This window comes from Rhinolophus sinicus, chromosome 4 (assembly GCF_057876585.1).
Source record: "Rhinolophus sinicus isolate RSI-liver-muscle chromosome 4, RSI-T2T, whole genome shotgun sequence".
NCBI classification, from domain to species: Eukaryota; Metazoa; Chordata; class Mammalia; order Chiroptera; family Rhinolophidae; genus Rhinolophus; species Rhinolophus sinicus.
This window is the reverse complement of record NC_142504.1, coordinates 98,042,333-98,489,358: the sequence shown is the minus strand read 5'-3', so window position 1 is coordinate 98,489,358 and position 447,026 is coordinate 98,042,333. Positions and strand designations below refer to the sequence as shown.

The following is a 447,026-nucleotide window of genomic DNA, read 5'->3' as shown; positions in this document are numbered from 1 at the left end:
TGTGAGCTGTCAGATCTTCTGCAATTTTCCCTCCAAGAAAGAAATGGCTCCTTTTCATGAAGCCCAGATTAGTTTTTCTGTGGATTTGGCCTCTGAGCTGTAGCTGAATTAAATTGGAGTCTCGTACAAATTAGGTTAATCTACTCTGAATTAATTATTGGGAAAAGAAAAGCTTCATTTCAAAAGCAATCTTTTTTCTTCCACCAGACTAATAGGAGAAAAAGGAGACCAATTTGATTAATACAGTATTCCACATGAGATGAAAAACATGTTTTTCTCTTCATTTCTGACTTTGTTTGAACTCTTACGGGCCTAAACTATTCGTGTTTGGTCCCTGAGCTGGAGGAGGGGGCTGCTCTGAGGGAAACACCAGAAAGCGCTTGGCAGAGCAGTGGTCCCGGGGGGTCTGAGCAGGACAGTCCTGTCAAGTCCTGCTCCGCGTCCACAGTCACCCCCTCACAGTCTAGAGAGGAGCCTTGTTTCATTCGCCAACACACAAAAAGGGTTTGCTTTTCTGCATAGAAGCACACAACCCCCCATGAGACAAAGCACCCTGCTTCAACCTGCTGCCATCTAATCTAGGACAAGGTTCAAGGACCAGCTTCTCTCCTGGCCCTGTGTCCCCCCCCCCCCCCCCCCCCCCCCCCCGCTGGAGGCCTGAGTCATGTTGCCCCGCCTCTGTCTTCTGAGGGGCTGGGAGGAGCCATCTTCAGTCACACCAAGCTCTGGAAAAGGGTGAACACACTGCCAGAGTCAGTCAATGCACAAATGTGTGGTTTCCACCTGTGAAAAGCCTGGGCTGTGCCATCCTTCAGCAGGTTTTTGAGGTCGGCCGGGCGGTTTCATTATCCTCTCCAGGACCAGTGCTGAAACCAGAACTCCCTGAGGCTGGCCGATGCAGGGCCATCGCTGGCGGTGGACCCAAGAGGCCAGTGCAGCTTCCCTGCTGCCTCCTCAGGCCTCATTCTATTCAGGCCTCTTCACTGTCCCCACGTGCATGTGTCTGGGACTCTTCTATTTCACTTCACATCACCTGGACAGGGCCGCAGGCCAGCACATGGGGCATGTTAACGGCTTGTGCTTAGCCTAGCTCGAGGGGAGAGACCGTGTAAAGATGCAAGGACCAGTGCAGTCAGGGGGATGTGATTAGATTATCATCTTGGGTAGCAATTATTTTTATTTCTTACGTGGGGAAATGCTACACAGTTTCTGAAGCTTTTTGACTTGCTTCCTTTCCTTTAAACCAAAACACAAAATTTTCAAAGGGTCACATGGAACTACTGAGCCTCTGGTAGGACCACACAGCTGTCCCTGGAGGCTGAGGGCTGGGCACTGCCATGGGACTGCAGGACCATCAGTTCTTGTGACAGGAGGAAATATGGTCCCCCAAAACTCAATCATAGAGGGCAGACAACCAAGGAAGCTTTGATTGAGGAAATCCCAGTCTTGTCCAGGCCACCTGGTTCACAGAGGTGCCCCCAAAACCCCATTCTCCAGCAGTCCCCTATCTCGCCCTACTCCCTCCTTTCAATTAAACACACAGCAGAAGTGCTCACTGGCCTGGGTGGCCGGATGGCTCAGGTGGTTAGAGCTTGCGCCCTGAACAACAGGGTTGCCGGTTCAATCCCCACATGGGATGGTGGGCTGCAGCCCCTACAACTAAATATTAAAAATAGCGACTGGACTTGGAGCTGAGCTGTGCCCTCCACAACTAGATTGAAGGACAACGACTTGGAGCTGATGAGCCCTGGAGAAACACACTGTTCCCCAATGTTGCCCAATAAAAGTTTTTTTTTAAAAAAAGTACTCACTGGCCTAAAAGCTCAGCTGGGGCTGTAGCCTCGGAGGCAGCATGTGTATACATGCTCCCGGACACTGCGTCACCGCCTTAGCTCGACAAATCCGCCAGGAGTTGCTTATTTTTGTGAAAGATTTATTACATGACAAATTTAAATGATATGCTTGAATTACGCTTGCATTAATTTGCTTAGAAATTTTTTTGTTTTCCACAAAGTAAAAATGTGTAGAATGAGGCAATACAGGACCATCATTTGTTGGAAAGGAAATTAACATCTGATTTTACCCAAGATACAAAGCTGTTATTGCAGTGTGTCAACTCATCAACAAAGGGTTCTGCCACAATATTTATTTTTAAAAGAATGTGCCCCTTTCAATAGCACCTTCCCTGTCAAGAGTTCAAGGCAGTGTGCAGAAAAGCTTCAAAATTCCCAGTCACCCATTGAAGCCGGTGTCATAGGAGCTGCCAACAACAGCCTTGCAATGCTGGCATAATAAGACGGCCACCATTCAACGGTGCAGACAGAAGCGAGGTTATGGAACAGCTCAAGGACAAAGAGAAAGGAAAGAAAAGAAGGTCCCGGAAGGTGAAGCATAGAAAGTACACTGCACACAAAGTCCTCTCCTTAGGAAGGAACTCACCGGAGCTGGAGAAGTGGAAGGTTGAGAAGAAAGAACACAGGACCAGCATCAATCAGAACACTCAGCAACTTCCTCAAGCTTGCTTGGGTACGCCCAAACGAGATGTTTGCTGAGGGAATGCTTTTAGGCCCTAAATTTCTTAATACACCCTTCTTTGGGCAACATGGTGTCCTTCAGGTTGCGGGGAGCCAGGGTTTTGCCTTTGGCATTACTGCTCTCTGCATAACTGCGTCATTCTGTGTTCCTTTCTAGAGCCATAAATTAAAGTTGTGGTACTTGCTGATCCTTTATAGGCTTGAGTTTGCAAGGTCAACCCTTTGGGTCTCAATTTCCTCCTAGGCAGTATGCCTGCAGTTTCAGTAGCTGCCGTTTGATATTAGGGACCGATCCTTGGGCTTTTTGACGCCAAAGTCAGGGCGTCATTGTCCTAAATCGCCTCCAGGAGTCAAGGAGGTCAGGGTTTCTATTTTCTGACAAAGAGCCAAACTTCCCCTGAATATGAAAAGCTGAGGGATGGATTCTAGCCACAATCCACAGCAAATAATTCATTTTTATTTTTTAGGAACTCAAAGCATAAAATTTAATTTCAGGTTACATCCATTTGGGGTCCCCCATCCAAAACAAGAGATTCATCGGGACTCCCCACTGCCTTGAGGTCAGGTCACGTACGGTAACCCCTGCTCTCCTGACTTCTTCACAAGGCTATCAAAGTGCCAGCTCCTGAGCCCCCAGAGTTCCAAAAGTCCCCCAGAGAAAAAGCAGTCTCATCCGAATGACCAGGTGATAACTTCATGCTGTTGGCTTCGGGATGACTTCAAAATTTTTTAATATTTTGGCGAGATTCCCAAGTTGTCCTTAGCTGCAGGGTTGGTTTGGATCACCTCGTCGTCCAGTGCTATCAGTAGACTATCCTTCATGGATTCTGTGGTCCCACTTCTAAAGCACCTCACCTCAGACCCTGAATGTGGATTGAGGAAACCAGATTACTAGAGCCCCCAGGTGCCTACCACATTCACATTCTCTCTGGAGGAAGCAAACTGTTACAGACTGAATATTTGTCGCTCCCCAAAATTCATATATTGAGCCCTAATCCCCAGTGTGATGGTATTAGAAGGTGGGGCTTTTGTGGGTGATTAGGTTTAGGTGAGGTCATGATGGTGAAGCCCCCATTTGGGACTAGTGCCCTTATAAGGAAAGATATGGGAGACATTACTTTTTCATTCCACCGTGTCAAGACATAGCAAGAAGACCACCATTTAAAAGCCAGAAAGAGGGCTCCCACCAGGAACCAAATCATCCAGCACTTTGATCTTGGACTTCCCAGCCTCCAGAGCTGTGAGAAATAAATGTCCGTTGTTTAAGCCACCAGTCTGTGGTATTTTGTTAATAGCTGCCCAGGCTAAGACAGGAGCATAACCCAAGGCTTCAAATTATTTCTACAGTGTTACAATCAGAAATATCCAGGTATATGAGAAGACCAGATAATATGAATTAAAACCATAAGAGAAAAGAAAACACACAATAGAAACACGTACAGTGTCTCCAGATAGTCACAGAATTTGGACAGCTATGCTTTCTGTGTTCAAAGAAAAAAAAAAATGTGTGGCCAAGAATTTCAGAGAATTAGAAACTATAAAAGGGGACCAAATAGAAATTCTAGAACTAAAACATACTATAACAAGAATTAAGAATAATTCAGTGGATAGATTCAAAAGCAGGTTAGTCAACTGAGAATAAGATGAAAAATCAGAGGGAAAATCACAAATGAAAAGGATGGAGAATAGAGGGTAGGAGACAAGAAGAATAGAGTGAAGATGTCTGACCTAAAAGTAGTTGGAATCTCAAAAGAGTGAGAGAATGGGATGTTGACCTAAATAAGCATCGGCTGAGGACTTTGCCAAAACTCATGAAAGCTATCAAGCCATAAATTCAAGAAGCCCCAGCAAATCTCTGGTGGGATAAATAAGAGACAATCCACACCTAGAAACATCATAGTCATACTTTAAGGCCAAAGAAAAAGAAAAGTTTTAAAGCTGCCAGAAGGGGTAGGAGAGGGATTGCCATCAAAGGCGCAACAGTTAAACTGACCCGCTAACTTCTCAGCAGAGACAATAAAAGACAATGAAGTGTCGTGCCTTTAAAGCGCTGAAAGAAAGTGCCAATCTAGACATTCCTAATTGGGTGAAATAGCCCACAAGAATGAAGGAAAAAATAAAGACATTTTTATGCTAATAACTGGAAGAATTCATCAGCACACACACCCCAAAGGAAAATGAAAAGTGTTCTAAAGGCAGAAGGACAGTGATCCCAAATGTAAGGATTGAAGAGCAATGAAAAGGAGAAATGTACAAGTCAACATAAATACTGACTACACAAAACAATAACTGTGTCTTGTGGAGTTTTAAATATATATTGAAACGTGTGAAAGGAAAGGTATGGGGGAGGCTTAAATGGAGTTTGTGTTTGAAGACACTTACATCAACCAAGAAAAGGTTTTTTAAAAATTCCATTTGATATTAGACTGATAAGTCAAGGATGCATGTTGTAATAAATATTAGTAAAAGAGTATAACTTTCTAGCTAATGAGGGAGGATGGAATAATTCACTGGACAGATTTAAGAGCTGCAAAAGAGGATAAGGAAAGCAGAAAAACAGGTGGAGCAAATAGCAGGTTGTAAGATAATATGTGATAAATGCATTATTACATTAAATGTAAATGGGCCAATGCTCCAATGTTGACAAAGATTGTCAGGCTTGCTTTAAAAACAACAACCATACGCTGCTACAAGAGACACTTTTAAAACATGAATTTAGAATTTAAAAAAAAAAAAAAGGATAGAGAAATATATATATCCATCAAACAGTAACCATAGGAAGCTGGTGTAAATATATTAATATTAAAGTAAACTTTGAGACAAAAAAAGCATTATTAGACATAAAGCCATCTTTCAATTATCAGAAAGAAGTAATTCTAAATTTTTATCCACTTGATATCTCAAATACATAAAATAAAAATTGATAGAACTAGGGAATTTAGGCAGCTATGCAATCATAGTGTTAACACACTTGTTTCAGTAATTGATAGAAAAATAAGCATGAAAAAATCAAGTTATAGAAAATTTAAGCAATGCAATTGGCAAACTTGGCCAACTGAATACATGTAGAACACTACTCAACAGTGTAGTTTTGAAACACAAATGGCATTTGTGCCAAAATTTGTATGCTGAGCTATAAAACAAGTTTCAACAAACTTCAAAAGAATTAATTCAAATGAAATATGTTCTCTGACCACAATGCAATTAAGCTAGAAATCTATTACAAAAAGATAATTTGATGATCTTTATATATTTGGAAGTTAAATAGATTTCTAAATAACCCATCTGTCAAAGAAGAACTCATAAAGGAAATTTGAAATATTTTGAACTGAAATATTTTGAAAATCCTACATATAGAAACTTGTGGGTTACAACTAAAACTATGCTTATAAATTTATATCTTTAAATGCATGTTAGAAAAGAAGAGAGGCTGAAAATTATCCAAGCAACCACCTCAAGTTTAAAAAATAAATAAATAAATAACAGCAAATGGAAAAATAAAAGTCAAAATATAGAACATAAATAATACGATCCAGGGAATCAAGAAAGTAAAATTTTGGTTCTTTAAAAGGACTAAGAGGATTGATAACCATGTAACAAGACTTGTCAAGGTAGGTGGGAGCCTGTATTGGAAAGAAAAATGGGTGAATTACTTCAGACAGGCATTAAAAGTATTTAAGAAAAAAAGTATTTAAGAAGCTATTATGAATACTAGTAAATTTTAAATCTACATGGAGTGATCTTGATGTAGTGATGGGTATATATATATATATATATATATATATATATATATATATATATATATATGTCAAAACTAACCCGAGTTGTACACTTTACAGATGTGCAGTTTTTGTATGTCAATTATGCCTCAATAAAGTTGTTTTTCAACTTTGGATAAAATGAACAAATTTTATTTTTTTAAAGACAGTTTTCTAAAACTGACATCAGAAGATCTTGAAAACTGGAATCATCCGATATTTATCGCCTAAATTGGATCCATAATGTAAAATATCCCAAGGAAATCAATAGGCCCAGATACCGTCACCAATGAATTAGACCAGACATCTCAGAGGGAGATAATGTCAGTCTTACAGACTCTTCCAGAAAACAGAAAACCTTCAAATTCATTGTAGATTTATAACCTTAGATGTCAACAATCCAACAAGAACAGTATAAGAAATTAAAATTGCAGGCCAAACTCATCATTGTAGATGCAAAACGTCTAAACAAAACATTAGCAAATGGAAGCCAGCAATGTATGAAAAGCAATGTGCAAAACTACATCATGATTAAATTGGATTTGTCATTCATAACTCAAGTCATTCACATTAACAGAATAAAGAAGGAAAAGTAAATGATCTCAATAGATGCAGAAAAATTTATAAAATTCAACAGTAATTGGGTGATATAAACATACATGTTTAGCAAACTAGAAAAATAAGGAAACTATTCATCTGATTAAAATTATGTACAAAAAACACATACATAAAATATCAAAAACTTTCCTCCTATGACTGGGAGCTAGAAAAGGATGTCCGCGATCACCTCTTCTATTCAAAATGGGACTAGCTCGTGGTACGCATGCCAGAGTATTTAGGGGAAAGTAAACTGCTGTCTGCATCTACTTTGAAATGCATGACAAAAAGAAAGAAAACAATGGCTTGATGGATGGGTAGAAGGATGGATAGATGTGTCATAAAACAAATATGATAAACTTGGTAAAATCTTGATGGTGGTTACACAGGTGTCCACTGTAAAACTCTTTCAATTTCTCTGTATATTTGGAAAAAATAGTACCTGAGGCCTTAAGCCCAGGGCAATAATGTGTGTTTTTTAAAAGATTGGATTGGATGGGAAGAAAATAAATTGTCATTTGCAGATGATAATGATTAAGTGTGTAGATCATCTAAAAGAATCTACCAGTAAGCTAATAGAATTAGCAAGGTTTCTGGGTATCAAGTCATATACAAAAAGCACTTGTATTTCCATATGCCAGCAACAATTAGAAAGTATAATTTCAAAAGTGTACTATTTGCCATACATTAAAAAAGAAATCCATTAAGTACCCAGAGATCAATCTGAAAAAACAAAAAGAAATGTGAGTGAAATTAAAAACCTAAGTGGAGGGTTGTTAGGTTCATGGATTGGAAGACAGGACACAACAGCTACAATAGTTGTGTGTGAAGGAGGATTCCACCTAATGGCATCTCCCTTTGCCTATGCAACATCCTCACAGAGTCTTGTTCACCTGAAAAGAGCACTGGGCACCCTCCCCATAGGAGATGAGCCCAAAGCACCATATTCTTACCGCACACAGCCTGATGTCTGGTTTTGGCCTGCCTTCCTAAGCACCGGAGCCAACATTTGATCTAATTATGTTTCCCATGCCTGACGAGGGACACCTGCTTTTCACACACACTGGATGGATTCTCACCGTCTGCCCCCCCAAACAACCAGCCCCCTCCTCTAGGTCAGTAGCACATTCTAGTGATGTTATTTGCAATAATTCATGTAATCTACTCAAGGTAATTTAGACAGAAGAGTATTTATGTTTGCACAATACGTAGCTACCAGAATTTGGGGTGGGCCAGGGGACTAAGCTTGGATGCTACACAACCAGGAGAAATACCCCATTGCTCCCCAGGACTGAGAGGCAGCTTAGCTGCTGCACTGCCCAGCACTCAGCATCCATCCACGCAGCTAGAAACCAGCCACTCAACTGCCCTCAGCTGCCCCAGAGGACCCGAGTGCTATCATCTTGCCCTAATGTCCATGCACATGCCACCCCCTCATGCACACTCCCACCTTCCAAGTCTCAGCCAGGGGGCTCTGCTTTGGGAAATCCAGGTGTATGCAGAACCCTAGCTGCAAGGGAGCCTGGAAGGTGAAGACTTTAGCTTTCTACCCTCTGCGTCAGGAAAGCCCGCTCCTTAGAGGTAGGAGCGTGTGCTGCATGAGCCAGACTGTGGCATCTGCCACCTCTCTTCATGCTATCGTTTGAGTCTTAAGTGAGATAATACTTCAAACATGGAGAAGGTAAATTCTCTGAGGACAGGGATTCCTGTCTGATTTTCACATGTCTGCATCCCACACCTATAACAGTGCCCGACCTCAAGAAATATTTGTTGAAAAATGTCAGCATTTAGCACAGTTTGTAGAACATGGTAAGCACTCAGTAAGTTATAGCTAGTATTATTTCACATGATAGGAAGTCCCTGAGAGGCTAATACAGCAGCAGACTGACACCTCCTTGAGGACCTAGGCTCTGCCCTTCTGTAGCTTTGACACCCTCTGGCTGGTACCCTTCATAGTCACACGAGGGCTGCAATAGTTCCTGCTGTTGCATCAAGGCATGCCCTCATCTAGGGCACAGCTTGGGAGTGGGGCTCCTCTCCCAGAAGCCCCTCACATTTGCATGCTCAGGCCTGCTTCCCACACCCATTCCTAAACCATAATTGGCAAGGAGAGGGATCTGGAGCCTGGCCGGCTCAATGTGGAGAGAGCAAATACCAGAACATAGGCGTATATAAGGCTCTTTTAGGAAGAAGGAAGTGGGAGGCAGGGGAAGAGAACCACCAGTGTCAGCTATGATTAGGTGTAGGGGGAAGGCCAGGTCTTTCATGAGAATCCCCATTGGAGCTCTCCTGTGTCCCAATGCTCGGACCCTACAGTTGGATAAGGCTGCTCGGGAGCCAGAGGACAGTTCCCAGGACGAGGGCCAGGCTGGCCTGTGGAAGGCCAGGAGGTGGGGAGGGTGGATGCATCCATCGACAGCACGCACAGCCGCTTCTCAGCCCTCCCCTGCCCCTCCCGAGGCTCCCACACAAAGTACATGGACTAATGGCCGCTTCTCCATCTCCCGGAGTCTGCTTAATAGGAAACAGGGTTTGGTGGGAAACAATTTATGAGAACCCGAGCCCTCAAACTAGAAACATCTGTCCTCGCCATAGCACAACCTCCCCAACCCAGCCCAGCCTGGCTCTGAGGGGCCCACCTTGCCCAGCCTGGGGAACTCAAGAACCTTCTGGGGGAGCCTCCAACCTGGAAGGGATCTTCAGGCTCCCAGCTTGGACCCCAGAGCTCCCTGGGCTCCCAGCCTCATTGTGCTGACTTCAGCACTGCCCCCACCCCAGGCCATGGGGGATTTAGGGTTCATGGTCTCAAGGGAGCCTAGGGCTATATTTTATCACTACCCGACCCCCACCCCACCCCCTGACCAGCCTCAAGGGCCAGGCCTGTGCAGGGAGATGGCCCATGCGAGGGCTCTACCTTGAATCCCCCTGCCTCGGCCCACACTCTGCCCAGATTCCCCTTCCCCTCCTGGTCTCCCCGCCAGTTCCTGTCCCGCTTTGAGGCCAGGTCAGAAGTTGTCTTCGCCCAGCTCAGGCCGGTGAGAGGACGCCTGTGCCCCGTGCTCCACTAGACTCGGGCAGCTCTCGGGCAGCAGCACAGGAACAGCCATAGCCACACTGGAATCTGTAAGGCCCCCTGTGAACATCAGGGGCAGAAGTGACCAACTGCATCTGGGACCAAGGGGGCAGGACAGGGGTCTGGGGTCATGGCTTCCAAAAGGCACAAGGTGATACCCACTCACGCAGCTCCCATAGTGGTCACAACTTCTGGGGCAATATCAGTATGGCCCCCCCACTCCAGAACCTAGCTTTGGAGCCGCTGGCCTGGCTACCTGATGGGCGTCTGTAGGGACAGAGCCAGGAGAGCAGTTTCCAGGCTCTCAGCCTCACGTGGAAAGGTGCTGGCTCAGGCAGTAGATGGTCATCAGCTGTACCCAGTTATCCATTAGCCACTGATATAACTGCCGTGGCTGAGCTTGCAAGCGCAGATTGCAGCTAGCAAGTGGGGTTGGTTGGCAGAGAGAAGTGGACAGCAGGTTGCGGATCGTGTGGCTCCTGCTTCCTGTGTCTCCAACCCAGCCACCAGCGAGACTATACTGGTATGACTCCCCTACTTATGGCTCCGTGGGTGTTCCTTTTTGGCCTTACCATGTCCTGTGTTCTTGTGCGGGGAGCGGGAGCATGACACCCTGCATGACAGCATCTATGTGGCCTGAGCCTGTCACCAGACCTCTCTAAGCCTCGGTTCCCCAGTGTGTAACTGGGATGACAAGCCTGTGGGGACCATGGCTGGGGAACCCGGAGATGACAGAGAGAAGTGCCCGGGCAGTGGGGGCTTAGTGATGGCATCTGCCACCAGCGGGCTGCCAGCAACGTTTGTGCTGACCTGAATTCACCTGGATGACAACCTCATAGAAGGAATTTCCCCAAGTGTGTGTTGAAGAGATGGGAGGGAATACCTAAGCCCCAAAAGCTCTGCCCAGAGCCTGGCAAGGGAGGTCTTGTGGGGTGTTGTCTATCTCATGGGTGAGGATAGAGGGAGCAGGAACTCTGCATATGGCCAGGGCAGAGCATGTGTCTGAGGACCCAGTTTAAATCCAGCCTCCTCCAGGAAGCCACCCTAGACTAGCCCAAGCCGAGTCCTCCATTCCTGGGCTCCCATAGATCAACCACAGCCCTGCCACCCCACGAGGCTTTCCCCTGCCAAGTGACATCTTCCTCTTAGCCACAGCATGGGCCAAGCCCCCCTCTGGGCCTCCATGGCCCTCCATCCCTCCTCAGAGCAGCCTAAGGATGTCCCCATTCTACAGATAGGAGACTGAGGCACAGAGAAGGAGCAGAACCCTCGTTCCTGACTCTGCTTCTGCGTCCATTTCCTGCCCCTCTGTTGCCCAATGGAGTGTGGAGAGAACTGGCCTCTGAGGAGCAGGCAGCACTGGGGAGGGAGTTGCTGGCAGGAGGCTGTTGGGCGAGGGGCTTTAGGGGACTGCGGGCTGGAGGACGCTGAAGGATCTGCTCTCTGTGGGGAAAGGTGTTAGTCGGCCAAGGCCCCCCAACCAGCAGGGCTGCATAGTGTGTGGGGGTGGGCTGCCCTTGGCAGGAGAGTCCTATGCAGGGACCTGGGTACCCTCAGTACCCGCCAGGCCCACACCAGTGTAAGCCCCACCCTGGATGGGTGCTGGCAGAGCAGGAGGTGTCCAGGCAGGTGGAAACACCTTAGACCAGCCCACATCCAGCCTCCCCATCGATCCAGAGTCCAGGAAACCAGATGTGGGCTGAGGCGGCCATTCCAAAATGTTCACATCTTCAAAGCAGGGCTATTTTCCATGTCCTTCGGGCAATTTTGAAACAAGTTTGTAAAACTGGAATTTTAATAGATGACATATTGGCATGCGTGTGTGCGTGTGTGTGCACATACCTGTCTGGCCACCTTTGGTGGCTGTTGCTGCTGCAGCATTTTGGGAGATGGGTGGGGTGGGGGTGTTTTCTAAAGTACATGCAGGTCACATACAGGCTCACTGTGTGTCTAGAGAGCTGCGCCTTCAGGAATTGGGGGGAGGGGCCTCCCATACAGGGTGGGAGTGGGAAGCACAGCCGGATCTGACGTCACCCCCACACACACCCCAACACTCATGCCCCTCTTCTCCTGTCTCAGCTGGGAACCTGGATGTCTTTGTCAACTCAGACTGTCGTAACACAACAGACTGGGGGCCTTACACCGGACAGTTCTTTCTCCGGTTCTAGAGGCTGGAAGTCCAAGGTCAAGGTGTCAGCGGGGTTGGTTTCTCCTGAGGCCTCTCTCCTGGGCTTATGGATGGCGACCTTCTTTCTCCTGGTGTCCTCACAGGGTCTTTTCTCTGTGTGTATCTGTGTCCTAATGTCCTCTTTTTATAAGGACACCAGTCGTACTGAATTAGGGCCCACCCTAGTGACCTCATTTTACCTTAGTTACCTCTTTAAAGACCTCTCTCCAAATAGTTACGTTCTGACGTGCGGGGGTCAGGACTTCAATACGATCCAGCCCATAACACCAGATGTCATCTATGAGTTTGCCCCCCACTGCGTGCCAACCTCCAACACCTTCACTTTTAACGCCATTTCCTTGCTTCCCTCTTGTGCTGGGTGCTCCAGGCAGTGCCCACACACACGCACACTCACGCACACTCACATACACATGCACTCACACAAGCACATTCACACACACAGTCACACACGCACACTCACACACACACTCACACCGACCGCACATCCTGACCACGCACACTGACCACTCACACCGACCACTCACACCCAGCACACAGCCTGCCGTCCTCTGGCCCTGGCCGGGGAAGCTGGACCCCTCTCCCTGGAACTGTCCTCAGATGCAGCTCCTGCCACACAGGCCTCCTTGAGACTTTTCCAGCTCCCGAGGTCACTCCCCACACTGAGACCCGAGACAGGTCTGTTCTCTAGGTCCTCTGACAGCCACCTCCCTGCCCCAGCCTCCCGCCTGAAAGGGGTCCATGGCCCATCCTGTTTAAAGAGGCGCCCCAGCTCACCCGACCCTAATTACTCACTGGCCTTGTTTCTCCCACACCCTTACTCCATCCTGTATGTATTTTGCTCATTAATTTGTCAACAGTGGGCTGTCTGCCCATCCACTGGGCACCCTATGAGGGTAGCACCAGACCCCAGGGACATGCTCAGGGACATTTCCAGCCCCAGCACAGAATGGCCAACACCCACTGTGCATGCCCTCAGGCAGAATCAGAGCACAGGAGGACAGGGGAAAGAGAATTACTGGGAACAGTAGGTTTTTACATCTGGGTTTTACATTTTGGGGGTGAACTGATTTGCAGACGGTAAGCAAAACGGCCTGTCTGGGTAGTGTGGGCTGGACTGAGCAGGCTGATGGGGGCACCAACGGGAAAACTGGGGTAACTTTCAGATTCTCCTGAAAGCTGTGAGTGGTTACTGCAGAGTAGCCCACGGGTCAGTCAGGTCCCTAGTATCCCTCACAGCTGCGTCCCCAGAGGCTGGCTCCATGTCTGGAGCCACATACACATACTCAGATGGATGCAGCTTGGGGGAGACCACCCATCACGGCCATCGGAAGTCAGGAAGTGTGGCAGGACCAGAGGGGAGAGGCTGTGGGTACACGGGAGTTTGGTCTGCACAAGAGACATGGATTTGGGGTTCAGTGTGCCAGGAGATAAGCATAAAACTAAGGCAGAAATTCTGGAGGACACCCAAACATTTAAGGGGTGACTGCCAGAGGGGACCCCCTGCAGGGAACTGAGGCACAGGCAGGGAGGGAGAAGGCAGAAGCCAGGAGGGAGGGAGGAAGGGGGTCAGAGATATTTTCAAGAAGGCCAGAGTGGTGGCCGAGATGTGAAGCCACCCAAAGCTGCTGAGGCACCTTGGTGAGCGGGATTTCTGTGAAGGAGTGGGAGCAGAAAGCAGATGGCAGCCGTTTCGTTTATCTGTTACTGCATAACAACCCGAAAACTTAGCAGCTTAAAACAACCGTTTCATTACGTTCAGAGTTTCCGTGGGTCAGAGTTGGGGACAGGGCACAGAGGGGACGGCTCGTTCCTGCTCCATGACGTCTAAGTTGTAAGACTCCACAGCGAGGGGACACTTCACAGCTGCAGCCGACATGACTTGGAGGAGTCCTTGTTTGCATTGGTGGCCTGTGCTGGCGGTCAGCCAGGGCCTCGGCCTCGGCTGGGGCTGACGAGAATCCCTACACATGGCCTCTGCCTGGTGGCCTGGGCTTCCTCTCAGCGTGGTGGCCTCAGGTGGTTGGACTTAGAAGTGGTGGCTCAGGGCTCCAAGCTGGCAGCCAAGCAAAGAAAGCCGAAGTGCATCCCCTTTGCAGACCTCAGAAGTCACACTCCTGCCTGGATAGAAGAGACCTCACCTCCGCCTGGGCAGAGTGTCAAGGTCCCATGGTGGAGGAGCATATGGGATTAGAGATATTGTTGCCAGCGCCACGGAAAATGCAGTCTTCCCAGCAGAGAGCTGAGCCAGGAGTGGAGGGGAGGAAGTGGGGGCTGTGTAGCAGGGAAGTTCTTCAGATGAGAGAGACTTGGGCATGTTTTTAAGCAGAGAAGGAACAGGGGAGAGAGATTACAGGGGGGTGGCTGGCGTGCGGCTTTTCGGGGCTCAGAGAAGCCTCCAGGTGCAAGGTCTCATTTCAGCAATGCCTCAGCGTCCAAATGGGGGCACCCTGAGGGAGGTCCCAGCCAACACGAAAAAGCAGCTGCACTCAGCCCAAGGCCTGGGCTGAAAGGAGGGCACTGGCGCCAGGCCTGGCCCCATGGAGTCCAAGTTAGGGTTGGGATGATCATTTTGTCTTTTGGGAACAGGTCCCAAAGAGGGCTCTCAGAAGGAAGGCAATTCAGCTCTTCCATTCTAAACCCATTCCCCCAATTAACAGAGCTCCATGCTACAATCACACGTTTATTTTGCTGCTGCCATGTTTAAACAGGGCAGAGGAAATGTGTATACATCAAGATATTGATATAAAATTACTCTCAAGATGGGTGAAGTGTGTGTGTGTGTGTGTGTGTGTGTGTGTGTGTGTGTGTGTGAGAGAGAGAGAGAGAGACAGAGACAGAGAGACAGAGACAGACAAAGAGAGACAGAGAAAGAGAGAGAGAGAGAGAGAGAGAGAGAGAGAGAGAGAGAGAGAGAGAGAGAGAGAGAGAAAGAGAAAGAGAGAATGGAAGCATCATGTCACACATCACCACCAGCCATCACATCAAAATCTGTGGGGGGCTGGACTGTAGCAGTGCACAAACACACAGCCACACTTGGCTGCCGTAAATGTTGCCAACCCATCTGTTAGGGAGTCCCCTGAGGCCCAGGTCCTGCCCCCAACCCCTAGCCCTGCCTGCCTGAGCTGCTCCTAGGCTCCCCATCCTGCAGTCTGAGCCAGGTAGGAGCTTGTGACTTCCAACTTCCTGGCTCCCTATATTGCCAGAACTCCCCTCTGGGCCCTTCACAGCTTCCCCTCCTCGTAGCCCTGGTGACAAGGTTGCTCTCTAGGCCAAGCAGAAAAGGCAGCGCCCTCTGCACCTCCCAAAGACACAGCAGGGGCGGCAGGTGGCTGTGCCCTGTGACCTTAGCTCTGAGACTTTCTGCCAAAAAGGCCCGCCCCTCCCACCTGAGTCATGGAATTCTCCAGAGGTGGGCAGGGCTGCAGCCTGGAGCCAGGAGAGGTGAGGTCACAGGTCTGTCCACCATGGTCCTGCCCCTCCCTGGGGCGTGGCAGCTGAGCCCAACCGAGAGGTCACTGGCCTTCACCTAGAGACTCTAGGGAGGCGCTCTGTTGATGCTGGATCTCCTTCTGGGCTTCAAGTCCCCCTCCACCTTTCTGATCCCTCCACTGGATGGAGAAGCCAGGGGCCTGGGGGACCCATGACAGGATAGGGAGGAAATAGTGAGGGCCTTTCGGGCAAGAGGGACTATGTGCGTGAGAGTGGGAAATGACAAGGCCTGTCCTCCCTGGGGAGCGGGGATGTCCTAGGGGAGTGCTGGGGTGGGGGTGAACGGAAGTCAGGGTCTGACTGGCCATGGGACAGCAGTGGACTCTGTGTAGGTGACCAATCCAGTCTTTAAGGGCTCTGACCTGGGTGACTTGGCAAAGGTCAGGTGGTAGCTGATGGTCATGGTGAAGGGAGAGCTGTATGGCCAGGCACAGGCAACCACAGGACCTCACCAGAGGATGGAGAGCAGTGACGGGACGGGCGCCCAGCTACTCAGCACTGCATGCCTCACTGTGTCCTGTATCACAACATCCATCCTTCCACCCCCGCTGCAACAGACAGGCCAGCCGTCGCTACAGAGGGGAAGCTGAGGCTTCAAGAGATAACTCCCGGGGACTGCAGGGGCTCAAGCCAGCGCCCCGCACTGCAGATCAGTGCTTTTCCCCCCTCACCAGCCATGTGCCCCTTGTTTCAGAAGTGGGGACTTAACCAGAGACCGGAGCAGCCTTCAGTGAGAGCCAGCTGAGAGTGGGGGGAGCTGGGGGTGTCATTGGGGGGGCGGGGCGAGCAGAGACGATGAAGAGACTGTGTTCAGACCTGTGAGTTTGTGGTGGGGATTACACATCTGTGGACATGTGTAAAAACCACTAGAACACACTTCTAGAATGGAGAAAGGCCAGGGATGGGGCTTCCAAAGCCATCTCCCCAGCGGCAAGGTCGACTCCAGACCACCTGAGCCCTCAGACAATCAGGGGATTTGAAGAGCTGAGCTGCCCAGACCAGCGAATGGAGGAGGAGAGTGTGATTGGGGGGGGGGGGGGGGGGGGCCATGTGTGTCATCACACGTCACAGCGAGTTGTTTTAACTCAGTCCAGAGCTCACAGGCCTCTGACACACACACACACACACACACACACACACACACACACACACCACCTGCTCACCCACACAACCTCACCTGCATCATGCCCTGGGACCAGGGGGTATCCCAGGGTGGGGGGGACCATGAGGGGTGTCCTTGAGTGAAGGTTGTACTTCACAGCCATGGCTGGTGGCTCAGAAAGGGAAAACCTTGTCCAAGGTCACCCAGCCTGTCAGGGCCAGCCAGGGCCAGGCGGAAGACACCCCACCCCCAGCCAGGACTCCCAGCTCACTTCCCCTGCTGTTCCCCAGGCCTCTGCTCCCCTCCTGGCCAGTCTGGGCCCTCCTCAGGTGTGTGCTGAAGCCATCTGTGGTACTGGGTGCTCCTGGGATGGTCCCTTCCCGAGAACCCCACCCCAGGCTCTGGCTTCACCAACTTGCACCCTGAGCAACAGCTCCTTGGTGGGCAGGGTTTCCCTCCCAATTAACCCTGCACCCCCTGTGGCCTGAGCCTGTAACCTGCAGAGAGGATGAGGTGAGTCATTATGTGGTGGGGCCACCAAAGGGATGTCAGCTCCCACTGTAGAAGACCCCAGACTCAAACGTCACCCCTAGCCTACAGCCATGCCAGCTGGGCCCTGGGAATTCTGGCGCTTGGGGAGGGTACTTTTGGAGCCTTGAAACACACCAAGCTCTGTGGTGAGGGAACAGTTCCCTGCTCTGTGATTTACCAGGCCTGTGGCCTTGGGCAAGGGTGAGCCCTCTCCAGATCTCACTCTCTCGTCTGTGACATGGGTTTAATGAAAGTGCCCACCTCAGAAGGTTGTTGTGACGGTTAAATGTGATGTTGCATGAAGAGGGCAGTGGAGGCTCAGTAGATGAAACCAATTATTCTGAGACCCAGGCCACAGGGGCCAGGCCAGCAGCCTGCAGACCCCTGTCACTTGACTGGGGAGGCTGAGCTCAGATGGGAATGAGTATGGACCAGGTTACAGTCCCAGAGAGGGAGAGGTCTCATTGCCAGAGAGCTGGCCCAGCCAGCAGGTCCTCCGGGACCCCTGAGCTATTGATCTGTACATGGTCTGAGGGGTGGGACTGCCTGGGATGCCCGGAGGCCAGGGAGAGGCCCCCTCGCTGCTAAGGAGACTCAGATTCCTCTGCAAAGATTTCGACTGCAAAGCCACCCAGAGCTGGGTGGATGGCGGCCCTAGAAATAAAGGGGGAACAGAGCAGAGCTTTTAGCGGGGAGTGGAGAGCAGCAGCTCAGGCCTCCTCGGCCAGTCGAGGCCTACTGAGCAGGCAGCAGGAGTTCAGGGGTGCAGAAGGCTCTCCCCTCCTTCAAAGTCCCAGGCCCAAGGCCTCTTAGGGTTTCAATTCAGCTGCTGCTCCGGGCCCTGTACACAGCCCACCTGCTCCCGTTGCCTCTTGGCCCTCAGGCTCCCCCATGGTGAGAACAAAGCCTCTGCCTTGTTTTCCCCAGTAGTGCCTGGCAAGGTGGCTGCAGCTGTGCAGCAGTGGCTTCCCCCTGGGAACCCTGCATGGAGTGTAGCCACTGGCATGTGTCTGAAGATGGGGAAAGGGAGGTGCCTCTGAGGAGCGGACAGGCCTAACGGGGCCTTTTTGTTCTAACTGCGCTGATTTCCATGAGTTTGGTGAAGAGGGAGGAGGGAGGCACCTGTATCCCAAAACCCTCTGGCCTTCGGTGAGCTCTCTCTCCTGGACCTCTGTTTCCTCCTCCCGTGCGTGGGCACCTGCCCGCCTGGTTCGCCCAAGGCCTTCCCGTGAGCACTGAGGTCATGGCTGGGAAGCCATGGGTCTCCTCCAGGAAGACTCGCCATAAACACCTCCTCATCCTCATTATCTTCATTAGGGCCTGGGAGCCCAGGCGGGAGCCCAGGCGAGACAGGGCTGAGCTGGCAGGCCATGTGAGTTGTCCCAGAAGAATGGAGCCTCTCCCAGGGACCAGAGAAGCAGAGGATGGGGTCCCAGCTGTGGAGAGGGCTCTGCTAGCCCCCTGCCGGTTGTCAGGCCTCTTCCCCCTCCTCCTGCCCCTCCAGCCCTTCTCACTCATCCTTCATCTCCCCAAATACATACATGCCTCTGCCTGTATGCCCAGGAGAAAGAACATTTTTTCTTTTAATTCAAGTTTATTGCAGTGACAATTGTAAGTAAAATGACATAGGTTTCACATGTACAATTCTGTAATATATCATCTATATACCGCATTGTGTGTTCACCACCCAGAGTCAGTTCTCCTTCCATCACCATATATTTGGGAAAGAACATTTACTGAGCACGTACCCTGTGCCAGATCTGACAATGCTGCACAAGGATGCTGTGGGGCCAGGAGTCGCCCTAAAGATGGGAAGGGAGTCTCCCTTTTGAAGGTGACTCCTGAGGAAGAACCAGGAGAGAAGGGAGAGGAGGTGGGAAGGGAAGAAGTGGTGGGTGCCTTACCAGAGGAAAGTTAGAGAAGGGGAAAGAAGTTGGCTGAGACACCCCTGGGCCGGGGATGGCCCTGGAGTACAGCTCTCCTTCTGAGGGCAGAGTGTGTCCCATGGCACTGCAAGATCGGTGTGTGTGTGGTTGCGGGGTGGGGGGATTTTCTTGTCCCCTGCTGCTCCCTGTCTGGGCAGGGGCAGAGCCCATTAGTACTTTCTGAGCTGAGCCGCCCACCCTACCCCCAGATCCGCCCCTGCCAGCCTGTCTTCCCTCCTCTGTCCAGAGTAACCCCAGAGCATTCTGGGTAGGCAAGGGCAGTGTGTGACTGCTGTTCCTCTCTCACGTCTGCTGTTCCCTAACCAAGTCCTCCCCAGTCTGCCTATAGGGGTTATGCCCACTCACAAGCCAGGAGGGACAGGGCCCTGTCCCAGCTCTGAGAGCCTGAGGGCTGTGATGTTTTCTGTTTCGGCAGTGGGCAGAGCGCTCCCATCCTGAGACTTGAGTGGGAATCTGAGGACCCAGACAGCTCCCCTCTCAGGGGACGAGGCAAAAGGTGGGGAGAGTAGCACTGAGTTCCCAGTGTAGGGAGCAAATAAGCCTGAGCAGAGGGTGGACCTCTTGCCATTTGTTAAATATCTGTACTATGATATCTTAAAATGTCTTATGACAAAAACACTCAACAAACTAGGAATAGAGGGGAACTTCCTCAACCCGATAAAGGACACTGATATCTTAATGGTGAAAGGCTGAATTCTTTCCCCCTGTAATCAGGAGTAAGACAGGAGTGTCTGTGCCACTACCTCTATTCAACATCGTGCTGGAGGTTCTAGCCAGGGGGCTTAGGCAAGAAAAGAAATCAAAGGCATCCAGAGTGGAAAGGAAGAAATAAAACCACCTCTGTCTGCAGATGACATGATCTGGTCTATAGAAAATTCTAAAGAATCCGTAAAAATTAAAAACTACTGGGGCTAGTAAACAAGTTCAGCATGTGTCCAGGATACAAAATCAATATGTAAAAATCAACTTTATTTCTACACACTAGCAATGAGCAAACCAAAATGAAATTTTTTTTAAAAATCCATTTACAATAGCATCTAAAAGAGTAAAATACTTAGGAGTAAATTAAAAAGAAGAAATGTAGGTTGTGTAGTCTGAAAACTACAAAATATTGCTGAAAGAAACCTTAAAAGATTGAAATAAATGTGGAGACATCCCATGTCCGTGGATTAGAAGACAATATTGTTAAGCTGACAATACTCCCTAAATTGATCTAGAGAATCAATGCAATCCCCGTCTCTTAAGGCTCTGAAATGTCTATTTCTGTGAAGCAGGGATGGGACCTTCTAAGTATGTGAATGGTGGTGGTGATGAGGGGTCTCCCCTAAGTCATTCCCTCAGGACCATTCACAGCTAACCCCAGAAAGCTGCCCACTTTAGGGCAGTAAGTTAGTTGTAGAAGGAAAACCCCGACTCTGGAGCCAGATAGGCCTGGAATGAATCCCAATGCTGTGCGACTTTGTCATGTTACTTAACCTCTCTGAGCCTCTTTTTCTCAAGCTGGGAGTTAATACCACCTATCCTAGAGTGTATCGAAAAACAAAGGAAAAACAGGCATGCACCACATAACAGCATTTCAGTCAATGACAGACTGATATACAATGCTGAACCCGTAAGATTATCATGGAGCTGAAAAATTCCTATTGCCTAGTGACATCGTAGCTGTCCTAACGTCATAGCTCAACGCATTACTTGTGTTGTGGTGATGCTAGTGTAAACAAACCTCCTGAGCTGCCTGTTGTATAAAAGTATAGCTCACACAACTGTGTACAGTATATTACAGTTGATAACAAGTGACTGTGTTACTGGTTTATGTATTTACCATACTATACTTTTTATCATTATTTTACGAATTTGCGTGTCATCCTTGCACAGGGGCCATGCTAATCTTCTCTGTATCGTTCCAATTTTAGTATATGTGCTGCCGAAGCAAGCACTTTATCATTATTTTAGAATGTACGCTTTCTGCTTATAGAAGAACTTTCTGTAGAATAGTATCTGTGTTCCATTGGCAGCAGCGTCTACATCTCATGTTTACCTCATCTCTTGATTGCGTCATTTTCTCTTGCACTTGGTTTAATCTTGTGCTTTATACAGTAATGTGCTGTGCAGGCTGGTAGTCTCGGAGCAGCAGGCTATGCCCACACGGCCTAGGTGTGCAGTGGGCTAGACCATCTAGGTGTGTGTACATGCACTCTATGTTCTCAGAGCGACAAAATCACCTAACGACACATTTCTCAGAATGTATCCCCGTCGTTACACGGCGCACGACTATAAGTGTTTGTAAAGCACCTCCCATGTGTCCCAGCACACACGAAGTGTCTCCTGCATGTGCCTTCCCTCCTCTCTCCATGCTCGTAGGCAGATGGGTACACCTGCCTTGGGATAAGCCCAGGCCTCATGAAGGCTTGGGACCCGGAAGGATGTGTACTCATGGATGTGGCCCAGTGACCTCCTGTGGCAGAGCTGGGACCCACTGGGGCCTCGCAGAACCCTCAGGATCCTTGGTCATTGATTTAAGGGCAAGACCCCCCTCCATATATCCCCACTGTGCTGAGAATGTATAAACTCCTTTGATCCTTTTAACAACCCTATGAGGTACGTAGTATCTTTAGTCACAAATTTAGTCACAAAGGTGGTAGGTATTTTCTTTAATCACAATTTTACAGACGAGAAAACTGAAGCATTAAGAAATACCTTGCTCATGGTGGCACAGACACAAAATGACTGACCAGGGACTTGAATTCAGACTGTCTGGCTCTAGAGCCCTGAGCTACTTCCTTACACTGTCCCTCGAGGTGAAGAGGATAAAGGCACCGGCTTTAAAGTGGCCACAATGGCCACGAACTAAGAAATGAGACCCTCAGAGTCGGCTTGTGCTAGGGCTCAGAAGGCATTAAAGTTCATAGAAGGTTCTAGGCCCTCCAGGGTACATTAGATTCTGGGGCTTCCAAGCTTGCATTTCACAGGGGTCCACCCCTCTCCCCAGGCGTAGGCTCCAGGGTACAGGGCAACTGCACCTCCTATAGAGCTTTCCTGTCTGTGCCTTATCAAAGTACGCCTGAGGGTCAGTGGGGCCATATCCCACCTGAACTCCATCTCCATGACATCCACCCCCGTGGGGGCTGTGTGACCCACAGGGGAAAGCCTGGAGGGATTCCCAGCTCCTTCACGTACCACCTCTGGGCCCTTGGGCAGAATTCCTTCACCTCTATGAGTCTCGATTTGCTCATCTATAAAACAGAGCTATAATCTGCTTGTCCTGGTTAATGCAAGAATGACAGCATGTAGAGAGAGCTCGCACGAAATAGTTGCCCAATAAATGGCAGAGATTTTTATTAGCCTTTTAGAATGTAGGAATGCAGTGTGAGGGGGAAATGCCAGAGGAACAGGTCACTGGACAGAGGGTGTCATAAAAGCCGAGGCACCTGGACTGGGTCGTGATGGAGAAGTCAGGAAGGGAAAAGGATCCTGAGTGTTTGGGAATAGCAGTAGCCAAGGCAGGAAGGTGGGAAGGTTCGAGAATAAAAGCCAACTTTTGTGTCCTGCTTACTAAAAGGCCAGAAACTGGGCCAAACGCTTTCCGGGAGCTAACACATCCCGTCTTCCCAATAACTCACTTTATAGAGAAGACACTGAAGCTAAAAGTGGTTAATAACCTGCCTGAGGTTGTGCAGTGGTGAGAGGCTGAGAAGGAATCCCCACCTGCACAATTAGCCTGGAGGCCGGGTGGCTCTCCCATGGGTGAAACGTGGGCCCTGGGAGGAGCGGGTGGGGTGGGGGTGCAAGCAGGGGCCTGGAGCTGGGGCCCAGTAGACCATCCTTGAAAAAACAAAGTATTTGACCTTGCCCGGCAAGCCTGACCCAGGGAATAAAAGAGACACAAATAGGCAAAGCCAAACCCCAGTGGGACATGCGCAAAGGAAAGCAAGAATGTGGTTACTGTGCCGTCAGGACAGTGGTTGCCTTTGGTGGGACCAGAAGAAGGCTGTGACTAACAGGGGGCCCCAGAGGGAGCGTGAATATTTCCATGGGATCCTGGAATATTTCCATGATCTGGATGCTGATTGCAGGCCTTACCTTTATCATTCTTCATCAGCTGTACATTTGTCTTGAACGCACTTTTATCTGTGCTTATTTCATGGTAAGACAGGTTTTTTAAAAAACACAAACAAAAACCCACAACAATAGGACCAGGGAAAGGGAGCCCAACCACAGATAAGCGTGAGACTTTTAGGTTTAGATGATATGGATGCTTTTTTGGCACTGCTGGGGAAAGAGACTGGTCAACTCTGTACAGTAGACTCCAGGCCTGGGGTGGGTTCCAAGCGGCTGGCACGTCTCACGTAGTTCACTTCTGTGACGGCTGTGATTTTTGTATGTAGCATAGAGTACTTTTATAATGGGGGAACCCCCAAATGCTTAACAAACACAGGGCAGCTGTAGTATCACTACCGAGCACGGCTGGCCTCCAGGACAGGGAGGCTGCCTCCACTGACCCATTTTCCGGAGGCGCCTTCCAAAGGCCTGGGAGATAAGGCTGGCGTCTCCTCTGGACTTGTGCTGTGGCCAGTCGGGTAGGTCCACTGGGGCCAGAGTCCCACTCCTTCCGGAAATGTCCATTAACATATCTCCCCCATCTGGGCGCCTTGCAGGCAGCGCTGTCCTGCGCTCCCTGTCCCAGCAGGATGGCGTGTGGGGGTGCAGAGCAAGACCTGTCCCAAGGCTCCCACTCCCTTTCCATCCTGGGCCGATGGCCAGCCAGGCAGTGTGTCTGCAGCCCTTGGGGAGTCTCCTAAGGGCAGCCAGGCCTGGGGTCTCTGTGCTTCTGCCTGACGAAATGCGTCTCTCAGAGTAAGCTGCTCTGGGCTGCACTCTTGTGCCAAGAAGGTCTGAGTCACCAGCATTTTCACCCTGAAGGGTGGTATTTAGGAGGCACGAGACACCCAGAAAGCAGAAAAGAATCCTCTGGCTACTCAGAAACTGAAAGAGGGGGGAAAATACCTCATAAACAAAGTTTAAAGACAAATGACATGAGAGGAGAAAATATGTACTTGCATTGTATGTAAAATACAAAGGATTTTGATCCTGAATCTGTACGTTAAAAAAAAGAAAAAGAAAGGAAAAGATAACCCAATAGAAATATAGGCAAAAGATAGGGACAAGAAATTCCCAAATGAAAATAAAATGGTCCATAAACATACGAAAAGATGCTTAATCTTTCCAGTAATCAGAGGAAATACAAACGGACACCAATGAGATACTATTTTTCCTCTACCATTTTGGAAAAAATAAAACGATTGATAATACGCAGTAGTACTGGGAGGGATGTGAGAAAACAGTGAGTATGCAGTGTCAGTTTGAAAAAAATTGGTGCCGCTTTCGGGGGGTTAACTTAGCAACGTCTCTCCAATGCGTAACGAGACCTAACTTTCAACCCAGCAATCTCTCATCTGGGAAAACATTGCATAAAAGTACATGCACAAGCTCATAAGGATGGTTTTGGAAAGATGTTAATGCAGCTTTGATTCAATTAGCAAAAAATTAGAGACACCCTGAATGGCTGTCAATAACAGGTTGGTTGCTCCAATACGTTCTGGTTCCGCAAACTGAGAATCTCATTCGTCACAAAGGAATTTCCATGAGATTCTGCTGTTGAGTGAAAAAGCAAGTCATGGAGGAATATATAGAAGGTGAGCCCAAGTTTGTGGAAACAAAACAAATCAAAGCTGAACAATAATAAAGAATAAAAACACTACAAGTGAGACAGAGCAGTGAGCTTCAGGGAGTGGAGTTCAAAGAAGGAGGTAGCTGGGATGAGGCAGACATTCATTTCTTATTTAGATAATTTTATGTTGTTTTAATATTTTTCAGCAGATATGTACTATTTGATATTCTAAAAATTAAAAAAGATACCTTGAGAGAGCAGTCCAAAGCTGTCAGCTGTAGGTAATTGTGTTCGTGTCTGGGAGAAAGGGTAGGAAGCCAAGGTAAGGTGATGGATTGTGGGCAGGAATGGGGCAGCACCCCCGTCTTTCCATCCCCTTGAGCCCCCTCTGGCCCCTTCTGCAGGACAGTGGTATAGCTGCGCCCCTTAGAATGCCCCACAGGCTCAGGCCATGGTCCTCAGTGGCGAAGCAGGCCGCCTGCCCTCCTCTGCAGGGCTTGTCCAGGTTGCATCTTTCTGAAATGCAATGACCACTGGCCTCCACTTTCTGCCCCAGAGCCGTCAGGATGAAGCACCTGAGCCATCTGGCTCTCCAGCCGTTCTCCTCTAGCCCTCTTTCCCTACCCAGCAGAAGCCTCTTGCTGAAACCCACTGCTGGGGCAGGTCTCAGCCTCTGGGTTCCCCTTCCCAGAACGGTGGCCAGTCCATCCTCTCCTCCAGGTGAACCCCACTCACCCTGAAGGTGCCCAGGTGCCTTCTGCCTTTGGCTCTGCCTGTCAGTGCCCCAGCCGGCCATGTTGGCATGGCCTTGGAAGGCTGGAATCAGGCCTTATTTACAAGGGAAGAGGATGCATGTGTGGTGGGGAGAGGTGGCAATGCTTCTTAGGGGTTACAGGTCCTTCTGCCATCTCAACCAGGGCCCCACAGCCACCAGTTGATGGTGGGGGTGGTTCTCCCTCCATAGGCAGAGAGCCCAGCTGAGGGTGATTCAGGTAGGGCAGGGAGACGGAGAGCTGTTGTCCTCTGCTCCCTTTATGGCGGTCAGCCTTCCTTGGGAACCACTGGCCCCTGGACTGTCCAACATGCTGCCCCCCAGAGAAGCCAGCAGCTCCTCACATGGCCCCTGCAATCCGCCAGGCCCCCCACCCTCACCTGTATGGCGCGAGTGAGAGGGGACATCTCACTCATCCTCTAGGACAGTGAACGCTGACCTCCCCGCAGGGCCACCCCTCACAGACCAGTGTGTCGCCTCACTCCTCCGCTCCAGTGGTTCCCAATTTTCTTAAAATGTGTTGACATTTATTTTAATCGCAAAAATACTTGTCTTAAAGTTCACACGATGGGGAAGTATATAAAGGAAAAGTGGAAAACCCCGCACTCTCCCTCCCACTTTCCATCGATTACCCCTCTGAACAGCGTAGAGTGAACTCTTCCCGATTTTTTGCCTGGAAGGAATGTACAGAGAAGCATTCTTTACACACATCCCCACTGTTACCAAAATGCTTCCCATTTCCCACTGCCTCCGAAGCCGGCTTCTCGGCCTGGGCTTTGGGATTCTGCCTGGTCTGTCTTGCCTGGCACCTCCATCTTCTTCCTTTCTTCCTTCCACAACTGCCTCCTGAGCATCTGGGCCGGATAGGTGGTGGGAGGATGGAGAACCAGACAGACTCCAATCCGCAGGAAGCCTGAATTCTAATTGGAGGGACCCCAAGTAAATGAAGAAACACTCTTGGATATCACTAAGGATTTACCTCTCCCTTTAGTCAGCCCCTGCCTGTCTCTGACTTTGTGCATCCTCCCCGTCCTTTAAGCCCAGCTCTCCCTAGTTATCCCAGCGCCCCCAGATCTCTATTCTCTCCCAAACGTCTTCACTACTTACTAAGTCATCTGCTGCATTTTATTCTTCACTTCGCAGTCACATTGGCCTATGAGTGTGTCAAGTACATATAGGAAACCCCAACAACGGGCCAGGTTCCATTACACAGGGTAAGGCCCACCGGCTAAATGCCATTTAACTATTGCAACCCCACCAAGTTCATTATGGCCCTTTAACATCTGAGGAAACTGAGGCACAGACAGGTCAAATGCCTGGCTCAAGGTCACTCGGGGATTGGAGCCTGGGTCTGCCGGAGCCCTAAGCCCCGGATGGTTTGGCAAAACCCTACCACAGAAATGGGGATCAGTTTCCACAGCGATGCTGACATTCATCCTGGGTTTTCCAAGGCAGCCCGGATTTCAGACCCTCTGAGCCCTGTGTCAGCAAAATAGTGTGGTTCATAAAAAAGGTGGGGTGTGGATTTTGTGGGTGCCCCCGCACTTTGCCGATCTCAGGAAGAGGAGAAAGAGGATCTGTGAGCAGAAGAAATAGGAGGTTGAGAAGAGGGAGTGGGAGGCAGAGGGCTGGATGGAGGGCTGGCCTTTGGGCTCTGCCTGCACTGCCGAGCCACCAGGCGTGTTCTGACACGTCGTGCTCAGGGGAGGGTGTAATTATTTTCAGTAAGGGTTTCCTAACGTATCATTAATGGATCACTTCCCACCCGCTGCAGAAGGCGGTTGCTTAGAGACTGGGTGAAGGGGCACATTCTCTAAAGGGCTGCATGAAAATCTAGAGAAAGCTGGATGGTGGCCCAACTGCCACACCGCCCACCCTGCTCCCCAACCCTCTGCTCTCTACCAGCACACTCCGAGGAGCCAGACATTCCCTGGTTTGCGCTCTGATCCACACATGGACGGGTCCCAGTCAGTGGGGTCCTGGGTCACCTTTTACCATTTTTGGGGGGGATTTTGATATGTGCCTTTCAACATACCAGTATTTCTTTTTTTTATAGTGAAGTTGATATGCGTTCACTGATAAAGTTTTTTGGGTATTTTATATTACATTTGTGGGGTAACATGGTTGATAGCATTATATGTTTCAGGTATACAACTTGATAATACGACGTCTGTATATTCCATAGTGTGTTCACCATCCAAAGTCTAGTCTCTTTCCATCACCATATATTTGACCCCCCACCCTTACTCTCTTTGTCTTCCCCCATCCCCCTTGCCTTCTGGTAACCACCATACTGTTGTCTGTGTCTATGAGTTTGTTTGGTTGGTTTGTTCGTTTGTTGCTTTTTGTTTTCTATCCCACATGTGAGTGAAATCATGTGGTTCTTGACCTTTTCTGTCTGACTTATTTCACTTAGCATATTCTCAAGATTTGTACATGTTTTCGTAAATGGCAATACTTCATTTTTTTATGTCTGAGTAGTATTCCGTTGTATATATGTACCACATCATCTTTATCCAATCATCCATGGAAAAATGCTCTGTTGTTTCCATGTCTTGGCCACAATGAATAACGCCGCGAGGAATATATGTATCTTTACGAATAATTGTTTTCAAATTTTTCCAATAGATATCCAGAAGAGGGATTGCTGTATCATATGGTATTTCTATTCTTAATTTTTGGAGGAACCTCCATACTGTTTTCCGTAATGGCTGTACCAGTTTACATTTCCACCAGCAGTGTAAGAGGGTTCCTTTTTCTCTACAACCTCTCCAATGCTTGTTATTACTTGTCCTGTTGATGATAGCTATTCTAACAGGTGTGAGGTGGTATCTCATTGTGGTTTTGATTTGCATTTCCCTAATAACTAGTGAAGTTGAGCATCTTTTCATATATCTGTTGGCTGTTTGTATGTCTTCTTGAAAGAAGTGTCTGTTCAGGTCCTCTGCCCTTTTTTTTTTTTTTTTTTTCTTTTTTAACATTTGGCTCTTCTCTGAATACAGGTGCAGTGTTTTTTTTTTTCAATTCAGTGATTTTTTTTTAAATTGGGGAATATTAAGGAACAGTGTGTTTTTCAAGGACCCATCAGCTCCATGTCAAGTTGTTGTTTTCAATCTAGTTGTGGGGGGTGCAGCTCACTGGCCCATGTGGGAATCAAACCAGCGACCTTGATGTTATGAGCACTGTGCTCTAACCAACTGACCCAATGGGCTGCCCCTTCTGCCCATTTTTCATTCAGATTGCTTTTTTGTTGTTGAGTTGTATGAGTTATTTGCATATTTTGGGTATTAGCCCCTTATCAGAGGTATTGTTTGCAAATATCTTCTCCCATTTGGTTGGTTGCCTCCTTGTACCGTATTTTTCTCGGAGGCAGTAGGTTTATCCATGCTGAAGTATCATGAGGCTGTGTGTCACCTCTTGCTGAGGGGCTGCAGTGGCCTTTGGGGGGGACGAATAGAGGGTGTTTGGGAGTAGTTGCCTGATATCAGGGAAAGAAGAGAGGCTTCAAAATCAGAAGGACACCAAACACCAACCTCTCTAATTGGGCAACTTTTGGCAAAATGTTCAACCTCTCTGAATCCAGTTATCCAGTTATCCATCCATAAAATGGAAATCGTGCTGCATACCTTGCACAGATTTTGAGAGAATTAGACCTAATGTTTGAAAAAAGGTCAGAACAAAATACATGCTCAAAAAATGGTAGGATTTGCTCTTGGAGTTATGTGAATTTTCATTCACTCATTCAACAAACACAGCCTGAGCCAGGCACCTTTGTTGGCACTCACGATGCATCAGTGAACACAAGAGGTGAATCTCCTTCAAAAGAAGACTGGAATAAGTTGTAGTTCTTGCAAACTCGGGAATAACATTTCACCATTGAAAAGCATAAGGAGACCCTTGTATCTTGCCATGGAGAGCCCTCTAAGATACAGTATTGACTAGGAAAGGAAATCATAGAACAGACTAAAGAAACGCCAACAAAATAGATACCAGTGAACAGGGATGTGGGTACAGAGATGCCCACAAATACAAGGAAAGGATGCTTGCCACCGGCCCTGGAAAAAGGAAGAGCTCACATTTTTATAGCTCACATTTATCATATATTATGTGAGTGATTTTTAAATAGACCAAAGAAATTTTTATATTTAAGTGGTTAGTTAAATGAAAGGAGTGTCATTATTCCCACTTAGTAGATGAGGAAAACTGAGGCCTAGGGTTGCTGAAGGAGTAATGACCAAGGTAAGGCTGGGCCCAGAACTCCAGGCCCCCTTCCCAGAGTGCCTTTGCTGAGTACAGCTGGGAGAGGCTCCTTAGGAAGTTGCCTGGGGCTTTGGCTCATCTGAGCGTTGAATTCAACCACTGCATGAACAGTTAAGGAGCTCAGTGTTGACTGAGTCCTCTATCACCTGCAGGGCTACATCTCAGCCCTTGGCACGTGGCAGGACAGAGAAGTCACTCCCACACTACAGAAGAGGAAACTGAGGCCCAGAGGGGTACGTGATTTGCCCAAGTCTCAGTCTGGTGCTCATACCTTCACATTTCCACTCAGGAGTAAAGGGTGACCTCCAGATCACTAAGATTGAAGCTGACCCAATTGACCAGGCCCAAATGACCTCAGGAAAACGTGAGACAAAGGTGCAAAGAAGAAAGGAGACCAGGAGAGCCCAGGTGGGACGTGAGGGCAGCTCCAAGTCTGCCAGTGTGACTTCAGGCAGGTTGAGGAATTATGGGGTGGGTACAGGTGAATGAATGAAAGAAGGTCCCCAGTAGGCAGAGGGGAGGGACCTGTGGAGGGACCGAGAGGTGTCCGGTGGCTGTGTTACCCCAGCCCTGGCAGTGATGCCCTGAGTGCCCCTGGGGGCAGAGGGGCCACCCTGAAAGCCCTCCCCTCCCCACCTGCATTAGCCAGAGCTCTCAGAGAAATGGCTGGCGATGTAAGTCCAAAGGCCTGAGAATCAGGGTTCTAGGGCTAAAGACCTGAAAACCAGGAGCACTGATGTCTGAGGGCAGCAGATGATGTCCCAGCTCAAGCAAAGAGCAAATTCACCCTCCCTCCACCTTTTTGTTCTGCTGGGGTCCTCAGTGGATTGGATGACGCCCATCCACCTCAGGGAGGGAGATCTTTACTCGGTCTCCTGAGTCAAGTGCTCACCTCTGTCAGAAACACCCTCTCAGACACACTCAGAAATAATGTTTTACCAGCTCTCTGTGTATCCCTTAGCCAAGTCAAGTTGGCACATACAATTAATCAGCCCACCCCAATGCTGAGTGGTGGGCCTGGTTCCCCAGGGCCCTACCTCCCACCCCACCCCACCCCTGTTGCTGCTCTGTTGCATGGGCTAAATACAAACCAAAAAACCCCCAGCACTTTTCTCCTCCCAGGACCCAAGATCTAGATCCTTCTTCCCTGAAGGATGGCCCCTCCTTGGGGGGCTTGCTCTTCTGGGTAATAAGGAGTCCATGTGATTCCATGTGAGTCATGGCGGGGGGGGGCAATCTGAGAGTAGGACCCCAACAAATAACTCATTTTCTAAAATAGTTACTACAAATTTATTATCGTAGACCTGTTGCTAGAATTAATCGGTAGGTGTAATGTTGACTTGATTTTTATCTCAAGTTTGAGGTCTCAATTTTACTATAGAAAATGCAATTAATTGATTCTTTAGTGCCCTTTAATTATTTGGCCAGTTCCATACTGTACCTAAAAGCTGAGCAATGATCTGCAATGCACATTGAGGAAACAATCAACAGAGTGGGAGGGCAACCTACTAAATGGGAGAAAATAATTGCAAGTCATATATCAAATAAAGGGCTAATATATAAAGAACTCCTACAACTTAACAGCCAAAAACCAAATAACCCAATTTTAAAAATGGGGCAAGGACCTGAAGAGACGTTTCTCCATAGAAAATATATGAATGGTCAACAAGCATATGAAAAGATGCTCTATCATTAGAAAAATGTAAGTGAAAACCACAGTGAGATATCACCTCACACCTATTAGGATGGCTACAGTTAAAAAGGAAAGAAGGAAGGAAGGAAGGAAGGAAGGAAGGAAGGAAGGAAGGAAGGAAGGAAGGAAGGAAGAAATATTGGTGAAGATGCCAAGAAATTAGATCCTTTGTGGCACTGATGGTGGGAATGTAAAATGGTGCAGCCACTACAGAAAACAATAGATTTTTAGTGCCTCAAAAAACTAAAACTAGAACTGCTATCTGATCCAGCAATCCCACTTCTGGTTATATATACAAAAGAATTGAAAGCAGGGTCTTGAGATATTTGCACACACATGTTCATTGCAGCATTATTTACAATAGCCAAGAGGTGGAAATTACCCAAACGTCCATTGACAGATGAATCAACAAAGAAAATATGATATGCACGTAGAAGGGAATATTATTCAGCCTTTAAAAAAGGAAATCATGTCACACGCTACAACATGGATAAACCTTAAGGACATTATACTAAGTGAAACAAGCTCTGACAAAAGGACAAATACTGTATGATTCCACTTATATGAAGTATTTAGAATAGTCAAAATCATGGAAACAGAAAGTAGACCAGCGTCTGCAGGGGCTGGGGGAGGGGAAATGGGGAGTTGTTGCTTGATAGGTATAGTTTCAGTCATGCTAGATGAAAACATTCTGGCGATCTGACACAAAACAATGGGAACATAGCTAACACGATTGTACTGTGCACTTAAAAATGGCTAAGAGGGTAAATTTTACATTATGTGGGTTTTTTTTTACCACACTAAAAAATGAAAAACTGACCAATGAACAAATTCTAAAATCTTTAGTGAACAGCTTATGATTGCTTGTGTAAGTACTCGTTTTTTACCAATATGCACACTGCCTTGATTATAGTTTCAAAGCCCTACAGCCAACGCCCTACATACCTCCATTCTCATCACCCATCACCCCGTGAAGGACCCACTTTTTCCCACCCCAGTCCTAGTCCAGCACCTTTCAAAGAGTCCTACTTCTTACCCAGCACCCTAGATGGCCATGTACCCAAGGGAGCCTGGCCCTGGGCAGGACACATAGTAGGCCAGCAGCTAAGGCCTGGTGCCTGACTGAGGGGCTGGGAGCCTGAGGAAGTGGGCTCCGGGCAGAACAGGCAGCGCTGCTCATGTCAGGAGAAAGCCCTGGGATGTTAGAACAAAGGGGGTGCCTGGGGCCCCAGACGCACTTGCCAAAAGGGAAAAGCCCAGCAGCCGGTCGGGGCGGTGACACTTTCACATTAGAATCTCACCGTGGCATCAGATCCGTATTTTTTAAAAACTCCCAGTGTGGGGCCAAGGTTGAGAACCGCTGCTCCAGAGAAAGGACTGAGGGGCATCCCCATGGGGCCAAGGCCTGGGTCTGTCCTCATTGGGAGCTCCCGTCTGCTCCCCAGCCCTCACCACAGGGCTGGAGAGTCCAGCTTTCACCCGTACCTGACCTTGGTCAAGAACTGGCAGGCGGGCACCAAGGGTCCCGCCTGGAATTCCAAGGCTGTTACACGTTCCCCCTCACCCCACCCAAGACCCAGGGGTGTTACATCATGTTCAGGGCCCTGAGTCACTGCGAGTGTCTCTGGTGATGACCACAGAGAGGCAAGTGCCCGGCAGGAGGGAGGAGGCCATGAGCCCAGCCAGGCTCCCACATCCCCTCTCTCACAGCAGCCCCATAAACAGGACCAAGCTATTTTAGGGGAATAAGATCAAATGCGGGTATCAGTTCCCCCAGCTACTTTTGACTCAGTGCTTCGGGTTATTTCTGTGAGGGCGCAGGCTGGTGACACCCCGCGTCACCAAGCACTCTGGGTCTGAAATTAAATGTGCGTCTGCCTGGAAGAAGGAGTGTGAATTCCTATAGGATAGACGGTTGCCTGGCAACTGCAGTGTCAAGGCCAAAACACAGGCCAGGACAGGATGGGCTCAGGAGAAGCTCAGGTTTGCAACGTGCCAACTCAAGCCCGTGACGATCTCAAGGGTCTTCAATACACCGGACCCTGATATTTGCCCAGGACAACAGTGGGTCTTAACCACACACACACACACACACACGGAAGAATGATACACTGTGGAGCTAAGAAGCTCCAGCCTCGTAGCCTGGGCTCGTGCCAGGACCCTGCACCTAATTTTGATTTGTAATTCTGTGTTAGTTTTCTTAAGGAGATGCCTTTACAAGCTGTGTAAGTCTTAGGGCCCCCCAAAACCTGGAGCAACCACTGATCCCTTACCATAACAAAAGAAAAAAATTTACTTACATGTGACCAGATCAAATGCATTTACAATAAACACCACCAGTGAAAATTCCATTCAACAAAGCCTTGGTCGAACAACCAGTTAAAATCAGTTTCACGTATGTAATTGGGAACAGGGAGCCCCCTAGCTCGGCCATTTTTAAAATGGGGAAACTGAGGCTCTGAGAGGTAAGAGGTTCGTTCCAACCCCTCAGCTACAGCAGAGCTTCCTGTTTGCCAGCAGGTGCCCCTTTTCTGCTTCCACCCCCAGCCCCTGGAGCTGGTAATGAGGAAAGGACCCGGGATTATTTTGAAGAACATGCCTGAGAGGTGAAACACAGAACACAAAACGGCATTTTTATTATTCTTGTGATGTCATCACTTTGAGAAGCTTATCTGTACACACATCTCCCCACCCCAACAACAAAGTCAGCTTCAAAAAAGACAGCCCTGTAGCAAACTGTTTGTTTCATTAGTTGCTTAGCAAGGAGAGGCATCTGCTCTCCAGATTCTAAAACCGTAGGTGTCGTGGGCAGTGAAGGCTCCCAGGTCTCATTGGCCGGGGCCAGGCTGCGGTGTCCGGGGGCTGGGGGCAGGGTGGTGCCCAGAAGGAGGAGGCTGAAGCCAAGACCAGCTGGGGAGGCAGAGGAAGGCTCAAAGACTCCTCTACTCCAACACTGGCCCAACCGCAGTGGTTTCTAGAATCTTCTATCCCAGCCTCTTCACCCCTGCCCACAAGCCCACTTCCTGGAATGTCATCCCCTCCATCATGCCGATTCACTCATCCTCCAGAAAATGAGACCTAGAAAGTGTCTTAGAGGTCCTCTAGCCCAGCGGCTTTTCCGATGAAATCTCAAGGCTCTGCTGTGCTGAGAGTCTGTTGGCTTCTGAGACGTCCTTTGGTTTTTCTGGGCCACTAGTCTTTTCTCCTTAAAAATCACTGCCCCGGGCCTTGTTCCTTTGGGGTTGGCCAGACCAGTGATTTTCCGAGTGTGGTCCCTAGACCAGCAGCAGCAGCATCGCCTGGGAACTTTCTACATAAGCAAGTTCTCAGGTTCTACCCCAGACACCTACTGAATCTGGAACTCTGGGGTTGGGGCCCAACAATCTGTGTTTTAACAAGCCCCCTTGGGTAATTTTGATGCACCTAAAATTTGGGAACCCCTACGCTAGACTGTTAACTCCATGGCAGCAGTGATCCATCTGCTTTGTTTCTGGACACTTAAGCAGAGTTCCAGGAAAATAGTAGATGCTCAGTAAATGTTTGTTGAATGACTATGCTAATTCAAGCTAGAATGTAACAGCTGGAAATGGTGTAATGGATCGCTATTAATATTTGCATTTTAGCAGGCCCTTAAGGAAAGTGGGTGATGAAGGGACTACAAACGACATGGAGGGGCAAGAGAAAAGCCTTCTCTGGTTGGGGTGGTCGGTGGGCTGCATACAGAGCATGTGTGGTGAGCCCTGCCTGCTATATCTGAGGACAGCTAGCTTTAGCAATGAGGGGAGGTCCTCTATTCTCATGCTGTCTTTATTCATCCAACCTCTTTTATGAAAATGGTCCTTTTGGTTTTCGGGGAAGCAGGGCCACTGAGAGAGCAGGAAGTCAAGGCAGGATCATCAGAAACTGGAGACTAGCCTGGAACTCAGAGGACACCAGGTCAGTTTTGGGAACAGAGCAGCTGATGGCAGATGTGTCATGTACTCCTTAGCTGATCCGTAGGTGAACTCTGGGCCGGCATGGCTGTTTGCTCTGTGCTCTGTCTTTCCGGTCTGCTCACCAGCTTCGAGGCGAAGCTATGGTGGATTCAGAAGGGGATGCCAGGCCGGCAGGGTCTGGTGGCTTCTCCCACCAGTCTGGACCCAGCAGAAAAGAGGTTTCCAGGAAGGACTCTTGGTCAACAGTAGACATCTCTTGGGCTCCTGAGCTGTGCTGTGTTCAGGCAACAAGCATGCGTTGTCCCCACGTCCTCCATGCTGGTCCCGGCCCTCCATACTGGTGCCTGCTCTGTGTACCAGGTGATGTGGGGACACAGCAAGGGCTTGAAGCGCAGGCCCCATCCCCTTCAAAAAGGCAGTCTGACTGCCAAGGGCAAATGGAGCCACAAGCTGTCTGAGCAATATTTAGTGAAAAGGCGATGAAGGCTCTGAGGGCCAGCCCAGTACAGAGGGGTCAGCACAAGGACATCGGTGAGGGATGGGAAACGGGGTGTGGAGATAGAATGTCCCCCTGAGAGGGCAGGTCTTGGAGGGTGGTGCTGAGAAGGGCTCATGGAAATGGGGGACTGTTGAGGAGGCATGACAATTGTCCCTACTGCCTGCATGCTTTCCAACTCATTAGGATTAATTAGAGAGCACACAACACAAATACCATTCCTCCCAAAATCCCCCAAACTGCCAACTATCTCTGAGCCCAACTACTGGCCAAAGTTTTACAAATGATGTTCAACACAGCTCCTCTCTGGATTTGTCATAGCAGGATTTTCCCTCAATGTTCTGTAAGGTCATTGTGTGTGGAGGGTGGAGGTGGAAGAGGAGTGACAGGCATAGAGAAAAGAGAGGAAAGTGCCTTGGGAATATTTCTACATAAATAACTTACTATTTTAGTTTCACTACAGGACTAAAAGCCAAATATCAATTAAATTTTTTAGGAGAAAAAAATAGCTGTATTAAACTCTTCTTTATCTCTTTGTTGGCATGTCTGCCCTTTGTTGTTTGTGAGATTTTGTGTGGGTGTAAATATTTCTGTGTGTCCATGAAAAGTGTTTTATAATGTGTGTGTGTGTGTGTGGAACACACATTACACACATACATATTCACCTCCAGATGACACAGGCGCCTTTCAAAAATTATAAAACTGCTTCATTAATCCAACCTCAGAAATGATTGGACTTAGCATTTTTATAGCATGGGATGGTGAGGCATGTCCCCTCCACATGCCATCTCCCATGAGGACAGAAAAGAACATCATATTTTATTTTGTGACCAACAGGTCATTCGTCTATATCTGCTCTTTAAAGCCACTGAGGACATTTTGCCAATCACCAGGAGAAACTAAATAAACAGAGCCAAACAGTGTCAGCTCTCTGCGGCTGAGTAATTATGAGGAATTCCTCTTTAAATAGAAGTTTAAGTAAATATAGAAAGATCACTTTACAGAAGGCAGCTCTCAAAGAGATTGGGGGGAGGGGTTGCAAATGTGAGACCCCTTCCGGGTCAAGGAGACGATGAAGAGCTGGTTCTGGAGAAACAAGAACCAGGAGACTCGTCTTCCACTGTCTGCTCTTCTCTAGCTGGAGAGCCAGTGAGCAAAATGCAGCATGGCTTCCATCTTTATGTTGGTGGCTTTCCATTTCAGATGCTTCATTCATAAAAATGGCTCCTGCTCTGGAGCTGGGACCAAAACGCTGGCCCTGAAGATTTACTCTCTCTGTGGACCAGCTCCCCTTGGGCTGCCTGTCCGTCCTTCTTGGTCACTGCTAAGCCCTGGGGGAAACATGGGGGTGAGCATAACAGGTTGACCTTGGGAGCTCAGCAGAACACAGCAAAAGAAGTCACTGGTGATGCTGAATAATTAATCAGCAATACTATTTGATGATAGGTAAATGATGGATGAGTCAACGGAAACAGTCTCTGCTGGCCTGGGGAGGCAGAAGGACCTGGACGCTGATCACTGATGCCAGTTTAGATAACAGGGAGGTGGAGAAGGTATTCTAAGGGGAGGACACCAGGTGAGAGCAAAGGTGCAGAGGCTGGAAAAAGTCAGATGAAGGTAGAGGGCAAGACTAGAGCTGTGTGGCTGGGACAGAAAGAGCTCGTTGGGAGCAGTGGGGATAACGCCAGAGAGGCAGGGCAAGCTCTGGAGCACTCGGAGTGCCAGACTGAGTATCTCCATCCTGACATAGGACAGAGGGACTCTGAGCCCTAGCCACGCCCCCTTGCCCACTAGAGAAGCAACTTTAGGGCGTCTCTGCTGGCAGCTGTTGGGAGCTGGCTTCCACTTTGGCTCCTCATGCTGTTGGAGCCCCCAGGCTGGCTGAATCTGGTGGGTGACATGAAATAGTGAAGAGCATTCCCTCACCCAGCAAATGGTTCTGAGCCCCCGCGAGGCACCCGGCCATTTACTGGGGAGGCACAGACAAATCAGCCCCAGGGAACTCACGTGCACTGGGGACTGGAGGACAGGGAGAAGCCTACTGGGTAACCATCCCCCTGGAGCAGAAAAGTCACATTAAAAGAGCCTCCTGCTGGGAGCTGGGAGTCCCCCAGCCCTTAAACCCAGGAGCTTATGAGGACACTGACGGATTTGTTGAAAATGGCCAGGCCTCCGTTCTGATCAAGCAGATCCAATGGGCACCATTTGTGTAAATGCAGACTCTCAACCCCATCACCCCATCACCCTCTGGGCCCTCACCGAGGAGCTAGGATGACCCACAGGAAGCCCGGGGTATTCCCGGCAGCGCCAGAGGTGCTCCCCGGCCCTGTCCAACTCCAGACCTGGACCTCTGCGTTCTCAGCCCAGCATCTTATTATTTTATGTTCTAAACAAGTTTTAGAATTTCAAACAAACGACAAAGTTAAAAGCATTTTACAGGGACTACCTGTTTCCCCACCACCTGACTCTCCATTAACAGATTGATGTACTGGCTTTATCATTCATCTACAATCCTTTTCACCATCGCTTCGACTTCTCAGGACATGTTCCAAAGGAAATTGCAGACATCAGTTCACTTCCCCCTAAATACTTCAACATGCTCATCGTTCACTAGAGTTCAATATTTGTTTAAAGTGTGTTTTATTTTTATATAAAATATATATACAACAAAGTGCACAAATCTTAAGTGTACATTTGCTGAGTTTTGACAAATGAATACACCATGTAACCCAAACCCCAGCAAGATGCAGAACACAATCATCGCCCCAGAAATCTCCTTCAGTGGCCTCTGCTTCTTACTTGAGAAGCCTCCTTACCAAGTTCTCACCTGTAACACCTGGGCTATGCTCACAAGGCAGGCTGTACCAGCTGTATCCCTCAGAAGTGCCCAGCAATACGCCCCGCCTGGTGTAGGCTACCGGCCACAAGGGTATGTGTGATGACCTTTCACCTTCCATGTGAACACTGTGGTCCCCTGTCAGGGCTCTACATTTCCCATGGGTCATGGCAATAGGAAGAGTCACCACCTTGAAAGCCAGAGCAGATGTGCTCCACACTGTGAAATACCAAGACCATTTGAGTCACCCCTGCATACAGACCAGGAGGTCCTGGAAGGCTTCTGAGGGGAAGTGACACTCGAGTAAGATTTTGAGGAATGAATAGGAGTTCGCTGCATAAAGGTGGGGAGGCCATTCCAGAGCAGGTGTGCTGTCTCAGAGGTGTCAACCTCAGTGTACTGGAGAACTCTAAGGAGACAGAATGGCTGGAATGTGGGTGGAGGGGTGGGGAGAAGAAGTTGGGAGGAGAAGATAAGGGCAAACAGGCTGGAATGAAGGAAGGGCCAACTGCCTGAAAGAGGATTTGTCCTAAGAGTAGTGGGGAGCCCTAGGGAGGTGTCATGCAGAGAAGGGTGCATATCCAGGCTCCTAGATTTCAAACTTCCCAATGGCTGCATGTGGAGGAAATTTTGAAGGGGCATGAGAGAGGGAGCAGGAAGTGTGGTTAAGAGATTACTATAGGGTCTGGGTGAGAAATGGTGGCCTGGACCAGGCTGGTGGAGGGAGGTGGAGAAAAGCCGAAGGACGGGAGGTGAAATGAAGTGAGAGCTTAGCTGGGAGGTGGGGAAGGAAGGAGTCCGCAACAAGTTGGAAGCAATTTGCTGGATGAAGCTGTGCTTTGTGAGACAGGGAAACGAGTGGAGGGGCAGCTGGGGTGCCAATGAGTTGGCTGTGTCTGTGGGACACCCACGGAGAGGTTCAACGAGCAGCTGGAGGTGGGGGTCTGGAACCAGAAGAGAGGTTCAAGTTGGAGATACGAGTCAGAGTACAGGCAGCATTTGAAGGTTTGGAACAAGTCACTCCTGGGAGAGTTGGAGTGAGGACAGGGCCCAGGGTACCCTGCATTCAGGGCAAATGGCAGGTGTGACGGAGTGTCCATCAAAAGGAGAACCAGGAGAGGGGGTGTTCTAGTAGCCAAGGCAGGAGCCAGAGGAGGGGAGGAGCCACGGCATCAACATCACCAAGAGGTCCCCAAAGGGAAAGCCTGAGAAATGGCCACTGACTGACATGACAAGGTGAAGCTAGAGGTCACGGCTAGGCAGGGTCCGTGGAGATGTGGACGCCCCAGGCTGTCCTGGCCTGTAGAACTGGTCCTGCCCAGCAGCAGCCACCCGTCTTCTTCCTGCCAGGGAGGTGATTGTCTGGATAGTGGCAGGTGGGGGGACTGTTTGGCTAGTGCTGGAGGGGGAAGCAGAAGAGGGACCGACCCATGTCACCACCCTCCCTCACATGTCTGAGTTGAACTTGAGGCTGAGGGGCAGGTGTGTGATGAGCCTTTACTCCCACCTGAGCAAAAGATGCCACTTCACTTACCTGGCTGGGCAGCCAGGTAAGGTGGCTGCCCCTCACCTGCAGGGGAGACCAGGTGTGTCAACAGCCACGTCAGGTGAGCAATGTGTCCTCTGGCAGGAACTGGGGGAGGGGGAGGTGTGTTGGAGAGATGCCCTCCACCTGGAGACAGCTTAGGTTCTAAGGCAGTGGTGCTCAACCAATGAAATCAGTCTCTTCAGTGGGTCCTGGGCACCAGTGTTGTCAAAACTCTCCAGGTGATTCAACCCCACAAGGGGTGGAAAATCACCAGGGGGAAGAGCAGAAGCCAGGGGTGGGGCTCTGTACATGTTTTAGGTCAGTAATTGAAACAGAACCCCAAAAAGAGACTGGACTTGGAGAGGCCGAATGGCTGAACTACAAGGTCAGCCTCTTCTTCCTAACGTGGTTCTTTTGTCTCCACTAACCCTCAAAGGCTGGGGTGTTGGCCACTCCAGGAAGGGCTGCTCCGTCCCATCCCCAGCCCCAAGTCTTGACCCAGCAAAATCCACTCAGACCCCTGCATCCCCTTTGACATTGGGGAGCCCTCCAGGAACCCCAGCACTTCTAGAAAACCACCCTGTCTAGGCTCCCGTACTGGCCGAGGTCACTGCCAATGGCTGGCCCACAAATCAACCCTGAAGGCCCTTTCTAGCATCAAGAAGGTGGAAGACTTTCCAAAGGTTTCTTGGCCTACATCTGTCCTTGGATGAAATCAGAGCATAGAGGGGGCAGTGCCCTGGGGTCACCACCAGTTCTGGAGGCCAGCAGGCATGGCAGGTTAGGGTTCAGGAGAAAATGGGGGAGGGTCACCTGCTCTCCTGGTGGCCCTGCTTCCTGGAGAGCTTCTGGGAAGTCAGGAGAAGCATTTATCTGCTGGCAATCAGGAGACGGCAGGCAGGACCAGGAGTCGTCCAGCCTCGGGGCAGGGAGGCCCTAGCACCCCTCCCAGAGGAACTCCCTCTGGAATGACGACCCTCCTGTGACCTGTAACCTCTTCCTGGCCTCTTGCCTAACAGGTCCTGCAGAGACAGGCTAATCTAATCTCCCTAAGTAGGAAATGAGAACTCCACAGAGAGGCTAGGTGGCATTCCCAAGGTCACATGGCATTCCCAAGGTCACGTAGCACAAGGTCATTCTGGAGTCCAGGGCTCCTGATGCATGCTCCTGGGGCTTTCAATGCACTACACGAATCATTTCACAGTCAAAGACATACTGAGCATCAATTCTGTGCCCTGCCCCCTCTTCTCAGCTCATTGAGGGGAGGGGTGTGTGTGTGTGTGTGTGTGTGTGTGTGTGTGTGTGTGTAGGCAGCTGGGTGGTGGGGCCCCTCTTGTACACACACACACACACACACACACACACACAAATGACCTCGAGGCAGGCCTGTGGGTGGCATCCTACGGCACTCTGCAGTACAGCCCTCCCTGGGCTCACAGAGGGGTGGAGGTGGGGCTGGGAGAACCCTTACAAATTCAGTGGTGTCTCTGCTCAGGCTAGACTTGGTGGGAGGCAGGGAGGTCTGCATGAGCAGTGAGGCAGCCAGAGGGCATATGAGGGGTACCAGCCACAGATATAGATGGGCAGGGAGATGGCCAGTCCTGAGGCTGGGCCCTGCCATGCCAGAGCAAGGGCAGCTGTTGGGACATGAGGTAAGGGGAGCAGGGACAGGGATAAGGGCCCAGGACAGGCGGGGCCTCTCAGGCTTTGCCCAGACCTGGCTTCCCTGCCCCCTTCTCCCCCTGCCCCTTACCTTGTGAGCACCCAGGCTTCTCCTCTCCTCTCAGGACTGTCTTTAGGATTCTGATGATGGAGCGTAATCGGGGTCTGGAAGTGGGGAGGGGAGCAGAAGGTACGCAGAGTGGCACCAAAGCTGTGGGACTCAGGTCCTCTGACTGGAGGCCCCTCCCCTGTCCTGGCCTGGCCCCTCACTGGGGTCGTTGAGCTCTCAGCCCTCCGGGGCCAGCTGTGCCGCCCACTGACGCTGGAGCTAAGAATTGGAGGCAAAGACCTTTGGGAAGTAGAAACCACTAATCTTATCCACTGGGCTCTGAGGAATTTGGCAGGACCGGAGGAAGGGGCTCCAGGGACTGGGCTGGCTAGCCCAGCCTATCTCCCCCCACCCTGGAGCCGGGTGCGTTCATTATTAATAGCCCCACAATAAACCCCAGAGATAAGCCGGCTCCTCCTCCCACAACCCAGACCCTTCGAGTTTGGAACAAGAAACCAGATGAACAAACGGCCAGACCCAACATGGCTGGGTTTTGTCCCTATAAGAAATCTATGGCTTGTGTCCAAAGAGGTCTCCCATTCCTTGGTTGACCTAACATGTCAGGCGAGTCTGTTCTCCAGATGCAGTCCCCAACCAACCTCGGTGCTTCCTCTAGAGGTGCTGTCCCACTCCTGCCAACCGAAAGCTAACCCGGGTCTGGCAGCCAGCTCCAGTCCCACCGCTCTGAGGTGCCCTGGGCCCCACAATCTGGGTCTTCGGGCCAAAGCAGGGGCAGAGGCATTCTCTGGGTGGTGGTCGGTCTCTTTCCTCCTATCCCCAGTTGGCAAGAGCCTTAGGAGAGCAGCAGCCAGGCCACTCCCGTCTGGGGCCCCAAAGCACAATTTTCTCAGAGCTATTTTATTTGTTTGCTGTTGTTGAGTGAATAAATGAATGAGTCAGAGAAGTTAGCCCACCTGGTTGCTAGATGGGGCCTTCAGAGTAATCATAACAGCCAAGTTAGTGAAAGAAGAGCAAATGGCTGGGGGCACGGCAAGGACTGGAGTGCCACCTGCCCTGGCACCTCAGTGCCTCTACCCGGGCCTGGCATCCTGAGCCGCCAGCAGGGGGGCAGTGGTTTCTAGATGGAGTCCATCCCCTCTCATAGCCCCTGAATATCCCCTCTGGATGCTAAGATGTAGGCCAGGCCAGAGCCTCAGGGCACAGCCAGGGAGCCTATTTTGGGCATCAGTTCATGGGTCCCTAAAACCCTTAGTAGCATATTTCCCAGGGACAACCAGATGCCCAGCTGGGGAGCTCGGATCTGCCTGATTCTGATCTTGGTCCTGCCAGACAAGGGCCTGTGACCCTGGGAAGGCCGCCCGCCTGCCCAGAGCCCTCAGCATCCTCCCTTAGCTGTCACCTCTGGGAGGCTGCATTCACTAGCACTGAGACGCCCCCAGGGCCGGGGGCCACTACAAGCTCTGAGCTGTAGGGAAAGGCCTGGAAGTGACCCTGCTGCCTGTCTCACAGGGCCTGGATGTTGGGTGGGCTGCAGGGCCGCGGGGCCACCAGGCCTTCCTGGGGGCCCTTCTCCTGGAGCTCGGTTGGGGACAGCAGGAGCTCCTGAGACCAATGCCAACCACAGGTCTGGAGGAGCCATGCTGGGCTTTTCAGAAAAATATGACTCTCTTCCTCAGTACAAGCAAATTTTGGAAAACTTTTAAACAAAGAAACCACGTGGGGAGAGTGGAAAAGGGAGAAAGAAGGGGAGGGCAGAAGAGGGCAACTTTTTTTTTCTGAGAACACTTATTTCTCTCTGAGTAGCCAAGCAAGACCTAATCCCAGCAGTTTTGGGGCCAGATTCAATAAAATCTCTGTCTGCAGAGGCCTGAGCAAAGCCACAGAAAATAAATACTTCGTGGCTTGTCCGGTCTCCTGCCGCCTGGAGCCCAGAGGGCCGTTCTATTGACTCGCGGCCCAGTGGGATATGGACCGAGTGTGGAATTCTCTCCCCAGCCAATCAACTTCCTCTCTTCAGTGAGGACCATTTAAAAATCATAAGTAGAGTTTCCGGTGTGGAGGGGTAAAAACAGAGGAGAGCACATTTGGTTGAAGGAAGAAAAAAAGATCTGCAGAAAAGGCCAATTTATTTTCAATCAGAGCCAGAAGCTGTTGGACTGTCTTGTTTGTGTAAAATAATATTTGGGGTTAGGGCCTTCCCTTAGCTCTCACACTTCCACCTCATGTCTCCTTAAATAAATTCTCGTCTCTGCAGGAGGAAAACCCAGTTCTCAGAATGTGGCTTTTGTCAGGTCTTCCCAGTGCCATGGGGCACAAGGCTTCCTCCCCCATGGGCTCTGCTTTTGTGGCTGGAGGGGACAAGTAGACATCTACGGGCCATTGTAGGTCGTGACTGGGAGAAGCAAGGGCCAAAACAGCATTGGGAAATCAAGGTAGAAAAATGCTCAGGGCCGCAAATCATGAAGAGTTGAACTGAGCCTCACTGGTCAAAACGGAACAGACTTTCATAAATAGGGGAAGTATAGAGCTTGATGCTGTGGGGGGGGGGGGGGCTTTTCCTGGGACCCAGGAGGAAAGGAAGGGTAAGGCACCGCCCGATAGGTGGGTGGATGGTCCAAACAGAAGTGGGAGAACAGCAGGAAAGCACCGCTAAATCCCACCAGGGCCTGGGGACCAAAACTCCTCAACTTTTGTACAGGGTTACAGGTCAAAGCCTTTAGACAGCCATCTTGGGGTGTGAAAAGTTCTTACTAACCCCAGGAGCAGGCCGCAAGACTGTGACCTCTTTCCACTTCCTCCATGGTCTAGACTCTCTGCTCACGCTGGGTGCCTGGTTGACTCCAAGAGGGTGGAGGTGGGGGTGGGGGTGAATTTACGCTCTTCCCCTCTCCCATGCTAGATCCAGGGAGAAAACAATGGTTCGTTCTTACCTTCCAAGGAAGGGACAAAGCAGAACCTCTGGGCCTGGGTTCTGTCTCTGGCAGCCTGAGCCTGGGGAGCTGCGTCCCCCTCTTCCAGCCTCTTCCACCTCAAAGGGCCGGGAGGGGCTGCCAAAGGACCACAGATTTGGCCTGTAAATATGTTGCCCAGACATGACATTCTACTCTCGGAGTGACTCTATTAAGTTAAACACTGTTCTTCCCAAGTTCTTATTTGAAAATGGAAATCCTCTTGGGAGGGCTGATTCTGAGAATGTGTGCCTCTAACTGAATTCCTCCGGAACTGGAGGCTGGGCATGCCCTGGCCCGACCCGCAGAGGGTTTGGGTTAGTTTTTCCCCTTTCTGGTAGAGCCAACTGCTCCCCAAAGCTCTCCCCCATGGCCTTGAAGTCAGGATTTGGTGGCTCATGTGTGGGAAAGAAAATCTCGAAGCCTGTGGTCTTGAGAAAGGAGAAAAGGATGAGTCGAGGTGCTGAAGACAGTCTTAGGTCCAGTGGCCACTTTCAAACACAGGGGAGTTGTGGGTAGTTTCCCCATTGAGGCAGGGGCTACTTAATCTCTAACTGTATTGATCACCGAGTGGTGACATGTCAACTAGTCCAAACTCCAAGTATCTAAAATACGCCCAAAGGACCAGGATTTAAATTTAAAAAGACTTCTGAGCAGCCAGAATAGATGTCAAGACCCGTGCTCCAAAACACAAACTCTTTACTTATTAGTGAGACCTTTGTCAAAACCTTTGAACTCCTACTTTATGTACAATTGTAACTGCCTGCCTGAGCTGATATCCAAACAAACGCATGGATGAGTAAAAGGTGAAGGGGAGGGGTACTGTTAAAAGAAAACAATGACCCAGACTTCGCTATCTGTTTGCAATAGGAAGAGGGTCTCACCTTCATAGCACTCTGAGGTCATGGCCCAAGGAAATAACAGAATTCGCCTAGGGGGCCATAGGTCACCAAGAAAGCGGTCAATTCTGCTTGGGGGTATATGTGATACACGTGGGGGGAAAAAGATTTATATTAAAAATTGAACACAGCTTTGAACAATGAACATAGCTCTAACTTTCAAGGGAACGAACACTTATTGCAGCGTCAGATTTCCCCTCCAGCTGAGCTGGGAGTAGAGATTCTACTGCCCAAAGCTCGGGTTCCAGCAAGCTCTTCACTCCCCTGAAGCGCTGTTGGAGGCAAGAAAAGTGGGCCCTGCCCTCGAGTCTGCCTCCGTGAGCACGCAGGCCCCGGGGTCCCTTGAGCTACCAATCTATCCAAATGTGGCTGGTGCAACTGAGGAAGTTTCCAATTAATAAGCTGTCATTTTCATTTAAATAGCCGCAGGTGGCTAGTGGCTATTGTTTCTACACAGGGATGCTTGAGGGGCTCCACAGGGTCCCCTTAGGCTGCAGGGAGAAGCTGCTCGGAGAAGCTGCTTACTGTCCCATCAGGCTGGGCTTCGTCATACCTGCAACAGTTATTAAGCATCTACAGATGCAGAAAACGATTATCTTGTGAAATACTTGGGTGAGTTATCATTCCCGCCCTTGTTCTCTAGTTTTCCTTCCTTTCATAAGCAAATCCTGATAACCTACTAAGTGCTGGGTTGCTGCATAGCAGTGGTTCTCAAACTACAGGGAGCAGCAGAATCACAAAGAGACTTGTTAAAAATGCTGAACTCCCCTCTCCAGACCCATTAGATCCACCGAAGCAGAATCTCCGGGGTTGGGTCCTGTCTGCGGCTCCCCGCCAAGAATACAAAACCAGTGGCCGGGTGCTTTTCCACCAAAGAGTTTATGATTTCGAAGGTGTGATTTAAAAAAAAAAAAAAAAAAAAAAACAGGCCTGTAAATAGTGAGCTCTTTTTACGAACAGCTCTTTTCCCAAACTACAAATACCCCAGAGAGCCCTAATACATAGGCCTTTTTACTTCTTAAGGGAATTTGTTGGGCAGATGTTTTTCCTACTACCACAGAGGAGAATAGCTGCAGGAGAAGATTGGGCCCCAAGTCCTGCCTTGACAGAGGCCTCGTCCTCTCCCAATCTCTCCTGTCTGTAAAACTGAATAATCCTCCTTAGCTTCCAGGCCACTGCAGATCAGCACCAGCTTCACAGAGTGACAACCTTCGTAGGGGTGGAGGTAGGGGGTGGGGCAGGAAGGGCTAGGAGGGGTCCTGACCTGCAAGAGAGGGTGAGGGAGTCCCCCCAAACAAAGACCATGCTGACTTTTTCTTCATTGTGGGAAATTTTCAGCATGGAAAACATATTCTAATTGTATTCCAGTTCAACTGAAATGCATAGATTTGTAGATTTACTAACAACTCAAACTGGTTCACTGGGTAGTTTTTGGGTAATCCAAAAAAAATTGCATTTAAGTAATGAGTCAGTTAAAAAAAAAAGTCTGAGTTCAGGGCTGAACATTTCAGGTGGAAGGCTTTGATTCCTCAGTTCAGTTCAAGTCCCTGTTGTCAAATCAACTCAATACGCATTTATTTAACACCTAGTTTGTTCCAGGAATGGGTGTGGTACAGTCTCAAGGAAATTCTGCTCCGCGGGAGAAGGAGACAGCCACCCAATCTTCCTCCCCAAGAGCAAAATGCCCAGGGACCCTAACAGGACACAACAAGTTCTCGGTGAGGGTGGTCACAGGGAGGTGAGAGATGGGTTTGGGCACTGAACGGTGAAGAGTGGGTGATGAGAAAGGGAAACAGGAAGGGCCTAGAAGCTGTGGAGTGTACATAGTCACAGAAAAAAGGGAAGGGGATGCTTTGGTCTGCGGGAGGCCCTGGGCTTGGAGAGCTGCCTGGAAGACACCGTGCTGGGCCTCTGAGTGTGGGAACTCCATCAGTACAATAAATCCCCTGAGCAGAAAGAATGGCGTTGTGTTTATTCTCGTATTTACTTGTTTTGTGTGTGTGTGTGTGTGTATTCCTGTATTTATTTGTTTTAATAGTTTTATTGAGATATAATTCACATGCCGTGCAATTCATTCATTCAGTGTACTATAATCTAATGATTTTTAGAATATTCACAGATATGTGCAACCATCACCACCGTCAATTTTAGAACATTTTTATCACCTGAAAAAGAAACTTCATATCCTTTAGTTATCACCCTCCTATCTACCCCCCACCACCACTCATGACCCCCACTTCCACCCCAGCCCTAAGAAACCACGACTTTCTGTCTGTGTAGATTTCCCTACTCTGGACATTTCAAATCAATGGAAGGAATCATGCAGCACGTGGCTGTTTGCATCTGGCCTCTTTCACTTAGTATGTTTTCATGGCCTATCCATGTTCTAGCATATATCAGTACGTCACTTCTTTTTATGGCCAAATAATATTCCATCGTATGGATAGATTACCTTTTGCTTATCCATTGTCAGTTGATGGACATTTGGGTTGTTTCCACCCTTTGGCTATCGTGAATCGTGCTGCTATGGACATTCCTATACAAGTTTCCGCACAAGGCCTTCCTATTACGACACCCATGTCACCTATGAGGACATATGTTTTCATTTCCCTTGGATATACACCTAGGAGTGGAATTGCTGGGTCATAGGGTGCCTCTGTCTGAGGAACGGCCAGACTGTTTTGCCTTGATATATTTATTTTGAGAAGGAAATGAATGAGAAGATGGCAGTAATAACGGAAATCTGCTTGAAGCCAAGGTGAGCCCATGTTCAGGGAAAGGAGAGGTTAGGAAAACAATCAGATCAGCACAAGGGGCATGGCCATCTTCCCAGTGACAGGGCCAAGTGGGAAGAGATGGATGCATGGGCAGCACCTGTGGCCACTCACCTAGAGACCCACAGCACCTACTTGTCACTCACTGGCCCCTTCACAAACCAAGGCCCAGGCTGGCTGTGAGTGTCCGAGGAGTACAGCAAACAGGTCTGTACCCCAGCCTGGTATCTCTCCCTTCAGAGAGAATAAGGTCAGGCAGGATGAAGAGACATGTTCAAGGTCATGTTCATCTTGGCAAGTTAGATGATCTCCTACTGGGTATCAGGGACTGCTAAGCATGTATACGAGGTCTGACAGTTAAGTTCGTGAACTCATCCTAGAAAAAGTGCTACACACCTCATGGCTGAATATCACTATGGTCACCTTCAAAGTACTCCCCTTGGGAAGCTATGCACCAATGCCAGTGCCTAGTCCACCTTTCAAAGCAATTTTGGAACTCTTTCTGAAATGGCCATCAGAGCTGTCACTGTATTACCCTTGATGTCCTGAATGTCATCAAAATGTCCTCCTTTCAATACTTCCTTTCTCTTCCGGTAAAGAAAGAAGTCACTGGGGGCCAGATCAGGTGAGTAGGGAGGGTGTTCCAATACAGTTATTTGTTTACTGGCTAAAAACTCCCTCACAGACAGTGCCGTGTGAGCTGGTGCATTGTCACGATGGAAGAACCATGAATTGTTGGCAAAAAGTGTAGGTCATCTAATTTTTTCACGCAGCCTTTTCAGCACTTCCAAATAGTAAACTTGGTTAACTGTTTGTCCAGTTGATACAAATTCATAATGAATAACCCCTCTGATATCAAAAAAAGTTAGCAACATCATTGCAACAAGTTCGCCAACTTGTCAGATCTCATATATTCTGTAGACATAGGGCTCACCATGGGCCAAACACTGTTCCAAACCCTTTCCTGATCAAAATGTTTTAAATCCTTGCAGCAACTCAGTGAGGGGATTCCTGTTATAACTCCCATATTTCGAATGAGGACACTGAGTCAGGGGTGAGCTAGCTTCTCAAGGTTGAATCATTCATATTGATGAGGCTGGGATTCGAAGGCAGCCTGTCTGGCTCCAGCACGACCTCATTACACCATCTCAACTATTCTTTCACAAGGACAAGGTTGACATTCTCATTTCATAGACCAGGACACTGAGGCTGAGTTGGATACACTTTCCCAAGGCTGGGGACTGAAGCCCAGTCTCCAGCCTATGCCAAGGCTTCCCTTTACAGTGATGGGGGCAGAGCTCAGCATGCATTGGGTCACAGAGGTTGGAGGTACAGGCATGTAGCTTCATTTAGTGCCACCTCCTCTGGGAAGCTCTCCCTGACTATTCCCCCAATTGGGGTTACGGATCCCCCTCTGGGCTCCTGCAGCTCCCAGGGTGCTCCTACCATGGCCCTGCTCACTGTGTGTGACCACTGGCGTGTAGAACTTGACCTCGTACCATCTGCCTCTCCCGCACTGAGTCTGCGGCCTGGCCCAAGCAGGTGCCCGACAGGGATGTGGGGATAAACAGGTGAACAGTGACAGTGAGGCCCAGGACATAAGTGACACGGGCTCAGGAAGGAAAGAGCTGAGCTGTGCTTTAAGTCAGGTCCTAGAGGGGGGACACTCAGAGCAGTGGAGGGAAAACCCCACATGGGACAAGTACTTCCAGTAGGAAGGCTGGGGGTGTCCTCAGGGTCCTGAGGTCTAACGGTCCAGAGACGTCTGGAGGTGGGGGCACTGTTCTGCTGTGGGGGGCAGGCCAGAGCCAGGCCAGGCAAGTACAGACCAGGCCTTTGTGCAAATGAGAGGGAGGCACCTTCCTCCCCCAGGGGCCCCCAGCCCTGCCCAGGACCTGTGAGCTGCCAGGGACCCCCTCAGTTGGACGCACCTTATGTAGGACTCAACCTGAGCACTGCACGTGAGTTTCTCTGGGGTGTGTGAGGGTGTGCATGCGGGGGCGTGCTCATGTGTGTGCATGTATAGGGTACACGTCTGTATATATGTGGGGGGGGTGCATGTGTGGGGGTGCACATGTGTGGGGTACGGTGTGTATGATGTGTGTGAATTTGTGCTGCAATTTCAGTATCTCCCCAGCTCACTGGCCGCTGACAATGAGGGGGTGGGAAACAGAAGTGTGAGGGTCCCATGCCCCAGAACCAGAAACACGGGGTGTCTTTCAGAGGAGGTCACGGCGGCTTTCACCCTCCCGCCTGGGAACAGAGCTGATGCAGGTTTCACAATGTGTCGAGAAGAGGCTGTCGGACGCTGGTGGGCAGGACACGAGCTGGCCTTCTGCTCAGGCAAGGCCTTTCTTCCTCGGTTTTCTCTGTAGTTTGTGCCAGGAAAGGTCTGGACAGAGAGGAGGAAGCTGGGAAATGTTCCCAAGGGGGTCAAGGGGCCTGGTCACGAAAGACTGTGGCTCGAAGGGAAGAACCCAGGAGGACAGATAGGGATCACATAAAGAAGAAGGTTTTGGAAACCAGAAATGCCTAATAGTGGAGAGGGCCACCTCATATGGGAGCAATCCCCCACCACGCGACAAGTTCCAACAGAGGCTGTGGCCCACCCTCACAGTGGTGTCAGAGGAATCTCTCCTTTGTGGTGCAGCCATGAATTAGAAAATGCCCCATAGGGGGTTGGCTGGTTGGCTCAGTTGGTTAGTGCATGGTGCTGGTAGCACCAGGGTTGCCGGTTCGAGCCCCGCATGGGCCACTGTGAGCTGTGCCCTCCTTAAAACAAAACAAAAAATGCCCCAAAGATCCAAGCCCTTCCACTCTGAGGTTCTATAGGGAAAGCAGGGCCTCCTGTGAAACCTCCCTTTCAGGAACTGCATTTGCCCTCGATCCCTGGAAATTACCTACTCCTTTTGTCCCTAACTGACACTCCAAACACTTGGGACTATCAGGAAGTAGAGGGGAATTTGGAGCCCATCCTCCCATTTTACAGATGAGGAAACCCAGGAACTGGCTCCAGGTCACAGTGGTAGCTCACATTTCAGGGCCCCCAACTGAGCACTACCTAGCATCTCAGTATACCTGACGGCACTATCTCCATTTCTCAAGAGACTGAGAGGTTAGTTTGCCCCAGGTCGCACCCTATAAGGGGGAGGCAGCATTCTAACAGGGTCCCCTCTGTCTCCAAAGTCCATGCCAGTGACTCAGCACCTCAGACCTCCATGTCCTACACACACTGATAAAATCAGGTAAGTCTACTGAGAAATGTAGACAATCTCTTCGAGTGATGGCTCCCAGGATAAGCCCACTGAGGCTGGCAAGTCATTTTATCTCTGAGTTTGTTTCCTTCATTGTATAATGGGATAATAATAAATACATTAACATTAGGGGCTGGTATGATTTCAGTAAATAACATCTGTAATTTTTCTTTGGAGCCCTGAACAAGTAACTTCTTCCTCAATGCCTTTCCCTCCCCAAAGTGAAATGGGTATAATATTTTTAAGTAATTTCTCTCAATGCATTCTCAAATGTAAAGACTGATGCAAAAGGCTGATTAACCATATGCCTTTGACAAAGCTTCCAGACTTCTGACACTAATGGCCTCAATTTATTGAGGTATAATTTTAGAGTTTGGTAAGGTTTGACAACTTTATACACCCATATAACCACTTCAATCAGGATATGGGACATTTCTGTCATTCCAAAGAGTTCCTTTGTCCCCATTCTGTCACCTCCCCCAACTCCACCCCAGACAACCAATGATGGGCTTTTGGTGGATTGTGGATTAGAATGGGCTTTTCTACAGTTGTTGCAAGGGAGTCATACAGTATGTATTCTTTTGTGTCTGGCTTAGATTCATGCACTGTTGCTTGTGTCAGTAATATGGTCCTTTTATTCTTTACACAAGGATCTAATAAGTGAGCCCATGGCTCCAGTGTGGCTCCACCGACAGCCTGGGCCTAAGAACTGGTCAGCCTCCCGCTCCGCTGTTATCTCCAGGGTTCACCACGTGGGGCTTGGCCCTGGTAGGCGCTCAAGTTTGTAGCAAGTAAATTGATTAAACACGCAATTTTGTGAAAAGCGTAAAATGCCAGACCGAGGTGGTGAGTCATTTCACTGCTTTTCAAGGCACCCCACCAGAGTGGAGGGGAAGGGGTAAAACTTCAGTATGATGAAGTGGAAAGGACGGTTGAAAATAAAGAGCTTAAGCCGATTTGGGAATAGTCCCTGTGTTCAATTATCCACATAGCTCGGCTTTCCCCTCCCCGACCCCACCAGGGATAATTAAAAGCTCGACGCCTCAGTCCCTTCCCTGGGGAGGCCGCGGTGCTCCCGGAGTGAATGGGCTCTAAGGAATGAATAACGACACAGTGGCCTCATTGTTTGGCGTCCGGGGAAACTGAGGCCACAGGGCGGGAGGGAGGCCGCCGGGTGACTGGAGGTTGGGTCACCGCGTGAGTCAGCGGCGCAGACAGGCAAGACTGCTGTCATTAAGGTTTACAGGTCCGCCGCCGCCACCGCGGCTGTGTGGCCCGGGCCCCGCCCGGTCCGTCCCCGTCGCGGGCGCGCCTCCCCGCGCCTAAGTCGGACCACCACGCCTCTTCGCCCGGCGAAGGCACCCCCACTTCCTCCAACAGCGCCCAGGGCGCAGCTGCGGGAGCCCGGCCTCCCGCGGGGGACTGGGGAAGGGGCTCAAGGAGGTCTCGGCCCCGCCCCGCCTCCTTTGCCTGCTGCTCGGCTACCCCGGGCCCGCCTGCGTACAGCGCGGTGCTTCAGGCCCAGCCAGGCGACTGGAACTCGAGCCCCGGGGTGGCCCCCGCCCCCGCCCCGGCCTCTACCTGCGCCACCCGCGCGGCGCCCCGGGAGGCGGCGCGGGCCCTCGGAGCGCGGCGCCGGGCAGACTGCGCACGGCCAGGCCTGGTCTCCGCCCGGCGCCGCGGTTGCGCGCGCGCTCCCGCCGACCCCGCTTGGCTCCGGCCGCGTGCACCCCGGGCCCACTCCTCCACCCCCTTACCGCCCCCCAACCCTGTTCCCGGGCGCGCGCACCCCGGGCCCCAATCCCCCTCCCCGCCCCCCAATCCCGTTCCTGGCCGCGCGCACCCTGGGCCCCACTCCACCTCTTTACTGTCCCCCAACCCTGTACCCGGGCGCGTGCACCCCGAGCCCACTCCCCCACCCCGGTTCCCGTGTGCGCGCAGAGCTAGGCCTCCCTGCCCCCCTGACCTCGCGTCGCCGCCGCCACCCGGCTGAGTCACGGGCGGTGCACACCAGGCTATTGGGCACGGACTTCTGGGGCCTCGGACCCCTGCAGCCTAGAAGAGGGGTGGAAACCCCGCTTCCCCACCCCTGTCCCGGGGATGGTCCTGACCTATTTTGGAATAGCCACAAGCATTCCTATTCCCCCAAACCGACGTATTTCGGATTTCTCCGGGAACCCCTCCCACTCCCTGCACTACCACCCCTCCCACCCCCAGCCCTCCGGGCCTTCGCCTCCGAACCCCGCTCTGAATATTCCCCCTCTTTTGTCCCCTCCCCCCTACTCTTCTCCTAACTCAGCCTCCATGCCAGCCCGTGGCGAGGACGGGTCCCCAATGGCACCGTCCCTCGGCCCCTCCCCCCGATGCCTGGCCTCCTGGTCACCCAGCGATACTTGGGGGGGAAGGGAAGGATGCAGTTACTGAGGGGACCCGGGCATAAGGTCACCCGGAAGGGAGGGCCGGGAGGAACCAGCGCCCTGCCTAACCTGAGGGGGTGGTATGGGGTGTGGACTGCTGGACTTTGTGTGGACCTGAGTAAGTCCTTAAATTTTAAAAATAGTCTCGCTGTATAGAGAAGAACACTGGGACCTTTAAGTTCTCATCCCCTCGCCGGAGTCCAGAGTGAAACTCCAAACATTAAGAAACTGTTGCTTTATTTTGACTCGTTTACATAAATTTTCCACTTTGTGGGGGGAGGGAGGTGGTGGGCTTGTGGAATCCCTGAAATAACTTTTAATGGAGCGAAGCCTTCCATTATGGCAAGCGCCTAGACTGGAGAGGCGTCTAGAGGCCTATGTTCCCCTTACAGCCCTGCCACCAACTGGCTGAGCTACTGGGGCACCTCGCTGTTCCTCGCGGCCAGTGTTAGGAAAGTGGACGCGTTGTGTAATAAGGTCGACAGCCCCCCACCCGGAAAGGAGAGCCTGGATGAGCTGTCTATACCAGTAAGAGATATGAGACTGGATTTACCTTCCTTAGAATGCTCAAAGTGGAGATGAGATTAAAAATAGAAAAAGGTGAAAGCAGTTTGCTTTTCTGAATGGCATGCTCAGTACCTAACTCCAGTCATATTTATCACTCAGTCAAGGTCAAGGTAATTTTCAATCCGCAGTTCCATTAATTATCTAGTACCCTATTGCCCTGGGGAGACCTCTACTGAGAACTTCCATTTCCCAGGTCGCTTCAGAACCCTTGGATCTTTGTACAATCCTCCCCCAAGGGCCATGCTGGGAGGGGCACCAAGAGCCTGAGAGGAGGGACTTTTGATACAGGGGGAGAAGAATGAAGGTGGACAGGTGATGTCAACTTGATGTGTCACATTTCAGGGAGCCATAAAAGGTTTATGGTCCTGTCCCAGGGAGGCCCTGCCCACCCTGTCCCCGCCCTTCCACCATGTCTCTGAGAAGATGAGTAAAGGGGACAACCAGGGTAGTGCAGCCAGGGAACTTGATTACCTGGTCGTGTGTGCTGGTAACCTGTCTGGCTCCTTTCCCCCTGCCCTCTGCAGGGGTGGGGGTGTGGGATGAGAGTGGGACAGAGCCCACTATAATTCTGTGTGAAGCAAAGCACGTGTCAGTTTCCCCTTTCATGGCCCACCAGCAGCAAACACAGGTAGTAGCACTTGTGTGATAGGCCAGATGTGGCAGTGGGAGAGAAGCAAAGGGTTTAATTTAAAATGATGAAATGGTGGGAAGAATGAAAGAGAAGGTGATTAGTGCTCAACTTTGAAAGAAGGCAGTGAACAATTACTTTAAAAGGTTTTAATTGGTCCTGTTCTGAAGAACTCACTCCTACTGTGCTAAAACCCCAGGCCAGCTCAGACCTGCAGTTCTGGATTGCCCAAGTGCCTCCCTGTTTGTTCCCTTTGAACACTAACTCTGAGAGCTTATGCTTCTATTGCTTTCTCCGTAGTAGTGCCTTCTCTTTTCTCGTGTGTGTGTGTGTGTGTGTGTGTGTGTGTGTGTGTGTGTGTGTGTGGCTAGCAGGCTACTTATCTATCTTTATATAGCAGTTTTCCAGGCTGGCAGGTCGGAGGCCTGGGGGGAGGTGGACCTCTCTAATTTATTCTCCCAGCTCTGCAGCCTGACTCACTTGGGGCGGGTCTACATCACAGTCTAAGTAAAATGAGTGAAGAAATTGGCTTCCAGCAAACTGACAACCATTTGGGAGAAGGGACAACAGGCATGCAGGTGAGCATAGATCTATTTGAACCATAGCAACAAACTAAAATCGGGGGAGACCCCCCAAAAAAACACCAAACTAGATTTAAAGTTATTCGCAAATGGCTGGTTTGTGCCAGATAAAAAGGCTGGGTCATTTCCCACCACGAGGACTGCTTGCATCTTGGGAAAAGATGGGTCAAAACCAGACAGTCTGCTCTTTGAACAAATGGCTGATTCTAAAACTGGGGTAAGAACTATTCAAGATGAGTCTAGAGCATCTTTTAGTGCCAGAAAGTAAGGAAGTGCTCCAAGATCAAAAGGCTGTCGGCATGTCAAAGCGACAGGAGCCAACCCGAAAGAGCTCCTGATAGCCAAGGCTGGAACAGTTTGAGCAAGAAAAATAAATAATGTCTGTGGGGACAGAGTCCCAGAGAGCAGTTTCCAGGCTCTCGGCCTCACGTGGAAAGGTGCTGGCTCCGTTATTAGATGGCCATCAGCTGTAATCAGTTGGCCATCCATTGTGGCTAGTTGGCCGTCAGCTGTTACCAGTTAGCCATTAGCCGCTAACATAACTGCCGTGGCTGAGCTAGGGGGTTGGTCGGTTGGTTGGTTGGCAGAGAAGCGCGGGTGGCAGGTTGAAGATTGTGTTGATCCTATTTCCTGTGTCTTGCCCGGCCACCAGCCAGACTGGGGTGCAAGAAGACCCCTTGTTGGGGTACTGGTGGATGTTTGCTTTTGTGTCTCAACCAGCCGCCAGCGAGACTATAGTGGTATGACTCCCCTATCTATGGCTCCATGGGTGTTCCTTTTTGGTCTCACCATGTCCTGCCTTTTGGTGCAGGGAGCAGGACCAGAGATCCTGCATGACAATGTAATATTGGATTTTAATCCAAAGAATACAATAAGTATCCATGAATGAATCCATCCTGATGCAAATAAATGATTCATTAAATAAATAAATGAGGGAGAAGAGTCAAATCTCCCATATGGGTAATTCCAAATAACTTCTGTAAATATTCTTTTCTTAAGGAAGAGGAGCTTAATTCCCTTTCCTTGTGAGTGTGGGCTGCACTTAGTGACTTGCTTCCAGAGGGCACATTATGAAGAGTGGTAGGACAGAGTAACTTTGCAGTGGAGAAACTTGAAAACACACCTCAGCCAGGTGATCAAGGTCAGCATCATCAGTGGTAAGTCCTGTTAACAGCATGTGCCCCTGATGTGATGTGGTGAGACCAGCACGGCACCTGTGTGGTCTTCCTCCCAAAAAACTCATAATCCCAGTCTAACCATGAGCAAAACATCAGACAAACACAATTGAGGGCCATTCTACAAAATGCCCGACCAATACTCCTCAAAACTGTCAAGGTCATCAAAAAATAAGGAAAATCTGAGAACTGTCACTCTTTAGGCCGGAGGAGCCTAAAGAGACATGAGGATTAAATGTAAGATGGTATCCTGAATGGATCCTGGAAGAGAAAAAGGACGTTAGGGAAAAGCTAGTGGCATTGGAATAAGTTATGAAGTTTAGTTAATAGAAATATACCAATGCAGTTTCTGAGTGGTGCCAAGTGGTACTGCAGTAATGTAAGATGTTAACAATTGGGGAAATTATATGGGAACTGTCCGTACTATCTTTGCATCTTTTCTGTAAATCTAGAACTATTCTAAAAGAAAAAGGGGTGTGTGTGTGTGTGTGTGTTTAAGCTCGGCTGGCTTGGGTCTTAGAATCCAGGCTTTAGGTGTTCTAAGGAGAAGGGGAACGGGGTAACAATGGAACCCCAGGGACCCCAAGAGAGACTGCCATGACAGTTGGCGAGCTGATCAGGTCAAATAAGGTAATTTGGTTTTTAAATGACTTTATAGACCATAAAGAGTGATTTTAAAGCAGCTTGCAGGTTACCCAAACCAAAAACATGTCAATTCCTTTACATGTAAACTTAAATTTTTAGTTGCTTGAAAAGAAAGTGCATTTAAAAATGGGGTGATCCCATCTCTATAAAGTTCAAAACCAGGCAAAAGTAATCCCAGGTGTGAGAGTCAGAAAACTGATTTCTCATGTGGCGGGGTGGCTGGGAGGGAAGTAGGAAGCCAGGCTTTAGGTATTAGTGATGTTTTGGTTGTTGACCAGGGAGCTGGTTATCTGGGTGTGTTCAGTTTGTCAAAATTCATCATGATGTATGCTTTTGACCCATGCACGTTATGTGAGTTATATGTCAAGAAGTTTATAAATCATGATATAAGTTTATTTCAAGCATTAAACTTTAGAGCTGGAAGAGACCAACATCCCTCTGCCCCACCCTCACCCCCCACCCCCACCCCCAGGCAAAATCTAGAAAGGTCCAATAATTTGCCTAAGGGAACGAAGCAGAAACAGTGGGCCATCCCAGAAACCTGGTGACTAAGGCTTTCCTGCTGGACCGCTCAATGGAGCAGCAAGAACCCTTTAACCAGATGACAGGTCTGGGCACAGGCACATCTGTGGTGAGGGAACCACAAGAAAGGGCAGCACCAGTACCATCCTGGGTGACCTGACACCAAACTTGATTCACCTGTGCCTCAGTATGCCCACTGTTAGAGAATCTCCAACTTCTCTGTGCTGTCTGTGGATCAGCCAAAAACGTCGCCCTGTCGTTGAGTGAAACTCTCCTGGTCAGTCAGATTCCTCAGATTCCACTGTGTACCCTGGAAGTTTCGTGTCTGAAAAATTGGGGCGTTGTGCAAATGCTGGTGACTGTAGCTCTTTACCAGGGTGGCAGAGGAGAGAACCGACCAGACCAGAGCGGGGAAGACGGAGCCTGCCCAGACTCTGTCACTCTGACCTCAGAGGGTCACTCAGAGGACAGAGGTGTGGTCCAGCGAAGAGGACGCTGAATCCTACAGGGCTAAAGGGACTTGCCCAAAGTCACCGAGCTAATGGGCTCCCTAAAGATTCTGAGTTCAGTCTGCTTCTAACCATGAGTTTTGTTTCCTTAAATAAAGTAAAATTTTTTTCATAATTTTTCATTTAAGAAAAGTGAAACGCATAATAACCAGAATTAACTTGTCATTCTAGCATTCAGAAATGCAATCATTTGAAAGTTTTTACATTGCTCAAGAACACCTATTGTGACATTACATTTTTGTATATATTTTTTTAATATTTAATTTTTGTGGCTAAGTTAAGCAGGAGAATGGAAACTCTTGGTTTGCCATTGGTGGTAATTAAATGGGTCACGTGAGACTCCTCCAGAGGTCTGAGATGGGTGGAGTTGAGATGTCCTGAGAGAGGAGGAATGGGAGACATGGCTGAATTGCCCTACCCCCAGGAAATCCCGTGGAGGTGGTTGGAGGGGTTTCTTTCTTGAAGACTTATGCCAGCAAACATCAAACTCACAAACCAGTGCTTTGAGAGCTGGTTCAGCTTCAAAGTTGTCTTCTTTTTTGGGGGTGTGGGGGGGTTTGTTTGAGCATTGTAGATTCATCTGCAGTTGTAAGGATTACTACAGAAATCCTGTAGACTCCTCACCCAATTTCCTTCCATGATAACATCTTGCAGTAAGTTTGTCTTTGTATGTGATCTGATGAACTTTAAATAGCTTAGTGGAAGATCATCGAGCTAAATCCTCTTCTTTCAGTGATAAGAAAATTCAGGCCAGATGACTTTCCCGGGCTGGGAATGCCAGGGTCTGGACCTTCTTCCTCTGGGCCTCAGCGTCTTCATCTACATGAGGTTTAAGTTTCTGTTCCCCCAAATGCCTGGCATTAGGTTGGTTTGGCAGGGCGAGGTGGCACCCTTGTAGTTGTTCTTTCCCCACTGGTAAAGTAACAGAGGTTGTGCATTGTGGGTTGGCTGGGAGCTCTGCTTTATGTTGTCCCCACTGAGGGCAGTTCTGTGCCTGCGTGATTGTCAAAGGCAGGCAAAAGGGAACACAGAGATTGTACGCTGGCTCTTCCACTCGCATTTCATTGTCAAGTCACATGGCTACACCTAGTTTGAAGGGAGCAAGAGACTATGATTCTGTCCTTTGCCTGTAAATAGAATCAGAAATATTTGTTGAGCTGCACTAATTACTGCCCCAATAACCCTCAGTCTATCAGGAGAGACAGGGCCTTTTGAGTTGGTCACTGACAAGCTTCTTTCTTTGCATGATTAGAGCGCTTGTTTTCTGATTTCACCTTTTCTGTTATGCTGCCTTCTTTAGCAGTCTCCCAGAGAGGGTGGGTCCTTCAGTAGTCAGTGGGTCCTGCAGCCTCCTCACCCGGGGGAGGGAAGGGGTTTGGGAGGCATGCTTGCACCCCCAAGGCAATGAGCTCTGGAACCTCCTCTTGGAAGAACTGATATAATCTGAGGCTACATTAATGAAAGGGAGATGATAGTTCTGGCATATAATGGTATTAATTGGACTACTTTGTTCATGCACTCATTCATTCATTCATTCACTCATTCATTCATTCAACACTCATGCCTAGGACATTCCAGATCTAAAACACTGCGATCTTGGTACCAATTTTCAACAGGAATGTTGACCAATTGAAGGTCCTCAGAGCAGGGTGACCATGATGGCAATGAATCTGGAGTTCTGTCCTGGGACAATAGTCTGATAGAACAGGGCATGTTTAATTTGTAGGACAGGAGATGGTAAGGAAGAGTCTTCAACAAGGGCTGGTGGGTGGAAACATTATAGATTACATTTGTTAGGTGGTTGCTGAAGGCAGCAGTTGAATCAATGGGTGGGAGTTATAAGCAGGCAAACTTCAGTTCAGTTTGGGGTCAGCCCTTTAACTCGAAAGTTCACCAAGAGAAGAAGAGATTTCCTTGAAAGCAGGGAATTCCCAGTCCCTGGAAGTCTTCAAACAGCCTTGATACCCGCTTCATTGATCATTTCTAATGCTCTTCCCAATTCTGAGTCCATAATTCCTGAGGAAAGAGACTTTCCAGCATCTCTTATTTCAGGATCTAAAATTTCATCTTAAACTACAAATGAAGTCATCCACCTCTTGGCATAAGAGTTGTTTTTCTTTTCATACACGGGTCATGATAATATATTGATGGTTGTTTTGCAGCTAACACTTAGAGAGCATTTATTATGTGTCAAGTACTTTTCTAAGTCCTTTACATATATTAATAAACCTATTAATTCTCAGGACAATCCTATGACGAAGGTGCCATTATTAGCCCCCTCCCCATTTTACAGATGTGAATACTGAGGCACATTGCTAATAAGGGGCAGAGTCAAGATTTAACCTGGCTCTGGAGCCAGGTAGTCTGGTTCCAGAGTTTGTGCTTCTAACCACTGCCTCTCATGACACTCTTTTTCATAGCTGAGGAAATGGTACCCAGTGGGATTTAGTGATGTGTCCATGATCACAGGGCTAGTTGAATGGTGGTACCTAGATCTGGATGGAACCCAATCTTCCAGCTACCCCAATGTGCTCAATGTGGAAGGCTTTTATCACCTATGACCCACATATCGATTAGGGTCCTGGGCAATTTATTGCATTAAATGAGATGCCTCTGCCTTGAAGACTGAAGCACTAGCCCCAGATCTCCCAGCAAATTGAGGACAAAGCTGTGATAATCCAAGTGTTTTTCTAACATAGTGAGCTGCTTGCCATTTCCCAGGATTTGAAATACTTCCCCCACTTTCTCTCTATCTATATAAATCGTACCAAATATCCAACACCCACTTATTGGCTATCAAACTTCCTGAGTCCTAACCTCTGACAGTGCCTAGTTTCTACACATGCTTTTTTCCAGGACATGCCCTTTCAGTTAACCTGTAAGAGCAAGTTAATGGTAGTTTAGGCCAGCAAACATGTGGGGATTTTATGTAGGCTAAATTTATCAATCTTTTAAGTTTGGACTTAGAAAAACTTTCTCTGTGGAATTGTAAAATAATTTTCTCTTGTGTTCTTCTAATATTATTATGGCTTTACTTTTTATGTTTAAATCTTGGATCCGCCTGGAATTTCCTTTGTTGAATGAAGTAGGTAACCAGTGTTCTTTCTTTCCATGTCCCAATTGAGTTGTCCCAGTGCTATTTATTTTGGATATTCATTTTCTCTCAGATGATTTGAAGTACCATCTTTATATAAAACTAAATTCCACATATATTTGAAATCATTCAGAGTATGTTCTCTGACCACTGTGAAATTAAGAGGCAAAAAGAGAGCTAGAAAATGCCCCAAATGTTTGGAAATTTGGTAACAGACTTCTAAAGTAACCTATGGGTCAAATGGAAAGTAGAAAATATTTTTAACTGAATGATAATGAAAATATAAAATATCAAAACTTGTGGGCTGCAGCTAAAGTTATAAAGAAAGAAATGTACAGTTTGATGCATATATTATAAAAGAAGAAAGTCTGAAAATCAATGATCTAAGTATCTATTTCAATTAGGGGGAAAGCATATTAAGCCCAAAGAAAGAAGGCAGACAATAAAGAGTGGAAATTAGCAAAATAGAAAACAGACATATAATATGGAAAATTTTCAAAGCTATAAGTTGGTTCTTTGAAAAAACCATATGTATTTAAACCAATTTCTGGCCTCTCCATTCTGTTCTCTCTATGCGTATGTCAGTAAAAAAATATTAATTCCTAAAGCTTTATAGTGTCTTTTAGTATTTGGTTGGACTAGTCTTTGTCCATACTCTTTTTCAGATTTTACCTAACATTTGCCTTTCATTTAAACTTCAGACTTAGTCTATCAGCTTGGCCAGTTTTCATGTACAATCTCTTGCTTAAATCCTATTGGCATTTCTATTAAGATCAAGTGAAATTACACATTAATTAGAGAAGGATTGACATCTTTATAACACCGTGTCTTCCTATCAAGATCAAGGTACGTCTTTTCAATTATTCAAGTCTTCTTCAGTGTTCAAAAATTTTCTTCATATAGATCGCACTTGTTTTTGGAATGCGTTCGCTAAATAGTTTATCTTTTTGGTTGCCGTTGAAAATGGGAGCTTTTCTTCAACTACCTCTTATAGTTTCAGTCGGTCAACTTCTACTACCTCTATTTAACATGTAATGAAGATTGTGTTTTGGACATTTTAGCTCAATCCATATGAATCATACTTGTCAATCACATCCTCTTCAAACATGAAATACACATCCGACCTTAAGTCTTTTTTTTCATAATTCTGACATATAATCTTTAGGCAACTGCTGTGTTTGTCCCAAATGTTTCAGTAAAATTGTCACAAATGCCCCAAAGCAGTATAAAGCATTTTGGACCACATTTACCTAATCACAAATATTTATCACAAGTGTCCACACTGTGCCCTGGGTACTTTGCAGACAGGCAATGTACATTACAGATCTGATCATCCTCAGGAAACCTTATTGGAAGCATATGCTATGGACCACGGTCTGCATGAAACGAGGTAAGCATACCCAGATCCAGCAGAGATCCAGAGATGTTTCTGCAAGCTCCACAGTCTTTTTCATATTGATTTATCATATTTCTGATATAAAAGTAATGAATACATACTCCTCATAGAACTTTAGGAAACATATGAAGAACATAAAAATGCGGCTATAATTCCTACCACCCAGAGATAACCGCTGCTTTGTTTCCTATGATCTTCTTTCCTTGCACATTTACCAGTATGCGTATTCCAAAATTGAGATTGCTCTGGGTAGAGGGTTTTGAATCCTGGTTCTCAGGAATATTTTGCCATGTCATTATATATTCTTCAAAAGCAAGCTTTTTATTGGTGATGTGATGTTTCGTGGCACAGTTATTCTATAATCCATTTATTTACCCATTCTACTATTGTTTTGCCCTTGGATTGTTTCCAGTTTTTCCAAAATAAGACTTAAGTCAACACCTTGTACAATCAACTTTGTCCTGTTCTCTGATTTTAATACATTCCTGGGTGGATTATTGGGTCAGAAGTTGGGAACATTTTAAAATACTATGATTAAATGTACACAACATAAAATTTACCATTTTAACCATTTTTAAGTGTACAGTTCCATGGCATTAAGTACATGCACATTGCTGTACAACCATCACCACCATCCATCTCTAGAAGTTTTCATCTTGCAAAACTGAAACTCTGTACCCATTAAACACTAACTCTCCATTCCCTACTCATCTGGCCCCTGGTAACCTCTATTCTACTTTCTGTCTCTATGAATTTGACTACTTTAGTCACCTCATATAAGTGGAATCTTATAGTATTTGTCCTTTTCTGACTGGCTTACTATTCTACTTCACATGATGTCATCAGGGTTCATCCACGTTGTAGCCGGTGTCAGAATTACCTTCCTTCATAAGGCTGAATAATATTCCATGTGTGTATCTACCACATTTTGTTTATCTATAGGAACATTTTTAAGGCTCTTGATCAAATAGTCTATTGCTGTCCAGATAGATCACACCAATTTACATGCCCACCAGGACTGTATGAAATTAAAATTCTGAAGTTTACGCATCGAACTCTGTCTTATAGTAACTCATGGTCTGATTTATTCATGTTGCATCTATATCGAGTTTTCTGCTCCTGCCGAAATGCAGGATCAAGTTACTGCAAAGGGACTCCCAAAGGACTCCCTTCCTCCCTCTTAATGTGTGTGTGTGTGTGTGTGTAATACACATATACATACATAGAAGTGAAGATGAGCATATTTAGTATTATCAAAGGGTAAAGTTGCTCGTCCAGTTTGGATCAGAGCCGTAGAATCTAAACTCATGCCATAACTGGCATTTGTCTGATTTTCACCTTCCAGGGTTCCATTCTTTTAAACCTGATTCAATTTTTGTAACTACCAGGAAAGGCACAGAAGATTTTATTTGGGAGGAAACATCTGGAATTCATATAGCATATTAAACTTTTCAAAGGGCGTCACTTACATGATCTCACCTGGTTTCTACAACATCCGCAGCCCCAGGAGGCAAGCAGGGTGATATTGTCAATCACATTTGTGTAGACACAGGTTCAGAGAAGTTACGCTACCTGCTAGAGGTTGCACAGCCATTTTGGAATTCCAGGACTGAAGCTTCTATCTCCTGACCCTTATGGACTGCCTCTGTCCTCTCACTAATTCCCACCTCAGTCTTGCTGTTCCTAGAGTGTGCTGTTCCTTTACTTGATATGTCAGCATTCTTGGGTTGTCCAGGAATATACTTTCTTGGAGAGGAAAGGAAATAGGTATTTTAGCCACACACAACACATTATGCTTGCCAGGCACCTAATAGGGACACTCAATAAATATTAAAGAATGCAGCCACATTGGCTGATGTGCTGGCCAGATCCTTTAAAGCATCAAGAATATTCCATGAGAGATTGAGTGTTGGGCTGGAAGGTTGTGTCCAAGCAGAGAAGACAGTGAAATCCTGAAGGAATGGAGCTATTCTCTTGAAAGATTTAAGTACCCTTTGGGCTCCTATCAATCACCCAGAGAGGAGAAAGGGGAACACACATTTGTTGAGTCCCTGCTGGGACCTGGGTCTTCCTAGCTGGGCTGGGATTTACTCTGTCCCTCCTCTATTTCTAGACCTCTCACGCCAATGGAGGATATTGGGAGACAGCTGGCTAGGGTTAAGGGCATGTGTGATTCGTGGGGTGTGGAGGGAGGTGGGTGGGAAATGGAATGGGTGTGCCCACTCCTTTGGCATCCTGAGGGATTTGCTACTCATGGAGTAGGTGCCTGTTAAGTGTCTCTGCCATGACAGAGAACCAGCAAGACATCTATTTGGATTCTGCTGGCAGGAAGGCATTATTGAAGCCTCTCCCCAGCTCAGGGCCCAAGTGGCTCCCAGAGACAGAGCTGGTGCCCCCTGGAGCCCAGGGCCATGGGAGAGACAAAAACCCGGGTAGGAGGAGGCTAGGAGGGGAGTAAAGAGCACATGTGGAAGGTGGTCAGAACCCAGCCAACAGGTGAGGCCCCGAGGGCTTTCACAAGCCAGGTTATACCTGCCTTCCTAGGCCTCTTCTGGCATGTTTCTTTTTTGTATTTTGTGTTTTTTTTGTTTTAAGAGTTTAAATAAAATGATCAGTTTTCAACAAAGGATTAATTCTGGATTATTTCAGTGTTAGAGAGTTCCTTCAGCATCTTCATTATCACATTGTTCGTCATGTGATCCCTTCATTCAAGAAGAAAACGAGGACTGGACTTGAGCTATCTACAGAGGGTGCCAAAAACAATGTACACACATTTTAAGAAAGGAAAACTGTATTAAAATTACACCAATGGTAACCACTTTCAGCCGCTCTTGTAATTACAGAAGTCAAACGTGACTTGTATTCATCTTTTGTTATTGGTATATATTGAGCATTACAATTTTTTTTTTAAATTTTATTTTATTAAATTTATTGGGGTGACAATTGTTAGTAAAATTACATAGATTTCAGGTGTACAATTCTGTATTATATCATCTATAAATCCCATTGTGTGTTCATCACCCAGAGTCAGTTCTCCTTCCATCACCATATATTCGATCCCCCTTACCCTCATCTCCCACCCCCCACCCCCCGCCCCCCTTACCCTCTGGCAACCACTAAACTATTGTCTGTGTCTATGAGTTTCTGTTTCTCATTTGTTTGTCTTGTTCTTTTGTTGTTTTTGGTTTATATACCACATATCAGTGAAATCACATGGTTCTCTGCTTTTTCTGTCTGACTTGTTTCGCTCAGCATTACTCTCTCAAGATCCATCCATGTTGTCACAAATGTTCCTATATCATCTTTTCTTACCGCCGAATAGTATTCCATGGTGTATATATACCACAACTTCTTTATCCATTCATCTATCGAAGGACATTTTGGTTGTTTCCATGTCTTGGCCACCGTAAACAAAGCTGCAATGAACATTGGAGCACACGTGTCTTTATCTCTAAATGTTTTCAGATTTTTTTGGTAGATACCCAGGAGAGGGATTGCTGGGTCATACGGCAATTCTATTCGTAATTTTTTGAGGAACCTCCACACTGCCTTCCATAGCGGCTGCACCAGTCTGCATTCCCACCAACAGTGTATGAGGGTTCCTTTTTCTCCACAGCCTCTCCAACATTTGTTACCATTTGTCTTGTTGATGATAGCCATTCTGATTGGGGTGAGGTGATATCTCATTGTGGTTTTTATTTGCATTTCTCTGATGATTAGTGATGTTGAGCATTTTTTCATATGTCTATTTGCCATTTGTATGTCCTCTTTGGAGAAATGTCTCTTCAAGTCCTCTGCCCATTTTTCAATTGGGTTGTTTGTTTTTTTGTTGTTGAGTTGCATGAGTTCCTTGTATATTCTGGATACTAGCCCCTTATCGGAGGCACTGTTTGCAAAAATCTTCTCCCATTCAGTTGGTGGCCTCTTTATTTTGTCAATGGTTTCTTTTGCTGTGCAGAAGCTTTTAAGTTTCATATAGTCCCATTCGTTTATTTTAGCTTTTACTTCCATTGCCTTTGGAGTCAAGTTCATAAAATGCTCTTTGAACCCAAGGTCCATAAGTTTAGTACCTATGTTTTCTTCTAGAGCATTACAATTTTAATACAGCTTTTTCCTTTCTTAAAATGTGTATAGATTTTTTTTGGGGGGCCCTCTGTATTTGTATATATAGCCACGAAGTACTAGTACATTTACTATACGAATACATCCAGAAGTGAGGCCACAAATGAAGGGCTTTACTGGCCCACCAGCCTGTGTAAGTAAACACTTCTAGGGTTTGGATACCAAAGAATTATTCTGTGCTGGGTTCAGAAATGCCTGATTGGGGTTTCTTCCTACACCATGATTCTGTAATTCCAGCTCCACGGCTCTGTCACGTACATCATCTCATTTAATGTCATGTTGGTTAGTATGATTATCTGCATTTTGTCCATGGGGAAATCCAGGTCCTGGTGACAAAGCTAACGGTGCCTGAACACAACACTTTTGGCTCCACTGCTAGGGCGCTTCCCTGATATAGGTGCCCCCCTTATCTTGGGTTTGCCAGCACATTCCATTTAACAAACGTGAATACTGGGAGGCACTGCATGATCCAGCCGCTGGAAAGTTCTCTTTTCCTCAGTTCCAATCCCTCAGCCCATGCTGTTTCCCTAACATTCCAGTTCACACGTCTCGGGCCCAGGCCCTGGCTGTTTCCCTTTCCTAGAAGGGTCCTACCGATCTTTCCTTCTTCCTGGACAGGCCTTCCTTGATCCCAGATCTAACTCAGCCATTCTGAGCCCTGCACACCAATCCGAGTCTCTCATTCTACTTCATGTTTTCCAGAGCTCTTGTAACTGTGTGCCATTATATTTTTTTATGTATTTGTTTACTTAGTTGTTTTCAGTCACCCCTTGAATGCAAACTCCCTAAAGGAGAGACTAGGTGCCTAGATCAATGCTTATCACATAGTTGGGGTGCAGGAGAACTGAGGAATGGTCCCTGCTTGTCTGGGCCACAGTGTAGTCAGGGTGACAGGACTCTGGAGATTGTGAAAGGTGATACTGTGAATAGATCACGAGTGCTGTTTGAGTCCCAGAAGGGAGGTTCCTGACCAATCATTCATTCATTCACTCACAAAACACCTACTCTGTGCAGAACAGCCAGGGTCAGCCAGCCAGGGAGAGCTGGACTGTTTGTTTTGTTTTGTTTTGTTCTGTTTTGTTTTGCTTTCTGTTTCTTTTTACCTGTATATTTGCTATGTTGTCTTTTAGATATTTAGGACAACTGAGCATTCCTGGGTGTAGAGATGTGTGAATGGAAGCATAGATGAGCTCTGGACCTGCAAGTGTTACTGTCCAGCTGGGTGACCTCAGAGAATTTTCTCTCCATCTTCAAGGAGCCCCGCATGAGAGAATGCGTGTGAAAATCCTTATACAGGAAAGGGACGGAAAGGGGAGGGCACTGAATCAGAAGTAATTAGGAGCGTTTTGACCAAGTCCCCTCAACATTTGGGCACCTTATTCCTCAGTAAGGTATTTAGGTCTCTCTCTGTTTGAGTGTATCCTTGGGCTTCAAGCAGTGGTTTGTCATCTTTAGGGTTTTCAACTGAGGAACCCACAATTCAATTACCAACATTTAATTTTGCTGAATAAGTCTGTAAAGAAATACCATCTATTATCATCATTTCATAAAAATTAGGGCACATTCATTCCCCGAACAAGAGAGAACATCATCTCAGAATAAAGGATTTATTCCTTTTTTTCAGTTGGTCAGTCATGTATTCAGCTGATATTGGTTGTGTGCTTACTCCGTGTTAGTCACAGTGCTTGATGGACTGTAACACCTACTCCCTGCCCTCATGGAGTTTACAGGTGGGGGTTGGGGGACAGACATGAATCAAGAAATTGCAATTAAATGTAAAATTTAAAGTTATAAATGCTACAAAAAGGAGATGCCTGGGGCTCTGAAGGTGAATAATGGTGGGGGTGGGGTGACCTGATCTAAAGGATTGGGAGCCCAGAGGAGCGGCTGTGGGACAGAAGGAGTAACGTGAAATTTCAGGGGTGGAAGGAAGGGACTGAGGTGATGACATCAACAAGGGTAGGAAGCGGGTGCCAAGCCAGTCAGGGCTTTGTAGGCCAAGGAAGGGAATTTGTCTTTGTTCAAAGGGCGGTAGCAAGACTTTTGGGTGGTGATGTAGTCAGACCAGAACTGAGACCAAGCTCAGCAGAGGGGACTGACTGGTGGAATGAGGCAAGAGCAGAAGTGAGGAAAGCGCTGTGTGCGTCGGTCACCAAAGGAAGGCTGGTGGCTTGTGGTGGGTGCAGCTACGTGAGTGGACCTAGAGAAACGCAGATGGGCTGAGAGGCATCTCACAGGTAAAACTGACAGGATGTGAGGGCTGGTTTGGATATGAGATGGGGAAGAAAGAGGTTGCTGTCCAGGATGAGCCTTCGTTTCTGACTCCCAAACGTTCTGAGTTTGGAGCTCTGCAGAAGAAGCAGAGCTGGGAGGAAGATACCCTGTTTGGTCATAATGAGCCTAAGGTACCTTTGAGAGGTCCAAGAGGAGGTGTTAAATAGGCAGGTGCATATGTGGGACTAGGGTTCCAAGCTGAGGTGAGACTTTTAACTTGACCCCCTTTCTGCATCTCTAGCTGTAATGCCCCCCCCCCCCAACACACACACACAGAGAAGAGTGGGGGTTGGGAGGCCTTACCTTTCTCTTCATGCCTTTTTGGACCATTATGCACGTTTCGTCTATGCAAAAATGAATAAAATGGCAAAAGAAAACTAAAAATACCGAATAACTAAGCATTTGAAAAAATGCACGACATGATGCAAACTTGCCCATGGATGACAGGGTCCAGGATTTGGACTGGAAATGAGTAATCTTTGGTCTATGTAACCTTTAAAAATCCCTTCTAGTAGTTTTCCTTATCTTCTCTTATTGGTCTACCAGACTCAAGCGACGATAAATAACATCATATTCCACTGCCCTTGAAAACCTTCAAAATGCATGTTTCGGAGGTGAGGGGGGACCCAGACTGAACTCAGCAGGGCAGCAGTCGGCCGCTGGGTCTCTCCTTCCCCGTGGGTCTCTCCTTCTCATTTCCTCCTCACTTGTCATATTTATCAACAGAGGTATTTATTTCTGGGACATAGGAAAATATTTATGACTCGTAGTAATGCCAGAAAAGGACTAGAAGAACTTTTTATTGTGTCTCACTTATCCCCCTCTCGGTGTAAGAGAAAGATTTCCTGGGCTTACTTGCTTTTTACACTCTGATGCTGGTCTAATACTTCCTTGATACTGGTTCTAGGAAAACGCACACAAAGTCCCAGACGCTAGAAAAAATGGCTTCCTTCTTCATCACCCTACCGCTTGGACACTTATCACCTCTAAAAATTCATTTCCTAGGCTGGGAAGGTGAGTCAAAATTATCTTATTGGGGGCTCCTACCTCAGAATCCATGATAATCGTGACCATTAGCATGTGTATACCCCTTAGTTTACACAGGGCTGGTGCTCACGGAGTGTTGCCACCTCGTCCTGCAACCCCTGGTGAGGGCTTTGTTTTCTGAGACTCACCTCGGGTCTGGCACACACAAGATGTTGTTAATTCAGTGTTTGTTGCCTGAGGAAGGCAGACAGACTACGGAAACAGGCTTTCCTAAGGCCTCACAGCGAGGAAGGGCAGAAAAGTATATTTAATCCTAAAACTGGGCGGAGGGTTTCTTCCCCTCCGCCAGGTCCTCACCGGTAGAAATGCTTTGACCATCAGTCACAGGCTGGGCTCCCTCGGTGGGTCCCAGAACGTGCCAGGGGCGGGGTGTGTGGTTACCTCTGACTCTTTTTCTCTCCTCCGGTTGAAACATCACTCACTCCTGCAGACTGCAGACTCCTCCAGTTCTGATTCACCACTGTACTGGATGTTTTGTCACTCAGATCCTAACTGGCACTTCCTAGGCAGAACTGAGCACCGGTTATCCTTTGATGACTTTTGGCAGGGGAATGGGAAAGATAAAAATAGGGTAAAAAATCAGAAAACATCTAAGGTTAAGTCAGTAGTCCACCGTGACCAGGAGCTTGGAATCTGTTGAGTGCGGTGGGATTTGAAGGCAGACTCCCTACAGCAGGGACAGTAAGAAACAACACCAGGGCTCGTCAGGGGACCTCTGATGTAGGCTCAACATTTTATTTCTTTTGCTGTCTTTAAAATAATTTTTTTAATGCCCGTGGGAATCACCCAAATGCTGTGTGTGTCTGTCTATACTGCAATGGTGAATAATAATTTTTTTGTTATTGGCATTTGAGAACATTGCCTAAGTACCCCCATCCCTGAGCTTCACTGCTGAAGGCACTGCCTTCCGCTTGTGTTAAAACTGGCACCGTTTCCTGACACGAACCAGTTTGACACAAGTGAGACTTGACTGTTGATTTGAGGAATGGAGATCATGGAGATTTCCCGGGTTATTTGAGAAGCTTTTCTGTAACTATAGATGAGAGAGTGTTGTTCCTGCAATTTCTTTCTACAAAGAAAACTTCATTCTGAGGGAGAAGATCTCCCAGAACACCCATTGTAGGGGCCTCACCTCCATCACTGACTTCCTGAGGCTTAGGAGTGTTTATAGATGTATATTTAAATGGCAAGCATGGCTTGGGTTTTGAACAGAACATGAAGTTAACAGAAAATTACATTTTTTTTCTTTCTTTCATCCATTCGACCATGAGCCCCTCTGCCTGGTTAGTCAACTCAGCTAATTTAATCCCAAATATTTCTTCCTTTGGGTTACGTTTTGAGACCCCCTCCCAGACAGACGAAATCCCTTTCTTTTCTGTTCTGCTAAGCAAGTGCCTCCATTCTTGCCATCAGGGTAGCACTGATGACTTTTGTAAGGGTTAAGGTTGTTTTCATATTTCTAGGCCTGTCTAAGATTATGCACTTCTTGAGGGCAGAGGCCATTTAATACCACTTTTATATTCCCCAGAGGTCTTGCCTGGTCTGGCACCACATCTTGAATCGGGGCTGGCTAAATGGATTGAGAATCATGTGAACACATTTCTGTTCTGAAAAGCAAAGCTCTCATTTTCTTAGATCAGGCAGGCCCCTTCCTGTGGCTCTGTGGTCCCGACATCAGTATTTATGAGGCTGTCCCTCCCGGGTTAGGACTTGCACCTGATTGCTATCTAGAATGACTTTAGATTAGAACTGGCGCGTTTCCTCACTGACTCTTGCCAGGGTCATGACGAGGCAGCCTCCACCCTTGCAGTCTGGGATGACACACTGGCCTCTCTTGTCATCCGCCTTCCTGCAGGAACTGCCCCACAGAGAGAGAAGCTGTCTACAGCCTCACTTCCATGTGGGGACCTCGCCAACCCCATCCTTGTTTACAAGACATCAGACGAGTGAATTTCAAGCAATGAGAAAAACAGGCAGAGATTTAAAAAAATAATCTTTCAATCTATATATTGTGGAATAAGTCATACATTCACATGGTGCAAAACTCAAAAGGTACAAAAAGTCATATACAGAGAAGTTTCCCTCCCAGCTCTGTGCTATAGCTAGCCAATGCTCCTCCCAAGAAGAAGCCACATCTAATGTGACTGTATACATGAATGTCTCTGTTGTCCTTGATCTTCACTTTTTCTGGATGTTTCTCATGTCTCCTCTATAAACAACATTCATGTCATCCTGCCCCTTCCTCCCAGAGTCCCCAGGACCTAGCTGAGCGTAACGGACAGCCACCTGGCAAATGTTATGGATCAGCTGACAGCATGTCTGTAACACAAAAATATTTGATGAGTCAGGGCTTATAGCATCTCTATTTGATTGTGAATTAGATGCATTTTTCATTCACTTATGTTCTTGTTCTTCTAAGATAAGCCAAGAGGTGCTGATTGTCACATCGGCCTTACTCATGCCCATCTTCCTTTCATGAATCGTCGCTTCTGTTTGTATGGCTGCCAGTTCAGGATGGCTTAGGGCTCATTCACACATTTTTCAGGGGATGGTTGTGCAAGAAATGTTGATATTTTCCAACACAATTTTGGCCTCTTCAGTTGTTTCTGCAAGGAAAAATCCTTATCCCTGCCTCACCCCTGCCCTGGGCCCTACCAATACACACCTATATGCACTTAGGGGCTCTCTCCGCCCTTCTCTTCTAGGAACCACTGAAATCCAGAAAAGCACTGAAAGGAAAAATCCTGTCTTCCCTGGACAAGAGTGATTTTTTTTTTTTTTTTTTTTTTTGCTTTGCTTAGGGTTGCTTGTAAGTGTGGAGAGTTTTGTAAATTCTCTTGTTCGCTTTCCTCTTTCTCCCTCAAGTCAGTCTCCCCCTGGCTGTTGTGTAGGGTTCACCTGCTTCTCCTCTACCTCCTGTGCACTCTGGGGCCCAGAATGCTCAAGACCCGGGGCTTGGAGTAATTTCCCTCTGGCTTCCTTTCTCCTCTAGATGCTTAGCCAGCGGTCAGTCAAGTGGCAGCCCCTGCAGTCCTCCGGGTGCCAAGGGCCAGTGATTAAGTAGCCAGGTCTTGAGCTGACTCCATCCTGGTTTGTCATAACTCTGCTGCAAGTTATTTTGGTCTCCATGACTTGTGGCTGCACCATGATTACGGTTTGATATCTATCACCAAAGTGACTAAAAGATGAAAATAGAAGCCACAACAGGAAATAAACAACTGCAAATGAGATATTTTATTCCATATTCCCTGCCAGCAAATGATTAGAATCAAACTCATTCACAATAGTTTGGTGAACTCCTAAACTTTTTCTTTTTTTTCTAAAGGATCAGAATATTTTGAAATGGGGTGCTTGTCAGTCTCATTTGGACCTGTGGAAAGGAAAGGAACTCCCTTTCTAGGCACACCAGCCAGCCAGCAGTTCCTCTATGGCCCAGCTTCTTTCTTGGAAAGGAATAAGAATGTGCCGGGGTGGGGCCGGCTCTCAGGAAGGCTTGGGATATTAACTGATTCAGGGAATGCCAGGGAGCTAATAAAGCAGCACCAACCATTGTAGCTACTTGCCCAGCATCCTACCCATCATCTACTTAGGGCAGTAAAATGGAGGAGGAAAGCTGTGTAGAGAGGGCAAGATAGGGGTGACGCCTGAATTAAAACACCCACAATTACACTGTATGGGAACATATCTCTGCAAGTATATGCATGTTCCACCCAGACAAGCTGTGACGTCAGATTCAACTCCTGAAACACCCATTAAACCTACCTGCCCTGTGTATGCTCTGGCCTCTCATCACAGGGTGTCAGCACCATTGGCCAGATTTCCCAGTCTTTAGGTTCTCCATTTAGCCAAGAAAGCTTACTTCAAATTATGACATTTGCTTTCTCTGTTTATTTAAGTCCTTCCTGTCACTTTGCAGCCTGGCCTCGCCTCTCCTAAAAAGCAAAGATCTTCCCTCCACAACTAGATTGAAGGACAACTTGGAGCTGATGGGCCCTGGAGAAACATATTGTCCCCGAATATAATTTTTTTTAAAAAAAGCGAAGATCTTCTAGTGAGGCCCAGAGCACAGAGAGGGAATGGGACCCTGAGAGGGCAGGAAACTTGTCCAGAAAGCTTTTTAAACCCTGCCAAGTGCTCTGCTAATGTGAGGATCACCACTCATGCAAGCTATTTAATCAGTGAGTGGCAGAGCCCTAGACAGGATTCAGATTTTTTGACTTCTAGTCTGGTATTCTTTCTAAGCTTTTCTAAGATTATACATTTCCCAGACACCTCAAAAGTCCCATTTCTGTGTCTTCCATCTTTCCCTGCCTATGCTGATGGGATCACCCACATCCAAATCTCCCCATCCTCCATTTTCTCTTGGGCTTTCTGGGCTGCTATCTTTGCAGGTTGCCTCTTTAGAAAGTTACACACACACACACACACACACACACACACACACACACACACGAAGTTTCAATGTCCTTTTCAATAAACATTTTTATTTGTAACAAAATTATGATTTTATACAATTGCAGCCTATGTGGCCTTACAAAATAATGTTGAAAGCACCAGCTTCTTCCCTGTCCTACAACACATTTATGCACTGCTTGGCATCTTCTAGGTCAATGAGCTTCAGGACCCCCTTGCCTGGAGATGGTCATGTAACCATTGTTCCTGATTTTCTCTCATGTATTTCTCCAAAGGTGCTTTTGGTGGGCTTGAGGTGAGCGGTCCAAATGCCCCTTTAAGTTCCATTCAACTCTGTTGATTCCTAAATATTTATTGAGCATCTATTGCATGTCAGACACCTTTAAGTTGCTGGAAGAGACGGGGCTGAGCTATAAAGCTAAGATTCATCTGTGTTTTTTCCTTTTAAGAACGTATAATTTAGCTAGGAAAATAATAATAGTGCATTTCACCTTTTCTAAAGATTCATTAAATTCCCCCAATGAGTTTCATTGTCCTCCCGATCTCAAAATTCTAAATGACTTTTTAAAAAAATCTTATTTCACTGAATAATATGTGAGGTTAGATCACCATGCCAACTAGTGTCCTCGTCAATACTGATGCCTATACGTTTAAATTTACATTTCTCGGTACCATCTGCTTTCACTAAGTAATCGCTTCTTCTGGTCCTTTGCCTTACCAATGCTTAACCCATTTCCATGCAGTTATCTGCCAGCGGGTCTATGCTTCTCTCAAACCTGGGGTCAGGGGATAAACTCTCTGACCTAAGCACCTTGAAAGACACGGGGCCGATCTGGGCGCGGAAACAGGCCCGGTAGCATATGCATATGCTAGGCAGGTTTACTCCAAAGGTAACCTTCCCCGGCCGAGAGGCGGGGTGGCTGAGGTCTTCCGGGCTCCAGAGGAAACCTGCCGGCGGCGGGCGGGTGACCCCCGCCCCCTCCCGCCAGGATGCTGCCCCTTGCAGCTCGTCAGCCGGCCAAATGCATTCCAGAGCTGTGCACAAGACACACTTCTCCAGGCAGTCCTAGAAACCCGAGCCCGGAGCGGGAGAGGGCGGGAGGGAGCGCGCGGCCGCCGCTGAGGTCACATTCGCGCCGCCTTCCAGCCCTCAGCAGCCCGGCTGTTCCCTCCAGTGCACACCTCCCAGGGCCTCCGTCCAGTCCGGTGTAAATGTCTTTCAAATCGAGACAGCGCTGTCCTTCCCGTTCCCTCCCGCGCGGCCAAGGGATCCGCCGCCAAGGCCTTTAAAACAAAACGAATGAATGGAAGCGCTAGGGTGAGCGCGCGGGACAGCCACCGCGAAGCTCCACCAGCTGGGTCTAAATCGGGCCACCGACCGGCTTGTTCCGCTCCAAAACTCGCCGGCGATGCCCGCTGGGTGCTCTCGGGGCTTCCCATTTCCCCTCTGATCCGGCCAGGTCTCAGTCGATTCTGGGAGCTTTTTTGGCTCCCCACCTTTATTCGCCCCCCCCCACCTATGGTCCCCCCCTCCCTGCAGACTTGGGAGGGGGTGGCGAGGGCAAAGGGTGGGGGGGAGAAATAGCTTTTAGAAACCCGATCTGTTGTTTGCGAAACACAATCGCTTTTTTTTTTTAAAGCGACAGGGTGTCTAGACGGCCACGTGACGAGGCCGGAGCCGGGCGCGCCACTGCGCAGTGGAACCAGCAGAGCAGAGGGCCCGCGGCGGGGGGGGGGGTGAGGGAGGAGGAGGCGGCGGCGGCGGCTGGGGGCGGGAGAGGGAAGGGGAGGAAGGGGGAGGGAAGGGGGCGGGGGCGGGAGGCCTTGCGGGAGGCGACGAGCCCGGGGCACACTCGCTCGCTCTCGGCGCACGGAGGAGCCGTCCTCGAGCCGCGCCAGCCGAGCCAGCCGGGCGCCGTGCTCGGTCCGCTCGCCGAGCGGGAGAGAGCTGCGGGAGACAGAGCCAGCCTGCCGGCGCCGAGCTGCCGAGAGCTCGGCCCCGGAGCCCTTGAGTGCTGCGCGGCGAGCCCCCGGAGGCGGCCGAAGGACCCGAGCGCCAGGAGAGGGCGGACGGGGGACAAGGAAGCTCCCGGGCGCGACGAGGAGAGTCTCGGAGGCGGAGGCGGCGTGAGGACACCGGGGCCTCCTGCCGCCGCAGCGGGGTCGGGGCGAGTAGCCCATACGGGGAGCCCCGGCAGCCAGCCCTGGCCAGGGGAGGGGGCGCCGGCGGCCCCCGCACTAGCTAGCAGCTTGCGCCCAAGAGGGCGAGAGCGCGCGACCCGCTTGGGGCCCGCTGCCGCCGCGCCGCCCTCCCCCGCGCTGTCAGCCCTGCCGGGCGCAGCCGCCGCAGCATCTTCTGCCCCTGCGCCCCCGCCAGCCCCGAGGAAGTCCCCGCCGAGAACCGGAGCCCTAGGGAGCGCAGGAGGAAAGACCAGAGACTCCCCTAAAACACCCAGATGCGGAGACTTGAAGCAGCCTAGCCAAAGCTTTCTGTGGATTAAAAAAAATATACGATTTTCTTTTTTTGGGGGGGCAGAAGAAAAGGAGAGGAAGATCAGCGGGGATCTGCAAGGAAGAAAGGGGGATGTAACTCGTGGATACGTTTTTTCCACCCTTCAAACGTCTTGTTCTACTTTGTAAACATTTTTTTTTTTAAACCCCAGCTTCAACCGGACGGCCCCAGACCTCCAGGGTGTGAGGAGGTGGTGGTTTTCATTTTGGGGCTTTGCATATTTGGTTCTTAAATCTTGAGAGAGCCTTCTTATTTCGCCAGACATCTCATGCGGGTTGAAGTCCACTCGGCCCCCTCCCCCGAGTCTTCTTGTGCACGGAATTCGAGATCTGGTTACTAAGGATATAGAAGAAAAAAATAAATCGCGTGCCTCCCTTTTTTTTTTAATTGCTTGCTTCTCCCCACCCCCAAATTAAGTTACTTAGCAAGGGGGAAAGAGGGTTTTTCCTCCTTCCAGCCCAGCCGAACGCCTTTCGTTTTTGCCCCCGCGGATCTTCCATGTAGGAAGCTGAGGCTGGCGAGCCCGACACTTGGAAGCCGCTGCGGGGGGGCCTCTTTTTTGGGAGGCGCCGGCCCGGGCAGGCTTCGTCGCCCCCAGGGAAGCGGCAGCCGCGTTCCTCCGGGGTGCGCCGGGGCCCGAGAGCCGCGCACGGCGCGGGCGGCGCGGGGTGGGGCAGCCGGAGCGCAGGCCCCCGAGCTCCGGCGGGCGCCTCCGGGCCCCCGTGCGCGCCCCGGCCTCCGGGAGACTGGCGCATGCCACGGAGCGCCCCTCGGGCCGCCGCCGCTCCTGCCCGGGCCCCTGCTGCTGCTGTTGTCGCCTGCGCCTGCTGCCCCAACTCGGCGCCCGACTTCTTCATGGTGTGCGGAGGTCATGTTCGCTCCTTAGCCGGCAAACGACTTTTCTCCTCGCCTCCTCGCCCCGCATGTTCAGGACCAAACGATCTGCGCTCGTCCGGCGTCTCTGGAGGAGCCGTGCGCCCGGCGGCGAGGACGAGGAGGAGGGCGCGGGGGGAGGCGGAGGAGGAGGCGGCGAGCTGCGGGGAGAAGGGGCGACAGACGGCCGGGCGCATGGGGTCGGTGGCGGCGGCGCGGGCAGGGCTGGCTGCTGCCTGGGCAAAGCGGTCCGAGGTGCCAAAGGTCACCACCATCCCCATCCCCCAGCCGCGGGCACCGGCGCGGCCGGGGGCGCCGAGGCAGATCTGAAGGCGCTCACGCATTCGGTGCTCAAGAAACTGAAGGAACGGCAGTTGGAGCTGCTGCTCCAGGCCGTGGAGTCCCGCGGCGGTACGCGCACCGCGTGCCTCTTGCTGCCCGGCCGCCTGGACTGCAGACTGGGCCTGGGGGCGCCCGCCGGCTCGCAGCCAGCCCAGCCGCCCGCGTCCTACTCGCTCCCCCTCCTGCTGTGCAAAGTGTTCAGGTGGCCGGATCTCAGGCATTCCTCGGAAGTCAAGAGGCTGTGTTGCTGTGAATCTTACGGGAAGATCAACCCCGAGCTGGTGTGCTGCAACCCCCATCACCTTAGCCGACTCTGCGAACTAGGTAAGAAGTTGTTCTGCGCCCACCCTCCCCTCCCCCTGGCGCTCAAAGTGGGGGAAGAAAAGCCCCGTGGGCTGTGTGTTTGTGCAGCCACCTCTCCGGAGGGGAGTGTACAGTCTTTCCTGGGAGGAGACTTGGGGACTAAAGTAGAGAAAGAACACGGGGAAACTGGAAGGGCATTCCCTGGGGGTTCCCTTCCATTTTTTTCTCTTCTGTTGCCCGGAGGGAGGCTATAAGCAATGTTCATGCACGTTCTGCAGACACGCGGTTAAAAATTAGACGCTCTCATTTCCGGATCAGCTAGGGGGTGCACAGAGAAGTAGGGGTCACGCCTCCCCCGAACCCGGAAAGGCGTTGAGGTGTGTGGCCGAGTTGGATTCGGTCCAAGCCCGCCAAGGAAGGCTGGGAGCAGCGAGTTGTAAAGGCTGGGAAGTCTCTGCTCCTTTAGTAAATAAGGAGAGTCACGTAGGGCACAAGTGGCCCGGATACTGCCCTGGCTGCGCAGCTTTGGGGATTTGGGTTAGGTTAGGATGGGAGGATGAACTGGGTATCTAGTCTGAACTCTGTAAAGAACAAGGAGTCGGGAAGTTGGATGTCCCCTACTTTTCCTTTCCTCTAGCACAGGAAAGCACAGAACTGACCTTAGAGTGGTCTGCCTGCAGCGCCTCCGTGACGGTGCTGCCCCTAACTGCGCTGGGGCCTGGACTGAGACCCCAGCCTCCTTCTCTGTATCTATCCAGCCTCTTCCATGGCTTCTCTTTTCTCTACGTCTGTGTGCGGTGCGGGTGTGTGTGTGTGTGTGTGTGTTTGTGTGTGTGCTCGCGCGCCCTCGCGCGTGCACCCGGGATGCCCAGAGATCCTCCCAAGTTACCAGCGCATTTTGGGGCGCGTCTCCCGGGTGGGCTGGGAAAGCGGAGCGCTGCATTCCCCGCGCGGGTGCAGACCCGAGCGGCGGGAGCGGAGATGAATTGCGCCCCTGGGGGGCGGGCCGCGGCGGCGGGGTGGGGGGGGGAGGCGGAGGGCGGTGGATGCGGAGTCCCAAGTTCGGGGACGGGGGGGCAGGGGGGCTCTGTCGACCCCGGCTTTGGGAACGGTGAAGTGCGCGGCCTGGCTGAGTCGCGGCCGTGCGGGTAGTTTCCTGCCGGGCAGACTGAGCGCGGCGGCGGCGGCCGCAGACGTGGAGGAGCGGAGCGCCGAGGCTGGCGCCAGGCGGCCTCTTTTGTTTATCTGACAGCTAAATATCAAGGCAATCACCGCCTCGCGGCCCTGCCTCCAACCCCCACAGCTAAGACAAACAGTTGGGCTAAAAGAATGCCTCTGTTATCATAAGTTTCTATCTCTCTTTCTCATGGCTCGGCCTTTATTTTTTCTTACTTTTTTAATTCCAGAGTCTCCCCCTCCTCCTTACTCCAGATACCCGATGGATTTTCTCAAACCAACTGGTGAGTAGATAATTTTAAAAATATCCTTCCTCTCTTAAGTTAGAAACGGAGCCTCTAGAACGCGGATTTTTTTTGTCCCGGGCAGCGGCTTCTTGGGGAGGCGCTGGGTTTGCGCGGAGGTGATTATAGGTTTCCTCTGTTGGAAGTTTGGTAGATTTTTCTGTTCTTGTGGCTGGAGATTATATTATATGCGTTTTTTCCCCCCTCAAAAACGTTACCTAGATGTATTTTACAATTTGCTCCTTTTTCATATATTTGCACGCCATGACCAAAGTTGGCTCAGCTTTAACACGTGGAATTTGACCCACACAGAAGTGTCTGGGGAACCAAACAAGATAGGTTGATGGGAAAATTCGGAGACTTTGTGAGTGCCAGAGGAGTCAGTGAGAAGAGTGGATAATTTGATGGAAGGGAAGGCAGTTTTTAAAGGTGCAGAGAAGATTTTGGCTTGGAGTAAGAGGTTAGAAAATTTAAGAAGTAAAGGCAATACCTCTGCCCTGGTCCCCTGCAAGTCAGCACTCCTCCTGGGTTTTCTCAGAATTCTTGGTAGGTGCTATGAAAGTTTTTAGCATAGCTCTGCCTGCCTGTTGCTTTGTCACCGGATGGCACAGGGCCAGGGCAAAAGCTCATTTGAGACTGGCACCAATCCTCTTGCGGTTGTCTGCATTCAACTGGCTGGCAGTGCAGGGGCTCGCCCTATGGAGCTGGTGGGGGTTGGGGGGGTGGAGGGTCAGCAAAACTGGGACGTGGGGTAACAACAGGGATGGATGGCTCCTGTGTCCTGGAGCCCCTCCTTACAGTGGGAATTTCATTAGCTGAAAAGTAGGGATTGTAACTTTGATACTGTGTGCCTTGTATGCTGGTGCCTGAGAAATGCAATGTTTGTGACTTTCTTTTGCCAAGCTTCTGGGAGCAGTGAAGGGTTGGGCCTCCTTTCGCTCTTGGAATTCTACAGGTCCTTCTGCCTCATGAGTTTTGGCTGTTGGGCTTTCCCCCCCACTAATTAAAAGTTCTGCTGGGGTGTTGTCATAAATTAAATACTTTAATGAACGGTGTAACCGAAGCCCACAGCCCCCCCCTCCCCCCCAGCCCTCCAGGGACACCACCGCTCCCTCAAGTTGGGAAGGCGTTGCTGCTTGCCTGATGCCGGTCTAATAAGTGGCCTGCAAAGCATGTGATATTTTGCTTTCGATTTACAAAACACCAGATAAATGGTCATTAATGAGGAGATAACCAGCTTTCTGTATTTGTAACAAATGTTAACTGAAACTACCAAGCTCTGTTTTCTCAAAGAGTAACTTGATTGGGTTTTTGACTTTAAGACTCAAGAATTCTTTCAAGAGCTTAGTTCTCCAGGGGGCCATCTCTGCCCTGTTTTTGTTTTTCTTTCCGTAGTCTTCAAATTTGGAGGTTTTCCTTAAAAGAGAAAGATAGAGACTAGTCACCTGGGAGGTGGGGGTGCAAGAGAGCATAAGGGTAAATGTTCCCAGAAACCTAAAATCATAGAAGGGGAAGGCTTACATTCTCTTGGATTTCCTGCAAAGATGCTGGGATAAATATCTGTTCACAGGATTTAAGCAGTCATTCTGCCAGGCCAGGACCTCATTTTCAGTGAGTGGTGTGATATATTTATTCATTAGCAAGTGTTGACATTAGGTAGCAAAATGTGTGTAAACAGAGAAGCCACAAAGACAGGAATGTGCCATTTCCAAGGGGGAGAGAAGTTCTCTAGATGAGCCAATAGGAAGTGATTAACCTGCCAATCGGAAACTCAAACTGCTGGTTACTCACCCAAACCCTTTGTTTAAAACAAAGCAAAAAAAAAAAAAAGGAATAAAAGGAATGAAAAAAGGCCAAGATATTCAAGGACTTCAGGGTGGTGATGGGGAAGCCCCCAGGGGAGGAGCTGAACTGTCTTGACACGTGGAAGGTCTGAGACTGGAGAGCCCTCCTCACCCCCCAAGTCTGGGGCTGGCCCCTGTGGCTAGGGGCTCTGTCTGAGGTCAGATACACAGATGGGATGCTGCCCCAAGTTTTTCTCCTCACCTTATATGTGGAAGGAGAGTATTTGGCTGGAGAATTTAGACCAGCCACTTACATTCTTAAGTTTCTAAGCCCTAGTTTGAATTTTTGGTCTTGGGTTACTAGGTGAGAACTAGGCATAAGGTTTTACAATGTTAAAATCGACTGTTAAAATCTTAACCAGTTACACAACGAAGGGACTCCTTTCTGTGAAGTGTCCAGCTTGGGAAGAGTCCATGGGGAAGGGGGCAGGGCCCTGCAGCCTTTGGAGAGAGTCAAGGGTTAAAAGCCAAACCAGGAGCTCCATTTTGCTATAGTTGAAACCATTCCACTGCAAAGCCTGTGTGAGGGCCTCACCTTTGTAGACCTGGGTGCTTGGTGGTCCCAAGCCAGCAGGCTCTTCTGGGAAGGAGCATGAGATATGGCTGAACCTAGGAGCAGGGAGGCTGTGCCTGCCTTGTGGCAAGCTGAAGTCAGGAAGACCCCTCCCTACCCCCATGGCACAGGGAATAAGAGCATGCTATTTGAAATTAGATCTCACTTTATGGAGTGGAGGGTGGGGGAGATTGTTCTGTTGGCTCTGCTCCTTTTGTCCTCTGTATCCCATGGTCTGAAAGGGTTGAAGGATGGCTGGGGAGGGGGTTGTTGCTGGGTGCACTGTACCTGCTTAAGCTGGGGACCCAGTTGGCCAGTGTGTTTGGCAGATGGAGCCTCCAAAGCCTAGTTGAGAAGTCTGGGCATCTAGCCTTTTACCTCTTCACTCAGGCTACTCTGAACTTTTTCAGGCCTCTTTATAAATCCAGGTGATCGAAGAGTTAGATTAAGTAATTCATTCATTCATTCATTCATTCATTCATTCATTCATTCTGCATGCCTAAAAATGTGATAATTCCAATGTAGTGGATTGTCCTTCTGTGACCAGGGTTGTGGATTAGGGCAGAGCTGCGTCACTTGGGGTATACTGCTGGTGGCAGTGGTGGCATTGGCTCCTCTGCCCCAGACAGTATTTAAAAGGAAGCTCAGAACTAAGTTGACAGGACTACCCTGGCTCTCTGAGAACCACTCTCGTGGTCAGGGAAGTGGGATCCCAGCTCCCTCACCTTGTACCCTCTCAACAGCTCATTCCTTGGCTGCTCCCCAGGCCTGTTTTCTAGGACTGTATTGCTGCTGAGAGAGGGGAATGAGTCTCCCACAGCACCCAGCACTTACTGGGTGCTCCGTCATGTTTAGCAGTGGGTAGGAGCCAGGAATGGCCTCGAGCTTCTGAGTGTGTCAGACTGGGCTCTGAGGAGTGGGCAACACAGGCAGAAGCCGAGACCCTGACTTGAGAGATCTGTCTTGGCTGAGCTTTGCTGTGGGTGAGTGATGGAGGTGTGGCCTCTTTGACCTTTCTTTACAAGCCCGGCAGTCACTTGAGGCCAGTCTGGATGCTGAAGACTGGCTCAGCCCAACTCGCCGCAGGGAAGAGAGCGAGGACGCTGATGGCCTGGGGAGGGAGAGCCGTGGGACAGGCACTTGGGTATGGCCCAGCTCACTGGGTGGCCCCTTGGGCTAGTCAATGACGCCTCAGTTTACCTTGGTGCCAGTCGAACAGGTATACTTTGCTACTTCACAAGGGTGGTAGGGAGGCCTAATTAATGTTTGTAAATCCCTCCCGAGATCAAAGGCGCTACAGAAGGGCAGAGCACCATTTCATAAAAACGCTTGTGGTTGCCAGTGCTGAGCTGCCTTACCTTTGATCTGAGACAGGCCGACACCCTGAATGTGGTCCCAGCTCTGCCCTGAGATGCCGGGCCCTTCCTTTGAAACACACCTTGCCCTGGGATTCAGCCAGCCAAAGCTGGGTGGGGGGAGTGGCCATGGATAAGTCATCTTTAATGTGGGGGTGTCCTCCCTTTGGGAGTAGGTAGTAGCCTATCTCTAGAACATGGTAAAGGCCATCAAAGTAGTTTAGAAAGTGCAGGGTACACACCATTTAACAAGCAACTCCATTTCCTGTCTCCACTATTGTTTTCCATTTGATTAAGTGTATCCTGTAAAACTGTATATTCCTGTTAGGAATTATACTTTATGCTGATAAAATGAGATCATACATACAGTGTTTTCTTTCTTCTCCGCCTGTTACCACTCCTCTGCTTCCCCCTCCCCTGTTTAGAAGAGTTCTTGAAAAGTTCTTCTTCCAGCCTAAGAGAGAATGACTTCCAGAGAGGGATTAGAGAGAGAGGTGCGGGGACAGGCAATAGAAACCCAGAGGTGGTTTAGGACTATGTGTAGACCAGGCCCAGCGCCCCACCCCCTCCCGCCCCGCCATCTCCCTTTATCAGGGAATGGAGACAGCTGCTGGGCTACTAAAGGGTTCCCACGGGCTACCGCTTCTGGGATGCTCTTTTCCTTGGCTTCTTTTGGCCAAGTGGTTCCAGTGGGCAATTGGTAATGCACACCCCAGGGACATCCTGCTAAGTGGCTTGGGTACGGGGACTGAAATTGCACCATCCGCCCTGGCGTGTTTGTTGCAGAGTGGGGAAGCTCCTTGCCTGAGCCAACCTTTCTCTATGGATTTCCATAGGTTTGGCATTGGACAGATGCACCAGAAGCTGGCAGGGTCTTGTGTATTTTTGTTTCCTGGAACTAATGAGTTGGGGTTCGTGGGCATTATTTTTTGTGTTAATTGCTTGGAGAGCGGTTGTCCAGTCTATTTCTCCGATTTGTCATTTGCCTCATCAACATTTAGGTTGCTATGCTGAGTACCTGTGGGTGACAAAGGCGGTGAAGAGAAGCTTATAGTATAGTTAGGACAGACAGGATCTGAAGATCAGGGAAAGACAGCAGAAGGAAACTCCCAAGTGCTGGGTGCCAGAAAGATTTTATAGGAACTGAGGGCAGGGAGCCTTGCAGGTCTAAGGTTGCCCGGGAAGGTTTCCAGAGATACGGAGAGTTTGGACTAGGCCTGGAAGCAGGTAGAACATTTCCCCTCCAGCTGGGAGTCTTGCCCAGAATTTTCTGTCTCTTGATGTGGTAGTGGCTCTACACAGGTGTGTAGATGAGTGTAATGCATTGAGTTGTATTTAAGATACGTGTGCTTTCCTATACTTAGTTATACCTCAATTAAAAAGGGAAAAGAAATCTCTTTAGCTCAACACTTGTCCTGAGAAAGTCCTGAAAAACTGGGACGTCTGTCTTTTAAAAGGTGATGGCCATGAGAGTATCAGAGGCTACTGGATCCAAGCAAAGAGGCTCTGCTCTTAGGCAGGGGCGATGGCGGGGAGACAGCAGCCAGGGTGGAGAGTCAGAACCTGGGCCTCCTTTGACCTTGGGAGCTACCTCGTTTCCTCAATGGGGGACTCGCAATAAAAGAGAAATTCCATCCAGTCTGTGATCGACCCTGACTTGACTAATGATTAACTGGCTGCCCAGACGAGTGACAAGGTGCTGTGGTCTGACGATGAGCAGCAAGGCCTGAGCAGCCCATTCATAATCAGCCTGGTGGCTGGGAGGCAGCCGTTTGGAATGTGTGGTTTCTCTTTAATGGTGTTTAGAATGTGCTTAAAAATTAATCTTGGTGTTTTTATGTATTTATTTCTTTCTCTCCCCTTTTCAAATCCACAGCAGACTGTCCAGATGCTGTGCCTTCCTCCGCTGAAACAGGGGGAACGAATTATCTGGCCCCTGGGGGGCTTTCAGGTAAGACACTTGCTCGGATTTTCCTGGTAATTTCAAGATCTTTTGAAATAACTGGGTACTGGAGGAATGGGGGCGGCCATCTGTCACCCCAGGCGGTCTGGAATTGATTCTCACCTTTCTGTGCCTTAAACTGGATGCATCCTTGGTGACTCTGAGCCCCTTCGGCTGGTCATTCTGAAGTCTCTTACGTATCAGGACACCACCTCACAGATGCGGAAATGGGCTCCACCTTGGGACTGGGGGTGTGCTCTGTTTCGTGGTGGTTGTTAAGCAGCTCCTGACATAGGTGGCTTCCGTTCGGCGTCATTAATTCATAGGTTTCAGCTCTTTTTTTTTTCTTTTTCCTTTTGCTCTTTGTTCATTGGGTGCCATGAAGGGGATGGATACACCTTTCAGGAACTTGCTGAAGACAGATCCTAAGTGTAGGACGGACGTGTAGAGTCGATGTCCTTGAGGCTTTTCTAAGTCATAATTGCCACCCAGCTTAGTGCAGCATGCAGTCGTGCACCTCTGGGGACGAGAGTGACACGGGGCCCTACAGACAGTAGGCGCTAATGCCTCTACCCAGGTTTTCCATGGTGCTGGAGGGTTATGGGATTGGATGAGGGCCATTAGGTACCTCGAGCATCCTTGTTCCTAAGGGACTCGAGAAGAGAGTGACCAACTTGCGGAAACTCATTAGCAATATAAGTGGGAGGCATTTCCATTTTTTTTCAAAAGACATCCAGTTTCTACCTGTTTTTCCCACCCAAGTATGTATGCATCACTGGGTTTTCTAAGAAGTAGCTAAAGCAAGAGGAAAGTAACGGGAGGGGCGGAGGTGGGGGTGGGGAAAGAAATTCCAGCAGAGTTCTGGGCATTTGTCGTTTCTTGCTTTTGAGACATTGGTGTAGGATCACAGCAGCTCAGATGGAAGCTGTAAGTGTCTTTGGGGGACCGTTGTGCACCGTCTTCTGGGGGGTGACTAATTGGTCCAGCGTCACTCAGGCTCGGTTCATCCCAACCAGTTCCCTCCCAGGCTCTCCTCTTCAGGAATTGAGCTTGCTGAGACTGTCTTTAGGGAGACCTTGTTTGTTTTTATTTCTGTGCAGTATATACTCTGAGTGTTATCTGAGACAGAGGGTATTGTTTACTCAAAGCTCCTAATGAGAACTGGACAGGAAAAAGAGGGACCCAGAGAGGGGAGGGGGCTTGGAGCGCGAGGATGGGAGTGGACCAGAGCGTTGGAGGATGGAGGACCTGGAGCCACCTGTGAACTGCCTCTTTTCTGCTTTCGAAGGCTGTGAGAGTTCCTGAAAGAAAGAAGGCCAAGGCGAGGAAAGGGTCTGGGCAAAATAACACACTCAGGATGTTGTTAGATGGTTTTATTTTTTAAATCCCGAGTGTGCAAGGAGCTGCCCCAGCCCCTCTGAACCACATGAAATAAGCAAGGGAAGTGGTAGGTTTTGAAAGGGGGCTGTTCGGAAGGTTTGTCTTATTGATAACATCTTGTCTGTCTCCTCTGCTGGAGGAAATGACGACATCAGGCAGAGCCACTGGGCCGATATCCGGTTAGCTAAACACTGTGCCCCACTCAACAGTGTGCCCCATGCAGCCTCTTCTGAGATGGGTGGGCTTTATGTTCCAAAAGCTTTTTTTTCAGTCCTAGAAAGAAACTGGGGGGGGGTGTAAAAGCATTATTAACTCTCCCCCACACCCCCCAAGGTAATTGCAACCATTTAGATTAATGAGGAACTACTAGGAAAGAGTGCTTGCCTCTGAAGGGATCCCGCGGTTTAACAAAACTGCAAAAAAGAAAAAGGAGGGGGCCTCCACATCCACATGAAAGAGCATTTGTTTTGAATTTTAGCTCTTGATTTACTAATTCCCAAGGCTTCAAAGTTTGAGCTCTTTCTTCTTTCAGTTCGGAGTTGGAGCAGTTTATTAATAATGTACCGTGGGGGGAAATTGAAGAGACTGTGTTTTGGGTTGATGCCAGTGGTTTGGGGGTATCTGGAGGGGAGGCGATGGGCATGGAGAAAACCCAGGGTTACACCCTTTGCAGCAAGAATGCCCCCCAAAAGATGATTGTAGTGGCCGAGGTCCAGGGCAGAGGGTTTTGTAAATTGGAGAAAGCCCAAACCTCCTCCTTTCCAAGAAGTTGATCTTTCCATGGGGGGTGGCCTGAGTGTGTCGGCCTTGCAGAGGATGAGGCCACTGGGGGCTGCGTGGCTGAACAGGGCAGAGCTGGGTAGGGGAAGGGGCTGGCAGAGGCTGGAGGAGGGCAGCAGCCTCTTTTGGGGAAGGGGAGCAAGTACGCGTCGACGTGGGGAGTGGTGAAAGCGCCCACAAGGATTTGCCCCGTTTTCCCCCCTGAAATAACCTCTCTGAGTGTCTCTTTCACAGGCCTGTGTGCTGTTTGCCTTCCTGTCCTGCCCTGGCTGAGAGCGGGCTTAATGAATGGGGCTCAGTTTAGGGTGGGAGGCAGGTCGGCAGCGGGAGCCAGGGCTTGATTCTCTTGGCACAGGAAGAAGGGAAAGAAAAAACAGCCGAATGTGAAAATGTGGGGCCTCAGCGGTGGGGGTGGGGGTGTGCTCAAAGGCATGCCCCCTCCTGAAATGCCGGGGTGACTCCAAGGCTGGCCCTTCCTTTTCCTGCGAGGAAGGGGAGTAGGCGGTAGGCGCTCTGGGAGCTGGCCCGCTGGCTGCAGGTTGGAATTCCAGCCTTGCAGCGTGGGGCTGGCCGGTGACAGGCCCAGGCCTTCGGGACTCTTAGTGAACATACCCCACCCCTGCAAGTTTCCTCAGTCTGGGAAAATGGCACATTTTTAGAAGGCTGTGACTTGGTTCCAGGAGATTGTACTTTCATTTCTGACAGCCGGCTCTCTGAAACAGATGGATTGCTTGGTGCATGGTTTTGTGTGTGTGTTGTACGCATGCGCGTGTGCATGCACTGCTGTTGCAGACGTACAGATAGACAGTCCCATGCACAGACAGAATCAGCAGGCAGATGCCCACAGGCAGGCTCTGGGATATAGGCCTGGGCCCCTGCCACGTGGGGTTGGTGGACAGCAGGGCAGCTTCTCCATGAGGATGGCACTTTGGGGACAGGGGAGCGTTTGCAGATTGGTTTTGAATTGTAACTGTCAGCCTGAGTTAAGCTCTCTGGGTTATGATGCCACTTGAAAGGATAGGATTCCAGAAGGGCTCTTGCTGCTGGATTGTGTCCTGGTCTAGGAAGACCCACCTTGGGGAGGTTCGACAAAGACGGGAAGCTTCTAGGTGCAGCTTGGTGGTGGAAATAGAAAGGATTTGCTCCCAGAGCTTTCACGGTATCACTGGTAATTAAAAGCATGTGTTAGGAGCTGTCATCTTTGCAGCTTCCATCTGGGGTTTCAGGGGAGGGAGGTGTCTTTCATTTAGCTTCCTGGTTTGGAGGGGTTGAAAGAAAGAGCATCTACTTGCAAGTTCTAGGTTAGTCACCCATCCTTCAGTGTCCTCCTTTTATGTATTAATGCTTGGAGCTGGATGGGCCTCAGCCATATGGGAGTGGAGACCAGCAACCACTTGTAGTTATTTAAACTTCAAAAGAGGTGTCACCGCGGATTTCAAGGAGGGAAGTGGGAAATGGGAAGCAATGGAGACATAAGTACTGATGTGTTTGCGGGGCAGGCAGGGGTTTGAGGGAACACTATCTCTTGGCTGTGCAAAGTCATGCTTTTGGAGAGACCTGTCTCACCACCCCAGAGGAGGCCAACTCCTCTGCCAAGGTCTTGAAGATCCATGTAGAGTTTAGTCTGGGTGACAGGAGTGCACGTAGGTCAGCAGCCACTCCAGGAACAATTCTCTCCCCCTCTTCCTTCCTGCCATGTATGGTAGCCTCAAAGGCAAGTCTTCAAAAATACCTATATAACCTGAAAATGCAGTCCTAGCTCAGTCCACAGTCAACTTGGGCTCAAACCAAGTAGCTTAGGAAAGATTGCTCCATCCTGTGTTTTAGGAGACTTAATTCAAATGCATGTGAACAATTATTTATTGTTTGGCTTAGGATGGTGATGGCAAACTGGGAGCCTGGGCCTGGATGCCTGTTGCTGACTCTTTGGTGTCTCCTTCCCCTGCCTGGGAACAAGCAGCTCTCTAATGCCATTGTGGGTAGGGGGTTGGATTGAGCTCATCCAAGTGGCCAAGAGCATGGGCATTGAGGGATGAGTTGGATGGACCAGGACGTGTGACTCTTACCTACCTACCTACTCCCCTACCCCCCAAGCCTCTGAGAAGTGACAGTCCAGATCTCTAGGGACCCAATCCAGATCTCCCTAAATGCCAGCATAATGGCCCGCTCACCCGCTGCACACCCACTCCGGTGAAGACCAGTCCTGGACAGCAGCTCAGTCTGTTTGCTGTCTCATCTGCAATGCTCAAGGTCATCCACTTACCTCTGGAGAAGGGCTCACTGATAAAACCCCTTTTGTTCTGGAAAGAATGAGGTAGCCACACGGGTTAAATGCAGGGTGACAGCATTCAAAGTCTGAGGCACATTTGGGCTGTTCTTCCGCCCACACTAGATGGGCTGCTGCCTCATGCCTCCTGTCACTGAGGCATAACAGGGTGGCCAGTGAAGGGGGGAGGGGGCCAGGTGAGGAGGGCTAGGTTCTGGTGTGTGTAGCTTCTGTCTACAGTCTAGTACACTCACCCCTCCCCGACCTTGGGCCTTTTCTTAGCAGAGCCTGGCTGTAGCTGGGATGGACTTCAAGACCTATGGGACTCGATGGTAAACTCAGAGTCAGTGGGCTAGTGAAAAGGGAGGAAATGCCAAAGGATTCAAGATCAAGTTTGGCTTCCTTTCCGTCTTTATTGTTGTTACTATGCCATAATATTGCTTCTGCTGTGCTGTAATTGCCAGGCTGCTATTCGTTCACTTCAGTCTAGGCTTAGAAGTTGGAACAACACCTTTAAAGCAGGTGTCTTAACCTAGTGTAACAAAAAAGGCTCAGGGTGATGGTCCCAGACTTGCCAGCACATTAGAATTCTTGGGATCTTCTGAATCACAGTCTGTTGGTGGGGTCCTGGTATCAGTAGTTTTAAAGCTGCCCAAGTGATTGCAATGTGCAGACAAGTTGGGGAACCCCTGGTGTAGAGGGAAAAGAAAGGGGTCTGTGTTCCCATGGGGAGTTTCTTGGGTGGCTTCTTTTCGTGGCCGTGCAGGTTTTCTGTGATTCTATACAGTATTCCCACCCCTCACCCTTTATCCACGGTTTCAGTTATCCACAATAAACCACAGACCGAAAAATATTAAATGGAAAATGTCAGAAATAAACAATTCATACTTTTTAAATTGTTCACCCTTCTGAGCAGCATGATGAAATCTCGCACCACCCTGCTCCTTCCTGCCCAGAACGTCAATCAGCCCTCTATCTGGTGTATCCACGCTGTGTACGTTCCCTGGTAGCCCTCTCTGGGGTCCCATCAGTTGTCATGGTGTGGCAGTGCTTGTGTTCAAGTCACCCTTCTTTTACTTAATAATGGCCTCAAAACATAGGAGTAGTGATGGTGGCAATTCGGATATGCCATAAAGAAGCCGTAAAGTGCTTCCTTTCAATGAAAAGGTGAAAATTCTCAATTGAGAAGGTAGTTTATTATCTCACATCATCGCAAGAAGAACAGTGAGTACAGTACAAGATAATTTTGAGAGAGAGACCACATTCACGTAACTTTTATTATAGTATATTGTTATAATTGTTCATCTCTCACTGTGCCTAATTATAAATTAAGTTTTATCAAAGGTATATATGTATAGAAAGAAACGTACTGTATATAGAGTTTGGTACTATGCGTGGTTTCAAGCCTCCACTGGGAGTCTTGGAATGGATCCCCCATGGGTAAAGGTGGGGACTACTGTTTATGCGTCCCTAGTGAAGAATTTCAGTATCTTGCTCATTGAGCCTCTTCTCAAATAAGACTTTTGCTTGATCGTAGGAATGTGACAAGGTGCATTAACTCTGCACCTTTTTCCACTGGGTTTCGCCATTGTGAATGACATTGTAAAAGGGACCCATGGGACAGTGTTTCCTTTTGGGCTGGTAAAAATGTTCTGGAACTAGAGAGTGGTGATGGTTGCACCGCTGTGTGAATGCACGCACTCAGTGTCACGGTAAATTTTATGTGATGCGTATTTTTCCTACAGTTTAAAAAATAGTGACTTGTGGTGGCTTTGGAATACATGCAGATATTTGGATAATCAATAAAGAACAGTGACTCTGGAGAATAAAAACGAGAGACTTCTGTTACGTGCCTGGGATCCACTGTTGATAGACACTTGTTTCCAAAGCACGTCTGAGGTTCTCCTGGGGTGTTAGGACACAGTGGTGAGCCGGCTCTCTGACTTGGTTTACCTGAGGAAGCAGGTGCAGCTCAGTGTTGGTTTTTCGACCTTCCCTTTTCCAGGCGGGTTGCAGACATGAGAGGCAGGAAAGTTTCCCTGTGGTTTGTTTTCTGAGTCTGACCTTTCCGCATGGGAAGCGCGTGCACTTGTGTCCTACCCGCGCAGTGCAGGGGCTGTCTCCCAAAGCCTGGGGTCCTCCTGACCTCCCCCTGGGTCACCTGGACTCCTGCTGGCCCTGCTGTGGGAGCTTCTGGTCAGTGTGACACCCTCACCGAGGTTCTAGGGCTGCAGAGGAGGCAGGCGACTCACCCAGGAACCCTCCCTGTGTGGGAGCACTGCCTGTGCGGGAGCCCTCCCTGTGAGGGAGCCCTCCCTGTGCGGGAGCACTGCCTGTGAGGGAGCCCTCCCTGTGAGGGAGCACTGCCTGTGTGGGAGCACTGCCTGTGAGGGAGCACTGCCTGTGAGGGAGCTCTGCCTGTGAGGGAGCCCTCCCTGTGAGGGAGCACTGCCTGTGAGGGAGCCCTCCCTGTGAGGGAGCACTGCCTGTGAGGGAGCCTTGTGAAAGGATACTGTACTGCGCAGCCACTGGGAGGTCACCCCTGGCCCTACCATCTTTCTCGCTCAGTATTGAATGGCTAGCCTAGAGTCTGGCCACATGCCTACTGTCACAGAGAGGCTTCCTCTCTGGGCTATTTTCAGCGGGAAGATATTATTAACTGCTGAGGCACAGTTCTGAATTTAGTGGCTAACACACCAAGAAAGCAACATTCACCTGGTTGTGGCAACTCGACCAAAACATGTTGGCTCATGAGGGGGGCTCGGCTGCCCATGGCCCCCTCCATGCCTCCCAGTCTCCTTGGGAAGCTGCGCCTTACTCAGCCCAGTTCCTGGGGAAGCTATGACTGTAGATTCAGTATCTGCCATAAAGAGAAAGAGGATTTTTATTAAGTCAACTCTTTAAAGATGTAGAAAATTAGAGTATTTATAGTCTAAGAAAGAAAGCAAGATTTTGTGATAGAGATGGGGCACTGGATGGAAAAAGGAACTTGATTCTATAGAGTTTAGGACAGTTGTTTAAAACAGGGTGATAACTTTCACCTTGTAAGTGAACAGGAAATATTGGGACAAGACAGGAAATTGCATCATTCCTTTTATGAGAAGAACTCCAGAAAAAAGCTGTTCGTGAAAGGTAGCGGCTGAGAGGAGACCAGCCCTGTTTTGGTTCCCCCACCCCCCACCCCCCACCTTCTTCCCTTCCACTCCCACGAGAACTTTTAGGCCATTTTCTTTAAGAAAGAGGCTGTTTGAGAACTTTATGTTATTTCTATTATTTAAAAAAATATTTTACCAGAAGGGTCACCTTCAGTTGAAATGTTAACTGCAGCCTTATTTCCCGGTTTACTAAAGAATCTTTCATGACTTTTTTCAGCTTCCTTCCCCAAATGGTGGGGCCAAGCAGCTCTTGGCTGGAAGCGAATTTTGGTTTGGCTGCACAGTCCTCCACACTGAGCCCCACCCAGTGTCATTAGCTCAGTTTTAACTTGCAAAAAAAAAAAAAAAACTGAAAAAACTTACATTTTTTTGGTAGGGGGTAGGTCGGAATTTACTCATGCCCTCAGTCTTTTCACCCCAGCATTATCTTCCCCTAGTGAAGGTACCTGGCATTTGGCAGGTTGGAATTCAGGGCTCCCTTTATTTTCAATCCACTGAAGTTCCCCCCTCCCCCCTGCAAGTTTCCTTAACTTCTGAGACTATCTGTTTCTAGGGCTAGTGAGGAGTGGAAAGGAAACCGGCGTCAGCTCCGCTGGTACAGCTGTGCCCAGTAGCTGTGTTGTGCCCTGAGGGAAGGGGGTAAAGTGGCCCACCAGTCACCCGGAGGCTTCCCCCAGAAAGAGGGCTTGCCACAGCCCCACAGTTGTGTGAAGAAGGTGGTATTGACCTGGGTGTGAAAACATAGCTTCCACTTAACTCATCCCTGGGTGTCTAAGTCCCCTCTTTGACGCTGTCATTGTTCTAATGACATGGGACAATGCCCCTACCTGTGGTGCCAAGGAGCCATCTTTAGGACAGAGACCAGAAAGAAAGCCATGTGTGTGGCTCGCTTGCTCCCCACCCTCACCCCTGTGCCCCCCTCTCCCCCCCAGCTTTTTTCCTTAGTGTGCTGTGTTTTGTTTTCATAACACTACAAGAGCCCTGGGGTGTGTAAAAGCATTGTTGAACAGTCGGTGAGAGTAACTTGTCCAAACAGAGTAGGACGCCAAGGCAGAAGGCTGTGGGCAGGTGGTGTGCCCACAGAGGTTGCCGGGCCGGCGCCTGGCTTGGAAACACCTCTCGGGAGCCACCGCAGCTGTCTGGGAAGTCGCTGAGGACAGGGGCTTCTCTCTTGCCGCCTCCACAGGGAGCCCTGGACAGGTCCTGGGCCTTTGTAGCTGACCCTGCCTGGAAGGCACGCTGCCCTCCCAGGTGAGTTCACGCATGCCTCCCTCTGCCAGGTATAAAGCTGGAGGGACCAACTGCTTTGGAAGAAGCCAGTGTGTCCCTGTGGTTTATTTACTGAGCACCTAGTATGTGCCAGGAGGCTGCAGTCTTTGGTTGTGTGGTTGGTAGTGAGTTGAGATAAAACAAAGCTTGTGGATAAACTGAGGTCTGTCTCCTCCAGTTCTGGTTCCAGGTGCCCCCCTCCTAGCGTTCCCCCCCTTCCCCTGTGAGATAGCAGTAGGTAGGTTATAATAAAAAACCCTGGTCCCTGCCTGGGGCCAAGTAGAGGGGATCAGCCAAGCCCTGGTTCTTCCATGGGACCGCAGCCAGGGAGGTGAGGGGACATCTGGAATGATAGTATTTAGTATCTTGACAGCTACAGGAAAGGTGGGATATCTTCAAAGCCCAGGAGTTTGACTTTCTTTTATACCTCCGGTGGGCTTGATTCTCATGAAGACCAACTGGGGATGCACCAGTGCTTTTTAATTTAAAAATCTGATGGTCAAGCGCATGTCTGAGGTCCCAGCCTGGGCCTGGCCTGCCTGCAGTTGGATTAGCACGAGTCATCAAACACGCAGTTACCAAGGTGTTTCATTTTCATGCTCATCCTGCCTCTGTCCATTCCCTGGAGGCCAACTGATGACTCCGTTCACGGAGTTCACTAATTTAATTAATCTTGTTCCTCTGTGGAGCCTCCCTGGCTTCTTCTGGCTGTGAGCACAGGTTTGGCCTGGGGTTTGATCCAGGGCAGAACTGACCTCAACCCCAATTTCATCTTGCAAAGTTGGGAGTTTCTTTCAGACAGAAGAGAACTCAGAGTCACCAGGACAGGGACTGTTGGTGGCCCACGTGTTTGTTCATTTCTGTATTGCCTTTTTACTTTTTAATTTGGGATGGTCGCTCAACAGGAACAAAAACAGTACGACATCAACATATTACTCTGCTGTCAGTAAACTCTCCCCATCTGCATTTGCCACTTGGAGGTTAAATTATTGCCCCATCCACCTTTCCTACCTTCCGCTGCTCCCAATTATCTAGTGAGTTGGAAGTGTCTCCTTCCCCAGTAGGCTCAGTGAACTTCTGAGGCTAGGAAGGGTCATGAAGAACTGCTCAGCTCGCAGAGCCCTTGGGGACTTTGCCAGCCCCAGGCAGTCTCTTAGCCAGCACTGCCCCTCCCCCTCATTAATCAGTAACCCAGAGGGAAAAGCAAAAGTTGAGTTCTTCCTGTGACTTGGGTGCATAGTACCGTTTTTAAAACTTGGTGGGCCCTACCTCCAGCTCAGTGGGGTCACAGTTAAAATCCTGCTGGGGGATATTTCCTGGAAAAGAGGCCGGGAGTGGAGGGGCCTGCAAAGACTCAAAAGCCTCCCCACCATCTCAGTGATGGCTATGAGCTGGAAGGCCCCAGTCCCAGGAAGGCGCCTGGAAAGAATTACAATGGGAAGGAAAGTGCCCTCCAGGTTTCTGTCCCCTAGGGCTGGCCTGCTTTCCTGGGCTGAGGGTGGGGGCCTCAGCCACCAGCTGACTGCAGGGCCTGCTTGAGCCTTTTTTGTGTCCTGGGCCTCAGTTTTCTCTGCAAAATAAATGGTTGGACCTGGTGTCCAAGTCCCTTTCCGTTCTGACATCCTGTCACCTTTGGTTCTTGGATTTGTGGGCATTTAGAAATTAACCCCCTGTTGCTGAGGTAGTGGGGTAGCTAATGGCCTCTTCCGTTTGAGAATAAAGAGATTGTAATTCTTCCTGTTTCTTGGCTTACAAACTCTTCCAAGAATGAGTGAAAGGTGAGGAATCATTCTCCAGAAAAAAAAAAAAAAATGCATTTGAGTACCAGTATTTGCATACATTTCCGGAGACCTTTAGCCTATGGTGGAATCCCCCCTACTCAGGAAGGTAGGTTTAAAAGGACCTTACAGTGGAATTTTAGGGAGAGGCAGGGCTTTTTTCTCTTTTCTTTTCCCTTTTTTATGCGCCCCCCCCATGGTAAAATACACATAGCATTTACCATCCTAATCATTTTTAAGTTTACAATTCAATGGCATTAAGTAAATCACATTGTTTTGCAACCATTACTTACCACCACCCATCTCCAGAAGCTTTTCACCGTCCCAAACTGAAACTCTGTCCCCACTGAACACTAGCTCCCCAGTCTCCCGTCCCCCAGCCCATGGGGGCCACCATTGTACTTTGTGTCTACGAATTTGACTCTTCCAGTTTCCTTATATAAGTAGAATCACACAATATTTGACCTTTTGTGTCTGGATTATTTCACTTAGTGTAATGTCTTCAACGTTTATCCATGTTGTAGCATGTGTCAGTTGCCTTTCTTTGCGGATGTGTGTGTATATACATGTTGTTTATCCATTCTCCTGTTGATGGACACTTGAGTTGCTTCCACCTTTTGGCTGTTGTGAATAATGCTGCTATGAACATGTATAAATAATCTCTTCAAGACTCATCTGGATATATACCCAGAAGTGGGATTGCTGGGTCATGTGGTAATTCTAGCTTGAGTGTTTTGAGACATTGCCATATGGCATTGCCATCTTGACTTGTCTGTCTGCATAGACTGATCACATGGTCCTGGGGAGTCCCACAATACTCCTGCATGTGCAACTGGGTGGGCTTGAGGGTGAGCTCTGGGGCAGGGGGAGTGAGAGAAGAGAAGGGGTGGGGTGACTAAGTCTGTCCGTGTGTGGGGGGGAGGGGTGGCCTGGCTCTCTACAGTAATACAAGCCAGATTGGAGCCCACATTTATGTGAGGCCCGGAGTCCTCTGAAATATGGGGCACACGGCACCTGGCACAGAGCAGCCAGCTATTTGTGTTGTTGGATTCCAGGGGCCTGGTGATGGCAGTCCAGGGTGGGGGGACTTGCGTCTTTTCATTCCCCTGGCCTCTCCACTGGAGGGTAGGGGTGGGAGGGCCTGAGAGAGTGGGGCCTTCGGCCCAGGAGGTCTTGGGTACTTCTGGGGGTGAAAGGGCTGGGATGGCTGAACAGTGAGTGTGTCAAAGCCGGGGAGATTAGATTACGGAGGCAGACAGAAGTAATGATTAACTTTTCCAGTCTGCACACTGTCTCCAGTCTGTCGTACTGTTGTTTTTCCCTGTAAGTACAGTGCGGCCCGGCCTGGCCAGGCCCTGGTGTTGGGTTGTAAAGAAAGGGGAGGAATGAGGGCTGGGAGTGAGCAGGGGCGGGGAGCCAGGGAGCCGGCCAGAGAAGGAGGCTTTTCCATCAGATCCTGCATTGGAATTTATTGGCCGGAATGCAGTAAATGTTCAAAATGCCATCCCATCCAACAGTTTTCATAATTGTTATGGAACAAGGGGAGCTGGGGGAGGGGAGGGATGAAAAGGACTTTTGTTTCTCACTGTATTTTTCCACATCTTCAGACGGTTTTCCTACCCTCTAGAAAAACTAGAGTTGAGTTGGAGCTGTGTGGGGGATGGGGTGGGGGCAGGGCAGGGTTTGCTTCTGGGTCCTGGAATACCTTTTAGGGAGCTGGAGGTCAGTGTGCATGGGCTTTATTAAAATGAGGCAGCTCACTGCAGAGCCCCCAGACCTGCAGAACCAGGCAAAACTGTCCTGTACCTCTGGGGCTTATGTCCTTTGGGAAATTGGCTTATTATGCATCCATTTTTAATAAGATTCTTACTGAGCTTTACATGTAGCCAACATACTTGCCAAGTGGTCAATAAAAAGCAGAAAATGAGGGACCTTTTGGTGGTGTAAGAAAAGGTTCCTTTGTTAGATCCGTGTACGGGAGTGTGCATGCATCTCCAGTTGGGAATCCACATGTGGAATTTGGGGGGGTCCTTGGACTCCCGCCAGGTGGGAGCTGGGTGGTTGGGTTTAGAGATTTGACTTGGGCGTCTTCCTGTTGCCTGATGGTCCCACCTCTTGTGACTCCCTAGGAGCAGCCAGGGTCATACCCAGTGGGCAGGCTGGTGAGCAGGTAGTGCCATTCAGGTCTGGGGGGGTTCTGTGTGTGCAGGTGTGTGGACCCCTTTCTGAAGAGAGCTGCTGAGTTATTTGGGGGGTCATGATGGGAAGTTTGTGGTATACCATGGAGTGGAAAAGTCTTGACATTAAAACTTGAAGTTTTAATGAGGCTGGATGCACGCTAAACAACAGCCAGAGAGGCCCATTTACTGTAAATATTATGAATGGAGTTGGCTGGACTGGAGTCCCCACCCTTCCTCTGAGGCCTCTCGGAGCCGGGCAGAGCTGGCCTCCTCCGAAGGCAGGCGGCCGGGTACATGCTATAATTTGCATGGCTGACGGCTGGGGCACAGGAAGCCGCGTCAGCCCGGCTGGCGAGACAGATGGGAGCTTTTGATTTGTGTGGCTTCCCTCCCCTGCCCCGCTCTACCCTCAATTATATTCTCTGATGGCAAAATACTACTCTTAGGAGGGACCCCTGGGCTGAGGGCCTCAGACTTGGACGTTTAAGGGGCTTTGGGAGGTGGAGGTGGGGCCTGTCTGGGGAACAGAGAAGTACATTTTCGCTGTAGTAACAGATTACTCATCCCAATTTGTCTGTAAGGCATAGTCGTGCATCAGTCTTCTGGACTAGCAGGATGCGGGCCAAATCTGTAAGCTAGGGAGAGTTTGTAGGAGTAGGGTGGTAATGGGTGAGAAACTTCTGGGCGCCATGCCTGGGCGCACATTGGAGTGATTATGAGAAAGGAAGACCCCTCGCCTGGGGACTCACCTTTACCCCAGGGCCGTGAGTGACAAGACAGAAAGAACCCAAGTTTATTATAACTCTTTGGTTTAGAGATAGACCCGGCAGCAAAATCTGACCCAAATCTCCTTGCCCTTTTGATTTTGTTTTGTTTTATTGTTGCAAATTAAATGCAAAAATATGCCTTCTTCCCCAAAGTGATTGTGTTACTCTCTAGAAGGTAGTAAAAATAAATGGAACCAATATTGTTTCATACTTACTGATCAGGCACATTTGGGACTGAGAATGTAGGCAGAGACCTTCAGAGTAAGCAGCGGGCCGTGGGGCTGTTTTGCCCAGCCTCCTTCACGTTAGTCACGAACAAGTTAAACTGAGACTCAGACTCATGAACTAGTGAAACAGACCCAGAGAGCGCGCAAGCGCAAGCCCCTTGGCCAACAGAGCAGCTTGCTGGGAAAGAAGTCTCTTCTTGGTGCAAGGAAGCTGAACCCCAAGCTGAGCCCTAGAGTAGGCATAGCATTTCCAAAGTGTGTTCTGAGGGACCCCTTTTTTTTTTCCCTCTAGCGTTTGCAGGGGAACCCCTTGGGGACTGGTGGCTTTAGAGGTCTGAGGTGGCTGCTCACCCACAGGTCACACCCAGCAGTATTCTGGCCTTGACTCCCAAGCTCTGCCCTTTGGCAAGTGATGTGTGTCTCATTTCCCCTTTTTAGCTTAAGGATGGTAATAGTATGAACCTCATAGAGTTGTAGGGTGTCCCTTCCAACAGGGCCTATACATAGTAAATGCTTATTAGGTGTAGGTATGGCTCAGAACTGTTCCCCCGTGGGGCGGGGGGAGGGAAGCAAAGGGGAAGAGTGGTAAGTGTTTTCCAAGCAGTTGGTGGAGAACCCAAGAGAAGATACACTTCTCTGAGATGAGACCCTCGAATGTAGCTTCAAGCTGGGCCCTGGCCCCTGGCTGCTTTTGTATCAAATTGTCTTAATGACCCTGTGAAGCTGGTACTGGGAGCTTATGTCACCGCCATGGTTCCACAGGGGTAGATTTGAACTGGGGCGGCGGGGTGTGTATATGGGGGGGGGGGGGAGAGATGGTATACTACAGCCAGGGAGTTCTGAGGGGTAGGATTTGGAGAACTCAGTTAGGTGGCTCCCGGGACCTGAGGAAATACCCTGGTCTTTGAAGGAGATGCTATGGCTCCCCCTGCCCACCCCCCCAGTCCAGCCATTCCAATGGGGGCAGTCTCCTCACAGGGCCCTGAAAAAAAATCCAACTTTCTCAGTGCTGCCTTCTACCTGCCAGAATGCATCCTGATCCACTTGGGGGAGGAGTTTGGCGCAATATGAAGGGCTGGGTATGAGCGTTTTCTGGGTAACTGAGAGTTAACCTGAAATGTTTTGAGTTTGTTTTGACCCCAGGGGTAACTTGCTCTAAACCCTAGAGTTGTCTGCTGCCTTAGGAATCTGAGGGAGCCCTGGCACGATCTTTCGTGTCCTGATGAGGTTGAAATATGGCAGATTAGAGCTGACCCCAGAACCCAAACTGAACCCAGACACCTCAGCAAGTTTTTATGTGTTTGCTTTAGTTTTTAGTCATCTGCCTCTTGAAAACAAGAGACCAGTAAGGGTCCTTGATAATTGTGAGTATTTGGGATGAGAATAGGTTGGATGGATTGGCACCAGGTCCCCTTTTATCTCAGCCCTTGTCTCTGAAGTAGGCTGGCTGCTCTCAGAACAGCCCGTTTCCTGACCAGGGTGGGGAGCAGGGCTGACAGGTGCTCTTAACCTTTGAGATGTCTAATGTAGGGGAAGGACAGGATGAGGCAACCCTTGGTGGCGCCGGAGTCCTGACGAAGGAGGACCCTGGACCTGCCGCGGGCGAGGCGTGGCGATGTTTGTGTTCCAGGGTTGCCAGGTTTAACTTCTGGGTCTACTCTTGTGCCCTTCATTTGCCCTCATCACCCTGCGTGAGGTTGCTATTTCTGCCCAGGCTCCCATTTCCCAGGCTTCTCCATTCTCAGCCTTCTGCTCTGCTGGACCCCTGGGGAGGGAGCTTGCAGGCCCGTCCCATGGTTGGATTTTGGCAGAATAATACTAATACCTTTTAGGATCCAAGTGCCTCACAGAGAGGAGAGCAGTTGAGACCTCTCCTTGCCCACCTTTTTACTCTAGCACCTTGTGCCCTGGCAGTTGGGTGCATTTAATGCACTGGATGCCAGCTACTGTGGCTCTGTCTGTACTGGTTTCATTTCTCAGATGTGTCCCTGTTCTGAAAGGCCAGAATCTTGGGGACCCTCCTCCCCATCAGCATCACTTGTGTGTGGGCACAGCCAGGCTCAGATGGCCTCACTCTCATGCCGTGCCTGTGTGCTCAGAATCCCAATGGGTGTTTTGGGATCCAGCGTGACCTTTCTATCCTCATGGTTGACTTCATAAGCCAGAGTCCAGAAGTGGTGCCACTGAGGCACTTGAACTTGGTCTTTCCTCTCTCCATTTTTCTTCATCTCCTTACACTTTTAAATAGGAAAATTCCTTGCTTACCTACAATCTGGCCTTGAGGTCTTGTCACCCCGTGCCATGCCGTGCAGTTGAGACCTGGGGCGTGAGATTCATTCATGAGCCTCTGGCCTTCTAGAAGGCTCTGGTCTGTTCATTCATGACCAGTGTAATTAAATAACTCTTTGTAAAAAGAGGCAGGGAGCTCCTTGTTAAGTGGTCTTCCCTAATGCAAGTGCAAACACAAGGCGAAATCCTTCCCCTTCTCAACACCCACCTCCCCTTTCCTTTTAAAGGGTAGATTTTATGCTTTAAGGGAAATGGGGAACGGGAGGGGGAAAACAACCTTACAGGAATTTTAGGCCAATTCAGCATTTTTCTGGGGTTGCTCCAAAAATTCCCTAAACTATAATAAAAAGAAAAAATTGTGAGCAGGCATCTGATTAGTTAGCTCTTTACAACACAGCTTTTTTTTTTTTTTTTTTTGATGCTTTAAAATGCGCAAATATAGTTTTAAAACAAGCCCCTGTACAGTTTTCTGAGGAGGGAGAGAAGTTGTTGAAAATACCGGAAAAGGTTATAAAGCTGAGGGAACTTAACAGGGGCTGCGAGTTTTGCCTTTGGAGTTTAAGAATCAGCAACCAGGATAAGAAGCCAAGTTGGGCCTCTGAGACTGTCCCTTAGTCCTGGTAACCGGCTAACCAGGGAGGCTTCCGTGTGAGATCCTCCCAGGTCCTCGCCACAAGGCCTGGGGAGCCCCCAGGAGCTAAGCACAGACCTTTGTGGGGAGACGCTTGTGGGCTGTGGGCCCAGTTCAGGGAACTGGGTTTCTCTGAAGATGATGCTGAGCGCTTCCCAGAAATGAGCCCGAGTGGCGGGGAATTTGGGGCAAAGGAGGGGAATCTCTGAACTGGCAACGTGGGAAGCTGTGCCGGGCCCCGGGAGTGGGATGTCTTAAAGGGGGGCCGCCGTTTCGTTGTTGCGATCGTTTTTTCTGAAAAGCCAGTTTTTGTGCTCGGAGATAGTCCAGGAGCAATGCGGAGGAGGGCTATGGGGCTTTGGGGGGCTCCAGGGTGTCATGGGGGCTGCCTGGAGGTGGGGGGAGGAGCTGTGAGATGAGGGCACCTAGTGAGTTTTCAGGAGCCTTGTTCACACACAGGGACACCCACACACTGCCGTTTATCTGGGCTGGGCCATTAACCTCAACAGAAAAGGGCTTTTTCCAGGGATGTCTGGCAGCAAATTGCTGGGTGGACTGGCGGGCTGCACAGATGAAAGAGAAACCCGCCAGAACGCTTCCCCCTCTCTCCCTCTCCCCCCTCAGGGCGCTGAGCCGACCTCAGGCCCCAGCCCCCCCTGCCCAGCTTCCTCTGCCCCCAGAGGCTCCTTGGGCAGACACAGCCCCCACCCTTGCCGGTGGGCCTGGCATGGGGGCAACTCGATCCCAGGCCCCGCACCTCCTCCTCCTCCTCCTCCCTGCTAGCGGGTGCCAGGTTTCAGGGCGGCCGGGCTCCATGAAACAAAGTATTGTGAGGCTCTGCTGAGGGTCTCCGGAGCCTCCCTCCCAGCAACAACCTGAGTCTTCCTTTCCAGGCCAGGTTTGTTGTCCTGAATCGGGATAATAAGGGAGAGCTTCTTACATTTCAAAACACCCTCCCCCATGGGCGGGGGCCACCCTGTGCCTTCCAGAGAGGGCCTTCTCCAGCACACTTGCACGCCAGCGCGGTCTTATTTACGTTCCTGTCCTGGGCCTTTGGTGTAGCCTCAGAGCTGGACTCCCTTGGCAAGAAAGTTCAAAGATTGCCAGCACTCACGAGTTTATTAGCAGTTGATGGATACTTTGCAGAAACAAGTTAATGCCTGATGAGTCACCTTCTGCTTGGAGCCCTTGTCCCTCTCTTGTTTTTCCTTATGTTCCAGTGTGTGCGCACGCAAACACACACTCACACGTGTGCTCACACTCACAGACACACACCGTCTCTCACACGTGTGCTCTCTAGATGCATGTGTTTGGCGGGGCTGACAGGCTCGTTTTCTGGGGTAGATTTTTAGTGGGGTGGGGATTGAGAGAAAGGAATAAGTCCTCAGCTCCCCATTTTTAAGTCCTCAGCTCCCCATCTTTATGTAGCTGTCTGGGCAGACATTTGAGAAGGCCAGGTGGGGTGTCTGTAGGAGATAGCTGCTCGGGGTGTGTGTTTGTGGCTGCCTCAGTGGGTCACAGTGCACATGTATACACTTATCCATGGGACACCTCCCTGCAAGACTGGCTGCTGCTAAGAAAAAAAAAAGTTCATGGAGCTGACTGGTTCCCAGGTCCTAACATGCCTGTAAACATTGGAAGGAGTTTTGTGCTGAGCTGCACTGGGTTATCCGGCCTGCTGGGGCAGCGGCAGACGTGGGGCCCCTGGCCCTTCTCCACCCCCAGTCGCCACACTGTATAACCCATCATCATCGGCTCTCCAAGCCCAGTTGTTCCAAAAATCAAAAAGGCCAAACACACCAAAGACATCTCACAGCCCAACCCCCCATCTTCACGTCCCAACCCCCCCCCCCCCCCCCCCCCCAGAAAGTGAGAGGCTAGGACTGCAGGGAGGGCAGGAGAAGGCCTCTGCCTCCGGGCTCTCCCCCCTGCCTTTCCCCATTTTTGTTAACAAATACAAGACTTCCGGTCTCCGCCCTGCCACCACAAACCACAGCGTTCCTGCAGCGTGGCCGAGCTGGAGAGATTTATGATTCCCAGTCTGAGGCCTGCCTCGCTGGCTCCAGCTTAAGGAGGAGTTGGTATGCCAGCCGCAGGGGCTCCCTTTCCTTCCATATATCCTCCTTTTAAAGACCTCCGTGCGCCTGTTTAGGAAAATCACCTTACCAGAATCACGGCAGTCTCCCAGGCTGCCTGTGGGAAGAATCAGGACTAGGAAAGCTGGGGTGGGGCCTCTAGGGGAGGGAGGGAGGAGGGGGCAGGCCAGGAGTCCAGATGCTTCTGGGGAGGGAGAAGAGATGGGGTGCGGGTAGAGAGGGGCACTTTAAGGATGGCCGTACCCATTTTAGACACATAATCTTCTGTCTGGGCTGGAGGAAGTTTCGTTAAGGTAGTCTGGATTAACACCCATCTGTGTATTGTGATTTGGCGTTTTGAACGTGAATTCACCCTTTGTGTACAGAGCTGCCGCTGACAGATACACTGGGAATTGTTTATTAGGAAGATTTTTGCCCCAAACCACCTCCATTTAAATTTTTACCAGATAGCACCTCCCTCATGACCAAGGCACTGCTTTGAGAACTGGGTGACAAGCACAGAGTCTGGAGACCTGATTCTAGGTCTGGCTGTGCCATCCTCTGGGGACCAGTTCTCTCATCAGGATGACCAAGGTCTGGAGCAGCTGGCCTTCAAGATGCCAGCTAGTTTAAAGAACTAATTCTAGGCCACGTATAAGCCCTTCTATAGCTTTAAAACCAGGACCAGCCAAATTAAAAGGGGTCCCCTGGCTTCTGAGCTCTGCCGGGATTGGGCTTCCTTTGGCCAGTTGGGCATATATATACTGGTATCGTAATCCTAAGTCCCTGACAGGATGGGGGGACTGGCGGGAAGAGGCACCCCAGCCAGCCAATGCTTAAAGGCTGGGCTCTTCCATCAGTGGGTCAAGATTTCCAGGCCCTTATAGGAGGACTGTTGAGCCTGCAGCATACCCAGCACCACCATGACCTCCTCCTTGGGTTTTGTACTGAGAGACAAGCTGGTTCGGAGGGGGCGTGTGTGTCCACGTGTTCTTGATTCCAGGAGGAAGATGAAAAGCCAGTCCCCATCACCACCCAACCAACCATGTCGGCCATTTTGTTTTGTAGATTCCCAACTTCTTCTGGAGCCTGGGGATCGGTCACACTGGTGCGTGGTGGCATACTGGGAGGAGAAGACGAGAGTGGGGAGGCTCTACTGTGTCCAGGAGCCCTCCCTGGATATCTTCTATGATCTACCTCAGGGGAACGGCTTTTGCCTCGGACAGCTCAATTCGGACAACAAGAGTCAGCTGGTGCAGAAAGTGCGGAGCAAAATCGGCTGCGGCATCCAGCTGACGCGGGAAATGGATGGCGTGTGGGTGTACAACCGCAGCAGTTACCCCATTTTCATCAAGTCAGCCACACTGGACAACCCGGACTCCAGGACGCTGTTGGTACACAAAGTGTTCCCCGGTTTCTCCATCAAGGCTTTTGACTACGAGAAAGCGTACAGCCTGCAGCGGCCAAACGACCACGAGTTCATGCAGCAGCCGTGGACTGGCTTCACTGTGCAGATCAGCTTCGTGAAGGGCTGGGGCCAGTGCTACACCCGCCAGTTCATCAGCAGCTGCCCGTGCTGGCTGGAGGTCATCTTCAACAGCCGGTAGCCGCATGGGGACAGGACAGAGCATGAGCCGAGCGAGCCCAGTCCAAACTACTTTGCTGCTAATATTTTCCTCCTGAGTGCTTGCTTTTCATGCAAACTCTTTGGTCATTGTTCTTCCCACCCCCCCTTCTTGTCATTCTTGTTTATGTTCCGTTTTGTTGCGTTCTTTGAGAAATAGCTTATGAAAAGAATTGTTGGCTTTTGAGGGGGTTGTATAGTTGTCAAGACACCCCCAGATGAAAAGGGGAAGCAAACATCAATACCACCAAATAACAGTATGATGGGGAGCAGGCCCTAATTTTGGGTTCATCGTTTCACTTGTCAGGGCATGTGTATGCGTGAGTGTGAGAGTGTGTGTGTGTGTGTGTGTGTGTACGTGTGTGTACGTGAACAACAGATAGGGGAGACCGCGTGCTCTGTGTGTTTCTTACGGCTGTCTCCGGCTGAGAGGTTTTCGCTCCCCAGCTGTGTCTGTCTTGCCCTTTGGACATAGTGGGGCAGAGGCAGTACCTGGGCAAGCGGGCTACGGGTGTCCCAGCAGCTGCCAGAAGCAAGGCTCTGCCCCCAGCCTGGGGAAGCCCCGCCCCTCTGCCCGGCTAGGACCGGGCCTGTCCTCAGGCTTCTTAGAAACAACCCTGCAAGAGGCTGAACCAGAACCAGTTGTTTTCAAGCTTGTCTTACTCCCCTCCATTGTCAAGTCTTTCTTTTTTTGGCCACCTGCTCCTGGATGTCTCTGAGATGGGCTTCCAGAGGGCTGCCAGGGCAGCCCCATCACAGTATTGCTCACCCAGTGTCCTCTCAGGCCCCTCAGCCTCTCCCCTGCCCTGCTTACATCAGGTTTTTCCCCCGGACTCAAAAAACCAGCTCAGCACTTCCCTCCCCTCTGCAGCCTCTGTGTTGAGTTCTGTTAGACCAGCGAGGGGAGCAGACCCCCTTTCCCACCAAGAAGGATTCGGTCCATCATAACCCAAGGTACCGTCCTGGGCTGACACCTAACTCTTCTTTCGTTTCTTCTACAACTCATACACTCGTATGATATGTTGACACTGCTCTTAGCTCAATGAGCATGTTTAGACTTTAACATAAGCTATTTTTCTAACTACAAAGGTTTAAATGAACAAGAGAAGCATTCTCATTGGAAATTTAGCATTGTAGTGCTTTGAGAAAGGACTCCTGAAAAAAAACAAACCTGAGATTTATTAAAGAAAAAAATGTATTTTATGTTATATATAAATATATTATTACTTGTAAATATAAAGACGTTTTATAAGCATCATTATTTATGTATTGTGCAATGTGTATAAACAAGAAAAATAAAGAAAAGATGCACTTTGCTTTAATATAAATGCAAATAACAAATGCCAAATTAAAAAAGATAAACACAAGATTGGTGTTTTTTTCTATGGGTGTTATCACCTGGCTGAATGTTTTTCTAAAGGAGTTTATGTTCCATTAAACAATTTTTAAAATGTATACTTGATTCCACGTTGTCCTCCAGCTCCTTCTTCTGGTGGGATGGGAGAGGGCTGGGGCTTCTCTCAGAAACCGGGACAGTTGGGGTCTACCTGGCTTGGTCAGGGACAAAAGGGAGGGGACCATGAAAGGGACCTTCAGAACACACTGCTCTTCCAGTATCTGGTCTCGATGCTAGAAAGACCGGTGGCTATACACACCCTCTTGTTAGGCTGTGACCTTTGGGTGTAGCTGGCCAGGGGTCTTGAATTTGTAATGCGGTCAACCTCAGCGAGCCCTGAGTTATAAAAGTGGGTGATTTTTCAAAGCTTGAAGAGAATGGGATTTCATTTCAGGTAATTAGGAGGGAGGTTGCATTGGGAGACCAGGGGGTGGGGTGGGGGGGTGTGGTTACAAGAACCTGTGTCTGTCTGTCCTTGCTCACTCCGTGGTTGGCATTAAATCCTGAGACCACTGTGTCTTCCCCAGAGGGCGGTCACTGCCACTAGATTCTAAGACATTTCCTGAGGGCTGAAGCTCTGGAGGGAAGGCTCGGGAGGACAAGTGTTGGTGGGGGAAGGGACCAGGCCACCTCTTAGGTTCCAAGTTCTGGACCAGGCACTCCAGGAGGTGAAACTGGAGAAGGCACAAGTCCAGGTTTTACTCGACCATCTTTTCTCACCCACTTGAAATCTTAACTGCCAGTTAACTAGTCCCCTCACCCAGCCCAGCCCCAATGGCACTTGCTGGTAAAGTGCCTCTTTAGTACTTGCCCCTAGGATTTCCATGATTGATCTGAGCCATGTTTTAGATTCAAGGACTCATGAGCCCAAATTGGGCACCAACCGAGCTGTGTAGGTGTCAGTGTGTCAGAGTCTTGAACCTTAGATCTAGGAAGGAGGTCTCTTTGAAATGGGGGTTAACATTTGGGGTATCACAAACCAGTATAATTTCAAAACTTTTTTGGAGGGCCAAAGTAAGAGCCAATTTTTCATTTTGCCAAATCGTGACATAAGGCACTACAGCAGACTGGCACCACCGTTTCATTCAAGAGACTTCTCATACAACTGTGTTTTGAGAAATATTAATGCATGTTGATGTATGCTCCAGAGCACTAGTGCAAAATGGTCATCTAGGCCCACTTGTTCATATAAGGCGATGGGGAGCTCACTACCTCTCAAAACATTTTGCTTTTTCTCAGTCGAACTGAAACCTGCTTCCATTTATTCTAGTTCTGCAACCCACAATAAGTGTAAAACCCCATCTCTGGAAAACACCCAAGGAGGGTTCTAATTAACACCAGTGTGGGGGGGGGGAGGGGAGGGAGTGGGGTAGGAGGTGTTAACATTAGGGGGCTGTCAAAGTCATTTTAGTTTGCTCTAACTTGCACCAGCATGCCAGCAAGCGCTTTAGTAATAGCTACCATTTATTGAATGCTTCACTAGGTGCCAGGCATGATGCTAAGTGTTTAAGGGAATCATTAGGACCCTCTGCAAAAATGAGAGGTATGAAGAGTTGGTCAAGGTCACTCAGGAGGAAGTATTTTGGGACACCAGGGTCTGACTCAGGATTGAATGATTCTGACTCCTTGGTCCATGCCCTGTAAAGATGTTTATTCGATGGAATCCAGTGTGGTGGAATCAATATCGGGAAGGTGGGCCACCAGGCTGCCACCTGGCCCTGCTGTTTGGGTAGGCAGGAGCTGTGACCACCTTTATGCCCTCCTGTTATCTGGACTTGATATTCAGCCCCAAGAGGCCAGAATTGGGGTGAGGGCGTGAGGGGTGGCTGGCTCTGGGTGGGCAAGGAAAGAGGAACACAGGGGAAGCCAGGTGTTTGCTGGTAGCCAACACTCCTCACCTGCCCAGAGAGGCCGTCACCCACAGGCATCCCCTGTGCACCTCCCCTGTGCTAGGACTGTGCTGCAGGGGCACCCTGCCCTCCGTGGGGCTGGAGGACAAGATGCCCACACCTGAGCTAGTTTCCAGCAGCACAGGCAGAATGTGGTGTGTTCCTGGGACCACCAGGGAGGGACTCACGGAGGGCGGGACCTTCAGCCCAGGTGGACTTTGGATTAGTGAAGGGAGAGCAGAAGTTCCATTGGAGCGAAGTTTTCCTGCTGCCTGGTTCTCCTCCTTCTTCTCTCAGTTCACCCCTCAAATTTGGGGGTATCTTAACAGGGTTCTGCCCTCTTCCTGGGCAGTGACTCATTGTGGTTGTTTCATCTCCTCTCACCTGGAGTTGTCTCAGCTGCCCCAACCAGACTTGGATTCTCCCATCTCCTTTGCTCCATCCCCCCATCATGAAATAAAATTCCAAATCCTGTCCACCCTGCCTCACTTAATCCATGATTATAAAATGCACATATTTCTCACTTAATGTTCCCTTTCTCCATCTCCACTAGGATGATTTAGGTCAGGGACTTCTAGTCTCTCCTTGACCTTCGTCTACTCAAAGTGGCCCCTCAGCCCGTACCTCTACCAACCTCACCCTGTAACTGCCTCCTCCCTCCTCTCTCCCTGCCCCACACAGACTCCGGGCCCCAGGCACCGTATGGCTTGCAGTTCCTCCAACACACCTTGCTCAGGTGCTTCCCACCAAGTGCTTTCTGGCTCCTTCTTCAGTTGTCCGTCTCCTTATCCTTCAGGACGCAACTCAGGCCACACCTCTTCCAGGAAGCCTCCTTCTTTTAAAAAAATTTCTTCCCTAAAGGAACATTGGTGGTGTAGGATTCTGTCTTCTCTACCGAACCCTAAGCTTTTGGCACTCTGGGGTTTCAGCTGTAGCCCCAGTAAGGATCCTCTGCCCTAGCAATTTTTGGTGCAGGGCTCAGACAGAGCTTGTTCCATGAATGAGGGAGGGAGAGGTAGAATTGTGGGCTTAGCTTGGATTAGGAATAATAATAATAATAATAGTAATGACCATCATTGACTGTGTCCTGACTATGTGTTAGGCAGTTTTCTAAGCCTTTTGCATTGGGATGGTCTCATGTAATCCTTCAACCACCCTAAAAGTAAATACCATTATCATTAGCCCCATTCTATAGAAGAAGAAACTGAGGTTCCTAGAGTTGCCCAAGGTCCCCTACCTGGTAAGTAGTATCATCAGATTTCATCACTTCTATTATCTAATCTCTATGGGCAGGCCTGGGTCAAGGGTTGATTCTGTTGGGCATATGTTTTCTCTTAAACAAGTTCTAGGTTGGAAGAACCAAGCTGGTCTGATTGCCAAGCAATAGAAACAACTCCTGATGTGTGTGCTCGTTTGTAGGCACCAAGGGCCTCCCAGGTGTTACGCCACCTGTGGCCCCACTGCAGCATGAAGCAGTCAGATCTTGGCTGACTCAGGAAGAGCCAGAACCTCCAATCGGTGAGGGATTTGCCAAGGACACCCATACACAGCCTGCGGGAGAGGTTGGAATTGCACCCAAGCCCATAGCAAATGCAGACTTCCGGATGGGTCATTACGCTCTCCACATCCAGCTGACAGAGGAGCTTTTTGTCAGGCTGTGTGTTGTCAGTGCTACAGTGTGAGCACCGCTGGTGACTGATGAGTGTTGGGCAGGTGGGGTCGGGGATCTGACAGGGCATCGGATGTAAGACACTGCCCTGGGGTTTGGAGTGACACAGACCGGGGTTTCGATGCGGTACTCGCTTAGGTGAGTCACTTAACCTCTCTGAACCTCAATTTCTGAAATATAAATGGGCGTTACACCTCCCTCATGGAGCCATGAGGAGGATTAGTGAGAAAAATATGTCTGAAGAGCTGGTCATGTGATAATTAGGTGGAACTGCATGGGATTGCTAATATCTGACCATTTTGACCTACAAAGATGGCAATTTCATAGATGTTCAGTTCAAGGCAGTGGTGATTAGGGATCCCCGACCTTTTCTTTTCCCTAGAGCCACAGTCAGGAGCTGACCATGCCCTGGGTGTGTTGTTAAGAAGTGGACTGAGATAATATAGTCAACTAAGCCAATTGGCTTTGGGGGTGGTCAATATTCCTGCTCAGGACACCAGCAAACTACTGAGCCCAGGCCAGAGCAGGCAGTGGAGGCTGGCAGCAGTCAGGGCAGGAGCGCTGGGGTGCCCTGGCTCAGGGGGAGGGGGCTGGGCCCCTGGGCGGTGCCCGCTGAGCAGGGAGCAGCCTGCACAGTCCCGGGTTTCCTGGCGCTCACGCAGGAGGCCTGAGTTGCCAGCTCAGCAGTTTTCCCCAACCAGAAGCGCCCCCCTCTCTTTCTGAAAGTAATGATTTTCTAAAAATGGATTCCCTCCCCTCCCCCAGCTGCAATTAATCTACCGAACACAAAGTGGCGGCTGGAGGAGGCCCCTGGTGAGTTCAGACCAGTGTAAGCCTTTGATTAATTCAGGGACGACTTACTGGCTTTGGGGGTTGGGGTGCGGGGGTGAGGGCCAATGGCCTGGGTTCGGGCCAGGCCGGGCTCACGGCAGGGTCTGTTTGGTGCGCTTCAGAGCCACAGAGACTAGGAGAGCTGGGAGGGAGCCTCTTCCTAGGGAGCCTGTGTGATGAGCCTTCCTTGGGATTGACAGTCGCAGGATCTCAGACCCCAGCTCCAAGGTCACCCAGTGCACATGGAGGCCCTGGGCCAGGCAGAGCCGATAAATAAACCTGGGCTTATATATCTTCCCAGAGCTGCCATTTTAGTAGGCGCTGTGGGGGAGAAAGAACATGATTGGTTTATCCTAAGCCCATGTATGTTACTAGTAGGATGCAGACTTGACACGAATTTTCGAGAAAAGCAAACATTTGAAGGATGTGTCCTTGCTCCAGGTGTTGCCTTCAGCGGGGTCCCAGGCCACGGTGGGCACGCTGGTAGAAAAGTATGAGATGGAATCTATGCCTTGGATTTACAGGAAGGACACAGAGGTCATGGAGGTGGAAACAGAATGTCTCTCTTAGAGCTGCATTGAACCCAAAAGAAAACATGACTAATTTGTAGATAACAATATTACATTAGTTCTCAACAGTGCAGTGAGCCTTTCACACATTCTCCTAATGAGTCTGGATGGGAGCTTGATTGTCCCCATTTCAGAAGAAGAAACTGAGGGTCAAAGAGATCAATGACTTGAGTCACCCAGCCAAGAAATGGCAAAGCCACGCCTGGTAGTTCTTAAGTCTATCCCTCGGCTCTTTTACCCAAAGCATGGCCTCATCTGCTCTGTCCAATGCCCCTTCCAAACTCCTCTTCCTCCACTCAGCTTTCCAGAACCCGGCAGTAATGAATGGCCTGTAGCAGAGACATTTCAGTCTCAGAGGGTAGCCCAGTGCGCCCAGCATTTCCCAGCTGCCCTTGCAGTTTGTTTGGGGCCATGTGACTAATTCTGGCCAACGGGCTGTGAGTAGAGGTACCACATGGCCCTTCTTGGATAAAGCATTGAAGAACTGGTGACTGGTCATGCAGCTGTCTCTCTCTCTCTCTCCCTCTGCCGTAGGGACCTGGAAGATATGTTTTTGAGATGATGGAGGCATAAGGTGAAAACCGCCTGGATTCTCTGAATCACTGCCCCAGAAAGTCGACTCCAGGGCCCTCAGCTGCCTTTGTGTGAATGAGCACCTTTTATGTGTTACCTGACTGAGATTTGGCGGTTTGCCTCTCCAGCTGAGTCCACGGCCTGTTCCACACACTCTGACACAATCTGTGTTGCTTTTTCTTCTTTTATGGAGATTGGTCTTGTACCTCCAGCATGACTGTTGCTCCCTAAGGTCAGACACCAGCTCTCATACTTGAATCTTTCAGAGCACAAAGCCCAGCTCTGGGCTCATAGCAGGTACCTCGTAAATACCTGCTATAACCGACATGAACCAAAGTGCCACCGTCAATGGTGCCCCTTGAGGGATTGCTGGCGTGCTCTGCAAGGGCACAGGCTCCCTACTCGCTCACCTCCTACAAGCCACTTGTAGCTCTTCTCCACTGTCCTCCTCAAACCACCCATCTCCATAGGAGCAAACTACAGCTCCAGTCCAGGCCTGGGTCAACTTAGGCCCAGCCAGACCAGTGTCCTCTAGACTTCCTCGCTCAGCCAACAAGAGAGAAAATTCCAGAACAGAATGCTGGCTCAACTGAACACATCAATTTGAATCGTCAGATGGCATTCACAGTACCTCACTCCTCTAATCCTGCGGTATTTTTCTTCATAGCTTTTTTTGAAGATATATGAATTGTATTAGATACACATTTCACATTTTCTTCTATGTCTGTTTGTTGGTTTGGCTATTGTCTGACTCCCCTGGCAGAGACAAAGCCCTGTGACAGCAGGGATTTTGCTCTGGTTGCTGCCGTACCCCCAGTGTCTAGGACACTCCCCAACACACAGTAGACACTTGACAAATATCCCTTGGACGAATCAACGTCGAATGACAACTTTGTGATTGAAATATATGCATTCAAGTTCCAAGTGAATTCAGTTTTCCTAAGAAAAGTAAGTTTGTACTTTCTTTGCAATATTTCTGAAAAGAATTTTCCCCCCAAAAAAGGTGAATGCAAACCTGTATCTCTCAGGGCTGGTGGTAACAGAGAAAGCCGCCACCACGATCATAATAATAACAATAGTCTGTGTTTCCTGAAGGCTAAGTGTGTGCCAGGGTCCCTCTGCAAGGCATTTGGTGTTGTCTCTAAGGTAAAGGTCACCATTGCCCCCATTTTACAGGTGAGGAAGAGGAGGCCCAGAAAGGGTGGCAGAGCAGGAGCCAGGTCTGCCTACTTCTGAAGCCCTTGCTTTGAGTCCTGAGCCCCCATGGGAGGCTGCAGCTTCAAAAGAGCAATTTTCCTGGATTCTTTCCCCAAGGTTAAAACACAATTTGAGGCCCAGGTCCCACTGAGGCAAGGTTGTCTCTGCCGGGAGGCTGGCTTGGTGGCCAGGCTGTTCTCTCCCATCAGGGTCTGGAATCTTTGCTGCGTCTGGGCTTTGTGTCATCAACACCAGATCTTCTAATGACACGCTGCAGCCAGGGAAATTACAGAGCCCGGGAGACCTGTCCCAGAGGCCCTGCCCTGGGTAATTCCAGAACAGGGGAGAATGCTGGGAGTAACAAGAAAGGCAGGGTCAGTCTGCCAGCCGTACGTAATGGAATGGTGTGGGGCAGTAATGGGATGTGAGGGATGGAGAATTTCATTTTATTCATACAGTTTGGTGGGGTTTTTTGAAATTAAAATAATACTGGAAAACACAAAATCAAAAGTAAAAATTATCCTTAATTTCATCATTTAAAACAATGACTTCCAAGGCCACTCCCCAGAGGTGACCACTTGGAGGTTTTGATATACCCCCTTTCTGAACTTGGCCTTGCTTCTAAATAAGCAGATACATAATTTTCACGAGTGGAGTCGTGCTATACGTATTGGCCTGCAACTTGCTTACGTCACTTAAGATACATCATAGAAATTTCTGTAGATCATTCATTTTTATGTTGTCTAGTATGGGAGTTGAATTGAAAAGATGCTAGTATTCATTTGAAAGCTATACCTCTTGATACCAAATGAGTGAAGGTGTGGAGCAACTAGAACTCTCTGATGAGGATGGTGGGGGTTATAAATGGGTTTAACATTTTTGGAAAACTGTTTGGCAGTATCTACTAAAGCTAAAGATAATCATACCTGTGTCAGACATGCATACAGACGTTCACCAAAAGACATGTCCAGGAATATTCATAGCAGCACTATTCAAATAGCCCGAAACTGGAAACAACTCAAATGTCCATCAAAAATAGAACTGAGTTTTTTAAAAATGCAGTTTATTTACACAGTGGATGTCGTAAGAATGGAGGAACTACAACTATACACAACAGAGCAAATCTCACAACATAACCCTCAGCTGAAGAAGCCAGACACAAAGACAGACACTGTATGATTCCATTTGTATGACGTTCCTTTCGTATGAAGTTCAATGTCAGGCAAAATGAGTCTAGGGTGTTAGATGTCAGGAAGGGGGCATAAGAGGAACTTCTGGGGCTGATGATGTTTCTTAATCGGTGGGCTATTTGCATGGGCTGTTGAGTTTGTGAAATTCATCGAGCTATACACTTTTAGTTTGTGCATTTTTCCGTATACGTGCTATACTTCAGTTAGAGTCTATTTCTAAAAGGGGGAATCAGTGGCGTGCAATGCCTTCCAAAAGATCAGTCGTGTTTCCCCTAGGTTTGCCCCTCTCTCTCTCTCTTCCAGGACCCAAGGCATATACACAGCAGCTCATGTATACCATGCTTTCGTTTACCATGTGGGGCAGAGAGGGAAGGAGAGTTGGACATTCTGGGTTTGGAATCCGTGGGGACTGGTGGCCAGCCTGGGGTGAGGACTCAGGCTGTGTGGACCCCTAGGCTGACTCGGGTGGTCATGGAGCAGCAGGGGGAGAAGAAAGAGTGGGGAGAGGACGAGGAAGAGCAGGAGCAGGAGGAAAAGGAAACCCTTTTTGCTGTTCTCATGACTGTTGAGGGGACCCACAAAGAGTGTGTGGATGGGCAGCGCGTGAGTGGTGGAATTGCTGGGGTCCTCGGTACTATTATCACAACAATAACGATGACCACTACTAGTATTACTAATAGTAGCTAGTATTTCTGGAGCACTTATAAAGTGCTTCTTCCTTTTTCTTCTCCCCTCACTCCTCTCCTCCTTCTAAGCATGGCTGTGGACTGCATACCCGAAGGAAATCTAAGGATCCGCTGGCAACTCAGCGGCTGCTCTGTTGTCTTGAGCAATTCTGCTCTGGCTCCAACTTGCAGAGTCCACTCAGCAGAATTAAAGCTCTGCAGATAACTAGACACCCCCCCCCCCATTCAGAAGGCAGTGTAGGGGCCATCCGTTGTTACCAGAGCTTGCCCCTCCAGGACTCACTCCCCACCCTACACAGTTGACCACTCAGGCCTCAACTTGCACGGAGAACCCTCTGCAGAGGAATGTCCAGCCTGATGCTCTCAGTGACTTTTGGTGCCCATCCCGTACAGGTGCCCTGCGCATGGAATCCAGTGCTAATAATTTTACTTACATAATACAATTCCATGCTGAACCCCGAAGCCCTTCTGTGCATATGTTTACTTTTGATAGCCTGGGCAGGGATTGGGATAAACAGGGACTTGTAGATGGAGAAATGCAATCAAGACGGCGTCTGTTAGTGTTGATTTGCTTGCATGTCATCTGGGCTCTCTACTCGGCTTGGGGGTTCTCCTAAGTCTGTTGAGAGCCTAAAGAGCAAGGTACCAGCTTCCCTAGGGGCCAAGTGTAGGCCTGTGACCAGGGATCGGCCAATCACATGCCCCCGCTCTGGTCTTGGCGTCAGGACCTGGGGACAGAGAGGGACGCAGGAGAATTCTCCTGGGTGGGCAGTGGCCACATCTCGGTTCTGGGGAACAGCAGGGTCTCCAGTCCGGTATCCTGTGCTGATGTCAGTGGGGGAGAGAAGAGTCATCGGCGCTCTGTAGGGGCCAGTGGGTTCTCAAGAGGCCAGCTGTGTGGTGTGGTTTTGGCAGCCACCCTGCTCCAGAGAAGTTCCCCGCCCGCTGTTGAGTCTGTGACTGACCCAGGATCCTGTCAGGACTCTTCTTTTATGCTTAACTCAGCCAGAATAATTTTCTGTGGTTTGCAGCTATGAAGCCTGAGAATGGCTGGAGGCTGGGAAGGGCATGGGGCATGGTTGGCTGTAAAGCCATCCCACTGGGACAGGAGGGCTGGGAGTCTCTGTGTCTCCTGATGGTGATGATGACATGGCGTCATCCCCACCCAGATGGTCACTCGGGTCCTAAGCAGGCAGAGGCCACTCAGCAGGGTAGAGTTGTAACCTTGCAGAAGCCTATCTATTGAGCACCCACTATGAGACAAGCCCTTGCGAATACTGCAAGAGGACCCAGCCTTGAACTAGAAATGTCCTAAGCACTGTCCCCCCATCGTGACAGCATGAAGTTTGAACACCCGGGCCACCTTTTGGAGCAGCAGCGGTCTGGGCCCGATCGGTCGTTAGGAGGATGGGTTCTTACCTTGCTGCTATTAAGTCACTGTGTGGCTTGGGAAGTCATTCCTTTTCTCTGGGCCTCAGTGTTCCCACCTGGAACTGGGGGTACAGATAAATGAGGAGGCCTCTTCTAGTACTAATACTTCCAGTATGAGCACCCAGAGCCTTGGACCTCGGCTCACCACCTGCCCCCTGCCCCACCCCCTGAACTCCCATGAACTCCCTGACAGCAGGTCCCTGCTCTACGCATAGTAGGTGCTCAGACAGCACCGGGGAATGGCCAGCTCTGTTAGGGGGGTGTGGGGAGGTGGCTGGGTTCCTGGGCCATGCTTGAGGATCTTTTTCTGGGGACTCAAGCTCTGCCTGTCCTTGGTCACTACATAGGAGGAGGGGGAGAAGAGCGGCGACTGCAGACCTAGCAGTGGCCATGAGGCACGCAGCAGGCCCTTTCTGGGAAGCTGCCCCCAGAACCTAGCCCCGTGCAGGCTGAGCTGAGGAGGCCCCGTCTCCAGCCCGTTTCCCTTGAATTGGAGCCAGGCAGTCCTCACGCATTACTCACTGGCGGGGCGGCCCTGGCCCAGGGCCAAGGCAAACAGGCCTCCAGCCTGCCTGGGGGCTGGTCTGCCCAGGCTTGGGAGGGGAGGGAGGCGCCCACGCCTGGCCCCTGCTGCGTCTCCCTGCCAGCCCAGCCCCAGCCCGGCAGAGGGGTCAGGCTTTGGCCCAGCCTCCCCCAGGGTTGGGCCTGGCAGTCCCGGTAGAGCTGGTGCTCCTAAGGGTCTCCCTGCCACCAGTGCCTGCGTCCTCCCTGTCAGCCAAGGGAGAAGCCACAACTTCTACTCGTGTGGCCAATGCAGTGGCTTCTTTCAGTGCTGGGAGAGCAAAAAAAGGAGAGAGCCACAGCCCCCAGATCCGCATCCCAGGGCAGGACCATCTCCAGAAAATGGCCGGTGGTGATATGTTATGTCCATCAAATATTGTGCATCAGAAGGAGTGTAGGAAAGGAGAAGACCACCTGGGCTAGGAAGACTTCTGGAGGAAGTGAGGGGGCCTGGCAGGGCCTGAAAGGATGGGGAAAGTTCATGCAGCCTTGATGGAGGATTGTTCAGTGGGTATGGGTCTCAGAATGTGATGGGCCTAAAGATTAGGGTGGAGGCTGGAGGGGGAAGGTAGGCAGGTGAGGAAGATGAGACCACGTACTAGTGCAAGCCTAGTGAGCTTTGTCCAGAACCCACCTCTGCACCCACCCATTCATCAATCCATCTATCCAAACTACGAATGTTTATTGAGTACCTACTATGGGCCAAGACCTGTATGAGATACTTTCACTGACTCATACACACAGACCTGGCTTATAGTAAGTAGAGTCAATAAATATTTGTTTAAATAAATAGAGAAGCGGCAAATCAGAAGAGATTTGTCCCTACCCTCAAGGAGCTTATCTTCTTGTAGAACAAAAACTATAAAATTACAAGTGCTATAAAGGAAAACACCAGGGTGCCAGGAGAAATAAGGTGGAGGTAAAGACAATGGGTTTTTAGACTGCTGTGTGATCCTGGGCAAGTAACTTGATGTCTCCATGCCTCAGTTTCTGTACCTGTAAAATGGTAATCATGACAGTAGCGACTTTATAGAGTTGTCCATGAATTTTTTTAAATTATCAAAATCAGAAAGTTTTTAATATTGACACAATTTTCTAACACACAGCCTATATTTAGTTTCAGTTGCCTCAATAATGTCTTTTTCTTAACAGCCTTATTGAGATATAGTTCATATACCATAAAATTCATCCATTTAAAGTGTCCAACTCATTGGTTTTTATAGTACAATCCCAGATATGTGCAACCATCACCACTGTCAATTTTAGAACATTTCCATCACCCTAAAAAGAAATCCTGTATACTTTAGCTTACTTACGCCCCTAACTCCCTCCCCCGACACCAGCCCCAGGGAACCAGTAATCTGTTTTCTGTCTCTATAGATTTCCTGTTTCTAAAATATTTTATATAAATGGAATCATATAATATAGTCTTTTGTGTCTGGCTTCTTTCACGTAACATAATGTTTTCAAGGTTCATCCATGTTAATATATCAACACTTTTTTTTTTTTTTTTAAACTTTTTTTAGAGCAATTTTAGGTTCACAGCAAAATTGAATGAAAAGTACAGAGTTCCCACATACCCTTTCCCCTCAACCACAGCTTCCCACACCATCCCACACGTCCCAGTGTGGTACAGTGTGATACCAGATTGTTTTAATCAATGAACCAACATTGACACATCATTATCAACCAGAGTCCACAGTTTACATTAGAGTTCACTCATTTTGGCTACACAATGTTTCATCACATGGAAATGCCACATTTTGTTTATCCATTCCCCAGCTGATGGGCATTTGGGTTGTTTTCACCTTTTGCCTTTTATGAATAATGCTGCTACAAACATTCATGTACAAATTTCTGTATGACCATATGTTTTCCTTTCTCTTGGGTATATACCTAGGAGTGGAATTGCTGGGTCATATGGCAACTCTATGTTTAATATTTTGAAGAGTTGCCAAGCTAGCTTCCAACGCGGCTGCACCATTTATACTCCCACCAGCAATGTATGAGGGTTCTAATTTTTCCATATTCTTGCCAAGAAGTGCAATTATCTGACTTTTTGAGCCTAGACATACTCGTGGGTATGAAGTGGTATCTCATTGTGGTTTTGATCTGCATTTTTCTGATGACTAATGATGCATCTTTACATGTGTCATTTGCATATCTTCCTTGGAGACATGTCTATTCATCTCCTTTGCCCATCTTTCAGTTGGGTCATTTGTCCTTTTATTATTGAATGGTAAGTGTTCTTTACATATTATGGATGCAAGTCCCTCATCAGATATACAATTTGCAAATATTTTGTCTGATTCTGTGGGTGGTCTTTTCACTTTCTTGATGATGTCCTTTCATGCACAAAAGTTTTAAATTGTGTTGAAGTTCAATGTATCTATTTTTTGTTGTTGTTGTTGATGCTTTTTGTGTCATATCTAGGAATCCTTTGTCAAATCCAAGGTCATGAAGTCTTATCCCTATGTCTCTTCTAAGAGTCTTATAGTTTTACGTCTTACATTTAGGTCTTTGATCCATTTTGAATTAATTTTTATATATGGTATGAGGTCAGAGTCCATCTTCATTCTTTTGGGTGTGGAAATCTAGTTGTCCCAGTACCATCTGTTGAAAAAACGATTCTTTCCCCATTGGATGCACTTGGCAACCTTGTTGAAAATCAGTTGACTATAAATGTGTGAGTTTATTTCTAGATTCTCAATTCTACTCCATTGGTCTATGTTTCTGTTTGTGCCAGTACCACAACGGTTCAATTATCGTTGTTTTGTAGTAAGTTGTGAAATCGGGAAGTGTGAGTCCTCCTACTTTGTTCTTCTTTTTCACGATTATTTTGGCTGTTCTGGATCTCTTGCAATGCCATCTGAATTTTAGAATCAGCTTGCCCGTTTCTACAAAGACGTCATCTAGGCTTTCGATAGGAATTGCACTGACTCTGGAGATCAGTTTGGGGAGTATTGCCATCTTAACATTGTTAAGTCTCTTGATCCATGAACATGGGATGTTTCCCCAATTATCTAGAGCTTCTTTAGTTTCTTTCAAAGTGTTATAGTTTTCAGAATATAAGTGTTGTACTTTTTAAAAAAAATCTATTTCTAAATATTTTATTTTTTTTGATGCTATTGTAAATGGAATTGTTTTCATAATTTCATTTTTGGATTGCACACTGATTTTCAAACACATGCTTGATACGCTCAGCACTGTTGTAGAGGTGCTGGGGGTATAGCCATGAGCATGTTACAAGGATGAATGAGATAATATATAAAAGTATATAGCAAGGTACTTTTTATTATTGCTTTTCCTGTCTCTCCCTTTCTCTTTAAGTGTACCATGAGGTGGCCTCTTGCAGAGGTGGGAGGGAGCTGTTTAACTTCAGGAAGAGGAGACTGGTGAGTTGGTGATGCATCTCAAAACAGCTGGAGGACTTGACCATTTACAGCAGAAGCAGAGCTCCCCAATCTGGATGACTGACTGTGAGGCCAGAGTAAGACTCCAGGGTGTCCGAGGGAGAGGCTCCTGGGAAATAGGTTTCCTTAGGAGGTCTAGGAGGGGGCAAGCAGAGGCCTGTGTGCCTGAAAAGGTTCCTGCAGGAAGCAGCTTCTCCTACCCTGGGCTGAGATTTCCCCTCCATGGGGTGTCATCTTTCATCTTGTGGCTTCTCTTCATTTTCACATCCCCTTGAGGACCTCTTCTTGTTTTGGCCTGTGTCTACTTCTGCCACCTTTCTCTCCCTCTCCCACCATGTCCCTCTAGCAGGCAGGGGATGGGCAGCAGGAGACTCTTGGATTGTGCAAGGCCGTGTTCTTCAGATTGGGTGGGGAGAAAGACGGGTGCCTCCCTCCCTGCTGCCTCCCCCCAAAAGCAATGGGCCAGTAAGTGGGGAGATTTCTCACTGTACCTGCTGGCTTTTTCCATATCTGGTTCTAGCCTGGGTCCCTCATCCTGGCCAACTATCTCACAAGTTGGGAGAGTGGCTGGGAAGCCTGGCCAAGCAGGGGCCTGAGGCGGCCAGTGTCAGCCAGTCCTGGCATCTCCCTCCCTCTGCACAGGGCCTCTTCCTCCTGCCTGCTGTCTGAAAGGGCCCTGCAGGTTCCTCATTTCAACTGCCACTTCCTCCCCCACGGCGCCTGGAGGCAGCCTGACGGCCTCTCGCCTCACATCTGTCCACCAGGCATTTTCGTCTATACCAGAATCTCTGTGCCTACTCCTTCGTGTTCAAACCACAGAAGGCTGAGTAAGGACCAACGGCAAGTTCAGAGCCCTGGGCCGGGTGAGGTGGGGACACAGGAGGGGTGTGGCCCCTGAGTCTGGCTCCTTTCTACCCTCCATACAGTCCCTCCACAGGACGTGGGCAGCATCATGCATGGGGCTGTGACCCCATTCAGCGAAGGGAGGTCGGCGTGGGCTGCAGGGCCGGGGCAGGCTTGAGGCAGGACGTTCCAGGTTCTCAGCGGTGGCCGATGTAGCTCAATACTCGGGACCCTCAGCTGGGCCCTGATGGGACCAGTCCTCCCTCTGACTGACAAGTGACTTCAGTGCTGTGTGGAGGAAGACAGAGCTGCCCACAGGGAAGGGGACCAAGTAAGTCCAACAACATGGACTGTGGCCCAGGCTGCTTGGGTTGAAGACACCTGCTGACTAGCTGTGTGACCTTGGGAAAGTCATTTCACTTCCCTGAGCCTCGGTTTTCTCGGTGGTAAACTAGACGAGCATCATTGACAATATCGTAGACTCTGAGGCTTAGAGTATGGTTTCTCAGCCTCGACACCGTTGAGGTTTGGAGCTGATGGATCCTTTGCTGGGAGGCGCTGTCCTGTGTCACGACAACCCCTCTACCCTTTAGCCCTCAGTAATACCCCCACCCCCGGCTGTGACAACCAAACACGTCTCCAGACATGGCTGAGTGTCCCCAGGGAGCAAAATCAACCCTGATTGAGAACTAGTGACTTAAAGGGTTATATAGGACTTAAGTGACTTAATACAGAGGGAGCTAAAAAAATGTACACACACTTTAAGAAAGGAAATAACTGTATTAAAATTGTAGCACTCAATATATACCGATAACAAAAGATGAATACAAGTCATGTGTATACATGTTTTTGGCACCCCCGGTATATGCAATGCGCTTATAACGGAGCTTGGCCCAGAGGAAGCATGCAATAATTCTTATTTGCTATAGTATTACAAGCAGGCAACAGAGGCAAAAACAAAACATAAGATGAAAAACAGAAGTCAAAGACAGACGAACATGTCTCATATGTGGCTAGAGAATAAGGCCTGGGATGAAGAGGGGGAAAGACTGTATTTAAAAAATAAAAATTCCATCATTGGCTTGACCCCATCTTCCCATTGGGTCTCTTAACCATAACGTGTACCTGGAGCTCCCATGGGTGCTTTGGGGTGTGCTGGGGCCCCCAATGACACAGGGAGCAGGAGAGAGACCAGCCTGGCTTCTGGGGCCTAATTTTACTTAGAGAAAAGCTCACATACTTTAAATTTCTCCTCACGGGTGCAGACGACACTGATCCAGTAAGGCAGGGCCAGCTGGCCAGGCATTTGTTCACTCAGCCACTCACTCATTCGTTCATTGGAAATGCTCACTGAACGCCCTTCGTGCCAGATACGGTGCTTGGTGCATCCGAAGGAGGCTGGAGAAAGAGGAGCAGTGCTCTGAAAGTTGTCCAAGCTTCAGAAAGACAGAGAGGAGGCAGAAGAATGGCATTGACCGGGGCTGGGCAATGGCAGTGGTCGCGGTTGGGACCGGTCAGGCAAAGGTCCCGAGATGGTGAATTCCTGGGAAGTATGGTGTGGGGTAGAGTGGGGTACACTTGTTAAGGGCCTTGAGCAGGAGGTTAGGAGACAAAGTAGTGCTTTATTCTGGAGTCCTTGAAGGGCTTGAGCAGAGGCCTGGGAAAAGAAGGGGCTTGGTTATGCCCGGTCCTGCAGGCCTCCCCCGGCAGGGGCTCTGCGGCGGGCCCCTCAGGTAGGGCTTTGGCTTCTACTCCTGCCTGCCAACTCCAGGGGAGGGCCCAGAACAGAGGCTCCATGGGGCTGCTCAGGTCGGGCTCCGGCCTGAATCATTTCCTTGCCTCTGTGATGCTCCACCTCAGTCTCTCCAGCTGAGAAATGGGACTGTCCACCTGCCTCCCAGGCCCCTCCCTCCATTTGGCCAGTTGAATGTTGCTTCCAATTGCTTTGACTCCACGGGCAGTCAGACAGCTCAGCAGGAGGAACAGCGAGGAGGGCCCTCTGCTAGTGGAGCAAGCACCAGGCCTGACCTTCAGGTGAGCAAGGTAACAAGGAGCCCCAGGGAAGAGCCCCCATCGGGAGGGGGCAGGGCCAGGAGCTCGAGGCCAAGCCTGTGTGAGCACATCCTCTTCCCCTCCATTTCAGCCCCTTGCCTCCTCTGGTGCTCTTTGCTCTTGCCTGGGGCACCAGGCCACAGCTGCCTGGGCAGGACCACACCTTCAGGGTTGTTAAAGCACCTGGGCCAGGTGTAGCCTTGGGGAATGAGCTCAGCAAGTCACTGTCCTGTGAGGAGCCAGGTTCAGGGGCACAAGCATGGCTGGTCTGCAATGAAGCTCAGGTACAGAGCCAGACACGAAGAGGTTGGCCCGAGCATGTCCAGCTCTTGGGAACCCAGTCTACAGACTCACACCATCATCCCCGCAGGTGCAGTATCCCTTTTCCTCCAAAGGGAATTTGGAAAATGTAAAGCAGGCTTGTGAACTCTGCCTGCCTCTTGGCTGGGGGCCCTGGCTGCCATGGAGCGGGTGAGGGTCTGAAGGAGGCCTGCATGTGGCCCGAGCAGAGGGCCAGGATTCCATCCAATCCATAGAACACCTGAAGCTCTATCAGCCACCGCTATGTCCCCTGAGCAGGTTCCCTTCCTTCTTGAGCCTGTTTCTACTGGGGCCAGTGGGAGTCATGAGACTTGCCCTCCTTCCCTTCAGGGTGGTTATGAGGATCAAATGAGATCATGGAGATAAAACAGAATATAAAAGAAGAAAGCTCAGAACACACATAAATGGTTGTTATTGTCACTGTTGTTATTATTAGCTCCTCGCCAACCCCATTCGGAACACAGCCATCTGGGCAGGTTCTCAGCCCTCCCTGGGTGCCCCAGGGGGTGCAAGACTGGCCTGGGCCCTGCCAGGGCCCCTGCCGCACCCCAAAGCTCTCTTCAGGGGCATCTTGAAGGTCCAGAGATTCCTTTGTCCATCCCAGTCTCCCAGCACAACTTCCCTGGGGGTGGAGGAGGGACGGGAGAGGGGCCTCAACTTCTCTGTGAGGCGTGGGTCCCTCTGGGCATTGCTAATGTTACACGGGAACACACTCCCCAATATACGTACATGCTCACACATCATGCACACAAACCAGCATCCATAAATACTCACCCCAGATCTTGACTGGCATAGGCACCACTTTTATACACACACACACACACACACACGCACACACACACCTCCTTCCATCCAGAGGTCAGTGAGTCCAGCAGGGGTATTATTACCTGGGTAGCTTGTTAGCTCCGTCTTTAGGAAAGTCTCAGCTCGGCAGAAAACATCAAACAGCGGCCAGCAGCCTCAGATAGCAGAGGCGACAGGCCCTTTGGGGCCCTTTCCAGTGCAGACCTGCCTCCTCGTTTGCAAAAATGACTTATTATTAATCTGCGATTGAAACTGTAATTATGCCATCACCGTGTCAACAAGCTGGAACATGGTGAGGGCTGGCAGCGCCGTCTGGAAATGTGCTCCTACCCTCCACCGTGACCATGTGGCACCATCCCCGTCCCTGGATGGGGCCCCGCACACACCTGCCAAACTCCAGGCCCAGGCCCACCACCTCACAAGGCTCCAGCATGGGGTGTGTGTGTGTGTGTGTGTGTGTGTGTGTGTGTGGTGTGTCTCTGTGTGTGTGTCACTTACAAGAGTCTGGCGAGCTGAGGTGTGCTCCTGAGGTGACAGCAGTTCTGAGAGAGCCCCAGGGAGCTCCAGGGCCGCCGTCTGTGGGTCCAGCAGGGGGACTGGAACAGCAGAGTGTGCCTTAGGGAGTGAGGGCTGACAGGCGGATCCCAGGCGGGGCCTTTCTGAGCATGTCTGCCTGGTGGGCCTGTCCTCAGAGCACTTCTTAGGCACAGTGCCAGGCCCTTCCAGCCCTGTCCCTGCCCCTGCTGGGCCCTGAGGCCCACACCGAGGCTGTGTTTACCTCCTAATGACCAGCTTTCATTGACTACCTGCTACACACCAGGCAGTTCTGGTGCAAAACACGATGTTCAACATCTCACTGAATCTTTTGAAATCATTTTAACCCAAAGTGCTGTAAATGTAAATATCAACTTCATAGATAAGGAAAACATAGTCCAGTGGAGTTAGGTGGTCATCACGTCCTGCAGACCTGGGGATTACATGTAAAGCCAGGTGATCTGACTGTCCCCTCCCCTGCCCACTCCTCCAGTACAGCCCACACCCTCCCCATGAGTTCCGGGAGGCAGAGACCTCCTGTGTTCCTTTGCTGGCAGCCCGGGGTCCAGTGGGTGCTCAGGAAATCACTCACAAATTAAGGAATGAGGTGAAGGTCAAAAGGTCAGGATTGGCTGTTCAGGACTCACCTGAGAGGCATGACATTTCCAGAATCTGTGGAGACCTGCAGGCTCAGGTCTTGGTCCTCCCTGGGTGCACTCTACCTGCATGCACAGGTGTCGTGTGGGGCGGCCTTCGGGGTCTCTGCTCCCGCTCCCCATATAAGAACGCAGGATATGGTGAGGCCAAAAAGGAACACCCACGGAGCCATAGGTAGGGGAGTCATACTACTATATTCTCGCTGGCAGCTGGGTTGGAGAAACAGGAAGCAGGAGCCACACTGTTCGCAACCCTCACTGCACCGCTAGCAGGCTCAGCCGCCATCTTCTTGCTAGCCCCCCATTTTCTGCTAGTGAAGCCATGGCAGTTATATTAGTGGCCAATGGCTCACTGGTTACAGCTGACGGCCAACTAGCCACAGCTGATGGCCATCCAATCACAGTTGATGGCCATTTACTACCTGAGCTAGCACCTTTCTACGTGAGGCTGAGAGCCTGGAAACTGCTTTCTGGGGCTCTGTCCCCACAACAGGAGTTGAGCCTTCTGGGTCTGGGAGGGATCCTTTTTGATCACATGTGGGCCCCAGTGTGGGCAACTAAAGAAATGGCAGCTCCAACTGACCCAGAGAGGAAGGCCTGTGTGTGTGTGTGTGTGTGTGTGTGTGTGTGTGTGTGTGTGTTGGTGTGACTGCACCCACAAAGCTGTGGGTATGATTTCAAGAGACAGCAGAGATGGAAGGTCAAGGAGCTAGTTGGCAGCCAAGTTGAGATAAGACCCCAGAGCTCCTAACTTCTACCCAGGGATTTTCTATGTGTTGGCCTGGGAGGATCATAGACCCTGTGGCCACATGTAGCCACCTCTCACTACCCTCCATGGTCCTAGGGAGGAACCATGGGTAAAAAGGACTATATTTGAGACAAAGGGCAGGAAGTACAGAGGAAAGAGGAAGGGCTTTGGAGTGAGATGGAACCTGGGTTCAAATCCCGACTCGACCACATTCTAACTGAGTGCTCTTGAATAGGGTAAATTTTCTGAGCCTCAGTTTCTTCATCTGTTGAATGGGGCTAGTTAGGCCTGCCTCACAGGGTTCTGGTGGGATAAACTGAAATAACATAATATGAAATGCTGAAATGGATCCTACCTTCACAGGGGACACTGTGAGGGTAGGTGCACTGCCACTGTGGCTATTTGAGGCGACATTCCATGCAGACTCAGAACTTCTGCATCACAATCCAGATGTTTAACTGCAAGGTGGTTTTAAGTCTAGAAACCTAGTATTTGGGCACTGTGATACCCGCTCCCCCAGAAGGCCACTGTTCCCCACTCCATGCCCCACCAATATCTCAGTCACCTGCGTGTCTTGCCCGCACCCCAGGTCCCTGGTGTTTCATTACTTTGACTTAAAACTTAATGCAGTCCCTTCTATTAGGGCCTAGGCAGTGTGCGAAAACTGTTTATATGTAAATGTCCCCATGCATTCATTTACTCATTCATTCACGCATTCATTCATTCAACCGCCAGTGAGGCAGACACTGGGGAAACTGACATAAGCTGCGTATCTGGGAGCAGGAGTTGATAGAAGGTTGGAGAAGGGGAGGCTCACAGCTACGGGAAAGCAAGTGGCTGCAAAATAGGGGCCAGAGGGAGGGAAGGGCTGCGCTGAAAGCAGCCTTAATTGGGCTTGCTTGAGTCTTTGTTAACACTGCTGAACAAAGCCGTCTTTTCGGGCTCTCCTTTTTTTTTTTTTTTTTAACAACAGGGAGAACCACGGAGGGTCCAGGAGTGAAACCATGGTGGCTATTTGAGGCACACATTCCCCGGGTGGGATGGAGGGGGATAGGCATGTTCTTGGTGGTCTGGGAAATAGGCAGCGGCGGCTACATTTGCCGGGTAGGCCAATGCGAGCAGAGCTTAGGGCGGCAGCGCGCCTGGGACCCAAGGCAGGAGGGCGTCGAGCCAGGGTGAGTGCGGGTACGCGGCCCGCAGGTGGGTGGGGGCGCGTCGGGTAGACGGAGGGCGAGAGCCAGGAGGCCGCGGAGAGGTATGGGCCGGCTTCGCTCGCCTGGGAACAGACGCAGAGACGCGTCCGCGCGGCCCGAGGGCGCCTGGGGTCAGCTGGCGGGGACCCTCCCTCGGGAAGCCCAGCCCCAGCGCATGGGGAGGGAACAGGATAGGGAGGGGGTCAGGGGGCCTGGCAATTCTCAGATCGGGCAAGCTGCGGGACGGCTTTCCTCCCACTAGTTCCGCGTCCCTCCGGCTGCAGCGACGCCAACTCTGGTGCACCAGGGACCTTAGGATTGGCTGGGGGCTTGCAATGCCTGTACCGCCAGAGCCTCAGAGAGCTGGCTCACCCGCTGCCTCCTACAGGAGGAGGAAAGCCCTCCTCACCTCTAGGACTCCGGAACCAAGCCCCCAGCTTCTGTTTACAGGCACAGGGACCTCATAGACATGACCCGGGTGCCCAGAGAAGGGAGGTGACTTGCCTAAGGTCACACAGCCAGGGCGAGGCAGAGAGGAGACTGTTAATTTTCTCCGGTGCAGGCCACCCTTAGAAACAGATTTCCGTTTCCATAGAGGTGTCCTGGAGGCCAGCAGAGTTCTTGGGGGGATCAACCCATTCATGTCTGCCTAGCGGCACTGGTTGGGCGCCAAGGTTGGGGAAGAGTGAGGGCCGACAAGAGCAGGATCCCTGATGTTCGTGGGAGTGGCACAGAGGCCCTCCTTGAGTGGTCAGCAGGCCAGGGCTTGGTGTGTGTGTGTGTGTGGACCTGATTTGCCTGACAACACGGCAAACCCTATGCAAGTCCGTTCAATGTCCCTGAAAGCCACTCTGGTGCTCCTCTGTGTTCCTGGCCCTGGATTTAGTGCCAGGCAGGATTGCAGGAATGACAGCTTCCCACCCACCCTGCTGCCCTGGGCTGAGCTCAGAGCCGGGCACCCAGCTGGGGCCGGACAGGCCGGGGGCAGGACAAAGCATTTCTGACTGCAGGGTCAGATGCTGTCTCCACAAGTGCCTCCTCTCTGCCAAGCTCACCGTGCTCCTATGGCGAGGTGCCTCCAATGCTTTTTAGGTGAGGAAACAGACCAAGAAAGGACAAGTCACCATACAAGGGTGCAGGGATGAAGCGGGGAGCCTCCCTCTCCGTGAAGGGCATCTCCCAGCAGGCAGTGTGGCGGCAGAAGGGCACTTGGTGTCGATCTGCTTGTAACTCTGTGACTTTGGATAAAACCCCTCAGAGTCCTCATCTATGCTATGAGAACACTTGTATCGTTGCTATCTTCCTCCCAGGAGTGTTACGGGCCTTCTGTGCTGTGCCTGCAGCCCAGGCCTGCTACTTCTCTGGGGGGAGAGAAGAGAGATGAGGGAGGACCCTCCTGGGCCCCTCCTGCTTCAGGAGCACTGTGCATGGTCCCCTGGCCCTATTCCTACAGGGAGGAAGGCAGGGGTGGGTGTTCTCAGCTCCTCTGGTCCCAGCCCCTCCTTCCCCTTCAGGTGGGGCAGACATTTTAGAGAGATGGGGCCTGTCTTCCCCAGATTCTGTGCCCTTGGGGTGAGCAGGTTGAGTCCCTGAAGCTGGCGCCCCATGCCTGGTGGCGTTGTTTGCTGGGTGGGGTGCCCAGGCCTCAGATAGCCATCCAGTTCTGCTCACCTGCTCTGCATTAATGTGCGTGCAAAGAGCAGCCTGGAACACTTACGCAGGCTCAGGAGGCAGAGCAGACAGGCGATAAGCTTAATTAATAGAATCAGGACACATAAATGGTCTCTCCCCGCCCCCACCACAGTCAGCTGAGCCAAGGGCTTGGCATTCTGGGGGATTGCTCATCAATCCAGGGACTTCTGCGTGCTCAGCCTGTGCTGACGGAGGCTGAGGGCAAGACCTCTCAGGAGCTCAATGCTGAGCAGGGATGAGGCATTTAAACTATTTAGGTGTCTTTCTGGGCCGTGGGATTCTAAGAGGCAATGGGATTTCAAGGAGGAGGGAGAGGGCTGTGTGGTGGAGTACCAGGAAGGCTTCCCAGAAAAGGTGGCTGCCAGTCTCAGGGATGCTCTGACGAGTGGCTAGGATGGGTAGACAGGAAGGAGGAGAGGAAATAGGAGAGAATGATATAGAGGTCTGTGTGTCTGTTACCAGCACGGCTGGACCCTGGGTGGCTGGTTTCTTTCCCTAGTTGAGAAACCCTGTGTCAGCCTCAGGGGTAAGGGGTACTCAGTGCTAATGTACCAGGCCCTGGTTAGTTGCTCTACCAGTAGTAACAGACTCCTCACTGCTTTCCTGAGGTGGGTGTTTTATAGCCAAGGAAATACCCGTGTAGAGAGGCTGAGCCATGCACCTGAGTAAGGAGGGATGTTGGGTTGGTTTGGGGGCCCCTGACTCTGGTCCTTAGACGACAGGAGCAGGACTGACGCAGGGCCCTAGGGGCTGCACACTGGCCTACAGGCTGCCCCCAGGCTGGCAGGGAACTGAGGCAGGACCATCGCTGGGAGGCACATGATTGCCAGCGGCTGGCATTGGCTCTAGGAATCCTGATGGCCTTGGTGACCTTCCTTAGGCTCCACCGTGGTCTAGGATGCTGCCACCCAATATTTCCTCCCTGCTTTTCACTTGAGGCCTCAAGCACCCTGATCAAAGGCCTCGCCCACACTTTCCCACCATCTTCCCCATTTTCTTTTATGCACCATCCCGTGGGGGAGGGCATATCCCAGGGCCCTGAGTCACACAGCTAGGAAGGTGGGGGCCTGGTCCTCTGGGTTTCTCTCCAGTCACTCTGAAACAAGCCTGGCCACCCTGTTAGCAGCAGTGTGTTCTACCCATTTTACAGATGAGGCCTAAGGAGGTGCAGTGGGTTGTCCTCACATAGTTGCACAACTAGTGGGACCTTGTGGAAGTACCCTCTCCGCCTATCCTTTCTCCCTCACCTCCCCCTGCCCTCAGCTCTCACTGAGGGAAGGAGAAAGTGGTGGCAAGTGAGGAGGGCTAGGAGGCATCTTCCCAGGCTCATCCTGACAGCCTGGGGTTTGCCATGGAACCCCTGGCCCCGCTTCAGCCTTTCTGACCAAGCCCTGGCTGCTTCTCCTTATAAAAGCTAAATTTACTCTTTTAACAAGTCCAACACTGCATTAAAATACAATGGAATGCTTGGGAAGGGGGGATGTCTTCCAGGGCCAGTGAGTCAGGACAGCCATGTGCAGTCTGCTTGGGGCCAGCAGAGCCTCCAGGAGAGAGAGGGGAAGGCCCCACACACCCTGTCTCCTCCTCCTGGGAGGTGGGGGGCCCCAGCCCTGGTTCCATGCCCTGGGGCTAATGTCCCAAGTCTGCTGCAGGACTCAAGTCCTTCCTTGCTCCCCGTGACCCTGAGGATTTGCAGCTCCATCCATGGAGCAGGTGTTCATCCAGCTGCCTGGCATGTGCCAAGAGATTGAGCCCCAAAGAAGCCAACAGTGATGGCTCAGGCTCTCCACTTCCCATGGGCAGCCAGACCTCACGAACCCCATCTCTGCTCTGGACCCTGAACTCAGATTGGACTTCTGAGGCACTCACTGGGGCTAATTCCTTCTAATTCCCACACATCCGTCTTCCTCTCCATCCTGAAAGGAGTCCAGCTCTCCAGGACTATCCACTGCCACCCGGAATCTCTCTTCTTGACATCCCTGATTTCACACAGCCTCACCCCTCCTTGGTTTCTGCAATTCGAGACCTGTGATCACAGACGCACCTGTAGTCTTTACCTCAACCTCATCGCTATATCCCTGGCTCTCCGAGGGCTTCCACAAAGCCCTCCCCGTGGAGGCTGCTTTTCTCCCTTCCGCATCCACCTCAGAACCAGCAGGTAGGCAGGCACCATTTTTTGCCCACCTATCACTTCCAACCATCTCTCCTCCCTCCTCCTTCTGAAACCCCAGCTCTGTTTGATACTCACCCTCCTGGGTCACACACTCTCTCTGTCACTGCCTGGCTGTTACCTGCTGACTTCCTGGTCCTGGTCACTCCCCTTCACTCCTTGGGATGCTGGCTTTGTCACGAGCATCTTGGGACTTTCCATGTGGGTGACCATTATCCAAGTCTCAGTTCCTTGTGTGTCACATCCTCCCCACACAGGGTCACAGCCCGTCTCTTGTTACCACCAGAAACTGCCCCACCTTGGACACCTGATCTCAAGGCTTGCTCTCTTTCTGACTACCCCTTCCACCCTCCAGGTCTCTCACTACACACTGACGCTCATTTTTTGACCACCATTTTTAGCTTCTCGCTCCCTCTCTTGAGTCTATTTGGAGAATCCTTAGCCAAACCCAACTATTTCCCCAAGAGTGAACTTTGCCAGAGAAAATCTAGAGCTGGGCTGATCTTCAAGGGAACTCATTGCTGCCTGGACAGCCTGTGGTGCTTTTGGGGAAATTTGCTGTTCCTCAAGATTTCATACTTCCCTCAAACCTCCCACCTCCTGCCCCTTCTCGGTTGATGACTTTGCCTCATACTTCACTAAGGAAAGGGAAGCAGAACTTCCATCTCACCTCCACAACCTCCTCAAAAGCCCCTGCAGTTTCTGTCTTTCCACCATCCTAGTGGAAACCTTTCACGCCTCCACCTGGGCCCTTCATGGCACACGTTACATTACGTGAATGGCTTTGTTGATTTGTTATCTATTTGTTCGTTACCACTAGGAAGGTACCATCTGAGGGCCTCACACAAAGTAGGCACTCAATACATATCAATGCACACATAAATATGTATTAGGGAGAGTTAAGGTGATTAAATAACATTTTCCAGTTATACAATTAATATGGAATGCACTCAGCGCAGAAAGCTCAAGGCAGTAGAGAAGCAAAAAGAAGAAAAAGCAAAAGTTAATCGTAATTCTATCACTCATTAATACATACTGTCAACATTGTAGCATTTATGCCTTCAAATGTTTCTACACCTATATTTTTTCTTTACAAAATCGCCCTTGAATAGACATAGATTATGACAACAGTTGGTTATGAACATTTTTCCCACCTCTTTAAATATTCTTCTAAGTATTTTAATAACCACACAGTATTCCGTTGTATGGATGACCTCAATTTACTTAACCACTTCCCTAGTGTTGAACATTCATATTATTTCTGTATTTTTATTTTTCCCTATTTAGTCAGTATCCTTATACATGAATATACATATACATTATTTTCCTTATGGTTGAATTCCTAAGTAGACTTGTGGGTCAAAGGGTATGCATATTTTAAGGCTTTTGATTTATATTATTAAATCACAAGAGACAATTTGCTTTGGAAACCAAATAAGCACAAACACAATCTGTTACTTTGCCAAGCATAACAAACCCTTTTCTGAAGTTCTGGAAGGCTCATCCCCATGTCTTCAAAGGATGGCCAGCACCATCCTTTCCGTCAGCGTTTTGCTTAAACGTCACCTTATCAGAGAGGTCTTGGTGCTTTTCCCATACAAAAACGCATGTTTCTACATCCCTCTGGCCGATGTATTCCCCAACGGCACACCTCTGGCAGGTTTGATGTTTGCTTGTGTCTGTCTCTTCCCATGTCCACGAGAGTAGGGAAGAGCTATCTGTTTATTCATCCTGTACCCCCAGTGCCGTCACGATGCCCAGTACGGAGTCATGCTCAATAAACGTTTTGTGAATGAATGAGGGTGGACACATAGCGTCTCAAACTAATAGTGATGGTAATATTCAGGGCTCCTTAGGAACTGTTGTAAGCGGTAGAGGCAATTTATAGCCAAGAGATAAGAAAATAGGTAAATAAAGTGACTTCTAAGTATAGTGTTATGAAGAGGGACACAATTAAGACAGGACCCTCCGGGCAGGGCCCTCTGAGATACTGGAGTGGAGACCTGAAAAATGAGCAGGAGTAAGACGTGAGCAGAGCATGGACAAGCACTTTCAGGCACATGGAACACCATGTAAAAAGGTCTTGAAGTGAGAATGAGGTTGGCAGGTTACAGAACCGAAAGAAGGCTGGTGACTGACCAGAGTGGTTGGCAGGGTGAGAGCCCCAAGAGGGGGCTGGGCACATCATCCAGGTTTGGTGAGTCAAGGAACACAAGGGAGAGTCCCCTACTCAAGTCCCCTCTCCTAAAGGGCCTGCCTGGGCCCAAAGTCCCACCATTTGAGTCATTCCTGTGAGTTAAGCATGGCCCTCTCTCTTCACTGCTTCTTCTGAAAGCAGATTCTCATTAAGGACTTACTAGGTGTAAATGAATATATCAGATGCTTCTCTTAGATGAGGGGGGAAGCTGAAGGTTTTTTGTTTTTTTTCCCCTGCAATGGGGTAGGGACGTAAAATCGAGACACTTCTATGGAGTGACAGCTCCTGTGCTGGAGAGAGGAGGGGAAGACAGTTCCTGATGATCTAAACAGAGCCATTTGTCCCTTTATCACTTATTAGGTGCTTGCTGGATACCATGCATACATACTATTGCCTTTAATCCTCATGACAACACTACACCATTTTTGCAGATGACAAAACAGCCTCAGGGAGGTTATGTGATTTGGGCTGAGGTCTAAAGGTTAGTAAGCGACAGAGTCCTCATTCAGGCAGCAGGTGCCAAAGCCCATTCTCTCTCCCAATCTGATACACCATGGAGTCACATCAAATTCATATTTAATGCAGCTTCTTATCTTTTATGCAATTACATACTGTAAGTAAATTTTATTAGGTTGGTGCAAAAGTAATTGAGGTTTAAAAGGTTAAAAATAACTGCAAAAATTGTAATTACTTTTGCACCAACCTAATACTGTCCATTACCACATGTATTACACACACACACACACACACACACAAACACTACATTATAGAGTGTTATACATACAAACCATGTATGCTGTGCTTTATGGGGTTACATTTAGGAATTTTTTAAAAATGTGATTTTCTTCTTATGCCCTGGTTTTATTTTCTATCAGATTTTCTCACTGTGCTTCAGTGCTCCATATTTTATATTGCCCTATTTTCCAGTTTACTAATCTCTGTTAGCTACATCTGATCTGCTATTAAACCCATTCATTGCCTTATTAATTATGATTATTGTATTTTTCATTTCTAGAATTTCCATTGATAACTTATAAAAGGTTCCAGTTCTCTGCTTAAATTCTTTATCTCATCTACTTTTTGAAGCTATTAGTTGCAATTATTTCAAAGTCTGTTATTTTAAATGCCAATGTCTGTGTCCCCTGTGGGTCTGTTCCTATTATCTGTTATTACCCGCCCACCCACCTTGGTTTCATTCACATGGTCTTGTCTTTTAGTATGCCTGGTGAACTTCATTGACTGCTAGACGTTGTGTGTGGAAAAATTGTAGAGATAATCTGAGGCTCTGGATATTCCAGAGAGGAATTATTCTTGCTTCTGGAAGGGAGGTGGAGAACAGGCAGCTTACCTTAATCTAGTTGCTGTTTTCAATCTTTAGTTGCAGGGGGCACAGCCCACCATCCCATGCAGGAATTGAACCGGCAACCTTGTTGTTAAGAGCTTGTGCTCTAACAAACTGAGCCATCCAGCCGCCCCATAGCTGACCTATTTCTAATTTGCTGTTCAAGGGTTGTGGGGACAGAGCCAGAATAGCAGTTTCCAGGCTCTCGACCTCATGTGGAAAGGTGCTGGCTTGGGTAGTAGATGGCCATCAGCTGTAACCAGTTAGCTATTAGGCACTAATATAACTGCTGTGGCTACGCTGGCAAGGGGGTTTTGTTGGTTGGTGGACAGAGAAGTGTGGTTTGAGGCTAGCAGGGGGAGTTGGTTGGCAGAGAAGCAGACGGCAGATTGTGGATCGTGTGGCTCCTGCTCCCTGTGTCTCCAACCCAACCACCAGCGGGAATATAGTGGTGTGACTCCCCTACCTATGGCTCCGTGGATGTTCCTTTCTGGCCTCACCATATCCTGCGTTCCTGTGCGGGGAGCAGGAGCTGAGTCCCTGCGTGACAAGTGTCCCAACTGAAAGCCTTTTGTTTTGAAAAAAAGTAAGGGCCTTCCCTTCCTTGGAGATGCTTGGAACCCCCCCCCCCCCAACTCCCTTTATCCCCTAACCTCCCTGAGATAACAAAAACTCAGTCCCCACTTTTTGCTTATATCTTCATCTTCAGTTTCTGCTTAGGGGAAAATAACACCAATGTCATGCGGGGTGTCATGTGGGGGGGTGTCAGCTCCCACTCCCCGCATAAGAACGCAGGATATGGAGAGGCCAAAAAGGAACACCCACGGAGCCATAGATAGGGGAGTCATACTACTATATTCTCGCCGGCGGCTGGGTTGGAGACCCAGGAAGCAGGAACCATACGATTCGCAGTCTGCCGTCCATTTCTCTGCCAACCCACCTCACTTGCTAACTGCAATCCACCCTTGCTAGCTTAGCCACGACAGTTATATCAGTGGCTAATGGCTAACCGGTAACAGCTGATGGCCACCCAACCACAGTGGATGGCCATCTACTACCCAAGGCAGCAGAGGCCGAGAGCCTGGAAACTGCTCTCTGGGATTCTGTCCACACAACCAAATAGTGAGCTCATCTCTCTGGATTTCTCTTCTCCAGGATCATGGCCTCTTCAATGCCTTCAAACAAATTTTAAAAGTATATTTTATCCTTTTTTTTTTTTTCCCAGTTGTTGGTGAGAAAGTTGGAGTGAGACAAACTAGTCCACAGTAGTCAGAAATAAATATCTGCATGGACTGTAGAGCCCTTAGAAAAATGCAATTCGAGTCCCCTGCTTCCTCTTGACCTTCCAAGGGGCTGGCCTGGGCCCTGCATGGAGTCTTCCCCTCCTCCTTCACCTGCTGGTACCCCAGGTGGAGCTTGACTGCTGCCTAATCATGTTCGTGACTGGAGGCTGCTTCTAGGCTGGCCAGGTGAGGGCTGCCCAGGTGAGGGCTGCCCAGGTGAGGGCTACCCAGGTGAGGGCTGGCCAGGATGGTGGCGTTCTGGTTTCTGCAAAGTTCTGACATTACGGGGAGGCCAGGCCTGCCTCTCTGTTGACCAGCTCCACCCACAAGTTTCACCTTCTACCGATTGAGCCTTCCTGTGCCAGGCTCAGCGTTCAGTGTTTAGCACAGGTTGTCTCATTTCTTCCTCTTAGAAACACCAGCAGATAACTAGTTACCTTCATTGTACAGACGAAGAAACTACAGCTCCAGAGGATTACGCGCATCCTTGCCCACTTCATGAAAGTACATATTTATGTCTGTGTTTACTTGTTAATTTTGTTGTGCTCTGCAGGCTAGAAGCACTGTGAGGGAGGGGCACATGTCTGTTTTGTTCCTCACCATATGCCCATGCTTGGCACAGAGTGGGTAGGTGATGACAAAGCCTCAGTGAACACACCAAGTCTCAGGTCCCAAAGTTGTTTATGGCAGAGGCCAGGACTCCAGGTTCTTGATCCCTCGCCCGCCGTTCTTAACGCCCACATCACAGTCAGGTAGGGAATGTGTTCATCTATCCCGGAATTATCCAGTACCTTCTATGTGTTGAGATACTGGTCGAGTTCCCTGCCATCTAAAACCATTGTGGGGGCCTTGATGTCAGGGGCTTCAGAACCCTTAACCAGGGTCCAGGAACCCTTATGGAACTGAGGGATGGACTTGAAACGCTTCTGAAATTAGAGTAGAAATCTAAAACCAAGCGTGTGATTGTTTTTCTAGAAAAAGGTATTCTATGGTATTCCTCAGGTTCTGAGAGAAGCGTGGGGTCCTGAGAAAGGAAAAAAAAATCTTGGGCATGGAGGTTGGTGCCTTGTCTGTCCCCCAACATTGTCATCCCTTACCGGGCAGGGGTTTTCTGAAGCCACCCACAGATTTTTGGGGGGTGGCTAGAGAAGTGGCCGGAATATGAAGCTGAGATGGGTGGACGGAGCAGTGCCCAGAGCAGGCCAGTGGGCCTCCTCAAAACCCCCCAAGGTTGGGGGGGTCACTTGCCAAAGGACTGTGAATAATGGAGGTCTCTCGTCTGACAGGAAAGCTGTCCCACCGGCTGAGCGGCATATTTGCGCAGCTCCTGGTTCTGAGGTACCCGCCCTGTGAGGCTGGTGGAGGAGGTGGGTGTGTGGGAATTCCCAGGCCCCAACTCACCACTTTGAAGTCTGCAGGAGAAGGAGGAGGAGGCGACCCTGAATCCCTGATGGAGAGGGGGACAGGATGGAGTCACAGGCACCTTCCCCAGCTCAGGTGGGCCGGGCTGTCCCCCTAACCTGGGGTCTGGAGGGCCTTCTTGCTTGGATGGAGCAAACAAGGAGCAGAAGCGTTTGGACCTTTTTGGGGTAACTCAGGAGAGGTGTTTTGGAGTAGGCGGATATGGAGCAAGGCTTTGCGAAGGAGAACTTTGGGCACATGACCACGCGGCAGCTGCAGGCTTTGGCCAGGACGACAGGGAGCTGCCCACTCACCGGCCCCTCTGCAATGATTACCAAGAATAAACAGTAAAAACCGAAACGATAAATACTGACAGGAGGGCAATAATAACTATGGCTTTACCTTCAGCTGGCCCGCTGCAGCAGGGCGAGGATTGGGTGGTAAATAACAAGCAAAGACTGTAATTCACACTCAGAGATCTAATCGATGCAACCAGGAGCTTGACCCAACTCTGTCCCAAGAGGGGTATATGTGTGGGGAGCTCTGCTGGGACAGCTGTTCTGGTGCTGGAGAAGGGAAAACCCTCCGCCAGGAGACGTGAGCCTGGGTTCCAGCCCCAGCTCTGCTAAGAGTGTGCTGTGCTGCCTGGGGCTGCCAGCCTCCCCTCTCTGGGCTCCTTTTCTTTCAGCTATGAAAGAGCAGGCTCCAATATTCTCTGACTAAATCAACTTTGCCCCACCCAGTTAACAAGATTCTTGGGCTTCCTGGACCCTTTTAGGAAGGGGTTGGTCACCATCTCCAGCCTCCTGGGAGGGCTCAGGCATGGGGAGGGAGTGGGGTGAATGAGGGTCTGCCAAGGCCCTTGCCCAGCCAGTGACAGGAAGGCAATGGCTCACGGCATAGGGAGCGATTTTACTGGAAAGATGAAAGGAAATTGCATGTTTAATAATTCACCGGCCGGTTTGGAGGGAGGCAGGTTGGCGGGGCTGAGGAGCCGCCCGGCGATCCCGGCATCTGTTCCTGGAAATCCGCTGGCTCCAGAGCCTGCCCGAGAGACCCGGGGGCCCTCCATCTCCTCCTGGCCAAGGGACAGCGGGAGCCGACGGAGTCTAGACCAGGGTGAGAGGTTAAAACACAGCCATCCCAGGAACCCGCTAAATTGATATCCCCAGCAAAAAGGGAGCCGAAATAATCGATACGTCAGCAGCCCAGGAAAGCCGCCAAGCGTCACTGCAGGAAAGGAGAGCTGGAGCTCTGCAAACTGTGTGGGGCTCCAAGGAGAAGACTGGGGCCTCTGCCTGCTCCCACTCAGGCTGGGAAGGGGCTCGGCAGGCATGGACCATCGATGCTGGCAGCCTGTCCATCTGGTGGAGTGGAGTGCAAGGGACACACTGCCCGGTGTCCTTAGCCAGTCGTCACTTTGCCTTTCCTCCTGGTCCCTCTCCAGCGGGAATGCCTTCCCCTGATTCACATGAGAGTGGCAGGACCCACGTTCTGCTTCCCTTCCTGGACAACATGGGAGCCGGACAAGGAAAGACGTGGATTGAAGCTGGGTGAACTAGCCTCGGACACAGGTGGAAGTTGCCAAGCACAAAAGTAGCTTAAGAGTTGTTGATTCTGGAGTCCAAGGATGCTAGTCTGACTCCTGGCCCAGCCCTGTAGGTGAGCCCCTCCCCGGTAGCAGTCCATCTCAGAATAAGATGATAACCCTGGTGGCAAGACTGTCTGCTCCTGGAAAGAGCTTTACACCTGGAGGTTGCCGTTAGTATTAGGCCTTTGCCCCAAGGCCTGTAGAATCTTAGTTGACTAATCTGAAATTTAAAAGCTTTCCTGGGTGGCTCAGCTTAGGTATAAACTAGATTGGGGAAGGGGTGCCTCCTAAGGGAGATCTAATCAGGGGGCTGGGAGTATGGGGGGGGCCCAGGCGGGGCTCAGGTAGAGAAACTGTTCATCTCTCTCGTTCCCTCCCTTCTTTTTCTTGCTAATAAGCAAGGACAATCAAGATCATAGAGAGGACACTTTAAAAACAAATATACTCATCCTTCTTTTACAGATGGGGAAACTGAGGCCCAAAGAAGAAAAGCCTCCCCTGGCAGCTCGCTGGTGAGTGCAGAGCTGGGACTAAAAGTCAGATCTGTTGACTCCCAGTGTGGCGCCCTTTCCATGCTCCCGGTGGCCTCTGGTTCCCCTTCCCCACAGCTCTTATGATGGCAGGCCCCGTGTGGCCTGGAGGCATGGTGCTCAAACCAGTGGTCATGAGATTCATCCTGACTCACTGTCTGCTCTTGGCCCACCCCAGCCCTTAGGCTCAGCTTTCCTCCCTGGAAAACTAGCATAAGACCCACCCCATCAGCCTCACGGGCCATCGAGAGGATCCCATGAAGTGACGCAACTTTAATTGTTGGTCGGCAAAGACCTTACTTGGTGGAGCCATTATTTTGGAAGTCATCAGGGGACAGAAAGTCAGGAAAAATGGTTTCCGAGTGGGGGAAACGGTTGTTTGAAACACCCATTCATGCAGTTAAGGCATCCTCTTGGCTTATAATCACGCCCCTCGAGCCCTCACTCAGGGCCTGTTTGCTCTTACTTGACAAATAGTTCTGACAAGTTTGGTGGTCTAGTTTCTCAGGCCACATCAGGCCTACTGATAGTAGTTTGAAGAGCTTTACGATCAGAGAGGGGGGCAGAAAACCTGTAAAATGCACATGCAGTAATTATAAAGCAAAGCGGACTGGATCTACCTTGATAATCCCTGAGGGTAACGCAGAATTACAGTCCCGTCTACTAATTAGTGTTGTCGAAATGAGCTTGAGTCATCAGGAAAGGGTGAAACACGCAGTGCCCTCTGTTTGAGAACTCAGGGATGTATATGATCCCCTGTAGAAAGATTTCTACCAAAAAAAAAAAAAAAATTTTTTTTAAAGGTTTTTCTTTTAAAAGTGCTAAGGTACAGCGGCAGAAAGTGAATGTATGCATAACAACACCTCTATTCTGGACAGTGATGGGTGCCTGGGATGGGGAGAGATGGCCGGCCTTGCATGAAATTCAGAACCCAGATTTTAAACCCTGGTTTAGTCCCCCTCCCCCACGGAGACACCTCCCACCTGCATAATTAACTGGTTTTCTTCCTGTTGCTCATTGTTTCGCTCCCCTTTCACGCATTCTTCATACTGAAGGAAGATTAATCTTCCTTAATTTCATCTCTCTTCTGATAAAGAGCCTCCAGTGACTCCCATTTTCCCCTTCAGAGAACTCCACCTTTACTCAGTGGTGACTCAGCCTGGCCGCCCCTCCTGCACTTACGCTAACAGACCTGGACTCTAACTCTCCTGTGCTTCAGAGGTGTCGCCAGGGGTTTCTGCTACCTGCCCACCCAATGCCCTGCCTTCCAGGGTCCAGCCAGCCCATCCCTCCCACAGCATGGCTGCCCTCCTGGCTGTGCATAGCTTTCACCATCATCTGCCTTCACCCCAGTGGCACTTGCTTACATAGGTGCACTTGCTCAGCCCACCCTGAGGCCGACCTCATGTAGGAGTCAGGCCCCTCTAAAATTACACCAGGAAACTAGGTCCCCAGGCCACTGCTTCACTGGGCTCTCCTTCCCCATGGATGAATGACAAGCAGCTCTGTGTGATCAGCCACACACCTACAGAAGCTGGTCCCTTCTGTACATGCCAGCTTCCTCCGCCAGCCAGCCAGCCTCCACTTCCTGGTTCGCCACTGGCCACTCTGTCCTCATCTCTAGCAAAGACCCGGCACATAGCAGGTGCACAGGGAAGGAGTGTCACGTTGGCCTGAACACCGGCTCGTCCTAAGTGCTTGTCAGGATTGCCAATATTCAGTGCAGGTGAGGCTGGAGGGGTGCGGTCTTTCTTCTTCTGTATCTCCCAGGGCAGGGCCCAGCTCTGCGTCTTGTACCCAGTAGTCTGTCTGGGTCAGCTGATGGATGCTTGAAGGAGGTTATGTGTAGATGATACATCCGCTCACCTGTCAGTGCCTCAGTGGGGGTGGCAAGTCCAATACCCAAAGCCTCAACTTCAAAAGCACTCAGAAGTTCAGCAAAACCCCACCTCAACCCCAGTCCGGGCGGCTCCCAGGGGGAGAGCGGACATGCTCAGTGCACACCCATTACCTGAAAAAAGAGCCATACACTGGCAGTGAGGCAAGAGAGCCTGGTGGTTAGAAGGGAAGAGAACGGCTGTCTGTGAAGGACACAGAGGACATGCACTATTTTATCCAAATCTTCCAACAAGATGGGAAGGTAAGTATTAGTATCTCCATTTCCGTAGAGACTCTGAGGCTCAGAGACACTGAATGACTTGCCAGCCTCACTGGGCTTATCCTGGGAGCCATCACTCGAAGAGATTGTCTACATTTCTCAGTAGACTTACCTGATTTTATCAGTGTGTGTAGGACATGGAGGTCTGAGGTGCTGAGTCACCAGCATGGACTTTGGAGACAGAGGGGACCCTGTTAGAATGCTGCCTCCCCCGTATAGGGTGCGACCTGGGGTAAACTAACCTCTCAGTCTCTTGAGAAATGGAGATAGTGCCCTCAGGTATACTGAGATGCTAGGAAGTGCTCAGTTGGGGGCCCTGAACTGTGAGCTACCACTGTGACCTGGAGCCAGTTCCTCGGTTTCCTCATCTGTAAAATGGGAGGATGGGCTCCAAATTCCCCTCCACTTCCTGATAGCCCGGAGTGTTTGGAGTGTCAGTTAGGGACAAAAGGAAGAGGTAATTTCCAGGGATTGAGGGCAAATGCATTTCCTGGAAGGGAGGTTTCCCAAGAGGCCCTGCTTTCCCTGCAGAACCTTAGAGTGGAAGGGGTCTGTGGGTGCATTTTCTAATCCATGGCTGCACCACAAAGGAGAGATTCCTCTGAGACCACTGTGAGGCTGGGCCACAGCCTCTGCTGGAACTTGTCGCGTGGTGGTGGGGGTCGTCTTCCCTTATGTGCACCCTCAGCCACCCCCTGTAGGGGGTCCACAGTCCATTCTCGATGTCTAACCACACCCCCCAGCACCCATTCCTTCTTCCCCGTGATGGTATGGCAGACCTTTGAGGACAGATGTGTACACCTGAGTGTTCTCATTCAGGGTTCCTGCAGCTTCTCTTTGCTGACTGAGCGCCAGATCCCTCCTGGCCAGCTCATGGTCCTTGGTCGTGGTGCCAGATAAAAGTGACTTCCTGAAGGGGAATGCACTATTCCTGGTGCAGTTAGCCCAGGGAAAATAGAACGAGCTGTCACCTCTAGACCTTATATTATCGTTAGCAGTGTTTTTGGAGGAGCAGTGCCTTCCTAACAAGTGTCAGTGAAGGAGCCCTGCTCACATCAGGCGCCTAGAGCCACACACATTCTTCCTGGACTCCGCCAGCTCAGCCCTGTCACAAGGTGAGGGCCAGAAACCCGGAAAGGAAAGCTTCTCTGTCCACCTGTGGCTCAGTCCTTAGCCTCACTGGGAGACATGAAGACGCAGCCTTGCAGTTTAAACTCTGAGGTTTCAGTTTCCAGAATTATTCCCCTCCTACCGTCTGACTAGGCAGTGGAGGTGGGTGATTGCAGCTCATGAAAGGAAGCCTGTTGCCCAGTGACTGAGTCCGAATTGCAGAGACCGCACAGCGCTCTGGGGTGGGAGCCGATTCTTGCCTTGGGGGTCCCCTGCGGCCACTTGTTATCCTGCTGGGTGGGGGTGCCCCTTCCTCAGACGAATAAGGCCTCTCCAAGGGCAGTACCTCCTACTCCATGGTCAGAGACCCCTCCAAGCCACAATCTTTCGTGACCAGACCCCTGGACCCCCTTGGGAACATTTCCCAGCTTCCTCCTCTCTGTCCAGACCTTTCCTGGCACAAACTACAGAGAAAACCGAGGGAGAAAGGCCTTACCTGAGCAGAAGGCCAGCTCGTGTCCTGCCCACCAGCGTCCGACAGCCTCTTCTCGGCACATTGTGAAACCTGCATCAGCTCTGTTCCCAGGCGGGAGGGTGAAAGCCGCCGTGACCTCCTCTGAAAGACACCCCGTGTTTCTGGTTCTGGGGCATGGGACCCTCACACTTCTGTTTCCCACCCCCTCATTGTCAGCGGCCAGTGAGCTGGGGAGATACTGAAATTGCAGCACAAATTCACACACATCATACACACCGTATCCCACACATGTGCACCCCCACACATGCACACCCCCCACATATATACAGACGTGTACCCTATACATGCACACACACGAGCACGCCCCCGCATGCGCACCCTCACACACCCCAGAGAAACTCACGTGCAGTGCTCAGGTTGAGTCCTACATAAGGTGCGTCCAACTGAGGGGGTCCCTGGTAGCTCACAGGTCCTGGGCAGGACTGGGGGCCCCTGGGGGAGGAAGGCGCCTCCCTCTCATTTGCACAAAGGCCTGGTCTGTACTTGCCTGGCCTGGCTCTGGCCTGCCCCCCACAGCAGAACAGTCCCCCCACCTCCAGACGTCTCTGGACCGTTAGACCTCAGGACCCTGAGGACACCCCCAGCCTTCCTACTGGAAGTACTTGTCCCATGTGGGGTTTTCCCTCCACTGCTCTGAGTGTCCCCCCTCTAGGACCTGACTTAAAGCACAGCTCAGCTCTTTCCTTCCTGAGCCCGTGTCACTTATGTCCTGGACCTCACTGTAACTGTTCACCGGTTTATCCCCACATCCCTGTCGGGCACCTGCTTGGGCCAGGCCCCAGGCTCAGTGCTGAAAAGGCAGATGGTACGAGGTCAAGTTCTACACGCCAGTGGTCACACACAGTGAGCAGGGCCATGGTAGGAGCACCCTGGGAGCTGCAGGAGCCCAGAGGGGGGAATCTATTACCCTGACTTGGGAAGCAGTCAGGGACAGCTTCCCGGAGGAGGTGGCACTAAGTGAAGGTGCATATCTTATGTCTCCAACCCCTGTCCATGGTCCAGAGACTGGCCGTGGGTCCCCTGCTAGCCAGCCAAGATCGTCCAAACCCCAGCCGGTCTGCACAACCCATAAACAAGAGCATGAACATCTGTGTTGTAGGTCCCTGAGAGTTCAAGCCTGTTAGTTACAGAGTTATGTGGCAGTAGTTAATGACAGGCCCCGAGAACCCTTTCCTCCCCTGGTGATGTGCTTTATAAGTTACTGCCTCCTCCTCAGCCCCAGCGTTTCTTTCTTTCTTTCTTTCTTTCTTTCCTTCCTTCCTTCCTTCCTTCCTTCCTTCCTTCCTTCCTTCCTTCCTTCCTTCCTTCCTTTTTCCCCCCAAAGATTTTATTGGGGAAGGGGAACAGGACTTTATTGGGGAACAGTGTGTACTTCCAGGACTTTTTATTGGGGAACAGTAGTGTGTTTTTCCCAGGACCCATCAACTCCAACCAAGTCAAGTTGTTGTCTTTTCAATCTTAGTTGCAGGGGGTGCAGCCCACCACCCCTTGCGGGAGTCGAACCGGCAGCCTTGTGGTTGAGAGCCCGTGCTCCAACCAGCTGAGCCATCTGACCACCCGGGAGCTCAGCGGCAGCTCATTGTCTTCATTCTAGTTGTGGAGGGCGCAGCTCGTTGGTCCACGTGGGAATTGAACCGGCAGCCCTGTTGCCCAGAGCTCACACTCTAACCAACTGAGTCACCCGTCCACCCCCCCGCAGCATTTCTTTTTACTCAGAGCCGAGCCCATGGCAAATGGCCACGGTCTAGGGGGAAAGGCACTGATTATATCCTGGGCCCTGGGCCTCTCCCCATCCATTTGTGTGCCTGTGAGGGTCGGGTCCTGTCTGTCCTTCTGGATCACTGGGGGGCCAAGAGCTGTGACCCGAGACCCTGCTTGTCCCTGGGAGCCCCTGGGCTGACTAAAGTCGGGGGACAAAAAGGGCAGGGGGACTCAGGCACAAGGTGGCCACGGGTACTGGAAGCCAGGCGTTGGGATCCTCCTCCTGGTCCCCAAACACACCCAGGAGGACTAAGAAAGCAGCAATTCAAGGCCTGGCCTTTGTGCCTACGGTCACATGACATGGGTTTATTACCTGTTTCCTCTATCTTTAAAATGGAGTAAAAATATCTGTCACCTGGCAGGGCTGTTGTGAGGATCAAAGAAGATAACATATTTGAAAACTATAGAGCGCCATTCAAGATGACGGTACGGTTCTCTAAACCTCAGTTTCCCCAGATGTAAAATGGGTATAAGAATTTTACTTCCTTCCTTCCCAGGGCTCTGGTGAGACTAACCAGATAATGTGTGTTAAAGGGCTGTGGAAAGGAGGCGGTGCTGTGTGACAGCTTGGGCTCTCTGGGCTGGAGTGTCCTTGGCCAGGCAAACACAGCTGCTCACCTCACTCTGGGCTGTCTGGCCGGAAGCCAGTCTGGGGCAGAAGCAACCATGACATCTGCTTCCAGAGTGGGCCAGCTGCTTCCTTGGAAGATAGCAGCATGAACTGTCCCTTTGACCAGCCCAACCATGGTCCTCTGCCCTGGGTCCTCAGGTGGGCAGCAGGGAAAAGGAGAATTTCTTCCTTACTCAGGTACAATGTCCATGCAAGGCCGACGTACCCATTAGGCATAGCACCCAGAGTACACAGTGCTTTTAGGGGCCCACAAAATGTATTCATCTCTTTTTAAAATCAGAATCGAGAACTTCTGTTTTGAAAAAAACGTTTTAATAAGTAATATTAATATAGTTGTCTTTATGGCAATGTAGTCGTGTAATACAATTTTTCTATTGTTTTAAGGAGAAAGGGCCTACAAGGTAAGGCATACATGCCAAGGGCCCATGAAAGTCGTAACACTGCCCTGAGTTCATGGTGTAGCTTCTGGCCCAAACTCAAAGAAACTTACTGCAGCCCCTTCCCATAGCATATGCTATGCGGGCCAGCCTCATTCCAGTGGGGATGCCTGAACCCAATACTGCGCATTGAGTGGAACACGGCAATGTGTTTCTAGACATTCATTCTGCATTACTGTAGCAGCTCTTCGTGGCTTTGCCCCTGAGTGGTAGGTGGCAGCCTCAACCACCTTTCCTCCCATACCCCACGGAGGGGACAGCACACGTGTACCCACCAGTAAGAAGAAGGCTCCCTAAGGCCAGAATTCTGACCATGGTGGTGCTCTTGCAGCATGTAGTTTGGAAAAGTTCCTAGGCAATTCGGATATTTGACCCTACCCTTGGTATGCCCCCCTAGGAGGCTCTGCCTCACCTTCTACCCACCTTGAGACCACTGTCCTGGAGGAAATCCAACAGGCCAGTTTGCATATAAGACAAGGAATCCTTTTCTGTAACAGTACCAAACTTCACATCATCGCTGCTTCTCCTCACTCCACCAAAATCCCTCAGTTTGAGGTATTTCATCATATTCCTACTTTCCACTGACACAGAGGGAAGACCATGCATGCAGTTTGCCCATGGTGGTCCCAGCGGGCAGCTGGCTGCTCCTTCTGTCTCGTTGGCATGACTGGCCGGCTGCCTGGGGCCATGCTCAGCTGCAGTCAGAGGGGAGAGGCTGAGGACATGCTTGCTTTCTGGGCTAGGGGAAGGGGCACTCGATTCTCTGGCCCCTGACTCTTCTACTGACTGGCCTTTGGCTCTGCATCAGTCATGTCACCTCCCTGTGCCTATTTCCTCATCCATAAAATGGGAATCAAAATTACTCATCTGCCTCCATTGAACCCACTGAGACAGCGTATGGAAGGCCCTGAAGCCACTGGGGAAGTGTGGGAATGAGACATTAAGATTCTGGCAGAAGCACTTTTTTCCCCTTTCACCCTCTCAATCCCCTTCTTCTGCTCTTTCCCTTGGGACTTAAAGGCCCTTACAAGTCGTTCCATGTTTTCTGGCTTATTCATCCCAAATACTCCTCTCCTCCCTCCTCTAGACCCCAGTACTAAATCTAACCCACCCTCAGAAGGGCGGACAACCCCTATCCGCAGAGCTGGTGGTGAAAGGCAGGACTGAAACCTTTACTTTTTGGATGATGTATTTCATAGTTTTCAACTTAGGACCTTCTGGAACCAGAACTCAACCACCTAGAAAAATCTCCCCTCTTTTGGTGAACACTGTTTGGTAGGATTTCCCCCTTCCCCACCCTCTCTCTTACCTTCAAACACCTTTCTTTTTGACCTCTCTCATTTGTTCCTCCTCCTTTGCGTTTTTATATATAAAAACACACACCTTTGTCTTGACAAATCTCTCAAATGTTTAATTGAAATGCTATCTCCCTCTACCCACCTGTGCACTCTGACTGGCCGTGCCGTCATGAGGCTCAGCACTGGGCAGTGACCAACCTCAACCCGGCTTCACTTGGCTCCTGGGCTGCATGTGCTGCCCCCTTGGCCAGCCCAGGGAAGTATGAAGAGGGTGGGTGCTCTGGTCAAAACCCTGAGGATGTGTAAGCCTGGCAGATTCTAGCCAGAAAGAACTCCCAAGGGGGATTTGTTACCAGGAGGCAATGTCCCCAATGTCCTACCACGGGGAGGGATTTTGCAACACAAGGGACACGTCATCACAGGAAAATAAATCACTGGTTCCCTATGGGGTGATGAAAGGCTGATTTGACCCATCGGGACTGGTCTTCACTTGCTGCTGACTTTTAGAAGCTGCTAGGCTCCAGTCTCAGTCTTAAAAATGAGTCATTGCCAAATGCATGGTGACATTTCCAAGGAAGGGGTAGGTTTGGGGGGTGGGGGTGGTTAAACAGGCAGCGAACCAGATCTTTAGTGTAAGAGCCATTTTCTGCAGGACAGGCTTAATCCTACCACCTTGACAGGCCAGTTCCCAGCTCGGTGGGGCCTAAGTCTCCTTCACCTCCCTTCTCCTAGGCCACTCCTTCACGACCTTTCCCAGGCCCGACCCTTCCCTTGCTCCCCATGGAGACCACATTGGGGGGCATCTTCTCATTAGCTCATCCCCTGGGTTGGGTCTCCTCTGAGGTCTGTGCCAGCACCAGCTGAGGCACAAAAGCCTCTGGGAAAGACCTCATTTGCTGAACTCACAAAGAACACAGAGTCAGGGCATTTCTGTTTGTTGTTGTTGTTTATTTTTTAAACCCATTTGTGGTTTGGGTTCAGCTGGAAAGCAGGACATACCGAGGGAGGGAAGGTGGTTGCGTGAGCAGGATTCCGCTGCAGCTTTGGCGGGAAGCCCCAGGCCCTGCTCCGTGGAGGTAGGTCCCATGGCCAGGCTCCCGGCTGGCTCAGGTGAGGCGGGCAGCCCTTCTGTGCAAGTGTCCCTAGCAGAGGAAAGCTGTCTCCTCTCAGATCTGCATCCTTACAGGCCCAGCCAGAGGTTTCCCAACAGAGCGCCCAGCCGCTGAGGGAGAGACTCCAGGGGCAGGGCCCGAGAGTCTGTCATATGAGGAACACTGGCTGGTTTCTGATGCCTGATAAGACTGGGACGTGGCGTCTGGGGCGGCCCCATGGGGCTGCTCCTCCTGGCAGCCTGGCTGTCTGGGCTCCCGCTCCTGCAGCTGCCCAGGGCGTGATCAGTGGTACATTACCCACACCCCCCCTCCCCATCTCCCAGAAAAAATAAAATAAAATAAAATAAAAATAAATACCAACTCGGCCAACATTGACATTTACATGGATAGACGGAGCGATCCCCAAACCTTATAGGTTTACAGGCTGGTTAAGGAAGGACGAACAGACGAAACTGAGTTTGGGGGTGCACACTCCTCATGGAGGATGGTGGGGCTCCCACCTTGTCCAGGGGAGGGTGGGAGCCTTCTTGAGGCTGCGGTCCCAGAGCTTAGGCAAAGCCACAAGGCCGAGGGAGCAGGATTGTGGCGAGGCGGCTGGCTGCCTACAAGGAAAACGACGACTACCGCGTCTCGACTGGCACGGCAGATACCAAGATGGGATCAACAGCAGCTGGCCGGGCTTTGCCTCCTCAATGCGCCAGGACAGCCGCGGGCCGGGAGGGAACAACGCAAGCCATAGAAACGCAGTATCCAGTTTTGCCTCCCATCAAATACATTCAGAGGTCAACTTGGATATGGCCTCCCTCACTCAGAGTGGGGGGGCCTGGCCTGGGGGCGCGCACTTCTGTCCCCCCCCAGTTCCTGTCTGAGTCGTCTCCCATGGGAAGTTGCCTCAGAGTCTCAGATTTTAGGCTTTACTGTTATTTCCTTAAAAAACAAAAACGAAAACATACGCTTCTTTTTTTAAACGTTTTCCTTGCAGCAACCTGCGTTGAGAAAAACAGCTTAAATTGTTTTTCTGATTGGTCAGGAAGTGCTTTCAAGCAATGGAATAAACTAGGCAAACCATATGCCTGGAGCCACCGTGACATGACACGTAATTAAAAATATATTTATATATGTATACATATTTATATCTCACTTCTTCACACGCTGGTCCTAACAGTCAAGGAGGGGTTGGCCCTGAGGCAAGACCACCAAGGAGGGTCACTAGGAGGAAGGGACATGCGGCCCACGCTGCCCACGCGGCTACCTGTCTTGGCTTTCCAGGGGACATCAACCCCTGCACGCACAGTGTCTGGGGCCCCTGCATGGAGCTGGCTCTGACTCAGGGAAGGGGTGGGAGACCCCACTCCTAGGCCCCTCCCTTCCTCTGGGGCCCCGTTTTGTTCTCAGCAGATGCACTCGCACACGCGCGCACACACACACACACACACACACACACACACACACACACACACACACACACCCCACTTGAGGAAAGCAAGGCCCACTTCAGCACAGGTGCGTCTTTCTGAGGCCTGCCAGGGAGCGGCTGCTTGTCTGGCTGGGGCTGCCTGACTCCTGGACACCATGATTTCCCCAGTGCCCTCCCCGAGCCTCCTAACACCAGCCTAGCTCTGCCCTCAAAGCCTCCTGTGGGGCCTCTGGTGCCCCTGGCCGAAAGGTGCCTGCTGAGGAAGAGAAGCAGTGAGGAGAAGCTTGAGAAAACTTGGGAAGAAGGGAGAAGGAAAAGGCTGGGGCAGAGGCAACCCACCTGTTCCAGGCTCTGCTGGAGGGAAAGCTAGGGAGTCCTGGGGACCCTGCTCCCCACCCACCCTGCATGCTGTCCCAGACTCAGGGTCCACAAGAGGAAACCGCCTCCAGCCCTCACCTCCGGGCCAGCCTGATTGGACCGGGCAGCCAGGCAGCCTCCAGTGACCCAGGGGGTGACTGGTCTCAGTAAAGGAGTAAATAAGGAAGCTGCTGGGCTGCGGTCATTTTCTGGGGGCTCCTCACAATGTGAGCTCCAGGCCTTGGAGACGGGGCTATGCAGGTGCCGTGACCACCTCCTGGAGCCCAACCCCCATCCTCCTCCAACAGAGAAGGGGCTACTCCCCAGGACCTGGCTCCCCCAAGAAGCCCCAAGTCTTGTTCCCAGTCTGGAAAGCTTTGCCTGGCAGCCCTGCCTAGTCACCCGACTGTCCTGCTCATGACTCAATGACTGCTCCCATTCCCAGCAGCCCGGGGGCTGCAATGCCCACAGCCTGCGGGAGCACGCGGTCCTTGCTGGGGCAGGGCTGGGTGCCTGGAGCCTGCCTGGGACGAGGCGAGGGCAGTGACACAGCCCATCTGGCTCAATTCCAAGTCCTGGGGAGCCAGGCAACCCCCACCCCCACTCAGAGCTTGGGAGGAGACCTGTGTTTGGAGCAGGGAAATATCCCCTAGGTTTTGGTTATAGTTTGCCGGCCTGTTCTGTGCCTGGTTCATCAGAAGGCCTCAGGTCAGGACCCAGCGGCGACGGTCTCTGTCCTTTGAGAGAACGCAGTTAGAACAAGAGACGGGAGGTGCCAGAAGCCAGGGGCTAAGGAGCACGGGTTCCAGCCAGGACCCCTGCAGGGCAGAAGTTTCCAATTACCCTAATTGGCTACTGGCAAGCTGTCTGTGGCTAGAATCCTTCCAGAGGGGGCTGGGTTTGATCTCCCACTAATCAGGGGGTCCTCAGTGCTGTCTGTGTGATCACATCGTTGGCTGTTTTCACTGAGAAAGGAGACTTCAAAGCAGCTGACTTTTGGAAAATAAAGCACAATAAAACAAGAGTGCAAGTAGACCTGCAAACTCCAGCTCCCCTGCCTGCTCCCAGCCTCGGGGGCCTGAGGACTGGGGGTCCAGGCGGAGGACTTGGAAGTTCTGGGCGGGGGGAGCGTGAAGGTTTGAGGAGAATGAAGGCCTCTGTCGCCCAGCTCGACCGTGCAGACAAAGGCCGTCAATTACGGGAGGCTGGTGGGGACCGTGCCTGCTTTGTCCCCCCGGACATCTGCTACATGTCGCCTGCTGCCAGTTGGCGACGGTGGCTGACAGCATGCGGGAACAATGCAAGCCCGTCTCCGACCCACATTTTCAGCCTTCTGAGGTCCTTTCTGACCCAAGCGGTACCCTGGCGTGCCTGGCTGCCCAGCCTCGGTGGAGGAGTCACAGAGATGAAACCCCTTGCACAAAGCCCTGCGGGGGACGCATTTGATGAGAGGGGGCAGGAGTGTAGAGTGAGGAGGGGCGAGGGCCAGGCCACCATGAAAAAGAAACATGCTTCCCTTACTGGATGAAGCTGCCGCATGCTGGGGCTGGGGGGGCTCGGCTAGGGGGGCGCTCCTAGGGACTCGATCCCTTCCCCGCCTGGCTCCAGACTGGCCGCCGGCTCTGCCTGCCTTCCTCCCCGTTTCTTTCTCCCGCCAGGGCCACCCCTGTCCTCCCGCCTGTCCATCTGGCCCTGTGCACCAGGGCCCCAGCTGCCCTCGGGCTGCCTGCCAGGCCCCCTGGCTGTCAGGCTGTCAGTTTCTGGATGGTTCTGTTGTAGTACTGTGTGATGGGGGGCGTCAGAGGGTTCCAGCTGTTGGCATGGAGCTCGATGACCTCCAGGAGCAGTGACCGGGTCAGCATGGACTCCGAGGGGCACAGCATCTTGTCTCGGGCGCTGGCCAGGAGCTCGGCCATCATCTCGGGCAGCTGCTCCTCCAGCAGCCGGCCTGTGCTCTGCAGCTGCAGGCAGAGAGAAGTGGGGTCAGGAGAGGACGTGGGCCCCACAGTGGTCCCCTGACCCACCTTGGCTGGGTGGGCTGGGGCAGTGACAGGAAATAGCTGGATTATCTCTCGAAGGTGCAGGCCCAGGCCTCTGTGCCATAGGGAGGAGGACAGGGAAGGGGAGAGTGTGTTAATAGCCAACTGTGAGAGCTCACGTTTACACCCAATCTGCCAGCAGGAATGAGAGGGAGCAGAATATCGCTGGCTGCAAAAAGCCCTTTCCAAGAACACACTGCTTCTTCCTTTCACCCAAGAGCTTCCCTTCCTACAGGAAGCCTTCCCTGATTATCGCCCACATCCTCAACGCTGTGTGACCTGCTCCCTTCAAAGGTGATCAGGCGGCACTGTGTTAATTTTCACTTGCTAGGATGTCTCTCTGGAAATGAGCTTAGTCATTATTCCCTGCGTGTGTCCGTGTAGGACTCGAGAGCAGGATGAGGTCTCCTATTTCTCTCTTTCCTTCTCTCCTGCCCCCAATCCCACCTCCCCACCCCAGCCCTGACCTCTGCCCACACTTGGGACGGGAAGGGGAGAGAAATATGAACTGGGGCAGAAGACCATCCAGAAGGCCTGCCCTCAAGAGAGGCCCCCAATAATCTAGGAGAGTCCCCATTGGGAAGGAGGTGCCCCAATCTTCTGGATCTGTGCCCCCTGGGCCAGCCTCCCCGCAGGTCCTCTCCAGAGAATCTCCATGCCCATCTCTGCCCTGCCCCCAGCCTTATCCCACCTAGTTTTCAAGGCTCTTCCTTCTTCACAAAACCTTGAAGGGCTCACCTTGACCTCTCTCCCCTGACCCCTCAGGGATTCGTGCTCTGTACCCTCATGTGTTCTCTACACTGCCCCAATCACCTGTGTGTGTGTGTGACATCGTCTTAGTGAGACCAGAGCTCTGAAGGCAGGCACCACGCTTTCTCCCTCTCCCCTCCCCCCCCCCCCCCCCCCCCCCGCCCCAAACCCCACGGAGGGCACCCAGCTGGAGCCCAACAGATGAATGGAGGGAGGGTCCCCTACACCTCAGGCTGCATCTGGGCTCCAGCACTTCTGGCCCCTGCGGTTCTCGGGAGTGGCCCTGGCAGTGGCAGCAGCCACGTGAGAGGTGTGCTCACAGAGCCTGACGTGTCCTGGGTGCTCATGCTGGAAGCCGCTCCCCTCACTGCACTCCACTTTGAATGACTCTGGGCTGTTTGCCAAGGGCAAAGGTTTGCCCCCGTGACTAGGCCAGAGCCAAGTGTCTGAAGAAAGATCTCAGAGGAAGAGTTTCAATGAGCAGTAGCCACACCTTGGGAACAGGAGTGGCACCTCCCAAGGGGGCTGCTTTGAAGTGGACAGTGTCAACAAGGGAGATTCAAGCCTCAGACACCCACCCCCAACCCCACAGCACCAAAGCCCAGGGGGTCACCTGGAACGTCTTAATCATTTGCGTGGTGTGCCTGGTGGAAGGAGAAGGTGGTCTTGGGGACAGAGGGAAAGAGGACAATGCTAGCAGAAGCCCTCCAGGTGTTTTCTTCTCTAGAGCCAACAGTTCTCTCTCCCTCTAGCCAGAGGTGGGCTGGTCTTTTACTCTGGTTTTGGACTGACAATTCTAAATGCACAAGTGCATGTTCACTCAGGAAGCCCGCCTGACACACCCTTGCCCTGGCCTTGTGGACCCCACAGGTGTGAGGCATGAGCGACACACCAGGTCAGAGGTCAGAGAAGTCTGCGCCACACTGCTTACCTCCATTGAGCAGCACAGGACGGCATCTTCCTTTACGTCCTGAGATTGCAAGAGCTGTGGAAAAGAGGGGAGAGAGAACACCTCTTGGGGCGCCCGCTCCCAGCCCCCCGGCAGCTGGGCACCCCCTCCCCCCTCAGCCCTGATGCAGCCTGGAACAAGCCTCTCCAAGGGTCAGAGGGCAGCAGGAACTCTGCACCAGGAAGCACTGATTTCTCCGACAGGAGCTGAGCTGCTGGAGAACCACTGTAGTCTGAGAGCCTGGGCGCTCCGGCCAGGGCAGAAGGCTGCAATGAGAGGCCGTGGCAGAGCGAGGCTGCCGGTGGGTTTGAAGGCGGCGGCAAGTACGCTGGGCTCATCAGCTGTTAACAACCGATCAGCAGAAATCCTCTTCAGAAAAGAAATGAGCTGAAACACTTCCTGATTGGTGAGGGGAGGCTCAGCCTGGTCTCAGGGGCTCCTGGGCCCTGGCTATATAGGAGGACTTCCAGAAATCAAAGTGCTCTTCTGCAAAACCAAGGCTCCACTGACTTCCCCAGAGGCTGGACTCGCTTCCTGACCAAGGCCATGCATGGCCAGGCTGCTCAGGGCCGGCACCGGCCACGCCCCCGTCCCATTCTGGCTTTTTAATTTGAGATATACTTCATATAACATCAAATTCACCATTTTAAAGTACACAAGTCAGTGACTTTTAATACAGTCACAAGGTTATGCAACCATCACCACTGTCTGATTCCAGAATATCTTCATCGCCCCCAAAAGAAGCCGACACCCAGTAGCAGTTAGTTCCCCTTTCCCCTCTCCCCTGGCAACCGTTAATCTCCTGTCTCTAAGGATTTGCCTACTGGAATACAATACGTGGTCCTTTGTGCCTGTCTTCTACTTAACACAATGTTTTTAAAGGTCATCCAAGTGGTGGCAGGCATCAGTTTTTCATTCCTTTTCACGGTTGAATAATATTTCATCGTATGTTTACACCACAGTTTGTTTATCCATTCATCAGTCGGTCGGCATGTGGGCTGTTTGTACTTTTGGGCAGTTATGAACAACGGTGCCATGAACATCCGTGGGCAAGTTTTTGCGTGGACATGTGTTCTGAATTCTCTTGGGTACATACGTAGGGGTGGAATGGCTGGGTCACGTGGCAACTCCATGTTTAGCTCTTTTGAGGGCCTCACAGACTGTTTTCTACCGTGGCTGCACCATTGTCCATTCGCTCCAGCAATGTCTGAGCATTCTGAGTTTTTCCACGTCCTTGCCAACAATTTGTTATTTTCTGCCGTGTTTTTTAAATTCATTTTTTCTTGAACCCCCCAGTAGGAAGTGTCTCCAGGCACGGCTTGAGAAGCTCTACCATCCTGTTCTCCTCAAACCCCACCAACCACTTCTTGCACTGTTCCCTTTGCTGGCCAGGGCTTCTTCTCCCAAGCCCTACACCCATCTCAGTTCCATCTCTACCCACTCCCCCACCCCAGGAATCATCACGTCCATCAGGTGACCCTCTATCTGGAACATCTGCTCCACATGGCTCTTCTAGCTGCTGGAACCCTCCATCTCAGCCCTTCTCTCTTTTCCATCCTTCAAAGACCAGGCCACTTCCCAGCTTTCCTTGGAGACTTCCGGATTGCCCCAGCCCACGGTGCCCTCTCTTGCTTCCCACTGCGCGAGTGCCCTGTCCCTCCCACTCAGTCGGCATTCCACACAAGGAAGACATTTTCCACTCTGAACTGCTGACTTCCTGAAGGCAGGGACAGTGCCACATTCATCTTTGCTGCCCCGTAACACCGCGTGTAGCTCCTGCCAACAGCAGGGATTCACTAAATGTTGGTTGATATGATTTATGTGGCTTTTTGTTTGTTTGTTTGTTTGTTTGCTTTAAAGGAAGGGTAGAGGGTGAGGAGAACACAAGAGGAGGGATTTTTAGGGTGAGCATCCTCGTCCACTGACTGACAACGGGGTGTGGGGACAGAGTCCCAGAGAGCATTTTCCAGGCTCTCAGCCTCACGTGGAAAGGTGCTGGCTCGGATGGTAGATGGCCATCGGCTGTGACTACATGGCCATCCGCTGTAACCAGTTAGCCAATTAGCTGCTGATATAACTGCCATGGCTGAGCTAGCAAGCGGGGATTGCAGTTAGCAAGTGAGGTCGGTTGGCAGAAAAGCGGATGGCAGGTTGCGGATCGTGTGGCTCCTGTTTCCTGTGACTTCAACCCAGCCACCAGTGAGAATATAGTGGTATGACTCCCCTATCTATGGCTCCGTGGGTGTTCCTTTTTGGCCTCACCATGTCCTGTGTTCTTGTGCGGAGAGTGGGAGCTAAGACCCCGCATGACACCCCGCGTTACAGGGAGTCAAGGTTTTTGGTGCGGGCATGATGCGTCCAAACAGAGGTGAAACCACACACAACCCAGGGGGACTGTTCCTACCGCTGGCCTGAAATGCAAATTCTGCACACCCACCCACCCACCCAGCCTATGGGACCTCCCAGCAGGAGCCACAAGCATTCCCTTCAGAAGGGCTCGAGGGGATACTGCTCGGGGAGTGTGCAGACCATCAAGGCTGCAGTCTGGGGGACAGGTCGGAGCCGGCCGCACTGACCAGAGACAGGGTCTCAGGGACCGGACCTCCTTCCTCTCTTTATCTCGGTCAGAACTTGGTGGAGACCTGGGTTCAGCAGATACGCAGAAAAGAAACCATTTTGGGACGAATGAGCAGAGGTAGGCTTTGAATTGCTCAAATGATGAGCAGGTGGAGAGCGAGAGACAATCCAGGGGAGGGGACGGCGTGGGGCAGGCAAAGTGAAGGCGCTGACGGCCATTGGCGTGTGTGCTCTACCCACGGACACATTTCTGACTCCAGGCCTTTGTGCTTTGGTCACCTGGGGAGTCTCGGCCAGCACATATCCAGACACCTTCCTCCTGCACTTTATTCAGGGCTCTGCCCAATGTCACCACATCAGCCAGGGCTTCCCTGAGCAGCCTGTGTGTACGTTCACCTCCTGCCTTACTTCCCTCTAGCACACCTCACCCTGACATTACCAACTTGTCTGTCGTCTGTCTCCCTGCAGGTTCCAAGAGGGCAGGGGCTTGGTTTTGTCCACTGCTCTTCCCAGCACCAGACACACGAGGCACTTGGAGATCATTTGCTAACAACATGCTTTGGGAGGCAGACTGGACAGTCTGCAAGCGAGAAAGGCTAACTCCGAGAGGCAGCTCATCTGCAGGTCACCTTGCTGCTCACACTTGAGAAGCCGAGAGAGGGGGACGTGGAACCTGCACTCCACACACCCCTCTGGCCGGAGTAGACAGGGCACGAAACTATCACCAGTGAGTCTGCAAGCACAGTGCTGGTGGAAACAGAAGTTGCTATAATCCTCTAGATGGCAATTTGGTGATAACTATCAGCCCTGCAAGTGTACAAACCTCTGACCCAGTGATACCACTTCTAGGAATTGATCCTTCCCACGTACATACACGTATGCGCTAGGATGTGGATATGAGGTTTTCACTGCACTATTGTTGGGGCAAAAAGGACTGAAGAGAACGTGAACGAGCCCTGACAAGGGGCTGTTGAAAACTCAGTCACCCTGTTGAATGCTCTACAGCACAAAGCTGTTCCTGCCCGTCTACGCAGGAGTCTTGTTTCTGGAGTTTTCTTGTCTCCCAGGGTTGCAGACGCTCAAGGAGAGCCAAGGGAAGCTTCCATCAGCCAGTGCCTGGGAGTGGGAGGGTGGGGTGGGCTCTAGGGGACACACAGGGAAGGGGCTCCCCCCTATAGAAGATCTAGGAGGCCAGAGAGACCAGGAAGTGGGATCTGGAAAATGTTGGGGGGAGGTGACTGACCTCCCAGCAGGCCTATCTGAGTCCCGTATCCAACCCAGTCTGCTCTGGGAGGGGCGGGTTCACAGACTGGTGGGGGGGTCCTGTGATGGCCTGGGATGTGGAGGGGATTGGGGGAGGGGCCTAGCCCCCTTTTCTCTGCAGGGAAGATAGGGACTGATATGAGAACTGTGTATTTGCTAGAACTTCTTTGATAGTAACTTTGTTCCCTCATAGGTTTTTTGTAGTGCTTTTCGTGGGGAAAAAGATTTTTAAAATAGGAATTGCTGGTAGCAACCACAAGAAGGGGGAAAATGGGGTAGTTGATGGGAAGGGAACTCCTGGAGAAGGAGGGGTGGTGGCAGCTGGGTGGGAAGAGGGAAGCAGGCAGAGCTGGGAACTTGTCGGAAGGAAGGGCTCAGCTCCAGGCATGTAGCATGTTGGCTGGCATATTGTAGGTGCTCAATAAATGTTTGTCATGGTGAATTGAGATGAAGCTGGGTCATGTTCTGTCCTGAGAGGAGTGAGGTAACATTACAGGAACTACTGTTAAGAGCCAGGGCCTGACAAGTCCTAGATGCTCTGAAATGCCTCCATGTTCTTGTCAGCTGAGCCCTTTGCCCTGACGAGCGCGTGTTTCCTTCTTCTCATTTCTTCCATCCCAAGGCCTGCCTCCCTCTGTCTGCTCCCCGTGACGGTTCAGAACTGCAGAGTGGGTCCATACTTCCCAGTCTCTGTCTTTTCTTCCCCTCCTCTTTGTGACTGACCTGCTTCCTGATCGTGTCCCTTCCCCTCCTCTGCATGCACGAGCTCCCCAGGGCCATGCCCATGCCGCTGCTCTGCTCCCTGCCTGGTGGGTCCCTGGGTTCCTGGTTTTCAGGGCAGGGAACAGACTCAGGGTGGGGGTGGGGGGTGGGGACTCTCAACCCCAGAGCCTCTCCTCTGACATTATCTTCTACTTGTTTGTTTGGGAAAGTCTGTGTGAAGCCAAAAATCACATAGTGCAAATCGCCTGCTGGGTTTTCTCAAGGAAGTCGAGGGGACGGGGGTTTTTCATTGAACTTGTCCTTCACAGATGCTGGGGTGCAGAGCTCATGAAGGGACTCGTGGCTGCAGACCACATCTCGTTCTTCCCTACATGCTGACTTGGCCTCTCCTTGCCAGCTTTTGAGAGCTGACCCGCAGAGCCTTAGAGCTGAAGGGGTCGTGGAGAGTATCCCCCTCATTCCCCAGCTGAGGGGACTTTCCCCACCTGTCCCAGCCAGGAAGTGGCACCCTGCTGCTCTTTGTGGCATAACTAGAGGCTGGCCTGCCTCACCCCCCCCCCCACACACACACACTCACACTCACACTCGGAGCCCTTGACACAACTCTCTAGGAACTCTCTCCTGGGACCCCTTTCAGTGGCCTCTGAGGGACGCCCCTGCCTCTGGGGGATCAGTGGCTTCCCAGGAATCCGTCCTTGACTTGTCCGTCGTGGCCCGTGTCCCAAGTGCAGGGTCTTTCCACTTTTTCCCACCTTGGCCCAAACTTCCCTGTTCTGTGTCTTCAGGGCGCTGCCTTTTCCTAAGGGACAGCTAGCTTTTGGATAAACAGATCCCTGCTGGTAGGTTGAGGGGCCAGTGAGCGCTCTGTTTATGGAGGTTCTATTTGGAATCTTGTGCAGATAATGCTTTAACTCCAAGACAGTCTCCACAGTAGTGGCCACTCAAACAGAGAGTTGTCCCTCAACAGCAGTAGTCACAACAGGCAAGAGGTGGAAGCAACTCAAATGTCCACGAGGGAGGAATGGAAAAACTAAATGTGGTTGATAGGCCCAATGGAATGTTATTCCACCTTAAAAAGGAAGGCGACGCTGACACAGGTTACAACATGGATGATCCTTGAGGATATGATGCTAAGTCACAAAAGGACAAACACCGTGCGATTCCTCTTACACGATGTACCTGGAATAGTCAAATTCACAGAGACAGAAACTAGAACAGTGGTTGCCAGGGGCTGGGGCAGGAGGAATGGGAGTTGTGGTTTAATAGGTACAGAGTTTCAGTCTGGGAAGATGGAAAAGTTCCGGAGACGGAGGGTGGTAAAGGTTGCACAACACATGGGATGGACTCCATGCCACTGAACTTGTACACTCAACATGGCTACAATGATCCATTTGATATGGTATTAGGTTGGTGCAAAAGTAATTGTGGTTTTTGCAATTTTTTTTTAACCTTGTAAACTGCAATTACTTTTGCACCAACCTAATAGATTTTACCACAGTATAAAAATTGGTTAAAAAATTGCGGTGGCAGGAGCAGACACTCTTTGGGTGGGCAGGGCTGTTCTCTGCCTGGGCAGGGCTGTCCCCCTCCCCTGTTATCACTCTTTGGAAGAAAGGCGGGGCTGCCTGCCCTGGAGGTTGAAGGCCCTGAGGTGGGGAGGGGAGCAGCCCCACTCATCAAAGTCTCTGGCATGGAAAGGGGTGTGGGCGGGCTGGGGCAGGCCAGCCATCCTCGCCCTCGAACAGCGAAATGTGTTTCTTGGACGAGAATCCAAGGCAATTGTGCGAGCCCACACAATGTTTGTTCGGAAGCTAATGCATTCCTGTCCTATTGTCTCTGCCTGAGACTTGTTGTGGGCACACCCATCACATCCTCCCTCGGGGAGAGGCCAAGGTGCTCAGAGTCAGGCTGTGGGAGGCCGGAGAGCAACTAGGGATAAAGGCAGCCTGGTGGGAGCTTCCGGGCGTCCCCAGGGGAAGGCCCACAGGGCATGGGTATGCTGCCCAAGGTGTGCCCAGGATGGAGCCAGGCTGGTTGCCTGGGATGCCATGCGGTGGGGAAGGAAAGAGGGTGCTGGTGGAAGGACCTGTGGGGCTGCCTTACGTGTGTGTGGGGGGCGGGGGGTGAGAGGGGGGAGCAAGCACTGGCGATCACAACTTCTTGTCTTATCAGCAAGGAGCGAGTGCCAATTTGAGGCAGGCTGCCCAGCCCGCCTTCACCACTTCAGCTCACCAACTGCATGGGTTCAACCTTGAAGAACTAACCCAAGCAGCCTCATGTAGCCACAGTAAAAGCTCGGCTCAGACCCTGCCTGCAGGAGCTGCCCTCCTTTGGGGGTAGCTGAGGGTGGGCTGGGAGCTGCAATAAGGGAGCAAAAGCGAGATTTCGGAGTGCATGTGATTGGCTGGTTTGCTGAGGAACAATCCAGAGCTCTGATTGGCTGGCTGGGTCTACGGAATGGCCAGGGCTGTGGCAGGACCAGCTGAAAGTATGGAAGAGGAGAAGTGGGAGGTGGAGGTCCGCGCTGGCTGAGGAAGCATCAGGGATGGGCACAGATAGTAGAGAGAAAGGGGCGAGGGGAGGAATGGGGCAGAAGCAGAAGAGACAGCCCCAGTGCGCGGCACGCGGTCTGGCATGGTGGCTGGGGTGGGAAGCTGCCCTCGGCACCTACATCTCGGGAGTGCCCCCAGGTAGGCGTCTGGGCCCCTCCACCCTGCACCACTGCTGGACCTCAACTGGCATCTACAGGGAAGTCTAGAGGGCAGCACAGGAACCGAAGCTCATGCTACCGACCTTGCATCACCAAGAACAGGGTCAGATGTGTCTGGGTCTCTTCAGGGAAGCGGGGAAGGAGATGATTCGAAAAAAGCTGCCATCAAAAATGAGCAGCAGGAGCGGAGGCAGAAGACCTGCTGCTCACTAAGAGGGACCCAACATATGTCACTTAATCACACTGCACCTCGGTTTCCTCACTTGAGAATGGGGGGAATGCCTGTCTAGAATTGTTTTGAGAGTCAGTTGAGATAACGTGAAAGAGGTTTTAAACGTGCAACGCTTGATTCAAACGCAAGGTGTGATTATCATTATTACATGTGTAGCTTTATAAACAGGTATCTTCCCTGAAGATCTTGACACACTGTGTGCACCATCCCATGTACCCTCGTGACACTCTTGTGGAGCCAGGGAGAGGCCACAGGCAGAGAAACCGAGGCTCTGGAGGTAAGTGGCTTGAACGAGCCAGACAGACAGCAAATCTGAGGAGAACTAGAGGCCTGGGTCGGCATCCTCTTACTTGCAGAACTGTTTTAATTTCTCCCACCTTAGCTCATTTTTATTTTGCCTGTTGGAGTTCATAATTCTTCATTCTGTTGCCTGGTGAGAATAATCAACTTGGACCTTCACAAAACTGAATTGACTTTACCTAGTCTGTCTCTGCATTGGCCACCATCTATCCATCCCCCCATTTACCCATCCACCCATCCGTATACCTGCTTACTCAACCACCAAGTTATTAATCCATCTTTTCACCCACCTATGCACCCATCCATCCACCAATGCATCCATCCATCCATCATCCATCCTTCCGTCCATTCTTTCGACATTTATGAAACACCTATGTGTGTTAAATACTGTGTAAGTACAGATAACAAGAAGATAGGACTTGTAACTTATAGTCTAACAGGGGGAAATCAAAAGACTATGCTAGGTGTATGGGGTTGGAAGACAGGATGGAACGGTGGTGGTGAACACGCCAGGCATATGGCAGAAGCAGCAGCATATGGCATATGCACAAAAGCTAAAAATGTGAACTAGCGGAGTGCACTGGTGAATAACAAGTATTTCAAGATGCTAAAATGTATGGTGCTGGTGCTGGGGGGAGAGAGAGAACATGATGGTAAAAAAGGCAAGGGCCACGTCCTGCAGGGTGCTAGATGCCATGCTACTGCATTTGGATTTGATCCTAAGGGACGAGAGAGCCGCTGAAAGATTTTAAACTGGAGAGTAGGAATATATTTGCACTTTAGGAAGATCCTTTCTTGCACAGCCTGGAGAATAGAACGGAGCTGGTGGGGTGATGGTGGGACTGGAAGCAAGGAGACCCGCGAGGAGGCTGCGGGAGAAATTATGATTGTTTGAATCAAGGCAGGCACCCAGGAAGATGTGTTTGGGCGGCAGCAGTGAAGGGGAAGAGAAGGACAATCTCAAAGGTGGAGAACCCCCAGGTTTGGGGCTTGGTCAATTGGATGAATGGTGGTGCCACCAATGGTACCAGGAAGGCAGGAGGGGTTGGTTTGCCGGGAATGTGAATGAACTCGGTGGTAGAAAGGTTGAGTCTGTGATCCTCGGGGATATCAGGGAAGATGAGTAGTGGGAGACCTCAGTGCCCAGGTCTCAGGCACGGCCAGAGGTGTCAGTGAGATGTCCTGGGAGCAGGCACAGAGGACACGGGCAGAGGGTAAGGGCTCCAAACCTGAAAAACGAGCAACATCTAAAGGCTGGTAGAGAAGGGGAAAGCCCAGAGGAGGAAGAGGATGGTCAGAGAGCTAAGAGGAATAGGAGGAAGTGATGTCACAGAGGCCAAGAAAGTTCTAAGTTCAAGGTCAACAGTGTCAAACTCTCAGAGAGGTCAAGTAAGATGAACAATGACCAGGGCTCCCTGGAGTTGGTGATTAGGAGAGCACGGGTGACCTCTGTCATGGTGACTCCATGCAGGGGGAGGGGCAGGCAGAAGCCTGGGTAACGTGGGGGGAGCGAGGGGAGGGAGGGGGAGTTAGGAAGTGGAGACCCAAAGACTACACCTCTCCTTTCCTTTTCTTTGGGAGTTTCTGTCCTTTCTTCTCTGTCTGTCTCTCCTTTTCTCCTCCCTCTCTTTTTCTTTCTTTCTTTTTTTGAATCTGCCTATGGAAGAGAAGAAGGGTAAGACGCTAGGAGAAAGAGACGGGCAAAGGGTCAAGGGGAATGGATGTTAAAATGAGAGCCTTGATGGGGGTGCCGGATGGCTCAGTTGGAGAGTAGGAATATATTTGCACTTTAGGAAGATCTTTTCTTGCACAGCCTGGAGAATAGCATGGGCTCTCAACAATAAGGTTACTGGTTCAATTCCCGCATGAGATGGTGGGCTGCGCCCCCTGCAACTAAGACTGAAAACAGCGACTGGACTTGGAGCTGAGCTGCGCCCTCCAAAACTAGACTGAAGGACAACGACTTGGAGCTGATGGGCCCTGGAGACACACACTGTTCCCCAATAAAATTAAAAAAAAAAAAAAATGAGAGAGGGGGGATAATCAGAGAGGAGAGGTTTAAGTACGTAGATTGCCTTAAATAAGAAAAGGAATGTCACCGTTCTGAAATGGACAGGAGGGGCTAGCGTGCCTGTCAACATAAGTACACGTGGAAATGCTCACGCTGCCCAGCCTGTCAGCGCGACTATGAAATTAGCGTTGTTTTACATGCACTACTTATTACCATCACTCTGTGCCTGCCTGCATTTCAGACATCCCAGGAGAGGGGAATGTGCCCCAAGTGTCACTTTTCCACTAGCCTAATAAGGAGCCCTAGTCCGGCGGCTATGGTCAGATGTCAAGGAAATTCATGGTTCTGACCTGGACTTCAGTCCAAGCCTGTGCCCTGTGGCCTGGCTGCCAGCCGCCCGGGCAGGCACCCTAAGTGCGGCCTGGCGCCCCGGAGGCAATAATTAGCCTCCTTCCTGCCGAGCTTGCAAACCGCCCTGTACAAAGTGGCCACAGTAAATGTCACATGGGGAAATGCTTCAGCCCACAGCTGGCCCCAGGGGGTGGAAATGTAATCTGGGGCTCAGAGAAGACACTGAATCCTGCAGATACTGGAGCCAGAGGATGGGGCCACGGCTCCAGGGGCTCCTCCTGGGGGCTAAGCCCTGGCCAGTGGCCTGGACAGGAGGCAAGTTCTGCTCATCGAGTCCCTGCAGCCCTGAGTTCCCAGGACCCTGGGTCGCGATTTGAAACCCCAGGGACATTGGCTGTGACCACTGTCACACCTGCCAGCTTCTCCTTTAGTGCTTCCCTTTCCTTCTAGAAGCCGCCTGTCCTCACTGCCCTGAGGTTCACGGATCTCTCAACGGGGAACAGAAAATGCCTGAGGCAGCCCTGAGGTTTTACCTTTCAAGAGGGGGTCTGCTGAGGGCTGACCGAGACCTTCAGGGCTGTCCATCAGACCCTAGCTTACAGTTTTTGAGTGCTTGCTCTAGAGGTGAAGCTCTGAGCTGTGTGGACATTTTAAGATCCATGTTACCCTCCACCAGTTTATCTGAGTTAGATACCATTGTAACGTCTTCATTTTATAGCTGCAGAAACTGAGGCACGGAGATGGAAATGACTTCCCCAAGAGCACACAAGTAATGGGAAACCGGGAGTTGAACCCAGGTTTCATCTGCTTCTACAGTCAAATGATATAACCAGTGCCCCGTGAGTAAGTCCTACATAAATAAGGCCGATGGGGAGAGGACAGCAAAAGGTGCGTGACCACACACCTTGGTTTGCCTGGGATGGTGTTGGTGGTCACCTGTTAATCCAAAGTAATTAGTGATAGCGTCCCTTTCGCTCTCAAAAGTGCCCCGATTTGGTACATTATACAGTCACCTGGACAAAGGAAGGGTCAGGGAGGGTTTGGGTGGGTCCTACCCCCAGATTACCATCTGACCAGTCAGGAGGCCTCCAGCCTAGTCCACTTCCCCTTCTTGTGCTTCAGGGTCCCAAGTATAACGTGACTTAGTGTTCCTGCCTATCTCGGAGGGTTTAGCAGGTGGGCTGGGAGAAGGGTTCTAAAGGTGAGAAAGCAGCCCTGCTCCTAGTGAGAGGTGGTCATCACTGCAGGACATCATGACACCTGCGCAGGCCCTTGCCTGAGCCTGCCAGGGCTCACTGCTGCCCTGGGACTAGAGCTGGGAATAGGATGGTTATGGTACTGGGCATACCACTCACTGCTCTCTCCTGGAGCGCCAGGGCCCTGGGGAGAGCAGTCAGAGTAATGGCAGATGAAAGAGCAGCTATTTTCCAAGTTTCCCCCAGGGAGCTGAGCCAGCAGTCCCCAGCCCGGAGGTACTGGGTGTCCCGTGGCACCTGGGACCATCACATCACCCTACTCACAGTACCCTGTGGGTGCCCCTGTGAAGGAATGACTGCATTTTGTGTCTGACTCAGTACAAAATGGCTCCCTGAGACAGGGGAGGGGTTTGGGCTGGCTGGGGGCCAGACCTGGGGCTCAGACAGTGGGCAGATGCCCCTCATTGGGCAGTTTCTGAATTCACAGGTCTCTGGGCTGGGACCTGGCTGGCACAAGGAGAGGGCAGGGCAGGGGGCCCCAGATTGCCATCTGCTCTTAGCTGTGCCTCTCCCCACCCAGGGCCCCAGGCCCCATCCCCCACCCTCTCCACGTCCACCCACCTGAGTCCTGGACTTGACCTTGCGGGCTGTGGGGGGAGGGTGTGATAAGCGTCTTGGTGGGGGGAACTAGCTGCCTGCAGAGGCATTTTCCGCTCTCTAAAGTAAACAATCAAACAGGAAATTAATCTAGAAACCCACATCAACGGAAGGTTCAGGTTGTGATTTTCACAGCCCGAGAGCCAGGAAATTCAAAGTTATAGTTCCCATAGCAACTCGCCTGTAGAACCAGGCACTTCTGGGCTTGAACAAGACCTTGAGGGGTCACCTAGGCCAGTCCCCTGCCTCCAGGGAGCACAACCCAACAGCAAGCCTGCGTGTTTGGGGGAGACTGCGCTTCTGAGGTGGAACATTAAGCCTGGGACAGAGTTAGAAGTTGCCAGGCTAGGGTTCTGCTTTCAGTTCTCACAGCAATGAGCCCCGGAAGCTGGGCCATCAGTTGACATCTCAGGGCTTCAGTTTTCTATATTTCCGTATTCCAACGATTATTCCCCATGAAATAGGAACACTACTGAGGCCTGCAAGATGCTCAAGTGAGAAGCTGAATAATCTATGCTTCTTATTCACGTCTCTCATCCCTCGTTCTACTCAGCCCCATAATGGCCTCCATCTCTATCCCAGTCACCCTTGAACGTAGTGATTGTCTGTTGTCCCCCCCCCCCCCCACCCCGGTTGTTTTTCCTTCAAGAAAGATCTCAATTGATTGACAGATCCAAGAGCTTTCAGAGCAGCCACCATGGTGCTCCATTTTTTTGGACGCTCTTCTCAACCTGCCTCCTTCTGAACCAAATACGCATATATAATATTAGCTCAATGCACATTTCCTGCTCTCTTGACTGATAACCAGGTAGATTGAATGCAGCCAGAGGCAATACCCCCCTATTCAAGTATGTGCGGGCTTGTGTGTCTTGGGCGGGGTTTTCATTTGTGTGTGACTAGTGAGGAGTCCCCGCCTGGCAGGAAAGGAGATAAGGGCAGTGGCGCTCAATCCTGAAGGAAACAGTCTGGAATCCTTCCCTGAGGGTCACCCTGTCTTCCCACCCGAGATGGCCACCAACAGCCAGCCGGTCTTATCAGCGTGATTCTGCAGCTCCAGCCGGGAACCCTTGTGACAACACTAGCTGAGGCAAGAGCAGGCGCCTCGTGGGCACCAGGCCTGTGGCAGAGGATGCCGGCCGGCCAGCCCGCCAGCCTGGTCCTGGAGCCAGCGCCGTGAATTGAGCAAAGCAGTGGAAAGAGAGAAGTGGCGCCTGCTGGAAAGCAGACAGAGTGGCTCCTTGATTTCCTAATAGGCATAGCCGCATGCCAGGGGCCGACGGGCCAGCTCAGAGGGCCCAGCCTCGCTTGCGAAACAGTACTTTCCTCCTTTGGGTAAGCTTTCCCGGGCGGCTGAGCCACTGTCCAGCCACCCAAATCCCTGGAGGAGGCCTCCCCCGCCCCCCCACCGCCTGCCTGCCTTCTCCCATGCTTAAGTACATCAGAATATGGTGGGCAGCTCAGGGAAAAGGGGACACCTCCTGGGGGTCCAAGATGTTTCCTTTCATGAAGCCAGACACAGAAATTTAATTAGAAAGAAGAAGGGTATGTGTGGGGGGAGGTCACTGTGGACAGACAGCGGATTTCTCTGCAGTCTCAGAGGGAACCTTCAGGAAGGCAGAACAGAGGGCCACCCACTAGCTTCAGAGAATGGGCCTCCCCGAGCACAGAGCCCGTGGGCCGCCCACCTGCTCACTGGTTATGTGCGTGGCCGTGCCTTTCCTTGAGTCTGGGAAGAAGCTTGTTAGAAGGTTCTTCATGAGATGCCAAGTTAACCAGGTGTCCTATCACTCTCAGACTTTACAGGGTACGTGAGTGGTGGATGGCACGTGACCAGCAAGGGCCTGTGAGGAGCTGGACAAGGGGCTCACTGGCCCTTCCCCTGCGCTGAGCATGGGCTTCCAAAGAAGCCTTTGCTTAAACCATGTCCTTTTCAGCCGGATAATCTTAGCATGCTGTACTTAAGAAGAATAAGTGCCTGCATAGCCTGGTTACCAGAGAGAGGTGCTCGGCTTCTGGGGTGCGGGGGTGGAATTTGAGGCCACATGCCGCAGAAGCTGGGCTGGATGTCTGTCCCTTGGGTGAGGGAGCTCAGCTGGTTCTGTGGTGACTTTGGGTGGAAAGTGGTAACGAAGGACCAAGTGGACAGGGACAGCTGGACTTGGGACAATTAAGCAGAGAATAATAGGGCTGTGCTACAGGCATAATTAGCATTTGTACTCAGAGCCGCAGCAGAGCCACCCAATAGAGGGGCAGACAGGCCTGGGCTGAGAAAAGGGCCTGGGGCTGCGTGGGGAGGGGCAGAAGGGATTTGGTAAGTGCGCTCTGCCAAGTCTAAGGCAGAGATAAGAGTAATTGGCACCTGGAAGTTTGTTTGGCTTGGGAGCCTTCCCCTTAGCAGAGTATACATTTTCATAATGGGGCGGCTTTTTCTAAATCGAGGTGATCGTTTTGGATGGGTGAGCACGCAAGTCCATATTCTGTAGTACCCATGCATTTGGACCACCAGGACGCAAGGGGAGAAAGGGCTCGCTTGGCACTCAGGCGCTCACTGGCCCACTCCCCCGCTGCGGCTCTACATCCCTCTCTCCCCTCTTCACCGACATCCGGTCTAGCCAAACCCATCGAGCTGTTCGCAGGCTTACGAATGTGCCTTGCCCTCATCTACCTCTGGCTTTTGCTCCTCATTGTTTCTGCTGGGCCCGAGACACCTTGGCTCCATTTACTAGTTCACTCAAGACCGAGCACAACACCCTCCTCTTCCGAGAAGCCTTCCGTGACTGCCTCCCCCACCCTTCGTGGCTAAAGGCTCTCTACTCACAGTCCTGGGGCAACTACTTTGTTTTACTGAGTTCTAGATTAAGTGGAGGGTCTACCTAGATTGGTCTTTCCTCACACAGGAACTTGTGCCCAGCTGGCCTTCTCAGAAGACCTGTAGATTGAACTGGAAGAAACGTTGTGTGCTGGCCGGGGCACAGCCACTCAGAAGGGCCGCTCTGTCCCCTGAGATGCAGTCTCCTTGAGACATACAGGCCTGGAGCACGGCAGGCCCTGAACTCTCTTCCAGGGAGTCTGAAGGGATGGTAACAATTTTTCTTTCATCCATCCATCCATCCATCCATCCATCCACCCACCCATCCAACAAGGAAACATGGATCCTGTCCTCATAGATCCACTAGTCTAGTCAGGGAGGCAGCTGTTGCACAAGCAGATCAGTGATGGGAACCGAGGCTGTAAGGTGAGACTGCCTGGGCCCTAATCCCAACTCAGTCACCCACCAATCATGCTGTGTCTCAGTATTCTCAAAGAGACAGCATGTGGGGAGACAATTCTTCGGAAAACACTGGCTCTACAGTATTCACAATAGCCAAGACATGGAAACAACCAAAATGTCCTTCAATGGATAATTGGATAAAGATGATGTGGTATACACGAGTATATACAATGGCATACTACTCAGCCATAAAAAGGATGAAACATTGCCATTTGCGACAACACGGCTGGATCTTGACAGTATCATGCTAAATGAAATAAATCAGATGGAAAAGGACTCATATGTGGGATATACACAGAAAGCAAACAAACGAACAAAACAAAACAAACTCATAGACACAGACAACAGCATTGGAGTTACCAGAAGGGACGGGGGGTGGGGAAGACGAAGAGGGTAAAGGGGGTCAAATATATGGTGATGGAAAGAGACTAGACTTTAAGTGGTGAGCACACAATGGAATATACAGATGTCGCATTATGAATCTGTACACCTGAAAGTTACATAATGTTATTCACCAATGTTACCCCAATGAATTTCATTTAAAAAACAAAACAAAAACAATCAAAACAAAACAAGAGAAGAGAGCAATGGAGTGGTTCCTGGAGGGGGAATGTGGGGTCAAGGGAAGGTTTTCCCCCTCAGACGGAGTTTGGTGGGCTGATGAGAAGAAACCACTAGAAAGAGAAAAGCATGTGTTGCAGGAGAGAGATGAGAAGCCCTCGGAGGGAAGCCTAGAGAAGGAGAGGGGGGACGGCACAGGCAGCATTCGGGGGTGTGCTGGGCAGAGCCACCACCCTGGCAGACAGGCTACCCAAAATAGGCCGGACCAACGCAGGTCCATCACGGCTGCGAAGAGGCCCGAGACAGCCTGTGGGCCCTGAGAGATAATTAAAGGAAGCCAACATTATGTAAGCAGACTTAGATAGCAGTTTGGGTTAAGAAGAAAGATACTTAAATCTGGCCTTCAGATTATTTTAAAATCTTACTCTATTATTTGCGTTTATATATAAATGACTCTTTCTTCAAGCTGTGTGCTAACTTCACTGCAAAATTATATAGAAAAATCCCCAACAGGGTGATTTTATCTTATATTTCCACTTTTCTCAGTTGAGCGTTTTTGGTTTTCTTTGAGAAAATTTTTTGTTGGAGTATCATACATGCAAAAATGTACACAAGTCCTCAGTATGTAGCCAGATGAATTTTCACAAAGGGGGTGCACTCATACTTCCAAATGCCCTGACCAAGAGCTAGAACCTGGGCTACACCCCCACCCCGTCTTCTCGTGCCCCTTTTTCCCACTGACCCTCCTCCCCTAAGGTCTCCACGATCCTGCTTACCACCATAGCTTAGTGTCACTTGCCTTAAACCCCCCTATGTAATTAAATATTAAATCAAAAGCAAACACACCTACCCTTTGGGGTGGTCCCTGTGAGTCCCCCTCCCCCAATCACTTGGTGACAGATTTGAGAGCCCCACCCAGTCTTGGCTGCCCTACTCCGTGTTTTTCTTCACAGGACATTATCTGATTCTGGATTAGTGGGGCAGGTATGTTAGTCAGTCTTTAGGGCTGAGGAAATGGAAGGTCAGAGCTGAAGTAGCTGGTGTACCCTGAGCCCAGTACATCAGGATCAGGGAGCTGACACCTAAACCCAGGAATCTGACCCTCGGTTTGGTGCTTCCTTCTGCGCTGTGTTTATAGACACGTGTCCTTTCCCTTTTTGGGAACACGGAACCCTTTGAGGATTTGATGGAAACTCTGGCACGTCTCCTAGAAAAATGCACATGTGCAGGTTCACAGACGCTGGCGTACCATTTCAGTGGGTTCACACTACATCACCAAGGGTCATGTCACAGGACACAGGACAGTGGCTGCCTCCATAAGGACAGCACACAGCCACCATCTCATGTGTCACGGGGAGAATCATGGAGTCTCCTGTGGCTGCCAGGCTGTGGCTGGGTGGCTCTGTGGTTAAGGCAGAAGGCCAAGGTGGTCAATAACGATGCCATAAAAGTTCGGTACTACGTGAGGGACACTTGACAGATGTGATCTCTAATCCGTAGGGCAACCCTGCAGAGGTTGGGGACATTTCCCCATTTTACTGATGGAAGAACTGAAGCTCAAAGAGGTTAAGTAACTTGCCAGGTCTCAGCTACTGCTACCAACACTGAGAGCAGAAGTCACGGAAGCCTGACGTCCACGCCCTCCCTCGTTCTTCCCTTTTTCCTTCTCACGAGACAAGACGGCTTTTAGTTTCCCTTTCGTCCTGCTCTGAGGATCCCTGAAGCCGGGAAGGGAGTTTCTCTAAAGCGCTTGGCAGGGTGGTCAGGGGAGAGCTGACTGACAGCGTGGGGATGCCTCAGTGCACACGTCTCCACTCCTGGGAAATGACTCACTGGAGCCCTGCCACTTTGGGACTTCAGCGGACACACGCACATTTCCTGTGTTTCGGTTAGAGCCTCAGGCGGTGTGAGCTGGCAGTGTAGATCTCTGAAGGTGACTAGAGACAGAGAGCCACCATGCTTTGTATCCTGGGATGAAGAAGCCTCTCTCTGGGGTCACATGACAGAGCTATGTCACCTCTGGGCCTCAGTTTTGTCATCTGTAAAATGGGGGTGAAGGTCAGACTCAATCAGTGCTACTCAGTGCAGGTTTCCTTCTACCGGCAGCATCAGCATCACCTGGGAAATTGCAAGTTCTCTGTTACGACAGTGATTTGCAAATTTCATGTGCATCAACACTGTCTGGAGGGTAATCCCCCAGTTGAGAACCAGAGATCCACGACGGGGGGGTCAGAAATCTACAGCCCACTAACTAAATCGGGTCCACAGCTTGCTTTTCACAGGCCCACGAGCCAAGAATAGTTTTTATATTTTCAAATAGCAGGGGGAGAAAAATCAAAATAATAATAATATTCCGTGACACATAAAATTCAAATTTCAGTGTCCATAAATAAGGTTTTGCTGGAACATAGTCACTCTCAGTCATTTACATATTGTCTAGGTCTTCCCATTACGAAGGCAGAGTTTAGTTTCTACAGAAACTGCCTCGTGGCTTCGCACTGCTGCTCAGTGCAGCACGAATCACAGGGATGTGGTTAAACTTGATTTTGCCTCTTGGCCTACGAAGCAAAAATCTGTACTATCTAGTCCTTTGTAGAAGTTTGCTGCCCTTTGATGGAGAGTGTGAGGGGGAAAGGAGGGGAGAAGGGGGCAGAAAAGAGGAAGGGGGAGTGGAGGAGGGAAGGGGAGAGAGGAGGGGAGGGGAAAAAAGGGGAGAGAGGAGGGGAGGGAGAGGATGGGGTTGGAGTGAAGGGACAGGAGGGAAGGGGAGAGGAGGGGAGGTGAGAGAAAGTTTATGATTCCTTCTGGGGACAAAAAGTGAGTTGTCAGGGGTTTTGGGACCCGTGGGAGTCCTAGTCTGGCTGGGTCAGCCCTGAAGTCCTTTACACAACTGTTTTGAGGGTAGTCTGGAAGGCCCTTCTGACCATTTCCCTATATGAGAACCCCAAATTCCACTTCTAGAGCAGGGGCTCTTAACTGGGAAGCTCCCCAGAGCCCAGTCTCCAGGGACTCTGCAAGCTTTAATGCATGTGGGCATTTTCTAGGGAGAGGGTTCATTCCAGGGGTCTGTCATCTTCCCTATCTCAGCACCGTTTCTCCTTTGGGGAGCACATTTTTCTTTTCCAACCTCTCCTTTCAAAATGTGCAAAGTCTCTGGAAGGGTGACACCCCACATACACATGCTGCCCACCTGGAAAAGGGGGACAGGCAGGGCCTTAGGAAAGTCCTGGGAGTCTGAGGAGGGGTGGAGGGACAAAGCAAGCAAACTGAGGTGGAGGAGGCTTCTGGAGAGGAAATGATAATCAGGACTAGGGCTGCACCCCCCGACTCCCCACTCCCCACACTCTAGAGTCCACTTTTCCCCATCATCAAGAGGCAAAAAAGGCTTGCAGCCCAGGGGGCCAGTGGCAGCCACCCTCACCTGCGGGTGCCTCCACTTCCCAGAGCCCATGAAGCCTCCAGCCTGTGGCATTACCCAAGCAAGTCTGAACTCTGGCCCTGGGATTCCAGGTATTTTCCCAGCCAGCCCCACCTCATCTAATTGCTTTCCAGTCATCTAATCCTTGGCCCACGCCCTCAGTTCCAGCCAGGCAAGCCACCTCAGTGTGGCCAGCAGGAGCTTCGGAGACTTCCCATGGCCCTTGTCCAAGCCTGGGGCAGCCTCTCGACTCCCCTTGCCCAAACCACATCCTCCTTGCTCTTCCCCACACCTCAAACTCTCCTCTGACTAACATTTCCAAACCAAGCAGGGCACAGTCCAGTCCAGACCCAAAGCGGCCGACGAATTCACTCCCTGCTGTCCCCCTTTCCGAACCCAGACTGGCCACATCCCGGCCATCAGGGGAAGAACAATTAGCAAAAAGTGGAGTTGTACCTACTGTTCAATTCCCAGAGCTAATTGTTTTAAGCAGGGCTTTGGCCTTAATTAAAGGACAATTAGTTAGTGAATGTGTGTTTGCATTTCCACAAGTGTGTTTGCATTTCCTAAGTCTGACTTTTAACCCTGGGAAACGAGATTCAGCAAATACTTCTATGTTTCAATACCTCTGAGTAAGGGACAAGTCTTAATTACAGAAATGGCAATCTTGACAACAACAGTGTAATCAAAAGGGCAACGAAAGAATGAGCTAATTGTGCCTTCAACACACTGCGCCATGATCTGATTCGCCATTGTGAGGAGCTGGCAGCTGCCTGTGGGTCCCCCCTCAGTCTGTGGGTTCTGTTCTTAGCTGTCATGCAGTCTGCCACCCCTGCCACCCACTGCCTTTACCCCCAGATTTCTACATTTTTCTTCTCTTTTACCTTTTCTGCCCCTTCCTGTCACTCTCCCCACCTTTCTTCATTCTGGGGTCAAAGGGATTGCCTTTTGCAGAGCAGACCCTACCAGGAAGCTCCAACCAACCAACCAACCAACCAACCAACCACCCACCCACCCACCCAGCCACCAACACCAGCACACTGGCCTTGAACTTTGAGTGTTTCAGCTCACGCCACTTTCCTTTGCTTCTGGGTGCTCAGAGAGAAGCTATACAAAACGCGTTTGAGACTTTCAGGATCCAGATACTTTGGGGATCCAGGAGTGTTCCAAAAGCCTGAGGATTCCAGAAGCCAGCCTCCAGTCCTATGTTGTCTGGTACAGTAGCCACCAGCCACATGTGGTTTTGAACACTTGAAATCTGCCTTGTCCGAATGGAGAGGTGCTTTAAGTGTAAAATACACACTGGACTTCAAGACTGACTACCCCCCAAAAAAACAGGATATAAAAAGTATCTCATTGATCTTTTTAATACTGATTACATGTTACAATGATAATTCTTTGGCTATACTGGATAATATAAAAGATATTAATTTTACCTGTTCCTTTTTAAAAAATGCAGCTACTAGAAAATGTACACTGACACAGGGACTCATATTGTGTGGTACTGGACAGACTGCTCCACAGCTGGAGTTCTTAAGGGCTAAAAGGTTTCCACTGTCCTCACACTGTGGGTGTCCTCTTCCACCTGCTCCACCCTCCCACCGCCTGTGCCATGCTCTCACCTTCTTTCCTACCCTCACAGCGCTCTCTTGCACCCTGTGCCTCCTCCTTCCTCCTCACAGGAGAGGCAGGAGAAGATACTCCCTCCCCAGGCCCAGCTGAAGGCCGGCCTGGTACACAGCAGGTGCTCACTCAGCGGCCCCTCAAAAACCCCTTCCCCATGGCTCTCCACCCATGAAACTGTGCCAAGGCCCACCCAGGGTCTGATTGTGGTTCATGGGATTCTGACTTTGGACAGACTCATTACATCTCACATGAAGCTTGTCAGACTGAAGTAGCGAAAAGACCACTTAAAGGGTATAGAATATAGGCAGCTGCATTGGCTGACAGCCGTTTTGCACTGGTTCACGTGTATTGTGAGCACAAATTGTTATCCTCTGAGTTTGATTTGGGGGGAGTGTGTCTCTCTTCCTTCTTCCATTCTGAGCCCATCTCCAGGAACGACTGCCAGCCAGCCCCACCCTGCTCATTCACCTTGCTTCTTAAAGGATTCTTTAAGATAAGGATTTATCTCCTTGGAGAAATCTTCCCTGATTAACTCTAGAAGGATGACTGTTGTCTACTGCTGTGCTCAATCTAGACATTCTATTAATTTATTCAACAAGTATTTATTGAGCACCTACTATATGTCAGGTACCGTTCTAGGCACTGGGGATACAGCTATGAGCAGAACAGATGTAGAGAGTTTCCACGCTAGGTGGGGAGACAGAAAACAAGAAGATTAACAAAGAAAATTCTAAAATAAAGCCAGATACTGCGAGGGGTATGGTCAGGGAGGGTCCCCCTGTGGAACTGAGATCCAGCAGACATCTGGAAGGGCATTCTCCCAGAAGAAACGCCGAGGGCAAAAGGCCCGGGGACTGATTTTATTGTGTCCCTTCACATTTTTTTCTCATTGAGCAGCACTTCATTTTATGCGATAAAAAAATGCTGCTCACTGATCCTTTTATTCCGTGTCTTTTGTTTTCCATGTCTTTGTTTTGTGTGTCCTGTTACTGGGAAGGGAGGAAGTTAACTTGTAATTAGCTAATCTACCAAATTACATTTAATCCTCATCCCGACAAGGAAGTGAGGCCCAGAGAGGGTCAGTTGCTTGAGTCTGTTGGGCTCTGAAGTCGCTTTCCTCCCCATGCACCCTACAATTCTGGCTACAACAAAGGCGGATCCTGGCCGTTTCTGTCCCTAGGGCCTACCCCAGTTCACCTGTTACCTCCTGATCGCGGCTGGAGGCAGTGATAACGGAGCCATCGATAAGGAATGGGGTTCTAGCTAGGTCTAGAGGTGGACAGAAGAGACAAGGTGGTTCCTAACTGTGTCTGGCCCAGACCAGCAAGTTCTGCGTAAATGTTAGTTACATCTGAAGGCAGGGACCAGCAATGAGTTGGGTATCATCATCTGCTGAATTTCGGCAGTGGCTCCTGAGAGCTGGAGCAGGTTAAAGCAGAAAGATCGGTGTGGGTCCTGGAGAGAGTGGTGTGTGATGTACGCACCAGCTCCTAACATAGGGTGCTTTGCTTTTTCGCTTTTGCACCCCAGTTGACCTGGAGGGCAGGGGCCACAGCTTGCTCATGCCTAGGCCCCAGCAGCCCGCCCAGCTCTTGGCACCTGAATTGCTGGGTGGAAGGAGCAGAAGGCCAGACAGGCTAGGCAGGGCTGGGACAGCATAGGCAAACCACAGGGAGGCAATGTTGTGGGGGGTGGGGCCCTAGGGGTCCAGGCCAGGATTGGGGGGCGGGGGGGGGGGGGTGTCACTTACATCCTCCTTGTGGGTGGAAAACAGGCAAATTTTATTTTTTTGACCTTTGGGTTATCTAAAGTTCCTGATAGCCACTTTTTGTCCCCACAGCGCCTGCATCTTATCTTCTTATATAGGTCACTCCCTCTCCCTCCCAGCCAATCACCCCAAGGGGATGTACACACTCCAAAAGTGTCCCTGCCTGCCTCCCCTCCAGCTCCCAAGTTGGCCGAGCAGACTGTGACGTCACCCTACTGGGAAACCGCCACTGGGAGGGTGGGGTGAGGGCATCCAACTTTTTTTTTAAACCCAAAGGATTTAAAAACCTAGACAGATGTGTATATGTATATGTGTGTGTATCTTGCAAGAAACAGTTTATCCTCTACCGTCCCTTCGCTGGCTTAGAAAAAAACCCGCACCCCGCCTCTCTCCGCCAAGTCCTTAGGCTCCTCCCTCCCTGCCCGCCTTCAGAGCGACTCTGCAGAAAGCAGGGCCTTTTGAAGTTCAGACATTAATTACTGACTTAGAATATTTTTCAAAATTACAAGGCATGGCCCCGGGAGATAAGAGGAAGGAGGAGGAGAGCGCGGAGGAGGCGGGGGAGGCAGGCAGAGCGAGTCTGCCCAGGGCTGCGGGGCTGGGTATGGAGTCTGCGGCGGGGGGAGGCCTTCCCCCCCCCCCGCCCCCGCCTGGGTGAAGGTCCCCCACCCCACCCCGCAAGGCCAGGCGCCCCCTGCAGGCCGCGTTGAAATTAGGCGAGAGTGCGAGCTCCAGCCTCGGGCCGTGCCAGAGGGGGCGTCTGTAGGGGCTTCACGGGTTGGGGGAAGGGATGCAGGGCTTTTCTTTCTAGTCCAGAGCAGAAAAGTTTGGACAGCTCAACTTCTTACCTCCCCACCGGAGGCCTTAAACGTAGAATTCCTGCTAGAAAAGGGTTATGTTCCTTAAAATTATTTTCAATAAAGGGGAGAGAGATCAAATCATTCGCTCTCTATAGGAGGATTGATGGCGCTTAAGGACTCCTTGGGAGGGAACTGCGGGACTGGCAGCAGTCAGTCTAACTTTTTAAAAATGTCGTATATGTGATGTTTAAGAAAAACTGCTCCCACCTCGATATCCTTTATACGGTGACCTAATTCTCAGAGAGCCACATCCTCTCTGAAGGTCGAAGTTTGAGAGAAAATACCCAAAGCTCGCAACCCCCACCCCCACCTTCCCTCAGGGAGTTGGAGACGTTCTCCGAAGCCATGTCGAGATGGGGTTGGAAATCTCTTGAGTTTGAAGACTGTTTCAAAACGGTTCTGGCGTGGAGACTGGTTTCCCTGTGGAAACCAGTGTCTGGTGGAAGCTGGTATTTTTATAACTCCAGGCTCTCTATCAGATCCTTGTTACCATGGTTGCGAAGGGGAACACGGGCTTCAAATTTCACATTTCAGTTAGCAGTCTGGCTAAGGAAGTGGAACAGTTAAAGGGTGGGGGGTGGGGGAGACCCGAGTTTTATCTGGAAGAGGTCAAGGAACTCACAACCTTAGATGGAGGTGCCACTGTGTGTGTGTGTGTGTGTGTGTGTGTGTGTGTGTGTGTGTGCGCGTGTGTGTGTTTGGGGGGTGTCTAAGCAGGTCAGGGGCATCACACCACAGAGTGACTTGGCTGCCGAGTGGAAGAGGGGGACGACAGCTCTGGAGGGGGCAAAACTATGGGGAGTTATTTCTGCGGAGGTTACAGGAATGGTTGCTTAAGCTGGGGTATTCATAGCAGCAGCTGCTGGGGCTGGAGGAACTCTGCGGTTAAACCAGTGCCCAGGGGCTGTGTACCTGCCCTGGGAAGGATACATTCTCAGAGGAACATTCCAGGCCCAGCCTGTGCCTAAGATTAGGGCTGGAATAAACTGTTCGTGGATAAAGGTTCTCCTGAATTTTCAAGCTTTGTTCCAGCCCTTCACTTCACACTTGTCTTTTTGATTGACTGTCATAGCAAGAATGAATTTAAAGATGACAAAGAGTTGAGAGTTGTTCTCTGCTAAGATGCCCTTGCCAGGCAGATCTCCTTGTCTCATCTGCCGTCTGGGCTCCCACATTCCTGATTCTCACCCTGTTTTGAGCACTACCCTTTCCACCATGCCCTGAGTTACTTGGGAGTCTCTCAGGCTAGAGAGAGCCCCAGATTTATTTGACTTTGTAATCTCAGCACGTTTCTAGTAGGAAATGTGTCTAGGAGACCTTTCAGTTCAATAAAGAAGTAGCATTTTCCCCAGTGTTTGTTGAATGAATAAACAAACTCTCCTTTATGCTTTCCATGGTTTTGTTCTCTGGCTTAGAAACTTTCAGAGGTTCTCAGTATCATCTTGCATCCACCAGGATGCCTCTGCTGGGAGCCAGTGCCAGCCCACAACCCACCCATTAGGCCCGCTCTTTACCACACAGATACAGCCAGGTCCCCAGGCTCATTCTGGCCCCCAAACCTCCGCTCACACATTTCTTCTCAGAGGCCTTTTCCCCTCCTTGCCAATACCTGTCTGAAGCCCACTTCCCGATAAGCTCGAGCTCCCCTTCCCCTTTGCTCCCCAGAAGCTGTCCACACCCCTAAGTTCCCCCACCTCTATACTGTATTTGCATAACCCATTGTAAATGTTCACAGCTGCTTAATTTCTGTAGATGTGGAAGTCAAGTGGCTTGTAAGCCTTTTTGGGGGAGGATCACTATTTATCCTCCTTCCTTCTAGTACAGCTAGGAAACTCTGCAGTTCAATTAGAAAGCAGCATTGTCTCAAACCAAATCAGTGTTCACTCAGTGAACGCGGAGTCCTGAGCAAAATGCAGTCGGGGTTACGTGATCGATGAGACCCAGCCGAACCCCAGGTACCAAGGAAAGGCTGAAATGATTTCAGAGCCACCAAGAAGAGGTCACAGGGCATTAATCCAACCACTGGGCGAAGGACATGCTCAGAGGGCAGGCCTCGGCAGCCCTGTGCGGATGCTAGTTCTATAGGATATTATGGGAGGAGTGAATCAGGGCCGCGTGGGGACTCGGTGGGAAGTGAGCCTGGCCTGGAAGGTGGGCAAAAGTCAGGCAGGAGGAGGAGGAAGACGCAGCCCCAGGCAGGGGGAATGCAAGAGGCCTCCTGTGGAAACACAACAGAAACAGTGTGGCTGCAGCCACCAGGATCCATGAGAGGTTCTCTAGGAAAGGGGTGTTGTGGTTGACTGTGGGGGTGGGGAGGTGTGTTTGTGCCCAGTTCAGAGGATGGATTTGACTTTCTGGGGCAGCCTGTGATGTAATACTTCTTGTGAGCAATGCCAGGCGTACGGCTTGCTTTCAACAGCAACATGTCAGCTTATGGAGGGGCTGTCACGTACCAATTGCTCTACATGATCGCTGCACTGATTTTAAGCCTTAAACCTGCAGGGTGAGTATTACTTCCATTGTTTCCATGCTGCAGATAGAAAATTGAGGTTGGGAAAGGTGAAATAATCAAGATTAAAAGTCCCACAGATAGTCAGTGGCAGGGCTGGGATTCAAACTTGGGTCTCTGACTCTTCTAGCTATGCCCTTCCCACAGCTCTTTGCTGGCCAATGGCCGGTCACTAAATGCACTTAGGATGCATTTTTCTCATGTTTCTCAACCTTGGCCGCACACTGGAGTCACATGGAGAACTTAAATCTCCCGCACCCCCCCCCCCCCAAACCCCATCCCAACAAAGTTTGGTTTAACTGGCTGAAGGAGAGGTCTGAGAATTTATCATTTTATAAAAGCTTCTCAGCAGGGTTGAGAGTCTGGGCTGCATAGAGGATCATGTCAAATCTCGGCTCCCGGTGAGAGTCCACAGCTACCAGGGGCGACCTTGGCCTCTACTGGCCATAGTAGGCCCTGCCCTTGCCCCTGCTGGGCCTCTGAATGCAGCCCCATCTCCTGCTCTGGGGAAGGGAGGAATGGTCCCACTGGAAAGGTATCTCTGAAGAATGTTCTGCTTGACTCTCTTCGCCCTGTGAAATAGCAGAGGCTCTCCACCCACACCCACTTCATCTCAGCCTTTTCCGAGGTCAGATTTCCCCTGGAGCCAAAACAATCCAAGCAATTGAATGCACGCTCACGCAAAAAGTTAAAAAAGTAGCTCTCTCATTGTTGCACAGAGCAATTTCATTTCCGGAGAAGCCTGACTTGCTGCCCTCTGTGTTCTCCTCCCCAGCCTGCGCCTGCTGGCCTCCTCTAGGAGCCCAGCCAGTTGCATCCCTGGGGGGACGCCCCTCAGAGGTACCTGCCCCCTCCCTGCCCTTTGGGTGGATGGAGTTTCTGGGGCCTGGAGGGCAGGACAGCAAGGGAGCCAACCAGAGGGAGAGGTTGGTGGGATCAGAGTGGGGTGCAGAGGGATGAGAGATTCCTGATAGAGGCACCCTCTCCCTTCCTCTTTTCCTCTGCTCCTGACCTCTGGCAATGGCTGCAGGACTCGGAAGACGGCAGGAAGATGGGAATTACCGGTAGAGATGGACTTGGGGGGGGTGGGGGTGGGGGCTGGAATATAGAGGGAAAGGATGAGAGGGAGTGGACAGAAACAGGTCCACGGTACGCAGCAAAGTCTGCTCCAAGGACACACGTGTAAGGGGTTAAAAGCCACTCCAGCATCCCCTGCCAGAGGAATCTGCAACAAAATTCTTGAAGTCAGGAGGCTAGTCAGAAGCCGTCAGTGGTAACCCAGAGGAGTCTAGCAAAATCACCACTGGGTCACCCAAGTGACAGAGGAGTGGAGGGGGCAGAGAACATTGTAGGGTCAGGAAAGGGTTGGCGGAGAAGGTGACGCTGGGCGAACCAGACCCGAAGCCTGGCAGGTCGGCTCCAGCTGAGATGGGAGATGACGAAACCCTTAGCTTAGGCCACAAACACTAATTACATCCCTCCAGCATGTGGAATCCTCACAGTCACAGTTTGGCAAGATGACCAGGGGTCACCCCTTAGAATGCTGTTAAAATATTAAAAAACAGCTTGAGGGATGACTTCCCATTTGTTTATGTCTTAATTTAATTTCTTAACATTAATAGTTTATAGTTTTCAGTGTATGTCTTTTATTCCCTTAGTTAAGTTTATACTTAAGTATTTTATTCCTGATGCTATTGTGAATGGGATCATTTTCCTAATTTCTTTTTCAGATAGTTCATTATTAGTGTATAGAAATGCAAGTGATTTTGTATCCTGCAACTTTACTGAATTCATTTATTAGTTCTAACAGTTTTTTTTTTTTTTTTTTCCGGTGGAGTCTTTACAGTTGTCTCTATATATATGTCATCTGCAAACAGGGACAGTTTTACTTCTTCCTTTCTGATTTGGATGCATTTTATTTCTTTTTTTCTTGCCTAACTGCTCTGGCTAGTACTTCCAGGAATATGTTGAGCAGGAGTGGTGAGAGTGGGTATTGTTCCTAATCTTGGATTGAAAGACTTACTATTGTTAAAACGTCCACACTAGCCAAAGTGACCAGGAGATTCAATGTAATCCCTATCAAAATTCTAATGGAATTTTTTACAGAAAACAGAAAAACAATTCTAAAATTCACGTGAAACCACAAAAGACTCTAAATAGCCAAAACAATTTGAAAAAGAACAAATCAGGAGGCATCACACTTCCTGATTTCAAAATATATTATGAAGCTACAGTAATTAAAATATATAGACAAATGGGACAGAATTGAGAGCCCAGAAGTAAATCCATGCATATATGGTGAAACGAGCTTCCACAAAGGTACCAAGAAAACATAATGGGGAGAGGATAGTTTCTTCAACCAATGGTGTCGGGAAGACTGGATATCCACATGTAAAATAGTGAAATTGGACTCTTATCTTACAGCATACACAAACATCAACTCAAAATGGATTAAAAACTTAAAGGCTAAGGCTAGAAACTGTAACTCTTTGAAGAAAACACAGGAGGAAAACTTTAAGGCATTGGTCTTGGCAGTGACTTCATGCCTATGACACCAAATCACTAAAACAAAACTAGACAAGTGGGACTACATCAAACGAAAAAGCTTCTGCCCAGTCAGAGAAACAATCCTTCAAAATGGGGGAAATGTTATCAAACCATGTATCTGATAAGAGGTTAATTTTCAAAAAATATAAGGAACTCCTATAACTCAATAGCAAAAAAACTGATGATCAGATTTTAAAACATGGACTAAGGATTTGAATGGCTATTTTCCCAAAGAAGACAGACAAATGGCCAACAGGTATATGCAATAGTGCTCAATGTCATTAATCATCAGGGAAATAAAAATCAAAGCCACGAGGTATCACCCACCTCACACGTCTTCGGATGGCACACACATATAATAAGCAAGTATTGGCAAGTGTGTGAAGAAATCAGAACTCTTGTATACTGTTAGTGGGAATGCAAAATGGTACGGCTGTGATGAAAAAAAAACAACACAGTAGGAAGGCTCCTCAAACAATTAAAAATACATCCAGCAATCCCATGTCTGTGTATTTATCCAGAAGAACTGAAATCAAGATCTTAAAAGAGGGCTTAGCCTTCCCGTGTTCACTGCAGCATTATTCACAGCAGCCAATGTAGAAACAACCTAACTGGCCATTGACGAATGGATTAAAAAGCATGGTATATACATACAATGGAACACTATTCAGCTTTTAAAAAGGACATTCTGCACGATGCGACAACATGGATGACATTCTAGGCTACGTGAAATAAGCCAGTCGACAAATACTGCATGTTCCCACTTAAATGAGGTATCTAAAACAGTCAAACTCATCGGAGCAAAGAACAGAATGGCGGTTGTCTGAGGTTTGGGTGGAAGGGAGAAGTGGGGAGTTGCTAATCCCTGGGTACAAAATTTCAGTTATGCAAGATGAGTAAGTTCTAGAGAGCTGGACACCACGGCGCCTGTAGATAACGATACTGTTTCAGACACTAAGACATCTGTCAAGAGGGTAGACCTCACGTTAAGCGTCCTTATGACAACAAAAATTTAAAAATAAATTAAAAAGCGCTCATGAGGCAAAGGTGAGGTGTAAACAGGAGGGCAATGAGACTCACACAGCTTCGGGTCATCAATAACATTCTTCCATCACTTTGAAAACCACCTTGGCTGAAACCATTGGCTCTTAAACAATAGAAGGACTCATTGAAAGTCATTCTTCTCCATCTTTCAAAGGAGGATCTCTGATTGGAGGATGTTATTGATGGCAAAAAATGGAATCAATTCCACAAAGATCGATTTGATGTCCGCCTGTAGCCGGCGCTGGGCAGAGACTAGAATGAGAGCAGCCGCTGCTTTGCTTGCAAGGCAGTGAAGCAGGGCAGTTAGGAGCAGGGACTCCGGCACTCACACCAGGATTCCAACACTGACTGCCTCCACGGGCGGGCTGTGTGGCCCTGAGCAAGCTGCCTGACCTCTCTGTTCTCTGGGAACTAAGGATGATAATCCTCAGGGTGTTGTTGCATGACGTGCTTTGGACAGTGCAGTCCACTGTGCTGTTAGCATCACTAAATACTATCTATTATAAGGCGATGTGAGAAGGGGGAGCTGTAAGGATGGAGTGCGCGGCCTTGCTCCACTGCTTGGCTGGCAGCAGGAGTGTCCCAGAAGAGGTGACATAAGCTGGGCCTGGGAGGAGGTTTTGGGGCCAGGAAGAGCGACGCCAAGGATGCAGTCGGAGGTCTCAAGCTTGAGAAGCCGAGAGAACGGTTAACTCAGCGAGGTCAGAGTGTGGAAGCCAATGCCCAGGGGGCTCGTTCGAGGTCACGGCGGCTCTCGGATTGCTGGGTGCCCTCTAGTCTGAAGGGGCTTAGGGGCTAAGCACACACCTAATCTGAAAGGGCCATCGGGGCTGAGGGAGCCCCAGATCCAGTGGGCAGGAGGAGCCTGAGATTGAGGTCGGTCTGTGAGGATTTTGTACCTTCCTCGGGTTTGTTCTAAGTGACTCTTCACACTGAGATGGCCTGTGGGTTTGTGGCTGAGTCAGGAGCATCGAGGAAAGAGGAGCGGAGAAGCCATGGTGGGGGGCGTGCAGAAGCAGAGGATGGATGGGTGGCTCATGACTGTGAGAAAAGGCAATCAGGTGAGTTCTGGGGCTGCTGCCTGGCTGCAGGGGCGCAGGAAGGGTGGGCTGGGCCCACTCAAGGACCTGGAGTGAGCAGGAGGGCTTTGGGGTGCAGCTCTGGCCTCACCTTGTTGGAGGGGTTTGAGGCATGACCTGGATGTATCTAGTGGGCAGCTGGAACTGTGGGCCTGGGGGTGGTTCTGGAAGTTGGGAGGACCCCAAGGCAGAGTGGGCCCTGTAGTTTGGGGGCCAGCCACCTGCATGGCCGCAAGAGAAAAGTCTAAACTTTTCCAGCATGGAGGGAGGCAGCAGCAGTAGTGCCTTTGGCTTCCAGAAACTTCTTTGAGCTGGCTCAACCTGCTTTGGGTCAGGCCTGGGTATGAGTGTGTGTGTGTGTGTGTGTGTGTGTGTGTGTGTGTGTGTGTGAGAGAGAGAGAGAGAGAGAGAGAGAGAGAGAGAGAGAGAGAGAGAGAGAGAGAGAGAGAGAGAGAAAGACGGTAGGGGAGGTAGCAACTGACTCTGAGAATTCAGGTGTCTGTCTCCAGGCAGCTGGGAAAAGCACAGGCTCTCCAAAGAGACTGATAAGATCTCGAGGGCACCACTTTATGTCCTGATACTTTCTTAAGGTCCTTTCTTAGAGAAGTCAAGTTCTCTGTTGGAAAGAGCCCTGGATCAGGAGTTCAGGAGCTCCAGGCCAGCTCTGGCATGGACCGGCCATATGTCCCTGGACAGGGCATTCAGCCCCTGTGCCCCTTTAAGATTGGGTGTGTGCCCAGACCCCGAGTCAGACTGGAGGACGCCCAGCTCTCTGAGAGCCACCCTGCCCTTGAATAAGTCCCCTGGGCATTTCCTTCTAAGTTCTGACATAGTGCACTTAACACCCTGTCCATGCCATGTCTTCCTCCCTAAACCCTCGTAGATTAAGCAGTATGATCCCCCTTTACAACCGAGGAACTGAGGCACAGAGCAGGGTGAACTCTCCCCCAAGAAGGTATAGCTAAAAAATGGCAGAGGTGGGATTTGAACCAGGGCTGAGACTCTTGAACCATCTCACTATGGGACCTCAAGCAGAATGCTTGGAACATGGCTTCCTCTTTTACAAAATGGTGGAAGCCACAGATGATTTATTCACTCTTCAAGTTTACCATGAGCATGGCAGAGGTTTGTGTTTGTTTAATGCATCAAACAAGTGGGCATTAGGGGAGGTCCCTTGTTTCTTGTTTGGGCAGAGCTCCTGGCACCTTCCGGATCTCACACCAGAAAGTTTGCACTACCTCAGGCGCTGTTAGAAGTGTCCCAGCAGCCAGGGCCAGGGCTCAGCCCTGCTTCCTGCTGGGGGAGCAGGTGACGGCACACCAGGAGGTGCCCACATCAGGAAGAGGGAACGTGTTGGGGCAATCCAGGTCACTGGCCTAGAACAGTGCTGCTTTCTGCCTTCACATGGGTCGTCAGGGGGTACAGGGCAACTCAGGCGCCCTGGGAGGACCCCAAAGGCCATGTGGGCCAGACTCCTGCCTCCAGGAGGGCTGCCTTCAAATGATCCTCAAATGGATGCAAAAAGCAAAGCTATGGCCTCTCTGGGGGCTGCATTCTGAGTTTAAGGCATTCTGAGAGGGAAATAAAGTTGGGAGAGACCGTTGTGTGAATCTGAGATACAAGTCTGAACTCAAGCGCATTGGTTAAGAAAACGTTCGGCTTTGTGGAGTGGCAGAGGCTTACGGGTTTCCAAAGCGCCCAGAAGAGGCCTGTGTACTCTGCTTTCCCCGCACATCCATACCAACTGGAAGGAGCGCACTCTTCCTGTAAACGGATGCTTCCGAAACACTTCCAAATACCTTCTCCCTTGTCTTGTATTCCTTTACCTTTCTTTCAAAAACACAGAACTGTCCCTTGACGCCACACTTCCCCTTCAGCTGACAAGTTCCCTTTCATAGAAACACTTCCTCAAAGACTTGTCTACACTCATGTCCTTACCTCTACCGACTCCCCAGCTTGGCCCACTGGGGCTCCTGGGCTCACCCCACTGACCTCGTTGCCAACCCTGGGCCACTTCTCTGTCCTGGTCCTACTGGTTCCCCAGAGGCTGTTCCTCCTTATGGTGGGAAGGGGCAGCACATGTGAAGTATGGCTGGCCCCCGCTTTGTTGAGGGTACACTGATGATTCTCACGTCCTCTTGGCCGGCCCCTTGCCCAGGCCACTCCTCTGCCACCTCCTTGCTGGCTCCTGTCCTCCCTCCATCCACACCCTCTCCCTGGGCGACACCACCTTGTCCCCGGTCTTGGGCACCAGGTACACGTCAACACTTCACACATCACTCAATCCGTGTCCTCAGGCTGACCTCTTCCTGATCTTCAGACACTGTTACCTAAGCAACTGCAGGATAGCTCCCCAGGACGACCAGCAGGTCACCCAAACATACAAAGCCAACTCCTGGTTTTCATCCCCGCTCTGCTTGTCTCCCGGCCTTCCTCGTCCCTGACAATGGTGCCACTAGGCTCGTAAACAAGGAACCCATGTCACTCCCTCCCTTCTCTACAGCTCACCTCAGCAGGTACTGTTGGTTCTAACTCAACAACATAACTGGAATGCAAACAGCGCTCCCCTCCTCACTTTCCTGGCTGTGTTCTGAGCCGCCAACCTCTCACTGGGGGACACCCACAGGCCACCTAATGAGCTCTCAGCTTCTACATTTGCCCCGTCCAGTTCTATCCGTGAGGGCCGTCTGGGTGACCTTCTAAAGTGGGTTATAATGCCTGGTACGGAAAGTACCCCACTGACTTCTAGCTTCTCACAAGTTTCTTGGTTGTTCTTCTTTCTTTTTCAGATGAAATTTCGAAGCAAATCTTTTTGTTGTTGTTATTAATAAATAATTCAATGGGAAACCAATTCTGTCCCAAGATCCATTCATTCCAATAACACTCACGGCAGGCCGAGTTCTAGATTCTGAATTCCGGCAGTCTGAGTTGATCATGCTTCCTTTTGGGGGCTAGTTCCCTTTACGTAAACCCAATCAATAAGAACGTAGCTTTGGTAAATAGAAGCGTGGAAGTCAGGGGGCCGCGTTTCTCCCGGCCCTAAGGAGCCAGCGCTTTCTAAGCGGCACAGCCCTGGCAGCTTTCCTGCTCGGCTGAGATGAGTCCCAGTGCCAGGCTGCCGCGCCCTGAGGCCCGCCCGGCCCGGGAGGAGCGGGGTCTTACCTCCCTGAGGCAGGTGTAGATGGGGCAGACGAGCACGCGGAACGGCTCGCCCGTGCTGCTGCGCATGGTTCCGAACACCTCGCACAGGAAGGTGATGAAGCCCAGCCAGCGCTCCACGTCCTGCTGCTGCAGCGCCTCCCGCACCGTGAAGTCCTTCTGCGGAGGCACAAGACACGGTGTCAACCTGGTGGGCCTCGCCGGGCATGGGGAGGGGCCTGGGAACCACTCGCTGTGCTGTGGTGACTGCGAGCTAAGGGCTGGTCTGGGCAACTGGTAAACCCTGTGTTTTCGAGGAGGAGGGGATGGGTGACCTGTGAATGGCGCGTGAATGACAGGACTCACTGGGCGCAGCAACCACCCTGACCTTGGGCCACAGCACTTGCTCTTCCGTGCCCCCAGACGTGGGGTCCCTCGGCCTTGCCTCACTGACCCCAGTACTGGGGTAGTGGGAGTGAGATCGAGGGGGAGTTGACATCTCTCCCAGAGTCGTCACCTCCTCCTCTCAACTCCCTGTGCCTAAACTGTCTCCTTTGCTAACCCCCAAATTATGCCCTTCATATACTGGGGGGTAACCAGAACATTGCCTGGTGCATGCTGGCAGTGGGCGACTGAGGCACATCTTGGCTCCAGTACTGGGCTAGAGACACAGCTATAGCCCTAGCCTGCAAGGGGCCTGGGAGATAGTGAGGAAATTAGAGCCATTCATTCATTCATTCATTCACCTCCCTTAAAATTATTATTGCCCCATTGTGTGCCAGGCACTGTATTATGGCTAAGATAAGACATGTTCACTCACAGCTATGATACAAGAGAGAAGGTATTAAAAGCCGCTGCCAGGTAGAGGGACTTTGGGAGCTCATTTATACTTGGCAGGAGAATTTTATTTTTTAATATCAAGGAGAAGAAAAAATTCTACAATTAGCTTTGAAGGAAAACCCCCCACAAACGCTCGATTTCTTACAAAGGAATAAAAATATGGTTGGCCTTATACTTCTATATTTGATGTTAAAGTTCAAAGACATCGAGGCAACATCATCATATGTTTGAAGGGAAAAGAACACACCTCGCTATGAGTAAAAGCAACAGAAAGACATCTTACATAAGCAAATGTTTTTAAAAATTCCACCTACATGCTTATCTTAAAAAAAACTAAATGTTGCAGCTGCTATGGGAAACAATATGATGATTTCTCAAAAAATTAAAAATATGATCACCATATGATACAACAATTCCACTTCTGGATATATATCCAGAAGAACTGAAAGCAGGATCTGGAAGAAAGATTTGCACACCCATATTCATAACAGCATTATTCATAATAGCTGTTATGAACGTGGAAGCAACCCCAGTGTCTACCGATGGATGAATGATAAACAAAAAGTGGTCTATACATACAATAAAATATTATTCAGCCTTAAAAAGAAAGGAAATTCTGACACTTGCTACCACATGGGTGAGCCATGAGGACATTATGCTTGGTGAATCACAAAAGGACAAATATTGTATATTCCACTTACATGGGTATCTAGAGTAGGCAAAATCACAGAAACAGAAAGTAGAATGGTGGTTGCCAGTTGCTGGGCGAGGGGGCAATGGGGACTTGTTTAATGAGTTAGCGTTCAGTTTTGCAAGATGAAAGAGTTTTAGAGATCGGTTGTATAACAACATGACTAGACTTAACATGACCAAAAGGTACACTCATAAATGGTTGAGATGGTAAATTGTAAGGCTTTAAAAAAACACACAATTAAAAATATTTAAAACAAAATTAACAACTTTTTTGAATGTATGCTCTGGCCAACAAAATTTATGATTCAACTGTGAGGAAACCATGGTCTAGAAGGAACAGAAGTGAAAACTGAAAACAGGTAGACGTATGAAGTTAAGCCAAAATAAGGAATTAGAATTTTGGTTATAAGACTGAGTCAAAAGCCAGAAATAATCCTTGAGAGAGAATATATTTATTGTTTTAAATGTAATCTGAACAAGGATTTCATAATAGTAGTGACTTAATAATCCAAGATTAAATTATTAAAGACAGATAAATACTGGTGGGAGAGAGACAGAAGATTGTAAAGCACACAAAATTTCATAATTTAGACCACAGGGATTCACAAGATGTTGCTTTCTTAAGTTTGATAATTAGAGAAACAGAAGTTAAAGTATGCTTTGAAAATATTAAAGTAAACACTAGTAAATATTAGCAGAGCTGAAAACAGGATAGATAAAATAAATGGACAGGTAAAAATAATTATGGCCAAATGAAAATGAAATTAAAGCACTAGTAAAATCAAAATAGTTTTCAAGATAACCATCATTAAATAAAATAAAAAGGTTATTCATATAGATAAAAATATAGTCCATAAGAGATAACATAAAACATCGTATACCAAATAGCATAGACTCAAAATACAGTATCGGAAAATAAAACCACAAGCATTTTTTGACTGATTAACAAAATCAATTACCCAGGTAATTTAAATAATGTAATTAATAAGACTACATTGAAACTAGCCTCATTGTAAGCTGTGATTCCACTATAAATCTGAAAACATAGAAATTCTACAGGTTCCATACTTGGTCTGAGAATTAAGAACAATAAAAAAGAAATAGCCAATTACTTGGATGTTTAAAAGATATTCTCCTAAAGAAAGATGGAATAAAAAATGTAATCAAATATATGGTAATAGATTATTTAGGAAGTAAAGAGCTATTAAAAACTTGTGGGGTGTGGCCAAAGCTACAATAAAAGGTAAATTTATAGCTTAACTACTTTGTCTATTAAAAAAAGGAAGCAAATATATCATCTAAATCTATACTGTCCGATACAGTCGCACTAGCCACACGTGACTATTCAGTGCTTGAAATGTGGCTATACAAACTGAGCTGTGCTGTAAGAGTAAAATAGACACTAGTTTTTGAAGACTTAATATGAAAAGAAGAACGCAAAATGTTTCATATTTTAAAAATATTGATTACATATTGAAATTTTGTATATACTGGGTGAAGTAAAATATATTATTGAATTTAAAATTACATACGTAGACCACATTATACTTCTATCGGATAGTGTTAACCTATACATGCAACTCAAAAAAATTAGAAAACCACCAATAACTAAGTAAATATGCGAAAGGACATAATACAGATAAAGCTAGAAATTAATTAATTAGAAAATTCTACATAAAATCAAGAAAGAGACAGAAATAAAATTAGAAATATGAACAAAATATTAAAAGACACAAAACAGATAAAAAAAAGCATAATAAAAACTACTTACAATTCTCTGCTGATGATTTTGGAAAAAAATGATAAACTAGGTGATTTTTTTAAAGAAAATAAATATCACCAAACTTTACCAAGAAAAGAAATAAAAAGCCAGAAGAGACTAAAAATCATAAAACAAAATGAAAAGTTCTGAAAAAATTAAGAGGTCTCTAAATTTATGATTTTTTTTTTGTAGGCAAGTTGATTCAAACTTTTGAAAAATTAGATAATTACTCTGTTGTGTAAAATGATCCAGAACAGAGAAAAAGATAAGCTTTTCCAGTTTTCTGTTACCAAAATCTCATAACGATAGTAAATTACAAATAAGGCGATCTATGGCTAATTTCTCTAATGTGAATAGATATGAAAGTCCTAAATGAAATACTACCAAGTAGATCCATTGTAACCAAGTAGATTTTATCCCAGAAAGACGAGGATGATTTAGTATCAGGAAATCTATAAACATAATATATTCCATCAATAGGCCTGATTTAAAAACAGCAGAAATATCTATGACCCTTGGAACGAAGAAGATAAAATGATTTCACATGATTATATATATGCAAAACTCCAGAGAATTCTATAATAAAGACTAGAATTAATAGCAGACTTTAGGAACTGATTAATTAATAATATTTAAATGCAAAATTAATGTACAAAAATCAACAGCTTTTTAATGATAGGATTAACCAGTGACATATTTTAATGCACAAAAGCTCGTTTTCAGTAAAGCAATAAAAAATTTTTAAGTAACATTAAGAAAAAGACAATTGCAAAACTGAACTGATAGATTTAAAGGAAAGTATTAAACAAGTGAAGAAACACACAGTATTCCTTAATGGATAGACAGCATCATAAAGATGGTAATTTTCCTTGAAATGATTCACAGGTTCAATACCAATTTGCACTCCATATTCCAATGGGAACTTTGGAGGGAAAGGGGGAATTGGGACTTGAAAAAATGATCCTAAAAGTAATTTGAAAGAATAACAGGGGAAATAGCTAAAATCAAAACCAAGCAAAATTGTGAAGTTATATTACCTTTCACCTATCTAAAAACTTTACTGATAGGGTGTGGAACTGATATGAGAATGGACAACTAGATCAGAGAGCCTAGAAATAAATTTGGCATCCATAAGAGTTTATCACATGGTCCCTGAAGAACCACAAATCAGTGGCAAAGGAAGCATTATTCACTGAAGTTAACCATGTAGGGACAGCTGTCTAAGTATGGGGGGGGAGGAGGATAGTTTAGAGTCTCCCTTCACACTGGGTCCTAAGATGAATTCCAGATGGAATAAAGCGGCAAATGTTAAAAAAAAAAAAAAAAAAGACAAACCATAAGAACTTGAAGAAAATTAAACTATCAAATTTCTGAATGGAGAAGGGCTTTCTACATGAACACAACAGAGGAATGCATCAAAATATTATAAACACTCTCAGAAGGTAATTGATATGTTGGAGAAAATATCTGCAATAAATGTGACAAAGGTAATGGTCTTAATATAGAAATGGTTTGTTCACATTTGTAATAAAAGTACTAAATCCCTCATGGACAAATGAGGAAAGGGTATTAAAAAGATAATTCATATGTCAAAACATAAATTGCTGATAAGTATGAGAACAAATTAATTAAATCACAGTAGCAATCAAATGAATGAAAAAAACCATGTTTTCCCCACCTACTACATTAGCAAAGCTGAAAAATGGTAACTGTCAATGCTGGCGAGGATGCAGTGAGACAGGCACAGTTATCTGTAGGGAGTATAAATTGGTATCCCTTTCCTGAAAAATCTTAAAATAAGCTTTAAAACTGTTCTTCTTGTTTGACCTAGTACTTGCATTTTTGGATAATTATTATAAGGAAATGATTAAAATAACAGGAAAAATAAATTTAATGCACACAAAAATTCAACAACCTAAGCATCCAACAATAAGAGAATGATTAAGTAAATGATGATTCATGCACCCATGAAAAATGACGTTTATGAAAAAATTTATAAAAGCATGGAAAAATGGCTATATAATGCTAAGTAAAAAAAGCAAAAGCAAACTTGCATGTACTATATAATCTTATCCATGAATAAATATTTTTAAAAATGACAAATATCCAGTGTTAATAGTAGTTGTTTCTCAATAGTGGAATTATGGATGACCTTTATTTTTTAACTTTTTATTATTTTCTGAGTTTCTTTACTTTCCTGTAAACATTCCTTCTCATAATCAGAAAAACAGTTAGTTAAAAAGAAATTGGCAGGTGGTGACCGTTTTCCTTGATTTTTTTTTTTTTTTTTTGATTAGGACAGCGGAACTCTTGGAGCGATCTGCCAGCTAGTGGTGATTCTCACTAAAAGGGTGGGGAAATGGGTTGTGAACATGCCAGCCTAGAGGCCACCAAAAACCAGTCTGTGTGTCTCCGCTGGACACATATATTGTAGGTTGCCAGCTTTTCCTCTGGAACAAGGAGCTCTTTTCTGTCAACTGAAACCAGCCATCCCCTGGGTCCCCAGCTCTGCTTCAAACTAGGCCTCCTGCATCCAGAAGCAGCAAGGGGCCTCAGATTGGTGGCAGCCATTTCAAAGTCTGGTATTTGGCTCCAGCTTCTCATCTGACTGGCAGGCTCCCTCCCAGCAACCCCTAGTGCCTTTCCCCAAACTTTAAGGCTACCATTTAAGCCCTGTTTCCTGCCTAAAACTATTTATTGACGTACTGCTATTTCCTGCACCGGCCACATCAATAAGCCCTGAAAGCCATTCAGTGTCTCAGGTTTCTCAAGGCATTCTGGGAAATTCCGCCCTCCCCCCCACCCAACCACATGAACTCTGGCATGATAGAGTCCTGTGGTCAAGCCAAAAACAGCTGCATACAGGGAGAGGGGGAAAACACCCCCGCCCCGGCGGTGGCCAGCAGCCGCAGTGGGGAGAAGCTGCCCTGAGAGGAGGGAGGGTTCAAGTACAAGGATCACAGTGTTTTCTGAAACCTCCTGAAGTAGATGGGCAGTCCCACCAATCCCTGCAAACTCACCATCATTTCCTACTCCTGCTTTAAAAACAAATGACCAAGGGAACGTTGCCCATCCACACTCCACATCCCTAGTGACTCTAGTTTGTTTCTGTGCAGGGAGGTGGCTGCCGCTGCCATCTCCCCAGTGGGGAGGAGAAAGTGCACTTTTATTTACTGCTGGCAGGAAGTTTCTTTTTCCTTGAGAAGCTGGGATGAGATGTGGAAGGCATGGGTATTGGGGAGCTGGTGACAGCTCAGCAGCAGTGGGTTGGTCCCCGTCCTCCTTCTCCCAGGCCACTTGTTGGAGGGTTTAAAAAGAGTATTTGGCAGGATGCTTTCTATTGGAAAGAGGGAAGTCACTTTCAGATAGACGGTGCTCTATTTATTTGGCTCCAATTCTCACTTCCTTCAGGTTTTGTGCTGCAACGTCAGCTCCTCAGAGAGGCCTCCCCTGACTGGCTCTCTAAAACAGCAGCCCCCAGAGCTCATCAGGCAGACCCTGCTATGGTTGCCTTCTAGCCCTTCTCACCCATATCAGGTCCCATAGCTGTTGATGACCTGAGCCTTCGCTAGAAAGTAAATGTCACCAACCAGGTCAGGGATCGTATGTCTTCTCCTGGCCATGCCCCCTAGAATGGTACCTTGTTCACAGCAGACGTTCAGTGAACATGGGTGGATTGGATGGGTAAACATTGCATCTTAAGTGATCAGACTTCTGTTCTCTAAGAGGCCAACCTGTTCAAAGGAAATAGGATGCTGCCATTCTTTTCTTCACCTAAGACTTGAGAGTAGAGTCAGTATGTTTGTCTGATTCACCTTTTTCTGTCATTTGTGGCTGTCATTTCACTCCCTAGACGTATTCTTCCCACCTACTCTGTGCCATTCCTGGTCTTTGCTCCAGGCTGTCACATAGCATTTGTTTCACTTTTATATGTAATATTTTTGTCATAGGGTGAGGTTCCTTTGCTTATTTGGGACGTTTTTTCCTTTACAAGGTTGCGCCAAGTAAGGCCAGGCCATTCTGCAGAGTTGCCCTTTCTGATGGGGTCATCTGTGATTTTCCTTTCGCTCCTCCCCAACCTTGAGCCTCCCCTTTAGTTCCACAGTCCTGTCCCTGCTGTTGGCCACGGCCACTCAAAGCCCACCTGCAGGCTTTCGTCCTCAGCTTCCCCCCTCTTCTGTCGCCATCCCTCAGCCCACGGCCTGCTGGCCCCCAGCAGCGAGGATCGGGACCTGGGTAGTTCCTGAAAAGCTCCTGTCCCACCCAGTCATTATCATTTTGTGGGGACTGCAGGACAGGAGTCTTCACCTCAAAGAGGCAGGGTGGCCCTTTCTTGGTGCCTGGTCACCAAGGCAGAGGCAGGGGAATTCCCAAGCCTAGAGTTGGTCTGGAGGGAGGACCTAGGAACCCCCTAGTGGATCAATCTCCCCTGGCCCGAGAGAGAACCCTGAAAGTGCCCGCTCCTGTCCTTTCCTAGGACCTTTGGGCTCCACGAGACACCTCTGCATCCTTATGAAAAAGGATTCAGTGATGTGAAGCCACCTCAAGTTGGTTTCCGTGACTGAAGACCAGAAAGAACTGACCAGTGCAATAAGCAGCCCCCCTTCTGTGATGGGGTACTGGATCCCTGGACCTCAGCAGAAGGAAGGAAGGGGACTGGGAGCCGGGGATGAGGACTTCGGCTGGGCAGAGTGGCTGCCCAGAGTCAGGAGAGTAAGAGAAGGGAGGATGGGCTATCCGGTGAGCATCTGCGTCTTGGGCAGCCCTCCCTGGGCTGAGGCCTAGGGGCCCTGCCTCTCACACACCCACTCAGGGCAGCATCATGGAAGGATCACCCAGGTCTTGGCGTCACTCTGACCAGGTCAGACAGATCTCCTTGGCTTCAAGGAGTGACATGTCCAGTGTACCTGGTGCACAGTAGGTGTTTAACAAGTGACAGGGAGACCTCCTGGTCATTGTATCCTGAGTCATTCCATCCACCAAAGCCAGCCCTAGACTTGGCCGTCCCAGGTAGGCTGTGTGTGCAGCTCCAGCCAATGGGTGTGCCCACCTGGCTGTTGCTGGCCATCACAGCCACATTGTGGCCACAGCTGCCAGTCTTGGCTCAGTCTTACGGGGCCCTGAAGGCTGGCTCTAGGGATTCAGGCATCTGTCGACTCTGGAACAGCGAGATTCTGACCTGCAGGTCACTCTAGCTCTGGCAATAGTTTGCTGTGGCTCCCCATCTTGTCTGGAGGAAGCAGGCATCTGAGAGGCCGTTGTGAGCACGGGGCTGCAGCTTCCACCCTGAGAATGGTTAGCTGTCTTGAGTCCTGATGTCCACTGGGCCCTGCAATGCTCCTTGCCTGCGGGCATGCCTTTCCCCACTCCAGCTGGACCTTTCCCTGAGTATCCCTGACTTCCCCCGCCCGTGGCCCAGATACCTACCCACATAATGCCAAAGCCCTCGTCACTCCACTGCTTCACTCTGCTGGGCCTCCAGACATTGTCAGCGCTCTCGGCTGTGAGTGACAGAAACCCTCTCAAACTCGCTTAAGCACACAGGGCTGGAACCAGCTGATGTGAGAAAGGGGCGGGTCCAAGGACACAGCTAGTGCACAGCGCTCAAACAATGATGCCAAGGCTGGCCCTCTCCTCTTTTGCCTCTGCCTGTCTTGGCTTTGTACACATTGACCACTTTCTCTCCTGCCAAAGAGGTCTGTCAGGAGCTCCCAGTCTCTATTATAATGGCTCACAAGCCAAAGGAACACAGACACGCTCTCTCCTGGTGTCCAACCCGCAAATCTCAGGAAAAGATTCTGACTGGCCCTGCTCACCACACGGCTATCCCTCAGACCAATCACTGTGGACGTGGAGATGGGCTTCCCATCTGAACTGCCAGACTTAATTCTGCGGCTGGGCAAGTGGGGCCCTGTGACAGATCTCCAGACCATAGAGACAACAGCTGCCCACTGCAAGCACAGAGCCTGGCCTGGGACCATCACTGTGGCTTTCACACGTGCCCGAAACGCTCCTGAGCCTCCTGTCAAATTCCCTGTGAGGTGGTGGTGACTCCTGCCCTTTGAATCCCACACAAAAGAATGAAGCGAGGGTGACATTATGGGGATGATCTTGAATCTGTTCTAATCAATAGGCAAGAAAATCATGCCCCAAATGCTGGCCCTTTAACTATTATTAATAATAATAATAAAAAAAATCACTGAGGACAGTCTCTGTGACTAATGGTTCATGGCACTCTGGTGGAGAATACATTCTTCCTGGCACTTGGCTTCAGGTCAAAGGAACACACTGTGGCTGGAAACTCCCATCAGCCACTTCCAGTTGAATCTGGACTATTCTGGAGACATTTTCCAAGCTTCCCAGAGTGTGAGCACTCAGAATTATTTCTGAGTTGGCGAAATCAGGTCAGGTAAGCTCAGCTCTGATGGTCTGTAGGGGGGTGGGTGTAGAGCGGCACTGGGGTGCTGAGAAGTTGGGCTGATTCAGCGGGCATTCTGTCTCACACTTACGCAGGCGTGAAGCCTCATTTTCAGGCGAGGGGGAGCCAGCGCCTGCTGTGGCTGTGGCCTTGAAAATCCCTCACTAGAGGCTGGAAGTTTACCTTTCAGCCTGAACAGGAAGAGAGGGCTGGACTGCCTGACAGATAGGAATACTGGTAGATGAGCAGAAATTCCTCCAAGCAGAGTGTCACAGGATCCATTTCTCCTCAGGAAGACACCTACAGGTGTCACTTGCCAGGGACAGGTGAGTGGGAGGGGTGAAGCCCACAGACTTGGGGCAGCTCTCAGTAAGCACTCAGCAGACTATGTAGGTGCTGGCACCCTGGCCTCACCTGCTGCCTGCCTGCTTTTGGTGACTATAATACCAGCATACATTTCCACAACATTTGTTTTCCCAGCGCTGCCCATAAGCGCTACTGACTCTACCGCATGCTGTATCTCACACTGGAGGACAAGGTGCAAGGATCTGACCAGCTTTCTGAGGCTGGCAGGGCTGGAACCCAGGGCTCTGATTCTGCTTCTGGTGCTTTCTCTCCCCACAAAGGTGTCCTGTTTGAAAAGGCCCACATTTAGACAGGATAGCTGCCTGCCTCTCCCTGCACTTCTCTGTAGTTCCCCGCCCTCCCTGCGCCCTTTCCACCCTCCCGGTTGACAGGCTCAGCTGTGAGCTCTGCAGAATTGAGATTCCTCCCTGCCTGGTAGCAGTCCTGCCCCAAGTGGCTATGGACTTGGAGGTAGGTATTCACCAGGGTCTGGCCCTGCCACAAGTAGGTCTTATCTGTTATGCAGAACTCTGTGGGGAGGAGGGGGGCATGCTCACTAGGGCCTTAGCTCAAGGAATAAGCAGACTGCAAAATAAAAGGGCAAGTCACTGTGTGATTATTGGGCCCATTGCTGTCTGTGCCTCTGTGTCCTCATCTGTAAAATGGGAAGAGTCTATTGGACCTGCACAGGGTCAACGAGGTGATGGAGTGACGAAACAGATGTGAAAACACTTGGGAAAAGCTGAGCACCTTCCCTAAATAGAAAAGGGTTACTACTGTGTTTTCCCGAAAATAAGACCTAGCTGAACAATCAGCTTTAATGAGTCTTTTGGAGCAAAAATTTGTATAAGACCTGGTTTTATTTTATTATAATATCAGACTGGGTCTCATATGAATTTTTGCTCCAAAAGATGCACTAGAGCTGATTGTCCAGTTAAGTCTTATTTTTGGAGAAACATGGTATGCCCGCATTCTTTAATTTTATAAATGAGACATACAATGGACAAGTGTCCTGTCCAGAGTTTTCTAGGTGAGGTAAGTGGGAACTGAATCCAACTTATCCAGCTTTCTGGAGATTGCTAGAGTCTGCTCCCAGAATTTCTGCCTGGACCAGGTTCTACCAAAAGGGTCGGGACACCGCCTCCAGGAGGAAAGGCTGTCTGGGATTCCACTACTGGGGCCAAGCCCATAGGCCACACTCTGGAAGCAACTGGAAACTGAAGACTTGTGAAATCCTGTTCTCAATGAGTAGCCCCATTACTTCTGAAACTGTCTGGAAGGCTGGTATAAAAATAGATGATTACACAGGCATTATTAAACTATTTATAGAATTTGAGAAAACCCCTTAAAAATGCTCACGAAAAGATTTAGCCTATAATGGGGACTCCAGAAATGACTCAGCCTGAGGCCCAAATCCACCTGTGACTTTGAATTTTGTCACAGAGAAAGTCTTCAAAAGTCCCATTAAAATTTATAGGGCATTATCTCTCTGGGAAGCTGTAAAGGGGGAGCTCACACCATTTGTCACGCTGTATCCCCTAATGTTTTCTGGGTGACAGTTAGGTAGCAGCCCTCGGGGGTACACGTGGACGGGGGCTGGAATAGAGGAGAAGGATGCAAAGTCCAGTGGGCTCAGGAAAGGCCATGATTTGCATCTATGAGATGGGGATTCTGGCTGCTGCCTTGCCTCTGCGAAACATATGGGGATATGGACGTGAAAGTGATTGTCATGCCTGCTATTTTCTGCAAAGACGTGGATGGAAGCTGTTTGCATCAGCCTCCATCTGAACGGGCCCATTATTGCAACATGCCATTCCACTCGGTCCTACCCATCTGGACTTGATGTCTGAGCTGTGCCCAGTGCCGCAGGGGTGGGGGTGGCCCTGAAGCAGGCACTCAGGCCGCCTCAATGAGCTGTAAACTCCAGGCCGCAGACCAGATGGGCCCTCCTGTTGTTCCAAAGAGCCTGGGGACACCTGGGAGAGGGGGTTGAATGATGGATGGTGGGGTGGGCAGATGCCTAGCACACCTCAATTCCAGGCAGAACCCCTTTGCTGGATCCGTTTCACATGGTTGAGGACATGTTCGAAATCAAGTCTGGAAAAAAACAACTCTGCTGCTAAAAATGTTTGAAAATCACTGGTGTGTCATGAGTATGCACAACGAGCTTGGAAACCAGACAGGCATGGATGGTCTGACTCCCACCCAGCCCTCAGACCTGGGCAAGCCCTAAGATCTCCCCAATCTACCATTCCCCTTGTGGGAAAAGTAACGGGGCCAGGCATCATGAGAACAACAATGGCTGGGCCGGGGAGACACTCAAGGGATGTTTGTCCCATCCTGCTTCTCTATCCTTCCCGAGTTGGGGCCCAAGGACATCTATGCCAGGCCTGATGGGACAGCCTGTCTGACCTCCCCTCCTTGGCCAATGTGTGGTGGGAATCAGAGCCAGGCAACGGTGATGATGCCTCTGCAGCGAGAAGGGAGAGAAGTGGGTGGCACTGACGTCAGGTGACTGAGGATGGGGGCAAGGGTGGAGGGCCTTCCATTAGGAGCTGACATTCTGGCTAGCACGAGTCTCACAAGACATTTTATTTCCTTGGCTATACTGGAAGCGTCTTGGTATCTGTCTCTCTTCGTTGCTTCCCTCCTGTATCTGGCAGAGAGTAGAGCTGGGTATAAAAGAGCAGTGTGGGGACTCTTGTTGACTTGATTTGAGAGGAGGCCTTCAAGATATTTCTGATGATGGGTGTGCTAACTGAAATACTGGAAGAGTCGGGCAAGAAAAATCCATCTTCTGTCCATGCATACTGAGGGGTCCCACCCCCACCACACTAAGCTTCTTTCACCAGGGCTTGGGGATGCTCTTCTTCTGGCCTTTGAAAAGCTGGCTCACAGGCTCATCCTTCAGCTCTTGGCCTTGTCTTCCCTCCCAGCGGCCTCCTGCCTTCTCTAAGTAGACCCTTCACTCTTGTTACTATCCGTCCCTGTATCTTGCTTTATCTTCTTCATAGCACGCAACACAACTTGGAAATTACACACGTATTGGTGTATATGCTCAGTGACTGCCTCTCCTACTTGGGGTGCAAGAGCCATGAGGGCAGGGGAAGTCTGTCTATCTTATTCACTAATGTGCATCCAGTGACTAGGACACAGTGGGCTCTTAGTGAGTATTTGCTGAGTTAACTGAATAAATGAGTGGTGGACTGTGAGGTAAGGGCTGCCTGAGGGAGGAGATACTATGAAGGCTCAGGGTGAGGTGGTCTCCTGGCCCCTGTCCGCATAGGTGACCTCTTTGCTAGACCTGAGGTTGGCCTTGGTAGAAGGTCAGAGAGGGCATGAACACAAGATGATTCTAGGCTGGGTTGTAAAAGGCAGTTTCTTAGGGTAAAGGATGGATGCTAAGACAGGAATGGTTCCTCATCCATGTGAAAGCCAACATAATCCAAGAGGGGAGAGGGAGCTCTGAGATCAGAAAGGGGTGTGTTATCCTTACTAAGATATGATCATGTGAAAAGACCAGAAGACCTGCCAGTTTGGGACTATGTGACCTTGGGCAGGTTGTTCAAGGGCCTCAGTTTGGTCATCCACAAAATGGGGCTGGTTACACTTGTCCCAGCGGGCCTGGGAGTGGTGGTGAAGACTGAATGAAGCAATGGATATAAAATCACCTGCCCTACAAAACTGGTCTATTTGGTCTTGATGGATGGAAATCACACCTTGCTCATCAGCCCCTTAAAGTTCTGCTTGGTCCTGGCCTTGCACAAGGTAGATGACCCAATGGATACTTCTTGAATCGATTCCTGTGACCAAGGGCTGCCAGCTGGCACCAGTCACTTTCCCCACACTGATCAGGTGCCACACACTGAGTGGTGGGAGAAGGTGCCACATCTCAGCACGCTGGACATTTTGGGCCTGCTTATTCTTTTGTGTGGGTGCTGTCCTGTGCATTGTTGGTCTCTACCTACTCGGGGCCAGTCGCAGCCCCCTCCAGCCCCCCCGCCATGCCCCTAGTTGTGGAAACCAAAAGTATTTCCAGACATTTCCAAATGTCTGCTAGGGGCAAAATCATGCCCAACTGAACGTAAAGCGACAACCTTGCACACTCCTGCCCCCATAGGGCAGCTTCTCAGGACACAGCACGATGCAGTAGTACTTGCAAATTGCTGGTGAGTAATGCAGTGAGGGCACCCCAGAAACTGTCCTTAGAAACGTCCTGGGGCTGCAGAGGACACACAGCTCCATGCCAGGCAGCTCCTTCACTGGACCCAGAACAGAGCTCGTGGTAACGCAGCACACACCCAGTCGCACTGTCTGGAACCAGCCCCCGCGTCCGACCCTCAGACGGCGGCCATTGCCCCCCTTGTGGATCACAGACACAGAATTACAGTTTTTAAAAAAGTGTAGCCTTTATGTGTGATGATTTCAAAACCCAAGAGGGTAAATAAAAAGCTTGGGCTCTGGAACTGACAGCTCAGCGCTTAGGCTGTGACATCACCACCAAGAGCAAATTACCCTTCATCAGTCTGACTGTATTTTTAAATGTGAACAGCTTAGCACACCTAACACTACTTATTTGGGGTGCCTGGGACAATAGATAATTCAACTGCGTTTACCAGATGACACTGACAAATACTTCCCACACTAGTGTCCCCAGATAAAAATAACACCAGCTTGCTCACAGGTCCGTGGAAAAAGGGCAGGAAGCTGGAGGTACCAATGGTGTCTGGCACCTTCTCACCCCCCTGCCGGCTCCGGCTCTGTGGAGGCGGAGGAAGTGTTACCCAGGTGATACGTCATGTTCTGACTCTGTATGAGGAATGGAGAGGCCTGCAGTGGTCCCCTTTCATGTGCCACGGGCTCAGACCACCATACAAGGCTCTGCTTCCTTGGCAAACATCTAAGGAGAATGCAGAGAGCACTGTGTGAGCTTGGGCAAGTCCCTTGGCCTTGCTGAGCCCCATCTGGAGAATGGGTGCCCTACAACCACCCACAGATACTGAGATGCAAAGGCCCGATTCCTGCCCCGCAGGGGTGAGGCTGGCTGCAGCCCTGGAAGCGTGTGCCTCAGCAGAGTGATCCCAAAGCCTTCCCTCTGCCTTAGAGCAACCCCCCACCCAGCATGCCACACACAGTGTCTGAGCTCGTCCCATTAGTACCACACCTTTAGGACAAGGCTCTGTTTCTCAGGCAACTCCCAAGTCAAACTACAGGGTGAAACATCAACTACAGATCACGCTGGCACCACTCAACTGACCAGAAACTTGCCCTGCTCTGAGAAAGACAGGGCTAAAGACGGGTGGGGTTTGAAGGGAGGAAAATGAGGGATAGTTGAGATACTCCCTGTGGGGTAGCACTGTGGGAAACCGTCTATAGGGGGGCTAACCACAGGAGGCCTTGGAGTCCATGGGGGACAATGATGAGGATATCAGGGACCCAGGCGGGAAGGCTGTCAGGGCAGGCTGCTCGCCTGGCCCTTTTTGCTCTGGGTTGGGCACATCTGACACCAGCTGTCACAGGAAAAGGCTTGAGCAGTACAAAGGACAGCTCTAAGGAAACTGTAGGTCTCTGACTCAAGCAGTGAGACGAGCCGTGAGATTGGGGGACACAATTCCCAATGCACAAGTCCCTTGCATCAGCAACCCTCAGGAATTTAAGGTAGGAGTGCATTTACAATATCTCAGAAGCCACGAGTACGTAAAAGAGGCAAGCCTGTTCTAATTCTAGGTCCTCCTCCCCGAGTCAGTGTTGGGGGGGGGGGCTGTGGGGGTGTTCCAGCATGTAGGCTGCATAGCACATCAGCTGAAATTCAGATGGTCACTTCCTTACCAGAATGTCACGTTGATAAGCTGCTTTCTGCTCTAACCACCTCCAAAGAGTCCCCTCTTTCTGTGCATAGACACCCCCCCCCCCACCCCCGATCCAAAGCTCTTTTTTTTTTTTTTTAAATGCAAAGTGGTGGAGATGTTTGCCATTTTCAAAACTGGGCTGTGAGAGGGTGTTTCCCTCCTTGGCGCTAAGCCTGCAGGTCTAGCAACTGCCAGCACAAGAAAGATGCCACCTGGCTGAGTACTATGGATGGCAAACAACTCGGTTTCCTCAAGGTATGGATGGTTAAGGCTCCATCCTTTTGGGGGAAAAAAAATCCCATTTTTCCATAAACATTAAAATCTTCCATAAAGAGAGTATGAAAAACTAACCACTGGTATTTTCTGTTCTCTGTCATGGATCCCCACACAGGACTCTAGCTAGCTAATTTGGAGTCTGCACTATCCGGCAGCCATCTGCATACCTTCCCTCCCTCCCGTTATCACTCCATCCTCGTCCCTCTCTCCCTCCATCCACAGATGTTTGTGGGCCTACTCTGTCAAATACTGACTCTGAGGCAGTATACATGAGGGGCCTGGGGGAAGGAATGTCCTAAGCTGCATTCTGAGATCTGCTGAACCATCAGGAAAACCTACAGAGCTCTGACAATCCGAGTCTGACAGACATCTCCAGAGGGCATTTGCTTCAATCCCACCTGCTTTCAATCATCCTAGGTGGTTTGTAAAGCTGTCCTATTTTTAAAGCTATTCTGGGAAGAATGTCCCAAACTTCCCTCTGCTTCCAAGTTTTTTCTCCACCCATCACCCCAAGTAATTGGTTCATGAAAGGTCAATTTCCTGGCTCACCCAGCCCTTCTCTGGGACCACCAGCCAAAGCCTACCTCCTGGTCTGAGACCCTGCCCACCTTGGGGGACCTCCGGGGGACTGTAGGGTTGTTGCGGGGGGGGGGGGGGGAGCATAGCCAAGGGCCTTTGATTCCTTGCCTGACATGACTTTAGACTGTTCAAAAGCTCACCTCTGACTTTAGCAGGGTGCCTGGCTGGGAGGAATAAACCTGTTGAGGGAGCAGCAAAAAATGTGCGAGGTATTGTCTGTGTATCTCCAGGAGGAAGGAGTCAGAAGCAGGAACCAAGCCAGGGGTTGTAGTGGGGGAAGTGGGGTAGGATGCCTCATAGCACTTCTGTGGGGGCTGAAAGCCAGCCTTTAGGCCACTGGTCAGCAGGCTTGAAGGTCCTGAGATAGTAGAGGTGTCACCCTTTCTACCTGGGGAGGGGGATGCAATCTTTACAGAGTAGGAGAGAAGGTAACAGGGGCAGAGGAGACCCCCACCTCAATTCTGCTCGATTTCTGGGGTCCCTTTACCAGCACTGTGCAGGCATGGGTGGTGGGAAGACCCTCTGAGGCTCCTCATCTGCGAGGCTGAGCAGTCCTGTGGTCTGGGAATGGCCGTGTGGGAGTCAGGCTCTTCCTAAAAGCCCTTCCTCATTCTCCCGGGGGAAATGGCCGGACCCAATGGCACTCCAGCTTAAGACAATTGGGGCGGGCTGCCATTGAACTGCTCCACGGTGTCTGCTTGGGCCTTTCCCCAGGGACCTGAAAGAAGTATTTGGGGGCCATTTTGAGGGAAAAGAAGATAAATGAAGAGGAACTTTAGACAAGCTAATAGTTAAAAAGAAAAAGGAGAAGAAGGGGGTATGCCAGCTGCCTGCTGGAGCCTGTGGCTACACAGCATGCCATCCTCCTCCAAGGTATTCCGTTTACTGAGAGATCATCATGGAGGCAGGAAACATTTTGTCAGAAATACCAAGCACAAAATATAGTGAGCGCTAAATACTTAATCTTATTGGCACCGCCTACAGAAGTCAGAGTTGTAAATGGCTGTGGGGAAAAGGTCTGGGTTATATAAAGCCGCACAGAGCAAAGATAGCCCTAGGCGCCCATCCCAGCCTCTCTGTCAGTTTTCCGGAAGCTGAAATTTAAGCCTCACCAAGGAATGAAATGATAAAATGACACCATTTTCTCATGAAATGTCAAGAGGTTTAGAGGTGATGGGGCAGCAGCCTGCCCCTCCCTGTTTCTCTATAGTGGAAGCCTCCTCATTTATAAGTATAATTAATCGCCTCCCATGGGTCCTGCCCTGTGTTGGCCTGGAAGAGGATCCCGGGGGAGGGGTGCAGGGGCTGCAGGCTGTCTCCTCTAGTTGGCCAACCGTGACATGAGGGTAGCTAGAGCATCGCTCATCGGCCAGCCATTCACGACTCTGGACGACCAAAAACACAGGTGCTGCTCTAAAGCAAGTGCCTTTTCACCATCTATCCCCATTCCCTTGAGATCTCATCCAGTCTCCTGGTTTTAAATGCCAGCTAAGGGCTCTCAGAGGCTTATTTCTATCCACACCGCCCTCACCCTCTTAAAGCCAGACTCCAGCTGCCTAAATGACTGTCCACTGTCTGTCTGTTACTCATTTCAAACAAGACATGTCCAGTCGTGAGCGCTTGGTCCTACCCTCCACACTTGCTCCTCCCACATTGTCCTCTCCAACTCTGCAAGTGGCAACACCCTCTCCAGTTGTCCTGGCCCCAAACCTTGCATTATCCTTGACTCCAATATTCTTTCTCGCACGAACAGCCTATCCTTCAGCGAATACTGTCAGCTCTTCTTTCGAAGCCGATCCAGACTCTAATTTGTTTCTCCACTTTAATTGATTCCCCATTACCCCTCCCTTAGGCTCCCCCTTCAAGCTGGCCTCCCCGTGTCTACCCCACCCTTTCAGACTGTTCTCAACCCGGCAGCCTCAATGATCTCATTAAAACCAAGGCAGATCTTGCTTTCCCTGCTCAAAACCCTCCGCGAGTAGAGAAGAGGTCCTCACAACAGCCTGCAGGTTCCTGCACAAGGTGGGCCCTGCCATGGCTCTGACCTGATGCCCTCCCACAATCCCCCCGATTCCCTCCCTCCCAGTCCTCTGGCCTCCCTGCTGCTCTTCTAGGGGACAGGCATACTCCTGCCTTGGGCCTCTGCACTGCTGTTCTTCCAGTTGCATCACTCATTCCTTCATGTCTATCCAAAGGTCACCTCGGGGAGCCCTTTCCCAATCACCCCATTTAACACGGCACCCCCAACCTGCTTCGTCGTCGCCCGCAGTCTTATCCTTTACTGATTTATTGCCTTGATGTTCATCATCCCCTTCTCACTAGAATGTAAGTTCCAAGAGAGCACGCTGTTTAGTCTGTTTTTGTCTGTTTTTGTTCCCGAGACAATCCCAGGGGAACCCAGGGTGCAGCCTAGTACCTTCCCTTCCTGCCCAAGGCCTGGCACACAGTAGACACTTAATAAGTACTCGTCATATGTGGAACGAACCAAGTTGCCTCAGTTTTTGTTAGAGGGACAGGAACAGACGCACGCAATGAGGCTCAGAACACCAGGGAGCAAAAGCCAAGCGCCCAGGGAGGGCACAGACAGACCACAGCGGCTCAGACGATCAGAGAAGGCTCCAAGGACAGAGGATTCCAGGACATCTGAGAAAACGGATGGGACACAAACAGGGTCCGCTGGACCCAGAGAAGACGCTCAATAGAGAAGCAAGACCAAGCTACAATAGCAGCAACAAGAGACAGTGACGGGCTGCGGGGAGGCCCCGGTGGCTGCCGGGATGAAAGTGTTCATCCTCACGGGATCTGGACAAGCCACGGGCATGAGTCCGTCCGCAAGGGTTTGCTTTACAGGAGAGGAGGAGGCGCCGAGGGCTGGGCTGGGCAGCGGGGGCGCTTCCACCCAGCGTGGGGCTGGGGGTGGCGAGAGCCTGACTCCGGGACCGGCCACCCTCTTCGTTTCTCTGGGTCTCTGGTGGTCCTGCCGGTGTCCCTGCCTGTCTGTCCAGAACTTGCCTTTCTTCTACAGAAGGAAGAAGATGAAAAAGGAAAAAAAGGAAGTAAAACCACCAAAACAATTTGAAAGAGCAGTGGGCTGAGGAGATCTGCCTTAGGTTTTAACGAGGTCACCTGGGCTGAGAGCAGCCTGAAGGGGTGGGGTAGACGCAGGGAGGCCAGCTTGAATGCTTTCGGGGGAATCTAAGGGAGGGGTGGTGGGGCATCGATCAGGGTGGAGAGAAAGGTCAGGGTCTGGATCGACTTTGAAAGAAGAGCTGACAGGATTCGCCGAAGCATAGGATGTGGGTGCAAGAGAGAACGTCGAAGTGAGGCTCTGTTTTACTGCGGGGCCTGGGCAAATCCTGACCCCTTTCAGGGCTCCGTTTTCTCACGGGTCCAGAGAGCAGCTCTCGTCGTCTGACCAGCCAGCACGCAGACATGTGGAGCTACCTGTGGACAGGTGTCTATGCTTCAGACTGGTGCCATACCCCTCTCTTGGCTTGTGCCACAGTGTAAGGTTTGCACGGGACCGTCCCTTCCTGCCCCAGGTCTGCTCATGACTTCAAAGACAGAGACGTGACATTCCTAGGAGATCTGTTCCAGGAGCCAACATTCTCCTGGGCAGATGGCGTGTGCGAGTAGACAGGTGTGCGGCCGAAGGGGAACAGAGACTGGGGGAAGCTGGCTGGAGGAGAGCCCACGGCCCTCCAGGAGGAGGAAGACCAGGAGGTGGGCCAGCTCACAAGTCACTGGGAGGACGTGTTCCCCCACACAGACATGGCCTGTGACGTGCCTCTCCGATTTCCAGGGTGGCGACTAGAGGCGCCCTTGGCTCCAGCCGGGCGGGGTCTGAAGTGAGAACTTCAGAACCGGACTTGGCTGCATTCCTCTGAAATCCCCAGCCTCTGAGAATGAAAGCTGCCGGTCACGTCCTCCCCTTGCACGTCTGCTCCTCTGTGAGAGACCTGGCCCCGAGCCCCTGATGGCTAAGGCAGCCCCTCCTCCTCCCAGTGCTTTCTCAGTCTTTCAGGAAACTTCTCCAGGCCCGGTGGGTATGTGTATCCGGGAGGTGGGGAGGAGCTGGGGAGGAGCTGGCTGAGCTGTGCTTTGGCCAAAGGGCTCTGTGGGGTGTCCTATTGGACTTGGCAGCCTGCATCTTGGTGACTCAAGCTTGCTGGTTGTCCCCTACCCACAATGCCCCGTGGAACTCAAGGCCCCAGAGACAGTCTTCTCTTCTTAAGGCCCCAAGCTACACCTTCAAAGCTCCTTGCCATCAGATCTTCATTCACCATCCCCATCTGCTCGGAACTTCCTTTATATTTAACCTTTGGCCAAGTGCCCCTGGGCAAGCTACTTCCTCAGTCTGGGTCTCAGAAAAGGAGAGGATAACTCACAGCCTTCACGTCTGCAGCTCCAGTGTTTCATTCTTTGGGAAAGGCGGTTATCCTTCCAGGCTCACCTCTTTCCCGGGACCATGAGACCCTGGGGGCAGGAACCCTCTGCATTTCATTTTTATCCCCTCCCTGACACCTTGTAGACAGCCTTGGGCACTGAAAGCTTTTCATATATGTGAACGACAGCCAGTTCTACTTCTTCATTGCACAGTCTGCTGCCCACTGAGCTGAAGACTTTCTCGCCCTCTGAATCCCTTTGAGCATTAGTGAGTGTCCCAGTCACGAGGCCCTCACCAGATACAGGTCTATGTCTTATTTCCCCCAACTGATTAGGAGTTCTAGCTCAACCCAAGGAACAAGACTGATCTCCATGTCCTGTTGATGGAATGTACTTTATCAGCAGATAACTTCATTTAATCCTTACAACAGCCCCAGGCAGTCGCACTGTCATTACCCCCATTTTACAGAGGAGAAACCTGGGCCACAGAGCTTGAAAGTATCCTGCCCAAAGCCATAAACTTGTATGAGGCAAAGTTTGTATGTGGCAAAGTTGACACTCACAGCCCAGGGGTCAAGCTCTGGCATCTACACTCGTAACCACTGCCCCATATTCCTGTATGTGTCTTACGATAAATGTCTAGTCTTCCCAACAGAGCTGTAAGCTTCCTGACAGCAAAAACCAGCCCCTGATTTATATTTCCAACTTTGTTCTTCTTCTTCTTTAAGACCCCTTTGGATATTCTAGGTCCTCTGTGATTCCAAATACATTTTAGAATCAGCTTGCCAGTTGCTACCAAAAAAGCCTACTGGGATTTTGATTGAGACTGTTGAACCTAGAGATCAATTTGGGAAGAACCACCATCTTAACAGTGTTGAGTCTTCTGATCCATGAACATGGTATGTCCCTGATTTATACTCGATTGTATCTCCCCAGAGCTTCACACAGGGTGAGACCCGTGATATTAGTGCATATGAGATGAATCGCATCGAATCACAAATTCCTTCCACGATTTTCACAGGCACGGCATTGTCAGCATTACGCGAGCAAAGTGAAGGCTAGCTTTGTACTACGCCCTTTGCATACGTTTTGTCATTTCATGCCCCCAACGACCCTATGGAGTATTATTATCATCCTCGCTTCACCAATAAGGAAACTGAGGCTCAGAAAGAGTCAGGAACCCACCCAAGATCACACAACCGACAGAGATGGGATTGGTGCTGAGGCCTGTTGGACTCCCTAGGTCCCTGATTTATACTTGATTGTATCTCCTCAGAGCTTCATAGAGGGAAAAAAAAACCCAGCTAATTGAGTTAATCAAACCCAAAGAAAGTAGTTTGGGGCTTCTCAGTGGCTCAGTACTCCCTGCTAAGGAGGGGGGCTGCAGAACCAATGGAGGGATGGTTCACAGTGGGGGACCGCTCGAGGGTCTGCCGCCCAGGAGCACCCCGTGGAAGTTCTGTGGGACTCCATGTCTCCCAGTACCCGCCCCCTGTATGTACACACTTACTCTCTCTCACCTGCCCCCACGCTCAGCACAGCCCACATCCTCCTGGGCCTACCTAAGGTCTCCCAGCTGAAGGGTCTGCTCTGAGAGGGTGGCAGGGGGCTGTTTTGTTCGTCGCTACCCAGGCTCCTTCACGGCCCACCCTGAAGTCACCGTGCCTGTGTTTATCTCAGGCTTCTTAGCATCAGCGTCCACTTTGGCCAGCAGCTCCAGGGAAGGGGTGAGTCCACGCCCACCCTGTGCAGCATTCAAGAGCTTCCTTTTGTATTTCCTACAGTGACCTGTCCAGGGGTGACCCCTGAGCTCCACAGTTCTGGGGTTATGTTGATGGTGACGAGGTCTGTGTCCTGTCCCTATTGCAGTCACATCGCTTAGGGTTAGGGTTAGGGTTAGGGTTAGGGTTAGGGTTAGGGTTAGGGAGGAGTCTTGTCTACAAAGGCTGTCACTGTACTTGCTGGCTGTTTCCACTGTCCCCTCACCTCCCTGAGTTCTTCCTGGCAACAAAGCTACAAAAGGGCAGGTGTGCAGGCCGGGGGGAGAATGCTCCGGGTGTGGTCCTGGGATGCTCAGGGCGACGGGAAGAACACTGTCACAGGGCTGACTGTTGGCCCCACAGGCCCCTCAGGGGCTTCAGGTCATTTATTTATGGGTGAGAAACTGAGGCCAGAAAGGAGAGATGGCTCACCCAGAGTTCTCCTAAGAGTATGGGCAGAGTGGGACCAGGAACCGTGAGTCTCGGGTGAGGTGATGGTGTCTGCCCCTCCTCAGGGGGCACAACTGCACTTTATACAGGAAGTCCTCCGAGTGAGACTCTGATCCCAAAGCTGGGGTGCTCTGGTCCCTCCCTACCTTCCTCCTGAAGAGGAGAGGTGATGAGGACAGAGATCCACAGGCCCAGGGCTGCCAGGCCTCCCAGCCCTCAGCTCTCCCACCCTTTCTGCTCTGCCAGTCCCCTCCAGAGCACAGAGAAGCTGTGCAGGGTGTGGAAGCACTGTGGGGGGAGCTGGGGCAGAGAAAACACCATTAATAGCCAGCAGCCCTTAATCTAAACTGCAAATGTCCTTTGGAAGAAAAGCAGACAGTGTGCAGCCAGATGTGTGCTATCTGGGAGGTGGAATGCAGAATGTGGCAACACAATCACACACACACACACACACACACACACACACACACACACACACACACACACGTCCCGCCCCCTCTTCCTTCCCAGGAGGGAGAAACTCAACCAGCAGAGGACACATAGGAGACCGAGAGCTGGGGCTTATCATGGACCCTTGTTGCAACACCTGGAATGGGAGCAGCTGTATTTATGGCCCCCGGAGTGGAGGCAGCTAAGGCTCAGAGTTGGGTTGCACAGCTCTGAGTGTAAAACCAACCTGCAGATCAATAATTCTTTGGGAAACGCCCTTGGTACCTCATGGTTTTTCACTTCTGAGAGATACAGGTCCCCTCCCTCCCTCCCTTTTCCTTTCCACACTTAAGATGTGAACCAATGTGGCCACAGTCCGTCCAGCTAGGCTCCCTCCTCTGCCCATCCCTTACAGATAGTAAAGACCAGGGGCTGGATCTCAGTCATCTGTCTTCTGCCCACCCTGTCACAGCTGCTCCCCGAGAGCTAGTGAAAGGCACTGCTGTCTTCCAGACCCCGGTCCTGCCCCTGCCTCAATGGTCTGGTGGCCCAAACAAAATCCCATGCACAGGGCCCCCTCTCAGGCTGAAGGCTGAGCCATATGGACTGGCTGCGGTCTCCAGAAGGACACAGACTGTGTGACAGGGTGAGGGGAGAGAGATTTTAGTGCAGTGTGGGGAGGGAAGGGACTCTAGGGGTCATCCAATCCCTCCCCTGCCCCCAAGCAGAAGGCTTTTTTAGAGTCAGTGGTCGGGGGGAGAAAAGGGTAGAGGTGGCAATGGTCATGGTGGAAAGAGGAGGAAGGCCTTCCTGGATTGGGCCGGGGTAGGCAAGGAGGAAAGACAGCTGGGTTGGGGTCCTTCCTCTCCCTTTGGAGTTCCAGGCTTGGACTCCAACCCCCGGGAATTCTGGTATTCTAGCTAAGAGCTGGTAAGGCCAAAGGAGAATCGCTGACTTAGGATGGCACCTGTCACTGATTCAGGCCGATGTTCCATCTAGTTTCTGATCAGCCCCAGACAATTGCACAATGACACAAGTAATCTAGTGCACCTGGGACTTACTGTGGCCTGTGTGCCAGGCACTGCTTTAAATCCTTATATGTGGCATCTCATTTAATCCCCAATCACCATCCCCATCATGCAGGTGAGGAAATGGAGACAGAGAAAGATTGTGTCACTTGTCTAAAGTCACACAGCCTGTAAGTAGCGGAGCTGGGATTTGAACCTGGGCAAGAATGTAGCTCCTAAGTCCAGCCAGGCTCATATACTGCTCACTGCTGGGCCTGGGAGGCCCTAAAAGTATGTACTGACTGATGCCTTCCTTCAAGCAGAACCAGGTAGCCTGCAGAATCTCAAGGATCACAGACAAGTTATTCCAACTCTCCAAGCCTCAGTGGCTTCATTCATAAAACCTAACCAGGTTGCTGTGACAATGATCTTTACCTATGGAGCATCCTAAATGGAATGCCTGAGGCCATAACTGTATGTTGGACTCATCTGGGGAGCTTTGGACAATGCTAGTCCCTGGGTCCCGCCCCCAGAGATGGTGATTCAATTGGTCTGGGTGCGGCCTGGGCACTGGCATTTCTAGAGCTCCCAGGTGCAGCCAAGGTACACAGTAGAAACTTGGTAAATAAAAGCAGCAGCTGCTGCTGCTGCTGCTGACACCGAGGTCACAGCTAGTTCATGGCAAAGCCAAGGCCACAGCCAGGTTCTGAGTCGCAGGCCATTTCTTAAGAATCCTCCAAATTCCTCCCCCTGGGCTTTGTCCCTGGGACTTACAACATATGAAAGCCTTTTGCTCTCCTTAATGGTTGAAGTTGGGCCAGGCTCTTTGTCCATTTCAGAGGAAATGTGAGCTATCTGCAGGTGGACAGGTTTCTGCAGGATGGTGGATGTATGCACAGGAGGAAATCCTCCCCAAGCCCGGAGATGCCAGGAGCCCCGGGGAGTGTGGGCAGCAGTGGTGGGGCTTCATGACACACCAAGGCCACCTAGACCTTCATGAAAGGGCATCCCAAGTGCGGTTTCTACAAATGATTTTTCTAATTTCATTGTCACTTAAAGCTGCTAGAGCTGAATTTAGGTCTGGAGCCTGTAAGTGTGAGAAACATCAATAGTCTATGCACTCCTTCTGCTCGTTAGTGAGCTTTTTCTATAAAAGAAAGAGAAGGAGGGAGGGAAAGGCGAGAATGAAAGAAGGAAGGAAAGGAGGAAAGGAAGGGAGGAAGACAGGGAGGGAGGGAGGAAGGAAGAAAAAGAGAAAAGAAATGCATCTCTGTGTTTGGTTTTGCCAGAAACAAGGAATCAAAAGCAAAATTACCCAGGGTGGGAAATCTGATCTCACAAATGCATCAAATAGCTGAGGGCTGAGATCTAGTCTATTTGGGGTGTGTTTTTCAGGAACGATGGGGAGCCACTGGAGGTGAACACTTCTGAGAGGGAGGATGGCAGTGTGGCTTTCCCTGAGCACATGTGTGAGAGACTGTCACTCTGCCCAAGCACCCTGCACTCACAGTGCTGACATATGTTACACAAAAGGGTCCTTGCAGGCACCCAAGCTGGATATTTGCCAAGTCCCTCTTTCTTACTTCTTACATTCAACTTGTCACCCAAACTCGACCCTGATATCACTCTGAGATTCATCCCCAACACGCAGGTCCCTCTGCTGCTGCCTGAGTGGAGGCTCCAAATCATAGCTCTCCTGGCTTCCGTAGGAGGCTCCCAAAAGGAGCGTCTTGGTACTCACAAAATTTTTGTTCTATGCTCCTCCACCCGGATGCAGAGAGAGCTTTGAAAGGCTAAGCAGGAGACATCACCTCCATCCTTATAAACCTTCGATGGTACCCCAAAGACCAAAGCATACAGTAACCATTCCTTGGTAGGGCAAACAGGGTCCCTCCCAACCTGGATCTGGACCCCCTCCCTCTCCTTGCTATGTCCCCAATGCATACTTCCCTCCAGTAACATCACCTCCTTTTCTTCTGCCCACTGTTCTTTCCTGCTTCTTGCCGTTGTTCCTGCTCTTCTGTTTTCCTGGACAATGCTCCTTTGCACACTTCTTCACTTGGTACCCACCAACCCAGCCACTGAGACTCATCTCTAGCATCCCTTACCCTGAACCACAGCCTCTGATGTTCCCCAAGTGAGGTCTTCCTCTTCTAGATTCCCAGGCAGCCTGTGTGTGCCTCTATTCCAGCACTTCACACACTGACTTGCAGTGACTGGTTGATCTGTGTGTGGCGCCTGTCACAGTATGAGGAGCCCCATGGCAGTAGAGGGTCTATTCCATTTTCCCACTAGCATGTTGCCTGGCACAGAGCAGGTGCTCATCTAATAAATGAATGAATCTTTGTATGGAAAAATCTTTGTGTGCACACGGAAAGATGTAACATGGACAGAGGGAAAGAGGGAGAGGGAGGGAGAGAGAGAGCAAGAGAGAGGCGCTCAAGTGGCCATGTGTGCTGACTGCATGACTGGGGTTGACGTTCCAGAGGGCAGGGGTCAATATGCTGTGCTCCACGGAAGGCAGCCTGTGCAGCTTCTCTGGGCTTCCCCAGGTCTGCAGGGCCAAGGGCAGCCTGGGGCGGGCAGTTCAGACACTGAATTCCCAGCCATGCAGGAGGAAGCATCTCCAGCTGAGAGAACAGAGCTGGTGGGGTGGGCTGGAAACGGAGGTGAAGCCACAAATTAGTGTCAGGCTGAGACATGCGGCCCCAGGTTGGGGAGCGTCTTGCCCAAGCTCCCCAGGCTGTACCCCACTCACACGTCGATTCCTCCACCCAGTGCCTTGCAGGCCTGGGCTCCCCAGTGCCCAGGGTGGCCGGGTGCCCTGTGCTGTTCTGGCCATCAACCAGGGCGCTGGGCCTGGGCGCCAGGATTTCTTGGACCTGTAAAATTTGAAGGTTGCCAATGTTTTATTTTGGTAAGGATGTTTTTTTAAAAAAGCTTTCATCCATCATTTCATAAAAGAAAGGACAATCTAATGCCAAGATAGTAGGAAGGATGCAGTCTCAGAATGGCCGGTCCTTCCCAGACAGGGCAGTTGGCAACTGTTCAAATCACGCCATACACAAACCATGCTAGGGCAGCTTGCCGCCGTGTACACCAGCTTTGGTTCGAGCTCGGCTGGGAATCACTCAGCTAGGGCGCTCTCAGCGGGTCCCATGTGCAGGGGCCTGTGGGGTGTCTAATAGGTCTGCCTTCCATTTGCTCTTCCAGGCTGAGGCCTGGCCTTGTGCAGAGAGGAGAGGAGGGGCAGCACGTGCATCACTCACTAGTGGTCAGGACACAGGACAGGTAAAGGTTAATTGGAGATAAAGGAGAAAACCCTCTGTAATTTGGGGTGTGCTGAAAACAGCAGGCTAGGACAGGGGAGAAGGGCCTGCCAGGCAAAGCTCCCCACTTTCCAATCCTGCCCTCAGCTGGCTCTGGCTCCCCTAGAGGCTGGTGGCGTGGTGGCCAATGGAGGGAGGGGGCAGCAGCTGTCCCGGGCCGCAGGCGCTCGGCATGCCTCCTCTAAGTTCCCCACGCGTCCCCAGCCCGGTTTATAAAGCACAGGGAGCCAAGGAGTCTGTGTGGCCCCGCCAATTCAGCCTGGAGGCTCAGAGGAGGAAACCCAAGCCGGAGGAGAGGCCGAGCCACCCGCCCATGCCAGCCAGCCTCAGGAGCTGTTGGCCTGCAGTTTCCCAGAGCCCCTGGCACCTGACCTGTGGCCCTCTGGGTGCCCTGAGGGTGTGGGATCTGGGCCAAGGAAGGAAAGCAGAATGTTGCGAGTGCCTTGGGGGTGGGTGGCATGCATGCCCCTTAGGCACTGAACGCTTGAAATAGCTCAGCTCCTCTCAGCCTAGCAGTCCTGTCACCCTGCTAGCTCCTTCCTGCACTTTCCACACCAGACAGGGCTGATTTCTAGGTCACAATGGGGAGGAGGTGGGGGGACAGGGTAGGGTGACTTGGCTTCCTCAGGCAATGGAGGTTAGGAAAGGAAACCAAAGTTCCCCCCTCTCCCTCTGCAATCAGTTGTACTTTATCCTCCAGGCCAGGCCAGGCAAGTGCCCTGAGCCCTGGATGGGTGAGGGGCTTCAGAAGCTCTCTCCTTGATTCCCCTGAGAAGTGCGTGCCCCACCCAGGCCACCTTCTACTTGAGTCAGCAAACCTGTGACTAACACCCCCACCCGCAGGGAGCCTCTGCCGCCTCCCTTCCTGCCCCAGGGCCAGGTTCCTGCAGGGCCTACTCTGATGGGGCCTATAGCCTACCCCTGTTGCTTACTCTCTACCCTCACCCCTGCAGGCTCCTCTAACCCAGGTCTTTATTCAGCAACCTTTGCAGACACAAAGCAGGTTTAATCATGACAATTCCTTACGTGTATGTGGCACTTCACAGTTTACAAACTATTTTTACGTCCTTATTTCATAAGATCTCTCTAACCACCCTGTGAGACATGCAGGACAGATATAAATAATCCCCATTTTATAGCCAATGAGACTGACAGCCAGAAATATTAGGGGATGTATCCAAGGTCATATATCAAATTAGTGATATAATCAAAGCTGAAACCCAGGCTTTAACCATTTACAGGGCACTAAGAATGTTCCCTCTGGCTCACCCCTGTCTGCTTCCTACTCTTTGGTAGGAGGGGAGGGGAGGAGGAACATGGAGAGGAACACAAGACAAGCGGGGGGGGGGGGGGGGGGAGGGCAGGGCCACATGTCTTCTCTCCCAGGCCCTGAACCCTGCTGCTGGCTCCATAGGTCACTTTCACAACCCAGAACAAAAATCTCACTAGATAGGGCCTCAGACCGCCTGGCTCCAGCCGCCCTCGCCGGCAGACGCAGACGCACATAGACACACAGAGAACGGGCCGTTATCTCTCTTGCCCAGCCCGTTTCCTACACTTCTCAAACAGCAGATTTCTTCCAGCCTGGCTGCCTCTCCCGGTCACCACCCACAGCCACTGGCCCCTGGGGCCCGGCCAAGTCCCCTAGACGGTGACGCCGAGCCCCTGCTACCAGACAGTCGCCTCTGCCCTCCTAGCAGCCGCCCCCAGAGTTCCCTGGAAATGTCCCTTCTGCAAGCCCGGCCCCCACTGGGACGCATGGCTTTGTCTGCACACACAGCTGACTTGTGTTTGCAGGGACAGACAGGGGCTGGCGCTGGGGCCGGAGCCAGGAGGCGCTGGGAGGGGAGAGCAGACGGGGAAAACACAAAGTCCAGAGAACAACTTTTGCAAGCGAGCCCTTTGGGGTCATGTGGGTGCCTGACAACAGGGTGCCTCACAAGGCAGAAGCTCCATGCAGGCAGGGATGGGGGTCTTCACATACATCGACTGGCTGATCCGAGTACAGGAAAGCTGGGCCAGTCAGGAAGGTGGGGATGACAGAGAAGGGCCTGGGGAAAGGGGGAAGGGACAGATGGACCTCTGCGTCTAGCTGCACACCCCTCCCTCAAGCCCAATCCCAGCACTCTGCCCCCGAGGCACAAAGACGGTGCTCAATAAAGATGCTTGTTCAACTGAACTGGCCCCTGGCCGTCCTGCCCCTGTGGGGCTCTCATTCCAACCAGCTCTCAAGAATGCTGCCTCTTCAGTCAGGGCTGGAGGCAGAGGAAGCTTGGAGGAACAGGCTATGGTGTGCCAACACCATAGTTTTGAGCTTCCCTTTGATAAGGCCAAGGAGCCAAGGTGTCTGTGGCCACACCACAGGCCTGTGGGGAGGACCCGCAAACCCAGGCAGCAGGAATGCGTGTGGGAGTGAGCTGTACTGAGCGACCTTCGCTCTCCTCCAGACCCCCTTTCCACCTTTCCCGTTTGGAGTCCTGGGCTACTTAACCTGATGCTGAAACGAAGCCACAGCCGCTGAAACGCAGAGGGGGTGGATGATAAATCAAGTTGCATGGAGGGAATTAAAAAAAAAAAAAGAAAGAAAAGCATGGCCGAGTTTTTCATAAGGTGGCTCTTTCTCCAGGGTGGCATTCCGGGCCATGTGCCTGGGAAACCTTAGAAGGGCTCCTTGGGGACTGGGCAACCGGCTGCCTCGGCTCATACCCCAGGGTCCTCACTTCTTTAATAATTTAGAGCGCTAGAAATGAGACAGCATGCGGGTTCTCTCCCTCTCCCTCCCTCCCCCCCCTCTCCTTTTACTTTGCGTCCTGATGTCCTGGCCTCTCAGGCTTGCTGGGTGGCAAGGAAGGGACCAGTTAAAGGTACCACTACCCCTTCCTCTGGTCTAGACAGGCGACTGAGCTGTGAAGCCTCATCTGAGCCTGCCACAGCAGAGTCAACCTACCACCTGACCTGGGGGCTGCGAACAGAGGGGTCCTCACAGATGCCTCAACGCCCAGTGCACCAGCAGCCACTCACCTCGACCCACTATAACCTGGGCTGCAGCCTCCAGCCCCTGGGGCCACCAAATGGGAGCAAATCCACCATAACTGAGTCTTCTCTGCCCCTTTTTTCAGGAATCATTAGGGTGATGGGCTGAAAACCAGGGGATGGGATGGCCACAGAGAAGCCACCTTGCTTCCTGTCCGCAGCTTGGGGGGGAGGGACACCCCTGCTCCCCGCCCACAGCGAGACAGGAAGGGAGCAGCAGACCTCCAGTACCCACTGAGCTCTGGTCTGGAAACTGTCTCGAGCTTCTTCCGGTCAGAAGATGGCAGTGGAGAGATCTCATGGGCACTATTTAGTCTTCATGGAGGAGGCTCTGATCAACACTGTCATCTAACAGGCATCTTATCTTGTTTCTCTGCCACCTGTGGTCTACCTTATCCCTGGCCCTGCCCCCAAATATAAATACACTTCTGGCCAACAGAAGCATGCAGGCGGCGGGCACGTTCTAAGGAGGCCGGGGCATGGGGCTTTGGGGACTGGGGTCTAGTTCTGCTTCTGCCACGGACTGGCTGTGTGACTTCAGGTGTGCTTCCTAAGCTTTCTGGAACTCTCTTTACCCACGTATAGGAGGGGAACTATTAACATCCACCTCAAAAAAGTCTGATGGGTACTTAGGGTATACTGTGTCTGCACACAGCCGGTGCACAATAAATACCTGCAAAGTGACTGCTGACCGGAAGGGAGGAGGAAATAATGTTCTCCGGCCAGACACCTGACAGCAACGTGCTGGCCTGCCTTGGAAGTCTAGAAGGGACCCCCACACTGAGGTTTCTGGGCTCCAGGCTGGGGCCCCAGAAGAGCTGGAAGTTGCACATAGTCGGGTGGTTTTGTGGCAGAGCCACCGTTGTGTGGCTTACATCTTCCCTGGGGTCAACCCCCAGGTCGCCATGATGCTGGGTTCCACTGGGAGGGGCCTGAAGGCAGGTGAGGCTGGCTTTGAGCACTGGCGCCCCCTGCAGGCAGCTCTGCCCATCAGGTAGGTAGTAGCTCCATAGACCTGGCCAGGAAGGTGGGAAGGAACGGCCAGGACCACAGACCCCCCCAGGTAGGGACAGTCAGAGATGGGTCCACTTTTCAGGAGTGAGGTCAAGGACCAATCAGTCAGCAGCAGGCAATTAACAGGCACCCTCTGTATGCCCAGCATGTCTGCTTTAGAATGAATGACAGAGCTGGAAGGGACCACTGAAATCGCTTCTTCTAACACTCTTATTTTATGGGCAAGGAAACCACCAGAAGGGTGGAAGGACTGGCCCGAGGTCACCCAGTTAGAGATGGGCAGGGCTGGAGCAAGAACCCGGGTCTCCGGTAGCCCTGGGCACCTCCTCCTACAGGACACCTTTAAACCCTCAGCTTCCAGTCTCCCTACTTCTCAGCAGCTCCCCATCTTCTCTTCCTGCCCCCAATCCAACCCTAAATGTGCTCCGGGCTCTCTCCAGTCCTGGACCCCCATACAACCTACTCAAGCCCAAGGTACCTGAGGGGCTATGAGAGCCGGGCAGAGGGAGCCAGGAGCCCTGTTGTCCAGTGGGGAGACTGACCTTCCAGACCAATCGAGGACACAGAGCAGGTAGAGAGCTAGGCGAGATGTTGGTTGGCTTCAGACTTCCTGTCTCCTTCTCTACCAGAAAATATGTGCTGTGGGAGGAGGGAAGGGGCTTCTGCAGAGGAGGGAAGGGGCTTCTGTGGAGGAGGGGGAAATAAAAGCATGAGGGCTGCTTCGTGAACCTGCCCAGCCTGGCATCCCATGCAGCCCTGCTTCTGGTTCCCTGGGGGCTAAATGGCTGCTGCAGGAGGGGGGGCAGTAAGGCAGGATCAGCACTGCATGTCGGTGTGTGTGTGGACACCACCTCCAGACAACGCTTGGAAGCAGCTGATCCATAAAGGGGGCTGAGTGGGCCCCGCGAGCTGAGCACCTGGAACCTTAACCTCTCCTATACGGCAGTGAAAGGGCCAGAGCGGGGAGGAGGGGAAGTTCCCACACTATTGGCTTTGGTGAAACCCCGGTGTCCAGAGCCCCCTGCAGGCTGGCCCGGGGCCCCAGATGTGCTGGTCCTCCCTGCCTCCTGCTCAAGACTGACCGAGGTCCAAGGCTGGCAGGGAGCTTACAGCTCTTAAGGTAGATGTTTTGGATTAAAACCGTCTTGGCCTGAAATGGTGAGAAGCAAGAGCCAGCAAATGAATGGGCCAGTGTGGTTACTGTGACCTGGGTCACTGCCGTGCCGGGCGGTCCCATAGTGGGGCTTGCTGACACTTGCACAGTCCTCTGCTGCTGCCCGGGCACCCTCAGCCAGGCTGTAGCACACTGGCCCGCCTCATCCTACCACACTTTCCTGTATTGTCACGTCCTCCCGTGCTCTGCCCCCAGGTTCCTCCCACCTATAAGCCTTTGCTTGGGCTTCTTCCTCCTGTTTCCCTCTGTCTACCCAAATCCTGCCTTGCCCCTTTGCTCATGCCACCTCCTCCAGGAAGCCTTCCCCAGCCACCAGCACCCAAAGGGCTTGCCCTCTCCTCCGACTCCTCGACTGCTTTCTGGTTGAGCGGGCCTTGCCCCACCAGCAGGTTTTTAAATACCTGCTAGAGGCCAGTGGCTCCTGCTCCCTGGGCTTCCACAGAGCCGAGCATGGGGTGCCAGCAGGGCCTCCGTGCCAGCCCCATGAGAGCTCTCCTTGTGGCTACACCCCAGGGCTATCCAGAGGGCCGCAACTAAACCCCAAGTCCTAGCACGCCTTGGGGGCCCCTGGGCTTGTGGAAGAAGACCTGTGTGGGGCCTTTCCTAGGAAACTTGAATGAAGGGGATTCATCAAGAACAAAAGGAAAAACATACTTTTATGAAATCTTGGAGCTCCTCTTGGCGGAGCCTTAAGAGGACACAGACAAAATGAGAAGTGTTTTAGGGGATTTTAACAATGATTATGTCTGTGGGGTAGGCAGGTAAAGGAGACAGGTATTATTACCCAATTGAATGGAAGGCTAAGTGGAGGACAGCCAGACTTTGAGATCTGCCTAAAGTCACCAGCTGACGGGCTAGAACCAGGGCTAGAAGGTAGCTGTCGGACTCTGGGCTGTGTCAATGATTTCTTATGCCACATGGCAGTAAGTCACTAAGAGGAAGTCTGTGTGGCCTGCAGGCTGAATTCCAGGTGACGGTGCTTCCAACCTCATGTTATGCTTCTAATCAGACTTGTTTTGACACCCCGAGTAATGCAATGGCTGTTGTCTAATGGGGTCAGTGGTAAGTGTGAGTCCAATATGTGGAGCTCCGATTTACATGCAGCTGCTCCGGAATGCACTTACTCCAACTATAGATAGATATTCGTAAGCTGGAGCTGGAGCCCAGCCATCCCCAAATACCAGCTAAGCTACTCCCTCCTCTGGGACCACCGGTGGGAGGTGGGGCACTGCGCGTAACATGGTAACTCTCCTAATGGGTTTGGGTGCGAATGATCCAGCAGGGCACATACATGGCGACATAACTTCTCTGCAACCTGCGTGGTCCTAGCTGGGCACTGTCAGGAACGGGATGATGTGGAGGGCGGGGCTTACCCTGGGGGGAGCGCTGGGGGCCATCCCAGGAGAGGAATGCTTTTGCCTGAGCGGTGTCTGTCCCCACATTTCAAAGTGGCCGGAAGCTTTTCTCCCTCTGCAAACTGGGATCTGGAAGGGCCGCGAAAGGGTTAAGTGAAGGTGGTCCCTACAAGTCTCAATCTGCCAGCTGGAATTGGGGTTGCCACAGGGCCGGAAGGGGCTGGGACCGTTTCTCCCTGAAGACTCAGAACTCCAGGCATGAGGCAGCAGGGGATGGAGTCTCTGCGGGTACGCAGAGAGCCCTGGTTCTGACCTTCGGGTTCTGAGGCCAGGTTTCCTATACTGATGATTCTGCGGCAGCACTGAGTTCCTGGGTTGGAGGAACTCTGGAGGTCACACAGTCTAGCCCTTGCTTCATGGTCAAGTGTCACCACCTCTCCTGGACAGAGATGCCACCCAACAGGGAAAGGTCTACAAAAAGAAGAAACTAGCAACTGGGTACGGCATGGGTTTGGAGTGTTTATATGCTGCCCATCAGCCCAGGAGCTGGAGGCCCTCTGTCTACTTAAAGGGGCCTCTCATTTATCTCGGGTAGACGCATCCCAGCCACCCTGAACACAGTTGAGTTCAAGACAAGTGTGGCATTCTTGCTGGCTGTCTCAAGGCTGTCCTGTCATCTTTCCATTCCTCCAAGCCTCTCTGCCCCACCCCGATACTCACTAATTTCCTGAGAAGTCACTGTCATTCATGCCAGGCATGTAGAACACAGAGTGCAGGTAGGTATGGATGAATGAAGGTTCAGCGGGAGACGCACCCACCACAGTTGGGAGGGCACCCGTATTAGAGGCGGGGGCATGCGGGGCAGAGTCCTCTCATTCTCCCTGACGGTGGCCAGCGGGCCATGTGCTCATGTGCCCTTGGCTGGGAACCCTGTTCATCTTTGAACATGGGGCCCCAGTTCAAAAATGCCTACTGATTTATCCTTCTAGAAGCTCTTAGAGCCCCCTGTGGCACTTGCAGAAGGAAAGGGAACAGAGGTAGAGGGATGCAATCTCCCGTGCTGGCCCACGGTCCTCGTCGCAGGCAACCCCGGCTTCCAGTGTCTGGGGACAGTGGCTGGAACGCTACTGTCCCATGCGCCAAGGGCCAGGAACAGGCTCTTGAGAGGAGGATGGGGGAATGAGGCCTGCCACTGCAGCTTAGAGCACGGAGGGCCCAGCTCAAATCTGTGTGTGCTCCCTTTACAAAAAAGAGAGCTGTGGTCACCTAAAACCACTGATTCTCTAACGTAAGAGATTTCCGAGCATAACATCTTATAACTCATATACGTGTCTTCCTGCAGCGTAGCTTCTGCTAACCTCTCTAAGTCACTTGTCTCTCAGCTACAACACGAATGGGGTGGATGGACAATCTGTCAGGTCTTCCTTTAGGACCATCCTGTGCTATGAGGTTTAATTAATCTTGGGATGCTACAGCTCGAGAACCAACAATGGCTCCTGGCCCTACTTCATAAAGTGAAAACCCTTTTGCTTTTCAAGTTCCTACTTGCTCCGTCTTACAAACTTTCTCTGACTCTCCATGTACACCCTGGATTCCAGATAAGGCAGTGTCCCTGCTGTCCCCCACTTGCGTCATTTCTCTGGGTTCATTATATTTCCCCTATCCAGAAAACAGTTCGGCAGTTCTTAAAAAGTTTAACATAGACTTTCCACATGAGTCAGCAATTCCACTTCTAGGTATGGACACCAAAGAACTGAAAGCAGGGGTGCAAACAGATACTTGAATTTGAATGTTCACAGCAGCATTATTCACAATAGCCAAAAGATGGAAACAACCCAAGTGTCTGTACACGAAGGACGAACGGATAAACAAAATGCGGTTATGCACACAATGGAATATTATTCAGCCAAGAAAAGGAAGGTAATTCTGAGACAGGCCACCACGCAGATGAACTTTGAAACCATTATATGCTAAGTGCAATATGCCAGACCCAAACGGACAACTACTGCATGACTCTGCTTATATGAGGGATGCATAGAGCGTGCAAATTCATAGAAACAGAAGGTAGGGTGGAGGTTGGGAGGGCGGGGGCTGGGGGACTGGAAGTTATTGTTTGGTGGCTATAAGGCTTCTGTGTGGGGGTAGACGGTGGTGGTGGTTCTGCTTGGTACTATTGTGTTGTACACTTAAGGATGGTTAGAATAATAAATTTTATGTTGCACATATTTACCACAATAAAAAAACAAATCATCAAATAAAAAACCTCAAATCAAAACAACTAACCATGAAACTGTTCTTCCCTCTCCCCTTCTTAAACTCTCCTTCCGGGTCCAACTCCCTGGACAAGACTTCCTCATTCTGCTAGGGTCCCCGGCTTGGGCAGGCCTCCGAGCCCCAAAAGCATTTGTAGGGAACACCCCAGTCTCCTTGGGGTCTTGAGGACCTTGGGTCCTCCTCTGGGACCTCGGGCAATCGCGCAAGACTATTTGCTTCCCTTTGAGAGAATGACCCTCGGCTGTCCCCTCCCTGGCTGGGGGCCACCACTCTCCTTCTGGGGTGGCTGGGAGCCTCCCCGGGAAGCCAGGGACAGGGCGGTGAGCAGTTACATAACCCTCAGGGAGATTTTTTCCATCGGCCCAGGCGGTGCCAGCTTTCCAGCGGCGGCCGCGGCAGGTAGAGGCGCCCTGTCTGGGCCGGCCGTGCCCGGGCAGGGCAGTGAAGCTCCGATCTGGAGCGGCTTAGCATAGCTCAGATTCCCGTCGGCGGCTGGGGGCCGGCCACTCGCTGAGCTGCGGGAAAGGATCTGCTGTCTCCTGCTGGCCTGGCTCTGGGGAGGAGGAGGTGCTGGGGGTGAGCTGCCAGCCAGCCAGGGGTGACCCTCTGGGGCCCGGGACACCCGAGCTGGCCTTCTCCGATAACCCACTTATCTGCAGGCCTGCCTCGGCGTGGCAGCTTCAGAGAGGGAAGCGCCTGGCCAAGTTCTATCAGGGGATTTAGCAGGAAAAATGAAGCCGGGGTGGGGGGTAAGGGTGTGCAGGGAAGAGGACACGGCCTGGCAAGGGACACGGGCGATGGCGAAACCATTCCTGACCCGGGTAAATCTCCCCTGGCCCAGAGAATGCTCCATTCCCTTCTGCTGCCGTGGCTACTGCCCACCTCGGTCCCCAATAAAGTGAGACTTCTGAAACTAGCCACCTGAAGCCTGCCGAATACCTACTGTGTGCTGGCACAGTGGGAGGACGCAAAGATGACATGGACACATGGCTCCCAAGACACCTGGGGATACAGCTTTGGAAAAGAAAACCTTGACTGCTGTCCTGGGCTGCTTCTGGGACCAACGGAGAGCCCACGATCATTTTCTTTCCTCTGCTTATTTTCAGATTAAAACAACAAAATGCTCTTTCCTGTCCAAGTCATGGGCTGATTCTGTCCCACTGAGCATTCCAAAGTTTCAGAGGGGGCCTCGGGTTTAGCACTTTCAGGAGCCCCCATGCCCCCACCTCCACACCCCACCCCCAAATTGAACAGTCAGAGAATGCTGATCTGAACGCTCACTTTGAGACACTCTAGATGGGGCCTTGAATAAAACACTTAGACTTGAGACAGGACCCCCACCTGCATAAACAGGGAGAAGACCGAGAGGCAGGCAAACTAACAGATGACACAGAGCCAGGCTCTGCCATGGCGTGTGGTACACAGCAGAAACTCAGTAAGTGTTTGTTGAGAGAAAGAAATGAGGATTGGAAGAAAGAAGGTAAGGCTCACTCATGCCAAAGCAAGTGCAGGCAACAAGTCTGGCAAGGAAACACCGGGATCGCCCCCTCTGGTTCTGAAAGGGTGGGCTAAGAGCCTTGGTACCAGCCAGCCCGGCATTGGCTCTCCCACTGGGGTACCTGCCACGGGCTCTTGTGCAGAAGAGCAAGCTCCTGTGACAGGCAGTTTCTCCTGACGTGAGGCAAGCCTGCCAGTGCCCACCTTGGGGGAATGTGTGTGCCAGCTCCGCACGGCCCTCGCAGGGCGTGACCTTCAGCATGGGCACTGATGCCTCGTGGGATGCTCAAAGGCCAGCCAGCAGGTGGAGCAGCATTTTTTAGAAAACCATGCTTTGGTAGACCTCCAAAATCACCCTCCTCAAGGTGCCCATGGGGAAGGCTGCTTGCCTTGCCCGCTGGTGCTTTGCTTTGCTTCATCCCCTCCAGATTGCTAGCAGCAGTGGAGGGAGCTCGGGGTGGGTCCAGCCGAGGGCTTTGCCTGGGCTCTGGAATGAACAGAACAATGTGCTTCTATCCCTGGGTATGCCCGGCTTGGGCCAACAGTAAAATTAGTTTACATGCCTGGAGTGCAAGTCGGCTCAGCGGTGGGCGTGCAGAAGTGAGGGGAGGAGGTCCGAGCAGGGAGAGAGGGTGCGAGGGGGAGAGCCGAACCTCGGGAATAACAGCTGTGTGGTTCATCTGGATAACGTAAATGGAGATGTGGTGGGGTTTCCTCAGACACCCTCAGCCCTCCGTTGGCCCAGAAAGCTCAGAGACTTGGAGGTTGCTGGCACTGCCATGTGATTTTTCTAGAGGGGTGGATCTGAAATCCCCGCTGATAGCTTCACGAGGCAGATTCTTGATTTTCCCAAGTTTCTGACCCTTACATGCAATCTGGGGGGTGGTGAGGGAGCCAGGAGCTTGAGTGCTGGACGGAGGGCCCCCATTCAGCCCCATGACTTCGGGTGGAGCGTGTAGTGTCAATGAACTACTTTCCTCATCTGTCAATGTGGGGAAGGAGTCCTGCCCTGGAACCCACCTTGGAGAGAGAATCTCCACACTCACATGCACGGAAGTGTTCAGGAGAGTTGAGAAGCGCAGTACACACCAGGGAGAACTGGTACCTAAGACTGAGGGCTCGGGTGGTAGAAGAGGGTAAAGGGGATCCAATATATGGTGACGGAAGGAGAACTGACTCTGGGTGGTGAACACACAATGAGATATATAGGTGATGTGCCACAGAATTGTACATCTGAAATCTATGTAACTGTACAACAGTTGTCACCTCAATAAACTTTAATTAAAAAAAAAAAAAGACTGAGGGCTCTATCGCGCCCTTGCACAGACATTTACTGAGCACCTATTACGTACAAGTCATGATGTCAGGAGCTGGGGAGCAGTCATAACTCAGCCAGGATTTCTGCCCTTTAGGAGTTTACAACTTAGGGCTGGTTAGAACTTGAGGAATCAAGGCTAGCCCCTCTTCTCCCTTCCTCTGTAAAAGATGGGGTTAGGAAGTCCACAGTTTAGGTAATGGGGAACGGCTTTATATTTTCCTGAGACCTTGAGATAACCAGGAGAAGGAGGTTCCCCCTTATGACTAGAGTTAGAGGACTGGCCGAGGTCCTCTGCCCAAGCTGCTGGCAAACATGGCACCAGGAGCAGGGCGGATGTGTCACACAAGCCCTGAAGATGTATCTTATATTCTGATTTATTGATAGGGGCAGCCAGACTAGAAAATTTTGAGTGTCCCTTCTGACATTAAAACTCACAGTTAAAATCATTTCTAGAGACCCCATGAAGCCCCTGTCACCACGCAATTGAGTTTCTGCGTATCAAAAACTCCAAACACAAGGCTTAATGGTAACCCAGCTAGAAACTCTGAAGAGTTTATCCGTGTCTAGCCTGAGGTCGATTTTTTAGAGGCTGTCTTCTAGAAGGTGCTGGCAGAGAGCAATATATTTGGAAGTCTGGTCACATGCCAGATTCTGGTTTTTCGTTGTCTTTTCACAACAGCCCTGCTGTGTTTACGACTTGGTTGAGATTTTTTTTTTTTTTTTTCTTCAAAAAAAGGTATTGCATGCTTCTGTTAGAGGTGTTGTTGGCAACGGTTGCTAGGGAGAGTTGGGTTTAGTTACAGACACACTGATGCCTGCTCTAATAATACTTCGCTCTGCATAGCTCAAATGTAGACACCTCTTGGCTAAACAGGGCACACACATTTCAACAGAGGAGAGCTTGAACTTGTCCTACCCAACCATAGCTCGGCAAAGGAGCACTCCCCGAGCCCAAGTGAAGGCCTGGGGTGCTGACAGGGCAGAGCTGGGCGGAGGGGGCTCAGGCCTCCAATTCCTGGCATTCCAAAGGTCCCATAAAAAGAGGCATGCTCATTCTTCACCTCGCCATGAAACTGGAGCCCCCTCCCCATTATCGTACCACAAATCCCTGGTGAGGACGAAGGCAGAGTTTTGGTGACTTTTGTAACCCGGGGGGGCCCTGGGCCGTCCACATTCTCCTGGAAGTCAGAAATAATCAATCCACACACTCTAGTGGGTGTGGAACTCTGCAACCATGAAGACGCCGGGAGCTGGGGGTGGGGGGGAAGGGATGGAGTGAGGCAGGCTGGGAGGTGAAGCTGATCACCTCCCCAGCTTTCCCGGGTGGCCTGGCCTTCGGTACAGACTGGCAGTGTGGGTTGAAAGTGAGGCGCTTTTCCTAAAACATGTGATAGCTGCTCTGACAAATATCTGAGGCCAAGAGAAAGGAAAAGGGCATAGGGAGCGGAGCTGAGGGCAGACAGAAACGGGGTCAACAGGAGGGGAGAGGCAGCTCTGGCCTCCCGCTTGGCTCACTTGGTTAGTGGGGAGGTCCTCTGGGAGGAACCTCAGAGCGACGAAGAGAAGAATGAGAAAGGGCCCCTGGGATGGTCCAGACCAGTTTCCTCCCTGCACAGAGGGAACACTGAGCATAGGCAAAGTGAAGGGATTGTCTCCTGCTTTGGGGTTCTCTCACCAGCTCAGGCTCTGAGTCCTCCACCCACATTGTGCAGCGAAGAGTCCAGTACCTGGGACATATTTCTTGACTTGTTTATGGGGTGACAGGTAGGGGCAGCTGGTTCATAAATGATAACGGTGGCACAGTCTGGGCATCTCTGGGGTATCTTCCTCACAGTGGTGCTCAGCCTGCTGCACCACAGAATCACCTGGAGAGTTCTTTAAAAAAGGGTGCCCAGGCGCATCCCGGGAGAGTCTAATTCAGTGGCCTGGGGTAGGGCCCCTGCGGGTATGTTTTAAAAACTCTTCCTAAGGCTCTAATGGGCAGGTAGGCTGACAACCACTGGTGTGAAGAAAACAGTGGCTGACAGGGGGTCCAGATGGCTCAGCTGGTGAGAGCGCGAGCTCTCATCAACAGGTTGCCAGTTCAATTCCCGCGTGGGATGGTGGGCTGTACCCCCTGCAACTGAAGATTGAAAACGGCTGAGCTGCGCCCTCCACAACCAGATTGAAGGACAACGACTTGGAGCTGATGGACCCTCAATATTCCCCAATAAAATAAAATTAAAAAAAACGAAAAAGAAAAAACAACTCACTATTCCCAATGTTCCCAGGCTGGATCCCCACTTCCGACAACCACACCGATAAAAGAGTAAGCCTCAGCTGGCCCGTCTGTGAAACTGACCCACACCTACAAACCATCAGTCATCCTAAGCCTTGTTACTGGGCCAGCGGCACCAGCACCACCGGGGAGCTTGTTAGAAATGCAGAATCTCAGGTTCCACCCAGACCTGCTGAATCAGAATCTGCATTTAGGTAAAATCCCAAGTGATTCAGACACACATTCAAGTGTGAGACACTGATCTAATGTACATATAGACATTTAAGAAATATCTGTTTAGTAAGTAGAATTTTACTTATAAGAAGACTACTAAGAAAAGAACCACATCTAAGGCAAAAAGACTCAGTTTAGATGTGCAGATAGAAGGTCACTTTTGTGCTGTGGGATTGGTGACAGGGGTCCACTGAGACCCCAGGTCTCTGGCATCATCAGAGCTCATGAGGGCAATGCTTCTGGGTTCCCTGAGATGACAACGCTGAGCCTGGTTGGGAAGGGTTACAGTTCCTTTCACCTCCCCCGGCCCCATTTCCCTCTCTATGGGGGCTGCACCCCAACTTGGCAGGCAGCCCTCACACTTCTGCCAAGAGTGTCCATGATATCAGAGCCTGTCCCTCTCCCCCCATGCTGCCAGTTCCCACTGCCAAAGCCCAGGCACCAAGCGTGGTTGGCCAAGGCGAGCAATGTCCAAAGACACAGCTGCTGGGAGCTGTGTTTAGAGGGCACTTCACACCCCGGCCTTTTTGCAGCCAGCATCACTAAGCTGGTCTCAGAACTTGTACGTGGAGGCAGCAGCCAAACCTGGCCACCTGAGGGGCATCTCAGAGGCCACCAAACTGAACCAGGAGGATGGCTGGGGATCCAGTGATCGTGGGCCTAGAGAGGGTGAAGCTGAGCATGACACTCAGAAGGAGAAAGGGAAGGGAAGGGAAGGGTTCCGGGGGCTGGGCCCAGGACTGTCCGCCAGCAAAGGGATGCAACTCAGGTTTATCAGAAAATGCAAGCAGGTGAAAAACAACATCCCTGTGGGTGGTAAGAAGGAAAGTGGGGTTTGATGAGCCATGCTCTCTTTTCCTGTACCTTGTGAGTCTGGGGCAGTAGTGGCCATGAATTATGTCGCCTGGAAGGCCTATTCTGACCTACCACTTCCTGAGCTGCAGAGAAGAGCAGCAGGGCCTGAGGGGGTGTTGGTTTCCTCTTGGCCTTGTAAGCAGTGGGTCTATAAGGCGCTCAGGGGCAGCCTCCGGCCAGCTCATCCACGCTGAGTTCCCCGGGAGCCTAAAGGGCCTTGAACAGCAACCCAGGGGGCCTGAGTGCCCGGCTGAAGGCCCCCTTCGAGGGGCTCCCTCCTCAGCTTACACAAAAGCTGGGGCTGCAGGTGGTGAAGAGAGGGTCAGTGAGGCCTGCGGGGACATTTAGATTTCGGAATACCTGACCCACAAATGCTCCACTCAGGTAAATGGCAGATGTGGGAGTGACAGCTCTGCTCTGCCCCAGAGACCAGGTGGCACCTGTAGGGTTGACATAGCCATACTGAGTCACAACATAGGGTCAGCGGGTTTCTGAGGACTAGGGGACCCAGGACCGTTTCATGTCAGCGGCAGGGCCTGGGGAGCGCGAGAAATGCAGAGGCTCATGTGGGACCCCTCACACCCCTCCCCAAGCCCCCTGACTCATCTCCAGCGAGCAAATCGCAAATTGTAAGGTCCACTGCTCAGGGACCGACAGCTAAGCACTTCCCAGCGGGAGCTGCAGAGGCCAAGCTCCACTTGGAGGCATGAATCCAGACGAGAAACCCTGTTTCCCGGCTTTCAAATTACTGCTCTTTCTCTGGCCTAGTGTTTGCCCAACTGTGTCTCCTATGGTAGTAATTCCACGAGAACTTCCTAGCTGGGGGTTGTGAGGAGAGCTTCGCAGAGTTCAGCGTGGCCAAACAGGTTCCCTTCCGGCTGTCCTAAGCCAGTCGATGCTGTGGCTGACGGAGAAGCCAGTGTGGGGCCATGCAGACCCTTTTGTGGCGGAGCATTTGCCAGGACCGATGCTCTGTCCGACACTGTGGGCAAGGCTGCTCTAACCGTGGGTCTTTGGAAGAAATGCCTGACCCAGGCTGGATCTGGAGTGGCCCCTGTGGCTAGCTGCCCGTCCTGGCTGGGTGTGCCTCTCGCCACACCGCGTGTCTGTCCACCACTGGCTCTGGCTAGGTTACTTGGAGCTGGTAGCCATTGTCTGGAAGTCTTACCCTAGCTTGGCCCTTCCCTGAGAAAAGACAAAATCCCAGGCAAGGTCGATCCTGCCCCTAACTCCCCAGTGCCTGGCGGTACGTGGCAGACAGGCATCTCCCTGCTGTCACCCTCCACACTCTCCCAGGACATTCCGGACCGTGAGGAACATGCCCGATGTGCAAATCCCTCAGGTAATGCGGGAATTCGTCACCAGGGAAGCGTGGACGATCCAGGAATGGGAACCTGATCGGGGCCTGGAGCTGGAGAGACACCGCGGGCGGGCCAGTGAAGGCTCCGGTTGCAGTGAGCAGGCTCCCTGGGAAGGGGAGAAGACAACGGGGATGGAGCCCTGTGGGCAGCACGCGGAGGGGGTTCCTGCCTCCCTCTTTTCCGGGAAAAGACAGCAGACCATGAACCACGGTGGTTAAGGCCAGGGTGACCATCTGCCTTGGTTAACGCCTGCTGTCAGGTGTAATTATGAATAGCGCCCCTCTGACTCTTAGAGGTGTCGCGGTTTGGATGACCTATTGTATGGTCACCCTGGTTAAGACAGACCTGTAGGTGGTCTCTTTCAGCTCTGTAAGTCTACTTTCAGACCTTACCTGGGAAACTCAATTCGCATCTCAACAAGTCTAAGGTACAAAGTAAAAGCAGAAATAACGGTTGTCCATCCCAGAGTCTCCAAGGACAGTCCCAAGGGCCTGGGGTGGCTGCCATGCTGTGTCACCTGCTATCTTTCCCACCAATTCTGGGGCCACCAGATTACTTGCTACCACCCATGACAGAAGAGCAGGTATCAGCCCCTCAGGTCCCCACTCGTGAGATGAAACCGTGCTGGGCTAAGTGCCCATGCCTACTACACACTCGCACCGGCAAAAACATGGCTGTGCGCTGCCATCCGGGGAAGGAAGAGGAGGAGGAATGGGACTAAGCTCTCTGGGAGTGGAGGGCTTTTGAGTGGAAAGGCAGCAAGGTACAAGACAGTCTTAGATCACCACGCTTCCCCTCTGCGCTAAGAGTGGTTTCAGGAAGGCCTGTGCATCGACAGACAGACCAAAGCTTTCCTTCTCAGAGCCCTTGTGTTTTCTGCTCAGACCCGTTGAAGTACCAGCTACAACCAACACCACCACCTCCAGAGGCTGGGCTGGGCTGGGGTGGGGTGGGGGGCCCTAAGGAGGAAGAGGAGGAGGAAGAGGAAGAGGAGGAAGAGGAAAAGAGAAGTCCACAACAAGTTTGGGTCTGCTTGGACGCGAAGAGGTCAAAGCACACATGAGCCAGCCCTTTTATCATGGAAATAGAAAGAGGGAAAGGCTGGTTAAACATGAAACACCTATAAAATTATATTGGGCCGTCGTAACCATGGAGCGCTCTCACAAACACACGCAAATCCGGCCACTCATCCCTTGCCCCTTGAGTGCCTTTTTATTTTCTATAATTAATCGGGCAAGGGAGGAACTTGGGAAAAGTTCAACCGTGGTCAGAAGTTGCAGCCTTCTCTCTAGTAATAACCCCCCGGGGGGCAGGGCGGGAGGGCTGGCGGCGCAGCTGTCGGTGTCCGGTTACCTGAAGCATGTTGAGGAGCAGGCTCCGGAACTTGGTCCCCTCCACCATGAAGAGCGCCATCTTGTCGCAGAGCTTGGCGGCGGTGAAGGCAAAGCTGCGGTCGGACACGGCCTTCTGGTAGATGGTCCGGACGATCTCCCCCAGCATCTCCTCAGAGTTGGTGCAGTTCTGGGCCTCCTCCATGAAGGTGGTGAGCTTGGCGTCCACGTCGCTGCTGTTGTTCCGCATGCTGTTCAGGATCTCGATCAACTTGTCCATCTTGTTCTGCTGAGGGCTGGTGGTCTCCACTGTCACGTCATCCTGGGGGCATGGGAGACACACTGAGTCGCGCCTGAGCGGAGCTGAGGTTTCTATGTGTGTGTGTGTGTGTGTGTGGCGGGGGGTGCCCTGTGGAGGGAGGGCTGCCACCCCCAGAAAGCAGGACCCAGCCCTACCTTCTAGAACCTGAGGTCTGAGCCCTCCAGGAATGGTGACCTCCACCAGGGAGCCTCAGGTCCCCTGGCTCTGTGCTAATCTTTACCTTGGCCCCGGTGACATGCAGAGCTGATGCTTCTAACAAGCTCTAGATCTTACCCAGGATTCTCATATATATAGGTTTTGTTTGTCTGCTTGCCCATCGCATGTCTCAATCCAGAAATGATTTAATGGGGCTTATAAAAGATGAAATAAGATAAGTAAAAAATTAGGTCAAAGAGAAAATGAAGGCAGGAAGCCTAGGTCAGGAAGAAGGGTGGCATCCAAATGCTTGCTGTGTTGGTGAGAGGTGCCCATGGAGTGGCTGTCAGACCCCGGCTTCTACAGCCGAAGGGTGCTCAGGTTCTCTGGGCATAGGGGTCCCTGTGGACATGGCCCAGGCTTTGTAGCCTATGGAGACTGGGCTGGCCTTCTACCCACAGACACCACACACCGAGGAATTCTCCAAGGTGTTACTCAAAAGGCTGGAACTTCTAGGAGGGAAATTTCAGACAAAAAAACCCTACATACTTATGAGTTTTCAATGCCACTGTACTAGAGCCAGGATGGATGAGGAAGAAAACGACACCTGACAGTCTCTAAAGTATTTACTCAGACACAATAGATTGCTGGTCAACAGTACAACCAACTTACCTGCCAGGACGTGAGACTGGGGTGAAGGCCAGGATGAGGGACATAAAGTGAGGTCCTGCACTTGCTCTTCTGTTCTCAACAAGGAGAGCTCTGGGCTGGGAAGCACAGCTGGGGGTTCTAGAACCTGCTCTCTGCCTCTAACCATACGGCTTTGGGACGTGGTTTTACTCTCTGGGCCTCAGTTTCCTCACTGGTGATACAAGGAGGTTATACTAGAAGGGCTTCCCCTGAACACAACCATCGCCTGAGCCCAAGTCCTTCTGGCCCAGGAGTCCAAGAGGCCTCAGCTGAGGTTTCCCAAACCGATGTATGGGTGCTATGGATCTACCTTATCTGTTCTACCCCCCCCCACCCGTTACCCAACCATCTGGGCCCCAGGGCAAGATGAATGGTCTGTATATGGATTAATAACCACTTATGAGGGTCTTTACACATTCTGACATTTAATCTTCATAGTCTGTCTGCAAGGTGGGCATTATACCCATTTTACAGACTAGTAAACTGAGTCTCAGAGGTTAGGTGACTTGCCCAAGGTCATCAAGCCAGTTAAAGGCAGAGTGAGGACTGAGCCTGGTTTGCTGGACCTCAAAGCCCAGTGATTTCCATTCTGTGGCACTGCAGTTAGGTTTAGCACAACTGGAGAGAACATAGTTAATATTCCTCTCTCCCTGGCCAGGCTGTGGCAACCTGTCCTGGAAACTCTGCATGTTAAGACTACACACTGGTCATCAGTTGGGAACTTCGTCCAGCCTCCTTCTTTTGGGAGGTAAGGGAATAAGTGAGACTTTCCTCTAGGACCTCACAACCGCCCGCCCCACAGGAGTGGTGGGGTGGGCAGCTCGGGCTGTGAGACTGCCAGGAGCAGCATTTCAGCTTTAAGAGTTGACTGGGGAAGAGGTCTGACCTGTCTGTGTTGCCTGAGCTTGGACCTGGGCCTGGACTCCGGGGCAAAAGGTAGAGGAGAAAAGGCAGTAGAGATAGGCTGGGGACAAGCCCTGACATGGAGCGCCCCAGAAGCCCCAGGAAGAGGAATCCCTGGGAAAGGCTGGGAGCAAGTCAGCCTCTCTTGGGAACAGTTCCTCTCCAAGGTGACCTTACCTGCACCCTTGGCCAGGGAGGGGGAGTGAGGGGGGCCCAGTGGAGCTAATGCTGCCATGGACCGATCGCCACCCCTCCTCTGGAGGCTTGGGGGCACTTCCTCCTGCATTTGTGACCCAGGCCCTAGCGATCAGGGCCAGGCATAGGGTGAGGAAAGAGAGGCTTTTGGGGAGCAAAATTTAAGGAGGTCCTCAGTCTCAAGGCCATCGCCAGGGCAGGGCTGGCACCTGTGTGATGCTGGGAGAGAGGGCTTCCTTAAATTTTATCGCTTAGACCCCCTCACTGGCTTCTGGTTAATGAAGGAGGAGAATGGCTCGCACTCTGCCCAACTCACCTTTGCTCCCGACCCTGGCAGGAACCACAGCCTGGCTGGTACTTACCTCAAGGAGAAGCATGAGTCTTTCTAAGCTCCATGTTTTCCCCAAATGCCCGTTAGCAGTAATGGGGCAGTCAGTCTCTGACCCCAGAAAATGCTGGAGGGAAGAACCACTCCCCTCACCCCCCAGGCCTGGGCCTCTTCCTTTCCTCCTCTCTTGGTACCAGGTGGGCACTGGTACCAAGTGCCCACCTGAACCTCTTGAGGGGCCAGAATATGAGGAGCTGGAATGTGCTGGAGGGGTTCCTGCTGAGCTGGCCAAGGGCCTGCCCTCTGGTGGCAGGTGTCCCTAAGGCAGTGGTGGCCAGGGGTCGTGGGTCCTGCTTCCCTCCCCACAGCTCCCCAGGCCCTCAAACCCGAGCCCACCTACCAACGTGCCTACCTCGTGCCATCCTCCCTGGTGCAAGAGAACAACAAAAATTCAATTACCGGTACCTTTTCTTTCAGCCTCCGCCGCAGCCTGTCTTTGGAAGACTGGAGCAGGGTAATTCTGGGCCGCTCCCCCATGCGTTCGGGAATAATACTGTCTTTAGGCTTTGTCTCAGCCTCTGCGACCCCCGGCTGCTGCGGGGGCGGCCTCTCGGAAGCCACTGGGCCCAGGCCATCAGGGATGCAGGGGGACTCGAGGCCGCGGTGCCCAGTGTCCCCCAGCGTGTCCTCAAGTTTGGGGCTCTCCAAGGTCATGGTGTCTTTGGCATTGCGGTGGGCGCCCGCCTCCCCCTTGTCGCCAGGTGGGTGCTTCATGCTGCTGTGGTGCCAGCGCCGGTTCTGGCTGTAGCCGTGATGGGTGGGCCTCCCCGAGGGATGGGGCACCGAGCCCCCCTGGTAGGATTTCTGGTGGTCCCTACTGTGTTTGGCACTGCCTGGCTGGTGGTCACTGTGCTGTTGGGGCTTGTTCCCTCCTGGAGGTCTCTGCTGCCGTCTGCAAACCAAAGGGGAAGGACAGAGAGGGTCACTGGCTGGGTTGCTCAGCGTCCCTGCGTCCAAATACTAGAAGAGCCATTCACTGAGTTGTCCATTTATTCATGCTTTCAGTGCCCTTACTGAGCGTCTCCTGTGTGACAGGCTCTGTGACAGGGCCTGGGGATGAGACAGAGAATGAGACAGACAGCTCCCGGGATTACAGAGGATTTAAGTCAATCCTTCACTTAAGTATTTTATTCCCCTATTAGAATATGCATTAATACATGTGTGGGGAACAAATTTAAAAAGATACACTAGAGTATGCCGTGAACCCTCCTGACTCTGTCCCCCAGCCACCTACTATGTCCTCTTGAAGCAACTGTTACCATTTTATGACTCTCCTGAACATACTTTCTATGCATGTTTCAGCAAAGCTATATACACAGACATGCATCCAATTACAACTATCCTGTTGATGACTTCTTACCATAATGGCTCTTAAAAAGTTGTCTCATTTGTTCAACTTTCCTTTTTTGTTTTTGGTACATTGACATTTCATCCCCAATCGTATTAACAACATATGTTATAAGAAATTATTATGGGCTGAATTGTGTCCCCCTCCCCCCAATTCATACGTTAAGCCCCAACCCCTTGTATCTCAGAAAGCGACTGTATTTAGAGACAGGGCCTTCAAAAATGTGATTAAGCTAAAATGAGGCTGTTAGGATGAGGTCAATCAATAGGACGGGTGTCTTTATCAGAGGAGATTAGACACAGACACGCCCATGCACAGAGGAAAGCCCACGTGAACACAGACCAAGAAGGCGGCCATTTGCAAGGCCAGAGGGCGGCCTCAGGAGAAACTCAAGCTGCCGAGACCTGGATCTTGGACTTCCAGCCCCTAGAACTGCGAGAAGACAAATTTCTGTTGTTTAGCCACCCGGTAGGTGCCATATGATTACGGCAGCCCAAGCTGACTAATACCGAAGTGGTAGCTAACACGTAGTTTTAGGCAAATACAGCCTCGTCGACTTACTTGACACAACACTTTCTTAGCAGAGGAAATCATATGGAACAAATTTGAGGTCTGCACCATGGGACACACCAAATATTTGGATTTTTGGACTGAAGGCAAGCGAGTTGGGGGTATGTGGGTATTCTGAAGACCCTTCAGTCTCGTGCACAAGGGAGCCCTTTGTGTTCCATCTCGAGTGCACCCTCAGCGTGTTTTCTGTGTCATCACTTTATCTGAGGTACAGGTGGAGAACAAGATAAGCACGGACCCCTCGAAAGTTATAAAGTCAGTGAAGAAAGGTTGCAGAAAGAAAAGTTTACCGTCTAAAAAAACGAGGCCCACACCGTCCTGTGACCCATCTCTTTGGCGGGGACAAGAGCCCTTCCTTGCATTGTATGTTATGACTCAATTGTATTTCTTTTCTTTCAAATTATCATCCCTTATATAAATTCAATTCCAACGTTCACTTGATAAATTTTGTATCTGTGAAAATTTGGGGGTATCTTGGGTTGGGGTTAAATGTATCATTTTTCCATTAAAATTACAAAAACCTTTTTTTTCATTGAAAAGCTTTCCCTAAGTGGCAGGGTTTTCAGGGGGAATTAAAGTTGCAAAGTGTGAGACAGGTGTATAGTCTTCTTTTTGTTTCCAAACAAATGGTAACTTACAAACACATTGCATACCGTGTTTCCCTGAAAAATGAGACCTAGCCGACAGTCAGCTCTAATGTGTCTTTTGGAGCAAAAATTAATATAAGACTTGGTCTTATTTTACTATAATATAAGACTGGGTCTTATATAATACAAGACTGGTATTATATTAAGACCATGGTATTATAAACAAGACCCTATTATATTATATTATATTATATTATATTATATTATATTATACTATACTATATTATATTTATTGAAGACCCGGTCTTATATTATAGTAAAATAAGACCAGGTCTTATTTTAATTTTTGCTCCAAAAGACGCATTAGAACTGATGGGCCAGCTAGGTCTTATTTTCGGGGAAACACGGTACATCAGCACAGTGCTATCTTTTAAGGCATGTATTTATATGCAGAGAAGACTCTGGAAGGATACGCACCAACATGCTAACAGTGATGACCTTTTTCTTTTCTTTTTTATTTGTTTTCTAAGTGAACATGAATTTATGTTTCTACACTTTTGACTGTGAGGTAATTATAGGTTCATATACCATTGTAAGAAACAATACAGACAGATCTTTTGTAGCCTTTACCCAGCTTCCTCGCATGGTAACATCTTGCAAAACTCAAGGACAAGATCACACAACCAGGATTTTGACACGTCAAGACACAGAACATTTCCAACACCACAAAGATCCCTCACACCGCCCTTGTATAGCCACACCTACTTCCCTCTCACCACCTCCTCTTTAGCCCCCGGGAACAACGAACGTAGCCTCCATTTCTACAATGTTGTCATCTCAAGAATATCATGTAAATGGAACCGTACAGTATGTAACCCAGTGGGATTGGCTTTTTTCACTCATCATAATTCTCGGAGACTCATCAGGGTGGCCGTGTGTATCAATAGTTCATCCCTGTTCCCTGGTGACGAGTATTGCATAGTGTGGATGTATCAGGGAGTTTCACCACGTACCCGCTGAAGGACATCTGGTTGCTTCTGGTCATTGGCTATTATGCATAAAGCTGCTAGGACCACTCGTGTACAGGTGTTTGTGTGGACACGGTTTTCATTTCTCTGAGATAAATGCCTGGGCGCACCACTGCTGGGCCATAGGGTAGTTTCAAATTGAGTTTTTTGAGAAACTGTCGAACTGTTTTCCAGAGAGACTGTGCCATTTTACATTCCCATCAGCAATGCGAATGTAGTCTCCAGTCATGATTTCTTTGGGTAACTTTTCAGCCCCACCTTTTTTTTTCTCTTCTACTTTCTGGACTGTGAGGACACATATGTTAGATCTGCTGTTATGGTCTCCCAGGTCTGAGAAGCTCAGTTCATTCTTCTTCAATCTATCTTCTCTCTTGAGGTGCAGACTGGATCATTTCTATTGTTCTATCTTCCAATACACTGGTTCTTTCCTTTGTTTCCTCCATTCTGCTGTTGAGCCCATCCATTGGCTTTTTAACTATTAAGTCTTTGTTTGGTTCTTCGTTATATCTTCTATTTCTTTGCAGAGATCTATTTTCCATTTGTTTTGAGTGTATTCCTAATTGCTCCTTGCAGCATTTTTATGCTGGCTGCTTTAAAATCTTAGATAATTCTAATATTTCTGTCAACTTAGTATTGGCATCTATTGTCTTTTTCTCATTCAGTTGAGATCTTTCTGGGTTTTGGTATGACAAGAGATTTTTCAGTTGAAACCTGGAAATCTAGGGTACTGTTATGAGACTCTGGACTTAATCAAACCTTCTGTTTTAGCTGGTTTCCTCTGACCTTGCTCCAGGGGTAGAAAGGGCTGCCAGGTGGGGAGTAGAGGTCAGGTTCCCCACTGGGTCTTCTTTGACACCCCAAGGGGGGGGGTTCTCCTTCCTGCTGGGCAGGGGTGGGAGTTCTGGCTCCCCACATTGACACCTCCCTGGGTGGGAGGGGGATGGTGGTACACTGTTGCTCTCCACATGGCCTCCACTGACACAGAGGGTGGGGTGCTTAGTGCCCCACGGGGATGAGTCCCAACTCCCCACTCAGCCTCCCTGACGCCACCCTGGTGGGGGGTTTGGGTCACACCCTGGCAAAGAAGGTGGAATTTTGGCCCCTCACTTGACCTTTGTTGGCATGGGTGGGGGTGGAGCCAGTATTTTCTGGGGGACTTGCCTGGAGTAGAACAGGCTTTTGTTGGGGCTTTTTGAGTTTGCCTGTGTCTACTGGCATTTTGCGTTGTCAGCTTCTTTAGCGCCAAGTCTGGGATCAGTGAGGCCAAGAAGAAAACTCAAGCATGTCACCACTGTGTCATTCCTCAGGTGCCAAGGTCCCCAACCAGTCTGCCTTTTCTCCACCTTTTGGAGTCCTCTCATGTTTGTTTTTATATGTGATACCCAGGGTTTTTAGTTGTCTGCATTTTAGTAATTCAAGCGTCATTATAGAAACATCTATAGCAGCCTGGTACGCTGAACTGAGTCCTGCTGCCTGGGTGTGAGGCTTCTGTGGTATTTTTCATCCTTATTGTCTAGGTTTGATCTTGGTGATTTCTGAAATACATTCCTGGTGTGAGAGCTTCGCTGCCCTGATACTTGATGGAAGAGGCAGTGTCTGCGTCCAAACACCCATGCCACATCGGCATGCCTAAAATACTCAGTTTCGTTCTCCAATGGTCTCCTAAAAACAGGGGTCATCAGGGGCTAATGCTTTAAGTTCTGGAAGATGGTCAGTTTGCAGGGATTGTCAGCATGGGTGCCCATGGAAGAGGTGGGCTCCGTCAGCAAAGTGAGTCATTAAGCCAGGTTCCTCCCAGAGATCACCAATGGGCCGGGGAAGAATTCCATGGCCCACTAGCTCCCCAGGGTGCCTCATGCCTGTGACCTTTGTGAAGTCTCCCTGCTTTTAGTTTTCAATTGCTTTCAACTAATTGGCCCTTGCTCCTTCCACTCGCTTTGTTCTTTGAGTGTGAGTAATTTTTTAAGCCCAGAGAAGAACCTTGGAAATTCCCTGGCAGATAATGCTTGATTCTCACAACTTTTGTCATCCTTATTTAGAATTTTTGTGGTGCCTGCAGCTATGGCCCAAGGAATGCCCCCAGAGGATGGCTGACCAAATCCTTCCCAGCATTTGTCTTGAAACTGTCTGCCTTCCTACTTACCATATCAGGGATTTCCCTCTCTCTGCCAAAAATCCACCCTCCTCCGCTCCCCACCACCCCATACAAACAAAATTTCTCTCCACCTGGAGGAGGAAGGAGGTAATTTCTACATGGCTGGTTGTCAAGAGCTCAGGAAGAAATCAGCGAGGTCTTGCAGAGCTTCTGCTGTTCCTTCCTGGATGTGTGTGTTTGTGTGTGTGTGTGGCTTAAATTCCATGCCTCCCTAGTTCAAAAGTCAATACAGCAATGACCAAGAATGCCCAGGTTGCTAGGTGGTAGTGGGTCTTCTCAGACTCACTGCCTGGCTGGCTGCTCCCTTGCACATGTGGAGTGGTATCTGTAGGTGGGAGGGGTGCCCTGGGAGCCCACCCTCAGGGCCCCCCTTGTAACTAGGCAGGCAAGAGGAATGGAGCCAAAAGGAGGAGGAAGACTGATGGCAAATAAGACTGACTGGGTGGCCCCTGGGAGGGCAGGAAAGAGCCAGATACCATGGAGGCGAGAGGGAGGGAGCCTTTCTCTCTTCTTCCTTTTCCTCCTTCCTGTCCACGGCCCTGCTTCGTTCTCAGGCTCGTGGTTGCTGGGACTGGTCTCTGTGTTCAGGCTGGTCAAAACTGTTTCTTCCATTTTACAGGTAAGCCAGTGGAGGCTCTGTGAGCTCAAGTCCCACACCGGAGGCCCGTACAGAGGCTCTCAGGAGTACGCTCAGCCTGTTAGCTGGTCCACCTCCTGTCTCCCCTTCACCCTCAGATCCAGCCCCCTCAAGAGAGAAAGGGAGAATTACGGCCGAGACCTGCTGTGGTAACGGCCACATGAGGCCCATGGCTTTGGCCTAAGGAAGGGCTAACCACTGGAAAGGCTGGGGGCTGGGCCACGGTCCCCAACAATGGAGACCCAGGCTTCCCTGCTCTGGCCATTCACAAATATTTGTCAGCGGTTGTCGCTGACTGAGCTGGCCAAAACCAGCTCCTTTCTCTTCTCTGTGTGCTGGCCCTGGGTTTCGTCGATACCTTTTTCCCAGGGCCAGCTGGCTGCTCACCATGAAACCTGTGGGTTTAGGTTTGGCTGGGCTGGGGATAAGTTGCTTTTGCTCCCAGAGACCGGGCAAGGAAGGCACACTTGGTGTCAGGTACACGGACATGTGGATCCAGGTTTTAGAGACATGCTAGACATGCAGTTGGTATCCCTGCAAGCAAAACGGGGGGGAGGGGGGGATCCATCTCCCTGCCTGCTTATTATGCTGTAATCTCTCTGGGGAAGTTTTCTCTGGTGGAGAGGAATGGCTTAGGAGATAAGATTAATATTCCATTTGTGCTACTGGTAACACCTGCTGTTGGGGAAATAATGCTTTTTTTTTTTTTGAGAATGGAAATTGTCAGTATGCTGTTTCCATCACTCATTTAGTTTATTCTTTCTTCTTTGGGTTCTGAAATCAGATGTCTTGTTTCACTCTAAGGCTGCTCTCTTTTATTTAAAAAAAAAAAAAAAAAAAAAAAGTTCTCAGAGCACCACAGCTGCATTTTGGGAGGTGGGTGTAGGGAGAATAACTTCAGATTTTGTTTTAAAAAATGATTTTAACAGCAGTCCAAATGCAGACAAACGTCTCTCTGTTCATTTTTTTATTTCATAATTGTTCCCAACTAGATATTCCGAGGGCCACGGGCTTATTATGGTTCTCTCAATGTCGGACACTTTACCACATAATTTGTAGGTCTGCTTAAAAATTTCTGAAAGCAAAATTCCTAGGGCAAGTGGTTTTCAAACTATGCATGGGCTCATATTTCTTGCTTTCAGGAAAAGTGAAGGCTGCTTATTCTGGAGCTCAGGCGCCTCCATTCTTGCCCACCTACACACGCCCTGCGCGGGGTCCCAGCTTCCCGGCCCCAGCCACCAGGACAAAGTACGAATTGAGGTGAGACTGCTGGCTCAGGTGCGGGGGGCTGCTGAGCTTAGCGTTGCCATGTGGGGCCCGGAAATAAAGGTCACCTGCCACTCACACCCACCCCAGTTTGCAGAATGACTGCAAAGCTTAATGAGGAAAAGCACAGGGGAGACTTACTTCTCTCTTCAGGGAGCCAACTGAGGGGAACATGACCTTGGTTAAACAAAGGGGCAAGGATCAAGTGACCAGTGTTAACTGAACACCTACTATGCCCTCAGGGCTGAATTAGATGATGGCAATCCAGTGAGTCAGGTCTGTCCGTGAGACTGCAGCCAGCTCATAGTTGTGTGGCTTGGAGTGATTTCGCTTCTCTGTGTCTGCGAGGGTTACACGAGTGACAGCATGACGGTTCGGTTCAATAGATGAGAAGACAGAGGTTCCAAGAGGTTGCTTTGTTCCTGTTGGGCTGCCCAGCTAGTTAGCAGCAACGCCTGCACTGGAATTCTGATCTGTTTCTGCTCTAAGGGACTGCCCGGAACGCTCTGTGACTGGCTTTGCCAATCACTTACCTGAGGTCTCAGTGTTCTCCGGAGAACCGCGGGCATCACTGCAAAGCTCAGACAACCGAATCACCCTGTAATTGCCTGGGCCCTCACCAACATCGTGGCACCGTACTAGCTGGCTTTCTGAGTGTCAGGCCTATTCCTCTCACCGGGGTCTCTGGAAAGTTCCAGGAGGAGAGTGCCTGTGTGCTTCAGAAACACTCCTGCTGCCCTGGACGGTCAGCCAAGCTTTAGACTCTTCCCACCCCAACAGATTGTGGGACTCTCCTTTCGCCCAGAGATGGGCAGGAAATAATTCAAGACTGAGGTATCTGCCAGCCAAGGCAAAAGTTCACGCAAGAAGCTTGGTGTTTCACGTCTGGTTGAATGCTTTAGAAACCAGATGTTTACCTGGCCAAAGGTCTGCTCTGGAACGGAAACGGCAGGTCTGAAGGTATACCTCTGCACCCTGAATGCAGCGAGAAGGCTTTTTTCACCAACTACAGAATGAACAGAACTAGTGAATGATGAGGGGAAAGGCTGGTGAGTTTATTGCTTCATTCCTGAAACTTGTCCTGAGATTCTACTCTCCCTGGAGAAGAGTCCGGCGTCAATGGGCTTGCCCCAGGCCACATGGCTCGTGGAAGTGGGGGGTGACATATGCTCTTCAGCTGTCCCTAAGGAGTCTCTCAACACCTCTTCAAGGCCTAGCTCTGCCCCTCCTTCTCTCCAGACTCCTCACGTGACTATGGTCTGGCTTCCCCAGTCTCTGCCATGGGACAGCCTCGTGCATTCCTCCTGTACGCCCTTAGAAGCATCCACTTCCATCGGACAGGGCCAAACCGTCTCTAAATCTCCCCTGGAGTCTGGTATAGGGTTGGGCATTCATTCATGCCCCAAGGGAGCCCCACAATGTACCAGGCCCTGGGCACACAGCGCTGTGCCCTCACGGAGCTTAGGATCATTTGGAGAGACAGACACTAATCCAGTCATTATAGAAACAAGTGTCTGGCTACAACTGGGGACAAGAGTCACAAAGGAAAGGGAACAGAGAGCAGTACAGGGGTCTGTCCTAGTCCGGTCCTGGAGGCAGGAGCAGCTACTTAATTTGTGGGGACCAGTGTAAAATGAAATGTGGGCCTATTGCTCAAACACTGGTAAGGATTTCAGGACAGCCACAGCAGAGATTAAACGAAGCAGGGCCCTGCCTAACGTAGGTCCCTGTGTCACTGCAGAGTGCACACCCACGAAGCCAGTCTCGGCCAGAAGGCTTCCCCCGAGGAATGGGACTGGACCTCAGATCACGAGGAATAAAAATACACCGACATGTATGAAGCACTCACCATGTGCCAGGCCCGGCTTTCACTGAGGCCTAAGATGGAGGGCCTATTGTTAGTCCGGTTTTATAGAGAGGGCAGAGAGGCACAGAAAGGGTAAATACCTGCTCAAGGTCACACAGCTTGCAAGAGGCAAAGCTTGGGTTTGAATTTAGGTAGTCTGGCCTAGAATGTGTATCCTCACCCTCACGATTCTGAGGCCTGTTCCAGGGTCCTGAGGGTCTGGGGCAGTCTGCACATCACTGCTGAGCCATTAAAAACCAAGTCCAGAGGACCCCAGGCCTTGGCCAAAGACAGTGGGGGAAAGGGCCGTGGGCTGGCACCTTGGGCTAGACGTGCAGAAGCAAAGGCCAAAGGCTGAGCCGAGGTCACTGGGAACGGGGAAGCTGAGGCTCGTGGGAGGGGAAAGCCTGGGAGGGCTCTGGCCGGGAGCTTTGCATCGAGGTTTGGAAATCCGGCCCTCCAGCCTTGGCTCCACTGCGTCTGGGGAAAACCACAGAAGCCACGTGTGGCCCTTGGGTTTCCATCTGTGCTGGGAACAATCCTTTCCCCACCACAGCCTGCCAGTTCCTGTGGCTGGGGCCTGTGGGGCAGGGCTGGGGGTGGAGTTGTTTTCGGGTGGCCCTCTGGCTTTGTTGCTGTACCCTTGGGGAAGGGAGGAGGGGCTCTTGCCACCTTCCTCCATCTTAGGTCTGCACAGAAGGCCACGGGGAAATGGCTTTCTTTGAGGTATTAGATGGGGCTCTGAGTCTCACTCAATTGCCAAGGCATTTCTGATGCCTTCCTCTCAACCCCACTGGCAATCCAGGGCTCTCGACCTGCCTTGCCCTGCACTAATTTTCCGAGTGGCTTTGGCAAACCACCTGACTCTTTGTGTCTCAGTATTTCCCACTTGCAGAATGGGAATACCAAATCCTTTAGGTAGATTCCCACCTTCTCTGCCTTCCCTGCCTGGGTCACAAGTTACAATACAAGCAAGGCGGGAGAGCCTTTGGGGAACAAAGGCACACTACAAATACGAGGCATTATTTTTGTTCCAGGGTGAATCAGGCATTCCAAGAATCCTTGGCCTCATACGTTCGGAGGCAGCGTGATGTCATGGGAAGAGCACGCGGCTGCCCCGGCGGAGTGTTTCCAGGGGAAGGCCCTCGCCCTTCCGCCTGGACGAGCCAAGCCCTGCCGTCTCCAAGGTCCAGCCTGCGGACCCTCAGTGCAGCCTGCTGGTGAGTCCAGGCATCCGCTGAGCTACGTGTCCACCCGAGCGCTCACTCAGAGGCTGGTGGCCACTAGCCATGGATGCAGGTCAGTCTCAGATAGGATGATGGATTTTCTAGCTCTTGCTACCTGCGGCAGAACTGACCAAGTCATGTGAATCAACACCAGGACGCAAAATCTGGCTATGCCACCTGTCTGGAGTCTTGAGACTCTGCCAGTTCCCATCCCCTTTTCCTAAAGAGCCAAGGCGTTCCAGCTACGGGTATGAATTTGCCCCACTGTGTGGCCTCCCATAGCCCCTTACTGCCTGGAACACAGAAGGTGCTCAACACAAACTTCCAGGGTATTTATCAAGAGAACTACTGCTGTAGTTCAAAGTACAGACTTAGGCACCAGCCCCCCACAATTACAATCCTGGCTCTGCACTTCTCGCTGTGCAATGCTGGGCAAGGTCCCTCACCTCTTTGGGCCTTAGCTTCTCCGTCTGTGGAATGGCGACAGAAAGTACCCATCTCATGGGGTTCCTGTGTGTTTTAAAGGAGTTGATGTAAACGTTGCATTAGTGTTTGCTTGTAATAAGATTACATTGTGGGTTTTCCAAACAATATAGCACAAACCTGACTTATTCAGAGGAAGTGCTGCGCTGCAGCTGTCCCACAGCACAGGCGGGAGAACTGAGGCTGCGGGGAAACAGGCGGTTTCAAGCGTTAAGAATCAAGGAAGAAACCCCGGATGTTCACCTTCTGGCTTCTGCTCTCACTCTGGCCCCGAAGCGCTTCATTTTTGGGAATAGTTTCTCACGGTGAAAGTCTTCATTGCCAAATACCACCATCACCCCAAGGGAAACACTGTCCAAGGGGTCCCCACAGGCATTTACTCCCAGCCTAAAGCCTGGCCATCGGGGTCCACCACAGCTGGCCAAGGGGCCTTGGCTGCTCCACGTTACCTCGCTTTCTCCGCGTGCTAACTTCAGAGGTCCCCTCAGGAACCAGCCCTTTTCATCACCTCTCTGAATCTCATCATCTCCGTTCGGTGGAATAGCCCTCAAACGGGAACAGGTAGGACAAAGAGAGAGGAAGGGGGACGGCGAGAAAGTCTCCTGAGAGTTTTAAAATCCCAGGTGTGACCAACTGCTGAGCACTTTTGAATTATGGGGGAAGGAAGGCCAGAGAATAGACTGTGCTAACTTAATGGAGGACATTCCTCACAGGAGGAGCTGCCCCGTGATGGAGGGGGGCTGCCTGGGAATCAGAGGAGCTCCCTGTCACTGGAGGTGTCCCATCGCTGACCAACAGTTAGCTCTGCAGACCCTCCTATCCCTAACCTGCCTATTCTGCAATCAGCACCTCCTCCAGGAAGCCCTCCTGGGTCTTAGCAGCCCTCCTAGGTGTCCTTACCTGGAGAGGCAGCAATGATGGGGTGACAAGTTGGGAACCTGATATACCTGGGTTCACAGCCTGGTATTGCCCATGTCGAGCTGGGTGGTCTTGGACAAGTTGCCTAGCCTCTCGGTTGTTTTATCCAATGGACCTCACGACTGGAAAATAGATGAGGGGTAGAGCTGCAAGGCATGAGAACAGGGCTCCCCTTGCCCACTCACCCCTCTGCCTCAGCTCGCCCTGGGGGACTCTGGAAAAGGTGAAGGAAAGATGGCTCCATTATGGGAAGTGAAGCGTCCAGGGCCGTCCCTGAGCTAGTTCAGCTTTGTGGGCAGTGGAGCTGCGCTGAACCTTCAGGCTCTCCAGGGAAACACTGCCGGCTGCCCGCCTGCACCACTCCATCAGCCATCACCCTCTTGGGGCAGCCTCCTCCCTCACAACTTCATTACTGACAGGTTCGCTCTGTCCCTGAAGGGCCATTTTTTCCATCCCGGGAAGGAGAGGAAATGTGAAATGGAGTTAGGTGAAGTAGGGCCTCCCTCGGGTCCCATTTTTCAGCCAGGGCTGGCAGAACTGACAAGTCCATGGTGAGACTTACTGTGGTGTGGGGGGGGGGCACTCAACAGCTTCATGCCCATGACGGACCCCAGTCCGGCCCAGCCAGCTCGGGACACGGCTGCCCAGCAGATGGGTTCTCGGGCTGGAATCTTCCAGTGCACAAAGGGAACTGTGGCAGCCTTCATAGTCAACAGCCAGTCAGGACTCAGTGTATATATTCAGGGACGTTCAGACAGGTAACAAGGATTTGTTCTTCCTGGCTCCCAAACGCGGGGGTCCTGAGGCTTAGAGAGTTTAAAATCAACCAGAGACTCTCCCTGACAGCGGAACGACGACTAGTAAAATTGGAAGAAACGGTGTAATTAGAAAATCACTTGGCAACTCTCATAATGACTGTTTCAAGTCAAGAATCATCAATGGAGGCTAGTGGGTGAAAGTTTGAGAAAAACAGAAGATTGGCACCGTCTCAAAGCATCTCCCCACAAGCTATTTCTCCATTACTAAGGGAAATCTCGTAACTTGACGGTGGAGAAGCTTGGCAGACACTGCCTTACCCAAGGAATCAATGTTAACCTCTCCAGTCATGGATCAAGGACGCGTGACTCTCCTGACAGCATGCACCGAGAAGGGTACAACATCATCAGTGCAGTTAACCTGACTCTAATCATGAGCAACTAGCCGAGAAACCCACGCTGAGGCACCTTCTACAAACATAACTAGTCATTTTTCAAGTCTGTGTGATGAGATACAAAGACTTGGGAACTTTCCCCAGATGGAAAGAAACTGAAGAGACATGATGATGGAATGTAACCCACGGCCCAGGATCCCTGGAGAACAGGGCTGTGGTGTAGGTAAGCGTACGGTATCTATGTTAGCTTCCTGATTTTGATCATTGTGCTGCGGTGATGAAAAAAGGCCTTTATAAAGAAACACACGGAAGGATTTGCAATCGAAAGGCATCATTTTTGGACACTTACTTGCAAACAGGTCAGAAAAAAATTGTACATAAGAGAGAAAGATAAAGCAAATATAGTAAAAGTGTTAACATTTGAGGAATCGGGATGAAGACTATATGGGAATTCTTTGTACTAGTCTTACAACTTTTCTGTGAGTCTAAAATTTGGTCAAAATTATCAAGTTTTAAAAAGTGAGTAGGATTGGTGAGAAGGGGAGAAGCGCAAAGAGCATTCCAGGAGAAACACAAGACTCAACAAAGGCTTGGTGGCAATTTTTCTTAAGTCATTTTCCTATGTACCAGGCAAACCAAATAATATACCATAAACTTGGCCCTAGAGGGTCCTGCTTCACTGAGGTGAACACAGAGCTCACCACATATTTGTGCCCTCAAGACCCAAAGGAAATCCTTAATGGAACTCAAGCATCTAGGCACAGTGATCCCGGGGGACACAGGCCCGGGTGGACCCCATGCAGCATCACAGGCAGGTCAATTTGCCTTTTCGGATAAAACTTGCAAGGTCAAGGTTTCCCAAGGCAAGACTGTTCTCCAGTGGGGACCTGTACGGCACCTACCACGTGACCTAGCTTCCCAAATGAGTGGGGAGAAGAATGTATTTTTATTCTTATTTTCACACCCGTGGAAACGGAGGCAGTTTAGTGGGCTGGTCAGCGCCTCGCTTAACTTTTTCAGACTTGCAAACCCCTGTCACAGTAATACATCATCTTGCAAACACCCTTAGGAATTTAAAAAATATTTTGTCATTTTCGATGGTATACGATAAAGAAGTTCTTTTATGTAAAACATAGTTTTTAGATTGATATGTTACTGGGAGTGAATGACAAGTTTCATGTTTAACATGATCTTTAATAGCATCCACGTATAACAGCAGAATTTAACCTTTCCCCATTTATCAAGTGATGCCTTCTCCTCCATTTTCAATAAATGAAAGCAAAAGCATGATTTTCTACAAAGAAATTTCAAGATGACACATTACCATTACAGTGTGGCTTTGGCACCAGATACACGCCAACATGTAGACGAGGGTTTGACTATATAAGGCAGAAAAAGAAACAAAAAGCGAAAACTGATTTCGTGGCCCACTGTTTGGGATTCTTGAATTTTGTGTTTGTTCAAAAATAAAAAATCAACTGGCTTGTTTTGTAATTTTCTTGCTTTGTTGCTAAATGACGAGGCCCGAGAATTTTCAGCAAGCATTTGCAATCACTCCTGCCCAAATCAAACGGCAGGGCATGAATGTGGAGGGTCTTGACTCCCCGTGAACAGACTCTGAGGCCAGCCGGCCCAGGTCTCCCTGCACCCCGCGAGTGGCGCTCCGCACGCTCTCTGAGCTTCCCCACAAAGATGCTGACCAGATTAATGTGTGCTCGGCTCTGGGCAGAGCACAGAGGCAAATGTGTAGATTTATTACCACTTGTGTGTTCCTCGTGAGCCAGCCTTTTAATATCAGGGTTCTTTAATGCTTCCTGCTTTAACCAACTGTCCATTATGGGTAAAAATTAAATATTTGACTAAGAATAAAAATAATTCCAAACTGCGTAATGGTCAAAACCACCAAAGTGGCTGAGTGATGGGTTGGCCGAGGGGCTGAGTCTTGGGGTGCTCTCCAATCTCCGTGCAGCCCAGAACTCACTCCACCCACACAGGCAGGGTCTGTATTGCATGGTTGGTTCTAAAGGTGAAAAGATACCCGTGGCTTGGGGATAAGAGCCTGACTCTGGAGCTAGCCAGGCCCGGGTTGAAATTAGGGCCCCGGCGCCTCCTCCTCAAGGCTCTTATAGGTCTCTGCCTCAGTACCCACTTTAAAATGGGGGAGTAATGATAATAAAGGGTATTGTATAAGGTCCGGGGTGTTAAATAGACGTCACTTGGCCCAGTGCCTGACACAAAACAATGGCTTGGTAAGGAGCTCTCTCCGCTGCTGTCATAGCTTCACGAGAGAAAGAGCAGCAGTGACAAGTCAGGACTCTGGGCGAGGCACTCCCCCCTCCCCCATCTCCTGCCCCTCATGTGAAGCCAGGAGGTGCAAGCCCAGAAGACAGCTCCTCTGGCATCCCCAGGGGTGTGTGGCCAGCTCGGCCTCTTCCACGTAACCTCAGGTTTACAGCTCCAGTGTGGCGTGTTCAGAAGGGTATGGGTTGTCCTGCTGGCCCTGGGGGATTCTCAGAGCCGTGAAAACCCCCTGAAGGCCTGAGCTGCTGTGCTGCAACCTGCCTGCCCCCTTCTCACTGAGGGCGTCCATACTGTTCCCCCGCTGGAACCCCTCCCCATTCGTCTTGGCCTCAACAAATGCTTACATCCACCCGCTTTGGGAAACGCCTAGTCACTGGGCCCACGTGAGTGCTGCCTGTCCCTAGCGTCTTTCCCCGGGTTGATGGTTAGTATCCATGTGTTTGCACCAGTGTTCACAGCTCATTCCGGGAAGGCAGGGGGACCACGTCTTGTTCTTCAGGCTCGCTCCAGGAAGCATCAGCCTCCACTGGAAATGGAAGCTTCGGTTCTTACTGTGGGGTTGTGGGACGTGGTTTCTGAGCTGGGGAATGAGGAGGGCATTTGGGAGGGCTTGGTGCCAGCAGATTCACTGGCTCTCTGTTCTCTTCCTGAGGCTTGAGGGTGGGGGAGGTGAGGGTGCCAGAGGGACAGGGTCTCGCAGTACAGCCCAGGGGGCCCATTCCTGTCAGGTGGGAGACCAAGGTGGGCCTCTACCAACCGAGCTGGGTTCAGAGGGGAAGCGGTGTGGTTGGGGGCTGGTGCTGGTACAGGTATGGGGTGGGGCTGGGCCTGGTGGGGATTCACTCTCTCACTTCTAGTGGCACTTCGGCACACTGAGCATGCACTGCCTGGCAATGAGCAGCAAAAAAAGAGGGAGGGACAAAGTAGTAGGGACCTCTGGCTGGAGAGGTGGGCCACCTGGCTCCACTCCAGCTCTGTGGCTACCAGCTGCGTGCCACTGAGTTCATGAAAACAGCTCTCTGGGCCCCACTTCTTTCTTTTCCTATAACAACACCCATGGCAACTATGAGAGTGAATGGCACTTGACTGGGACTTTCTAGGTCCAAGGCACTGTTCTAAGAACACAAATTAACTGATTCAATCATCCCCACAACTCTGTGGGGTGAGACAGCAACTTGACTATCCTCATTTTACCGCCGATGAAACAGGCATAGAGAGGTTAAGTAACTTGCCCACGTCACACAGCTAGAAAGTGGGAAGCTGGGGAGAGCCCAGGCTCTCCTTCCAGACTTGGCAGAGGGGTGGGAGGGTGGGGGCTAGAGAAAATTATTTCTAGCGATCCGTTAAGATCTAACATTGTACTATTTCTACAACCCGGGGGTTAATCTTTTAACGGTCTGTTTTTGGCTGCCCTGGGCTTCCGCCGAGCTGACCACAGTGGGGGGAGAGGTGCAGGGAGCTGAGCTCGCTTCTTCTGAAGCCAGAGCTTCTCTGCTCTCTGGGGACACAGAAGAACAGTCCAGGTGGGCCGAGGGCAAGGACCTGAATGACCGTGACACCCTGACTGATGGCTGTAAAACCCTTCCCACTGCTGGTCATGCAGCCATAAGTGCCACGGGACTGGCCTGGACACCCGCGCTCAGGCAGCACGCCTACTCTGCCCGGCACGGAAAAAAGGTTTGTTTTTATTTTGATTTAATTTTTATTTATAATTATGTCAAATATCGACATGGTTCCCAAGCCAAATCTGCAAAACAAGGCAGCCGTCGTTTCCTCCTTACCCTTTGCCACTATAAATAACCGCTTTATTGGTGTTATGGTTTATCTGTCCATTGATTGTCTTCAATATACTATGAATACATATTTACATCTGCCTTTTTAGGGAGAAATAGTAATATACTACATGTACTATTTCGGCTTTGCTTTTTTTTCAGTTTATATTATTTAAGGTCATTTATTTCTCTCTGCTTTTTATTTTTTCTTTATTTTCTGGATTTTTTTCTTCTTCCATCTGAGCAAGGGGCAAACAGTCCAGCAGCTTACAAGAGAATGGGTCGTCCTGGATTTTCTTCCTGTCTGACCTTCTAGAACTCCCTGATTCTTGGTGATAGGCAGGGCAGGGCTTGCCAAATGCTAGGGGAAGTGTCAGGGTGGGAGGTGGAGACTCAGGTTACAGTCTGGCTCTGCCAAGGTCAAATGTTTGACCTTGGGGAGCCCGATCTTGCTGCAAAATGAGAAGCCTGGACAAGACGATCTCTATGAGCCTTGGAGTGGATTCTGCACGTCTCTGAGAAGAGCACGAGTGGGGGCTGACCTGAACCTGTTCCTGACAGAGCCACGGAAGTCGCCAAACCCTGCGGGGAATAGAGGCAATAAAGAGAAGTTCCATCACGCGACAGCCTCAGCCCATCACTGGCTTCTCTGACCCTGGCACAGGGCTGCTGGGTGATGTGGAGCCCGGAGCTGGGTCATCGAGACAGGGCTGTGAGCAGGAGAGAGGCATAAACATGCAAAGCGGTGGGTCAGCACGGAGTAGTGGCCCGCTGAGCAGGTCCAGTTCTAGGGAGTTCAGATGCCAGTGGAGTGGGCAGCAGGTGAACAGGCAACTGGTCGGGATGGCAGAGGGTGGCCCAAGGATAAGGGGGGAGCCCCTGCGGCCGGCCTGCCCCATCGGGAGGCTCCTACACGCTTCCTGCCTGAGGCTGCACCAATGTCACCTTCCCCAGGAGGCCCGTCTGGAGCCTGGGGGCTCCCTGGCCATGGTGGTGCAGGTCCAGAAAATTCCTGGTGCATGAGGGTTGCTTATATTCTTTCTTCCACAGAGAAACTTTCCGATCTGGAGCTACCCATTCTGTATGTTTTTCCTTCTCTCCCCACACCCCCAAACACAACTCACACATGCAAAGGCAAGAGGCCAGGAAATAAATATGCCAAAAAAAAAAAAAATCACTGGAAGAACAAGAAAGAGCAAAACTCTGAGCCATCCCAATGTGGCAGCCTGGGTGGAGCGTTCCACTAAGCTGTGCATCACACATTGCAGCTCCAAGTCCTCTCCCAAGCTTCCATCCACCGCTCTGACTTCCGCTTGCTGCAGCTGGAGGCAGAGAGGGCTCTAAATCTTGGGGACGTTGTGGGATCTGCTGAGTGGCCCCAGAGTACGCCAAGAGCAGGACGGCCGGCTTCAGGGCCTGGAGGCGCAAAGGCATCCGTCCGACCCCCTGTACCTTCCTACCCAGATGTGAAATACATCATCACCACGCTCATGAACCGCAGCCCCATGGGGCTGTGCGGGAAGGAACGTGGGAGGGGAATCCACTTTCTGCACTGACTGAGTCTTCACTCCATGTATCTTGGAAGAGAGAAGAGGAGGTCTGAATGCTCCCATCCAGGGGCGGCTCAGTAATTGCAGGTTTTCATAACACTCTGGGAAGGAACAGTGGCGGCATGGAGAAGCTGGGGACAAGGCTTCGTGGCAGCCGTTCCCAGGCATGAGGACATCCTGACCACCAGACCACCCTGCGTGCCCTTTCTGACTCCTCCGCTTCCGCGGACACACGGGATAACCACCAGCCCTGCCTTCCCCTCAGCCTCCATTCTCCTTCACAAGCAGGCAGGGGGTGTTCCTATCTCCGCCCATCCATGGGCCGGGCTCCCAGGGAGGACCCCAGGTGGCATGGGAGCACCAACCCCTCTCACCCGCCCTAAGCACCCCTGGGGAGGAGGATGGCTCCGATTTTGATCACAACCGATGCTGACTGAGGAAACTCCATCACCAGCAAGCACTCTACAGACTCCAGTCTAAAAGGATGAGAGCTGGGCTCTGGGACTCAAGACAAAAATCTGAGGCGGCCTTGGACACTAGGAGATGCAGAATGTGCTCAGGTACCCTCTCTTCACCTTGCAACTTTTCTCTTCCTCCAGCTTCCAATGTCATCTTCTTCTCTCCAACATGAACTTTCTTCCCCTGCACCACCTTTCCCCTGCCGCATGTCTTCCAAACACATGCCCTGGCACCTGCTGTCCCCTCCATTGACGTCCTCTCCTAGCCTGGACATCTGCACACAATGCACCAATAGATGCATCTGCAGCTCGGTGCACCAGGTCCAAACGCTTGGCTGGCTTTTGCTGCCCTTGGCAGAGGTCCACCTCCCTGACATGCCCTCTCTCCTCGGCCCCTCGCCAGTGTCTTCTGCAGGCAGGCCAGTCTGCCCACTGTCGCTGAACCCCACACCAGGCAGGTCCCACCTCAGGACCCTCGCCTCTGCGCTTAGTCACTTGCCAGGAATGCGCTTCTCCCTGCCCTCTGCCTGGCCCCACTGAAGAGACAGATCACATTCTACCTCCTCCAGGAAGGCTTCCTGGCTACTCTAAACCCCAGAACTCTTTCCTTTCTCTGAAGTCCCGGGGCCTATGGCCTGACCTTGTACTGTCACACACACACACACACACACACACACACACACACACACACACCCCATTATTAACTGGGAATTGCCCAGTATATCTTTTCTTTCCAACGAGACTGTAAGCTCCTGGAAGGTCTGGCACAGACCGAGGCCTGGGAGAAGCACTCGGCAGCCCCCGCCCCACTTCCTGATCAAAGCCCCCTTACACAGCCCCACTTGCCTACCTGGACAGGGGCTAGTCACAGGTACTGCTCGTACCACCTGGGGTCATGAGGTAGGTGAGGCCAACGCTAAAGTGCTTCAGCCTCGGAAAGCAAACTTCCCTTTCTCCCCAGAACGCTGCCCTGCTGAGAAACAGGATGCAGACGAATCTCAGTGAATCCTGGGATGTGGACAATTTTAATGGAGCTAACCTGACATCACCTCTTTGACCCCAGCAATGCTTGAGGGGGACGCCTTGACCTGTTTCTGGTGGGCCTTCATTGCCATAGGAAGGTCTCCCTGACTCCCAGCCCTGGGGGTCAGGCCTCCCCTATAGCCTAGCCCCTCCCCCTGCAGGACAGTCCCATCTTGGATCTCAGCCGGGGCTCACAGAGCAGACTTGGCGAAATGTGAAGAAGCCAACACCCCTAACAGCCGTGCAGAGAGCAAACCCCGCCTCAGGGAAAGTTGGCCTGCTCTGTCTCCAAAGACCCCCTTTCCTGGAGCCCAAACTGCCACCACTTCTGTGGGATTGAAGACCCCTGCTAAAATGCACAGAGGAATCTCAGGATGGGAAGCCAGGCCTTTACATGAAAAAGCTTCGTTCTGAGACTCGGCCCTGAGAGACGTGGAGAAGAGACAGGCTAGCTGTAATTTGCAGGGGGAGCGGGCTGCGAGGGGGACTTGGGGCGAGCAGTCTGAGGGGGGTTGGTGGGCTGCTGGGCCGAGGAGAGCTGCGAGGTTCACACAGGTTTAGCTTGAAGGAAGGACACGGGGTAAGCTGACTTCTTAACAATGCCGCTCTTGGGTAGACCGAGATAATTTTCTTCCTTGTTCTCAACACCCCCAGTTGCTCTGTGGTGGGACGGAGTGGGTGAGAAAAAAGCACATGTCCCCTGCACTGGGCCAGTGTTCCAGAACCCTGTGGGGAAAGAATTGGGATATTCCGATACCTGAGACCAGCTTCAGATCTGCAGGGTCTCGAGTAAACTGTGTAGCCTCTGAGTCTCGCCTACATCACTCTGACCACGTGCACACTCACATTGGTCTTACCTACCCCAGGCCTCTTGTACGATGCTGTGAAAAAGACATCTTTCTCTGTGTTGTTAATGGTTGTATTCTTTTCTCTTCCCTGTCGATGTCTGACAGATTCACGTATTTCAATATGCTTCCAATGAAACGCAACCTTTTATAATCATTGAGATTACAGAAGTTAAGCGAAAATAAGTGTGTGTGTGTGTGTGTGTGTGTGTGTGTGTGTGCGCGTAAAGCTCCCTTTTCCTGGAACTACCTGTTGGACCCTGTGGAGGACACATATGTTCCAAAGCTCAGGAACATTCTAACTCATACTCCACTGTAGAGAGGAGCCATGGACAAGTAGGATGGAAATACAGAGGGGAGAACAGGAGAAGGAAAGCATGTGTGGGAAGAGTTGAAGTCGAACCAGAAAATAGGGTGAACACAAAAAAACCGCAACCCATTCAAAGCTATTGGTGGATTTTAATAGATCATGTGAAGTGGAGGGGAAAAAAAAAATCAGTGACACAGAAAGGAACTAGAAACAGATCGAGATGGCCTGCAATGGTCCCCACACCCTGGCATTCACACCCTTGTGTAGTCCTTTCCCACACTGTACCAGGGTTAGTCCATATGACCAATAGACTATGGCAGAAGGGATGGTGTGGCACTTTTGAGATTAGACTACTAAAGATGTGGCAGCTTCTCTCTCTCTCTCTCTCTCTCTCTCTCTCTCTCTCTCTCTCTCTCTCTCTCTCTCATTCTGTTACAAGCACCCTACAGAGAGGCCCACATTGTAAGGAAATGAAACCTCTGGCCAACAACCAGCGAGGAACTAAGGCCTGCCAACAACCACGTCAGTGACCTTGGAAGTGGATCTTCCAGTCCCATCTGAATCAAGTCTTCAGAGCATTGCAATTCCTGCCAACAGCCTGAGCAGCAATCTCATGACAGACCTGAACCAGAACCACCCACTGCTCCTGGATTCCTGACCCTCCGAAACTGTGTGAAGTAATACGTGCTTGTTATTTTCAGGGGCTAAATTTGGTAGTAATGTGTTATATAGCAAGAGGTAACTAATACCGAGTTTGGCACTTGGAAGTGGGGTGTGCCATAACGAAAATCTAAAATGCGGGCGTGGCTTTGGGACTGGGCAGTGAGCAGGTACCAGGAGGAGTCTGAGGTAAGTGAAAACCTAAAGGGCCACGAAGAAACTGTCAGCAGAAATATGGAGTTGGAGGAGATTGCTGGTGAGGGCTTTAAGGGAAGTGAGCAATAACACTATTGGGAACTGGAGGAAGGGGGCGTCTTGTTATGTGGCAGCAGAATGTCTAGCAACACTGTCTCCTGCATTTATGGGAAAAGTAGAAAATGCACCCAATGGCTTGAATAATAAGGCTAGGAGATTTTTGGCCAGAGTGCTGGAGGTGATGCCTAGCTTCTTCTTGCTAGGTATGGTGAAATGAGCAGACACAGAAGCGAAAAGAAGGACTGTTACAAAAAAGGAGCCAGGACTCGTTCGTTTAGAAGATTCCCAGACTTTTCCAGATGGCAAATGATGCTACTATTAGGAAATGACTTCTGAGTGAAGGTCAAATCCAGGCACTCCCCAGAGGGCACAGTCCAGAGATGAGGCTGAGGGCGTGACTATGAAATCCTTTGTTGAGTTCTCAGAAAGATCAAACGTGGTACCTCAGAGGGCTGTTCAGCTGGACAAAAAGCTCTAAGATTTTAAAGGTATGACTCTCAGATCTTTCCCGTCAAACAAAAGAGCTTCTAAGAAGCATAAGGGCATTTGTTGCTCAGCAGAAACCGAAGTGGAGAAGGGATGATATTCAAGCAATCTGAGGGCAGGCTTTCATCTAGCGAGGGAGAGCCCGATAGGATTCACAGAAGATCCATCAAGTTTTTCAAAGAATTATACCAGCATAAACACTGATGACTTGGGCTGGAAGGCAGAGAGACTGTACACGATGAAATGAGGCTGTTAGACCTCCAACATTCGGCTGGCAGGGAGCGAGCTGAGAAAATGACTCAGCTGCGCACACACACACACACACACACACACACACACGCACACTACCTTTCACAGAAAAGGAAGGATGACTCGGAGGCAGAACCAAGAGCCCAGAGTATTCCCTGCGCCAACGACTCGACTGTGATTTCATGAGAGACCCTGAGGGTAGAGAGCAGAGCCAAGAGCCAGGGTGGATGACTCCTGGGCAGGAAGAGGGCTGAGCTCTATGCAGGAACTTCCAACATGTGCCTGGCGGGACTTCAGAACTGCTATGGACCAATGAGTTCTGTATGCTTATCCCCCCACCTTTTTGAATAGGGGCATCCACGGCAGTTATCCTATGTTTGTCCCACAATTGTATGCTGAGTATGTGGGGGTGGGGTGGGCCCAGAGAGTCAGAAGGAGCTATACGTGAGGAGCTGTACTTCCTCACTATGTTCTACCCAAAGAGCCTCATCCATACCTGAACACGACCTAGATGATATGATTCTGGACTTGGAGCTGACGCTGTAATCAAATGAGACACTGGGAGGGGTGAGTATGTTTTGCACGTAGGAGGAATCATTGGGGGAAAGAGGGTGGGTGGTGCTAACAAGCCTCCGAGATGGCCCCCAATAATCCTGGCCTCCTGGGATTCACACCCTTGCGTAGTCCCCCCCCACACTGCCAGGAGTCGTCTGTGTGACCAACAGAACACAGCAGAAGTGATGGAATGTCACTTTCAAGATTACGTTATAAGGAATACTGTATCTTCCATCTTGGCAACTGACTGTATGCCCGTCTGTCTGTCTGTCTGTCTGTCTGTCTGTCTGTCTTAGATTATACTCTGGGAGAATCAGGATGTTATATCATGAGCAGCCTTGCAAAGGTCTACCTTGTGATCGAAAACTAGTGAGGCACTGCAACCTGTCAGCCACCCTGTGAGTGAGCTTGCAAGCAGACCCTCCAATCCCAGTTGAGCCTTCAGATAACTGACTACAACCTCGGCTGACAGCCTGGACACAATCTCAAGAGAGACCCTGAGCCAGAACTACCCAGTTAAGCTGCTCCTGAGTTCCCGACCCTCAGAAACTGTGAGATAATCCATGCTTGTTGTTTTTAAGCTCTAAGTTTTGGAGGCATTTGTTACGCAGCAATAGATAACTAATACAAACACCCAAGACAAGCTCCATTTCCAGCAAACTATCATTGGAAATGATACTGGCAGAGACCAGAAAGCAGACACACACACACATACACACACACACTCACACAACTGTAAACACAGACATGTGTATGCTACAAACACAAATACAGACAATAAGTCCTCACATTTGAGCAGCCGTTGCTCTTTTACCTGCTTTCAGAGTGTCATCTCATTAGAACTGCAAAAGTCTCACAAGGGAGATACCCTCTTTTATAGACGAGAAACATGCCTCGGAGAGGTGAAGTCATGCCTTTGAGGCTCCACATCTAGCAATGAGACCCAAACCAAGTCTACACACGTCAGCAAGCTCACGAGGCCGCCTACACACTTGGCTGGAACCAGGGCCCTGCAGGGGCTCATGTTATGGGACTTCCAGAAAGTGAAGGTAAACCAAAATGGATAGTTACCTAAAGTGGTATGGTTTTAGACTTTTAGGAGCTGAAAATCCTGCCTTCAAAAAAATACAACCCATCCATCCACCCTCCCTCCCCTCGTCCCTCCCACACTGCTTCTCAGTGTGCTGCACATTCTCAGCACTAGATCATTCTCTGGACTCTGGGTAATCACTGAAGGCCCCAATGAAAATGCAAAGGGACCCATTAAGTCTAGATTGATAACGGACACCCAGTTCACAAGCTGGAATGCAGCAAATCTGGGCACACGAGGAGCTGTCTGAAAGTAGTAGGAGGTACAGTGGATAAGGAGACAGAGATGGTTTTCCCTAGTTGTGTGCAGAGTAAGCCCCACAGTAAAAATACACTAGAGCTTCGGCTGGGAAAGGGTGCCTAAGACGCCCCTGCTGTCCTGAGGGCAGTGGGACCGACATCGGATAGGGGCGGGGGGCTTAGGAGGGGTTGGCTTTCATGGGCCCTGCACACTTTTCCTACCCTACTCCTCACCAAGTGTCTCCAACTTTCTGGAAATGAGGGTAGAGTCAGAATCCTGCCCTCTGCCTGGCCCACCCCGTCCCAGCCCAGCCTCTCAAAGCCACGGCTACGGCTCACAGTTCAAAGGCACTGGGTTCCTGCTCCATCTGCTCCCTGGTGCACTCAGCCAGTTTCAAACACATGTTCACTGTGGCTGCTCGGCCACCAGACCAAACAGGCACACAGACCCATACAGTATATGTTTCTTCCTTAAGAACATTTCTCATCTTTGTTTTGAGGCCACACACGGTTTGCCTGCCTTTGGCGCCAGTCCTGACACACAGAAAGTCCGAAATTGGATTCTTTGTCCATGGACTTCACTCCTTGACGACAACTCAAGGGCAGCCGTACTCCGGAGGGAGGGCTGCACCGTGGATAATGCTGGCTCGGTCGGCGGTTTTTGTTCTGTTCACCTGGGGAGGTGACTCAGGATACGGGGGCTCACCCTCCCACACACGAGTGCCTTGCACGCTCCTGGGCCTCCTGCCCATCCCCGGATCCTGCAGCTGCTACACCTGTTCCAGGTGAGCCAGGGAACTCGAGCGTGGCAGGGAGAACTCTCTCAGTCCGTGGCAGGCCTGATGCACCCCCATCAATTGTGGGGAAGGGAGGGGAAGAGGATCAAGGGAGGACTAAAAAAGAGCTGGGATAATGAAGGGTGGGGCAGGCGGAACCTGTAAAATGACAGGGAGGTGCAAGGGTAAGAGTCAGGGGAGGAGAGTCCTAGGCAAAGGGGCCAGCCATGTGCAGACGGGAGCCGGCCTGGCCTGTTCAAGGACCCGAGAAGACCGGGGTCTGGAAGTGCAGTGAGCAAAGGCAGTGAGGTCGGGGGGAGGTGGGGAGAGGACAGGGTGGGCAGGCCTGTCTTGGGGTGGGGGGTGAGGTGAGGTATGGCTGGTGCTGGTAGGGGCTCTGAAGGTCTATCTGAAAGGTTATATGCTAATAATTCCTCCCCAAAACTCTACAATATTAACGTGCAGGTGACTGTAAGTTTTAAGCTCCTGTGAATTGTTGAGAAGCTGACATGCCCACCTGGTGCTCAGTGGTCTGTCTCTCCATCTGTCTGTCCAGGGCTCCTTGGGAAGAGCCGACAGCTCCAACCATTCTGCATTTTGAAGGGCACTGAGATGCCTGCAGGTGCTTGGAGAGCTGGAGACAATGACACAAAGTGCCACTTGAGAGATGGCCCCTGGGCACACAGGGGACAGACACCGTGGTCTCCATTTCCCCCACTGGTGCCCATGGGGCACAGGCATCACCTCTGGGGACCCAAGGGCCTGTCTTCTTGAGTAATTTTCATTCTGTTTGCTGATGTCTTGCCTAATTGAGCCCCTGCACCACGGCTGGAAACCAGGGCCTCCCAAAATACTCCCAAACCATAACAGAGGCCACCTTGGCTTCCCCAAAACACACACACTGGAATAAATGGCTAAACTTAAATTACTGGGAAGAGTCAGAAATAACTCTCGGAGCTCAGGATAAATGCTGACTCAGGCAGGAAGCCTCCTTGGTATTTTTAAAACCTGTGCTCCCGTCCCTGCTGGGGAGTCTTGGGGAGTGGAGGGCACCCTTGTATTCCAGGCTTGTCCTCCTGGGACTGCGGGGAGCGGGCAGCTGGAGGAAGCTTCCCTGGCCAGACTGCTCTCCCCTGAAAGCCGCCCATCATTCTGGAAGTCACACCACCCTGGGCTGCTCACCATACACACGGCCCCCCTGGGCTGCTCACCATACACACGGCCCCCCTGGGCTGCCCGCTATACACAAGGCCCCCCCGGGCTGCCCGCTATACACACGGCCCCCCTGGGCTGCTCACCATACACATAGCCCCCTTGGGCTGCCCGCTATACACAAGGCCCCCCCCAGGCTGCCCGCTATACACACGGCCCGCAGGGAAGGCTGTGTGACTTGGTGCAGAGGCCCAGTCACTTGGGGCCCAGTCACTTGGGGCCCATCTGCTCCAGCGTGGGAGGAAGGGCTGGGGATTAACATTTGCGAGCCAATCCCCAAATGCCCAGCATTTCAGAAAAAGAGAGACTAAGCTTTAAAGGAGGAGTAATTAAACCAACTTGGGTGGCTGGTTCCTGGTATCCATTCTACTTCCTGTCGCAGGCACACACCCAGTGGAGATGGCATTTATGTCTCTACGGCCAGTTTCCTAGTCGGTACCCCTCCTGCTCTCCTGGCGACTAGGCATGTGGCCCCTTTTCTTCAGTCAGCTTCCTTGCCCCCAGGTGGCCCTCCTTTGCCATCTCGGGTTTATAGGGGTTAAATGAATCCTCATAGCTGGAAAGGGGACGAGAGCAAATAAGGAGGAGCAATGTTCCACTTCCCAGCAGTGGGCACAGGCTGGGAGATGCCCACTGCAGGGTGGGCAGGCCTGGCACCTGGGAGCTCTGCCAAAATGCACAAAATGACCCCCATAAGGATGCGGGTCCTGGGCAGAGGACATGCTGGTCCTTTCCCGGGAAAGGAACCCCAGAACCTTGTTTGCTTTCCCACAGAGTGTGATGCTGAGAGCAGGTCCTGAGCGTGGACCATGTGCCAGGAAGGAGGGGCAGGAAAGGGGGTGCAGGGACAGTACGTGGCTCACAGGTGGGCTGTGGGGCCTTCCCAGCACCTGTGTGCCCAGGAGCACTGGGCAAGCTGGGTGTGGTCCAAAGGATAATGTGGCCACCGTAATTTGCAAACAGGCTGGGGTCTTCTCTAGGTGGGGTAGGGCCAGCAGGTCCATCAAACACGGACCTGGACATCTGGCTTCAAGAAATGAGCTGCTCTTCTTTCCAAGGAGCCTGCGTGGGGTGGGGAAAGGGGAGAAGGAGCCTAAAAATAATTCCTATCTGACTCATTTTGCTTAGGCTCTGACGAGGCTGCCTGCCAGGTGGGGGTATGCCTGTCCCATTTTCTTATCTATCTTTAGCAGGAACTTAATGAGGGCAATTTCCTTGCTGGGATATAAAGGCAAACCGCGGGCAATAGGAGCATGAATCTGTCTCACTGTCCCCTGGGCTCCCGATGACAGGATGACAATGATGGCCACCGCAGGGACGAGCAGGCCGGAGGGCTTCAGGGACGGTGCCATCTCGGGATAGGGTGAATGAAGCACAGGCCCCTCAGTAAAACCCAAGCCAGGTGGCAACGGCTGGAAGAAGGGTCTCCTGCTCCCCCTTCCCTTCCCCCAGCTCTGCTACCAGCACACAAACAAGATACGTTACTCAGGCCTGAAATCCCATCACTCATGACGTATTCCTTTACCTTCAGCATCTCTCTCCCTGTTTTAAAGAGCGAGCAGTCAGCGCTGGTTATTCATGGTAGTTACGTTGCCCCAAATCCTGCAAACACTGAATTAACGACGACGGAACCATGGCTCCCAGGAGAAATACAGGGTTAGGCGTCTGTGAGCCTCTGCTCACCACATTTTCTCCAACCGATCAATACAAAACCTCGTTTTATGTGTATTTCTTTTAAAGACACCTAAATATTGTTCATTCATTAACATTAAACGCACAGCCAACAGCACTGTAACTCATGCCCGAATGAGCTTATGTAACACATGTATTTTCTCCGTGAGGCACATCGCAGCTGTTTTATGCTGAGGAGCACCAGGCAGCACTTCAGCTCTGTAATTGGGAGCCATTTTAACAGCAAATTCACCAACAGAAAACACAAACGCGAAAAACATGGCACTAAATAGATGTGTAAAAGGACACAGAAGGAGAACTGCAACAGGGAGACACAGCGTCACCTTGTTCAACCTCAGCTGAGAACGTGTGTCGGGAGACTTGAACTTCTCACCATTCTGTGCATGTCCACGAATGACTGTGAAAGCACTGTGAGTACTGATTAGGGGCTACAGATACATTTTAGCGAGCAGGCGAAGTTGTAAATACGGAATCCACGAACCCTGAGGACTGCTTCCAAAAGGGGCCACCTGAACAACTCAGGTGCATGAGCGGACGGGCAGACCCAGGGCTCTGAACTAGGTAAATTCCTGCCCAGTTCCTGGTGGGCAAGATCTGGGCCTTAGTCATTTTCCTTGGATTGAGGGACTCCTGACTGAAGGTGTGATCTGAGGCGCTAAAGGGACCAGCGAGCTCCAGAAAGCAACTGGGACGTAGAGAAGGGGTTTAAGGAGGCACTGGACCTCCCCCAGTGTCCTTGCCCACGAGCCCAGATGTAAAGAGGAGGAGGGGTAAGGTGGCTCCCAGAATGGAAGGAGGGGTCTCCCGTCACCACGGATGACCATTAAAGCATGGGGTTGGGTTGTCAGGGAGAGGTCTTCACAAGGGTTAATGACAATTCTAAAAATACGATTTTGTACTTAGAGTGAGAAGGGGGAAGAAACGCATGAGGCTGCTGATAGGGGATGATGTAAAATTAAAGGGGGGGGGTTGCCTTCTGTCAGAGAACATGTGTTGGACCAGGAAAGGTAGACGCAGCTAGAGCACCTGTTTGATGCTGAGGGCCTAGGAGGAGATTGTGGGAGAGAGATAGGTGCTCCGAGATCTCATCTTCTTGCCTGAGGGATGGGGGAATGTCGCTCAGAGAAAGAGAACTCTTTGTGGGAGGTCACAAATGAACCCCGACCATGTCTGAGGAATCTTGGAGGACACAGTGCTAGCAACCATAGCTATGTGTACACAGTTCCAATTTTCAATAATCAGAAAAATATAGATATCATCTCTTCCAAAGATATTCCCAAACAGATGATTTGGAAAAAAAGACGTAACCACTAATCGCTAGCGTAGATTCACACAGGCCAAGTCCGAGCCAGACACATCTACGTCCTCTTTTGAAAAGGTTACTAGCTTGATACATTTGGGGAACCCTGCAAACATCAAGATTCAAAGGGTCTTTTGCTACATAACACATCTTGCGACCAGCTTCATTCACGAAAACATTTTTTAATTGGGTTATAATTCACATATTACAAAAATCCACCCTTTTAAATTGATAGACCGTAATTCCGGATTTTTTTAGTATCTTCACGAAGTGGCATACCCATCACCACTCATTTCAGATGTCCTGTTTGTTTTTATGACCTAGATGATGTCACAGAGCGCTTGCAAAATCAAATCTAATGGCTGACACTGACTTTTTCCCTCGGGAAAGAGTCTGACACTCAAGGAGGTAAACCCTGAGGCACATGTTGGCAGGGGAAGGGAAGGAGGGATGAGCTTCTTAATTGGTTCTACATTAGAGGACACCAAGCCACAGTCACGGTCAATTGGACAGAGGCAGCGAGAGCTGCTGGACGGTCTGCTCACCCCGAAGTACCCAGCATGTGGCCCCCCTGCACCACCTGGGGACCAAGGGAGGGTGGTGGCGCTTCTCTGGTATTCTCCAGAGCACCCTGCCCCTCGAGAAACTGCCCTGGGCTAAGAGAGTTCCCAGCCAAAGGTCACGCCCCATCCCCAGGTGGTCACCATCTGATGACCAGCAGACATGGGGAAATAAAGACCTGCCCCTTCACTCCAAAGAGTCACCCCAACTTCAGAACCGCCCAGAGGGTCAGAACTTCCCACCCAGACTGCACTGCAGCCACTCCCTCTGCCCAGTCCTGCCTCTTCCCTTCCTGTCAACTGTACTGAGCCCAAGGGCACACTCCTTAGTAAGTGTCCAGCTGCTCATCTTCATCCCAGTCAGTCTCCCAGGAAACACAGACTCAGACAGACATTTGGGCATTCCCTCAGTGTGTTCATCTCCTCAAACCGAGTGGTGGTGGTGGGGGGAGGGCAGGAGTACAGAGAATCCGCCCCCTCACCATCCAGGTGAGACCTCACTCAAGGTCAACACAAGCAGCGGGTCAGGGGCGTGGCCAGGACTCAGGCCTGTTCTGAGTTGGCCCCTGTGCCCTGCGTCCAGCGGGTAGGGCTTGGGATGGCAGACAAAGCTCAGCGGCCCCCCTTCCAGTCAGTAGGTCTCCGACTTGGATGGGGACAGAACACCCGGAGGCCCACTGCTCTCATGAAATGCGTAATTTTGTCTGAAATCAGCAAATATCTTTGACTCGTTTCCCAAAATAAAGAAGTGGTTAGCCGTTGTCCAAGTTTTGAGAACAATTTTAAGGAGAAGCCCTTTGAACTGTTCATGAGCTTAACTTCTTTCTGCCACGTGAGGAAAAGGCATCCACAGCTCAGTTTTACTCAGAGACCCTGGAAGCAGCCCACGGATCGTGGGAGCAGAGTCTGCAGACTGCTGCTCTGGAGGGACGCTCTTTCCCTGCCAGCATTAACAGTGGAGGCAGAGCTTTAAAAGCTAATCCAGCTATGCACCTACCACTCCATGCTCTTGGCCTTTTATGGGTCAAATGTCCACTCGAGGTTGTGGAGTCAAAAGGGAGAGAGATTTGGAGTCAACAGAGGCAAGTTCGGCTTTGTCACTTCTTAGCTAACATTCCTGGCCTCAGTGATTCCATCTGTTAAATGGGGAAGCAGTACCTGCTCTCCCCCACCACAGAGGGAGTGATCAGAGGCATGGAGCAGATGCTAGCGGTGCCCTTTGGCCGCCAAACCTGACTGTGGTCATCTCTCCCTCTGCCACCCTAGGGAATGCAAGCCTCTCGGTGTGGTTTAAGCACCCAATGCTAGGAAAGTTAACCTGCTGTACGAAAGTGTCAGCTATCAAGGTCAAATACCAAGATATGTACCCATCATCAGCTGGGAAGGTTAGGGTCAACCTGATAACATTCTGCAGCCATGCCTCAAGTGTCAGAATCACACGCTCCACCAACAGGCGCTTGGCGTTGGCCTCCTGCTTCCAGACAATGAGGTCCTTAAACTGTCGGGGTCATGTTCTCCTCCTCAAAGTGCCCAAGCCCGGGGACTCCATGACGGCCAAGTGACAGACTGCACCGGATTCTAGCCTGTGACTGTCGCGCACGTGCTCAGCCCAGGGTTGCTGCCCCGAATTGCAGTCTGACCTCTGACAGGCAAGACGTCTGTTCCGTGAGTCCGTCTTCGGTCCAGCTGAGCACTCTCTCCTTCCATTTCAGCTGATTTCCTTCCTCTGGTTTCGGTCCCCACGAATGTGGACGCAGCTGCTCCTCAGCCCTCCGTATAAATCTGTCACGAGTTTACCGGCGGGCACGTCCTTCCCCTGCAGCCTCCTCCAGTCCGGGCCCGTCCATTAGCCTCTCCTCACAGGACATACTTTCCCTCCTTTTAATCATCTTTATTGCCTGGTTTTGGACTCTGTCCCGGGTCCACATCCTTTGCGAGGTGTGCTGGCCCAACCCGGAGTTTGCTAACAGGACAGCGGCCCAGCGGAAGGGCAGCTTCCCAGTGCTTGCATGTCACAGTCCTCTTCCTACATTCCTCGGTCGCGCTGCTGCTTTCCGGAGGCCTGCCCTTGTCCAGGGGACTCCTGTTGAGCCAGCCCACACGTGGAGGTGGGGACCTGGACGCTGAGCCCGGAGAAGCAGGTCAGAGGGTAACCTCTCGGGGGAAGCTCGGGGACTCCCCACACCTCTAGACACACACTCTGAGGACCATGGGACAGGGGAGGAACAACACCAAGCCTCTGCCCGTGCCAACACCTCCCCAAGTCCCCTGGCAACTCATTCCCCTGTTCGGGGGTTGCTCCCTACATCTTCCCTCCGCCGGGAACCAGAAACCAGGACGTAGCCTCGTGAAGCTGCACAGCAAACAGTTAGCAGACAGTGCATTCATTAGGGACAGGGTTTGCTCCAACTCTCCTGGCTCAGTGTCCCCTTTTTATGCTATAGCATAAAAGTGCCCAGTGGTTCGGATTTCTAATCTAGGGCTGCTCTCCTCCCAGCTACTTGTGCATTTGCTATCCTCTGTTTCCGACCAGCGAAATCCACCAGCGGATGATGAGGTGTTCGGGGTGCCCCATCTTCCCGCCCACCCAGAGCTGGGGCCACCCCCCCACATGCCACGTTCAGGGCCTGAGCGCGGAGGGAAGGATTCGGGACCCTGTCGGCCACCGCGCCGGCCTCAAGGAGCTGCATGAAAACAGGTACTTCTTGTTTTCTGAGCAAGGATGTCAGCGGGGCTGCTTCGTGGCTCTCTGAGAACATTCTCTAAATTTAGGTAAAACCACCTTTACCTTCATTAAAGGTAAAACCACAAACCATCGCCGTTATCGAAAAAGAAATCCCTACAGAGGAATACCTCATTTTAATTTCTCAGGCAGGAGCCTCCTTCCTTCCTTCCTTCCTCCTTCAATATTTCCAGCCAGACATCATTTATGCACGTTCAAGCAAAAAATACACTCGAACACCTCCTTTTGCACAAATGGCCACAACCACAAACACTGTTCTGCGCCTGGGGTTTTCCATTTGAAATAAAGCTGGAAGACCTTTCCCTGTCAGAAAGCCTGTCAGGAAACGAAGGCATTGCCCTCCCAGGACTCCCGGCCTCAGCTGCTCATTCCTACCCAGGGCTACCTCGGGGCGCCTTCTTCTGGCCCCTTGCTAACACCCAGGACTCTGAACTCCAGCGAGATCCTGGTCCCTGCCTTAGTTGAAGGGAGCTCCTCCAGGCATTCAAGAGCAGTAGCATGTGCAGTTGCTGAGCTGTGTGTCACCCGTCACAGGGGCAAGGGACAACTCCCAGGGACTGGGGTGGAGGACAGACAGATAACCTTGGAACTGCAAGCTCCAGAGCCTCCTGGAGGCCATGTCTCAAGACACGCGTCAGTGAGGTCCTTGCCCCTCGAGGACTGCGATTGCTGCTGCCGTAAGGACCGCGGTAAGAGCAGTTTCCTCCTGACTGTAAAACCTGCCCTGGACTCCTGAAGGCATCCATTCCTGGGGCCAACCAACACGAGCGTAGCCCCGGCTGCCTAAGCGGTAACCAACCCCACCGAGCTGACCTCGTCCTCGGTATCAGCCGGTGATGGGGGACAGCAGGTAACGGAGCCCCACGTGGCCAACAGAGGAAAAGAAAACGCACAGCTCGCGACAGAGTCTGTCCTACCTTCGGTCATTTCTCCGCCGCCGGAACAACTTCTTCGTGTGCGCAATCTCCACCTCGTGGGGCATCGGGTGGTAGCCCTGCAGTATGGGGGAGGAGGGGGCATCGTTAGCAACTTCTGGAAGAGCCCAAAGGACTTCTGGGGCTGAACTCATAACATCAATGACCGCCAACCCCCCAAAATGGAGCGTTTGGAAAAACTAGACTCTGACCACCTAAGCCAGGCTGAAACATGGAAAATACTAGTGTGAATGAATTTCCCAACAGTAGGGGGAAATGCTGGAAATACAGAATCAAACACAGTAGGGGGACACAAAGGGGACCTTAGAACTTGTCCTATCCAGTCAGTCAAATTACAGATGAGATCGAAAACGCTCAGGTCCAGAGAGGTGAGTGAGCCATTCAAGGTGTCACAGCGTTTACAACACAGCTGGGCCCACAGCCTGGATTCACTGGCTGTATGAGTGATACACGTTACGTCTCTAACATCAAGTTTCCTAACACAATGGGAATGTTAGTATCTTCTGGGCGGTCGAGAGGACCAAGGAGATGCAGACCCCTCGCCAACCCCGAGACTCACACAGAGGGGACATTGTAGGACCCAGGTCTCTCCATCCTAGTCTAGGACCCTCATGCACTTTCACCCAAGACCCTCATTCCTACACTCCCGGGGAGCAGTTGGGGAAAACATGCAAATAGCGCTAAATGCCTTGACATTGTTTAAACTGGGGAAAATCCGAAGGAGGGTGTTTTTGTATATTGTCATCATGACAACAACAATTTATACATTTACTTCGCAGTTGGTGAGAGACCCTCTGCTTGTAAAGTAGGGCTGGTCCCAGAAAGCCAGGTCCCAGGAAGAACGATTTGCAGAAGCTGGGCTGATGGCCAGCTCTGTTCTTACCACTTCCCTTCCCCCAGCAGAAAAGTGTGTTCTGGTGGGACCTGGGGTGACCACTGACAATCCATTATGGACAGCCTGGGGGAGAGTCAGGGGGACCTAGGCCTGGGGCTCTGGGAGCAGGGGTGGTGTGGCTTGGGCCTGGGACACCTGGCTCTAGGCTGATCAGAGCCCACAACCTTGGGCACGCACAGGGTGAGCGAGGGAGTGATAGGGCACAGTGTTCTGGACAGTGTCAGTGGCAGTCCATTTGGCCCAACCCCCCACTTTACAGACAGGGAGACTGAGGCCCAGGGAGCTCATACAATGAATTAGAGACACGTAGTTCTTACGGGCTGGCGGCCCAGACCCTCTATGCTGAGGGTACGTGCAGCCCTCCGGATTCGGGCTCCACAGCTGAGGGCCGTGCTGGCCCTGGGAGCTCAGGGTTTAGCCCCTGACCAAGGAGGGGGGCTGGATGTTTGCAGCCCTGGCTGTGCCAGGACTGGCCAGTCTCAGGGAGCTTCCTAGAAAGGGCAACAGACTCAGGAGGACACAGGGACCCTGGCGTTCCGGACATTCAGCCTCGACTCCTATGGAGTCCAGGGAGGGAAAGACATATTTCAAAGTATATTTTAATAACAGTGCGTCCCTCCCACCCTCTCTTGCCTCTAACAATCCAGCCAAAAAAGCATGAATGAATTCTGGGCTTCAGGAAGCCACAATGGGTCTCTGTGGCCTTAGGATGTGCTTTGTTTAATAGTTTTCTCAAAGGATATTATTTGCTTTCTTTAATACAAAACACAAACAAGGAAAAACACCAAGTCTTCCCCTCTCATTTCCTCTCTCCCACCCAGACCCAGCGCTGGGCTGGCCTCTTCCCTCCCTTCAGGCCTCAGGTCACCGTAGGAACACACTGGGTGTGCCCTGCAGAGACAATGGAAGGAAGCAGAGGCTCCCTCTCAAGCCGGTGGCCTGGATGGAGATCTCAGCGCTGAGACTGGGCAGAGGGAACTGTCCGTAACACTTGGCCCTCCATGAGCCAAGAGGTGCCAGCTTCACCCACCTGGGCCTCAGAGTCTGGGGCTCTGATTTGCATCCTGGCCTCCTGTCCCCACACACTGGCTGCAGTATGAGGGAGCTGCCCTGGGCCCAACCTCCGCATGGAGTCCGAGCTCTCCGCCAGGACTCAGTGTGGCCCAGTGGGCACAGGCCCCTCAGGGCTTCTTATGAAGCCACTGCTACGACCTCTGTCTCCATTGATCCATCCCCCCAAATTAATATACATACAGAGGGTGCCCCAAAAATGTATACACATTCTAAGAAAGGAAAAAACTGTATTAAAATTGTAATACTCAATGTATACTGATAAGAAAAGATGAATACAAGTCATGTGTATACATTTTTTGGGCACCCCCGGTATGGATATATAAAATATAACAGTAGTTAAAGGAATGATTCTGGAGCTAAAGTGTGACATTAAGTCTGGCTCTTCCTCTCGATGGCTAGGTGACTTTGAGTAAATGACCTAACTTCTATGTGCCTCAGTTTCTCCATCTGTCAAGTGGAGGAATAATAGCATCAGCCTCCTAGGGTCCTTGTGAGGGTGAAAAGCGTTGACTAACATGCAAAGAACGCAGAATGTTTATTGCCTGGTACACAATAAACCTCAATAAGTATCTCTAGTGTCATCATTATCGTCGTCGTCATCGTCATCATCTTTCCCACGAGCCTGACACTCTGCTCAGGGCTGAGTGTGCCAGGACAAGCAAGGTGGCTTTGGTTCCAGCCCTCACGGAACTCCCAGTCTTGGCAGACAGAGTCCAGCAGAGGTGGTTTGCAGGGGAGAAGGGTGTGGGAAGCCCAGGACAGGAAAGGCAGGGGGAGTTAGCAGAGGGCCTGGTGGCTCACATGGTGTGCTGGGGGACGATGGGGCAAGTCCTGCCTGTGCTCTTTCTGAGGCTGCAGACCCCAGTGGGAGGCCAAAAATCAGCTGAACAAAGTGACCAAGGTGATAGCCCAAAGCCTTGCATGTCTAACATCCTCCGTCGCCAGGAACAATCCAGACTACAGAAGGCCCACAGACCCACCCAGGGCCCCAGCCTGTCGGCATCGTGGTACACAAGTGAATGAGCCCGGCCTTCCCTGGGACAGTCACATGGAACCTGCAGGCACTCAGGCATGCGGTGGGCTGCACTGTATTTACGCATGCTTCGCCGGAGGACCCTCTTCATCAGACACTTTATTCCTCACACTCAAGCTGCTGGTTGGTACCAAGTGACACACAACCCAAGGTGCTGCCCACACTCTGCCCAAAACAAGGGCATCCGGGAGTCAACAGGGGCAAGTATGAGACCAACAGAAGAAGAAGCGGGAGAAAGATCTGTGTTTAGACACGTATCTTCCACCAGATTAGCTAACTCAGGCTAGTAAAAGTTCTTTAAAGTCACTGGCTGGCGGTAAGGCTTGTCCATGAATGTTCATAGGAGCGTTATTCACAATGGCCCAAAACAGAAACACCCCCAATGTCCACTAACTGATGACTGGGTAAATAAGAGGGGGCCTGTCCAAACAGCGGGATATTACATGGCCATAAGAAGGAAGGGCTAATACATGCCATAACATAGGAGGATCCTGAAGACATCATGGTCAGGGAAAGAAATTAAACACCAAATGCCTCAGATTGCATGATTTCTTTTTTATGAGATGTCCAGAATAGGCAAATCTACAGAGACAGAAAGTAAGATTAGTGACTGCCAGGGGCCGTGGGGAGGGAGCACGGGGAGTGACTGCGGATGGGTACTAGGTTTCTTTTGGGGAGTTTTTAAAATATTGTGGAATTAGACAGTGGTAATGGTTGTACAACCTTGTGAATATACTAAAAACCATTGAACTGCACACTTGAAAAGGGTGAATTTTATGGCATGTAAATTAAACCTTAATTTTAAAAGGTGGAAAAAGTATCTGAGAGTAGCATGTTCTAGGTAGAGGGAATACCAAGCGTAGAAGAAGGAGACGGAAGAGGAATAAACAGATCCAGCCACATGAAGTGTCCCTCTCTCGTTCCCTCTCCAGGAAGCAGTTGCTCTAAAACACGGTCCATAAGACAGAGCTGGAAAGGGTGGCATGTCCTAGGCAAGGGACACCCAATGAGAGGAGCTGACAAATAAGGAATCCGTAAAGGAGCATGAGTTTGTATCTCCAGGCCTTGCCGGGGTGCTGGTTTTCAGGCTTTAGACCAGAGATCCCTCTCTTCTTTTTAGACAGGATAAGTCCCTCCAGTGGAGAATGGCAAATATATCAGTCTTGTCAGAATTATCCTTTAAGAGCATAAGTGCCCTTTGCTCTAATTCTTTACTCAACAAAGCCTTCTACTCCATGCTTTGAAAGAGCTCCATGTGGACGGACGTCAGTCAGCTAACGTCAGTCCAGCATGAGTCCTCCCTGTAAGTGAAGGCACCAGCCTTCTGGCTCACCAGCTGGTTGGTGCATTTCGTCACAGGCTTCAGGTGCCTCTGCATCACCTTGCACCACCCAGGTCCTCCCTGCTCCTCCTCCACTTCTCCACACGGGAACCCTTCTCCCTGTAGCTCTGAGACCTGGCTGCAGTTCCCCTCTGTCTAACCTCTGACCACTTTCAATAACTAAAAGGGCCTGGGAGACAAGTAGATTATATAAACCAAGTCTCTCCAGGGAGGGAGGGAAGCTAATACTCCTTCCGCGAGCAGTGCTGGCAGAGCACACGTGCATCTCTCTCTCTCCCGCTCTCTCTCCCCGCTACCCTCTCCTTCTGTCTCTCCCTCTACCCCTCTCTTCCTCGCCCTCGCCTTCTCTCCCTCGCCTCCTCCCCCTCCCCCTCTCCCAGAGGTCAGCACTGGGTAAGACAGAGCACTGTGCACGCAGCACCTTGTTGCTTTGCTCTGGCTGCAGGAAAACACATTATGTAAAATCCACCCATTCCAGGGCAGAGTTGCTGGCCTCTGGCTGGGTGTGCAAGGGCCTGGCCCTGAGATGACAACCATAAACAAATCTTGGGTCTGGGGGTGAGGGTAGAGGGAGGGCAAAGAAAGCATACTGAGCAAGGACAGCACGTGCGCCTGGTGGCTCTGAGACCAGTGGATTCTATGATAAAAATGACACACTTCCACCGGGCCACAGACTCTCCACCCACCCCTGCGTCCATCCACTCACCCACACACCCTTCTATTCATCCACCCATCCTGCAAATATTGTTGTTTTAGGCACTGAAGACACAGTAGTGAAAAACAGGTAAGACGCTTATTTTCACAGAGCATCCATTCTAGTGAAAGGAGAGAGATAATATGATAAATGATGAAGAATGCTCTGGAGCAGAACAAAGCAGGGCCAGGGGCTGAGCACAGCCGGGGTGGGGTGGGGTGGTCCGGCAACACCTCTCTGTTACTTGATATCTATCCATCTACCCATCCACCCATCATCCTTGGTTCTTCCTCACCCGACCAGCACTGAAGGCCCACTAAGCGCCAGGTGCACCGAATGGAGAACGACAGAATGAAGAGACCCAGTCCCAGCCCGGGGAACGCAAGGGAACACAGACGCGCCAGCCCTTGGGAAAAGGGTCAGAGGCGCTTCGCCGAGGGGGTGGCCCCTGAGCTGAGTCTTACAGGTTCCGTAGGGGCTCAAGAACGGAGAAGAAGGCACTTTACAATGTCAACACGCTGGCCAACAGCGCCAGTGTCACGGGCGGAGTGTGTGGAGACGCGCTTGGCTCTGTGGGAGGCAATGGAGGCACCAGGCTCCGAGGGCAGTGCCGGGCCCGACCACAGCGTCGGGCTGGTACCTGCCACCAGTATCGTCCTCTCACCCCATCGAGGGTAGAACTGTGTGGCCCCTAAAAGGTTAGCTGTGGTTCTAACACAGGTACCTGTGAACGTGACCTTATTTGGAAATATGGTCTTTGCAGGTGTGATCAAGCTACAAGGAGGTCAGACTGGATTTAGGGTGATGCCTAAATGCAATACCTGGTGTCCTTATAAAAAGAACCACGACGGGAACACTGGAGTTATGCTGCCACAAGCCAAGAAGCCAGTAGGAGCTAGAAGCGACGCCTGGAGCAGGTCCTTCCTTAGCGCTTTCAGAGGGAGCGCGGCCCTGTGGATGTCTTGATCTTGGACTTCCTGACTCCAGCACTGAGAGGTGGTGAATTTCTTTAAGGCACCCATCGGCGGCACGTGCTTAGGGCACTAGCACACTAATATAGGTGGACGCGTGGGCAAACACATCTGTGCTCTAAAGAGGGTTATTTTTCTGACAGTACATCCTTTGCCAAAAGCAGTTGAATTTGTGTCAGTTATGAGCTCAGCAGGCAATTTCATCATATTTTTACAGAAGAAGAGGTTTAGTAAGGTCAAGGAAGTTGCCCAAGGCCACCCCACCAGCTGGCAGCAGCCTGTATCTGCATCTCCAAGGTTCCCGCTCCCAACAGTGATGTCACTTGTGCTCACTTGGGCAGCACATATACTGTGTTTCCCAGGAAATAAGACCTAGCCGGACCATCAGCTCTAATGTGTCTTTTGGAGTAAAAATTAGTAAGACCGGGTTTTATATTAATTTTTGCTCCAAAAAGATGCATTGGAGCTGATGGTCCGGCTAGATCTTATTTTCGGGGAAACATGGTACCAACTTTGATCTCACTTGGCTGCCAGTTATCAGGGCAGAGATGTGGAGGCCCACCCCTGAGGGCATCGGACAGCTCCCTCCTGCCCTACCTCTGACCCCGGGGTGCCCAGCCATGCACTGTGGGTCCTAAGGAGCGAGGAGGAGTGGCCGAGAGCAAGCCCTGTTCTGTGGTGGAGCCACAGCTGGGCAGCCCCATTTCTGACCACGCTACCTCCTACCAGGCCTGAGAATGGAGAGCTGGTGTCACCAGGCACTGGTTCCAATGCCCTCCCTGCAAGCATGTCTGCCCTGCAGAGTGCTTGTTGTGTCCCCTCAGATGGCCTGGCCATGGCCCCTGGGACAGGCCTCTGCTTCTCTGTCACTAGAGGGAGGTGCTCCTGGCCAGCAAGCCCGCCCTGCCCTTCACTCACTGGTTGGGGGGTGGGTGCCCCCTGGCTGCTGCTGTGCCCGACTGCCTTTCAGTCTGGCTGGATGAGGTTTAGACGTGCCCCACAGAGCTCAATCATATGGCCTGCAGCTTCATGGAACCCCGTGCCCACCTTCCCCCCAAGGGATTTCCCTGATATTCCTATGACCTTTGATCTCTGACCATGAACCCTGGACTTGGGCCTGACAGAAATCACCCAGGCCTAACTGTCTCACAGGTCTGTTATCTTTCTCCCTCACACACCTTTGCTTTTTGCAAATGGAGAGAGTGTTATACACAAACATGGAAGCTTCCTCCTGTTGTGTGAAGGAACCGCCCCGCCCCCCCGGCTTTGGGGACCTGGACAAACAGAGCTAACCACGTAGCCTGTAGCAGGAGGCCGTGCAGCTGTGAAATGCTGAGTTGGAAATACTGCGATCCTGGCCCAGGTGGCCCAGTGGCAGCAGGTCTCAAGTGGGGCGTGTCCCCCCGTCTCCTGACCAGGTAAGCCCTGCTCTCGCCAGTGAAACACCTGTTTGCCCTGGTCATGCCTGGATACTTGCCTCTCTGCCCTGACCCCTTTCAAACCACCGTCCCTCTCTTCTTCAGGAACTTGCATACTGTCCCCACCAGACTCCTGTCACTCTCAATAATGCTACTAAATACTCATACATGGAAACAAATGGCTTCCTTCTCTCCAGAAAATTCCAGATGACACAGAGAGGAGGGCCCTATGCATCTCCTGGCTCAGAAGAAAAACGAGCTCCCGGAGGCAGGACAAACCCTCAGACAAAGCCAGCGGACTCCACAGGCTCCCCATCTCCTGAGGGTGAATGGTACAAAGGAACCAGAGCACTTGCCAACTGTAAAGGGCCATAAAAATACCAAGTTCAGTTCCTCTGACAATGAGCTTGTCTCCGTAGTGGAGCCTTCCTCCTGCTGGGGGTCATGTTTTTTCATAGCTTCTAAGAAGTTATCCTACAAGGTCTTGTTCCACGTGGGCAGGATGTGTGGGTCACGTCCAAGCTGAAATAAACAGGTAATGTTTCTAAAATTCCTGGAACCTCGAGGCTGTATATCTATTCAGAGAAGCCGTCCTGTTTCAGCAAGATGGAGGGGTAGGCGGGCTGGCCATGTTCAAACGCGTGATTTTTCTAACTTTTAATTTATTTGTTTTACATTAACAGAGACCCTTTTAAAAACAATGCCTTAGCTGTAGTGCCAATATAAAAACATAGAGAAAAGTAGACAGCAAAGAACTCCAGAGGCTGCCCGTGAGCCATCAGCACCCACCCCTGCCTCTGGCTGCCCCGACTCGCAATGAACCATGAACCCCAACTCCACCCACTCTGAAAATCTCTCCTCTAAGTACCACACTGGATGCTGGCTCCACAAGAACTGGACATCTTTCTAGAAGAGGAGCTTCACTTAGGCTCTCCGGACAGCTTTCAGTGGCGTCTGTGACCCCCCCCGAATTGCACACGAATACTTTGCTTGTGGCGGTCTTCGGAGTGAGAGCCCCCAGGCATGCATCTGACACCGGCGGGTCTGTGCTTACCGGGCACTGCGGTTACAGAGGCTGGGTGGTGAGCTCTGCTGGCATGTCCCGCCTTCCTGGATGCACTACGCCAATAAAACCCACCCATCCTTTTTCCATCAGGTTGGGTTTCTTGCTGTAACCGCCAAAAAGAGTCTTGACTAATAAACTGTACACCCTGTTTAGGCAACCTGGGGCCCGGCTCTGTGGCCAAACTCAGATTCCACTGAGGAGGTACTTCTTCCAGCCCGTTCGGCTCCTCCTCCTTGTAGGAAATGAAGATGAAACTATCTGGCTCTCCTACCTCCTTTGTCGTGACTATTTAAGCTTTCCTCCTTGGAGTTCATGGGCCAGTAAATTCCCCTTTTATCTTCCTAACATTCTGAGGTGCATTTCTGTCACTTCCAACCCAAACAGTCCTCCATAATCCAGCACGATACTTCTTCAGGCGCTGCTGCGGTTGACTGTTATTGTGTCAGTGAAGTCACGGGAAGCAAACATGACCCTCCCTTTGGTAGCCACGTCAGGAAGAATCCCCTCTGTAAGTCAAGTGCAAAGGACACGTACTCGATAATTTCTGAATGAACAGAAAAAATAGATGAGAACATTGATGCAAAGGGCAGGGACTGAGAATGAACAGAAAAAGTGTTAGGAAATTGTTTCTACATCATATGGCGTAAAATGTAAAGGAAACAATTACTGAAGGGCTGCTTTTTCAACTACCATTGTCAGTTTCTTATTTTGCAAGCAGGGCAACTCGATAATGCGGTATGTGTTTGTGTCTGTGTGTGTGTACGCGTGTGTCTGTGTGTGCGGAGGTAAAGGGTGTGGTGTGTGTTTGTGTCTGTGTGTGTGGGTAGGCGTGTGTCTGTGTGCGGAGGTAAAGGGTGAGGTGTGTGTTTGTGTCTGTGTGTGTGTGTACGCGTGTCTGTGTGTGCGGAGGTAAAGGGTGTGGTGTGTGTTTGTGTCTGTGTGTATGTGTATGCGTGTGTCTGTGTGTGCGGAGGTAAAGGGTGTGGTGTGTGTTTGTGTCTGTGTGTGTGTGTATGCGTGTGTCTGTGTGTGCGGAGGTAAAGGGTGTGGTGTGTGTTTGTGTCTGTGTGTGTGGGTAGGCGTGTGTCTGTGTGTGTGGTCAGTGTTGGAGGAATGACTGTGACTCGATCACCAAATGAAACCAAGTGGCTCGGGGCCTTGCCCAGGTGACAAGCCAGGGTCAAGAGTCCAGAGGCAGCCCTGAATGCAGGCCTGTCACACAGGCTCACAGACCCAGGGACAGCCACATGACAATGACACGTGACAATGGAACTAGGGCCGACAGATGCTTTCCACTCCCCCGACGAGGGGCACCTACGGAGAGTCCAGGGAGCACTGACAAACTGAAAAAGGCAGCACTTGAAGCTGCTACAGACCAGAAGCAGGAAGATACATGAGAAATGCGAGCGATACAGACGGCTGTGGGAAAGGGCAGCGTGTCTGTTTTGCAGCCTCCGGGAAAAGCCTGGGCAAGACTGGACACATATGACCTGAATGTTGGTCCCTCAGTGATGTGTCTACAACAGATACAAGAACGAAAATCCTCAAAAAGTCCTAACACAGGCTCAAGAGAAGACAAAGACATACTGGGGCTGTGGCTTCTGAGGGAAAGAGACAGACTTTGGGAAGGAGGCAAGTTTGTGAATGGTCGTATGTGTAATACTTGGGAAGGTTCAAAGACCATCTTGGGAACAGAAGCAACAACAGACTCTGGAAGAGGAGTGACGACTCTCATAACAGAAGATGGCCACTGCGTTCTGCAACCACACTGTGTGTCACGGACATAGAATAAATGATCCTGCCTGTGTCCCAAAGAAATGCATCGGCCGCTGGAGAGAACGGATACACAAACGATTTTACTGCTCCAGACCAAGGTAAGTCATATGAGGGGGACAGCCAAGTGCAAGGAACACCTGGAGGAAGAGATGCCTGAGGCCACCCTCTGCGTTACACGTAGGCTCTTACGTTAACAGAAGCAGAGTGAAAAGGCGATGGCTCCCGTGGAATTTACCAGGAGGCATGCTTCAATGGTTTGCTGGCTTCTCCCGAGTAAACTTGGCGTGGCTCATTATATAAGTAGGCAGTAGGCCGGACTTGCTAGGTGGGACGGCACGCGTATGCACGTTCCTCATTCCATGCTTTTCCCTCTGCCTGGAACATCTCCCCCACTTTTGTTCACCCCTGAAATCCTGTCCAGGCTTTGCCATGGGCATAAATGCTCCATTCTGCAAAACCACCCTAATTCCCACGAGAACGAATCTGTTTGGTCACACAGCACATTGGACAGACTCTTCATCCTGGAGTCCAAACAGACTGGGTAGGCGCTTACAAGCTTGGCTCCCCAACCACACTAGACTTCCAGGAGCTCAGGGGCCGTGATTCCTTCGCTCCTGTAGGCCTCACCGTGTCGTAGGTACTGTAATCCATAATCGCTCATTGGATGGAAAGTTACGCTGACTGACCACCTTGGATGGACCAGAGCTGGGCCATCCCCATTCTATCCACTGTGGGCCAGCAGCATTTACACATGACCCAGGGGCCCAGGGGCCTACAGACTGCGCCCTCCTCCAGGCCGTATCTCCTGTGTTGCAAGAAGCCAGGATGCTCTACGGCCTCACGGGCCGTCAATGTGAAACTATGAGGCCCAGTGCTTAGTGACTGCAACGCTCCTTTAGTTAAATGGAAAAGGTAATGGGGACCTGGATCCCCGGTCCTCAATGCGTACCGGGGAGGACGGTGGTCGTGAGGGGTCACACAAGTGACTGAGGCCAGGCAGGCAAGCCCAGAAGTTCCACCCTGTCGGGGCAGAGGGATGGCTGACTGGCAGGGTACAAGGAGGTAGGCAGGGTCTCCTTAGGGACTCGAAACAAGGCTTCTCCTGCACGAGGCACTTTTAAAGTGGGAGGGCCCAAACTGTGACCAGGAGTCTGGCACGGACAGGGAAGTCCCACTCAGTGGCCCTTCCTGGATTACGGTCAGTGATTCCAGAATAGAATTCAGCCCCTGTCCTCTGCTCTGAATGTGTGCTCTTTGCTGGTGTGAAAACCCTGGGGGTAAAGCAGAGTTCTGGATCATAGTGGGGACCGTGGCCTAGACAAAGGCTGAGAGACTCTGGGGAGACCTCAGGGCCCTGCCTTCCCTGACACAGCCCTTAGTTTCACCTCCAACATAGCATTTTACATGTTGCAGATGCTTCCATGAGAATCGTCCATTGGCCGATGACACTGAGAGCAGGGGAAGAGGCGAAGGGAGAACATGTGTGGGAGATAGCTGGGACGTGAAAAAGCCTACCTCGTACCTCCTGGGCTGTTTGCAACAAGTTCTGCGAGCTACCCCCTAGGCCACCCAGGGATAAAGAAGGAGATACAGAAGGAGATGGCGAGGTGAGGGCATCCTTCAGCTGAGTCCCATGTGGATGAGCCAGCCCAACAATGGGGGGAAGCTAGCCTGCAAAGTCTTTCCTTCCCCTCTAGTCCTGTCCCAAAAATATGCTCCCTTCCACTGAGTGAGCAATTCTGTTTTCCTGGAAGGTATTCAAAAAAAGTCTCCTTACCATAGAAGGAACTAAACTATGTCTGCAAGGATCGTGAGCTATGATAACAGTAATAACCGTGCCCATCCCGTATTGAGGCAGGCGCTGAGTTAGGAGTTTTACATGTATTAACTAACTTAAACCTCACAACAACCCTGAGAGGGAGGTATTATTATTATCCATTCTCCACAGGAGAGGAAAAGGAGGATTGAAGAGATTAAATAGCAGAGCTAAAGAAAGGCAGCAAGTGTGTGGTGGAGCTGGGACGTGAGCTGGAGGCTCAGGACGAAACCACAACACAATACCCGTAAGAGCAGCAGATCTGAGACTCCGCGCCAGCCACAGCAAGTGGGGGTGCATTTTTCAGGCAACAGACCCCAAGTGTCCATCACAATGGACTCTACACAGCATTGTCACAGAGAAGGTACTCAACAAGCATTTGCTGATGGAATGAGAAAACGAACGAATGAATCATGAGCAGTTTCCAACAAGCCATGACAAAGGTTCGTCCGCAAATGGTTTTCCCTGGATTCACGCTGCACAGTTGCAGCGCTGAAAGCATAAACTCACAGGTTTGCTGTAATTGGGCTATGCTGGGGGTACTCTGCCTCTTCCCTCTCCCTCCTTCCAAATTAAGTCACTAATAGCTATGCTGCCAAGCTAAATATTAATACGATCCGTATCACGCAAAAATAATGGACCTCCCTGACAAATGTGTTGTCAAAAGCGAAAAAGTGTAAGGAACACGGTCTGATGGAGGTTTCCAATTAGGAAGAAAGATAGCAAAGCATAGATACAGATGAGTTCCTGAAAAAGCTGCTTGCGTGCAAAAAAATTTCTGTATGGAACTGTGTTTTAACAGTACGAGGAAATTATAAGTGCTATTGCAAATATCTTTGGTAAAAGAAATAATTGTCTCCAACTTATTAATTTTTTAAGTGAATACTTTAAGGACACGGGTTTGTACCTCTCTCTGACTACAGGAAATGTACCATTTCAGAAATTCAATTACTTGTTCCATTCCCAGAAAGCAGGGCTGACCTTTTGTTGTGTGGATGTGGGCCATTAAGGATTCTCTGCCACATAAAAGTCTTTATGGGTTGTCTTAAATTGGGCAGCCATTGGTTTCGGCTGGCTTACCAGGCACCAGCAGCTCTGATGACCTAGTTGGTATCTATTTCCCTCCATGTCTCTGCAGCAGACAGTGATTTGACCTACTTTCAGGGGCACAGTGATGGCTCAAGAAGGAATGGAGAGGAATACGAGAGCCTGGACACAGGACTTTGAAGCGCGGCTCCAGGCATTTTCTGGCCGTCCCCCTGCTCTGCTTGAGCACAGCTCTCGTCAGCTGTCTCGTCTCCAAAGCCTCTTCCTCCTGCAGACCCTCAACCTGACTCCATCCTCCTCAGGCAGGAGAGGAGTTCATTCCTAGTCCAGTCTGCCCGACCGCCTAAATCTATCCAGTTTTGATGTGGAGCCTCCCTACTGTCCCACCTCACAGCCCATAGGGAGGACCGTGACATCTGCACGGCCCACCGGGGTAACCCAAAGTGGTTGCTTGTGGCACCGGCTCCCCAAGGCCTGCACCCCCGGGCTGAGGGAGGATATCCAGATCCTGGCTCAACCAGGACTTAGTCTCAGACATCTATCAAGACAGTCTGCTCTGCTTTACGAGCAACAAAAAAAATTACGAAGAGTCTAAGAAGTGGTTTTAAAAATTCTGGGCATCTGTGTTGATGCATAAACTGCAGCTAGAAAGTATACGCAGGGTCAACTCTCTAGAGCAGAGGTTGGCAAACTTGGTCTGTAAAGAGCCAGATAGTTACTATTTTAGGCTCTGCAGGCCATATGGTCTCTGTCACAACTACTCAGCTCCGCGGCTGTATAGCAAAAGCAGCCATAGCACAGCACTGAAGCCCTTTCCAACAGTTTCCGGCTGTGTTCCAATAAAACTTTATTTATAAAAACTGGTGGGGGTCGGATTTGGCCCATGGGCCATCATTTGCCCACCCCTGCTCTAGAGAAATGCTGGGAGGCCAGGTGCATTTGGCAGCATATTGTCGTCCCTCTCTGGGTTCCGCCCCCCCTTCCCCACACACACTCAGTGGTGACTTCTTGTGATTGACAGGTACCCGGCATCACCATGTTCTCCACCCCCTACTGCTGTTGGAACCTGCTTTCAGGGAAGGGCTTGACAAACTCAGTCCCCTGAGATGAGACTAAAAGGATTATATCTACATTTCAAACAATAAAAACCTAAGGTCAGTGGCTCTCAACCCCGGCTGCTCACGGACAGTCCCTGGGGAGCTTTCAAACTTCCTGGTGCCCAGGTCCCACCCCAGAGGCTCCGATGCAAGTGGCCTGGGGGTGATGCCCAGGCAGTGGGGATTTTACAAGTGCTCCAGGTGATTCTAAAGGGTGGTCAAGTTGAGAACCACAGCCTTAGACCAAAAGGGAAACAACAAGATTAGTGGTTAGTGTGTTTGGAATAAGTGAGCCATGGTGGTCGAGTTTGTTTTTCCCCCTCTGGGATGAGGCTGGGGAGGAAGCATGCCCAGCGCCCTTGAAACCGCTGTACACGGGCAGTCACCTCAGCCAAGGCTGCTGCTGTGTAGGTGTCATCATGCTCTGGCAAGATCCAACACCTTCACATTTTTGATCCCCTCTTGACTCTAGTATGGTTCCCTGCTGGCAATACAAGCTTTATTAATATGGGTTAAACATCAGAGAAGCACCTAATGGTCCAATATTCAATAATCAATCAATCCTCAAAAAAAAAAAAAAGGTGATCAAATCCTGCCTTAAACAGTATTGTAATCTTTGCAGGGAGACAAGATAAACACAGATGAAATAAAAAATACGATTAGCCAGATTCACATTGTGTAATAATAAGGCAGTGATTCCCACACTTTACACTATAATCACCCGGGCAGATTTAAAAATTCCCGATGCCTGGGTGGTATCTGTGCCAATAAAATCAGAATGTCTGAGGGTGGAAGGTCGGCACGTTCTCTTTTAAAACCCTCAGGTGAGTCTGATGTGCAGCAAAATGTGGGAATCATGGTGATAAGGTCCCGCTACTCACAGTGTGGTCCATGGACCAGCCGTGTCAGCACCACCTGGGAGCTGGTTAGGAACGCACGGATTTGGACCTCACTCCTGTTCCACCGACTCAGCATTGCATGTGGGCTGGTCTCCATGCTATCAGTACCCACACTGAAGTTTAAGAAGTGCTGCTGTCGGTACCAGAAAGAAAAGACAAGAAAAGATTCTAGAATGTCCCAGCGGAGTCACCAGGGAACACCTCTTAGAGGAAGGGAGGAAGGAGAGATCCTGAATGATGGGAGAATTAGAGGCAGAGAATTAGATGGGATGGAAGGACTCAGCGGACAGAGGCAAGAAGGAAACCGGCCGTTAGGTGTGATGAACCAGAAAGAAGGACCTAACGAGGGGGCTTTACAGAAGCGGAAAATCAAAACATACTGAGTCACACAAGTAATAAAGTGAGGTTTTTGAAAAGGATAAAATGACAGGGAAACAGGGTTGCCCTAGAAAATTGGGGGCAACCAGTTAGGGGGTGGTGGATGATAAGAATGGATGAGGTCCTGAAGGAAGATTCCAGGGACTTATCTATGCCCTTCAGAGGGCTTCAGATTTTGTCACACGAGCCAGTGGAGCGCTGTGTGTTGCCTCTTGAGTCAGAGAGAGAGGCGACAGGACAGGGAACTGGGCAAAGGTGCTCAGACGATTTCTTTCACGAGGAAAGACTGGTAAGAGGAAGATCAGACAAGGGTACAACCTGGGCCTGGAGAGATGAGCACCTGTGGGAAGGTGGGAAAACGGAGGACGAAGAAAGACCTTTCAAAGGAGAGGACTGATTATATCTGGCAGGGGTGGACAAGACACTGACCATTCCGAGCTCTCAAATCTGGGACACTGAGCTATACAACTTCCTGGGTGGAAATCTAGAACCTCGGGTATTGTTCTAATGAACTCTTTTGGTAATGACCCCCCAAAAAAGTTACCTATGGGAAAAGACCAACGTCTCTAGCAAACGTGACTCCCAAAGGGAAGTTGAGAGGAAAAGCTAAACTGTACACAAGCCCTGGGATTGTCTGCAGCGCCAGTGGGCCATGAAGACCCACAGAAGCCCTTGAGCATAATCCCTTTGTTTCCAGGCCTCTGGAAGTCAAGTCGATTCCCAGTTGGGTTGGAAATGCCAGGAGATTTTTCCCATGTAGCAATAGACCGAAACAATAACTAGAGAGTGGATGTTACCACAATTGTTTCCACTGAAGTTATTTTGGGGGAAGTTAGGAAGATTGTCTATTCCAAGACATTTCCTTCACCCGATTCCTTTTATAAAACCATTGAGGGAAGAAGCCAGTGCTGCCCTGCTCACAAACACGTGTGCGGTGCTCCATGGCGAGTGCCTCCCAGCAGGCCTCAGTGAGCTGCCATACGCGACACCCACTTACTGATGCCCTTAGGTTGACTAGTGCCTCAGTTTTCAGAGTACTTCCTCAATGAACACCTTGCTTGAGTCTCAGGACAACCTCCTGAGACAGTGGCAGGCAGCGGGTAAATGTCTTCATCCCTATTCTAGAGATGAGGACATGGAGAAATACATGCACTGGGTCAAGGTCCTCCAGCTTGGAGGGGATTGGGCAGGGCAGGAGGCTGTGTTGACTCCCAGACGATGCCTTTGAGTCTTGGGCATGTTGTGGTACGTACATACCAGGTTGCTGCGAGTGTGTTTCCTCCCTGTTCACGGTCTAGTGACCATAGCCAGTCCCCACACCAGGCACTGGCTCATGACAGATCAGCCAAGTGAATGTGGGGGCCTGGTAGGGCCCCACTAGTCCAGCGCAGCCGTTACACAGGGTGCATGATGGGGGAAATGCGGGATCCAAGGCTGAAAGGAGAGCGGGGGCAGGACTGGCGAGGGCTTGCATGCCGGGAGCTTGGTCCTACGTGTGATGGGGAGGCAGGGAAAGGCTTAAGCACATTAGCGAAACAGCTGGATTTGCACACTTTGTAGATCACGCTGGAGCTAACATGGAGGATAGATTTAACGGGGTAAGCCAAACACAGGGTAGACTAGTGAGGAGGCCATCATAATAGTCAAGACATGACAATGGCTAAGGTAGGCATGAGGGAGATGACAGAGGGATGGAAGGAGCAGAGCCTATAAAGTTTAAGAATAAAATGGACCGGTTGTGGTGAAGGATGGAGATGGGGTGGAGCTAGAGCACCATCCACGTAAAATACAATGGCAAACACGACACCGCCCCTGGTCTGAAGGAATCCTACATCCTATCAGGACAGATATTAATAGAAAATAAATGAGTATGCAAGGCCAAGTGTGATTAACCTCAAGACGGGAGAGGTCACCGCACTCATGTTTTATAAGTTTGGATCGAGTCCTGGCTCACTCCTTGTTTGTCTATGATGCAAACATCTTACAGGATCGGGAAATAAGATAAATCCTTGGTACCTTCGGGCCAACGGTCTCGGACCCGGGCTTCACATTAGATTTTACCTGGGGAGCTGTAAACATAGTGCCCAGGACCCATCGCCCAGAGATTCTGAGAACAGGTCTTTTCAGTTTTGTAGAGGGAGCTGTAGATTCACAGCACACTAATGGTAGGACTGAAGGAAGATGTTCTTCGTTACTAACTTTGACTCTTTGAATCGCCTCAAGGTCTTCGGGTCAATTCTTCACGTAGCACAGAGAGGTCCCCTGCCCGGTTTCCCCAATGACCCAGCAAGGCCCTCCCTTGCCCTCGCCTGCAGGATGGGTTTGTCTGACCCTCTGTCTTCGGCCAATCAGGTTTCCTCCTCTACTGCACAGACATCCTGTGCCGCTGCCCAACCTGAGTGGCCCGCCTGACCCACGCGGCCAGTTACCGGTGCGGCAGCGCTCTGGGACGTCCTGAGAGGACCTCTCCGAGGGGGCGGGACATGTTTCCTTGACCACACTACACAACAGCCTGCTGGAACAATGTCCCTTTTCTTGCCGCCAGGAAAGGCCACATCAAGGAACATCTTCTCTTTTCTTGCCAAGCAAATGTTTCTGGTTTGACCTGGAGGGTACACTTGGGAAGAAAATAAAGATCCAGAGGCCACTGAGCTGCTCTAGAGGGCAAAGGTCAAGAACAAGAATGAACTGTTCTCTTACATTTTTAGCATGTTGAGAGAAGGCACACACACAGACGCTGGGACAGGTGGAAGACGGACAACTGCCCCTCATGGGAGCAGCTCCTGACCAGGTACTATACCTGGCCGGGCCGGGTGGGGTATGTGGACCAGGCGTATGAAGATTCTGCTGTCGGAATGTCTGCTTTTTCTGGCCGGCTTTGCTGAAGGTCTTTGTAATGAATTCCTCAAAATGAATTACACACTGCCCATAGGCATTCTCAAATATCACCTACGTTTCCATAAGGAGAATCTATGTGCTACGTGGCTGACCTTTGGCCAGAACGGGTGAATGTAGGGCCCAGTAGGGTCTCGCTCATGGCTCTGAGGAATTTGGGGAACGAGGCAGCAGCTTTTCTTCTCTGCGAATCCCCTCTGCACTCAGCCCCTCCTGGACGGCAGGGGTCTCTCTCCCAGGTCAGGGGCCCTCTGACTCACAACAGCTTCTAGAACTCAGCTCATCGCCTCTGTACTGGGAGAGGCAGAGTGCTGTGCTCAGAGCAGGGAAGTCTGTGGGGGCCTCTTTTCTCAACTGCAAAATGAGAGAAGCTGGACTAGACGACCTTACGACTCCTCTCAGGATGAACGTTCTGTATCAGCCTAAAACACGATGGTCTTGTGACTTCTTTCTGAAGAAACAGAGTTGGGTACCTTGCTTTGTTGGCTGTTAGATATTACTCTCCAAGGAGGGGTTCTCTTGAGTTGGAAAAGCTCTGAACTCAAAGTCTGGCCTTCTGTAAAATAAATCAATGGCGGAGGTATTCAACTGGGGCTTCTGTTTGTGAAATTTGCTTTAAGGGAGGAATGGCCTGCTGCTTGCACATGCTTTGCACAACTCCAGGAGGCGGTCCTTGCCTCTGATAGATTTGAATCATTTTGACAACGTCAGACAGAGGCTGTCAAGTGTGTTGACACCTTTTTCTAATTTTGATTTTGCAGGGCTGGTCCAGGTACTAGAACACTTTTCGAAAAGCCTTCTTTAGGGGCTAGAAATGGACTCACAGGCCTGGTCGACAGCGCGGCATTTAGGACAGAGACCAACGAGAGGATGTGATGCAGCTGCTGACGTGGGGCATGACGACGACAGCGCAGAAAATCCTTGTGCATTGTGTTCACGAAGGCTCCTTGTCTCCCGGTGCCGGGCAGGGCTGAGGAGAAGGCCTGACGGAGTGCCTGGCTTGGGGGGGCACAGCTGCTGTGAGCCACTTAGGCGGCTCTGTACTGGCTCTGGGGGTAGAGAGATGGAGAGGCCGCTCTGCTTGTGAGTCCCTTTGCTTTCTTCTAATTTCCTTTCTACGGAATGTTTCATGTGCAGACACTTTAGCGATGAACCCTTTTCAGAGACCTCTGTTGACGCTGATCCCTAGGGAAATTCTAGAATAAATTATTAAACAGATGTCCTAGAAGCCTTAGACGAGGGCCAATCATCAGCACTCGTCATAGATGAAACTGCAGGATGCATGGGAAGTGCAGAGACCTGAGGACCCTGGGCCCCAGATCTGTCGCTGGACTGGCTGTGTGCCCTGGGGTGCAGCCGTTCCCCATGGAGGGGCCTTAGTTTTCCCTGTGGACCGTGGCGTGTTTAGAATGCTTCCCTCGTGGTTTAGGGTGTTGGGTAGGGGGTCTCCAAGATGGATGCCCAGGGAGACTTCGACTCTTCTTCCACCGCCTGGCGCTGGCTACTCCTCACCCCTGCACCACGCTGAGGCAGCCAAGTAGCCCATGTCCTCGCCAGCTGCTCTAGACATCCATTCTCGGCGTCCCCTACTCCTGTGCCCAGACTTTTCTGACCCTCTCCCCCCACCAGCCCCATTCCATGCACAACCCAGCTTTAACCCGCCCTTTGGGGCCTGAGGTGACAACTTGTCAGTGGATGAATCCTTGCCAATGATGGGCTAGAAATGGATAGCTTCCACGGATAGGATGCAGAGTCCTTGCCCTGTGGGGCTCTGCATTCCTGAGATAGGAGACGCGGACGGAGCTGTGCAGACTAGCCCTCCATCCCCAGTGCTGGGCTCTTTGGGGCTCCGCCCTTGAGCACCAGGGTGCAATGCCAGCAAAACTGCCCTGCCCGCCCTTTAGGGCACACTTGCTTATTTCAACATTTCCAGAAATGAGCAGGAACTCCCAAGTAGGGAGATTAGAGCTACCAGAAGTTCCACACAAATGGTTTTCAGGAACTGCAGAATGTGTGGATTGTTGAAATGCGACTTGGCAAAAGGCAGGGACAGCTTGTTCTTTATATGAGGCCTTATGGAGGCAGTCTACTGTGGGGGTGGGGTGGGGTGGGGTAACGTTTCTTAGTGACGCCCAAGGAGAGAGGCTCAGGCGGCTACAGGAGAGAGGTCAGCACGACCAGGTGACCTGCAGCTTCTCAGGGGGCAATCCTAGGAGACAGCCTTGCCCCTCCCCTTTTACGTACAGTTGGCTCACACATCTGCTCCTCTGCTATTTTAGCAACTATCTATGGTTCTGGGATTTACTAAGCTCCAACAGGATGCCCAGCCCTGCCCCAGGTGTGGCACTGGACAACAGCCCTGTTCCCAGCACCTGGGGACTTTCTTGGGGAGAGTCTTTCTCACCAGAAGGTGTCAAGTGCAAAGCGAGGCAGGGTGTGGCTGGCATCCTAAATGGCTGGGGAACAGAGCCTTATCCTTGGGTGCCAGGACACATGTGCCCTGGTGGCTCTCGGCTCTTGCGTGGCAGCAAAGTGCTCTGTAAGGTCTGAGTCCAAGAAGATTTTCCCAGGCCCCTCAGACAGCTGGTGTGTGTGTGTGTGTGTGTGTGTGCACGCGCACGCGCGCACATAACCCTGTCCCCTACAGGTCTTTAAACAACAGGAAAGAGAAGAATCTACGCACTGGCATCCAGGTACATCCTGCTACCCCCTTTATAGTCTAACCCCGGTGACCACGTCCAGGGCCGCAGCCACACGCCCAAGACTCGGAGAACCGATCACTTCATCCCCCTGCTCTCACATCTGCTCCCACGGCTGCTCGCAACACGCGTGTTAGGCTCAGTGTCACGTGCACACTCCTCCTGCATCCCTGATTACTTAAATCCAACCAAATCAGACTTCTGGCTCAACACGGTGGAGTGACCACATGCATTTACTTCAACTCCCCCTCTCGTCAATTAAAAAAGAAGTTAGGAATCCACAAAAGCATACAGACCAAGAAAAGAGATTTCGACAAACTTAGGGCGGACAGAAAGTGAGTGGACGAGGAGCAGGTAACTTAGCAGAGAGGAACGCTGAGGAGTAACGGGCTGACGGAGCCTGCAGACCTGTGGGGCTACTCAGAGCATGGCCGTCCCAGGCACTACAAAGGCAGGGTTCAGGGGCTGGGCGGAAACAGCAGGACTGGATCAAAGTCTGAATGTGGGACTCCACATGACCCCTCCCCCACCCCACACAGCCATATGACTCTTCAGTCCCCACCCCAGAACAAAAGCTCAAGGTTTATTTTCTGGAAAAGCTGAATAAGAAAAGCTCTGATCTGGGGACACACAGGTGCTCAGAAAATGGGAGAGGGTAGGGTCAGAAATACAAGGGGACTGAGTAGCAATGAGCACTTAGCACCTGGATCTGGGTTTCTAAAAACCATCCCCTAAAAAGGACCAGGGTTCCCTGGATACTGGTGGATTCCAGCGTGAGGCAGAGAAAGCACCCGATAAGGCCAGAACAACTTCTGGTGCCAGCAAGTAAGGCAGTGCTCAAAGAATAATGAGGACATTTTAGAGATACACAGACATGAGTTTGGAGAGGCTCCCACTGGTCAAATGTGGAACAATTTGAGCATCAAAATTAATACTGGTGGATAACTCTTAGAATGAAATGAAAATCTGTAAGCCAAGACATAAATAAATACATAGCTAAAAGCTAGCTAAATAGGGGAGAAAGGAAAGATTTTTCTTACAGTAGAAAGCCAACGACTGTGTTTCCCCGAAAATAAGACCGGGTCTTATATTAATTTTTGCTCCAAAAGACGCAGTAGGGCTTATGTTCAGGGGATGTCATCCTGAAAAATCATGCTGGGGCTTATTTGCCGGTTAGGTCTTATTTTTGGGGAAACAGTAAAAAAATGTAGACGGAATTAGAAGTCACCATTTGCCAACCAACATGATGACATTTCAATAGGCAAGAATCATCAATGAGTGCTAAAACTAGTGGATACGCCTATTATCATAAACAGGGTGCTTACATGGTCTCAAATATCTCCCTGCACGATACTTACTGATTACAAACGGAAAAAAAATAAGTTTATAGTGATACGGCCTGGAAGCGACCACCTGTTTGATAAACTGGTAGGTAGTCTATGTCGTGTTGCCAAGTCAAAATCTTATGCTTCCTGAAATCACTGGGGACACAGTCCCTCTTTCATGGCATTTCTTTCAAAAGTGCATGAATTTATTCATGAAGAAACGTCGGACAAGCCAAAATTGATGGACATTCTACAAAACAACTGGCCTGTACACACTCTTCAAAAATGCCAAGGTCTCGAAAGACGAAGAAAGTTGAAGGGGACTAAAGGAACACGACAATTAAAAGCAAAGTGTGGCTGTGTATTGGGTTCTAAACCAGCAAACAAAACAACTGTATTTTTAGCTCTAAAGGATATTAGTGGGACAATAGACAAAATGTAAATAAGGTCTATAGATTATGTAACAGTATTCTATCGGTGTTAATTTCCAGATTTTGATAATGAAACCGGTTATGTAAGAGAATGTCCCCGTTTTAAGGAAAACACATGAAGACATTTAGAGTTAAATCCTTTTCTACAACTGATTCTTCAAACTGTCAAGAAAAAAAATAAGAAAATCATGCAGAGAATGCTACAGCAAGCATGGAAAATGCTAATACTTAGGGAATCAGGTGAAGGGTAGGCAGGAGTTCACCGTATTATTTTTGCAACTTTTCTATAAGTCTGATTTATTTTCAAAATAAAAATAGAAGTAGGGTTCAATAATGAAGTAATAAACTGACTAAAAATGTAGCTAAGATTTGATATAACTATATTGAGAAGATAGGAGTATAAAAGAACAAAATTCTTATCTACTGTAATAGGAAGTCAGGAGATAATACCGAAAATCGCTACAACTTAAAACACAGTTTAAAAGAACAGTATATCAGAAATTAGAAGTATTCGATATTTAAAATATATATATGTGTGTGTGTGCCTACACACACATACACACGAAGTATGGCAGCACACCAGAAAAAATAACGAAAAAAAGTGACAATAGTTCCTTTGAGGAATGGAACCAATATCATAAGGAAGAATGGGGCAGGGAGTTGCTATTTTCTGTTACGGGCCTTTTAGTATGATGTAATTTGTAGTATGTTAAAAGTATTATTTAGGTATTCAGTATGCTTTACTTTTTGGTTCTTTTTTAGTATTATTTATTTCATTTGTGTAAACCCCAGGCATGCGCTCCTTTTGGAAAAACTGGGTAGATGCATCTAAACCTTTGGGGCCCACATCCCTATGAGGGCATGAAGTCTCTCCAAGAGCCCACCTTTCCTGAACACCACCGGCACCAAGGGCATCACATGGTACCAACACATTGGAGCTCACTGTTAGCTAGAGCCACAGAATGTATGAGGTGGAAAGGGCTACTGGGACCATTTGCTCTGACACACTCACGCTGGAGATGAGGACATGAGCCATGGAGGCAGGGGTGAAACCCATGTCCATGTGAGAGTGGCCGCTGTGAGCTGACAGCCCTGGGCCTCCTGTTGCCCCAGGAGGAGCCAGGGCCCAGAATCTTCAGCGTGGCAGCCCACGGCATCACACGCTTGTCCGAGCAGAGCACGTGGCCACCACTTTATTTACGTTTCCCTGGATTCCCGCCAGGCCAGCAGACCTCTGAGACCCAGAAGAAACACACTCCAAGTCACAAGCGGCAAAACGCTAAATTAGATTCCCCATCGGTAATGGAAAAAAAGTCCTCCAGGTTTATAAACCCTGGGGATAAGAGAAGCCTGCGGAAGTGGAGGAAGAGGAAGGAAACAGAGCTGCATATGGCCCTGCCATGTGACTGAGGGCCGAACTTCTTTCTGAACCCTCCAGGGGATGGGTGCCAAAAGGAAAAGTGAGGTTCTTTTGAGAACATAAAAATACTGATGATGCTTTAGTAATCGAACTAGGTCTTTCCTCTAGAAGCAGCCCCCCCCCCCCCCAAGAGTGAGGGTGGATGGGTACAGCGTTGGGCCCAGGATGGCAGAGCCTCCACCCTATTGCGCTGTGGGAAGGCAAGGCTTAGAGGTAGGACGTGTCCCCGAGGCAGTGCTCTGTCCTCTCAGCCCTCTGCTCAAAAAGTCAGAGCACTGAACCTCAGAGGGAAAGGCCAGACTTGTTTTCTGAACACGACGGCAATATTTAGCCTTTCTATCGTCTGTTTGGCTAAGCCTGCTACTACATTACTGTTATTATTTATAGTCTATGTAATGTCAACTTTTGATTATTCCCTTTGTAGATAGAAGGTAGTGTTTGTTGATTTGTCCCCAGGTCAGCTTCCTCCTGCCACCAAGTATGCGTCAGTATCACTGCCTGCTGCTGACAGAGGCTCTGAACTCAGGGACAAACTCTATCACCATCAGCCACCACCCAACACACTGAGGGGGGTAAGTCTGCACACAGAAGCGATGTGATCCAAAGCAAAGGGCCAGAATGGTCAGCCCAGCGCTTTCCATCCATCTCTGAACCATGGCTGCCTATATCTCCACCTCAGGTGGTGGCTTTGACCACCTGCAAACATGCGGTATCACTGAGGGCTCTCCTGAGGTTTCTCCCTTTGATGGGCGGAAAGGTACTGAGCCCTAATCCACAGGAACCCTAATTCACTGAGGCTCACCCAGGGCTGTTGGGGCCAACGGGTCATCTGGGGCGTGCCTAGTGACAGGAACAGCCACTGGAGTCTGGGGATTGTGTAGTTCCTGAATCACTCAGCCCTTTGCAAGTCCACATCCTTGGTTGTCAAATAGGGCAAGATTCTTTGTTCTTTATTTAAGCAAAACAATTGTAAGAAAACAAACAACAAAAAATTTTGGCAGCCAACAGAAGGGGACAGATAGGTGATGTCACTTACTGAATTATCAAGAACTTGTTAAGATAGACAACAAAACTGTATTAGAAACATTAAGCTTGCTGAGAGACTAGATCTTACCTCTTGCCATCACTAGAAGAAACGATCGTTATGTGGCATGACAGAGGCATTAGCTAATGCTACAATAGCAATCACATTGCAAGTAAATGTATCAAATCAGTATGTTGTACACCTTAAATTTACACAACGTTGCATGTCAAACATGTCTCAATTAACAAAAGAAAAAGAGGGGGAAAGAAGAAATGGTTAGTTAGGAGCACAACTCCCTGGGAGTAAGTCCTACTGCAGTGACTCTCAAACCTGACCGGGCAGCAGAATCATCTGGAGAGTGTGTTAAAACACAGCTTACTGGGCCCCAGAGTTTCTGATCAGTAGGAGTAAAGGGGGGCCCTGAAAATTTGCATTTCCAGCAAGTTCCCATGTGACACTTGGGATGCTGCTGGGGTGAGGACCACACTTTGAAAACCACTGTCTTAAGGGTTGCAAAGGTGAAGAAGATGCTTTCAGCCCTCAGGATTTGGAGTGTGTGTTGTGAGGGGAGGTGTATATGTGTAGAAGAGACATATATACACACCAATGATGTGGAGGGGCAGCCCTTCTATTAAGGTAGATATTAAGCTGGAGGAGCTCAGATGATTCAACAAGGAAGTGGTTATCAGGGAGGACTGCACAGAGGAGGTGACCTCCAGGCAGTCTTTGACGAACGGGTATGTGACAGGCAGGCAAATGAAGCAGGAAGGACATGTGCTGCTAATCAAGGTCCTGTTAATTAGTCACAAGCCTAGAGTACAAACTGGGGACTCACAGGAGGGAAGCCTAGAAGGCTAGCAGGCACTAGGGGGAAAGGAAAGTCTGGGGATCTCCCATGGGAGTCGGGAATCAATAAAGAATTTTTAAGCAGGGCAATAAGAAGTTGGGTAAAACATTTGGTAAATACCTTTCTGGGTCTCAGTTTTCTTATCTGTGTAACGGGGTGATGGGCAGAAGGTCTGGGCCTTTCCTAGCTCTGACATGCTATGATTCAGTGTGGGCACGGGGAGGGCGTGGTGCCATCCCGTCAGTGGCCTCACCCGGCTAGCAGCCCCTCACGAAGCACAGGGAACCGACAGCTACGCACACGTGCTTGGTCTGTCTGTCCATATGCTGCCTGCAGAACCCTGGCCCAGCCTGGGAAGCGGAGGCAGACCTGGAGGTGTCGTATACATTGCTAATCTCCCCTGGGCCCGTCCCCCCTCCCTCCTGCTTGTGCAGAGCCAAGCGGCCTGGGATTGTGTGCTGGCTCACAATGGAAGGAAGAGGGTGTAGGAGGGAGGTCCCCAGGCTGACCCTGGCATTGTTCTCGGGCCAGAAGAAAGCTTCCTCCTGCCTGGCCACTGCAGGGCCAGAAACAACGGTGTCCAGCCAGCGCGAGTCAGCGCGTCTGGGGCGGCCTGGGAGCTGGGGCCCATTCACAAATGCCTGCTGGAGAGCACGTAGCCCTGTCCGTCCCCCGCCCCCTCTGCGGTGGGCCGCCTGCTCCCAGTGAGAGAAGCTGGGGTAAACGAAAATAACTGGCCTCTCCGCCTCCAAGCTCACCGCCGCCAGGAAGGAGAACGCGACCAGAAATGGCACGCTGGCTAATAAAGGAATAATGGATGCTTCACACCCTTAGCAACACCTTCCTTTTCCCCCAGCCTCAGCTGCTCCTTCCACTGACGAAGGACAAAGGAGGAAAGGCTCTGGACCAGGGCGCAACCTTGTTGAACGAGGCCCCGCTCAAGTCAACAGGACATCACCAAGAAGGCCGGGGTGTTAAACCAGCCCTGGAAACTGCTCCAGGAATGGACGGCAGGGCTGCAGGCAGGGTGACCCCAGTGAGCTCGGGCTTCGGAGCCTCTCCTGGCAGGGACTGTTGAATCACGGGGGCGGTGAGAGGGTGCGGGAGGGCAGACCTGCCTCTGAGGTTCCACACACAGGGTCCCACAGACCGGTTTAGGGTCTGCTCACAGCAAGGTGCACGTAGCACCTCTGTCGACCTCCGTGTCCCGAGTCCAAGCCATTCCGAAGCAGGGCTGGGAGGGCAGCTCTTCGCTGTGAGATGCCCTTAGCCCAGCCAAGGCCGAGACGGAGGCAGAGTTCAGTCCGGCCTTGCTTGGGCCCAGTAAGCCTCACACTCTCCAGTGTTCCCTCCCGCCTGACTGACCCAGCCCTCTGGCACACAGCAAAGGGTCTGTGCACGGTCTGGCCCAAAGCAGGGTATGGACCAGATGACCTCTCCATGGGGTTGGGGGCAAGTCCTGTTTTTTAAGGGATCCTGGCCTGTCCCTAACAAAGTCACAGAACTTCCTTCCTTGGCCACTGTGGAAGATGTGTACATCCTAGGAATTCCCCAGGAGGAGGGCAGAAGGACTGGTTGGGCCCTATCCCATGGCTGCCTAAATTCTCCTTCCATCACGCATTGCCCGGCTCAAGAACATTCGATCAGGTCCTTATTTGGTTGAGTCTCAGGGCCTCAAGGACCGCAACACCCTGCTCTCTCTGCTTACGGAAATGTCCCCTCAGGACTCCAAGGCTCCCCCATTCTCCACAGCCTCCTTTTCTTCTGAACCACAGCTCGTTTACTTCTGCCGCCCTTAGAGCCATGCCTTCTTGTTTCTTTCTACAGATCCACCTCCCGGCCATCCCCCAAGGCCCAGTGCCATGTCTGCCTCCTCCAGGAAGCACAAACATGAGGAGAGGCAGGGAACGACCAGAGAACCTCAAAAATGGCGTGGAATCAAGTCCCCCCCATACCCACACAGTCTCTGAGGACTGGGGTGGTCTGATTCGTCCAGGACACATGCACAGAGGAGGGAGAATTTGAAGAGGGCCACGAAGGGGGGATGTTGGTGAGGGAGCGGTAAGGTAAGGACACACGGGTATGAGGGCCGCGCTCAGCAAAAGAAGGTGCCAACACGGCTGGGGAGGCAGGTCTCCTCTCCGCCTCAGGTCTATACAGGCAGACAGCTGTTCTTTCAAATCTCAGTGTCTACGTCTCCACGCTAGCTTACCCTGCCCCTCCCCCCTGCACAAACCCCCACAGAAGGGACCTGTTGGATGGTTCCCAAGCACCTTTCTTGGGTGTTCACCACTCTGTGCTTGCTTCCAGTTGTGGCTGGGTCACATCACGTCTGTAGCGTGCTTTTCAGTTTACAAATAACTGTCACTCTAGGACCTGGTTTACATTTTGACCCTCGGTATAGCCTTTCAACGTAAGTCAAACAGGTGTAGCTTCGCTCCCACTTAAGAAATGGGAGCTCAAAGAGAACGATTACAGATGAACTGCATGAAGTCCTGTGTGTGGAAACGGCTCTCAGATGACAACAGTGATGAAATGAACCTATACCTTACAGGGCAGTTATGTGAACTCAGAGATGACACTGGCACCGCTTTAATTCTCAGGGCTTTTTGTCCCTATTTATGTTCTAGATCAGCGTCTGGCAAACTTTTTCTGTAGAGGGTCAAGAGTACTTTGGCTTCGTAGGTGATAGGGTTCACGCACAATTACTCAGAGCTACCTGTAGCACAAATGCAGCCACAGACAGTGAGCAGATGAAGGAACGGGGGGAGCTGTGCGCCAATAACAGTGTACGAGGTGTGATCAAACAATACGTTGAATGTTTAAGTAAAGAAAACATCTATTACAGTAAAAGACTATTACCATGAATTCCCCTCAAAATATTCTCCCTCACTTAGAACACACGTATCCCATTCTTCTTGCCACTTTCTGAAGCAGTTCTAGAAGTCCTCTTTCCTGGGTGTCTTTAGTTGCGCTGTCGTGGCTGCCTCGATGTTCTGAATCATTTTGACTTTGGGGGAAGAACCACAAGACACACAGTGCCAGATCGGTGAATAAGGTGGATGAGGACACACTGTAATGTTTTATTTGACAGGAGTTGCCATATATCAGAAGCGATGTGTGACATGGAGCATTGTCATGATGGAGGATGATTTAAGGCACACTTTAAAACACACCTTCTCTCAACCGTAGCTCACATCCGACTGACTGCACTGAACAAGTTGAAACTTGTCACATACTGTTACCAAGGTTCGACATGCCGCTTCTCATATTGAAGATCCCTGCCTTTCCACTGGATGGCACTCGGCAGCGGCAGTCGCCGTATTTGTTGAGCACAACAGAAAGGCTGCATGTCACACATCGCTTCTGGTACGGCAATTTTTGTCAAATAAAAACATGACGGTGTGTCCTCATCCACCTTATTCACCAGGTCTGGCACCGTGCGAATTCTGGCTCTTCCGCAAGTCAAAAGGACCATGGAAAGTTAATATTTTGAATCCATTCAGGACATTGACGCAGCCATGACAGCGCAACTAAAGATACTCATGAAAGAGGACTTCCAGAACTGCTTCAGAAAGTGGCAAGAACGATGGGATAAGTGCGTTCTAAATGAGAGAGAATATTTTGAGGGGAATTCATGACAATGTGTCTTTTACTATAATAATTTTTTTTTAAATTTAAACATTCACTGTATTTTTTTGATCATACCTCATATTTGCAGAAACAGGCTGGGGGGAGGGGGATGGACTTAGTCTGTGGACCACAGTTTGCCAATTCCTGCCTAAGCCCCTGGCTGTGTTCTGGATAACTGAGGCTGCTCTATAAGGGAGGCGGATGTTTTCTGGACCCCTTAGGGCCAGAAAGCACTTGCTACCCACAGTCCCAGCTCCCTGCAATCTACTCGCCCCCTCCCACCCCCAGGCCCTGTGAGAAGCCAGTCCTGGTGGCCTGCTGCCTAGGAAGTTTCCTAGTTGTCACCAAATCTTCATCCCCCCAAACAACAAAAATAAAAATAGGCTCGCCTCACAGAGCACGTTGGCCATTCCCAATGGGCTTTGCTACCTGGCGGCCCTGGACAGGAAACCATGGAGTGAAGAACTCCTGGTCTCCTTTGTTGTATCAGCGCCTATTTTTGTCCTGAGGGAGGAAGCATGAGTGCTGGGGAGTCCAGAGAGGTAGAGGGGCCCTCCTAGGTAAGCACGCCTCCTTGAGAGCTGAGGCAGCATTGTAGGCCAGCAGGGATTAGAAAGAGGCCACTGGAAAACTTTCGGATTAAAAAATAGTAAAAATCATATCTCTTCCTCTTCTAAAGGTATCAGTAGGGGTCTCTCCCTCTCAATCTCTCTCTGTCTCTCTCTCCTCTTTTTCCATTTTTAGTGCCTTCGGCAGTAGAACAAAACAAGATATTCGTTTTCTTGTTCTTGCTTATTAAGGAAATGACATTCACCCCTAACTTGCAGTACGTGACGACAGTCGCCTAGAACGAGAAAACCGTCTTCCCGTGCCTCTTCCTCCTCAGCGTCACCCCTTAAACAAAGGGCACCCGGGGAGTCAGGCTGCCTGAATTCTAATCCCCCGCACCCACTGATAAGCCTGGGATTTGGGGCAAGGTATTTAATCTCAGTTCTGTCGTCTGTAAAATAACAACGGAACCTATACTTGCCAGGGCAGTTATGTGAATTCAGAGATGATGTGCAGACCTGTAGCCCAGACGGTGCTGGATTCCGTGAGCCTCTGTGAAGGAGGCCCAGGTTCTGGACTGGGGTGCGGGGGCTGAGTCCCTCTGGGACCCGAGCAAGCCAGCGCTCATTCAGTCATTCGCCCACTATTTAATAGGCCCCGTAGGTGCCCACGTGGAGCTTACCTTCCAGTGGGAGAATGCAAGCTACACAGTAAAGCATATGCACGACGAGCACTATGGAGAATAAAGTGAGGAGGGGGAGAGGATATGCGGGCAGGGTTTGCTGAGAAAGAACCATCTGACCAGAGCAACCTCATCCAGGAAAGGACGCTGGTTGAGAGCGTGTGCTCCACAGGGATGATGTGAGGAAAAGCGAGACAAGAAAAAGGAAGGACCATCCCCGTTCTCGGAGCACGGAAAGCATTCAGTGAGTGTTTGCAGGGTTACTGTTGGTGCGACAGTCATTGCTGGATGCTCAGTAAGGGAACATTAAGAGAGTTCCGTGTCTTGGTCCCCTGGAAAGGCAGTGGCGCCTGCATTTTAACTCAGTCCATCATGGCTGAGACAATGCTTGGTCCGCAGAAACATGCTCGATCAATACTGGGGGACTCAGTGAATGAAGTCAGGCTGTGAATCTCGTGGGACCAAGAAGTGACATGAAGTAACACGTTGGAGAAAAGGACAGGGCCTGGGGGAGCAAGGTGGAGCTGAATTTTCACTTTGTTCCTCGGCATCTCAGGACATATTAATAATCCTTTGCTTGCGAGTTAGCATATCCTGGAAGTTTCCAGAAGACTTGGCAACAGAGCTGGCATAGCTCTAGGGAACAATAAAGTCACTCCTTCCCATCTGGAGGGCTGGGAACTGGGCTACAGCCGCTTCAATCCAGGGTGGGACGGCCCCTTCCCACCAACGTGGATTTCCAAACCGCAACGGCGCCACCTGCTGGAGGAACAAGGCTGCTCCTGCATCTGCCACCATTTCTGTTCCTCTGAGCACTCAGTGGAGTGAGGGGAAGCACGGTCATCCTTCTGCCCACAGTGATTTTCATTCTGAAAATTCATTTGCCCCTCAGATTCCTCGGGGTGGGGGGAGGGTGTGTGTGTGTGGGAGGGGTTCTCACCCTGTCATTATTTGGAGCAAAGCAGGGCAACAGGGTGCTTAACTCCAAGTCCTCTCCTTTATTAGCCGGTCTCTTGCCCTCTCTGCATCAGTGTGAAGAGAATGCCTTGTAAACACTCTCATGAGGTCAGAAACCCCATTTGACGTCCCCCGAGTCTTCTGGACCCCTCAGTAGACAGTGCCTTGGGTACATCCATGAGGCCAGAAATCCCACCTGACTCAGTTACGTTCCTGTTCAGGGCGTGTGCCATGCCGACCTCACAATGGGCGACTTACACACACATTCTACACTGCCAACCTGGGTCAGTCACCAGAGATCAGAGCAATGGACCTGACCAGGGTAGACCGAGCACATAATTAACTGCAGCCAGACAGAGAATTTAGTTTCAAAATTTCCTAACAGGAAAGCAAAAAGGGAAATAAGTTTAGTTATGCAGTTCCTATTGTCAGACAAAAGGCAGCAGACATTATGTTTGGCTGTCAAAGAATTCAAAGAAAAATGATCAACATATGTCCTTTCAGAAAGCTTTGGGCAAGACACGGGATAATTCAACAACAATGTCTTTCACCTGGGGTTTTGTATAAGAAACACAAGCATCCAGGGCCATGTAGGGAATAGGGAGGCAGTATTTCTGCAGAGCCCGGAGGCTGTGTGGCTCCCTCTGCTCTGGTAACCTGAGGAGACACTGAGGAGAAACTGCTCAAGTTACCTAACACGTCAGGGGGAAGACCCCGGGGGGGTGGGGGCCAGAGCCAAGGCGAGGGATGTGCAAGGGGAGGCCAGAACCTACGCAAGTTTGAGCCCCGTGGCTTCACATGGAACATAGTCAAGCTTAACCTGGCTTGGATTATGGAGCTCCACCTTCCCCTGCCAGCGCCTGTCCTTCCGGAGGCAGAAGACAGCACTTTGTAAAATCCCAAAGTCCCACACTGGCGGGTGCCTCCCCTGCAGGCCCAGGTGAAGCCGTCTGGTGTGGGGAATGCGGCCAGCACCCCTCACTCGGTGGGCAAGCACCCTCCTTGCTGTGCAGCTGATAGAGGCTTAAGGGGTGTGCCCTCCTGGGAACTGCCAGTGTTCGCGTCTCAGGAGTGTGTGTGGGGGACTTCCTGGAGGAATGCCAGGCCTTTGCATAGCAGGGGACATTTTGGCGATATAGGGGCTTCCCTTCACTTGTGTGGCTATCTCCTTCACCATCTCATCCTCTCCCTTATTCTGGGGAGGAATGGCCCGAGTGTTGGCCTGGGTCATTTCTGGGGACAATTTGTACGTTGAACACCAGTAAGGAGGCAAGGACACCTTTAGCTGCTGGGGATGAGGGACTTCCCATTGGAAACGCAACTGTGGAGCCGCCAGAGCAGTGCACTGGTGCCCTCTAGTGGGAGAAACATGACAGTGCAGCAGTCTGTCCACATAGCCTTTGCACCAGCGGCATCTGACCTTGGGGACGCACTCCGAGCAGGATTACAAATTTTGGGGTTGTCATCACTGTGGCAGGCCAGCCAACCCCCTTCCACCCAACACACAGTTTACAACAGAGATGCCAAAAATGCAGACAGGACCTATTCTAAGCCCAGTTGTGTGTGTCTCCGCTTCTGGCCTACTGTATGGTTTCACTGCCTGGAACCGTAACTGACACCTCCCCCACCCTCTAAATCCATGTCACGATGCTCAAAGCTTCCAGCTGCCCACCCCGGATCAGAGCTCTTGGGGAACAGTGGTAGCCTCAGCTCACCTGAGACTTTTGAGAGTTTGTGGACGCTGAAATCTGGCTTCTGGCTATCACCCACCCAGCTCACCTGATCTCCCTCAGCTCCCGTTTCGGGGAAGCAGACCTTGGGGACAGTCACCATCAACAGCATCGGCCCTTACTAAGCAACTAAGTGCCTTTTAGGAGAACCGTGACAGGCAGACCTGGGCACCTATGGTCAGCCCTGTTCCCGGTGCTTGGCAGCTCCGGGGGCTTCAGCCCCAGCTGACAGGGGTCCCCGAGGGAGAGCACTGCGTGAGAACAACCCCTGGGACTCACTGCCCGCTGTGGAAAACGACCAGGTGGGATCATCAGCAACAGAGGGTACCTGGCTTTGGCTGGAGGTGGGGTTTGGACAGGCACCAGGCGTCAGCCTCTGACCTCCGTGAGGCGCTCCACCTGGGACCATTCACTGTGACATATGCCCCACGTGTGACTCCCAGTGAGAGATAAGCTAGAGCGCCCTGCAGATCCACACTATGCATCACGTCTAGGGGCCTCTGGGGCCTTCTGCACACACATCACAGCGGGACCCTCTGGACCATGGCAGGGGGCCAGCCCTGCCCACATACCAGGGTGGTACATCCAGTTACGCCGTGCTGGAGCTAGGGGCCAGGGGAAGTGCTGAGGCCCTGCCCAGGCCCAGGATCAGGACCCGGGCGGAGGAGGGGTATGAGGACACTGCCCCTGCACCTACCTGCCAGGTGGGGAGAACCTTCTCGATGTCATTCAGGTTGATCCCATCCCCATCTTCCACCTTCCCTTTTCCACACCTGGACCAGAAAAGACATAAAGGCATTGAAAGGATGGTGAATTCATGTATCCTGTCCCGGCCTGGCAAGCAGGAAGAGCAGGCTAATCAGGTGACACCTGGTCCTGCGCTCCCTCAGGGTCTGCAGAATCAGCCCGTCCCACCCAGACGACATGGCCCTGGAGATCCCTGGAGAGGAGACCCTCTGCCCCCAGGCCTGGCAGCACAGGCCTTTCCTGAGGACAGAGGACTCATGCAAATAGTAATGCTGACACCAGCTGGGGGTTAGGGGGGAGGTACAAAAGTACCAGAGTTCCTTTTGACCCTTCCAGGCAAAGACACTAAGCTCCTTGCTGATAAAAATCCCCAAACTTGTCACAGCTCCTGCAAAAGCCCATCATCTTGCCCATTACATTAAAGGGAATATGAATGAACAGAGAGACCAAGCAACTTTCTCCAGGTCGCACAGCCTCTCCCCCCACCCCCCCGCCCCCATGGGGCTTCCTCCCTCCTTGGCCTGACTTTGGGCCAGCCTGGCAAGCCTGCTCAGATATTGATGCTTTGTTTTCATGTCCTCTGCAGCGGGCACACCTTCAGGCCAGAGATGTGGGCCCTGATCCACTGCCAACAGTCCGTTCCTCCTGCATACTTAAGGTGCAGACAGGAACCACACTGCCGGGGCTGGAGTCCCAGCTGCTCCCTTACTAACTGGGCGACCACGCACAAGTCGCTTAACCTCTCTGTACCTCGGTTTCCTCATTTGAAAAATGGGGATAATTAATAGTGTCTAACCTCATAAAGTGAATGGAGGGGAGGATAAACGTAGGGAAGTACTTAGAACCTGCCAGGCACGCACACGTGCGTGCACGCGCACACACACACACACACACACACACACACACACACACAGAAACCCCATACTGAATATACCATATGTAACTGTAAATATATTATGGTAAATACAGATAATAATTGTATAATATAATAACTAATAAGGTAAAACTATTATTACTACTACTAGTACTACCTCTACTTCCACCACTATTACTGTTGTTACTGTTATGGGGAAGCAGCAGCATAGGTCCTAGTGCCCACCCAGCCTCACGCAAGTTACTCCTTTTTGGGGGTCTCCTAGTTTCCTCGTCTGTCGAAGTGAAGAGAATGACAGCTCCCTCCCTCCTCCCTAGGTTGTGGTGAGTTTTAAATAATATGAAGTGAGCACTTAAAACAGGGATAGGCACATGCCCTGTGCAAAGTATATATTGGTTACCTCTACTATTATGTTATTATTGACCCACGTATGGTGAGGGCTGCTCAGGGGGTAGGCAGCAGTGTTTTCCAGCTGCAGAGTTAATGCAACTTTCAAATTTCAGAGTAATTAGGTTATTTGTTCAATATTTGCCAAGCCTCTCTTGTGTTGTGGGCCCTGTCAACCTCTCTTGGAGTCACAGAAAATAAATCCAACATGGTTCCTGCCCTTCCACAGCTTGTGGCTCTTTGGAAACGCGTCCTAACCTCATCTAATGGGGCAATGCACCTGAGCACCAGTAGGGGGCAGCATGAGATAAGGGTCACCAAAGATCTATGGGCAGAGCAGTCCTGGAACCCTAAGGAAGAAAAACCTGCAAAACTGAGCAAAGGCTTGGGTGGAAGAGGGCACTGGGATATGGTCTACACGTCCATTTCACAAGTGCTTTTGTGTGGGTTCCGGCTCGGGCTGGGCCCCAGTATATATAACACACAGGCTGGGCTCTCGGTGTCATAGCCCAGCTGTGGTGTTGGGTCAGGGATCAGAAAAGGCGCTACAGGAACCCAGAGGAGCAGCTTCCAGAAGAGTCTGGGCAGAGGGAGGGAGATGGGTCACGAGCTGGCCAAGCAGAGAATCTGGGAGAATGTCCCAGGCAGAGGGCAGCAGGGCAAAGGCTTGGAGTTAATAAGCGTGTGGCCAGTAGAAATGTCTATATTCATGTGGCTGGAGTGGGGTGGGGATGGGGATACAAGGGGGTGCGAAAGGGACAAGATGACCCTGGAGGGCCAGGGCTGGAAGGGCAGTTTGGGGGCCTGGCAGGTGGAGCTGGGGTGGGAAGGGTGTAAGGAAGGAAAAGCGGAGAGTTCTTACCCCCTCCACACCCTCCCCAGGCTTGTGATGGGCTGGGCTACAGATGAGAAGACGAAGAAGGTTCTGGATACATCCAACTACCTTCTAACTAACAATTCTGCCTGGTAAAGACAGGCTGGCCTGTGAAGGCACCAACTGCTTGCAGGCACCTGTGCCGTAAGTGCCACGGCTGTTGGGGAGGAGGGACCTGGGGACGCTTGGCCTACTAGAATGGCTGACACCACCTCCCCAGGTCACGTGTGTGTCTCACACACCTCTGGCTCCAACCACATGCCGGACAGCAGCCTAGCCCAGCACAGCCGTGGCCTTTCATCCTCACCTCCGCAGCCCCTCTGGGGTGCAGAGGGTGCTGTGTTCCCCTGGGCCCTAGGCCGCCCTGTCTGGGACTCACAACCCCCTGGAGGATGCAGGTTGAGGGCAGAAGGTTGATACAGACAAGCTGAGTCACTGCTGCCAACAGGGTTTCCAAGGCAACAGCCTTCTCCCGATTTCTGTCCCTCCATGGATACACAAGCTGCGGGAAGCCTTGGCAACCGAGTGCAACCAAGCGGTACCCTGCCTCTGAGGGGTGCTGGGGTCCTGTGCCCCATAAGGCAGCTCCTGGGCCACAGGAAGCTGCACCTGGTCTCTCCTGGAACCCGGATGAGACAGAACATGGCCAGAGTCAGGTGTGTCTGGGGAGACCCCAGACGACTGTCAGCGAACCATACAGGCTCCCTGAGTGGGTGAGCCTGGCCTGTCGCTGGTGAGCAGGTACGGCCGGTTCCTCTGGCTCCAGAGGGGACAATGGCCCTCAGCACCAGGGGAACCTCTCCTTCCCTGGATAATCACCTATTGCTACAGCCAAGTAGTATTTTGTTATGATGCTAATTTGTGTGAACTGGTGCAGACACCTCGGAGAGCCTGATTTCAACATGCATTCCCCATCAAACACCTTCAGCCCTTCTGCCCTCTGGGTCTCAGTTTCCCCACTGGTTTCGCTATCCATATGCTCCCAGGGGACACTGGCGAGACTGGGAGCTTCCAAAACGTTCATCCTCCAACAGTGCTCTCCTCTCTAACCCCCGTCGCATGTACTTTATTTAACTACGTGCCTGGCAGCTTGTTTCATAATGTGGACTCTGTAAATGTCTACATCACAAAACAGTCTTTCACAGTCTCAATCCCAACTGCGTTCATATCTCCTTTTAATAGTAAACAGTCTTGCTGGGCAGGGACTATGTTTTATAAAGTGGTGTGTGTGTGTGTGTGTGTGTGTTTCCCTCACAGTACCCAACACCACGAAGGGACCCAGTGGGTCTAGTGACTGGGCTTCCGGAGCACAAAATGCTCAGTCCTTCTCATGGCACACCCCCAGCTCAATAGCTCCCACGTAGAGCAGATGGGATGCGTCACCTCTGCTGAAAACCCGCTCCTGAACTTGACCTGCTGAGGAAAGGTCAGCTATCCTAAGCTCAGCAGCATGGGGGGTGGGGCGGGGGTGGGGCACAGCCCTGAGCAGCTCAGGAGGAAAGGGCCTCATGCTGCTGAATGAGGGCTTGAACCTGCAGTGAGTGGGTGGATGGCATGAGGCAGGGCCAGGGGAGCCCCGTAGCTGGGTCTCTCCTTTGCTCTATCTCCTTCTAACAGGGTACCTCCACGTTCAAGTCCATCTCCCCTCTCCACCCCCCAAAAAATGACCCCGAGAGTTCTGATGGAACCTACCCAGGCAGGACAATGAGAAAAGGAAGTGTGGTAAGAGGCTGGGGTCCCCTAAGAGCATCTGAGTGATGCACCTCTCCCTCCAAAAAATACACACATATATACTATTCTGCATAAAGTTTTAAGGGGGTGTCATGCAGGGTCTCCTGCTCCCCGTATAAGAACGCAGGACATGGTGAGGCCAAAAGGGCACACCCACGGAGCCATAGATAGAGAAGTCATACCACTATATTCTCGCTGGCGGCTGGGTTGGAGACACAGGGAGCAAACATCTGCCAGTACCCCAACAAGGGGTCTTCCTGCACCCCAGTCTCGCTGGTGGCCAGGCAAGACACAGGAAGTAGGAGCCACACGATCCGCAACCTGTTGTTCCCTTCTCTGCCAACCAACCAACCCCCTAGCGTAGCCACAGCAGTTATATTAGTGGCCAATGGCTAACTGGTTACAGCTGATGGCCATCTAATAACCAAGCCAGCACCCCTCCACGTGAGGCGGAGAGCCTGGAAACTGCTCTCTGGGACTCTGTCCCCACAGGGGGTTAAGCTGATTCGAGGGCACTGGTGTGATGACCTGGGCGCTGGATGGCATCAGAAGGCCTTAAATCATGGCTCTGCAACTGGGGGAGGCTACTCTGCCTCCTGAGCTTCATTTCCCTCTTCTCTAAAACAGGGATGACAACACCTTCCGTCCTGGGTTGCTGCTCATTACACTGCGGTGAGACCAAGAGAAGGCGTGGTGGGGTGGGACAGAAAGTGGCAGCAGGAGGCCAGGTGAGACGCAGGGAAGTAGCCAATAATATCAGTTACCTTTAGACCTGAAGTGACAGGGAGACAAGACTAGGCAGGGAAGGATTGGGAGGAAAAAAAATGTCATGAGTAGAATTTAAAAAAGAAAAAAACAGAAAATAACAAGTGCTGACGAGGATGTGGAGACATCAGACCCCTTGTATTTTGCTGGGAATGTGAAGTATTCAGCTGCTGTGGAAAACAGTTTGGCGGCTCCTCAGAAAGTTAGAACATAAAATTACCATGTGCGATATTGTGATTTACAAGGAGATATATTTGGTCTTTGTCCCCAGGCCTGGCACAGAGCTCCTAAAAATCCTTGGTATTTCCTCTGTGAGGGGAGCGACCATGTTGTTTTTTGTTATGTTAATGAGACGACTTCTGGAAAGTCCCGAGGTAACCTGAGCATGGGGCCAGTTGCCAGGGGGATCAAGGGAGAGGTGGGAGGGTTAGAACTTTCAGTCCCGTCCCCTGCCCTCCGGGAAGGGAAGAAGAGCAGGAGATTGAATGGCCAATGGTTTGATCAATCACGACTCTGTAACGATGCCTCCATACAAACCAGAGGGCAGACTTCTTTAAAAGAGGGAGGCAACACTGATACACGAAATAAGGAGAGGGTGAGACAACCCCGCAGAACATCAACCACTACCTCGGTGGTGCTCCAAGTGGGGTCCCTAGGAACTTGTTAGAAATGCACGTTCTCAGGTCCCACCCAGACCTCCTGAATCCGAGACTCTGGAGTTTAACGTCCCACAGGCGGTTCTGATCAAGTGTGAGACGCACTGCACTAGACTACTGATGCAGGGCCACTGCGAGGGGCCTGGAAGGGAAGCCGGGCAGTGTGGCTAGAGAGGCCTGGGCAGTGAAAGGGGGAGGGGCTCAGGAGAGAGGCCCCTGAACCTGCAGGTCTGAGGCAAAGAGCCATCTGTGTGTCCCCATTGCAGCAGGGATGCCTTCCTGCCCAGGGAAAGGCCCCTCTCAGGTCCGATATAGCCAGAGCTGTTCTCCACCCCACCCTGCCCTTATATACAAGCCGTCCCCCCCCAGCTACCCCTTACCCTTCACGGTCGATGTGTGGCAGGGGCTGCTTGGGCGTATGTCGGAGCTTCCGGTGGAACTGGGTGAAGTCCAGCTTTTCAGGCTGCAGGTCCCAGGTGGCACCACTAGAGGGCGAGGGAGGGCAAAAAATGAGAGGCCCAGGGGCGACCAGCTCCGTTACTGACGGGGCGGGCCCAGACACCCAGGCACAATCAGGCAGGAAGCATCCTCAGAAAGAGGCAGGCAGGAAAGGGGAGGGCACCCACCAGCCACGGGCAGGGTCCCATAGGGACCCCTCGCTCAGACTGGAAGGTGTCAGCTCTGGGGACGGCCTGAGGAGCCATCACCTCTCTTCAACCCTGCTGTATGTAACTCATGCTTGTAAAACACAAGTGTGGGCCTGATGCCTACATGACAGCAGTCCCCCTATAACAGAAGAGTTTGTTTTCACACCTACATTTGAGAAAGCCCGGAGAGAGAAAGGAGGCCCAAAACCTGTCACTACAGCCTCTGACAGCAGCTCAAAATGGCGACAAGGCCGCTCTGAGGTACATGGGGCAAGTCAGTGGGGAAGCAGGAGGCCAGGTCCTGCAAGCTCCAGCCTCAGGAGACCCACGGCGCTTCTGGGCCGAGCGGGCCAGAACCCGAGCCAGCGTGTGTCTACAGTACAGCGAGGGGTGACCAGCTCCAGGGGAGGGGACACCATGGCAAGAGCCCAGGAGCAAACTCTTCAGGGGCACTGTCCCTACATCCTGAGGAACCCTGGACAATACCTGTTCTTCCAACCTGGTCCATCAGGAACCTTCCAGAGTCTGAGCCACTGACAATCCTTCCTTCCACCAGACCTCTACGCGGCCAGCTCCCTCACCTGCTATGACCTCTGGTGGGAGAGGTGGGGTCTGCAGCCACTGCTGTCTGCAGTCCCCACGGGCCTGCTATGCATCATCTCTCTGTTAACCCAGGTGCCTGGCGTCCCCATCAGCCCGTCTCCTGTGCTCTTCCACCTTCCCAGCCCTCCCTCTGCTTTCTCTCCCTCTCCCGGAAGCTGGCGGGATGTCAGCTGTCTTCCCTTTCCTCTCAACCTTCTTTTTCCTCTGCCTCCTCTTCCCTTCACTTTCTCTCTTTCCCTTGGATGCTCACCCCTTCTTTGATCTCCTTCTCTCCTCTCTCTGGCTTCCTTCTTCTTCAGTCTCTTCCTTTCTACTTCACCCCCCCCCCCCCCCCAGATTCTCTCCACTTCTGGATCAGTGGACTCTTACCATTTGCTCAACCTCCAAAGACCCCATGGGGCATAAGGACAAGTAAGCTGGGGTCCCAGCCGGCGCCACACAGCCCAGACAAGAGGAAGCGGGGCTTACCTGAAGGAATCGAAGGTGTTGGCAGCCCAGATGTCTGTGCCCAGCATGTCCAGGGAGTTATCTTTGCTGCCATTCTGGAAGAGATTGGGGAGGAAAGGGTGGCGTTATTCGCTACGCCTGGACACTGAGAACAAGTGGGTGGAAGGCCTCGCCAAGGCCCATCCTGGAGAGGGCTGCAGAGGCATCCTGGGCAGCTAAAAGGCTGGGGTGAGGTCCTGGCTGGTGCCGCCAGTAAGTCAGGGGGACTCTGTGGAGTACCTCTGGCCTCCTCCCGGATGGGGTCCCTCACTACTACGGGGTTTGACAGAGCCATGTGGTCAGGTACACACACAGCCCAGCCTGTGGCTCTCTCCTCAAAGCCTCCACACGGACGGACGAGATGCCACCACCACTGCCAGCCTGATGGCTGTGGCTTTTCCCCAGGCAGGGGCTCTGCAGATCCAGACACACTGGAGGGTCCATGTCGAAGGGCTGACTTTCCCACTCCCCAAAATCAGGTAGCACCAAGAAGCCCCCATTGACCAAGGCGACACCAGTGACCGAATTTCTCTAAGTCAACCGGCTCCAGTCTTCATGCTTGGATGTTTCCTATGATCCATCCCATGGACAGAAAAAACACCCTCCTTGATCCAGCTTCCATGATTTAGCTTCTCTGCTGTCTCTGCCTTCACTCCTGATACCATCCATCCCTCGTTACCCCTACCGTCTGCTATCCATCATCTCACTCTTTAAAAACAACACCTCCACCTCCACTACAGCTGAACGTGTGCATGTCTTGTGACCCAGGACTGCACCCCCAGGTATAAACACAACTGAAATGTGCACAGATGTTCACCAACAGTACACAGCACAGAGGTACAGAAACCACCCAAGTGTCATCAGCAGCTGACGAGACAAATACATCGTGGTATGTTCACATAATGCAGTGAGAATAAACAAAACAACATGCAAACGACATGAAGAAATCCCACAAAAATGGAGTGAAACAAAAGAATCCATGGTTCATTCATGACCCCAAGTAAGTTTTGAGCTCCTCGACTGCTACCTCTTGTTCTTATGCCCCCACAGTGGTCACCTAGGCACACAGTAGGTCCACCTCAGATGCCTGCCAACCAATTAAACAGACTCTACCCTGTAAGCGGAGGAGGCGCAGGCCTGCAGTCTCTGTGTCTGAAAAATTGATTCACAAGTTAGGATGTCAAGATCGATTTACGGTCCTAGGATTCGAGGCCCAAAGATTGGAGGAAGAATGTGGGTAGAGAAAGAAAACACACATGGAAAAGGGACGAGGATCAGAATGAAACCCAGGAGTGCAAAGCATCTCACAGGTAAATGACCTTGAAAGCAGCTCCAGGGCAGTGTGAAGGGCACATAAATCTCCCTCCTGGGCCGGCCCCTCTCAGCATAGGGGCTGACGCGGAGGGAGCTGGCAGGGATGCCACAGCCTGGACGAGGGCACCTTACCCTCAGCCTAAGGGAGGCACCTGGGGCATCTCAAACTCAGGCCCCAGCCTCTTCTGAAGCTGCACCCTGTCAAGGAACCTACCAACCTCGGGACCTCTTGGGATCCAGGGAAAAGGGCCCTGGCTGATGGGTGGGAAAGAGGGACAGAAGTTGGAGGAGACGCCGAAGGCCACCTCTCTGTACTTAGAACCTCCGGTGATGTGCTGTTCACCAGCTGCAGTCTGAGATGAGAAAAGGCAGTTCTGGGAGGGAGGTCGCAAGGCCCAGCTGGTGAGTGACAAGTGTTAAGTGCCAGAAGGCCAGCCGGCGCTGTCCAGGGCCACCTCACCAGGCAACCAGGCACGTTTATTTTTTTAATGCTTCATAGTTACAGCTTCTCCACACATTTTTCTCACTGAATCCTCACAACACTCACCCATTCTATAACCCAGAGAACATATTCTGAAACTGCCGCAGATATCCAGAGTCCTATGTTAAAGGCCAGGAATCTCAGAGATCTCCCTGCCGTTCCCAGCAAACACCCTGCTCCTCAAACTGCCCCCGTCCCCAATCGCCTCAACCTCCTGATTCCTGTGAAGGCCAGCATTCTCCATCACCCAGGACAGAAGCCTCTGCAAATGCTCTCTCCGTTTCCACAGGGTTAGGTTTTGTCACGTCTCACGCAGACCTACCTCCTGCCTCCATTCCCATCCCACTGACAACGTGATGCTAATTCTCAGAAGTGCCAGGATACGGTCCTTTACAGACCCTGGAGTGGGAACGCCGTCTTTGCATAGCCTGAGAGTGTCCTGGGAGCCCACCTCCGGGAAAGAATGTAGATGGCACTCCTGGAGGAGGTGACAGCCCTGGGCAAGAACAAGGACTGGGGACTGTGAGCAAGACAGCCTCTCTATGCTGAACATAATAGGAGGGTAACTCCCCGCTGCCCCCCTTTAAGGCTAGTGTCCTGACAGGGAGAGGGCAAGCCTCAGGAGAAGTTCCTCATGAAAACCCTGGTCACAGGGGATGACCTACTCATTGTGGCTCTATTTGACAGCACATAACAAGAATCGGGGACATTCCCTCAGAGTCTGTTGCAGTGGAATGTGACGGGCATATAATCAACACAAGCAACCTTTATCAACAGGGGCTGGAAAAATCGCCTGGCACTTGGAAACAAAAATCTCTCTCCATCAAGCCTCAGCCCAAAGAGGAAAGAACCTCACGGGCACAGCCTTCCTTTGCTGTCCCTTGTCGATGCTGGCCTAGGCAGTCATGACTGCTGCAACTAAATGGGGCAGCCAGAACCTGAGGGCTTCGCACGGTCCACTAGCCTTGGGCTGGCAACATCCAAGCAGACCTCAGGCTCCCCTGCCTGGTTGCTTCAGATCCGGTCAAAGCTCTTGGGATATTCCCCTCTTCTTGAGTTCTGGTCACCAACCCTCAAAGTTTGCATCCAACACACAAGCCTCTTCGTGCCAAGAGAAGGCAGAGGGGCAAGAGTTTGCAGACAAGCAGATTCACAGACAAGCAGACTGCAGCCTGATTTCTGGGAACTCTACGCTACGGAGGAGCCAGACTCACCTCACCCTCCAAACCACCCTGACGCTTGCTCAGACTGAGGACCCATGCAGAGGTGAGGACAAACTAAGGACAGAGAAGAAGGTGACCAGGACTTGGCTTGTTCCCAGGCACCCCCTGCCTTCTCAAGCCTTCTGCTTGTGGCTGCAGAGTACTCAGCTTCCACCTGGGAGAGCTGGTAATGCTGTGTTAGTGACTGGCTCACACACCAGTCCGGCTGTGAAGGGGCTCTGCGGCCACACAGAGCTGCCCAAGGTATGGGGTATATTCTTGGGCCACTGTGGTCTTCCTGGGCTCAGGGAAAATAAGTACATGTTCTTTCCACCCTCCCTTCCCCCAGGCTTTCTTTCTGCTGGAACCCAGCTAGACCCTGCGTCCCTCTCTTAATGCTAGTGCCATGAACGCACAGCATGTACAACACGGACCCTGGTGGTCGGTCCCTCCCTGACTGTTCTGTGGCGGAGCTCCCTGTGGTGTTCTAGCATCACGGATCTGCTGACTCTCAAATGTTGATGGGCATCAAAATCACCCGTGGAGGGAAGTGTTGATGGTTTAAATGGAGTGCAGCTGGAGTGGTCCACGGAACGTGCTTTTGGAAACACTGGACGTTCAAGAGTTTCACATGGGGGGAAAAAGTTCAAAAGGGCTCCCTTGTCAAATGTTTGGGACAGACTGGGGTAAAAGATTGTTAAATAAATTACTTTATTGTGGAACTTCTCCGTGTCTTTATTAGTCTGAGATGGATGCTGACTCTTCAAGGAGGTGGTAGTATGGTATGCAGTGTCTCCCAAACTCCTTTAGCTAGAAGTTCATGCCACCCTTCCTTCTAATTCCACGGAGCGCTTTGCAAGACTAGGGTTCCACAGAACCCCCTTTAGGAAATAGCCATCTAATGCTCGCTGTTAGCTCTCTCCCCTTATTAGTCTGTCTTCTCGTTGAAGGTAGAAACCTTTGCTTCACTTCTTTGTTGTGTCTCCCTGCCCACTCACTCCCCATCCTAGACTTGGGACCCAGCATCCATGAAATACTATTTAGCAAGAACTCAGGGGCCAGGCACTGGGAGCTCTCCATATAACCTCCCTGGCTTTCCCAAGAATGTTCTCCAGTTTGCAATTTCCTGGTTGGTCCTGGTGACCATGGCTTGTCTCTGAGCCCCAGTCCTCCTGGGCCCTGTGGTCACCCAGGCCCCACCCCCCAGGTTGCTGCAGTGCCAAGGTTTTGAGAAGCCTTATCAGAAACAATCACCCTTTTCAATGGATCGCTTTTAGCACTAAACGCCGCTGAATCCTTCACAACAGCCCCTTTTACTGGCAATTAGGGGGCCCCATGCCAGGGTGAACCTCGCTGCTCTCAGAACAGATCACAAAGGGATAATGAGCACTTTAAACCACGGGGAAGAAGAAATGGAAACGGCCTGCCCAGAGGCAGGGAGACTGAAGCCGCCTCTGAGAGGCCCTGCTGGGAGCAAAGCTACCCTCAGCTCAGGGGAAGACAGATTCCAGATGATGGCAACAGAAACCATTGACGCAGCACCCTGTATGCCAGGCACCATCTGAGCGCCTTACATTTGTTACAGCCGGAGGGAACCGATGTTATTTACCATCAGCCCATTTCACTGATGAGGAAACTGAGGCTTGGTGACCTCGTCCACATTTATAGAGCTAGTTCCCAGGATGGGAATACATACAGTGGGGTCCAGAGTTTATGTTCTCAACCACTGCATTATGCAATTATTCAGATAAATTCTGACCCCACTGCAGATTTCCACAATGCAGTAACATATCCATCCCTGTCCAGGTCCATCTCTGCCAATGTTCGGGAAGGCAGTGCTGGTGGAGGGAGTAGATCTGCTATACTGAAATTAAGGGGGAATGTGGGGGGCTTGGTGCATGAGCGAATGAAACACGGTGGGAGGCAATCATTGTATAGTAGAAAAACATGCTAAGTCAGGTGTAGGGAGGAAAAAACCCAACCCTCTTCTCTGCTGCTTTTCTCTTAACAACACAACTGCACAGTGATTTTTGCGTGTGTTTGTGTGTGTGTGTGTGTTGCAATTCCAGGCTGCAAGGGTTTAGAACTAGGCAGAACTTGGCTGAATAGGATAGGCAGCAGAAAGATTCCCCCCAATGGCATATCCTAGGCCAAAACCGGTGCTTCACGCAGGCTGGGTCTGAAACTCCTCTCAGGCTCAGACTAAACCAGACTTGAACGGTGACTTGGGTTTGCTTGACAGAAGAAATAAGGAACCAAGCGCAGAGGGAGGTGTTGGGGAAGGGGGAGGGCAGGGCCTAAGGAGAAAGTCCTATCCTGGAGAGAGAGAGAGAGAGAGAGAGAGAGAGAGAGAGAGAGAGAGAGAGAGAGAGAGAGAGAGAGAGAGAGATCAGTACCAAGGACAGCACCCCACATGCTAGTGGGAAAGACAATGATAGACCCCCAGTATTTTAAATCCCCGACAATAGAAGGGCCTCTGAGGCAGGAGAATGACAGCACAGAGAACCTTCTGGGTGGCACCAGAGCTGAGTTCAGGAGCACCAAAGGCCCTTCCTGTTACTCTGGAAAGTCTGTGTCTATCTGTCCATTCTGTCCCTTCCCTCTCTACCCCCGCTATCTTCAAATTAAGACTCAAAGACCAGGGAGAGGTGGGAGATGATGACTAAAGCCCGTGGCCAAGTTCGAGTACATTTCCCCTAAGTCAACCCTTTCTGCCCATTCTCTCTCAGCTAATTAGGTTTGTGGTGTAGGATTTAAACAGCCCCGTTATTATTTGAAGCTATTCTGGACGAGGCCACACCAGACGCCACTTCTGGCTGGCTGCCTATCTAGCATCTGCTGAAATAATGGGGGCTGTTCCCGGTCCCCACCCTGCCCCATGTCCCTGTGCAAAGAAAGGATCCCACCTTCCCAGGCTCCTCACTAGGAGGCATTCTTGGAACTCCCCCGTCCCCAGGGACACCTCCCTTCCTGCCAATGCCAGACTCAGGGCTACAGAAGGCCAAGGAAGAAAGGGGCTGAGAGGTCATCTGGTCTAGGGGTGACCTGGGAGTTCTGCTGGGGTGCTCCCACAGCAATGAGATGGACGGAGTGGAGGAGAAAGCGCGTTGGCTCCTTCCCCCGTCTCACCCAGCGGTTCTGCCCCTGCTGGGTTTCTATATGGGATTTCCTTTAAAGATTTTGATGAAACAGAAGGTTCTCTACTCTTAAAAAAGTAACTTTTTATTTTAGACAAAATAAAATTTGTGTAGACAAAATCTGTAAATTCACGTCTAAATTTAAGAAATAATATAGAGAGATCCCGTGTACCCTTTACCTAGTCTCTCCCCAAGGGGAAACTTGTAAAACCATAGCACAGCGTTGTATCCAGGATACCGATGTTGGGACAGTCAAGATACAAGACATTTCCACCAGCACGAGGATCCATCCTGCTGCCCTTTCATACTCCGGCCCCCTCCTCTCTTCGCCCCTCTCCTCTCCTGATCCTGGCAACTACTGTTTCCATAATTTTACCATTTTAAGAATGTTACATAAACGGGATCATACAGTCGGTAACTTTGGGGGGGGGGGGGTTGGCTTTTTTTTTCACTCTGCATAATTAATTCCCTGGAGATTCATCCAGGTGGCTGCATGTGTCAATAGCTGGCTCCTCCCTACAGCTGAGTGCCACCGCTTGTCACCCGCTCACCTGTTGGAGGACATGTGGGTTTTTTCCAGCTTGGGGCAATTATGAATAAAGCTGCTAGAAACATTTGAGTACAGGTTTTTATGTGAACGTCAGTTTTCATTTCTCAGGGATAAACAGCCAGGAGTGCCAGGGCTGGATTATATGGTACTTGCCCGTATAATTTAAAACAAAACAAAACACCCAACTGTTTTCCAGAGTGGCTGCGCCACTTTACATCTCCACCAGTGATGTAGGAGTGATCCAGTGTCTCTGCATCCTTACCAGCATTCGGTGTTGTTATTCCATATATGTACATAGTAAAAATGTAGACATTCTGATAGGTGTATAGTGATATTCCCTAGTGGTTAATGGTGTTGAACATCTTTTTGTGTGCTTATTTGCCATCTGTATATCCTCTTCGGTGAAAAATGTCTCTATGTGTATTCTGTCCTGTTTTAAGTTGGAATGTTTCTAATATTGAGTTGTGAGAGTTCTTTATATATTCTAGCTACTAGTCCAATTTTGCATCTCAGTGTTGACATCTGTTGATTATCTTCTTTTCATTAAGTTTGAAATCTTCCTGGTTCTCGGTATGACAAATGATGTTTGATTGCAAGTAGGACACTTTCATGATAGGTTGCGAGATGCGGAACTTATTTAAATCTTCTGTTTTCATTGGCTTTTTGTGATGCCACTCAGGGAGGGAAGGGGGCAGGGCACAGCCTCACTCCTGCCAGTGAAAGTAGAAGTCAGGGGGGCGCTTATTGTTACAACTAGTGGAGGCGGCGTTCTAGGTCCCCACATGGCCCCCATGACCCTGCCCTTGGGGGTGACCTCATTACTATTGGGTGACATTGGAAGTCCCAGCTCTCTATTAAGCGTCCTCTGACACATCCCAACAGGGAGGGGAGGGGCGTCTCACTAGCTCTGAGTGGGGTGGAGTCCAGCCCCCTTCACATGGTCTCCATTGATACCACGGGGGTGGTTACAAGCTGGCAGTATTGAAAGTCACAGCTTCCAACCGGCCTTCTCTGACACCACCCCGGTGGGGGAGGCTGGGGGCACCCTGTTACAGCTGGGGGAGGGTGAGAGTCCAGGCTCCGACTGGGTCTTTGCCGGTGTGGGTGTCGGTGCAGCCACAGTGTTTTCTGTGCTGTTTGGCTGCAGTAGAGCAGTTGTGGTCTACAAGTTTTCTATCTTGCGAGGTTGCTCTTTTTCTGGACCATCGTCAACGAGAGTAGGCTTTTATGGGGTGCTTTTAAACATGTGTCCATTGGCATTTCCTGGTTACTCACTTCTTCAGCTCTAAGCCTGGGATATAGGAGGCCAAAAAGAAACCCAGGGAGGTCAAGTCCCAAGTTCCCTAGCTGGTCCGCCTTACTCTCTCCAGCTTTCAGAATCTTCTGATGGCTGCTTTATGGAGAATGTGCAGGGCTTTAGTTGTACTTAGCAGGAAGATGGAGAACATATACTCCATCTTCCCTGAAGTAGAAACCTCGGTCTGTATTTTTCACAAAACATTTTGAGGGCCTTAAGCCTAGTTCACTCATTTTTCAGAGGGGAAACTGAGGCTGCAGCGAGTTGACGTAGGTCACCCATGATCGAATAGTAAGTCAGAGGTACAGAGGTGACAACTGACGTCTTCCAGCTCTCTGTCCAATCCCATCACCATGACCACATGGCCTCTCCACCCTCACGCCTGTATATTTAACCTCCTCTGCTGGATGCAAGCTCCCCTGCAGACACCGTCCCCCTTCTCCGGGTATTCACATGCTGCTCTGGACTGTTGCTTTTCCACTCAAGAAAGTCTTATTTCTCTAGGCACACTAGGTTCTCTGAGCGTAGGGGCCAAGCCACGTGGCTCATATTGATTACAGCAGGCACTTAGTGAATGGTTGCTGATTGCTCTCCCTATAAATTTAATAATCAGTATTGTTTGGTAAGTGTTGTATTCTGGTTGCTTCAGGTGAGATGGAGCCAGAAGGCACCTTGAGGATAGGGATGGATGCCACCTTTTGGAAAAGAGAGGCTCGCGTGCTGACAGCGGTGGAGGTGGCACGATTGGATCACAATAGCAGGAGCGTGTGTAGTTTTGGGAGGGTTATTAAGAGGAATTATAGTCCATGCTTATGGTGCTCCCAGGAGGGCAGCCCAGGATGGGATAGGACCTAAGAACCGTCATGTCAGTTCCCAGACTTCTGAGCACTGCCTGCCCTCCACAATGGCTTGCTGAATGGATCAATGGATGAAATAATGAATAAATAAACAAAATGAAACAGCTGCAGGAATGAGGATATTTTTAATTAATTAATCAATTAATTAATTTTGAATAGGAAGTTATTTATTAATGAATTTAAATATCAACTTTCCATATTCAGGTATACTGGTATTTAGTGCTATTTTTAAAAAAATGAAATACTGGTATTTTTGTTGGTATTCTTTTTTTTTTTAACGAAGTTTTTTTTTTTTAAATTTATTGGGGTGACAATTGTTAGTGAAATTACATAGATTTCAGGTGTACAATTCTGTATTACATCATCTATAAATCCCATTGTGTGTTGAATGAGGATATTTAGATTAAACAGCAGCCTTGCCATGGTGGACTGCTGGGGGAGAGACTAAACTAAAACCATCAACTGGAGTTATGAGAAGGTGGTTTGGGGCCATGCCAAAGAAAGACATTTTTATTAATGGAGCTGCCTAACAATGAGGTGCCTTCTGAAGCAGTGAGCTGCCCACTACTGGAAATGTCCAGCAGCTCAACAGCCACATGACAGGGTTCCTGCACTGCAGGATGGGGGGTTAGGGGGGTGGGTAGATTTGGTGACCTCTGAGATACTTATCATCCTGAGAGCCCATGAGGTCTTTAGGGTTCACTGGTGACCTGCTTAGTTCTGGACTTGATGTGGGAGGAAGAGGTCAGCTCCAGCCTCTGGTGAGCCTCTGCTAGAGGTGGGGCCTGTGACACTCATCTCGGCAGTCACCAAATAGGTTCTGTTTCCCCCATTCCAGGCTCCTTGTAGGATTATACTTCTTAGTGTACCTATGGTTGGGTGGGACCATGTGACCAGTTCTGGGCAACAAGTTCAGAGTGGAAGTGACATGGGTTACATCTGAGTTGGTGTGTTGAATTGCCAAAGTAAGACCCACCACATGATCCACCCTCTGACATAACTGATTAAAACAGCAATTGCTCCATCAAGTTTGGTCCTGAATGGGTTATTTAAAGTTACTGAGATTCGGAGCTGTTTGTTACTGCAGCATTACCCAGGCTATGCTGACTGATACAAAGGGACACACTTTACTTGTATGGAACACCAGAGAAAATATAAGATCTACAAGGTGCACAAACAGCGGTGGGATTGGACAGCAGTTCCAGCATCTTAGCAGCACACAGACACCTCCACATTCACTATCTTCATCCCCCACTACTCTAGTGACACCCAATGATAGCCATCCATTCTACCGTGTTTTCTCCTGTTGCCCCAACATCCCGACATTGTGCCCAACTTCAAGCCTTTGCTAACACCATTTCTTCTCTCTTCATTTCCTCCTATTTTCCTTTCCGTCTAACATGCTACCCACCCCTGAAGGCACGGACCAAGTCTCCTGTCCTGCAAGACATTCTCCTACCCACATAGACCAACAGGACCATTCTGGAATGACTGCAGTACTTGTCAGGACGTCTCTGTGGGGACCTTAACAAGGGTGTCTGTAGCCTGTTTCATGTTAACTATCCTCTACTCTGCAAATGGGTAGTGAGCCAGAAGGCTCTAGCTCATATGTATGCATCTGCCACGCTTGCAGCAGGTACTCAATAAATACTGACTGAATAGAACGCAGTGCCATGAACACACACAGGATAGTTCTCAAATATTCACAAAAGCTGATTAAAAATCTAGGCACTTTCCTAAGATATCATCTGTACTAATGAGTTTTTTAAATTGGCACTGAACCAATAGTATAATTACTGAAGGGCAGAGAGATGGCTGGCCGAAAACTCCTACGCTTTTCTGTGGACCAGAGGTAAGCAGTGTATTTGAGGTTCACCTCTGCCCACCACCTGTCATTTCCTGGGTCAGAGGCACTGTTGGCACCTAGGATATACCTAGCCTGCAGGTTGGCACAGGTATGAGGGTGGATGGGGGAACAGTGGAAAAATCTGGAAAATCCACACCTGCTGCTGTGTTTAGCAGCTATTTGGATCCAGTTAGTACTTTCGTGGAGACATCAAATGTAAACAATGAAAGAGATTTTCAGAGACGCTCAGAGAAGTCTGTGTGGTCCAATGCCTCATTTTGCAGAAGAGGCACTGGACTTTGTGCCACCCCTGGGTCAATATCTAGTTTTCCTGACCCTTGGGACAAGGCTCTTTCTTTCTCTCCTGATGCTTCAATTTGCTACTGGGCATTCATGATGGAACAGGGGAGGATCCTTTTCTCATCGTTTCAGGGAGTGTGGGATCTCAGGACTCAGAGACATCACTTCTGCCACACCCCCACCTTTCCCAGGGCTTTGCATGAACCCGTCTGATAAGGAGCTGTGCTTATTAGGTTCCCGGCAAGGTTTCATTACCTTGCTCAACAGTCCACTCCGCCAGCCAAGTCCTCCAGTCAGGAAGTCCTTCTCAAGATCTAATGATAGGCCCTGCTGCTGTTATGCACATTCATTTCCTCTCCTTGGCTCTTCTGTGTAGATGGAGAAGAGCTCTCACTCCTGACTTCACACAACCTTTGTATGACTTTGGCTTTCTTCCCTGAATGCTAAACCCCATGCTGGGACCTTGAAATGTTTTCTAACTGAACTGGGTTGCACTCTCTCATTTCAGATGCCTTCCTCTAAATCATCTCCATGCATTTTCCCCAATACAATGAGAAGATGGAAACTGTCCAACCTCTTAAATAAATGATAGGTGACGGATAAACTCTCTTGGAAAGAGGCGGCCAGGATGCCACACAGTCTCCAATGCAGCCGGATGCCAACTGCCGGTGGGTGGACAGGCCTCCTCGGGACTACGTGTAGCCCATTTTTTTGTTCTGGACTCTCTGAGCCCCCTTGCTCCCATCTTATGGGACTCAGCCTACTCTAGGTTTCTTCTATTTTCTGCCTCTGAATGGCTTCAGAGAGGCAAGGTTGGGTTGTTTTTTACATTTGTTGAAATAACATTCAATGACCCCAGTGTATGACTAATCCCAGGATGGCGCCCACATCTGGGCCTGTCATTCAGGGCATGGTCTATGACCCACCACATGGAGCTTCCTGGGCAGAATGTGGCACCTTAGCATTCGCCAGCCACCCCCCTTTCCTGGGCCCATGTGGCCAAAATGGGGCACTCAGCGGGACTGCCAGAGCAGCCAACCACTCCAGTCTCAATTCAGTCTCAGTTTCCCCCTGAAATGAATTCTCCCCCATGGGTGAATGTGGGGAGACAGAGCTGTCCCATCATCCCAATGATCTCAGAAAGCTCCGCAGAGTTGGTGTGGCAGAGGCATAGGGCCCACTAAGGCCTGATGCACGGACTGGGTCTGGGCCAACTCAGGTATCATTACGAGTACCTCCTGTGTGCAAGGCCCTAGACCAGGGGCAGTCAGGGAAGTAGAGTCAGCCCTAGCTCACACCTTTGGGTCGCCCAGCTGGCTGAGGGGACAGGCAGATGCACATGGAATAGCTGGATTGCACTATCAGTTAGGGAGAGGGTCTGCCTGGATGAGAGGGTATGGACAGGAGGTCAGTGGGTGTGCTTCTGGGGCTGGGAGGTGTCCCCAAGAGCCGGCCCAGTGCTCTACATCTGGTGGACCAGGTTGAAGGGAGCCTTGGATGGATGGGCCAGCAGCATCCCCTCAGAGCTGCGCCCAGCAAAGGCACTCTTCAACGGGAAGCTCCCTGGTTCTCCTTCTATGAGGGAGCTGGGACAGGACAGCGTGGGCAGGGCCAGCTGCCGCAGGCCAGTTACATGGGGCTTTCCTCGTGACACAGTCACTTAAGAAATGCCGACTAGCTTTGAGCCCTTCAGTAGAGGGCATCAGAGGACGGCTGCTACATGAGGGGAAATCACAGGCCCAGTGTTCCCACTGGGATGTGAGCCATCATGCACCATGGGAACAAGGGCAACACCCTGGACAGAGCAGAGCAATGAGAAGGAAGACGCTTGTCCTGACACTGTTGAACTGCCATGCCAGCCCTGAATACCCACCCAGGTTGTACTAAGAGAGAAAGAAATTTCCATCTCGTTTACATCATTCTATTGTTTGTACGCTAATTAACTGAGTCACTAATATCTCAATATCAGGCCTTTCATGGCTGAACCAAAGTTTTCCTGACCTCAGGAGACCTCACTGCAATCCTACTCCTGCCTTTCCGTGCAGCATGGTGTACGTACAACACGCAGGCTCCAACCATGGCCTATCCATCTAGGAGGTCCAGCTCAGTCCCACCTCCTTGGCTCGGGCCTGCCCAGGCTTCTTAACTCTGGGCCACCTGAGGTCTGGGGCCCCCTTTGGACGCTTGCATCTCCTGCCCAGCACTGGGCATTCTTTTACACATGACCTTGTCCTTCTAACTAAGTGGTAAGGCCTCCAAAGGCAGGGGCCATGCTCCAGACCCACCAGAGCTTAGCACCAGGCCTTTGCAAACACTCCGTGGCTGAGGAAGTCTATGGGAAGTCCTTTCCGAAACACCTGACCTCTTCAACCTGCTGAGCTGTGCTGAGCTCCGAGCAGCTTCACACAGCACCGGGGGGTGTGACCACGCCAGGACTCAGGCCCAGCAGCCTTCCCTCTTGCCCTCGCCGGCTCTCCGACGTCAAGAGCAAGTTATTGCAGGAGGCCATAGAGGCTCCACTCAGCTCTCTGGACAGGTGCAAGGTGAGGCTGGGCTGGAGGGTGGACATAGGGTTTCCCGGCGGGAATTCCCGCCTGGTCTCAGGAATTTTTTTCGCTTTCCCATTCCCGAATCCCGAGAAAAGTTGGTCGGGAAATCGGGAAAATTGGCTCCTTGAACCCATTATTACCCACAATGGGAAATAAACGTACTACTCACAATGTATCTCTTAGACATTTTTCCTATTTATCGCTAGGGTTTCCAGGAGGGAATTCCCGCCCATTCTCGGGAATTTTTTTTGCTTTTCCGTTCCTGAATCCTGAGAAAAGTTGGTCGGGAAATCGGCTCCTTGAACCTAGGTAGTTGGTAGTATCGGCAGTCACTTTGATTCATGGCATTGGAAATGATTTCACATTTCCACGGCAGTTCATCGTGGAGAACAGAAAACAGTTTATATCTTGGGATTCCGGAACAGGAAAGCGAAAAAAATTCCTGAGAAAGGTTGGGAATTCCCGCCTGGAAACCCTAGGTGGAGATAAATGTTTTTTCCAGCCTCTAATCCCACTGTCTCCCACAGGGAAGGATGAGTTGTCAGCAGAACAGCTGGATAACCAGAGGGAGGCAAGAGGTCACCAGGGACAGCTCTGGAAGAGCAGCTTCCTCATTCCCTCCTGGCCACGCGACCCACACAGGGTGGGGTGGGGGCTTGGGATCTCACAGGCAAGCAAACAGGGAGAAGCAGCCAGCTTCGGCCTGGTCCCAGGACAGCTGGTTCGCCGGGAGAAATGGACGGGTCTCAGACACTTCACACCCTCACCCGGCCCCTCCGGGTCCTCTGCAAACTGGATCACAAGTGATCTCCAAAGTGACCGACCAGCACCCAAACCCTAGTCCCCTTGTTTGTGCAATCCATCAGGGGAACCTCACGTGATCCCTGATGTGTGAATCTCCAGTTCATTCACTTTACTGCTGAATAATATTGCACTGTGAGGACATATCAAGTATTATTGATCCATTCTCCTCTCGATAGACATTTGGTTGCTTGCAGATGTTTGTTATTATAAAAACACTGCTACTGAAAAGAAATCTTATGGATCTGTGTGCTTGGAGAGGGGCTTCACTGTGGGTTGGATATTAGGGGAGAACTTTCCAGAGGGCAGACTGCACCCTCCAGTTTCCCATTTCCTGCTCTCTCCACATCCCCACCTCTCAGGAATGCAGACAGCAGGACACATGACAACCCCCAGATGAAGCACGGAGCTGCTTCCTTACCTGCTGTGACGGTGTTCGTCCTCGTGAGAGGGAACAGCTGCTGTCCAGCTGCTCGCTGCAGTCTGCTGTCCACTGCAGAGGAGAAAGGAGTGGTCAGTGCCGGGAAGACATACCGGCTCGTCCTCACGCAGCCCCAGCCCCCCAGGCGTGGCCCTGCCCTCCTGCGGCAGAACCAAATCCTGCTGGGCCATTTCAATGGCAAATCCTTCCCTACCAGCAGGGCCACGCTGGCATCTCCCAACTCCACGTGGAGGTGACCCTTTGGTGTACGCTTGGGGAAGGCAAACTCACTTCCCTTCACCTAAACCCACCAAAGTGACAAAGATCCAGCTACATTTTTAAAGTCAACCAGACATGACACAGGGTCACTGTGAGAAAAATCAGCACTGTCTTTGACCGCCTGACCTGGCTTCAGCCACACTAGCCCTCTCCAGGGTCACGGCCAGAGCTGGAAGTGAGGCATGTGTGTATGACCTTCCCATACGCCCCGTTCCAGAAGACGATGGACCCTGGGACTGACAGGACAGCCTGGCGTTGGGGAAGCATCCTAGACTGGCCGTCAGAATCCTGGCTTGAGCCTGGCCCACCACTCACCCTGAGAACTCGGAGGCCTGGCATGGCCCGAAGTGTGGTCTGACCACCACCTGCAGGCCAGTCCCCAAAGCCTGCCACACAGAGCTCCTGGACGCCACCCTCCACCCACTGAATCAAGACTCTGAGAGGGTGGGACTTAAACATTAGCATTTTGATAAGCTCCCACGGGATGCACCAGAAGTTTGAGAGTCAGCGCAATCTGTGTGATCTCCCAGGCTCCATTTTGTCATCTGTAAAATGGGGACAGCAAGGCTGGGTGACTCTACAAGACTGAGGCGAGGACCTTTGGAAACCATAAAAATACTGTAGAGACAGGAAGTAGTAGTAACAGCATGGCCTTCTTCTGTAAGGTGCTATTTAGCGATACGGTGGTGTCTTTATCATTGTGTTAAACATTAGCTAGCCGTGCAGCCTATGCTGACCATTGACCTCGACTTACGTCCTGTGTGATACAGGAAAAGCAGACGAGCCCAATCTCTCTGCTTACCACTCTTGGTCAGAACTGTGAGTGAGTGTGGACGGCTCAAAGCCATTGCAGTGCTGCTTTTGTAAAACCTTGGCTGGGCACAGCCTCCCGACTGTGAGCCAAGGGCACGACCTTTGTACAGGAGAAGGATTTTATTACAATGTTGATGACCCAGGCAGGTACAAGTGTGTATTCTAGAGCAGTGCTGGCCGGGGAAAACAGGATGAAAGCCACAAATAGGAGTCACAGATGTAACTTGAAACGATCTAGTAGCCACAGTTTAAAAAGATCAAAATTAAATTTCATTTATCTCAATATATTTACAACATTATCACTTCAATAGGTAATTAACGTAAAAATTATTGAGATATTTTACATTTTTCTTTCCACACTAAGTTTTTGAAATCCACTTAGTGCATACATCAGTTTGGACCAGCCCCATGTCAAGCGCCAGAGAGTCACCAGTGGCTCGTGGCTCCCTTACTGGCCAGCACAGCTCGAGGGAAGGGCCACGGAGGCGTGCCAGTCCCGGGTGAGTCCTGGCCGCACGCCCACTTTTTGCCTAGTCCTGCTCTGCATTGCAGAGGGGCTCACCCCTGCAGACTGCGACCCCAGGCTCCTGCATCAGCTGGGTTTGGAAGAGAGAACCCAGGGCATTTCTCCCCGCTCTCGCTGCCTCAGATGGCATTACCAGCAGTGACGGGTCTCCTTCATGGCTCCAGCCCTCACCACAGAGGCCGTCTGTGCATGACCTTGACCTCTGGCTCTGGCAACACCATCTCTTCCCTTTGTGCCTCAGGTCTCTAACGGCTTCCTGGCGTTGCTAATCCCTGGGTTGTTGAGCCTCTCAGTTCCCTTACCATCTGGGTAACCAACACCCTGGATTAAATTCCCTCTGTCTGAATATTTGCAGTCTCAAGGCATCTCCCCAAGATATTAATTACAGGGCGGGAAAAGGAAAAATGAGAAATCTGTCAGACATCACCTTAAAACCAAGTGGTGAGGATGACACCACCCGTAATAAAACATATACTCATGGCCTCCCCAGTAGGATGCAGAGCAGGGCACATCACTTTCGAGGTGCTCTTGCCAAAAGCGCACAACCTCAGTCTAACCATGAGAAAACATCAGGCAACCCAAATTGATAAACTTTCTACAAAATAAGTGACCAGTGCTCTCCAAAAGTGCCACGGTTGTGGAATACAAGAAAAGACCAAGACAGTGTCATAGACTGGAAGAGGCTAAGGACACATGACAACGTGATACAAATTTAGATCTTGGAACTGAAAAAGGACATTAGTGGGAAAACGGGTAAAATCCCAAATGAAGTCCCGTTGTACCAAAGTGAATTTCTTAGTTCTGACAATTGCACTGTGGTTACGTAAGGTGTTCATATGAGGGGAAGCTGAGTGATACGTTCATGGGAATACCCTGCCCTATTTTTGCACTTTTGCTAAAATAATTTCAAAATACAAAGTAACACATATATGGATGTATGCATGTGTATATTTTGAATAATATCTCCATATACACACTTGTATGTGTGTGTATATATAAAATGTTTAAACTACTGTAAAAACGACCCCTCTGCTTTACAGACTGAAGTGGTTTCTCCTTCCCTGGTTGGAGCCTGAAGGACAGGGCTGGCGGAGGCCGAGGCACTCAATGACCCCCGGCTGAGAAGAGGACTAGGTCATGCATTCGTCATCCCACTTGAGGAAGACGGCCTTGCAGAAGAAGGCTTCCTCCGTCCCGGGCGTCCCAAACATTCAACCCCAGGTTCATCATGCTGAGGTGACCTCCCACAGCATGGTGACTCCAGGGTGGGTGCATCTCCTCCTGGGGTTAGCACGGTCCCGGCAGGGTGGGGCTGGGGAGCCCCGATGGCTCCCCCAGACGAGCACTGCATAGCAGAGGCAGCCATATGCAACCTCATCCCCCTGGCTGGCCTTTCTAAGAGCAGTTCCACGTTCTGCTGAGACTGCTCTGCTTCAGCAACGTCTTCCTCAACTTTATACCCGACAACTAGAAGCCATTTTCCCTGAGTGCCTTTGGGGTGGGACCTGCAACAGGCAGGCGCCACCCTTCACAGGAGAGGTGAGCTGTCCCAGGAGAGGTGGAGGGCTAGGCTGAGATAGGAAGAGTGCGCTCTCAGCAGGGGCGCAGGGATGGGTGCAGGGAAGGAAAACGGGCAAGCCAGGATTCCTGGAGAAAAAGCGAGCCCAGGCGTGAATCACAGAAGACCATGGCAAGTGCGACTCTGGCTAAGGAGTCAGAGACTCCTGGGGAGACAGGGTCAGACGAGGAGGGCGACCCTGTTAGGGAGGTGGAACTGGCCCGGGGGGAGGCAGGTCAGGAAGCTAGAGTCCGACATTCAGGTCTCCATGGTGGTGGAGACAGAGATGGAAATGAGGACGTGGATCTGAGCGCATGGCACAGACAAGCCAGGAGCAAGGGGCTGAATTGCGGGAAGGAAGGCAAGATGGTCAAGTCTGCAGACACGCATCCCAGAGACCCAGCCAGGGCCTCGGGCAATGCATTAGAGGAGGGAATGTGGTCCAACTGTGTACAGCTCTCCCGACCCTGGAAGGAGGATTCAGTGGGCGTCTCCTCCGTTACCCCAGGAAGCCGTACCCACTGGGCCTGTGTGGCATCTCACCTCCAACCCCTCAGCCAAGCAGCAGCCCCGGAACCCTCTCCTCTGATGCTGCCTTGATCACCTCCATTGGGAAGGGTTTCTTCTCGGTCCGAAAGCCCCCGGGAGCTCTCCTGTCCCTGTGCCAACGCTCCTCCTGCTGGGACCCCCCCTCTCAAAGCTGTTTTTTTCTTCTTAGGTCTCAGCCACCACCTCCTGCGTCTGAACCACTGCCTAGAAAAATCTCCAGACACAGACACACCTTCCCAATGCAGTCCTTATTTACAAGATATGCTTCCAGGACGGAGAGAAGGGCCACCACTTCAGGAACACTCTCCTGCATCCCGCCCCGCCCCCACACCTGATTTCTGCACGTACAGTGTTTTTCTCCTTCAAGGTCAACTGGTTTACAGCTAGGAGCAAGTCCTCTGGGGGATAAGGGTGACATTTGCCTGAAAAAAGGTCATGGTACAGAAATAGGCAGGAAAAACAGGACATTTTTAAAATATATGGAAACGATGAACATTGAATTCACATGGTTTTTGGCCTCCACCGTATCTGTTATAATTTATTTCTTAATTTGAAAAGCTGAAACAAAGATGGTAAGGGTTAAGATTCAACGAATAGGGGAGTACAGATGTTTATTCTCTCTTCAAAGTAGATGTTTATTCTATTCTCTGCTGTTTTCAGTACATTGAAAATATTTTACACTAAAAAGAATTAAAATCTATGATCCGTCATTGGCATCTAGGATGGACAGCATTGCAGGAGCAGACTTGGTGCAGGAACGGGAAAGACACTGCCCATGGGGGGAGGGAGGGCCAAAGGGAAACGCCTGGAGTCTGGGAGGTGGAAGGAGCTAAAGACAAACCACCCTGCTTCTCCATGGTGTCTAAGTCCCCCCAGGGACCTGCCCTTCCAGATATCAAAGTGGATTGCGTGGCCAGAGCCAAACTGGCATGCTCACTAAGCACAGGATGAGACGGAGAGGTCTGCTGCTAAAACTGCAGCCACAAACAGACGGATGTACAAACGGGAACTCAGTATGTGGTAAGGACAGTGTTTCCAATCAGGGGAAAGGAGACATCAGCAAACACACGGGACCAGACAGCTGGCTAGCAGGTAAGGACAAAGTGACCCGAGAGGTCTGCCTCACACTATCCATGGACAACACGTTCCCAGTTGATTAAAATCCAAGATGCAGGTTTTACACAGCAAAGCCTAAAACTTCTGTGTGACAAAAGAAATCACGAACAAATGGCAAGCGAGGGGCTACTCGCAGCACGTATGGTGGATCGACAAAGGATGATGGATCGCCAGAATATGAAAAGATCTCATTTAAATCCAGGCACTGGTCTCAGCCCGTTCCATACATCAGCATTCCCCCCTCGCAGATACCGAGGCACGTTTATTATCACCACTTTGCAAATACGGAATTTGAGGCACAGCATGGTTAAGTGACTGACCCAGGGTTACACAGCCCAAAAGTGGCAGAATGAGTAAAGGGCACAAATAGGTATTGACTTAAAAAGCAAATAAAAATGTCAGATACTAAATGTAACGTGTGATCTTGGGTTAGACACTGAACCAGATTTCTTTTTTTTATTGTGGTAAAATATACATGCCATAAAATTTACCATTTTAACCATTTTTAAGTATGTAATTCTCTGGCATTAAGTATAGTCACAGTGCTGTGTAACCATCACCACCATCCATCTCAGCACGTTTTCATTATCCCCGAACTAAAACTCTGTCCTCATCAAATGACAACTCCCCCGGTCCCTTTCCTCCCCCAGCCCCTGGCAACCACCGTTCTACTTTGATTCTCTATGAACTGACTATTCTAAGTGCCTCACAACAGTGGGATATACGGTACCTGTCCTGTTGTGTCTGGTTTATTTCACTTAGCCTCATATCCTCAAAGAGGACTTTATGTGGTAGCATGTGACAGGATTTTGGTTTCTTAAAGCCTCAATAATATTCCATTGTATGTACCTACCCCTTTGTTTGCCCATCCATTCACTCATGGACATTCGGGTTGTTTCCACCACTTGGCTATTGGGAATAACGCTGCTATGAACATAGGTGTGCAAGTCTCTATTCATGGTCTTGCTTTCAATTCTTTTGGACATATACCCAGAAGTAGAATTGCTGGATCACATGGTAATTCTATGTTTAATGTTTTGAGGAACCTAGAATTTTAAAAACTAAATAATAGTATTGTATCAATGTTTATTTCCTGTACTGCGATTATGTAAAAGGATGTGCCTGTTCTTAGGAAACACACACTGAAGTCTTCAGGGATGAAGGGGAATTGTATCTGCAGCTAACTCTCAAATAAATCAGCAAAGTTTATATATACTATCGCTCAACCTATCAATCGATGAAGAGACTGACAGCAAATGTGGTAAAATATTAACAGCTGTAGAATCTGGGTGAAGGATATGCAGGAATTCTTTGTACAACTATTGTGATTTTTATGGACATCTGAAATTATTTCACAGTGAAAAGTTATTTAAAAAGTCATCTTATCCAGGGCTTCTTAAGCAGGGATTACCCAGGGTGCAATGTGAAGGTCCTGTGGGCAGCACTGCTGTCACCCAGTGCCCTCGATTCCCTGTGAGGGAACTGAGAGGGGACGTGGCTTCCTCCCGGCCTCACAGAGCCCAGAGCCCAGGCCTGGGACGGCCAGTAGCAGAATCCTGCTGGCCTAAGACGAGCTTCTCAGAGTGGGGACCATATTCAGCCGTTTCCTTTATTCTGGGCCAGCTTTCTGGAAGGGGAGGTGAGACAGGAGACTGGCTGGAGCTCATCCCCCATCCACAGTGAAACTCCAGGAAAGCGGTGTGTGTAAGGGCTGAGATTTGACGGGGGGAGAAAGGCTTTTTGCTCCTCTCTTGGAAAACAAACAACGTTCCTATTGTACAGGCAGTGCAACGTAGTGATTAGAGGCTTGAGTTCTTGAGGCAGAGAATCTCGAATTTCTATTCCTACTCCATCACTTACTTGCTCTATGACCTTTGGGAAAGTCACTTCATCCCTAGACTCAACTTTCCCCACCTGTAACAACCCAAACTACCAACAGCAGAGAGATTAAGTATATGGCACCTGCAGTAAAACCACCTGGTTCAAGCCTCAGGCTGGCCACAGAGTACTTGCTGTGCGACCCTGAGCAGCTTACTCAACCTCTTTGTGCCTCAGTTTCCTCCCTTATAAGCTGGCAACGATAAAAGCATCTTTTTCATAGAACTGTTATGAAGAATTAATGAGTTCGCGTGGACACACTTCAGTCCCCTTTGGTAGTTCCTCCTCATCTGCCCAACTTCTAAGGGCTCCATCCTTGACCCTCTACTCTAAACTCTCTCACTCCTTGGGCTTAAAATGACACCCACATGCTACTATTTACAAATGTGAACCTCCAGGTCGTTCCCCTCTGAGAGCCACCTTTGCACATCTAACTGCTTGATCAACATCTCCACTAAGGTATCTAATACTATTTTAAACCTCTCATGTCCAAAAACTGAACTCTTGACTTTCGCTCCCCAAAGCTGCTCTTCCAGGGTCTCCCATATTTCATTTCTGCAAAGTCTATCCTTCTATGTGCTCAGGCCAAAATCCTCCAGGTCATTCATTAGAAAAATCATGTCATTTGTACCTTCAAAGTATAATGAGAATCGGACCACTTCTTCCCATCTCCACAGTGACCACACTGCTCATGGCCACTGTCACCTCTCGCCTGGACCAACCAACCAGCTTCCTGGTCTCCCTGCTTCCTTTCCCGCCCATCCTCCCATGCCCACCCCAGCCCTGGCCCCTTGCCGGAGTCTATTCTCCAAACAGCATCCAGAGCGATCCTTGTTAGCCAGTCATACCATGTCCCTGCTCTGTTCAAAACTGTCCAGTGTCTCCTCATCTCACTAGGGCTGACGTGGCTCTGCAGACCCGGCTATTCCACAGCATCCCCCCTTGCTCACTTGGCTCCTGCCAGACTGGCCCCAAAGCTCTTCCTCAAAGTGGGGCACGCCCTGGACTTCCCTCTGCCTGGCATACTCCTTCCTAGGTGGCCTCACTCCCATCGTCTGTCTTCAAATCTTTGCTCAAAAGTCCTGTCTACGTAAGCCTTCTGGGACAGCCTAGCATCCCTGCCGCTTCCTGTGCCACATATGTGTCACCTTCTAACATCCTCGTCCGTCTTTGTTGATTGCCTGTCTTTTCCTGCCAGACAGTAAGGGCTGGGAGGACGGGGGTTCTGGTCTATTCTGTTCATGACTTGGTCTCGGAGCCGAGACCAGCGCCTGAAGAAACACATGTTCGCTGTAATTGTATCTCTCTATTTAGCCAACAGTGACTGGCAGAAAAAGGGCAGATTTAAACAATTGTGCTTTATGCCCAAAACCACCAAACAATGTCTAGGAGCTCATGCTACATAAACAAGCAAGCTAAAAACTACATGTATGCTAGAAGCTCAGCTTTGTAAATGGCGTATCCAGGCAAACATTACATTAGTTTCTGTCATAAAATTATGGTGGACTTCTTTCTCTGTTTTTCCAATTGTTGCTTTAAAAGTAAAAGAAAAGTTTAACCTTAAAAAAAAAAGACTGGTAATCAGATTAAAAAGGGCTCAACCTCACTAGAAATCAAGAAAACTCAAATTAAAATGACAAGAGACAATTGGTCCCAATACATTGGTGGTAGCGTGAATAATGGAAATCATTTTGGAGAACAATTTGGCAACAGCTATTGAAACAGATTCTACAGCTCAGTATCTACCTAAAGAAATACTTTGCATGTGTAGAAGCAGGCATCTTCAACAGTATTCACCTAAGCACCTTGTATTTCTGGGGTAAATTCTGGAAGTAACCTGAATACCCATCAATAGGTGAATGATTAAATTATGGAATATCCATATTATCCATTAAACAGAAAACAGCAGATGTACAAGCCTGGAAGACTCCCCAGGGCATACAGCTAGGGGAAAATGCAAGTTATTGAACATAGTCACTGGCTATGATTTATGATTTTGAAATACTATATTTCTGTAAGTCATATTATATATATGTTGATAAAAACATTAAAAAAGGTGAGGAAGTTATCACTGATCGGATGGGAGGGCGGGCTAAGCGGTGGAATGAGGCAGTTGATAAGGCAGATTTTACTGATAACATCTGAATTCCTGTGTACCATGAGAATGTATGCATACAGCACTTGTGTAAGTAAAAGTAAAGTATTTTTTAAAATAAGGGTGAAAATAAAATGAGTCCCCCACGGTCAACCACCCCACAGTTCCCCTTAAACTCACTTCTTCTGTTAAGCCTCTCATGGGTGGTCCACCATTGAGTGCTTCCTCCTATGAGAAAAGATGGAAGGGAAAAAGGATTTAACGGGCAGGAGGAGATGAATGAATGGGATAAAGGGGGGATGAGGGCACCGTGAACAGGGAAGGCAGAGTAAAAGGAAAAACGTGAAGAAAGAGAAGGAAAAACGTTGTGAGAAAGAGACATCAAACTGAAGACTCGTCCCAGCCTATGCAGCTACATGGCTGCATGTCTTGGAAAGGTCACTTTGCATTTGTGACAAAACCCAGGACTTCTGAGTGCCTGAGAAGCAAAAAGAACTACAGGAAGTTATCTTCACCCTCCCTGGCTCTTCATTTGACCTATTCATAGGAGCTTCTTGGAAAACACGCCTTTACTAAATGTATGCTCTTCACAACACCCCGACCAACAGAGCGGAGCAGCTGGCATGGAGGGGTGCGGAAGGGAGACAGACATACGCCATCTGAGGCCGTGGTTGTCAACCTTAGTGGGACACCAGGGTCACACAGGGGATGAGAAGAATGCAAGGCTCAAGCCCCTCACAACTCAACTGAACTCTGAGGAGAGGGCCGGTCCCAGCCCCCGAATGAGCCCACTGTGCAGACAGAGTTGTGAACTGTGCTTTGCAGCCAGTGACGATCCACAAGGACCACCCACTAACATCAGAAGGGCCAAACTTTCCCCACTTACCACGTCCCAATCTTTGCCACCAAAGCTTAATGGTCAATGGGATTTGGAGTCCTAATGCTCGTTCCACGGGGGACATACCTTAACCACCCAACAGCCGATACTCAGCAGGGGACCGAAAGTAGGTGGGGAAGGGGTGAGTACCAGGACCCTGTGCAGCCACCGAGCAGGGTGGCTTTGCTATTTGTCATCTTTGCGTCGCAGTCTTTTCTCCTGCAGAATAGGGGCATAATCCCCGCCTCCCAAGAGAGAGGATAGCTCTCAGGATGTGCCTTTGGGGACTTGGAACCCGTTGGAGGGCAAGTGCCCTTGAAATGTGTGTGTGGGGTAATTTTAAATATGGTGTCCCGAAAGAGTTGGGAAACTTAGAACACACATTCTCTTGGTTACTCATCTAAAGAAAAGAAAGCTTGCTTGCCCTCCCTCCCTCCTTCCCTTCTTCCCCATCCATCTCATCCATCCATCCATCCCTCCTTCTTCCTAGTTGTTGCTGGGGGAGGGGCAGCAGGGAAAACCACAACCGTACAAGCATCATGAGGTATTTTCTTCCTGTCAACTGTCATCTCTCAGATCCTAAAAACAAAAAGAAATGACCTCACCAACTGAAGAACAGCAAGCTTCTTTACTCCCTCAGTTTTCTCAAGGTTTCCAAGATTCCTAACAATTTTCCTCTCCCAGGAACAATAAAACACTACCGCAGACAGGCAGCCGGGGACTTTCTCTGAGGTTATTTTTGTTCTTTGTTTTTTGGCTTCCATCTGAAATAGTCATCCGATGAAATAAAAACAGTCAAAAGTGTTTTAGCAGAATGATTTCCCACAAGGCTGCGTCAGGAGAAGTGTGTTATGTAGACATGTCTAACACTGGCCTTGCTTAGAGTTATCCACAGCTGTGTCCTCACCTGGAGCCTGTACCCCAGCTGTGTTTGTGGGGCAGGGAGTGGGGCGGTGGGATCAGGATTGGAATGTCCCTCCTTGGCCAGCAGCACACAGGTGGACCCCAGGATCCTGCCTGGTGTCTGCGTTCTTCCAGGGAACTTCAGAGAACACGGAAAGTTTAAGGAACGCATCCAGATGTTACAAATGGCCAGGTTTTCTACATTATGTCTCGCAACAAACATCTGTGCAAAAGCCCCTCCAGATGTGAAGATCGGAGCACGGTCAGGCCTAACCTGTCCCAGGAGCAGGAGCCGGCAGGCAGTGCGGGGTCAGCCTGAGGGCACTACTCTATCTCTCTACATGCTGAGAGCCTAGCAGTCACCCCAGGAAGGTCAGGGGTGCAGAGCAATGGGTCCCTCCTACCAAAACTATTTCCCAAATGGCTGCTCTGGGAATGGAAATTGTACCTTTCGCAAAGCATTCCTCCGGGGTGAAGCTTCATGGCTTCCTTGAACCCTCCTCCTGTAAAAGCCCGATTCACCCGGAGGAACCTTTGAAGGGTGCCCTGCTGGAGGACACCAGAGTCCAAACAGCGGTGGAGGCAGGTGGCACCCGCCAGGCCAGGCCACCACTTGTGCATGGGGCCTGCTCCCGCGGAATCAGCTCTAGGATGCTTATGGAAAGCTAGAGTTGGTTCACCTAATTCTCCCCTTCCTGCCCTAGACAACCCAAAGAGATTCATTTTCCTCAGAAATTTTCCAATCTAGTCAGAGGGCCCTCCCACTTCCACTTCAGGGCATGATATTGTTAACTGTACAATCAGTAGTTTAAGTCAAAAAACAAAGTTATGCAAATAAATTAACATATCATGACACAAGACACCCCCCCATTGAATCCACCCCCCAGGTCATCCACCCTGCCCACCTCGCTCCCTGCACTCTTTGAAGACTTCTCCTGGATCACTGCTACCTCTTCAGCCTCCATTTTTCCTTTCTTGGTGCTGTCAATGTCCATGAAACTGGCTCCTATACCCTGCCTCTCAGTTCCAGGACCCCTCTCCTCCTGATCTTTCCTCTTCCCCACACACTCGCACTCTTATACCCAGCTCTTTTATCACCAGTTCATGTGCCCCCTCCACCCTGGGTTTCAAACATTCCACTCTTGGACACTCCTATCTTTCTGACTCACTCCTTCTCGCCCCAGGACTCCGACAATTCTCCAACTCCCCAGAATCTCCAATCCACTGACCCACCACCCTCCAGGATTCACCATCAGCTTTGGGTCCTTGCTCCTCTCCTTGCCCAGCTCAGTGTCATGGGACATCACTGTCATCACTCCTTCATCTACCTCTCCCTCCTCTCCCTCCACTGTCCTCACCCAGAAGCACCTCAATCCTGGTTAAATAACACCTTCATAATCTTGTACCTGTACCGTCACGACTGGAATCAGCTGGAGGAAGCCACAACTATGTTGCACAAGTAGGTGTTATTCTGGAGGCATGGCTGCAAGCCTGCCAACTCCCTCCTGTGGTTGTGGGTGACCAGCTGGGGGCCCAGCCAAAGCCAAGCCCGCTCACCTGTTCAAGGTCACTGTTCCAACAACCACCCCCTCTGCCCTGGACCACTCCCATCAATGCAGCATGTTGTAAATGCCCCATCTGGACCTCACTTCCCCGAATACCACATGTCTCTCTCCTTTACAACGAAATTCCTGAAACACAGAGAGGATCTGTATTATCCTCCCCATTTCCAATCATCAACTAGAACTTCGCCCCCACCCCTCAACGGTTACCTCTCTACTTGGGGTCATAGTAGCCATGACTCAGGTTATTGTCAGTCCTCCTGTTTCATGACTGCAGCAGCATCACAGGGAACATGCCCCTCACTTCCCTGGAAACAGATGCTCCTTTGGACTTCCAAAACCCCACTCTCGCCTGGTTTCCCTCCTGCCTGACTGCCAGCCCCCTCCTGGTCTCTCACTGGCTCCTCCGCACACCTCTGCTTTCTCAATATTGTCAGATCCCAGGGCTCAGCCCTGGCTTATCTTGTCTCCATGTCCCCTTTTGCTCCCTGATTCATCTCCTCTGGCTCTCCCTCTTTCTCTCTCTGCTCCAGCCACACTGGCCTCCCTGCTGCACCGGGAATATTCTTCCAGCTCGGGCCTTTGCATGTGCTGTTCTCCTGCCTGGAACACTCCTCCCCCAGAAATCTGCCTGGCTCCCCCGTCCTTCTTCAGTGACATCCTGTTGAAAACTGCAAACCCTTCCTGACTCTCATCAGTCCCCATTCCATTGTCTTGTTTTCTTTTTCTCCACAACAGTGATCACCCACCATTAAACAGAAGTTCCACGAGGGCAGAGCGTTTGTGTGTTTGGCTCACTCCTGGATACCCAGTCCGAGAAGAGTGTCAGCCACAGGGCAGGTGCTCAATGCACACTTGTGGCGTGAACCCTGGACAAATTACAGGCTTCTACTAATTGTGACTCTAGAACTTTAAGGACAAGGGAAGCATCACATACGTTTCCACTTGTCTCTCAGGGCTGATTTTCTCTTCCTCATCTCCCAGTGGGGATAAAGTGCAGGACCACCATGGCTTCAGAATTTCCCTGGTTTGACTCCCGGTCCTGAGTTCTAGGAAAACCAGAGGTTCATTCTGGCTTTCTGAAAAGCTGGCCGCAGGGTCTGAATCTTCTGCCCACCCAGTCAGCTGCATTCAGCTTTTCCCCCAAGTGGCTCCCCTCTCCTTGTCAGGGGTTCCTGCTTGAGGTAGGAAAACAAGTACAAGAGGTGGACACCTGGGGCCCAGACCCTGAACAGAAGAGACCCTCCCATGTTTCCTTGGGCAGAAAAACCCTGCTTCTCTGTAGCCTTGAGCTTCTTATCACCGTTGACCTTACAACATTCCTGAGGCAGCGGGATTATTGGCCGGACAAGAAAACCAAGCTTCAGAGAAGTTGAGGGATTTGCCCAAGGTCACATAGGCAGCTAGAAGCAATTCTGGAGCCAACTCTTGAACAAATATCCACTGAGGATTTACAGTGCCAGGCCACGGGGCATACAATATGCTTGCTCCCCTGAATGGCTCTCTATTTGGGAGAACTTGAGACTTCCACCCAAGGCCAGGGCTGCCGCAGACTGACCCAGGAGGGGGTGACGCTAGCGTGAGATCCTGGCCAGAAGCTGCATGTGCCTAACTAGGTCTAACACACAGAGTCCTGGGGCACTGCCTGGCAGACTCAATTCTGTGGCTGCCAACAACTGCCTGTATTTGAAATCAGAGAAAATATTCACAAGTTATAGCCTTTTGATTGTGTGCATTTTGCATAAGCTACCATCTCCAGATCTAGAACAGAAGCTTGTGAAGGACAGGGAAAAGTATGTAGCACATAGTAGGTGCTCAATAAATGTGTTCAGTGAATTGTGCTTCTGGCTGGGCCAGCCGCCCAGTGGAGTACAATGGAGTAGAAGTGGGTCACGGGCTGAGAGGGGCTTCCCGTCTGGAGTCCACGCTCTGTGGATGGGACCATCCACACCTCGGCAGTCTAGGGCCAGGCAGCCAGACCCTGTCTGGAATTAGGGTCTCCTTATCACCCTCTTTCAGTTTGCCAAGCAAGGCGCAGGCCCTTGTGATTGCCCAGGCCCTGGCCCCTCTCCCTTTGCCCCTCCCCGGGCCAGCGCTCACCTGGGAGATGTGGGAATGCGTCTTCTCGCTCTCACCGTCACCCTCTGTCTTGTCTGCCAGCAGCCCCTGCACCTGGTACTCGAGCACGTAGCTATCGATGAAGCGCTCCAGCTCCTCAATCTCCTGGGAGCGGCTGCTCCCAGCCTCGGAGGAGGCCGACGCCGCAGAGGAATTCTCCATCCCTCCAGCTCAGGGGCTTGGGCAGGAGCTGCAGGAGAGAACGGACAGGGCTGTGAGAGAAAACTGGAGGCAGAGGCGATGACCCCATTCAAGTGAAGTATACTGCAATTCTCCTGTAGGGAGAGGGGAATTGAGGCCCAGAGAAGGCGGGAAACTTGCCTAACTGGCCACCACAGTAACTTGTGCGAAGTCAGGCTTTAGTCCACACCTAGACCTTACCACCTGGGAAAAAGCAGAAGACAGACCCAGCCTACCACCCAAGCCCCATCTCCAAGCCTGGAGTTAACAAAATGTGCCACAAAGTAAAATAAAATAGACCATAGGCTTTGATGTCCCTAACCTAAACATTAGGAGGTACAGGGGGTCCCCAGAGACAAACCCTCCAAGAAAATGCTTCCTTCTAAAGTGATGTCTTCTCTTTGAAGCCTGTAGGCCTTAAGTTTGCAGCCTCGTGGTGCTATGGCTACTAGGACATATGCTATGCCCAGTCTGCAGGAAGGTGACTTGCTTTTAATGACAGAATGCAAAAGGCCTAGCGGGTTGTTTGGGAGGGGCATGGCCACCCCGCACAGATGCACGACTCTCTCCTTAGCCCTCTGGCCATCTCCCTGGCTCTTTGGTGCGGCCTGGCGTAATGTGCACGACCAGCATTCCAGGGTTACCGCTCAAGTCCAACAACACAACTGCTGTCCCTTGCTGACCAGATGAGGTGGGGCCCCGTCCTGCTGGGACACCCCCACTGCCTTCTCCCACCCCGTCCTGGCAGCTTCCACCTGACCCACCTGACTCACCTGGAAGTGGGGAGAGCTAGAACCTTTCTCACCTCTAGGTCCCTTCCCACCAGGGACCCTCCTCTCTTTCCTGACATGTTCTCAGCCAGGTGGTAAGGGGCTTTGAAGAGTGTCGGGTCTCCCTTTCATTGTCTGGAGATAATTGCTCTCTGAGGGGAGCCCACTCAGCGAGAAGAAGCAGGCCGCACAAGGTTTTACCGTTAGAACTAGCAGAATGGCTGTCTACCAAACCACCACCATTGAATCCACAAAGAAAACCTGAATAATGTATGCACAGGGCTCTGAGACCACATAGGGCTGCGTGAGCCTAGATTGTGACTTGAGAATAAAGACAAAGGCCAAGTATGTTTCAGGAACATTTGAATTTCAAAACCTTGGATTACTGAGAACATTTTTAGAACAGCTATTCAACGATGATCAAGGGTTTGTTGAGTTTTTAACTAATGAATTCAAAGCAGGGCAAGGAATGGCCACTGGGTTCCAGAAATGCTACTGGGATCCTGCATGCGGACTCCCCTACACCTTTGCCGGCTTTCTTAGAGGTTGGGTTGGCGATGGGAGAAAGAACTGCTCTGGTGGACACACAGCTTCTTCAATGGGTTTCCTGATTCAGTTTTTGGTTTTTGGCTACTGCAAGGGGCCCGGCCTTCTTCGGACACCAGGCCGGCTGCAGGGGAGCCGTTTGGTGCCGTAGGGAGCAGGCCCCGGGCTCTTGAGCTTGTGGCCTCGGGCCATCCCAGAGGGAGCAGTCCACGGCTTCAGGCCGAGGAACCCTCATCAGAGGGAACCCAGGTGTGGACCCTCAGGTGGCAGTGGGTCTGCAGGAAATCGGCTCAGGCTGGAATAAGCCTGCCTGGTGGTGCAGGGCCACAGTCGGGGGTGGGGGTGGGGGTGGGGATGTCCAAGCCCCTCCCTCCACCTGTCCAAGGCCTGCAGTGGCCTTACATCCCTCCCACCACCAACTGCCACCTTACCCTTCCTGCTCCAAGGGCTGTCCATGTCCCCTTCCCGCCCCGTCTATTCTGTTCCTTTTCCCAGACACACGCCACATGTGGTCAGCAGAACCATCAGAGGGTCCTGGATACACACCTCCCAGTTACCAAATCAAACACTAACCGAGATGCTTCTGGGAAGGGATTTTGCAAATATAATTAAATTCCAAGTCAGTGGCTCGGGAGATTATCCAGCGGAGCCTGATCCATCACATGAGACCCTCGAATCTGGGACTGGAGGCAGAGGCAGGGATTCAAAGCAGAAGAACCAATGCACTGTTGCTGGCGGGAAGAAGGGGTTGGGGTGGGGGGGTGGGCAAGGCATTTGCAAGGAACGTGATGACCTACAGGAGTTGGGCACAAACCCTGGCCACGGGTGGCAAGGAAAAGGGCACCTCAGTCCTCCAAGCACAAGGAAGTCAATTCTGCCGAAGACCAAGGAGCGTGAGAGCAGACTTTGTCCCGCAGAGCCTCCAGACAAGACCTCAGCCTGGAGACACCTTGATTTCAGCCTTGTGCTACATTGAGCCGGACTCGCTCCGGCTTCCAGAACTGGGAGACAACACACAGGCATTGTTGTAAGCCACTAAGTTTGCAGCAACGTGTTACGCAGCAATAGAAAACTAACATGTGATGCCCTTCGCGCCTCTGCTTTTGCTCGCACTGTGGCCCTCACCCAAAGGCACTTTCCCCTTCTCTCCACCCACCAAATCTAGAGGTCCTTACACTCACAGAGTGCTAGAAAAGTGCCTCAGAGGCCATCTGGCAACAAACCCGGGGCCCAGGTTTACTGGTGGCCAGTGGGCAAAGGATTCACCCAGCCTTGGCTTACGGGCATGACTACTGCGGCTTCCACTAAGAACAGGAACTGCTACTGTGTGCTGTGCCCCCATCACGGGCCAGGCATTCTTTTCAGCCCTTGATATGCCTTCACCCACTTATCCCTCATAACGACTCTATGAAATCGGTATAACTGTGCTACCTAGGACACTGAGGTTCAGCGAGGTTAAGTAACTTGCCACGTCAGCACAGCAGAGCTCCCTGCCCGTCTACACCCCACTGCCTCTTCATCCCACCTCCTGGCAGCCTGCTCAGGCCCTTCCCTCCGCACATCTCCCACTTCTCCACTCCCCACTGCCCTTCCGATGTGCACTGAATTCTTCAAGGGCTGGATGTGTGCTTCTTATTTTGCAACGGGCCTGTGGTTCCGGAGCGCTGGGCCTGTCCCTAACTGCTGGCCTCCTGAGATGGTATGATAAGGTTCATGTCTGGAGAGGGCTGAAAAGGAGCCGCAGGCAGGAAAAGCCAGTGCCTGAGGCCACACCTATTATTCCTAGAAGACTTCAGATCTTATCGAGGGCTTCCTGGCACCTTTCACAGGTACAGGGGGGGACTGGGTTTTGCAGGAACTGGAAGGGAGCTTTTCCAGGAGGATCGCGTGCCCGGCTCTGCCTCCAGCAGCAGCCTCTTCCTGCTCGCCTGGACTCTCCCCGGCTCTTGGGGGCCTCTCATGGGGACACCCCAGGGTCCTGTGAAGGAGCCCCAAACCTGGCTCACTGAGGAAAGGGACAGGCGTTGAGACACACTCCCACCCTGAAGAATTCTGGTGCCCAGAGGGAAAAAGAAGACTCCCCCTCACTGGTCCAAGGACACCCCTGTGTCCTCACATCCTCTCGGCCCTCCTCCAGTCATTGCCGTCCAATCAGATTCACACAGTGTAGCCTGACAGTCCCTCACAGCCGATGCCCTGCACACCTTCTGCAAGCGTTCCACTGTCACTGGCCAGCATGCACCCACCTGGCACCCAGTACCCAGTACCTGCACCTTGGAAGTGTGAGGAGCTAACGCCCCCGGGCACACTCCCTCTTGGGTCTCTCAGATGACAATTCTAAGGTCCTGTGGACACAGTCTCTCAGCAAGTCCCAGGAGATTGAGTCCCAGCTGCCCCCACAGAGCATACACCCCTTAGTCTGGCTGTACCCCCCCTCCTGTGTCACTCACCCCAAGGACTCCAGTTCTTGGGGTGCTTCCAGGAACTCTGCTTTCCAAGGAGAAACCAGGCTAACCCGTCCCTTGGGCTCACTTGTGCGTTCCAGAATGAGTCCCAACCAGGGAGCCCAGAAGCCCCTCCTTCCGCAGAAAAGTTCGGCTTTATCTTTTTACCAGAGAAGAGAGGGAGGAGGAAGGAGAGGGAGAGCGTCTCCATCGTCCACCTCCTCAGCTATCAGCCTGGAAGCTCAGTCACTCACGTCCCATTTTTTGTGTGATACAATATACATAACATAAAACTTAGCACTGCAATCATTTTCAAGTGTCCAAGTCAGTGGCATTAAGTGCATTCACAGTGGTTGTGGAGCCATCATCACCCTCCATCTCCAGAACGGTGTCATCTTCCGAAACAGAAACTCCGTGCCCATTAGACATCAAAACCCATTCCTCCTCCCCCAGCCCCTGGCAACCCCTGTTCTCCCTTCTGTCTCTATGAATTTGTCTACGCTGGGTACCTCGTAGAAGTGGAATCATACAGGATTTGTCCTTTTGTGACTGGCTGATTTCACTTAGCCTACTGTCCTCGAGGCTCATCCATGTTGTAGCCTGTGTCAGAATTTCACGCTTTTCTGGATAAATAATACATTGTACTACAACAAAACGCTGGATGTATAGACCACATTTTGGTCATCCATTCGCCCGTCTGTGGACATCCGGGCTGTTTCCGCCTTTGGCTGTTGTGAATAATGCTGCTGTGGACATGGGTGTTACATGCACCTGAGTTTGTTTCTAATTCTTTGGGGTACGTACCTAGAAGTTCTGCCCCATTTGTAAGGTAGAGTGAGGAGGCAAAGAGCAAAGTCTGAGGCTGGTGCAGACACAGCGAAATAAAGGGAAGCTTCCCTTGAGGGCTTGTTCTGCTGCCTCCCTGCCTGAGCTTTGAGGTGTCCTCCTGGCTCCGTTTCTCATTTACTGCAAGAGCAGGATGGGAAACTCCCAAACAGCTGGGCTGCTGGCTGAGCTGAGAGCCAGCAAGAGGAGCTTATGTTTTCATGATCAGTAAAAGCGATACAGGGGAGGGGGCCAGAGGAAGAAGAAAGAGAGGAGAGGATGGAAGAGGAGAAGAGACACCTTGGCTGCAGCCACCCACAAGGCAGAGCCATGCAGAGTGGAGGACAGATACCAGGAAACTGCCCCTGCAGCCAACTGCCCCCCCTCCCTGCCCTGCCCCCACTCCCTGCCAGGTGATGGATGTGGAGGGAAAACAAGGGAAGCTGCAGGTGTAGGGAAAGTGCTGAGGCCGCTCCTTGCTGTAAAGGGCAGGCAGCCCTGGGCCTGCAGGAGGGCGGGGCAGGCCTGGGTGGGCACAGCGTTAGGAGGGACCCAGGCTGCAGGAGGAAGGGAGGGGTGAGGGGCTCCCTGGCCTGTGTTTCCCAGACAGGACCTGGGCCCCCCACCTCCAGCTGTCTGGTGAAAGGGGCGGCTTGTGCTCTCCTCCTGGTGTTAAGGGACCTCATCCCAGCCCCAGGGGCCTAGGGAACCCCCACTCCCTGCTACAGCCAATCCTGTTCTGTGCTTGTCACTACTGCCAGGTGAGCCTGGCTCACTATTTTTAAGGCCAGAAACAAAACACCCATGTCCTTTGATGAAAGGCACCTTTGCTCATGCCCACATCCCAGACCCAGGCCCAGGTGAACCCTCCCCTCCCTGCGCTCTGCCCAGACCAGTGTGGCTTCCTCGCGAACCCTCCCCTTGCTGCCCTATGTGTGGCCTCCTCTGGCACCGGCACTTGGCAAAGATGCTTCTGCTAACGGCATGGGGTCTTTCTCCCCTCACCCTCTGGCCCTGCCTGCCTTGCAGGCTGCCACCATTGGGGCTAGAGGTCTGGAAGAGAAGGGAGGGCCCAGAGGCAAGAAGCTGGAATTGTCCCTCCTCTTCAGCGTCCTTTCACTCCCACTCAGTGACAAATGGCATTAGAGGCTGCAAATTTAGCCAATCCCTTTAAGAACAGCCTGGCATTAGAGGCATTACCTCCTCCCCCAAACCCCAGGATGAATTCGGTGACCTGCAAACCAGATGCGACACTTCTGCTCCGCCCCCACCAGCCCTTCTCTGAGGAACCCATCCTTTCAGGCCCTGAAAGGAGGCAACACCCACCCCTCACCCTTCATCAGACCCCTGCCCTCAGCCCTGCAGCACAGAACTCACTCTGGCAGCACCCACCGAGGACCTCACAGAGGAAGCCCCAGGGCTTCATTTCTGCTTTCCTAATGTGTTTTTGGCTTTTGCCTGCTGCAATGGCCCAGCCTCCCTTGGAGCCCAGGCCGATGTCAGGGGTGCCATAGGGGGCTTGCTCCGGGCTCCTGAGCTCAGAGGCCTTGGGGCTCATGGGTCTGTCCGCCCATCCCAGCAGGGTGGCAACTCTCAAGAGGGAGGTAGGCACATGAGCTGTGGGTGGGTAGCAGAGCCCAGCATGTCACCACTGCTCCCCTCGTGTTGAATTGCGTCTATCTCACCTCCCCACGGCCCCTTCCCCCAGCCTCACTCCCCTGGGCTCCCCTCCAGTGGCTGGCTCCTGGTGACCCTGTGACACACAAGGCGGGTCCCCTCTACCCTCCCCACCTCCACAGGGTGCTGGTAACTGACACCTTCACCCAGAGCCTGCAACAGGGCTTCCTCCTGTCAGCTGTCAGGGGCCCCCAGGGCAGGGCCAGGCCTCGGCCAAGGCAGCTTAGAGTGCGGGAGGCAAAGGCCACGCTGTCCAGGGACAGAGGACGCGCGTCCCACAGCTCTCCCGGAGGGAGCCATGGGAACCTCATCACCAGGTCTTGCTGCCAACGCCCCCACCCTCGGCCAGCCCACGCTCCACCTCCTACATAAACAAGACTCGGGGGCCAATGCCCTTCCCTGACAGCTGTCGCCCTGTGCTCAGGCACTCCTGTCAGTGCCGATCCAGGGACTCTGGGCCACGTCGGGTTTGCAGGGGGACTCCATCAGTGCTTCCACAGACAGGGGCCTCAGGTCTCCAACGCCTGGAAGTGGGAAAGTGTAGAAACTTTCAGAGCTGGAGGCAACCTCAGAAATCAGCAACATGTACTGTCTCAGGAGTCGAGGACACCTGGTATCCTCTAAATCTGACACTCCCCCCGCCCCTGTACACCCTCTGCCGACACACACACACACATACACACACACACACACACACACACACACACACACACACACACCAGTGTAACCCTTTGTCACTCAAACACCAGACAGGGTGTTAGCTAGGTAGGTACTGTTTTTCAAACTGCAGGTCTCAGCAACTTAGTGAGCTGTAAAATAAACTTAGTATAAAATAAACCCATGATCCCAGCATTAAAAATATATAACTACGTTGAAAATATCATTGAGTGACACACAGTGTGAATGGAACAATTGTTTCATGGAACTTTCGACTCACCTACACGTGTTCAATGTATTACTTTCTGTGAGGTACGGTCTTAAGAGTTTAGGTGGCCCGGGGCAGTACCTCCCAAACTTGACTGCGTGCTTGAATTATGGGCAATCTTGTTAAAATGCAGGTTCGGATTCAGTGCATCAGGGTGGGGGCCTGCGGTTCTGCATTTCTAACTAGCTCCCAGCAGACATTGCTGACGGTCAGAGGACCTCACTTTGAACAGCCCAGATCTAGAAGCCCTCTCACTCCCTTCAATCCATTATTCAGGTATCTCACCTTGGTCTGTATTCTCTATTCTGACTCACTGGCCCATGGGTCAGCTATCTTGGGTTCAGGCAAAACCTCAACAGGCAAAATTATGAGGTTGATGCAAAAGAAATTGTGGTTTTTACAATCATTTTTAACCTTTTAAACCACAATTACTTTTGCACCAACCTAGTACTATTTGCTGGCAGACATTCCACCTCCATCCTGGGCTCGCAGAACCAGGTGCACATAACAGCACCTGCTTAGCGTCCTGCAATGCGGAGCCGGGGCTCAGACACATCCAGCTGGTCTGAGCAAGTTGGAGGGTCTTCCGAAATAGAAGCCACGTGACCTCAGTGGTCCTTAGAGAATGCAGCCCCTTCACCGTGCCGATGAGGGCCCTGAGGCGTGGAGAAGGGGAACGAATTGCTGGAGCCACTTAAATGCCTCTGGATAGAGCCAGGTCAGCAATGTAGGTCCTGAGACTCCAAGCCCCTCAACAGTCTGCCATCCCGGGAGACCCCTACTGAGCTAAGTCACCTCCCCCAGTGACTGCCAATAACAGGACAGACATTCCTAATACTAGACAACCCTCAAATCGTCGCATGACTTTCACATCCTGCCATTCGGGGCAGGACCCAGGACCAAGCCCTGTAGTTCGTTCAGAAAGTCAATGCAAAAGATAAACGGGGCCTGGGGCCCAGTGCTCGCTCCCCGAGAGTAGCCTCCAAGAGTAATTGAGGGGCTGGACTGGATTTCACAGTGAAGGGACAGGTCACTGCAGGCCAGGAAGGCATGAGACGCTGCAAATCCTTCTTTCCTCAGCACATCCACGGTGGCTGGCACCACAGAAGGTGAGGAGCGAGTGCCCACGTGAGGATGGCACCCTGAGCAGGCCACCTAGGGGACGATCAGTTGGATTCCCGCTCCTGATGGGGACTTCCTCTCAGAGAAAGAACACTGACACAGAAGGGTCCCGGCTCTGCAGAAACCTGCACAGCAGCAGACGGGCCCGGCCAACAGGCAGGAGGGCTGGGCTCTGGGAGGTCAGCCCCTGCTTTGTCCCTGGCGCCCCTGGTGTCCAGGTTGGCCCTGCAGGCCCCACCGGAGCCCCCGCTGGGTTCCCGGCACTGACCCTTGTCCCTGGCACCCCTGGTGTCCAGGTTGGCCCTGCAGGCCCCACCGGAGCCCCCGCTGGGTTCCCGGCACTGACCCCCCCACCTGCTCCCTTGGCACCGAGCACAGACTGCCTCCTGACACCTCCTCCCCTGTGCTGTTACCCAACGCTTGTCCTGCTCCTGAATTTTTTATGGGTTTTTATCTTGTCTTGACAAGACTGCATGATCCTTGAGGACCCGTTCCATCCTATACCTCTCTCTGCCCCAAGCCCAGGACAAGGGACTGGCTTGCAGCCCCCCACGCCCAGTCGAGCACACTCCTTCTCCAAGACTGTGTCTCCTCCCTGCTCCCACCCACTGTCCCTGGGCCCGGGTTCTCGCGCAGCCCCCTCCAAGCTCTTAGGACATTAAAGCCAAGGGTGCTGGGGTACACTTGTCCAATCCCCCTCCCCGTGGCCACCTGGAATCAGGTCACCTCATTCCAGAACCCGGGATCCAACTTCCCACCACACTCAAAAGCCTCCTCAAGGCAATTCACTCCGACAGGTATGGAGCGCCTGCTGTATGCCATGCCCTACAGGGGGCATGGAAGTCACAGGCAAAGCCCCACGGGGGAGATAAACACATCAAAGCTGGAGGGTTACTGGCCAGCCAACCACATTCCCGGCTGGAGTCACGGGGCTTCCTCACAGCCCCCCGCTTCTAAGAGAGGGTAACCTAACATTCATGGCTTCCCACGTGGGTTCCAATGCTGGCTAAACCACTGCCTAGCTCTGGCACCTTGGGCAGCCTCTTTCCTCATCTTCAAAGTAGACTGGTGATGAAAGTGCCAGCTCAGAAGGTGTTGTGAGGGTTCAGTGAGAGAATGCACAGCCTGGTATACAGCAAGCACTTAATGGCTGTGACCATCATTGGACGTCACCACTATCCCCTGCTGTGTCCCCACTGTCTTTTGCACTTTCTCCCACCTCTCCGAATCGTACCTCCTCCTTCAGGATCTAGCTGCAGACACACCATGAAGCCCACCTTGGCTACTCTGGTGCTCCTGGGTCACTGCTCGTTCTGAACTCGTTTGCCACAGACCCCACCACTCCCTGATGTGGCCTCACTCGGAACTGCCTGGGCCTTGCTTAGGTCTCAGTCTGGCCCTTGCCTATATTCCAATTCCTGGGTATACAGTTCTGCCAACCTGTATGAAGTCATGGAGACCCATTTTCTCTCCTCTATGGGCCCTGGGGATAGATAGGGTAGGTCCCACCACTGGCCTTCAAAAGCTTCTGGGTTGATGGACAAAGACTAAAAACCAACCCGGAGCATGCTGGGAAGGGAGACCAACAGTGTCCTGCTCTGACCCTTGCAATGAATTTGTGAGAGCACCTCAGGTTAATGCCAGAAAGCTCCTCCAAGCATGGTGACCCAGCACCCCAGGGCTTCCTTCTCAGGTGACGTTCTCTCTCCAGTGTCTCTCTCGGGGTAACCAGGGTCCCCAGGCAGCTCTCTTTCTCCTGGCAACAACGTCCTGAATTAGAGCCCAACTGGAACAGTGACAGTACTGAGTGGTTTCCAAGAGCCCGATGGGGGGGGGGGGTCTCTGAAGCCGGGAACAGGATCCACACAGCCTGGCCTTCAGAGAACAGCATTCTGTCCCCTCTCCCCTCTCCCCTCCTCGTCCTGAAGGGCAGCTCAAGCCCACATCCTGGACACCACCCTGACCACCCCGGCTCACAGCGACCCCGCCCCTCGGAACACCGTAGGAGCTGCTCACTGGGCCTTCCGCCTCCGTCCCCCACCACCTGGGGGGACGAACTTGTCCGGCACAGGGACATAACCACAAAGCAGAGGCAGCAAAGGCTCGTTTGGGGGCCACATCTGGACCACACTGTGTTTTGTTTGGCTTGTTCTGTATTTTAAAAATATTTGATCCAACATTTGTAAATCAAAAGACTTCATGTAAAAAAAAAAAAAAATCCATGTCTTATTTTTTGAAAACCTGGGAGATCTAGTAAGCCTGGCCCACCTTCCCACACTGGAGCCATCAGCTAGAGTTAACTGGTGCTGACCCTTTCAGACAGGGCATGCAATCAATCTCCAGTTCTCCACAGACCCCACCTCTCCTCAATGTCTGCCCACTGCCCACAGCCGTCACTCTCACATTACCTGCCTGGCCCTCACAGGCATCTGAGTTTGAGACCCCCCTGCAAGAACGTAACTGTAGGTGGCCTGTGACCACAAAAATGAGGGATGTTCCTAAGAATTTGGAAATCAAGAACTAGGCCTGTCCCTTAGGAGTTACATTGTGAAAGCAATACATGACAGTTCAAAACAGAAATATGCAAAGTCATCGCAAAGAGGGAGAAAGAAAGGTTTCCAGAAGCAGGACTCAATACTAACTTGGTTGAAGACAGCCACAGAGCTATTCTAGAAGGTCGAGTCACTCTGAAAAGATTGGGCTGCAACTGGAAGCAAAGAAAATAGCCAACCACTGAAGGCCTTGTATTCCTAAGCACTGTCCAGGGAAAGGGGTGCCACTCCTCAGTATCTCAAGGGAGGGGAGAAGGGTGCAGACAAATGCACAGGGCAGGGCTGTCCAACTGCTCCCCTTCATGCCTCCAGCTCAGCCCTCAAATGACCTGAGGGGTTGCCTCCCTCCCCAGCTAAACCAGGAGCTCTTACAGGTCGAGGGTATGTCTGCTCCTTCTCTCATCCCCTGGGGAGCCAGACCTGGGCCCACTGCAGACATTTAGTTATTCAGTAAGTATTTAATGATGGATTCCCTGAAATTAGAAAATGGCCAGCAGGTAACTGACGTTCTGTCCCCCTTAGGATTAGCAGAGAGGAGCTGCTGGCTGTGATGGGCATAGAGACAGGTGGCACATCAGCAGGGGAACAGCTAACACAGCTAGGCTGGGGCCGGGCCCTCGTTGGTGAAGTAGCCCGTATGAGGCACACACAATGCCTGAGGACCGCTGGACAGCAACCACAGGAATATGGAACTTATCCAGTGCCCAGGGCTCTTAAGAGTTCTCTCTGAATTCCCTATGAACCACAGGGAGAGAGAGAACTGAGCAGCCAGAAGCCAGGAGTGTAAAATCCACAGAAAATAGAAGGCCAGACTCCTGATTCCTGGAGGGGCCTCCACGCCCAGAGGACGCACACCCATGCATGGCTGTTTCTGCCTTTGCTGGGGGGCCCCTGGGGAGGACGACTGCTGCTCAAGGACAGAGGCCCTTTGACCTTTACTGAAGCAGGAAAGCAAACCAATATTGTATTCCCCATAGACCGTTGGTTTCCAAACTGTTTTCCTCTAATATCATATTTACTTTTCAAAGGAAATTCTAAACCGCTTCCCTGATACACAAAAGATATTAACTAACATTTCCTGAGCATTGACTATGTACCAAACCCTGTGATAAACACTTGTTGTATATTAATTTAACCCTTAAAACAATCCTATAACATAGGCACCATTTTTGTCCCCACTGTACAAGTTAGGAAACAGAGGCAAACAGGAGTCGCCCACATCTGCTAGCTACGTCTTTAACCTTGAAGAACGCAGAGCCCCAACCATGGAGGTTGCAGCGATGGATGACAAGTAGGGTTTCCAAGTGGGAATTCCCGCCCGTTCTCAGGAATCTTTTTCACTTTCCCATTCCCGAATCCTGAGATATAAACTGCTCTCTGTTCTCCATGATGAATCATTTCCACAAAGTGACGGACGATACTACCAACCACCTGGGTTCAAGAAGCCGATTTTTCCGATTTCCCAACCAACTTTTCTCGGGATTCAGGAACGGAAAAGCAAAAAAATTCCCCAGAACGTGTAGAAATTCCCACCCGGAAACCCTAGTGAGAAATAGGAAAAATGTCTAAGAGATACATTGTGAGTAGATACATTGTGAGTAGTACAGTTTATTTCCCATTGTGGGTATTACTGGGTTCAAGGAGCCCATTTTCCCGATTTCCTGACCAACTTTTCTCAGGATTCAGGAACAAGAAAACGAAAAAAATCCCTGAGAACGAGTGGGAATTCCCGCCTAGAAACCCTAACGGCCAGAGATGAGCGCTGCTGGCCAAGGGCGTGTTGAAGACCAAGATATGGTAGTTCTGCTGGGGCTGGTTTCCCCCACGGGCTTCTCTCTGGGAAACTGGCAGCCAGAAAATCCGAACCAGATCACTTCCTCTGGTAATGCACTACATTACATGTTCTTGCAGACAGCGATCATTTTGTCTTTCCCATCACATACTTCCAGGCCTGGCAAAAAATAGGATTTCACAGAAGATGGATGGAAGACCCATGGGCTGCCTGCGGGAGCCTGTGGAGTTGCCTGACTCGGACCTCTGTGACCTAGGAGTTTTCCCCCCAGGGCTAGTCTGGGACGGCTGCAGCAAGGACTCCTGGATGCAGCCAAAGGCCTCGTGGAGAGAGCCCGCCTGGTGGCAGATCCTGGACGGCTGTCCTCACAGTCCCATGATCCTTCAGGTTAATTTCACCCAGGAGCGTGTGGCAGCAGATAACCTCTTTCCATGCACACAGCAGGAGCAGTCTGTAGCCAGTTACAACTAAAGGGAGCAAGCTGAGTGGTCAACTGGCAGGTAATTAACTGAGAAGTTCCCCACAGCCCTCTGCAGGTTCCTCTCCACTGAGACCTGGGGAAGAGGAGACATAAAGGCAGGAAAGGACCGCCCATTGGAGAAAGGACCTTACAAATCATTGAGTCAAGTGTTGGTGAGGACATGGAGAAATTAGAATCCTCATACACTGATGGCGGGAATGAAAAAAATGGTGCAGCTGCTTTGGAAAACAGTCTAGTAGTTCCTCAATTAAACATAGAGTTAACATATGACCCAAAATTCTATTCCTAGGTATATACCCAAGAGAAATGAAAACATATGTCCACACAAAAACTTGTACATGAGTGTTTTTAGTAGCATTATTCATAATAGCCAAAACATGGAAACAACCCAGAGGTCCACCAACTGATGAATAGATTAAAAAAGGGGTATATCTACGCAATGGAATATTAGTTGGTCGTAAAAAGGCATGAAGTATTGATACATGCTTAAACATGAATAAACCTTAAAAACACTGTGCTAAATATAAGTCATAAAAGACCACATTTTATATGATTCCATTAATATGAAATGTTCAGAATATGGGAATCTATACAGAAAGTAGTTTGGTGGTTGCTTAGGGCTGGGGTGGGGGATGGGATAGTGGGCAAGGGGGCAATAGTTAAAGGGAATGAGGTGACGAAGATGCTATAAAATTGACTGTGGGCGCCCATATCTGTTATTATACTGAAAACAGTTTAATGATACACTTTATGTAGGTGAACTGGATGGTATTTAAATTATATCTCAATAAAGCTGTTTAAAAAGATTAGTGTATCTACACAGGCTAGCCCCAGGATAATAGCCTTGGGTTGGAATCCCTGGATGATTAGATTGGATACCTCTCCGAAGAAAACCGGAGTTGTGAGAATCAACTCAGACTACAAACGAACCAATAAAAAGCCTGAAAAACTGAATCAAGGTTCCCACCGAATCTGGGAGAAATGTCTGTAGCTTTCCTGGAAGGGATCCTGCTGCCTTATCAAAGATGAGGACGCATTTCCTGGTGCAGATTCATCCATCCATCCATTTATCCATCCATCCATCCACCCATCCACCCATCCACCCATCCATCCATCCATCCATCCATCCATCCATCCATCCATCCATCCATCTAACCCATCCATCCATCTAACCCATCCATCCACTCACCCATCCACCCATCCATTCATTTAAAAAGCACCTACTCAAGGTGGGTGTTGGGTGCTGGGGACACAACAGGAAAGGCAGGAGAGTCACCAGGCAATGGGTATCACGAGTCAAGTGCTGTGGGGCCCAGAGGAACAGCACCAACACATGAGAGGAATGCTGAAAATGTCATTTTTATGAGCTTGTCCTAATTGGCAGAAAAATGCAAATATGGCTATTAGACATGAAAACCGGTAGAAATCTTAGACAGCAAAGTCATCAATTTTAAGACCCACCATTATTTTACGTGCCACAGAGAAAAGAAGAAATGCTGCCAATTAACCTAGGACATAATATCTTAATGACAGTCTGGCATGCAGACCAAATGGTCACACGGGCCTCAGGTGGCTCTGAGATCCTTTCATCTCTTCTGAGGGATGTGGGGCTCTCGCCCCCCTTTGGTGGCATTGCTTAGCATGCGTGAGACTGTCAACTAGTTCCTGTTGTTTTATAAGTATGACATGGTAGCTTCCCCCATAACAATGAGTATCAAATTGACACCTCACCACTGTTTCCATGGCCTCCTGTGTACACAGTCACTTTTGGTGGCAATAATAAATCATAGTGTGATCTTTTTGAAGACATCCGAATGAATGACAATTCTACTGAACCTGTGGATAACCAACAACGCACCTCATTCAACCGATGCCCTGACAGTCTGAACAAAAGGACCACATCCATGCCTGCTCAGGCAAAGACAGCCATGTCATACCTGCCGTATGGCTGGCAGCCAGCGATAGGAAGATACACCCTGATGTCAGTGACATTAACATGTGAACAAAAGACCATGCCTCCAAGGAGTAAGGAAACGGGCAAGCCAATCCCTTATGTTGCAGGTGAGGAAACACAAGCATGGAGCTGGGGCATGACACACCCCAAATCACAGAGCCCTGGTGAGCTGAGATTTGTGGCAATGCGTTTTCTTTCTACTCCCTCAGGCTACTCCTAGGAGACGCCCATCTCTAAGCTTGTCTTACATTTTCTTGCTTAAAAAAAAAAAGAAAAAAAAAAAGTGTTTCAGAGCATCCATGACGGTGTGATTAAGCTATCAGTACATACACTCAGCCTTCGTCCAACAAGCCCCATGAAAACGGGTGATGAGAAATGTCATTCCAATACCATCACAGGGACCATGTGTTCATAGCTGCTGGGGGGCTGCATTTCCACTCGCACAGGCTGGTCCCCAGGCTTCCATTCAACAATATTATGCCATGTTCACAAATGAGGCCAGCCAGGTGTTTCCTTAGAGTCACACGCTCACTCTAGGGGCGAAGCCCTGGGAGAGCCAGCGTCCCCCTCAGAAGCCTGCGAGAGTCTGGGAACGCTCTTTCGAGCTGGATGTTAGCAGTCATTCCGTCTGTTGCACGCAGACACAGTATCTGCAGTTCAGGAGGCTGCTCCATTGATTCTCAATATAGAAACATACTACGGGCAGTCTAGCAGGACATCGGTCTTCCAGGCACTGGAACGAGGTGGGGAAAACACATTTTTCTTTCGCGAGCCGGGGATTACGGAGCGGGCCCCTTGACATTAACACAAGATTAACAGGGTCAGGTCCTCTCGGCTTTAACAAAAACTTTTTAAAAATGTGCCTATAGCTGGATAAAGAATAGGCCTAAAGCCTTGGAGATGAGGGTAGATCCAGTTAAACAGCTGAGATACACTTCCCCAAATGCAAGGCCATAGCCATAACGTCAAACTAGAAACATGCCGGTCCGAGATGTAGGAGAACAGCGGCCTGTGGAAACACCCTGTCTGCCTGGCTGCGAGAGCGAGGAGGGCACTTCTCAGATTTCAGCAAGAGTCCCATCTCAGCAGGGACACACCCATAACTAACAGGAGACGAGCTGTGCTGGGACTGATGGAAGAGGAGGCCACTCAGGGCTGGTCAGGAATACGGGGGGGGGGGGGGGGGGGGCGCGAGGAAAGAACTAGCTATGTTGCAGAAGATAATGAAGAATTTGTCCATCTCAGCCAACACCATCCACAGGAGAAAAAAAAAATCCAACATTCCAGTCCGATTTGTAGTGACAGGCCAAGAACAGAGTTGGGGAAATTGAGCTGTCAGAGCGCAAACAAAAATGTCCCTTGGGTGCCCCATGTGCCCTTTCTTCTGGCTCTGCCCTTGACTCAGAGCACAACAAACACAGGTCACTTCCTCATTGCGTGCCAGCCACCATGCTAGACGCTGGGTACCAGGTGACCGAGACATGGCCTCTGCTTTGAGCCAGCACAGAGTCACTGGATGGGACAAACACAGCCTTCGAAGTCTGCGCCCTCTACTAAATGGCTTCAGTCAGTGACTGAACTCTGAGCCTCCCAGCTCCACGACAGATGAAAAATCCCTACTTGACTGGGCAGTCGAGAGGATTATAGAAAAGTATACACAGTGGTACCTCGGTTTTTTAATGTAATCCGTTCCGGAAGCCTGTCCGAGTTCTGAAACATTTGAAAACTGAGGCGCGATTTCCCCATGGAAAGTAATGCAAAATGGATTAATCCGTTCCAGACTTTTCACATCAACCCCTAAAACTGCAAATTTAGCGTGAATTTTACTACCTAATGATACCATAGATCCATAATATTGATGGCGTTTGTAAACCGAAATGTTCGTCAATGGAGACATTAGAAAACCGAGGTACCACTGTAAAATGAGCACAGTCCCACACAGACAGTGGGCAATCAGTACACCAGGCACGTACTTGATGTGCTGGTCTCAGAATCAAACACGTGCTCCAAGCTCAATAAATCATGGCGGTTAATAATTTGTCTGGGGGATCATTTCACAATATATACGAATGTCAAATCTTTATGTTGCATACCTGAAACGAATATAATGTTATATGTTAAAAAATAATAACAATAATTTGGGAAAGAGGGTCAGAGAGCAGTTTCCTTGAGTGCGACCTTGGAGGAAGAGCAGGAGGTCTGCAGGTGGGGGGGGGGAGGCCCTGAGCGCCACCGAGGCACCACCAAGCCTGTGTGCTGTCCCCTGAGCTCCTGCAAGCAGGGGCCTGGCCGCTGTGTCCTCTCCTGACGCCCCCAGCAGCAAGCCTAGGTGGCGGGGGCACAGCTCCCAGATCCTCATCCCACCCCACCAGGCAGAAAGAGTTGAGGAGTAAGAGTTGGCCTTTGCGCGTGTACGGCCACGGAGGCAGGGACAGGAAGCGGCTCTTCTTCCTGGGCCCTCAGGCCCCTGACCACCCTGCTGGCCCCCAATAGGCACATCAACTCCACTAAGGCGGCCTTCACAGTAGGACAGAGACACGCAGAGTGGGGCTCTGGGGAGGGGAAGCCTCCTCAGCCCGGGAGTGTTGGCTGGGCACATCGCCTAGCGCCCACATCCCTTCCCACCCCAGGCCTGCTGGCTGCAGGAACCCCCGTGTGCGGGACCAGAGGGCCGCTGCAGGTCAGCACCTGTGACCCCGACGGCAGCCAGGGCCCCCATCCACGGGCCGAATGAACACAACGCCCCTCTTTCTTTCATCCTTCATGCTGATCTACTTGGAGAAGAGTGTGGGCGTTCAATGCGATTATCCATCCAAAGTGCTCAGACCATCGCGCTGTCACAGGCAAGACTGACTCGCGGCTGGTGGAACCTGAACCCCTGAACTTAGGCAGCAGGCGTGTGTGTCAGTGCAGCCCTCACTCGGCCTGGCATCACACACTCCTCCACAGCACTGTGTTACTTCCATGCCAGTCCTGGATCCCTGCTACCCGGACGCTCCCAAGGGGCAGCTAACAGTGAGAGCGCACATCTACGGTGGGCCTACGGGGGCCCGACAGCCTTCTAAGCACCCCCCATGCTTTGTTACATTTCCCACTCATACTCCATGGATGCTGCTCCTGTCTCCACTTGACAGTGAAGAAACTGAGGCACAGAGGGTTATGGAACATGTTAGCTGGCAATTTGGTAAGTTGCCCTCTTCTCGCTTTGCACGCTCATAGGGGGCTGGGCATTTTGTGGGTACGAAGGGAAGCTTCAGGGAACACTGGGCTGGCTCAGGAACCCTCCTGACACGCTGAGTGAGGAGGGGCCAGGGCACCCTCAGTTAGGGCTCATGGAGCCCTGACTACTATGTGCCATTTCTGGGTATCTCGTCGTCCACCCAACATGGGCACTGCCCCGCCTCCCGCTAACATGAGCACCTGGCACCACCTGTCCCTAGAAAGAGAAGGGTCTCCTTCTAGTTCCCTCAGGCATAGGAATGTGGCCAGATGCCCTGTTGACTAGGGCACCAGCTGCCTGAGCAGGAAAAGGAGCTGCCATGGAGGGACACAGATGGGTGGACGCCGAAACGCCGTCACACTCAGCAAAAAAAAATGGCCCCATTCCGGCCACCTCCCTGATGGATTAGTCAGCCCTCAGTCACTATTTATGAAGAACTGTAATAACCTGGAATGTTCACGTTACTGTGCTATGTGGAAAGAAAAAAAAAAACATAATTTTTTACATTAGGATCTCAGTTACATGAAAATGTATAGAAAAATGACCAGAAACAATTATCCTAAAATATCTCTCAGAGGCAGGATTAGGACTACCTTTTCTACAGTATTTTCTTCTTTTTTCTTTCCTGAAAATGAGCTTGTGGCCTTCTTCTAAGAAAAAAACCAAACTTTAAGAGAAGAAAGAAAACGGTCAGTGGTGGGGTCCCTCCTGCCTGTTGATCACCTGGTGGGACGGCTGGCTCTGCGGGGCCTCTGCCCTCTGTGGTCACGTGGACGGCACATCCGTGCCGTGTGGCACCCCCCACACCCCCGGCCAGCAGAGCTCACACCCCTCCTGTAGGGACACTGCCTTGTTTGCAAGGCCTTGCCGCATCCAGGAGCTGCCTGGCACAGAGGTCATTTTCTGCTCCAACAATGTACCAGGGCCCCTGCTGGGTGGGCACCATCCTGTCCACAGGTCACCCTGTGTGTCCCCCCTTAATGGTGAATCTGCTAAACTCGTATAGGGATAGAGGTGTGAAATGAGGGTACCACCGGGGTCGTCCCCCACCCCTGGGGAGAAGGCTGGGGGTTGGTGGTGGGGCTAAGATGACCCCCATACAGTACTGTGAACTCACGCTGAACATGTCGATATATTCAATACATGTCACTGCTGCCATAGCTGGCACTGCCATCCTCATTCCTGCCCTGGGTGATGCCGTAGAATGCCCTCTCCCTTTACCACCGTGGTAAGGAAGGAGCCTGCCTGTCCACACGGTGATGCCAGGTCATCATTTCACAGACCTCCCAGCAGTGGACTCTCCTGCTGGCACAGTGCCAAAGGGACCCACGTCCCCAAGAGCTGATACCAAAGTTTTAACAGCACAGAGACGGCACATGCCACCAACTCCATCCCAGACGCTCCAGCAAGCCCTGCTGCCCCGCGGGCTCTCTGGCTGGAGGGCGGCAGACTGCAGCCACGCCTGAGCACCCCTGGATGGTGCCACCTCCACCTCAATGCTGACAGGTGCCTGCCACACCTTCCCTCCTTGCTAATGACACCACGCTTTTAACTTCCTTCACACCGGAGCCTCTGAAACCTTCTTCAATATGAACGGCCAGAAGTTCATAGGCTAAACTGTACGGTTTTGGTTGCTCTCTTGTGACTTATAAGGCAACCAAGATGTGGGGGATGCCTGTGACATTCCTTAGGTCCCCAAGCAGGAAAAATCTAGAAGCTGGTAAGACCCCAGAACATGCCCTCATTCCTCCCAGTCCCCTCAGCTGGGGCTTCCCTGCCGACCGAGGCCACTTGCCCACCATCTCAGGTGAAGCTCGGTGTGCCCATCGGAGGCCTAAGGAACCCTGGAGCCAGAGGACGGACTAGGACAGATGAAGAAGCAATAAAACAGAAGGTGCTACAGGCCCCACTGTGGACCCTGCTTGAGGTCAAGGCCTGTCTCTTGCATTGGTTGCTGGCTCTCGTCACCTGAAACAGCCCGAGTTCTCAGGCTGGAGAAGAGAGAACAACACCCCAGCAAGGCCCTCCTTTAAACACGGGGGATGGAGCTGCATGTCAGCCCACAGACAGCTTCCGTGACCCATTCCTGTCCACACAACTCCTGTCCACCCCTCAGGACCCAGCCTGCATGCCTCTTCTCCCCACGATTGGTTTTCTGGTGAGTCATCTGCTGAATGGTCATTTATCCGCTCACACTTCTGTTTCCCCTTGGATGCCGTGGGCTCCTCAAGTCCTTTTCTTCCTCCTGTCCTGCTGCCTCGTGGGGAGCACATGATCAGCAAAAGGATGTGCAACGAATGAGGGAGGGAGCAAGTGAATCAGTCAGTCGACATTACACTTCTTCATTCAAGGCTTCGTCCTGCAATGATTGACCCTTACTCTACCTGTACAGCTCTCCAGGAGGCCAGGAACTGGGGGGAGGGACACAAGATGCAGTGGACCCCAAGACCTGGCTCTACCACCCACAGGTTGTGGAGCCATGAGAGTGGCAGACACTTCTAGTTGTATCTACAATACCTATTCTCGCCTTCTTCCTTACTAACCATGCGCCCAGGTAAAAACTACATTTCCCAGCCTCCCTCAGAAAGTAGTGGCCAGCGAGACATAAAAGGAAGTTATTGAGTGGGAAACTTTCTAAAGGGACTGACTGAGTTGGCACAGGCCTTTTACTCTTCCCACTTTCTCCTTCTTGCCCGGAATGTGGACGTGATGCCTGGAGCTCCAGCAGCTCTCTTGGACTATGAGGTAACTTTGAGGATAATAGACACTCACGGAGCATGGCAAAGCAGAAAGAGAAAACCTGGGCCCCTGATGACAACAGAGCCCCCACACCAACCGTGGGCTGCCTGCCTCCATATTTCTCTTACATGGGAGAAAAATAAATTTCTGTGTTGTTCAAACCACTGTTATTTTGAGTTTCCTGTTATATGCTGTCATGGTAAGCAGTGTTCTAAGATGGCCTTCAATGCCCCTTGCCTCCTACCATCCATGACCTTGTGTAATCCCTTCCCTGGAGTGTAGGCTGGACCTAGTGACTTGCTTCTGACAAACAGAATAGGCAAAAGTGATGTCCCTTCTGTGATCAGGTTACAAACGATGCTGCTTCTCTATGGCCTTCTCGGCTTGCACACTTTGATGCAGCAAGCTGCCATGTTGGAAAGGCCACATGGCAAGGAGCTGAAATGGCCTCTGGCCCACAGCCAGCGAGCAGCCGTGGCCTCGGCCCCACAGCCCACGGGCACCGAATCCCATCAGGCACCACACGAGCAAGTCTGGAAGCTGATCCTCCCGCCCCAGCTGACACCTTGACTGCAGCCTCAGGAGAGACCCTGTAAGCAGAGCACCCAGCGAGGCCGAGCCCAGACTCCTGGCCAGCAACAAGCATGAGATAGTAAGTGCGTGTTGTTTGGGGATAATTTGTCGTCCAGCAATAAGTAGCTAACACAGCCGCCCATCCTAATCCTAACTGAAACCCTCAGCGAGACTCTCCCTTCCTTTGGCTTCAGTCCCCTCGGCAGTAAAGTGAGAAGGTTGGACTGGGTGATCTCCAAGGTGCCTGCCAGCTTTTGAATCCTAGAATCCTGGGACTTACCCAAGGTCCTGCCACAAGAGGCCCGGGGCTCCTGACCTTCATCCCGGGAGTGGCCGGGCTCAGGGGTCCTTTCCCCTGTGACTGCTTAGTGCGACTTGTTTTGCCCACTATGACTTCATGCTTCAAGACAGGGAAGAGAGGCAGGACCAAGGTTCCTCCTCCCAGGCCTGGCTCTCAGGGCCTGGCTCCTCCGGCTGCAGGACTCTGCTCTTCCTGGCAGACTGGAGGCCTCCGGGCCCAGGAAACCCTGGCAGCCACTCTTGCTATTTGTCAAGATGACTCCTCGACCAAAGCCTCCTGGTGAGAAATGGAGCCAGCTGGGCTAAGACACAGTCAGGTTGGCTGACCACAGAGAGCAAACAGCTCAGCGGAACCAGGGGTTTCCAGTTTGTTTCCCTGCTGACGCCATCTGAATTGTGTCCCTCAAAGCGCTTACGTTGAAGCCCTCATCCTATACCTCAGAATGTGACCTTGTTTGGAAATTGGGTCACTGCAGATGTAATTAATTAAGATGAGGTCATGCTAGAGTAGGGTGGGCCCTGATCCAATATGACTGGTCTCATAAAAAGGGGAAATTGGCAGGTACACAAGGAGAAGGCCCATCTAGATGAAGGCAGAAAGCGGATGATGACAAGGATGGCCAAGGTTGCCTGCAAACCTCCCGAAGCCAGGGGGCAGCAGGGAACAGATTCTCTCTCAGCCTCCAGAAGGAACCAACCCTGCTGACACCTTGATCTTGGACTTGTAGCCTCCAGAACTGAGAGAGAATACATTTCTATTGTTTAAGCCACTCAGTTGACGGTACTTTGTTACAGCAGCCCTAGCAAACTAATATACCCTGCGTGCCTAACACACGTGCATACACACATACACAATATGCAACACACACACACACATACACACTTACCCGGGTAATACATTTTGTGCATTACAAAAACAGATCCCAAAATAGAATTTAAAAGATAAAATAGAATTTAAAAGATAAAGAAATAAATATACATAAAGGTTCTAATATTTTCTTTGGGTGGGGGCGTGTGTACCCCACTTTGAGACTGCTAGTTTCAGGTGGCAATGTTGGCACGAACTCCCGGTTTCCCATCTCTGGAGTCCCACGGCACTTGCAACCTAGAATCCATAATTCTGATCTCGCTCCTCAGCTCTCTCATTGTTTTCCCTCTGAACTTGATGCCCGGGCAAGGTCTGTGCTGTGTGGGTGTGGGCGTGGGTGGTTCTGCATCCCCACGGGCCTGGACCACCAGGCTTGCATGTGCGCTCAGGGCCTGCTGCAGCCCTCATTCCTTGGATAGATCTCGCCTTCTCCATCCATCAAACATAAGCTCCAGGGAGAGCATGGATGGAGTTGATTTCAGGGCTGGGGTGAGGAGGCCGGCCTGTTGTGGGTGGAGGATTTCTGGCCCCTTGCCCTTTGCCAGCAAGGTCACGTGGTGCATGTGCTGTTTCCAGGTGAGGAGAGAAGGGGGGACGCAGGGATGGAGGGAGGGAGGGAGGGAGGGGTGGAGCGTGGCAGCCAGAGAATGTGTGAGCTCATTCCAGAAATCCCGTCTGGCCTTGCCCAGCTGCCTAGCTTCCAGGGGCAGCTGCCATAAATGCCGGCCTCACAAACAGTGGGGACTGTGGCCTCTGCCGGCCACTCCCCAGCAGCTAGGTCAGCTGACAGACCCCAAGGGCCTGCAGGCATGGTGGTGAGGACTGCAGGCCTCGTGCCCCAATCATTGTGGAACCTTGAACAAGCAGGACCAGCTACGTCATTTGCAGGGCTCAGTGCAAACTGAAAATTCCGGGCCTCTTGTTTAAAATAAGAATTTAAAAACAGCGACAGCCAAGCATTCACCAAGCATTAACCCTTCTGAGCACAGGGCCCTGTATGCCTGCAAGAAACACACAACCTTGAAGCTGACCCATGAAAAGGGCGTGTCCCTGCCCCCGCCCCCCCCCCCCCATGAAGAGGCCAGTCCAGCCTGAAGGTGCGGGTCTTGACACCTCTCAGCTGCCAAACAAAGTCTCCCCCTGACTCTCCCACCCATGTGAGGAGCAGGGAGCTGGCCAGGAGGGACGGAGGTTCATACTCCAGGAGGCACCTGTGATGCAGGAGGGGTCAATGGTCACCAATTTGGTCTATGTCATCTGGTTGAGAGAAGAGACCCTTAAATAATTTTTCAGGAGTTTCTATAATATGGTAGATAATGGAACGCCAGACACTCAGAGTGAGTCTGAATGACTTCCTAATGCCACTCGACCTGGCCTCAGCCCCACATGAGACAAGGGTATGTTCTCTTTGGCTTGTCACCTTTGCCAGTCACCTACATGTTTACTCCTCGTCCACATCTACAGATGAGAATACCTCCCCCCCACACACACTTTTTTAACCTCCCAGAACAGGAATATTAGGTCTAAAATGCAAAAGAACTCTAAACACATATTAATACCAATAACGATGACACTCAGAGTGATCATTAAGGTAATTTCCTCTGATTCAGCTGAGTCCTCTCACCGGTGCTACACATTTGCCCTTCGCAGCAGTCTCCTGGCGAGAATCGTCAAGCCCTGACATCCCAGCTTTCCAGGTGAGCACCTATTGTAGGGGATGCCTGTGCATTCCTGCCAAGGGCACGATGACCTGAGGGAGCCCCTCCTGAACCCCAAGAGGTGTCACGCTCTGGCAGGACACACAGCGCCAGTCTTTCTGGCCACTGAGGACTCCCAGGGTCGGGGGACAGGAGAAAACGCGCTGGCTCAACTGGAGGCAGGATGTGGGCTCTGGGTGCAGCGGAGTCGCCAGCCTGGCTGGGCCCCACCTGTCTCTGGGCCCCCCAGCTCCCACAGCAGACAGCCCCTCCAGAACGAGAACAAGTCCCAAAGTTTCCCTGGGGCCCCTGGAGCCAAACGTGGCCTGTGAACAGCAGACCTGGCTTCTGTTCGGCTGATGGGAGCGATTAGTACCAGCCACTCCCTGCTAATTGCTGTCCTCAGCAGTGCCAGGCCCTTCCATCCACTCCTCCCAGAGCCCTTGCCAGCACACAGCCTCCGACTGTTAACAGTGACAAATGTTGCGTGTCATGGGAGTGACAGTGGCCGGAGCTCTGAGGTAGGTTCGCACCAGTTATCAATCCTTGACTGAGTTTGAGCAGTCGAGACCCATGGCTTTTCTGCTGGGTTGGAGCCAGGCACCGGCTCCTTGCTCCAGACAGGAATGGAATGCCGGGAGAGCTATTTCAAAACCATCCCTGGGACGGTGCCTCGCAGGTGGATAGCTTCACGATGATTTATGCACTGGTATCTAGGAGGATTGAGGCAAGGGAGAGAACCACCCCTGAAACCCACAGGCATTGCCAGGCATTTCAGTGGCAGGAGCACAGCACCAGGGACCAAAAGGGCTGGGTGTGTCCCTTTCCTGCCCGACCATCAACTTCCGCATCTGTAAAGTGGGGGGGTCACACTGGACCTGCCTACCCCCCAGGGCTGCTGTGAGGATGCAGAGGCAACGAGCCTCATCATCATAATTATGTGAGTGGCTACTGGGAGCTAAGGCTTTAAATACCCTCTCTCCTGTCCTCCCTAGTCTGTAAGACGGATCCCATTCTAGAGATGAGGACACTGAGGCCCGGAAAGGTGCAGACACAATGGCCACACAGCAGGTCAGGACACCTGGACATGAGGCCATGGGCTCCACTGTTATGGTGCCGAGCTCTTCCTGACACTGACACCATCCCCTCCCATGTGTCCTGCTCAGAGATGCAGGCCAGGCTGCTCTGTGCCTGCAGGCAGCCACTGCCTGGCGCCGTGGACACCACATCCCGGGGTGGTTCACCCACAGCCCCCTGGGACCCACAAGGTGGCTTGGTGGGAGAACCCTGCAAGGGTAGTTAGTGAGGCCATCAGACGGGCTCCTGAGCAGGTCTGGATTGTAGACCTGGGATGGGTCACCAGTTTGTGGACAAGGGAACGGGGCAGGCGCCACACAGGAGCTGAGATGCTCTGAGAGCTGGTCCTGGATGCAGCTGCCCCCATTCCTCAGCTCTGCCTTTCCTTCCATATGCACCTTACAACATGCTCCGGATTCAGCATCTGTCTCACTGTGACAGTTGTCCAAGTTCCCCTGGGAGAGGACTGACCTTCATACCACGGTGTAAATGACCAACATAGGTTTCATGGGGGGTGGGGGGTATGGTAGGAGTGGCATAGGTACAGGAACTGGACAGTGGCACAGAAAGGGAGGCAAGAAGACGTCTGAAATGAACGTCTGTCTTTTCCCAACTGGAGAACTGCCAGGGGTGTTGGTCATTCTCTTCCCCATCTCTGATAAACCTGGGGCTTGGAGGGTCCCCTATCCTGATGATGGCATGGCCTTCTGGGAGCATGGTTCCAGGGAAAAGCTAAGGACGTGGAGTCCAGAAACACAAATCTAGTGGCTCTGCCATTAACTACCCTGTTTCCCCGAAAATAAGACCTAGCTGGCCCATCAGCTCTTATGCGTCTTTTGGAGCAAAAATTAATATAAGACACAGTATTATATTATATTATATTACTTTTATATTATATTTTATATTATATTATGTTATATCATATTATACCTGGTCTTATAGTAAAATAAGACCGGGTCTTATATTAATTTTTTCTCCAAAAGACACATTAGAGCTGATGGTCCGGCTAGGTCTTATTTTCGGAGAAACAGGGTATGTGACCTTGGGCAAGTCACCGCTCTCTGGGCAGCCGATATAGATTTTCCATATTTATAGAAAAGGGGCACTGGATTATTTCACCTCGGAGGCCCTTTCCAGGTCTAATACTTCTAATCCTGAGATATTTGTTCACTTCCCTCACTGTCCCTTTCCCTGGCCCTCCTAGTCAATGTATAAACAGGAAAAGGGACAGGCCGGCTCCGGGCAGGCCCAGGACAGATGGACTATCACTTTTGTCCCCAGCCGTACTGCACAGCAGGCCACAGCGGCTGTGGCTCAGGGACGGCGCTCCACCCTTTCTGGCATCCGCATGGCCTCAGAGCAGCAGCTGGGACTGGATTCCAGACTAAATATGGAGCCCCAGCCCCAGGCTTCTCCCTACCTGCAGGTCCAGGGCCGAAACCTTTGTGGCCACTGGGGGACCACGCTGCTCGGCCTCCAGGCTGCCTGAAACACTGACTCCAAAACTCTGCACAAGGAGAAAGGCCAAAGGTCATGGGGGCCAGAGCAACCATGAACTTCCAGAGCGATCAAAAAAAACAGCAGCATAAGACGCTGACCTGTAATGGTGAGCGAGCATGGTAGTTCCAGCAACAGAGAAGAAGACGGAGCTGTTAAGTCCCCGAGTGTGTACAAGGTTATTTCCCAGACTGCAATGCTAGAAAAGAAAAAGGGTGCCTCCCTGAGGCATTTCTCCCTTCCCCTAGGCTGACGTGTGTAGTCACATCTTCAAAGGCCCATCTGACTTTAGTCCTCTCTCTCTCTGTCTCTCAGACACACACACACACACACACACACACGTTCTCACACACGCTAGCACACACACAAGAACCTACCACTAGTAAACCGTTGTTGCAAGCACAGGTCTGACAAGCAGAGAGCTCTGAGTTCCCAGCCTAAATACCAGGTGGAATCCTCACCCAGGGTGACCCAGTGTGAGCTACTCCTCACACCCCGCTCCAGCACCACAGAAATGGGTGACACCCCACCATATTGTGGTGGGTTGAATGGTGTCCCGCCAAAATATATGTTAGAGTCCTACTCCCGGTACCTGTGAATGTGGGGACTTTGCAGATGTGATGAAGTTAAAATGAGGTCATGCTGGTGTAGGATGGGCCCTAACACCAATGACTGGTGTCTTTGTAAAAAGATGGACATTCAGACACAGAGACAAACACAGGGAGAGGGCCATGTGAAGATGGAGGCAGAGACTGGAGTGACGTCTCTACCAGCCGAGGATTGCCGTCCACCAGCAGATAGGAAGAAGGGTGCTGCCCTAGAGTCTCCCGAGGAAGCATGGCCCTGCTGACACCTTGTTTTCAGACTTCTAGCCTCCAGAACTGTGAGAGAGTAAATCTCCGTTGTTCTAAACCACACAGATTAAGTGATTTGCTACAGCTGCCACAGGAAACGAATACACCTATGAGAAGACCCACCATAAACCCCAGCTGTGTGGCCCCATACACGCTCTGGGCCTTGATTTTCTTTTCTGTAAAGTTTTTAAAGTTGGGGCAGACAGCCCCTTCCAACCGCAGGTTCTCTGACCCACTAAGCCTGGGGAGGATGCTGGGAGGTGGGGTGGGAGAAATAAACACAGGGAAGGATGGGGAAAGCACAGGGCCGTCTCCCCTGGCCCATGTGGTGCCGAGAGGTGCAGAAACAGTCAGAGGGAAAGGCCACCTTGAAAAAGGGTAGGTCAAGTCATCTTTGCAAGTCCTACGTCTCTCAGGATGGGGGTGCAATAAAAAGAGCAAAGATCCCACAAAGATTCATTCACAGGACTGAGGTATTCCTTGTTTTAGATTTGCACCAAAGTAACACAGGAAGATGGGAGGGGGGAGGCTGCAAGCAGAAGGAGCAGTGGAGAGCTGTACGAGGCCAGACAAGAGAAGACGTGGGCTTACACCAAGACGGAGGCAGGGGGCGAAGACAGGAAGATGCAGTAAGAGCTGCGCAGGCCGCAGGTCAGTGAGCGTGGTTGTGAGAGGGGCGAGAGGCTGCAGGACAGGCCAGGAGAGGGAGGGAGGGTCGAGGAGAGTCAGGTCAAGGAGTCCCAGGTTTGGGCTTCTGGGACTAGTCAGGGGGTCGGAAGGTGAACCACAGCAGGGCGTGTGGACAAAGAGCATGAGCTGGGCTTAGGAGGGGCCTGAGGCCAAGGTGCCCAGGAGGCTGCTGGGAGGAAACTAGACTGGGATTCGTGATCAGACCTGGTGTGCAGAACAGACGGGACAGCCAGTGGCATTCAGGTGATAGCCAGGGCCACTGGAGGGGCGAGAGGTCACACAGGAGGGCAAGTGGAGAAGGGCGTGAGCTAGAAAACGCCCACCTTTGACAGGTCACAAAGTACAGGACCCTTTGGGAAGATGAGGGGAGCAAGAAAGGCCTGGGGGAACAGAGACAAGTGGACGTGGAAGCAAAAGGCAGCGAGAGTCGGGGTTGGGGTCGTTGGTGGGAAAGGCCACCAACATCACACGAGCAGAATCGCTATGGAGCTGGCACACAAGAAGGTCCCAGTGAGTTCACAGGTTCATGTCACTGCTCCCCAAAAGGCAGCGAGGTCCCTGAAGCCTTGCTCACTTCTGAGCTCACCAAGGAGACACACAGATGGTTACTGAGGAGGCAAAGCAGGAAGAAATGGAATGAGCCATAAGCACAGCTTCCCATCATCACATGCGCCCCGGCCTTCTCACCAGCAACTCCACACTGAGGACACCCTTCAGTAACACGTCGAAGAGGAGGCTGGTTTTGGGGAAGTGTTCCTTTTTTCAGATACAAGCTAACTAAGTCAGGTAGAAATTTGGTGAAATGCAAAAACATGATGTACCAGACTCTGAAATGCTTTTTTTATTTTTATATAACCCAGATGATAACGAAAAAACAAAGCTATGCTGTCTTAAATATGTGTTGTGTGCCTGTGTGTGAAAAAAAAGAAAAATATGGCTAGAACTAGACTCCTAGGTACACATTCGGAGGTGAGAATGACAGAGTTTATCTAGCCATACATAGCCTCTCATTTTACTGGTGAGAAAAGTCCCCGAAAAGTTCACTGGCTTGCCCAAAGTCACATCATTAATTAGCAATAAAAAGGCAGGACTAGGGCTGATACTTCTTCCCTCTCCTCTAGGCCTCTGTTTCTACCACACACACCAAAATCAAGGCTAACCAAATTCAGATTCCATTCAATTCCACACTGTGAGGCCTACATCAGTCGTTTGGGAGGTTCCACTGGAAGAAAACAATTGTAGCACCCAATGGAGTTTTTGATACTGTTTTCAAAATTGGTTCACTTCAGTTTTACACCACCCTGAGCAGCCGCACAAAATGGTGCAGGCTGTGTGGATTGTGTAGGTTGTGTAGCGGTGCCCTGAATGGGTGCCTGGATGAGGGACCAGAAAAGGCTGGAACCTGCCTGTGTGCCATTTCGCCAGGCCCTACACTCAGGAACGGAGCTGCGTCTGCCAAAGGAGGGGCACGTTTCCTCACTGTCCAAAAGACCACTTTGGAGATGGGCCCGTGGGGGCCTAGGACCACTGTGGAGTTAATTTGTTCCAAACCTCCAAGTCTAGGTAAGGAGAAGTATGTGTTTTAAAACTGGAAATCAAGGCCTTAACCTATTAAAGTGAGAACTGACTGAAATAAAAAAGAAAGATAAGCACCTGTACATCAAAAGGAAAAATGGGCGAAGAGCATGAAGAGTAAATTTCCAAAAAAAGAAATATAAACAGCTTATAAATTCCCCCCAAATCGTCAAGCTCACCAGTTATCAAAGGAAAATAAGATATAATTTTATACCTATCAAATTTGGAAGCGTGGAAAGGAACACTGATACCCAGTGTTGGGGGAACAGGTATTCTCCCATCCTGCGAACGGGAGTCAAAATGTGTGCAATCTATCTTCCCTAGGGTGGTCTGGCTCAAGTAAATATATACCAGGGGTACCAAAAAATGTATACAAGTGGGCACTTTGGTCAACGATGCTCACGCAGTAGTTCGCTGTAATCAGAAGTGTCTGGACGCTGATGGTAACCACTTTGAGCACCTCTTGTAATTGCAGAAGACAAAAGTGACTTGTATCTTTTGTTATTGGTATATAAGGAGTATTACAATTTTAATACAGTTTTCCTTTCTTAAAATGTGTATACATTTTTTTGGCACTCTCTGTATATTAAAAAAAGAAGTCCTTAAATGTATATATAACTTAGGAATCAAGAAAATCAATCAAGAAAATAACCAAAGATGTCTTTGACAATTCACCTACAAGAATGTCTCTAGAGATAAGAGCAGAGGCCACAACCCACAGGACAGGCGTCCTCCTCCAGGCCCTTAGCTCTCAGCGTCGACCTGAGTAAGAAACACCACAGCTCTCGCAAATGAGAGTTCACCCAAAGGCAAAAACATTTGCAGGTCGTTATTGTACTTTTTCTCCTAGCTGAGCTAAAAAGAATCATGAAGTTGAGGCAGGAAAAGAAAGCATAAGAAAAAGAGCATGTAACACAGAAAGGGGGTATCATTGAGCAGTAGGAGTTCTCTGTGGTTGGGTCACGTGCTCCAATGCGCCGAGCCAGTTCTGTCCCTTGGAAATGGGAATGGCAGTCAACACCCCTTAGCAAAGTCCCTGGGAGCCCCTCAAAACTGGAGCAGATTGCATCTCTGGCATGTGCCACCCTGCCAAGGGATGGGATGAAAATCCCACAGCTTCCTGTCTTAGAAGTGTGGGCTCTTCAAAGGGAGCCTTTTGAGGGATGGCTGCCAGCCGAGACTATCGGGGAACGAGGGCTGCTGTCCATCCCAGCAGGTCCCCCCAAAAGTGCCGTTGGTGGGGGTGTCCAGGCAGTGTGCCCAGGCCCCACTCCAACCTCACAGATGTGCCCTCTGATGGGCTCCAGCAATGCTACACATTGACACTCCTCAAACTCTCCCCAAGACTGTGATACCCAGGGCTGGACTAAGAGAAGCCCAGGCCAAGCTGGCATTGTCTTTAAAGGTAATCTTTTATCTTCAGGATCCAAATGATGTTTATTCTGCTCTCTACGCTCTCTATGAAATATCTCTATGTCAACAGGAAGACCAACTTTCCTGTATAGTCTTCAAATGCTGCGGACACTCCAAACAGATGCACCGCTGTCATCCTGAACCTTGGTCGGGCCCTGGCACGTGATGTTTGGGGCTGGAGAAATTTAGAAACAAGTCATTCCTGCTGCTCCCTGAGCCCTGCCCCATGCACAGGCCCCACCCTCCCAAGGGAAATCGCAGAGAACTGAAGGCATCTACGCGGCACAGAAAGGAGAAATGGTCTCCGTCCTCCACACAGGTCTCTGTCCTTACCTGCATTTCTAACACTTTTAGAACCACCGATGACCTTCTGGGGTGATGGAAATGATCGTTATTTTGATCTGGGCAATGGTTACACAGATATAAACATGTGTCAAAATCCTTCAGTCTGTGCACGTAAGATTCAAGCATTATACTGGATGTAAATTATACTTCAGTAAAGTACTGTTCATATTAAGATGGAAGAAACACTGATGGCTACAGGACATGCAGTCTGCAGACCACATGGTACAGGGTGAGGTTTCCGGTCTTGGAGACTGTACAGTATGAAGTGTTTAGGCTACATAAGGATGGATGGAGAGATGGAAGAGCTGGGAGAGCGTGGGGGCAGCTCGGTGGGTCTGAATGAGGTCTACACTGAAAATCACAAGGGCGGGGTCAGGTCTCAACCCCACCCTGGCAGCGCCTGGGCAAATCACCATCCCTTTCTGGGCCTGTTTCCTCATCTATAAATTGAAGAGATGGGCTAGGTCTGTGGTTTCCAGCAGGAGAACTTATGACAGATACAGACGCTGGGGCTCTGTGTGACTCCTGAATCACACGCAGTGTGAGTTTGGGGCACAAGGAACGTGCGTTTTGATAAGCTCCTTAGGTGGCGGTAATGCTCCATAGGGTCCAGGACCAACATTTGGAAATGTGGACAATGTGTTTATCAAGGTTCTGACCTCCAGTGCTAAGAGCCCCTGGTTCTTTGTAGAAAGACCCGCAACACACAGCCAAGGGAACGGTGTAAATAAATAGGATGAACACAGCTGGGGGACACAGAAAGGCTTCCCATCTCATACTGTCTCCAGTTAGGAGCCGAAACCCAGACCGTAAATCTCAACAGTGTGACCCTATACAGTTGTGCAGTTCATGTACTGCTCAAAGAGAGTGAGTGTGGGCCAAGAGCCAGCTCCTATGCCATCTGTCAAACCATGTGCCCTGACACAAGGCTGCAGCCACTTGGGGGAGCGGGGGTGAGAAGAGGGGGACTTTCTTCAACTTTCATCCACCAAGATAAGGGATGTCTTCGCCGAACGCCTCTCCTAAAGGTGTTGTATAGGTTAGTAGAGGCCTAGTCTGTAGAAAGACCAAAGTCAGAAAACGTTCACGTTCTTTTGACAAGGCATGTGTTTTCGACCCTGGCTCCCTAAAGACAAGAGAATTGACTTGATATGCAAGGCACCACTGTCCTGCCTCTTTCCATCAGTCCCCGCGCTCCTTGTCACCTGCCCTCCCTCAGACATCACATGCCTCTGTGTTCCATGCTTTGGTCAAGCTGCTCCCCCCACTACCAGACTTCTCACTACCCAGTCAGTGGCACCTTCCGCCACCTCTCCCGTCGGAACTAAGCCCCTCGCCAAGCTTGTATGCCCAGAGCAGAGGACGGGGCAGTGAATGAGACAGGCATGTCCCAGGTCCTCACAGACCTTATGATCTTATTTGAAGATGATTAAAGTACTAATTACAATAAAGCAGGAGTAAGGAGTGTAGTGGGGGTGGGGCGCTGCCTGTTAATTACAAAACTAGTACAGAGTTATCTAAAAATAGCCCAGCTCCCTCCCCCGCCAATCTACAAATCTAAGAATAATACAAGCTGAACTCAAGCTGCGTAGAGTTGGTACCCTCTCACCCTTATGCCTAAGCGCCTCACACTATGGACACGAGGGAGCCAGGGCACTAATGAACATTCCGGAGCATGAATTCCACAGTACGAGTGGGACAGGACTTCCTTCTCCCTGGTCCACCCCTCTGTCCTTCCTCACCCTTAGAGAGACCTACGGCTCTCCCACAGCCAATGCTCAGGGCACTGCTGGTCCCATCCAGAGAATTCCCCAGCGGCAGGTTGGGGTGGGGGTGGGGGTCACACAGCGGGTCCAACTGAGGCTGTTCTCAGGTTCCATCCAGTCCCCCTGCCTGGCTGCACCCATGAAGGTCAGCATTTCCTCTCGGGCACTTTCCTCTCTCCTCGCTTACCCACCATCACAGACATAGCACGGAAAGGCAGTGAGGGGCAAGACCCTAGATATTGGAGGTGGTGGCCCACACTTGCCCAGCTCTAAAAGGGCACAATCAATGTGATTCAATAGACAGTGACTAATGGTCTGCTCTTTGAGAGAGGGTGGAGCAGAGTGACCAAGCATGGGGTCTGGAGCCATGACTGGGGTTTGAGTCCAGGCTCTGTCCCTTACTAGATGTGTCACTCCAGGCAAATTGCCTAATTCTCTAAGCCTCAGCTTCCTTATCTGTAAAATGGGGCCAATCCCATGGGAATTGCTGTAAGGACAAAGTGAACGAGAGTTGGTAAAATGCTTAGCATATTCGTATAGCGACGGCTCAAATGATCCATTGCTATACGAGCATGAGCCATACTGGTACTGGTACCAGTACCGATACTCCAAATGATGATATTATTACCTCTACTAGCACCAGTCCTCCAAATGATCAATTGTTACCACCACCAGTACTAGTACTCCGAATGATCATATTGTTACCACCATTAGCACTGGTACTCCAAACAATCACGTTATTACCACCACTAACAGCAGTCCTTCAAACGAGCATACTGTTACCATCACTAGTACTTGTCCTCCCACCCCACCATCACGACCACTGCTCGTGCTCACTGACATGCTAGTGGGAGGCCATGAGGTAAACAGACTGTCCCTGGCTGAGGAGCACACAGCACACGGCAGGCAGGTCAATGTGACCAGTGTGCCTCAGAAGCCCATTGGCACAGAGGAGACACTGACGCAGAAGCGGCGGGAGGCCTTGTCTGTGGAGGCCCCTGTGGACCGCACAGAGTCAACGCCAGGCCTCTGGCTCTGCTTTAATCTCCCAACGCCAGGTATCAGGCCCTGAGGAGTCTTCCCCCAAAGGTCTTTCAATCTCATCCCTTTCTCTCCGCTCCTACTGCTGTCTTCACACCATCTGCGTTGCCATCACCAGCCTGCGCCTGCTGCCTGGACCACCAAGGCCAGCTCCTGACAGGCCTCCCTGTTCTCTCCAAGCCTCTGCCCCGGGGTCCCAGGACTGGTCCCCAAACAGCCTCACGAAGCTGTCAGTTTATCTTTGTAAAGTCTTATCATGGTTCCCTGGTGGGCAGAGGGTGCAGACTCTACCTCACCCTCAGAGGGGTCCCACTCTGCACACCCCAGCCCCGCCTCCATGCTTTATTCTGGCACCTTTCTCTTCACGGCCCCTCAGAAGCCAAGTCACACAGGAGGTCTCCCAGGAGAAGAATAGTGATATCTTTTCTCTCGACTAAAAGGGTCCTCTCCACTCAACTCCAAAACCCCCATCCTACAGGGCTGCTGTACCCACCTCGAACAAAAGGCCTTCTCTGCTCTGGCCCACACTGAGCTCTGATTTCCCTAAGAGTCTCCAGCGCTTATTTCCTCTGCCACTCAGTCATACCTTTCCCTGCGTGGAGCGTTAAACCTCTTTCTGTCTGTTATCTTTCCTCCCCGCGACAGGGGAGAACATCTTTCTGGAACCAGGTACACATCTAGGGCTCAGTGAACACTTGCAGGATGGATATGTGCTCTTCCTTTTAAGTCCTCCGCAAGCAACAAGAAAGAAATGAGGTGAAGCCGTCACTGGCTGCCTGACCCAGCGAGCAAAACAGCCACTTGCTCTGCTCCGTTTTTGCCAAGAGAAAAAGCATTCCCTCGTCTGGCCGTCCTCTTCATTCCTCTTGTCTGCTTCCCCCCGAGTAAGTGCCAGTGGGCAGAGAGACGCCAGAAAGTCTGCAGGAACCCAGTGAAGAGAGGAGAACCTTCAGATTCAACCCGGGCACAGGCAGCAGAAAAGAAAAGTGGGCAGAAAGCTTCTTGGAACATGGACATGGGGGGGGGGCAGGGACAAACTAAAGCCCCCAAACCTAAGGTGGTGGCAAGAATTATTTCTCAACATACCAGCAGTTAAGTGTAATTTTGGACACAGGGCTGGTATGTTACATAATTTATACTAAGATGTAGTAGATCTCTGGGTTTTTACAAAAAATCAAGATTCAGGGACCAGCTGCGGCGTTTGTGAAAACAGAGTATTGCCATTCCACCTCCTCTCACTGTGACATGGGAAATTCGTAAAAATAAAGATTAGAGAGTTGGCATCATGCTGAAGAGGGAATGGATAGTGACATGGCAACGTGATGCAACTCATCGGTAAATGAAAAGAAGTCAGCTTTACGGCAGGACCGCAGAAGGATCTCATTTCTGGAACAATACAAAAGGGTGTCTTAGAAGAGCGAGGCTCTGATGCTTTCAGCAAGAGGGTTAGTTGCTATCCAACTCCCCCAGGAATCTATGTACTGCTGAGGGCCTCCAGGGGACCACTGATTTAGGCCAGACCTATGAGACTCGGGGTCAGGAAGGGGTGGACAGAGAGACAAGCCGGTGGGGCAGGAGAGCAGAAACCTAAGAAGTCACCGCGATGGGAGAAGCAGGCTCGCACCCGGGGCGGACAGGCCCTGAGTCCCCAGAAAGAGGCCCGTTCCAGGCAAACCATGGCCTCTCCCTTGGAATCAAAGCCAGTCAGAGTGTCCCCAAAAGGTGGGTGGGTCAAGGTCAAAAACCCAATTTTCCAAACCGCAGGGAGTTGCTTCCACCAAGGGGTCAGGAGGGCCAATTTTTCAGATTGGGCCCAATTTCAGGACACAGACGGTAGCTGATAGAAGGTGAGATGAACTACAGGTCCCAAGAATGTTATTGCTGAAGGCCAGGGGTCTGCAAAAGGCACCCGAGAGTGAGAATTTCTCAGCAGCCTCCGTCTCCATCCTGCGGCACTAAATTCTAACGAGCAAAAATCCCAATTTAGACAGAAGTATCCCTGGAGTGGAGGAAGGGGGCCCCTGACCACCCTGTCTCTCTGCTTTAACTCTTGCTTACCAGGTTGGAGATGTGTCATTGGCACCCTGAGGAGACACCCCCCCATCCCCCCCACGCCCCCCCCCCCCCACATACCACAAGAGCCCCTCAGCAAGCGTTCTGCCAGGAACGACTGTCCGGGTAACCTCAGATTCTGGCTTTCTGGTAAATTGGCTACCCTTTGGATGATGGGATACATAAGACCTTATAACAATACAAACCTATAGCACAACTCTGACCCAGCCAGCAGACAGAGCCAAGCAACCAGACCTTTTCTTTCTCGGGAGATGGATGAAGAGACAGATGGACAGGTGGATGGATGAATGGATGGATGGACTACTACTTTAGGAAGCCATTTGTCATCCAGATGCCTTGTAGAAGCCGCCATTTAATTATTCCATCAGTTAATATTATTTAAAAGGATGAGGGGCTCCAAGGTCACGCCTGGGAAAGCTTACCTCTGGCTTGGGAGCCAGAGATACAGGTGTGAAAAGCTAACATGTCAGGGTAGGGTTTTGGGGTCACATGCAGCTCTTCCTTCAAGCCCTTCCCCTGAAGGAGCGGAATGAATATGCCCATCTAGGGAGACAAATGCACACAGAAAGAGGCCTGAGTAAGCAGAGATCCTTCTGCAAAGGAGTCCTGGGAGTTAGGGACAAGGCCCTCGGCTGCATGGAGGCCTCCTTCAAGCAGCAGGGATGCCCGTTACTTCAGGGGAGGCTGGCGTGCACACGCGTGAGTGTGTGTGTGTGTGTGTGTGTTTGCGTGTGTGTGTTTGTGTGTGTGTGTGTGTATGTGTGTGTGTAAGAGAGATAGCGAGACAGAGAGAAAAGCTGGACAGAAAAGGTGAGGGGTGGGAAGAAAGAGCCAATAGTTATTTTTGAGTAGGAACGAGGCATGATAGAAGAAGAAGAAGGAGCAGGAGGAAGGAGGAAGGAGGAAGGAGGAAGGAGGGGAGGAAGAGGAAGAGGAAGAGGAAGCAGAAGAGGAAGCAGAAGGAGGAGGAAGGAGGAAGGAGGAGGAGGAAGAAGACGACAATTTGATGGGGAAGAACAGCCTTTTCAACAAGTAGTGCTGAGACAACGGGATATCTACATACAAAAGAATGAAGTTGGAGGGCGGCCTATTGGCCCAGTTGGTTAGAGGGCAGCACTCATAACACCACGGTCTCCAGTTCGATTCCCACATGGGCCATTGAGCTGCACCCTCCACAACTACACTGAAAATAACAACTTGACTTGGAGCTGATGGGTCCTGGAAAAACACTGTTCGCCAATATTCCCCCCGTCACACACACACAAAAAGCATGAAGTTGGACCTCTACAAGACTGTTTATTCCAGATGTGGCTTTTGGCACCATCTTCCTCAAACACCGGAATTCTGTCACCGTTCCCTGGTCCTGAGGCAGGGACATATACCAGATTCCATTTTATCCAAACTCTCTGCCTCAGGTGGACGAGGCAGCATTTTCCTAGAGTCATAATTTCTGGTTGTGGTTTTCTCCCCACATCTCTAAGCTCAAGCTCCCCGAGAGTCAGTCTGACTCCCCCAAGCCATACTGTCCTGCTCAGTATCACACCAGGACACGGGGACCCTGGGCAGACACACCATCTCCTCTTGGGTCAATGTAGGGGAACAGGAGCCAGGAGGGGGAACGGACGCTGTGCCTACCTGTGACCTCTGCCCTACACCTCACAGGCCTCCCTCTCCTCAGAGCCGCCCTTTGGTGGCGTCCTCGGAGCAGGTACAGTGATTTATGTTCCGTATCCCCCTCAAACACTCTCCTGGAGGCTCTGTACGCACATGCGCTATCGTGGCCCGTGACAAGACATGCTCTATGATCACACCTTCCACATAAGCCGCTCCCAAGGCTTTAAGAAGAATCAGCCATTTCAACCTTTTAGAATATTATCCCCTCCATGGAGAAAGCCAGAAAACACAACCACACCAAAGACAAACCCTGCCATGGCCAACCCCAAGCTTATGAACTACGTAGAATAGGGAGGTCGAGTATAAATAAAAGGATTTTAAAAGGTGCATTTGAGCAAAGCAAATCCTACCGATGTCCTTTCCTTTTTTGCTTTCTTTCTTTGTGTCACACACAAATTCTGTACTTGGCCTCCATGGGACCAGGTTTCATTGGGTTTTACTGGAGACTTAGTGTCAGCACTTAAACGGTTACGCCTCAGCTGGAGCAGTGCTTCTGGAACAGAAGAGGTAGCTTTTTGCCCACTTATTTTGGTGTCCGTGTTGGTTGATGTAGAGAACCACACAGAATGGGGACTCAGAAAGTGAGAGGAGGGGCGAGTGAGGCCCCGATGAGGACGCCAGCGAGATGGGGAGGGAAGGGAGACAGGTAAAGGTCCTCAGATCAACAGACAGGCCTCTCTCAGGAAAGGCCAGTAAGGTACCAGGGGCCCAGCCCCCCATAACGACTCCAAATGCTTGTCTTTTTGGTTTCCCAGTAAAAATGGCCAGGCCAGAAGGGAAGGGAAAACACCACGCAGCATTAAGGGCTTCGGCCCTGGCCTGGCGAGGTCCCAAAGGCCACATGTTTGCTCTTCCAAAGGTCAGCGCTGCCCTGGGCAGCCTGGGCAGGAGTGACCACACACTCACAGCTGCCAGAAGACAGGCCCAGCCCTCAGCACGCTCTCCCAGCAGGGCAAACGGGCAGACCTGGGTGCCCTGTGTGGCGCGGGCATTGTTGGCCAAGGTCAGGGAGGGACAACCCACAAGCCTGGTTGTTCTCCACTGAGTTCCCTCTGAGGCTGATTGTTCCACAAGGCACAGCTTCTTCAGCTCAGGGCCTACCCGACATGCCCTCGGCCCTCCACAAATGTTTGCTGTTGGCTCTCCAAGGAGAAAAAACAAGACTGGGATTGGGCAAAGGAAGCACTCTCATTTGCTAAGGACTTAATCACGGCAAAGCCCTGATGAGTTTACCCTGGAAAGAGAAGATGAGCTGAGTGGGTGCTGTCCTAGGTTACTGCAGATAACCACGGCGTGGGGCTGGGGGCACAACCCAGAGCAGACATGTGCACAAAGCAGCCTTCCTAAAACTGCATTCGCATTTTGAAAATGCAATAAAATAGCCTCTCTAAAAATGCAAAAATCTGGGCAGGGAGCATTTGTGACAGTCCTATACCCAGGGACAGAGAGTAGAGCCAGACCAAGGCTGGGCCTCCATGCACTAGCCTTGTCCCGGGGGGGGGGGGGGGGGGTGAAGGGGCCATCTTAGGGGGGCACATGGATAAATCCCACGTGTGCCGACTGCTTGCTGGGTTGGAGGTTCTCACCCCAGAACTCTCAGTTCTACTCACAGTGCATTGCTATAATCCCACTGCATCACTGTGAACCCCACCCTGAAGGCAAAAGAGAAGTGAAAATTAATCTAATTAATGTCGACAGTGTTCACAGTAAGGAAAATTCTGGTGTTTTGCCAAGAGTCTCTCTCCTCAGCCAACTTTGTGGGTAAAGGGCACGGAGTTTGGTGCCTTGCGGGCCCAAGCTGGAGTTCTGGCTGTTACTCAGCCATGTCACCATGGGGACATCTGCCAAAGGGGCAAAAGTGTCACTTGGCTAAAAGAACTGCTAAGAGGGTACGAGAGGAAAGATGTAAAAAGGTGCAAAGTCCCCAGTGGCCACTGAACACTCAGCAAGTTAGTGTGAACACTCATGCCTCATAGACGCAACCGGGGGCTTGTGTAGACACCTCAGGAGGAGGAGCCGGGACCTTTCTTCTGCGCCCCCAGATCCTGCCCTCAGGAGTCCTGGCAGCTGTGTCTGGGGGTGAGGGCTCCAGGGAGGGAGGTTCCAAAAACCCTGCAGCACCCAGCTGCCAACCCCTTTCATAGCTACTATTGTCATCTAATTTGGACCTGGCAGCAGCCCCGTGAGGTAGGCAGTACCTGGCTGGTACTGCTATTATTTCCAGTTTAGAGATTCAGAGAGGGAGTGAATATCACGCTAGTCACACAGGAAGTTACCTCAAGAGCTGGGTGTCAGCCAGTATAGTGCCCTTCTAATAAGACAGCTATTATTTATTGAGTATCTGGATTTTCTACCACATTCCCTATGGGGATGGGGTAAGGTCCACCTGTCCCCGTGTGTAACTGGATGTTCAGAAGTACAGCAGAAGTGACATTATGCCCGTTCCAGATCTAAGTGTGAAGACAGCCTGGCAGCTTTTGTTCTTATGTTCGGAGGAAAGCCAGCCCCTTTGAAATAAGGTCCGCTACACCAAGACCACCATGCTGAAGGAAGCCCAAACTAACCACAGCGAGAAGAGAGGATCCCTGGAGAACTGATTCCCAATCTCTCTCTCTCTCTCTCTCTCTCTCTCTCTCTCTCTGTTTTGTTACTCTGGAGAACCTGCCCAATCCAGACTCCTTGAGGCCAGGAACTGAATATGATTCACCTTTGACCCCACAGTCTGCCTCTTCCAGCTCAGACTAACGGAAGCAAAAGACTGGAAACTTCCCAAATGTCTAGAAAGAGGGGATGGGTGAATAAACTAGTATATAACCATATGCTAGACTATAATACACTTAAGAAAAAAGGAGGCTTGCTATGTGCTGACACAGAAGAGAGCGACAGAATATTCTGTTAGGTGAGAGGAGCAAAAGGTATGGAATAGCATTTTCAGGAGCAGACCTTTGATGTAAGACAGGGGGACATGAGAATGTAGTCCTTTAGTGCATGAAGAAATCCTGAAAGGAGAAACAACATATAAGCGAAAGTGCGACCTACTGGGGTTATGTTTTTAAAGAAGAGTTCTTCTCTTCTACACATGCATACGGAACTATTTATGAGTGAAAAAACATGGTGTCTGGGATTCGCTGCAAACAATCCATGAACAGGGAAACGGAGAGCAGAAAAGAACCAAACTTGGCTGTGAGATGGTAGCCGAGGCGCAGGGCGGTGGGTACACAGTGGTTCCTTATATTGTTCTGTCTACCATTACAGCTTTCGGAATTTTTACCAATAAAACGTTTGTTAAATAATCCTGGTTATTTCTGGTCTCTGTCATTAACCAATACACCTGGGTTGGTTCCTCTGAGTTAGCTTATATACCCCAAACAGCAAAGGCCTGCAGGCTCTGAAGAGATCTGCACTGGCATGAAGGAGCCCAGAGGCAGCCACAGCCCAGAAAATAACCAGGCGGCTTGGTGTGCAGGGCAAAAAGGCCATTCAAGCCTCACAGCGGAATCAAAGGACAAATTCTCCTGCCTGGACGCCAGTGAGGGATCTGAACAAGCCCTCAGAGCACCACGTATAGCGGAAGAGGTGCGGCTAAGGGGTAGGCTGTGTCCACCCAGCACGGTGGTCCCTCTAGCCCAAGGTGCCCATTGTAGGGTCTCTTACCCCAAAGTGCACCTCAAAATCCTGGGACAAGGTCTGGCTTACTCACCTCTACCTGGGTGGTCTTCACAGTCTGGCCCCTGCTCAACTTTCCAGCCCCCTTCCTCGTCTCCCTCTACTTTCCTCAAAGTCTATGTCCTTAAAAGTTCCTAAAGCACCCCCACCCGTGCACACTAGGTTTTTGCATGTAATGTTTCTTCTGCCTTAAACACTCCTCTCCCCACCTCTTGGCCAGAGTTGATTCAACTCTCAACTTCCTCCACACTTCCTCCAGGAGCCTTCCCTGACTCCCTAAGCTGGACCAGGGCCCCTCCAGGGACTCCCATACTGCTCTGGGCTTCTCCTTTCATTCTGTGTATCCCCTCAGGGTAGGGACTTTCCAAAATCGCACTTGAAGGCTCTCCGTACACAACACAGTTTCTTAATATTGATGACAGAAGGACAGGACTCAGAATCTAACACCCAACCAGCAAATGGCTTCATTAAACCCTGGTTTCCTCTGCCCTACATGACAAGTGTTCTTCCTCCCAAGAATTCCTGGCTTTTACACTCAGAAGGATGACATGCTTCCCTGCAACTGGATTAATCACACGTGTTTCTCCTAGTTAGACTTGCTCTCCCCTCTTAGGGGGTGGGTAAGGGCCTCTTTCTGATCTCACTTCCTCCGCTGGTTCCGGGCAATGTGCTCTACTTCCGGGAGGACCGGAAATTAGTCAGTCAACTTGGCCACGTTTGCAGCTCTGCTAAGAGTAAAATGCTTGCAGGTGGAAATCACTAACATGAGATCTGAACACTCAATATTCATTTGTCTATGCCTCCTCGTCCTCTAAACTGGCAAGGGACCAATATCACTGTCCCCAAGTGATACTGGACGTCAAGTGGGACTAGGGTGGGTTGCTGCCGGCATAGATCCAATGCTGGCTCCTAGGATAGCAGGAAAGATGCCCCAGCCTTGGGCAGGAGGAGCCATGTGCTACCCTCCACCAAGACCAGTCAGATCCAGGAGCACATTTACCTGGAGCAGAAGGCGTTGGAGATCCTTCTGCTCTTTAATTGTCAACTGCTGTGAACTGAACTGATCTTGAGAGGAGAAAGGTTCAGCAAAATTTTAATTACAGGCTGTCTGTCCTGCTTTTAATGGCTAGACTCTGAAAAGGTAGTACTTTAATCACATGGTGTTAAATCAAATCACTTTTTAAGTATACTAGTGAGCTTGGGTATTTAAAGGAAACCTGTTATGAAATATTTTATGGGGCAAGTTAATTGAACTTTTTTGAAGTTCAGGGATTATTTTTATTTAAGAAGCTTCCACTTAAGTGAATCTAGTTCAAGTTGGGTGGGTGCACTAGGTCACTCACTCATCCATGTTCGCCTTGTCATATCTCTCAACGGTGGCCACCTCCCCCAACTTGAGTCTATGACAGCTCCCAGGCATTTTACAATCCTCACTTCCATTTTCCTCCCGGAAAGGGGCCTTTGCACTCAAAACTGTGCATATTCTGGAAATTCTGAAAGAACGTGTTAGGGGTTAACTGTGCACTCCCCTACCCAACTCATAAGCTGAAGTCCTAACCCACCTCCACCCCATACCTCAGAATGTGACAGTATTCAGAGATAGTTAGTGCCGTTAAAGAGGTGCTTACAGTAAAATGAGGTCATATGGGTGGGGCCTAATCCCCTAGGACTGGTCTCCTTATGAGAAGAGATTAGGACACACACGCACAGAGGAAAGACCATGTGAGGACAGAGGGAGAAGACGGCCATCTACAGGTCAAGGAGAGAGGCCTTAGGAGAAACCAAACCTGCAGACTCTTGGCTCTTGGACTTCCAGCCTCCAGAACTGTGAGAAAATGAATCTCTGTTGTGTAAGGCCCCCAGTCTGTGGCACTTTGTTATGGGCAAGCAGACTAATACAGAGGGGGGAGCTGGACAATGCCCACAGGAGCTGTGTGACTGGGTCAGGGGCCTGTAGCTCCTGGCTCAGGGTCCCCTCAGCTTCCCTTCCTCAGGGGATGGGACGGTGGGAGGATTAAATGCAAATGGTGGGCAGGACGTTTCGTGAGCTCACTTCCCCCTCCTTGGTTGTGCTATGCAAAGGATGTTGTTTACCCAGGAAAAAAGATTTCTCTCTCACTTCTTGCTGCCTCCTAGGTACAGGAAGCCAAAGTGAGAAGGGGATCCTGACACCAACAGCCTGCACATTTTTCTTGAATTAACATTTTACCGTTTTTTCCGAAAAACAAAAAAAGTGTTATCACATATATTCTTAAAGTTAAGACTCACAACAGATCTGTGAAATAGCCAAGATTAGAAATCTTATTTTCATTTTACAGATGAGGTAAACTGAGGCTCAGAAAGAGTGGGTGATTTATTTGTGACCCCGTGAGTTGTTGGGCAGGACCCCAGTTTCCTAGAATCACAATCATCTGCTCCCAGCTCTCTCCCACCATCACAGACACCCTAAACACTCAAAAACACCACCATTACCAGCCTACTTCTCGGCTGCAAAACCTTCAATGGCTCCCAGGTGGGGACCACGTAAGCCTCCACTGACCTGTACTGCACCCGCACCCTAGCCCCACCCATCTTTCTAACCTCTCACCCCCATCTCCAACTCCATTGTGACAGACCAGTCAGGCTATCTGATGGACACAAGCCACGCTCACATGTTACCACCTCACTGAAAACACTTTCCCCACTTCTTTCTGAGTGGCATAGGAGCCACCTCCTCCAGGAAGCCTTCTATGACTGCTCTGAGTTCTTTCCACAGTTCTCTTAGGCCGAGCCACACGAGGTGGCTCTGAACAGGCCTACCTTTATTTTGTTTGCCAACTGCTTAACCATGTTAGTCCCCAGGGCAGGGAGCATAATTTCCCACCATCCCGTGCATCCAGGCACAAAGAAAATACTCAATAGCATTCATTGGTCTGTCAGAAAACCAGTCGTATGTGGTTACCTCCACAACATAAACATGTTCAGAAATAGCTATTTACAAGCTCAACTTTGTAAACAGAATCTCACTCTTCCCTGACTTCTGCCCCATTGCCAGAGTGCTGGACACCCACCCTGTTTGGCCTCCAGCGACACTGTTTCTACTTCCCTCTGTCCCTGGACATTCCCAACTACCCGCAGCGTCCCTGCCTCGCTTCACCAAACTCGTGATCCTGAAACCAAGGTCTACACGAACTCCCAGATTTATTATTTAAAGAACCACAGGGCTTTCTTTCAAGACGTCCTCTTGTTCTAAGACTAGCCATCCAGGACAAGAATTTTCGTCTGTTTTCTTCACTTGCTGTATTACCAGCTCCCAGAAAAACAGCCTGGTACATAGCTGCTGCTCAAAACTATCTGCTGAATAAGTTTGTTGAATAAATGAGACTATTAACTCTTTGACTATCTGTCGTACAGACTTTTTCAAAATGTAATGACTGAATGAGAATCCAAATCGGGTCTCTCAGCCAGGCCTTGAGCTGGGTGGGCTCCTGGCCGTGGGGTACCGTAAGTCAAATAGGAGTGCCCAGGAAGCACTGTCCTTTAGGCATTAACTCTAGTGTCATGTACCCGTCAGAAACATCCCTCTCTTATCATCTCCCCAGAGCTATCCCCAGGGGTTTTCCACAGCCTTTCCAAAGCTGTCATTTCCTTCTGCTGAGGCAAAGAATCAGAATTCCTACCCAAAGGGAAATGCTGAAGAAGAGGCTGGCCCCAGACGCTGCGGCTGCTGTCCAAGCTGTCACCTCCAGAACTGAACAGAATAGAGTGGCTGCCTACAGCATGGGAAAGAAGTCCCTCCTGTGTCGTGGCTGGACAACCTCCCCCTGCCCCAACCCTTGAGGGCAATGCCCACACACAAGGAGCCCACCGTGGCCATGAAAATCTCAACTCCTTCCCCTGTAAGTGCCGCCCTCTCAGGGGCTGGCCCGTCACGAAACCTAGTTTTGAGTTTTACCTCCTTTCTCTTCCTTCCCAGCTTTGGGGAGGCCGGCTAGGTGCCACCACTCACAGAGAGGGGCACAGAGGTGAGCTGAGTCCCAGAAGCTCCCAGTCAGGAGAGGGAATTCAGCCGAAAGCAAACAGGAGGCAGCCTGGCCGCTGTGGTCTGCATGAACCCCTACGAGATCCTTGGAATGTCCCGAATGGGAGCAGCACCCTTGCAGGGCATGACACAGAGGCTCCAGGATAAGCCAGAAACGCAGGAGATACTGGAGGTTCCAAAATCCCTGCCCTGTGCCAGGGTCAAAAGTGAGAGCTTCTCCCCTCCCCAGGTAATAACCCAAGCCCCCCCTCACCCCTCCCCTCCACTCTCAGATTGTGTCCTTCAAAGCCTCCAAAGCTGTCCTACATTATGAGGAGTCCAAATCCAAGTCCATACAAGATGTGGCCCGTGACCAACCTCGCCGTCCTTCTCCCCTTGCTTACCCCCTGCAGCGGCTCCTGGAACAGACCCTGTCCCTCTCACATACCCCCACTTCCTTTAGGACTCTGCTCTTACTATCACAGAGCAACCACCGCCCCTCCAGCCCCTCCAGGCCTTGGCACAGCTTTCCTCTCCTTCACAGCACGCGCTGGTGGCCTTGTAGGTGCCAGGAAAGCTTCTCGAGGCTGCCTAGAACGGGCTCGGTATACGGCTGCACATACTGACTGACTGAATGAATGAACTCCCCCTGCCTTCACACAACACACACTTCCCTTGCTGATTGCTTTATTCCTTTGTGTGTATGTGTGTGTACTTGGTAACACAGAGGCGAGTGAGTGAGAGCTGGGAGCCACAGTGCCCGGTGACAGTAGCCTTGGTCTGTGAAACGGGCTGGCAAAACTGGCTGTGAGTTACAAAGCCCACAGGGCCCAGCAAAATCCCCGATGGAAGGTGCAGCTCTGTAAGTGGCCTCAAATCCGTCCTCGGCCTCCTGGTCAACCCGCCCTGGGAAGAAGGGGGTCTGGCTTCAGGAGACTGGCCCAGGAGACTCACGGTGCAGGATGGCCACGGAGTCACAAACGCGGACCCCACCTTCCCACCTTGTCTGATGCTTATCTGGGCACAGGTTTTATCTGCATGTGTCCCCGGTGCACCTGAGCCATGTGATCTGTCTGCCCCCCACAGTGTCTGGCACTTAAGGGGGGAGGGGCTGTCTGCTATGACCCCTCCGAAGAGCTCACGTGTATTGTCAACCAGCACCGTCCTAAGCACATGGAACAGCTCACTTCAGCTTCACAGTGGTCCTAGGAACGAGGCACTATTATTACCCCCATTTTACAGAACTAAAGTACAAGGCCCGTCCCTGGTATCTATGGCTGGTTCTGTGTGAAGTTAGAGCACAAGAGGGAGCGAGGATGTGGCCTCTGGTCCCCGTGTCAGCTGTGAAGTCCTACGTGACAGTTCATCTCTTGGAGTATGTTTGCAAAGAGGCCATAATAATACCTGCCATACGAGGCATGAGAGCACTTGGCAAATTCATAAAACATGACACACACGAGTGGCAGCTGGTATTATTTAAGGACATGACAATCCTGGCGATTTCTCAGCTGTTTCCGTTAGGAGGAGGGAAGGAAGAGCCCTAGACAGCCAGGAAGCACCAATTAAAACTAGACACTCTGCCGAAAGGTGTCACTGATGAAACTGGTGATACAACAGACAGGGAGAGCTTGGCATCTCTGGAAAACAGCAGTGACACTGGCAATAAACAGAACTTGAAAGAAATAAAAAAAAAAAGCTACGTATACAAAATTATTTAACGTAACTGCCAATCTACCAATTGCTATTAAAGGGGGAAGGGATATAACATGCAAAAGTTACATAGTATTCAAGTGAAGAGGTAGATTGACAAATGATTCTTCCCTTCGAATATATTTTAATGGAATGGTAACAACATTGTGGGGACAGAGCCCCAGAAAGCAGTTTCCAGACTCTCATCCTCACATAGAAAGGTGCTGGCTCAGGTAGTAAATGGCCATCAACTGTCATTGGATGGCCATCAGCTGTGGCTAGTTGGCCGTCAGCTGTAACCAGTGAGCCATTGGCCACTAATATAACTGCTGTGGCTACGCTAGCAGAAAAACTGGGGGCTAGCAAGAAGATGGTGGCTGAGCTAACAAGAGCAGATTGCAGAGAGGTGGATGCCGCCAGAGAGAATATAGTGATATGACTCCCCTACTTATGGCTCCGTGGGTGTTCCTTTTTGGCCTCACCATGTCCTGCGTTCTTATGTGGGGAGCGGGACCAGAGACCCCGCCTGATACCCTGCAGGACAACCATATTTTCAATAACATTTTTTAAAATGTTAAAAACACAAGCGCACACACTAATGAGCTATCGCCAATGAGAACCAAGCTTCTATTTGCCAAAGTTTCCCCCCCACATGGAACAGCTTCATTTATTCAAGTACCTGCTGTTGCTAATATATTATTCGATGAATGAGGTCAAATTATCCTTCTACGACAAGCTAGAGGGGAGCCAGGCTTTGGGGACCTCCATCGAGGCCTGGAAAGGGGCCGGCACCATTACAGAACTGTGGTAACGACCTGTGCCCACAGCCCCACGGCAGCGGGGCCTGCATGGGGACTCTCACCCCCAGACCCTCAAGGCCCCTGCGTGCATCTCAGGTGGCAGGCAAAGCATTTGGGAAAAGAAGAAATACCGCCCTCTCCCACAAAAGCCCATTTTTCCTGGGGACCCTTCTGGCCTCTGGGCCACCAGATAATCAACTCTGGGCACGCCTAACACAAGCAGGACAGGGGAGAGAGCCACCAGGAGGGAGCCTGTCAGAAAAGCTGGCTCCTGAGAACAAGGAAGACCCCAATTCGGAAAAAAACAAGGGAGAACCAAGAGTGGCTGGAAAGCATCCAAAAAGAAATCAAAGTCTTTTAAAAGCCTTCCCCCCAACGTCGAAAATGTCCAACCAAGGAGGAACTGGGATTCCTGGTTGTCAGAAAGAGTCTCTTACCATTTGGGGAGGGGTGTGGGAAACCGTGTGCTGCTGGCTGGGGGAAGAGGCGGGGCCAGGGACCCCAGGCAGGAGGGGGACGCCTAGAAAGAGCCCACCCTTGGGATGGAGGTGGGAGGATGGTCCCAACAGGCAGGGACACAAATCTAGGAGAAAAGGCAAAACCTCAGAACAGGAGAGATTGGCCCTTCTGTATGAGGCAGAGGCGCTACAGGCCAGAGGGGGGAGGGCGTCTCCTAGGAATCAGGAGAATCTTAAATCACTACATTGAATACATACCACTATGGAGAGCAGCCAAAACACAAAAGAATACTCTTTCTCCCCACCCCCCCACAAATCCCAGTCACCTTCAAATCACCACCAAGATCAAGGTCAGCTTTCCACTGGCAGTAAAAATGAGTCACCCTCACCACCCCTACTCCTAGGAGTGTTTCAGCCCAGGGGAAAGGGGAGGCTGTATCTCATCCCCTATAATTCCCCTTTATGGGAAAGGGGGGCTCAGTCAAGACAGCTAATCTGCATACAGGGAAGACCCCAAGGGCCCTTCTGCAGCCCCCGACTCCCCCTCCCCCCCCCCCCCCCAAGAAATGCTGCCACTAATCTCTCAACTCCCAGGGCTGAGTTAGGGTTACGACTGGTAGGAGGAAGCTGGGAAGGTGACACTGAGTGTGGGAAGTTGGCCCTTGCTGAATGTTAGAGCTCGATCCTGAGGTAAAGTGCTCTGGCCCAGCGAACTGACCCCAAAGACTTACAGGTTTTCATATGTTTGGGGCTTTCCAACTAACTCAAAGATGCCTTCTTCCGGTTACTGTTCTGAAATGTGGACCTTGGTCTCCAAGCACTCGTTTTTATTGGCATAATTATGATCACCTAGAAATGGTACTTGTCTGGAGTCCCCATTCCCAGGAAACAGTGCTCTCTACGTACAGTTCTGGGCCTGCTTCAGTTCCCAACAGCCAGGATCAATTCCTCATGTGGAAACCAAAACAAGCTAAAGTGCCCTCTACAAGCTTAGGACCCTACTAACTGGCTAACCTGACAGCCTCCAGAAGTTGTCAGATGTGACCCTGAGGGCTGTGGGGATGAGGGGAAGATGCTGACCACCCCCAGACCAGTTCTCATTAGTCACCCATCCACCCAATTTTCACATCAGGCCACTAGCGAGCAGCAGGAGGAGCAGGCAAGAGCGTGACTCTGCAGCCAGACTGCTGAATTAGAATCTTGCCTTTCTATTAGCTGTGTGACCTTAGGCAAGTTACTTAACCTCTCTGTTACCTCTGCCTCCATTTTCTCTCTAAAATGGGGGTGGTAATAATATCCATCTTACAGGGTTTTTATATGGATTAAATCAGTTAATAATTTGAAAGCACTTAGCACATTGCCCAGCACATGGTGTTAGAAGAATCGGTTTGTTGGTAAATAAAAATTTTAAAGTTATTTGAAAAAAGAAGTTGGAGGCTAAAATGAAGTTTGAAAACCATTATTCTAGATCAGGGGTCCACAGACTTTCTGTGAAATGCCAGAGAGTAAATATTTTAGGTTTGTAGGCCATAAGGTCTCTGCTGCAACTAGACAAAGGCACCAACAGTAAAACATCCCTTAGGAAAACAGGTGTTGGGCCGGCTTGGCTCTGTGGCTGCACTTTGTCGACCCCTGGACTAGTCCAAATTCACTATTTTACAGATGCGGGAACAGAGCAGGGCGTCATCTGACATCGCTGGAACCCTGGGTCGTGCCCTCCTAGGCCAGGGCACGTTCTAAAATCAAGAGCCCCAGAAAAGAAAGGAGAAGTAGTCAACACTGCATCCTGAGCAGACATGCGCCTATTGTGTTCTCCCCGTGGAAGAGGACACCCTGAGAAAAAGGGACACTGAGGCCAGGGCTTTCCATCTGCCATGCACACCCTGGGCTCCCTTATCCCGGGCTCCCTGAAGGTGGCGCACGGTGTGGGGTGGAGGTGGGGTGTCCTCTGATTCATCTCTGTAGGCCCTCAGAAGCCAGCACAGGCTCTTGCCATAGTGGAGTTGCTCTGAGAAGACCCATAACTGTGGATGGCCCTGCAGGGGGAAGACAGCCACCAGGGAGGCCAAGGGCAGCACTTCCAAAATTCTGCAAGTGACTCCTTAAACGAAGATGCCCTCATACCCATGAGCCAGGACAAGGGGAAGCCACTTGTCCAAGTATTAGAATATAAAAGGGACTTCACACAAAGCATTTACTAAGTATCACTGAGTTCAAATGGTACAAACGGGGCTTTACGGATATCTCTTTTTTCATCCCTCCAGAAAACACTGCAAGTAGAAGACAAAATCTGAACCTCTGTAAAGGTCTGCGAGAAGGAAGAACGCTGCCTTTCTGTACGACCAATTCTTGTGCTTTAAAACATGGCCCCAAAATCTGCTACTCCTCCCACCCAGAAGCAGGGTCTATGTCCCTTCCCTCTGAATCTGGACTCACTCACTGCTCAGTGACCAATGGTATGTGAACGTGACACTGAGCCGGTTTTCAGGCCAAGTATTCAAAGCATCGGCAGCTTCCTTCCTGTTTCTTGGGACATTTGCTTTCGGAATCCAGCCACCATGCTTTCAGGAAGCCCAAGCAGCCCCGTGGAGAAGCCCACGTGCAGAAGAAACAATGACCAGCACTCTTCCACGTCAATCATTTGCTTAGGTGACAAAGCTATCTGCTTCCACAGGTAACACAGGAAAGTATTCTTTTGTTTGTCAGGGATTTGGGAGATGGGGAGGGAATGTAGCCCCTGACTTAACATTCTGTTATGTAAATAAAGGACAGGGATATTGTGATTTACAGTAAGAAATATGTATTTGGTCTTTGACGGTTCCTAAGCTCCTAAAATCGATGGAATTTATAAGAGCTATAAAGATGTCTTGATATTCATAACAAACACCTTTCCACCAGGATTTACGTTAATAAGATGACTTTTGGAAAGCACCTAGGGCTGGTTGCCAGAACAAACCAGATGATTGAAGAGTTGGAACTTTCAGTCCTACCTCTTGACCTCCATCTAGAGAGAAGAGAGGGGCTGGAGACTGGATTCAATCACCACTGGTCAGTGATTTCATCAGTCATGCCTGTGTAATGAAGCCTTCATAAAAATCCCAAAAGGATGGCGTTCAGAGAGCTTCCGGTTGGTGAACACGTGAAGAAGATCCGGGAAGAGTGGCACATCTGAGGGAGCATGGAAGCTCCATGCCCTTTCCCCACACCTTGCCTTCTTGCCCCCACCTCGCATCTCTTCCATTTGGCTGTTCCTGAGTTATATCCTTTTATAATAAACAAGGAATCTAGTAAGTAAAATGTTTCCCTGAGTTTCGTGAGCCGTTTGAGTCAATTAACTGAACCCAAGGAAGGGATCATTGGAACCTCCAATCTATAGTAAGTCAGAAGCACAAGTGAGAACCGGGACTTTCGAGTGTCAGGAGAGGGGTCGTCTTCTAGGACTGAGCCCTTAACCTGTGGGGTCTGACACTATCTCCAGGTAGATGGTATCAGAACGGAGGAGAATTGGAGGACACACAGCTGGTATCAGAGAATTGCTTGGTGGTGTGGAAAACCAACACACACTACGTATCAGGAGCAGAATCGTAAGGAGCTAAGATACTTTGGAGGAAACTAGAAAGAAAAAGCAGGTCTCTGGAGGATCTGAAGATCGGGCCAACATTCCTATCATAAAAAAATTTTGTCTTGATTTGAATGAGTCCGTCAACAAATTTGAGACTGAGACCCCAGAGTCCCAACCGAAATGTAGATTGACAGTTGGGAGAAGTCCTGATTCCAAATATTCAAATGTACATCCTGATTTGGGGTTCAGGAAAGATGGCCACCATCGCTGCTAATATGGAACATTCTGGCTTATAATGTTGAGTCCAGTGTTACCAGTAGTTGTCTCAACTTCAACAAAACTCTCCTAAATTACTGAATTTGAGAAGCAAAACTTTGTCAGGTTTACTGCTACAGAAAGAGTTAGCTCTAAAATGTACCCCTTAGTGATTAACTTTAGACAAGAGTATTTCCCATTGGTTGGAGAATTGATGCCCAATAGACCACTCTTTATGGGAGCTCATTGGATGGTAAGATGACCTTTCTAACAAACATATGGACCGTTATTGTATTGAAGTTATTCAGGTGCCAATTAAGACGTTTCTGGTTATCAAAATCCTGGAGAACAGAAGTTACTGTGTAAAAGTCTAAATTTGCAAAACAGGTGCTTTTGAAAGAAACGGGAGACTATATAAAAGGATTCTTTGCTTTATAAAAATATTTACTAAGGTTGTCCTTAAGGAATGACCATCTTTTGAGAATTCAATTACAATCATATGTATAAAAGTTTTAGGTAAAAAAAAAAATTTAGGAACCCGCGTTTGTTACATGAAAAGAGGTAGCCTTGGGCTGAAATTGGACATGTATTATTCAAAACGCTCCCAGTGCCATCAGCCCAACCTAAACTTGCTTATGCTGCATTTCCCCCAATTCACCCCTTTGGAGATGTCTGTCATACCTGGGTAACGTTGGAATATTATTGACTTGGTATTGCCTTTTTATTAAACTTAGCTCCCTGCTAAGCAATAACGAAAACGCAATTTTTGTCTTGAATGCACACTGAAATGGATACATGGCTTTAAATTTTTTACAAGTTCATAGATATTCAACTGAAAATCAGCCTATGCTCTCCGTAGTATATGGCATCATACTTTAAGGTACAGGAGAGGGGGGTTACTGAATGGAGACCAGCTCTTAACTTGTTTTCTCAGTGGTGAGTGTGGTATGTGACCTTGGCCGAGCCACCTGGCTTCCCTTGCCCCAAGGTCTCCACCAGAAGAAGCACACTAGCCGGGCCAGCTCCCTAGCCACCTCACAAGATATACCAGGACAAAAAACATGAAAGGTGATAATGGACAATCACCCACCCATAGTAATCAGGGGCGCTTGGTGTCTATTCATCCATGTGAGCTGAAGGCCTCTTTCCAGCCAACTAGCTGAATGCTAGAGCCAGAAAGCTTGGCATCTGGAACTATGCGGGTCATAAGCAGGCGGCTGGGGAACCAGAACTTGGCACTCAAGTGCTTTTCTGGTTCTGAAATCTATTACAGATACATTAAGTAAAGTCGGCTCTAATGAGGTAACTAAAATCACTAAAACCCTGTGGGGATAAAGCAAGAGCTGGGCGACCAGAGGTTTAAAAACCCCGTCCCCAAGAGTGTCCACAAGGAGCCCAGCCAACCTCCTTCTTATTCTTAAACTGCCCTGTTTTCAGTCTGCGGACTCCGGGAACCACCCTCTCTACCCCCTGCCATCCACCTGGGTCTCATGGGAAATGGAAATAAGGCGAAAGACACGGAGGTCTTCGGCTTAAGCTGGGCTCCCAAGGTTCACTGCCCCTATGGCTGGTTTCTCTCTGATATGAATGAAGCTGCAGTCAACCATGTTTGTTTGTATTACCCAGAGGGGGGGAAAAAAAACAAAACATTATATGACTCACCAGCCACCCTTTCTTTCCCCACACCCTTCTGCAGATGTAACTGGAAGCCTACATCCTTAAAAGACCTGGAACAGGGCCTGGCACAAGGTGGGGATAATTTCTACCTTATTGAAAAAAATCAGTCTTATCAGGAAGGCACAAACTGCCAAAGCATAGGTCCAACTAACCAAATCAGGCGGAGCTACAGCTGCTACAGCAGCATTAGGTGCAGGCAAATGCTGAAGGGGACGTCACAGGGATTCTTCCTCACCGAGGCCTCAGAGGACTGGCACTGGGAACCTCAGGAAGCGGCAAGCAGGGACCTTCACTATCAACTCATCCAATTCCTGAGGTCACCGAGAAGAAAACATGCAGAAGAAGTGACTTGCCCAAGATCACCAGGTCATTAGTGGCAGACCTAAGACCAGTGCCCTTTTCCGAGCACCACAAGGGGACCTGTCAATCAATCCCTGTGTGTGATGGTTAAGAGGCAAAACTGGAGCAACATGGGATATGCCACTTCTTAGCTGTGTAACCTAGGGTAAATTACTTAACTTCTCCGTGCCCTTATTGTCTCATCTATAAAATAGAGGCTGTGAAAGCTAAGTAAGATAATACATGTAACGTGTTCACTAAGCACTTTAATACTGCAAAACAAATGTTAGGTTTTTTTTAAAAAGTTATTATTGGATTGCCCAGGGTTTCAGGAGAAATACCACCTGTGCAATCCCTGAATTAACAGACATCTCCCCCAGCGTCCAAACACAGCAGCTCACAGAGAGAAGAGTTCAGGTTTTAGTCACCCCAGTGTGGATCTGTAGCCCGGCTACCGTAATGAAAGATCCATACGGGCATAGTGGGCGGCCTCAACAACAGAAATGTACGGTCCCGCAGTTCTGGAGGCTGGAAGGCTGAGAGTAAGGTGTCAGCAGGGCTGTTTTCTCCTAAGACCTCTCTCCCTGGCTTGCAGATGGCTGTCCTGCTGTGTCATCGCATGGTGTCCCCAGGTCTGCGTCTACCCTGCTGCCCTCATCTCCTCTTCTTTTAAAAACACCAGTCATCTCAGCGTAGGGCCCACCTACTGGACTTCGTTTTACCTTAATCACCCCTTTAAGGGCCTCATGTCCAAACAGTCACATTATAGGGGTTAGGACCTCAACATGCCTTTTGGGGAGCATACAATTCAACCCATAACATCACGGTAATTCCCTTTCTTCCTCTTTAGGCAACAAATACGTAAAAATCCGTAAATCCTCCTCCAGGGCAGTGGGCTGGGCCACACTGACCTGCTCTGCAGTCTGGAGAGAGGTCCTCAATGAGCCGCCACGCTTCCTCATTCTATAAATACACATTTTGCTGTAAAATGTTTTTTTTTCATGGAGCATGGCTCCTGTGGCCCACACTGCCCTGTCCTACGGGAAACCCACGGTGACTCAGACAGAATAGTATCTTCAAGGTGCTTACAATGTCAGAGAACAGCTCAGGCGAGGATCCAAGGAATGACAGGAATGACGGAAAGTGCTAAGGGCCCTAACGATTTACACACCAAACGCTGGTGCGGGGGAGAGGAGGGCAAAACGACCATCTGAGCAGCATGTGGAAGATCCCGGAGGGGGCGGATTTGTCCCAGCGGGTTGGGTGGTCTCCCCGGGACTGGGCTGTTTGTTCGGATGAAGGGGATGGTGGTTTGGAGAGGGGAAGGTGGAATCCGCCACCATCTTCCCATGGTCTGCGTTCCCTAGCGCCAGAGTTCCCAGTCAGCATGGGGAAGATAACTGACTGCAGGATGCAAGGTGTTCAAGCACACAGAAGCCATTTCCTCTCAATCTCCACGGCCACCTGCAACGGTGACCGCGACCGGCCACTGTCGGTCAGACACCTCTAGTCCTTCTGTTGGGGCCACCAGCCACATATGCTCCCGTCCTCCGGACAATGCTGCCTACTGGGGTTCTCTGCCTGGCCCCAGCGGCAGGAATATTGGAGGGGCTACTGAGGGGAGGAGGCATAGAACCCCCCTATTAAAACCACACAAGAGGCATCCATGGGACACCTGGGGTCCTATGCCCTACGATTTCCTGCTATTTAAGAAATAATAATTACTGGAAAAGGTAAAACTATAGGTAAATAAAGCAGATCATTGGTGGCTAGGGCCAGGGGGTGGGTTTGGTTTCTTTTAACCTCACTTATGATGAGGTATAAAGAACTGTACCTCAATAAAGCTGACACCTCCCCCAAACAAATAAAATAATACTGAAATTTGGTGAGGCAAATGTCAATCATTGCTTACCCAACCATCATTCCTCTCCGCATTTCCCCGCAAGCAGAGCTCGCCTCTTCCTACAGAAGCAGCAGAAAACACCAAGGCTTGCTTTCTAGACTCCACTGGAGCTGAGGCACAGGTTTTGACCCATTTCTCTTCAGTGGGGCTTGATGGAAATTCTAGCAGGAGATTCTGGGAAACGTTTCCCTCCTCGAGAAATTAAGACACAAGGAGAAACCCACCTTCCCGCCTGCCTTCGGATACAGTTAAATGAGAATGTGCTGCCTGGAGCAGTGGCAGCCTTGCTGTGACCATCAGGGGACAAGCCTGAGGATAAAGGCCAACATGCTGCCAACGGTGGCCCAGAAGGTGAGAACGAATCCTTGAAATTGTCACTGACCCACTGAATTAACCAACCCTGGACTCCTATCTTCAGACTTCCACCTATGGGAGTCTATAAACACCTTTTTTGTTTGTTTGTTTAAGCCACTGCTTATCCAATGTCCTTTTGCTTGTGGCCAATAACATCCTACAACTCAAGTGGTTTTCATCTCTCCAATCTTCCATCTCCAACCCCAAAGCTGAGACCATGGTGAGCTATAAGACGGAACCTTGCCGCTGGACACCGAACCCCACAATCCCCACCAGGATTCTGAGTCCCCAGTCCCCACCGATCATGCTTTCCTCTCCAGGTCCGCGACAAAATGAGGAAACCAACACTGGTTTCTCTCATGGGCGCGTCCCACCCCCTCACCCCTGTGTGCATCCTGCTGTATAAATGATAACGGTGTCAGGTGTGCCCCACATGCATATACCCTCGCTGGTGCCCGTGGCCATAAGCGCTCATTGGCCCAGGACACTCCCAGTTTACATCTGTGTCCCAACATCATCATTAATAGCACCCCTTTTCACTCTCAAAAGTGTCTCCTTTCCCACAAAAAACATTGTGGAGTCACCTCTGGCTGCCGCAGCACCCTCTTCTTTCTCCTTACCCAATGACTCCCACACGACACAAGCATGAGGCCCTCCTGTCTTCCCCATCGAGATGAAGGCAGGGCCTGGGGTCCTGCCGGGTCCACCAGAACTCGTCTCCGCTGTTCAGAGCCTGACACATCAGGCGTGTGAGGAACAGCCGCTACACTGAACCAAATGTTCATGGGCTGAGAGTCTTCAGCTAAAAGGATTGAGGCAAACCAGCACGATGTGAGCAGGAGGAACAATTTTTGGAGGGAGAAGAGGAGAAACGGGGTGCTTTCCCCGAATCCCTGACCCTCCCCACGGAGCCCTGCCAGCACATCCAGGCTCCAGCGGGCTGAGGCAACCTCGCTGCAAAGGCAATTCCTGCGCCTCATAACCTGTCATGGCACCTAGTGGAGAGATGAACCCACAGATGCGCTGACCATCCTGTAGAGGCAAAGGAACAGGACACCTCTGCTCCCCAGGAGTCCAGCGCACTGTAGGCCAACACCAAGAAACACACTCAAAAACACTTGGACGGTGAACACCAGCCTGTTTGGATTCTCCAGGAGGCCATTTTCTTGATCTTGTGATTTAAAATTGTAAGTATCTCAACAAACGCCCCACGAATATGGCAAAGGCCTGTTGGAGGCTCAGCTAGTGGTGAGATGCTGGCATTGCTACCCCAGGGGAAGGCCCTAGAAGGGGAGAGCAAGGGGAATGTCAGCGCCACCCAGTTGGGACGGAACCACATACATTCTTTCTGAATAACTTCAGGGCTCAATTGTCATAACTACAGTTAGGCATTTCCATGTCTCTGCCCTGCTCTCGCCCTCACAGAAGTTACTTTCACTCAGTGAGGCATACAGAGAACGCCTAGCACTGTGCCTGGTACATAACAGACACTCAGTAAACATCAGATTCCTGAGTCACTTACTTACAAGCTGAACTGTATTCTGGGAGTTGGAGGAAAGCACCTGCAGCACGTGCTGTCGCTCCTCTCATGGTGATCTGCAAAGCACTGAGCCAAAGCTTCTCAAAACTTCTACGTCACAGACTGCATCTATGCAGCCAGCTCAGCTAGCCTTACATCTAATCTTCAAAAGCTCCTTCTATGCTAAGTAAGTTAGGGTAGAAGTTGGCTGGATTGTCACAGAATACGAGCTTGACAAATTAAGGTCCTTCTAGCAGAAACAAGCAGGATGGTGGAAAGGCCTGGAAAGCATCTCTCACAAAAGCTGAGGGGCAATGGGTGGAAATGGCTGGGAGGCGGGTGAGGCTCACAGAAAGCCTTCCCAGCGGCAAAAGCCTTCTAGTGAGAGAAGGGGCTGCCTCATAAGCAGCACGCTCCTGGCCATGGGAAGCACCTGAGCAAGTGCAGATTGGACCCAGGCCTCTCTCCTCCTCACTCTCACTTACTCACTCACTCAGGTCCTGCTGCATCACTCCAGGGTGGAGACCCAAGTCAGCAAAGGATAAAGAGCCCCAGAATTTCCCCAGAGGCTTTCTTCCCTAATTCCTCCTCTTAGGGAGCTCCCCATGTATAGTGAGTAGACATCCAGAGTCCCAATAGGCCTGAGGTTTCAGATTTCCAGGGAACATTTTTCCCCACCCCAAATCCAGGCCAAGACTGACAAGCTCCCCCTCCCCTCCTTCTGTGCCAAAGGGCTAACGACTAGCCCATCCTTTCTCCAAGCATGCAAACCTTGGCAGGGGCCCATTTGAGGCAGGGCTCTCCATTCAATTCCCAGTCTCACCTCTGGCCCCAGAGATGTTATCAACACTTAACCCCCTTTGGTTCTGAGACCAGTAACCACCCTTCGACACCCGCACCCGCACCCCCAGGGCTTGCCTAGCGTCAGTGCAAGCTTCCTGTCCACGCTCACTTTTGAGTCCCCTGGTTTTTCCTTACATCCTATGAGCTCACCTCGCCTTTGAAAGGATGCTAGTTATGTTTTAGACAGCATTTCTAGGTACTTCGTAGTTGGAAGGTTTAAGATTGTGACTCCACTGTGGGACTAAAAATATTATAAACTGGTGTTGGGAGACCCCCTTTGGACTTGTTCATGGGAACCTTCCCTGGCTGACCTCCCACCCCAAACAACTAACTCTGGCCACATCCCTGCTGATCCACAGACATAGGGTGAACACCTACTATGTGCCGGGCACTATCTTAGGCCCCGCAGATTCAAAACGGAAAAGACTGGAGCTCTGCCGAAAACACGTCCGCTCTATAAAAATGCCGTATGGCAGGAAAAGAAGTAGCCGCAGCAGTCTGCCATTTAATTTGCACTCTACTGTTTGCCCAGGTTGTTACAGCTTTTTAGTGGCTTCCTATGTCCACATCTCGTCTCCCAATTAGACGGCCTCCTCCTCTGAAGCAGGGTCCACGTCTCCCCTTCCCGTTACTCACGCCCCAAGGGGCTAGGACAGCGCTGTGCTCCTCATGGATGTGACAGATGAAAATGCCTCTGCCCTAACTCACTCTCACGCTTCCAGCTGAAGCTCGCTCTCGGCTGTTGCTGGATTCTGCCAGCTGGGCCTCCAGCATGACACAGCATCCCTGCCTGGCTTCCCTGATGACAGCGGCAGGCGTGACAAAGGATTCTCTGACAATAGGAGGAAAAGGTCTCCTCTTATTGTCTACAGCAGCCCCCACCATGGCCCGCGCAGCAGCAAACCTTTCCCTACTTCCAGGACTGTGGCTCCTGCCCACGCTGCGTCCTCGGGCTTCTAAGACAGTGCCATTGGACTATGCTGCCAGCAATTCAAATTCAACACATCTAACATTGAACTCCATGCAATCCTCCGTCTCACTCCAACCCCAGCAGACCTGACCAGCAAGTCTGACCAGAAGTGCACGGGTGAGTGAAGGCTGCCGTCTACCAAGTCAATGAGGTCAGAACCCTGGGAGGCCCTGGGACTCCTTCCTTATCCCCCAAAGCTAAGCAATCCCCACAGACGTTATTCTCCAAATATGTTGAATACATGACCTTCACCCATCGCCATACGGACGGCCCTGGTTCTAGGCCTCATTCCCTGTGACCTGGATACCGTACGGAGCCTGTCATTTCTCATCGGCCCAGAGGCCGCCCAGCTCCAACTCTGTTCCTTTCTGACCCGTGCTGGCACGCCTGGACGCTGCTTAAAGCCCTGTCCCCTGTGCTCTACCTTGGCCAAAAGCCAAGGTCCTCAGCCAGGCTCACAGAGCTGCTCAGGTCTGAACCTTGTCTGCCTCTCCACCCCTGGACCTGACCTCACTGCTTCCATCCCTTCCCTGGGCAGATAGCCTCAGGCCTCCACACCTTTCCACACACTGTTCCTTCCCCCAGTGCCCTTCTCCTATCGCCTCTCTGTCTAATTCCTTTTCATCCATTCAGATTCAGCGCCTGCACTGCCTCCCTTTGGAAGCCCTCCCAGATCTGAGGCGAGACCAGGTACCACTTTGTCCATGGTGCTGGAAGTGCCTTGGAACTTTCTCCACCACTGTGCTTATCACACCGTACTGAAGTTCACCGTTGAAGAGTCTGTCTCTCCCGCTAGACAGCAGGCTCCCTGAAGGCAGGAGGCTGTGCCTGGTCACTGTTGTAGCCCCAGGGCCTGGCACAGACCAGGCATAGAAACAGAGCCCACTCGCTATTCAGAAGCTCCTTCTGGCTACAGGACGACCCACCACACCTCCTTAGTGGGCTCCAGCCCCAGCCCAAGCACACGCACCCTCCCCTTTAGCATTTCCGCACCACGGCCGCAGCTATAAGCTCCTCCAGGTCTACCAAACCCCAGACCTACTTCCAAATTCACCTCGTCCATGAAAGCATCCCAAACTGGTCCCAGTCCACCTATCACCTGCTGTTCTTTATCCATCCCACCCCCTGGGTAAATTAGCACTTGGGTCCGGTTCTGTGGTTCGATATGAGCCAACAGTGGACATAAAGAAGCTTTGAAAGTTTGAGGCCCCCCACCCACAAAACAGCAATGATGATGTGACACAGTGGGCCGCCTTGGCACGGGGCAGCGATCTGAAGCCTGAAGACCTGGGCTCAGAACCCCGCTCTACTACTCACTTGTGACTTGGGCACGTTACTAACCACAGAAGCTCAGTTTCCTTGTCTGCAAAATGGGAAAAATGACAACAGCCTCACAGGGCTATTGTAAAAAGCAGACAAGATCAGTGTGTGAACTGCTTTGCAGAGGGGAAAGCCAAATCAGATGTCGGGTATTATAATAGTCTCCAGTGCTGATCAACCCCCTCCCCAACTCCACGACACACCCCCTCCGGCCGTTTTTTGTCCTCACTTGAGTCAGGGGAGAATCAAATTAAATCTGTGGTTCCTCTTCCTAGAAAAATGCACATACATAACAGCTTTGCAAACACTTTCAGGAAGTACCAAACGACCCTGCTATGGCGTTGGAAAGCCACATACCAAACTTAAGAGTGCTGGAGGCCCCAAAACCCATCGCCTCTCCCAGATTCCTGGATACCAAAGACGAAAGATAGGGCAGGGAAGGCCAATCTCAAAGGAAATCAATCTCAGGGCTCAAAGATGAATTTCAGAGCCTTTCTCGGAACAAGATGAGAGGGGACAAGACGTAGAGTTCTCACTCTTTGGGGACTAAGAACCCCATTCTTTTTTTGTTGTTTCTTTTTCCAGAAAGCATCATGGAATAGATAAAGAAGATTGCAGAGGCATCAAAATCTAGGATTTCTTGTCCTACTCTGACAAGGGCTCCCGGCCACTTTGCGCCTGTGGTTTCACCCCTCTGCGTCTCGAGGTCCTCACATGGGGATCAGCTCATCCACAAGGCCTTCCCAGCTCTGGGTGCCTAGGATCTGGGGATGGGTGTGTTCTCGTCCTGTTCTGAAGCACAGTTCTGGCTCAGGTTTATTTCAGAAATAAGAGTCAGATGTCAGTAGACAGCGCGGTGATAATTCAGGGAGGAGACCACCATCACAGCACTGTTCTAAATTAGACCGCATGCAGGATGAGGCAGGAGGGCAGAAACGCAAAAGCCTGAACGTGAGCAGCTGAGCTCAAGTGACCAGTGAGTCAGCAGTGAGGCCCAGAAGCAGAGGATCCCCCCAAAAGAACATCAAGAGGGGCTGCCACCTTATTGGGTAAGCTATGCAGCAATGCCATCGTGTTTGGAGAATTCCCAAAAACTGCGATTTGCCCGTCTGTTTGTGCCTCCTGTTCTCTATCTGGGCCCAGGATTTTCTCTCCATCCTAACCACCACCTCCTGCTTCTTCCTTCATGATCTGAACTGCAAACAAGAGAACCTTAAAACAAGGGTAGCGGACCCTGCAACTGAGAAGAAATTGGAGGACAGTGTCAGGGATTTCAAACGTGAGTTTGGGAATGAATAGAGAAAAAGCGAACCCCTAAAACATCTCCACAGACCTGTAAGCCAGAAACCAAACCCAGGAAGGGCCTGAGTGAGACCTTGTCTAAAGCCACAGCCTATCACTGATGATGGCCTACCACAGCCCAGCAGAGCAGGACCATGGAGAACTTGTCAGTTCCTCACTACTCAGCAGAGTGACCTGTCAGGTGGCTTCAGGGTCATTTCCCACTCGCAGCCTGACTTCTACAGAAGAATAGACAGTACCTCTGAGCCCACCTGGGAGGTTCCAAACAGCCTGAAGTCCGGGGTTACAGGGACATTAGGCTCTTCTTCCCATTACTTCCTTCTGCGTTTGCTCTAGGATAGGAACTGGCACTTCGTGTCCCTTGCAACCAACAGATGTGAAACTGACAACAAGCCAGAGTGAATGCTCTAAAATATTTATGATTTGTTCCCTCCTACAGGGTCTGAATCATTGGTTTTATTGCATTATAACTTTGCTGTTTCTGCTATACCATCTTTGTACTGTGCCCCAAACACAGGAGGGTATCTAGCCTAAGGTAGGTGCTCAATAAACATTTGCTGGACTTAAAATCTGCACAGCTAGAATATGTTTTTTGGCAAGCTGGGACTGTGTGTTAAATTTCTTTGTATGCACTTCAAGCTATACAAACAGGTAGGTGCTCAGTACATATTTGGGAATAAATGGTTGATTAGTTGGCCAAACCTAATAACCCTGCAAGCTGTGTCTGAGAACCTACATGTACACAAAATCTGGGGCATTTAGGAGCTCTTTTGGGGCTTCCACATCCCTGGAGATAGAGGGGGGCAGGGAGTATCACCTGGGATGGTTTCTCAGGGGTCCACACTCTAAATCCAATTGTTTTGAAACCAGTAACCAAAGAGTAAACCTTGGACCCCATAAAGACTCCATAACACACTCATATAAGCATAGGTATGTACTACGTAAATATGTATAGCACATGCATTTATTACATGTAGGTATGATTCTGGAATATACTTGATGTATCAAAGCTGATAACCTTTCATAAACATCAAATTTTCAGATGAGCAATGCAGACTTCTGTTCTTTAGTGGCCATTATCATAGGACTGGTAGCAAGTTAAAAGAGTTTTGACAATAATTAGCAGTGCAATTTATCCCTTTTCTCAGGTTCAGTTCTTCCTGGGGTATCAAAAGCGACGGGGGAAGCGGAGTGGCCACTATTCTATTTCTCGAGAAAAGAAATCACAAGAGACGGGGAGAATAGCCCTTCTCCCACCGAGAGACCTTAGGCAAGTCATGGCACTTTTTGAGCTCCATTGTACTCTTCTGTAAAATGGGGTTAATACCCCCCACTTCACAGAACCCTCTTACTAAACGCAATGATACAAGCGGGGTAGAGAATTGTCCTTTAAAGTCATACAAACATGTTATTATTCTAGCAATCTGTTAATCACTGGTGACATTGTACCCAAGAATGCGTTATAAAATGACTGCCTCCATGCATACATTATCCAGGACAGCCACTTGACACAACAGACGAGGTGATCTGTGTGTAAATCAATTCCTGTTTCAAATACTCAAATGGAGTTTCCTCAGGCAATGTCAGTGCATCCCGTGAGGGAATGGACATCTTCTGAGGTCTGTTCTGTGCATTTTGTTCCCGTATAATTAGGTTTTCTTGAAAGCCAATTTCCTCGCGCGGTCTGAGCATGCTCGGAACCGGGATTCCTGAGGTTTTCGGCGCAGACCCGGCGCTGGGCTGGAGGACCAGGGTCGGACAGCCTGCGGCCCCTCCCCGCCCTCTGGGCGGCTCCTTCCTCTTTGCTGTAGTTCGGGAGGAGGCGGCGGCGGCGCTCTTGCTGTGTCACTTTCACCCACCGGAGCCTCCCTCCAGCCACCGCGGAGCAGGCAGCTCAAGCGGCTTCCACCCTTAGCGTGCGGGCCCCTGGCCGGGGAGATAATCCCCCGACAGCAGAGCCCGAGGGCCGAGCGGGCGGAGCCGGCCAAAGCTTGCGGCGGACCTGGCACCCGGCAGCCGCGCGAGCTGCAGCACAGTGCTGGGCCCGGGCCGGGACTGCCCCGCAGCCTTTGGCCCGCAATGTCTCCAGGACAGAGAATTGGGAGGCGGGCGAAGAGCTCGCTGATTCCTTTCAGGGTCTTTGAAGGCAGCGGCGGACGCGGGCATGCGCACCCACGGAGTGCCTCCCGCAGGGGTCAATCCGAGCGTGGGGCGGGGAGGGGGGCTGGCGACACGCGCGCGCCCGCGGCTCCTTCCAGCCGGGCCAGATCTTCCCCCCCAGCGCCGCGGAGTAGGCGGCCAGTCCGCGGGGTCTGGGGACTTCGGGGACACGGAGAGAGGGACGTCGGGTATCTAACGCACCGCCGACCCGGGACTACTTCGCGAACCCAGCGCACACGCAACCCTAGGGTATCCGCGGGCCCAGAACCACACGACCCCCTCTCCAAGTAACCCGGGCGCTGGCGCACCGACACGCACACAGGACTACGAGCCCAACTGGGATCACCAAGGGGCTGTACCGATCTCCACGGGAATCGCGGCCCACGCGCGGCCCCACTACGCTGCGGTCTGCGGTCCCCGCCCCACACACATGCCGGAGCGGTGTGTACACACACAAACAGCTGGGCGGGGGAGGCGACGCCTCACTCCTGGGGGTGGGGACACACACGGCGCCGTCAGCCATCCTCCTTTACACGCCGCACCCTCTCCCTGCTCACGGCTGCCCCCCAACCCCAACCCTGCAAACTCCAGGAAACCAAACAGCCAACGCCGCCCCGATGAGGGGCTCGGGCCCCCGCTGGCCTTTCAACGTCAAAGGAGAGACATACCCAACTCAGACGCGCGGTCCCTGGGACACCTCCTCCAGAAACACTCAGGCTCGGCACCAGGCCCTCCGGCGCCCCAGACCTCCGCCGCAGACCGAGCCACCGCCCCCTGCCCGCCCTCCCCCACAACCGCCGTCCGGGACAGTCACCTGCTCTTCGTCCAGAAGAACCCGAGCCGGAGCCCACCCCGCCCCCGTTCGGGTCACTCGCCACCGCGAGCCCAGCTTTTCAGAGCCGGTCAACTTAACCCCCGCTCCGCCGGGCGGATCTATTCCCCAGGCCCAATTCCACCGCGGCGACAGGAATAATAATATATATATTTTAAAGCTAACAGAATCACCACCGCAGGGAATGTCCAAAGCTGCGACCGCAATGGATCCATCGATTAGGTTCCCTCCTTTGCTCCCATCCCCCGCGCCCCCCGCGGCCCGCGGGCTCACCGGGGACAGAGGGAGGGTGTGCAGCCTGTCTAGACGACAGACATCCTCGAACCCGCGGGGACCGACGCGCACACACTTAAACACGGCTGCTGCCACAGACACAATCAATCACCAGAGGAGGGAGGGGCGGCGTGGAGACACTCTCTCGGGGTCCCTCCTGTAGCCACAAGGGCAGCGGCCTCCTGCCGGGAGCGGCCACCGGGAGCTGCGCTCCCTACCTCGGCGGAGCGCGGTCAGACAGCTGCAAGTTTGGCTGCTACTAAACCAACTGCTAGATGCAGCAAATGCTGGCTTCAAAACAAAAGGGAGAGGAATCACGCTCGCTCTCTTCCTCCCCCCGGTCAGAACCCGGCACATGACAGCCGCTACACAGCGCGGCAAAAACGCCAGCCCGGCTCCAGCCGTGAGCCCCCAGAACCCTCCTCCCCACCAGAGCTCCAGGGCTACGGTTCCCCACGGGGCGGGGCACCCGACAGGGAAGGGGCAAACCTCGGCAGGAGCGAGATGGTGGAGTGCGGTCCTCGACAGAGAGGGGCACCGTGGATGAGTGCGGGTGCCTGGCTACCCCCGGCGCAGGGAAGGGGAAGAGGAAGGGGCTAATTGTTTGGGGCGGTTTTCCCAGATTTATCTATAAGCAAGCGCTCGTCACGCAGCCCACCTCCTGGGTCCCCGAATCTATCGGCAAGCTGAGGTGACTAAAAGAGGGGGGCGGACGGGGGGGATGCTCACCTCGGGGTTCCTTTGGCCGCTGCTCCGAGCCCGAGTCCGGGGTGGGGGAAGGGGGCAGGAGGGAAAGGGAAGGGAGGGAGGAGGCTCGGGAGATCCGACTCCTGGCGCGAGTTCCGCGCGTCCCGGCTGCGGAGGGGCTCGGGCGCCCCAGCGCACAAACCTAGCCGAGAGAGGAGGGAGGGAGGGAGGGAAGGGAATGAGGGAGGGAGGGGCGGGTGGAGGGGGAGGGAGTAGAGGAAGGAAAAAAAATATATCCCTGCTCTGGCACAGGGAAAGAGAATGTAGGAGAGTGACGTCCAGGCCCCGCCCTCCCCTCCGGCCACGTGCAAAGACTTGAAAGGAAAGAGGACCGCGGGAAGCCTGCTGGGTAATGTAGTTCGCCTTTCTTTCCGGGGATGGCGGGCCTTGGAGAGCGCGGCGCTGCGAGGACTCTGGGGATGCCGCCTGAGTACCAGAGACATCCCTGTCTAGCTGCACCGAAACCTGCGCCCAACGCTTCCTCCCCCATGACGCTTTTGCGGCCCTGGGTGGGGACCTCTGCGTTGGCAAAACTGAGGGTTTAGGCGCGGTCCAGGCTAGCAGGGAACAGTTCGGTTTTAGGGGCAGGAATGCTTTAAGGATGAGGACTTCCGTGCTTTAAGTGTAAAGTCTGTCCTAATGGCAGATAACAGGGAGCTTTGTGCATGCACTGGCCGGCCCAAGTGGCATTATTAATGCTGCATTAAATGCTACCGTCTGTTATTGAGATGCATATGTTATAATTAACATTTGAACATCTCTGTTGCAGGGGCGGGATGTTGTAATTAGATATGCACTTTGCAACCAATTAATTTTCCATTGGCCATGCTGTGGGCTGGGACAGGGGACGTGGTGGCTGGAAGAATAATGCAATGGAAAATTTAGTAAATCACTTAGTCAGAGCACTAATGTTTTCAGAGTACCTACTAGGTGCCCAGCCCAGAGCTTGGCACAGGAGAAATGTGCAATGCTGTACACCCCTCCAAGCAAGGGGGTTATAAACTCATCAGAGGAACTTTGTGACACAGTATAACTGCCGTAGAAATCCATTTATTAATTCAGAGAACATTTGGTGATTAGTTTCTACAGACGGAACGTGTCTGGGAATGCCAAGACAAGTAAGACCCTCAGTCCCTGCCCTCAAGCTTAAAGTCTAGTGTAAGGACTACAGTCAATGCAAGTATGGGGGATAAGTCAACACTTAACACAGGGATAAGCATAAAGTGCTAGGGAACCCTCAGATGTAGCAGCCAACCAGGATGGCGGGTGAATGGGGGTGGGAGAGGGTCAGGGAAGGCTTCCTGGAGGAGGTTTTTAACAAAAGCAAAGGAAGCAGTAGGCATCTGACTAAGGCTACAGGGTACAAAGGCTCCAGATGAGAGAGAAGACAATGAATTTTGAAGGTCCCAGCAATTTGTCAAGAAAGAAGGAGCAAATTGATGAGGGGACGTGGTGAAGGGTGAGTCTAGAGGGCAGAAGGAGTCTGGGACAGCTTCTTACTGGAGGTGGGGCATGAAGTGGGCCTTGAAGGATGGGTGGGATTTCATTTTGTGTGGAGAGTTTGTGTTCCAGTCTTGAGGCTCAGCATGAGCCAAACCATGGAAGGAAAGTATCCAGTCCTGTCCTATAGAGCAGCTCATTTGATTCTTGTACCAAAGGGCATGTGGGCATGTCATCCCTTCCCTTCTAGAGGGAGGCAGCAGGCCCACAGCCATGCATTGGTACGAGGCAGAGTGGGTACTGGAAGCCAGCTGTCTGGGTGCCAGGCCCGGTCCCCCTAACCCCAAAGGAACATATTTAAGCATACATGACTCTTCCCACTGGTTTGCCCTCTTGGAACCTATGCCTCATTGGCTCTGCAATGTGTTACTTTAATGCTTTAACATCTGAATGGTTTTCTGGGTTTACAAAATATGAAACAATAGTACCCGAATCTATCCCCTCAGCAGATTCCCACTTACCTAACCTTTTGCTGTCAATGCTGTTTGCACATTATGTGAGAGGCATGCCACCTGCCAGGAAACAAGAATGGAATTGTCTGGGTCTTGGTTTTGCTTTTGCTTTCAATAACACCCCCAGAGGTGAGAGCAGGATTCATCCCCAGAGGTTAGGAGAGGCTGAGAGAGGAGCAGAATGCAAAACATCTGTGGGGAGGACTTGCCTCTCTTTGGGGTATGCCTGGGGTGAGTGCGTCAGTGGGGACAGCACAGACTGAGGGTCAGCATCCCAGATTCCCGGACCTGTGACTTTGGGCAGCTTACCTAACCTCCACAAGGATGACCTTGGGCAGCTTAGTCAACACCTTTTCTTGGCTTTGTGAGAACCAATGGCAATAATGCAAATACACTGGCTCTGTCACATGGCAAATGCTCAGTGATGGTCAATTCCTTTCCTTGTCCCGGGGTCTTTCTGGGACAGGAGAATGAATGATCCCTGAACTTTCCTTTCTGCAGAGTCAGGCCTGCAGAACTGGTGCTGCAGGGAGGATACCTGGGGGTGACTCATCTTCATGTGTGAGGTTAGGTTTGTTGTCAGGGAAGCTTTGCCCAGCTCTAGTCCTCACCTCCTGCTGTCCCAGCTCTGAACCCTCACCAGCTGACAGGGGTTATGCTCTTCCCCTCCACACCCTGCTGCCCTATTAAAATTTACCTCCTGCTCTCCAGATCCTCAGAGGCTGGCTCTCTGTTTTCCCTCCAGTCTAATACCTTCACTAACGTAAGACCGGATAGTATTTTCGTTCTCTCCTCCAACTTCTATGTCTTGGTATTCTTATCAAGAGCTTTCTGAAATGGCCTCTCATGATGGGGATTCCTGGCTGGAATGGGGATCTTTGTGGGGAATTCTCTGTGGCTCCCTCAGATGCAAGTTTCCCTGTGTGGGAGGCCTGGGGCTTCCTCTGTTCCTCATGCAGTGTCCTTTCTTCCTCTGTAATTGATCGTGTGCCCCACCCGCATGCAGGCTGGGGTCGGAAGAGTGGCAGGGTGCTGAATTCATGAACTGACACTGAAATTGTTTTAATTTCAGTGTCAGTTCATGAATTGTTTTAATTTCAGTGTCAAGATTTGAGTTGCCAAGAGTTGCTTTGTCTGATTTATCACTACATAACGGAGAAATTAAATGCCAGAATGTTTCTCTGTTTTAAGCAGTTGCTTTTCCTAATCCATACTTTGCTAAAATACTAGCAAAAGATACATTTCTCCTTTCTTCCTGTTCCTTCTCCTTCCTCCTACCAGCCTTTCCTCCGCCACTCAACACAATTATTGTGTTGGAAACCCACCAGAGTACTGGGAGAGAAGTTACCTGCCTTCAGGAGCTGAGGAGACCAGGATGGCACCCAGGAGATAATAGGAAAACTGACCAAGTGCTACATGGTAAGGGTGATTTTTACATGAACAAAGGATTCCTAGAAAGCTGGAATGGTCAGAGAAGGCTTCTAGGAGGAAAGCAGAACTGGATCCATTTATATGATACCTTTCCACAAGGAGAAGGTCAGCAGTGGTCTAAATCCCTCTTTTGTAGCATCGGCCTGGGAGGCATTGCAAAAGTAGTGTCTTCAGGTGCACTAGAGAGTGGGCTTATCAGGCATCAGTTTGGTGACCACTGACCCCACAGAAGGAAGGAAGTTACCTGTCTAGTGTCTATGCTCTGTTACTGTGGTGTTGGCCTAGAGAGATAATGCCTTGATAGAACCAGGTTAAATTTCACCCAGGCCTCATCTCAGCTTCCACTACACAACCCCAAAGACCAACGCCTGAAAGGCAGGTGGAAAGCGATCCTCTAGGGTTGAAGCTGGTGGTGGAGGAAGGGACATCGATAGAGAATGATGAGCTGAAGGAAAGCAAAAGCTAAGTAAGAATAAACCAACAGATACTTTATTGGGAGCATGCTATGCATAAAGCATTGCAATGCACCATGGGGAACTGTGTGAAATTGGGTTCCAGGTCACACATGACCCTACCCTGTGTGTGATATTTCCTCCCTTTGGGTCTCAGTTTTCATACTTGTAAAATGGGAGGGTTACACTCTGAAATCTCTAAAATTATTTCCCAACTTGAAATTTTCCCTTCAAGAAGTTTACTATCCAACTGGTAAAAAGAAGCTATAAAATCAAGCAGCCAAAGCATGAATTTTAAGCTGTTTAATTCTAGCAGAGCAGGAAGGGTTTGTAATATTCATTAAACAAAGCCCTGAAGTCCGTGAAGGAACAGGAGAAAAACAGATTTTATCTTGCAAGATTCAAGGACAGTAAGTGAAGTCAAGTTCCTGAGAGTTCAAGGTCAGACCTCACCACTCAGTGGCATGAGTGCCTCATCCATAGATGGCCTTGGGCATGATGAGGACCTGGGCAAAGATACACCCCCACATCTCTGCAAGAGACAAGTTTCATTGTCAAGGTACACTCTAGAGAAACTGTGCCACCCTCACCCTGAAACAGGGACAGGGCTAGACACCTGATCCAAGGGATTCCAGGTCATTGGCTATAGGCTAGGACTTAAGTGTCCCTGGCTCTATCACATGAACTGAGCCAATCAGATTCCCTCCTGCAAGAATTTGCAGGAAAAGTCTGAGAGACTTCTGCTCATTGGTGACTGATCCTCAGCAAGTGGGGTAGAGGAGAGGGGCTCGTGGCCTGGGTGGGCCAGGTGCCAGATGAATAAACAGAAGAGGGAGGAGAAGGGGGAAAGGAGGGAGAAGGAGAGAGAGAGGAGTCTAGAGCAGTGTCAGTTCCCAACTTTCCAATTCTCAGTCACAAGGTGCTCTTAGATTCTTGATATCTCTGTATCTTTATAGTAATTCCTTTGACTTGAGCTAGCTTGAGTGGGTTTCTGGTCTTTGTAACCCAAAGACTCACACATAGGACAGCCTGAAAGAGGAAGTGCAGAGTAACGACTTGCAACCATTCCAATCCGTGCCCCTCCTGAAGATGCCTTTCCGTTCCTATCCTAGATGTCTTCCTCTTCAACTAGCTATAACTCCTCTCCTCAATCGTATTCTAAAATGGCTGCAAAAATAATTTGGTCATGAACCTTCCACAGCTTCTAAATCCCCTTTCAAAGAACAATAGCTAATCTATGAATTGAGCAATTACTGTTTGCCAGGCAACAAGTGAAACACTTTCTGTGCTTTGTCTCATTTAGTGGACCCAGCAACTTTTACAGTCGAAGCAACTGAAGCTAGGAGGGGGTGACATAACTTGCCCAGGGACACACAGCCAGCCAGTAGGTGGTGGTCCACACTGGGCTGTGGACCTCAGAGCCACTGAGCTGAACCAGGCCGACTCGTTCTCAGATATCAGGATCCACGTTCTCTAAGTCCCCAGCCTACACCTGTCTTCTACCTGCAGGAAACACCTGTCTTCCTCACTGATGCATTTATAATTGGGTGGTTTATTTTCTTTAAAATTGAGACTTCAGAGATGCCTGTGCATTTGTTTGCATATGTCAGATGCCCCCAAATGATTCTAGGCCATAGGAGAGTGATTTTTATTCATATAACTCATCAGTCAAAAAAATGTTTTGATCTACATTTATAATATATGTTTGCCATTTATCTATCATCTATCTATTAATTACATTTACCAAAATAGACATTTTGAATGATAGTGGTCTAAAGATGAAATAAGTATTTTTAAATATTTTTAAAATTTTTATGAATTAATGAGGCAAAAGTCCTTTTGCTCTTGGGGAAGTTTATTTTTTTGCCTATATTTAACATAAAAGTGAATATCAATAAATACCACAATATTGTCTTCTAACACCCCAGGAGCTCATTTGGGACACACCCACCTGGGGCTCTGGATTTCGAATGGTTGTCCCATTCTCCCATGTGTTAATAATAAAATGATTGCAGGAAATAATGATGCAGTCAGCTAACTCTGAGTGAGGTTTCGTTCCTTTTTTGACGTGTTTATTACCCTAGTAGTTTTTAGTTTTTGTATTTTAAACTAGTGATTTATTATTATAATTGTAATAGTTGAGACAGCATTGCAGCATTGGTTATGCATTGTACATCCAGCGTTAGTCACTTAATAAAGTTAAGAACACACATTTTCTGTGTTATTAAAAAGTCTTTATAGACACTATTTGAAAAATCAGTTAAATGACCTCTTTTTTTTTTTTTACCCTTGTATTTATTAAGTACGCATCATGTGTTTGCTCTAAGTTAGGTAGCATGAATGAAAAGCACACAGAAATGTACATTAATCTAGGCTCCGGGACCTCACAGTTTAGGTCAGAAGAGAAGACAGACACATTTTAAACAGAACGGCAATGTAAAATTAACATCCCAAACATGCTGGATGTATATATAACACAGAGTGATTGCTCAGGGAAAGGGGAGTCTCGATGGACAGCAGGAGTGGCCGGGAAAGAATTACTGGAAAAGTGGAGCCTGAGCCAGGCTTTGCAGCCTGAGTGTGATGTATTTGGGAAGGGGACCGGGAGGGGCCTTTCCCCAGGTGTTCATACATGGGCATTAGCAAGTGGGAGGGCAGGTGAGCAGAGGGAAGGAGAAGGCAGGAAGTCCAGGGAGTTAGTAATGTGGAGCTGGCTTGAGCCTGGACTCCCGGAGGGTCACAGACCAGGATTTGAATCTTGCCGTCACCTTTTATAACCAGGAGACTGCCATGGGCAACTTAAGTGCTCTGTGCTTCAAGTCCTCTATCAAATGGGGAAATAATGATGCCCACCTTGGTAGGTTGTTACGCAGATTAAATGAGATCATGTGTGTGTGAAGCACTTAGCACATTGTAAAGGCTCATAAAAGGTTAGCTTTTATTTTTGGGTTATTATTGTTGTTGTTGCACTGGGGATAGGCTGTATTGGACGTTGAAGAAAAATCTGACCCGTTCATACTTTCGGGCGGACGTGGGTACAGTCAGATTTTGTTTCTGAGCGGTAATTCAGACCCAGTGGAGTGTACCCAGAAGGTGTGTCCACTCCAGCCTGACCCAAGCTCACAGTAATCCTCATGCATGGCCTCTGGGGGTTCAGCGGAACCTGGGCAGTAAGGAGCAGTCCCTCCTGTACCCTAGGAGCTGACATTCTGTCCCTCTCTCACTCACATGCACACCCCCACCGCTTCGTCTGTGGTGACAATATTGATGATCAAACTTGTTTATACTCTACTCTTCCCACGGAGAACTTGAGACAGCTTTTTAAATGCTAAAATATACCTAGTCTCTGAAAATAGGAGTTGACACAAAAGACTTTATGAGATGATTATCCCTCGTACAAAAAGAGTAACCATAGTTTCTTTAAATAGCAGCTCCGCTGGGGTATTCAACAGCAGATCTGATGGACAAAAGTTTGCTTTGCGAGCAACTTTTCTGGAATGCGTCACCGGTAATAGTGTGGTTCAGAGCAGTGACTAAGTTTGATAAAGTGTATAATAAGCTCTTGAATTTATTTTGTGCTATCTTCAACCAAAACAGGGGCTCTACTGTATTTTTTGATGAATTTCTATAAGATCTGGGCTGGGCAGAGTTATTAAGTAGACTGTGGGGACAGAGCCAGGAGTGCAATTTCCATGCTCTCGGCCTCACATAGAAAGGTGCTGGCTCGGGAAGTAAATGGCCATCAGCTGTAATCAGTGAGCCATTGGCCACTAATATAACTGCCGTGGCTACTCTAGCAACGGATGGTGGCTGGCAAGCGCGGATTGCAGTTAGCAAGGGGTTGGTTGGTTGGTTGGCTGGCAGAGCAGCGGACGGCCGATTGCGTGTTGTGTGGATCCTGCTTTCTGTGTCTCCAGCCCAGCTGCCAGCGAGACTATAGTGGTGTGACTCCCCTACCTATGGCTCCGTGGGTGTTCCTCTTTGGCCTGATCATGTCCTGCGTCCTTGTTCAGGGAGCGGGAGCTAAGACCCTGCATAACACAGACTCTGGTCTAGAGACCACTGAGTTGCCAATTAGTCAGGGAAGCCTGCTGGGAGAAGGTAGCAGAGGAGGTTTTCAGGTAAACAACAACAAAAAGATGCCTTTTGGCAGGCGTTGAATGGGAGACCATCCCAGGGGACGGGAGCAGTGTGGAGAGATGCTGGGGCAGCCCTTCTCCCTGCAGGGCAGCAGCAGAAGTGGTCAGCCAGTCTGGAACCTTGGATGGGTCACAGAAGAGAGGGGAGCAGGCTGGCGACAGTTTGCTTGTCCCCCTAGAAAACAAATTTGGTCTGACATAGAGATAAGATATGAAATACTACCTTTCTGTTATACATACTTTATTTCAGGCCTTATCAAACATACTCTTTCAGTGGGCATGTTGCCATGACAACCTTATAGGCACTGGAGGGCTTCTGTAATTGGTAGAAAATGGCATTAATTTACAGGTGGTTTTTTGTTTTGTTTTTTGTTTTGTTGTGTGTGTGTGTGTATGTGTGCGTGTGTGTGTGTGTGTGTTGGGAGGAGTTTTAGTCCTAGGCTACTTAAAATCCTCAGATACAATCTTTTTTGCCTGAGCAGACTAATAATCACCTTGTAATATAATGACTAAGCCAACACCAGTGAACTCTTCTGCTCTCAATTGAGTTGTAATTTTCAAATACCAGCTTCTTAGGCAGGAGCTAGCTCTGGAAGCTGTACTTATCCAAACACAGGTCTTAACCTATGCTGTGCTTCGTGAAGCCAGTCGGCTGTGGAATTAGCTCCAGGGATACTGAGAAATGCAAGTACATTCTGAGCGGTCCACCTGTCAGCTATGGCAGACATTCGTTTCCACCAAAGCACATCCCAGGTTTTCCTCACTGTCACTTCTCTATTCCCTATAATCTCCTTCCACCTGGTATGTTCCCATTTCCTCGGTATAAGAAAACTTCGGTCATGAAATTATAGGGCTTTTTTTTTTTTTTACTATTATTAAAAAAATATTGTGGCAAAGTACACATAACAAATTTTGCCATCTAAACAATTTTAAGTACACAATTCAGTGGTACTAGTAAGTACACGCAGAATTGTTGTGCTACCATCACCACTATTCATTCACGGAACTCTTCATTTTGCAAAACTGAAGCTCTGTACCCACTACGCTCCATTTCCTCCTCCCCCCAGCTCCTCACAACCACCATTCCACTTTTTAGCTCATGGATTTAACTACTCCAGGGGGTTCATATACGTGGAATCACACAGTATTTGTCCTGTATGTGACTGGCTTGTTTTGCTTCGCAAAGTGAGGCAGGATAGGGAGCCTAGGAAATTGCCAACCCCCTCCAGGGTGTGAGATGCGTCCCTGGTTACCCAAGTAACAAATGACTATGTGCAGTACCTGCAGCTGGAGAAAAACAAGCACCAGGTTCATCGAGCAAGGCTGGTTACCTATGACCAGGTCCTTTTGTTTAGCTAATTATAATGTCATTATAATCTCATTTACATTGCAGCTCCTCGGACTCCCATTATGCACCTGACACCAGGACAGTTCTAGAGGAACCAAATAACGAAGAAAAAGCTGCAAATGGAGGGTCCCACTCAGGGGTAGGAGACGAATGAACCATGTCAATGGGTTGTCACCAATTCCCACCCCAGGAGGAATAAAAACCCCTGATTGTGACTTTCTCATATGACTCATTCTCTGAGTTCACCCACACTTCCCTCTCAAGTGTGTACTTTCATTTTCAGTAAATCACTTTTGGTTTCCTGCATTATCTCACTCTTGAATTCTTTCTTGTGTGAAGATAAGAACCCGGTTCCTGCTGCTCCAGATCGAGTCCTCTCTTGGACATCCCTGTGACCTCCCAGCGAGAATAGTGTCCTCAGGGCCATCTGTGTTCTAGCATGTTGTCAGAATTCCCTTCTTTTTGAAGGCTGAATAGTATTCCATTGTATGTATATACTACATTTTGCTTATCATTCATTCATCCATTGATAGACACTTGAGTTGCTTTGGGCTATTGGGAATACTGCTGCTATGAACATGGGTTTGCAAATATCTCTTTATAACCAAATCCTTTCAGTTGTACACCCAGAAGTGGAATGGCTGGATCATATAATAGTCCATGTTTAGTTTTTTTGTGGAACCACCATACTATTTTTCATAGTGGCTGCATTTTACTTTACAACTAACAGTGCACAAGGGTTCCAGTTTCTTATATCCTTGCCAACATTTGTGTTTTCTGTGTTTTTGTTGTTGTTGTTGTTTTTGTAATGTCCATCCTCATGAGTGTGAGATAGTCATGATTCTTTCTTTTAAGAAGCTGGTATAACCCACCATTGAATAATACTTCTAATAGCAATTATAATAGCTGGAATTAATTGAGAGGTAGCATGTGGTGAGCACTTGTATTTAGGGTTTGCCAGAGAAACAGAAACAAGAGGATGGATGAATGGATCGATGGATGGATGGATAGATAGATACATAGATACATAGATAGATACATAGATAGATACATAGATAGATACATAGATAGATATATTTATTATAGGAGTTGGTTCACACAGTTATGGATGCTGAGAAGTCCCAGGATCTGTCATCTATAAGCTAGAGAACCAGGAAATCGAGTGGTGTAATTCTGTCCTGGTCCAAAGGCTTGAGAACCAGGGGTACGGGTAACAGAGGGCAGGACAAAATGAATGCCCCAGCTTAAGTAGAGGTAGAATTTGCCCATCATCAGCTTTTTTGTTCTAGTCAAGCCCTCCACAGATTAAATGTCTGCCCTCACCCATTGGGGAGGCACTTTTTTTCCCTAGGCTATTGATTCAAATGCTACTCTTTTCTGGAGAGACACCCAGAAATAATGTTTTACCACTACCTGGACATCCCTTAGCTCAGTCAAGTTGACACCTAAAAGTAGCCATCACAGCACTCTATGTTAGTGATCTCATTTGATTCTCACACTAACTCTATCATCCCCATTTTACAGATGAAGAAACTGAGACCCAGAGTTTATATAATTGGTGATATGCCCAAGGTTATATAACCAAGTAATCATTATATACCACAGAAGGAGGCTACAAGATTCCTCACTACAGAACAATACCTGCTTAAGGATGGACAGGACAACCTCCAGTAATACATTCTTATGTTTCTAAAATTTAATGCCTTTCCTGATGATGACAACAGACAACAATGAAGACAATAGTAATAATGATGTTAAAAAAAAGCAATCAAATATAACCAAATGTTCAGCTATAATATTCATATATAAAAAAAAACCCTCAATATTTGAACATTATATATTCATAAGGAACTAAATTTGACGGTGATTATTCATATAATGGAATTACTGCTTTATAGAAGGATTTGCTGAATTATCCTCTTCTGTGATGAGCTTTCCCCATTCGTTTAAAATAGGAATTAATTTATAATGATGTGATGTATATATAGCTCCCCCAGAACACATCTACTGCGCAGCACGGAGCCAAATCAAGTTGCTAAAATGATTTTGATTACTGGATAATGATAGTGGGGAATATTTGCTCACTTCAGTATTTGAGGATTCCAACTACCAAAGGATCTGTAGACTCAACTATCAAAGCACCTTAGTCTTGGTGAACTTATGAAGAACCAGAGAAATGCCAAAAGACAGTAGAATGGACCATTACACAAATGGTTTGCAAGTACCTACCAGAAGAAGGAATCTCTTGAAGACTCTTTAACAGCACAAAAATAACAAGCCCAGCCAAACTGAAATCTTGTCTTTAGTAATGTTAATAGAGAACTAGAATAGGAGAGAGCCATAGATTTATTATGCATTCGGCATTCTCTCTTAGAAAAGAAGACGTCAATGGAAAAGAACACGTGACTAGATGAGCAGTTACTTCTGGCTTTTTGGTTAAGATGACGAGTTGTGTGTCAGTAGATTTCTACCCAGGTAATCAGCACTCAGTAGGCACATTCGCACCATCCCAGTTAGGAACTGTATTCAGCTGCAGGGACCCAAATTTACAGTGGTTTGAAAAACAATCGAGATTTTTCTCTCACATTAAAAATAAAAGTTGGTACAGCCACTTTGGAAGACAGTTTGGCAATTTCTTGCTGAATTAACATATTTTTACCGTGTGATCCAGGAATCACGTTCTTTGGTATTTATCCAAAGGAGCTGAAAAATTACGTCCACACAAAAACCTGTACGTGGATGTTTATAGCAGCTTTATTTATAATTGCCAACACTTGGAAGTCATCAAGATGATGTCTTTCAGTAGGTCAATAGCTAAATACACTGATACATCCGGACAATAGAATGTTATTGAATGCAAAAACAAACAAACAAACAAACAAAACAAAAACAAAACAAAAAAAGCTGTTAAGTCATGAAAAGACATGGCAGAACCTTAAATACATAGTGAAAGAAGCCAATCTGAAAAGTATGTATGATTCCAACTATATAACATTCTGGAAAAGGCACAACTATGGCACGCAGTAAAAATGTCAGTGGTTGCTAAGGGTTCCAAGGGACGGAAGGCAGAATTAATAGGGGGAAGAAGGGAAGTATGGTATTTGGTAGACAACCAGCAGCTCTACCTTGTCCACTACTAATGAGCCACCAAAAACGGATATTCTGGTGTAGCCTTCAACTCAGACAGCACCCTGGTCACCAATCCACATTGTCCTCCTCTGCTTGTCAGGATAGCCTGTGACTTAATCATGTCCTCACTCTTACTGCCTGCAGTGTTCTTCCCTGGGCCACTGTTCATTTTTCTCCTGCCCGCTACCCCTTCAGACCTGAGATCAAGCACTTAGCATGTTCCACGGGAGGCCCTGCACCAACGAATGGCATGGTCCTTCACAGAGCTTCTACGTCCCATCCTTTAGGACCCACCTCACAAGCTGTATTCTCTAAGAAGCCATTAGCAGCCTGCCTTTTCTCTAACCTCTCTAGCCACAGTAGGTTAAATGCACACTAGGTTCTCACATCTCTTATGCTTACCTTTACTATAGTACCTCTACCCTGAATTGTGACATACACTTTTATTTATCTCCTTCTGCCACTAAACTATAAACGAAACATGGGACACGTACTGTGTTTCATTTGCCTTGCGAGCTCCAACAGCTGGTACGCAGAACAGACTGAAACTCATGAACTAGATTGTGGTACTTATCCTCGTAATGACAATAATACTGACAATAATAGCAACTAATCGTTCTTGAATATTTAATATGTGCTAAACTTATTCCATGCATCATTTAATTTCATTTTCACAAGATGAGGTGGGTGTGCTTATTTCCATTTTATAAAGGAGGAAACCAAGGCTTGGAGAGGTGATATTAATCTGTGAAGTTTCTAAGAGGTGGAGCCTGGATCCAAGCTCAGGACTGTCTGACACCAACGGGGAGCGCATAACGTCCTTTCTGTACCATCCCTGTGTATCTTCACTCCGGCCTGCAATGGCAGGCCCCATCATTAATAGAACCAGGAAGTATATGACCTTGATGTGGGAGCATTTCCTTATATGGCAATGGGGGATGCTGGCATGCAGATGTGGCCCCACCCCCTGCCTGAGACTATAAAAGGGCGGTCTCCTACCAGCTGGCCCTCTGACTCTGTGAATTCCTCACTCAGCGTCTGTGCTGAGGTCTGCAGTGCCCAGAGCTAGTGACTGCTGAACTCCGGATACAGGCCTGTGAGGAGGCAGGAGGCTCCTCTGAGGCATTGATCCTCTCTCAGTCCTTTCTCTAGCTTGTTTCTTGATTAGAGATCATGGTGACCCCAAGTGATGGGCCCTGTGAGCCAAGGACCATGCCATTCATTGGTGCAGGGCCTCCCGTGGAACATGCTAAGTGCATGATCTCAGGTCTGAAGCAGATTACATCTGTTGGTTCCTCCTTATCTTTCAGGGACATGCTTCCTAAAGGAAGTGAGTGGCAGAAACCAAGGAGGTATGCATCCCATGCATCTCTCACGCTGAGGCACCTCTGTTGAACAACAGCAATGGGGGAAAAAGAAAAGGTAGCCAGCCAAACTCACATTGTCTTGCTCCTCCTGTCTCCAGCTTAATACCCCAGCAGTGTCGGTCAGTTCCTCCCTCTAACAGGCTGTTTCTTGCCCGTGGTTCCTGTGCTCTGGCTTATGTAGTTTCCTTTGCCTGGAATGCCATCCTTACCCGACTACTAACCCTTCTGTTTATCTTTCACTCAGTTGTCACCCACCAGGAAGTATGGTTGAGTTCCTTGCTCTAGTCTCCCTAAAATACCCTGTCCATATCTCTATATTGCAATTGTAACACTGCTTCATAATTACCCTCTCTGGGTTTGTGTTCCCCACTAGTACAAGTCTTAAGCCCATATATTTGCTGTATTCTCCTTTGTTTGCCCAGGACCTTGTACCGTGCTGGCCAAAGATATGTAGGTGCTCAATAAGTAATGATACTTTACATCTAACATTTACCATGTGCCAGCACATTAGGAGCTTGCCCTGCATTTTGTCATTTAATCGTCACACCTCAAACACCAAAGCACTAACATTAATTCTGTTTTACAGATGTGGAACCTGAGGCTTGGAAAGGTTAAGTTACTTGCCCAAAGTAACCCAGGTAGTAAGTGCTAGAACTAGGACTCAAAATCAAGGCGTTAGGACTCTATACTCTGAAACACTACAGGATATGCCGGCCTCCAATATTTACGGAATTTAAGAATAAATGCTTTGCATGGGCTACATGTGCAGAAACTTAAATGTTTCTGGTGGTGAAAAAAAAGGGGTGAAATCAAGCCCAAAGTTTCAAATTTGGAGACAAGGTAATGTCTTCTCTCTCAATCTCCGTTAATCAATTCTACAAATAGTATTCATTGCGTTGGACTTGTTGTGAACGCAGCACTGTGTTAAGAGCTGTGAGGAAGCATAGCTAGAAGAGTGGATGGTGTGTCTCTGGCCCCCAGGACTTGCCGGTGTGGTGGACAGACACAGTGACACAGCAGAGAGAACAGCCTGAGGCGGAGTCTGGTGAGCAAGGTGGGAAGACAGGGATGCAGAGAGAAGATCCGAGTGGAAAGGGGGGAGGTGGGCAGTCAGAAAGGAAATGACAAAATACAGAGTGGTCTTCGATGAGAACAGGACTTCCTTGCTTGGACTTTTCTGTGGGTCTTGTCCAAAGCCCCCATAGAGATGGCCTGGAAGGCGCTTCCTGTGTGTGCTGAATTTCTACACTAACGCCCTTTATCTTAATTTTTATAGCTAAGAATGGAAGTTGAGGTTCCCTGGTTGGGCCAGGACAGGGAGAGAGGCTGCTCTCCAAGCCCCAAAGAGCTGCTTCTGTTGCCCTGTGTCCCCGTGACCTTCTGTGGCGTTTGGAGAAAGGCAGCTGTGTGAGTGTCCCCATAATGGAGTCTTGAGGGCTGCTGGCTTTTGAAAAACCTCACCTCTCCATTCTCTCCCTGGGGAAGCTAGGGGATAATTGGGTATTATGTGCAGCCTCTAAGACACAGGGCCCTTTCAGCAGGACTGTCCCCTGGGAGCGGCTGTATTTGTGTCGGCTGCAATTTTCCCTGGGTAGGTGAAAGGAGCAGGTCAGGCCCGGTGCTGCCTTTTCAGAGCTGGGAACTGTACCTGGGTTTGGGGACTGCGGTAACATTCACGGTGACACAAAGCTGGTAACAGTGGAGGCTGTGACAATGACCACAGAGTGAAATCTTAGGACTAAACTACTTTCTTCTTCCTCTGGTGGAGGCTATGCAAAGAGCTAATGTGCTTCTCCATCAGCACTGCCTTCCCCTCTTGCAAAGTGGGTCGAACTTGACCTTGGCTTCTCCCTCCCAGCTACTGTGCTTCTCCTTCTTCCTCCAGACATCCAGCACCCTTGGTCTTTATCCCATCCCTCCTCTCTCAGAATCTACACTTAGAAAGAGTGTTGTCAAATGCTGGTGAGAATGTGGAGAAAAGGGAACTCTGGTGCACTGCTGGTAGGATTGCGAATTGGTGCAGCCACTATGGAAATCAGCATGGAGGTATCTCAAAAATCTGAAAATGGAACTACTTTATGACCAGCAATTCCACTCCTAGGTATCTATCCAGAGAAATTCAAGATGCTAATTCGAAAAAATATGTGCACTCCTATGTTTATTGCAGCACTATACACAAGAGCCAAGACATGGAAACAACCAGAAAATGCCCATCGGTAGACGACTGGATTAAGAAACAGTGGTACATTTATACAATGGAGTATTATGCAGCCATAAAGAAGAAAGAAATCTTTCCATTTGCAACAACATGGGTGGACCTAGAGAACATTATGTTAAGTGAAATAAGTTAGACAGAGAAAGACAAATACCATATGATCTCACTTATATGTGGAATCTAAAGAAAAGAATAAGTGAATGAACTAATCAGAAACAATCTCGGAGACATAGAAGAAAAACTGAGGGCTGCTAGATGGGAGGGGGGTGGGGATAAGAGGAAAGATGAGGGGATTAGAAAACAGTTGGTAACCACAAGATGGCCATGGGGATACAAAAGTCATTTTGGGGAATATAATCAATAATGTTGTAAAGATTTTGTAGGGTATCCGATGGACACGTGTCTCATTAGGGAGACCACCTCAGGGATGATGTAGATGCCTGATCACTGCACTGTACACCTGAAGCTGAAGCTGAACAATAATGAATGTCAGCTATAATTTTATATATATATATATATATATATATATATATATATATATATATGTATGTATGTATGTATATGTATATGTATATGTATATGTATATATATATATTTACAAGAAGCGGAGTACAGCATTAGGAATAGAGACAGTGGAAATGTAATGGTTGTGTGCGATGTCAGAGGGATAGTGGATGGGGGAAGGGGGTTGTCACTGTGTGAGGGATATAATATAAATGATAAATGTCTAACTATTACATTATTTTGTGCACCTGAAACTAATTTAAAAAAAAAGAGTGTTGTCACCCAGCATTTATAGGTGTGGAGCAGAAGAAAGTTTGAACAGAAATGAAGGGGCTGAGGCTCTAGTGCTGGCTCGGCTACTAGCGGGCTTCGTGAACTTGGGCAAGTCATGTCCCCCTTCTCTGGTCCTGTCTCCGCATGAGCAGGGTCATGGAGCAGGGGCAGGGAGGGACTAGATCAGTGGTTCTCCACCCAGGCTGTGCACTGGAACCATCTAGGGTTGCTTTGTGAAAATATCACTGTTCAGGATCCATTACAGACCAGTTAAATCATAATATTTGGGGGCAGAACTGAGGCATCAGTGTCTTAAAAGCTCCCCAGTGCATTCTAATGTGAGGCCAGACCGGAAAATCTGATGACTTCTAAGATTGTGATTATAGCCGATTCTTAGGTTATCCATCCCCGGATTAGCCTGGTATAGCTTATGTACAATGGTGGAATTAAAATATTGATTATTAATGTATCTGTGAGGGCACGTATTGTATCTGTTGCTGTGCTTGTATTAACCATTGCCTCGCTCAGGACTGGGCACACAGACATGTTTGATACATGCTTATTTACTTGACTTCATTGTAGCCCCCAAATGGGGGTCCATATTCTGGGCAGGATAATCTAAATCTCCTAATAGAACATTCATTTATTCATCAAATATTTATTGAGTCCTTAATATGTATTGGGCACTTGTTATGGACTGAATGCGTGTGTTCCCCTCCCCCAAATTCCTATGTGGAAGCCCTGACCTATAACGTGATGGCATTAGGAGACGGAGTCCTTTGGGAGATAATTAGGGTTAGATGAGGTCCTGAGGGTGGCACTATGATGATGAGATTAGATCCCTTATAAGAAGAGACACCAGAGAGCTTGTTCTCTCTCTCCCTCTCTGCGAATGCACAGAAAAGAGCTCATGGGAGCACACAGTGAGATGGTGGCCTCCTACAAGCCAGGAGAAGAGGCCTCAGAATTAAATTTACCTTGCTAGCACCTTGATCTTGAACTTCCCCCCAGCCTCCAGAACCATGAGAAAATAAATTTCTGTGGTTCAAGCCACCCAGTCTATGGTATTTTGTTCTGGAAGCCTGAGCTGACTGAGAGCGCGCTACAACCCTTAGGGAAACGAATGGACTCTTGTTGTAATTGCAGGTTTGTTACCCCCTTCCTTCAACCGAGCAACCCAATAGCCCAAACCTCTCATAGACCGGGATTGTATTGTGCGTTTCCTTTTATTCTTCATGAAACCTAGCGTTTCTTTGCATATAGGAGGCAGGCCCTCAATAAGGACTTTTGAAGGACTGAATAAGTTTAAGGGTTTATTGAGCACTTATTAAATCCTCATAGTCTTATGCTGTATGTCGTGAGGCATATGAGAAAAAGAATAGACATGGTCCTTCTCCTTAGGTTGTTTAATTCTCATGGGGGAGTATGTCAGACCACCTTTTGCACTCCTGCAGACTTCATCTATGCCTCATTGCCTCTTACTCTTCTGATCTCAGGGACTTTGACCAGCTTCCTATGGGACCAACCTAAGTGTGTCACCTCAGACTATGCCCAGCAACCAGTGCCACCCTTAGATCCAGGCAAGCAGGACCCACGCCTCTGATTCGGGCCTCAGAGACTGCCTATTCCTCCCCACTCCTGTGAAATTTTCTAAGTAATCCTAAACCTGTATTGCAACCTGCATGGGCCTGAGGCCTGATTCCTACAATGGTACACACACACACACACACGCACCGTGCGTCTGGTTGGTTCCAACAAGGCAGTCCACTGGGGATGGCCCTTTTTTATCTCCTCCAAAGACTTTCAGGATCCTTGCTTTTCAATGACAATGGGCCCTTCTGATTGATGTGGTGACATCATGCTCTCCCCCCAGGGCAGCTGGACGGAAGACTCGCTGAATGAGGGATGGACCTTCCTTTGGAAATTATTCCACCACTCTTCTTACTTTCCCCACGGCCTCTCACCTATTCTCCCCTTTGATGGTGATGCATGGAAGGCAGGGGGGAAATCAACATGGAAAGAGATTCCATTCTGGATGCAGAGATTAGGGCCAAAGAGTTCAAGGGAAGACATGGTTGGAAGGCATGCTGTTCTGTTTACATTACACAACTTGGGAAGAGTACATTTAACATGCATGTCCAGAAAATAAGTGATCGTTCACATTTTCCTGCATACGCTGGGTAAGATTTGAATTTGTGGTCATCGCAATAAAGCACTTTAGCAACCTTCAAGAGTCCTTGGAAGCCAGAATTCACAGGTAGCCCCATGGGGCAGCACTGTGAGTAATGAATGATGTAACCAGCATTAAATACAAGGTATTAGGGAACTGCAGAAGCAGGATCTATATTGTTCCCACACAAACAGGTGCCAAAGAGTCATGACATTGTGTAAGAACAGTGTTGCTACCTTTTCCTCAGGATGATGACGAGGCAGCAATAGGGCACTGACAGTAAGAACAGGAAGAGATACGTCATGGTCCTGAACAGGAAGACATGGTGCCTGGACACTATGAAAACCTCCACAGGTATTGGTGAGACAATAAACAAACACGTAAGTACCGATCCTCTCCCCATTATTCTAAATTCTCATCAGCAAATCCCTGTAGCTCATGTAGGCCTCTGAAATTTATAATCAATTTTCAAATCAAATTGTTTATATAGATGGCGCCCTAACAAAACAATGAAATCTTTGCAAGGCCCAGTATGCCCTAAAGACAGCCCTGCTCATCTGTCCTCCTCCATATTGCTCTGACACTGCCACATGGGATGTATGGGGACCCACCTGGTGCACATGCATACACAGTTAGGAGGTGTGGGCAAGTTAGCACCCCCCCATCGAACAAAAATGACCAATGGTGGCTAGGATCCAGTCACCACATGCTTTCTTCTTTCTTTCCCCAGAGGGATGATCCTGAATATGTTTTGAATGGTTTTCCACATGGACTCATGGATCCAGGCAATGAACACCCATAAAAATGAGCAAATCCACACTGCAGCCTTGTGTTGACTCTCCCTCTGGCTTTGCTTTTCCTCCTGTCCTTCTCTTTTACTCCCCGGGATCACATTATCCAATAAGATTCCTGCACATAAGCCTTTGTCTCAGGCTCTGCTTTCTGGGGACCCAGGCTAAAGCAGGGAGACAAAACGTATACACCTAAACAACACAACAGAATATAAAGAAGTGCCTAACAAGGGCATAACTGTTCGTTTGAGTCTGTGTAGCAATGATTTTCAACTTGGAACTAGTGCATCAAACTGATGTCGGGACCTTTGTTGAAGCCCACTTGCCCTCTGCATTTGATCTATGCCTCACACCCAGACTCCCTGCTATAGGGAGCTGCCATTTGTATGGGAGTGGATTGGACAAATCTTTCTGAGGTGAATTTCCAGAAGAATGGGGTCATTTTCTAATGTGAGGGAGATGATGGTTAGGGACCACTGCTATGTAACAGGGTTCCAGAAAACATACAGATCTGTCATAATAATAACCAAATTCATTGGGATGTTAAAAAAAAAAGGTTTTGTAGCGGAGATAAGGTTTATATTAGTTTGCTAGGGCTTCCATTGAAAAGTTCTATAGACAAAGTGGTTTAAACAACAGAAATTTATTTCTCACGGTCTGGAGGCTGGAAGTCCAAGATGAAGGTGTCTGCAGGGTTGGTTTCTTCTGAAGCTTCTCTCCTCGACTTATCTTCCAATGTCTTCCTCCTGAGTCTTCCCTCTGTGTGTGTCTGTGTCCCGATCTCTTCTTATAAGGACCCCAGTCCTACTGGCCACCCTAGTGACCTCATTTTCCCTTCATTACCTCCTTAAAAGCCCTTTCTCCAACTATGGTCACATTCTGAGGCCCTAGGGGTTAGGACTTCATCTTAGGAATTTGGGGGAACACAACTCAGCCCAGAACAGAGTTTAACCCTTGAAATGTGAGCTGCATGAGTCAGGCAAAGGATAAAGACTCCCCCCACCTGCCAGCATCCTCACTGTGGTGAATTGAGAGGCCCTCATGGAGATGAAACTTCTTCCTTCTTTGGTGAGACGTGCTGAGCAATCACTCTCATTGACCTTAGGAGGGTGAATGACCTCTGAGACAGGGCGATGCCTTGTCTCCCCAGTTAGATTTTTGTGTTGTGCTGATCTGGACTCCCTCTGAGCCTTCACGTACCACTCCTGAAGTATACTTTTATGCTTCAGAATCCGGAGGAGAAGCTACCAGTTGAGTAATGCAGGCCCTGAAGACAATCCAATGTGTGCATTTTGGGGGATGACGCCGGGTCATCCCAGCCTGACTCGAGAGCGAATTGAGTTGTGGTCCGAGAGTATGTAAAGGAGGAAAACCTAATGGGAGGAGGTCTCAGGACCAGGCCAGGAGACATACCTGGAATTGAAGATCCAGCCTGGCAATTACCACTTCACCCTGGGTCATGGGTTGAGCTGCCTCTCAGTAATTTCCCAGGACCTACGGAGTTGGAGGCTAGGACTTGAGATCTCATTCTCTGGGGAATCTGTCGGGGACATGCAGCTATACCCAAAGCTGAAGGGAAGACAGCACCCTGGTTACAATGTCATCATTCCCATATGTCCACGTTCCCCACTTTAATGTGAAATGATTGCATCCTCATTGAGGCACGTCCCCTCTCTCCCCTGCCTCTCCTGCCCCTCTCCTCCCTCGCCCTCGTCCCAGTCAACTTCCTGGTTTTAGCCAAAGTGTGACATGTGGCACAACAAACTTTCTGCAATGGCTTCCAGGAAGGATGGAGTCATTTTCCTACACGAGTGAGCAGCACTGCCTTCCCATCAGACCCAGCGCTGACAGCCTTTTGTCTGTTGCTTACGTTTCTGCCAAGCTTTTGCCATGTCTTGCTGGGCCTGATGAACAAATCTGGGCCCACGTTTCTGTTTCTGACCAATAGAGAACGAGCTGACTGCCAGTGAGGAGGGTGATGCTTCCTGCCAATGGTGGGGGTGGCAGAGGCAGAGAATTCTCCAGCTGGGCAGTCTGGACTGGCGCAGAGTGTCACACTGGGCCAGCTGCAGGTGTTCCAGATGGCCGGCCTCGGGTCTGTTTGTTTCCGTCGCCAGCTTTTGTTTCTGTCCCAGCATCACCACCATCCCATCAAGCGCACACTGAGTGCTCTGGCACGCCTGGAACGGCAGCAGGAGGCTCCTTGATGGAGGTGGCATTTCAGGCACATTTCTCTTAAAAGGAAGACAGATGAGAGAACTTTATGGCGGAAAGCATTGCAGGCCAAAGTGAGTTGGACTATATAATGTCTGTTGACAGCATCTGAGTATGTCAATTGGGAACTCAATATTCTAGAAAATAGGAATGTTTTTATAACCACAGCCCAGCTGAAAGAAAGAGTAACCCAGAAAAATCTCGATTGGATTGTTACAGTTCCTAGAAATCATTAGTTGGTTACAATATCGAGTGCCATATATTTCATTTATATGAAGTTCAAGAACAGGCAAAGCTAATTGAGGTGAGAAAAGTCAGAAGAGTGATTACCCATGGGAAGAGTTGACTGGGAAGGGACAGGAAAGAACCTTCTGAAGTAGGGAAAATGGTGTACATCTTAACCTGGGTGGTGGTTACATAAGTGTATTCGTATGTGAAAATTCCTTGAGATACAGACATATATACATTTCCAATTAGTGCACTCATGTACTCAGATACATTTATAATTAGTGCACTCATGTATGTGTGATAAACCTCAGTACAAAAAGTACTGCACTAGGTACTTAGGATACACGTTCTTGTAACAGAGACAGACAACCAGGCAATTATAATATGGTGTATTAAACACAGTTGGCAGGAACTACCCCGTTGCCTGTCCCTATCCCTTTTCTCCTTCAGTAATAACAGAATCCTGACTCGTAGCTGGGAACATTGCTACCAGGGTAAAGATTCTATCTCCCAGGCTTCTTTACCAATGCGTGGCCCCTGGGTTAGCTTCCGGCCGATGTGATGCAAGTGGAAATGCTGTGTGGGACATGTGGGAACAGTGCTTACAGGGAAGGCGCCTTTGGTACTTTGGCCCCTCCTGATGTCTGCAATGTGGTCCAGAAGGCTTCATTTCCAACCGCCGTTTTGGATCATGTGGTGACCTTGAGGATGAAAATCATGCAGTGAGGATGTTGGAACAGAAAGAGAAGAGAGTGGGTAACTCTATGGAGCTGCTATGCCAGCCTCAGACTGCCTACCTTCAGATGTGTTTTTCTGTTATTATTTAATTTAATTTTTTTTATTGGGGAATATTGGGGAACAGTGTGTTTTTCCAGGGCCCATCAGATCCAGGTCAAGTTGTCCTTCAATCTAGTTGTGGAGGGCGCAGCTCAGCTCCAAGTCCAGGCATCATTTTCAATCTAGTTGCAGGTGACAGCCCACCATCCCATGTGGGAATTGAACCCACAATCTTGTTAAAGAGTTCAAGCTCTAACAACTGAGTCATCTGGCCGCCCACCGGGCAGCTCAACTGCAGCTCAGCTCAAGTTGTTGTCTTCAGTTTAGTTGTGGAGGGCGCAGCGCACTGGCCCCTGTGGGAATCGAACCCTAAACCCTGTTGTTAAGAGCTCGTGCTCTAACCAACTGAGCTAACCAGCCGCCCCAGATGGTTTTCTATATGAATGAGTAAACCTATATGTACTTAAGTCACCGTGTTCCAGGTTTCTATTACTAAGGTCTCTACAACCTAACTAAACACAAGGTAAGGTAAAGGTAAACCCAGGTGCCATGGGAGACATAGTAAGGCTCTAGCTCAGTGGGGATGGCAGGTTGTCATTGGAGATAATTCTCAGACAAGGTGCCATTTGAGCTGAGTCTTGAAGGACACATAAGATTTGACTAAGTGATATAATGAATTTCTTAAATGCTTTTATGAGAGTCCCATCTGGGTAGGAAAATCTGGTAAGGGTTGTTCAAACCCAGCCAGAGACACTCTCTGCCTTCAAGGAGTTAATTATCCGATCTGCCTCTTAGATATGTAGTAACTAGCAGTGTCTCGCTTAAGTGATTATGTGAACATTTGTTGATAAAATCAGTGAGTGAAGCTTTATTTCTTTATTTGATTTGGAATATATCCCTAATAAAAGTGAAAGTTCTATTTTATGCTCAAATGTCATTTCTTCCTTTGTAAACTCAAAGCGTTATGGTGAAAGACATGCATGACCTCTATTCTAAAAATTGCAAAACATCACTGAGCTATATTAAAGAAGACCTAAATAAATGTATTGGGATGTTCAATATTGTTAAGATATTCATTTCACTCAAACTGAGACCTTTCTTCATTTTCTAATATGATCATTGAATGCTGTCATTTTCCTGTAAGTGCTGCTGTAGGGGCATTCCACAAATTTGGCATATATTTTCATTCTATTCAAAATATTTTTTAATTCCCATGTGATTTCTTTGACTCGTGGGTTACTACTGGGAAGCATGGTACATTGTCGATATTTGGGGATTGTCCAGATGTCTTTCTGTTATCTATTTCTAGTATAAATTCCATGATGGTCTGAGGTCATACTTTCTATGATTTCAATTATTTTAAATTAGTTGAAGTTTGTTTTATGGGCTGTTTTGGTGAATAGTCGACCTACACTTGTAAAGAATGTGTATTCTGATGTCATTGTTTGGAATGTTGCAGAAATCCAATTAGGTCAAGATGGTTTACCATGGGCTAAGGGAGGGGGCTGGGGTGCCAGAAAGATTTTCCTCCACGTTTCTTCTCTGCCCTCAGCTTCCCTGGGTGCCTGCAGCACAGAGAGAGTCTCTCCCCATTCTTTCGCCCCTCCCCCAATGGCAGACACTTGCTTGTTATCTGCTGAGTATGGAGGCCTGGGAGTGGGGTTCTCTGTTGTTCTGATCCAGGTCCAGCCTCGGGCAGGCATTGGTCCGTGTCTTGGAAGTAGTTTTTTTTTTTTTTTTTTCAATGATCCTGACCTTCTTCCAATAATCGGAGATCTAACTAGAGCCCAGGACGGTATCCTTCCCCTCCTCTCAGAGTAGAGATTTGTTTTTCCTCTTCCCTTCCTCCAGCAACATGTGTCTTCCTTCATCTATGTCCTAGAGACCACAGGGTTGCTGCCCTTCCCCCAAGGGCTGCATGCGTTTCATGGGGAAGAAAGATGTGGGTGTGGTCTTCTGTCTTGCCTACAGCTGTGTCCACTCCCCTCTTCCAACCGTGGCGGAAGGTTTCCTCTGGTCTCCCATCCTGCCTCCAATCTTTGCCGAGTGCCTGGTGGAGGTGATGGAGAAGAGGTGTTGAGTGGCGAGAGCTGACGTGTGTGTGCAGCTCCCCGGGGCTCTGTGCTGTCACGCTAGCCCACACTCGGCCTCTCTGGTTCTTCAAACATTTTAGCTGGACGCTTCTTGCTGACTTGTATGGCGGCCCTGTCTTCTCCTTTGCTCTGTTACAGGTGAGCCGTGCTCACATCCTGTCTGTCTTTAGAAGAGTCTACCTTTCCTTTGATTTCATGCTAATTGTGCGGCCCTGTGACATCAGTTTTTCCCAGGCTCAAGACGAGTTATGATTAGGTAGATTTGTATTGGCTTTTTCTTTTTGTTAAGACAGGAGTGGCACTATTTTCAGCTTTCTAGTACCTTCTAGGTGGAAGCCAGAAGTCCAAATATATTTTTAGAGGATTCATTTTTTTTAAATCCTGAATCGCGTTGGGTTATTTTAAAAAAGCATATTTATCTTCTATGCCTAAAAATGATTCTCAAGAATATGCGCCTCACGATCTGTGGGATGTTCCAAAAGCACAATTTCAAACATGTGTTTAGTAATGAACACTATCTGATAGCTCTATAATCTCTCAAGATGAGTATTCCCAGCGAGGATACTTATTTGAGTCTTCAAGTTCTAATTGTTCTTTACCGTCTCATTATGGTGTGGTTACAGGAAAACTGAAACATAGTGTCCCATAGATCTGGGTAACCTTAATTAACTTCCCTGAGCCTCAGTTTTCTCATCTGTCAAATGGGGATAATAAAAATCCCCACACCATAGGATCACAGTGAATATATAAAGAACTGAGCTCAGTTTAACAGTAAGTACTGAACAAATATTATATTTATTATTGTGTCACATGCTGTTGAGTTGGCTCTGATCCTGGTGACCCTGTGAGTGAATGACGTCCACAATGTCCTGTCCTCAACAGCCCTGCTCAGCTGCTGTAGACTTGTGCCTGTGGCTTCTTTTATGGAGTCATGACATCTCATGTTTGGTCATCCTCTTTTCCTGCTGCCTTCTATTTCTCCCAGCATTATGTCTTTTCCAGAGAACCCTGCCTTCTTATGATGTGATCAATGTAGGACAGCTTCAGTTTTGTCATTTTTGCCTCCAGAGATTTTCAGACTTAATTTGCTCTAGGACCCACTTGTCGGTCTTTCTGGTGGTCCAGGGTGTCCGTAGAACTCTCCTGAAATACCATATTTCAAATGAATCAATTCTTTTTCTATCAGCCTTCCTCACTGTCCAACTTTTACCTCCGTACATAGTAACTGGGAATAGCGTTGATCTCTAATGACATCTTTGCTCTTGATGGTCTTTCTAACTCTTCCATTGCTGTCCTTCCGAGTCTCAGCCTTCTCTTGATTTCTTCTTATTTATTATTATGTGCCACTAAACATATAAATGCTTATCATTTTGCTTGAGAGCAATGACCATACATTACATGGCCCTTGTGAAATCATTAATGACATCCCTCTTCACTTTCAAGTGTCCTGGTTTGAACAGTAAATTATATATCACCTCACCAAGATCACACGGCAAGTAAGTTTGGGCAGCAAGTAATTGAACCCCAGGCACTCTGAGTCAGAACTATGGGAATCACAAGGTTAAAAGTAAGAAGACTCTCTAGGGTAGAAGCCAGGACTTCTCTTTTCTCTCCAGCCTTCGGCACAGGCTTCATTCCAGGATGTTCCCCAGACCAGGAATAAAGCATTCAGTATATTCTGTATGCAGAAGGTCTCCCTCTCTTCTTATCGACTTCCTGTCCTGTTTTGTCTTGTTTTCCTTGTACTTTCTAATCTGAATAGTTCTCATTTTGATCCTTTCACAAAATTCTCATTTAGGATTTCACAATTAGCACTTAAAGGCAATTTTGCTTCAGTTTAAAATAGTTCCTTGAACTTTAAAAAAACAAAACCCCTTAATGTCTGTTTAATGCATTTTCACCTAGAAACTTCAGATCAATGGAGGGACTCCAGGGACACAGGGAGCGATTCCTCTGGAGGTAAGGACACACAGGTAGTGGACATCTCGTCAGTGTCATCTCTCCGTCTCTTGGTAACAAAATGGGGATCTTCCTTTTGGTAGGCACATCCGTCCTTTGTGAGGAATGGAGCTGTGACTCAGACCCCATCAGTCAGTGACTGCAAGGACGGAGGAGATGGGCCTGGGATACTGCCTGAGCCCGTGAGAGTCATTCCAGGCCTTTCCTTAAGCTGTTGAGGTAGAGACGTTCTCTCTCTGTCCGGGGTTTAAATGGGGGAGAGTGGGAGCCTGGAGCTTTTTGTGGTCATTTCTTCTACCTCACAGGAATATGGGAGAAAGATGCCATCCTAAGGGAAATGAGAGCCAAAAATGGAGAAACATTCCTGAAGAGTTATGTTTCTGCCCCCCTTGTAAGCTGAGAGAGTCCAGGTTATTACAAGGAAGACTCTAGGGAATGTACTAACCGGAGAGCGAGTATCTGGATTTGTCTGATGGGTATTGTCCCCCAGAAATCTATTAGTAACACTACCTGCTGTTCATAGAATGCCCATTGCGATAGATTGATTGCTCTGTTAATAACCTCCCTATATCTCACCTTCTCAAGGTGTCTTTTGCAGCACCTCCTAACAGGAAGTGGATCCTACTTCCCTACTTCTTGAATCTGGGCTGGTTTATGACTTACTTTGAAGAATAGGACAGAAGGGAAGTGTGCCAGTTGCAAGCCTAGGTCACGACCACGGGAAAAAGCCCAGGCTGGCCTCCTGGAGGATAAGAGGCCATGTGGAGGAAATCCGCAGCTCTCCAGACCATGGGCTGTGAACTCACGTAAGCAGAGCCACTTAGCCACCCTGCCACTGAACGTAGGTGCATGAGGGAGCCCAGCAAAAAGCAGAAGAACAAACCACCCAAGTGAGCCTACGCTAAGTTACTGGTTGCGGAATTGGCTAAATGAATGCTGGTTGTCGTAAGCCACCAAGTGTTGGGGTGATCTGTTTCCTAGCTGTTAGATTACTGGTACTCTTATTATGACTGAAGGCCTTTATAAGCATTAATCACGCACACTAGCTTTGGAGACAGACAAATCTGATTTTGAGTCCTGGCTCTAAAACTTACTAGCCGTGTGACCTTGGGCAAGTTTTTTAAACTGTCTCTTCAGATTTCTCATGTGTAAAATGGATATTATAATAATAGTACTTCTAGAGTTTTAAGATAAATGGGATGATACATGTGGTAAGATAAATGGGATGATACAGTGTCTGCGCCACACAATCCATCTTTATATGCACGATCTGCCTCAGGAGGTAGCAGCTGTTATACCCATTTACAGACGAGGAGACTAAGGCTCAGAAGGCTAACTTGATGGTAACAGCGACCAAATGTGAAGGGTCCACTATGCCCAGAAATTTTTCTAAGCTACATCTTCCACAATTGGAGGCACGGGATCTGTAGGTGCAGCACACCCCAGGGGAGCCCAGGGGAGCTGAGGCCTGGCGAGGGCCGAGGTGGGGAGAAAAGTCTGCTCTCGCATCTGCTGGAGAGAGCATGACGACTGGACCTGCAGAGTCTCCAGGCCAATGTGCTCTCGGGGAGACGCTGAGCCTGAGAACAGGAGGGTGAGGAAGGCCTGGAAGATTCTAGGGAGGTGCCACTTCATCCTCATTTCAGCTTTTACCGAGTGCTGAGAGGGAAGGGGTCCTGACAGGTGCAGGTTCTCATTCTGCTTCCCACAATTGGGTCATCTGCCGCTGAGCCCCCTGGGACACCTTGTCTAGACTCTCTCCCTGCCCCAGTCCAGTTACAAGCAGAACAATGAATCATAGAATAAACAGGTCTTGGACTCTATGTTCTTGCAAGAGTCAGAACAATTCCATCCCAATTCTTATCGCCAAATTATATGTACTTATACACTCATACACAAATACTTATTACTTTCACCTCTAATACCCGGCTCCCTCTTCCCTCCCAATCCTTCTCCCTCTGTGTGCTCCACCTCCACACACACATACACACACACACACACACACACACACACACACACACACACACACACCCTATCTTTTGCCAGAGTAGTATTTAGACTTAGGTTAGACTTAGGGTTTTCACAATATATATATTTTCCCCCATGTTATTTATCACTACCTGCCATATTTCTTTTTATTTATTTGTTTATTATCTATCTTTTCCCACTAAAATATAAGCTCCAAAAATATGTTATTTCTGCTATAACCCAGTACCAAGAACAGTGCCTAGTACATAGTGGGTACCAAAAAATATATTGAATGAGTGAGTGAATGAATGAATGAATGAAATGTGTGTGTGTGTGTGTGTGTGTGTGTGTGTGTGTGTGTCAGAGTGGGAGTCACAGTTTGGGGGAGGAATGAGTGATGAGTGAAGAATCAACAACATCATAAAGCACTTTTAACTGAAGCTCTCTATGAACGGTAATCTCATGGGATGCTCACGACCATTCAGGAAGTAGTCAGGCCTGCGATATTGTTCCCATTTGACAGATAAAGACATTGAGACCCAGACAGGTTGAGGGTCTAAGTTCCAGAACCTGTTAGTGGAAAGCTGAGACTACTTCCCTTGTTTTCCTAAAGTGGAAATGAAGAGCCCGAGCATATGGATGGAGCGTGAAGTTGAAAACAAAAGCAGTTGACAAATGCTTTTTGATTTTGTTGATCAGTTTTGACCTCATCCCTCTCTTCTTGCAGGCAAACACCAATCCCCAAACTAACTTGCCAAACTAACAAGCCAAAGGTAGGCTCCAGTGTCCCAGAGCTTTTTTGCATAAGACTTAGTACGAGAACATCTGCCATCTGTGCTGTCATACAAATCAAGGTGATGTGCTCTGCCTTCCAAAAAACTCTTGGAATAATGGCAACATGAGATTTCTAGTTCATTTTCATATTTGAAGAGGTTGCTTGACTGGAGCTAGTTTTAGAAACACTAAGAAGAATGCTCTTTCCTCTTTCCTCCCCTTTGTTGTTCAACTAATCTTCTTCATTCCTCCTTCCTCCTTCCTCTACCTTCTCTAAAGGTGTTAGCTTCAGTCTCCACCTAAATATTTGTGCGAGCCTTAGCATGGAGTGGGGCGTGGGGTTCTGAAAATCTGAGACCAGAGCATTCAGCTGACTTGGGTTTTGCAAACTGGAGACGTGCCTGAGAACTTTCGAGAGAGAGCACACGGACCGAATTTCTGTGTTTCCTTCAGTTGAATATGCTGGCACTTGTGGGTAATTTAGGAACTGGGATGCGGGGAGTTTGTCCTGACACCCTCAGGGACATCTCACATCTATGTCTTTCATCCAAGGCTTAATCCTCTGCCTGGAGTGCTGTGGAATTTTCTGCAGTTCTCAGAGTATTCCAGTGCAATTCAACTCCTGTTTATTGAGCTGTATGTAAAGGAAAACTCTAATTTGGCCAAGGAGTAAGTTAATTAGAACAGTTAAATAACAAAACAATATGTATACCCGTTATCCTCAGTAATAATTCCCAATGTGTAAAATATTACATGTTAGGGGCTTGTTAAGTATTGGTTGAATGAAAGAATATTCTAAATGCTAGAAGGGGCAATGCCTCAGTTCAGGCCTTCTTCATGACCCCTGGATAATCACAATTAAGATTCTCTGTCTAGTGACAGAGATCTTACTATGAACTCATCACATATGTAGACAACTCTGGTTATTAAAAAGTGAATGAAAGAACCAGGACTGGACACTAGAATTTTTGTGTATCAGTCAGCGTTCTCCAGGACCAATAGGATATCTACATCTATATATCTATATCTATCTCTAGCTCTCTATCTCTCTGTCGCTATACATATATATGTAATAGGAATTAGTTCACACAGTTACGGAGGCCATGAAGTCCCACGATTTGTCATTTTCAAGCTGCAGAACCAGAAAAGCCAGTGGTGTAATTCAGCCTGAAACTAAAGGCCTGAGAACCAGGAGGCTGAAGGTGTAAGTCCTGCTCTGAATCCAAAAGCCCAAGAACCAGGAGCACCAATGTCTGAGAGCAGGAGAAGATGGATGGCCCAGCTCAAGCAGAGAGAACAAATTCACCCTTCCTCTGCCTTTTTGTTCTATTTGGGCCCTCAATGGGTTAGATGGTGCCCACTCACACTGGAGAGGGCCATCTGCTCTACTCACCACTTCAAATGCTATTCTCTTCCAGAAACACCCTCCCAGACAAACCCAGAAATAACATTTCACCAGCTCTCGGAGCATCCCTTAGCCCAAAATGACACCTAAAATTAACCATCACAGCCTGGATCTCTTTCCAATACTCGATCCATCCTCTCGGGCTGCTGCTCACTTCTTAAGTGGAATACTAAGGAGGTGTGAAGGAGATCTATCTCCTTTCCTGGGAAAGAGGCTGGAAAAACTCAGAAGGAGCAGAGGAAAGATCTTCAGGGGTGCCTTGTGATCTGACTCGGCTGGGGCATGGTTTTCCTCAAGGAGGAGAGAAGCAAGGGGAACAGGGACAAAGAAAGGAGAGGGGAAACTCCATGGAAGCCATTCCTTTACTGATGGTACCTTAGAATGTAAAGAAGGACACTCTTTTAGCACTCACTTGGGATACTGTTTTGTGTGGTACTTCGGGACGAGGCTGAGAGAGAAGCTGCAAAGTCTGAGGTTCTCAGGAGGGAATAAGGCGACCTTTCCTCCCACGGTGGAAAGAAAGACATGATCGAATGGACATCCATTGAGTGCCTAACGGGTCTAGACTCTGCCCTTAGTTAAATCCTCAGAGCATCTCACTCCTCACAATTACCTTGTGATGTGGGGACCATGACTCCCTCTTCACAGATGAAGGAACTAAGACTCTGAATCTAAGTACTTTGCTTCAGTTTCACAGTAAGTGACTGGGGAAGGACTAAGGGAGCAAGTTAGGGAAGCAAATGTTCCCAGAGACATAGGGTTCTTAGGCTCTAGCCTTGGCCCTCCCAGAATAGCATATCCACCTTACTCTATTGGCCAAGCAGGTTCCTGCAATCGGCCTAGATTCAAGGTCAGGAAATTGAGACTCCACCTTTTGATGTGCGAAACATCTATGTACCAGAAGGCTGTATTGTTGGGACCATCTCTGGAGAGTAACTAGTGCAGAGAGTACAGATTTTCTTTTGTTCCCACCCTCCCTTCCCCGTAAAGCTCCAGTTTCCCAAAGTCCTGACTCTGTGCAAACTCACCCTAAGGTGTTAACAGCTGGCCACTAGACCAATGTGCCCTGCTAGTGTATCAGTCACGATGGACTGGATCATACTATCTCTACCAATGACACCACCATCTTGGGGGTGAATCCCACAGAGGTATTTCTCACTCCCACTACATGTCCACAGGGGTTGACATCTTCCCCCTGGGACCCAGGCTGCTAAGAGCTGACGCTGCCTAGAGCACTGCTGGTCACTGTGTCAGAGGGAAGATGAGAGTGTGAAGAAATGCACTGGCTGGCGAAGCTTCCAGCTGGGAGTGACTTCACATCACGCCCACTCACGTTTCATTGTCCACAGGGAATCACGTGACCAAAGCCAACTCCATGGGGACAGGAGGTGCCATCCAACCACGGGCCTGGATGGACAGCTAGGAATATTTGGTGAGTGGCAAATACCACTACAGGTATTTATATTTTAACAGAGGCCAATGCCTTAAGCCAAATAAACGCATCTCTAAAGGGGGGATTTTAGGCAACAGTTAAAAGCTGGGGAAAGGGAGCATTTTGAAGCTTTCTGTAGATTCCCTAAGATCCCCCCTGAGAGCAGCCTCTGCTGATGCTGACCTGGAACCTGCCGCCTCTAAAGCAGTGCGCCCTCATCCTCCTGAGTCGGGGGGGCACATGTTCCTCTCTTACACACCCAGATGGGGAGTTTTGCAGTCAAGATGACAGACTTTGTTGCTCCTCTTTTTCCTTTGAAGCAATTACTGAAATAGCTCAGAACAGCTCTGCCATGTCTACCGTGAAAGGTGGGCTGCACAACCCTTTCTGATGCCCACAAGCCCGTGTATGTGGGGGTGAGGACACAGGACCCTCCCTATGAACTAGTCTTCTCTCCCTCTCAGGAAAGGGGCCAAATCTTATCATTTGTCCTGAGTCAAGTAGGTTCAGATTTGAATTCTACTTCTGTCACTGTCTAGCTATGGAACTTTGGGCCTCTTAATTTTTCTGAGCCTGGTTTCCTCATCTACAAAATACAGATGGCAACACCTACCTTACAGGGTTGCCATGAGGATGAAACGATCTAAATGACCATACCACTTACTAGCTGTGTGGCCTTGGGCGAGTTACTTAACCTCTCTGTACACCTTCTCTGTACACTCTGTACTTATCTCCTGGGTTGTTGTGAGGCTTAAGTGAATTAATATTTGTAATGAGCCTACAACAGGGCCTTGCACATACCACGTATTAAATAATACTTGGCAATTATTAATATTAAGGTATGCAAACTGGCTGACATGCAAAGGGCCTCCAATAAATGTCAGTTACTTTCTCTCCTCTTTCTTATACCCACAGCTTCAGCTGCAGGAGTCTAGTTTCTCTGAAGACCACAGAATTCCAGGCAGCTCATTTCACTGGCTTCAAATAGTTTTCTGTGGCTTTGGGTCACCTTCAGACATCAGAAAAATAAAAAAATATAAAGTAACAGAGACACCTAGTGGGACCTGGTAGTAAATGCTCAGGCAAGTCTGAGTACCTGTGACTGAGGACAGTTTGGGACCTAGTGGGCAGTACTGCTATGGTCCCTGCCCCCACACTGGGGGCCACAGGGTTCAGGGGCCATATCAGTGCAGCCTTCACCGTCAGGAAGCCCTGCTCATCCACACCACAGCTGGCCTTGTCACAATGCTCAGTCCCACCCGAACAACATTCCCCAGACAGAGTCTGGCACTGCCTCCACTGGATCTAGTCTCAGGGAGGTACCAGAGAGAGGACCTTTGAAGAGCTAGCAGAAAACGGATGGGATTAGCACTTTTTAATTGTGTGACCTTGAGCGAGTCATTTAGCATCTCTGAGCTCCAGTTTTGTGCTTTGCAAAATGAAGTTAGTAATACCGAACTCTCAGGGTTGCTGTAAGGTTGGTTTTAAAACAATGGATGTAGAAAGTTAAGTGCCAGATCGCCACACACAGAGCACTCAAGAAATGGGAGATACTGTCATTGTTGTGATTATTTTATGGTAGATGAGTGTACATGAAATAATTAGGGAATAAATCTACACAATATTGGACCAGACAGAAGACATCATAGTTTATAGAAGCTGAGAGAGAAGCTCATCTGAGAGCCGCAGTGGTCTGGGGGTGGGGGGCTCATGGGGGAGATGGAATCCCTTAGAATCTTTGGTGGGTAACAAAAAAATCGTACTCCTGCTGCCTGAATCAATTATGAGGCTGTGTTGGCCCATATAACTCAGAGAGACTTTATCCAGGGGTGTCATGAGTTCACCAAGTACCTAGTCTCTTTCCATAACAAAACGATTGTGATGTATATAAAACATATGAAAAGATTTTGAAAACAACATCACGTTCATCTTAGGAAATAAAATAAAATAGTTGAAGCTTACTGGCCCTTTCTTAATTGCATTTTCCTTCTTACTCTACCCACAAAGGAAACTACTATCCTAAATTTGGTTTTTATCCTTCCCATGCATTCATTTACACCATTACTACATACATATGTGTCCTAAACAACATATGGTAGAATTGCATATTTAAAAACTTTATATAAATATATCATAGAGTATGTATACTTTTGAAACTTGTGTTTTTTTCCACTTAACGTTAACTCTTTGAGATGTTGATATGTGTAGCCCTAGTTTATTTGCGCTACTGTATAATATTGTATTGTATGAATATTAATCTGACAGATAATGGAATGTGTGCTTATGTATTCTTGTGTTTTCTAGAATTTTCTAAGTAAGATTAGGGTATAAATATTGCATTTTCATAGATTAACTGTTTGTTTTCAGGACTTCTCTTACTACCCTTCTTTGGTTATGCCTGCTATAATCTCTGTGACTTCATTATTGCATAATAAATCATTATTTTGAAATCCCAAAGTTTTCTTTGCATCTATACAGAAACATAAGAAGTACATATTCTTTGTTGGTGTGATTTGCAATAATATGTTAACATTTTTTGGGAAACTTTTCTAAATTTTTAGATGTTATCTAAAACATTTATTATTTTATACTTTAATTATATTTTGTTCTAAAATAAAATGTACTTACAATATATTTTCTTGTGTTTAAGGATAAATCATTGGCTTGAAAAGATTATAAGACTCCCTTTTTCAACCCACAGCTGCACTGCCTACATTTAAAGACAGATGAAACTGTGATATCAGATTGTTCTCTGACTCAAGGGAGAGAGTAATATACACTAAAGAAATTAGGTGAAATTGAAAAAAAAAATGAAAGTAGGAAAACTATCTTTCCTTTAACTTTATAGATATTTATAATTTATTGTGTCTTATGAAACAAAAAAAATTTGACTAGTATTGCAGCATCATATAATCTGTGGCACAATTTTGAGACCCATCATTCATAGTTTAAACAAAAAGAAATGGAATATTTCAAATGTAGACACGATGAAGTCTTAAAAGGCCCAAACTTATTTGTTACAGCTTTTCAAACTAGAATTGAAAAAGCCACTGAAGCATCTTACAGGGCACGTTATCACATGACATTGGGTGAAGAGACACACAGTAGCTGAAAGGCTAATTAAGCCCTGTAGTTGACATTTCTGAATGCCTGCTGTATGAAAAGTCAGTGAAAGAAATCATGGCATTGTTATTTTCCAATGGTATAGTAACTCGTCAAATCAAAGATTTAGCTGTCAACAGAAGTCCGAGTTAATACCTCTGTTGCAGTTTCCAGTGGGAACCAGAGCAAGAATGGGTTCTTTAGCAAGTTCGGGTGATAGTACAAGCTGCTCGGCCACTTGGGCCTATGATCCAGCATACACAACGACACCCAACGTATCTGTGGCAAACGTGGAGTCTCTCTCTGCAAAATGCCAACAGGAGAATCACAGCACAGCGTTCTAGGATTTTTGAGCAAGTTTATGGCACTTTTGCAGATTCTCACCTTGAGAATGAGCTTCTGGTTTGCTGTTTGGCCTTGGTGGAGACCGAAACCTTAGACGTAAAATGACCATGACGCCTGAGCTTACCGTTGCAAACTGTGGGTCATCTGACTCACCAAGCCGTAGGGTCAGGTGTGCACGGCAACAATCCAGTATCCAACAGAAACGGCGTACAGCTGACTCCTGAACAACACAGGAGGTTAGAGGCACTGGCACCCGCACAGTTAAAAACCCCC

General features: G+C 50.2%; 2 protein-coding genes, 1 long non-coding RNA gene and 1 other non-coding gene across 13 annotated transcripts; 2 read left to right on the top strand and 2 right to left on the bottom strand.

The window, feature by feature from the left end:
• Positions 1-21,048: 21,048 nt before the first annotated feature.
• LOC141567046 (U6 spliceosomal RNA) lies at positions 21,049-21,155 on the bottom strand. The gene has a single exon (XR_012489443.1). It is a non-coding gene; the product is annotated as a U6 spliceosomal RNA (small nuclear RNA).
• Positions 21,156-78,293: 57,138 nt separating this feature from the next.
• Positions 78,294-108,470, top strand: SMAD7 (SMAD family member 7). 2 transcript variants are annotated; one of them, XM_019721398.3, is made up of 4 exons: positions 78,294-79,454; positions 80,840-80,893; positions 86,525-86,596; positions 106,453-108,470. In XM_019721398.3, the coding sequence occupies exons 1-4, from the start codon at positions 78,839-78,841 to the stop codon at positions 106,989-106,991; spliced, it is 1,281 nt and encodes a 426-aa protein (XP_019576957.1). In that variant the 5' UTR covers positions 78,294-78,838; the 3' UTR covers positions 106,992-108,470. The 2 variants fall into 2 exon arrangements, with proteins under 2 accessions (XP_019576957.1, XP_019576949.1); XM_019721390.3 differs by having other exon boundaries at positions 86,522-86,596.
• A 42,157-nt stretch (positions 108,471-150,627) lies between these two features.
• CTIF (cap binding complex dependent translation initiation factor) lies at positions 150,628-410,873 on the bottom strand. Of its 6 annotated transcripts, none has more exons than XM_019721333.3 (13): positions 410,668-410,873; positions 343,329-343,536; positions 338,067-338,114; positions 329,073-329,144; positions 314,300-314,373; positions 312,962-313,066; positions 307,245-307,320; positions 272,832-272,908; positions 239,024-239,516; positions 236,014-236,313; positions 190,190-190,345; positions 156,307-156,360; positions 150,628-154,547 (listed from the first exon to the last, which is right to left on the bottom strand). In XM_019721333.3, exons 2-13 carry the CDS (start codon positions 343,506-343,508, stop codon positions 154,332-154,334), a joined length of 1,851 nt encoding a protein of 616 aa, XP_019576892.3. In that variant the 5' UTR covers positions 343,509-343,536; positions 410,668-410,873; the 3' UTR covers positions 150,628-154,331. The 6 variants fall into 6 exon arrangements, with proteins under 6 accessions (XP_019576892.3, XP_019576916.3, XP_019576899.3 ...); XM_019721357.3 differs by having other exon boundaries at positions 239,030-239,516; positions 410,668-410,872; XM_019721340.3 differs by lacking the exon at positions 410,668-410,873 and adding an exon at positions 409,939-410,077.
• Positions 410,143-445,787, top strand: LOC109441190 (uncharacterized). Of its 4 annotated transcripts, XR_016021168.1 has the most exons (5): positions 410,143-410,629; positions 410,938-411,034; positions 429,913-430,045; positions 437,674-437,727; positions 437,811-445,787. It is a non-coding gene; the product is annotated as an uncharacterized LOC109441190 (long non-coding RNA). The 4 variants fall into 4 exon arrangements; XR_016021169.1 differs by lacking the exons at positions 437,674-437,727; positions 437,811-445,787 and adding an exon at positions 430,396-434,599; XR_016021170.1 differs by lacking the exons at positions 429,913-430,045; positions 437,674-437,727; positions 437,811-445,787 and adding exons at positions 413,919-414,056; positions 420,053-426,955.
• The last annotated feature ends 1,239 nt before the right edge of the window (positions 445,788-447,026 follow it).

What these genes read in the sequence shown, in the direction of transcription:
- SMAD7 (XM_019721390.3), top strand. Translation starts at nt 78,839, where the DNA reads ATGTTCAGGACCAAACGATCTGCGCTCGTCCGGCGTCTCTGGAGGAGC. An exon ending in TAGCCGACTCTGCGAACTAG is followed by an intron (nt 79,455 to 80,839) that starts GTAAGAAGTTGT and finishes TTTTAATTCCAG; the next exon opens with AGTCTCCCCCTCCTCCTTAC. An exon ending in GGCCCCTGGGGGGCTTTCAG is followed by an intron (nt 86,597 to 106,452) that starts GTAAGACACTTG and finishes TTTGTTTTGTAG; the next exon opens with ATTCCCAACTTCTTCTGGAG.
- CTIF (XM_019721333.3), bottom strand. Translation starts at nt 343,508, where the DNA reads ATGGAGAATTCCTCTGCGGCGTCGGCCTCCTCCGAGGCTGGGAGCAGC. An exon ending in AGGTTCTCCCCACCTGGCAG is followed by an intron (nt 272,909 to 307,244) that starts GTAGGTGCAGGG and finishes CCCATACTGCAG; the next exon opens with GGCTACCACCCGATGCCCCA. An exon ending in TGCTCCTCAACATGCTTCAG is followed by an intron (nt 190,346 to 236,013) that starts GTAACCGGACAC and finishes GTGCCTCCGCAG; the next exon opens with AAGGACTTCACGGTGCGGGA.